General features: G+C 37.5%; 1 protein-coding gene and 1 pseudogene across 1 annotated transcript; both read right to left on the reverse strand.

Moving 5' to 3' along the window:
• Window positions 1-125,690: 125,690 nt before the first annotated feature.
• NXPH1 (neurexophilin 1) lies at window positions 125,691-408,920 on the reverse strand. The gene is made up of 3 exons (XM_054563996.1): window positions 408,801-408,920; window positions 407,770-407,933; window positions 125,691-127,512 (listed from the first exon to the last, which is right to left on the reverse strand). The coding sequence occupies exons 2-3, from the start codon at window positions 407,821-407,823 to the stop codon at window positions 126,751-126,753; spliced, it is 816 nt and encodes a 271-aa protein (XP_054419971.1). The 5' UTR covers window positions 407,824-407,933; window positions 408,801-408,920; the 3' UTR covers window positions 125,691-126,750.
• Window positions 408,921-457,182: 48,262 nt separating this feature from the next.
• On the reverse strand, window positions 457,183-457,392 carry LOC129063602 (uncharacterized; annotated as a pseudogene).
• Window positions 457,393-524,113: the final 66,721 nt, after the last annotated feature.

Below are 524,113 nucleotides of genomic sequence, written 5' to 3' on the forward strand. Positions count from 1 at the left end.
TTTCATCTTTTATTTTTATTCAAAAAATAAGAACACAAATATCAAATGTCCTATATAAAGAAGTTGGAAGAATTTTAAATTTGACTTGTTCACTCTATTAGTCAACTTTCAGGTAAGTTGTGCTGCAATAACAAACAAATTCACATTCTCAATGGATTTACCTTAAAAGAATAAGGACTCATTTCTCACTTATGACACATATTTGTTATGTGCTGGCTGCAACTTGGCTTCTTTCCTCTTCATTTCAGGACCCCGGCAGTCTAGAAAGGAGCAGCCCTTATCTAAACAACTGCCAGTTGTACAAAAGAACAAAAAACACTATGGTAGAACCATACAGTGTGTTTGTAGAAGTGGCACCACACCCCCATACTCACATTCCATGGGCTAGCCAACCATATATCATGTGTGGTGTCAATAGAGAAGGAAGCAGTAGCCATCTTTTAAAGACAGATAACACAATTCGCATGTCCAGATATGACATTAAAAGTGTGAAGGTGTGTAATCCCAACATAGATAGGAAGAATTATATTTGAAAATTCTATACCAACTTTAAAAGAAGATGCGTGTGCTTTGCAAGCATTTAGTCCAAATCCTACTTAAAAGAGCATTTCCATAGACAATAAAAACAGTAGCCTTCATTATGATTAAATTATCAATTTAGCCAAACTAAATAATAGTGCATATTATAAAATGAATTATTTGGCTGCGGTGATTACCATTGATTGTGACACTGGCATAAATGGACAATCTGTGTGCACCCCCCTCTGCATTCCTTGGAAATGAAGAGAAGCTGTAGCTCTCTGATCATTAAATGTAAACATGTAATAAGACTCACATTGTTTAAAAAAATTGTGTATAAACAATATACATTTTATTCCTAGTGCTTAATTAACTGATTCATGAATAAGTATCTAAACCAGGAACTGAGGTACAAGAAGGATTGGCTTGGTCTCCTTTATATTTATTTCCAAGCAAGCTATCCAGAGACAAAGATGCAATAATATTTATAATTTCATGGAAATTTTCAGGGAAAAGTACCAATTTCACGGTGACATCTAGGGAAATGTGATGATTTCATGCAGATTTAATTCTGTTTCTAAACCATCCACAAACATAGATCACATGAGTGTAGAAACAGACAGCTCTCTGTAAAATTTTCAGCATTGTAATTGTAAAAATGAATAAACAGGTGAAACAGAGAATTTTGGAAGTTAGAAGAGTTGATCCTACAAAATTAAAGGAATGATTATATAGTCTCTTGAAGAAAACTATTAAAAAATGTGAATTTATGCTAAAAAAATTATTTCAAATCAAATACAATTCCCTATTGTTAAATTCCTAATTTAATTTTGACACAAAGTTTCCAGTCTTCCCTTAAGTAACACAAATTGTCATCTGACAATTGAGCTTACAAAATCAAGTAAATTTTGATTATTGATGTAATCCAAGTATCTATTTATTTAATTTTAAAATCTACTTAAAAAACATTATACCATAATATGGCAACTCCTGGATCTGGGGAAAAGTGACTATTATTCTGTATGCTCTTCATCAATGTATCAGGACATAACTAGACAGGTCTTTAATTTCAGTCCTTTTTCCATATAAAAATAGTAAATCTTTTAATATTTTTTTCAAACACAGAGTTCTTATAACAGCTAATTAAACAAACACACACACAAAATAATGCAAAGAAACTTCTTAAGGGTCAGTCTATTTCCCACAAACGATTTTCTTCAAGCTTCCAATTTAATTCACCTCCAGAACCTATTGTCTTTTTATTCTATTCAGCTCATTAGAAGACCTCCTAAGAGCTTTACCTTTGGGGGAGGAGAAGGAAATAAAAGAATTAAGGGAGGAATATGATTATACAGGAGAAGATGGTTACTAGTGTTTTTGGAGTTTCCCAACCAGGCTGCAGCAACTCAACCTTCCTTATCTTCCTATATTGCTTATAATGCACAGTTATTTACATGTCAACTGGTCTTCAATGAATATTAAATTATGAAACAAGAAATTGTGTCTATGAACATAATGTAATGAGACTGGTGTCCTGTTGATAGTGAAACAGACAAAAAAGCAATACCAAAAAAAGTACTAAACATGACTTGAGTAGGGTAACTATTTTTTCAAAAAAACTAAAACTGTGAAAAAGTTAGGATGACTATTTTCAAATCTGCTAAAATTGTGAAAAGTCTGTCTTTTTTATAAAAACATAACATTCAGTTTAAAAACAAACTGCATAATTATGTCTGTGGCTTAACTATGGTCATTTGAGCAAAATTGTGTATGCATATCAATACATCCATACACATTCAACACTTATGTAAAAAAACACACAACTCAACTATTTTCAGACCTCTATGATAAAATATAAGCATACTAATAAAAATTTCTAGTGATAAAAACTCCTTTGAATTTTTTTTATTAGTGGTAATGTGATCTATTGCAATTATTCTCCATGTAATTCTCTCCTACCATTCTTTTTAAGTTGGCAAGGCACATTATTTTCTCTGTTATCCTAATCAGTACTTAAAAAAATAACTTTTTAATCATCTATTCTTGATTATTGAGGACAATGTTTCCAGAACATAGCAAGCAAAAGATTAAGTGGCACAAATAGAACTTGGAAAGGTAGGCAGGTCGTCAGGACCAGATCAAAAACAGCATTTCAGCTGGGGTATGGAGGTTATATTGTGTTCTAGGAGAAATGGGAAGCTTATAACATTTTTTATAAGCAGTATTGGGGCTTCTCTGATTTCCTGTAATATTTAAATTACAATTTATATTTCACGTTCTGTCTTAGTTTCAGATGTACAGCATAGTGGTTAGTAAAGAATGTACTTTACAGAGTTGTTCCCTGATATTTCAAGTATCCACCTGGCTCCATACATAGTAATTATGATAGTATAACTCTATCCCCTATGCTGTAATTTATATCTCTGTGACTACTCCATTACTACCAATTTGTACTCAATCCCTCTACCTTTTTCACACTGGCCTCCAAGTCTCTTCCCCTCTGTTGGTTGTCAGTTTGTTCTCTGTATCCATGAATCTGTTTTTACTTGTCTGTTTTGTTTTTTATATTCCATGAATAAGTGAAATCATGTGGTATTGTCTTTCTTTGTCACCATCTTAGACTATATACAAGAATAAACTTAAATGGATTAAACACTTAAATGAACGACAGAAAATCATAAAACTCCTAGAAGAAAACAGGCAGTAAAATCTCAGACATTTCTCTTAGCAATATTTTTTCTGACATGTCTTCTCTGGAAAGGGAAAAAAACAAAAGGCAAACAAACAAATAAGACTACATCAAAATAAAACATTTTTGCACCCAAAGGAAGACCATCAACAAAAAGAAAAGTTAAGTAGCTGAATGGAAGAAGATATTCACCAAGGATATTATCTGATAAGGGGGTTAATGTAAAAAATTCATAAAGAACTCAGACAACTCAATACCAAAAAATAAGTAATCCAATTAAAAAGTGGGCAAAAGGACTGAATAAACTAAATAAACACTTCTCCAAAGAGGCCATACAGATGGTCAATAGATACATGAAAAGATACTCAATGTCACTAATCATCAGAGAAATGCAAATTAAAACCACAATAAAATACCACCTCACACCTGTCAGAATGGTTGTCATTAAAAAGTAAATAAACAATGCTGGTGAGGAAGTAAAGAAAAGGGAACCCTAGTGCACTGTTGATGGGAATACAGGTTGGTGTAACCACTGTGGAAAACTTGGAGATTCTTCAAAAAAATAAAAAATGGAATTGCCTTATGACCCACTGATTCTACTTTTGGAAGTATATCTGAAGAAACTCTAAACACAAATTCGAAAGAATATATGCACCCCATGTTCATTGCAGCATTATTTATAATAGCCAAGATATGGAAGCAACCCAAGGATTCATCGATAGATGAGTGGATAAAAAAGATGTGGTACATATACTACATGAAATACTACTTGGCCATGAAAAAAGAATGAATTCTTATCTTTTGCTACAGCATGGATGGACCTATAGGGTATTGTGCTAAGTGATTTACATTTTCAGTCTCTTCTTCTGGTATATGTGAAGATGGGTTTAGAAGTGGGACAAGTAGAAACAGGAAAACCAGCAAGAGGTTTAGTGTGTAGAGGGCTCTGAATATCAGCCTTAGGAGCCTGGAGTGAGGAGATAACAGAGATTTGCTAGCAGTCAATGAGTAGAGCCAATTCCATATTTTCTAATGAGAACTCTAAGAAAATATATATTGGAAAGCTCCTGTATGTGTGTGTGGAGACAATATGGTTTGAGGTAGAGAAATGGTGGTCGGAATGAAAAATAGAAAACCTATATGAGAGAAGATTGAAAAATGTGTTCATTTTGGTAACTTAGAGATGGACGTTAGAATGAGGGGATTAAGTCATTACTAATATTTAAAAACAGCTAACTGAAAGAGGCAACAATGTGAGGAACATAAGATGTTAAACAGAATTTGGGGGAGCCACTCAGTTAAATTTGGAAGATTCTATAACAAAAAAGAAAATATAAACATGTAAAACAAACTGTTAAGAAGTATCTTTAGGAAAGTCGTTTAGACTTGAGGGTCATTAGAATACTTAAAATCATAAGAACAGATAAATTCACTCAAGGCGAGTGTAAAGATACAATATAAGAGAGTTGGTGACAGAACCTTGAAGATACTTAAATACTTAAGCAATGAGTCAAAACTGAACACATGCTTTCTAAACAGCCCATGATAACATCTTATGCAATCAAGTAAATAATGCATCATTTAATTCAGTCCTGATTAATGTCTCAAGATTCTAAATAGCAAATTGAGGACATTTAATCCCTTTGATATCTTACTAACATCTGATAATCAATGTATTCTTAATTATTCCTAAATGTCTCTTTCTTCAGTGGCCTCATCAATAATGGAGATTGGACTTTCATCTTTGGGCTAAGGCTTCTAAGGACATTGAATAGCATCTGTTGCTGGAAGCAAATTTTTATAAACTGCAACAGTATGAATACAACTCTGATAAATGCACTGATATTATCAGTGTAGAAATAGCTATTATGAAATAGCAAGTGATCATCACTACTGAGCTGAAAAAACAATGGTAGTCAGTAGAAGTATTTCTCGTTAACAGCCTAAATTATTGTCATGTCCATTATTTGTTTTCTGTGCATTGCATGAGATTAACAAATTAATAACTGAACAGGAATATTTTAATTTCCTAAACTTTAAACATTTAAAATTTTAAAAAGTTTTTTCCAAAGTTTGGCATTATGATCTTGTAAATGGATATACACTAAGAAAAAATAAACTCTCAAGCAATAGGTGGACAAGAAGAGCAACTTGAAGCCAGAACAAATAAAATTAGTATAAAAATTATTGCAGTGCTTCCACAGTAAAATTTGGACCTCTGATTCCAGACCAAGGTCCAAACTGGAAAAACTGATTGCAGGTACAAGAAAACATGGGTCACTTGAAGATACTAACTACATATTATTTTAAAGCAATAGATGATATACTGCAACCCCAATAAAGGCAGCAACCAATTATTGTTTTGCTCACTATTGAGCATTGAATAGATTTTGTAATATTTATTAAATCAACATATGAATAAATACATGAATGTGTACAATGCAACAATTTAGCCATAACACTAGTGCAACTCACACTAAGTAAAATATTCCTATCAAAAAAAAGCAACAGAGAACTCAAAAACTCTAATTTCAGTTGAAGCAGATAATTCACATTCTTTTATATACAGTCATATCCATGTTTCTAAACGTGAAGTTATGTGTCATATTTTATGACTTTCTAGGGAAAATAATACTGACTTGTTTGTTTCTAAAATTAATTTTACCCTTAAAATAAAACACAATTTATAATTTTAACATCTTTTAAATGGATGGGGTATAATATGTTGTTGATAACAAACATTCTTGATTAGACTGTCTAGTTAACTGATAGTGCTGGCAATTGTGATCAGTGAATATAGTTGAAATAGTCAATTATGAAACTGAAAAAGACAAAATGAAGGCTAATATTTCAGTGTTCTATTGCCAAGTGAAATAAATGAATAGTTATCCTGGTTGTTTGGATTCTGTTTGAATTGGATTCTGTTTGAAATGTTACATGTGGCATTTTCCAACAAAAGATGCAATTAATGTCATGGCTGGCACTGTCATATTGCATCGGAAACACTTCACTGGATGTCTGTCAAAATCAAAGCAGCTGTCACAATTTAACTAAAAAAAAAAAACTATTTTAAAGAATTTCCTGTATATTGATGTTAAGTCAAACCAGTAATTACACAGATAACAGCCAGAAATTTAGACAAGAAAATGAATAATTTTCACCCCCAAAATAGTTTTGCTTTACCCTTCTGTGAGGTTTTTTTTAAGATGTGACTTTGAAAAAGGAACAACTCCCAAAGTTGGTAACACTATTATGACATTAACTTGCCATTCTATGGAGCAAAAGGCATTTTTCCCCCTTCACTAAAGGCCACCTCTAGTGATGTCTGCCATAAAAAAAATGAAGCATTTTATTCCTTATAACTTTTCTATCCTTAGAACAATCTATTATTCCTTTCAGTACTGAGATTATTGGGTTTCCACAGACATTCATTTCAGTGATTGAGAAGAGGAAGCCTAGACAACTTAAAGCAAGTGACCTTGCAAATCAGACAAACCTTGGGGATCAGACTGTATATATTGTATATTTATGAAACACAAGTTTATATTTTCTTTTTTCTTTCACTATTTTTCAAATAATAAATTTTGAACATGAATCTAAGAGAAAATAAACTTACAGATCTCCTTAAAGCTTGCAATTGGCACAAGGATTCTGGAAATGTAGTTGTCATTTTGCAGGTCTCTGTCTGTAACACAGTTTAAAGATAAATCGCAAATAGAACAGGGCCAGAACTTTTGATATGACCTTTAGGGGGTCATTTTTACCTTCCAATGCTATATTTATTTGCTTTGGAAATTGGTTTTTATTCTCTACTCTTTTTTTAACTTAAGCTTTAGAAAAAACAAAATATTATACAGATATTAAGAATACACAAACCCCAAGAAATATTGTGAAAACTGGTTATAAGGCCAAATAAATATTGAAACCATATTTAATTTATCCTTTTCTCAGAGATTAAAGTGGTTTTCATTTGATGGATTTTTCAAAGAGTCATTTCTTTTTTTTTCTCTTTAATTTTTATTGTTGACACTATTATAGATGGCCCCTATATTTCCCTCTTTTCCCATCTCCACAGAGCCTCTCCCAACCCCTGTGCCCATGGGTATGTGTATATGTTCTTTGGCTAAACTCTTCCAGTCCCCCTAACCCCCTCATTTCTTTTTTTTTTTTTATTTGATGAGAGCAGTGCCATGAATTTCACTTGATGGATTTGAAATAAATCATGTTGGTATCTGTGAGAGCAGCCTTTCTTGGAACATTCAAATGAGAGTAAGTAACCCAATTCTCCAGGAAAGGAGTTCGGAAGATCTTTGTGCTTTTGGAATTTAAAAGATAATTACCAACTGTTTGGGTAAACTCAGATTAGGATAGAATTGAGTGAGTAGAGGAGATATCTGCAGTTCACAAATTCAACAAAGATGAGGATACAGAATATGTAACTCCCACAACTCAATAATTTAAAAAACTCCAGTCACAGAATGGTAAAATCACAGTGTGAATCTGAAAAGATATAGCCCCTCTGGAAAACAATTTGACATGAACTCCATATGACCAAGAAATTGCACTCCTGGACATTTATTCCAGAGGAAAGAAAAGTTACATTCACATAAACCAATAAAAGCTTAATACAGAGGTGAATATTAAACTGTGGTATATTCACCCCAAAGAATATTACTCATCAAGAAAAATGCACAAACTGTTGATACACACAAGAAGTTGAATGACTCAGAAAATTATGATGAGTGAAAAAAAGAAAATCCCCTAAGTTCTGTATTATATATTACAGGCTAAATGTTAGTGCCCATCCAAAAATCCATGTGTTGAAGCCTAAAACCCCAATTTTTTATCTTTATTCTATCAACGTGATAAACTAACTGGTTATTATAATATAGTTTTGTAAAATTCTGCTATTGGAGAAAACAGAGCAAATCATACATAAGATCTCTCTCTGTTATGTCTTACCAGTAAAAGTAAAGCCAGTATATCTCAAAATTAAAAAGTTTAATTAAATCTGGTTATAAATTTGAAAGAGAGGATTACAGGTTCTAACATCCCCAGCAAGACTCAGAATATGAAGATGTAGATAAATGATAACAAAAGTTCCTGCTTTAGAGAATAATTATAAGAGGTAGAGTTCTCTCTTGTATTTTTTGTGAAGAGAGTAGATTTGGAAGAGATTTGGTTTGGAGAAAATCCCCTCAAGCAAAGAATATTCTTTATTTTCAAGTTGGATTGCCTTCTAGAATAACCCATCTAAGCATCTAAAATGGAGCTCCGTCCCCACAAACTGCCAGGAATGTTATTGTTATTGTAATCTTCTCTTTGCTAAAATATTTCATGTAACAGCACTTATTTTATGGTTTTGTTAGAGTAGCAATGAGAAAAAAGTTCCAGTGTCACAGACAATTGTTTTGTCATAGACAAAAATCTGCAAAGTATTATTGGGTATTATGATAAATGAAGAGGGCTTGATTCTATACTTCCCCTCACAAAAGAAATATAAACAAACAAACAAACAAATAGAAAAAGACATGGTTTACATTGCAAGTGTTATCGCTTGTCAAAAGGTACAAAAGGGGGAGAAGCAGATGAACTCTTCATCATTCTGCTTACTATTTTATTTTTTTACCAAGTAAATTTCCATTAAATCTGGGTGTTATGGACTGATTTCACAGCAGGAACACCCAGAAACAGACATGAGAAAGGGAAGAATAGCCTTTTTAAAGTGTAAAGGAATCCATGTATTTATTGATTTTCTTGTCTTTCTCTTAAAATCCTTTGAAATATGATCAAAAAAGTGTCTCCATTTTATACACCACACTTTCATTTTAATAGCTTTTTCTCCACAACAGAGTCAGAGTTCTGCCTTCCTACTAAAGAGGAAAAGGCTGTCTCAGGGGGAAAAAAATAACAACCAAGCTAAAGCCAACCCCAAACCACCATTAAACGTACGAACATTTGAAAGGTCAGAGAAAAGGCCTTCTGGTGGCTCCGCTCTCTCTGCCTTAGCCACGCTGCCCAGCAGGGCCTCCCTGGGTACAGGCCTAGATGACAAGCTTTATCACTTTTACTCACCTCCTAGGCATCGCCCACCTACCCCCGTTTCCCTTAGTTTCTATTTTCCTACTTCACTTCTCCTCGGCTTTCCATTCCTGTTATATTAATGGCATCTTATTACCTCCCAGCCCCAGCTGCTAAGGAACACTCTTCTGAGAATTCATGGGATATTTAGGCCCTTAAAACATGTGAGTTTTAACTACTTTCTGATCCTGGAATCCCATCGACAAAATTCTTTCCAGATGTCAATCAACCTAACATGGAGAAACTTCCAGGTATGAGAAGTTTGCTCTCTCATAAAAGGTTCTTGGAAATTATTTTTAGATAGCTCTGACAGATAGAAATAGCTTTTTAAAATTTAAGTGTATATGTGCCTAATGCTTCTAATTCTAGTCTTGAGGGTGCTGTTCAAGTTCATTATTGTCTTATTTGGCAGCTTGGACATTACTCGAAGACAGTAAACATATCTACCCTATGTTTTCTCTTTATCGTGTCTGCCTTATGTCTACTTGTTGCCCTCATTATAAAATGGCTTTAAAGTTATTTTAAGTTATTTTTCTTTCCTGATTTTTACCTGTTGGGTAAGCACCCATTGGACTGGAACCTTTTTAAAGAACCATATCCTTTGGTAAATACAATATGATGGTTATGCATGAATTCAAATTTGGCTCTAGCACCAATTCCATGGCTTTTGCAAGTAGCTCACCCCTTATTACCTCAAGTTCTTCATTCGTAAAATACTGATTTTGACATCTCATAAGGTTTTTATGTGAACTAAATATGTTCATACCTGCAAAAAGTTTAAACTGGCTCTTAGATACTGCTCATGAAATGTTAGCTGGCATCATCATTGTCCCTGAGAAATTCGTAGGAGAGTTGGGTGAGTCAGAATGACTGCCACACTCATTCTTTGCTAATCTTCTTTATTGTGGTCTAAGCTCTGATTTGACTTTTGACTTTTTAAATAACATAGAACCCACAAATCTATAAGAATTCATCCAAAAGAACGAAAGATAAACTTAGAAAGCTTTAATGAAAAAGTTGGTCTTGAGGCAGATGTTAAGAACTAGTAGAATTAAGGAAAGAGCAACGCCAGGATTTTTTAAGTAAATATGGACACAGAGTGTATGCTCCTGGCCCAACACCTACTCTGCTAGTTTAATCAGAAAAGACAAATAGTTAAACAGAGGAATATAGCTTTGCAATGGCCCATTGAGACCAATCCAATTATGGAACACTCAAGACTTTTTCGCAGTGGGAGTTCTAGGTAGGTCATGGTCTGTGGTCCCTGTAGGTAGGTTGCAGACACAGCTAGAAATGGTGGGATGGGGGTGGGAGGGAATTGGATATTAGACTACTAGTAAAACTGCCTAACATACTACATCTGGAGTTTTCAGGGGGTTTTTTAACTAGAAAAATGACCCTTGTTTAAGTTTGTTTAATTTGGATTTTCTGGTAGTTACAATTGAAAAAAAGGATGAGGGGCCATAAAACAGTGTTAAAACAAAACAGATCTAACACCAAATAGAACTATATTAAGTCCTGGATCTGCTACTTAAGACAAATGTAATTTACCTTCCTAATTTCTTTATCTCAAAAAAAGAAGGAAAGGGCATTTGGAAGGATCATCCTTGTTTCCAAATAGAAGATATGAAGTAATATTACTTATTTAAGGAGGAGATGAAAAAATCTGGATTATCAGAGGTGGAGAGAGGCATAGAACAGTGTATTTGGGGGTCACATTTACCTTAGAAAAAACCTTGCATATAACTCTGGTATTATTTCTAATGAGAACTGTGGCAATAACTGTGTAGTGGGCCTATTTTGATATCTATCCTGATGCAGGCCCCTGCCTTTTGGTCTAGAATGAATCTTTCTATTATGATCTATTCTTAATATGCAGTTCCACCTGTTCAGAAATTGTTAGGTGATTACCAGTGTGGAGCTACTGCAGGTTCTATACAATGTTATTCAAAAGGAGCATAGATGGTGTCCTTTGGACAATTCTGCCTAGGGAAAACTTCAACTCATTAATTCTTTTCTGCTTTCAGAGAGTTTGGCAGTTGCAACCATAGTATCAGTTACTAAATCTCTGGGCTCTGACAATTCTACCATTACCTACCCCCTTATAACCTTAAGCATAACCCCTTAAATAGTCTCCTGTTGAATCAGAGAGTAGGTATAAAGAATTGTACTTAGCAGCAAGGACAGAGATAAGGAGTTCCGTCACAACCCCATTTTTACAATGGAGAGAGCAAGAGTATGTTTGTGAATGCTTTAAAGTGGGAAAGAGAACAGGGAGATTTCCATCATCAGCTCCCATTGGGGTCCTTGCCAGCCTCCCCCTGCCCTGTGGAATATCCTAATGAAGGGGAGAGGAGCCCTGTTGGTGAGATCATCACCCCAGAAAACACTGTTATTTACAGATGAAGCAAACCTGTCCTTCACCACCCCGCTAGCTATTTCTCCCGGCCTCACTTCCTCAGACACAATATTATTAGGAATGACATCTTGGCACAGAAAATGCCAATTCTTTAGCACTGTAATGACATTTCTTGAAATACTGTCTAAGAAAATGTTCTATGAAATTGTGTTTTTGTGGCCAGGTCAGTGACTACAGAATAAAAGAGATAAACTCACTAAAATTATATTTATTACATGAAATCGTCATTACTATGAACCTGAAACTAAAGTTGATAACACTTTTTTACTTGTCAGGAAACTAGAATAACATGGGAAAGAGACCGTACTATTTCATTTCATTCTCTACCCTGTAAAAGAAAAGAATTCTGACTATAAACAAACTGCAGTTATATGGTATTTAAGGAACACAAAACAATGCAGTAACCACATATAACATAGATAAATATGATCATACCATAACATCATTATTTTCAAAAGGCAACTTTATATCCATATGTATATGTGGAGAGGTGTATATTATACCTTACCTAAATTTGGCAGTCATCAGTAAAATAATTAAGCACTTGAATATAACATTTTAGGACGGTGGCGGATAAGCTTAAGAAATTGAAAATTTCAAATACACTTATATGAAGGAATTTATGATTACAGTCAGTACTCTTTTTGTAAAATACATATAAATAAATTCTGGAATGTACTCATTCTTCATCTTCCTTACTCTTCAAAATCCTTCTCCAAGAACACTATTTTAATGAGTTAGATTTAATTTGATTAATGTTAAATTTTAAAATCTAATGAAATTTTATCAATTTAAATAAATCATAGTGCTTAACTATGAATGAGGATTCAAGAGTTAAATAAATCATACACTTTCAATGTTAATGGCTAAAATGCATAATCTATTGAATTCCTCAAGGTGATGACTGTATTTTCTCATATAACAATACCAAGATGCACAAACTACATGAAACTCCGCTCTGTGGCCATGGTCTTACTTCCTTCAGTGTCAACGATGAAGAGCTAGCAGTATCCATAATAGACTTACATATTTTACTTTGAGTGGAGAAGAATTACAAACATTATATAGTATAAATAGTATAATTACAAAAATGTAATTAACTACATTCTCAGACTTGAATACATATCAAATAAAACATCCTTCCTCTTCTCATGGTATTTTTGTGGGATAGCAGCAATGAGATATTCTCTGGTCACTCACCTGAGGAGAAATGAGAAGGTGAGGCACTTACCTTCTCACTTAAAAGTGGTTTATTATGAAAATAGTCTTTATATTATATGAGCAGAAATGAAAAAGATTTTTGTATTTTAATACATGGTAATTTTTCTAAACACAAAATCAGTAAAACTATTCTTGTTGAACAAAACAAACTCACAAAGTAAATATTAAAGTCTCCCATATCTTTGACCATTCTTACATTTCATACAACTGATGTATCTACCATATTTTAATGAATCCCTTATGATGTATACCAATCATTTTTATTCTAGTTTTTCTTATTAGCAGTGTTGCAATCATCAGTGAACACAGTCATTATACATAAGCATTAGCTTCCAAACACTGAATCCCTGGAATTGGAATTGCTGAGTCTATGAGGTTTGCACATTAAGAAATCTTGATATATATAAACCAAACTTAAAATTTAACTTTATATTGCCACTAACAGTCTATGAGTATTTTTTTATTTTTTATTTTTATTGTTATTCTTTTAATTTACTAAAAACTATCAAAAGTGCTTTTTTGCTAAGATAGTTAACAGTATTTTTTAAAACTATTTCATTATTGTACATCTACTTAACTAAGGAGACTGAGTAGTTTTTAAAAATATGTTTAGCAGTTTTCATATTTCTTTTTCTGTGAGTTGTCTGATATTCTTTTCCCAATTTTTATATTTTTATTTTTTAACTAAAACTATATTTAGGAAAGTGAAAAACATAACAATACTGTTCCCAGGAAACAAATAAAAAATAATGGTTACATCTCTCAATATTTCCTTATTTTTAAGAAATAAAAACTTGAAGAACTTGTTGAAGTTCTTCAGTTTCTCCTTCAAGTTTATCTCCCAGACATACATTCATGGACACATATTTGAATGTATATTTTCTATCTATATATTTCTATTTACATATGATATATAGTGTTTCATTTTATTAATATATGTAAATGTTGTTATATAATACTTATTGTCCTATAACTTTGTGTTTAATTCAGTATTATATCCATTAGTGTTGCAACAACAGATCTATTTCATGTATTTAACTGCTATATGTTTCATCATACATCTCATTCTATTCATCTGTTTTTTGACAAAATGACAACTGTGTTGTTTTTCTATTTGTCTCTTTAAGAATAAGTGAACATTTTTAACATATGTTTCCTTGAAATGTATGTGAGAGATTCTCTAGGACAATGCTTCACAAATGCTAATCTTAGTAAAAGCCACCAAGGGATCTTGCTAAACTCCAGGTTCTGATTCAAGTTCAGGGGTGAGTCTGTAAGGCTGCATTTCTAACAAACTCCCAGGTGATGCTGCTGCTGGTCCAAAGACCTCACTCTAAGTGACAAGTGCAGCATATAACTAGAAAAAGGAAAATGGATTTCTAGTTACTGCATGTGTGCATTTACACTTTCGCCAAATATTCCTCATGTGTTCTCTAAAGAATCTGAACTATTTTTAGTACTAACAGATGTTTAAGAAAATTTCACCCCCTCCCTTGTTTCTTACCAACACTTAGCATTGTCATTGTGATACATCTTTCCTTAAAAATGTGACATGTCATACCTGGGATTTCCTTTCAATCAGTTGAAGCCTTTTCTGCAAATTTCAATATATTTTACTTTTTGACTAGACCCTCAATTTGTTTCTTTCTTTGAATGAATCACACGTTGCTAGAAGTTAAGCAGCTTTTCTTCAAAGAAAAGAAGTAATTGCTGGTAATGTCTGATGCTTTAACAATAGTTCTATTCAAGCTAGTCACTCTAGATATTCATTACATTTTCACCTACTCCAAGGGATGAGCCAATTTGTCCTGCCTTGACTGTATTATTTGATGATTGGCGACAACATGAGTAAAATAAAAAAGCACATTACTGTGTTTAGATGGCAACTGTCACCTGATTGATGGCAATTATAAGGTGCCATTGCCTTTAGGACACTGGTTTCAAAAACGTTTAACTGCCAGAAAAAAAGTGCATTTTATATTAGATTATGGTGAAAAGCTGATTATCCCAACACATTTATTGAACAGGTAGTTACTTTTCTACTGACCTGGGTTTATCTTATCATATTCTAAGATGCATGCCTGCTCAGGCATCCTTTGAGAATATGCTTCCTTTTCCATAGATCTATTTCTTCCTTCCTTCATCAGTATATACTTTATTATCCGCCAGAGTATATGTCTTGATAAATAAATGGGCACATCCTACAACATCCCTTTACCTTTCTCCTTCCTTATTTTGGCTATTATCTTGGTTCTTTCTATTTACTATTCTATATAAACTTCAATTTCAGCTAATCAAGTTCTATACCAAAATAATATTGGGTTTTGATAGGAATTGTAGTGAAAACATATCATAAATTGGGGAGAAATTACCTCTTTACAAAATTGAGCCTTCCTATTGCTGATTTTTTTCACATTGTCTTACATATCCTTCAGTAGGATTTTAATCTTCTTTCACGGATATTTTGCACATCATCAAAATTATTTCTGTAAGTCTTATTAGTTTTATGATTATTTGAATATACTTTTTCTGTATTTTCTTGTTAAAAGTGCTAGTGATGAAATATATTCTTGTGTTATTCGTGTTATAATCACAATTTCTTAATTATATTTTCTAATTGTATGTGTAGATTATTTTGGATTTTCTATGTACACGTTGTCATGTCCACAAGAATCAACTGCCTTACCGCTTCTCTTCCTCTCCCTCTCCCTCCTCACCTCTCTCTCATCTTTAATTGCTTTTACAAGTACCTTTGCTACAACATTGAATGAAAGGTGTGAAAACAGGTATCTTTCTCTTGTTACTGATTTTGTTGAAATGCTTCCAAAAGTCCTGATTAACTGGCTATAGTTAACTACATTTTACCAATTAAAAGCATACTCTTCCATTTGAGTTGGCTTCCAAAAAGGAAGCACTTTTTTCCTGGGGAAATTGTCCATTCAATTTGGGTTTTCAAAGAAAACAATGCCCCTCCCCCTTTTTAAAATTTCAGCTTTAGGTATAATTGACAGAGCTGGGAAATATTTGACATGTATATTGTGGTGATTTGATAAATGTATACATTGTAAAAAGATTTCTCCATCTAGTTAACACATCCATTAGTTTGTATATCCTTTTTGTGTGTGAGAACATTTAATAAGTTCTCTCCACAAATTTCAATTATACAGTGTTATCAACTATAGTCACCATGTTGTACATAAGATCCTCAGATCATTCATTTTACAGGTGAAAAATGCGTACCCTTTTAAGTTATTTTTAAATACGTTAAATGGAATAGATTATTACTACACAAATGTAGTACTTGCATTTAATTTAATTCTGATACCACTCCTGTATTCTGGGTTTACTACCGTTACTACCCCCTTTTTGGTTATAATTTTAGTATTTCCTCAGGAGCATAATAAATCAGACAGAGAAAGTTAAGAGCCAATATGACTTCACTCTATATGAAATATAAAACTGAAAGCAACAAATGAACAAAGAAGAAAAACAAACAAAAACTCATAGACACAGACAACGTTATGGTGGTTACCAAAAGAAATGGAGTACCGGAGTAGAAAATAGTAAAGGGGTCAAATATACGGTGACAGGCTAATCTGACTGTGGGTGGTGGGCACACAATGCACTATGCAGGTCATGCATCATAGACATGCACACTTGAAACCTATATACTCTTATTAACCAATGTCACCCCAATAAATTGAATTGAAAAACACCTTTAAAGATTTCTAGGTGAGGCAATCTTAGGCCTTATTTTACCATAAAAAATCCCATGGAAATAAAAGAAAGATATAAACAGTAAACAAATGGAAAAAATAAGTGCATATTTTAAAAAGAGCTATGGAGATTAGCTACTGGCGACTGAGAGAGAATAATACAGGGGTTGGGTACTATCTATTGAATATTTTACATTTTATGTTTGAGGAAGAACCTTCCTTTAGGGGGTAGTTTAAGAAGCGTTCAGGAGCTAAATCCAAAGAATAATGTGTCTTTGCAAGCCAAGTAAAGAGCACTAACAAAGGCTTTGTGTTTGGAGCAGACATTTTAGGAAAATACAGGGGTATCTGCTGTTCAGGCCCTGAGAGAGAGTGGATCAAGATGAGGTGAGAAGAACAGAGTCAGATCATGCAGAACTGTACATCCCAGAGTAAGGAGTTAGTATATTATTCTAGGGATTAATGGTTAGCCATTAAAGAACGTTAATTAACTTTAATTAATCAACTTGCAGCAATATGAAGGATCAATGTCAGGGAAATACAGAGAAACAGGGAGTTAGAAGCTGTGGTAGAGTCGATGACCCAGAAGAGGGTGGAAGCAATAGAAATGGAGAGAAAGAGATCAATTTGTGGTATATTCTTAAAGGAGAAATATCAGTAATTACTGAAGGTGGGAAAGGCAAGAATCAAAGCAATTGGAGAGATGGTAGGCTTGAGGATTAAAGATAATGAATACAAAGTACCTGGCACATAGTAGGTACTTAAATCACTGGTTTTATAGTTTCATTATTCTTAATTCACTAGTCCTTTTTATACTTCTGTGAGGTTTATAACATTAAAAATGCAACAATATAATCCTTGTGATTTGTTAAAATTATGTTTTTCATTGACCAGCACAATTTATAGATCTATGACAGTTAAAAGCATAGAATTTCAAATAATAAAGCATGCCTACCTGGAAAAAATTTTCTCTCAGATAACAATTTGCTATTTTTATAACAAAACCAAGGTGTTGTATGCACGTGTCTCTACGTGTGTGTGTGTGTGTGTGTGTGTGTAAAGATTTTAGAGAAGAATTTTAAAATTTTGTCTTTCTCATTTCAAATAGAACTTACCTAATTAAGTGAATTATACAGATATATTTCACTTGCTGCACTTGGAATTATTCTCTATCGCTCTTCCACTAATCACTAGTAATTTGAACTTTACCAAAGGTGGCATTTTCTATTTTTTCCAACCCTTATTAGGCAGCATCTCGCAAAGAAAGTCTTTGATATGACATTTTTTAATTAATAATTTTATAAGTGCAATAGTCTGAGAGAAACACACCCACTCAAGCTTACTCTTTGTGCTTTTTATGTAAAATTGTTCACTCTACATGAAAACATACATGTGTATTATTGTAATAAGTGATATAGAAAAATATAGTAAAAGTTTGGCTTTTATTGTTTTGAATTTGTGGCTTTATTCTGGGTGCTTTTTTTTGACAGGGACTGCTAAATGATTGTATAAGATGTTTCACATTTTTTTTCATCCACTTTGATTATCAGTTCATGCTCAAAATACCAATGAGTTCTGTAGGAACTCCTTCAGTCCTCATTAATAAGTCACACTACTGACTTACTTTCTGATATTTTGTGAGTTTTTGGGATTAAAACACTTCAGAAACTAATCCTACTATTTCTACCACAAAGCCATTCTACAGTACTCCTTATCCAATACTACTTTCTTTCTTCTTATAAGAGTTACGTATTGTACCAGAATTAACAAATAACCTGCCAATATATCCTATTGCTTGATATCTTAATACAGTACTGAGTTTTTACATTCAATTATTTTATTTTTGAATAGATAATATACACATATGACACAAGATTTAAGAGGTAAAAAGTGTACATGTTAAATAACATACCATGTTTCGCCATGTATGATGTGCACTTTTTTTGCACAGATTTTTGAGGGAAAAATAAGGATGCACATTATACATGGGTATAATGATAACATACCATGGGTCTAAGAATGGGTATAATAATCCCGTGTATAATGCACACAAAAACTGTGGGTGTGCATTACACAGGGCAAAATACTATAGTTGGCCTCACTCCTGTCCCCTGCACAGCTTTCCCCTTTCCTAGGGGCGGCCGCTGTTATGTATTTCCTGCATCTGCATCCAGAGTATTCTATTTATTTACAAACATATACGGGGAGTGTGTGTATATGTGTATGGGGGGAGTGTGTATATGTACAGATGCATACATGCATGTCCATTTATATATTTGTGTGCATTGGTTACCTATTACTATGCTATACAACACCCAAAAGTTAGTGGCTTGAAATAACAACCTTCTTCTTGAATCACGATTCTGCGCTATAGCAATGTGGGCTGATATCTTTGGGGATCTCTCATATGCTGCAGTCATCAGGAGCTCAAATGGGGCTGAAAAGTCCGATATGGTGCCTCACTTGCATTTCTGCCAGTTGGTGCTGGCAGTGCAGCTGGGACTTTGTCTCTGCATGGTCTCTCATCCCAGAAGAGCCAAGCCTGGCTTCTTTACATGGTAGTCTCAGGACAGCAACAGGGCAAGAGCAGAAGATACAAAGCCTTTGCACCCTAGACTTGGAGCTCTTACAGAGTCAATTCAGCTGCGTGCCATTAGTCAAAGCTTGTTGCAAAGGCAGCTCAGATTGAAGGAATGGTGAACAGACACACCTTTTCATGGGAGAAGCTGTAAAATGCAGATACACTTTCATAAGTATATGTGAGCACACACACAAAGCATATTCACATATAGTAAAATGTCCTATAACTGTGCTTCTATAGGAACATCTTGCTTTTTCTACTTAACAATATAACTTGGCAATATGTCTATGAATAGATTGTCTATCTCTTCAGATGATACTATTCAGTCGTGTTTATTGCACATCTATAGAATAAATTCCTAGTACTGACTTACTGGCTATGTAAAATTAAATTTTAACATGTATCTGTAAATTGCTTTCTGTTATGGGTTAAATTGCTATCCTCCCCTCACCAAATTCAGAACCCACAGTACCTCAAGATGTGACCTTTTGGATAATAGGGTCACTGCATGTTTTAATTGATTGAGATAAAGTCATACTGGAATAGATTGGGTTCCTAGCCTAACATGGCTAATGTCCTTCTAAAAGAGGGAAATTTTGAAACACACACACGGCCACATGAAGACTGGAGGTGTGCTGCCACAATTGTCTGAAAGATGTCAAGGAACTACCAGAAGCGGGAAGAGCATGGCCCTGCCGACATCTTGGTTTTGGATTTCTGGCATCCAGAATTGCAAGATATTAATTTCTGTTGTTCAAAGCCACCAGGTGTTCACTGCTTCTTCACAGCAGCTGTAGAACTAATGCTCTATTCCTGAATATGGTATCAATTTATATGCGCACCAGCATCAGGCATGAGCATGTCCCTTTCTCCACGGGCTGCCAGGTTTGTACTTCTGCCAGTTTGATAGGTAGAAGAATCATAACTTACAGTATTTTTCCTATTCTTCTTTTTAGTAAGACTGAGTGCTTTTTTCATATATTTAATAGCCATTTGTATGTTTTTCAGGAAATTAGCAACTTGACATAATCTAGGCCTTAGCAATAAACTATCAACATGTTTTCTCTAAACAAAGCATTTCTTAGTGACTTAGTGGCTCTGTAGAATTTTTAAAAAATAGTGCTTAAATTATATAATATCATAGAGATTTTTTTTTCTTTCAGCCTACAGTCTCACTGGAGGACATTGAACTTTATCTCCTTCTTCAATCTACCTTTTTCCTTATACTCTTGCTCCAGAGTAGTTGTGTATTACTATAAATATTACCCATACCTTTACCTTGTCCAAGGGGTCAGGAAATAGGTGTATACGTATAAGTCGGAGAGAGAGAAAGAGAGACAGAGACAGAGTGAGAGAGAGAGAGGGACCACAGAGACAACCCAGAAATGTATAACTAAGTGGGTGGAAATATCTAATAATTAAAATTATAAAACAATTGAATTTCCCTAACAAGGATAAAATTAGGGCTTTGATATTAAAGAAATGAACCTGTGTTCTAAAGCCCAGTCCTTGCTCATCAGCCAAGACATGGAAAGAGCTACTGAAGTCTGAAGGCAGCTGACTCCATCCCTTTGAAAACTGCTATACCTCGGAAGGAGAAAGCTGCAAAAATGCAGAGCCTTTGTCCCATCAGAACGAGTACCTAAAAGCATTTCTGTGGCTTAGTGGGTTTTAGTGGTGCTTATGCTGGGTATCACGCCCAATTCACTCTTTGCACATATTGTTATGTTATAATCCCATCTTCTCATTCCATGGGCTTGTGTTTAAGACTTTTATGAAACATGAGAATTGTTCAGTTGAATTATACTTACAGTCTAATTACGGAAAACGATAGATTGTAGTCCACATGGGGAGACACTGGAAATAAAGGAACCCTCATTCACTGCTGGTATAAATGTAAATGGGTAGAGCCGCTATGGAAAATAGTATGGAGGTTCCTCAAAAAATTATAATCATATGACCCAGGAATCCCTCTTCTGGATATCATCCCCAATTTTTTAAAAATTTATTTGTAAAAATATATGTATCCTTATGTTCACTGCAGCATTATTTATGGTAACAAAGACATGGAAGCAACCGAAATGTCATTTTGATAGATGATTAGATAAAGAAAATATGATACCTACTGCAATGGCACACTACTCAGCCATAAGAAAAGGTGAAATACTGCCATTTGCCAAAACATGGATGGATCTTGAGAATATCATGCTAGGCAAAATAAGTCAGATGGAAAAAGTCAACCGTATGGTTTCACTCATATGTGTGACATATAACTAAAAGTAACAAGGTAACAAAAGAAACTAAAAGTCACAGGCGCAGATCACACAGTGTTTGTTACCAGAGGGAAGCGGGTGGAGGGGTAGTAAAGGGTAAAGTGGGTCAAACGTACAGTGACGAAAGGAGATCTGACTTAGGGGGATGAACTCACAATTAAATATACAGATGCGGCTTTATAGAGTTGTAACTTGAAACCTATATAATTTTATTAACAAAAGTCACCGCAGTACATTTAATAAAACTCTGAAGATTCTGGGTAGTGGAAATCACTAGGTAATTCCTAAGTGCAATGTAGTTACTGCCTGTTGCCTGAAGCAATACTGACTCCCATGGAAAATCACAGTAACGTCATCCCTGTAATTCACTTTATCCTGCTACTGCAAAAAGTTTTTCCCCACATCGTCTGTTCCCAACTGCTGCTTTTAAAAAGACTCTAATACAACCTGGTATTACTTTTATTTTTCACATTCCCAGAAAAGCATGCGATATCCAACAGATGGGCTGAAGAAAGGATGTGGAGAATAAAAGTGTGTTACTAATACATAAACTGATACTACTTCCTAAATAATCAAAGATTGAAAGCAATGATACCATATAACTTAAAATGTATATAACATCTTTTTCTTGTTATCAAATTCTGAGTAACAAACCACTCCAAAATTTAGCAGCTTAAACAGTAAGAGTATCTGGCTTCCACACAAATCTGCAGTTTGAGTAGGGCTTAGTGGGGACAGCTTGTCTGTGTTTTACTCGGTGCCAGCTGGAACAGCTTGAAACTGAGCATGGAATCATATTAAGGCTGCTCACTTATACATCTGGCAGGTGATGTGGGAAGACTAAAATAGGTGGGGGCTTGAACAGCTGGGGGTCTTCAGGCATTTCACTTTATCTCTGTGTGTTCTTTCTAGCATCAAGCTCCAGGAATCCTGATTTTTGCGTACAACCTCACACCTCCCCCCTCCCAGGTTCATTTCCTGAGGAAGCCAGAAAGCTCAATCCTGCTTTTCTGACATAACCTTCAAACGCACGCAGCGTTACTTTCATCACGGTCTGTTCATCAAGGCAGTGACAAAGCCCCACCCAAGTTACTAAAGGAAGGAAAACCTACTCCATTCCTTTTGTGGTTTGACAAGGTCCTAGAATATGTAGGACCCAGAATATTTACGGTAGCCATTTTTTAAAAATACATTCTTCCTCATATCTCAAGTTAGCCACTAGTTTTTACCTTGTGCCACTTTCTGCCCTCTTTACGATCCTGGCTCTTACATATTTTCCTCGTGTAAGTAAAAGTAAACACAAACCAGTGCAATAAATTGGGCTCTGTCACACGTATGTGTTTTCTTGAAATCAGGCATAGATGGACTAGATAGGATGAAGTTTATGTATCCAGTGTGGCGCCGCACCACTTATTTTTTAATGTTCCAGGTTAAATTGCTACTGCATTTTTCACAAATACATTCATTTATTTAAAGTTCAGACTTTTTTAGCAAGCACAAGTGACTAAGCCGAACTGGTTTATTATAAAGAAGATGGAGCAGAGAATGTAGAAAGTTTTCCAGGGTTAGTTGAAAACAGCTAGGCAGAATAGCAAATCTCACTCTAGCTACCGGCTTTTGTTTATGTCTGATTCAGCTAAACTTCAGATTTGCATTTCCTTCTAGTTCCAAAGCATGAATAGTACGCAGTGGAGAAGATCAATTAAGAAGTTCAAATGAAAAATAACAAACCTGTTTCCGGACTTGCTCTGGGAGGGCTTTGAAGTTCATGGCTAGGGGGAGTTATGAGACTACAGGTTTAAGCTATTTGTAATGAAAGGAATGGATTTCGTTTCACCAGTTAGGATAAATTCTTGCCTTTAGAAATAACTTTTCTCCATAACTAGTGTCATGGTATAAAAACTTCACTTTTTTTTTTCTTTTTACCATCATTTGTAGTATCTTTTGGAGTTGAAAATGAGGAATTTTTAATACATTAGGGATCTATAAAAAGAAGTTATATAATTAATATTATATCAGGAAGTCAACCTTTTTAGAAAGAGGGAAAGGGAGATATATGAATGCATGTTAAAAGCTATGAATAAGCATCTACTTCATTTCAAAATATTGTATACAACCTTTTGCATAATGGAACGCTAAATAGTTACAATGTGGATTTTTCTAAAAGCATAGCCGCAAAAGCACTGGACTTACTTGTAAATTAGAGGCCAGAATTGGATTCCTGAGTCCACCTCTGAGTTGCTCTGTGACCTTCAACAAATCACGGAATTCAGTTAACCTCCCCAGCTGTAAAATGGAGATAGCAACTGTCTTATTTCTTGCACTATTTTTGTTATGAGGAGAAAATGAGATGTTACCCTAAGAACTGCTTCAAAAAGTACAAATAATGGTATGATTGCATGTTTGTTTGGCTAATTCTGGACCTGATATCTCCATTGTCCCATTCTGTCTGTATTTGCACTGTGTAAAGAGCATCACCATTCATGGAGCCACCCAATCCAGAACCCGGGGTTCTGCTGGGCCTTCCTTTCCGAGGGGCTCTCCCTCGGGGGAGCCTCTGCAGGCACCCTCCCGTGGCCAGGCTCTCTCCCGACCCGCTCCTGACGCTGATAAGGCAATTCACCCTGCGGAACTGAATTACGAAGCTTCTCCTCTGAGAAACATTTTATGATGTTCCTGTAAGAGTAGATAAGAGGAAATTTTGGTGATTTTTAAACGATTTCCCGAGAATTCCTCTTGTATTATGCTCATTGACATAGGAAAATACTACCTTTAAACTGGCATTTCTAAGCTAAGAACAAAACTGATAGGTAAGTGCGAGAGGTAAAAATAATTAGCCTCTTATTGTTAACAATTCATAATCCTATTAAAGAACATCTTAAAAATCAATACTATTATGTACTCTATATTTTCCCATTATAATACAATAAAACCAATTAGTTTTAGAATATGAACAAGAAAGCAACTACTGATATTTTTAAAAGCCTACCTTAAATAAAAATAATTTAAAGATAAAATCTAGAATAAAACATAAAATTACATAGAAATGTAATAATTAAAATTTACCACTATAAGTAGCAATAAACCAAAAATCTTAATTTTAAGTGTGTTCTTTGTAAGAAATCAATCATAAATTTAATATAAAAAAATTCAAGCTAAAATGAAACCAGGTAAGTTATATATCATTTGTAAAATAAGAAACTATAAAAGAAACAGTAAAGTTAATTATTGTAAAAACAACCAAGGTATATTAAGGGTAATTACACTCTAACTAAACCTGAAAATCTCTATGAAATCATTGTCATTTATATAAAAATTTAACAGAAAATTACCCCAGGAGAAGTACACCTAAAAAGATAAAGAAATTACAAAGTGATTGAGAAAGTTATCCTAAAAATTTCTAGTAATTAAAAAAAGAAGAGATTATTTTCATAGTTCATAAACTCTTTCTAAAAAATCAAATTATTGATGACAAGCCCTATTCTGCAGCATCAATACATATATACGTATATGATTCAACATATAGTTAGCAATTGGTCACTGAATTTGAAATAGGACTCAGACTATAAGCATTTATGTTAGTCTGCCTGACTTACCTACAGGCTGCATTCCTTTATCAATTATATGTAGTAAATCAGACATGAGAACGTTGCACTTAAATATGTGAGCCAACTGTGCATGGAAATCCTTGAGCAGAATTCTGATTGAAATCCATGGGCAGAAAACTCAGCAGGCCATAGAGAAGCATACACATGAAAAAAGCATCACTCCATGAACTTGGCTCTTAAAAACTAAACTTTTCTCTTTAGAGCACCAAACTGCCTAATCAAGAAGGTCAAAGACTTCAGAGGAGCCGAAGGTCGGAATAGTGGGGTTAAGATTCTGGAGACATGAGCTCTATCTCACATACCTTGGTTTAATGCGACAAAGCAGGCATATGTACCAGGCTTTCACACTGATTTTTAAACCAAATAAATAGTGGTGTATGCTCTATGATCCTGAAGAGTAGTGATTCTATATCGTTTTATGAGGGTATTCAAAAAAAAAAAAATCCTGGAGACCGTTTAGTTACAGCAGTTCACTGGTACAAATTCCTAAGTCATGAACTTGTAAATTACCAAAAATCAAATCTTAAAGATGAGCAGGTTCTTACCCAGACTTTTTAATGGTATAATCAAAAGCAATATAACATCACCACTTGGAAATGTATCAGTAGAAAACAATAAAGCAGAGAGAAACTGAGATAGCTATATATTATTGATAAATTTAAAGTATGTGTCAAGCTGAAATTCCAATACAGTGTAGTAGTTGTAATGCACAGTGCTGATTTTTATCCACAGATATTGAGAATTATCTTACACACACCATGGGATCTCACAGATGCTTGGGAGCTAATGCTGAATATAAGATCTGAATAACTGACTATGACACGCCTCTCAGAATTCTAACACCTAAACCTTTGTCTTTCATACTCCATTAATATATCACAACAGTTCCTTTCACCTTATACGAAGATCTCTTCCCTCTGAAATCCAGATGCTGATACGAAAGGATCATTTTGTTTGATTATGTCAGTCCTAAATCCCATCTTTTTTCTCATCTTCGGGCACTACTGGATTATAAACTGAAGAAATTGACATTCTATCTCTGTTAACCTTTAGAGATGCTCAAGGAACTATTCCTTTTTTTGTGCAGCCATCTAATTGCTAATCTATAATCCTTTTAATATGCTCTGCTTTTTGGATTGATCTATTGCCAGCTGGCCTAACACTGCCCATAGCCATATTAATCCTATTATTCACATCCTATTACAGAGTATCAGTGAAATTCTTTAATGAATCCTGAAAAGCCTGCTTGCCAGACACCAATATTAAGGATGATTACACATGTATTCACTCTCTTATTCTTAATTATAAGCTTCTCATTGTATTAATTGTATTCAGTGGGGTTCAGAGATTTTCTTTCCCACAGCTATCTGTGAGCTGACACTAGGTTTGGAAAAGATCAGTTTTTCTAAATGTCATTACCATACATATTATTTTGATCTTTCTCAATGGTAAATAAATTCACAAGATAAAATGCAATATATTTAGAGAGTAAATCCAGTTGTAAGGTATATAAAGTGTATGGTATATTGTAGAATTAAGTAGGATTTACCAAGAGTAGATAAAATATTCCAGAGAAAGTTCTGCATTTTGAGTTCCTGATATATTCACAGTACCATTAATCCCCTAATAGGATGGATAAATCTGTCCTGGATGATAAGCCCACTTGTTAAGGGAAGTACATTCTTTATTGAATTAATCACCCTGTATGAAAGCTGAAACTATCATCAGCCTGAAAACTATGATACCTTATCATCAATTTTAGTCTGATGAGTGGCTAGAGGTTTTTTTTTTTAACCCAGTGAAATGTATTGGCAATGATACTTTTTATTTAAAAAAATAATCTGAACAGGTACGTTTACAAAACAAAAACAATATTGTTTTTGATGATGTTATTGTGTTTCATGAATGGGCAAATAGTTGGAGTTCTATGGTTATTAAAAGTTCTGGGGGCTGGAGTCTGTGGTTGGATGAGGGGTTTGGAAGCTGCAGAAGGGAAGCAAGTGTCTGCACAATGAGGCTGCAGCCAATACCAAGGAGCTATGTATCTTGGAAGTTACCTAAGATCTTGGGAGACAAAAGCAAATATGCACATACATGGATGGTATTGTAACCTCCCTCTGAAGAATCTCTCATGCAGAGAAAGTTTTAGAATGTAAAGCCATCATTGCCCTCTAATATATACTCATTGTCCCTTTGTAAAATCATAATGATGCCATGAGTTATACTTAAAGACCAGGGTCTTAAGCAAAGCTTTACATTGATGTCTGTTTGTGTCCTTCATCCACAGAAATAACATCAGTGGTTTCTTCTTGGGTGTGAGAGTGTGAGAAAAGTAGGATGTCAGTAAAATACAGGACATCAACTTAAAATAAATAAATATGTTTTTAAGGATAAGAATGTCTTAGATATTGCACGGGAAATTCTTACACAAACAAAATATCCTCTGTATATTTGAAATTCAAATTTTACTTGATATTATGTATTTTTATTTGCTAACCATGGCAATTCCAGAGAAGGGGCCTGAAGCTTTGGGGGAAAGAACAGAGGAAATGTTCTATGTCAACACTGCAGATATTTCTTTAGCTATGGCTCTTCCTCTGTCACAACAGTAAGAAAGATTCCTCCAAATATATGCCCATGTGAACAAGGATAATAAAATTATTAATCTTAGTGTTTCACCATTTTGCTGGACACCTGCTTTTCCTCTCCCTGGCTTTACTTTTTTAATTTTCACTTTGAAGCAGTATTATTTTAACTCAGCCTTTGGAACATGATTTTAAAGAAAGACTATATATAAAAGTAAAGTAATATTGAATTAAATGAGACCTTTCTCTGTACAGGTGCAATTTTCAAAACAGCAAGAGAGAGATTTTACACAGTAAAGTAAAAGCATTTAGAATTGAAACTCAAACCAGCTAAAATAAATTCACACTTCAGTTGTGATCTTGGTAGCCTCTAAATGCATTTTAAACAGTAGGTCGCTTTTCTTTTTATAGTGTAGAGCTGCATGTAATCTTAAGGGAGAACAGCAAATGTATACACTGAGCCAGTAATGCAGGAAACACGCCAGGTCCACATTTCCCCACCTGCCAGCCCTACTTCTTTCCTGATGTGTTTATCTTAGAACTATGGCTAGAGTTTGATCAGCAGTGCAATGTTAAGGTGAAATAGGGAAATAAATGTTTGCATAGTCCCTCTTTTGTACAAGTGGTCCAAAGCTTTGTACAGAGCTCAAAATAACGAGCTCTGGTAGAAAGAGAAGTAAGGTATAGTTTAAATTGGATATGAGTCTTTTTTAACATAATCCAGGAGTTTTACAAATACCACTTTTGTGACATTGTCATTTATTTTATTTGGCAGGTTTTTTTTTTCTTAATTCTAGCTTTTTGGAAGCCCTTAATACAATGAAGTTACCTTAAGTCCTTACATCCAAATAGATGATCTCTTTTTCTCTCTCTCACTCACAGATACTGTTAGAAATTTTTCACTTTCCTCATTGCTTTGTTTCACATCATTCCCAACCCTCCAAGGGCAATTATTATTTTTTCATAGTATATCATTGTTGTAATTTTATGTTACAAGCCTTATTAGGAGCTCTTTATTATAGATATGATTAAATTATATAAAGTTAATAGCATCTTACAATTTACTCACAAATATTTAAAATTTAAATAACACTTTGCAAGGCTATTTAGAAAATTTAGAAACAAAGATCAACTAGATGTGTGGTAATGAAATCCAGTGTATCATAAAAGGCTCTTCTAAAGGCTTAGCAGCTTGTGTGTATTGAATATCAAAACAAAACAAAAAAAGCTGGATTCAATGCAACTGGGCAACAGATGAGTGGGATATACTATCTTCCCTCATTTAATTTATATTATTAGAAAATCAGTAAATAAAACTATTAACAGCAAAATACTTTCTAAAAATAAAATAAAAACAACAATGTAGGTAAGTTGCTAAAGGACAATGTATCAAATCTTTTTATACCAGTATTTAAAATAAAATTAACATTGTACTGAACCAAAAGAGAATTACATGGTCAAAAGTAGTATGGATTTCAAATTTTAGGAATAAAACATTTCCCATTGATTTTTTTGTGTGTGTTTTTTTGTAGTTTACAAACAAAAGGTATATTTATTGTCTTGTCAGATAATTGTGCTCAAATACATAGGTCATAATTACGGAGCTGTCTGAGCTTTTATGTGTGTATAGATACAGTACACAACCACCCCATCAAAATACCTAATATTTCCATCATGGCAGACAGTTTTCTCAATTCTCCCCAAAATACATGACCGCTATTCTAATTCCATTAAACGTAGCTTAATTTTGCATCATTTTAAACTTCACATAAATGGACTTGTTCAGTATGTACTTTCCCCCTCTCTGGTTTCTTACCCAACACAAAGTTTCTAAGACTCACCCATGTGGTTGCCTCACTCTTTTCATCGGTGACAGCATTTCATAATGTGAATGTAACAAGTTTGCTTCTCCATTGTCTAGTAGATGGATAGGTGATGTGTTTGCAGTTTAAGACTACTATAAGTAATACTGCTATAGACATTTGTATACAAGCTTTGCTGAATACATGTTTTCATTACTCTGGAGCATATAATTCAAATACATAAGTATATGTTCAAATTTATAAGAAACAGCTAAACAGTATTTTATCTAGTCCATGCTTGGCAAAAATATTCTTAAAAGGCCACCTACCTAATATTTTAGGTTTTTTTAAGAGTCACATGTCACGAACACTCAGTTTTGCTACTGCAACATATAAATAGCCATAGATAACATACAAGTTAACAGTTTTAATAGTATTCCAATAAAACCTTATTTATCAAAACAGGTGGCCTGCACATAGACCATAGTTTGCCAACTTTAGATCTGATCCAACAATCTCTATCTTGTAATTATTTGGTTCATTGACATTTCATGTAATTATTAATGCGGTATGCTCAGTTCACCATTTTATTTTTCTACTACATGCATCATCTGTTTTTTTTTTCTTTCTCTTTTCCTACTTTTAGGTTAACTGAGTATCTTTTAGTATTCTATTTGAATTGCTCTATTAGCTTTTCCTCTATACCTTTTTGTATTATTTAGAGCTAAGGGTTAAATGTGTATTTTCAAGTTGTCACAGCTACTGAGAGTTATTGTTGTATCATTTCACACAAAATGTAAGAACTTTGAAGCAATTCAATTTTATTTATGTTGCCTAAGTCCATTCTTTGTGCTATTGAGTGATATATTTAAACTGTACATACGTTTCAGACAAAAAGTCATCATTTTTTAGTCTGTTGTCTTTTAAAGTAGTTAAGAAAAGTTTAAAAAATGAAAACCTCTCATATTTACTCATATATTTATCAATTATGGTGTCCTCATACCTTTTGTTAAATTGAAATTTTTGTCTGTGGTCATTTCCCTTTAGCCTAAAGAACTTCTTTCAACATTTCGTACAGTGTAGTTTTGCTGATGAAAAATTATCTTGCCTTTTTTCCCCTCTGAAATAGTTTTTATTTTACCTTTAGTTCTGAAGACGATTTTTGCTGAATATATAATCCTAAACTAGGTGCATTATTCTTTGTATTTATCATGCTTGCTTTTTGCTAATATACTTGGATCTATATTTTAATGTTTTCCATTAAAATTTATAAATTTTTAACCACTTTTTCTTCCAAAAATGTTGTGGTTTGCTTTCTCCCCCTCCATCTTTCTGGGAATCCAATTAAAAATATTTTATACTTCTTGATACCATCACGTAGGTCACTGGGGGTACTGTTTTGTTTTTTTTTTTAGTTTTATCCTTTTATCTTCAGATTGGGTAATTTATAATCCATCTGTCTTTATATTCACTGACCCACTCATTTATAATCTTAAATTCATTATTAAGTTTAAATATTAAACTTTTAATTTCAAAAATTATAGTTTTTAATTTTAGAATATCCATGTGTATAGTTTCTATTCTTCCCATATGACCATGTATTTATTCATTATGACTATCATTTCATTAAGTCCTTTAGCATAATCATAGATAGATAGATAGACAGAGCACAAAAATAGCCATAGACAATATGTAAGTTAATGGGTATAATAGTGTTCCAATAATTCTTGTATGCCAACTCCAACGTTTGCAATCTCTTTGCCTACTTTTTCCCTTGACCATGAGTCACTCTTTCCCATGTCCTTGCATAGAACATTGATGTGTTTCAAGTTGTTTATTGTGTAGTAGGTTGTAAATAACACACTATAGGAATTTGGGGTTCTTATCTTTCTCTGAAGTGTATGGATTTTCCTTCTGGCAACCAGTTCAATTAATGTTTCATCTTGCCTTTATACTTTTTTTAGAAAACACCTATTTTGGTTTTGGTCTTAATCTGGGGCAACATTTTTAGTCACAAAATTTAATCACTAATCTTAAAGTGTAGGCATTTTTGGGTTTCAATGTAAACATGGCATTTATTACCAAAGAACTCATGCATAGGAGAATTCAAACAGCAGATTCTGTTCACCTTGCAGTGGGAAGATAGTCAAATTCATGCACAGCTTTTAGGAGTTCAGCTGCTGTTTTTCCTTGGAATTTTGAAGTCCCTGCTGGGTGTGTGTAGGATTTGAGAAGAGGACATTACAGATGTTTGGGGTCCCCTTCTGTGAATTCCTCCCTTTCCTAATTTTCTCTCTAATTGATAGCTTCCTTTGCATCCCTGAACTTCATACTCTGACACTTCAAGATTTCTTCTTAAGTTCTAGCTTTCCGTGTGCGCAACATCAGGAATGTCTTTGGCAGAAAGCCACATCAACGTGTATCTCACTCAATGGTCTTTCCTTACTCCAAGGGTTTTATACCCTCTAGTTTCCGCTTGCTCTAGTTACTTTTCAATGTCTTCACATTGCTATTTAATATTTTTACCAGAGATTAGAACTGTTACCTTTAGGTGAGATAGCCTGATAAAAAAGCTACTTTTCCACATCTAGAAAAAAAATTCCAAATAAACTGTTTTTATAATGAATTAAACTATCATTTAACTGTCTCCTATATCAATCATTGACAGGCCATGAAGTTGTAGAGATGTATCAGACCTGATACGTTATTTGGTAACACACATGAGGCTTCATAAAATGTAAATTTGTAATCAGTGCAATATATATAAAGATTGATACTAGATAACTCACTTTTGGATAGGCATATTTTCTCAGAACATTGACTGAAAATGTAGTTCAAATATTCTTTGAACTACAAACATTTGCTTTTATAAACCATGGATAACAAAGATACATAAGATATGTAGTCATTATTTAGATTTTGTGTTGAGTGTAACAGAAAGGATAGACTCTAAGAAATCAAAACTGCCTAATTAATTTTATTCCATAATACTGAAAATTACCTAAATCTGAACACTTTAAGGTGTATTAGTAAGATATTTGAAAATACAGAAAGAAAATTGGTTTCTATTATAATGTGCCCATTGATTCATATATAGTCATATATATTTCACATTCATATATATTCAATGAGAAATTTTATGTAGCTATAAGCCAGAGACCATGCTATAATTGTTATGAAAGATGAAAAGTGTCAGTAGAGGACTACATACACTGTTGTGTTAACACAGAAGGGTGGTTAATCAAGTATTCTTTAGTAAGGTTGATAATAAGCTGGCCACTGGAGCCTTCTCAAAGAAGATAACATTAATGCTAAGCCAGCAATCCTGTGAGCAATCCTTCAGTTTGTAATAATGATCTGAAAATAGTTTCCCTGGCTTTCCAATGATGTGTGAAATGCTCCTGTTGTACTGACTCAGTAAAAGCTAGGAGTAATTTAACCAAACTATGGGGGTTTTGCAGCATTGCTCACGAATAGACACACTTACAGGAGGTAGAAGATAACATAACTAAGTGATTTTTTAGATCTTATTTTCTTAAATTTACTCATAGTGAAAGAAATATCATCATCATTGACTACAATTTTTGTATGTGCTAAAATTAATTTTTGTATCTGGTCAGTGGGAGGACTGGAGCCACCTAGCTTTCTCTGAAGGAACATATCAAAAAGGAAAAGCATTAATGATTTTAATTTGGGGGACATTTAAAAAGATCTAAGGCATCTAAATTATGCTATAGAAAGTTATTCTAAATAAAGGTGAACAAAATTATAGTAAGTTTAAAATTAAATAATCATTATATATGAAACAATATTAACTTTATGTTCTTTATGTACACTTTATAAAAATAGTATTTAATCACCTTTTATAATCAGTATAATGAATGTGGTAGATTTATTCCTATAATACAGTCCTATTAATTATTAAAGATACATTAGGGTTAGTGTCAGAGTTAGAGAAATGAAAATAAATAAATAAAAATTTTAAAAGATGCACAAAATAGTTGTTTCTCTACTTCAAAATGCCTATTTATTTATGAGTATGATTTATTTGACATTGAGCCTGACCAGAAACACATATTATGATACATGGCATAAAAAAAAGGTGGATTCTCTATTACCTCTAGACTTCATAACTACCTTTATTTATTCTACTTGTGACACTAGCATACTTGCCCCTTGCCAGCTGGTATCAGGAAATACTTCCTAAGTAGCAGGTACTAGAGGGACAATAGAGAAGGAGGAATTCTTCTTCCTGGAAATGCGCTCCTCTTGGCAGGCTTCTGCAGTAAGGCAATCGGGAACATGCAGCAGGTCCCCATGGGCCACTTCCTCTGGGACCCCAGGAGCTAACTTTCCAGATCGCCATCCCCACAGAGAGCTTCCCAGAGAGTTCCATGGTGCAGAACCTCAGTGACTTTTCCACCATTCAGGCGGCAGGGCACACCCTCTCCGAAAACACTTGATCTTAGCCAAAAGGCTAAGAAGCGATATACACTCTCTCCAAGAAAACCTGGGCCTCGTGCTAAGCGAAGTAAGCCAGGGGGCGAAAGACAAATACCATATGATCTCACCTATAAGCGGAACCTAACCAACAATGCAAAGAAGCAAGGAAAATATGACCAGCAACACTGAAAGGAAAAGAAATCAACAGAGACAAGAGGGAAGGGGGCGGGGGCAGGGAAAGGGAAGGGAAGGGGAAAGTCAAGGGACATATAGCAAGGACTCATGGACAAAACCAAAGGGGAAGAGCTGAGGGAGGGAAGGTGGGAGGGGGCAAGGGAAAGAGGTGGGGGGGAGGCAGAGACAAATGTATTTTAAAAGTAAATAAATTAAAAAAAAAAAAGAAAGAAAGAAAAGAAAACCTGGGCCTCATCCCTGGGGGGAAGATATTCTTTTCCACCTTTGTTTCTGTCTTGGGTGTTCTGTCTTAGCCCTACGGGTGGGGCTGCTGCTCACATTTGCATTCCTGTATTCTTTAGACTTCTCCTTTCCCTTTCGTAGGCAATCCTCTCTTATGCATAATAATTTATATTAAGCCTTCACTCTTCCAATCACTATGGGATTCTGTATCCTATTTGATTTTGAGTGATACGATGATATTAAAAGACGTGAATCTAAAAGAAGGATAGGGTGGTTGTAAGAAAAGAGACCCGATGGTTGTGTTCTGTGCTCTCCAACACTTAGGGATTGAACAGAAAAGGAAGAATCAGCAATGGAGTCTGGAAAAAATGGTGACAGCAAGATAAGAGGAGGACAGAAAGAATATGAAAGTCCAAGTGAAGAAACCGATAGGCCAAGTAAGATACAAACTGAGAGTTAACCATTCCATGTCACAATGTGGGTCATTATGGCCTTGACAGTAGTAATTTCCATGACTGTTTTGAAAGAAAGGTGGATGTGTACAGATTTGAGATAGGAAGAGAAGAACTGCAGATCACCAATATAGATGAATTATTAGAGAACTTTTGCAGTTAAGGGAAATGCTGTATCAGAATGTCAGGTGAAAGGCAATCTAAAGACATCTGTTGCAATTGTTATTGTTTAGAACAGGAGATATAACATCGTGTTTCATTACTAATGTGAATAATCACTGAAGGAAAAATTAATGATGCAGGAAAGAGATGCAAGAATTATTGTTTCCCCAAATAATTTGAAAAAAGATTTAAAATCATTTGCAAAAGCTCTCCAACAAGCTAACGGTGCATTTAGGGTTAGAACTCAAGATTCAGGCCAAAACCCTACAAGAAAATCTGTGATGAATCAGACATTTTGATGTGAGAAAGAACAAATTCAAATATATGTGATATATGTGTATCATATATAATATGTTAAATTGTAAATTTCTACTTAAAACCGTACTTTACGTTAGAAATAATTATAAATGCAAATTACTTCAAAATAATTTCTGATATTTATAACTGCTTTAGATATTATCTATATATATTCACGAATGTAAAAAGAAGTATGCATAATGTAGGTGTGTGCATCTATATATGCATGTATAAGTAATTAGTGATAAAATAATAACCTACATTTAATGTGGCCTGTATCTCCTTGTATTTAATGACACTATTCTTATTTCATGTAAATTATCTCAAGGAAAGAGCCATAAGTATTTCAAGTGGTATAAGAATTTAAAAATACTAGAAGGTGGAGGGATTAGTCAAAGAAAATACAGAAAGGACCCATGCACAGGGACAACAGAGAGGGAACTGACTGTGGGAGAGAGGGGCAGGCTGGGTGGAGGAGAGCAAAGGGGAAAAAATTGGGACAACCGTATTAGCATTAACAGTAAAATATTTAAGTAAAAATTATTAAGTAAGCTACTTTAATATGCTACTGCTTTGCTATATTTTCTATCATTTGACACTATGAGAATAAATTATTTTTTTCAAACTAGGGCACTTCCTTTCATTTCACACAAAGGCTTAATTATCAAATATGGGTCTCCAGCATTCTTCTCACCCAGTCCAGCTATATAGTATATTCAGTTCTCTGAAGGGTATTGTTTTGTGTATTATGGACAAAGAATCACGGACTTCTGATTGATCATACCACAATCACTACTGAACCCCTACTGAGTTCATCTGTATTGCTCAGCCCGGATATTTTCAAAATCACTACTGTGTGAGGAAATAGGCAGTGGTGCTTAAAATCAACATGAACATTGTTCTATCAAGTCATGTGGCTCTTCCAAAAGAGACTTTTTCTTTGCTCTCTAACACATACTACCAATTAAACCATAGGATGCTGACAGAAAATAGTAATGACACTGATTTTCCCAAGTCAACAGAGTATTCTGCACCCAGAAAGCAGATTCAACTTTTGTCTTGCTTTTCCTTTCTGGAGGATGTAAAATCTTAGATTCATCTTTTGTATCCTTTGTGAAATATGGTAATGCTTTATTTATTGACAATCTGACTAATTTGATTAATATGATACAAGAGGTACTATGTATACTGACAAAGTTTCCATGCAAGCGTAGTTGATCATTCATATTTGGCTACATTTTTGTCTTTATCAGTCAATTTTTGCATTAATTACAGGGTATTTACACTTATTTGTATAAGCCAGTATCAACAGTGCTCACAGCTCCCCTTTGGATTTCTGGCATATTCCTTAGCCATGAGCAAAATAAAATCATCCATCTGAAAAATCTAGCTACTTGGACACCAAAATGTATCTCACCCAATATCTATCCCTCCCCAGGTCCAAGGAGCACGAGCTGCATAAATATGTAAAGATTGCTAATGACCTTTAGTTGTCTGTGCTTGATTGTGTTCATACTTATTTTTGAGCACCAAAGTCATGTATTATCTATATTGTACAACAAAATAATAATGTTTTGAGGATGTTAACTATTCAGTACCTTTTACTTTCTCAAAAATCAAGTAAGGCCTCACATAGAATTCAATAATATACTAATCCATCCACCATGTAATTTTTTTAGCATCTTATAAACTGCAATGTCACTTTTCCTATTCAAATATTTTTATAAAAAATAAACTGTTTCAGATACATGGATGGCTGATTAGTATGAACTACACTAAAGACCTCTGAAATACATTAGCACTTAACTTTTAGATTAAAAGATATTTGTAAATGTTTATGACTATCTGATATGGGAATTGATTGCTCTAACAAGCTTAAACTGCATTATGTTCCACAAAACGGTAATAACCTTGAGGAAAAGCCATCAAATAGAAATAGCAATATTAATGAAAAAAGGGCTCTCCACAATAATTGGAGTTTTAATAAGAATAAGTGTATTGAAGCAAAACAGTTAACACTGTGTACTCTGCTGAATAAGCAAACCCATCTTAACGTTTGTTATAACTGAGAGGGTCTTCCTCAAAATGATGGATTCCGATCTCAGCTGGAAACTAAGTTTCACCATCAAATCGGCCTTGATTTTCTGTTGAATATCTCAGTTCAACAAGTATTTATGCACTGGATGATGGGCAAAACTAAAGGGTTTTTCCCTCCTTAGAGGATTAAAAAAAAAATCAGACCAATGACGTTATTTCTTTTAATATTATAAAGTAAGCCAGTCATATTGCCTTGATTCATTATCAAATGCCCAAAATTTGTAATCATTGAATCATTGCTGTGAAAAGACAAAATTTTATTGGAAAATTATGAAGGTATAATTATTAAATACATATAGACCAGATAAAAACATGGCCCATCTATGTTATTGCTTTATTTCCAACAAGTGCAACATAGATAGCCATGTTCAGCTTGTATAACATGAGAAATATTAGCCGTTGTACTAAAACCCATTACTCGTTATTTTTTACTAATGTTTGAGGACTTTTATCTATAATAATATTTCAAGTTTTCTGAATGTTTTATGAAAATATGAAAGTCTAAGCCTAGATTTTTACTGCTCTCTGGATACAACCACTCAAAACACATCACAGGATATTTCAGTCCCCAGCCTCTTTGCAGTCTCTTTTAATGCCCATTACTTTTCCACTCCTTAGCACTTTTTCCGGTTGTCCCTGACCCATAGTGGTCTTACATCATCTTTCCAGTTACCAGTTATGCTCATTCTATGCCTTATTTTTCACTGTAAAATTTACTTATGTTGTGAGATATTCTCAGTACAGTCAGGCACTGATCTATACACCTTTTAAAGACTTGTTTTCTCATTGTGAGTATACACATATATTTTATACATAAAAGTATCTGCATGTCATTTTCTGGGATAAAGAATAAACAGGTTAATGTCTAAATACATGAAAAAGTTATAAGCTAAGTTCATCATTGCTGTTTCTTTTCTTAATGGTTGTATCGTAAAGCATAACTCTCTAGTAATCTGAGTGTAACCCTATTATGTTGGAGAAGTGTCATGCTGTGAAATATTGACCAAAATCAGTCCTTCCTGCCAAATGTAAGCCAGTATTATTCACATATTCATGTCAATTTCAAGCTGATTATTTCTTACTGAGAGGCAGTAAAGAGAGTAATATAACAGGGAGATCTAAATTAGAACCACAGATTCTTTTTTATGACAATAGAAATGCAAATATGATCCTAATTAATATGTTAATAGCTCTTCTCTATTTATAGATAGTAACTGGAGACTAGCTTGGACTAATACAAATATAATATCTTTCCATTCTCTTCTCCAATGAATAGGTAAGATTTTTTATGGTCAGCACAAAGTATATATTCTTTAACGTTTTCATAGAAAGAAAGTGTGCTGTTCAATAAAGACATGATTTTATTAATATAAATGTGATATTGCTTAAATCTCAGACTTCCTCATCATGTGTTATGTCAGTTGAGAAGAAAAAGGCTGGAAAAACACCTTGGACTTTTTCAGGCATGAGGTCCATCGGTAACTTTTTAGTTATTTGTGAACCCAGTCATTAATTCACTTAGGTTAATTACCATTTACACAATGTCAGAAAATTGAGTTTCTGAAAATGGTGTGCACATTTTCAGAAATAAATTTATTTTCCTATTTTCCTTATTTGTGTGTATAAAATTATGATAAAATTACAAGATAAAAAAGAAGTGTTATCCTTCTGTTATAGAAAAATAGAACTGCCTTTTAAAACAGTATCTTGGAACAATTCAGATTTTGTATCTTAGAAAAAAAACTAATAAAGTGTAGTGTTGCTACATGACTTTCATTCTGTCTGATCTTTCCACACAAGAAAAGGACATACCAGGATCTTCCTTGAAAATATGTAGAAATATAATGAGTTTTACTTCAGCTGAAAGAGCATAATTAGATGTTGTCCTGGTAATTCCTAAATAGATATCTGATAGAAACTCCAAGAGATATTAAGAAAAAACTTCTCCCTGGTACTAGAATCTTGTGCCAGGTTACTAGTTATCAGAAAAGGTAGCAAGACTGAAAATATGGCAGTAAAAAAAAAAAAGTTCCTGGCAAACAGTTACCAAAGTAAAGAAATCATAGTGTTTCACTTTTAATTTAGTTATAATAATTCAATGGCATGGTGAGTGTTTCTATGTCAAAAACAATTGGAAATGACGACAAAGCAAAATATAGTGTCTGAGCATGATAAGCAACTTAACTAGGAATCTTCTGTTTGGAGGAATTCTAATTTTCTCAAATACATATTTACTATCTATGCTGATGAAGAATTCAATTCCAAGCACAAAAGGAATAAAACATCAGTCTTAGTAATGGATTTCAATCTGGGATGGAAGACAAAAATAGGTACATGTATTAAAATATGTTAATTTTAGCATTCACATATCATAATACGTTTTTAATGTACTTTGACAAACTAGAAACAACAAACATTAACAGAAAATAACAAATGTGGTTAGTCTATTCATCCAGTTGTTAATTTACTAACAGTGATTATTGTATTTCTTGTCATGCATTTATAATGAAATAGCAGAAAAATAAATTAATCTAAAAAAACAGTAAGGAGTGGCACTGTCGCTGAATTTATCAGCACTCCAGAACCTACAAGAAATAAATGAGAAGCAACAAGAAATCCATTTTAAATACTATATTCTATTACCAGCACAAAAGAGTTCAATTGAATGCATGGAAGAGTTGCCATAGCCCTGGGAAAACATGTTCTATTTACCTGTCAATAGCAAACCCATCAGCTTAATGGAACTGATGTTTAGGCTTCTAAGTGGATTGAATGACATTGATGACTCCATTCACAAGAATGGTCAATGTAAAATATTCTTTTCTTAAGAGAAATGGGCATAATACTGATAATTAAACTTTTAATAATGAAAATTTCACATATATGGAAGTGCAATGAGTCATTTAGCCTTGACTTGAAGTAAAAGACGAAAAATAGTAGATTTATAGATTTTCCTTTGCCTATTTTGGAAAGTGCTTTATCAATCTTGGATAAGTTGCAACCATAATAACTTTATTTTGTCCTTAAATGCTATAAAAATTGAATAAATTATGGAGTCATGATCAAATGATGAGTCAAGATCGATGAAACTAATCTTTAAAATTACACATCTCACTAACTGAGCATCATTTCCACAGATGACAAGAGTATTATTTGGTAATAATAGTTACTATGGCACTACATTTTATTTCCATTTATTCATTCATTCAACCAATGAATATTAACTACTTGTTTATTAAATGCCAGGCAACACAATTAGGCTCCATGTATTAAAAATACTATTCAAAATAGTTCTTTCTATAGACAGTTCAATCATTTAAAAGTGGGTGTTGAAATATAGTTATGAGTATTTAGGGAAAGAGCAGAGATTTGGTCATTGTTTCTTAATAATTTGGGAAATGATTGATTTTAAATACCATTCCCTGAATATTGATATAGCAACATGATTCATCTGTCATTCATCTACTATTCATTTATGCACGTTAGTGCTTAGATGTTTAATCATATCTGAACTGAATTTATTTTGTAAAGAAGAGACACGTATTACAATAAGGAAATTCTAAATACGAACACAATCTTCTGCATGAAGGCATGTTTAAATCATTTGGCAATAAAAATAACATTTTAAATAATTCTAACAGAGAAACTTCAAGGTTCCAGAGCTATGAAATATGCAATTTGCTATAACTTAGAAGAATAAACCATTTTGGGTTCATTTACATCATCATCCTTCTCATATAGGAAAAGAAGGGTAGCCTTACTCTGCTGTTTACTGACTATATAACTTTTAGTTTCTTAATGTCTCACATCGCTAAATTAGAATCCTTCCTTCCCAGGAAATTAGAGGACCAAAGTGCAAACCCACACATGGTATTCAATATACGGTATGGTTTTTTCCATCACACTTTTACAATCATCCAAATTTCCAGGTCCTCGAAAACCTTCACATTCCCAAGAAATAGGTAGCAAGAGGAAGAATATCTAGTTTAGCATGGCCCTCTAGGAATTGCTACTTTCTCTATAGTCAGTAAATGGGAGTGTGAGATAAGGCTCAGAAGAGGCCGAAGGGAGAAGCCAATGGAGTGGAATTCTGATGGTGTTAGTGCTACATTTGAAATATCTCCATGTACTTAAGAGCTTTCCTCCTCTCTCTTGCTATTTAGAGGAGGGAATCTTATCAACTCCCTGCCATTTCTTTTCTAGCTTCTCTATCCATATTTTCCTTCAGCCTAGTTAGCTATAGGTGATTCTCCTCAAACTAAAGGCAAGTCTTTCTCTTGGACTCCTACACTTGTCTCCTCCTCCATTTTTCTTTCTGTAATGGATTTGACCCATTCTGAAATCTGTACCATCTCCCAGACAAAACATTCATCAACTCCTGTGTTCCTAGGCCAACTACTGTCAATATAGATCGCTTTCAGGTTCACATTCCAACTACCTGAAGAAGATCCTTGAATATATAGCCTGTCACCTGAACCTACCCCACTGTGGTTTCTTTCTCCACACCAGTATACCTGAACTGTGTTAGTCGAGGTCACCAATAAGCTCGGTTTTGCTAAACCTACTGAATGCTAAACCTTAAAGAGGCTTTTCTGTCCTCATTCTTCTTATCTTTCAGCATGATGAAACATAACTGACCTCATAACTTTTTGAAACACTTCCCCTTGGCTTCCATAACAGCAAAACATCCTTGTTTTTACATCTCTGATATTCTCACCTTTTACACTCAGGTCCATCTCCTTCATCTTATCTTTAAATGTTAGAACTAGTTAGTACGTGGTTCATCAACTCCTTCACATCTTTATACCTTCTTCCTAAATAATACCGATCATCCATAGACTTGAATGCCATACCTTTGCTAATGACCTCTTAACTTATATCTTGATCTCAAATATCCATTCTGATCTACAAATTATACGTAGCCAATCATTTTGTGCTGTGCATTAGCTTTGCCCCATATTCCTTCGCCTTGAGCAAATGTTCTCACTTTTCAGCTGGCCCTTGCCTAAGGCATACATTATAGTTTCCCCTTCTCCCGAACCTTTCATACAATCATAGATATATCACTGTAACTAACACTTTTTCACACTCATAAATGCATTCCTTTGTGCTTAAAAATCTGAGGACAGATCTGAAGGCACTTAATGGTCAGCCTGAGCTCCTGGGCCTCAGCAGCAGCCAGAGCCCTGGGATGGCATCTGCTCACACTTGCATTTCCTCTGGAATGCCAAAAGTGAGCCTCCCCTCTTTGCAGCAGCCCGCCCTTGAAGAGTATTGCTGGGAGAGTATTAAGATTCTCCCTAGTTAAGTATATGGTTTCTTACTCAGTGGGAGTGGACACATACGTCTGGAGGAGATCTGATTCCTAGCTACTATATACTCTGAGGGTACGAAAGTTCCCAAGAAAAAACGCTGAATTGATCTCATGTCTACTTGATGTACATTTTAATAATGTTTCTTCTTCCTATTCCTACCCAAGCTAGTCGAATAAGAATTCTAATGAAGAGACACGGGGATATCAAACTTTCTCAGATAGTACCCTAAGCTTTTGAAATCAAGTCATGTTTTTAAAGTGGAAGTTAATTCTCAGTTAGCTTACGCTTTTTATCCCGAGAGTAGGATAAGTAAGTGTGCAATTGATTTTAATTTAATATTCATGGTATATTACAGCTGCCAGAGCATATAAGAATTTTTTAAAGAAAGAAAGCACGGCCTGGACCTAAACTTCCCATTAGAATTATTGTCAGAGTTGCAAGGAGATTCTTGAATATTAAAGAACAGGTATATAAGAAATAACTGGACAAGCATTTTTAAAAGGCAGTGCTTACATCAAACATTCAAAAACGGCTATGTGTTATGGAGATCTCAAACAGAGCCTTTTCTCTATGTCATAATATATTTGGAATGAAAAGAAAGCTGCAATGTCTCCTCATACAAATTTCCACCTGGAACACGTCTGTTCAGATCTTGGCTGTCTCTTTTTCATTATACAGTTCCCAGTTCAAATGTCACTTGCTGAGAGAGGACTTCCATGACCACTTAATTGGCATAGACCACCTCCCTCCCACAGCATTTACCACTGCCTTAAATTATCTGTTTATTTGCTTGAGTACTTTTCTTTCTCCACCATAGGAACACATTCAAATATAAGCTCCATAAGAACATGGACATTGTCTACTTTCATCGCTATAGTAATGACAGACATTCCCTGCATATATGTATGTCTGACACACACCTTTGGCATAATATGACACAGAAGCATTTAACTCTAACAGTCAGTGTCCTCGCCTGGAAAGTGAGGCTAGGTATTATGCTACAAGATTGTTGGAAGCTAAAATGGAAATCAAAAGTGTGAAACATTTTATACATAGGAAAATCCTTAATATATAAATTCAAAGTGTAAAAGCACATTGATCCCACAATTACATATAAAATTAAACTTTAGTAGTCCTTATTGTCACTAAATGGTACCTAGAACCAGTAGGAAACTGTCTGGTTAATAATACCTCTGAGCCCTGGCCACTGTGACTCAGTTGGTTGGAGTGTCGTCCAGTAACCAAAAGGTTGTGGGTTTGATTCCTGGTCAGGGAACATACCTAGATTGTGGGTTTGATCTCTGGTCTGGGTGCCTATGATCACCCAGTTCTGGTGTGTACGGGAGGCAACTAGTCCATGTCTGCCTCTCTCTTCTCTCTCTCATTCTCAGCACTGATGTTTCTCTCTCTCCCTTCCTCTCTCTCTAAAAGCAATGAAAAAGTATCCTCAGGTGAGGATTAAAAATAATAATAATAATAATAATAATAATAATAATACCTCTGAGTTTTTGGCTCATGATGTACAATGTAAGGGCAATATTACAAATTCAGGTTTTTTTTCATTTACTTCCACCATAAGTCCTGTCCCATGTTTTAAGTTTTCCTCCATTTCTTTCCATAAATCTGCTAACTTGGGTATTACTGTTAAATGATGAACTAGTGTTTCATTTTAACCAGACTCATTTTATAGAAAGGATTTTGACACTTAAAATGGCATTGCTTCTGCAATCAGGTCTAGTGCTTTTATATCAACTTGCAAATGGGCTAGTTCTTTGATGCCAACTCTATTTCATCTTAGTTTTTAAGCTAAAAATTTAGAGAAAAAATACTAGAATATTATGATAAAGATTTCCTTTTGAGCTTTACAGTGACAGCAAATTTTTTCTCAATAATAAGTCAGTTGAGGTCATTGAAAAGAAAGTAATAAGAATAAAAGGAACAAAACATAAGATCGTTATGGCATATTTTGCTCATATAAATGCATTTAGTCCAAAGATGCCAAGTATGTTTTGCATACTTGCAAAACAAATGCTTTACTACCCCAAAAGACTTTAGAGATTGAAAGGATTCAAAGGGATATATAAAGACTGAGAAAAACTTAGGCCTTACCTAAGTAGTTTAGCTGGATAAACCAATCACAGTTGAGAAGGAGTTTGTCAGGTGTATCCTGGATGATCTCTCAGCAGTCTCTCAAAATAGGACACATGCAATCTGGCACAAATGTCACCTGCACCAAACGCCTTCTCTGACCTCTCCAAGCAAGATGAAGCCCATTTTACTCTTTTCCTTGGTTTGTATAAACCTAAAAATCTCTTAACTTCCTAAGAAAACTTCTTAAATATTTCTTCCCCCTACTAAACTGTTAGGCAGAAAGTTTTGATATTTTTAGGTTGAGTGGTTGTTGAACAGCAAGAGCTTTAATTATATATAATTAATTATTATACATGGCTGTCCTTGGAGCCCACAGAGAAACCGAAGTGATTTTTCCTTTCTATTTCATGCACCCCCAGACTACTTTATTTTCTGAGGCCTTATTTTCTTTTTCTCTTCTATCTCTGTTGTCATATTACATATACCTATAGCAACACGTGTTACTCTTATATCTAGTTTCATATATACATGGAAACCACAGAGGTACCATCTGGATTTAAATAGGACTGTGTAGTCATTTCCTATGCACCTGCCTGGCTATGACTCATGGGACTTCTCAGTGGCCTTCCTTAATGTCAATTTTTGACACTTCTCAGATTAAATTCATCCAAACTTTCATTAATACGAATTATGTTTAGACTTATTTCATAGGTAAGGAAGCTGAGCCACAGAAATGGTTAATTAATTTGCCCAGGTCTACATAGCTACTACTAGCAAAGCAGAAACCAGACTCGGTGCTACCTGATGTCCACCTACTGTTCTCCTCACCACTACGCAAGGAATGAAAGTCATCTTTTTGTGTTACTGTTATATATCAGGCATATGACTTAAATATATTTTTAAAAGCTATTTGTGACTCTTTAAAATACTTTATATTAGAACTTATAAACAAAATCAAATGGATTATATACTTGTCCTAGCACTAATATCAAGTGACACAATCCCCCAGGTTGTCAAAAGAAGTACACACACACGTACGCGCATCCATGCATCCGAAGAGAAATGAATACCAAGCAAGGGATCTGCTAAAAATATCTCAGAAATATCCTTAAATACTTCAAGAATTTAGGGCTTGAAATAGTAAAACCTGAAACAAAGCTTGCTAAAGATTCTGTCATCTGTTAGAAGGCCACTAACTATGAATTCATTTGTTCAATAAATAATTCTGGGTTCAGGTGCTATTTTATGCACTGATGGGCAGAACAGGGAAGAGCCCAGTGGTGCTCATGTTCTCTTGGGCCATATATATGCATGCATATGTTTTGTGTTGTAGCAACAGTGGCTCTCATTCTGATCTTGAGTGATGAGTCTTTGCCACCACTGTTTTCACGTCTACATTTGCTTTCCACCTAGAGTGTCCTGCCATAAGACCTGCTCAGACCTCACCAGAATTCCATTTTACCTGGCTTGCACTCATTTACCTCTCAATTCTCAATTTAATGCCACTTCTCTCAAAGAATGTTCTATTTCCTCATCAGAATTACATATTTATTTGCATGTTTATTTGTTTAAAATGTCTCCCCACTGAGATATAAAACCCTAAAGTACAAGAGACTCGAATTTCTTTTGTTCACCAGTTTATACCCAGCACCTATCACAGTGCCGGGCACAAGCAGCCCCTGTTGTTTGATTCAAGTTTCTTTTTTTACTGCATGCTGAACCAGTTCTATCAAAACTTTGGGCTCCCCTTCCCTCCAAGATTAACCAGAAAGAAATGAAAGAAGGCAAACAGGAAATCAAGACCCTCAAAAACCATGGGCTGAATAGACAAATTTTGCTTTGACTGGGGCAGGAGGAAGCCAGGGCAATTGCTGCAGTTTAAATTGAAAGCACTGGTCGAATTCTGGTTTTTCTTATCCCTTCAATTTCCTTAGAAGGAATAGCGCTCGTCTCCTCCTGGTCAAAGACTCAGACCTTTCACCCAAGCGTTTTCACAAGTAATTCAATATTATGCAAATGTCCTTTGTCTTTGAGGAACTGTGAAAAAAAATAAAGATGCATTTCCTGGATGCAGAGAGAAGTTAACAACTAGTATTTACTAAGCACATTTTCTATGCCAAATTACAAAGTGTTATATTGTCTTTATCTTATTCAATCCTCTGTCTTGATTTTCCTCTTAAGAGAACAGGAGTAATCACTTATCTTAGAGATGAATAAACTGAGGCTCAGAAATTAAATTACTTATCCATAGTCACAGTGTTATAAGAATATAAACATATTATAAACCTAGTTATATATAATTCCAAGACACATCCTTTTTCTAATAAACCAAAATTTGGTTAATAAACCAAAAATTGTGTTAAGGCACTCAGAGTCACAGTCCGATGCATAATACCACAGGTTATTTTGTGGTTTAAAACTCAAATATTGTAAATGAATATTCCATAAGCAAATAAAATTTTTGCCATGCATACATAGGTTTTGGATTTTATATTTAATATTGTTAGTGAAAATTATGTCTTCAATAGTCATCACTGTCAGATCCTCTAAACAGTAAATGCAGATGATAGAGCTAGGCAGTCATTTAATTTAGACCTTAACACTCACTCTGATTAGAATTATCTTGGGAAGTAATTATTACTCTATACCTAGAAAACAGTAACCTATTTCAATTATCTTGTGTTTTTGCATAGGGTATGTTCTTTTTTAAAAAATATCATCTAGCAAAAGCAATACTTTAGGAACCATTCAAAACATGAAAAAAATCTATTTCTAAACATTTTATATGGCTTAATTGAAATGCAAACAAAATATGCATGAAAGTTAAAAGAAACCAAAGTTACCAGAAGAAGAAAACCTCTTAGTTTACCAGGGCTTACTTTGTTTATATATATTTTCTGTCTCAAAATAGAGTTAAATACTAAGGAAAATGCCTAAATAAGTGTGAACTTAAAAGAAGGCTGCAGGATTAGAATTTTGTGATTTATGAGGTGACATTTGCTGAATATGAATTTCTTGAAAAAAACATTTATAATAGTGATATTGTTAACTTAATATTGTAAGAATTGCACATATTCATTTGCTAGAAATTCAGTGCCCTTTTCTTACGCTTCCTTCTCCAGTCTTCCATTCTCGCTGAATGCATTTGTCTATACTCCAATGTGTTCAGTGAATGAACTCGTGATGATTGAATTTGGTCTTTAGCAAATGAACAATTGTCCTTGTTGTTGTCCTGTCATTTCAGATGTCCAGATTTGACTAAAAAAAATTTTTAATTTCAGACTGAAAATGAAAAGTGGGAGTTGGCGTGTCCTATTACACCATCCCAAAGTATTTAGCCACTTAGTTATTTTTCGAAGAAAAACCCATTTGTAATTGGGAAGGCTACCATTTTAAGTGATAATAAGTCACTTCATTCTCACTCAAAATCCTCAATTAATTTCAATGGCAATTCTGAGTATGTATTTAATAACAGGATCAAGAAGGATGGATTCTATTTCCATTTCACAGCGTCTTCTGCTCTCCCAGCAATCAGTTCCCCCAGAGACAAACGCCTGGACAGACTGAAACTATTGTTGTGAAGGGTTGCTTTTTATCAACTTCATTTTTAACTTCTAATCAGAGAAATCTAATTAGATATATTATTTTCTTTTACCTCAATTTTTGAAAGTCGAGGCTTAAAAAGAATCCTTCACTTTTCCAATTATCAAGTCTGGTTTTGGTGCAAATATAAAATTTGGGCGTTGATTTTCCTGACATCTCAAACTAAAATTTAAGAAGAAAAAAGAAAAAACTATTAGAAACTTGGTTATTTGTAATAAAATTATGTTATCTCTACTTACTATATTGCTTTAGAACTATCACTTTGAAAACTGTCACAGGTCTTAAAAATAAAATTGCTTGAGTAGCTGAGGAGAACTGCATTAAAATGCAAATTTCCAGCTGTTAATATTCCTTCAAAAACCAATAATCCCTCAAGGCCACCTATATGTCATTATACTTAATGGAAAAATATCTCTTAGGCAGAATGGCCTTTCTAAATTGACTTTTGATTAAACTTAAAATATTATTTGGTAAAAAATGAAAATTTTAAAAAAGGAACATAAATATAGGATTCAACCAAAATGTCACCCAGTGCGCAACTAAACAGAAAGGAGGGGGAGACACATCTTACGCCACTAATTTGTGAGTAATACACCCTGCTTATTATTTACTAATCAAGTAACAATTGGTAATATAAAGTATATACCTCTTCCAAAACAACCTAATAATTGTATATTATATATGAACCATAAATACACAATTATATATTTGTGGTTAATGTGTATGCAAGGATTTTTTTTTTTGGACTATAAGAATTATTTTCTGGCAACATGTACTCATTAGAGAAAAATGGCAAAAACTAGACATGAGAATTAAACATCTTCACTTTTTAAGTAAGATTTCTAAAGGTATTAAATGCACAAAAATTCAATTTTATAAATCATTTGTTGCTTTAATATTTATGGGATTTGCAAGAAATGAGATTCAATTGTTTTCTACTATTTTATTAAAAAATTAAATATATTCAGAGAGGTTGAAAGAATGGTACATCTATATATCCCGCACCTAGGTTCTATAAATAATATTTTTATACTTGCTTTGTAACATATCTAAGCACCTGCACATGATAATGAGGAATTTTTACTCTAGACTGATTAGTCCTGAATTGCTAAAGGTCTAGCCAATTCACCAGTTAATTACCAAGTAGTTAAAAATTGACTCTCCTAAACATGATATTTTCTAAAATTCACATTTTAAGTAGTTATATTAGGGCAATATCCACACATAGTTAAGGTAATCCAACCAAATCCAAATGTGTCTGTGAAATTATTTTTTTTAAATAGCCCAAATAACATAAACTAATACAACAGATGCAAAGTAATATTTAAAATACACTCTTCAAATACCTTTGAATTTCTCCTGGTCTAGATTAGATCGAGAATTTTCTTTGTTTAGCTTGTAGTCTTTGGCTGAGAAATTAAGTAGGTCAATTTACTGATCTATAATCCAACAAGTTAAATGCCTCTAAGATGTGTGCTGTCACCCAAAGTGTTTTCTGTCATATCAACTGCCATTATTTTGCTCTGAGGTGTAATTCATGTATCAACTAGTGGCAACAAAGGAAACTAGGAATAAACCTGAATATGTGTGCTTGCTTGTGTGTATTGATCAATGAAATCCCACATATTCACTATGTGCCAGACAACCTCACAGGTGCAGCTGAATTTAAGTTGTCCCAAATGTTAAATAAATGACAAGTTAGTATGTAACAAGTAACGTTTTAATCTGAAAAACTCTAACTAGTAAGATACAAATGGTGTTTACAGATTTTTTCCTGTTAAAGAACTAAAATTTTCATTTCACTTAATATTAAACTTGGTCAAATGAACAAGTATGACATCTCAAAATTAACTAATGTTAATAGAATGACCCTTAAAACCTTCCTGTTACTACTAATTGCTTCCCTCTCCTACTTTTTTTTAAGTTAGAGTTCTATATGCCTTGCACAGTGGGGAAAATAATGACAAATGAAATGAGAAAAATAAATCAGAAACCATACTTTTTATATTTATGTCTAATAAATGAGTCTTTAAAATATAGACTATAATTAATATTTGAAAAATTCTTAATTTACCAGGACTGCTTGGCAGAAATAAATAGAAAATAATTTACTTTAGAATAATCCCCATTTCTGAAGAAGAAAAAGCTTGTGAATATGACAGCTATGTTTTTCATAACTTTCCAATATAAAAACACTGATTCTTAAGTGAATCAAAATAAAAATAAGTGCCTGTGTATGAAATCAAAGCACAAAAAATACTACTTACTACATCTACTTAAATAAAATATAATATAATTGATTAACAAAGTCCACTGAGGTACATCCAATACCCCAAACTACTGTGGATAGTCCCATGGAGTTGGTAAAATGACAATTGTTCCCAAATTCATCTCTCTGACCATAAATTCTTATCACTACTTCCAGTAAATTTAATAGAGCTGTTTTGACTCTTGTCTTCTTCCCAATCTACTATTTAATATACTGCAAAAGCAGCTTTCTCATTTCTGATTCGAGAATAAAGAGAAAACTTGGAACAATTCCTAAAAACAAGATCACTTTTCATGGATTTGAGGCAAGCCTTCATCTCATAGTTTAGGTTCCTTAGAAAATCATTATTACAGAGCTATGTGCAGTTTACAGGCAATGTGTGTTAAATGCAAAGACAAAGATAGGTTAAAAGCAATGATGAAAAAGTTAAAGTATGCAAAGAGTGACAATAAGAAAGTTGGTATGTCTAAATTATTATCAAACAAAGTAGATTTCAAGACAAAGAATGTTACAGGAGAGTAAGTAATGTTTAAAGGAACAGTCACCAGGAAAACAAAAATTCTAAGAGTGTATGCATTTAGTAACAAAGCATTAAAATTAGTGAAAAGAACACACGACAAAACTGTTAAAAATAAAATTGCAATAAACCCTTTCTTTTTTGCAGTGCACATTAATCATTCTCAAGATAGACCACATGATGGTCCATAAAATATATCTCAATAAGTATCAAATAATTTATTTTTTATAAAATTTATTCTCTGATCACTATGGAATTAATGTAGAAATCAATAAATGTTAGATACCAATAAATTTAACATTAAAATAGATAAAGTTTTGTAAAACACAATTTACCAAAACTAATTCATAAAAAAAAAGAGAACATGAAGAGATTTATATTTGTAATTTTTAAAAGTCCCAAAAAGGAGAAAATTAGTAACTTTACTATGGATACATCTAGGAAACATGACCTTAACCAACTGATCAAGGTTAGCATCACCAACAATGAGGCATGTTGACACAATTAATCTCCTAATATGATGTAATGAGAAAGGTAATTTACCTCTATGATATTCCCCCAAACCCATGTCAAATCATTGGAGAACACATGACAAATGTAAATTGAAGGGCATGCAACAAAACACCTGGCCGCTACCATTAGACCTCGGTACATGAGTTTGGCTAAGAATTCAGAGCCAAGGAACTCAAATCCAAGCGAACGCTTATTTAGAAAGCCATAGAGGTAGAAGAAGTGAGTCTTAGCTGGGCTGTGAAGGCTCAGGAAACAAATTACAGAGGCCAGAGAAGGGCCCTTGAAGCTTTGGGGAAAGGGAGCAAAGTTATGGCCACTGGGGGTGGGGGGAGGGGCAGAGATCCCGCTTGTGCACAGGATGCTTTGTCTCTTTGTCTGAAGGGTTTTAGCTATTTCCAAATGTAGGGATTTTAGGGGAAGGCTCAGGGGAGTATCTCAATAGAATTTTCATCAACCTTCCAGGTGTGTCCTTTCAAGGCGGTTGTTTCTATTGATTGGTCGGCACTAGGGTAGGGAGTCATTAGTCATTGCATCTGGTGTTGATGTCAGCCATGGTATCACTTCATCTGGTTTGCTGCTTTTCTGGGCCTGAAACTAAAACACAAATGAGCCCTAGATGTCATCTCTCATTTGACAACTCTGTCTCTGTGGTCAACAGACCTGAGGCCTTGTTGCTAAGTTTATTTCATGTGTGTCAGAACCTCATTGTCCTGAGGGCTTCATGCTTAAGCGAATGGTCATGAAAGGGCTTGTATGGGAGTCTATGAGGCTATTCTACAGCCCCCTTGTTCCTCCGCTATGGGGGTCTACACATGACTAGCAATGTGCCAAGGGACAAAAGGTCAGGGGAGGGTCTGAATAACAAGACCAGAGATATGAAAGGTCAAGGGGTTTAAACTGCATGACTAGTGATATGCTAGGGCTGGAAAGGTCATGCTAGGGGCAAGGTCCCACATTACAGTTGTCCATTGCTAAGCACCCAGGGCTTTCTGCCTTGGTGACCTTCTGTCCCTGGCTTAGAGTTCCCACTCTGCTCATGTCTGACAGTCTATTACACTATTCCTATACAATATTGTACTGGGAATTTTACCCAGTGCACTAAGTAAGAAAAAGAAAGGGCGGGGGCAGGGGGTGGAGACAGAAAAAGGACATGAAGGGAAGACAGAAAGGGAGGGAGAGAGGAAGGGACAGAGCAAAAGAAAGGGGGAAAGTTTTATGTCTTTCAGGTATATGTCTAATATGTTTTTCAACTGTTCCTTTTTTCCTTCCTTCTTTTGTGTGTATAATAGATATTCTCTAGGGTATAATTTTAATTCCTCTTTTTTGTTTTTTGTACTTTTAAGGGCATTTTCTTAGTAGTTGCTCTAGGAATTACAATATGCATTAATTTGAAAAAAAATCTACCTCAGATTAATATTAATTTAAAAACATACAGACTTTGCTCTGTTATAACTAGACTCTTCCCTTTGTGTTATTATATCTGTATATAATAAATCTAACAATACTATTATTGTTTTATGCAATTGTTTTTAAAAATCAGTTAAAATAAGATAAATGATGTTTATATTTAGATTTACGTACATAATTACATTTACTGATGCTATTTTTTTTTTGTGGACTCAAGTTACATTTTGTCATTTTTTTTCAGACTGAAGGACTTCCTTGAGTATTTCTTGTAGATAGTTCTACTAGCAACAAAATCTGTTTTTGTTTATATGGAAATGTCTTTTTTAACCTGCGTTTTTGAATGATGGTTTTCCTGAACACTGAATTTCAGGACTTTATATGTCATACCACTTTCTTCCAGCCTCCTCTGTTTCTGATGAAAAGTTAACTATTAATCTTAATGTGGTTTTTTTACTTTTTTCATGTGATGAGTTGATTTTCTCACTGCTTTCAAGGTTTTTCCATTGTCTTTGGCATTCAACAATTTGATTTTGGTATGTTTAGGTATGGATCTTACTGCATTTTCCTATTTCCATGGAAATTTGTGGATGTCTGGGTTAACATTGTCCTCAAAGAGGAGCCGTCAACTATTACATCTTCAAATATTTCCTCTGTACTTTCTCCCTCTCATTTCCTCCTGGAAAACTTATGAATATACTGATATTCTTGATGATATACTATAGGTCTCTGAGGGTCAATTCATTCTTATTCTTTTTTTTTCTTTCTTTCCCTCTATTGATATATTTTCATGTTTTCAGATTTTTTTTCTGATAAAATCTGCTTTGAGCCTGTCTTCTGAGAGTTTTATTTCAATAATTGTGTCTACTTTCAGAATTTCCATTAGTTTTTATTATAGATTTACACTTTTTATTGATATTTTCTATTTGATGAGTCATTATTGTCATACTTTAAATTCTTTAACAATGTCTTCCAACCTTTTTTCCTTTGTATGGGTTACTCTTTCCTATTTCTTTTCCTGGCTCATAATTATTTTGAAAACTGTAGTTTTCAATGAGTAGTAAGTACTCTACTGTAGCACTCTGGATTCTGGTCTCTCTGCTACTGCTGTTTTGTTTTGAGGTTGTATGTTTAGTTGTCTATTTACTTACCAGGATTAATATGGTAAAACCTGTCTCATTTGTGAACTTGTAGTGTGTTTATTTTTAAGCCTGATTTCTTAGGCTTTACACATAGATCAACATAGCTTAGTGGTCAGCCAATTACTGGTTTAAGAGGATGTGCTTAAACTCCTTGAGGCACTTAAGTCTGATCTGTGGCAAATAGACCCATGTGTAGGCTGGGAAATGCTTTCCAACTTTAAACAGTTTATAGCCTGCTCTGGCTTTTACTCTCTGGTATACAAAGTTGCACAATCAGCCAGAGACAATTAGATGACTATGACTCTCACCAATCCCTCCTGAGTGTGTGCACAGCTTTGCACATGTGTTTAGTCTTGTAGACCACCAGGAATATGTTATATTCTGAGAGAAAATATATCAGGTTCTGATTCTAAGTTCAACTGGTTTCCTTTCACTCTCTGGATCATATGATATACAGTGGCAATAATCTTAAATATTCCCATATTTACTAATTATCTAATTTATGCAGCAAACTATGTATACATGTATGTACAGTCAGCCCTTAATATCTTTTGGGGACTAGTTTCAAGATCCCCAAGGATACCGAAATCTCTGAAGCTCAGGTCCCTGATATAAAATGGCATAGTATTTGCATATCCCCGTGCTTATCCTCTGGATATGTTAAATCCTCTCTAGACAACTTATAATATCTAATACAATATCAATGTAATATAAATAGTTATATTGTTTAGAAATAAGGACAAGAAGAAAGTCTATGTATGTTCAGCACAGATGCAGCTGTCAAAGACATAGTACATGTCAGAAACAAATAACAATTTTTATGAATATTTTTGATCCATGGTTGGTTGAAATTGTAGTATAGAACCCATGGATACAGGGGGCTGATTATATGCATTTATGTATAATATAAATGTAATATGTACTTATATATATCTTACACCTATATATTTAATACTGTGGGAAATGATAATTTGTTTAGTAAATGGAGCTGGAAAAATTGGATGGCCATGCGGAAAAAAATAAATGAACCTCAACCAATATCTCATCCCACAGGCAAAAACTGATTTGCAATACATCATAGAACTAAATGCTAAATTTAAAACCTAAAACTAATTTTTTGACCCATGAAGACTTTGTGCCCCATATCCCTTTTCCTTCAATCTGAGCAGGCTGTGATTTTTTTGACCAACATATGTAGCTGAAGTTATAAATTGTGAATTCTGAGACCAGGTCATAAAAGGTGATTCAACTTTTTGCCTTGATCACAACTGGAGCTCCCAGCTGAGACCCCAAATATTATGGAGAAGCGACATGATATCATCACTCTGCTGTGTCTAAATCCCTGTCCCATAGAATCCATGGGCATACCAAATTGGCTCTCTTTGATGCCACTCGGTGTTGAGATGATTTGCTACCCAGCAGTAGATAACTGGAATATGTACGTGCACAAATGACATTACACACACACATACACACACGTAATTTACATATATAAATTTATATGTCATTTTCATATATATAAATTTCCTTTTCATAAAGTGCAGGAGACTGCTCTTTAATTATACCAACAGAGAAGTAAATTGCTGATAACTGCAAAATTTCATAACCTGTACAGACTTAGTTCTATGTCATAATAGAACTTAAACTTACTTAGCTGCACCATTTCCTAAATTATTTTTAAATTATTTTTATAAAGCCTAGAAAAACACCATATCTTAATAATTACTTATTTTTTTCTCAACCCAAAATAGTTTTTATACTAATAAACAGCTAAGAGGTTTTGGGTCCCCCCTTCACTTTTAGTGGTTTAAAAAGAGCACTATGATCTTTTAAATCTTTTAAGGAAGCATGAAGATGTTTCCTTATATCCACTGAATACAGGGAAGATAGGAATCAATGACCGATACAGGGAGGATAGGAATCAATGACCAATATAATAATTGGTTTTGTAGTTTACAGAGTCCATTCATATATATTTTTATTTGTTCTTCATACTTATTCTATAAAGTAAGTAGAGCAAATACTTATTCTCCCATTTTATAGGTGAGTAAGCTGAGGTTCAAGATGATTAAATGATGTTGCAGGGTATCACGAATGTTCACTAATTCAGACAGCACTCAATTTTAGGCCACACTCCAACAACCTTAAGGATATACCTTATAAAAACTTCTCTATATGTGACCACCTTTGCATCATTGCTTTTGCTACTAATTTTTTACTTGTATAAAATATACAAAGCACTATTGTTTGGGAACATCACTGTACTAACCATAAGATGTGATTTCTAAGGTAAAAGGACTGAGTACTGACTATATTCCAAGAAGTATGTCAAACTAATGCTATCTCCATTTTAGTAATGATAAAATTCATTAATAAGGACAGGTCAAATTTTAGAAATAAAAAAGCACTGGAAGGTTCTGTAATTTACTCAGGATCCCACAGCTAATAACAGATGAATTTGAGTTAATGGCCAAACTGTACTAACTCCACAGTTATCCTTTTTCTACATCAGAAAGTTCTCTGAAAATTACCCATGTGTCAGTTCCATATGTCAACTTGGTGAGGTTACAGTCCTCAGCTGTTTAGCCACACATGAATCAAGGTATTGCTGTGAAGGTATTATTACAGTTGTGATTAAAGTTAGTAATTAGTTGCCTCTGAGTTAGGAAGATTATCCCAGACAATTTGTGTGGGCCTGATTTATTGAGTTGAAATGTCTGAAGAGCAGAGCTGAGGCTTCCCTGACACAGTAAGAATTCTGCCCGTGGCCAGCAGCATTGGCCCGGTCCACACCTGAGTGCTCCAGCAAGTCGGTTCTGACAGCCTAGCCTGTGCCAGGGGACTTACCTAGCCAGCACTCACAATCCTGTAAGGCCACTCTTTGAAATAAATATGTTAATGTATATCTCCCACTGACTGTTTCTGTGCATGCTCCCTGACTGATACCTACCCCAAAACTTAAATGTTCTGGACCTTTATTTAATAAAGCAGACCTCTGTACTAGAAAAACACTGTTTTTTAGTACAGTGATTCCTTGCTTGGTCATTGTTGGTTTTGTCCCTAGTAACTGGCGACCATTCTATAGTTTGTTAATCGCCCCATAGGAACTATTTGGATGTTTACAGGGTCTTTGGCAGTGTTATGAATGTTTCTGGAATATAGTGAGAGTATTATCTGCTTCTTACCCCCCTAAAGAAATAGGAAAGCTAGAAAAGTGTAGTATCACACAGGCCAAAGGAGTAGAGTTTTAGTAAGAAATTTGGAAAGGGTATTAAGTTTAGTCAGGATAGTCAGTTTATTTGATTGTAGAGTGAATTCATGATTTGTATATTCTCCAAACTTTGTCATTCAGTTACTCCTCCTGTCATTTACTATTTTCTTTTTACATTATAGCACAAAAGACCAAATAAAGGCAATCACACTCTTACAGGTTTTCAGAGTGCCTAGAATATCATCCTCTACCCAACAAGCATGGGTTTCTGGTATCTTGGGATAAAATAATGGATAAAGAGTTTAGAAATAAGAGAATGAAAAAGAATGAACAGAAGTTATATCTTCCTTTTTTTCTTTTTTCTTTTTTTAAGAAGTCATGTAGCATCACTTCTTGGCCTTTTGGCTAAGATCATGTGTAGAAGTCATGCAGCAAACTCAGGCCCACTAGGGTAAAGTTGATACCCTAGTTCTTTTTATGTGTTAGATCTGCTTAGTTACTTAAATATTATACTTATATTTGGGGTTTGTTTTTACTGAATAGGGGCCTTTTTTCCAAAATATTGTGATGCTTCATTTCCAAATAGGGACTTGGAAAATAAATATTCATCGAATCAATATTTACAGATGTTTAAATATTCAGGAATATTTCCTTTATTTTTAAGGGATAAAATTGGCCTATCATGGTCTCATCAATTGCTCTGTAATATATGCAGAGCAGTTGAAATTCTTCGTTATGTGTGGGCTATCATAATGAGTAAGCATATCATATAATCTTGACACAATTACCTGATGCCAGAAATATAGCAAATCTCCCCAAACAGACCTCTAAAATTATAATGCAATCCACTATGAAAGCTCTAAAATCCTAAAGTTGCTTTCAAGCATAGTTTTGTGCTGCCAGCTGAGTTGCTGATTTTGCAGCTCTCTCTTATAAAATATTTCTTCTTTTCCTGTCTCTGATCTTCTACCTTGCTGGGCAGCCTCATGCCTGGCAGGATTCTTTAGTCCCAAACTAATTGGCAAAAATCCTCCTGGGAAGACAGATTTCCAGCATTTTAACATCTCAGACTGTGTCTGTGATCTTGCCTATATAAGGGCTGTTGGACATAAGCAACTCAATGTTCAGTTTGTCAAATGGCATAATTAATGTGAAACTAGATTTTATTGTTTTATTTTTCCTGGAGCCCCCCTGGTGCTTGTATATTAACATCAGTGTGAATTTCATTATTTTGCTGAATTTATTATTACATTCAGAAGACTTAATCTTTTTTATACATTCAAACTAGAATGCCATTCTTTTATTTTCCAAATTGTTCTCACAGATTATATACCACCAAAGTCATATTAAATCCTAGAAAAAGGGATAAAGTCTGTTTGTCTCCTAATTACTTCAATTTGCTTATGCATATTTCCTCTGTCTACATGGGTTCTTTTTCTTCTTCACATGCCAGGCTTGGTGACACCTCTCTAAAAAGAAATTAACACAAAGAAAGAAAATAGAAGCAAATGTACATCAAAATAAGTGTGCTTGAATGCTTACATGGAGATGCCTGCCTTCCTGGCCATGTTGTAGTGTTGGATGCCATGCAAGACAGCTCATAGTTTTGAAGCTTTGAGAGGCCCTCAGGTGTAAAGTATGAATATAGAGGAATAATAACGCTGCTCTGTCAACACTGGCCTGGACTGGAACCAAGACTAATTGAGGGTCTTGAGGCCTCATGATATCAATTGTTTTTAATGTTCTTGTTTATGGTCCTCTCTAGTTTTCTTCAATTTTCTTCTGCAGGAAAGAATTTTATATTTCACTTATGAAGTATTTCAAAATGCCATTCTATGGAATTATAAATCTGTACCTGGAACAAATTGAAATTGTAACTAAATTCATTATACCAAGTAATCAACAGGTGAAAGCTGCTAGATTTAGTATGATGCCCAAACTGATGTATGTAACATAACAAAACAATGGCCTGTTTCCATAAAATTTATTTATAGAATATTAATACTAGAAATAAAATCCCTAGAAACAACTCAGTCCTTTATTTTTTAATAAACAAACTGAAGTTTAAGAAAGTCTCAAAAATCACTTTGTGAAGGAATTGTCATAGATGCTCAATCTCCGAAGATCTTATTTTATACACTGTGTTTTCTTTGAAAGTAATTTAGAATTAATAGAACACAAAACTTATTCAAAATTAAGTTGATATTAATTTATGTTACATAATACAGTTCAAATTCTCCAAAACATATTGTAGAGTAAATGAATTCTGGATTTCAGATTGAAAGCCTCCAAATAAGATTTTAGTTTATTTTGTTTTAATTCATAAAGCTGTATTTAAAATTTCAACACTAACAGAAACTGCAGTATTGTAGGTCTATAAAATAAATAGGGTTTCAAAATCACTTTCAACTGTATAAATTTATATATTATATATGCACATATAAATGTGTATATATGACTAAATTAAAGTTATTATGATATTTCTACAGCAAAAGTCTATTACATATATGCTTTCTAGAGATTCATTGCGTTTATGCAAAAATAATCCACATAATTTTATGATGACATCATTATCCCTAGAATTATTTATCCTTACTAGTGAGCAGGGGATATAAGAAAAAAGGAAAATAAATTTCCGATGTGGAAATACAGCAATTTGAAGCTAGAGAAGCCTACTGTTTGTTGTAATTTAGATATGTCTGGAAAAGGCTGGTAAATATTGGATATTGCCTAAATATTCTTTTATTCAAACTAATCCGTCATGAAAAATGAAGAGATCATTTCATGATAAGATTTTACTGGTACGGCTGTGAAGCAAACATTATCAATCATTTACCCCAGGCTTAGGTCATTAAAAAGAAGAAAATCATTGAACTATTGTTGCTTGAGATAACACTGCTTGAAATTAAGGGATAGCTAGTTCTTTCATTTTTGTCATTTTCAGGAAGCAATGTTATTTGGACAAAAAGAAAACAAAACCCATTTTTTAAAATGTTTTTCCTGCAACAAAGAACTACTATGACTTAAAAATTGCCATTTCCTAATGTTCTGTGAGTATCTTATAGCTGATGCCAAAGCCTGGCTACCCACAAAAAAAACAAAACCCAGCCCTGTTCCATCTGGACATTGTGGCTGATTTATTACTTCATGGAGTTTAATCAAAGTATCCCCTACCCCAACCCGCACTCCAATAGCTTAATTTTTTAAACAAAATTGCCTCCCAGTAATTGTTTGTTCTCTAATACAATTAATTAGTAGTTGCAGCTTATCCATTTCTCAATGAAGAAAGGGAATTTTAGGAAGTAAACAAGAGTTCAGTGCTTTTTATATAGTTGCATGGCAAACAGTGCTGATAAGAAAATCTACCACTAAAGCTCACGTTACTAATTTCCCAAGCTGTTGGGTGTGCAGCACAAAAGAAAGAGAAGAGGAGTGGTAATGATTTAAGTTGGTGAGTTGTACTCAAACTGTTTCTCGTCCTCTCCTGTAGGACAAGAGTATGAAACAGTAAAGGAGTAGCAGGTGGAGAGGATCTTGGCTTTAATTGCAACTAGATATTGTGGTTATACACAGTCAAGATGATCTTTGTGATGGAGGGATGTTCCACCAAAGGACTAAAACAGGCTCAAACCCAGAAGTGGTCTCAGGGTTGAAGAAACAGGAGGTCCTTTATTTCCTTAGGATTTAAGTCTTTAACTCTGGGAACTTATCCTTATACCTAATTTAGTCATGTCCCTTGTGATCTAATTTCTTGTTTTATCAATACTTACAAATATGCATTCTATGACATACTATTCCAAAATGCAAACTCCAAGTGGTTATGAAAGCAAGGGATCAACAAATAATATTAAATGCACTCCAGAACAACACAGTCCTGTGAAATAAGCCAAATCCCTGGACCTTGAATACTATCCCTGGGCATTAGCCCAGAAGCTACATACTTTTATTCCCATAAGCAATTCTGTTGGTCATTTTCACTGCTTCTAATGAGACTTGTATACTTTAACTGATAAATCCACTGATAGTTGAGTTTAAAAGTTAGCATCTCCTTAGCATGGCAGCAATAATATCTCTAAGAGTAGGATTCCCTTAAGTATATTTCATATTTTCCTGGCAGAAGGTGGACAGTTGTGAAAAGCCAAAGATTCAATGGTTATTTTTTTTTCTCTCTTTTGTTTGAGTGATTCCAAACAGAATGTTAGAAGTATGACGAAGTATCGGTATGATCAGCCTGTCCTAGTCCACCTAATCTATCCTCTTCTCAATCACTCAGAGAAACAATAAACTAAAAATAAAAAAAAAAAATTAAAGTTAAAAAAATTGATTATCACAATATTAGCCAACACAGGAAAAGGCACATATAGCCATTTGAGAACATGAAAACGTGAGAATTCAGGGAGCAAAAGTTCAGCATCAACATAAAGCCAAATTAGTTGTTGACTCAGTTAAGAGGAATTTAAGAGAAATGATCAAGGGGAGGCTGAATTTCCAAAGACCTCTTTGATGTCAGGAGCATATGCATTATTTTTTAATTTCTCATAATATAGAACATTATATGTAAAGTTTGGTTTTCCTCTGGAGTGCAACCCTGGCAATGGGCTATATATGAGCTAAGTGTTACCCTCATTTCATTTTAGCTCAAATGAATACACTGAAAAGTATACAGGTTTGTAAACAAAATGAGTTTGAATTTAAGTTCTTCTCCTTTGTATTCATCCTTCTGAACAAATTATTTTCCCTCTCTGAGCCATTTATTTAAAGCTATGAAATAAAGTATTTAATGCCCACTCCAAGACTTGTTTAGAAGTAAATGAGAACACTTGTATTAAATACTGAGTAGTTACTCAATAATCTAATTCTGCTTCCAAATTAAAATTTAATGTTAATGTGGTAACACTAGAAATAGCAATATTTGAATGTGTACCCTAAATTTTCCTAAAAATCTTGGCTTTTACTTAAGAAGTAGTTATGGAAAAAACTATGACTGTCCATCCTAAAGAGAGGGGCCATTATCTACGTGGACAAGCCAACTTTCAATTTCATTGACACCCCTCAACACTAACCACTGACACCTTCTAAAATCTTTTTGAGACAGTTTAGCTCCAAAATGCATAATACAAGAGAAGTTTTTCAAATAAACAACCTAACTTTATACCTCAAAAAACTAGAAGAAGAATAAACTAAGCACAATATTAGCAGAAGGAAGGAAATAATATAGATACTGATACCCCCAAAAGACAAATGATCATAAGAGATGACCATGAGCGATTATATGCCAAACAATTGTATAACTTAGAAAAATGAACAAATTGTTAGAAATATATGATCTACCAAGACTGGACCACAGGGAAATAAAAAGCCTGAACAGATCATTAAAGAATAAGGAAATTAAAAGTGTGATCAAAAGAAGCCAAGCATCAGATGGCTGCATTGGTGAATTCTACCAAATATTTAAAGAAGAATTAACACCAATTCTTCTCTTTCAAAAAACAGGAGACAAAACACTTCCAAACTTATTTCACTAAACCAGCATTACCCTGCTGCTAAAGCCATATAAGAACACTACAAAAAAAGAAAATTACAGGATGAGATTCATATGCAAAAGAATAAAACTTCACCCCTATTTTACAGTACGCACAAGGATTAACTCAAAATTGATTAAGGATAAGACAAAAAAAAAAAGTAAAACCCAAAACTGTAAAACTCCTAGAAGAAACATAGGGAAAAATCTCTTTAACATCAATCTGGGCAATAAGAGAAAAAAACAAAAACAAAAACAAACAAATAGACTTACATTAAATGAAAAAGCTTCTGCACAGAAAAAGAATCAACAAAATGAAAAGGCAATCTACAGAATGGGAGAAAATATTAGAAAACCAAAATATGTAAGGAACTCATACAACTCAATAGCAACAATAATAATAATCCAATTTAATAATGGGCAAAGACCTGAATAGAAATTTTCAAAAGAAAACAAAGACAACAGATTCCTGAAAAGATGCTCAACATCACTAATCATCAGGTAAATGCAAATCACACCTTTTAGAAAAGCTACTATTAAAAAGACAAAAGATAAGAAATGATGAGAATATAGAGAAAAAGAAATCCTTGTGCACTTTGGTGAGAATGCAAATTGGTACAGCCACTACAGAAAACAATATGGTAGTTCCTCAAAAACTTAAAACTACCATATGATTCAGCAATTCCATTATTGGGTATATGTCCAAAAGAGACAAAATCACTATCTCAAAGAGATATCTGCTCCCCCAGGTTCATTGCTGTGTTATTCACAATAGCCAAGATATGGAAACAATCTAAGTGTTTATCAATGAATGAATGAATGAACGAATGAATGACTGAAGACAAGGTACAAATACAAAATGGAATATTACTTAGCCATAAAAAAGAAGAAAATCTTGCCATTTGTAACAACATGGATAAACTTTTAGGGCATTATAATACGTGAAAGAAGTCAGAGAAAGAAAGGCAAATACTGTATGCTCTTACTGACATGTGAAATCTAAAAAGTTAAATTCATGGAAATAGAGTAGACTGATCATTTCCAGGGTATGGGGGTGGGGTGAGGGAAATAGAGAGATTTGGGTCAAATGGTATAAACTTTTAATTATACGATGAATCATTTCTAGCGGTCTAATGTAGAAAATGGTGACTAGAATCAACCATATCGTATACTTAAAATTTGCTAAGGGACTAGGATCTTAAGTGTCCTTACCACATGTACACAAAATGTAACTGAGCTGATGGACATGGTCATTAACTTTATTGTGATAATCATTTCACAATATGCGTACATAGTCATCATGTTGTACATCTTAAATTTACATAGTTATCTGTCAAACCTCAATAAATCTGGAGAAAAAAATGGATACATCTATTAATTAGCTTAAGTCTGTGGCCCTAAGCACAACTGACTGAAAAAGAACACCCCGTTTGTTACAGACTCAGCTCCTTTACCACCTGGACGTGGTCAGCCATTCCTGCTCCCTAGGCATTGGCCACTTGCTTGATGGCAGGGTTTGGCCATTACCACCCAGTCCTCGTTGCTGTCACCCCAGCCTGCTCAGGATCCTTCACAATATGTAGAAATTAATGTACTTCCTGTTAGGTTATTCACTCTGTTCTTAGGGAAAAAAATAGCTTATGTTCGGCTCATATTGTAATGAATTCATTCTCCTGCCCACTTTTTAATTATAAAACACTGACTTTAGAAAGTATAGGAAATATACTGAATGTGTTCATTTGCTATTATATCCCTTACTTTAAAACATATTCTGTTTTTTTAAATTTGTATTAATATAAAAGAATCTATTAATGAAACTATTTCAATTTTTTTTCTTTTGCCTTTTCCCTTTTTGCCTAATACTTTAACACTACAACATCTGTGGTTTCAGAACTATTTGAGAATCCTGAGGACATGCACAATTGCATTAAAGGTCTAAAAGAAGCTATACAATGAATAGATATGCAGTGAAATTTATAAAAATGTGCACTGACATTTTAGGATAAGGCCAAATTGCATTTTTTTAAGTACAATAACTAAGGAATATTAAATAATCTGAATCTCATTCTGCCTGCCTCACACTTGAACTTCCTTCTCATTATCTCAAGTGAATTGTTTTGTGAACTTTTGTCAGGCTCACTCAAGCTCTGCTAATGTTTTACCGATGTTTTGATTCAATGTAGCAGATACTTGAACTTTTCTTGCATTTTCAAATATCTATTTGAGTACACTGGGATTTATATCCATTACTTTCCCTAGAATGTGCGTGAGTTTGAGTGGTAAAAAGCCGTTTGTTGTTCAGTCTTGATGATCCCATCAATGTAGAGAAGAAAAGGGTACAGATTATTTCAATTATGCTAATACCAATGCTACATAGATCTAGTTTTATGAATTAGTGTAATAAGTATAGTTAAATACAAATAAAGATGGTTTTCTGTTCATTTTCTTCGAATAAAATGACCAAATTGTACGCAATCAGACTTTGCATGACTTACCCCAATACATTTCATGGCACTTCCTCCTTTTCTCCCCATTCATTTTTTAAAAATGCAGCTTTTTGCCCTGAAGTTTCTTGGATGTTTTCCTTCTACTGGAATGATGCTTCTACTCACTCCTCTTTCGCAGATTAATTCCTCCTCCTGTTTCTAAACTCAAACCAAACATCACTTCCTCAGTGTTGTCTTTCTGTGGCTGTAATTATTGGGTTCTCCAGAGAAACAAAACCAAAAGGATATGTACATAATGAAAGTGATTTATTCTAAGCAATTGGCTTCCACTATGGTGGGGGCTACCAAGGGCAACATTTTCAAGGCAGACTGGTAGGCTGGAGACCCAGTGAAGACTTGGTGTGTGGCTTTGAGTTCAAAGGCAGTCTGGAGGCACAATGTATCCTTTCCTGGATATTTATCTTTTTCTCTTTAGATCTTCAACTGATTGGATGGATTGCACCCATATATAGAGGATAATCTGTTTTACTAAAAATGCACTGATTTAAATTTAATCTCTTCTAAAGAATACCTTCAAAGCAATACCTAGATTCAAGTTTGACCAAATATTTGGGTTCACTGTGGCCTAGCCAAGTTAACACATAAGATTAGCTGTTACAGGTTTACAAGTCTCTGTTCACAATTTGGTCAAGATCCTGTTACAGACTTCGATTCGTAACTTTTTTTTTGCAGCACTCATAATAATTGTAATTCAATGGCCCTTTTTGGAATTGTAAACAGGCCCTATTTATGATAGTTTGCCTTATGATTTTTCAATTTGGTGATGATGTAAGAGCGATGCACATTCAGTAGAAACCATACTTTGAATCTTGATCTTCTCCCAGGCTAGCAATATGTGGTGTGAGAATCTCCAGTGATACTGGTTATCTGCAGTGAGCTGCAGCTCCCAGCAGGCCCACGATCACAAGTGCAAACAAGTGACACCCTACAGGACACGGTGTTGCCAGCATTTTTGGATATTGTGTTTCAGCATCTCATTATGTCTACAAAATGCGCATCTGTATTTCCTGCTTCCAGTGAGAGGAAGAGGAAGACAATTGCTCTGGAGATGAAACTCAAGCTAATTGCCCAGCTGAAGGCTAATGTAAGTTGTCTAAGGATGTTTAAGGTGGGCTAGGCGAAGCTGTGATGTTTGGTGGATTAGGTGCATTGAATGCATTTTTAACATAATATATTCCACCTACAATGGGGTTACAATTGTAACCCCATCCCAAGTTGAGGATCTTCTATAGTTGTATAATGTATTCTTCCATCTCTGGAATGTGATGTGAATTAAGCCCAAAATCTTATATATCAGTAGTTTTATACTTATGGATGAATCCCCAGGATACAATCATTTAAATACTTGATAAGTTTTATAGAGTCCTCCACCTTAGTAACAGGAACTATGTATTTAACAAAAAAAGACACAGTCCTTACTCTCTTACAATGTAGTAAGAAACCCAAGTAAATAGCCAGTTTGAACGCAGTGAGGTAAGTGCTTGATTGGGTCATGTGAGAACATACAGAGAAGGGGCTTTGAACCTTACCTGGAGGTTCAGAGAACGCTCTCTGAGAAAATGGTATCTAAAATGAGACCTCAAGGAATAGCAGGATTTAACGAGGCAAGGTTACATGCAGGGAAGGGGACAATCAACCTGCAGGTGAAAAGATACTTAAAATATTGATGAAGTTTTAGAACTCTGAGTGCAAGAGAGTATGTTAGGGGTGAAGAGAGTAGCAAGAAAAGAGGCTAAAGTAAAAAGCAGGAGCCAAAAAAGTACCACTTCTAATTTTCACTAAATGTACAACAGTATGTGTTAAGTTGATTTTGTAAATTATTTCTTGTTCTGAAGTTGTTATCATTCCATTTCAATGCTAAGACCAAAGTGGTTGAGATTACAGAGCTAGTAAGTGGTCCAAGCAGTGTTTGGACCACTGTCGGCCCCAAGTCAGCCTGGCTTCAGGGCTCAGGGTCTCTCCACCTCAGAGCAATGTCTCACCAATGTTCTGCCTGGTAAGTTTTGGTTGGCTAGTGTTCTCATTCTAATACTTTATCCCTGTCCCACCTACGCATGGCTTCATGATAGGATAAGATTTCAAACTGGACGGTTGTTACTCTTTTCCAGGACTGAGACTGTTTTAATATCTTTGTTCAATGACATCTAAATAATAATAAATAAAAAGGGTGATGTCAGTAATCTCAGTTACAAAATTTGTAGCAGGTAAACTAAAACATGGAACCCTAATGAACTCTGTCTTAGAGTGTGAAGCAACAGTGATGCTGTCCGGTGCACTGTTATGGTTCCAATTCTTTATATTCTTGGCTCTACTTCCTCCATGTGTACGCTCTGTGACAACTCTATGAGGTTCCACTCCCATCACTGGTTGATAGAATGGATTTTGAATCATTTAAAGAGCCAAATATGTAACCCTATTAATACTTTCCAAGATTTTCCTACATTAATTTTTTTCAGAGTCCAGAACTTTTGTTTGGCATCATTGATGAGTTTTTTTGCTCATGGTAGTGAAAGCTCATATTGTGCCCAGTGAAATGGTTATAACTTAAATAGTCTCTCAAATTAATCTACATAAAATTGTTATGTAGGATGACAGACAAGAGTTTATGCAAATACATAATTTTAATTCTTAATGATATTTTTATTTAAAATACTCAAAATAAAAAAAATATATTTTCAAGTTTCCAGAGTTGTTCAGTCAACCAAATAACTATCCAACCCATAGCAAGCACTGAGCAAGGTGATGAATACAAAATAACACAGTTGAATTCTAGGAAAATTTGTTGGACTGAATGCATTAATTTTATCTCTGCCTTTTTTCATACCCCCACTGTAAAAAGTAGCTAAATTCATGTTAGAAACACTAAAAACTCAGTGGATTGATAAGGCATAAAACTGAAAATGAGAAGATCAGTTGAAAATTTGTATAAGGACCTATTGAACCTCCTGGTTTCCTGTTCCCTGATTAAGAAGCCATACTGAAACCCTTTCTTATAGCATTAGAAAAATATAGGTTTTCTTTGTGAGAAATGTAATAAAAAATTTCAAGTTCTGGAAAGACCAGGCACTTCTGAAGCTGGGGAAGGGTAAGAAATAGCTCTTACACAAAATACACACACAAAATAGCTGATATCCCTTGAATTAAAATAAACAGCAGTTTTAACAGCCCAACTCCCAAGAAAGGATTTTTAATAGTAATACAGGATAGTGCTCTTAAACATGAGTAATCACATCAAATCATCATATACTTTGAGAAAAGCTGTGAAAGAACATGACCAACAGAAAAAAAATGTGGGGACTCAAAATTAGGATAAAAAAGAAAAAGTGCAAGAAATAAATGAAAACTCTTAAGATGAATTTAAAGGTAATTGATATCTTTACACATATAACAAAAACACTGATGGCAAGAAGTAAAAAGAGAGGCTATATAATATAAACAAAGAATAAGAAGAAACTAAGGAAATATAGTGGAGGATTTTCACCTTTGGCAATGGCACACTGCAGTTTTGGACAAATTATCTCGCTGGAATACCAACAAAACAGGACTTTTAAAAAACTCTCTATATGCATCAGAAAGTTCCCATTATAGCAAAAATTTGCAGGACCAAGAAGCAAGAGAGGAGGGAAACCCAGTTGTTGAGCCCGGTGCTTCTATTCACTCTCAGACATTTGCCAAATCAAAATGGTGCTTGAGATGTTGAGAACCTTATCACTGTTTTCAGCAAGGGCACAGAATAGGAGGCAAAGTAAGATTCACTATCTGCAAAGAGGCAGAGCTTGATGAACACACCGCACTTCAAATTGTGACAAGCAACAGCCACAATCTAAGTATAAGTATGAACCAGGAATAATATACTGAACACCGTTGAAACTGAAATCCAGCATCAAAGTCGTTCAGTTCCTTGACTGCACTTACGCTATCTGTGATTCTCTGTGCCGGTGGCCTGGCTGTTTTCTGAAAGCAAAAGTGATCCGTCTGTGGATGAATAGAATTTTATCAAGGGCTTCAAAACATGTCTACCATTTTTACATGTACAAAATCTAGCATGCCCTAAAAAAATGAGCAAGGCATATAAAGATGACAGAAAACCATGAGAATTAATTATTGGTAAAAACAAAATAAAGCTGAAAAATGGAATTTTAGGACACATACTTAAAATATAACTATAACTCATATATTCAAAGAATTAGAATATTAAGAATTTTGAGACAACAATGAACTAAAAATAATGGATATTTGAGAACTGAAAAGTATACATAAGTACTCAACATATAGGTTTACCAGACTAATAGACATAGCTTAAGAGAGAATTTGAAAATTAGGAGGTAGATTTTTAAAAATTTTCTCAGCTAAATAAATGAATAGAAAATAAAAGAGTTTAAAAGCTAGATGGGAGAGAATTAAAACATCAGACATTTCAAGTTGTAATCCCAGAAGGAAAAGAGGATAAAGCAGAAGCAATATCTGAAGATATACAAGCAGAGACTATTTTAATACATAAAACCAATAGATTCAAGAACTGCTATGAGGCTTTATGAGACATAAACATAAATAAAATTGTAAACAATAAATGTGTTTATTTTTAAAAAAAATCAATTTAACTTTTAAAGTCAAGGCAACTAGGCATATCATAGTAAAACTGCAAAACATTAATAAAAGAAACTAAAGAAATTCTAAGTAAATGGGGTAACATAAATGTTCATGGGATTGAAATATACTATATTTTAATTCTTTCCAAAGTGAGGTATAGTTTCCTAATAATCCCAATCAAAATCCTAGATATTTAGAAATAAAAAGCCAATTCTAAAATTTTTGTAGAAATGCAAACTCTCGGAAAATAAAGGTGGAGAATTTAGACATTTATATATCAAGACTGAAAATAGTCTACAGAGATAAAATATGGAGATACTGACTCAAGGACAGGTGTACACACAAAAGGAATACAAGAGAATCCAGAACAGCCCTACACAAATATAGGCATACAATTTATAATGAATATGGCACTGTAGTACCATGGGAAATGGGTTTTCTTTGTAATAAATGAGGTAGGTTAACTGTAAATTCATATAAAAAATGAAACTTAGCTGTTACCTCATGCTTTATACAAAAATCAACTCCAAGTAGATTTTTGGTCTATACAGAAAATGTAAAACAAAAAAACTTTAAGATGACAGAAAATAAGTTCTTCATTAATTTGGGGTAGTTAACATTTTTTAATAGAGACAGAAAAGCACTGGACCTAGTAAGAATAGATGTAAATTTGACTACATTAAAATTAAGAACTTCTGTTCAACTAAATTCTCCATTAAGAGAGAAGAAAAGCAAATCAGGTTGAGAGAAGGTAATTGCAGTACATTTAATGGATGAAATTCTCACTGAGAATAGGTAAAACCTCTCACATATTAAGAAAGGACAATTAATCCAATAGAAAAGAATGGAAATTGAACTGCCATGTCAAGAGGGAAGATATTCAAATGGCCAATAAATACATGAATAAGTTCATAAATATATGAATAGGTTCAATTTCATCAGTCATCTGGGATATGAAAATTTAAAAACATTGTAGGATAGCACCATACACTAAAATAAGAAGGCTAAAATTTAAAGGTTCAACAATACCACATGTTTGAAAGGATGTAATGTATCTGAACTTCTCATACTTTACTGTCGAGAGTGGGAACTTGTACAACCATTTTAGAAACACCTTTGCAATATTCTCAAAATGTAAACACACATTTGGACCCAGCAATTCCACTCCTAGAAATTCATCATATATGTACAAAATACATAAAACAACAAGAATATTCATAGCAGCATTATTCATAATATCAAGCAGTGGAAACAATTCAAGAGTTCATCAACTGAGGATAGATATATAAATTATAGCATATTTGTACAACATACATTTTAGTATCATGCCTCAGTGAAAATGAACAAACTACTGCTAGATGAAAAAACAATGAATATATCTCACAAATACAATTTTGAGATGAAAGAAGCAAGACCAAAAAAAAGGTATAAAACTATATGACTCCATTATTATGAAATTTATTTGTGGTATAAAATATGTTTATTCATTTTTAATTAAAAATTATATATGTAAGGCATATAACATGATGTTTTGCTATGCATATATATAGTGAAGTAATAACTAGTGTCAAGCTAATTAACACATCCATCTCACAGTTACCTGTGTTTTGTGCGCGTGTGTGTGTGTGTGTGTGAGTGATGAGAGCATCTGAAATCAAATATGAAGTTTTATTTAAAAAACTAAACTATGTTATTAGAAGTCAGGATAGTAATTATCTTTAGGAATGAGGGAAGGGATGAAGGCCATTTCATTTCTTGACTTGGATAAGGGTAACATGTAGTTTTTACTTTGCGATAGTCCTTTGGACTGTATACTAATGATTCATGTATTTTTGCACTTTAGCAATTATTGTCAAAATATCCAAACAATACCATCCCTCAAAATAAAATTAAAATTAAAATTAAATTTACTATTTTATTAGTAAATAAAAATGCTAGAAATAAAATTGAGAAAATCTTCCAGAAAACTGAAAGGAAAAATAAATGGAAAACAGATGAGAATAAATAAGAAAATAACAATCCAGAAGGTTTAATCTGTTAGGATTTCCTGAAGTTAAAACAAAGGGAAACAGGAATGTATATTTTAAATGATATTAAGATAAGAAAGTTTCCCAGAAATGAAGGGGAAAAAATTGAAGAATTATTACCAAACATTAAATATAATAAATGAAAATAGACCTACTCTAGGTCATATCATTGTAACATTTTAGAAGATGAGTAATAAGAGAAATTTTAAAGGACTTCATGAAAAAAATGATTTATACAAGAGCTGAAAAGGCAAAATACTATTGTGTTTCTCAATAGCAACCCATTAAGTCATACTTCACATAGAAATGTTCACCCAGTCAAAACGATGAACTAGAGAATGAAATAAGGATCTTTCTAGACACGTAAAATCCCATTTCCTCTTTCTCTGGAAGCTATAGAAAGATGTGCATCTGTACCAAACGAGGATATATAGCAGCAAGGAGGAAAACTGAATACCCAACATAAGAACACAAGAGCTCCCTCCATCCATAGGAATTGAACAGGGAAGTCCCCAAATGACAACTTCTCAGAACTGGAAAATATCTAGCATAGAATAGAGCAGAAATATGAAGGGACTGCAGAGAAATGACTCCAAGGAAAGGGGCAGGGGGACATGTGTAAAATATTTTATGATTTTGATGGCAATTTTGTAAAAATAAGTGGTTATAACAAAGAAACCTGAGGGGAAAAAGAAGCAATAATTAATTATAGGAAAGTAAACAATAAACAGAAATGAAATCTATAGTATATATTTGAGCAAGAAACAATTCTTACACAGCCATAATAATGTGAATGCTGAATATTGATTTTAAAAAACCAGACGGAAGAGGGCTATCTTTACCTTTCCGATAGCAAGTCAATTTTACCTCTAGAATTGATGAATAAGTGTGAATAGAATACTATGTAGACATAGAAAGTTGCAAACTCGGGAAAGGAGTCTTCAAAATATCGATGACTACAGCAAGTATCTATTTTCCTTTATGGTAAAATATGATATACATGTATGTTATAATTATATGGGTATAATTATAATATATAATTAATACATACTGCTTTGATACAAATAAGAATAATTTAAAATAACATTGTCCCTATTCTAAAATTGATCACAATTTTGCTTGTATCTCTGAAACTTCAGTCTTCACATTTTAAAATATCATTAAGGTGAATATTTAACCCCATATAACCTGATAAATTTTCCTGAGTATTCACTTAACAAACTTTCAAAACTGGGTTTATCTCTGAGATGGTGTACTTGCAATTCAAAGCAGCTACCTCCAGATGGTGGTGATGTCTTGCTTTCTAGTTATCCAGGTATGGCACCGTAAATACATACTTTGTTCCCTAACTTAAAGTAGTTTCCAAGATTACTTTAATGAATATGGATCTTGGTTTCCATTTACTATAGAGCAATTAGGATTCATTGGAAACCAGCATCAGTAGTACTGATTTGAGGCAAGTCCCACTGCATGAGACCCACCTTCCCACCCACTCTCTGTCCTCCCTCTACTCCCTCTCAATCATATATTTTACCTCACCTGCCAGATCCCTAAAGAACATTGCTTTCAGAAATCCTGGCTAGTATCTAAAAGCAACCCCAGGTCTATTTTATCACCTTTCCTCTCATTCTTGTAAGTGTGATTGGAGAGTACTTCTTTATCATTAGCTTTATCAAGCTAAATATCACAATCCTCATTTCTCTGGAGTTTGAAGCATAAAAATGCCAGTAACTTCTTACAGTTAGATTTGCTTTATTTATCCAGCAGACAGAAGGGGAATCTCTGTATCCAGCTTCTTGCTCTCAGGATCAATTACTAATTTATACTTTCCTCAATGATTGCTTTCTTCTATTTTATTTTGCGGTGTATATTTAATTTTATACCTTCAAGTCTTATAAATCTTTCGAATTTTGCCATAGATGTAAGACATTAGTTATTCACAAATACTACTACAATTCCGATTTAATCAAAAGATTTATTTCCAATAGAAAAATCAAATAAAGTCAGTCAAAAGGCATGTTTTCATCGCCCACTTCCGGGGTCCCAAGCGCCTGCCTGCATCGTGCGGTAAGCTGCAAGCCTTCCCTCCAGCCAAAAACGCAGGCACAGAAGCCCACATCGGCACTATCTCATAGACATGCCTGTGAGGATGGAGATGTTGTACACTTGCACTATTCAACATAGTAGCCATTAGCCACATGTGGTTATTAAACACTTAACATGTGACTAATGGAACTAATAAATAAAATTTCAATTAACTGAAATTTAAATAGCCACATTTGGCTAGTGGTTGCTGCATTACATAGTGCAGATCTGTAACCTAAAATCCCTGTGAAAGTTAGTATTCCTCAAAGTGTGATCAGGAGAGGAAAACACTGCATACTCCCCTAGTCTCGGGGCGTTAGCATGGTTAAAGCCGTGAGACTATGTAGGTCATCGCTTCCTCAACAGAGCAGGCCAAGAGGCCCTGCTGTGTGAGTTACTCCCATAGGGGACTTCTGTTCCCAGGAACAGAATTTGGAAAATGCAATAAGGAAGTTAAATCTAGTAAGTTAATAACATTTTTGTGACAAATACAGTAAGTTCTGAAATATGTCTAAAAAAATAATTAGGTGGCACAATGGACTTTGACATCAGTCCTCCTGGGTTCAGACTCTGGCTCTGCCACTTGCTGGATGTATCACTTTGGGTAAGTCGCTGAAACACTCATTTTCCTCATCTGTAAATGTAGAGAAATGTGAGTGCTATCTCACAGGACTATTTGGGAAATAAATAACTTACAAATTACTTGTAAGTAATTTGAGCATATTGAAGGAACGGGCATATTGAAGTAGTCAATAAACAACAGACATTATCCTAATGTTCTATGGAAAGTATTTTTATTTATCATTTGCTATAGTGTCCATGTGCAGATATCAAAATCAAAGACACCATCATACTAGTTCACTCCACCATTGCTTTAAACATTTAAATTAGGTTAAGAAGCAGGGGGTGGAGGGATTGAGAAAAAAGGGAAAAAAGACCCATGGATGTGGACATCCGTGTGGTGACTGCTGTGGCGGGGGGGGTGTAAGGGGACTAAATGGTAATGGAAAGAAAAATATTAATAAAGATTAAATAAAAAAATAAAATGGCATTTTATATATATATATATATTTTTTTTTAAGAGAATCAGAACCTTTAGATGTGAAAGGGAAAAAGTTACCTAAATATTGCTGACATAGAAATTTTACAGAGAAAGCTAAGGAATTTCTCCTCTATAAATCAGATTAATCAAAGATTGACTGAAAAATGCAACTAGATTTTCTTACGTTGGCTCTTACAGGTATGAAGACACATAAAGACATTTTGATTTGGGTAAAAATAATCAGAGTAAGCAAAGAAACAACCACCTGGATGAGATATTATTTTCCCCCCGTATCCTCCCCTCAGCCTTCCCAAATGTGTTAAAATAAACTGGGGATTTTAGTTTTAAGGAGACAGACCTGAAGTTGTTCTTTGTATTTTACAATCACTGACCAATGAGTCTGTAAAAAAACAATGGTAGGTACACAATGACAAGAAACGGTTAGCAATTTATTCTGATCAACAATCAAATGTGAATTTTAGAAGAGAGCAATATGATTACAGATTATATTGGTATCATTTGGTTTAGAAGACAATAATTACAGGTGTTCTTTAAATTTTGGGTTTTTTTTCCTTTGCCCATTCTACTCTTGTAATAGTCGTCATCTTCTCATAGTTATTGCCTCTCAAACCACAGGGCAAAGAGGATAAACGCAAATATTTGTACTTACTTCATTGTATTTATGAGATGGTACGGCTGCTTGGCTAAGGAGCATCTTTATTAAATTCTCATAATTCAGTGAAGTTAGGCATTACATAAAAAATATCAATGCTTTTTCTATCTTTCTAGATATTATCTAGATCTGATATTTGAAAGTAGTGCCACTACAGAACGACAAAAAACAACAACTAGATGCTTTCTCTATTGACTCAGTGTTCTAAGGCTACTCCTCAGCCCTGCAAGGTTTCTAGCTCCCACTTGTAGGAATTCAGCCTGTCTGGCAGGTAGAGTTCTGCCAAGGATCCATTGTAACAGCTCAACTGATGGATTTGTTAGTTCTGGGTACGCAAAGCCTGCATAAGGCCGTCTGGGAATCTAGGCCATGGTTGTGAGAAGGATAGCAAAAGGTGTATGTTCATTCCTTGTTCACAAGTATAGGGCATGGATATAAATAAGAAGACAAATGACAAAGATAGAATCCAGTAGAAAGGGGAGCTCCCAGGCTGTAAGGGACATGGTGCAGATAGGCTAAGCATGTTATGATCAGATTATTCCATTCATGGTAGGATGGTGAATAATGTGCACTAAAAAACAAAATATCTACATCTTCCCAGAGCAACAATTTATTTAGGAAGTAAATTCAGTCATAGTAATAACGGGAAGTCCAAATAAAGCACTGAGTTGCTTTTTTATGTATCAGGAAATATAGAATCAGAACTTCCAGGTTAAAACAGACCTTACAGAGCACATGGTTCATCATCCATACAGACAAGAAAACTACAAAAAGCTCAAATGCCTTGCCTACATGCATGAAGCTGAGTCAGTATTTGGTGACTCCTAATTAGGTCCCGGGTCCCTTGAATCTCAGACTAGGACGTTTTCCACTCTGAAATGATTTCCACAGCCTTCTATAAAAATGACCCTCGCCATCGCCTTTGGATCGCTGAGCTCAAGGAATGACTCCAACCAGACAAGAATAGAAGGGTTGTGATCTGACAGCACACTGAGTGAGATATTGGTGCGTACAGGAATTTTTGCTGTATCTTGAAATCATTTCATTTATGAAACTCCATCTGGGCAGAGAGCCAGCCCTGACTTTGTAGCTCCTGTACCAGAGTTTCCGTTAAATAGCAGTATGGGGAGAAGAACAGAAAAAATATGCCAGGTTGCTGAGCACTGTGTTCTAGAACAGGAAATGGCAATTTTTTTCTGCAAAAAACAAAAAAGTAATTCCTTATTAATCCTCACCCTCGTATATGTTCATTGATTTGGGGGGGGAGGGGGAGAAGGATAAGAAAGGAGGGAGTGAGGGAGGGAGGGAGACTGGGAGAGGGAGAGAGCGAGACAGAGAAACATTGGTGTGATACAGAAACATGGACTGGCTCCCATACACCCCTCAGCTGGGGAATGAACACACAACCCAGGTATGTGCCCTGATAGGAGATCAAATGCACAACCCTTTGGTGTACAGGATGATGTTCCAATTAACCGAGCCACCTGGCCAGGGCCAGAGAGTGTATTTTCAGCTTTGTGGGCTAAAAAAATCTCCGTAACAACTACTCAACACTACTGTTGTAGCATGAAAGCTGCCACACACTTAGTACACAAACAAGAGTATAGCTGTGTTCTGATAAAACTTTATTTATAGACACTAAAATTTGAATTTTATATAATGTTTACATGTCATGGAAGTTTATTCTTTTCAATCATTTAAAAATATAAAAGTGAGTCTTAGATCATGAACCATACATAAATAGGTGGTGACCATAGTCCTGCTCCAGAGGAACATCCAGATAAAAATGGTAAAGGGTGCCATGCACTATAAAATACACATTTAAAAGAATTTTATTTGGGTCCAGTACTGCAATGTCCACTAAGCCACCGTCCTTTAAAATACTTACAGCTGCCCCTCAGATATATTTCTTCAATTCCTTTCGGGGAAAAAAAATGCCGGTCTTCATGATGGAAGAGGCTTTTTTTCTTCCCTTTGTATCATGAGCCGGGTGCTCCCCAACCACTGTCCTTGCGACTGAGCAAGGCAAGTGTAGTTTCTAGAGTCAAAAGCTGGGCTTTTCCTCTCCTGCCCGCCCAAAGCCTAGATGGCACCCTATATACCAATCAGAAGTGTAACAAAAAGTTTCTTTCCAAATCTAAAAGACTGATCTGTGGCAAATACGAAATGCCCTTACAAAGCCAAGCAAGGTAATTTGGAAAAAAAAATGTAATGAGTTTCAGGTTCATGAAATGTGATATTGACAACAGCAGAAATAAATTGCTCCTATTTAACTGCAGTCCAGCTCAGAAGAGATGAGCATAAGCCATGCTCCAATAATGCAGCTGAAGCTGGGCCCTGAAAGACACACTCTATTAAGACCAAAGTGCTATTAAGGAGACAGACATACTGTAAAGTTGGAAGGGGTGGAGGAGACGAAGAAAGCCTCAATCTATACATCACACAGGCTTGACAGCACTTGGCTTCTTATAAATCTGTCTAAGTAAAGTTATTAAGTGGCTGAGAAATATACCATTGGCAGCCAACCTGGGACAACAATGGAAAATGGATAGCCAATAGACAAGACAGACAAATAAAAGGACCAGGAAAGATGCTTGCTCACTGATTCTGAGAGGTAATAAACACTGCAAATGGGATTGTGGCTGCATCTTTCAGCACCAAGAAATAGCAGATTCTGAACAGAAACTAAATAAGTGTATTATCACCTGCAATTTCCTAAATATGGTTGAGTTAGAAGATCTGAATTCTATTGGGAAATGATCTGGAATTTACTAGTTACAATAAATGTGCTGAACAAACTCAAAATAAAGACACCAAAACAATACTCTAGGAAAGCTTACTCATCATGAATTCCAGAAGAAAATTTAAAATAATACAAGGAGCACAGTGCATTCCTTACTCTCCAATTTCTGAGGCTTTACTATCCAATGCTAAAAATATGACCAATAATCGAATTAAGTAGAAAACTAGTTATTTAGCAGTATATAGAATATGGTACCAGTTTCCCAATTTTACTTCTGTTATCACTAAATCTAAGTTATGTTAAAGTATAACAAAGCACACATTTAGGAAGTCATTTTAAATTGTGCTAAAGTGCCAACTACATGGGTGCCTTTCCTTATGAAAAAGATCAGTGGGAAAATGGATACTGAAATTGTGTGTATTGAACCTTATTCCCTAGTCCTCATAGTAAACAAACTAATTAATAAACACACTGAAGGCATAATGGTAAAATGGCAGAGCAAGCAATGAAGTGATAGGGATTCTGGGTTCAAATCCTGATTCTACCACTAACTTAGATTCATGACTTTTAGTGACTTAATTTGCTTCTCAGTTTCTTCATCTGCAAAATGAATAGATAAAATTTCTCTAAAAACACTTGCAACTGACATTCTGTGACACTAGATTAGTGTGAATATTTTATCCAAATGTTAGAAAAGTATCATTTGAAAGCTGCATAGATTCAAGATTTAAACTCATTTTTGATTAAACATAGAAAAATAATGCCTGTCATCGTGATGGGTTAATGCCAGAGATCCATGGTTATTGTTATGTTTGAAATACTTAAAGATCTAGAGTGGAGGTTACTGGAAGGTACAAAATGTGCCACAACTTATCCCACAGATGTTTTGATTGCCTGAACTGTGTAAACCAACAATATGTTTTTAATAGTTTTAAATTAATTTTCATCTCTTAAAAATATGGAGACATTTTAATAAAAAGCTATATCAGATCCAGAAACATTGAGTCTTTATCTCAACATTGCAACAGTCAGTTAAGCAGTGGCTGTGCTCCTGAGAGAGGGAGTGAATCTTCCATTCATCATCATCCTCACTGCTCCCTCCTGTCTCCAGATACTGAAGTCCTGTGTCAGCTGCCATTTATCATCATATCTGCACAGTCAGTTTTATTAAAAGCAGAGTTAAGAGAAAAATGAAATATTTGGACCCACCTCTCCATAAAAAATCACATGGCTTTCAAGGAAATGGGAAGAATATATATGCCTGAGAAGACTGTCACCACATATATACCCTGCAAATAAAACGATACAAAAAGGACTTGACTCAGTCAATGAAGGAAACCATTTTGCAACCATCTGCACCTGCTCGGTGCTTGGAGGCATTTAATTTTGCAAACCTGGAATGAAGAGAGAGGTATGGTAGTTTGGATAAAGAGAACTTAATGGATAGAAAAGTCATTGAACTCTCACATTCCTCTTCCACAAACCATGGCTGCATTTTATGTTTGTATAACTGTCCAGAATGTTTCTATAAATTGTCAGCTATTAAATAAAAGATAATTTCAGACGTAAGCACAGACGCATGTCAGAGAATTATCTACCCAAACTTCTGTGAACATTAAAAAAAAAAAGGTGTTTTTTAGCCCCAAGAGGAGAGATTTCTATAAACCAGATGAGACGCATCCCTGGACTGGTGTGTTCTCCTTTTGCTGATACAGAGTGCTAGGATCCTCACATCCAGAGTGAACTAGACAGCAATAACTTTAAAGTCTATATTGTTAGACGTGTAAAAGGGAAAGGAGAGAACACATGTACTCCTCATAGCATTTCTAAAAGGTAATCCTCAGCCCTGGCTGGTGTGGCTCAATGGATTGAATGGCAGCCTGGGATCCAAAGGGTTGCACGTTCGATTCCCAGTTAGGGCACATGCCTGAGTTGCGGGCCAGGTCCCCAATAGGGAGTGCGTGAGAGGCAACCACACCCTGATGTTTCTCTCCCTCACTTTCTCCCTCTTTCCCCCTTTCTCTAAAAGTAAATAAGTAAAACCTTTAAAAAAAAAAAAGTAATCCTCAAATCTGTCACACATTAAGTACCATAAGAGGGGGGAGAGTGTCCTTACTCCATTTTGCTAAAGGTGTAACATTTCTAAAAATTAATCTTCAAATACAGAAACAGTTGCCACATCGGTCTGACCATCAGAAGTGCTCCCTGTCATACACATAATAACCCATATGGGAACCCTATTGTAGGAGGACAGAATGGGAACCCAGTTTTTGAACGTCTTAAAATCCCCCAAGAAAACTTTGACCATCATCTAGCTTTGGGAACCACTGGACTATTTCATATTCCAGCTATTCTCAAGGATGAATTATATAAATGCTCACATTTCTATACTAAGTTTCTGGACTGCTTACATGTCATGGTAGGACGGTGAGTAATGTGCACTAAAGAACAAAATATCTACATCTTCCCAGAGCAACAATTTATTTAGGAAGTAAATTCAGTCATAGTAATAATGGAAGTCCAAATAAAGCACTGAGTTGCTCTTTTATGTATCAGGAAATATAGAATCAGAACTTCCAGGTTAAAACAGACCTTATAGAGCACATGGTTCATCATCCTACAGACAAGAAATAGACAAAAAGCTCAAATCCCTTGCCTAAATACATGAAGCTGAGTCAGAGAGGGAGAGGGGGGAGGGGAGGGAGAGAGACTGGGAGAGGGAGAAGAATAGGAAGGGAGGGAATGAGGGAGGGAGGGAGACTGGGAGAGGGAGAGAGCGAGACAGAGAAACATTGGTGTGATACAGAAACATGGACTGGCTCCCATACACCCCTCAACTGGGGACTGAACACACAACCCAGGTATGTGCCCTGATAGGAGATCACATGCACAACCCTTTGGTGTACAGGATGATGTTCCAATTAACCAAGTCAGGGCTGGCTCTCCGCCCAGATGGAGTTTCATAAATGAAATGATTTCAAGATACAGCAAAAATTCCTGTACGCACCAATATCTCACTCAGTGTGCTGTCAGATCACAACCCTTCTATTCTTGTCTGGTTGGAGTCATTCCTTGAGCTCAACGATCCAAAGGCGATGGCGAGGGTCATTTTTGTAGAAGGCTGTGAAAATCATTTCAGAGTGGAAAACGTCCTAGTCTGAGATTCAAGGAACGCGGGACCTAATTAGGAGTCACCAAAAATGAAATGCCTCCAAGCACCGAGCAGGTGCAGATGGTTGCAAAATGGTTTCCTTCATTGACCGAGTCAAGTCCTTTTTGTATCATTTTATTTGCAGGGTATATATGTGGTGACAGTCTTCTCAGGCATATATATTCTTCCCATGCCCATTCTACTGGTAAAAAGAATTATTTGGAATTTACTTTTAAGTATAATTTATAGGAAAGCTGAATCCAATGGAATGTTACCTTCATTTCTAGCAAATGACATAATCCCCAATCAAAAAAGTAAATCATCACAATAGTGATAATCACAGTAGTATTAGGAATAATAGCCAAAAGTGCAAATTAAAATATAGTTATCCGTAGAGACTTAATGAATGCCACATACAAACTTAGACAAGGGACACATTTTTGTCTTTGTTGGTATTCACAATTACCCAATGAGATCACTATTATTTTTCCCATTATATAGAGAAGGAAACTAAAGCTCAAGGAAATTAAAGAATTTGTAATTTAGCCGGTATGAGATGGAGGAGGTTCCATCTCTGTGATGTCCAAGTCCATACTCTTATTCATTTCTCTGAGCATTTCTAGCTACAAAAAGTCGGCGGGGCGGGGGGGGCAGGGGGAGCATTTTCACAAGCCAAACTTAGTCCCAGGGAGCAAGGGAGTAACAGCACTGGGGGAGTCAGGCTCATTAATTTCTATCCCCTCTCCCCTCATTGCCAGAATTAGCCCTTCATCCTTGCTGCCTGCCTAGTTTGTCCAGGCTAGTAGATAAGCCAGTAACAGAGAGTCTGTCAACGAACTCCTTGTTGGGATAAAAAACAACCCAAAATTGTGAGAACTTTCTTTTTTATATCATTTTAAATTCTGAGTTTATTTTAAGCTATTGGAATTCCCCCTCCCGCCCCCCACTGGCAACAGAGAAAAATACTTAGGAGCTCAGGAATGCCCAGATTTAAAAAAAAAAAAAAAATTCCCCATGTTATTTTATTGCTTTATTTTATCCTCTTCTTTGATGTGTAATGTATTGCAATTTCATCCACAATTTGCACTTTCATTTTTATAGCAGATCAATTAAAGATAACTGGACAAATGCTTGATTATCACTGAAAGCCAATTTTAATATTACTTTCAAATGAGACTCTAATCTTACCAAAGATGCCATCTCTCTCATTTCCTTTTACTTATTCGGAGTTTCCAGTGTTGTAAATCAACTAACTGGTATTTATAAATATACATGGAATTTTGTTTATCAGTTCTGTGTCATGCAAAGTAAATAAATAATAAGATAATAAAATCAAAGTTGGAAAAGAATGAGTCACAGAAATAGAATTCTAGTAATTCCCTTACATTAAATCAAGCCAATTTAATATTAGACAAAAGCAAATCATTTTAGCAAATGGGTGTGGATGTCTTAAACTTCAAAGAAAAAAGTCTCTTTCAAAATTTCCAGAAATATTACAAAAGTGGGAAGAATAGTCTAATCTAGAATCAACTAGTCTAATTAAGAACAGTTTGACATTGATCTATTTTCACTGATAACTCATGACTTTCTGTTGTTTTGTAAAATTAGAGAATATTAAGACAGGGAAGCTAAGAATAGTTGCATGTAGTTAAAAGATTTGCTTTTAAATGGCACTTACACATCATTAAAACCTCAAGTACATTTTGGAACTATGTAAAAATCAATATATCCATACTGAAAGACAGTTTCACAATACATTTTAAAACTCAAACTGTGCATACCCCTTATCCAGAATATCACATTTAGGGGTTTTTCCTGAGGGAATTCTCAGACACCAATAAAATTCAAGGATGATCATCTTGATTTTATATATAATCCACTGATGCTCAAGAATAGCAGACTGGTTATAACATAATAATATAAAATATATTAACATTAGGCATTGCAAGTATTCATTTGTTCTGTATCACTTAGATGGAGGAAAGGTATATGATTTATTTTTCTAAATCGCTCATGCCCATGCCCCACTTACCGATGAAGCAAAACTTTACCTTAATTGTATTTGGCAGTGGGCCTCTCACTCCCTACAATACACTAGTCTCCCAGGGTTTACAAGGTTAAACTGCTGTTCCTCCTTCTGTGCACCTGGCTGCCTGAGGGCCTGCCCTGGAGAGCTGGTGGTCTGAGGGGCCCACAGAGCAAACCAGGCATGGCCTTTATCTGCTCTGCCCTCAGGGTCTCCATCCAGAGTAACCATGGCAACCGGACCCCTCCCAGTTTCCACTTCCTAACCTCTGGGCAAGTAGAGGGAACTTAGAATCTTCCAAATCAACAATCCTTCTCCTTGGCCTAACTATAGGAAAGATCCCTGGAGCAGACACTATCAGGCCCAGCTCACTGAAGGATCCAAGATCTTGGTTAAAATTTAAGTTAAAATTTTTTAACTTGGATCTTGGATCCTGCCTTGTACTCTGATGAACTCTCTGGGCTTGAGGGAATTTTTGCATTTTCCATTCCAGAGCCAGGAAAGGCCTTTCTCCCATATGGCCATCTGGAAACTCCAGGGAAGTAACACCAACCTCCTACCAGAAAAGGCTTCAACTCATTGGAGTTGGTGTGTAAATATTCTAGCTCCCTCTCCACCAACGCCACCCACCCGGCCCCTTCCCCACCCCTCTGCCAAGGAGGGAGCTGAGAGGGAGGTGCACAGACGACTGAGTCCAGTGTGTACCATTTCATAGCTTCCTTACAGGACTGACCTCCAGCTACCCTATAGGAGCAGGCTGAAGAAAGTACCCTCGTCTCCTTCCCTTTCCAGCATCTCTTCTCCTCTCCAGCATTGTTATCAGTTCTGTACTTCTCAAAGGAGTGTCTGGCACTGGAATCCTTTCCTCCATGTCTGCTTCTGGAATGAACTAAATACAGTTTTCTTTTCCTTCTAGATCTGGGCACTCAGCTACTTCAACTCAGGGAACTAGCCTCTCTCAACAGATCAAAGACAAAGCAAATTCTCTTTGTTATTGCAAAATACCAAGGTCCTCAAAGATCGCCTCATATAGGAGAGGTCAGATTCAAATTACAAAGAGTTCAGGTACTTTTTTGGAATGGGAAGGGAAATACATTTCTGTCTTTACTTACTTTTCTGGTTTTCTCTAGCCAGGAAGAAAATAACAAAAACAAATACCTTACTCCATATGGAAAAAATATTATTCTAACTATTGTTCCATGTGATGATATGACCCTATTTTTTCACTGTGTTTGTATTTCTAATCATACAGGGGTGGGCAAAAGTTGATTATAGTTGTCATCCAAATAAATGCAATAATTAATAAATAATAATACAAGCAGAAACTGTTTCACCTACTCACATCTGTAAACCTACTTTTGCCAACCCTTGTATATAATATAGAGATAAGTGGATATACTAACTAACATTTTTTATGTGAAACAAATTACTCCACAGTTCAGTAGCTCGAAACCATATTTGTTAATTCTCACAGTTCTTCTGATCTGGTGTCTGAGACACTTATGTGCAGATACCAGACAGATATGAGAGGACCCATACATTGGACATTTTTAGGTGTTTGTGGTTCAGTCTGTTTTTGAAAGATTTTCTCTAGAATCTATGATGGGGGTAGAATTACGGGATTGCATGTTATCTGACCTTTCAATTATATTAGATAATGCCAAATAGCTTTCCATTGAGGATATATTATTTTATATTGACACTGTGTGTGAGACCTATTTTTTCACATGCTCGTAAACATTTGAAACTGTTGGACTTTTTTATTGGAGTTAAAAAATTACCTCACCGATGTCCTTTTTTCATTTACCTGTTTACTACGGAGAATACACAAGTTTTCACATGTTTATGAACATGCAGGTTGGACATGTTGGACATACAGGTCCTTTATTTTGCCTTTATTTTGGACTGAGATTTTATATTTTTTGTCTGTTTTTCTTTAGAGTTATCTCTTGCTGAATACAAGAATTTTTATATATTCTGGGTCTCAGTGTTCTGGAGGTCCATTTAATTTAAATTTTAAAATATAAAAATCAATTTAAAAATTTTAACGTAAAAATTTATAAACAGCCACTTATAATAACAAATGAAATCAAAATAAAACATCTTTAATGGAATATTCCATAGCCAGCAAAAATCATTTTACAGAAGAATATTTAATGATATGAAAAAATTTAGAATCTATTTAGTAGGAGAGAGAGTTCACAAAATGCTTTGAAGAGTGTTAACCTACATTTATATAAATCTATACCTATGGAAAATTGTGTGGAAAGCTATGTCATACTTCTAATAGTGATATCTTTTAGAGAGAAATGATGACATAGTTTTTATTTTCTTTTGTTTTTTGATTTACTACATTCAGTTATAATGAATTTTTATTATAGACTAAATTGAAGAAATTAACAACAAAACAAAGTCTAAAATTTAACCAAAGCCTAGCATAGTGTTAAAATTTGTAAGGAGGAACCATATAGATCCAAGTCATATTTTGATACTAAGACTGACTCAGGAATTTTTTTTCCAATGCTAAAAGAAGAATCATGTAGGTCAAATAATGCCAAAATATTCATAGATTGTGGCTGGTTTTATATCACCAGACTTGATTTATTCTGTCCTATAGTTTAAGTTTCAAATTACTTTCATGTGTTTGAGTTTGAATTTATATGCTTTTATGTTTGTATATGTATATGTGAATGATAGATATGTTTATATTCTTATATAAAACCTATCATTATTTACTTTGAAACTCCTAAGATATTCTAATTAGCAAAGCTGAATATTAACAGATGCAACATGACAAAACAATTTAATGCAAAAGCGGTGTTATACCAATGTCTTCTTTGTATGTGTCGCCCAGTAAACTATTAAAGATTTTAATGAAAGTAGTTTATTTTGGAGATGGGCAGAGTGAGCGGGAGGGGAAGAGGACCTATAAAGTGTGAATTATCTCACAGTTTCCATCCCAAGTAACTAGATCTTAATTTCTTTGAGAAACACCTCAGATATACCCCAACCTAGGGGCAAAGAAGTTATAGTATTTATACATCAACTTTCCTCCATAATAGGCTGAGGGCTGCTCCCAGAGTTGTATTAATTATTCATTTCTGATGTCCCTTGAGGAGGTAAGAAGGAGTACATATGGGCTGGGTATTGATTTGCACTCCTCTTAATTTTAAATTGTTGGAAGGCTCTGTAAACATGGTAGACATATACATATAGAAAATTGATGCAGAGGATGGGCTACAAAATAGAGATCATTTTCAAGCACTGGTAGGATCAAGTGTAGGTTTAATATGTCTTTTGACACCTCACCTTCATAATGAGAAAAAATGCTTAAATTTGCTTTTTTGAATGATGAATAAACATTTACTAAGTTGAGTAGAAGACAGAGAGAGTCTGGGGACAACTATTCAAGCAGAGAAAACTGAATCTTCAAAGGCAAGCCTACAAAAACATTAAAAAATGTTTGAAGACCAACAAATTGTCCAGTATTACTGAAATACTGGATGCCTCAGGAAAGATAACACTGAGAAGTAGATAGGAAACAGATCCCTGGTCTTACACTATTCTAAGATGTTAGTACTTTACACTAAAGGCAAAGGAATTTACATCAGAATTTAAGCATTTTTAAAGAGATTTCTGATAGGAAAATTGGAAGAAAAATTGACAGAGGAAGAGGATGCAGCAAATTGGGATCACAGAAATAATAGTGGTTTGCACAGGCAATGACAGAGAGAGAAGAGAATAATATCAATATATTTCAAAGATATATATATGAGAGGCAGAAAAATGAGAAAGAAAAAAATTTTTAAATAACTTCCAAATATTTGCCTTCATATACAAGATGAATAAAAATTAAATGGGAGAAACAGTCAGTAGGACAATGTCTATTCCTTATAGCTAATGTTACCTATTCCTTATAGGTAAGACTATTCCTTATAGCTAATGTTACCTATTATGGTAGTTTGTACACAAATGTTTTAAGTTATTATTTCTCTATTGAATAAAATTTATGCAGGTAATTCAATTAAAAAATTGAAGGAGGGAGAGGTAGAGGGAATAAAATATTCAGTAGGAAGCATTTCCAGTCAACCCCTTGTTCATGCATAGATCAAACCTATCTTATAATTTCTTGTTAAATTCATCAGTTTTTATTAGAAATTAATGATTTCTAATAAATGATTTATTAAATCATTAATTAATTAAATGTATTTATTAAATGATTTAATAAATAAATGATTTTTATTAGAAATCTAATGATTTTATTAGAAAATAATGAATATTATTTATAATATATATTTTATTATCTAATAAAAGGTAATGTAACCATTACCTTTTACCAAGTACAATTACCATTACCTTTTACCAAGTACAAATATTAGGAATAATTGTACTTGGTAAAAGGTAATGGTTACAGTGTGTGACACAATTAATACAGTGTGAAATGAATTAAAATATGTTCTCTATAGATAATTTTCTGAAAATACTAGATACTGAGATTGGGATAATAAATATATGATTTTCTAATCATCCTATAATTTTGTTAAATCATATTAAGTCTTATTTATATTTACCAGTAAGTTAAAACAAATTCTGTCATTTAAACATTTTTAAAAATTTAACAATGCTATAACAGATTGTTCAAGACTGAAGAAACAAAGTTTAATTTTTATAAGTGATCATGATTTCTACATAAAGTATAGAGGAAATAGCTTGGGTTCACATTGATAAACCTGCCTAATAGGTCAAAACATAATATGTGTATTTCAGCTTTAGAAACCCAACTCTTTACCTTTTAATACTTTTTTGTATTCATAATGTAAACATGGGTTTATTTTGAAAAATACAGGAAATAAAAAATAGTAAAAAAAGATAATTATTATTAAAAAGAAAATATTTGCATAAGACTCATGTACTAAAGGATTGTTATCCAAAATATACCAAAAAAATACCCCATGAAACTCAACAATATGAAACAACCTCAGTTAAAAAATGGGCCAAAGACCTTAACAAATATCTCAAAGAATACAAAGAATACATACAAATGACAAGCATCTGAAAAAGTGTTCTACATCATATGTCAAAAGATAAATGCAAATTAAAACGAGATACCACCACGCATTTAAGAATGACAAAAATCAAAAATTGACAGGATCAAATGCTGGTGAGGATGTGGAGCAACAGGAACTTTTATACATTGATGGTGGGAGCACCAAATGGTACAGCTACTTTTGAAGATAGATTGGCACTTTCTTACAAAACTAAACATACTCTTAGCAGATGATCCAGCAATCATGCTTTTGTAGTTACCCAAAGGAGATGATAACTTATGTCTACTGAAAAATGTGCACACAAACAATTATAGCAGCTTTATTTATAATTGCCAAAACTTGGAAGCAACCAAGATATTCTACAGTAGGTGAATGGATACATAAACTGTGGCACATCCAAACAATGAAATATTATTCAGCAATGAAAAAGAAATTAGCTACAATGCCATGAAAAGACATGGAAGAATCTTAAATGCATATTTCTAAGTAAAAGAAGCCAATCTGAAAATGTTATACACTGTGTGATTCTAACTATATGACATTCTGGAATGGAAAGAACTCTGGAGACATAAAAGATCATGATTGGCAGAGGTTGAGGTGGAAATTGAATTAAACAGGTGGGACAAATAGGATTTTCAGAGCAAGAAAAATATTCTATGATACCATAATGATGGATATATGTCATTATATATTTATCCAAATTCATAAGACTATACAACACCAAAAATAAACCATAATGTAGACTATGGACTTTCTGTGATGGTGAAGTGTCAATGTAGTTCCTCAATTAGCACTCTGATAAGGGATATTTATAATGGGGAGACTTTGTTGGGGGGAGGTTCTGTATCTTCCCCTCCATTTTGCTATGAATTTAAATCTGCACTAAAAAATAAAGTCATGATTTTTTAAAAAAAAGAAATAGCTAGAAAGTATTTATTTTTATTTTAGAAAGAAATTGACAGAATTCTAAATTGAAAGTCATTTTTTTCTTTGAACACTTAAAGATGTAATTCCGTAGTCTTAGGTATTGCATAGTTTCTGATGACAAATCTCTGACATTCCTGCAAGATGTGTATTTTTTTTCCTGGCTGCTTTTTACCATTTTATCTTTGGTTGCTGGTTTTAATTCATTTGATTTTGATATGCTATAGTGTGTGTGTATATCCTATTTGGATTAATTGAGTTTGAGTCTGTGATACTTTTTTCATCAAATTGTAATATTGTAGATTTTTACTACTACTACTACTACTACTACTACTACTACTACTACTACAGTACTTCTTCCTGGCCACCTTCTCTCTGTGACTCCAATTACACATATGTTAAGAAATATAATAGTGTCTCACAGGTCACTGAGATGATGTTAAATTTTTTTCACTCTTATTCTGCTCATCTTGGATGATTTCTATGCTATATCTTAATGTTCACTAATGCTTTCTTCTATAGCATGTAATCTGTTACTAACCCTATTCTGTGAAATTCTAAGTTTGAATGTCATATATTCCATCTCTAGTACTTCTAACGTATTGGGTTAACCAAACAGTCCACTATACTTTTTCCATAAAATAAAGGACACACATTTCATTTTCACCAATAATTTTATTGATTTGGATATTTTGAGTAAGTTATCTATCTTCTGCTATTGGCTTCTAGTGGGTAGAGGCCAGGGGTGCTGCTAAAGACAGTGCTGCAACAAAGACTTATTTGGCCAACATGCCAATAGTACCAAGAAACTTCACTAACCACTTTTGACACATTTAATCAGTCATAGCACCTTCTCCATACACTGAACAATTCTTTTTTTGCTTTTCAGTTGCATTTTTACCTTTCTTGAAATAATAAAGCATAATACACCAAAAATGTTGTGTATCTTCTTTTATTTTCAATAGTAAAAGTCTGCACCAAGGTTCACCAATTTTGATATTTTTTTAAAAGTCACACTGATATGACAGCTGTCACAATACAATCTAACAAAATTGTTTCCAATGAAGTTAAAGACAACTAAGCACTCCTAGAGCCATCATATGGAAAAAACATAATGAGCTTGTTGGCCAACCCAATACTTTTTATAGTTTCATTTTTTTAAATCTTTTTGCATATTGAGCATAACAGCTTTTCATAATTTTGTCTGACAAATTCCATCGTGTTAGTCATTTTTTCAACTATTTCTATTGACTAATTTTTCTTGATTGTGGGTCACATTTATTCATATATCTATAATTTCTGATTGAATAACTCCCAGACTCCTTAAATCAGCAATGCTAAGGGACTTTTCATGGATTCTCTTTTCTTGTGCTGCCATCCAGAAACTGCCTCCAGATAGTAAGCCTGGTGAAAAGCAGGCCCGATTATTTGTGTTTCTTCTCTTAGGGATCTCAATTCTGTGCTGTCTATGCCCAATATTTAAAAGCAGTGGCTTCACTTTGTTTCCTTTTATTTTTTTTCTGTGATGAGGGTAATTCTCATACCAGTTACTTCCTTAATTCAGAAGCAAAAGTCACATTATTTTTCTTTTAAGTCCAGCATTATATATAGTAAATATTTTTGCCTATTATATGAGTTAGAGATTGAACTTGGCTAAAATAAGAAAAAACCTAAACAATAGTGACTTACCCGAAAAGGGATACTTTTTATACATAAGAAGATCAAAGATAGATAATGCAATTCTGTTATGGCAGGACCAAGATGTGAGCACGAATATAGTCTCCTTCAAAATGATATCGTCCTTATTTTTATTATTATCTTGTTAAAGCAAAATGGTTGTTGTACCTTTGCCTTTGTATCTATGTTCCAGGAAATGCAGGGAAGGGACAGATGAGTCTGCTCCTACCTGGAACTTCTCACATCTAATTGACCAAAATTGTTCCACATGTATACCCTTTGGGCAAAGGGAAAGCTGGGAGATGTAGACTTGTTGAAATCTGGAACATTGTCAACATACTCATATCTAAAGGAAGCATCTGGAAGCCAAATTTTGTTAAATATTCTACATTGCTAAGAAGTGGGTTGTATTCCCTAGTATGTAAATACTGTAATTTTAATAATTGATTCCCTGGTATTCAACTTTTAGATGCCATCTCAGCTCTGGGACTTTTTTTTTTTTTTAAGAAAGCAACAAGTTCAAGTGGGTTATATGAACTAATCAATTATCAGGAAATGAGAAGATACAGTGAAAGTGAATTTTAAAACCTAGATATATATAGATTATATATTAAATAGTCAACATATTTACTTCATATCAGGTGAATAAAGATATTACAAATCGTATCACTTTAAAAGTCCCAGGCAATCCAAAAGTACACTAGAGTATATTTTCTACATGATATGTGCCAAATTGCTCAAATATAAATCATAGAGTCAGTGAACCACTGAAGCCAGAAGTTCACATATAAGTGGCTTATCGATGCAAACAGTTACTGACTACCAAAAAAATAGAGACAGCAAACTCACTGGTATATGTCGGATGTTTAAAGGTTCTGAAATCTCTTTCTTGTTGACTACATTTCTTAGTGCTATTTGGATAAAAAAGTTCAGTGGTGTATAAGTGCATAAAAAATCTAGAGGCTACAATTTTGCTGTGAAAATGAACATGCTAAAATCAAGATGAAGTAGATGAGAATTATGTACTAATCAAATGAATTTCTAACTCAGTTTTTCTTATCTGAGGCTCAGAAATCAAAATCAGATTTAAAAACTTAGTAATTACTATAAATTCTTTTTATCCCGCACTGATTTCCTGAAAAGTCTGAGGGATGAGAAAGTTGCAGTACTACCTTATAATGTCCATTACAAAGCATCTCTTGGCAGCTGAAATAAAATGAGACAAATCTTGAAGGAGGGAATCCTAAAGAAGCTTCAGACATGCTGTTTGTTGACACTCACAAAATGCTTAAGTGCATATGGACTGTACTGAATTCCATTATACTTGGTCCTGCACATTCAGACTCAGCACTAATGCTCATTGTGGGTCAAATGACATCAACTGTGTATACTTTCATGTATGCTCAGAGCCATATCCTTTGGTTTGACAAACCTACTTCATTTAAAATTGCTGAATATGCACTGAGTAAATTTTTTGTGTCTCTGACCATCCATGGTGGCTCAGTTTAGCTATCATCCCTGAGTAAGGGAATCCATCTTTTGTCCTTTATCTCGCCTGCATTTTTTAAAGATTGGAATGTTAATTTCAAGGTAAGAGGGTTTGTATAGCAATAGGTTGCATTCTAGTGTATGAATTTGCAAAATTAGAATCTGCTGTTTTAAGAGATGTGGTATTTAATGATATTTAGAGACATGAATGTGGAATTTTAGTTCAGATGAAGCCAAAAACTGTCTTTTCAGCCATTTACTGTAAGAGGGAGATGTTCAAGAAACATAGTTTTCATTGTGAGCATATATGTGAAACAATCACAGTCTTTTAAGAAGTAATATCTATAGATGATGTATTATAGAATTGTGCACTTGAGACCTAAAACTTGACAGTCACCCCAATGAATTTAATTAAAAATGAAGTAATTTCCATATGTGCTTGTTTATACTGACTAGTTAGATAAAATATGTTTTCTGAAATGTATGATACTTGGGAATTGGTGAGACATATTCCTGTTTACTTGAATGTGGTTAGGCATGTTTCCATTACTAAGTCAATACCTGCTCTGTATGTAATGCCTTGACACCTGTCCTTAGCATGACACACCGTGTCTGCTTTGATCTGGCCCCTGCTTATTTCTCTAGGCCCATTTCTTCACTTCTGCCTCCCATGAAGCTACTGTTAGTGCCAGGGTTGTCTTACGTGGTTGAGCCTTTGATCATACTGTGTCTTCCACCCAGAATGCCCTTCTTTCTCTAGCCTCCCTGAGCCTCCTGAGGGTCTACTTGGCTTTCAATGTTCTGGCAAAGTTACTCTCGCATTGAAGCCTTTCTGGTTAGCCTATGTCCCGTCTTAATGAAGTGACCATGCCCTTCTTTGTGTTTTCCTTATCACTTAATAAATGTCCCTTGAGTGAATGAATAAATATAAAAATAAATCATATTTGGGAGATAGCACACACTTAGGATATTAAAGTAAGTCCATAGTCCCAATAAATTGGATTTTTAAAAATATAAATGCCTTCTTCCAGGAAAACAGTGGACCTAAACAATTTTTCAAGAATTTGAATATCTTTTGTATGATAGAGCCATGAATTGCACTGTGTCGTTTCAAAATAAATATAGGGCATGATGCTTATGTCTAAAAAATTCAAAATGTAATTGGGGAGAATGCACTATGAAGTACTGATTGTTGTCACAAAACATCAGTGGTGTAATGGGATTTTAAAATATGTTTCTATAACATTCTGATTCAATAATTTTGGTTTTGTTTTTCTCTGTAATTTCCTAATTTTAAAGGTTTTCTTCATTAAGCATAAGTTATTTTGTAATAATAATAAGGTAAAAATATATTCCATCTAACAAAAAATGTAAAAGGAGTTAAAAACATTACCATTTGGATAATGCACATTTGTAACTGAAAAATATAAAGTAATAATATTGGTAATATATCAGGCACATAAGGATTAGATCATAACCTCTGATACAAATATAATAACTAATAAAAAACTCACAAATATACTAAAAGTTACAAAAACAGAAGAATGTCCATTGCAATGTTACTCACAATAATTTAAGAAATAGATGTATGACAAATGCCCCAAAGTGAGTGAATAATCTGTATTCATTAAAGTAACAAACTATAGAAACACAGAAAAACATTAAATACACTTAAAATAAAAACACATTTATTGTAAACTGTGGCTACAATGATATAAAATATAATTTGGTAAAGATAAAATATGCAAAATTAAATATTTATAAAGTTATAGAAAAGTGCTATGTGTTCTTTATCTTTTTAAAACTTTTAATGTCATGGTTTTGTTATTGTTTTATATTTTAAACAATGATTTTAAATAGAAAGTGAAGGAAACTGTATGTTGTAATAAATAATTTTCCATTATGTTTTAAATTACATTTTAAAACTCCTTATATATGTGCTATGTTCATGTTATTTAGTATATAAATCAATGTCACATATCCATTTAATACTAGGTTTAATATCTTATTTTGTGATATTGCCTTGTGCACAGTGTTATATTTAGAGGATTCTACTTTAATTTATAAACGTACCTAGGCCACCTATCAGGCACTTAATGAATATATTATACTTAATTGACATAAATGTCTTCAAATATAACTACCAATAAATTTTACTAGGATAGTTTCCCTTTCCCTCTCAAAATCTTACTGCATTATCTCCTTTAACTTCATCTTATTTCCTGGTTTATTGAATCTTAACCCATGATTGAATTTAGGAGAGCCCTGACTATCAAACTTTCATTCATTCCTTATATTGTCTGGCTATTGTTTTGATTATCTCTTAAGAAACTTAACTTACAGAAATAAAAGATTATTTGGTTATTTTGAACACAGTGAGGGAAGTCACAGAAATACTCCCAGGAAACAGGACAGCCGTGGAAACATGAAACTGAGACGAAGAACCTGGCTTGCTCCAAATGTTTCCTTGCAGAGCATGTACCATCTCATCTGAGATGTATAAAAGTGGACAGCGTGGCAGATGAAGGAGAATTCCCCAGGGGAAGAGTTGTTTTCCCTATTCACGCAGAGCAGGTGTACCAAAGACAGAAGAGATCAGAACTTGTTAATAGGGCAAGCCAAAAATGCAGGAATTTGCAAATTGAACAGGTGAAAATGTAACTGGTGATAATTGAAAGCTAATTATCGTCAGCTAGCAATTGGCAACCAGGTGTTCTGAGTCACCTAAAATGCAAAGCAGGGAGGACTCTGAAGATACTTGCTTTTGGCACAGATGAGATTAACGCGTTTTCTGACTGAGGTTTCAATATAGGAAAATCATTAGTCTGTTTATTGCTGCTGTATTTTAGCCTTTCTTGGAGCCAACCGGGAAAGATCAAGTGTTGCAAAGGAAAGCGATTATGGCTTGTGTGTAAGTAGTGCCTCAATTTTTCCTAAATGAGTAATGGCAGAAATATAGAACCACCAAAGCCACATCTACTGGCTGTAGACCAGCCTGGGAGGATGGTGTCTTTTCTATTTAAGCAGTGCTAAACACAGGAAGTTCTAGGTAAAGAAACAGCTCAAGTCTGTTAAGACATATTACATATTACCTAAAAGCACTTTTTTTTGAAACTGAAGATTAGATAAAGTAATATATTCAAGGTCATAGAACTAGTGAGCAGTCAATTTAGGACTCAAACTCAAAACTTCCCATTCTCAAAGTCCATGCTCTTTTATAATACCATCCTCCTTTTTGATGGAATATTTTTCCTTACTTAGACTATTTTCACATTTACTCCCTGTAACTATAAATATTTCAAATTATAGGCATGCCCCAAAATTTTAAGGTTGATATTCATGTATAATATTTATATAGACAAGCACACACAGCATAGTCATACTGCTCAGTTAATGTTCAATATGGTGAATACATCCATTCAACTCTACCCAGCCAAGAAGTAAACTACTATCAATTCATTAACTACTTTTCACCTCTCTTAAATACTATCTCTCCCCACAACAGTAATCAGCATCTGGACTCCTAGTCCAGTTTGTATACTTTTGTTTCAGCCTTCTTTCACTAAAAATTATTATTGTGAGATAAGTCCTTGCTATTGGGTATAGAAATAATTCATTTTATTTACTGCCATACAGTATTCCATTATACATGAATGGGCAAAAGTAAGTTTACAGTTGTTTGTATGGAAAATAATAATAATACAAGAATAAATTTTATTGTGTGTTCACAACTACAAATCTACTTTTGCCTGCCCTGTATTAATGTATCACAATCTATTTGTCCATTCTACTTTAGGGAACATTGGGGTAGATTCCAGTTTTTGTCCATTACTATTAAAGCTGTGGACATGTTTTTTAAATTATTTTAATGGACACACATTCATTTCTAATAGTTATATACCACATATGATAGTATTGAGTCATAGGGTCAGGCTAGGTTTACATTTACCAGAAAACAGGAAACAATTCTCCAAAGTGGTTGTGCCAGCGTGCACTCCCACCAAAATCTATGATGAGAGTTTCCATTACTCCACAACCTTGCTAATCCTAAATAATATCAAGTCATTGAGTTTTAGCTGTTCTGGGGAATGTGCAGTTGGAGCTCAGAGATTTGATTTATATTCATTTGAAGCCTAATGAGGTTGTCCCCCCCTTCATCTTATTTTGATCATTTGAATATCCTCTTTTGTAATGCATTTGTAAAAGATTTTACCCAATTTTCTCTTATTTTTCCATCTTTTTCGTATCTATTTATATAGGATACAATTATCCTAATATGCTAGATAAGAGCTCCTGTTTTCAATCATAATATTGTAATGATCTTCTTGAACCCTGTGGATTTTCTTACCAAAATAATGGTGGCTTTTGGTGTAAAAAAAAAAAAAAAAAGTGTTCATGTCATAAAAGTATAGTCTAGGTTTTTTTTTTCTAAATGTGTAGGTGGAGTATTTTTTAATGCTATTTAAGACATCTTTCTATACCCAAAGCCATGAATACACTATCTTATGATGATATTCTGAGGCTTTTTTACTTCCCACATTCTTACATATAATATTCTGGAAGTGGCTTTTGTATATGGTATAACATAGGTTTACAATTATTTTCTATGTGGATTTTCAGCTGACTCAACAGCACTTATTGAAAAGCTTATTCTTCGCCTGCTGCCCTGAAATCCTGCCTTTGTCATAAATCAAGTATTTGCATATATGATATTTTTTATTCTGACCAGCTTTTCTGATAAATTGGTCTATCTTTCTCCCCTTGAATAATTAATATATTTTTGATTAATATAACTTACAATGTCTTAAATCTTGTAGAACAAGTCTTATAGGTTTAATTTTTGTCTTCAAGTTTAGCTTGGCTATTTTCACATGTATTACTATATAAACTTTAAGCTAAATCTTGTCAATTTTACAAAAGAAAACTTTGATATTTTGATTAGGATTGCATTAAATCTATGAATCAATATAAGGAGAACTGACATTTGTACAATATAGAGATTTCCAGTCTACTAATTCCAAGAATCTACATTAAGTTTTAATGTCATGAGTCTACATTAAAAGTAATTTTTGCTTTAGTGTTTACCTTGTGTATATTGTATCAGATTTAAAATGTTTTCTTTCATTCTTTATTTTCCAAAAGTTTTATCATGACTGAATGAAGAAATTATCGAATGACTGTCTTGCATCCATTATTTTTGTGATATAATGAATATATCAAACTAATTAACTATCAGAAGTTAACATTGCCATATGTAGCATAATGTGCTCAATTTTGACAAGTTTTCCAAGTGCCCCTGACAAACTTGCATGTTTTGCAATTTTTGGTAATATAACATACACACATATTTTGTGTTTATGTGTGTGTGTATATATATATATATGTATATAAGTAGACTTGTATAAACTTTATTTAATATAATTATATACTGCTCATTACATTCTTCAAATCTCTTCATACTCACCTTTTGTTGGCTTATTCTATCATTTATTGGGAGAAATACATTCAAATCAGATTATGATTATGGACTTGGTTAATTCTTTCTACATGTTACTGCTTCATATGGTTTTAAGATATGCAGAGACAAATGTATTTAAAAAGTAAATAAATTATGTTAACAGGTATACAAATATTGAATACATTCTGATACATTAACCTTCTATTATTATAAATTATCTTTCTATCTGTAGAATGTGTCTTAGCTTAAAAATCTACTTATTATAATATTGAATTAAAATACAAACCTTTTTTGATTAATGTACCTTACATTTTGCTTTTAACTTTTCATGACTTTGTTTCCCCCGTTGAAAACAATGTCTAAATAATTTTAATATTTTTATTTTTTCTGGCAAAATTTTTCACTTACAGTATTTAGTGCATTTACATTTAATACAATTATTGATAATTTAAATGTTAAGTATTACAACTTCACAAATGTACACACAAGCACATCTGTATGTATACATATGTAAACTCCACAAGATATTTTTATTCTGATTGTTCACTATTTATTTAACTTTATCAACACATTTATTCTTTCTGATCACAAGTACTATGTGATTTGGTAAATCTCTCAATTGCTTCAGATTCTTTTTCAATGCAGTGTTATTAATTGTTCTTCCTAGACAGTTTGTTATTATATTAGAAAGTTCAACAGCATTGATAAACTGAAAAGGAGTTTATGAATTTTGAGTCAAACCAGGGACTCATTTTAGAAGGAAGAAATCACAGTAATTAAAAAAAAAGACCTCATTTAAATATCAAAAGGTTTCATGGTTAAACAGAGAATTTTAAAGTAGTGTATTATTTACAATTCAAATCCCTTTGCAATATCTGACCCATATGAGAAGAACTCACAAAGTGGAGTTTATATAAAATTCATGAACAGAACACATGCTATGCTAGATTTTTTAGAACTTTTTTCTAACTCAAAAACACATTTGTCATAATTTTATACTGTCTTCATAAAAAAACTGTGTTGTACTTCCATTTTAAATTTTTAATTGCTTATGAACATGCTTCCATAGTCTCAGACACCTTCATATAGCATACATCAAGTTGTATTGCTAATGTATGTTTAGTTGCTAATTTTTCCTACTAGACTATAAGCCCATTGGAATGGAGAGAGAACTCTGCTACACAGCCCATATCCCCAACACTTAGTACAGTACAGTTGGAACTTCATAAATATTTATTCAGTGGCTTTAACTCCTTTGTATAGGAATAATATTTTAAAAAGAAAATGTTTTGCTAAATTATCAAATATTTTCAAATAATTTCTTCATTCATTCAGCACTACTTACTAAGTATTAGACAGTGAGTATGAACAATTCCTTTGAAAAGATACGCTACAAAAGATTATTTGTTGATGTTTTGTGGTGATTTGAACATGCTTAATTGTCACTGTGAATAATCCAGTAGAGGGGAAATTGGAAGTAATTTTAAAAGAAGAATAAAGAAATAATCAATAGCACTCTGTTTCTAAGAAAAAGGTTACTTTAGTCCTAGCCAGGAGAACTTGAAGGCCTAGCTTTTCCATTGTAATAGGAAGAGAGGATAAGGTATAGAAGTACAACTAAGTTTGAGAATGAGTCCTCTTTTGTCTATTCCTATCTTTTTTGTTTCTATAAATAGAAATTAACATAATATACTGACACTGAGGGAGTCAAACTATAAGTTGGGCGTAGACATCAGAGATTCAAGAAGAGTGGAGAGTGGGAGGGTTGGCCAGAGAAATGTACCAGGATGGCTGACCAATACTAAGAGTCAGTTTGAGGTTAAAAGTCATGAATTAATAAGGGCAGAAGCCTGTTTCATTATAATATTTTCTCTGAGTGCTACCTGGGCACAAGTACAAGTACAGCAGATAGTTGAGTTATCCAGGAATAGGATTCTGCCAGAAGGTGTGACAAAAGGAAAAGGGAAAGGGAATTATGATATTAGTGAGAGATTTTTGATGTGATGGGCATTGGCTTTTAAAGTGAGTTATGAGGATAGAGAAGAAAGGAGGGAGCTGGTGAGCTGGGAAATGCAGCAGGAGATGGAAGAGCTCAAAAGACCTAAGAATAGGCATCAGGAGAGTTACTGAACAAGTAAGCTGGAAAGACAGGATGTTTGAGTCAGAAAGTCATAGTCTTGAATTACCAGGTACAGCATTAAGCACTTATGGGGCAAGGTATGACAATGGAAATATGTTGTTGAGGTGAAGAGAAAAAGGAGGTAACTGAAAAGGAGGTTGTCAATGAATTGACAAGTGAAAGATAGTCATCTACCTTCCTTATAGAATACATTATGAAGACTCTCAAGATTATGGAGCTCCTTTAGTTCAAAGGGAATGGCCAATCAATCCCATTTTTATATTCTCTGATGCTTCAGACATACCTCTGTCTGAGGTAGGAAACCCCAAACATCAAGAGTTTACAAAAACATTGGTTTAAGTTAGTGAATGGTCTCTTTAAGAAATTAAATTCTCTCTCCTTACTTTCCTGCCAGTGTTAAAGCAGACAACTCTTCAATGGAGAGGCTATCATTTAGGGAAGGTAGCTTCTGAAATGAGACAATGTGTCAAGCCACAATTATATAAATCCATTGAAAACTAGTTCATATATTTTCATTGTTGAACGACTACTTCAGAATCAAAATGATTATGCCTGCACAGCAGCTCTACTGCTATTTCCCCCAAAGCTAAAGTGGTATGAGTAGGAAACCATTATTCTTTCTTTTTAAAAGATTTTATTTATTTATTTTTAGAAAGAGGGGAAGGGAAGGAAAAAGAGCAGGAGGGAAATATCAATGTGCCATAGAAACATCAATAGGTTGCCTCTCGCATGCCCCTAACCTGGGACCTGGCCCGCAACTCAGCAACATGCCCTGACTTGGAATTGAACCAGTGACTTTTTACTTTGTGGGATAACACTCAACCCACCGACCACACTAGGCAGGGTGAGACCATTATCCTTCACCCTCAGTTATAATCTTGGATCACCCATAGGGAAAGAAAATGTTTCTGTGCCTATAATCCTCACCCTTACTCACATACTATGAGCAGAAAAATTCCAGAAAGTTTTTACCTACACGAAAAGGCATGGAGTGTTAAATTTTACATGATTTGTGTCTAGAGACATTTATACTCTTATTTTTCAGGAAGCAAAGCGATATACTTAAGGTACAGTTTGTGAAAAGAAAGGAATAAAACAGCACAAATAGAAACAAGACAAATAACCACTTCTGATTGCTAGCAGAAGGTGAAGAGAGGTTAAGTACCAAGCAGTTCTCAAGAAAGATTCATAGAACTAATTCAGCTTGTCCTAGTTTGGCAGGAGAGAATTCAGGTCCCTGCAACCACACCAATAATTTGGGAAGAAGAGTGAGTCCTCTTGCCCTACCGATAGCAGGTCAAACATACTCCAGGTAATCCTGGATTATTTAAGGGGGCAATATCTTCTTCACAAGTTTCCCTTTAGACCTTGTTCTCTACCTGTTCCTTATTCATGTCCATGGTTTGTCATTTCACTGCTCATTAGCATCTAAATTAAAGAGTTAGAACATAGGTTAAGTTGAAATTTGTTAGATGCTTTGAGGGGGAAAAAGGGGGGGAGGGTAGCAGCAGGTTCAGGAATATATTATTTTCCTGCTGCACCAATTATTTTCTTCCTGCCCCTACATTCCCATCTTGGAGAAACTCTCCATTCTTTCTTCTAAGACACTATGCTCTATGCACCCCTGGAGTGGGCACCGGCCCATATAACCTAGAACCCTGACCTTAAATGATGGGAGTATAATAATAGTCATCTCAAAATGCACCTATTGAGATTTCTTTCCCATGACTTAGAATATCACACAAACATTAGCTATTTTTCTAGGGGTCTTGACTGAAGAGGTTGCATCCAGTCCAGACTGGGACCCCCAGTTCACACCTGAACAGAGCCAATCTTTAGGTACAGGAGAATTGAAACAAGTACATCGTAAAGAGCAGCTAAGAGACCATGTGGTCATGGAAGGAGAATCAGTACAACCAACTTTCCAATACCTGGTTCTTGTTGCTCACAATGTCTGCCAATGATTTCTGACCCTGAGCTTCCAGTCTAAGTCCTGGACTTAAAAAAAATTCCCTACTTTTCTCTTTACTTTTTAAGTAAGTTGAGCTCTGTTCATTATATCTAAAAACACATGGTATCCCAAAATTCATGACTGGAGTACTAAAAATATTCAAGACCCAATCAGAATTAACAATTTAAAAAAATAAACTATTGCCAAATGTGAAGAAATGATACTATATCACATATATACAGTAAAAGGCTACCAGATTTTATTCTATTTATATGGAAGGTTGAAAAAGTTTTTTTAAAGGAAAAGAAACTAACAGGTCTATGAGGAATGAATTGGGGGGAAAACGTCTGAACATTGGATTAATAAAGCTGATATACTCTCAGCACAAGGCATCTTTAGTTTTGATTCCATAATCAGTTGCACATTTCACTTTGGAAAAAAATATATTATGAAAAGAAATTAAATCAGAAAGACATAAAGGAGATAAACGATTGAAGAAGTAAAGGAAGTCTACCAAGGAGGAAAGATTGACAGGAACAGGAGAGGAGGCATCTGTACCACCCACCCTTAGACCTGGATCCCAGGGGCATCTGTGCTCTTGCCTCACCACAAGCTTGAACAAGCAGAGCTTTGGCTGGATATGGTGAATTATTCCCAGTAACAAAAAGGGATGTTACCTAGATCTCCTAATATTATAATCTGCCTGTAAAACCCCAATATCCTTCTTTAGCACTACCTCTGCTCAACTATCAAGCCCCATAAATCTCTCTGTCTGCCGCCCCACTCACTCACTCATACCACCTTATGATGTGTTGAATGTCACCCACCCTAACCATAACTATGTGCCAGATAGGGTCCAACTAATGAGATCCCCAAATGATATTTATCAATAACCCTCATTGCCTACAAAATAAAAATCTCAACTCTTTAGCCTGGCACATAAGGTTCCTTGTGATATGGCCCTTCCCACTTCTCTAGCCTTATCCCATGCCAATCCCTCTCACCTCTGGCCTTGTTTTAACTCAATGTATTCCCTTCTCACCCTGTCCCAATGCACATATTTTACATTCTACCTGGAGTGTCCTATCCCTTCAGCTCACCAGACCTATCGGTCACCTTTAAAAACTCAGATTCACTTCTTATGGAAACATTCATGGATAGCCACTGCCATCCCCTCCCTACTTCCTAAGACTGGGCAAGGCACTATGACCTATTTACGGTTCTCCTCTACTTGACTGTACCTCTTTAGGAAAGGGAGTATGACTTTGCTTTCTATCTTCACAACATCTATCATGATGGCTAGCCCATAACAGAAGATCAATACCTGCCAGTTTAATAGATATTAATTTAATTAATTTCTGTTTGTCTTTGATGATAGATGATACCTCTAACAAGTTCACTTTGGGTCTCCTATTTAACAGGATTAAAATTTAACTAAAACCTGCTTGGGTCGCACCTTGAGGCCGACTTCTTTTAATTCGATTATTTTTAGAGATAAAGTATATTATTGATATTACTTTTCACAATCCAGTCACTCATCTGAACTTTAGTCTAGAATAAGCTGTCTTTCTGTACAAATGAAGTATAAATAGTTTTTACATGTTAATATTTTAAAAGAAAAGCTAATTCTACAGAGAAAAAAGTATCCGCTTATTAGCCTTATAAATATAACATTTTAATTAGCAGAAGTAAAAAGGCAAAGCCTGCTTTATTTTGCCCATATGAAACTGTCACTCTCAGAGAGGCAGTTTTGGTTGCATTTGCATGTCCTGTCAGGTGTCTAAAACCCAAGTCATTACAGGGATTTGCTAATTGTGGGAAATTCTGCTGCTCATCTCTAATAAGAAATGTTCTCCCAGGAAAAAAAGACTCCCAGGTGGAGTCTTTTTGCAACATTAGAGGCAAGGCAATGCAGTTCTGCCCAAGATGGCCTTGAGATGGAGCCCATTCATGGATTTTAGCATCCATGAAATTGGAGGAATAAGCATACCTTGAAAATGGTTTTATTTTCTTTTAGTAAGCAGGATAGCTCTTTCTTGCTTTGTTGCTTCTTGAAAGTTTTTGGATCTTCAAATGGCATTAAAAGCTAGAGAATGGAAAACAAAAACTGCAAGCAATTGCCCAGCTAATGTGTGTCTCAGATGCAAAGCCGGGAAAAAGTAGAACATCTTCAAAAAGAGTAATCAGCTTGTAATGAGTGATAAAAATTCGATTATCTACCAGCGCAAATTTGTGCAACAAATTGCTACCAGCCTAGAAACCTATTTGCTACTTTCAAATCATTTTGATTTTCAAAAGAAAAAAAATCACAGAGTCCTCAAATATTTTTTCAGGTTTGTTAATTCCTACCCAAAACAGTTTTATTCACCATTTATGAACCTCAAATTTTCTTCATACAATTATCTTTTAAATATAAAACATTAACCATTTCACAGTAACATTTTTACAGTATATTCATGGGATAATCATCAATGTCTCTTGAAACAAGAAAATATCAAAATAAACAAACTAGATTCCATGGTCAGAAAATTTCAGAGAACTCTGAGAAAGCAAAGGCAAAGAGGTTTCTGTATTGTTGCATGTCTTATAGACCTTATTGAACCAACATGCGTTATGAAGCTCCACCATGGAAATGGTTTTCCAAACTCATTTGACCATTGAATCTTTTTTTACAGGAACATCATAAGATCACTACTCTGCATTTCCCTAACAAAAGCCATGTTAAGAATTTGTAGCCAAATAGTCATAGAAACATACAATCTCTATGGCATTTCTTTGGATTTTGCTTCTGTGGGTCTGTGTTTTGTTTCACTTTAGTTGCTACTTTTCAGTGATTCAGTATGAGCCAATTCTCAACACAATGTCAAGAGATTTGTAGTCTGACCATTTGGCTCAGAAATAAAGTAAGTCAGTAATGTTAGGGAAAAATATAAAAACTTTTATGAAGTCCATTCTGACCAGCATTTTCATTTTTAACTTCATAGATTATCTCTTACCCACATCTACTTCCATTTTTTTCCAACCTGAATATGGAATAAGTTCTTTCTGGAGAATTATTCTCAATCCAGCCATTCTGTAGATTGCCTGAGCAAGAAAAATTGATGTGACTCTATTGTGGCACTAAACTATTGGAACTCTCAATCTTAAGTCCCTGAGTAGCAAAAACCCAACATAACTTGAAGCTGCAAAAAGATAACATTCTCATCTTCTCAGGCCTAGTAAAGTCCTTGTAATTTTGTTTTAAAGTAATTACTCTTCTATAATACAACTGAATGGGCATTTAAACACAATGAACTTGTCTATCTGCATTTCCCTGTTTTTGTAGTTGATCATTTTTTCTTTAAGGTTTTAGAGTAGTTGTTAAGACCTATGAGAGCAGGGCTTTTCCTATGTTGTTAATCTTTGCAGCCCTACTGCTTATAGCAATGTCTGATATACAGCATAAAATATTGTTGAGTGAAGGAATTAACTTTAGAAAGGAAGTTCCCCTATCTCTGTGATGTTAGAAAGCTCTTCTATTATAAGAAAAATGGGCTTAGGTGAGGGAAATTGGCCATTCAGAATTTACTCAATATCGGTGGGATCATTATTGAATTCCCAGGCTCATAAAATAAATCCTGTCCTTTACAGCTATAAATAATATGCTATCTGGTATCACTTTGCCCTTTGAAATACAAATACAATTGGGTCTTGCCAACCAGATGTGAAGGGGTATCTCTCAATGTCTCTTCGAATTCTTGGGGGCTTATGTCACTCCTCATCATCACTGATTTCAAGTTCTTTTTTCTTCTTGTTTAGTTCAGTTTGTCTTGCTGTCCCATATATATTGTCCCTTCCATCCACTGAGCCACTCTCATAATGGAAAGCATCCTGATTCTTTCATTCCCCAAAACAGTCACTGATAAAAAGCTATGTTTCCAATTTCCTTTTACTAGAAATCCGAATCAATGGATAAGGCTAAATCACAGCAGAATGAACAAACAAGAATGGAATCCCCTGCATCTTGGCTCTTAAAATTCCTTTGGCTGCCCTACTACAAGGAAAGTGTAACTGGACATTCTCTTCACAGATTCCTGTGGTCTCATCACATCACTCTCTTCTGTTTTGCTATTTACTTCTTTTGTAGAGATTGGAGTGATTTTTTTCCCCGTAGTTGTCTGTGAAAATTCAAAAAAAAATTCTCAGCCAAACTCATTTTCAATCATAATTGTTTCTTGTTGAATGGTATTCTAATTCTGGCCCTTTCTCATACTACTTCCCATGCCACTTGTAGATAAATAGTGATCCAGCGCCCAAGGGTGAATGTTGGGTATGGACTTCTGGGAGCATGACTGGCCTCATTTGAAGATAGATTTGTATCTGTCTTGGGATTAATGGATCCCAAGGACTAAGGACACCATAAGGACTAAGTCATACTTAAGGCGACCTGAAACATGTGAGGGCATTCTTTAAAGGACCCGTTTCTTTTGGAAATATTCCATTCTAAAATCATACCGTCAAAACATTTTCTCTTATCTTTTTTTTTAAGCTATGCTTGTTTTGCCTTAGAAAAGGATACTCAGAGGAAAAAAAATTGGAATATAGGGAAAAATAAAAGAAAAAAATACTCATTGCCCTACCTCTAAATAGAACCATAGTAATTTTAACAGTGGAAAGTTGTTATGGTGGGAAATTGTGACCCACCCCACCATTCTTTTGACATTGTTGCTCTAAGTGCTGACTCTGACTAACATGTAGTTTATAGATAAAACAGCATGTTTGTATGAGAATCCTAGGAACTTACTTCAAAAGATAGAGACTCTGACATTCAGGAATCCCAGTTTCAGGAAATTTGCTGACCTTCAGCTGTGGAGCCAGGATGAGGTAACATCAGGCTGACATGAAAGCGGGATGACATGAAGCCAGGATGACTAAACCAGGGTGATGCACCCTGGGCCATCACTTGCCTTATCCTTGATCTTTTTGTTCTGTTCCCCTCTCCCTCCTTATAAAAACCTCTGCCTCTACTGAGAGGGGGAGATGGGCTTTGGAACATGAGTGCCCCATCTTCCCAGGAGATGGGCTTTGTGACATGACTCTCTGATCTTCCAGGTGGCTGGCACCTGAAATAAACCACTTTCCTTTACACCAGCACCTACCTCTTGCATATTGGCTTTTGTAGCTGCAGGCAGCTGGACCTGCTTGGTTACGTAACCATTTGGACATATCTTATTCCATTCTTTTTTCTATACAGGGCTCCTCTATGCAAAGTTGTTAAAAAAACCTTTTATGTAAATTCATTGATACATCCTGCTTTTTCACTTAACATATCAGCATTTTCAAAATCATTGTTATATTTTTAATATCTTTACAACAGTCCATCAAACAGACATACAATAATCAATTTAATGATTCTCTTGTTAGATATTTGGCTCTCGTCTTATATTTTTCCATTGAAAATAATACTTCTCTAAACATATTCATACATAAGATGTGTTCAATATTTAATATTGTTTCCTTATGATTTATCTTCAGAATGAAAATTAGCAAATCCAAATATCAACATATTTAAGGCTCATGATATTTATTGCCAATTCCTTCTTAAAAGTTTATTTTTCACACTATGGTGTTTATGGCTTTACTACATCAGCTTTTTGTTGTTTGATCTGAATCAACTATTTGCTGTTACCAAGGCTGTTGAACTGGAGAATAAGAGAGCTGACCCGAAGCCTTTGAGTTGGCATGCGATTGGGTCAGTGGGGTTTCGGAACATCTTTCATCTTTCCCTGTTTGACTGGAGTGATCTGCTCTCTTGGTTGTGGAGCAGTCACCTTCCAGGCTGTGGTTCCCTAGTTACTAACAAAAACTTGTGCTTTTAAAATGATGGTCTTTGGGGTTGGTTATTATCTTTGTTAGCTACACAGTGACTGTTTTCATTTGTAATGTTTTTCTAATACCAATATTATACATTTAACTATGAAAACATAGAAAAATACAGACAAGTATAAGGAAGAAATTTTTAATTACTTGTTGTGCCACCAGCTAGCAATGATCTCTAACATGCAGTACGTTTCCTTCAAAGTGTAATGAAACACACAATGCCACACTCACCACGTTGCTCCTGCCACCTCGCAGCAACCGGGGCCATGTTGTATAAGCAGCCTGCATCCTGACTTTTCCAGGAAACATCATACTATAAAGCTTCCGCATGCCATTAAGTGTTCTTTGATAATATGAATTCTAAAAGCATACAATATCCCACAGCATGGATATACCATAATTTATTTAACAGTTCTATTAGACATTTAACCTTTTTTCTTTTTCGTTTTACATGATTTTCTTGCATGTTAAAAGATGTAATAAAGGTACTTGTACATTAATCTTTCCATGGGATTTTGATTATCACCCAAGGATAAATTCTTATGAAAAATTTCTGAGCCAAAATTTCTGAGCATTTTAAAGGTTTTCAGTAAAGACTTCCAAACTGCCCTTCAAAAAATTTGTACTAATTTATCCTCCTTGTTCTGTTGCAAAAGTGAAAATAGATTGCAAAGATAGAAAGAATAGGTACAAGACTATAGCAATTTAATATTTACTAATACCCACTATGAGCATTTGAGAAGTTTTTATTTAAACAAAAGGAAATACACAACATACTCACAATGTGCCTGAATAATTTTGCTGACTGCTCATGACATAATTTGCAACAACTTTTCTAAAAAATAAGAATTCTTTAATTTTTTCTTTAGAATAAAGAATTCTTTAATTCTTTAAAAAAATAAACAATTTCTTTAATTTTTAAAAACAAAACTAGACCAAAATATGCTTCCTTATACACAATTTTGTTTTGTTTTGAAATTCATTAAGAACAGATGAGATTGGGCACATTCAGAGTGGTATGGCCATAGACAATTCGGCAGATTTTCATTGGAAACCTGTGCAAAGGTCAGTACGAGCCAGAAATGTTACTTTCAGTCTTCTAGATTCTCTACATCTTTTCTTAGTCAAATTGACTACGATTATCAAGGACGTTACAAGTGACTCATTTACTCAGTAGTGAATTTTTTTTCTGAATTTTTGTTCAAATTCCTTCTGGTTATGGTGTGACTCCCTTTTCCCAGAGAAAACAATGAGCTTTTTAATGGTTATTTAAGATATTCATGTGTGGTGGTGATGGTGGGATATTTGTTTAAATATACACATTATTTTAATATAGTTGTTTTGTGGGTGGATAACCTTTAGAAAATATTTTATAATATTTTTGCATAGTAATAAATGACAAATCTTACTAAAAAAAAAAGAACAGAGGTAAGTTACAGTGTGTACTGCATTTCTCCCAGTTGTATTTTACATTTCTTAAATAAAATTATTTTTCAAAAGTCCATATAATAAAAGTAAGCTATCTCGATCTCCATGAACAAAATTATGCTGCCTAATATGATTTATTTTAGTAAGCAACTTGCTTATACCTTTAAAATGTATGAAATACTTTTACTATCTCTGGGACACAATTCTATATAAGAACATACACTGTGAAAAAAAAAACAAGCTTTTTTAAAAGAAATTAACAGCAAGGAAACTATCATTTACTGAGAGCAACATTGCATGGCACAACCCAATTCAATTCAAATTCATTAAGCATGTAAGATACAGAGATGGGCAAAAGTAGGTTCACAGTTATGAGTACACAAAACAGTTTATTCTATTATTTATTAATTGCTCTATTATTTACTTTTATTATTTGTCTTACTACTAGTATTGTTATTATTTTGTGTCCTTACATATGATTTATATTTTAGGTAACGGTGGCTGGTAATTTAACTGACTTTGGCCCAGCCCTGTATATTTTCAATGTGGTGGGAAAATCTGCTGGCTTATGGGAAACCGTCGGAGGAGTGCGGGGTCTGGTCAGACAAGGCTGCACAAACAAGAAGGGGTTCAGCCCTGGGAACTCGAATGTCAAAGGAAATGGCTCAGTTGCATATAAAGAACAGGGAGTAGAGAAGCCAGATAATTTGTATATTTTTTAGTACAAGAGCGTCAATCTAAATTATCCAATTATCCAAGAGGTAAGAGCTTGATACTATATTTTATAATTTTGGGAAACATTTTCCTGTGCACATGAATCATTCTCCTCATAGGATCCACAGAACGTATCTACTATCCCAGATGATGCTGTGTCTTTTCTTTAGGCACTAACACTGTCAGTTCACAGATAATTTAGAGCATAGTATATTTTTACTAATATTGTGACCAATGTACAGCCTTTGCAGAGGGAATAAGAAGATAGAGTGAGATATATTAATTCTAGCTCTGTGCTTTTTAGAAACAGAGAGATGCATACTATCTACGCCGGCCATCTAAATGTGCTCATGTCTACATTCACTGTAATACCTGTGTGCCCACAAAAGAGAAATGTGTTCTTCCTCCCATCAAAGATATACAAATTTTATACAAAATGGCAACTATCTAAATCACATGGGAATAAAATAAAGAACTCTTATTACCCATATTGAAATTACTGTCATAAAAAGTCCTAAAAATGTCCAGATTTACAACTCCCCAGCACAGGCAGAAAGATGGATGCCCTAAATGAACACCGCTATTGTTGACAGTCAGGAGGTTGTTGATATGATGGAAGATCACAAACACTGACTAAAGCTCGGGTTCAGGGTCAAAGCAACTTTGGCTGCATTATCCAAAACAAAGTAAAACAAACAAACAAACAGCCAGCCAGCCATATAAAAGCCCCAGGGCTTGCCCATTCTCACCAGTTAACATTTGCTGAGTTCAGCCTTGGTTAAGAGTTGATCATGACTTTTTATTTTTAAAGAATAGCAAAATGGAGGCCTTACCTATATCAGTAACCTACTGTTTTCAATGTTTCTCCAAAATGAAAATTCCCTTGTCTATTTATAGTTCTGGTACTTACCAATAGTCTATAAGCAACTTTTCTAAACTTGACTTTGTTGCTGGCTTCTAATATTGCTCATAACCCAGATTTAGGAAGTATGATTAGACATCACAGTCTAAGATGCCACTCATTTCCTTAATAAGTTTATTGTCTTATTGAAAACAATTGATGCAAATAAGGAATTGCTTTTGGGGCCAGGGGACAGTTGGCCAAAGGTTCTCATCTGTGGCTGCACCTCATTTGAGGAGCTTTTAAAAACTACGGATGCACAGGCTTCACCCTGGAGATACTAACTTAAGTGGTATGAGGTGGGGATCTGAGTATCTGTATTCATTTTTAAAGCTCTGTAGCTCCCTTGTCAAATCTAATAGACAAATGGTTTACAGTTGCTGGTTTAGGCTAAATGTATACATTTAAGGACACATGAACATAGGTAGTGAAAACAACAATCATTTATGAATAACTTCGGCTCAAGGACCTTCAGAAGCCTATTTGCTTGCCTCTGTGGTTTAGAAACAATACCGTGCTGTCATTAATAGTACATTTGAATTTTCAGGTTAAAAGATATCCTGCACTAAAGTAAATAATACCAGCTAGCATTCATGAAGTGGCTACTCTGCGTAAAGCAGCATGCAAAGTTACTTTATAAATTTTATTTTATTCAATCCTTATAACCCTTAGAGGGAAGTGTTATTTCCTCTTATTTCACAGGCTAGGAGTCTGAGACTCGGTAGAGATAAAATGATTTGCACTAAGTGAAAGCAAAAGAGCTTAAAAAGCAAATCCATGTAGAGTCTTTCCCAAATGCCTGCTACTTTCCAACCATACCTCCAATTTCTCAAACAAAAGCTCATCTGGTTCTCTGTTTACTCACTGTGAAGTCATGTCAACACATTTCAGGGTATGGGAACTATCCTCCTCAACTGGTTAATACAAAGAATTAAATGCTGACAAAATTGTCTGTATTTTGGCCTCAAAAAGATATGAATAATGAGAGCAAACTTTAAGAAAATACCTTCAGCCCTGGCTGGTATGGCTCAGTGGATTGAGTTCAGGACAGGGAAACAAAGGGTCAGCCGTTTGATTCCCATGCACAGCACATGCCTGGGTTGAGGGCCAGGTCCCCAGTAGGGGGCACTCAAGAGGCAACTACATACTGATGTTTCCCTTTCTTTCTCCCTCCCTTCCCCTATCTCTAAAAATAAATAAATGGAATCTTTAAAAAAAAAAAAAAAAGAAAGAAAATATCTTCAAAAACATATTAACTATTTTCTCTCCCTCTCAGAGGACTTGAATCCAAAATAAGGTGCGCCCTGCCTGCCAAAGAGCAGTGAAAACACAGAGCTATTTGAGCCATAAATATGCTTTGAGGTGATGATTTATAGGACTGAGTTGGACATAAATCATCTCAGAAACAGGCTTAAGTCCCAACTATTTCCATACAATTTTCAGCTACTAGAAGTAGCAACCCCGAGCAAAACACTCATTACAAGAAAAAGAACAAAAGAAAAGGTTAGGGAGAAGAACCCAAAACAATGGAATCTTTTAATGTCAGCTGATATTAAAAAAAAAAAAAAACTGTTCAAAAAAACTGTTCCTTCAAGCTAATTGTTTCACCAACCCAGCTTCAGGTAACAGGGACATTTGACCCAAAAAATGCCCTGCAAATGATTAGAAGATGAAGCTTTTATGAGTAAAGCCCTTAATACTGAAATTATAAAATCACTTTTTAAAGAGGTTGAATTATCAAGCTATCTGATTCCTGTTTCACATACACACACACACAAAAAAAGGCTTTTCAAAAATCAGGATTAGGTCTATGTTTACCTTCTTCACAATTTTCAATAGAGAACCTCTTATATAGTAGCTTTTAATCTATATTAGTGGAAATATGTATCAACGAGCACTTCATTTTCAAATATCAAGTAAAAGAGAAATGTTTCTAATATTTATAAAAGAGAGTACTTTTCTTCTATTCACATCACGCTGAATTTTTTCTAGAAAATTGATGCCACCTCAGCGCCTTATCTCAAAGTCAAAGAAATAAACTGGATTCAGGTTCAAGAAACCTATTTGGCATGAAACATTGTAATTCAATCCTTTTTGCATAACTCCCAACTAACTCATCAATCTAGTAAGAGGAAATATGTCTAAAATATTTATTTTGAATAATGTAAGTTTTCATATTATTTTTCCCAACCATGTAATATAAATTGCTTTCACCCTCCACATTGTGTCAGCTTTTACAAACATCTATCTCCGTGTTCTCAGCACCTACTGTGATGCCTGGAATGGTACAGGTGCTCAATAATATGTTCAATGATATTTTAAAAATATAATGGTAAGAAGGTCAAACTATGCAGACAGTAAAAATATCAGTGGTTCCCAGGTGTTGGGGAAGAGGAAGAGATGAATAGGCAGAGTGTAGATGACATTTGAGGCAGTGGATACCCTCATCCACTGAAATAGACCATGTGATGAACTATAAAATAAACCTCAGTAAATCTAGAGAGATTGAAATCAGGTAATGTATATTCTCTGATCATGATTGGGTTAAAGTAAGTATTAAAAACAAAAAGAGGTCTGAAAAATCCATAAATATTTGGAAATTGAACAGCATATTTCTAAATATACCATAGTTCCTAGAAAATGACAAGGAAACCTAGAATATATACTGAAGTGAGGAAGAATAGAATCAAAACACATCAAAATGTATAGACATACCGATGAATGGAACAGAATAGTATATAATAACAAACCATATGTATACTTCCAATTGTTTTGTAAAATTGTCAAGATAATTAAATGAGAAAAAAGTAGTCTTTTAAACAAATGCTGCTGGGAAAATTGTATATCCATTCGAAATAATACTTTGAACCATAGTTCACACAACACAAAAGCTAACTTCAAGTTTTGCATAGATCAAACAAAAACAAACAAACAAACAAAAAAAGCTAAAATTCAAAACCTCTGAAATAAACAATAGAGAAAGATTTCTTAGGCAAAGCACCAAAAAAGCACTAACCATAAAAAAAAATAAACTGGACTCTTCTCTTCTAAACACACTATTAAGAAAACGAAAGGCAAGCTATGACTGAGGGAATTATTTATAGTATATACAAGGGTGGGCCAAAGTAGGTTTACAGTTGTTTATAGGGAAGAAGACATGTAGGTTATGATTATTACAGTAGCTTTATTAACACAAAAGAATGTCACAGTACAGCTGTAAACCTACTTTGGCCCACTCCTGTAAATCAGACATAGGGCAGATAGCCAGAATACAGGGTGGGGCAAAAGTAGGTTTACATGTTCATATAATAATAAATAATAATACAAGAATACACTATGTGTTTCATGTACTCACAACTGTAAACCTACTTTTGCCGCACACATAAGATATACAGTGTGTATAAAAGTTTTCTCTCAAATTTTCAACAGTGGGTCAATATGAAGTCTTACAATATGAAAGAGTTCTTTACATATTTTTAAAAGCAATACTTAAAGAAACTATGCAAATCTTACAATGCTTTGCAAAGCAATAATGTGGCTGTCGGAATGAACTCATTTTTCCATCCATGGGTTACAAAGAGATGGAGCAAACTTATTAGTTAATGGAGATCAGAAGGTCCATGTGTATCTGTAACTCCCTGCTAATTTTACAGCAGGTTTTAAAATACATTTGTTTTTATAAAGCATCTGTAAAATGCTTTCTGAAAAGAAAGAAATAAGGCTTAATCGTCTCCTTCCTCTCACACATCACAGCCAGTACATCAGTCAGTGCTAGGCTCCATTTTTAGAATATATCCAGAATCCAATGATTTACCACGGCCAATACACTACCACTGTGTCTAAATCTGCACCATCATCACCTCCCACGAGACAGGAGCTTCACACCTGGTCTCCCTGCTTATCTTCCATTCTCAACAGTGCATTCACAGTGGTCCTTTTAAAACATGTCACCTCACATAACTCATCTGCTCTAAAACCTCTAAAGGTTCTTTTTCCATTCATAGGTTAAGTCAAACTCCTGCTTCCTTTCGTAGCTCATCTGGTAAGGCTTTCACCAGTTATCGCTCTGTTCCAGCCACTCTAGCCATTTTGCCTTTCCTTAAAAGCCCTGGATTCAGCCATTTAGTTATTTAGTTATTTTTAAATTTAAATCACTTTTCTTTTCCAACTATAATTGACATAAAATATCATATTCATTTCAGGTGTACGCCCCAGTGATTGGACATTATATAAGTTACCTAGTGATCATACCAACTAATCTAGTCCCCATGACAGCATATATCAGGAATTTATGATCGCTTTTCTCTGTCCACGGAAGGAATGCTCTTGCCCTGTATATCCACATGACTAGCTCCCTCACTTCCTTCAAATGTCACCATAGAACAGCTCTCTCTAAACCACCATTTAAAAAAATATGAATAAACTCCTCAGCATTCTCTCTTTTTCCTTTGTCTTCATAGCACTGATTAGCACCAGAAAAAATACAATGTATTTCTTTGGTGAGTGCTGTCTTCTTCCACTGGATTCCAGGCTCCATGAGGACAGGAACCTTGTCTGTACTGTTTACTGCTGTATCCTTAGGATCTATGCCAGTGCATGACACATGGTAGGCATTCTTTACGTTCTGAACATGTGCTTTCTCACGTGAAAAATAATGCTGGTGGCCCAGTACTACCTCCCCTTGGCCCCCTTTATGTCCCACTGCAGACCCCAAAGGCACCCTGTTGGAAACTTAGGGATTCCTGGGACATATTTGCAAACCATGACTTAGCCTAGAAATGCTCTTTTACAAATGTGTAAGTGGGAGCTCCCGGGGAGCATGGGCGAAGTATGGCTGAAGTGTAATGGAAAGAGTGTTCGATTCGAAGTTACTGAGTTAGGTTCAGTCCCGTTTTCACTGCAGGGTATTTTCCTGGATGGGGCCCTATGAGATATCCTAAACATTCTATTTCTTTCAGTGTGTCAGTAATTGAGTTCTGCATTTATCCATAAACTCTAAAAATGTGACTGAAAAAGAAAGGAAGAAAAGAATGAGTTAAAAACTTCATTGACCCTGCACCCATCTCTTTCAGACCTCTATAATTATCCCTTTAATCCAAAACTATTATTTATAAAGATTATTTAATAAAATATAATATTAAGGATCTGTATTGGAGGGAAAACATCATAAAGGTCACAACATCATTTCTACATTTTAGTAGATTATTTTGTCCTTCACTATAGGTATCTCTGTATTAAAATTTCTGTTTCATCGTGCTAACACTGCACCTTCCACAAAAGAGATATCAACAAATTCTATCATGTGAATGAAATAGTATCTAGCAGATGTTAATTTCAAGTCACATAATCAATTGTGGAATAAATGTAATTTTACCTTTCTGTAACTCAATTTTTATCTTAAGCCCAAATTCCACCATATGGAGAACTCTAAAATCTCAGCCAATTGAGGCCAATTTCAGCCTATCTAGGGGTTCTCCCCACCTGTTCCCAAGGTTCCATAGAACTCTCACAGGCGTGTAGAATTCTATGGTGCCGGGCGGGAGACGGCAACTGATTCTCATTCACAACTGCCCATTCTGGTCTCCCCGGGGACACACATCCCGCTTGGGCTCCTGTTATGCTTTATCCCAGCTTCAAGGCCTGGGGAGCATATCGGACTCTGTCAAGCTTATACCACTTTTGAATAAAATAGAAAACTTTCTGCTTTCTTATGACACTTTTTATACCCCATCCCCAATGGCCTAGATACTTCATACAGCCATCTCAACTCCACGGCCAGGCTTGCTGCGTCCCCAAATTCCACTCCACAGCAGTGCCTTCTGCTCTCAGATCCCCAAGTCCAAAAGCACAAGGCTTTCCCCCAGAGATATGCTGTGATTCCTAATCCTCCCTCCATTAGTGAATTCCTTTTGCTCATGGTGTAAATAAGGAGCACCTGTTTGAGTGGGGAACTGAATGAGGGGAGACTGGCACTGAATGATCTTAACTCTTCCCCAAACTCTATTAGGTATGCTATAGAACCTGGGCCCTCATATTCCAAGGTCCCCCTTTTGATATGCATAACTCAAGCTAAAAAAAAAGTGGGGGGAAAGAAACTTTCTTCATCAAAACCATTAGCTCTGCTAAATTTTCAAAACCACATTTGCATGTGTAGCAGAGGCCTGAATGTGGAAAGACGCAGTTCCCAGGTCAGAGAAAGCCAGCATGGTCCAAAGAGGTAAAAGTGTATAGAGGCGTTGGGAAGGGTTGGGAGCGTGCTTGTATTTCAAAAGGTCATGCAGGAGTCAGATCTAAGTAAAAAAAAAAAAAAAAAAAAAAAAAAAAAGACAGAAAGAAAAGAAAAAGCTATAAATTAAAGAAAATGAAAAACTACATTTGTATACTCAGCCAGTCCCTTAATTTTTATAATTTTTGTGGAACATAATAAATATTCAGACAAGAACACAGGTGTGATTCTAATGATAAACTCATTTTTTTCCTAAAATTTGGGGAAAATTAAAAGGTGGAGATAGGTTCAGTTAACAATGAAGGGAGAGTTTATAAGTTATTTATGTGTGGAAATATTTTGATCATGATTCTAGTTAAACCACAGGAGCATAACTTGCCTTCATATTTATGGTTTCTCTTAAAGAATGTTAATTAAAGAATGTTAATTTTGACTATTAGTAAGAAGAGAAACATGGAACATGTACTACCGTTACATTCAGAGGGCCAAATTATGACAGGCAGGAGTATTAAGTATTCCAATCCCTGATTTTGTATACAGATCAAGTCTCTGAAAAACTTGAGGAAGTAAACTAAAAAAATGGTTACAATTTTTTTGGTGTGTTTCATTTAAGAATAAGATGTGGCAAGGAACAAAAAAGAGAAAGAAACATGTCAAAAAAAAAAAAAAGAGGATTGAGCAATCCTTCCAAATTTCCCCACCCACTTAAGGTTTATGCATAAAACACCATCAAGCATTTTTGTTTTACCTGTATGGGAAAACAACACAAAACAAAACAAAGTGTAGAACAGAAGAGAGGAAGGACACATGAAATGACATGAAAAGAGTTGACTGAAAACTGTATTAAAATTACTTGACTTGTTTTTGAGGGGGGAAAAAAACAAACTGAAGTTGTTTTGTTGACACTCTCCTAAACATGCAGTAGGATTACTCTGAAACAAGACTCCTGTGCAGGGACTGGGTAATTCAGAATTACACCATATCGCTATTCATCCCCTGACCTACAACTTTTCATCCTTATCAAGCCCAAAGACACTTCTCGCTCCAAATCAAAATGATCGCACTAAAAGTGGTCTGGGGAATAATAGTATTGGCTGTCACAGCAGTAGCCTGGCATGGGCGTTTCTGGGCAGAGCTGAGTGAGGCCCAAGCAGAGGCCAGGGACAAGTTTGCCACAGGACTCTGAGGGGTTCTTAACAAATGAGAGAAAGGCAAACGGCTGGAAAAAAAAAGTGAGTTAAATGAATTATTCATCTCTTCTCCATATAATAATATTATGCATATGTTCACATGAAATGTGCTAATTTTGTCTATTGGCTCTTTGAATGCAATTTGAGAAATAATAAATTAGAGGAATACAAAGGAGGAACAGTGTAAAAAAGTCAGACTCTGGAGCTCCAGAGATGAGATTTGACTCCTAGACATATTAAGAGATGGGCCACTTTAGGTAAGTCACTTCCCCTCTCCAAGCATCAGACTCCTCTTTGCAAGGGGGTCGAATAAGAGCATATATCTTGTGAAGCTGGGATGCTCAAGTGAGGGAATGCATGAAGCCACTCAGCACAGTTAATGGGCTCATACATAAGTGTTCAGTAAATGTTAGCCATCACAAAGGACTTGCACCATTTTCTCTTTGGGGTGAAGAAAGTAGTAAGAGAAAATAGTAATTGCTTACCTCTTTTTTAAAAAGGTCGTGAAGGAGTTCTGTTTCAGCTAGCAATGCAGAAAGATCCTGAAGTCACCTCCTCCCGCGCACGGAACAAATGTATAACCACGAATGGGACAATTTCCTATGAAAAAATCCCCTAAAAACTAACAGAGGCACCTTCCATTGAGCAAACGGGAGAGAACCCACATGGAAGCTGGTAAGAGAGGCTGAGGCACAATCTCGCCATAAACTCCACTGTAATCAGGAGACTCGCTCAAAACCAGGAGGGTCTCGCTCAGGAGCAAGGTGCATGCCCCGCTCAGATACACCAACTTTTAAGACCTGAACCTAAGAGATGAGCCCCCAAAACATCTAGATTTGAAAACCTGCTGGGCTGGTCCTTCCATGAGACCTGTGCGGAATTGTGCGGAACTGAGGCCGGGTTTTTAAAGGCCCAGCACAGGCCTACGTAATTCAGGGTCCAGCTGAGAAGCAGCCCTTTGAAAAGCCCCCAGACTTCATGTGAAAGAAGCTCTTTGGCTAATTTTAACATATGGGGCTGAGGAGCGAGGATCTGCTCGGGGGTGGGTGCTGGTGAACACCACTTCACACACTCTGCCATGCTAAAGCTGACAACAGGTGCTGTTTTTGTTTTTTTAATTCATTAATATAAAAAAAATTAAAATGGAGACCAACGTTGGAAACTTCCTGAAGACAAAACTAATTTAGCCATACAGAGCTTAATTTGTTTATTTTGCAAGTCTAACTTGACCTGCATCATTTCTGCCTTATGCCTCCAGAAATCAAAAACAAAACTTTCCCAAAATTAATATGAGGTAACCATTATCCAATTCTCCATCATTTAAGAAAATTTGAATTATTTTAGCCAATCACTGTAAAGAATAAACAGCCATTGCTTTCTTACTATATAAGGTATTTTATAGCAATATACCCCTAAGTCTCATTCCATGTTTTGGTTTGAGTGCTCCCAGTTTTACAAGCTGTTTTTTGGTGTTTGCACAATAAACTTTTGTTAATCACTGCTTCCATGATTCATTGGTTTTATTTCTGTTATTTGTGAACTTTTTACAGTTCATGGTATCAAAAATGAGATCCAGAGAAGACCCCAACAACTCTGGCAGGTCAGTGAGTAAAAGGGTGCCGGGACCCACAGAGTGCATTGAGTTCACTGCCTTCTCACTGACTCTGGAATTTGAGAGTAAAATGTTCTTGGATCTAAGCTCTTTCCCCTTCGAGTTGTGAGCTTTCTGACTTGATTGTGCATACCCATATTTTTGTTGTTGTTGTTGAAGTTTCTTGGTAAGGAAACTCTCTTCTGTTCAAAAGAGGGGAAACACAATTCCCTGTTTGGGAACAGCTGTTAAGAAACAGCTCCTCCCTCTCTGGCTATTGCCTAAGAGCATCAGTGGGACAACCAGCTGGGCCTCTCTCTAGGTTGCCTGAGGTGAGGGGCCTCAATATATGGCAGCTGGCTTCTCCCAGAATAATTGATCCAAGAAAGAAAATGAGAAAAGGACCAAAAACAAAAAACAAAAAACAAAACCCACAACAGCAGCTCATACTTCAAACTTATTAGGAAATCTAGGCCAAGGCGTGTTCCACCTGGCCTAAAACTCTATACTTCCCTCAAAAATCTCACGCTCTCTCTATGTATACCCATTGTGACCAGGATCTTGTGACTTTCTGGAAAATGATTAAACTTTTAGATAATTTGGAATTGTAGTGGCCACTTTGGGGAAAATAACTTAGATCTAAGTCCACCTGAAGGAGCGCTCTTAACAAGAGAGAATCTCAAGCCTCTCAGTGGCAATGGAAAGCACTCGTTGGTATGCGGAAGCTTCTAAAAGGCAAAGTGACTTGAAATAATAGCTCAGAGAAAGTCAGCTGATTTCAAGAGTTCATAAAATTTTATTCCATCAACCCCCAGGAATTGGACTAAAATGTTCAATGAAACCACATTTCTTTCTTTCCCCTAAAAAAAATAAAAAAAGAAAGAAAGAAAGAATAATAGCTCAAAATCAATCGGTATGGCATGCAAATAAATCTTTAATAAAAATCTTTGGCCATGTGAACAGGTTCACCTTAACTTTGTCCATCTGCCAGAAATAAGTTCTGTTCCAGCTGTTCTTATATAAACTAATGAGTTTTGCATTGCGCCTGACTCATGGCTGAAATTTTAGAATGAAAACTATAAGGTTTCTGTTTCTATCTCTCTGTATGTTTGTGTATGTGTGTGTGTGTGTATACATATATATAATAGATATGTGATATTTTTCTATGTGATATTTTTCTATGTCTGGATGGTATTGCCAAAAATAGCTTGTAAAAATAAGCTTTAATATCAAAAATATATTGGTGCAAAATTAGGATATGGTTTTCTCTTTGTTAAAAGAACAATTTCCTTGTATTATTGGTGGATGGAACTTGAGGGTATTATGCTAAGTAAAATAAGTCTAAAAAAGAGAAATAGTGCATGATCTCACTTATGTGTGGAATCTAAACACAAAGCAAGCCCATAGATATAGAAAACAGATTGGTAGATGTAGGTCAAAGAGTACAAACTTCCAGTTATAAAATGTCATAGGAATGTAATATACAGTATGGTGATTATAGTTAATAACACTGTATTACATATTTGAAACCTGCTAAAAGAGAAACCTTTTAAGTTCTCGTCACAAGAAAAAATTTTCGTAATTATGTATGGTGACTGAGGTTATCTAGTCTTATTATGGCAACAGAAGCTAACTAGTCTTATTGTGGTGATCATTTCATAATATATACAATACTTAATCATTATGCTCTATACCTGAGACTAATACAATGTTATAAGTCAATTATACTAAATTTTTAAAAATTCCATGAAATCTTTTCAACCTGTTTAGGATACATCACTTGACTATGCTTTCTACTTAAACCTTTTTTAAAATGCAAAAATTATAATTTTAATAACAAAATTGATTTTCAGAAAATTGATGAGGTGAATTTAAGTAGTAACAAAAATAATTTATTTTTTTAAAAAAATACTTATTTAGAAACAGCAGCATTCTAACAACTTCCTGGCATTACTTCTTTAAATACAAAAACAGTTCACTTCTGTATTTGAGTCAAGGAATTTGATCATCAGAGAGCAGTAGCATTCTAGTTGTCTCTTTGGAAGCCTGACACAGAATGAGAAAATAGAAGGCCAGCACCTGCCAGGAGTGTATGAAGCGAACAGATCTTTAGCTCTATGTCTAATTCACTGGTTAGAATTTGGGAGAACCAGCACCTGGCACCTCCAATAGAAACTGCAATGGCAACAGCCACTACAGCCCCTGATAGAAGGTCTGTAAATTTGCATCCTTCGCTTCTAGGACCTTTCAAGTCATTCTCCCATCCGTCAATGATAAAAGACATATCCCTGCAAATGTAGACCTATGAATATTGAAGTGCTTTTGATCAAACTTGGGACACTTGGCCAGTTGCTCCCAATTTTAGGCAACTTCTCTAGATCTTGCTCACACAAACAAATTGAAACTAAAACTCTCTCATGGGATTTCTGTTCTTTGCCATCTTAGTAAAAAGAGAAATAATTATAAATTTGTTACTTAAAAATATTTCTGATAGAATCCAATATAAAAAAAAATGTTACACTGCAATTTTTTAGTAAGAAAGATTGTTTTCCTTATGCTACCAACCCCTGAAATCATTCTTCAATATGTGTGGGACCCCCAAGAAAAGCTTGACCTAGCAGTTTTTCAGGATTCAGTTCTGGCTATTAAGGGTTTCAATTTGTGTTTCTTACAAACTAAGTAAAGAGTAATTATTTTTATGCAAATGAATGTTTTTAAATGTTTAATTTTTGAATTCATCAACTGATTTGCATTTTATTTAAATAAAATGAGTGAGATAAAAATAGATCGATAATTGAATAAATATTAATAAATGTCCAAAATTGGTACATCAGTCACGTATTTCAAAGGTTTCTAAACACAGCCATTGGAATTTGCTTTGGGCTAAAAGTTGGCATTCAGAGTTGATGGTGGAGACGCAAATGCTTTTCCAAAGAGCTGTTTCTATTCATTAAGCTCTTCTTACACGTGAAGCAGTGGGGAAAAGGGAAAAGACAAACACTTTCTCGGGCTTCTCAGGATTTTTTTAATCTATTCTGTGCAAAAATATGGCTTACAGTTTATTGCCAAAATGTAGGAACCTGAAGATTCCCAGTCTACATTTTAAATATAACAAGTATCTCAGTCACTTGCAGAGTAATAACTTTCAGAATCTTTGTACTGAACTATTAACAGTTTGTACCTTTTTTACTCAAGCAGAGAAATGTATTTACTCACAAGAGCCATGGACCCAAAAATGCCCAATTATAACTATACCATGACAATTCATTGTTTTTATCATAGATAAACCAATAACTTGTATAATTTTTCTTCCATGAGGCAAAAAGCTGCAATAATCATTTATTCATAATTTCATTCTTACTGGAATGTTTCCGAAACAAACAATAGGTAATGACAAACCCATGTTCACATCAGATGTCATCTCTTTCCATCTTGAAGTTTTTTCCTGTATCTTAGCTAAGGAATGAAATAATATTTGAGATTATAGAGAAGGTGATTTCCATAGTGCAGTTTAAAGTTTACTTTTGCCAAATAACAAATAATTTTCTAGCAACTTAAAACTTAACCAGTTTGTTGAAACAACAAGTCGCCCTAATGAAGTCCTTAATCTGGACCTTTGAACCTTCGATTCATCCTCTTTCTTCACCTATTTCTTTGTCTAAACCAGGACGAGTATACTGGATATAAATAAATTGCCTTTTAAATCAAAGTTGTATATTATCATGACTTTTCTATATTATAGATGGAGGTATTGATGATATAAAAGTTTAGGACAAATGTATACAGGCCCAGAAAAAAAGTCCTGAAAGTTTAGATTTTTAAAAACTGAAAACCTTATTGGAACTTTGCTGTTTTGTTTTTATTTTATTTTTCTTCTAAAGAAAAACTACAGAAAAATAATTAAGTTCATTGAATGTTAGCTAGTTATCCATATTCCAAATGCTCATAAAAATTTAAGATAAACATTTCATGTAGGAGAGCAGGGAAGACAAGTGGAGATTAAAGCATATTTTCATTTCATTTTGAATTCTGCGTAACAAAAGAACAGCTTCAACAGCATAATGAAAATCATGGTCCACCAATCAAATGATCCCCCCAGAACTATTTTTCCTCTCTCAGTTATTCCCCTTTCTGCTAAGAGAACTCAGTTATCACTCTGATAAATAAACCCCAGAATAACAATATTTATCTGTGGAAAACATGTCCCGCAGCTGGAAATAGTGAAGCTCTTATTGGCTGTTGTGCCAGAGAGTCTGTTTTACTTTAGCTTCTAAATCCCACAGCAAATTAATTAATACATTGATGTAAATGCTTGTCTAGTTATATTGGAAAATTTTGAGAGATGGGCATTTAGCAGGATGTTGTGTCTTGATTTGTTGTTGAAGGCTCTCGTTAGTTAAATTGGTTAGAGTTCTCACTTTAAAAACTCTGTGGTTTGGGGTTTCCTCTATTACCTACTATCACTGTTCACATGAAAACATATATATTCCTATGCAGCATGATGGGGAGAATGTGTTAGTGTTCTTCATTTGGCTTCTTTAGTTAATCTTTGAAACTCTTCATATCCTAATCCCCAATTCGTACATTTACAAATAAGATACCTTACGTATTTCTTCTTCGGTTTATTTTGCTGGGATTGTATACAGTAATTACTTTTTAAAAGAAAGTTGAATGCCCATAAACAATGCTATATAGATAAGTCTCTCTCACTTGGTACAGGGAAATTGAGCATTGAGGCCTTCCACTGCTATTGTAATTTTCTCAGTTGACCTATTACAGTAGAATGTCAGCCATAATCTTCAGATACTTTGATTTTTTTAAAGAAAAAAATTATCTTCATCTCAATGCCCCTACTAAATAAAGACTCTATAAAAGAAAAAAACTAGTTATAATTAATTTAGGAGACCTCAATTATCTTCTTATGTTCATTCATTTTTGGCATTCTTGAATAACTGGCCTGACAGTAAACCCAAACTGTGTGCAATGCTCTTTGCCACAACTGTTTTCCAGAATTGAGATTGAAACTCCTAAGTTGTTTCAACCAGGCAACTAATAAGCAATTTAGATAGTTTGTACAAATTTAGAGGTATGAGATGCAAAATCATGAATGTATTGCAACACATTCTTCTTGTCAGAACCATTTAAATCATCATCTTACACAAGTACATATTGAAACTCAACTTTAAGCATTTTATTTTTATGTACATTTCATTTTGTCCAGAAATAAAATATCTAAATACAGACAGACTGTAATGTTGTATATGTATAGCTTTCAACAATACTTGAGCTGAATAAATGCTTTGTACATCAAGTTTCTTTTTTTAATGGAATTCACAGCTACATTGATAAAATGGATTCCTCATATCCTTTTTTTCTTTTTTAACCAATAACAAGCAGAGAGACAAGTACAAGTTAATATTAATAAGCAGCTCAAATAACACTTGGTTAAACTATGTACAATACAAACCATTCATACAAATGAAGACTAGGGTATTGAATTTGTTACAATATGTGTAGTAAAGATAAGACAGACACTTACAACTTACATGGTGTCTGTCAGGCATTTCCCTTCTTACATAATGATCAGAACTTGTTTTGAGCGGCTTCTGTTGGTCTCAACTTTGCAGAAGTCCAAAGGTTGGTGATGAACGCCATAATCCAGTGTCTGCCCACGTGTAAATTCCAAATGTTTGCTCATCTTTACTGAGAACAGGCTCCCTCCATAGAAAAAAGAGCCATCTTTTATCACCTTGAATGTGCCTACCGTATGCTGGAAAAAGTTACTACACTTTGTTGTTGTTCATAAAATAAAGGATACTGAGCTCTAAAGACATATTGTTTCCATGTTAACAAGCATATACTCCTACAGTAGTATTTACCAGCACAGCTACTCCAAGCAGTAGGAATGCATGAGTGGGGACTATTGATTAGCATGTACTCAAGACTTCAAAAGAGATTTCCACAACAGCAAATGTTAGAAACCATTCACTGTCTAGTTAATCCTTTCGCTTGATGATATTTCATCCTGAACCATTGTGAGTCAGACAATGAAAGCCCTCTCGACAGGAATCATGACAGATGCAAGCTGAAATGTGTAAAAGTGTGTGTTCGTGTACATCTATGTGTGAAAGCATGTCTTTGAGTGTGGCTTTAAAATCTGGTGATTTACAACTATACTGAGAGATGGAGCTGACTGGGCAGAGTTACATCTGATTGTTTTCCACTAGCATATTTGCAGCCAGTTGACAAGAGCAGCAGTGTAGACACATTCCAGGCAACAGATGTGACCTTCTTCTTTGAGGTAACGGCCCTGTCATATGACCTATAATTCCTCAGGCTTCAGTCTCAAACTCATGTTCATCCTCATCCAGAGGGGAAGTAAGGTGTGTCGCTGTGGTAGTTGTAGTCAGGGCACACTTTCTGTACTAGTTTATAATCTGTACTATAAAAAGAAATGTAAATACAGATCACCTTGAAGGGCTTGGAGCAGAGCCAGGATACATGACTTTGGGTCTGCTCCTGGTAACAGGTTTTTGAAGGATCATAATTGCAGAGTGTGTTCTTGGTAGCCTTGTCAACCTTTTCATATTCAATGCGACAGTTAAAGGACTTGGAATCTTTGGCATCAATCACGGTTTGTTGTGCCAAGTCGAATTCCACTATTTTTGTCGGGGGCACCAAGCTGACAGATACATTCCCTTGACCAGTGGAATTATGTCTGAAGTAAACACTAAACGTCCCATTGCCATGATCTACAATTTTCCCAGTTATCAACAGGTTCAGCTTCACTGTTTTGATGTTGGAATGAAAATCACCCCATCCAAACATTTTCTTAAACTTGCCCGTCTTAACAATGGGCCTTCGCTTGGCCCTGGGCCGAGGTTCTTGAAGGTCTGTGGAGTTCCTCAGCCAGTCCCAGAGGTCTTGCTCAGAATAAGGTTCTGGGGTGTCATATCGCAGGTCTAAATCTGTATCATTTTCTTTGCCACGAAAAGTCTGTGACAGGAGTCGGCTGATAGACAAGTCTTTGCTGCTTTCTGTCCATATGTGCTTTAGTGTGGATTTGCTGCTTCCTGATTTTAGAAGTTCTGACTTTCCACCATTTGTTAAATTGGCACATGTGACCTGAAAACAGAACAGAAAATGGCATTTACGTTTCTGTATCTGAGAAGAGTCAACACACAGGTCAAAGCCATTTCAAAGAGACTCAATTAAATGATGACACTTCTTCTTAAAGTACCTTCAGCATCTGGCCAATATTTATTAGTATGTAACAAAATACCACTTCTATTTTTACATAATGATGGGAGAGAGGAGGTGTGGGTGGATTAAGAAAACCCCACTGAACATGACTAAAAGACTGTAAAAACATTGACTTTGATGAGTGAAAGGCCAGCTAACATGAATAAAGCAAATGGAAATCAAACTAAAGTAATTATTTCTTAGCACCAAAATCTAAACACTTTTAAAATAAAACTTTATAATTCAGGTATTTTTCTACTTCAAAATTACTGTAAACTTTAAAACTGTATGATTCTCTGAAATACATCAACCAATATCCCATAGACTTTTGTCAGTCCATGCACAACAATATTAGAAAACCAATAGCTTTGCAGAGAGACTCTAGTACACTTTAATTGGTCAAAACAAAAAATGTTTATTATTACCTATTATAAGTAAGGAACATATTGCATAAGACATGATTTTTATCTTAAGAGTTTTAAAATGTGGCCTAGGCAAAGGGGCATAAATGAAAACATCTAATACACAGTACCCTGTAGTAATTCTCAATGTAGAGAAGAAAAAACAAACAAAAACATGTGATCAATATGAGAGAGGTCCCTTTAGGTTGGACCAGGAGGGTCACTTTCAGAAATTGTTCTCCCGGGACTCTTTAGAAAGAATGAGTTCCCCAACTAGCCCAGGGTTTCAGAGAAACTCTGAAATCTAACTGATTCATCAATTGGTCACGTCTGTATTTGCATCATTATGGAAGCATTGTCTTTATAGCAACCCCTATGTAAAGAAATAAATGCATGTCCACAATGGCCTCATTGGCTTAAAGTTAAAGCAGTGACTTCCGATCCTCTCACGGAGGGCTCAAGAACAGGAGGGAATGGAGTCAGGACTCACGGGAACCAAACCAGCCAGTACAGATTAAATCCTTTAAGATGTGGACTGAATCTTCTCAGATAAGGCTGCTGAAGGGCATCCTTCCCTCAGCTGCCCATTAAAAAGCCAAGTTTCACAATAAACCTCTATTGCCAGGCCCCTTCAGAACCATTCTGAATCCTGCCTCAGGCCTGAGCCTCACTACCAGCAGCCTCACTGGACCCTCTAGTCTCCTTCCAAATTAGTCTCACAATGAGAGGTCAGTCCTGGAGAGCATTTTGAATTCAGGTTCACTAGGAATTAGAGCTGCCTTCTAGGGACCTCTTTATAGACTTAGCTGGGAACACCTCTTGTTGGCATACAGCCCTGGCCTGAGACTAGCCTTTTACTCACTCACTCGTGCTAGGAGGACACTGCCCTCACCCCCTGTGAGCGAGAGCATTACCTTCAGAGCCAGTCTCCCTGAGATCTGCGCTTGGCTCTGCCACTTCCAAGTGGCACGCTTTGGTCAAGTGAGAGTAATAATGGTGCCTGCCTCACAGGGTCGCCATGAGGACCAAGTGACCAAAGACATGTAAAACCTTTAGAACATGGCTTGCATGTGGGAATGCTTCAATTAAATTTAGTTATTCTTATAAATCCCAAGCTGATATGTAAAGACAATTAGAGAGAGAAGGGAACCAAATGGTTTATACATGGAGGACTGGCCTGAGAGTAGCTTTGTTCTCGAATACAGAGCCAAGTACTCAGAACCTGCATGGGATGTCCCGCCTGCAGGGAGCCTTGGTAACCTAAGCTAGAACAAAGTCACTTAGGTCTTGTTATCTTGCCTTTTCAAAAATCCCTTAGGATCAGTGAGCTCTTCACTACCAGCTACCAGCTAGCAAATAGCCTCTTCTCTCCCCAGTTCAAACTGAGGCAATGTGAGTGATAAGTCCCACCTGGGAAAAAATACCAACCAAGGCTCATCTCTTCCATTCATGCTGAGCTCAGGAAGTCCTGTAAGTTTAGCCCCACATAAATTCATTGCAGCTGAGAGAAAACGCAGTTTATTGTTGGGTTTATGTCTCATGACTGCATCCTGAAAAACCAACACTAAAAGTTTAGGTAGGCTAATACAAAAAGCTATGTCAACTATTTTGGGCTCCTAGCCTGGGTCCAGTTGCATCTGCTGTGATACCCAAGGCAATAGCAATGCCCTCACAGAAAGATCCGGAGGCTAGTGTGCACAGAAGTTAGTGAAGGAAAGACAAACATGACCAACAGCAAAACAGATCCTAGAGACAGCATGAGGCACAGAAAAAATGGACAGATTACAGTGGGGATGGGGTCACATCTAAGGGAAGCACAGGCCTGCTTCATGCACAGTCACTTTCTGGACTCAACTCTATCACCTAACAAAAGGGAACAAATCCCCTTGTGTATAATCAGAGATGGTTATCAGATGAGCCATTCTTGATCTTGGGGCAAACGCTGGGAATTGAAAGAAGGTTGTCTTTGCCATCAACTCTCTTTTAGTTCTAGATCCTTCCCCTTCACTTCTGCTCAACCTTTGAATTGACCGCTCCTCTTTTCCCCAGCACCAAAACTGTTTCCTGTTTATAGATTCTCTTCATGCCAAAACATCATCCCAGAAATGGGTCACACTCAAGCAGTATGGAACTGATAATAGCAAAATGGTTGCTTCATCTAAAGTCATTTTTTTAACAAGAATTAAATATTAAGTCTTAAAGGATGATGATTGAGAGGGAAACACTCTTTGGAGAAGGGACAATGCACAGAAACATACATTTTCTTAAAGAGAAAAACTTGAAGCTTTCCACCTATCCTCTCTGTCTGATAATAAAGCCAGTCTTCTGTAGGACAATTTTTATTTTAATATCAAAAACATAAGCCTTCATAGTTCCATAGTTAATATAGAATAACCATTACAATTACAAAATAGCAACAACTAAAGTTTTCTACAAATTTAGCAAAAGAGGTGCATTTCAAAATACATTATTTTTCTATAACAGAGTAACTATAATATAAAATGTATAATGAACATTAGTGAGAAGAATAGTACAGATCTTTTGGATTTGGTATTTATTGTGTTTGTGTACATTTTGTTTTGTTTTGTTTCACTGAAATCTAATTGATTTGGTCAAACATCCAAATCTGTACTTGCCTAATTAAATAAGCATTATCCTTAACATAGCCTATATATTTATGTCCTAATCTAAAAGACATTTTAAAAATAAATGCATATCCTATTCTCTCATTTTTATCTGGAATTGCATCGTTTCCCATTCTCTGGGTGGCAAGAAGAGTAAGTGCAGCATGCATTTGGTATCAGCTTGGTACTTGTATCTCAGCATCAGCACACTTGATTAAGGAGAGGGGCTGTAATGAGACACATCCATGGTGCACTGGCTCATGAAGCAGCAATGAAATTGTCCCAAGGAAGGAGGCCAAAGGGAATTAAAGAGCAGTTTACCAGCGGCATGATGAGGGGGAGGGTGGTGAGAGGAAAAAAATGTGGAAGTAGGAGATATGATTTCAAGGAAAAAAGATCCAATATATTTAAAAGGATTATAAGACTATGGCAGGCAGATAATCCTCTGATTTTCAGGTAGAATAGAAATTTAGTTGTAAATTATACTCTTGACAGCTATAATAATTATGAATGTGAGCTCCAGAGTCAGACTGCCTGGATCCCAATCCAGGCTGTGATCTTAACAGCTGCATGATGCTGGCAAGTTGCTCAACTTGTTTGCAGTTCTCTTCTATAAAATAGGAGAAAAATACCCATCCCTTTTCAGAGCTGTTGTGAGAATTAAATAGGATACTCCACTTAAGGAACTAAAACAGACAGTATCTGAATTATGTTGAGTGTTCAACATTAGTATTACTAACTATTGTACTATTATCCTCTGAATCCCACTGGGTAATATTTTATGTAAAGGAATTACTTATAATAGGATTTGAGAGCAAAAGTATTTTTCAAAAAAAAGTTTCCTTTACATAACCCAAACCTAAAGCAAACAATTAAAAAGAAAGCATATATCCTTTTTTTAATTCTCACCCAAGGACATTTCTTTATTGCTTTTAGAGAGGGGGGACAAAGGAAGAGACAGGGAGAGAGAGAAACCTTGATGTGACATAAGCATCCATCCATTGCCTTCTCATACCCATCCCCGCCCGCCCGGGGAACACACCCTGAGCAGGGATGGACTCTGCAACCTTTGTTCAACAGGATGATGCTCCAACAAACTGAGCCACACCAGCCAGGGCTGTCTTCTTATTCTCTCGTCCCTTCACTTTTACTTAGAGTAGGAGAGAGGCAGGGCAATGACTAAAAGAGAATATTAATCACTGATCATGAAAAACCAGGACGGGTACTCAGGAAAGCTGCCAAACCTTTCAGTATAAACAACCCAAATTTATGTTGTTTTATTAATTCAATAACTATATAGCGAGACTCTGCTAATGTTGAGTTAAATAACAGGAATAAAAAGATAAATTTGTATAAAATAGGAATACAAAAATTTGTATAAAATAGGAATACAAAAATACAAAGAGACATGGTCTTTGCTCTCAAGATGTTCACAGTCTAATGGGTAAATCAATTAAGCAAATAACAGTGTGATGTGACCAACACTGTGCACAAGAGTCTAGGGGGTATAGTCAAAGTTAAACAGAGAAGATGTAGCAGAAGAGATGATCCTCAAATCTGGGAGATAAAAGAGCTTTAGAGGTTGAACAGATTAGACAAGAGCAGTTCTTCTAAGAGTAAGGAACAAACCATGCAAAAGAACAGAGTTGAGACAAACATGCCAAGTATAAGACTGAAAAATAGCTCCTTACTTCTGAGCCTTGGGGAGCATTGATATGGAAGAGAAACAGAGAAAGAACTTGCAAGAAGTCAACAGAACTTGAATAAAGTATGCTATAGTCAAATTGTAAATATTCTGCAAAGTCAGTTACACTTACCTTATAGGCAATGGAGAGCCACTAAATTTTATTCTGTTTTGTTTTTTAACAGGTCATCCTAGCTCTGGAAGAATCACTGATTGGACTTTAAAGTGTGCATTGGTAGGAAAAGACTTTGAAGAAAGAATGATAATTAAATAACTAATTGCAATATTTTATTTGAGAAAGTCAATTATCCTTACCCAAGGCATTGACAGAGAAAAAGAGAAAGAAAAAATAGATACATGAGATATTTCAGAGGTAGGATTAACACAACGTGATGATTTATTGGCCAAGCAGGAACATGAAAAAGCTAATGAGTTTGCTAATACTGTAAGGGATACAGAAGTAACAAATTAGCTAGGAAATAAAATTAAATCTCATAGGAACATAGGACACTGAAGTGCCTGCAGGTTGTTCTGCTGAGGCTATTTGTTTATTTATTTGCTGTCTTATTTTTTCAAGATTTAATTTAATTTTTTTAAAATTTTTTAGAGAGAGGGAAAGGAAGGGAGAGAGAGAGAGAGGGAGAGAAACTTCAATGTGTGAGAGAAACATCGATCAATTGCCTCTTGTACACTTGCAACTGGGGACCTGGCCTGCAACCCAGGCCCTGACCAGGAATCCAACTGGCCACCTTTCACTCTGCATGACGATGCCAACCCATTGAGCCACACTCTTCAGGGCTGATGAGGTGTTTAAAAGAACATTTGTTAAATGGGTCCAAAGGTCTGGAAAAATGAGGAGGTGGTAATGTTGATTTTGTAGTATGAGTGGATGGTACTATGTAGATACAGCATGGTGATAGAGAAGGCTGGTGACAATAGAAAAGAAAGGTAAATGCTTTGAGGACAGGCAGAGGAGGAGCCAGGCTAGGTAGAAACAAAAGAGGATTATTGAAGGAAAAGCAAGGGAAGAAAGGGAGAGGAAAGGCAGACATGGGCAAGATTTAAATTCCAAGTAAAAGTCTAATATGAAAAGCACTTAAAAACAAGTGCCTTGACTTTTGAAATCCATCTTATTAAAGCTACTTTGGATAGTGGTAAAGAGATAATGCAAGATGAGAAAGAAGAACAAGCTTAATACACCCAGACGCAATCAGGAATCATCGCCTCTCTCATTCTATCATACTGCTTTATGTCTTAAGAACTTTTGTTTTTGAAGCACATAAATACACACATAAAACAGTAGTAGATTTTTGAGCCTCACTGAAGAAACATAATCATTGTAAAAGAAAACCTGTGCCCAGAACATCCTCTACCATTGATAAACATATTAAAAGAGTTTATTTTCAAAATCCACCTAAAGATCCTTTGAGGCCAGTACATCTGAGTGATAACAACAGTGGGAAGGGTGTTGCAAAAGATGAGCACAAAGAAAAACCAGACAACTTCAGATTAATGCAATTCCAAAAGGGCAAAGTATTGTGAGACTTTTTTTTACAATTAGTAATATTTTTTCTTATTAAAATGAAGTCACCCAATAGACTGTACTTCCTAACTGAATATAATTTTTCAGGTCAAAAGTGGCCAATGCTCATTTGAAAGGAGCTGGCTTACTGATTTAATGATACCATTTCCAAAAATTATATGTGTTGTTCCTCTCATTGTTTTAGAAACACTGAGAATAATAAAGATTCTTAACACGATGAGGTGTATACATCTTAAAATATAGGTTTATTTTGAAATCATTGCTAAATAGGTGTAAAGAGAAAGTCACTTCTGTTAATCATAAACAAAAACAAGGTCCAAAATGAAGGGATTGTGTGCACCTGGGGTAGAACCTCTGTAAAGGACAGGGGAGAAAAGGCTACTTATGTTGGATATTGGGAGTATTCACACTTTGACCTAACTCCTTCATATGTCTTAGGGCCATACTTGCACATTGCTATCTCTAATATTGTTTTAGTATAGGTTTATAATCATAACATCAATACATTGGCTTTTAAACTATTGTTGAAAGACAGCACTTTTGGATGTTAACCACTCCCCAACTTTATTGCAACCTCTATGATTCTCCTGGCCTTATGAGATCTTATACAAAAATTACAATCCTTTACACATACTCTCTCCAATTAGAGGTGTCTCCAGATGTTTGTGTGCCTCTCTTTATAAAAGAGAAATAAGATGCCTTCTAATTTCTACCAACCTGCACATTTTACTGTTGATCTATTACTGTTCAATATAAATAATCTCAAATTGCTTTGAAAATCATGTATTTATTTCATCAACTGTGTGAATACTTGAAGCCAAACAAAAATTTTAAACAACCTGACGCTTAAGTAAAATCTCTCATCAGTGAATAACTAATCAACAAAATGGCCTTGCTCTATGATTACATCATTTTTGCAGTTTTACGATTCACTATATTGAATATATGTTGCATACTATTAACTGCTACTGGTTAAGGGCACACTATATCCAAGACATTGTAATTATCATTTTACATATGGCTCTTATTTTATTTTAAATCATACATGTGTGCTCATGAGCATGCTCTCACACTCACACACATACACACAGACATACATACACATACAAACTTAAAAACTTTAAGGTCAATATTTTTATCTTCAGCTGACATATGTGAATATGAATGTTCAAAAAGAGCTTCTCAAATATCACTGCTGGTAAGTGAAATAAATACTTCTTAACTTATTCCACAGGGGACCTCCTTTATTTTTAGAAATCATTTTAATCATGCTGTTTGACATTCATGCACACTTACCAAAACATTATAGGCTATGAAGTAAAAATTAAAAGCCTGTCTTCATCATCAGCCCCTGCTCCCTTATAAACCCACCTCTCTCTCCCAATGTAAAGCCTGTCAATTCTTTATTCCTAAATATTTTCAGTCCTTTTTTAATATATAAATATTTTACATAAGCAGTGTCATATTTAAAGAATTGCATTTTATGTGTTTCCAATCAACAACATCTCTACTAAATGGGAATATAGCATTGTATAATACAAATGTGTCATGTTCCTATGTTTTGTATACCTTTGTGGTAGGTCCTTAATCATTACATTGTTTCACAGCCAGGTTACCTACAGTTATTTTTTAGCCTGATTCTGTTGATTTTTCTGCTTATTCTTGTTTCATATTCCTCACTCCCTCCTCTCTTGAGCTGGATTTTTATTGGTGTATAGATTCATGTGATTCTTTTAGAAAAAGTTCATAGGGTAGTTGTTCATGCCTAAATATGTCTTTATTGGCCACAAGCTTGTACTGGCCGTGATAGCCAGTCATCCCTTCGTTCACTTTGCTCTGTTTTATATTTCTCTCATGGTCATTTTAGGATTTCCTCTATTTCAGACATTGTAAAACCTTACAAGGTAGGCTACGTATGCCCCTGCTTCCTCGAGCCCCTTTCTTAACTAGTGTAGACAAAAGCACACAGACATATCTGAATATGTTAGGCTCTTTTTCATAAAGCTTCCCCAAGAGGACTAGAAACTCTCTGAGGGATTTTTTTCTATACTATGTTTTTTTGTAACTTGGAAGACCTAGTGTACCTAGCAGAGAGTAAGCACTCAATAAATTACCTGTATGGCTGATAGTCTTAGTATGTCTATTTCAATAGTGTAGGTTCACTGATTCTTTAGTCACAATCAAGATTTGGGGGGAAGGACATGTGGTCAGTCCTCAGAGAGTTCTCTCTTACAAGTTTAGAGATTGCACTTCATTGACAATACCCAGAGTGCCTGTGTTATATACGAGAAGCCAGAGGAAATGGGTTAGTGTTTTAATACATCAAAAGTACATCACCTCTTTCTGCTACAAAGCAGTGCACCAGGAATAGCAGTGCTGCATGAAGAATGGAAAATCAGAAAAGAAACTCCATGCCTCTCCCTTCACCTAGTCAATGCTGGAAAGCTGTATTGCATAGAAACTAAGAGAGGGGGCTTTGTGTTAGAGATCACAGGGCAAAATCCAAAATTTGCTACTCTATCACTAATAATCACTTAAAGCCACATTTTCTCCAATTACAGAGTAGACACGATACTTCACTCATTGAATTTTACATATAGAGTGTGTAAAATAGTATGAGTTCAACAAATGAAATATATTGTGCATCCAGGCTGGTGTGGCTCAGTGGACTGAGTGCTGGGCCTGTGAATCAAAGGGTCGCCAGTTTGATTCCCAGTCAAGGCAAGTGCCTGAGTTGTGGGCTAGGTCCCCAATAGAGGGTTCATGAAAGGCAACCACACATTTATGTTTCTATCCCTTTCTTTCTCCTTCCTTTCCCCTCTCTAAAAACAAATAAATAAAATCTTAAAAACAAACAAAAAAAAGCTCTTGTGTTTAGCTAGGTTATGAAACCCTGAAAAAGAAAAAAACAAAAAAAACAAAAGAAAACAAGGCTTTCAGAATGCACATTGCTCCTCTTCTTCTGTCTTCTGTGTCTTCTGACTGGTGACATTACATCTGCTCAAATGATCCAAACAAACTGAGATGGAAGTTAGTATAACTGAAACAACCCAGTGGCCATGTTTTGCAGTAGGTGGTGGTAGGAGACCATACCGATTATGTTACGATTTAGTATTGGTATAAGTAGGCAATAACTTAGCTTGAACATAACAACTGTGAGAGAAGACATTCTGACCAGCATAGACATTGCATGCCATCCTCAAGAACTAAAAACATAGTATGTTTCTACAAGTTTAAAAAAATCCTCCAATGGTTAAGAATTTTGGGTGTTGACCCCATGAATTATCATGATCCCATGAAGGATGGCTCACTTCTAACATAGAGTTCCAATGGTTGCCTACATTATTATGCTGGAGACTGGTTCTGAGTCATGGGTAATTGAGCTTCTCACAAGTTTGTAGAACCATAATAATTAGCTTTCCCTTGACTCTGTTTCCTATAGGTTCTCTTATAAAAATGTTCTTGTTTTTCTAAACACAGGGGGAAAAATATGCTTTGTAAAGAGCCATGAACTATTGTTTCTGCAACTAAGCAATAGAACTTTTCAGTCTAGGAAAATATTGTCCCCTCCCTCGTGCTCGCTATGTAAACATATAAATATATATATAAATGTTGACATACAGACACATTAATATTGATGAGAAATTAAGAATTACTATTCCACATAGTCCCACTTAATCCATTCTCTCCAAACATAATTACAGATTACCCAGGTTTGCATTACAAATGTTGCTTCTTTTGTTAGTATTTTATATTACTTCCATTTAAAACATAAGGAGTATCTCATATGAGGGCCCTTCGTTATATAGTTATAATAATGAGCAAAATATTTAAAATAACATGAAACACACTTTCTTGGTTGAAAATAAAAAACCACTTGAGCTTATTAATCATGAAGAGATTTGAATATCAGTAAATTTAGATGTTTTTAAGGAAAAGGGAAATGTGGTATATGTAGGAATAGCTGGGTTACATCCAGGATCTATCTTTCTGAATTAGAGGTAAATATCAGGGATTTTTCCACAATAAGGCTTGTTATATAGATGCTAATGGAAGTTTATAGCTTCTTTAAGTCAACCAAAGTGCATACCTTTCTAGAGTGGACCAAATGAGGAATGATTGACTCACTATCCAACTCCATTTTCAGCAGCTTACATGAACATATGTTCTCATACACAGCAATGGTGTATAAGGACATACTGAGTAGTAATAGTAGTATATCTAATCCAATAGGAGCTCAAAATCCTAAAGAAATTACAACTTTGAAATTTTTAGAGACAATATACTTGATATCCTCTGGTTATCCAGAGATTGATCTGGAAATCTTTCAACAGACAACAAAGGAAGAAATTATATAAATGAAGTGATAGAGACAAGTTTGCAAGGGAATATTATCCCTATGCCATTTAGATCCTGAATTGGTTAAAAAAACTCTCCTAGGACCTCTTTCCTATCAAGTGGACACTGCCCAGAGCTTCCCAGGTGCCACAGGGACAACAAGCCAAACAGTCAACCAGAAATAGGAAAGAAGGCAAACATTCTGAAAATCCAGTCCCTCTACTCCTGTCAAAGTCCATGGACCAGGAATCTCCAATATTCTGAGAAGAGACAAAATCTACCACAGTGAATGAACCCCCTCGCCCTTTCACCAAATGTTGCTGAGTCTGGAGTTTGAATTATAACAGTGAGTAGATACATATTTGGGGGGTCACGCCCCAGCCAGAGTAAGATGTGATAAAAGCACATCCAGCCAAGAGCACCAGGCCCCCACATGGCTCTTAAGTACAGCTCAAAGAAGACACAACCAATTTGCCAAGGGGACTTTGAAAGCCATTAGGTCCATAAGACAACAATTCCCTTGAAATTTCTTATACCAACCTGTTCTTACAAACACCCCTCCCACAGGAAGATTGGCACCTATACTTTGGCCTTCTCTTTCTTCCTTGCAGGATTCCTAGCACTGGGTAAACACTCTGTCATCCACAGATCTCTTATCCAGTTACTTCCAGCTTTGGAACTAGATATACCTGCTGTCCACTAGTTGAGGCTAGATTTCATTTTGGTCTTAATGCACCCCTTCCCCCTATTCCTCATTTCTTAAAGCATGGTACGTGGAATCTCACATCAAAGAGCCAGATGCCAAGGAAAATGGATGTTTAGGCAAAAAGATCTCATATACAAGCAAAACATGTCTTCAGGATTTAGGTGCTGTGGCTTTAAGTTCATCAGATATAAAACTGAGTGGTGTGCCTGGAGCTCCAAAAGGAAAAGGACTTTTCTTTTTTTGTTCCCGCAGGAATTAAGTAAAGAGTTTCACTAAATCAAAGAAGGATGTTCACCCAATGATTATACTATAGGAGGAGATGGGTCATGAAGGAGATGAAACAAACAGACCCAGACTGACTGAAGATGCTATCAGGGAAGTGAGTCCCAAGAGAGAGGTTGGGTGAAAATGTGTGTAGTCAGGGCTCTGAGATCCTGTTGGTCTTCAATGGACTTTAAAATGACTTATCACAGTATTAGTAGTCTGTACTGCCGTGAACACTGTGGACAGAAGCTATCACAGGAGAACTGAGAGAGGACAGGTTGTTAGGGTAGAATTTCCTCTCCTGGTTCGCCTGTACACTTGCTTACTTGCCAACTCTGAGACGTTTAATTACCCTTCTCTAAAGAGCTAGGTAATACTCCAGCGGCCACTAGAGGGCACAGGAAGGACATCTGACAGCTGTCTATTTGTGGTTCTGAAGTCAGACAAAATTGTGTCACTAAGGGTCCCAGAGCTCTTTGAAAAAAGATGGACCAGCAACCTTTGTGGTACCTGCTAACTGATAAAGACCCTGGAAGCCACTTCTTTCTCTGGGGTGCAGAGACTGGGAAGAAACTGCTATTGCTCAAGGAACTACTACGGAAGTCATCACCCACTAAAGTAGCTGTCATTGAGGCTTCGATTCCTGATAAAGGAGGTGTTCAGGGATAAGGTGTTTAAATTTATGTATTTACAAAATAGTCTAAGTCAAAGTAACAGATTTCTACATCTCCAGCCTTATCTTGGCTACTCTTTCCTTTGGTATCCAAGTTCAATTCACAGCAGACTTTGTTATATGTGCTCTTTCTTTCAACTTCAGTTCCTTTGCAAGGGCTGCTTCCCCATCCTGGAATCCTTTCTACACAATTCCCATTTGTTTGGTTAATTCCCATTTATTATGTAGCCCAGTTTGAATCTCATTTCCCCCCAGAGATTGTTGGTTCTCTCAAAGTAACCTGTACTACCTGCTCATAAAAGTAATACTATTATCTCTGTCTCTATTTACCATCTACCTATCTATCTATATTATTTCCCCAAAACTGTCATCTTCATGGTGGATCCATCTAGCACAAGGGTCACGATTTTTGTTCACCATGCTTTATAATATGGCGGGTTCTAAGTAGGTAGATGTAGAGTAGGCTCTGCAAATATCGGTTGAATAATAAATGCGTGTTTGAATGGATCATCTACCCCCACATAATGATATCCTTTTGTAGATGAGTTTGTTTCATGTACAGATAAACAGCTCATTTTCTTGCATAGATAAATGTGTTTATATTATAAGCCTTCATGCAGGCTTTGTGCAATTCTGTAAACATGCACAGTGATGCAAGAGAAAAGGTGATATTTTTCTAGGAAAATACAAGTGAGCGACTGCTACAGGCCATTATAACCAGTTAGGAATGTTACATCAAAAATCCACAAGTGAACATGAGTATTTTCATTTAAATAAAAGTAAAATGTGAACAACTACAATAATGCCTAGATGAATATAATTGTACTTTGGAGGTTTGACAAATTTCAGAGATGCTCAATGATATAATGAGTATGGTCTTCCTGGTGACAAAAAAGTTAGTGCCACCCTGTGGATTTTTTTTCTTGAATTTCCAGAAATTTAATTCTAAATCTATAATAAAAGAAAATGCTTACAGGTGTCAAAAACAGAGCTTTCTTCAATAAGAGACTGCCAGACCTTCCAGGGGCATTTTCTCTGCATTATTCAAGTGGACATTTGTATTGACAAATAATAATTGCTTTGTAACACGCAGTTAGGCCTACGTTACCCATTTCTTTGCATAAATGCCCATTTGCTTGGAAAATGCAGTGGGGTTTTATAAATGTAAAGCAATACAACCAGTTTTATGGATGTGTTTGCGAAGGCTAGGAATTGAGCTGTAAAAGTGTCTGTTAACAGCACAAATATAACTGTTATTAAAAATATGAGTCTTAAAGGCATTTTTGGCGTTACTCTCGTGTGATCGAGTGTAGATAAATACAATATGGCTGTGACATTTCTGCTTTGTGGCTGTATAGTGAAAGCCCATGACTGCTGTGAGTTAGAATCATAAAATGTCTGAGGCCAAAAGGGACCTTGGAAATTATTGTATACTTTAGGAAGCTGAGTCCCATAGAGCTGGCGTAATTCACCTAAAGTTCCTGAGATGGCTAGGGGCAGAGTTCAAACTGCAGTGAAGGTTTTCTGGCGTCCTCTTGTGTTCCAAAGTTTCCTTTTATCGACAGCTGGTACTTTATATATAGCTCAGATGTCACCACAGCTCTGGAAATTAGGGTGTCAACTTCAAAATAACAAACTGGTTAAACTCTTTGCTAAATAGTCTTTTAATTCTGTGGTAGAAAGGGATGTAGAAATTTGTCATCACTTGCCAATGCTACAGCAGAGGCATTAACTGCATCAAGTTACAGCTTAGGGTCCCGTGCATCGACTGGGTCCCCCCAACTGTATGCAGACCTGCTGAAACTTTAGTCTAAACAATAACTGCTCTGAAGGACCAGATAATCAAAATGATGAAAACACTGCCACAGGTTTTCAGGTAAGCAAATTATAACATGGGGGAAATATTCTTCAGCCTCTGAAAGAGAAAGAGCTTTGTATTTGTTTCTAAAAGACTTGTTCTTATTTTCAGGAGACTTATTTAAAAAAAAAAAGAAGCAAAGTTGAAACAAAAGTCTGTCAGATTATCTCTTCTATAAATCCATCAGCAAGTACTTGTTAAGTAATTAGGTTTTTTAATTTTTCAAAAATTGCCTCAGGGAAGTCATTTTTACTCACTTCACATCATCTTCATGTCCATTCGATCCAGAAAACTTAACAACAGTACTTCTTACTCTTTCCGGCATAAAGGTCCCAGTATTTTGAAGCCACCCTCCTGCTACGAACCTGGGAAAACAGTGATTCTCAGCAGAGAGCGCAACGGGAAAGCCAGAGCAAAGTGAGCTGTAACAGATGCTAAGAATCATGTTGGTATCGCCATTGAGGGTGTTGGGATGTGTGCAGCATTAAGTAGTGTATTCCAAGGGTATCACTGATTTGCTTCTCGTCAAAATATTTATGTCACAGTTTGCCATAATGTTAAAGGAAGGTGTGAGATTTATATTTTTCTTGACGTGATGGTTAGTTATAAACAGTCAAGAAACGCATTTCTAAGTGAAATGATCTTTTGCTAAGGAATCTTGGTTCTTCAGACAGACTGCAAGGATGATCCATGTTAATTTGAATTTGCCCACAGAATAGTATTTCTGTTTCTATATTTTTGTTATTTTAAGTTTTGATATAACTTCTATCTCACAGAATGTTACAAGGAACATACATATACTCTTTATTCAGATTCACCAATTAATTCCGTTTAATCATATGTTGCTTTATTGCACTTTCTCTTATTTATGCATGTATGTATGTATATGGGTATATAGACATTTTTCATTTTCCAAGGAAGTTAGGTATATCATGCCCACTTACCCTTAAAGAGGTTTTGGCACTGTTCCTAAGAAAAATTACATTCTCTTATATAACCATAATATAGCTTTTAAAATTAGGAATTTTAATCTTGATACATACTATAATGTAATCTAGAGTCAACATCAAGTGTCATCTACTATTCCAATAATACTTTTTATACTTACTAATTTTTCTCACCCAGGATTTAATCCTGTGTCATGCATGGCATTAAGTTGTCATGGCCCTTTAGCAGCCTTTCTTTCTGTTTCTTGTCCTTTACATTGTTGTAAAATGTAAAGATTATAGAATAGTTAATTTGTATGATGTTCCTCAGTTTGGGTCTGTCTGATGTGCACTTCAAATAATTTTATAAGAAAGGTCAGGCAGGGGTGTCCAACCTGCTGCCCATGGGCCACATGCGGCCCAGGATGACTATGAATGTGACCCAACACAAAATCATAAATTTACTTAAAACATTATAGATTTTGTGTGTGTGTATTTAGTATATTTGTATATTAGTGTGTGGCCCAAGACAACTCTTCTTCTTCCTGTGTGGCCCAGTGGCGCCAAAAGTTTGGACACCGATGGCAGAGGTTTTGATGGACAAAGATGATTGAGAGGAAAGAGTGTCCCTTGATTTGAGAGTGAAGAAATCAATGCTCTGAGTAGTTTTTGAAAGAAAAAATGTTATTGTACTGTGCTAAGTTGTAGGCTTGTAAGTCAGACTATTTACTGTAATTTCATAGGTAATTAATTTGCATTATATATCATTGTTTTAATATTTTTAATAATGAACTCATTAACTTTTGTCATTTTGTGGCCTCTCTCATTTCACATTTTGTTTAAATGAAGCTAATGGGTTTTTTTTTAGAAAAAACATATTTCCTGGATTAACTAAATGTGTCCACATGAGGTTAGCAAATTTGTGTTTTAATCAGAAAGACTTTTAAAATAATATAGTGTTTATTATTTTCCTATATATTAAAATGTTATGTGAGTGGATTGATCTCCAACAATGTTCCTGGGATGTAGGTACCAATAACTCAAAAATAGAGTAGAGGAAAATAAGGCCCACTGACAGACTTCTTTAGAACACACATTCAGGAAGCAGCATTCAGGTTCTGACTTCAAATCCCAGGATTGTTTTGCTATTACCAAGAGAAAGGTGGTTGTACATGTCTGTCTGTCTAACAAGAGCATGTGTGGTCGTACAGTCTCTTAATAGCCGTGAGCCAATTGACCTTGACCGAGTAGAGGTATCATCATGTTTCAACTCTGGATGTAGAACTTCAAGTTCAAATGTAACTTGAATCATCACCCCACAAAAAGGGCTGATTAGTAGATCATACTGTTCATTATATACCAGGTGCTCAGGTATACAGGCACTCAACTGTATATCCAGCAGGTGCTTCATGGACAAATGACAATTTTAAAGCCATAATCTCTTAAACCTAAACTTATATCTCATTAAATATTAGAGATAGTAATACCCTTACCACAGCATTGCTTTGAGAATTAGAGACAATGTATGTGAATGTTTGTTCTCCGTAAATAGTAGATATTAAAAATACATGCTTTAATATGTTTTTTTTTGACTCATTAAGAGGGCTACATTGATTCACACAGTTAACTTTGTATGAAGGAATTTAATTTCCATAGTTTAAATTCATGTAGAAAAAATTGTATGTTTTACGTATATTGGCATAGTGGTAAGAGCGTGGATTCTGGAGCAAGGCCACAGGCTCACGTCCCAGCTCTCAAGGCAGATGCCCTTGGCCGTGGGAATTGCCTAAATGGTGACTTTCCAAGTCATTCTGGCAACCAGAGAACTATTAACTTTTCAAAATGGCAGTATCCCAAACATAATATGATTTTCACTAATACTCTTAGTTTTGGAATATAAAATTGTTACTTTACAAAGAAACCTGATTTACACCATAGATTTTTGCATTTGTTTTTAGAAAATGAAACAGGGGAAATGTCCCCAAGAGTTGTACTATCCAAGCCATGACATTTTTGGTCTATTCATTACAGAGGATCCCATTAGAGTTCCATAGAAACCCCTAGTTTCTATTATGTCAACGCCACCTTTGCTGGCCTTGAGCCATCATCAGCTCTCGAACACTGAACCATGAAGCAGTATCTCTGTAAGTAGGCCAAATAGGCCATGACCTGACAGGCTATAAAGTGGTCATTATCTCCTATTAAATCTGAAATCTGTGCTTTGCATATTTTAAAACAACTATCCAGTTGTGCTGTAGAGGTATAGCTGCCAAATGAATAATTAGATTTTTAGGAGACTATAAAGAGGACCAAAATGCTTTCTATTGTGCCAAAAACAAAGTCAATTCCAATTTTATTTTCCCTCCTCCCCAGTTTTTATCCTCACTCTCTGGCAGTCAGACCAAAAATATTTCAATAACCAATAAATAGGCTTCTGTTGAACAATTAGCTGCAGTCTGGGTTGATGTTATGTGGATGCCAGAGCACTCTGGGCTGTGCGCTGTGATCCGTTTCCTCGTAGCTGGGTAGAACACTGTGGATGCTCGGCACCTAATATTTGTTTTGTTTGCTTGATGTGATTACAAAGAGAGTTTTATAAAATGGAGAATGACTGAATGAGCCACTTAAATGTCAAAGCTCAGAAGAGATTTGCTTTTATGATTTAAAATTTAAGTGTTTTCTTTTCCCCCTACTTCCTGGAGATGTCTAAGTAACTCATTTCATACAACGTTAATGGTAGAGATGCAAGTGTCTTTAGAAAGATTTGGAATGGGATTGAAATATAACTATATAAAATATCCTATTAACTCTTGCCCCCTGTTTTACATTTTGAAGAAGATTTTTAACTAAACTCTTGAAGTTCAGTACCTATGATGTCATTAAACATTTTTCACTTCAGTGGGTTGTGACTCTGGAAAATTTGCAACTACTCTCTTCAGCAGGGGATTATACTTTCAGGGAATAAATTAAATTGGGTTAAAATGTCTAACAGAGTTTTCAGATGAGTGCTTTATTCAAGTAGCACAGAAACATGTTAACTTTGAAATGAAACTCTAGTAAAGTAAATAACTTTTGTCAAGAACCTATTGCTCAGGTGCTACACTACTCTAAGCCTACTTTATTAATATTGGTTTGCAATCTTCAGTACAGGTACAGAAAGGAATTTTAAATGCAATTAAAGCTGAGCTAGAAGGCCACACAAGTACATTTTAATCAAAAGCTGAGTTCGAGCCTACTTTACATATAATATGTGCAAAGGAAGATCTTTTTCACATTAAGTATGACTGCATAAATACTGTTTTGAGAGAAGCACATGCATTTCAAGGAGCAGTGCAAAGAAAGAACAGTGCCACATCATAGGGAAGGTTAAAAGCACCCAAAGAAATATTGTGCCAGGAATATATTAACAGTTATGACTTTTTAAAATCCTGAATCATAAAGCCAAAATGACTGTGTATATTTGTGCATATGTGTGTGTACACATAATCAATGTGATTTTTGTGTATATATACACACATACACGTATATATACGTACAACCCCATTTTTTTAATTTATGGTTTAATATTTATTACAGAAATCTAGAATTTATTACTCCTAAAGTATTTTAAAACTAGACAAATGTAAAAAACAAAATGTCATTATTCTATCTTATTCACAAGGGATAACACAAAAGAAAGCAAGAAGTTAGGAAATTAGCACGCTCAGAGGCATGCTTAACTCAAGAGAATGGATGCATCATCTACAAAGTCATCATTTTATGCTCCTTTGGGAACCTATGAAGGGAAGAAAATTAGAAGAAGAAAGATGAAGGAATCAGGCAAGCTGGGTAAGAGAAGATATGGATACATTTCCAATCACATTCAACCAACTACTTTGGCTTGTTAAATGGTAAATAACTGTATACGCAAAGGATGGGTGCTGGTCCTGGAGCCTTCCTGCTGTGCTTATCACATTTTTAAATGCTGGGCCCTAAGTAGGTAAGGAAATTATCCCAGGGGAAGGGCCAGGGGCCTGATAAACCAGAGTCCCCAAGCGTAGCAGCGGGGCTGAGGCAGGGTGCGGGGAAACCTCCAATGGCTCAGGGCAGTGGCTCTTAGCCAACTAGAACATACGCATTTAAATATTTTCACACTGGTGCATACTAGCCAAATATCCACCCTGTTCTTCTTCATCAGTTACCATTCACTGTTCAGCAGCCTAGAAACACAAACATATCTCAATAATACCCATTTAATTCCAAAAGCCAAGGAATTCAGAATTACTAAAAGGCAATGGAAAACACAGAAACCTACTTTTCACACTTTTAACAAACCTTTAATATCTTTAATATTTACTCTTCTGTAGGGTACAGGTAGAATTCCTTTGAGTTATTGTTGATATGATAAATTGTACCAAAATCTACTGTACTTAATTATAGATTGTAAAGCCAATATTTTATTAAATGGACATTTGCATGAGATTATGAAACAATGTTGGTGCCTTTCCCCCCACTGATCCATTAATCCTAATCCTAGAGTTCAAGATTTAGAGAATTTATATAAGCTAAATTCCTTCTCTAGTACTTTTTACAAAGAAGTATAGATTGAAGTTATATTCTGGGCTGCCTTGAAGGGGAAATGACACAGCTGGGCTTCCTGATGTTTGGGGTGTGTGACATTAAAACGAGGCAGCTGAAGTTTACATGGCGCTCATATTGCTTTACTACTGTAGAAAGTTTCAAAGAGATTTTGAGGGTTTATTTTTTACCACCTAGAGATGCCGATCCTTCTCCCTGACTGCTCTCCCTCTTTGTGACCTTCACAACGTGAACCCCTGCCAGCGCTCAGCCCCACAGGACACCCTCATCTCAATATGTATTGTCCGGCACAGTATCTGTGGCCAGCATTACATTTTCCAACCAGGACTTCAAGTCCTAGCAATGCTGCTAATCTGGGGACACATCTTCCTTCATCTCTCACCTCACGTGACTGTTCATGTTTGCTGCCTCACACCTGCCGTCTATTGTGTTCAGTTTATGAATCCGCCATTTTCATGATCTAAAATGCTCTTCAGCCCTGGCTGGCGTGGCTCAGTGGATAGAATGCCAGCCTGCGAACCAAAGGGTCGCTGGTTCAGTTCCCAAACAGGGCACATGCCTGGGTTGCAGGCCAAATCCCTAGTAGGGGGAGCGCAAGAGGCAACCACACATTGATGTTTCCCTCTCTTCTTCCCTTCCCCTCTATCTAGACATAAATAAATAAAACCTTTTAAAAAAAAGTTCTAAAGACACTTATCTAATGTGTTAACTTTTTTTCTAAAACTCCAGTTGTCTTCAAATCATGACTCTATGTAACCTTTCCAAATCACCACTTTATTTGGAGTTAAACAGTAACTTTGGCCTTTTTTTTTTTTGCTTTTGTATAACTAACTTTTACAGCCTGAAAGGAGACCTGGCTCCAAAGTTAGAGAGAGACAAGTTCAAATTCTGACCCTGCCATGGTGTGATCATGAGAAAGATGACCAACCTCTCTGGGCTTCAGATTCCTCCTCTGCAAAATTAGAGATGCTAATAATATAATCCATAGGGCTGATACAAGAAGTAAATGAGATAATGTTTGTGAACTGTCTGTTACTGAGTAATTATTCGATTCAGAGCTGTCACTACTTTAGGGGTCTTCTTAGGTTTTAGTTAAATGTTTAATTTGTGCTTTTCCTCTTTTCCTCATTCTATTGCAGTCTTACCAACAGCAAACCAGTCACCTCATTTTTGTATCTTCCCACGTCACAGATGGAAGAATTCTTCATTTAGTGGACACTCTGCAACATTGACTGACTTTTCAAAGGAATGTGAACTGCTCATTTGTCTGAGCAGTTGATTTACTTTGCCATTTCAGAGTGCCCGGAAAATGTAGCAATATGAAATCTGGTGAGATTACAATAGTTGCTGACACAAAGATTTATTATCTAGATGAGATATTTAATAGACATTTAATTCAAGCAAACAGCCTTGGAAAAATGTTCGATGTTTTACTTAAAAAAGAAGAGAGAGAATTAATCCTGAAATTGGGCATACTTAATTGTGTTTACTATCAATCTAAACATAGAATCCAGTACCTTGAATCCAGTACCTAAGAGGCAATACCAATACTATGGCCACATTAACAAACATCCAATAAATCAAAACCTACCTCTCATCTTTCTTTTGACAAGGGACAACCTTGAACTTTCAGAAAAACAAACTAACAAAAGAAAAAAATATGATCAAGTAGAATCTCTGGTTGTGAAGCCAGAAAAATAAATTGGCAGATAACATCAACACAATTGTCTCACAACTGGATGGCATTCACACCAGTATCCCTGCCCCCAGCCCCTCTCTTGTAAGTCCATCTTCTATAGGGTAACCCTATTATTCTTCCAAAAATGGGCTTTCAACCTGCCAATTGTTTATGTGAAACAGTCCACGGTTTTCCTAATCTCTGCACGATATTTCTCAGCCTGGCATTCAAGTTCCTCAAGGAACAGGATTATTTACCTAATCCTGCTCTCTAATATCATTAAAACATGTCCTCAGTTCTTCCCAGTTCATTCTCAGCTCTTTCTTGGAATCAAGTCTTTGTTTGTTCCGCAACAATCTGCATCCCCCACCATGTGCCTGCCCCCAAACATGCCCCCCCCACACACCCCCTACTCACACTCATGCCCTCACAGCATACCCACTTTTTCCTACAAATCATGTGTATTTCTCAGGCCCAGCAACAGCCTTGCCTCCCAGCAAAAATCCTGCCACACCAGGCTGACCTCTCTTTCCTGGAACCCATGTAGGCTTCTCTAACACCACTTATTCTGATGCTGCTTGCAGTGTGTCTAGACCACATTTAGTTGGTATGTCCTATTTTCCCAACCAGATTATGAGTTTCTAAAGGAAAAAATTGCTACCTTCATTTCAACTTCCCTGCCTGTCTTGGTGATAGGCTCATAAAAAGGATACACTAAATCCTTTGGTGAAAAATCATACTATTTTGCACTACAAGTAAATATGCCTCACCCATGGCTGTACTAGCCACAATATAATTGATTGATTTCAGAGTAAAAACTGAAAAAAGGCAAAGAAAACCGCATATACAAACATCTGGAAGGATATTGGAATCAATAAATAGATATGTCAATACAGTTTTTGTTTTCAGACCTAGGAGTCCTGAATATCTAGGTCACGCAGATGCAGCCATTATTTGGAAATAATTTAGTCTTCAGTTTTCCTTTTTACTAGGAACGCTCCTGGGATATGACTTGAAAGTTATTTTGCTTTATCTAAATTTAAAACTGCTGAATATTGAGGTACAGCAGAAGGGTATGGGAAATAAAATTCATTTTCCATAGAATACAGTATCCTTGCTTTATCACAAAATCACGTTTGACATGCTCCACTCAATAACCACGTAGGTAAACCAGAAAAGATTTATGTTGGCAGTTGATTACATTTGGCCTTCAATGCCATTTGATTAACAGGTTTCCCCTTGAGCCTGTTTTACTGAAAAAGAACTCAAGGTTTAATTCCCCCAATCGTAGGGAAATGTACCTTTTTAAAAAGTAAAATGTGAATTTCAGAAGAAAGAGAATGAATCTCACACATTAGTTAACCACTCCCCCACCCCCACCTTACAAGGAGTCTTGATTAAAACATAAAAATCCACCACAAGATTTCCAGATAGGCATGGAGGCCCATTTGCTCTAGCTGCCTGGAGACTTTTTAATAGCGAGCACTTTGAGTTTTTAATGAAAATCAGATTGAACAGTGTGGTATCAGGAAGCTGCCCAACGTAACGGTTTGCCAGAATTAGCCACTCAAGTTGCAGCCCCCCTCCTCTTCCAATCAAGAGCTCAAACATCCCCATGAAGACTCAGAATTGTTCTTCAAACCAATGCTCATTCTTAGGAAGAAGACTTTAAAAATATCAATACAGCCACTGCCTAATTATTCAATTCTGTTCATAGGGCAAAGGAGATTCTCTCCTGGCCCCTGCAGTGATTAATGTATGCCCTGAAGCATAAGATTTGATTACCCCTCTCTTAGCACGTAAAATGCGTGAGCCTTATTACTGATTATAAAATTATGCAGCCACCATAGTTGGTTCAATGGCCTCCTGAGGCAATAAGTTCAACTATTTGGCTGCCTGCTGCTAAAGACATATAGCCTGACATTAGCTCAGAATTTACCTGCTACTTGTTTTATCAGTTCATGCTTCATGTAAATGATTTCTAAATTCCCAGAAAATTATTGTACCCGGTTAAAAAAAAAAAGATAGAAAAACAATTTGTCCGGAAAGGACTTAAACCCTGATATTCATGAGTGTTCCCTTGAAATGGGATGTTTTGATTGAAGTGAATGTTCTGAATGTTTAGTCAGAAATCTTTTGGGTTTTCCCACTCTTGTTTAAAATCTTTATAAACCACATTAGTCCATGTTTCTGGCCCAGTAAGTACAGTGTAGTGTCCTGAGTATAATTAATGCTTCTCTGATAACTGCAACCCCAGAGTGCCTCAAGGTCTTCATACTAAACCTTAATTACGACATTCAGAAGGGAAGGTGGCAAAGAGGGAAAGGTCTAGGTGTGCAATGCTCAAATCATGTTACAAATCCTGGAAATATTTAGGCTGTTTATGTTGGTTTTATTTATTTAGTTTCATCTCATTTCACAAAAATTGAAAACATCCAATACACCACAAAACAGCTTTTTTTTTAATTGAAAGTATTGGGTAAAACGAAAATGTGGATGACATACCAATGAAGAAGTAAAGGGATAAGAAAAGTACTTTCCAACAAGCCTGGCATATGGCACTCAACAGATCCAACATGGGCTGCAAGATGTGACCAAGGCAGAGAGAGAAGCAGGATCAACCACAATATTCAGTGTTCAAAAGATGAAAAGACAATGATGACAACAACAACAAGCTCTTGTTTTAAAAAAGCACAGGCTTTTTTCTTGATTATGCGTAGTCATAATAATCATATTATTTGATGATAAATAAGTTTATGATAAATTAATTTTACAAGGATTCTCATAAAAAGGACACTAGTGGGTGATGTCATCCAGTGTGTCTCACTCTTGAATGTGCACATGGATCACCTGGGGGTCTGACTAAAAGGCAGAATCACAGGCCCCAATACATCTACAGTTGGGGCCTGTGATTCTGAATTTCTAATAAGCTCCCAGATATTGCCAGCGTGCTGATTTCTGGACAACATGTTGAGTGGCAGGATGTAGAGGCTATTAAGGATATCTTGCTAACAATCCATCAATAATGAACTCAGCTTCCTGTCGCATTCCTCACAGTATGCTGATGGCATGACATCAGCTCAGTAAAAGCAACCCTGTGAAAGTAATTTTATGATGTGGAATATAAAAATGTGCATTCCAGGCACACATATCTGAAGAATATAATTAAGAATCCTTTCTAGACTATGATTTAGTTCTTTGTCACTACCATGACTCAAAATGTAGGACAAATCCTTTGTAATAGCATGTTTTAAATATTTTCAGTTTCAAATTACTTCCATGAAAATTTGCATATTAATATATATGAATGCATATTAAATTTTTAAAGATTTATGTTTTCTATTAGAACAACATTTCAAGCACTGAGCATCTTGAAAAAAACCCAAAAGCTTTTATGGTGATAATTAAATAATTATTCTAAATCATGTAAAAAATAAAGAATAAAAAGAAAAAAATGATAAGTAAATTGTTTCTGAAATAATTTATTTAATTTTAAAGTAAATTATGAAACAGTAGAATTATCAAGGTAAAAGAAATCTCCTTTTAGTTCATCACCACCAAACCAGTGTTACAAGAAATGTTTAAGGGTCTTCTATAAGAAGAAAAAAAAGAGAAAAAATATAATAAAATGGCAATAAGTACCTATGGGTGAAATATACCTATGGGCAAAAAAGGTAAAGGGGTAAAGAAGTTCAAATTGGTAGTTATAGAATAGTCATGGAAAATTAAGGTGCAGCATAGGGAATGTAGTCAGCAATACAGGGGAGAGCAAAAGTAGGTTTATAGTTGTGAGTATGCAAAATGCAGTGTATTCTTATATTATTATGTATTAATTATTGTATTCTTTTACATACAATAGCTGTAAATCTACTCTTTCCCACTCCTGTATTGTAATAACTATGTATGGTATCAGATGGATACTAGATTTATTGGGGCGATTACTTAATAATTTATATATCTAATCACTGTGTTGGACACCTGAAACTACTATAATATGGTATGCCAACTGTAATTGAAAAGCAAAAAATTATTTAAAGTAAAAAAAAAAAATCCTCCTTTCAGAAAAGATGGAATTGAGGCTCAGGGAGGTTAAAGGACTTTCTCAAGGTCACATGGCTAACAAATCCCAGAGTTTGATTATAAAACCTATGTTTATCTCTCACACACAACTCTATTATCATTATTCAAATTGACCTACGGACTCTAACATTATTGTGATTCCATATAGTGGTAAAAATACGAAAAATGGAAACAGGAGTGTATTTCACTTGCTCATTGCATACATATTGAGAGCCATTAACGTGTCAGTCATGGACTTGGGGGCAGAGGGCAGCAGGCAGTAATGGGGAGCGTTGTCAGCTCCTCAGGGGACACACAGTTTAGTGGGGTTAACGTGCTCTTATAATACAACCTTGTAATAGAAGGCTGAGAATTACGCTACAAAAGCATATAAAATATTGTAAGGAATTAAAGGAGGTGATACCTGGGCTGAGTTTTGAATGTTGGATGTACCTTGACTAGGTAGCAGATAAAAGCTAGGTCTGCCAGGAGCACCAGGGTGTGGAAGAGAATAATGTGTTGACTAATGCTAAGTAAACTTCTTTTCACTATTGGAAATAAGGGACAGGAAAGAGTGAAGAGCTAGAGAGAGATGGAAATCAGACACTACAGGTTTCTAGCTTAACTAGTAACAACCAACCTAACAGAGTCACTAGGCCTTGTGCTGCCATACTCTCTGAGGACTAAAGTTAGGCAGAGAGGAGTTTTGACAGGACCCTAAGGCAAGACCGTAAAGATGCACATTAATCCTGGTAGGTTGCTCCTGCTGCTGGTGATCTTTGCAAACTGTTACAAAGACAAAATCATCTTGTGCATCAATAGCTGGGCACCAGGTCCAAGGAGCCCATATCTTCATTCTTATGACTATCTTCATAATTATCCACAACCAGGAAAATATCCATGTAGGTAAGAAAATGCTTCATACTAATTTGTCCCTGCTGCCTTCTACTAACATTCCCACCTTAATTCTAACTTGAAACTTGCCACTCTGTAATTCCAAAATCTCCAGTGAATTCAGTCTTACAGAGGCCATAATCTCAGGAGTATTCTACTTATTAATGTATTTCCAAGGCCCAATAAAAGAACTGTCCTTTGGAACCTCTCTGGGAATACAATGTGCATGTGTGGTGGCGGTGGTGGTGACGGCAGTGGTAATGCCTGGGAGAAGACTGGATGTGACAGTCGTCTTTTGAATGCCTGCTTCAAAATATCTATCACTTCCATATGTTTTTGATATTTTTCTTATCATCATGCCACAGTTCTGGAATTTCAACCTCATTGAATATAGGCTACCATTATGTCTAAGTTTTGGTTAACTAACCAAGTACATTTTTAGAACGACTTTTAACTGCACAAACTAAAACAAGAAGTCATACATTTCTACCAAGTTTACCATATCGATAAGTACAGCGTTATTCAGTTATATGTTTTCCCTCCTTAATCTAAAACTCTTAAGAACTGTTCAATGTTATTCAATATAAGTTAGCAAAATCTTACAATTATTCTGGAATATAAGCTATCTCATCCTGTGTCAGACTTTATACTTTTCCCCCTGGAATATTCTGAGATCTGGTTTTAGTTCTAGGCCTTGAAATTAGAACAAAAAGAAATAGGGGATCTTTCAGAGCTGCCACAAATACTCTCCAGTTCTCTAACAGTGATTTGAAACAAAGATTTAAAACATGAGTTTGTTCTTTATTTTATTTAAGCTTCCCAGTGTAGTCATAAAAAGCCATCCTTCCCCATAGTCTTTATAGTCATTGTAATTATCATACAAGTCAAGTTAAGTATCAGTTTGATCCCCCACACTTTGCTTCAGTGGACTCTCCACTTCAATGAACCACACATAATAGTTTAAATGTGTGCCACTGCATAACATAAGCAAGGAGTTCGGCACTACTTTCAAGACAAACATAGTATAACCAAACCCATGCCAGAGTGTCATCTTTGAGAGTGTGTTCCTGTGGATGGCTCCTGATACTAAATATATGGTTACCCAGGACTTCGGCGGGAAAACAAAAGCCAAACCAAGTATTTTAACAGAGAGAAGATAGCAAAAGTAATTGGTTTCACAGGTACTGAAGGGCTGAAAAAGCACAAAGGGAATACTAATGTAACATGGACATAATAGTTATAAAAAGTAGCTACCACCTCTGAGGCAAGATAAATAGAGGTGGGGATGTGACAGGGAGCCTGGGTCTCAGAGCTCTGACTAGAGGCACTGCCCTTCTGGTACTGGTGGTTCTGAAAAGGTATGGGGAGTCTGGTTCAGGGAAGGCCAAAGGAAGCTTCTAGTCAACTTCTATTGCTAGGTATTTGCTGCCAAGAACAGCAAGCAGAATATGACCCTCCTAATATCTAGTCTCCCTCATGTACCCCTACTTAGTAGAACCTAACAAGAAGCCAACTGGTAAAGAGGAGAAATCTACAGAATCCGAGACCCTGAGCCACAGATCAGGGTATGGAAGGGTAGCTTTAGAGCCAAGAGACAATGCTTGATTACCAGTGTATATTTCATAGGAAGAAAACAAAATCACAGAAAAATTACATGGGGCTAGGAACCAGGCTTTAGTCTCAGCCACATCTCTAATGAGCTGGAAGAATTTTATCAGGTAATTTCACCTTTCTGAGTATGTTTCACTTTAAAAAATCATTATAACAATATCACCCATGCTTTCCTCACAGGCAGCATAATGTAGGTGAGCACACTGGGAATAAGTATAGAGTGCTACATAATCATAAGCTTGTCTCCCTATTATTATCCATACTAAATGGAGCCAGGAAAATTATAGATGAATGAAACACACAGAAAATCTTAAAATCCTTTAGACAGTTTTATGTTCTTTCCCATCTACCCAGGCTTTTCCGGGCACATGCAAAATAGCTCAGTAAGCTCCATGTCTCTAGCCTTTTATGGAGATGCTAACAAGCAGTAATGCAAATCCAAGGGCAGTCCCTGGAAGAAAAATAGAATAACAGGAGCTTAGCTAATTCTCCGAATGAATGACCAGCTGGAATAATGAAAACATAGATACAAACCACTTATATGCAGCCTCTTGAAAGCTGAATTTTAAAATTTAATGGTTACCTACAGAAGTTGTATAAATAAGTAGTAAGTAAACATGAAACAAATAACAAAATATGGACTAGAAAGGGATCTTTTTTAATGTTTACACTGAGGTCATGAATAATTATTTGGGAAGGAAATAGCTAATTGATTAATCGGAGCATTTGATTCACTAACTTTGCAAGCTAAGAAACCACAAAATCAAATAATAGACTATAACACTTAGAAATGCCTATTGGAGACTCCTGGATATTTACCCACAAAGATTCAGAATTTCACTTCAGACCAGACATAATTAACAGGCTTGATGATTATTATTTTAGAATTTTAGCTCTGCTGAATTAAGCTGAAGAATCTCTCTAAAAACATATGAGAAGTCACACATTCACGCAACAAATATGTCCTATCTTCTTTGCAGAAAATGCAAGGTTCTGAGGATACAAAAATGAGGAAGAGCTCCAATATCCACACAGTTGATAACAACCCACGGGAGTGCTGAGATGCAGTGGGAAAACAATTAGCTTTACCTGAAGGCTCTAGGAAAGGATTCTCAAATGTGACATTTAAGCTGAATCTCAAAAAGTAAAATGAAGTTTGCAACTTAGAAAGTAGTAGAAGGGCAGTAAAGAAAAAGGCAGCTGCATTGCAAAGGCAGAGAGTCATGAAAGACAGCAACATATCACGGGGACAATAAGAAGTACTGTGTTGCAGGAATTTAGGATGCAAGGCTGGGAGAGAAGGTACTGCTTCAACCTGGAGAAGCAGTCAGGGCCAATGAATGAATGAATTTGTTACCAAGCCAGGGAGTTTGGACTTGTTTCTGTGGGAAGCAGAGTCCCAATGACATCTTTAATAGCATAGTGAAATAATCTAATTTATTAATTTTCACACTACAGCTTAGATACTAGTATAGAATTTGAACTTCATTAGAGAGCATCTGGGGTTAAGGAGAACTATTGAAGTTGCGCAGGCAACAGACAGGAGGAACACTGTGCAAAAGTCATGGAAGTGAGAATAAAGAAAAAGATTGTGGCCTGGAGGTCTTCCTCATATGCATCAATAGGACATGCCTCCGAATAAGAGGAGAGGTTGGAAGATCAGTCAGAGGTTTTGATATTGGGAGATTAAGGGTTGAGAGATTGGTGAAATCTTCCTCTCAAATAGAGGAGTCAGCAAACTTTTTCTGTAAAGGTCCAAATCTTAGGCTATTTTAAGCCTTTGAGAGCCAAATTGTCTTCATCACTACTACTCAGTTCTGCTGTTGTAGCACAGAAACAGCCATGAGTAATACATAAACAAACAAGTGTAGCTTTGTTCCAATAAAACATTGTTTATGGACACTGAACTTTCAATTTCATCTAATTTTCACATGGTATGAAATATTCTTTTCGTTTTCTTTTAAAGATATAAAAACCATTCTCACCTTTCTGAAATTCCATGCAAAAATAAGCAGTGGGCTAGACTTGCCCCCAAAACAATGATTTGTGACTTTCTACAATAGAAAAAAACATGGGAAGAACCAACATGCAGGTTAAGTTTAAGGTGCTGTGGGACATATAAGTGAGGATGTCCAGAAGGAAGATAGTCAGGCCTGGACCTCAGAAAAGGGAGCTGTCCCAAAAGCTCTAGAGATGCTGTCTCACAGTCATAAAGGACAAAAACTGAGAAGGCAAATACAACAGAGAAATGAAAGGCCATATAACACCCTAAGGCTGCTTTAAAAGTATTTTTAATTGAAGGTAAAGCAACCTTTGAGGATTTTATATTCTCAAACCCAGACACTTATTTCTATAATAGGCAGTTAGAAGCCAAGGCCAAAGAACTAAAGCATTTATGACAGAATTTATAAAAGTAATGAAAGATGATCGAGTACAGGAACTATCCAAGAAGCAAATAATGATTTGTCCTTTACGGGTGAAAGACAGAAATGAAGCTGGATTTAATTTTAGAAAAGGAGTTTCACTTGTTACCTGTCAAACACTGGTAGAGAAGATACACAGAAGTCATAGAAACCTCCTTCTTAGGCAATAAGTACCACTACTCCACAACATTATGCTTGTTAAGTAACACTCAGACCACTCATAAATGGTCCTAAATAGGAATATTTACAATTGAATTTGGTCGAGAAAGGATGGCAGTGTCTCAGGTGCCTCACAGGAGAACTTCGGACATGTGCTGCCCTGCCTTTCATAGGCAAAGCAACGAAAAGTGCATTTATCATGAGCTTTCACCATTTATTTGGTTGAGGCGCTATATTTCCGGTCCACACTGGATTTTTTAACAGATGAAATATTTCCAAAACGAAGTAATTTGATTCTGTGCAGATAGTAACCACAGGCAGTGTAATTAATTTCTTTTGTATCTTCAACACAGTAAGTGGATCTTCCCTTTCTATCCATAAGACAAAGCCAGACACAAATCACCATGAAAAGCAAGGTGCAACGTGAAGATTAAGAAATCTCTTACGATGTTGTGAATCCAAGCTATTCATTGCCTCACAATAAAAGGGGGATGTTAAAAATCAATCTTTTAATACCATGTCAATTTCCAATGTTAAGTGGGCCAAACAGAAGAAAACATTTTTAGTATTTTAACTTCTGTTCTCCTCACTGTCAAAACCTATCAAAAAAAATCCTTTGAGATAATAACAAAGCATTGTTGATATGTTCCTGCACAACTATTTATATTTTTCTGAAATGTTGCAAATTCTTACAACATTAAAATTAAAGTGCTTTGGTGATAGTCCCTAGAACTATAGGTCACAAAACTGTCATATTGGTTCAAGATTACTTTTTTGCATGAGAATTACTGCCAAGTTAAATCCCCAGTATTCCTCTACAGATCAGTAATATTTTGGTACTTCATAAGATAACAGATTGACACTAAAAAGAACATTTTTCTAGGTGAATTTCTACAAAGGAAATACCAGAGATAAAATATGAACAGCTTTTTGAGTAAATAAGTATTCATTTTAAAAATCTTAAAGCAAAAATCTATATGTGTTTTCTATTTGTAATAGTCATAAAATATTTAACTAACCAATATGAGAGAAGCTTGTAATAAGAGAAAGATAATTAAAAACAAATAGAAACATATTTCTAGTTTAAATTAGAAACCATGATAAAATCTAGCCTTTTTTAATTTTTTTTACAAAATAACTAGAAGTGGGAAAAAAGCCACAATCTGAATTTGTTCTTCAGAAAATGGACCAAACAATTATTGTATCTGTTCTTACCTTCCAAGTTCAATTAACTTAATCACTAAATTGTCTGAATTAACAGCTTTATTTTACTACCAGTAGAGACACAGCTTTAAAATACCTTCTGCAGGCCAAGAATTTTAGCAAGACATTCTACTATAATAAATAAACTTCTGAAAATAAATTCTTACACTGAGGGGTATGATGCAATTAATACAGACTATGAAGACATTCTGAGGTAGATTCAAAACCAGCATCTGTGGATAATTAGTTATGTGTTCTTGGGAAAATTACATTAATTTAAGAGCCTATTGGGTCTAATTCTATCTAGCTGAACATTAGTCATCACCAGAAACCTAAGCTTTACAGGTTATCTATCATTACCTAGATCCATGGCTCTCAATTTATCAGCGCCATGGGCTCCCTTGATAAAACAATAGTTTATCATGCTGAAATAAAAAGTAATCAATATTGTAACTTACACATTTTTTTCAAAATATCAGTATAGAGTCCCATAAGGTGTACTTCAATCTATAAATGCATTGATGTTATTCTACAAGACATGTTGGTATCAGATGTTTATACCTATACATAAAGCCATCAATAAGATGACAACAACAGATGCAGACAGAGATGGATGTGAGGTATTGGCCACCTAAATTCTACAGGTGGCATTGCCATCAATGACTTGATTTTCCAAACTGGTGAACAGCTATTGGCAGAGTTGTGAACAAGACAAGTACAGTATTTTCTTCAACATGTACATTTGCATTCCTAGGAAACTTAGTGCAAACTAAAACTATGTTTGCACTATGTGCAAAAATTACACATTATATATAATATATAACTGTAAATGGGTTTCCACCTCTATGGCTCTCCAACTGGGTGTTCAAGGATCACATGGAATATGGGTGGGAAAGTGTGTGATTGTGTAGAACTCACCCACATACTGCAAGATGTCTCCTATCCCTACCTCTAATAGTCTTCCTTCCTCTTCAATTCTTGGTTGCTGTCCCACCTCTCTGAAGCAATTCTTTACATAACAGACAGAGTGATCCTCTAAGAAATGTTAATCAGACTATTACCTGGACTAAGCCCACCAATGATTTCCTGTCACACTTAGAAAATAGTCCAAACTCTTTTGCGTGACCTCAGGCCCTGAATGATCCTGCCTGCAACCCACCTCTATGATCTCATTTTTACCAGTGTGCTCCTTGCTTCATGCTCCAGACACATAGACTCTCTTGCTGGTCCTAAAACTCATCGAACTTATTGCCAGTTCGGGCTTTGTATGTCTAGTGGTCTCTGTCTGCTATACACTCAGCTGACCCTTTCTCTGGCTCCTGTATTCTACTGGACTCCTTCACCTGGGTGATGAATTTCCCACAATGGAGATTTTTGTTCTCTCTCTCCTCAAATCTTCGTTTTCCCCATCTTACCAAATGGCAGACCTAGTTGTCCAAGCTAAAATCTCTGGCAATCCCTTTTTCTTACACCAATGTTTCTGTTTGCCTAATCAATGAGGACAACCTTTCATTTTTATCTCTAAAACATTTCCCAAATTTACCACAGCAGCTGCTACTATTCTTGTCCAAGCTACTATCATCTCCCACCTGTACCATTTCATAAGCCACCTAACTGGTCATGCTACTTCCATTCTTACCCTCTGTTATCCTTTCCCTGTGAAGCGTTCAGACTGATCTTTAAAAAAGATAAATCATATTATGTCACCCCCCCATTTTGAGCCCTCCATTGATATCTTTCACATTTAGAATAGAACACAAACTCTAGGCACCATAATCTACCAGGCTATGATGATCATTCACCTTCCTTCCACTCCCTCTCTATACAACTGGCCTTCTTTCTGATAACTTAACAAGATGCACTCACTCCCGACCTAGAACTTTTGCTCCATCCTGAACTACATACCTAGAAATTATATAAAATGCAACATATATTCATATGGCTGGCATTTTGCTGTCACTCAGGAGTCAGTTTACAATGCCACATCCCCAGAGAGGTATTTCCCAACCTACCTAACCTGAAGAAATGCCACTCTCTCCCTCTTATAATATCTTCCTTTATTTTCATCAGAGAACTGATCAGTATGTGACACTCTTTGGTTTACATAGTTATTTATTAATGCCCCTCCCCTAAACGGAAGATCTGTGAAAGCAAAAACCTTAAAGAAATTAGCAGTAGTGGGTATCCAATGCCTGAATAGTAATTACTCAGAATGGATGCTGAAAAACATCTCTAAAATGAATAAATGAATGTGAGGCTCAGTATTCTTATAAAATCTTCCTGGATAAAATTATTAAACTTCATGATTTTTGAACTAGAGTATGTGTATCTCCAGAAAACATGAGTTAATTTGCCAAAGAATTCAAATCCTGGGAAAGGTTTTGCATGAAAGTATTAAAAATAATATATTTACATCAAAATAGATGAAAGTAATAATGAATTAGAATATACTACTTACAGGAAATTTTAATATAAAAATTTCTGTGAAACTTCATGATTTTGGCAGCTCCTCCATTATATGGTGTTACTCATGGTTTTAAGGAGTAGAGTGATGAAAAAAATTAAGAAGCAAAATAATGACTCCATGAACAATAATTAGAGCAAACATGTTTAATGCTCTATTAAATATCAACAGAGAGATAAGCAAGATTTTCTATTTGTTGACTAATTTCCAATGTTCTGAATCTTAAAATGTATGAGGGTTTTTTTTTCTTTTTTTTTTCCTTTCTAAAAAAGTTTTGAATGCTGTTAGTTTCTGTCAGTGGCAGTAAATGGTAGCTAGGCCACAAAGTACTTAGTGTATTAGAGGTCAAGCTGAAGGCCAGGACCAAGAGTCCTTAACAAAGAAAGCTAGAGTGGTCTTCTAGTTACCTACAAGCCCTTAAGTTGCAGCTATTACTGTTACAGGATAATGCACCTACCATTACAAAAATCAAAAGTACCTTATTCTAATTTCAGATTTAATATAAAAGGAAGTTTGGTTCAATATTAACAATGAATATTTCATGTTTTTCCTAGAAGAAATGTTTTAATAAAAGCTGAAACCCTAGTTTGCCAGACTTCTCAAATTATGTCCTATGCTTTTAAAATTCTGAACCATCAAATATTTGGTTTTAAAGTAATAATGTATTCAGAAATTTTCTTTGCTAGATGGACTGAATAATCAATATAACACCAAACTCTATCCCGAAGTTTTTTTTTAACTTAATATAGCATAGAATGTTATGCCGTATCTCATTTTCTTCAACTTTTTTTTATATGTATACCTCTAAGAGTCAGCAGGCTACGTGACGCCAGAAGCTACTTTGTGAGACTGCTTTGTGGGAATTTCTAGGCACATTGTGGTAAGGAATGGGTTGGTACAGGGAGAGGAGTAAGATGAATGTTGAAAGTGACTGACATTTGTTAATTATAACACTACGAATGCCTTCGTTTTCCTGCTAGAACGTGTAGTGATCAATTGACCCAAATATCACCCTAGGAAGAAAATAGATGTGTTATTATAACTGGTTAAGCAGAAATGAAATGTTCAACTCAAAGTTTCATGGTTTCTCCAGTCTGACAAAGTGCTAGGACTAGATCCAGACTAAATTTTCCAAGGGATTTTTTTCTCCACCATATGGACAGGTCCAGGAATGAAATCACCATCCTAGAAAAATGTCATTCCAGTGGTTTCCCAGTATTTTTGTTTGTTGGGACATTGAAAACTCATTTTCTCAAAGGACGCTGAGGTTCTTTGATAAGCACACATGACATGGGTGGCAAGGTACAGTTCAGCCTTCCTCCTAGGTGCACATAATGAGTCACCTGAACCATAGAGACAACCCCACACTTGTGCTTGGAATAGAGTGGAGCCATGAATGTTTTCCAACATAATAAGCACTTATGTGACAAGCAGTTTGAGGATACTACCCACAAGGGTACATCTGGTTGGCCCCAGGATGTTCCAGGAGTGAAAGGTCATAATGATATCCCCCTATATCAGGGCTTACTAATGGATTTATTGCATATTTGGTAAACAAGATACTGCGTTTTTCAGAAAATCATTTTCTGGACTTGAACTTCCTTTCATAGAGCACTGAATTTTCCAAAGATATATTTGGAAAATATATTTGCACAATTGTATTACCAATTACATACTGAATGGCTACATGAGTAACAAGAACTATAGGTAGAGTGACCATATAATTTGTTGTTCAAACCAGGACACTTGAGAGCAAAAAGGGAAACTACTAATAATAGTGCCAAACAGAAAGGAAGAAATCATGTCATTATCTTACAAGTAATAGTTTAAAACAAGCACATATTCATTTATGAAACCTTGAGCACTAAAACTTGATCATTGTGGAGGGAAAAAGATTTTCTGTGATGGAGGAGAGGTAGTAATGAGATATAAGTGTTGAAGGAAAGAAAACAGAAAAAAAAAATTTATTGATTGCTTTGGGCCAAGCTTTTAAACAATAAAAACTCCAACAATAATAATATATATAGTAGTGACAACAATCTGTGACATAAATATTAGTCCCACTTTACAGATAAGGAAACCAAAGTTTTAAAAGGTTAAGTCTCTTGCCAACAGCACTTAGATAAAGAGATGTAAAGTACAGCATACAGAATGTAGTCAACAATATTGTAATAACTATGTACAGTATGAGGTAGGTACCTAAAATATGAGAGGGAACTCTTTATAAAGTATACGATTGTCTACTCACTATGCTGTATACCTGAAACTAACACAAAATAATGTTGAATTCAAACTTTAATTGAAAAATAAAATTTAAGAAAAAAAGGTGAACTTGGATTCAAACACTGTGCCAGCTCATAAAATTTTTTCCGTGATCACTGTAATTTAGGCCTTAAATCCCTACTTTATAAATGAGGAAACTGAGACAAGAGAGTATGGGCTATTAAATGATTCACATGCAATGTGAAATGTGGATTTAAACTCTAAAGTCAATGTTCTTTCTACCAAAATATTGACTTGGCCTCGTTCAAGACTGAGATTTTGTTTGGTTGGTTGGTTTGGTTTGGAGTTTTTTTTAGGGCATTGGGGAGTGACACTCTTCTCATCTTCTTGCTTTGACTGTGCTTAAGCTCAGTTCCCATGCTAAACTTTCCCCTTCTTGATCTCTCACTTGCTTTCTTTCTTCTCTTTTTCTTAGAGCTCCTTCTAAAAATTTCATCAAGATGTCAGACTTGGCTTATCCAAATGCTTAGCTTACTAGTAAGGAACTTCCATAATTTATCTTTCACATCATTTAATGGGCTATGTTTTGTCTAAAGGTGGTTTGTCCAAATCCCCTTCTTCCTTATCAGATGCATTCAGCATCGGTCATTTCATCTTCCAAATCAACTTATCAGCAGCATCTCTTTCTATCATGTTTGCCCTTTTCTTAACTTGACTTGGGAAGTTACCAAAACCCTTTTGTATACAATATTAAATCCTGCCTACATTGATGTGGACACTTAGGTTAATACAAAACACTCCATCAGTATAAGCAGACTGAGGGGCAACTATGGGGAATATTCTCACAGCATTGTATAAAAGTGTAAGCAGCACTATTTTAGACAAGAGACCAAGAAAACTAATGAAGGAAGAGGTAGTATAGCTAGGGCATATATAAATCCTTCTTGAGTTCTTTCTCAGGAAATCTTGTCCTGTTAATAAGAAACAAACAATCCTCTGATGATAGTATTGATCTTTATATTTATGTAGACTATATTTTAAAATCAAAATTTTTTTTATTTTATTGATTTGAGAGAGAGAGAGAGAGAAATATTGATAGGTTGTCCCACTTATTTATGCATTCACTGGTTGACTGATTCTTGTATATGCCCTGACTGAGGAACAAACCTATTACCTTGGCATATTGGGACAACACTCTAACCAACTGAGTTACCCAGCCAGGGCTAAAATCAATATTCGCAAAGCAAGACTTCCTCATTCTATCTACATCTCTCCATCCTTGTTACTAGCACCTTAGTGCAAGTCACCACCATCTCCCATTGGTGATACAATAACTTTTTGGTGGTCTCCAGACTTACATTCTTGCTTCTGTGTGGTTAATTCTCCACCCACCATCCAGAATATCTTTTAAATAAGCTCACTAGATCATATCACTCTTTTCTGTAATACCCTTCAATTACATCCTATAGTACTTTGAATAAAATCTCAACTAATTATACTGCCTTACAAACCACAAGAAGACCTTGCAGGCCTTTTCCACCTCTTACTGTACTCTCTTCCTTGCCCGCTCAAATCTCCCTGACCTTCTTTCAATGCTTGGAATGTTCTCAGCTGATTCTGGTCCCACGGTCTTTGTGATCACTATTCCTACTGCCTGGAATAGCATCTCCCCTGATGGTGGCTTAGCTGGTGCCCCTTGTCACTAGACCCATGGTTGAAAGTCACCTTCTCTGAAGCCATTGTTTAACCTATAGGGCATCCACTCTGTTAGGCCCTTACAATCTCCACATAGCATTTAATACTCTCATTTTTTTTAATTTACTTGTTTTATAGTTGTTTATTTCCATTCTTCCCACATGAAAATATAAACTCTGTCAGATAAAGAATGTTCCCATCTTATCTACCATTATGCCCTCTATGTCTAGATGAACTTCTGGTGTATAACAGGACTCAGAAAGCATTTGGTCAACAAATAAATAAGTCAGCCAATTTATTTTTAAATACTTGCTTTACCTTCATATTAAAATTGTAGGGAATAAAAATTTTCAGTTTCCACTTTCTAATCTAAAAACTTATATTTGGTGTAAAAATATTTTATTATAATTACTTATGACCTTTTAAAAGTATGTTTATCAATGTCCAAGCATGCAAGTTCCTTGATTGTTTTTTGTTGGGGTGACTTCAAAAAGTTCCAGAAAGAACTCACTGAAACTGCAAACTTTTGCATGGACTTATTTTTTTAAACTAGCAATGTCTATAATCTGTACTTTTAGGAAAACTTGATTCTTCATTGGAGCTGCGATCAACATTGGTTTAGAAGGCTTTCTGATAGCATATCAATTAAGGGACACAAAATCCTACCTCTAGATTGTTGTTGTATCCACCCCAATTGAACAATTTAATATAACATATGGTTAGGACACCTTAATTTTAAAGAGCTAAGATTTCATTGAGTGCATGAAATAGGTTGACTAAAATCTCATTAATGCTTGTTTACCAATAAAATGTTTAATTTTAAAAATAACACTCAATGGAAAGGTAGTAGGCATTTTCCTTAAAGAAAATACTCTGCCTTCCAACAAGGTTGAAAAAAACACTAGGGCTGAGTGGGCCATATGTCACCCTAACCAATTAGGGTCACAGTCAAGTGATTTTCCCAGTACTTAACTAAAAAGAAGTCTCTGGAGGAAAGAAGTAAGTCACTCCTTGAGGAGACCTTGTTCAGATCTGGATGGATTGCAGAGGAGCAGTGCAACAGCCTATGAGCACAGAGCCTCATCCAAGCTGGGCAAAGGTAACACTTCCCAGAAGACCAGTAAGCTAGAAGCAAGAGCACCAGAGGTGGGTTCAAGTTTACACTGCCTGTGATCTCAGTAAAACTCTCAGGAAAGCATCAAGTCACTATGTTCACAGTGCCATCATAAACAGGGCAGCAAAAACATACATATAAAAGCTAAAATAATTAATAAACAGAAATAATGAAAGTTATTTATTTCCCAAGTATGTGGTCCAAAATTCCAGCCAATACATGTGTAGGAAGCAAAACCACATACAATTTTCACAATTAGAACTTCCTTTGTTCCAAATCCACTCTGCCACATTTGATCATATCGACTCTTCGCTAAAGCTATTTTCGTCTTAGAACTTATATGAATCTACCAGTATATCCTGAAATGTTTGTTATCTACTAATCCCCTGCATTCATTATATTCTCCTTTTTCTTGTTCTGTATTATATACAATGACATTAAAAATACTCCTGGCCAATTGCCAATATTTACACAGACTAAAAATATTAATCATAGGTGTCTTCCAAATCAAAGCAACCAAAGTGTGCAGTAACTGGTTTTAAGGTAAAAATAAGACAGGCCACAGAAGAATAAATAGCTCCACAAATTCCCCTGTGCATAGTACATACATCCATTTATTCAGAAATAGACTCTTTGTTGCCTCTACTTCTTCTGTGTTCAAACAAGGTTTCTAAGCAGAGGGAGCCTACTGAACAAGATAATCAGGTCTTAAGTTGAAAGAATAACCTAAATCCTTCACATTCTTCTGACAGACTTTAGCAAGGGACTCAGTAATAATTACCAACTTGGAAAGCCTGCCACAGGGGGATAAGTCTAGATTGCTTTATTAAAATAATTCAATCTTCTTTCTCAAAATACCCACATTACTACTAGAGGAAAGAATCTGAGAAAAGTGATAAAGGAAGGGGAAGAAATTCACATTTACCTATGCTTATTATGCTCCTTTAGGAAAGTGACAGCAAGTCCTGATTTGTTTAGCACAATTCATATTCTGCGTGTGTTGTCCAAGTGTAATTACTAATAGTAGTGTCCCCTGTCATTATCAAAATGTTGCAGTTTAGAAAATAAATTAGATGGTTACCCTGTGTTTTAGGTAGCAAGCACTATGCTCATGACGGATCCATAGACTTATAGACACAGAGAGAGAAACTCTCCTCTCTGTCCCACCCTGCTCTGTGCCCAGAGGCTGACCTGTATGAACTGCATTAGTGCACTTCTTCTGAGTGACTCAGAGGCCAGAGCAAGCATGTGGTGATAAAGAGAAGTCAGGATATTTATTCCCCAGTTTCATCCCTCTACCAAATGCCACAGCTCCAGCTGGCTCTCTCCTACAAGCACAGCACTATTTCTGGGTTCTGTGAACTCTTCACCCCCTTTCCCATGCAGACCCAGTCATAACAATGGTCCCCACTGTTGGTCTACTCCATACCTTGCAGATGTCCTTTCACCTCACCCATACCTTTGTAATAGTCTCTCTCTTCAGTTTCTGATTTGAGTGTTTCCTGTTTCCTGCAAGGAAGCGGACTGAGAGAGTGTTGGGTTTTGTTTTGTTTTTTAACTTCATCTACACACACACACACACACACACACACACACACAAACCTTATTTAGTAGAAAGTTCACCCTACTTGTGAAAAATTAAGGCTCTTTATCTTTTTAACTATTATATGATAGAAGAGATTCAAACCTGGGTGCCCCTGACTCTGAAACCTATGGATTATCTATCCTCCTATCTCAAGTTAGTCAACCTATAGACTCCTTTCCAATATTAGATAATGAGGAACACAGTAGCTCTTTACAATTCCAGTGATATATGAACATATGTATATTCATTCACCAAATACTTTTTGAGCAAGTGACCATTACAAATTAGTTGATGTGCTAACTAGAGGAAGTATTAGAAGAGATTTTTAAAAAAGGCCATGAGAAATAGAGATGCCTTAAAATGTTAACTGACCTCAATTTTAAAATATGCCATTTCAGCAGCCAAAAGCATCTTTAGACGGATGCGCTTGAAGGCAATAATCCAATTCTGCAACATGTATTGATTATATTCTGATAAATTGAAACTTTGATTGTTAGCTGTGTCCTAACATGGGAAATCTATCTGTAATCTCAAAGCCAGGGTCTCAGTGAAGCTTCCAGATGATGAACCGGGAAAGAACAGGACCCTAGTTTCTCCCTCTCCAGCCGGGGCCCCCTCCAGGATAAGGATGCCTGTCTTTTGATGAGCGCCACAGTCTTAAAGTTAAAGGAAGATAAATCCACTTATCCACTCTATAGAAACACACTAAGCTCCCATATCACTTACTTTACAATCTTTTGCCTACTTTGCCCAGAACAATGGCCTATGACCCTTTGCCTCCTTAACTATACTTCCCGCTTCTGCTGGGAAATTCTGGACTCGAGACTCTACAAATTGGATTGGCCTAAGGAGAGGAGACATGCACAATAGGAAGAGAAGCAGCAATCTAAGATATTGTGGTAATTTAAAAAAATGAGAACCAAATTTACCAAGATGCATATTATAGTGCATTATACAGTAAGAAAGAACAAACTTACTGAAAATGTTCATTGTAAGATTTGCAGAGGAATTTATGACATGTAACAAATTATTAGTGTTATTAAAAAGTTTACATTTCTATTTATCAAGTTTCTGAATAGTGAGTCTTGCCAAAGTGAGCAGGGTTCTCCATCCATGATGCCAGGGAAAAGCAGGTCACAATGCACATTTCATAATGAGTCTATTTAAACAAAGAGCCTCCTCAAGTTCTCAAACATGGACTTTTTAAATGTATTGATATAAAAATATTAGACTAAGATAATCTTAACTCATATATTTGACATCAAGGTAACTATGCATACATTTGTACATTTGAGGAGAAAAAGAGACACAACCCAATGGATCTGATTTTAAAGGTCTATAGAAATGAAAATACATTTATTTGTGTAAAATCTTACCAACAGGCTTATTTGAGAAAGAAATAATTTTCACAATATACCTGTGGAGAAGTGGCTATATCAAGAATGCTGCCATGAACTAGCACGCAATCAGATGCTAGCAGACGTCATACTTCTCCTCAGAAATCTCATCAAGGTCATTATCTTTATTTCACAAATGAGAAAAATGGATGGCCAGTGTAGATATTTTATCTGCCTAAGATCACTTTGCTCCTCAGTAGCAACACCAGTATTTAAACCCACTTCTTTCTCATTCTGTATCCAGACATTCTGAGGGGGAAAAGCACACACAGAAATATAAATTTAGCAGAAAGAGGACCATGTTTCTATGGTGAGAAAAATTAGGCAAAAATGATGTTTCAGTGTAACAGTTTTCCCAACCAGGTATCATGTTGATTTTTCCTATTATATATCTAATGAAAATACATAAGTAATTAAGTGAATAAATAAATACATAAATAACACTAGATGGAAAACTAGTCTTCGTCAAATCAACTAAAAGATTTAATGAAATTTTGTTCTCTTTTTTTGGAGTTCCTTTCTCCTTATTTCTTTTCTTTAGTTACACATGTGCCTCACTCGCCTGTGTCTTAGTTCTCTTGGGCAATGCCCAATCCTCTAAAATCCACACCTGGCCTCATGATCCCAACACTCCATCACCAGCTCCCCTCATTCTAGTTCACCTGCACGGTATCCTCTGAATCTGAGCACATGGACGGGCCACGTGCTATGAAATCTCCCTAAAGAAACAGCGTAGTGAAGAATAACCACAATATATAGCATAGCTTTAAGTCAGAGTGAGGGACTCTTTTTTGAGACTGAGAGAATTTTTTTAACACTTCCCAAATAACATTACACTGACAGTGATTTACTTTGTCTTCATACCTATCTTGCCAAGCAGTACAACTTTTAGCCTGCTCTTTTTATTAAAATAATTTTTTAAAAGCTGTATTTATTGATTTTTAGAAAGAGAGAAGAAGTGGGAGAGAGAGAGAAATATCAATTTGTTGTCCTGCTTATTTATGCATTCATTGGTTGTCTCTTGTATGTGCCTGACCATGGATCAAACCCACAACCTCTGTGTATGAGGATGACTCTCTAACCAACTGAACTACCCAGCCAGGGCCAAAATAACTTCTTATTGGGCAAAAAAAAAAAAAAAAAGCATAATCTGTGTGCCATAATGCATAGGTCAGAATAAAATGCTGCTTTCTCAGCCACAAATATAATAGTGATGTGAATTACATCAGTCCAAGTTTATCATAAAATTAAGCTAATTTGAAGGAACCTAGGTTTGAGTTGCATACAGCATTCCATTATTAATGTCCTTCTCTTTTCTCCTTGATTTAACAATATTAGCACTTAGGCAGGTGACTTAATGTCACTTGCCCCTTTGTCTTTATCACATTCATGGGGCTAACTTCCTTTGATTTTTCCCTAAATTATCAGAGCAGGAATCTAGTTCTCATATGAGCAATTACATTAAGAAGTATAGTCTTTCTGGGTACAGATAACCATCCACTTTGCCAGACTGTGTCATTGGTCCCATTGTAGAACACAGTTAGGCACTTTCCAATATTATTTTTCCAAAGGTCATATCCAAGTATAATAAATTCACCTGATATTTTCTACATTATTTGCATGTAATTTGCTTACACCTAAACAGAGTATGATTTGAAGAGTACAAATCTAATTTAAATTTTCCTGACCTACCACAGTAAAATGATAACTGTGCTTTCTGAATTTTGACAGCAGTACAGAATTTTCATTAGATATAAGCAGAAATCGCCCAACACTTGAGGAATGGAACATATTCTAAATGCAAACTAGAAGCAGGAAGCTTGTAGGTATAAAATATCAGGCGTACTTGCTAAAATTAAGGTCATACCTAACAAGAAGCTTTAGAAATACCTAATGAAATACTTAATTTTAGAAAATGGCTCTTTTTGATTGGGATGGGAGGGAGTACAGGATACATTATTTATTTTAAGAAGCCAAGAATATCTCTCTACCTCATAAATCCAATTAGAAAAGAACTTCTTTGGCTTAAGATATTATAATATAAGTTATTGAAAGCATGATAAAGGAAAATCAATGTGAGCTATTAGTTTATTAAACCTTAGTATGAATGAGTTTAAGGGAGCATTGCCAAAGAACAGGGTTTGAAGGGAATAGGCAGAAGCTGCTCCTGTGAGAAAAGCCAGGGTCCCTGGCAAGAGAGGGGAGGGGCAAAAGAGAAGGTAAAGTGATCAGAAGGAAAAGCTTCCCTACTTCCAATTCTGCCCAGAAGCAGCACCCTTAAAACACATGATGCGGTTAGATAAAGAACACAGTGAATTTCAATACTTTAAAACTCACATTCTAGATTACCCACATTCCACATCAAGCCCATTTAAGAAAAATCTACTGTGTTTAATTAACACAGTTAATACATGGAAGAATCTAAATGTCACCGAGGGAACAAAATGAATAGATTGAAAGAAGTCAGCAAAGTGGTTCCAGAGGAATATGACAAAAAGCACAGAAACATCAGATATTGAAGAACTGATTTGGAATTTTCTTCTCATGATGTCAAAAATAGGTTTTAGAATATAATTAATGATTATATCTGGATTGTTCTTTAAAGCAAAGCTTCCTCAGACACATATAATCTCTTCTCACAGTCACATATCTGTAAGTATGTTGGGTGTTTGCAAGGCAATAATGAATCTCTGAACACCTAAGGATCTCTAGTGCTGAGAACCAGGAGGCCTAAATTTTCTCTTTCATCTCAGGCAACAATCTCTTCTTCTAACACAGATCAAGAGGGAAGGGGGGGGCGGGGACAAGGAGGGGAAGAGGAAAGTCAAGGAACATATAGCAAGGACTCATGGACAAAACCAAAGGGGAAGAGCTGAGGGAGGGAAGGAGGGAGGGGGCAAGGGAAAGTGGTGGGGGGTTGGCAGAGACAAATGTATTTGAAAAAATAAATTAAAATAAAATTAAAAAAAATAATTAATAAAAATTAGAGTGTGGCCTGAGAGAAAACAGACAAGTAGAAAGACTGAACCTAACCTTTAGCATCCCAGTCTCACATATCAAAGTCCAACATTCAAAGCCAGGATGCCAGTCAAATGCATTCTTGAAAATAAGCCGTGATGTGAGGAAACATACATGCACTCTCATGGTGATCACAGCTAAAGGCAAAGGTGCCTCAAAGGCAGAAATAATAAATTAACAAGCTCAGAAATGGCTTGATCTGTAGGAAATTGCTTCCGGAAAAGTCAAACCTGTGAGCCCCAGGAGACGCTCTTCACCATCACTCAGCTAACTTGTCTTCCCAGCTCATTTTCTGGGGCTCTCCTCTGTAGGTCCTGTGCACCCAGCTCAAATACTCACTGTTCTCTCGATATGATCCAACTCTTTCATCTCTCTGTGCTTCCTGAGATGCTGTTCCCCACCAAATTTCTACTTCCAAATCCTACTAGAACTTTAGGATGCAACTCACATGCAATCTCCGTAAGTATGAATCACCCTAGATTTAAGCTCTCCTGGTCTGAACTCTGATGATAATCATTGTTGTCTAACAGTGTTTCCACCTTTTGGAATATTGCATATTTCTTATCGTCTCTATTAATCTTTAAATTCCTTGGGAGTAGATTTTTCATCAGTGCCACAGTGTCTTGAACATAGTATGTGTCAATAATTGTTAAATGAGTGAATAAATGAATGGATGACAAGTTAGAATGGTCTCTAAAAAAAGATTAAGGAACCAGAAAACAGAAACGGCTTGTCATTTGAAAAAATAATTAAATGACCTTTAAGAATTTAGGGAATATAAATGGCAAATCCAGAAACCCTGTCAGTTGTGGCCTCTTATTGGGAGAGTGTAAGCTGTATTGACGCATTTCCTTTCTGTGGACCACTGTCGAACTGCAGACACCAGACCCGTTTCTGTCGGTGGAAATGAAGCCTCACTCTTTCCTTCTGGGACACTGGGCCACTAGCTAAATGAAGGGTAAAACCCAGATTTCTTGAATTGAAATCAGAGTTCTTTTTTTGCTCCAACAAACTGCCTCATGGTAAATCCATTTTCTCTGATATCTAAAAGTATCCAACACCATTAATGACTTCAATTATAAAAAGGTTAATAGTGTGTGTATTCCTTAAAATGGCAAATTTTCTGCTCTGTTCCTGAAGGGGTGTCATTCATGCTTTGTAAAATGCTACAGTGACTTCTTCTGACTGGTGGTCAATTCTTCTATTTATTCATGTTGAGTCTAGTCGCTGGGTATTCATTTCCATTAAGCACTGGGGGCATGAGATTATGTTTCAATTTTTTACCTGCATGTTGATCCCACTGATGACTATTTCAAGTGATAAAATATATGTATTTTACCCCAATGGTATAAGAATAGGAGAGGGAAGTCTTGTCTCTGATTTTCATCATCTTTATATGAACCAAAGAAATTTGGTAAGGTGAAGGAAATATCTTATAAGCATTGCAGATACAATGTTAAACATTAAAATATAATCATTGAATCATTTCATTTGTACTGCAAAGAATTACCAGGACATAAGCCCATATCCAGTTGTATGTCAGAATCTTTCAGGATGTCTTTAAAAACACAGGTTCCTTGTCCCCATCAAAGACCTATAGAGTCAAAATCTATCTCCTAACCACCAGCCTGGGACTCTGATCCCAAGGAGCTTCTGATGCTTAGTTAGGTTAAGGAATTACAACTCCAAAGGCCTATGCCTCTAATAAATGTCTGAATTCCCTTCCCACCTGTATATGTTCACTCAGATTCTGCTCTTGTTGCACCGGGCTCCTGGCTGGGAGCTCTGTATTCTCTCATGCCCACTCAAAGTATCCCAGGGGATTTCTATGTCCCTGTGTTTGGTTTAAGCCTTAGACTCTGACCTCTGCCTCTCCCCAGGACGCTGAGCAATCCCAATCCATCCTCATTAAAGGCTGTGCCCCTTGCTTGTCCTTTCAGCCGTGTAGCCTCCCCCATGTATGTTGCTGCAGGTGATCATGGGCCTCTGCCCTCAGGACTCATCCGGATCACCATTCTGCCTTCCTGCCCACCCATCGCTTCCACTCTTCTCCTGCTTCTTTCCTCTCCTGCTTCCTCCTTCTGGCTCCTGATAACCATCCCTGGGATTCTTCTGGTTTTGCATCTCAACTTTTAGACTTCTAGAAAAGAGGCATGGGTGCATCCTCCTCCAGCCCCAGCAGCAGAGGGAGACTAGACAAAACTGGATCGGGGAGGCCAAGCAGGCTGTGTCTCCAAGCCACCTAGGACTCAGCATGACACAGTGCTCATGTTTCTTGAGGACTGTGACCTCCCTGTAGTAAAAATCACAAGCTTTTTTAATGTAGTAAAATAAAGATTGCATGTTTCCATACATGTTATATCATGAAATCAAAACTTTTACCCGTGGCTGTTAAAACCGAAGAAATGCCTCACCTAATTGTCCTCTCAGAAGTCCTGCAACCTTACCATGGTCCAGCCATGGAGACTCATGGTCCAGTGGAGGGAAAGACCATCCTACCTACTGGGCCTTTCCCTCTCCATGTAGATTTATTAAATTATGTCTCAAATCATGTCATATACATGTATTATAATAAACATAAAGTCCCTTGATCTCTGGAAAAATTTACTGGTAAAATTACCCGCAAATATCTTAAGATCACTTAACTTTTTCAGAAAGAAATATAAATCAATTCCAGTTGAAATTTGGTATTTATCATATATAACTTTGATCACAAAATAAGTGCTTATTCACAAACTGTTGTGGGATGTGATAGAAAGATTTCAAATCTTAAAATGAAAGGGCTGGATGATGATGATGATGATGATGATGATGATTGCTCTGAAATTAAATGACTTGGAAAGGCCACTTAATTCTCCCACAAATATCTATTTATCAATTTACCAAATACATGATATAATAATTTTTTTTCTTCATCCCTGGTTCCTGGTACAGAGCTTCTAGGACCATTGGAATTTCCTGAATGATAGAAGTGATAGGAATGTCATTTGTTAATATACAGCAAATCTTTTTCCACCTCACTTGAGTTTGTTAATAAATGACTTTTGAGGATGGGGGCTGGTTGCCAGGGGAACAACCTTTGTTCCTGTGATTAGAGAATTGGACTTTTCAGCCCTCCTCCCAGACCTCCTAGGAGAGCAGAGGGGCTGGAGATTGAGTTCAGCCCCCAGTGGCCAAGGACTTAATCAGTCATGCCTAAGCAGTGGAACCTCCATAAAATCTACCGAATTGCTAAACACATGAAGGTTCTGGGGGAGGGCATGCAAGCTCTGCGCCCCTCCCCCATACCTTGCATTATGTTCTCTTCCATTGGGCAGTTCCTGAGTTGTATCCTTTTTAGTGACCAGGAATAGTAAGTAAAGCATTTGCCTAAGTTCTGTGAGCCACTCTAGTGAATTAATGAAACTAGGAGGGGTTGGTGGGAACTCCTGGTTTATACAGCATGCCAATCAGAAACAGAGGTGACAGCCTGGTCTTGTGACTGGCATCTGAAGCGGGGGTCCATCCCACCAGACTGACCTTCACCTGTGGCGTCTGCATTAACTCCAGGCAATGTTAGAATTGCAACCTGTGGAAATCTCATACATTTGGTGTCAGAAGTATTGAAAATACAGAAGAACAAGGGTTTTTATTTTTGTTTGTTTATTCACTTTATTTGGGTTTTTTACTATAATATAAAGGGACTGCAGCAAAATGTATGCCAGAAGCACTTTACTGACATTAGGAGCATCCCTGTTGCTAAATAGCTGGGTGACTTTGAGCAACGCACTTTACCTCTCTGAATCTCAGTTTGCTTGACATAAAGCAAGGGACTGAACTAGACATTCTCTTCAGGGCTCTCCCAGTTGAAGTATTCGGAAGATTTCTGATAGCTTCAAATCACAATGATCCTTTCCCAGCACTAACATTCTGCTAATAGAAATTTCCCTTGTGGATTATGTGGGAGCTGTTTTAGCACTTCCTCGCTTATAAAATTTGCTGATAGCAAGTATTTCCAACTGATGCTACCTCATTAGCGCTCCAGGTGTTGCCTTCATATCAATAACTCTCACAACAATCTCTTGTATTATGTGAATTTCCTCCTTTGATTATTATATAATAATTCTACAATTTTCCAGTCTCTAGAAGGTCTTTTGACAAAGTGCTTCACTTTTTGAAACATACCTTCACCAGCTTCCTCATTCTACCAGGAACGCATTTTTGGTTTGCTTTGGTTTTGGTTTGGTTTTGGTTTTGTTTTTAAATGCTTTCCTGTCATCCTATGAGTCTTCCTTACACATCTGTGTATACTACCTAACATTCACCCTTAGATCATTTGGGGAAATAATCTATAAGACGTGAAATATGTTCTTCTGTGAGTATAACCTACCATCTCAGATCTTTTGGTCCAGAGAAACAGACCGCCTATTTTTTGTAATGCCTTCTGGGGTTGACCGTTCACCTGACATCACACAGCCCATGTTATTTTCCCCACTCTGTGCTTTTGGCACGGGCTATGCCCTCCACCCGAAATGAACTCTCCCTCTGCCCTCTCCCCTCCACCACACCCTCACCATGGTTAATTCACCTCCATGTGCCCAGTACCTGCCATAGCACCTTAAGCACGAAATGTTTGAAATGAATTTACCTTCTTTTGTACAATCACCACATGGGCACTGAATGAAAGGTTTCCAATGATGGGAATAGTAAACCTACCATAAATACAACCCCACATCTGAAAAAATAATAAACTTTTCAAACTGCTAATTTAGCTTGAATCTTAATGAAGAGATTGTAACAAATAGACCTGGATGATTATGTCCACCAAGAAACAATCCTTCACCAGAGTCAGACACATTGGCTCATGTAGACATTTGTTCTTTCTCAAAGGACCTTCAACTCACACCAAAAATAACATCAAAAAATAATTTATGACAAGTAAGAATCAACACAGAAAATTGAAAATAGGATTCTAAAAATAATTTTTCTGTGATTGGAATGTCCCTTACTCTGCCTGATAACTGTCTATCAAATAAACATTTTAGACTAAAGTAAAATTCTGCTCCATATGTAAAATCCCAGATAAATAAAGTGCAGTCTCTATTTCATGAAGATTTCTAGTACCTTAGTACCTGGAGAATACATTTGCCTAGTTCATGAAGTTGAAAACTGTAGTGAATTACATTTAAATGTGAATATTTCATAAAGTGTTCAGGGATGTTAAGGTATCATGCTGAGTTGAGCAAAGCAAAGATCAATCTAGAAAGATGAACCAAAAGGAAGGGCGGAGAGGACTGTGAGAACAGAACAGATGTAACATTCGAGTCCCAAACAACTCTGCTGTGAGTCCACTCTCAATAAACAAAATGATAACAAAAAATGAGACAAGGAATTATTTATTGTGAGTAGTTTCTGTGAAAACCACAGGCCTGGAGACAATGCAGACAGCTGGGAGCTGCAAACAGCAGAAGCAGCAACCTGTTCAAAGTGACCCACTACCCAGCAGGCCCCCCGGGACCTGTCAGTCTGTGACTTGGCCGGGAACAGCACAGCGAGAGCAGCAGGAGCTGTGGAGCCAGGGGAGGCCTTTGTTCCTGAACACTAGCAGCACCGTTCATTGGTGCAAGCAGCTCCAGCGCAGGTGTCAGGAAGCACCAACCAGAAGGCGTTTAAATGCAACTGGAGAAAAACCATACTGAACTGTAGAAGCTGTACGTGAGCAACTCCCACAGAGATATTCTAGAATTGGGGAAGGTACCTCAGAGAAGCAAAAGCCTAAGTCCAAGGTTCTAAGCAGAAGCCAAAAAAAAGGAGAAAATTTCCTCTACAGGGAGGGAGAGGCGTGAACTTCTAAATCAGCAGTTAGACCAATCACCCAACCAGAGTTTTATTGAGTCTTTGAACAAAGTACCAGCATAACCTCCTTCTGCACCCATAACATGACGAGTCCTATAGACAATAATACTAGCAATCTAAGAAACAGGAAAGACACCTTCTTTAGAGACTGCTTAAAGTAAGGATGAATTTCTTCCTCCTGCTCAGCAGATTAGCTCCAAAATCTCCTCCAGCTCCACCACACTTTAACTCATTCTAATTATTCATTTTTTCATTAGTACCATATAAAATAAAGATGCTTATCTTTTCTGATACGATAGATTATTTTTTAAAACCTCATATAACCTATATCTGTTATGTACTAGTTCTTTGGACAACTGATTGATACTATAATCTAATCACACTGAGGACATAACATGGATTAAGAATATCTTTTACCAATGTATTTTATAAGTGTAAACCTTTATTAATTGATAGCCTAAAATGCACGGTTTTATTATGAATAAAATTATCTTGTTTTCATAGGTAATTTACCTTTGATTTTCTTATTCTAAATTAAATATATTTGAATTTTCTTTGAATATGAGGTCTTGTATCTTGGAAAACTAAGTATGGGGACATAGGTTTATGTCTTCCTTCTTCCATTTCACAATTATTGGACAGGCTCCATATCTCCTGGAGCTTGTGTCAGACTTCACGTTCCAAAACTTTGATCATCTGGTTTTGTGCTATCATAGTCCTTCTTTACCTCTCTGGGGAACATCATGTCTGTTGCTGGCATCTGTCCCCTGCTTTTCCCTGTAAAGGTCTTAGCAAATAATTCAGTTACTATCTACAGTTCCTGTTAACAAGCTAGCACTTTCTCTTCAGCCTATCATTTCTTAAATGCATTTCTAAATATTTTCTCATTAAAAATCTATACAATTTTTAATATTCACACTCAACCTTATACTTAAATAGAATACAACTAAGACACTCTCAAGTCAAAATTATCATATAAATATAACAACTTTAGAAAATTTCTGGTTTTAATTTTTTCCCCAATTTTGCCATTATCAATCTGGTTAAATGTAGCATGGGGACTTTTAAAAAAAAAAAGCCCTTTATAACTGTTCTCTTTATTTCCTTAGATCTCAATGCCAGATTAGTAAGAATAAAATACATCTATAAATTTATTGTTCTCTGTTATCAAGTTAACTCTGATCATTAGCGATGGACACTGTGTTCAACCTATAACACTCTCTCAGAAACTATAAGTTAAATTAGGCTGTTGAAACAAACAAAAGATAGACACCCAATATTTGTTCAAGAACATACATTTATGTCAGGGTTAGCTTTTCTGCATTGACCAATATCGTTTAGAATGATAAGTAAACGCATATTTGGTTCAGTCTCTTTCCCTCTTAATCACTTCAGTTGGCTTTTTCCAGTTCTTCATAAATACTTAGATTTTAAGTAACAGAATACAAAACTACAAGTTTCATCAGTATGTCTACCTCTGGACTTTTAGTTCTGTGTATCACGAAGTAACAGATTTATTTTGTTAGTCTTGCAATAGACTATTGCTAGTCTTGTACCCAGGTAAGCATATGTCACAAGCACTGGGAACTCTACAGACACAGCCTCACTCAACGTAAATAAATAACCCCCTGGATTCTGGAGTCACCAGCTACCACTTCTTTTCTAGCAATGTGCTCAGAATTTTCTCCATAGATTCATACGTATCCCTGTACTTAGACTTGGCTAGGCACAACACTTTAAAGAATACATTCCAACGATACACAAACAAAAAAGCCCTTTGTATCCAAAGTGTCTTTTCTATCTTTTTTTTCCTAGATAAAATAAAATTCACAAATACATAGGTGGAGACTGATTTGGGGATCTCAGGTGGATCATTATGCAAATAGCTTCAGTTTATTGCTACCCACTTTTGCTCACTGAACACAACTAAGGTACCAAGCTCCACAACTCTAGCATTTGCTCTCTGACAGAATATTTTGAACAAAACTTAATGTTTTTAAAGCTTGTTCCATTATCATACACAATAGATGCTTAGTATAACACACTTCTTAAAAATAAGAATTCATAATTCTTATTAGTTATTCCATCTATAATACTTTTTTGCAAGGCTGTATGTATAGAAAACACTGCTTTGAAATGTTAATATCCAATAAACCTTTATACATTTTTTAAACTAACACATCTGTGGCACTGACCACAGGGGTTAAATTGTTAAATTGTTTAGAAAAATATCCAAGACTGTGCCTGTAATTCTAAGGTCAAGCCTCAGAGCTTGGTTAGTTCACGCAGCCAAGCAGCATAAAAAGCTTTTGAAAGTTAGGTATGATGGAGCTAAAGGTGGCAATGAGTGACAAGAGAGAGACTAATAGAACTATGTGTCCTTGACTACAGTTGAATTGCCTAACCTATTGGAAGCCATTTAAAATCTTATAAATAGCCTTTAAAATACCAGAAAGAGACCCATGGTTGTCTATACAAGGCCTTCATATCTTCGTACATGTAACCATTTTCGGGGAATATACCACTACCTTCACTCTCCTTTCCCTGGGTAACACATCCTCATACATTTGAAGGCTTCACAGATGACCTATCACCCTACCTGTCTGTGGTGCTCCCTTAGCATCCTCTACTTATCATTTTGTACTGAAGTTGTCCATAAACTTTGCAGTCATCAGTGGAAGCAAAAGCTGTGTTCTCTATTTCTGTAACTCTGCCACCAGGCCCAGGTCTTGGCATGCTATAAATGCTCAGTATCTAATTGATGAATAAATGAATGAATACCAAACTTTAGGAGAGGAGCAGCAATGTGAAGAAATTATAATCGGGAAAAGATAGGTAATACACGGTATCTCAATTCTTGTCACTAAATACAAGGGAACTGACAAATCAACATGTATTAAATAAGAGTGTGTGCCAGTGTATTACACATGCTATCTTAGGCATTTCAAAGTAAGTATGCTTAGTCTTATTTTAGAGATGAAAAAAAACTTTCTAAGACAGAAAGTAACTACCAATTTTACAGCAAATAAGTGGAGGAGCTGAAATCCAAGTCTAGGTCTTTCTGACTCCACAGTTCCTATCTTCTCGCCTGCACCTGAGATGGGGAGATGTAGCCTGCCCTTGCTTTGATCTATTTTAGGACTTACCCATGCACATGGTATCCAAAAAAATCTGTCAGCAATGGTAGGAAAAATTCAGGGCTGCTCTATGCATGACTTGGTTTAGAAAAATCACATAGTTCATCTGGAAATGCCTACACTGACTTGGCTATAAGAGACCCCTTGAAATACTCACCTGTTTCTAGGTCAATTGTTCCTGATGAGCATTCATCCATACCTCATCAGAGCGAGGCACGGACTCTCGTTAGTTGCATTCCTTCTGCGATAGGTCTCCAGAGAGCATGATTTACTCTTTGGTGCGTGCTGCTGGCTGTCAGCGTGATTCACCCCAAATTGACAAGAACCTGTTTCATTAGTGCAACTACAATCCTACCTCTGTCGCTACAGACACATTTTACCAGAATGTCTCGTGACCAGGTTCTCCCGTGCCTCTCATCTCCGGCCTCCTGCATTTCTGAGCACCGTGAGCCCCGGATTCCTTTAGAGGGAGTTTACTTTCCTTTCTGCCAGCCTCAGACTTTCCATGGCTCTCCATGTGAATGCACTCCTGTATCTTAATTGAGATTGCTTTATAAGAAAGAACTCTCTTTTTAAATATGCTACATATTCTGAATATAAACTATAGCAAATGGCCACAAAGTGGCATAACAGTAAATGAATATACTTTTAGAGAGATTAAACTGTAGAGAATTCTCCCACGTACTCAGTGTGTATCTTAGGCAAGCCACAAAATCTAATCTCCAGTTTCCCGATCCATATAACACAACAGAAATATTAATATCTGTCTACGAGGACTGAATTGAATGTGTGTGTGTGGGTATTGCCAACTTGGATTAAAGTTGCATCTTATAATAAAATAGAGGTGAGATTTATGTTTTTACAGTAGATTTATACATCTGTTATAAAATATTTTTTTAAAAATTTAGGCACAACCCCAACACTGTATTTTATTTGCAAATGCAAGAGGTGGTAGATCCTTACTCTGTCATATGGAGTATTTTTCCAAACTACAGTGCTCTTTAACTTTATCTATGCATAAATAACATATGGTTACTATTAATCTCCTTATTTTAGGCTCAAATAGTGGCTTTTTTTAATCATTGAATATATTCAATGCGTAGTCAACATTAGCCATAAAATAATTCTGGGAAGGTTACCAAACATGATTATTTCCAAATAGTAATATTACACTGTAGCTACCACTTCTATTAATGATAATAATAATAGCACCCAATAAATATAGAACACTTATTCTTTGTCAAGAACTGCTGTAATCTCTTTACATGTATTAACTCAGTTAATTGTCATACACCCATGCACACACACATAATACTACATCACACAGAACTATTATTATCCCACATTTATACCAGAAAGCATGAAGCACTGTTAGGTAACTGCCCAAGAAAATATAGCTTCTGATGAATAGCTACCGAAATATAGCTACTGGTGAATGTGTAATGCAAACTTGGGGACTCAGCTCCCAAACCCATGCTCTTAACCCCCAAGATAGGCAGCTTCTCTAACTTGAAACACACCATGTGACAAATGGTTTTCACAAACAAGCATACAACCTCAATCTACAGTTGCATTTTTAGGAGTATCTCCAAAATATTTTCTCCAGGTTGGCCTCCAATATAGGAAGATTACCACAGGCATCCATCATCAAATTATATCTGAGAACCTAATGCTATCATCAGTGTTTATTTGGTTTAAAAGCATATAGCTCAATTGAAACTGTGCTAATAATGTTTGCTTGTGTTTATTTTTGGCAACTCTTTAAAATATCTATTATTTTATCATGTATCCCTTTTGATAGAGCCAACTGGTATCCCTTTTATCAGGCTTAAAATAATTACTATATCCAAATTGGCAGTGATATTTTTACATGAAAAATGAAAACAGACCAATAATGCTTAATAATTACTGAAAATTCATTTTGGGTCAGCAACTGTGCTAAGATATTTCCTAAATATCATCTAATTTTGTACCAACTCTGAAAAGTAGAAATTATTTCAGTATCTTCATGTGAGACTACGTAACTTTACATAGGCAATCCCGACAACAAGTAACAAAGAAAGGCGTAAACTCAGGTCTATGTAATACAAAATCCAGGAACTTTCTACTCTATCAGCACACAGGGGAAAGAATAGATGCCTGGGCTGGGAAAAGTAATGCGTAAAGAGATGGCAGGGGGGACTCTGAGAGAAAAAAGGTACAAAATCCCCAAAGTTGAAATGGGAGAAAAGATCCGTCTTGTAATCCACCACAGTTAGTACATAATGTTGGTATGAATCAAAACCACGTAGCCCTGTGAAACAATATTGCTTCCTTGACTTTGGTCCTTACTTTTTATTTCTTCAAAATAGAAACATTTTTTTTTTCACCCATTGCCTCAACTGTCACAGCAGTTAAGCTGCTTAGAGATTAGAAAGCAATTAGACAAGATGACTTTGAATTTCTCATTTGGTATTTTCTAAACCAAATTAGATAGAATGTTTATATTTATTATTTATTTCATCCTTAGATATGCTCTTCAGGAATGGTGAAAGAATTAAGATTTATGCAATAACTTTATGACACAGCCTGTACAAGACCCAATTTTTCTAAGCCTCTAGAGGTGTTTTTCTGAATGAAACTTTTCTAAGACATTAGAACTATTCAAAGCAACACCTAGAATGACCTCAGAAGGTATCCCAGAGTAACTCCTTCACTATAAAAAAGAGCTTCATTAAGAACTCCAGGAATATAAATAGCCATTCTGTTTTAAAAGGCCTTAATGGAAGGTAATTATACGCCCTTCCGTAGGACCTCATTCCAATGCTCTAAAATGTTTCTCTTGCTGAAAATAAGGGAGAGCAGCAGTACATTCATTCTTCCTGGCAAATGTCTGAAAGATCATCCAGAAGCCAAACTTTACATTGATAATCAGAAAAGTGCTTTTAGAATACTCAGGCATGTATCTGTCCAAGAAAGCTTCAATGGCCAAAGACAGCTTGGTGCTCTATATGATAAAACCTTTAGTCAAATATATGGTCTTCTCTGCATGTTGTACTTTCCTATAGTAACTTCCCCAGTTTGATTCTTTTTCACATAGAAATCATACTTCAAGCCCCACTGCACACATAAATAGTATGTGTTTTGAATTTATTTGTACAAAAATACTTTTTCAATTATAAATAGGGATCTAAAAACGTTCGTCCTTTATTAGAACTGAATGACACTAAATTGGAAGGCCAGACTTGACTTTGTCCACAGATGATGGAAGGAAAATTTTAGAGGCATTTCTTGGGAAAGAGCATGATGGTGATTCAGGGAGATGATCACATCACAGGTAGGTCAGACTATGTCAGAGATGCCATCAGCTGGGTACATCTACCACACTGTGTATTCATCTCAAGGATTAGAAAGAAATCCCACAGGGATACACAGAGTGACAGGTCTTCCAGGTCAGAAATCATTGGAGAAACAGGAACATCTCCCTGTGCTGGAAAAAAAGGAAAAGACTCTTTTGTGATGCAGATGCTCTAGGTATCAAAAAGTTGTTAAAATTTATTTTATATTATGATATATTATATATTAGACCCTGTTTTACCACAAACTGCTATTTCAAAGACTACATTTTTTTAAATGAGGACATAGGGCAGCCTAAAAATGAAGTGACTAGGAGTAATGTTCAACTGAAACAGTGAAAGATTAATTTCAGTGGGGTTAAAAAAAAAGAAAGAAAAGGAAAGAACTTGGACATACTGGCAGGAAAATGAAAAAAACTGAATTTATATGAGAAGCTTTGTATTAGGCAATTCAGATAATAGTTAATATTAAAAGCAATCTGAAGGTCACAAAAATCCTGAAATTAGGTTAGGTAAGTTCAATCTTATATAAGGGTGGATAAATCCAAATTGGTTTTAAACATTGGTTTTAGGTAGAAATGTTTATTAAGAAAAGAAGTGATAGAAATTGAAATATATTTTTAGACAGAAAATGTAGATTTGGGAAAAGCAGATTTTCCAGATTGATATAAGAAAGCCAAGAACACTGCCTTGAGGACCAAGTACATTTAGGAAGAGGAAAAAGAATACAGAATCAAGAACAAGAGAAAGAGGATCAAAGGCAAAGGGAAGTTCATCTCAGAGACATAGCAGCCGATCCAAATGCCAGAAGATGTCTGTCATTGGGTTGGATAACTAGCAGCCACGGATAACTTTGAAGAGAGCAATTCCAGTACTTATTTATAATGGAAAACATCCTAAGTACTTCACAACTGAAGATTAAGTCCTGAAGTTAGGGTACATAACAAAATACTAAACAATCATTAAAAATCACATTTTCAGATAACAAATGAGCCAAGGTAGTTTTCATGCTATAAATATGCAAAAAAAATTACATCTATTAATATAACATAATTTCACATCAGTATATATATATAATTTTCCATATATATTCTTTTTTATATACATGATATGTATATATCAGACTGTACATGTACAGATCAATATATGCTTGTATATATTACATATATCCATAAACACCACTATATTCATAGATAATATATGCATATCTGCAGATAAAGACAAAGACAATTTATCAATGTTAGCATATAAAATCAAATGTTATCAAATATTAGCTGTGGTTATATCTATCTCTAGAGAATTAAATTAAAGGTGTTTCTTTTCTTTTTTATATCTTTTTAAGTTTTTACAATGAATAGATAGCACTTTTAAAATCAGAACAAAAATAAATGGCAGTCAAGGCGAGGGAGAAGCGATTTTAGATGGGCAGTTGGAGAACATTATCAAGGGCCAGAAATGTTGAGGGGCATGGAAAGTAACTTTAGTGCAGATTATTCCTTTAACAAGTTTAGCAATGAAAGGGAAGAAAGAAGACAGCTGTCCCGGGGAGCATCAGGTAAGGAGGTTTTCTTGGCCCTGGCACTGTGAAAGGAGACAGCAGAGAGAAGTATGAAAGAGAATACTTGAGGGAGATGAGATGGGATTAGCCTTCTTTCTTCTGAGGTAGGAGACAAAAAGAAAAGGATGAGTGACAATACCAAGAACTGAGACAGAGAGAATGTGCTGAAGGTGGAAAGTTACAGCATGATACAGAATGTCCAAATTCAGTAAAAAAGACCAAGTGGAATAATAGACCAAGATAGCCAGATGTGATCAGAAGTGAACCGATGACAAGCTCTCTTACAGAGTGGGAAGTTGTCTTCATGAGTCAAGACCATCAGACACTGGGACTCACCTTGTTTCTGTGTGTTGCAGAATGAGATTCCCTTCAGAAAGCTACCTTTTGCTCACCTGGCTGATGCATCCAATAACTAATGCACTCCTTAAGAATTTCCATATATTAGGTTTACCTTATTACTTTTGTGAGGGATACCTTTATTTTTTTGGCAACTGAGGAAACTGGAACAAATTTAAAACAGGACTTTTAGCCCTAAAACAGTCTGGTCTGTAACAGAAGCAGACCTTAGCTATTATTTGAGTGCAATGACATACACTCAGCCAATTATACATAAAAAGGCCACAGAATTTTTTAGCAGAAAGGGACCTTGGATTTCATCTGCACTGGGGACAGAGAAGTAAAAAATTGTGTGAATCAGACAGATTGTTACAACTAGAGAGAGTGATGGAACCCGTGGTGAAATGCCAAGTGTGTGTTCCTCCTAAAGGATTTAAAAGGCAAATTGTGCACATGATGCCTGTCGAAGAGAAGAGAAAGAGGAATCAGCCGGCAGACACCATGAGGAACACTATTCTCTACCAATCCCCTCATTTTTACAAGTAAGAATATTTTACACTCATGCATATTAAATGATTCCATGTACATGAAATGATTCCCAGGTCACACTTTTAGCCCAAATCTCTTTCTCTAGACATCCTCTGACCTGGTTGTCAGTCCTTCATAGGTAGACATTCCATCTCCCAACACACTGAAATATTATGCCCTTATTAGATCAAAATATTGTACCCATCCCTTCCATTCTTTAACACTTACTGTGTTATAACCACTCAACATCTTGATAGAGATAAGAACATGTAACATGGATGGTCTAATTTAGAAATGCCTTCACTTGTTTAAAAGTGAATCACCTGTATGGAGGTTTCTCAAAAAAGTAAAACTAAAACTCATATGATCGAGCAATCATGCTGCTAGACGTGTATCCAAAGGAAATAAAATCAGAATCTTGAGGAGATAGCTGTATTATCATATATACTGCATCATTATCCACAATAGCCAAGACATGGAAACAACCTAAGTGTCTGTCCACCAGTGAATGGATAAAGAAAATATAATATAAATACACAATGGAATTTTATTTTGCCATAAAATGAAAGAAATCTTGTCAGTTGCAACAATATGGAAGAAACAAGGACATTATGCTAAGTGACATAAGCCAGACAGAGAAAGACAAATGATCTCACTTATATGTGGAATCTAAAACAGAAATAGAGTTTAATGGTGGTTTCCAGGGACTGGGAGGTGGGGAAATGGGGAGACGTTGGTAAAGGATACATACAAACTTTTAGTTATAAGATGAATCAGTTCTGGGCATCTAATGTATAGCACAGTGACTATAGTTGATAAAACTGAATATTACTTAATAAGCTATATGATACAAAACAACACAAGATTAAGTCAAGCATAAGAGAAAATGATGCAATCAAGAGGAATGGTAAACACAAGATATATGAGACTCCTGCCAATGTAACATGGTATACTATATTACACCAACTTTTTGTTTAATAAGTAGGATGGGTACACACTAAGATAATAAAATATTTAGTATTGTAAATATATAAACCACTAACATAAAATGACTATATTATTCTACATAATTGTATGCACTATACTTTTATACAACTGGCAGGGCATCACTACAAACACCTGAGTAACGCATTGTGCTATGATATCATGACAGCTAAGAGGCCCCTAGGAATTTTTCAACTCCATTGTAATCTTATGGGACCACCATCATACATGTGGTTTGTCATTTGACTGAAACATCCATAAGTGGCATGTGACTATAATCACACATATCTGTGACTATTTACGTAACAGCAATGGCAGCAGCACAAACATCACAAATTATGGCTTGCCAATAATACAGCAATATGGAACAGATTTTAAACACTAGTTTTGCTTTAGCACAAAAAATACTGAGCCTGAATTCAAATGGCCATGGTTTAAACCCTGACTCTGAGACTTACTTTCTAACATTAGGCAAGTAATGTTTTCCAATTTTCTCATTTGCAAAAGGGGAATATGGCAACACTGACCTATGACCCAGAGTTGAAGCATTACAAGACTTTCCTCCTCAAACTTTACAAATATATCTACTATAGGTAAAACTAAAAATTTTTCACAATTCCCATTTAAGAAATAAAATCATAATAATGTTGGATGTTATCACAGTACACTTTCTCATTCTGGTTCAAGAAACTCATGAACAAGCTTGAGCAACTTAAACCAAACCTATCTCCAAAGATTGAGAGAGGCTATTCTAACAGTTGTGACCTGAACTACAAGACAAGCAACTGCCTATCTCTCTCATGAATGGAAATCACATAGCATTAACATCATCTAGTGCCAGTTACCAGTTTATACAGCAGTGTTGAATAAAACATGGAAACAAACACAAACTATGCATCTCCTCTCGAGATTTACATGTGCAATATGCAATATATTTTACAATGTGCAATAATCATTTAAACTGGAAATATGCGCCAAGGCATAAGGCACTAATAAAGTCATTTTCAAGCTTGTGAGAAAAGTTTTAGTGAGAGGCTACCTGAAAAGTCTTTTTATTTTTATTCACTCAACATGTTATTTAATTCACAGCTTCAAGTTAATTATTTTTTTATACTTGGCATGTATCAAAGATCTGTAAGTTTTCTTCAGTTTTAGAATGCCTAATTATATGTGTCAGTTATACTTGGCGGTTCATTTTTTGGAAACCTGTGCAATCGGGTTTTTTTAATAGCGTAGCGGCCTCCTCATTATTTAGGAGATTAAAAATTTAGCAATATTTTTATATTTGAAAAATTTTATCTCAACCTGGTTATGTCTTACAGTTACTACATTTCTTGGGTTTAATTGGACAGAAGTAATTCCATTTACATTTTGTTTTGTCTTTGTTTTATAGTGCCTTTTAAATATCCCCCCTCTTTATCTATTAATTATTGCTCTAGGCAGTTGTTAGATCCAACTAGATTGAGTGAGGCTTATCTTTTGATAAGTCTGGATTTGATGAGCCAAACTGTTATTTAAGAATCAGTAGCTGTAGAAGATGATCACTTTGATATTGGTATTACTCAGGATAAAAAGATGTCCTTTCGTAACCCATCCTTAGTCCCATCTGTTCTCCATCAATATCGATTTGTGTGCTGTAACTTTAAGACAACTAAAAGTTTCAAATCTACATTTTGAGGATAAAACCGTTATTGAAATGCTTTGAGGTCAGAAAATGAAGATACCTCAATATTCCAAGTTTTTCTTGCTTAGACTACTTGTTATTCAGACGTGATTTGGAGAGGAAGCAATCGCTGCTGTCCTTTTCTACACCACCGAGCGGCTTCTTCATCAAAAGAAATTACCTTACGAAAAGACCATTCCATCTAATGCTAGATTATATATAATGGTGTTAGCCACTGTTTTTTATAAGGGAATAATATATCAATTATGTCTTCTGATTTTCATATAATTGGTATTTCTCCTTTGTAAAATTAACCATTTTTAAGCTGGAAAGTTTTAACATATAGAAGACAAAGAGGAAAGCTAAAAATCAAACATTTAACCTTCAAAAACGATCTTAAACTGGTTCTTACACTGCCTTATAGAAGATGTTTGCCTACTTCCAAACTGATTATTTGGAAGGATTGTGAATCTTTTCCTCGTACTGCTCTTTCAATTATACATAAACATTTTACAATTATTCTTGTGCCAAGGAAACCTTCAATTGTTACTCTTGAAAAGGATTTCTGCTCCAGTGAGTGGCTTCCCTGCTGTCCAATTCATTTTATATTTACATTTCCTGTCTTCAGACACCAAAAGGTGAGTTTTACCTCTGAGTATTATTAATCTAAGAAGTTCAACAAGTTTGTAATTTAAAAAATGTATAGTGACTCGAATGTGAGAGGGCTTGTTCTTCATATTAAGTAGTTGTGTTAGTTACACTTACTATGTTCCTGCTTAGTGTCTCCTTTCAGGAATCCTGCACAAGTGCTTAGGAAAATTACAGTATAGGTTTAATCTATGCCCATCTCTACTCCTGACTAGTTTTGTGGCCATCAGACTGTTCATTACTTAACTTTTTTAAGCCTCACTTTCCTTATGAGTAAAATAATAACCACAACGAAACCAAGTAGTGCCTATCTGGTAGGGTAGGTTCAAGAATGCAAAGGAGATGATGCACATTAAACATTTTCAATATGTACTTCCATTAACATTATTATATTATTAATTTAAAGTAATTTAAAGTCATATTGCAAGAAGAAGAAAATCGCATTGGTATTTTTTTCGAGCAAGACCATGCCACTCTTACGTGTTTTCAAAAGACCCTACCACAGTCCCAGCCCAGCACTTCTCTCTGTGTTGCGGAATGTCCTGACTTGCTGGTCTGTGCTGCTACTCACGGGTCACTAGCACTGGATGAGTTGCCTGAGGATGCCCAGTCACCCTGAACTTCATCAGGGCTGAGACTATCTGAGCGACTGGGCATCCTCAGGCAACTTCCCAGTAAACGGTAATTTTTGAGTTGGTGGAATAAATAAATCAATGCATTTATTACTTAATTATATTCATCCATTTCTCTTCAAGGTTATTTCCTTCACTTAATAAAGGGTCTTAGAAGCAATAATGCCTGGTACTGGGGGCACCCAGAGTTTTTCCAGATAGTAAAGTTTCCTGGATTAATAAACCTGTTTAAATTCCATTTTATCTCTGCTTTGTTCTTGTCAGTGGCACTCAGGTAGTCTTCCTTTTTAACTATGTTAATTAGCCTTCAAAACTGCCAGAGTTCTCCACAGCACTTCGAGTAGGGCTCAAAACCATAGCCACACAAAGCCACCTGTCATTTGGCTCCAAGCCATAAAAGAATCCCATTTGACAGTTGATCCAATTCGAACTTTTCTATTTCAGCCACACATAAAAAATTTATTCTCCTGCTAACTTTCCCTTTATCATTTCTCTATGAGCCACAGCACTCAAATATTAAGGATTTGTAACAATCCTTACCCAAATAATTCATCATTTCTTTTAAACTGTTCAAAACTAACCTACCTTCCCCTAAAATATTCTGAAGCAATTTTTAGAATTCTGTCCCACACTGTTATGAAGATATATTTTTCTATATTACTTTATTTCCTAGCGTGTAACCTAAGTTGGTGATCTTTTCTTCCCTACTAGAGTGGAAGTATCTGGAGAGTAGAACCATTTCTAATATTGTAAAATAATAGATTTTTCAGAGAAAGCTGGATATTGATAAATTTTTTTATAAATAAGTGGTAATGAAGGGCCAGGGTGGATGTCAAGTGCTTTTAATCTTACTGGACTATATACTCTACAAATCGATGACAAGGATGATAAAGGGGCTCTTGTTTTTAAAAAAATATCTGAATGAGGCCACATTTAATCTACAAGATTTTTAAAATTATCAAAACCAGTTCATGACCAGCAATCAGGATAAAGCAAAGTTTCCTTGATGCTGTGTGCTTCAGAGCATATTAGACTTATTGTGGCAGTGGTTACAATGTGTTCTGATATAATAAACAAATTGACACTCAAGAAAGAATTTCTTAAATACTTCAGACTCATAATATACTAAATAGAAATTTCTTTATTAATCAAACATTCATAGAGCACTTAGTACAAGTTAGACACTATAGTAAGTACCAAGGATAAAAAAGATGAATAAAACATAGCATTAGGAAGGCATAATTTAAGCACTTAGATAATTTTGAACATATAAGTAGTAGAACTAATGATTCAAAATTTATGTGAAAAGTACATATGAATGTATCTATTAGAAATACTGTATTTCTAAACTCGCTAAATACTTTTCTGAAGACACTTGTTGAGTAAAATTAATTTGGAATTGTTGCATTTTACTGAATTTGTTTTCTCCTTCAAAAAACTACTGTTTTTCCCAAAGGTTTCATTATTGAGGCCAAGAGACTCAGTTTCTGAAGGTTATAATATTGGCATTATCTTTGATGTCACATGCTGTTAGACTGCTGATTTTGAATAATACCTGAATCTTACAGCCCCATCGCTATACCTTTTGTCATGTTTCATGGGATGTTTTATAGGCCAAATTCTTCTATCAAAGCTGGGGATGGGCCAATTTTCAAAGGAGTGAGTTTTCCCTTTGTATCTGAATCCCTCTCTGTGACACTATATGCCCCCCCCCATTTATTTATTTATTTATTTATTTATAAAATCATGTTTATTCTATTACAGTTGTCTCAATTTTTCCCCCTTTGCCCTCCTTCACCAGTCTCATCCCCACCCCCTCTCCCACAGTCAGTTCCCACTCTGTTGTCCATGTCCATGGGTCATTCATGCATGTTCTTTGTCTAGTCCCTTCCCCTTCTTTCCACCATTGTCCTCCTTTCCCATCCCCTCTGGTCACTTTCAGTCTGTTCCATGTTTCCATGTCTGTGGTTTATTGTGTTTGTGGTTATTGTGTTTTTTGTTGAATAGATTCCACTTATAAGCGAGATCATATGGGAATACTCTGGTTTCTCTTCAGATTGTATAAATCTTTCGCCTTTCACTACATGTTAATAAATTTGTATTTAATGTGCCTTCAATATGGTTTTAATGGTGTCAACTCATATTGGTAATAATAAAACAGTCATATTCATTTTGTGGACTTTTACAAATCAGATCATTTTCAGATCAATGGAGCTATAGTAAGTGCTTTTCCCTCCTCCTTTTGTGTTTAACTCCAGCTAAAAATTTTTTCTGAATGTCAATTAAAAAAAGTAAATACTAGTTGGAATCTGACCTTATGAAATCTGCAGTAAGTGACCCACATGAAAAAAAATCTAATAGAGTTTGTTTTTGTCAAAAAGAATAAAAATCCTTGAATGCTAATTCTCAATTCTCCCAGGAGAAATGCAGAAGAAATCGAGAATATCCAAAAGTAATATGAAGAGTTTGCCAAGAGTCAAAGGCTAGAGAGATCTTTGATTTCTATAGTCCTACTGCTATTCTGCCCTCTGAAAATATATTTATATACTGGGAGATGAAAAAAACAAAACTACAATGAAAGCCCAATTAATTCTCTATTTCAGAACTTTCACACATTGAATCCAAACAAGGTTAACTAACTGTTATGTTAATATTACCACTTCTTTCTATCCTCACCCAAGGACATTTTCATTTGCTTTTTTCAGGAGAGAGAGGGAGAGGAAGAAACATTGATTTGAGGGAAGCATCAATCAGTTGCCTCCCTACACACTCAGACTGGGGATCCACACTGGACCAGAGATTGCATGCACCTGGACTGGGGGAAGCATGTGCCTGCACCAGGACCAGGGATGAACCAACAACCTAGGCATGTGCCCTGACTGGGGATTGAACCCACAGCCTTTCAGCTACAGAACAATGCTCTAACCACGGAGCTACAGCAACCAAATTTTACCTTTTGCAAGAGCATGGACGCACATAGAGAACATTATACTAAGTGAAATAAGCCAGTGAAAGAAAAACAAATGCCATATTATTTCACTCGTGCATGGAATCTAATGAACAAACTGAACTAACAAGCAAAATAGAGACAGACTCATAGACTGAGAGCGGGATGACAGATATGGAGGAGAGTTTAGAGGGTAGAGGGGTCAAGCTGAAAGGTAAAAGGACTCATGGACATGGACAACAGTGTTGTCATTGTGGGTGGAGATGGGGTATAAGGAGGCTAAAATGCAATGGAACAAAAGACAATAAAAAGAAATCCCCTGAAAAGTTTAATCAGCAAGGCGGTGACTTAACATTTAAGAAAATTCTCTGATGGGGTAGATGGGTTGTTCTGCATTTGAAAGGGCAAATGTTCCCCAAAATTGAGAAGAGATAAGTCAGTTAAGGTTTGTTAGTATACATTGTATTTAATTGAAAATCCTGCCATTCCTGTAATTGAAAAAAACAATATAACATATTTAAGGGAAATCAGAACCAGAAGCTGAGAGATTGTAAGGTTATGTGTGTACCAAAAACGCTTGAAGTAATTTAATCCGAAGTCATAAAAACTATTTTATGATTGTGCAATGCCTCTCTGTCCAAGCGCTGTAGAAATCATCTAGTCAAACTCTTTGTTTTATGGTTGAGGATATAGAGCAATGTCATATAAAGCAGTATTAGAGTACAAGGTGCCTTTTAAAAATTCTGCCACCAAAACAACTACTAAAATGTATGCAGCCTACAAGAGTCTGATAAAATTACACTGTAATTCATATACACTAAAATATGTTCCACTAGGAGCATTTATTTATAATGAGTCACATTAAAAGATGACCCTGAAGTCAATAAATACTAATAATTCCAGCTCCGCTTTTTGATTTCTACAAGAACATGAATTTCTCACTACCATCAAAGTCTCCAAACAAAAGCATAGAAATCTAATAATTATTTGTATAGTTAAGGGTAGAGGGATGCAGAAGTACACCTAAGGCATTTTTCCCTTAATTTGTATAAAAACAATCATCTGTAGGAAACAAACATCTGATCATGAAGGAGAGTAATTTACCCCCAAGAAGAGAGGTTATTTGAATGCTGCTCTCCAAAAATAAGTTTCATATGGGCAGAAACTTACTTGTCTTGTTTACTGCCAAACCCCAGTGCCCAGAATAAGCCCTGGAACAAAGTAGACACCCTAATATGTGTTTAATAAATTAATATTTTTAGGAATCTCCTGCATTTCTAATAATTGAGGATTAGTTGAGTAAGTTTTGGAATATCCATGAGACTAAATTTGGCAGATATAAGTTTCAGAGGTATATTCATTGATATGGTAAAACACCCAAGAGGTAGGTTGCTCTCTATGTTGAATGAATAAAAAGAGACTATAAAACCATAAACCAAGTATGATTCCATTTATTCCTCTATATAAGATACATAAAATAACATCTATACTTACATATAAATACTTTGAGGAGTATATACAAAAGTGTAACATTGGTTATTTCTAGGTAGTGAAGATATAGGGGATTTTTATATATTTTTCTTATATTTTATAATAACAATTTATTGCTTGTGGAACTGTAAAATCATTTTTAGGAGGCATGGCCAAATGTGTGCTTACATGGAAGGCTGGTTTGGTCAATTAAAAGTTGATACTGAAGCTAGGAGCTCCCGAAAGTGAAAAAAAGTTCTTTATAAATTGGTGGTAAAAAATAGTTAAAAATCCTCTGAGATAAAAAGAGAGGCGTGGGGGGAATAGAGTGGGAGATACAAGGATAAATGACCCTATATTAATATGGGTACTGGAAAATAATACAATTGAGAGGAAACGAGTCTTCAAAAGAAACATACTCATTCTCAATAATATATAGACTACATTAAAAAAGAGGACTAGATAAGTATTCTAACCATGAGTTACCCATTATAACATTTGCAAAAAAAATGTATTTAAAAATAGTTCTAGCATGCTGACACTGATTTGAAACTATTTTGAAATATTTTCTTTCAAGTATCACAATATGTGTTAAAGACAAAATATGAACTTGAAATGGACTAAAGATAAATGGTTCTAAAGTCAGTCATCCAGAAAGCTTGCAGGTACAGAGGAAATCTATTTGACAACTTAAAATTATACTGTCCCAAATTAAATCTGTTCTTTTGGATAAATCTTCAATGATATGTTTCCAACATTTCATCCATGCAGTTTAATTTTGTTCATTTTCTTCACAATTGAACTCATAATCTGTACAATGAATATCTGATTAAGGCTAAATATTTGCTGCTTCGGTTCACTGTAATGGCTTCCACCTTTGTGGCAACAGCACTTTCATTTCCCTTTTTCTAATCATTCCCTATACACTAACGAACAATGACAGGCATGCTGTCAAAACTGAACTGATGGCTGGGAGAGAATATTGTCATGTGGCAACTAGAAATATTTATTAAATGACAAAGGGAGAATATTATATAATAAAGTATAGATAGGAAAGTAGTTTGAAAGTTAAACTTACAAAGAAGGGGGCTACAATAACCCCAATATATTCTCATATTTCTTGGAGTTAGCTTAGTCAGGCATTGGTAGAAGGCAAACCAGAAACAAAGAAATTAACAAAATTGCATCAAGGACTAAGACAATATTAAAACTCACACCGCCTGTCTTCCTGATTTATTTTCACTCAAATAGGCTGAGTCTTTAGATCACAAGATATTATTTTTATTTTATTTAAAAAATAGCCCTGGACAGGTGGCTCAGTTTGTTGGAGCATCATGCCATACACCAAAAGGTTGTGGGTTCCATTCCCAGTCAGGGCACATACCTCTTGTTGCAGATTCAGTCCTGGTTGGGGCACAAATGAGAGGCAGTCAGTCAATGTTTCTCTGTCTGTTTATCTGTCTATCTATCTATCTATCTATCTATCTATCTATCTATCATCATCTCTCCCCTCTCCCTTTCAAATCAATAAACATATCCTGGGGTGAGGATTATAAAATTTATAAAAAACACAGGTGATTGAGCCTTCCTTAATTGAATTATGTTCTTTTATGTAGATGAAAATCACCTAGTCAACTTTAATATTCCTTTAAGCAATCTTTCAATTTGTCATATTTTTAACTAGTAATTCATTAGAAACCAAAAAATAAAAGCAGACTTGGAAGTTTCCAATTCATTTTAACCTCAAATGAAGAATAAAAGACCCTGGATAAATTTTTTTCTATATCACTCAATGACTAAATCGTGTTCTTCTTTAAATCAAAAGAAATTTAAATAACAGTGGTTCCCTGTATCCTACTTGTACGGCTGTTTTAAAATACCAGGAATATACACCCAGAGGGATAAAGATAGATTCCTAGGTATGCTTTCACAAAGTATTATTGTCCAGTGCCTCTTCCCTCACCCTACATCAGAGCTTCTCAGCCCCTCTTCAATGGAAACCTGATTTACCTGGCCAGGGAACAGCATGTAAAAGGGGCAGAGAGTAAAAGAGCACTTTGGACTCCTAGATAGTCCCTGAACATTCCCACTACCAAACAACAAAAATGTTGGATTTAAAATTTTTTTCTTTTAAAATGTATAGCTGATTCTGAAAGAAGTAAGGAAAATACTTCTAATAGTAAAGCAGAAAATTGTAAGCAGTAAGTTAACACCTAGGCTATGATATGGGTGTCTGCTAACCCAATAAATCTACTTTCTAGTAGTAGCCAATGAGACAAGAAACAAAGCTTTGGCCCACTTGCAATAGACTTGGAACCTGGACACATAAAGCTGGAAAAACTCTCTAAAGGGCTACACAATCAGTGAAAAAGAAAATTTTTAAAAATCTATCCTCCAAAGGAATATGGTACAGAAATATTTCCCTGGTCTGGTTATGGAGAGGCATGGTAGGTTTTGTCTATGTGAAATAGGTGAGTTGAGTGTAAATTCTAAAATAAAGTGAAAAAATAGAATAAGAAAAATGATCAAATACTAAAAAAATACTTTTTAATGTAAAAATCACATGACAAATAGCACAAAAAAGATAACAAAAATAAATTCAAGTATATTAGTAATCACAGTGAATATAAACAGACTAAACTTTCCAGTTAAAAGACAAAGATATGCAGACAGAATTTTAATTTTTTTAAAATCCAGCTTTGGGTTATTTTAAAGAGATGCAAATAAAGGTTGAAAGTAAAAGAGTGGAATATATATCAACTACATACTATCAAAAGCAAAGGACTGCAAATATTATATATCACAAAAGACGGATTATAAGGCAAAAATAAAGTATAGTGGTAAAAAGTTTCCTTATAATAATATTTTAGTCTAAGACAAGGACATATGGATTTGATGCTTATATGTATTTATCAACATAGTTTCAATTATATATAAAGCAAAAATTAATAGAAATATAATAAATTGACAAATTTACTGTCAGAATATTGGCTTTTTAAATGGTGTCCTCTCAATAACTGATAGATTAATTAAACAAAAGAAAAACGAATGAGGTTCACGTGTTTCCAAGGCAATTAACACACTTGATCTAATAAATATATAGAAAATTCTGCTCCCCAAAATAAGAGAACATTCTACTGAAGTGCATAAGAGGGATGTATCTAAATTTACAAGGGAAAGGTATAGAGGGAGTTTCAAGAGTTTCATGGATTACTTTGACCAAAATGAAATTAAGATAGGATTTAAAAATAAGAAGATGACTTCAGAAACCCCAAAATTAGAAATTTTAAACACAGTTGTAGGTAACTACTGGGTCAAGGATAAATGAAGTAAAATGTCCAAAGTACTCAAAAAGAAATGTAACTTACCAAAAGTGATGCAAAAAGAAAAAGAGACCTGAATATTTAAGAAAGTATATTCAATGATTAAAAATATCCACATAAGAAAAACACCATGCCTAACAGAAATTTTACTAAGCTTGAAGGAACACATGATTCTAATATTATATAAAATGTCACCAGAGACTAAAAAATAGGAAACACTTACCAAATTATTTAGAGATATTAAAACTAGGCAAAAGTATTTCAAATCAACTCATGAATATAGACACAAATACTCAAACCAAAATACACACACAATAATAACCAAATTGGGCTTATTTCAAATATGAAGATTAATTTGTCAGTATAAAATTTATTAATAGATTTCCTTATATTAATACATATAAAAAGAAAAAATAATATGATCATCTTAATGAGTTAGGAAAAACATGCAAGAAAATTAAAGTGACATTCAATTAAAATTGAAATTTAAATTCACAAGATTTAAAAATAAACAACTCAGACATGATATAGAAGAGACAAATGGAATACTCTATATCTGCAAAAAAGACAAATAAATTAGAACTGCATTTATTAACAGGAATGAATGACACAATTTGCAAAGCCAAAATCTTAAGCAACAAAGATAACATTCCATGTATGTACAGTACAAAAGTGTGCAAACTAAATATAGTATTTAGAGATATAAACATAAAGTCATTACTAAAAGCAAAAAACAATTTGCACAAAATTTAAGATAGAGGTTATCATTTGGAAGGAAGGGGAGGTATATCGGGTAGTAGTAATACACAGTAAGATCCAATGGTCATAATCTTCTAAGTCTTAAACTGGGTAGCAATTATCATGTTATTTCTTATATTTATATTTTTATATAATATATATTCAATTTTTAAATCCTAATATATTAAGGAATGTGACAAGATCAATTCAAGACAACAGATTGAGCACAAATGTTCTTATAAATCCCAATAAAGCAGAAGAAAATAGATCCTAAGAAAATAATTCAACAACTATAGTCATCAAGATTGAAAGGGTGACATAGACAAACCAGAAATATAGAAGGATTTCCAGAAGAGAAAATAAAGATGGATCAAACTAACAGGAGCCTCCTGTTACAGAACATGAGAAAACTTCAACACAAATGACCTGCAAAAAGGCCATTGCCAAGGTGAGAATTTTACTTCCCAAAGGAGTTTCAGAGAAACTCCAAGTTCAGAGTCAGCAAATTCAAAGAACAGGACAATTGTCAGGACAATTAATTAACAGGCCATCAGTGAAAGTGCAGCAACTGTGCCAATATTGGCCCTCCTTCTCCAAGACAAAAAATAAAGCAGCAAGAAGAAATGACATTTGCTTCCCAGCGTAAAACCTTAAGAGTTACTTTCCAAACAAAGGAGAATCTTCCCTGACATAGTTCTTATCCTAGATATCCAGGCCAGAAAGGTAAGCAAACCAACCTTCTACAAAGGATTAAAAGATAACTGTATAGTAATTGAGTCTCAGAAGTGAAATACCTCAAACTTCCCTACCCTAAGATCTTGTTGCCCATGAACCTCAAAGAAACCTTCTATGAACACACACTATTATGCTCAGATAAACTGTAATACCCATACAAGACCGAAAGCATTAAATAAAACAATATATATTTATGTTGATAAAAGGCATGATATATATAGAGTTTTAAATTTTGTAGATCAAGTAACATATCATTCAAAGTTATAACTCTTAGATATATAGGAAAATATTGTTAAAAGTTATAACCACAGTAGGGTATATTAATATACCTCTATGCAAAAATAATAAGTCCCCAAAAGTAAAATTTTAGTGATTTTAATAATAATTAATAAGTTTACAATAAGTAGATATACAGAGAAATTCTGTATATGGCAAAAATTACACGTGCTTTTGATTGTTCCTTACAATAATTATAAAATCTGACCATGTATTAGGCTAACTTGCAAACCTCAATGCATTCAAATGAGTGATATTTTAAAAACTAGCCAAATTCTCAAATTAACAATAAAATGCTAGTCAGAAAATTTCTAATGACTCTGATAACCATATTACAAAAGGAGAAAAACATGAAAAAGATAATCTTCAAACTTATATTTTCTGAATATTTATGTAGAATTCCTAAAAAAGTACATTAGCAACAATCCAGCAGTTTCTTAAAAAAAAAAAAAAGCAATTCATCATAGACTCATATGAATTATCCAAAATACAAAATTATATATGTTAAAAATTAATGCAAAATTTAAAACATTCTCTAGTGCTGATCATATTAAGCAAGAAAAGGCAAATTTCTTAACTTGAAATGTGATATCAGTAGCAATATATTAGAAACATTCCTATTAAAGTCATAAAAAGAAAAACAATCTGCTACTACAGTATCTATTTTCTATTGAGTGATCTAAGTATCCTAGCCAAGGAAGTAAGATAAGAAAAAAAAGAATATAGAAATATAAGAGAAAAAAGTTATTTTTTCCTCTTATGATAATTAGAGGAAAATGATAATATTACATATGTAAAATACTCAAGAAAATCAACAGAGAACTTTAGAATAAAGAAATCCTATTAAGTGGCCAACTAAAATATAATACCTAAAAAAAGTTTTTCTATGTTTTAAAAATTAATAAATCCCAGAGAAAACCAGTCATGTATTCCCACTTTCAAAAAACCTACTAAATGAAGGATAAAATGCCCCTAAGGCATATCATTTTAATGTAAGAATTTCCAGGATAAATAAAAGAGAGAGGGAGAGCCATCTTAAAAGCTTCAAGAAAGAATGAAAGGGGCCACCTTCAAATGATATGAAATGAGAATGGCTTCAGATTTTAACAACAACATTGGAAGTCATAAGAACAGCAATGCCTTTAAAGTTCTGTGAGGAAAAATAATTTCCAAATCGAATGTTCTCCTCAGTTCAATTATCAACCAAACACACCATCAGTGTTCTAGATTGAAGGACATCTCATTTTTTCATTGATGGTAAAATTCTGTACATGTATTACTTTTAAATTTTGTGACAAGAATAAGATATGTTCAGTCATGCAAAGTTCTCCAGAAAAAAAAAAAATAATGTACCTCCTACCCACTTTTAAAAGGAAGCTAACTGGGAGTGCTTCATTATAAAGGAATAGCCCAGGGGGGAAAAGATAAATCCCTGGCAGACAGAAGTAAAAGGGATCCCAGAACAAAGGTGAAGGCAAGTCTGCACTGTAGACCCAAAGAGCAAAGTAGAACAGGAAGGTGGAGGGCTCCAGAAGGAATGTCTCCAAAGGGGAAGAAATAAAAGTGATATTTATTACCAAATGTGTTTGACTTAATTGAGAGCAGTTTTATATATTTGATTGTGAAGGCAGGAGATTCATAGAACACTAGGCAGAGAAAAAAAATGATAATTATTGACTTGAGCAAGGATGAAAGGGTTGTGTAAGAATGGAGATAAAATTGTAGTATATAATATAGCTTGGATGAAAAATATTAGCATAGTTATAATAATGTGTATGAATAATGAATTAACTTAAACTGTGATGTAAGTATAATAGGATGGGAAGGAAAGCGATGGTGTAGAAAAGTGAAATTCTCATCAGCCGGGGTGGCAAGTAGATACCATAAACAATGTCTAAAAAATGAAGAAAAAACAAACCCTTACCAGTAAAGCATGATATTCAGCAACAGATATTGAGGGTCAAAGAAACTACTAAAAATGTTGAAAATTGTTGTTTCTGGAGGTGTGAATAGGCGTGAAGTAGTGTTGACCCAGTGGTAGACTGGTATATGTTTAAAATTTGGTCTATGAAAAAAATACAAAACCCTGATTTGTAGCATATACCAATTTGTGTGGTGGAAATAATCCCACATTTTACCAATGTGTCATCCTTGAACACAGAGTTGGAAAGAGACCCACACAAACGGGCTCCTACACATCAGTGCTCTAGATCCAAGGACATCTCATTTTTATTATTGATAGTAAAATTCTGCACATGTACTACTTTTAAAATAATAATCCAATATTTATGTAGATTAGTTGGTACAACAGCTTAAAATAACAAGAAACATAATAAAAATGATCCCATAATTATAAATAATAAAAATTATAATATGAATGGGAATAGATGTAATTAGTGTTAAAGGCCCACATCAAGGAAATTTTTAAAAATTAAACATAGTTAAAGGAAAAAAATAAAACTTTTGTTTTTACATAGAAGACTTCATATAATTAAAATGCCAAAACTTTGTAAATTAATTTTTAATTAACAGAAAGCTCAAGCTAATCTAAATAAGCTTTTAAATAGAATTTTATAAGCAGATACTGAATTTTTTCTAAAAGATTAAGAATAATATGAGATTATCACATACAAATAGCACCTGTCATACTCTCTTAAAATATATAATAAAGCGATATTTATTAAAAGATTATGTTATAGACATAGGGCACAGAAATATATAGACTAATAAATATAATATTCAAATCAGTAGGAAAAAATGGATTACTCAAAAATTTCATGATGAACAGTGGATATTTTTTACAGGGAAAATATTAAGTTGAATTATTAAATTATATTTCTATTTTATATAATATTAAAAATAAATTTCAGATAAAAATCTAGATTTTTCTAAACTTTAAAAGCATTTAAATTAGAATGTTTCTTCATGTTTAGACTTTAAAAGATCTTCTTAAGTCAGACATAAAACTCAAGAGGTTTTAAAGGAAAAGAGTTACCCTGACATAAACAAGAATAATTTCTATGGACTAAAATATAAGAATCAAAAATTAAAAGGCAAGTAACATTGAAAATAAGGACCTGCTTTATACATTATGAATCAATAATTATATAAAAAGAGTTTCTATCAGTCAGTTTGAAATACACAAATATTTGAATAGAAAAATGGTAAAATCATAAGGTCAAACAATTCACAGAACCTATATAAATAGCCACTAACATATAATAAAGATGCTCAACCTCACTCATAATCAGAAAAATGTCCACAAAAAGAATGATGAAATAATTTTTTAGTGTCCCAATTTTCAAAAAAAAATTGTTTAGGTTGAAAAACAGTTCTTTTTTCACCACTGGCAGTAATGCAAACTGGTACAATCCTTTAGAGAACAATTTAGCAATATCTGCCTAGAAAATAATGCCCCTGCCTTTTGGTCATAGTGTCTGGGGTCTAAGTGTAAAAGTCAGTCTGACTACACAGAGTCTAACTCACCAGCTCATTCCTCATGTATCCGTGTCCCCACGTAGCTGCAGCTATCAGACTATCCCCTTTCTAAATTAAACAAGATCTAAAGTTTGACCATGTGATATTAGGGAAGTCAGAATATTCATTACATCATTAAGTAATTACTGGATTATCATTTTTAGTTTATATGAAATATCTTAACAAGTATGTGGTTATTTTTATGTATATACAGCACTGACAGAAAAAAAAAAAGTAACAATAGTTACCAGTTATTACTGACTGCTTAATTCACACCAGAAACTATGCTAAGCACTTTATATACATTTCACTTTGTACTTTTAATATGTTTATGAGGTTTTATTATCCTCATAATATTATCCAGTTTGGAGATGAGGTTTAGAGAGACTAAGTATCTTGTCCAAAGTCATACAGTAGGTTAGCGGGTAATTCGTGCCCAGATCTGACTATCTTCCAAGATCCCAGTCCCTAAGTTACAATTGTAAAATAGGAACAATAAATCATTTGCAAAGGTAAAGAATAATGCAGTCAAGAATGGTTACATCATGAATTTTTATTACATAGAATTAACCATAGAATCTATTGTTGAAATCATACTATTAAAACACTAAAAAAAAAAACAAATCGTCCACTGAATAAATATGTGCAGCAGTACAGACAGAGCCAGGGCAGTTATAATGAGCTCTTCTCTCTGCTCTTAAAAACCCCTCAATGTGTTTGTTATCTATCCAAAAACATAACTATTTATGAAAAATATGAGACAATAATCAATCCCTAAATAAACTATTCATTGATTTTCCTCATTCTTCTTCTTTCAAGGTTTCTACTGTAGATTACAACTTCTTCATATAATATTTTACATAATTTCTTGGTTTGCTGATATATTTGAAAGAAAAATAACACCAGCCATACCTAATATGTAAATCTGAAGTCTTCCTGGCACTGGGATGGCTCTAATTCCCTTCAGTGACTGCTGGTCCATAGTGAATGAGCGCATGTACAGATGGGTGGTCCTTCTGCTTTTCCTGATATGCTCAAGACAATGAGCTTAATAGTGCCAATATGGGTTCCTAGCTGTCTGACATGGTTACTGAGGTGTTTGTTCACTTTTATTAGTCCATTGTAGATGCTGGCTTTCCTCCCAGATTGTCTGCTTTGTTTTCCTAGCTAGTGTTTGTTTGGACCATCTGCTTCACCAGATCAGCATTCTCCTCTCCAGCTTCTTCATCTTTGTCGCTGCAAGTTGGAGTATTTTCTTTTCAAAGTAATGGCCACCTGCACCGTATCCATTTTTATATTCAATTCTCCAATTTTCTTCAGCAACCTTTTCATTTTCTGGAGGTTTGCCTTATTTAATTTGATGGTCTAGAATGGAATTTCAATTTCAGGTATGGGATAAGCTTGTTCAATGCATTTTTTAAACCCAGTACCACATTTAAAATAAATTCCTTTGGTTTGCTTTATATCATGTCACTGGAGTTGCTCCTATTAATATATTTACCCAGTTGGATAACTTATTTATTTTTTGTCTTCAACCACATACCCAGTAGAAATACCAATCTCGATGTTAGCAACAAATTCAATTAAGCTGAAAGAGCATGGGAAGTATTGTGAGTTCATTAAAAGCTAAAAGATGACATTCTCAATATCTAAACAAAAAGGAGGCGTTAGAACAGCACATTAGTCTGTGGTGGAAGCGGGCTAACCAGGGACTGTCCAGCCTCATTGGCCAGATCAGGAAATGAGCTAGCCCAGTCCCAAAAGCCGGTAAGACAAGGAACATGAGGTGAGAGGGGTATGGTTTTAAGAGGTTGTAGCTGCACAAAAGGCAGAGGTCTTGGAAATTCTTTGGTTTGTGTGTAAAATCTGCCCACACATCTGTGAGCTACTCCCTGGGCAGAGAGGGTAGACCAAAGTAGTACACAAAAGCACTGGAATACCATCCACAGGGTGCCCAGGGAGAGCAAGCCAAGTAGCTCAATTCAAACTGTAACTCAAACAAAGCTATGGTCATAGAATCAAAGCCATAGCCCTGGTTCTGGAGCTTGAGAACCGACTGAGCAAAGCTGGCCTGTTACTAAACCTTTACTTGTTTCTAACACTTCACTTATTTAGGGGTCTAGTGACCTTCAAGTCTGAAGAATTTAGTCATCACTTGGGCTTAAGCAGCCCAAACTAAGAGATTAATGATCTAGATTGGAAAACCAAATGGGTCACTATAATTGAAGGCCTACACCAACTTAATGTTGAGGATTTAAGCCAGAGGTAGACTAAGTCAACATTTGAAAGTATGCTCAAATAAGGGGCTTGTTCTCCCATGGCTGTGGCAGACACCACGGGTCAGTCCCAGCATGCTTTCCCGCTGAATACAAATACATTCTCATTGTCTGCCTTAGCCTGTACTTGATGCCACAGTCACTAATTGATTGGAATTGGCATTCCAATGGAAGTAAAATCAATTTTCTATCCTTGATCTGCCCTTTCCTTTTTAATCCATCGCTGTTGGGTTTTTATGGAAAATTTTAAAGAAACGTCATTATCTTCTGTAGGCAGATGTTGTTCCTTTACCTATTAATATGGGGAGAAGGTGGCTCGAAAACATCAGAGGTACTATTGGAAATTCTGCTGACTGATGAACACTTTTGCAGGCCAAAAAGTATTTTTTGGATCTTATCTGGAAGACAGTTCTACAGATAAATTTCTTTAAATATTTCCATAGTGTCCTGAGTTAAACTTTTGTTTAAAGGGAAAACAGAGACAAACAGAGAGAGCTTTCACTTACATTTACTCAAATATCCCAAAGGGCCGCGGCTGGAGTTTAGCTATTGAGTAAAAGAGTCTCCTGAGTCTATAAGCTCAAACACAATCCTTTTCAGGGTGTAAATGAAGCTGGGCACAATTAGGCAGAAAACGATATCTTTAAACGAAAAAGAAAGTCTATGCAGGCTTCAGTCCAACTTCAATAAAAAATAAAAGGAAGAAAGAAAAGCTTTACCCTTGGATAAAGTGACCTTCAATGGGTGTAAGTAAGAAGCATTACTTTTAAGCATCATATTCCTTGGTTTCATTCTCTCAAAGAGTAACACTCTTTAATAAATAGGAGGTAATATTAATACACATTTTATAACTCTACCAGTTAATTGAAACAGCTGAGCAACCTGATCAGTTGTAATGGTAATATATTTTAAATTTAGATGGACCAATTTTTATTTAACTGTTAAAAAAAATGTTCTATCCTTCCATCATTAAAGAGCCAGGCAAATGCTTCCAAAAAATCTATTCAGGAGAATGAAAGATGATTTCCAAACAGTGACAATTTTTAAACATGTTCTCTTTTACTTAGTTGCCACTGTCACCAACATTCTTACAAATGATTAAGCAAGGTTTCTGTACCCAAATTATCTATCTTGATATGTCTTTATTTTCTTTTCTTTATGACTATGGCATTACCCTTAAGATTTAACCATGATCTTGTTAATGTGGGAAGTTACAGAAACCAATTACTCAGATCTTGTAGAATTTAATAGAATAATTCAAATGGTGCCCATGAGGTTCAATGTATTTACAATCCCAAAAAGAGAAAGGTAGAAAAGGAAACTTGAAAGAAACTCTAAAGTTCTTTTGAGTTCAATGGCTGTCTAACTAAATAGAATGTGATGTGAGCTTTTAGGGCAAAAGACAGAAAAAACTGCTGTGTATTAGTTCTTAAAGAATTGTACTTTCAGCCTGCTAATAACTGTCATTCCCATAACCTTTGAAAAAATCCAAGTTTACCTCTACCTCAATGACATAGTGTTTTTTTCTCTCTCTATTTACGAGTCTTATTCAGCACTTTAGTTTGCCTCTTGAAAAACTGCCTACTGGTTGACTGCTTCGGACAGATAAGACTTCTAGACAGCTTTTAACAAAAATGATAACAGGTCACTATTTTAACATATTCCAAATATTATAACTACATCCTCAAAATATTGTTTGTGCTTTCAGTTATATGTGGATGATAGGAAACAAAAGAGACATGTCTACACATGGTAGAAGATTATATAGAAATTATTAAGTATTCAAGAATTTGAGGAAATGCTGGTAAAGGAGTTGAAACTTCTGAATTCTGGAGTTCTCAATATTTATTCTTGGGAAAATTATCAGCGATTTGGGCTAGAGATGAACTGTTCATGTCTGCTTGCTTTCCTATTAGGTAAGCTAATAAACATAAGCCCTATCGTTTCCTAGGTCATTTCCATCACAAAGTAAATCACATAGTGGAGGGGAGGCAGCTTTTTTTGGACAGAAATCTTCTGGACAATCTCTATAATGCAAATAACTGCAGAAGAAAGACTTGATTCCATCGAATTCCATTCCTATTACTTTGTAAATTAATGCAGACGTGGCTATATCATGGGCCTGAAATGCTCAGACAAGTGCAATAGCTGAACAAAACAAACTTTATCATTACCCAGGAAATGAAAAAATAAATAGAAGTTATCATGAGACAGATTTCAGCCTAACATCAAACTCAAGTTTCAAGCAATCAGAATTGCCCTATAACAGAATAAATGGTTCCATTATGGGGAGAAATCCCCATTTACAGATATTCTTAAGTAAAGGCTTTTTAATAAATAAGAAAACTAGGCCTAGCATATAACCTTGTAGTTCAGATTCTTAAGCAAATATTTCATACAAAGATATATACATAGCTTTATCCTTAGTACAACCTGACAATCCACTTCCATCTTTCCTTCTGCAAAACAAAAAGGGGGAACGGGGTTAACCGAAAGAGTAATTGTCAAATACGTACATTGCTGTCAACTTAAAAAGGGCCAATTTGATGAGCAACAGCCTGAATAAAATCCCAAGTCTTTTCCTCGGTCTTCATGAATAACTGGCTGGAAATTTTTTTTATAAATTATTGAAGGCTCCTAATACCTTTTTGAATTGTTTATTAAACGTTTCTTAAGTTTGAGGTTTATAAACAAATGTTGGTGCATTACCAGAGCTTACCGAGGATAAAATTAAGAATTCTGTTAAGAAATCTGGTTGTCACGCAACATTGGGGAACAATGTGTGTGTGATACCTTCCCACAATTTTAGGGAAGGAAGTTTTGTTGTCGGATCATCAACAACAAGTCTTACGGTGACTGCAGCACTTACTTGCTGTTATTCTTATTTTATTAATACTTTATGATTATAGTAACATCATCTTTATTAGAGTTCATGTGAGTTACTTGGTTTCATGTGGACATGCATAGATTCCTTATTGGTAATGTCTATAAAATTCCATGAACTAATCATCCACATAGACAACATGAATCCCCAGCAATCTGATAAAAAGAATCATAGCCAAATCACAGCATGTTATACTGTACAGAACAGTAAAGAATCTTCTCCAAAATGTATCTGCCATATTTCCTTTTCATCACTAGATACTTGACCTACTAGAATGCTCATCTAAATAAAATATGACACAAAAAAACTCCAGAAAGCTATCTTAGAAATCTTTAACCATATTAGAAGATTCTAGGAGACTTCAGGGCCCTCCTTTCACCACTCTATGCCATGGAAGCCCTTCTCATGTTGGGAAGGGAAATTCAAGAGTGAGTTGAGATGACATCCCATCAACTTACAAGAAGAAAGCTGGGTACACAACTATCATCTTTGAGAATAGTGCTTTCTAGTTTGGAAGGATCTTGAGGAATCAAGAACTGAGAAACCTCATGCTCCAGTCACTGTTCTAGCTGCTACATCTGGGAAGCAGGGAGACTTGACACTATTGATATAAGAGAGAAAAATCAAAGACTAGTGCCTAAAGTGACTGATACCCCACTCACCTCCGACAAGCCTCAGAGTAGCCAGAGTTGAGGCATTCAGAGAAAAAGACCCAAAGAGGGAGTTATAGATAGACCTACATGTAAAGAGGTAAACGGCAGAATCAGGAACACCAATATAGAAGTAAATAGCAATCTGAAGAGATAAAAATACTAAGAGATAATACTATTGGCTGAGCCATGAAATGTTTTATATCTTATATCTTGCTTCAAGCTAAAATCCTGCTTAGTCACCATAAACAGACTTTCCTAATTCAATACATTTATTTTAAATAAAGAGGTTAATTTAAAGAACAGAAAATTCAATTACAAGTAAATCTCTGATCCCCAGTCACCAGTCCCTGGAGAGAAGAAAGCAAAGTCAATGTCAAGTTCGCCACAGTCATCTGATGGCTGCTCCCCAAATGGCAGATATAAGGTCTCAGAGCTCCATGAGTCTCTAGCCCTTTTCCAATATTGTAGGTATCTCAGGGTGCACTAAAGAACATCCTATAACCTACATCATGTAGCAGTGTCCTCTGCTAGACCAGGGGACTGAGGAGATTTTTATTATGAATGATGCAATATCCATCTTGATCAAATCCATCTGAAATATTGTAAAGGCACATTAAAATAAGAATTATGGATTTCAAATTCATGTCCTGATAAGAGTTATAATGTGTAACTTGCTTCTAACAAGAGAACATTGAAAAAAGAATGGCATAGAATTAAAATGAGTTAATACCTGGAATATATCAAAACCTATGGTCCAGTGGTTGTTGACCACAGTACTTGTGAACAACTGAATGTTGGGGTGACTCAAAATTGTTAAGTGTGTATTAGTGGTAATTTCATGGATACACTATTAACAAAACAACAAATCAAAATAATGAAAGTAAAAATGTTGAAACTGCTAATTCTATTAATGATGGCATGCCAGAAGAAAAATTCCTATATTTGTATTTTCAAACAACAAAATGAAGTCAAATTATGCATAACAATCTTCAATAGTTTGACTGTCTTTGGCTCATTAATATCACAGGCAGGAAGAGAACTGGAAAATTTAAGACATAAAAATTAGTTCAATATTTTTAATTAGTTGGCATATCTCTATTGCTAGTAAAAAGACAACTTATTGAGAATGTTAACAGGTTTTATTACCTGTGTTTATAAAATATGTTTATAAATACTATGTCAAAATGTCTGGTTCTGCTTGCATCATTTTTTTTCAAAATATTCATTTGTTGTGTTTTTCTTCAGTCAAATCTGGGAGCACACATGGGGATGCACTGCATTTGGAACAACATTCAATACTAGGCACAAAATGTAGCATTAAACGTCTTGAGAATAGTGAGTAATTACAAACACTGCACAATTTTAATCCTTCAGTTGGCTTTTTATTCAGTGTTAGATTGAATTTAACTCAGCCCTTATAATTTTAGAAAATTTCTTAATAGGAATTACTTTCTATGTGAAATCTCTTAATGAGCACAGGACCCAGCAGTATAATGTCACTCTCTAATTGAATCTATTATAATAATATTATGTCAATGTGATGCTACCGAACTAGCATCAGAAGGCCTTATAACATGAGTTGTTCGGGCACAGTGAATATTACATTTTTTTTCCTAAGACCTAGAGGTGGAATGTGGGGGAAGGAAATATTCATCAACCCATCCATCTTGGCTATTTCAGCACAGGACACTCAAATCAGGCAAAGAGATATAAAAATTTAAAACCCGTACAGAGGATACTCAGGCCCAGAATACCTAATTCTCAGATAAGAGAAGATTTGTAGAATTTAAATTATCCACAGTGACTGCCTAAGTTGATAAATGTAACTAGATAATTTCTTAACTCTCCACTTCACTTTGCCTGTGTAGCTACAACTGTGTTTAGAGAGTCCCACACATGGCTTTAAATTGACTCATTTGTAATATACTGCAGATGGTACTTCCATTTATTACTGGGGGTTGCTCTGCACTGTATCATAACTTCAGCCTTTGGACAGCAATCTGAACATTTTTCACCAGTGGGCTCTACTTAATAGACAATACCATGTAGTTATTACATACCAATATAAAGAACAATTTCAGTAATTTTAATGAATTACCCACATAACAGCTTGTAATATTATTTTAACATACCAAAGTTAAAATGATTTTATTCATTTCTGTTTTTAACTAGCTATGAAACCTATTCAATGATTTTAAATAAAATGCTCTCTCCCCCAACTGCACATAAGTCATTACAAGCCTTAGATCAGAAAGCATTTATTATGGCTCCTACCAATTGAACTTTTTCAGCAATTATAAATTGGCTATAAATTCCCAAAGTTGGTCTCAGTTCAAGAATAAACTTTCCAGAACCAAGCTAACCTAGTTTCAATATCGATGTACCATAATTTTCAAAACTTTTAATGTTAAAAGCTGAAATTTTTTGTGTATAAAATTGAATACACAAGAAACAAATACTGCATAATTTTTTTGTTTCCATATTGGATTTTCATTAATATCTGATTAGATTTTTTCTGTGACCATAAAATACTTTAATAGTGTGGATAAATAATAATCTTTCTTAGAATTATTTTGATAATGCAACAGTATTTTTAAATAGAACTTTGTGTACTTGGAGATTTGTTTTTATTCATTTCTTAGTTCTTTTACTCCTTCTTTTCAAAAACAGCACAAAGCCATTAGAACAGTTTACTAGATTTGTTTTAAATTTTGCCAAGAATTAGAATGCATGTGGCCTTGACCAATCTCATTAGCCTAATGATAGTGAGATATATGAGCTTTTCGTCATTCCACCCCATATGGGGTCTGGCTTCAAGGGAAAATGTAGTCCTCATAAAATAACCTCAGCAGATAACAACTGCACCACAGTCTGTTCAAGCCAATGCATCAAACCTCTGCTAAATTTTCACATTCTAGTTCCAAATTTAGATTCTTTGTTTATCCAGAAAAGACTGATTTGCATTTCTTTTCTTTCAAATACATCAGTCTTTTTGTATACCACTCAAGAACATACTCGAATCTTCCTGAAGATATATATGCCTTGTTTTGGCATATGAATAGAATCATTTTTTTTGCATACCCCATAGTTCTCTTTTGTTACATGTACATAAAAAGGCCTCATCTAATCCAGAGGAAATGAACCATCCAGTTTAGTAAATTTTTTTCCAATTATATAACCAGGAATTTATTCTTACCATTGACTTTCTCTTTTAAAACAAGTTTTTTTGTTGTTGGATATGGGTTTTTTCTTTTTTGGTTTGTTTTCTGTTTTGTTTATGACTCTTCTGACCTTCAGTTATCAAAGAACTATGCATAAGTGTCCCTACCTAGCTGAAAAACTAAGAGTGAACTACTTGTGCAGAATTTCATTGAAACTTTGTCTGAAGACAGGTATCTAACTTTGTAACACATTAGTGATGTTTTCATTTGCACCTTTTCATTTCCCTTCACTGTGAAAACCTTTTGAGAACATATTCTCAAGTTACCAAGTCACCCACATATTCTCCCCTTACATTTCCCTTACTTTGATTCAGGAAAAAAAAATATTGTATCCATTATGATAAAAAATAGAAATAACTTCTGAATGCTCTAATGATTCTAGTTGACATATATTCTCTCATTTTCACTTTGGCAATTGCTTTCATATATACCCAAGATAACGAATTCAGTCTAGACATCACTTCTTTCTTGTCCTTCTCTTTTTACAAAAAATACTTTATACCCATGCTGTGCCTTTCATCTAAAAATCTCAAAGTGGTTCTTTTTCTCTAATATGCCTTTATATTCTCTAGAGAACCAAAGAAGCTTTTTTTTTTCTCTCTAGCTTTCTTTTATGAGTGAAATCTGGTCTGGTTGCTAAGAAGCATAGATTTGAATACACTCTCTAGCAGCTTCTACCCTTCTGCTTCTAAAATGGTTATTCTTTTTAATCCATTGAAGTGCATTTGTCTATCATTTATTAAAATCTCCTTTTAAAAGTCAAAATGCAACTCTCTGGAAACCAATGAATCTCATTGCCACGGTATGGTAGGTTCTCCTGCTTCAAGATCTATCTATAATCATTTCTTCAGTGTCAGTAATAAAATGCTTCAGTAACTTCTCCCAGCCCCTTGGCAATCTGCCTATTAGTGTCAGATCATTCTCCCCTGCAATCCTACTACTCAAAAACCCAGGAATGATGGTGCTGCTACTGTGGCAATTTGGAGCATTGAAAACCTGGAGGTCTTTGTTTTATATAAGATATTAGATAAAGAATGTATATTGCATAATTAAGAATCTTATTTCATTGCACACTTTCCCTGAATCTATTTTCCTCTCCCATATAGACTTGCCTATGTACCTATGGGCTTTATTTCTAAAATAACAAGTGTTTCTTTAATCCTGCTTTATTTATCCAATGAACATTCTTGTTACCTTGTCCAAGGTCACACAAGCTCCCAGCTACCCAAATAATAGTCGTTGAGATACTAAGTGCACATGAAAACTTGCATGAATCTGCAACTTATTCTTCATCCCAAGTAGGCCAATTCATATAGACATGTATTAATCGTTTACTATGTGCCAAGCGCTGGGCTCTGTATTGGAATACAATGATTAAGAAAATCCTCATCTTGCTTTCAAGGAGATTGTCTAATGAAGATAACATACATAAATGAATTTAAACAAGATGACAGGTTGATAGGCAGAGGTAGTACAGAATACTTAGAGAATGCGCAGAGAGGCCTTTAGCCCAACTGAGAAAGAGAGTGCAAAGGTCAGAAAAGATAAATTTAGAAAGAGAAAGCCTGAGCAGAGGTAGATTGAATGAGTAGGAGTTAAGTAGACAGAATGTGGGAAAAAGCATCTCAAGAATAAGGGAAGCATGAATAATGGCTTGGAGATGATAAACACCACATTGCATCTGGGAAATTACTAGTTTGCTGTTATTCAAGCATAAAATCTGAGTGGTTATGCCAGTATGAAGAATAGAAGACATTATCATGAACCAGATCATGAAGCGCCATATGCAGCATTTGAACTTGCAAAATGGGAAATTAAAGAACACTTTAGTTTTGAATGACCTGAAGCCACAAACTGGAGTGTAATATTAGCACAAAGTACAGGCAAAGTATGTTAATGAAGCCTCTCTTTATCAGTCATTGTAAAGAGCCATTTAAATGAAAATGATGGAAACTCAGGTGCTTGGTCAGGGACCCTCCAGGGCAGTGAAAGAGACATGAAGTGTAGGCTGGGTGTCAAGTTACCCTCAGCAGAAACACGGACCTAGAGTAGGGAGAGCATTACAAGTTGCCAAAAAGAAAGAAAGTAAACTGCATGGCAATGATTACAGTCTTTAGAAATGTGAGACTTATGGTCCATGAAATTCAACAAAGTTGTAGGTCGCAGCAGAGACTAAGACCCAAAGATGCATAACCCATTAGGCATGTCCTACCGGGCTGCATCACACCCATTATGATGCGGGTGCCAGCACTCGCCTTACCGAAAGTTTCTCCCTCCTTTCAGAATTGACTTTCCTCATCAGTGAAATCTACTATGATTAAACAGAAAGAGGCCCCTTACCTGAAATATAAAGAATGGATCACCCCAAGATGTGATAACAGCACCTTGCATCTCCTATACTCCTAAAGCAACAAACAGAAAAACAGTACCCATATATTGCAGATAAGATAACTGATTCACAGACCAAATTAAAATTATGCAACTACATAATTGAAGGTCATAGAGCAAAATCAGTCATCTTGAGATTGGATCCCAGGCCTCTGACTCATTGTTTAAAATCCCTCATTATGTCACTTATCTAATGGAATGCTGTGGGTTAATCTACAATTGCACTTTGCCAAAATCCTTTCCAAAAATCTTTAGCTTGACATTGATCTAGGATAACAGATGATGCCTGAATCATAAGGAGGATTTGAGACTTTTTATCTCTTTTTGTGAAAACAAAGATCTGAAAGCTTTGTTAAGAAAACTGGTTACAAGCCAGTTTTTGCTCAAGCCTCTGGTAAATGTTCTGAGAAATCAGGGCCATAGAGCTAAAAGGAGTTGGTAGATTTCTAATGCAACACTATCCTCTTCAAAAGACCTGTAATTCATATATTTTATAGTCTGATCTGCACTGTGTTCCACAGCATTTCTTTCAGTCACTGAGAGCTCTGGCAGAGGTTAATTGACCAGGGAAGACATTTATCATTCCAGGTTTGTCATTTGAGCAGAATGGTACTGTCTGCATAATTCTTTTCAGAGTATTTGGACCTATTAGGTTTTAGAAATATTTATAGTGGAATAAGGAAAGGTACAGATTTTTGAGTAGGTCTTCCCCCAACTTTGTACTAGAAATAGCTACTAATGTATAGCAAGCAATTATGATAGTTCCTTAGCTCTTAAAAAGAAATCTTTGATGTTGGAAGTAAAAAATTAAAAGTTCTGCTATTCAACCACATCACATTTCATTTCAAAATGTTGTATGAACACATTGTTGACCATTTCAGTTACTGATTGTAAATCAGTGAGGTAGCAAATAAGACAGTAAAATGGTTCTAATTCTACATATGATCTCAATGGCCAACACAACGGCAACACAAAGGATTCTCAAAATGATGCTGTAATATGGAACTTAGAACACTCCTGTCTATATCTCTTTTTTAAAATAGAAGGGCCAATAGAATGTGAGTGTTGGAAGAAACATTGAACATCACTTAGTCCAAATGTTTTTTAGGAAAATAGAAATGGAAGCCCAGGAAAGCCTTTCATGAGCCATGACTTAGGCCCAGGTTTTTCTATCTCCAGGCTCCACTGAGGAGTCTTCCTCAACTCGGCTTCTCCCCTTCCTGATGCCGACTCGTGCTTCCCCAATGACCCACTGCAACATCTGCTCATAACTGTCTAGTCTGAACTAAAAATAACCCCTTCAGCCTCTGCACTGCCAATGCCATATGGCCTTTTTTCATGTCCCCATTTTCTGGATGACTGTATCTTTTTTACTTTGATGGCTTTCATTCCTCTGTGAAACTCCATACATTCATTTGTTCAAAAAATATTTATGGAGTGCCTACTGTGTGCCATGTCCTCCCTCAATTTCTGCTAACCTATTCCTTCTTTTTATTTTTTCTTTGTTAACCTATGCCTTCTGAGTGGGCCTGCTCTGTTTTGTGGGCACCACTTTTTCTTCCCACCACCTAAAAATGGGCATTTCGCAAGGCTTTTCTGTTTTCCTTCTGCATATTTCTTCACTCAAAATGTTCGTTCAATTCCACAGTTTCAGCCAGTACCCTCTGCGACTTATCGACCACATGGCATCTCTAGGCCAGATCTCCTCAGAGCTTGGGCCACCTTCCTCCAGTAAGTGTTCAATTGGGAAGCTCAGATTCACTTGAAACCAACCCCTTCTGAAACTGATTATGTACACCTTCCCCGGGCTAGTTCCTTTGAAGACTTTCTATCTGAATACAAAATGTGACCACATGCAGTCAGCAAAGCCTTCATGCCAAGACACATGTTTAAGCAAGTCCTCTGATGCTTGGGTTAAACTAATACCCCAATGTTAGCAGTTATCACCGTACATCTGCTCCTTCTTTTCCACTCATGAAGCTTCTGCTTTACGTTCCCATGCCTGACCTATTTCTTCCTCTTCCCTCTGGCTCTATTATTATAAAAATCTTTTAAAAAAAGAAAAATTGAAAGAATAACAGTGTTCATGTGCATAACCACAAAGTAGATTTAATACTTTATAACATATTATATTTAATTTTTCTATCAGTATATCTGGATCTAGCTATAAGTATAAGGATACTGATAGGGATGAGTTTGGGGTTAGGTATACATGTGAATATGGATAAAAATATAGATATGGGCAAGCTATAGATATACATACTGATAGAATACAGATACACATATACATATCCATATATTCTCTGAGCAACTTGAAAATAAGGAGTAGAAATCATGAAAATTCTCAGCATACATCACACATCTTTTAGGAATAAGAAATTTCTGAGCAGAGGACCTGAACAGACACTGCTACCAAGAGGACATACAGATGACCCATAGACCTATGGAAAGATGCTCAACATTACCAATCATCAGGGAAATGCAAATTAAAACCACAATAAGGTACCACCTCACACCTGTCAGGATGGCTGTCATCAATAAATCAGCAAACAACAAATGACGAGGCTGTGGAGAAAAGGGAACCCCCATTCACTGTTGGTGGGAATGCAGACCAGTGCAGCCACTGTGGAAAACAGCATGGAGGTTCATCAAAAAATTAAAATGGAACTGCCATATGACCCAGTTATTCTACATCTAGGTGTATATACATAGAAACCCAAAACACTAATTTGAAAGAATCCATGTACCCCTATATCCATGGCAGCATTATTATAACTCAAGATATGGAGGCACCCAAGTGCTCATCAATAGATGAGTTGATTAAAAAAAAGTAGTGGTCCATATATACAAAGGAATATTATTCAGTCATTAAAAATGAAGGAAATATCCATTCCAACAGCACTGATGAACCTAGAAGGTATTATACTAAGTCAAATAAGTTAGAGAAAGACAAATACTGTATGATTTCACTTACATGTCTATTCTAAACAACCAAATAAGCAAAATAAAACAGACACCTAGATACAAGGAACAGACTGAGGGTTGCAGGAGGGATGGGGGTTGGGAGTTGGGAGATAGGTGAAGGGAATAATAAATACAAATTGGTAGCTACAAAACAGTCTTGAAGATGTAAAGCACAGCATAGGGCATGTAGTTAATGATACTGTAATAACTATGTATGGTACCAAGTGGGTACTTGAAATATCAGGGACATTACTTTGTAATATATATGATTATCTAACCACCTGTAACTAATACAAAAAAAATTTGAATGTTACCTGTAATTTTAAAACTGTTTTTAAATACAAATTTAAAAATAAGGTGAAAAACAATAAGAACTTTTTCTTACATTACCACAATATTATTATAACACCTTAAAATTAACAATAATCTACAAGATTATCTGAAATCCAGGCCACATTCAAATATTCTTGCTTATTGCCCAATGACTTTTACAGCCATTTAAAAAAAAATTACAATTCACAAGCTGTAGTTGTATTTAATTATTTTACTTCTTTGATCTTTTTATTTTACTCCCAACCATAAATTTTCATGACAGTTTCCTTTGTCTAAGAGAATGTCAAATAACTTGAATTTGATTATTTCCTTGAAATGCCATTTATCGTCTACCCTTTCCCCTATAACTGTAGAGACTTGACTTGTTCCAATCATTTGCTAATTCATTCTCTTCATTTCATCTAATTTTCCCAACCTTTTATATAAATCTTTACTCTCATCAGTTTTAATTTTTCTACTAAAACTCTCCCTATTCTCACCCCTCTGTTCCTGCCCCTCCCAACCACCATTCCTCCTGCATCATAAAATCCAAGCTGCCTAGTTTTCATTTAAGGCCTCCTCAAGCTGGTCCTGACCACACCTGTGGTTATCCCTAACTATTCCCCTGTTTATATCTTGGTTTCAGACACACTGCTCCCTGGATCAATCACACACTTCCCTATCTCTCTGCCTTTACTCTTTCTGATTTCAGGGTACGCTCACCTGTTCAAGTCCGGCCTCCAAAACTTGGTTTAAATGAAACTTCCCCAGACTACTCCAGTGCCCACAACTATTTTCTCCCTCTGAGCTCATCCTCCGTAATGTTCATGTAATATTATTCATTTGGCTATCAGTGATGCACTACCTCAAAATGGCCATTTAATGTTTTCTCATAGATTACTCATCACTTGTACTATATAACTTACCATGTATTATTGTATAATTTTGCCCATCAACCATATGTTAAATTTCATTTGTGTAGATTTTGCCTGATTTCAACCAACAGTAGGTGTTCAATAAATATTTGTCATCTGGCTCATTGATAGATCATGGAAACAAAAATAACCAAATGAGAAATCCAAAGTTTCAAAGAGGTTTATTCTCTGTCAAGTCATTTCTAACATTTAATAATTACATTGTATTTTCTTACTAACCAGCAATAAAACCGAACATAAAATTTCAGAAACGTATACTTCAGCCACTAGTGGCCTGAAGTAGCAGAAAATGGCTGGACTTTAAAGAGTCTGTTTAAGTCACAGTTCTGTTCACACTAACTATATGCCCTTAGGCAAGTTACTTAAATATTCTGAACTCAGTTTTATTGTCTATATAGTGGGGATAATGACAATTGTCTTTGCAGGTTTTTGAGGAAATATAAAATCCTAATGATAAAAGCACATTAACTCCATCTTTAGCTTTAATAAATTTCTTGTTACTGCTCTGTTTATCTCAAAGAGGAGAGACCAGAGCAACTGCATGAGTTTCCTTGAGGCAGAGTGACCTTGGTTGGTTCTGCTCCACATACAGGCTTGGTAAACACACACTACTCAGTATAAGATGTAGGCAACACTAATATCTACCATAAGGTACTATTAAGTGGGATGATCCATGTGCAGTGTTTAACCTAATGCCATATATTATAGTAAGTGCTTAATAAAGGCTTACTCTCATGCTTTTTTCTCAATACAAACCCTAAGAAAGAACTTTGTTCCAAAGTTGTTCTCAAAAGTAATAGATAAATATTCCTGAGCTGTTTCTTTCCTTACCCCACTCCTCTGCTGCCACTCATCCTGTTGAGTCGCTAACTTTCTGGATCTCACTTCTTCCCTGTACAGGAGCACGTGTGCTATGTGATAGCTCCTGGAGCAACATTTTCCTCTCCACCTGCTCCAGTCCTAAAGATCTAACTCCACCTCTCCCTCTTTCGTGAAGACCGTCTTTTTCCAATCTTTGATGGCCTTGTTCTCCTCTGACCTTTCCAGTAACACTCATATTCTTTTTGCAATAATGTCTTTTCTACCAACCAAATTATAAATTTTTTGAAAGCAGAGATGATATCCTATTCCCCTGGCCTACCTTGGTGTCTCAGCAATAACTATTTGTTGAATTAATATTGGTAACTGTAATTGACCCTGACAAAAGCACCTTCTGCAAACTCATAGATTATGTGAAACTTTATATGGCAACAGCTTTTATTCGTGTGTTATGAATCATCTTTTCAAAGGTAGAAGAAAAACACACTTAAGCTAGAAGAGATCAGATCAAATTGGAACATTCATTTCAAAATCTCTCCTGTCTCCATAAGGCCTTTAATGTGACAAATCAGAATGCTTCACAAACTGTTTGTGAAAGTGTGCAGGTGATTTTTTTTTTTGCTTTGACTAGAAATATATATTAGGTTTCTTCAGGCTTCAAGTGACAACAGCCTAATCCAATTATTTTAAGGAAAGGGGGGATTTATTGGTTCATATAACTCTAAAGTGCAGAATTGGTTTTGGCTGTTTTGTTCAGTTTAATATCAAAAGATACCAGTAGTATGCAGTGCATTTCTCAGCTCTCCTCAGCTCCAGTACTAGCTTCAGGAGAAGTCAAAATGGAGGCATAAGTTCTGGCCTGCACGCCTCCTTGTTCAGTTCCAGAAGGGTAGTAATATTCTCTTTACCAAATCACAGAGAAAGTCTATACAATGCAGTTAACTCTGGTTGACTCCCGTGACTAACTTTGAGCCAGCCACCAGCACAAGAGCAGCCAGCACACAGACCTGCTGAGGCCCTCTCCTCCAACCTGGGTCAGAGGTGTGGTCAGCTGGCTTTCTGGAGCCACAGAGACTGAGAGTGGGGAGGGGACTTTCCTCAGAGGGAAATGGATGCAGGTATCAATGTGTAGGTGAATGGCCTCTGGGGAAACATTTCTGAGACTCACAGACTGTTATACACATAGTAATCTTTCAATAAACTCATTCTATGACTTAAATAGGTCTCTCCTCTTCCATTATATGCAATGACTGTGCTTCCAAGCTTTCATGATGTCATGGTATACAGAAAATAATAATAGTACCATGTCACAGTAAGTGCTGGGAGAGCATCTCAGCACAGCACACAACAGCATCATGTGGGTGGAGAAGCTCCGTCCAGGAAGCATCATGACGTTGGGGAAAACCACATAATCAAGTGAAGTCTCAAGTCCTGGCTTACCGATCTAGATTTACCACCCACTTGTTGTAAGGTCTTGAGACAAGTTTCAATTTCTCTGCACCTTAGTTTCCTCATTGGTAAAATAGGGACAGGAATACTTTCCCACCCTGCCTCTCAGAATTGTTGAAGAAAAATTACATAAAGTAAGGCCTATTGGTATATTTTGTAAACCACAGAATGTTATACAAATGTGAGGCATTATCCCTACTTTATGGGACTGAGTTTCCCATTTGAAATATAAGTTGGGAGACAGAAATCTCTAGATACTTTCTTGCACTGAATTTACACTATTATCTGATTGTGCTTCATAGCTGAATGAATCCACAGGGATCAATGAGGTCGTTCAACATAAAGACAAATAATACTACAGACACATGCTGGTAGTCAGCCAGGATATGCAAACTTATTAAAGCTTAAATTATTGACTTCATTACTTTAAAGAGCATTAAGCATCCTCTGCCTAAGTAAACATAAACAAAATAAAAGCAGGATTAACCAAAACCATAATAAGTGTTCATAATGGAAAGACAATTCTAAGTGTCATGTCTCAAGCAAGTACAAATGTTAATAAGAGCATAGAAGTGAATTATAGAAGTTAAGTGAAGAAAATAGAAAATTTAGAGGGTAATCTAAACAAGAAGATCAAACATAGACTGCTGACTAGACAGAGTACCTAATTTCTTCCAAACAAAATCAACATTCCACCGAAATGTATGTCATCTCAAAACTATGCCATAAATACAGAGCATGTGTAGAAATGTTCGTGCAGGCAGACACAATCCCTGAAATCAAGCTTAATGAGTTCTCAACTTTCTTTTCAAAAAGAGAAAATAACCAACTGATGCCACAGGAATTTGTTGACATCGCCCTTTTTGTTCATACTAAACTTCTATGCTTAAAATAGCAAGACATAAAATGAAAAGATTTGACTTTTATAATTCTCCTCTTCTACCAGATCCTTCTGTGAAATATGCAGTGGGAGAAGAGAAGGAACTGGAGTTCAGGGAACTTTAATGAGGCACACACAATTAGATATCACTGGAATTCTGGATAGCATGTTTAGTATAAAGAAATATAGAAAATACATAGAAAAAATACAATCAGCTATTCTTCTGCAGATTCAACATATACAGATACTGGATCAAATATCTTGAATAATCTCAAGAGGTCCTCAAAATGAAAGAATGATTCAGTGGTTACACTTCTGGGAATATCAATACCTTAGCAAAAGGCTAAACCCTGACTCCCCAGTTCCAGTTTCTCTCCTAGTTTGCAAGTGAAATGTGAGTTTCACAAATATCTCAGTATCTCAAAGTTTGTTCCATAATATAATACATCTAATTTGGTTTCTTCTTGTCACTACAAAGACATAAACAGCATGAAGGAAAAATGTATGTAAAATTGCTTTTTTATAGAAAGTTAATAAAATGTTTAATTATCTTTATGTAGCCACTCATTAACTGGACACCCAAGTCACTGACGGTGTGTTCTCAAGGACGGATTCAACAGCTGTTTTGATGAAGTCAGCTCTGAAAATCAGTGCTACACATATCAGCTGTATGAATACAGTGACTCAGTAACTCAGTTGAGTGAAATATCAAACCAAATGTTGTCATTCCTAACTTGCACATCACTGCCATAAAATATAGTCCCCAATGCCCACATCCCCATCATAAAGTACAAACATGACTAACCATTCTATCTTTTCAGCTGGTATTGTCACTATCAAAGAAAAGACAAGATATAGACGGCCCAGTGATTCCATATGGGCAGAAAAATCTAGAACTATTATAAATCTTCAATGAATGACACTGTTATCCATTTAGTTATGCAAGCCCCGAATATAGGAGCTACTCATAATGCCTCCCTTTTTTAACTCCCATATCTACTTCAATGCCAAATTCTGAGTTTTCACCTCATGTGCCTATAAAAGAGTTTCTCAATCTCTGCACCAGTGATGTGGGGGCTAGCATTAATTCCTTGTTGTGGGGACTGTGCATTGTTAGTTATTTTGCAGCACACTGGTGTCTACTCGCTAGATACCTTTAGCAACCTCCTCCCCCTGCCCCTCACCAATTTGAGATGACAAAAAATGCCTCCAGATGTTGCCAAATATCCCAGGGAGGCAAAATTGCTTCCATTAAGAACCACCAATCTCAAACCATCCATTCCACTTCTGATCCATAGAAGGCGCTGGCTTACATTGCCCCCATCTCTCAGCATAATACACTGCTACTATAACAGATGTCTAATTGATCTACCCACATCCACTCTGCCCTCTCCGACCTTATAGCCACACTGTAGTCAGAGTGGGGGATGTCTTAATGTCCATTAAGGGAATGTCTTAAGTAACATAAGCTGGATTAGACCATCCCACTATCTGCTTAAAACACTTTGGTAGCTTCCATTTGCTTTTCGAGAAAAATTCTTAACAACTACATGGTCCAGTCCTTTCCTACCTATTTAGAATTGATCACTCCACACTCTCTTTTGTTCACTGTGTTCAACAGCATCAGTTTTTCCCTCAGCTCCTCTTAGCCGACGTGCTTCCTCCTGCCTCAGGGCCCTTTGCACATGCTTCTGCCATAGCCTCAGATGCTCTTACCTCTGAGTCTCTTCATCTTCCATTATTCTTCAGTTACTGAATGAGTGCCTAGTACCTTCCACATGCTTTTTTTGGAGCTTGGACTTCAGCAGTTAAGTATAAACCCCTGACCTCATAGAGTTTTCAACGAGTTGAGTGGAGATAAAGAAGAGGAAAAAAGAGCAAGTAAATATATTGAAATGTGAGGTAAAGGCAGTGTAAGAGTGAGGTGGAGGGCTGATGGAGAGAAAGGTGCCATTTTATACGGGGTCATCCAGAAAGATCTCATTGATAGAAAGGGAACAGTGTTTGGGGCCAAGAGAGCAGCAAGATCAAAGGCTCTGAAGTGGAGTTTGCCTGAATGTCCAGGGAACAGCAAGGGGGACAGGGTGGCTGGAAATGAGTGTGTAAGAAAAGAGTAAAGGAAGAAGACGTCACACAGGTAGCAGGAAATCCATCACAGTGAGCTCTACAAACTGAGGTGAGGGTATGAGATTTGCTCTGAATGAGATGGGAAGTCATGACCAGAGAGGTCTAGTGTAATATGACTTTTATTTTAATGGGGTCACTCTGGCTACCATGTCAAGAATAAACTATAAGAGGGCAATGGCAGAAATTGGGAGGCTAGATAGAAGTCTACTATGTCACTTATTAAACTTTTATACTTTCTTTATATCCCTGCTTTATTTCCTCAGGCAAGTTTTCCCAGTCTCCTGTATGCTGTTATAACCCATGTATCTGTCATTTATGTGGCACCTGGTATCCTTAAAATTTTATATTTATTTGTGTTATTACCTGATTAATATTTATCTTCTTCACGGGTCTATAAGTTCCTTCAGGAAAGGGATCCAATCAATTTTTCCTTTTCCAATGCCTAGCAAAGTTTAGAACACTGTGGATGCACAATTAATACTAGGGAAGGGAAGGGAAAGGAAAGGAAAAGAAGAGAAGGGAAGGGAATGAAAAAATATTAACATACGAGTTATTTTAACAATTCTAGTATAATTGCTCCCAAATGATGATGCAAATCTTGCTCAAACAGAGTAGAAAGTTTTACAAAGAATGTAAGAATTGTTACACCCTACCATCCAAGGGAAGTGTGGATCCCCAAGAGATAACAGCAAAAGCTAACATTTATTGAGAGATTACTAGGCCCCAGTCACTTTAGTTAAAATATCTTGTTGAATCTTCTCAATAGCCTTTAGGGGTTGGTATTATTACTTTTTTCAGATGAGTATATGTACTTAGAGAGGTTAGTTACATAGCCAATAAACTGCAGAGCTAAGGGTTCTGACCTTCCTGTTTAGCACCATGCATACAGCTTCCTGCAGGGATAGTCAATAGCAATTTTATTAAAGATTTAGCTCGTGCAATCCTATTCCTGAAAATCCATTGTGTCAAACAAATAGCAGGGTTCAAATGCAGTTGAATTTCTGTTGCACATCTAGTGTATACATTTCCCCCCAACAGAAACAATTCCAATCAGTGTCACACAGTTTCATTTGAAATTTTAATGAGGCACAACAAGTAAAAAGGAGAAAGGAAAGAAAATGGAAAATCAGAGCCACCTAACATTAGAATCTAAGAAATTGTTTTTGCTACAGTATTAAAACGCAAACAGAATCTTTAATCTCATTTAAAAGACTTCAGTTTGTTTAATATATTAACAAAGAGAACAGTTTGATGTCACTTTAGGCATAGAATAATTTTTATTTCAGAATGTTCAATAAGAACAATGCCACAAATATGAATCTCTCCTTTTGATACATTTTTAGAGAGAAATAGGGGGAAAGTCCATTTAAGGCTATAATTTTGGAATTCTCTCATCACACCTGTATAATGAAATGAAGTTTGTAAAATATTTATGGAATTATTCATCATTTAAATATTTCCAGTGAATTTTATTTTTCCTGAGGAACTTTCTCTTAAAAGAGAGGGAGGAAGGGACAGACAGAGGAGGAAAGAGAGACAGATATGTATTTATATCTCTAGATACTTTATATACATATATAATATATATATACAGTAAACTGGTTCAATCTTTTGGAAGGCAATTAGAGAGCACATATCAAATTCTTATAATGTTATATTATGGCCCAATAATACAATGTCTAGGTATATATCTTCTGACAATATGGAAAAATTTAACTACAAATATAATTATCATGGTATAGTTTATAGTAACAACAACCACAAAGATGTAATCCATCTAACAAGAGATAATCAGTCAATAAATTATGGCAATCCAGATAGTGAAACACTATGCAGCCATTAGAAATGATGTTGTAGAAGTATACTTGTTGACTTGGGACAATGTTTAACAGCATATTATTCAGTGAAAAAAGTCAATTTTAAAGTAGTAAGCACAATATATTTCTACTTTTGTAAAAACATAGATATTATGAACAGAAATAAGTTTGGAGGAACAACTTCAAAATAATAGTTGTATATGAAAACTGGTACTGTAGAATATATATGTATATAATCACATGTATATGAATAATATGTGTGTACATATATGTATATGTAGAATTTTTACAATTTTCCAATGAAAACTAATTGGCCAAGTCCTGACTGGTATGGCTCAGTGGGTTGGGCATTGTCCTGCAAACTGAAAGTTTATGGGTTCGATTCCATTATGGGTTTGATTCCACATGCCTGGGCTGTGAACCAGGTCCCCTTAGGGCTGTGCAAGAGGCAGCCAATCAATGTTTCTCTCACACATCCATGTTTCTCTCCCTCTCTTTTTACCATTCCTTCTCCCTTTCTCTAAAAATAAATAAATAAATATTTTTTAAAGAAAAAACTAATTGACCAAGGTATGTTTCTTCCTAGAAACTACCAATGTTAATTTTTAAAAATCAAGTCTCTATAGGTTTTTTTAAAAACTATGAAAATAAAATATATACAACCAAAGTCAAGAGTTTATGATATTTAATGAAGTACAATTAATAAAATAAAATATATCCAACAGTATCTCCTAGTTACATATTAAACCATAGATAAACAATGGACACTTATCCTTTTTACAAAGATATGTTAGCCCGTCATTTTCCCTAAATCTGCATTTTCCCTAGGCCTTTTTTTAAAACTTTTTTTACTGTCATTCAATTACAGTTTTCTCTATTTTTCCCCAATTACTCTTCCCTGGCCTGCCCAGCCCCCTCACCCACACTCAATCTTGCCTCCCCCTCCACTGTCCTTGTCCATGGGTCCTTGATATTTATTCCTTAATTTCACCCATCCCCTTCTTTTCCTCTTCTTTTCCCCTTCTTTTCCTCTTCTTTCCCCTTCTTTTTCCCTTCTTCCTCCCCTCTGGTCCCTGTCAGTTTGTTCTTTATTTCCATGCCTCTGGTTCTATTTTTGCTAACTTGTTTGTTTTTTTGATTAGGTTCCACCTACAGGTAAGATCATATGGTATTTGTCTTTCACTGCCTGGTTTATTTCCCTTAGCATAGGCCTTTTAAGAATATTCAGAGACATCAAGTGCCTTTCTATAATAAAAATACCCACTGTGTTCCCACTCAGCTTGTTAAGAAATCAAAGAAAGAAATTAAGTTAGTTTGGCATGATTTGTTTTTGATGAACCCACGTTGCCTCCTAATTATCACATTATTTTCCTCCAGATGTTTGCAAATTGAGTGAGCATGGAGATTCTCTTTGTTGAAATGCACCATAAAAGCCCTGGACAATAGACTACATTTGAAAGTTTTTGAGTGATTGGGTTTGCTAGCATTTAAAATGAAGCTTTTCTGGCTGGAGGGGAAACATGCACATACTTTAAAACATGACTATAATTATTTAAATTATCTAAGTAAAAGTAATAGAGCTTATGATTAAAAAAAAGCTTCTGAATCCTGTACACTAAGGAAAAGCCAAGATCATGTACTCTTAATCACCTAAACAAATGGAAGGTTAAAGTGGCACACAAACGCAACTATATGGTTATATAAACATAGATGCATTGTATACAGCTATAGGTAGAAACACACATATCTGCAATTTGGCAACACATTTATCATCTTTATTATGGTTTATTCAGTTTATGAATATATAATCCCCAGGTGAACTCTTGAGACCTAACTTCATGCAAGATAAACAAGGAACCTAAGCTGCACTTTTTTTCAATTCTATTATCTAATAGCAGCAAGAGCAGTGAGTGGACAAAACGCTTGCCGAGACTGTTGACCTCTGCGTCTCTTTATCTACAAAACAAGGTTAATGATAGCAGGCTGGGAAGAGGGATTGATGAATGAATGAGACACACTGTGAAGACAGAATGCTAACAAAATGAGTAGCCATCTAACATCAAAAAATCAGAACAAAAACACAAAATAACTTAAATATTCACTTTGATCTATAACAAGAGGTACTGTCATGCTGCAGATCTAATTAGGTTCTTTTATAACCTAAGAGATATAAATACCTATTAATTCACTCTTGGCAAAATTGGCCAAGTCATACCTTTATAGATCTAATGTGATAGCATGAGAATGCTTATACAATTATGAGGGAAGTCAAATTTCTGTTTAGCATTCCTATTAGCCCTTAATCTCTTCTTCTTAAAAATATTTTTGAGAAAACGAAGAGAGAAGCAAAAATTCACCAAAAACAATACCGTTATTGCAGCCTAATTTCCTGGGCTGGTTAATTAGATCACTATAAACATTCAAAAGGAAAAAGAAAATAATGGAATAAAGAAAGGGAGGAAAGGAAGGGGAAAGTAAAGGGAGGAGAAAGGAAAGGAAGGAAATAAAGAAAGAAACAGAAAAGAAAGAATAGAAAGGAAAGAGAAGATAAAAAGAAATAGAGAAAACAAACTCTAATATTGAACATGCCTATAAAATTAACTTCACATAACTCACTTATGTTTTGACACTCTGGATTTCCAGGGAGTCAATTCTCGCTATTCTTTATTAACTTGAAAACCGCAAGAAATTCACAACCTTACAATGTTTGTAAGTCCATCTGGTTTATTCTACAAGTACATTTCCTTCCAGAGTTACATGTGTGCTGGGAACTTCCTGACACCACCAATTCACTGCCTAAAGTTCCACTGATAACACCATTGTAAGTAACTCTCCGTGGATGGCATTGTTATTGGAGATTTTGTGGCACCAGTACAAACAACAAAGCCCTGCTGAGAAGCAGATTCTGAGTGGTCAATTCACTCACCAAGGTTCTCACTGTCACCTCACCACAAACCTGATTTAAATTCAGCAAAATTATAAACTCCAACATACCAAGAGATCACTTATCAGAAACATTTGTCAAATGCGCCACAAGGATTTGCACAAGGATTCTGCGCCACAAATGTGCACAGAACATCCTCTTCCTTTTACTTTCACTTCCTTCCTTCCACCAAGCATCTAGGATTCTCACAGTCTATTCTGGTGGCTCAGAACCATCCATGGTGATTCCATCACCTGAGTGCAACTAACAGCGATCCACAATTCAAACCACACTCACCCCTCTCCTTTGCCAAAATTCTTGTTTTCTGTCCATTTCTGGCTGGTAATCTGTGCAGAATGACTCTCCCTCCCATGTAACACATTTATTTTCTAAGATACTTTCTGAAGACACAACGGTGTAACCCAAGGGAATATGGGGATAACTACACGCCCAAGGGCTAGCTGGGAGAGAGAGATTTAGGATAAGAGGGACTCCACAGAACCCATCAAATCATATGTAGAGAGCTGCCTGGCCTTCAATTTTAAAAAGTCGTAAACTATAGTGGCTGTACTTCTATTAACACATCTAGGGTGACACAACCATGGGAATGGAGATCTGAAAATAGTAATAAAATGAAAACAAAAGGGAGAATGTGGATAGGTGTATAAAATGGCATTGAAATGGAAATTCCCAGCTCATTCAACTTTCTTGTGCTATGCAGAGTTTTTGGATTACATGTGGCCGTATGTGATATGTCAAGCTATGCTTCAGGCTTCAGTTCATGAGAAGGCACTCGGCACTTTCTAGAAAGTTCAAAGGGAAACAGTCCCCAACCCCCTTCATTGGAATTATCTCAGTGCTGACAGCCAAATGTGAAGTTGAAACCAAAAGTGTCTTGGATTATAAAGCACAGTTATTTTTTTAAGCAATTTTCCAGTTAAAATTAAATGTTATGAATTCTTCAAAGCTATCCCTCTAGCTGGCAAATAAATCAAAGTTAAAGTTCAAAACTCTTACCATGTCCAATAACAGTACCTCTAAATCAAACAAGTAAATTCTAATAATGTAATACCTTCTTCACTAAGGAATTTGAAAGTCTAAGTGGCAGAAACAATCATCCTTATTTACTTTAACTGCACAAATGTTCTTCCTTTCCCTAGCAGAAAATAAGAGACAAAGTTAGTGCTTCCTCAGAAGTGCAAAATAAGAAAACTACAGTCTCTGTCACATTGAAATCAATAGAAAATAATTGTTCTAAGAGCTTGGGAAAAAATATGAAAACTGTATCATGTTGAGATCATTTTTTTGTTCGCATAAAATTATGAGACCGCTAAAATCCAGATAAATAATGGAGGGTTACACAGGTGATAAGGATTTTTCTTTGCAGTATTAGTTCAGAGATAACTATGCAGAAACACTCGTGAATAATGATGCACTTCGTACCAAGGAGTACCGTATGAGAGGGTCTCAGAGTACTTCACAGTCTCAGTCTCAGTCTCTTCTCATAAAACCTGTTTGTGTATGCAACACCAGTTGCTTGTTATTTGAAATGATTCATGAATTTGCTAAGGCTTGTGTTTCTTCTGTCTCCTTTCCATATACAATTTCTTAGACAGTTTTCTGATTTTTGATATTCTCCATCTATGAAGAGTGGAGAAGGACTGGAAAGATCTCTTTTGTAATGCCTGCTATGATTTTGGAGTAGAAGTTGGAAGAATTATCAAGTGTGATATTTTTGGTTTTCAGTTGCTTACATCTATTAAGTTTCATAGCTTTCTCTGGTTTAGCTAACATAGATGATATCTCTTTGTATCTAATATATAGTAAAATTTTATATATAAATATATATATATATAAATAGCTGTGGCTGTCTCCTTTAGGTGTTAATCTCCTGGTTCTCTCTTTAATGTTGTACCTACTTATACAAATGATTTTTTAATGTGACCCAAAACTCCCCTACTGTAGCTATTGATCATATAATATGATATATAAGATTTACATATAATTCATTAAAATTACTTGTAATCATGTGCCATTCATATCACATCAAAAGCAGATTTTTGTTTTGGGTTTATTGTATCTGAAGTTTGTGGTAGTATTTTGGTGACGTAGTTCTGTCATTAAAGACACATAATGCAGGAAAACCTTCAAAGTTTTCAAAATGATATCTCAAAAAAGATGACCAAATCCCCATGTGTTTCAAAGGCACAAAAGGGCTCTTTCATTTGGGTGACTTCCTCCAATTTTGCATTTTATTTCTATCTTCTCTCCTTCTATCTCTTACCCTTTTCCTGACACTGCCCCCTATTCCTATTCTTCTGTTAAATAAGTTATTACATTTTTTTTATTGTTCAAATACATTTGTCTCCATTTTCCTGCCATCACTTTCCCATGCCCTGCCCACCCCCATGACCCACCCTAAATCTCTCCCCACTTTGGCTTCATCCATGGGTCCTTTACACACCTTCCTCGATTTGACCTTTCCCCTTCTTTTCCACATTACCTACCTCCCTCTTTCCCCCTCGCTGTTGATTTGTTTTTTTCTTTCAATGTTGCTGGCTATATTTTTCTTGCTTGTTTGTTTTGTTGATTAGATTCCACTTAAAGGTGAGATCATATGGTCTTTGTCTTTCACCTCCTGGCTTACTTCGCTAAGCCTAATGATCTCCAGTTCCATCCATGTTGTCATGAAGGGTAGTAGCTCTTTCCTTCTTTCTGAGAGTTTGTCCTGATGAACAACATGTTGACTTCTGAGCCTCCCACTTATTTAATCCTGAGAAAAACTGATCAAAATCTCCCCACTAATGAAGTTGTTAATTAACTACAGTTAAAATTTATCTATTAGTTTCCTTGTGCTGCCATAATAAAATACCACACATTGGGTGGCTTAAAACAACAGAAATTTTATCCTCTCACAGTATGGTATTTAGAAGTCCAAGATGAAGTCATTGGCTCCCTCTGAGATTCTGGGTGAATCCTTCCTTACCTCTTCCTAGCTTCAGGTTGTCATTGTCAGCTCCCAGCACCCCTTGGCTTGCGGCTGCAGCACTCCTATCTCTGCTTCTGTCATCGCCTGGCATCCTCCCTATGTCTCTTCTCCTCTTACAAGGACACAAGTTATATTGGATTAACCCTACTGCTCTAGTGTGGCTTCATCTTAATTTGCATCTGCAAAGAGCCTATTTTCAAATAAGGCCAGATTTATAGGTGCCAGGGGTTAGAAGATATCTTTTAGGGAACACAATCCAACCCATAACACTGCCCCATAAAGGCATTGCCAACTATAACAAAACAAAGGTGTTAGCCAAAATAGTCCCAAAGAGCAGTGTCAAACCATTGCAACTGGGTACTATATGGAATATTCTAAGTACTTCCAGGAGGATTTAATGATGAGGTTTTTGTGTGTGGCGGCGGGGGGGGGGGGGGCGGCGGGAAGCCAAGGTTATTTCCAAAGCTAAACTGATTTCTTGTCTTCCTAGGCAATTCTCCTAAGAATAAGTTGCAGAAGCCTGCTACATTAATAACCAAGGGCAAAATGTAGTCTGTAGCAATTATACTGATAACATGATCAACTAATGAAGTTCATTAGTCTAGTTGATAGAAACAGGGATTTATTGACTTTTTTATTTGCCACTGGTAAATGAGTACTGTATAGAGAGAGACCATCCAGGCAAAGTATGAGGCAAAATGCATTCTTTCAACATTTCAGTGGTCTTAATTAAATTGTGCTCTTAACTCATTTAAGTTAAAATTATCCAGAGCATGTAAAATTTAAATACTTATTTAAGCAATAATACATATAAGCCCTGTATCAATTATGAACAGGTCAAATATTGTTACTAAATTTAAAACAATCTAATGTGATTTCACACTGCTCAGGTTTAGACTTCTGGACTTAATTCTATTAATATTTACTATATTTTTAAACTTCTTCATCCCAGAACAAACCAGAACCAAAGCCCAAGAAAACTTGCTCAGTAAAATATATCCTTACATTATCAAATTTACTAAGAACATATTACCTCCAAAACAGGCCAAAAATACACAATCACTAAACTTAGTGTTCTGCTTCTCAAGATAGAAAATATCTCAAAAAGAGAAAAGAATTATTTTTCAGTATCCAAGGAGCTACATTTTCATTTAATAACAGCTTCCTACCAACTTTATGCCCTTTAAGTTCCTCAAATATTGTCATCAGTATTACTCCTTGATTTACATATATTCTATCCATATTCACTGATATAAGAGGATATACACCTAAATTTGAGTTAAGGACCATGTATAAATATTTCAAATTTACAGTACTATGGAGTCCATTCATTTAACAAGATTTTTGTGTTGTTTTTTTTTAAGATTTTCATTTATTTATTTTTAGAGAGAGGGAAAGGGAAGGAGAAAGAGAGGGAGAGAAACATCAATGTGTGGTTGCCTCTTGCGTGCCCCCCTGCCGGGGACCTGACCCGCAACCCAGGCACGTACCCTGACTGGGAATCGAACTAGTAACCTTCTGGTTCGCAGGCTGGCATTCAATCCACTGAGCTACACCAGCCAGGGCTCATTTAATAAGCTTTTGAAAAAGCAGAGTCTGAGAGGGCAACAGTCCTGTATCTTTGCCCATTAAAAAGAGGGTCAGAAACCATGCCTTCACTTCCAGGGCCTGGCAGGGGGTGTGCGCTGTGCTTGTTCCAGGCTGTTTTCTTGATCCCCCATTAAGTTGTTAGCTCAGCAGAGGAAAGAGACAGTTTTAAAAAATGTCACAGTGGGAAGTGTTTTAACAGTGAGTGATAAATTCCCAGAGGCAAATGCAAAATATATCCAAATTGTTATCAGTGCCTTTGAAGCAGGCACAAGACTTTTGAAATGTATGACTGGGTTTTCCCCTGCTTTGGTTGAAGTTGTTTGTGGTCTGGGGTAGCTTGAAAACAGGGAAATGAAGCATTTTCCATAAAACATATTTTTATATTCCTAGATATTTTACATTATACCACAAAACATGAAAACTATCCCTCACATCCTCTGTCTGTATCTCTTAAAATTAACCAAGTAAAGTATACATAGAACAGTCATGTTAAAATGAGTATCGAACACATCAAAAGATAAACTTATCTGTTGTACAGTGCTTAATAGTGTGATTGTAGGTTATTGTTACCCCGCCCCCCCATAAGCAATCACCAGGAACTATTTTAATATGTTAGACACAGGAAGAATTATGACTATTCAAATATAATCTAATTATTGTTCTAGAATGACAGATTTTGTCTTTCAGGGAAAAAAAATATGGCCTCATTTTAGTCACAATACTGAAGAAAATAACAAAGATATACCAAACTACAGTCTGTGGATATTAAATGCAAGAATGGGTGCTTATAAAAAGCTGGAAATAAAAATATTAAAACCTTCTGAAACTTCCACACATTTCCTTCTGATGCCTTTTGATGCGTTTTGTCCTAATGGCATTTGCCTTTTATTGTCCTCACTCTAAAAAATTTAAGTTATTTATGTTCAAAGTGCTTACGTTTTTGATATACGTTGCAACTCCTTTGTAGGCAAAAATTGATATTTTGATCTCTGATGTTGAACATCTGCAAACTAAGTTTATATGCATGCTAATGACATACAATCATGAAGAATGTGAAATAATCTGTCTGTGTTACAACAGATGTCAATTTTTGTTGCTTGTTATTTTGTTGCTTCTAATTCCTAGCAATAAATGCACCTAGAATATGTGCAGAAGTGGCACTCAGCCTGAATATCCATCACCATTTTGATTGTTTGAAATGCATCTGGTCCCTTTGAGTATATTTACTGTGATTACCCAGTTCAAGCCTTTTCACACTATTGTATGTGTCATCAAATGACAGTAATGAAAATAACTGCAACCATTATTATAGGTTTTAGGACTTTGCCATCTGTTGAGTATTAGCCTTTGCCATTCCCCAACTGGCATTTCCAGTGAGCCAAAATTACACGGAAGCTACCCCACATCACTGCATTTTTATATCACCTTTCATTTCCCACACACAAAAGGAAGGCATCCCTTAAACAGTCTTCCTAGAGTCTAGTAATTAAGAATGACTCTAAATGAACTCACCTGATGTTATTTCAAAGCTTGAAGTACTAGCATAAAGCCTTAAGAGTAGAGATGGCATATGCTACATGGTCCTAAAAATTAGCAGTAATATATAACATGATGTTTAAACATCAATCTAAAATGGGGAAAAGGACAAGTATTATTATTTCCATGTAACATAACCATCTCTTATGTGAAATGAGTAAGTAGGGGCAGACTTCTTTCAGGCCACAGACTTCCAATTTATCAGAATGTCAGCATTTTAACCAGCCACAAATTTGTAAGGAATTTGCATTAACAAAGCAAAAGACATATTCGATTATACTCTTGCTAGCAGTAGTCTATTACCATAGTAGAACCTGAGCATAGCACCTGCTTTATAAAAGGATTCAATATAAATTCTAATTACAAATAGGGTATATAGATATACAGAGAGATATAGTATGTGATAACATATTAGATCCCCAAATACAAAAAAAAATTGTAAACATGAAGCTTCAATTTTGACTGAAAACTGTATATCCAATATTATTTGTTTCAAAGCCCTTTTTGAATAAGTCAATTTTCATCAAAAAATCTGTGAGAGAAAAGCATTCTACTATGGGAAAGAAAAAGGCAATCATATAGTAAGAAAGTAGGAATAGTGCAACTAAAGAGAAAATGCAGATGAAAATATGTTTTCTGTAATTGCAATACTTTATACTCCATTTGTACCCCTCAGAGAGCCTACTTCAGTTTGGAGATATTGTAAGGCCTCAAGAAACATTTGTAGAAGATACTGGAAATTAAAGTGCGGGGCTACATTAGAAATGGTTGTAGAAAATGTTGACTCAATGAACATTTTTTAAAAAAGACACATGGTGTTTTCAATAAATGAATCCAAATCACTTACTATATAAAGTTCTGAATTTTTTAAAAGCTTTATTTATTTATTTATTTATTTATTTATTTATTTATTTATTTTTAGAGAGAGGGAAAAGGAGGGGGGGAGAAAAAGAGGGACAGGGACATTGATGCGACAAACATCCATCAGTTGCCTCTTACACGCCCCCAACCAGGAGCCTGGCCCACCACCCAGGCACGTGCCCTGACAAGGAATCAGCCTGGTGACCCTTCCATCTTTGAGACTACCCACAGAGCCACCCCAGTCAGGGCTAAATTCTGAATTTATTAAGTAGCACATAATCCTGACCAAGGCAATATTACCAAGATTGAAGGTAGCTGCCAGTTCAGTCTTTAAGAGAAGGGACAGAATTCCCATACTTGTTTCTTTTTTTTCCTCAGTTACACGCACTGTCCCTCAAACAATGTAGCTAACACTCTATCATCACATATTTGTCCCACAAGAGAACAGTGATTTGGGGCACTTATTTTAATGCAAAAGAATAGATTTTAATGAGGATTCTTATATTTTTTCCAGTCAGAATTGAAGACTAATTTGACTCAATTAATTTTCCAGAAAGTGAATGAAGTAAGAGGGATGAATACAACAAAAACATAACAAGGTGTGATTTTTTTAATTGAAAAGAAACCCCAACAAGCAAAGGAAGAGGGACTGAGGACACTGTACAGTGTGGTAAGAAATATATGTATGATTTCTTATTAGGATCCTCGAAAGAGTGAGAAAAGTATGTACCTTTCAATGTCACTTAGAGAGCAACCAAATAAAGTAAAATCACTTTCTATATAAAAGTAGACTTGGAAAAATAATTCTAACCCTCATAGATAAAATCTGAAAAAGTATCATGAGTTGTGGAAGAGCTAAGCAAATCACAATGATGACTAATAAAACCCAAAATAATGAAGGCAGACTTGAGTGATCTTCTTAAGTAAATGGATAGTACTCCTCCTGGAATGTAGTTGAGGACACAATTATTGATCCAGTCTTAATGACAATGTGGCCAACTGAACAGAAAACAAAAATAGTGAGAGCGATAATGTTCCAAAAGGTTATAGTGGCTATTGAGGTCACTAAAAACACCCCATAATACTCACTGCTGCCTGGAATAATATTTACTTACTGTACATCTATTAAAAAGGCTATACACTTCTGAATAACTTTCTAAGTAATGAGCCTATTTCCTTTGAAAGGGTTCCAAAGAATCTGGAAAAGTCATAGCCTTTGGTGTTTGTCACATGCATGTTCTTTACTTGTGGTCAAAAACAAATAATTCAATTTAACCAATGTCTCTTAGAATTACCATGTCCTAGGCATTATGCTAGGAGCTGGAAACTACACAAGAGTAAATGGAACTCAAATATTGTTGAGTCTGTACTCTTATATCCCCCACCAACAGGAACACAATGTTGGAGCTATGAAGGTGACTCCTGTCTTTATTTGGATTATAGCAGAGTGGGAGAAACTGACATTAAACAAGTCATCACAACAAATTATGAGAATGATAAACCCTTCACTCCAGATTTAAAATCTAGTGGAGAAAGAAGAAAGGCAGACCTAGAGCAAAGGTAAGGCTGCCTGAGAGATTTGCTTAATAGAGAGAAATGAGTTGTGCAGCAGAGTGAAGCAGGGCATTAATTCTAGCTGAGGACATTCTAAGTGAAGGAGGATTTGAATGGGCTTAACAAAATGGATAATAATGGGGGAAGGGCATTTGAGACAAAGGGATCAAGTACCCAAAGCAGCACCTACTCAAATGATAGAGACCAAAGGATGGATCAAAAAGTTTAAGGGAGACAGGGAGCTATGAAGAGTCTTAAAAGACAAGCTAAGAAACTTGAGTCTATTTTATAGACAAGGAATGGCAAGTAAAAATTTTTGAGTTAAGCAGGAATGTGATCAGACCTCTGGTTCAGAAAGAAAATTTTGGAAAGCATTTTTGAACAATTTGCAGTTATTTTAAATAGGAAGAAATGACTAAAAGAACTCATGCTAAAATATTCACAAAAGTGGTATTTTTTTTAATGATAACAGATAATTAGCTCTTGGCTTATTGATATGTTCTAAATGTTTTATAGTGAACATGAATGGTGTTTGTATTTTTAGAGCAAGTTGTATATGTTTCTGATATACTATATCCATCAATATAAGTATACTATTCATTATTACTATTACATAAATATGAGAGGTTAGAAACCATGTAAGTATTTAACTTTCAGAATCAATTAAGCCAAAATGCAGCCATTGGTCTTTGGTCAGGACTTTTACTGATACTGGTTGAAAGCCAAATATTTCTAGCAGCCAGCAAATGATGGCACTTCCCCGAATATCCCGCAGTCTGGTCCAAGAATAGCACTGTTATTCCTTGAGTTACAGGAAGAAAAACCAGTTGGGTCACAGATCTGGGAAGTGAAGGAGTTTCTCATCATAAAGTAGGAAGACAAAAGGGCACACTGACTTCCTGTATTTTAGGAAATGAAGTCTTGACATGGTATATGCCAAGGTGACTAGATGTCCCCATTTTTAGTAAAAGGCCATCTAGATGTAACATTGGTGAGGGCAAGAATCAGCATCACTCACCCTTCCTGCTATAATATTACTTGTTCTCCATGTGAAAGAGAAAAGGAAAATACTGAAGGGGTTTCTTCTGGGAGATATCATCTTGAAGAACGGGAATAGCACACTGAGAACTTTGATAACTGCAGGATCACTGGATACAATACTTCGTTGGCATTGTTTTAGTTCTTATCCCTTAACATATTAAAAAGGGATTTGGAAAGAAAAACAATTCTTCTATTTACTTCCTCTTATTTTGATTCCCCTCTGACCTAACACCATAGTAGTTTCAAATTTATATACTAAAAAGAAGTATGATTACTTTAATGTGAAATTTAAAAGAGAAAACACCCCAAGAGAAGTAATGATAGTAACATTACATAAGCTTCAGAAAAGTTTATAATCACTATGTCAGAAATATATATGTGTGTGTGTATATATATGTATATATATACATATACTTTTTTCAACAAATGGAATTGTTGCATTTGTGTAAAGTCTCCTAAAGAGAACAAAGCCATTCGTTTATATTATGCAACAAAATTTAAATGTTTCTCAAACCAAAGATAAAACATAAATCTTAGTAAGTTAGAGAGAAAGATCAATGAAAGCAAGTGGTTTAAAGCTCAGGCCTTAAAACTATTTGGTCGTACCAAACAGTTCACAAATCTTCTCTTAACATTTGTCTAATTTTTCCCGCCCTTCCCTAGGAAGACAGAGCTTAGAAACTGCTACAGGTGCAGACATCAGGGTCTGCAAACCACTATAGCTCAGAACAATGAATGGCCCACCTATCAAGTAAATGGTACAGAATGCAATCTGAAGCCCAGCAACCAAGTTTAAATGCATCAGAAAGGAGAGCCAACACAAGAAGCCAAGTGGGTCAAGCACTGAGTGAGCTGAAGCATAAAGAGGAAATAAACTGAGACTTGCAAAATCTCTTGAGCTGGATTCCAGTTTTTTCAAATTAGCTTTATACATGGTTCCTCTCTACCACTGGTATGGATTTGCCAGGATCCATTAAAAAGAGTCAACACAGGAAACAAAAAACAAAACAAACAAAAACAAGCAGAGGCCCCAGATCGAGCAGGTACCTGGTATCTTGCAATTCCTTTTTCAATAATTATTTACTGAATGAATAAATTATTTACCAAGATCATAAAAATATGTATTTTGTGTATGTTGGAAAATACCCTCCACCATGCCAGCTTCTCCCCTTCAGCTACTACTATTACCCTCAGATACTTCCTGTTCCCCTACCCCTTTGTTCTTTCATTTCTTCAACTCTTCAAAGTTAAGCTATTCTAGTATCTGTTTAATTGTCACAATATGACTAAGTGATACATAAATAAGCACTAAAGCTGAAAATTGTATTTACTAATACACTAACATCAAAAACTCCTCCTCCCCCAAAACCCTACCATATGAGGGTAACATGGGCACAACTAGATATGAATAAGTTTGGTTAAATGGCACTCTATAATGGTGTTACTCATCTGTTGCATTCATGCAGGCCTGCAGTACTAGTTCAGTAAATCAGGCCTTCATTGCTAACTAATAGAGATGGAAGTGATTGTACTTAGTGTTTAACAGGCAGATTAAAGAGAAGACACTAAAGGCAAAAAAGACAAACAGGTATAAATACATGCTTGCCAAGTGGGTAATTCTGCATTAGAGTGCAGGCAGACATGAAATGGCAGACATAGGTACCTATCAGATCACAGCAGTCTTCCTAAGCTAAGACAGAAATCTTAGTCTTAGTTTAGGAGCAATGGAATATTATTGTATTTATCAAGCAGGAGGAGGCTTGTGAGTTATATAGCTGACTGTAGTAGCAACAAAAAGAATGAGATTTGAAGGGGGGGGCAGGGAAAGGGAAGGGAAGGGGAAAGTCAAGGAACATATAGCAAGGACTCATGGACAAAACCAAAGGGGAAGAGCTGAGGGAGGGAAGGTGGGAGGGGGCAAGGGAAAGGGGGGGGGAAGGCAGAGACAAATGTATTTAAAAAGTAAATAAATTAATAAAAAAAAAAAAAAAAAAAAAAAAGAATGAGATTTGAAATAATGAACGAGACTGGAAGAGTGGTAGAACTATAGTGAAAAGAAGGATCCTGAAGACCAGGACAAAGCAGAGGCAGAATGCCAAACACCATGCTGCCTATAAAAATTCTCAAACTCAAGGTTCAGTTTAATGTTTCTCCTTCCATAAAGTTATCTCTTTGAGAACTGATCCTTCGTCTGTTCTCCCACAGCCTTTTATCTGATCCTCTTATAACACTGAGTTCATTCTGCCTTGTATTACACTAAGCTGTGTAGTGCCTTCATTAAACCAGAAACTCCTTGAGAGGAGGCCCTTAGCTGACCCATGCGGTCATTCCCCTTCACCCAAGAACATCTAGCACAGTATCTTGCATATAATAGTTTGGATGAATAAATGAAGAAAATGAAATGCCTCAAAGAAACACTTTGCTGGTTTTGCATTGCTATAAAGATAAGCAAATTGCAGAGCCAAGAGCATGCATAAAATGATGAGAAGCAATCGGACTAACTTCAGAAGACCTTAACTAGGCTACAGAGAATAAAGGAGTAACTGGAACATGAGGTATTTCTAGGTAAGCACTGATATTTGTTCCTTTATAGAAATATTTCTCTATACATTTCCCTGCAAATCATGATGACAGTAATAGATCCAAGGGCATTTTATTTGTAAATTGCAAATAGATAAATACCAGAATTATACAAAGACACCTGTGATTCGCTGTGAAAATAAAATTGTTTATCCCTCTCCCCTTCCTTCACTCTAACATTAAAATGGAAAAAGAGAACAAACCCTAATGGTTCCCTAGTTAGAAATAAACATAAGCCCTTGAAGGCCCAGAAGAGTCTCGTAATGAGGGCGGGGAAAAAGGGGCAGAGATAACAGCTGCTATCCTTTAATTACGACTTCGCCACCATGAAAAAGAACTATGTCTATTTTCCCCAATATTAACCAAAGAGAAAATTGAATACTAAGTAATTCATTAACAACTTAACAGGCACTTTGGATATCGTAACTGAGAAAGGATGAAACACAATAGGAGAGTTATCTAGGGATACCAGCTTCCCAAGAATTCCTCAGTATTAATATCACTCCTCCTAAACCCCTTTGAGGATAGCTACCTAGATGCTGAGAGACAATAATTGAACAATTTCATGGTGACATCAAACAGTAGCTTATAATTGACCTCAATATGAATAGCAACAAAAATAGAGAGAATGACATATGTATTACATCGTGAGTGTGAGCAAGATTGAAATCCTAATGCCTGCTTCCGGTCAAGATGGAGGTGTAGGTAGACACGACTTTTCTTCTCATGCAACCACAGAGAGAATTACAACTATATCTCAAAATAAATAACAATCAGAACGGTCATAAAACTGAGTAGTAAGGAAGTCTGGCAACAAAGGATTTAAAGAAGACACCTTCATCCAGACAGGTAGGAGGGGCGGAGTCGTGGGGACCCAATGTGGCGTGGGGAGGGAGTGGTGGCAGTGGGAGAAAAGGCAGTCCCCCACTCACAGGAGGCGGGTAAGAATCGGGAGGGATACCTTGGGAGCGAGTGATCCCAGCCCCCGGCCGGACCACACAGCCCCGGGTTCCAGCACCGGGTACATAGATCCCCATAACTTCTGGCAGTTGTAGTGGCAGAAGAAACTGCCAGGTTTTCAGGAGAGTCCATTCAAAGGGCCCACACAGACTTAGAACGTATGTAAACCCACCCACTCTGGAATTCACCACCAGGGCGACAGCTGAAAAGGCACCAGTTTCATATGGGGAGCGGGCAAACGGACTGAAAACAGGGCGAATGCCGGGAAAACCTCCAGAAGCCAGACAGCAGCACTGTCCCTTCTCTGAACCCTCCTCCCACACAGAGCCACAGTGTAGTGAAGCAGGTTCTCCCCCGCTGGAGATTACCTAAATCTCTGCCCCATACAATTTACAGGTGCCTTTTCTAAGACAGGGAGTCAAAGCAGCTCTACCTCATACACAGAAATAAACACAGGGAGGCTGCCACATTGAGGAGACAAAAAAATAATGGCCCAAATGAAATAACAGAACAAAACCCTGGAACAGAACTAAACGAAATGGAGATACCAACCTATCAGATGCATAGTTAAAAACACTGGTGATTAGAATGCTCAAAGAACTCACCAAGTAAGGCAAAAACATAAGGGAAGAAATGAAGTTTACACTAAGTGAAATAAAGGAAAATCTACAGGGAACCAACAGTGGAGAGGATGAAGCTGAGAATCAAATCAACAATTTGGAACACAAGGAAGAAAAAAACATTCAATCAGAACAGCAGGAAGAAAAGAGAATTTTAAAAAATGGGGATAGGTTTAGGAACCTCAGGGACAACTTTAAAATGTAACAACATCTGAATCATAGTGGTGCCAGAAGAAGAAGGGGAAGAGCAAGAAACTGAAAACTTATTTGAAGAAATAATGAAAGAAAACTCCCCTAATTTGGTGAAGGAAATAGACATGCAAGGCCAGGAAGCACAGAGAATCCCAAATAAGTTGGACCCAAAGAGAACCACACCAAGACACATCAAAATTAAAATGCCAAAGGTTAAAGATAAAGAGAGAATCTTAAAAGCGGCAAGGGAAAAGCAGAGAATTACTTACAAAGGAATTTCCATAAGACTATCAGGTGATTTCTCAAAAGAAACTTTGCAGGCAAGAAAAGACTGGCAAGAAGTATTCAAAGTGATGAAAAGCAAGGACCTACTACCTAGATTACTCTATCCAGCAAAGCTATCATTTAGAATGGAAGGACAGATAAAGTGCTTCCCAGACAAGGTAAAGCTAAAGAAGTTCATCATCACCAAGCCATTATTACATGAAATGTTAACTTATTTAAGAAAAAGGTCAAAACTATGAGCATTAAACTGGCAACAAATTCATAACTATCAGCAACTGACTCTGCAAAAACAAACTAAGCTAACAAGCAGAACAAGAACAGAATCATAGATATGGAGATCATTTGGAGGGTTATCAGCTGGTAGGGGGAAGGGAGAGAAAGAGGGAAAAGGTGTAGGGATTAGAGCATAATTGGTAGGTACAAAATAAACGGGGGGAGGGCGGGTCAAGAATAATACAAGAAATGGAGAAGCCGAAGAACTTATATGCGAGACCCAGGGACCTGAGCTAAAAGTGAACTGCTAGAGGGAAGGGATGGTCCGGGCAGTGGGTGACAAAGAGGGAGAAGTTGGAACTGTAATAGCATAATTGATAAAATATATTTTTAAATGCAAAAAGAAACCCTAAGTTAGCTCAATTCTAAAAAACAAAACAAAGAACAAATCCAGATGTATTTAACTCTATCAAGGAAGGAACACATCAGAAAACTGCTTATTAATTATCCAAAGCCTATTTGTATCCTGTTGCAGAGATAGATTTTCATATCACCTCTGCCAATTAACTACACTGAAATGACAAGATCACTGTCTTCAGCAAAAGAACTCTTGGATTTGCATCGATCCAGGGATTGACCAATTTGGTAATGCCACTTGTTTCTCAAAAGGGCATTTCAATTGGCCAAATCAAAGTGAAGTGTTGTGCAATTTTCTGTAAAATCAGCATAACAGCGGCTAAGGAATGAATGGTCTTCCGAGTAGGAAGGCATGTTGCCAAATATAAATGTTATTGCTACCATTTACCCCTCCCTGCTCCCTCCTTTTATATCTTGGATATGACTGTATGCGCAAAGCTGAAGACATTTATTCTCAGTGTCCTGATTCTTCTTCAGGCAACTCTGAAGTCTGGATGAGCAAACCAAGAGAGGCTGTTTGTTTTTTAAGGCTGGATCCCCTGAGTATCTGTTTTCACAAAACAAATCATTCAGAGTCAATATTTAGGACACCTGCATAAGCACATTTGCATTAAAGGAAATTCTAGACAAAAAAGAAAATACAAAATATTACCAAGCGACTCATCTAGTAATGGTATAACCCTGTCAAAATCACTGTCTTTCCCAAGTTTGTTCTTGCTCTTGTATTCACAAACACAAACCCTCCACCACCCCCCTCCCTGCCCATCCCAGACCTGGTATTGCCCTTGGCTAATTCCTGCACTGCCCTACTAATTGTCTCCCATGCATCCTGTCTTTCCCACACAAATCTGTCCACCTAAGCGATCTCGATAATTAATAAACCTGGCCCTTTAACAGCCGAAGCCCTTCTCTCTTGCTGAAAATACCTACCTCTCCCAGTTGTTACCAGTCTCTTTATTCTCACCTCCTGTACACGCCACCCCTTCCCACCCCATTCAACAGGTATCATTACTGAACTACTTGTAGTTACACAAAACAAACTCCTGCAGCCCAGCCAGGCCCCCAGCACTGCCTACATTCCTCCTCAGCCATGAAGGGCCGTCCCCGCGTTGCCTACTTGGAAAGGTTCTCTTTATCCTCAAAACTTTGCCTAAGTATCACTGGCTCTAAAACCCTTTCGCTAAGACTACCCCCACAAACAATATTAACAGCCCCTTTTTTGGAGCCCATAGTTCTCTGACTGCATTTGTCCTATCATATTAAAATCATATGTTTCCTGTTCTCTGCTAGATGGCGAGCTTTCAAGTGCTTCCCTTGAAGGAAAGCAGCGATGAGGAGTATGAGCTTTGTTGCTCCCTGATTTCAAATCCTGGCACCACTCCTTCCTCTGTGACCTTGGGCAAGTGACCCAACCTCTCTGTGACAGTCCTCAACTATAAAATGAGGATCATGATGAAATATGCCTTAGGGAGATATTGTGAGGATTATAAAATCTGATTTTCTGAAAAGCATGGTAAATGTTTAATGAATGTTATTTATCAGATTGAAAAGTCCATGGCATTCCTAATCTCCAATGGGCACATGGTAAAGACCTACACCTAATAACGGAACAGGACTGAAGGAAACAAGAATAAAGTTCATTTCAAAAAAAACACTCTGCCCATGGCTGATGCTAGATTTTATGGGCCATTTTAGCAGGAAACATTCTTCTAAGAGACTGAATACCTGAATGTCTTCATTAACTCTTTCCAGTAACGCTATTCTGTGTCTTTTCCGACTTTGATTCTCAAGCATACTCATCTTTTCTAGGGTTTTATTTCTGGACCAAAGCTGTCATCCTTGTCCTGAACAGAACTTCCCCGGGTGAGAGAGAAAGAACTAATGAGCTTACTTACTTACATAACAGGAAATAACTTCCCAATCTCAGCTTCCCTGCTCACCTTGGAAAAACATCACAATTTCACTAGTTCTTAACCTTATCTAACTTTATATCATTTTAACAAGAAATAATGCAAGATCCCCAGGGGAAAAAAAAAACACGTATAAGTGAATACATATACCATTTGTCTTTTCCGTGACATGCCCACCAGTGACATATCAAACTTACACACTGAGTTTAAAAGTGTTTGAGTGTTAATAAAATATCAATTTATAAATTAATTCATCTGAGTGCCTTGAAATCATTAAATAAATTATTTACCTGCCTTCATAATAACCTTTGAAGAATAAATGACATATTACAAAACTGAGCCACAAATAGGCAAGTGACCCACTAAAAGTGGTGGTAAAGGATGATCTTTGTGCAATGTTCCTTTCAGCAGGACATGAAGCTTTAAAATTCAAAGGAAAAAGAGCTCCTCGAAAAATGCAAAGAACAACAAAATTAGGTTCAACTGAAATATACTCTGAACACTCTGGAATCTGTAGAAGTGAGTTACACTTTCACAAATAGTGGGAAGTGACAGCATTAGAAATTGAATTTTATCAAACATCTCTCAAAAATGCTTAGTATATTAAGTCAATATCATATCTCCAATTACCAATTTATATTTACAGTGTTGAATGCACCTATACAATACAGATCAAATTATGAGATATGTATATATTTTTTAATTTTTGACAAATTCATCAGACTGTTTCCAAACAGTTGTCAGCTTTTCAATTTGTGGTAAACATGACTTTACCACCAATTTTTTCTTTAGTCAGAAATACATTATTATTTGTATACCCAATTACATTTTAAATGTTCTAAAATGTAGGCCATGCTTTTTTAAATCCATATTTGTTGTCTTCATTTTATATTTTCTTACACAGTGTTCCTCAGAATGAGATAAGCCTAAATATGTAAAATCAAATGCTTAATTAGTTACATTCCTTCTTTATACCACAGAAAACTTACTCTCACTTTTTAAACTACAGATTAAAAAAAAGTATGTTTCCCTTCCAAGTACTAACCAGACCAACAACACTGAAAGGAAAAGAAATCATTAGAGACAAGAGGGAAGGAGGGAGGGGGGGCGGGGAAAAGGAAGGGAAGGGGAAAGTCAAGGAACATATAGCAAGGACTCATGGACAAAACCAAAGGGGAAGAGCTGAGGGAGGGAAGGAGGGAGGAGGCAAGGGAAAGTGGTGGGGGGTAGGCAGAGACAAATGTATTTGAAGAAATAAATTAAAATAAAATTTTTTAAAAAAGTATGTTTCTAAAGGAAATCGTGATGATGTTGCAATTTAAAAATTGAGGACAAATAATTTCACCAGGATGACCTTGAGGTTCTACTTAACAGTATAGGCATTAAAACTTCATTTTGTCAACGTAGATAGCTTTTAGTCAGGTAGAAGAATACTTGTGTCTTACCTAGGCTGGCTCATTTTTGGCTTCTTTGATTCCTCCCTTGCTGATTAATGGAAATACTCAGCCTGCAGCAAACTCAGGAAGTTTATTCCCCATGAAAACCTAATGAAAAGGCTCTGCCTCCACAAGACAATAATTTGTTTAACTTTGAACATGCCAACTGGAAGCAACATTGATTCTTTGGGGACACCAGGGCTCTATGAAGCACAATCTTCCTTCACTGAACCACAGTAAAGCTAAGTAGACGTCCAAAGACATATAACTTGCCACCACCTCTCCCTTGAGAAGACTCCACTGAGGCCAAACTTCTGTTCTTTTCCCCTTAGTCCTCACTATCAGTTTGTGGAAATCAGCTGCTGAAGTCAGAACCTACTCCCTTAATTTATTTCTTTTTCACATCTTTGTGCCACAAACAAGCAAAGAGAAACATACTTTTAAGCTTGAATGGTTGCTTTCTGAGCACATAGACTATGCATCTATGTTGCTGATGTACTCTGTAGTTAAGAAAATATGCTTTCTTTCCAGACTTTTAAACAGGGTAAAGTTAACTCTCTTCTGCAGCTGCTCCAGGCAGTTATCTTCTCCAGCTGTTTACCATTTTCACAATGACATACTTCTCTGCATCTAAAATATGTGAAATTTCAAAACAGCCCTTTCAGGAATCTACCCAGAGTAAACTCAAAACATTTCCTCTTCCTACAAATACTAGAAGGTGAAAGCAGCTTATTTCCAAACTACTGTAGCTAGTGGGCATGTCATTACCTCTCCACGCTCTTTTCTTTTTTAAAAAAACAGATTTTTTTATTTTATTTATTTTTAGATTTTATTTATTTTTAGAGATAGAGGAAGGGAGGGAGAGAAGGAGGGAGAGAAAAATTGACCAATAACCCAGGCACATGAGCTGACTGGGAATCAAACCAGTGACCTTTCCATTCATAGGCCAGTGCTCAATCCACTGCGCCACACCAGCCTAGGGAACTTCCCACCCTATTATACTTATATTTATCATTCAGCAAATGTGGTGATCAAGTGGGAGTAAAGGCAGATAATTATTGAGGATCTTGAAATCCAGCTTTCAGAGAAACCATTTAAAAAAAATTCCCTAAATCAGTGGACTTCAAAATTTGTGGCTATCATACCCCTCAGAAAAACTTTTAATACTGTACTCACATATTTTTAAGTTGACACCTTAAAGTTTTATCATAAGCTGAAATGTTTGTAAAAGAAATCTGTTTTAAATACAGATATACAATATATCTGTACAATAAATACTGTCCAGAAAACATCCAGTCATATAATATGAAAAATAGAAACATTTAATGAAGAAGATACAAGATACAAGAAACATTTTATGTAGGACAATGATGTCTCAGTCCCCTTCCAAGTAGGTATCTTGAGACCTCACACAGTTCCCCCAGCATCTCTTCCACTGTTCAAAACACTCTGCAAAATCCTTTGTTGGAATAGCCATCAGCACCCCGTCATATTTCCCTGAATCTCATTGACAGTCTGAAATCTCTTCCCTTTCAAAGGTGATTTTAGTTTTGGGAAAAGTCAGAAGTTGCAGGGCACCAAATCGGGGCTGTAGAGGGCTAGAGTCACCTGGGTGATTTGATGTGTTGCAAAAAAACTCTGCACAAGATTTTGATGCATGAGCGGATGCATTGTCATAATGAAGCTTACAATCACCACTTGCCCATAGCTGCGGCTGTTTTTGTCATATTGCATCTCTCAACCAACGAAGAGCATTGAAGTACTACTCATTATTATGATTTGGCCTGGAGGGGCATACTCGTGATGGACGACACTTTCCCAGTCAAAAAACACAGCTAATGTGGTCTTGATCTTGCTGCAGTTTTGCTGAACCTTCTTCAGGCATGGAGAACCAGAAAATTTCTAATGGGGTGACTGGTCCTTTGTCTCCAGATCATACATGTAGCTGTAGACCCGCGATTCATCTCCAGTTACAACCTCCTTGAGGAAATCTGGTTCATTGGTAATGGTTTGAATCAGGTCATTAGCCACTGCAGCACAATGTCCCTTCTCCTCTGGTAGCAGAAGCCGCAGAACAAATTTTGCCACAACACATTTCACGCCAAAATCCCGCATCAAAATCTCACAATAGGGTTTGGAATCCTCAGATGAGCTTCTAAGTCTGGCATTGTCAGTGGCAGATCTTTGTTGACTGCAGTCCATACACATTCAACATTCTCAGGTGCTCCTCTTGTTGCAGGCCTTCCAGAACATGGATTGCTTTAACATAGTCTTGACCATCTTTGAAGCATTTGTGCCACACTTTTATTTGCATTGCACTCCTTGCATTGTCCCCAAAAGCCTTCCAAACCATCTGAATATTTTCCACAGAGGAATGTCCAAGTTTAATGTAAAATTTGATGCAGAGCTGTTGCTCTACTCGCTCAGTCATTTTGAATGTGAAGGCCACACAGTACACATGCTCACTCAATGGCATCTACCACCCCCACTGACTAGTACAGTGAAGTCATCATTGTTCACACATGCGCATTCCAGTCTACCCTCCTTAGTTGCCAGGGTACATCGATGTCACGCAAACAGTTCTCATTATAATAACAATGACTGGACTTTTTCTGGACAGACCTCATATCTCTTTTTAGCAAAACCTCAATACTATATATTTTAGATCTTTCAATTTATAGATAATATCTGCTTAACCAGTACCTTAAATGACAAAATCAACATCTCAATTTGTAACTTAATAAAAAGAAGTGACAAAATAATAATAACAACCCTGTTCACACTGTCAAAACAATCAGCCATTTGTTAGATGTTAATAAATCCCATTGACAACTTTGTCACCTCTGAATTTTAATTTTAAGGTAACTAGGGAGAGAGATGATGAGAGAGACAGCAAGACAGAAAGACAGTCTGCCCACATATTATTTAATGATTATGAAACTTTTCAAGCATTTTTCATTTATTTACTCATTTTTTAGGCTTTAAAAGCTCTTCACCTTTAATTGACTCCACAGGCACACTTTCAAAACAAGAAATTAAAGAATCCCCCATGGTTCAGGGGACTGGCAGGCAATTTATTCCACAAAGAAAGAGAAATCAAGTGTTTTGTGTTTTACGAGATTTGCATGTGAAAACAGGTAATATGACACTAATTCTACAAATGTGACATGAGAGTTGCACCTAGAATTTTAATCATATTTATAATCAGTCTTCAGGGCCACATTTTAGGAAACTAAATTATGTTGGCAATCGAAATACGATTGCTATGTATTGCCCTAAATCTTACAGTTCCAAAGCACTTTCAGAGAAGCTGTTTGAAGGACAGTTAAGCCACTTCTGAATGCCCACTGCAAGTCCATCATTGCTATGGAGGGAAATAAGAAAAAGAGAAGGAAGAGTCTCTTCTGAGAAACACGCAATCTGGCAGGGAAATAGGATTTATACACCAGAAACAATTAGGAAATCATTCCATGAACCCAATAAAATTGTTAATGCTGTGAGGTATTGGAATTACAGACATGGGCCTTGGAACATATCAGACCTGGATTTCCATTTTGGTTATAAATTGTTTCTCACTGACCTCAGCTTCCTTGTCAGTTAAGTGGGGACAATGACAGGAATAGACAGCTACATCCCATGGGCCAAATCCTGCCCAACACCTGTTTTTACATGACCTATGAGATAAGAATGGCTTTTACATTTTCAAGTGGTTGAAACAGTTTTTTTAAATATATGTATTCTAATTTAAAATTATATAAAATTCAAATTTTAGTGTCCAGATAGAATTTTATCAGAACATGGGCACACCCATTTATTTACATATTTTGTATAGTTGTTTTTGTGTTAAAATAGCAGTTTCATAGTTGCAACAGAGGCTGTGTGGTCTGTAAAGCCGAAAATATTTACTATCTGGCTCTTTACAGAAAAATTTGCCAAGAACCCTGTTGCTGAGAATTAAAAGGAACACATAATATGAATAAAACGTTTAACACAGAACCTGGCATATAAGCTCTGAATAATTGGCAAATAATATGACTGTTTGCAAGATCTATAATTTGAACAAAATGTACAACTGCAAAGGTAAACAAGGCTATAATAGGCATGACTTGCTCATTAACTAATTGGCCAATTAAAGCTCCTAAAAAATTGAAATATTGTTATGGTCCAACTATAACCATGCAATCAATATGCATAGAGCTTGTCACGTTTGTATGACAAAGAACTGATCACCAGAAAGTAATTGTTGCTGTATTCCATAACATTTGGGTTGATGGTAACTCAATTCTTCAAGCTCTTTCCCACCTCAAGACTCTCCCACATGATACCCCTCCCATCTGCTAAGACCATTCTTTTTCTGTTCATCCCAGATCTCTCTCCTCCATTCATTAAGTCTTTGTTTAATTACCATCTGCTCAATTACCCTATCCTAGCATCTTCTTTTTCCTCCATAGAGTGTTTATAATTGTATATTTAAGAGACAACTTGCTTATGGTTACCTGTCTTTCCCCTTAGATTATAAACTCCAAGAGAAGAGTGATACAATCTGTCTCCATCAGCATTATACACCCAGCTCCCAAAAGACTGGAAGTTGACAATTAGTATCTGGTAAATAAATGCTTATAACCCTGGAGGTCACTTTTAAAGAGCTTGTCCTCAAGTATAATGAAGTGTCATGAAGACTGTCAAAAAGGAAACAGCCTTTCACCCTTTCTTTCAACACAGAATTAGAAAAATACAATATTCATTAAGTTGTTAGTGATTTGAGCAACTACTCTATTCAAGGCACTATTCTAAGTACAAGGGAAAAATAATTCACATAAGCTAAAGTGCTGACTCTCCCAAAGCTCACAGGACAGATGCACAATTCTAAGACCAGGTGGACTTGGAAAATGATAATGATGGGAACAGAAAGTGTTATAGGATTAAGAGAGGAGAAGAATGTTAATTTTGGCTGGAGACATGAGGAAAGTCTTCTTGGAGAAGGTGAGATTTAATCTAGCTCTTAAAGCAAGGTGGAACTTTAAAAGGCACTTAAGAGGAGCAGAGAGTATTTTCAGCACAGCCTGAGGATAGACACATTCAGGAAGGTACAGAATGCGTTCAGCATCTTGTCACCATCTCAGTCAACCTAGCTACAGTAGTGGTTAAAAATGTGGTTTCTAGAATCAAATCAGTTTGAGTACAAACCCTAAATCCATCACTTACCAGCCTCGGTTATCTCTCCAAGCCTCTGTTTTCTCATCAGTAAAATGGGAATAACAACATTACCCACCTCAAATCATTCTTGTGAAGGTTAAACAAGATAAAACACATGAAAATAAAACATAATGCTTATCTCATGGTAGTAGCTCAATAATTGATGCTTTCGTTGTTCTTATTACCTTTCCTTAGTCCCCATAGATATGAGAAATAGTACCCTGTTTTCTCCCTTCTGCTTTCCTGATGCTATTCTGAACTGAGCCATTCTCTGGTGGCAAATTAAACGTTTCTGAAACCACATGAGTCCTTTAAAGCTCTCAGGGCGCCATTGTGTACACAGGAGCAATACCTAATTGAGTAGTAGCCTAATAGCCTCAGAAAGCTGCTGCAATTTAAACCAAAAAACAAAAAACAAAAAAAAGTTAAGTTAAAAATAGGAACAGTTTGGGGAACAAGAGAATGAGCTTCTATGAGTTGCCTTGACATTCTTCCTCAACACCTTTTAAAAAGAGGAAGATCGAGCAAAAAAAAAAAAAGTAAACTTACCAATCCAAATTGCTTACCAATTTAACAAAATTGGAGTCAATTACTGTGAAAAAAGGCTTATACCCCTAAGAAAAATCATCGATTAGGACATGGAAGATCTTAACTAAAATAAACACATCCAGTCAAAGAGTTAATGTTTCCAAATGGCAAAATGTGGAATCCATTTTTTTCACATCTTTTTTCCCCCATAAACAGATTAAGTTTTTGTAAGAAAATATAGGCTTTAGTTTCACTGTCTTAAACTGCTACATTCTTGGAATAAGGCAGGAGCTGTCTGTAAATGAAAGGGCACTTGGAAAATATCTACCTGACATAGCTGAAGGATTGGATTTCACCACTAAATTCCAGACATAGGGAGATTTTTTTCTTGGGAAGTGAAGCAACATCAAAAAAGAGCGTGGTAAGTCACCTCTCTTACAGGGCTTAGGTGCAGCCTTGATTGGAAGCGGGGGCACTTCTCGCTCCACGGTTTGGCTAACCTTAACTAACACAAGTCTTTGCTGGTGGCCCTCAGAAGGACATAGACATTTTTGGAAGGAAGGGGTAAGAAGACTCTGGATGCAGAGGTACATATCTAAATCCACACCAGAATTTGGCTTTCTAGTGATGTGAGATAGCAGTCTCAATTGCCCCAAAATGTCATTTTAGTTTTAGGATCCTAGTGGGTTTCCAACAATGGTGAAGCTCCAGAAACTATGAAAAGCAAGGAAAACGAAGCCATGATGTTTGTCAAACCTTCAGGTTCTCTGATGCTTCAGGTTTACCGTCAGAGCCTCAGCGCTATCCAACAGAACTTTCTACTACAATGGAAATGTTCTATACCTGCACTGCCCAATATAATAGCCTCTAGCTATTATTGAGCACTACTGAAACAGGTGCTTAATCTTTATTTTACTTAATTTTAATAAACTCAATAGACACTTGTGGCCAGTGCCACCCAATTTATTTGTCCTTTTCAATGAACACTTTTTTTTTTTAATTCTCACTCGAGGATTTGTCCTTTGATTTTAGAGAGAGGGGGAAGGAGGGATGGAAGGACAGAAGGAGGAAAGGGGAGAGAGAGAAAAAAATCAATTGGTTCCCTCCCACACACACCCCAGTTTGGGATGAGAACCGCATGCACCCCAATCAGGGATCAAACCCACACCAAAGTATGTTCCCTGACCAAGAATCGAACCCACAAACCTTTTGGTGTATGGAATGACTGTCCAACCAACTGAGCCACTGGGCCAGGGCCCATGAGCATGTTCTTTAATAGCCACCAACTGGCTCAGTTTCATATTCATTTCCAGGTTCAATACTTATTCACCAGCTTCTTTTCAGGTCATCTCTTGTGTGTATTTGTTTTACTGACTTAATGACTTTCCCTTTTTTTGGTTTGTGTGGTGCACATGCCATCTTCTGTCCCTGGAGTCCAGCATCTGAGCCTAGCTCATCACCCTCACCTTTTCTGGGTGTGGACTGGTCCTGGTACATACCTGTGCTCCCTCAGAAACCACTTTGCCACCAACTCCTGTCTTTAGCACGATTGCATCCACATAGTCCTCAGCTGGCTTGTCCTGGCTGCTGATGAACATAGCTACACTCGCCCTCTGGAAAATAACACTTTAGGCATCAATATTGCAGCCATAAAAATTATAATTTCCAGAAGCTCTTGAATCTTACACCCTGTGGTTTAATATAATAGAAGTAGCCAGGCCTGCCAAACAAAGATAATTCAGCTCCACCTCAAATTCTCTGATTCCAAGATTTCTATTTTAGGTGCTTATTTCATCTTATACTTTAAGATTAGTCTGTCTTTTTGAATGTTCATCTATAGTCTACTTCAACAGCCAAGAGCAGAGGAAAAACATTTCAGAAGTTAAATTTTCTTTTTCTAAAGGTCAGTTATCCAGGTGTGAAAGTAGGCAAACTTTATTCCACCAGAAACTTGTTTTGAATCTTTTTTCCGTTCTGTTAACAATACAATGCTTTATTCTTAGATTACAAACTTTCACAGACTAGATATTTTTTCCCATGAATCCCTACATAATGCTAATGTGTAAAGGGGAAAAAAGAGAAAGATGATAGCATGCATATAAATAAAGTATACATTTATCAAATATCATTTCTATAACTGTAAACAGTGAAGTGTTAGAGTGCTCTGAACATCTTAACTGTCCTTCCCCTGTTTATCTAAATTCCAAGCCAAGTATAGTTTTGTAAACATATTTGACACCAATTAGAAGAAGGATGCTGTTCAGTTTTTTATCTTGGAACACACCAGATATATATAAATGGACTTTCAAGTGCCGTGCATGTACCCAGTGACTGCATTCAGAATTAATCGGGCACCTGACCCAAGCCAAACAAAGCAGACTTTCCTCCAAATCTTTCAAGCTAGAACTAAGGGAGAAGAGCCAGTCCTTCTCAAGAGGGCTGTGGGATATCAGGCCTGGTAGCCTTGAGTGACCATGTTTCCCACCAACAAGTGGGTGTGTGGTCGGCTGTGCAAAAAAGGCCAACATGCAGAGAGAGGCAGAAAGTCGATTTCTTATTTTCCCCAGTCCTGGCACCTGTCTTCCTGTGTGCTTCTTGCTTTACGTTAGATGACCTACTACCGTTCCAGTAAATTCCATCTTTTCCAAGTTAGCTCAAGTTGTGTTTCTGCTATTTGAATCCAAGAATATCAATCAATACAATATTTTTAACATTAAAAATACCCTTGAGTAAATGGAGCATTGTGGATAAGAACTGAAATTACATATACAAACCCAGAAAATTGAAAATGACAAAATCCCACAACTATCCTCAAATAAGTATCACATATATTAAAGTTTATAAGAAATATGTTGCTCAAAATATGACTAACCAATGAAAATAAATGTCATTTTGAATTCTCTGATGTGTGTAAATTTTTCATTGTAAGTTTAAAATTCTTTACCACTAAGAATAATAAAAAATAGAATCTCAAAGCATTTATGATCCCATTTTTATAAAATTAGTTCTGATTATCTATTAGTTATCTATTCACCCATCTTTATATACTTATAGAGAATTGCCTGAATATTCACCTAGTTTCAACAATGGTTTTTTCCAAGGGCCACATTATTACATGATGTTATATATTTTTCTTCATAGTCTTATGAATTACAATTATCAAATCAATTCAAATACCTTACCCCAGACATATGAATATAGCTTCAATGTGAATATATAAAAGCAAGGGAGAAAAACAAAGCCAACCAGAATGCAACAGGTTAAAAAAGAAGTTTGAAAATTACTGCTTTCATTCTAAGACAAATCTTGAACTTATTTTATATGGTGTAAAGCTTTTGCTCAATGTATATCTATTCATAATTTTCTAAATATACCATTTCTACTCCTGGAATTTTGGGTCATGCTCTTGCTTGGTCCATTTTCAACCTTTCTGACTTGCTTCTACCCTTCAAAAATATATAAAGGCTATATCTCAGTACTCCAGAACCTCATTTCCACTCATGTCTCATGGTCCTTACTAGCCTTCCAGCACTACAGCTGGCCCCGGAGCATATGACATGGGATATTATTAAGTTTCTATGAATCAGTCCTGAGTTCCAAACTATCTACTCTTGGAGGTCAGAAATCAATTCTTAAACTCACTTTACCACAGTCTCCTCTGTAATTTTCTCCTCTTCCACTCTCCTTCTCTGGGGTTGTAATACAGTTTCTCAGAATGTTGTTGGATTTGAATTTTCAGTGTTTCAGATTCCCCAGTGTTCTGGGTTGGAAAATTTTATTTCATTTTAGTCAACTAGTTCCATTCTTACCTAATCAAAAAAAAGACAGTGTGTTCATTCAGACTCTCTATGTCACTATTTCTCAATCTCTGTAGTAAACTCTTTTCCAAATCTCTCCATGATAACTAGTAATGGGACAATGTCTACTCCACACTCAGCTTCCTGAATTATTAATATTATCCCAAATGTCTCCATGGAAAAACATTTTGAAGAAGAATCAGTTTTATGACTCTAGCCAAGTATTCACCTAGTCAGATCAAGAAGTAGTCATTTCCAAAGCTCAGTAAAACCCTCCTGATAAAAACATGGCACTGTCACAAATTGCAAATTAGCATGAAAAAGAATCTGAAAAGATTGCCAAGGCTGGCAGCCTGCCTTCCCTACCCAATCACTTAGAGTAACACCAAGGAATTGCAAATGTTCCAACATATGTGATGCACACTCATCCTTTTATTTTTAAAACACAAAAGGAGCTTCTTGAAATAAAACAACCCAGCCAAAGCATATCACTTTGCCAAACTGAGGGTAAGAAAGAAAATGCATTCACAAAACTGATTTAAGATTTAAAGCTTTCTAGATATGAGCCACGTAGATGTAGGAGTGGCAAAGCTGGAGAGTGGTCTCCTGGTTCCTAAGATGCTTTCTACTAAACTTGACTGTGTCATCAATAACTCTGGTTATGATTTACCCATGAATGAGCATATCCAGTTTTACTGAAAGAACTGAGTTACTCTGTAGGAAATTCTGTGTTATATGAAAACCCCAGTTCAAGATCCCTAAAGAAAGATTGCTTATAGCAGGAACACAAAACCAGTGAACTGCCCAGCCCCAGGCAGAGTAAGCAGGTCGCATGGACACTACAAGTAGCAATGGGCACCTCTCAGCAGGTTGCATTCCTTCTAGAAAGACACCAATAAATTGAAGAGGCATGCATCTTTTATAGTTTATAAATACAAAAGGAAGGGGCTTAGCAAAGTATAAGAATGAAGTATGTAATATTACCAGACATTGCAGAAAGAGAATGAATGATTTTAGAGAAATTCCCACAAATTATTGAAATGTCCCAACAAAAGGAATCTGTGAAATCACTTTGTAGATCTATTCTCCAAACTTTAACACTACTGGCATCTCAGGTGTAAAAAAGCAAACAAATGCAAAATAACATTTCTTATGCTGAACACTTTTATGTACATATAGCATTTACCTAAGGAATTCCTACCTATATGGTCAGTCTAAAGAGCCTAAAATGAACCAGAGAAATATTTCAAGATCCTCAATGTGAAGAAATATAAGATTGTGAATCATGATAAAAGGTCACTGAGATATACAGTAATCCTAAATAAGCTACCTTGACTACAATAGGGTTGTGAAATACACCAGATGTTAAAAAGATGGTCACAAACAGCTTCAAACCCTAAGGAGAGTCCCAATCTGATCACACAGATTCCACTTAGAATCAGTGGCTAGGGATCTAGTAAGTCACATATGCCCTTTGAACAAGTCCTCAGAAATCCATATTAATCATATTTCCATGTCACTTTATCCCTCTATGGTAGCAATTAATACTTTGTCTTGGGTTGAATTACAGGCGCATGTCTGCCCCCTGCATGAAAGTTTGGCTAACTGGATCTTGGCCTCTTGCAAGATTTCTCATTCATCTTTAATCCCCCAATGGAATCTAAAGTAATAATTTGCCCAATTAATGTATGAACACATATTTGTTAAATCAGGAAAAACTACTGTGTCCTGCAGAGGAAGAAAGTCTATAGGGAAAGTAGGAAACCTAACCTATTCTGAGCTCCAACAGTGACTGAAGCACAATTTTATTGATGTTTCAATAGTATTTCTGATTTTCACAACCAGAAAAGTTCTAAGTATGAAGGTTAAGAGAGAAGACTCGAGAGTACAACTGCCTGGGGTCAAATCTTAGCCCCACTTCCTAGCTGTATGAGCTTCAGCAGGTAGTGTACCTTGTCTGTGCCTCAGTTTAATTATACATGAATGAGGATAATAATAGTAACTACCTCACAGACTTGTGACTGTTCACTGAGTTTATATATGTTAAGTACATGAAACAGCATCTAATGTAGAGTAATAGCTGAAGAAAAGTTAGTTTATTAGTTAATTAACTGTTTGGAGCAAGTGAGAACCTCAGATGCATTAAAGTCATCACAATAACTGCATTCTGACTGCATGTAAATGAAAGCTTGAGCATCTTTATATCTTCCCATCTCTGCACATGAGCTCCATGACCAGGCTATGCATCATAGAAGAATAACTTCCTCTCCCCCAGAGGGATTAGAGGGGTTCCAACAGGAGATAAAGAGGGAATTGGATGGGGCTAGCCCTCGTCCTTCATCAGGTCCAAAGTCCTGACCATCTGGAAAATGCCCGTGAACCGCTGTCATAGGGCTATTAGTTCAGGGCCCCTCTGGGATCCTCACACCTATTCCTTGGTTCTGTGTCTGCTTCCTTTCAGAAAACAGGAGCGCAGCATCCCTTACCCAAGTAATGCAAACCTCAACTCGGTCACTAAGTGTTGTGCAACACACTACTGAAACTCCTTGCAGCCCAATTTCTCCATCTGTCAAACGGGGAACTAACAAGAACAATTGCAACACGGTGAATGCTTAGAATGTATTCAGCACTGACCTCACATCATGTAAAAGTCACACAATCTTACGATACAGGCACTATCTAAGTTTTAATACAGGTATTAAATTTAAAGTTTAAAATTTAAAATTTAATACAGGCATTAACTAAGTATCTAAGATTTACACATAGATAAGGAACCCAAGGTGCAGAGAGGTCATGAAACTTGCCCGAGGCCACATGGCTTATCGATGGCAGCACCAGGATTCAAGCTCAGACATTATAATTCCAGAGCCTATAAACTAGTGCACAATGCCTGGCACACAGTAGGCGCTCTGTAAATGCCGGGCCTCTGTACCCATTCTGTGAAGCCGTAACGAATCCGGGCAGTGACAAAGTAGGAGTCAGTGCAGGAGCCACTACACCCTGTGGGTAAGGGAGCTGCTGGCCTATGCTGGCAAAGACCCCTGAACGTGACTTTCTTGCTCCTCATAGACTGGCCCTACTTATCCCTCCAGGGTTATTTCTCGCCACCTCCATCCCCACCCGTAGTAACATCCTCTCCCAACACCATGACTGCTAACTTCACCCCACCCGCATGAATTTCTCCCAAAGCCTTAAGTGTATCACAATCTCTCCATCTCTCTATTCTGCATCTTTTCAACTTGCTGGTCTCTGGGCTGCGACTGCTCTGTCCAGCTCCAATTCACCTGACTCGCATTACTTACTTTAAAAGGCATTTCTCTGGAGAGGTATTTTTTATACACCTCCCCCCACCGCCCCACTGAATCTTCCTCCCAAATAAGTGGAGTGTCACTGCTTTGTCCTCAAGCTCCTACAGTTTCCTGGTATGGCCCTCGGACACACTGCACTGCAGTGAAAGATTTCATAGCTGTGTTTCCTTCTAGAGTCTAAGCTCTCTGAGGACTCAAAACGTGTCATGCTTACTATCGTGTCCCCCAATGCTTGCTACAAATATGTCTTTAATAAGTATCTATTCATAGGAAGAAAAAAAGGATGTTAGAAAGGAAAAGTGCAAAATATTGCTTTCTCTTCTTTTATATCTACCCCTCTGTAGAGATTTCAGTGAGCCTCCAGCATTGTAGGATTTTAGAGCAACAATCTTTATGATTGCAGAGGTGATAGGTGAATGGAATGGACTCCTGCCTGGTCCTTGAGCACAGATTCTTTTCCTGCTCAGGGGTTGAGCATTTCTCGGGGGCATAGATATAGTCAGAACCCCTAGAGGACTGGATGGATTGATAATCTCCAAATATAAAGGAAATGTTAAAAAAAAGTAAGGCTCATTCTATCTTCCAAGTGCCAGAAAATAAAATATTTCACTGATAGGAGGCCTGAAGCTTAAAGGAAGGAGGTTCCCTAAATGGTCTGGAAGGAATTTAATTTGTTGAGAAGCCTAACAGGGCCCCACATCATGTACTTTTCTCCCTCTCCAGGAGAAGGAACAAAAAATATGACCACACAGGTCAGCCTGCATGAATAGAGCAGATTCAGCTTGGAAGTCAGAGAACTTGAAATGCCAGTCACCGAAATTCTCAGCTCTCTAGAGGTTTGGCTGGATCGCTGCCAGTCAGCACCATGACTGATATCTTTTTTCAGACATCGCAACATTCAAAAATAACAGGAAAATATGTTCAGCTGTTACCCCTTTAGCAGCTTTGCAATTTTCCAAGGATCAGCCCTTTTCCTGCTCTCAGTCCCCTCATCTCAAAGCAAATAATAGCTTCTCCTTGCTTAGGGAAACAGTCTCTGGTTAGCCATTCGAGAATCCTTGGCTTCCTAATCTCTTTCTGAGCAGCAGTAAGTCAGTGGATGTTAGTTAAATGCAAGACCTCATGTAAAACCCTCTTTTTCTCCCTCTCTGTCTCTTCAATCTTTTGAGGTATCATAGACAGTGAAAGTATAAACTCTCAATAATGGCAGTCTGTGACGATCTCCCCTAAATTCCCTATTCAATTGCCACTAACTTTCACCCATATCCACACTCTAGTAATGTCCAGGGATCCTCATGCCCTTTGCTGTTCTCTTACATGGGAGGTCATAAGCCCAGTCCATATGCTTATATGTCCTTGCCCCGCCTCCCCCCCTTGAAGCAGGTCACAAGACAATCAGCCTGTTTGGTACTCCTTACCAAACAGGTAAGCCACCACCCATTTTACACATTTCAGTTCTTGGCCATAGCAGGTGTGAAATAGCATAGACTGTTCCCAGCTGTCTCTATTCACTGCTGCCGCTGACAAATGCGGAAGTCATTTTTCTTATAAAGTCTTTGCTTCCGATCTCTACAAAAGCCAGGGGCACTCAAAGCTGACAAATGCCTGACTCCTTTCCAGATGGTCCCTAAAAGGCCCCCAGGGGTTTGACAGGGCTGGCTGCAGGTGGACAAGCCTGGGGTTTTCTAACAGCCACCAGGGACCTAACCTCTGCAATACACAGTAAAGACACTTCTTGCGATCAGGTGGAACAATCATGTGGATCAAATGAAATCAAGTGGGTAAAATGAATTACACACTGAATTTTGAGTCATAAAACCTGAATTCCAAGAGCATTAGACCAACATCCAAGTCCCTGGCTCTACCATGGATGAGTGTTTAGATGTCTTTCCTTGTCTTCACTGAATCTTAGTTTCCTTCTTCTTATTTAAAGCTGCTATTTGGTTGCTTACTGTCTGCCTGACAAGGATACCGTAATACAGAAATGGCAAATGCTATAAAATGAAAGGGGTGAAAAGAAAACCTGAGTTCAAGTTCTAGTTCAGCCACAAACAACCTTTAACTTCAAGTATTTCCCCTTAATTCTTGCAACGATGTACTACTACCTGGTCTAGAGTAATGAATACCTGTCTTCCGCCTACTTCTCTATTGTCAGCAAGGTCCATTTGTCCCTTTCCTTGTCCTGCTCTGTCCATACCTGACTTCTTTCTGTTTTTCAAACAGAGCACGCTGTGCCCTGACTCAGGGCTTTATATACATAGAGTATTTGGTCTCACCTTCACCGACCACATTTTTTCCCTTAACTAATTTCCTCAGTCGTGTAAGTCACAACTCAACTGTGGCATTTTCAGAGAAGCCTTTCTTTACCCTCATTTACTTTGGCTTTCCCCTATTTTATGTTTTCACAGTGACTGGTTCTTGAATCCCAGCAGCAAGCATGACTCTTGTCATCACAGAAGTGTCTCTGCCCTCTTCAGTGAGAACGGAGACTTTTGTCTGCCTTGATCTTGGCTATTACTCTCATTCTTAGGGCACTGACTGGCTCGCAATATATGGTAGAAACTCAATATAGATTTAGTAACTAGCTCCTCTTCTTAAATCCTCCCGAGTTTAAGTGGGCCATGGGTGTAATATACTGTGTGAAAGCACTTTGTAAATGGCAAAAGTAGATTGCAAATTGCTATAAAAGTCTAAGTCGCCACTATTATCTAATGCATGTTTTGAATTCCAAAATATCTTAGGTTGTAAATAAATCTCTCTGCACTGAAGTTATGGCTGAGCTTTCTCTGTTATTGGTTGGTACATGTCTGAGGTGTGAACACAACCCCTCCTTTGCTACAGAAGGAAGTACAACATGATTGTAGGACTCTGTAGCAGAATCTTTTGCAGTATAACAAATTATCCCAAAACTTAGTGCCTAAAACAACAAGAAACAATTATTAGCTGTCACAGTTTTTTGTGGGGAGAAAATTTGGGTGTGACTTGGCTGGATGTCAATGTCTCCAGGTCTCTCATGAGCTTGCAGTAAGATGGCAGGGAACACCATGATCTGAGGTCTCAGTAGGCTGGGAGATCCACTTCCAACTCTGCTCACTCTCATGGCTGGCAAATCAGTATCAAACAAAGCCTTGGAGATCATACATTGTCACCTCCATCCTCCACGATCAGTCCCACAGATGAGCCCTGACTCACTGTTGGGGGAGACTACACAGACAGTAAGTGCCAGGAGGCGAGGACCATCGGGAGCCATCAGGGTTGGCTTCCACAGATGCTTGTTTGTCAAGAGGCACTAGAATAGCGCTCCGTGCACAGTATGTACTCTAAAATAAATATTTAACAGGACCTATGTCTGGAATCATGGATGGATAGATGAAAGGAGGGCCAAGGAGTGGACGTTACATTGTTCCTGACTCTAGCAAAGAAAAATCAGGAACACTGATACAGTTAACAACCCTACGTGTTCATATTTTCCCAGTCACCACAGCAAAGATTGTAAACTAATGGTTTTGGGGGGAAATGCAAAAGACATAGTGTGATATTAAGAGAGAGAGGACATGTGTCACTGGAGTAATTCTCAAGTTTCTAAACTCAGTCTCCCTTCCTCTTAGCCCTCTAACATAGCCAAGAACAAAATGTACAAACAAATGGACTTTTCTCTTTATTTCAATACATATAAAAATTTAATGATGAGAATCTTAGATACTACCAAATATTTTTGTTTTGTTTTTTTTGCATTGTCCTTGTTTTGGAAATTCATAATTTAGCTACCCTCATGAATATTCTGCAAATACATGGAACAATATGGGGGGAGGGGGACTTGAGCTTTTAGCACTCTTGCCTAATACAAGCATTACTATAATTATCATTTCAAAGTTCTAATAATAAGATTTTCTTTGACACTGTTTTTCTGAAGAATTTCTAAATGCTTGAGTAAATATTTATAAATTACATGAAACAGGAAAGTCCACTCACAGTAAGAAGGGGACACTGCAGACCAGAATTGATTACTTTAATATTCAAGCTTATTAGTTCACTCCAGAAACATAGTCCTGACCCGATAGGGGTGTGGAATTTAACAAACCCAAGAGTAGGACAGTATTTCAATGAAGAGCAACGGCCATCCACATAGGATGCAAGTCAGAAACCTGTTAGGTATTCTGAACACCTCCCATTTCTCCTCCTCCCTTGTCTAATCCATATCCCCTAGATCCATTCTCTTTCTACTACTGCCACCTCGGACCATCACAACAGTGCCACACAGGTTTCAACACACATTCTAATTACAAATCTGTACACCTCTTAATATCCAGGCTGACCTTCTGAAAAAAAAAGATCTATCATATTTCTCCCCTCTTCAAAAGTCTTCTTTGGCTTTTTACATCTTGCATATGGGCTATAGATAATTTCAAACATGGCCAGCAGAGTCATGTATGAACTATCCAGATAAAATGCTCCCTTTTTGGCTCAGAAGATCCCTTCTCACACTGTGTGCCCTGGCCGCCTTTCAGTTTTAGGATACATATGCTCTTACCACTTTTTTATGTGGGCCACTGTGTCTAGAAAGTATCTCCTTACCTTCTTTCTTAAAAGTAACTTCTTCAGGGAAGACTCTCCTCAGTGGAAGGGCCTAGTAGAAATTAGTCCTTCCTATTATACAGCTTATAGCACTGTGTATCTCCTTGGTAGGTTTTAGAACAATGGTCATTTTTACTCCCTGTGGGACAAATTGAGTACCACTGATCTCCAGTTCTCAACCCCGCTCCTATTCCAAGGGCACAGACAGTGACTGTCGGGTTCAGTGTTGTGTTTCCCACGCCCACCCCCCAGTGCAACACACAGCTGATGTTCACCATGTGTAGGAGGATTGAATAAATGAATACTTTAATTGCAAACCTAGAATGTAGCTTAGACTGTGGAAGACTTTGGTGCACTTATTTAAGAAAAAGAAAGTGAAAAGCAGAAGCACAATGTTTCTCTTGATGAATTCTTTTGTTACTATGGACGGCTAGAATAACATTTAGTTGGGTTTTTACAGATGATAATACCTTTCCAGAGGGGTGTGAAATGTAAGTTTGTGAGTGGCAGTTCCTTTCCATTTAGGAGCCCTTCACACATTCAACTGAACAGAGAGGAAAAGAAAGGGAGAAAGGGGATGTAAGGGGAAAATATGATGTGGTAATAGCAAGCAGGATAGCTTCACTGGTATTGAAACATTCTCTACTGCCCACATGTAACCACTGTTAGCAAACCTTCTCCAAATAAAAGCCTATTTCCTTAAAAAGAAAAGCAGAATGATTGCCTAATCTCTCACTTTTTGTAGAATTAAAGAAGAAAAAAATCCAATGCCTCCCAGAAATTCAGGGAAGCATTATAGAAAGTTCCATTAAGTGCATACGACCCCCCTAGACAATGCAAATGGACTGAACATATCCACATTGAAAATATGAAACTTACAAAACTTGTGCCCTTTCTGTAAAAAAGTTAGCAGCACACATTCAAGAATAGAACAACAGCTTTGACTATGGGTAGAAGTAATTTCTTGTACTTCAACTCTTTTAAATAGGATTTTTATACTTTCTATTCATTTTAACAAATTCTAAACATGAACTCCAAATTTCTATTAGGACAGTTACATATAAAACAAAAGAATTTTAATGAGTTTTCTCCCCAAAATACCCAGAGGTACCAATCTACATTAAGGATTAATGACCTGTCAGCCTGTACTTAAAAAAAAAGAGAAGAGACACTTCAGTTGTAGAAATTTAAAAATAAAAAAGTCTGAAGTAAGAAAACTTATCATTTTTCCCTTTTGTGTCATAAAAAGTACTGACCGGATTTATTTGCTTTACACTGGCCAAAAGAAAAGTATGTTAAATAGTTGGCCTTTAAGTAAGAATTCATTCTGAGCAAAGTTTTATGACAAAATTAGAACGCCTGATCAGAAATATTCTTTTAGTCACTTAAACGATGCAGCATTAATGTCAAAGTCAAGTATAGTATGAGAGGGAGAAGCTATTTACATTTTGGACTTAACAAAATGTCTCCAACGGCCACAGTAACACGGAAGGTGTGCCTCACACTCAACCAAGCATATCTGGTGGTAGGCACCATAAAATACTTAAATAGCTATTTCAAACCTCAATACAATTTTATCCCTATTTTTTAAAGTCTTATCTATTTCAAGTAAAAGTTAATGCTCGGTTTGCTGATTCATTTATACTTGACGCATGGCCATGCCAGAGAAATTCTATTTGAGGTGCTATGAATCTTTTTTTCCCCCTTTGAGTGGAGAAGTGATGTTATGACGGCAGGAGACAGAATCCAAAGGCTGAAAAGATCAGGTTGAATCTAAAAGTCAGAACCCACAGTGTTTAAATAGATGCCAAATTTGGAAGCTTGTATTCTCTCAGCCCCAGTGTACATGACACATGACACCAGGAAAACAATCCCTGGTGAGAATCACATGATTGTCTGAGTCTGTGTCTTGTATTCCTTTTTGTGGGCATGCATTCATATAAATGAAGTTAACATATTGTATAGTTTTCCTTCAGAAAAGGACAATCTCTGTGGATCATGCTGAGAAATGTTAATCTGAGTCTATGTTTGCTTCATGAAAGCAGCTTTGTAATGGGAGAAAATAACACCCAGTTTTGCCTACGAGATGTAAAAGAAATCTGGATATTAGAGTAGTTTCTTTTACTTTTCATATAAATATTTGGTGTCATAGAGTAATAGAATCACTTGGCGGGGAGGGAGAGTGCAGTGCCTCCTTATTTTAAATAGACAATACGTAACTGAATGGATTTTTTTATAGCATTCTTGCTCTTCTGGTTCTGCTCTGAGCCAGGAATGGTTACAGGGCACATCATTAAACAAGAAGGTCCTCGAAACATCTTAAATTCTCAATAAATCTTTATAACACTCACAGCTCTATATACCACCAGAGTACACATTAAAAGGTTCTCATGACATAGAGTTGACCCAGCACTTTCTACCTTCCAGGTGCTTTATGCAGCCACTGACTGAAGTGTGTAAAAATCAATTTATGGTCAATAAGGTAAATGTCAATGATATCTTTAAACATGATGAGCCAATGACATGGTTTATTTCCAGACATTCAAATTTTGATAGTCAATGACCTTAAATATTATTTGGGCATAACCCAAAAGTTCAGAGGCATTTAATAACCTATAATTAACTGGAAGAAAGTTCTAAAATCGTGGCATTCTCCTACCAAGAAGCTTTCCATGGTTCACAACTCCCTGCTGAAGAAGGCTCATTGCAATAGTTTGACAATGAAGATTTTCTATAACCTGGCTCTCACCTCCCCTTTTAGACTGATTCCACCCACCCATCACTCACACCTTTACACTCCAAACAAATCCAACTATTCCTTACTGCTGACTATGCACCACACTTTTTCATCTCTGTCCTCCAATGAGCCACTTTTATCCTTTCTGTTGATTCTTCAAGTCTAAATTGGGGCAGCTGATTCGGAAGGCAGTTAGGTAAGATGTGCCAAGATCGTTAATATTATTTTATACCTTTAACACAATAATTCTACTTCTAGGTCTTAGAAATAATCAGAACTATAGATTTTTTTAAAAATGTACAACGAAGAAAATAAAAACCCTTAGTTGCTGGGAGGTAACTAAGAGCCCAAATTTATAGGATTATATTAAAAATTATTATTCATCCATATAATGGATTATTTGATTAGCTATTTAAATGATAAGAGCTTTTAATGACAAGAAGAAATGTTTAAGACATATGTTAAGTGAAATAGCAGGACAGAAAGTTGCATGTACATAATATGATCTTAATTATGTAAAAGTCATTTAAAAGCTGAAAGAAAATATATCAATAACATTGGTATTTCTAGGTCTTGAACTTTGACATAATTGTTTTCTGCTGCTTTTATAAGGTCTTCTCTGCTTTACAAAAATTCTGCATATACTACCTTAATAATCAGAAAAAAAGAAGATACTGAAAAGGTTTTAAAAAGTCACATATATTAGGAAGATGCTCACAAGCCACCCTCTGTGAAACCTTCTCCCATGTCCCTTGATGAAATTAATTCCTTATTACATTATGATTCCATAAGACTTTGTATTTCCAACTATGTGTTAATCACATTTTCTGCTTGATATACTTGATGAATTTTTTTTAAAAAGACTTTACATAGATCTATGTCTTAAAAATTTTTAAACATATATATATATATATATGATACTACCTGAAACAGTTTCCTTTTTAACATTGTCTTGTTCAGTAGAGGCACACCCATTTAACATGACAGTCTCCTTTATAAACCAAACATCAAGCCTACTCTCATAGTTATGTATCTGCAGTTTGTTTGAAAACCTATGCCCTATTTATAGACTGCCTTCCCACTAAATGCTGTATTAAAGTTATGAAACAAGGTGTGAAAATGTGTGCAGGGGTCACAAAATAAACCAGGAGTTTTGCCACAAGCACAGGAAGAAAAATCATGGCACAATTCTCCCAGCAAGCCTGTTATGATTTTTTCCTCCAAATTGTAGAATTTATGTTATAGATTTTAACATGCTATCTTACAAAATTCTCAGATTACCTTTTAAACATTCATATATATATATATATATGCATGTATATAATATGCAAGATTATATATATATAATCTTGGTTATAATTAGGGCATTGTAGAGAGTTACAGTTCAAATATATGACACCTAGTTAAATTTGAGTTTCAGATAGTTTTTTTTTTTAGTATATGCATACCCCATGCAATATTTGTTGTAATAGTTATCTCTAAAAAATTATTTGTTTATCTGAGATTCAATTTAACTGTGAGTCCTGTATTTTTACTTGTTAAATCTGACAACTCTGGGTAGAAAAATGATTACACACTCGGAGGTTCCACAATCTGGCTAAATAACCTCTCAATCTCTGGGTAGCATTTCATTTAAACTCAGCAGATAGTGAATCCAGATACCTGAATTCTCCACATCCTTCTGAACCCAGGTATAAAAAAAGAAAATCCACTAGCACTGATGGCACAGAATCACCAGGACTCTCTAACCCCTCCAAATTCCAGAGCCCGAGTTCTCGCCAAGTCTGTATGGAAGAACTGAGCACAAAGTGTCAAGCACTGTTGTGCTGTACAGTTTTATTTTTATATATTTATACTCAACAGGGGAGCCAGAAGTGTTTGACTTTACAATCTCAAAAATCTTTCAGAGTATTTAATGCCTACAAGAGAACCAATTCTAATGTGCTCTTCCTCTTTCATAGAAGAACAGTGGAGAGGAACTGTCTAGCATTTGTTATTGTTGGATTAGTCCTTGACGGTAAGATAACTACTTTCTTCAGATTTCCTTCTTAATAATGTGATTCCACTTTCCTCAGTCCTTTTTTAATGGATCTTCTTCTATGTTCCATAGCCTGCTTAAAATCACCTTGCATTAAAATGCATTCTTTTTCTTACCTTTATTCTCCTAAACTTCCTTTTTTTTGTATTTTCAAAAATCCATCCAGAAATTCTAGTAAGGAATACAGATTTATTTTCAGCACATCCTCTTCAACCACCCCCTCCTCGATCCACATACTATATCAGTCAAACTTTTTCAGTTTCACCTCTTAAATATACGTTGGTGGCCCTCATTTTCTCCTTTCCATCCATCATCTCTGCCTTAACCCAAGTTTCACGGACTGTCTCCAGATCAGTGTTTCTCAGGTTTCAATGTGCTCCTGAATCACCTGCAGATTCTGTTGAAATGGATGTTTTGATTCCACAGATGGGGTGGGACCCAAGAATTCCCATTTCTAACAGATCCTTGGTGATATTGATGCTGCTGGTCCAAGAACCACGCTTTGAAGAATAATATTTTAGGTTATTTTTATAGGCCACCAGCAAGTCTTCCTTTCATGCCAACTAATCACCATATTGCTTACACTGTTCTGGGTAAAAATTTTGTATGATTCTTTTTGCCCAGTAAATTTCCAAGAAGATATAACTATCCAGGCTCCCACAATAGCATCACGCCAACTGCCACTCCACTCCTCAGACCCACATTCCAAACTCCAACCTTACTCTACTTCTTTCTGCTACTGAAAACTCTCCTTTCTCTCTCCCAGGCCTTTGTACATTCCAGGCCCTTCGACTAAAATATCCTTAATCTTGTTCATCTGTATTAACATTATGGGACAAGGGGCTAAAATGTATGCAGCAGTTAAAAAAATTAAACCAGTAACCCTGGCCAGGTTGCTCGGTTGGAGTGTCGAGCCGTACACCAAAATATTGTGGGTTTGGTTCCTGGTCAGAGAATGTGCCTAGGTTTCAGGTTCAGTCCCAGGAGGCAACCAACGATGTTTCTCTTTCTCTCTCTCTCTCTCTCAAATCAATGAACATGTCCTCCACAGGTAAGTATTAAAAAATAATAAATAAATACTCAAACCAGTAGTTTTACCATAAGCACAGGGAACAAAAATCATGGCACAATTCTCCCAGCAAACCCATTCTGCTTTGTCTCTCCAAACAGAATATACAGATGTTTGGGTAAGTTAATTTTCCATCACCCCCTTAGCACCAACCCCCAGCACCTAATAAAATTATCTGCACCTCACATAATAGGATGTCCTCACGTATCACTTCGTGATACGTGATCAGGCACCGATGACTATAATATGCAGGGCTTATTATGTACTAAATACTGTTCCGTATATTTTACAGGTAATCATTATAACAATACTATAAGACAAGTACTGTGATATCACCACTTTAGAGATGTCGAACAAAAGCACTAAAGGTGACTTTGCACAGGAATACACAGTTTGTTAGTGCCAGAGCCAAGGTTCAAGCTCAGGCAGTGTGATGCCAGCATCTACCATATTAATATTGCACCACTCTTCCTCTCTGATTAAATATCACTTCAATTATCAGGTTGAACCATATGAAACTGCTGATGTCTGACTCTATTAAATCTAGAAAACAACAGATTCCTATGATTCAACTTTTTCAATAAATTAAGAACCCTTTATGGGCAGATACCATATCTTTTTTTCCACAGAAATTTCCTGGACTTAACACAGGTCTGGAACATACATGACACTTAATTGGTCTTTGTTAAATGAAGCAAAGATAGTAACAGCTCCATTTATTGAGGAGTGAACACATGCTGGGCACCGTACCAGGGGTTTCACGTGTCGTCATATTTAACTCTCACTATAAACATGTACAGTGGATCCTATTATTTTCATAATACAAATGCTAGCTCTATGGCTCACTAGAGGTTAATGTCCATGGACACGCAGTCAATAATGTGGCAAAGTAGTACCTAATGCAGCCCTATCCTAAGAGACAAGTTTTCAGCCTTCTGTGTCAAGTGGTGTAGGACCTTAAAGAATATCTATTTTTGTTACCAAGCCTAATTTGATTTCTGGTTTTAAAAATCTTTCACATTCTGGGAAGAAGTCAAAGCTCTTTTTCTTAGGGTTTTTTTTTGGGGGGGGTATTTTTTTTTCAAAGAATTTGAAACACACACAGAAATAAAGACGAGAGCATGGCAGTTTCCCATGATCCCATCACCCAGCTTCAAAAATTATGAGAGATACACTATTCTTGATTTCCTCTACCCTCCCATATTTTGTTTGTTTACCACTGCACTATTTTAAAGCCCCAAGTATCATATTATTTCACCTGTAAATGTATCACCATGTATCTTTAATATGTATCTTTAAATAGCCACAGGATTATCACACATAACAAAATTAATAAATATCCAATCACATAGTCTAATATTCAGTCTCTGCTCAATTTTCCTTGATCTCGAAGAATGTCTTCTTACTACAATGACATGTTTGCATTAGGATCCTAGCAATGTCTACCCATTGGATCTGGTTGTTGTGTATGTTGTTAAGTTTATTTTAATCTATAATGGTTTACCCTCTCTTCTTTTTTCCCATGCCATTCATTTGTTGAAGAACTGGTAGTTATGTCTAGGGGCTTAATTATATGCAGGTTCAATTATTTTTGACAAAAATCTTCATAGGTGGGGAGGTATACGTCCTATGGCACCAATCAGGATGCACATAATGTCTGGGAGTCCTAAATTTATTGAGATGGAGATTGGTTGGTGGGTTTAAGAACTATCAGCCTCATCAATTAATATTCAGTGCTCCAACAAATTTTATCAAAATAATCTTAGAAGTCATTGACTTCTATTTTCAAAGACCAATATATTAAATTTTTAAATGATAATTTTTTCTAATTCTATAGTTTCTTTTGCATTTGCAAATTGGAATTTTTATTGATTTTCAGCCCCGTGTCAGGCTGCTCGGCAAATGGATCAGGATATATATGCAGATATCAAACACTGCATTCAGTATTGGCTTGAAGCCAGATTAAGGCCTCTAGTCTTAGAAATTATAATTCATATCAGGACAATGTAAAAGTTCTCCATCACTTTAATGTTGACATCAACCACAAGTACCAGCAGGGTACTTGTTTCTTTTTATAGAACATTTTGGCACTGATTCAATAACTGTTGAAATTATTATTTCATGAACTTTCTTTTATATATTATGGAAGAGATATTTAATGACCTGTTGCTTGTTCAAAACATCAGATATGGAGATCTACACACAAAATAAATAGGACCATATTTAAGAGGTCATTATACTGTGAATAGGAGCTTAAATTTTTAAAAAAATCTTCGCATTAACAGAGCCTATTCTACAAAATATGGCCCTTTTTAATGCATCTACATGAAAATCTGCTGTGCTGGGCATGCGTAAAATCATCATCTAAAACATTTGCACAGAGAATCAGATAAAATAACTCATAGTATCAGGGAGAAGAACACAGCAAACAAAAGTACATTATTAGTTCTTGTTTGACTATTCATTGGCAAAGGATATTGGGTCTCAAAAAAAAACATGCAAAGGAAATTTTAAATGCTGAAAGTATTTGAGGAAATTAAAGCCTGGTATCTTGTTTCAAAATCAGTCACAGGGGACAGTGGTCTCTACCACCCTCAGGATATTTTTAGTAAGTATCTGTATAACCTGCTCTATTCTGTTCACCTGTATATAAAGCCCTCATGATTAATATCATTTTTAAACGAATATTTTTTACTCATCCTTGGCATGGGTCATTGGAAAGAGCCCTGACCTGCAATTCAACAGAATTAACTTTTAGTTCCTACACCAACACTGATTATCTGGTTTTGGAAACATTCTTTCCTATAAATATAAAGAGACTGGATGAGATGGTCTAAGGTCACTCCTGGCTCAGCTGTCTATGTTTTTATTAAGTGCTACACACACACACACACACACACACACACACACGTACACAAATCTATACTATTGGTATTAGTCCAATGAAATAATGACCAGAGCAACACCAAAAGATCATATGTTCTCCTTGAACTAAACTGTTTAGATCTATTATGAACATCTCATTCTATCCACATAGCTTCACTAGCAGAAAACTAACCTCAGAAAGCAGCAAATTCAGTTCACCTCAGAGAACCATACAGGTCTCCATCTAGAGGCCCTGAATACCAAGACAAAGAAAATAATAGACTTTGAAAAGATTTGCTGCAAATCACAATATCTCAATATTTTGTTTATTAATTTTACATTTTTTCCTTGAAGAGTCATTCAAAATGTCACAGATTAGAATGTTAAAGCTTACGCCCTAGTTGGTGTGGCTCCGTGGGTTGAGCACTGGCCTATGAACCAAAGGGTCAATGGTTCGATTCCTAGTCAAGGCACAGGCCTGTGTTGTGGGCCAGGTACCCAGTAGGGGACACAAGAGAGGCAACCACACATTGATGTTTCTCTCCTTCTCTTTCTCCCTCCTGTCCCCTCTGTCTAAAATAAATAAATAAAGGCTTTTTATAAATACTTAATAAAAATAAAATATTCAAGTTCATATTACAATGAAGTTTGTCCCTCCTTTTCTTTAAATATATACCTGACTCATAGTGAGTCTATAAATACAGATTCATTCTCAGGATGGTGTTAGCTACACAGGTGTTGGTTATTGCAGGTCCTGTTCACAGCCTTTTGCAGAGAAGTGTCCCCCCTCACAAGTCCCAGGCACAGTATTGATTATAAGACCCCTCTCAGAGATGTTTTGACCAGAGTTGGAAACATAAACCAATGGCAAATAATTCAAACTTAGCAACTGACCTATGAAAGGACTGGATACTTCGAAATGAAACAGGATTTTTCAGGAAATAGTTTCTGGAAAACCCAAAAGACTTTTAACAATTATTTGGGAGAATTGAAACCATAGTTGTAGCAGGAATCATATAAAGTAAGGTAAAAGTATGAGGACCAGAGACCATCAGTAATGAAACCAGTTAGTAAAGAAGGCACAATGGAGGTGAGAGAAAAGCAAGACTTCCATCAGAGATGCCTACGCAAGATGAGAAGAAGAAACCAGCTAGACAACAGAGAAGCCTAGATTTCTCAGAGCCACATGAATCTTTATTCTAAATATCCTTTTGCTTGAAATAATCTGAGTAAGTGATGGGTCTGTAGATATTCAACTGAAATTAAGCAAACGATTTTAGTTTGGGAATAATTTCATGTTCATACAAAAGGTATCACAATGTGGTCACATTGAGGTTTCCAATGATTTCATAGGAACAAGTGCATGAGTCACCAGGAGAAGAGATGGTGCCAAAGCACTAGAGAGAGTAAAACTCCTTATCTGGTGTCTATGGGAAACTCAGACGCCACAGTACTCTGCTTTCTGGGAAACCAAAGTGAACAAGGAAGAAGCAATAAAAACTGCATTCTCTTGACCTGTGAAGTCTTACCTGGCATCATCCCATCTAGTCAGGAATGGTCAACGCCAATGGAAATTTCAAGAGTAACGTCAGTGTTTGAGGCACACAAAGAGCCTTCCATCCTTAATCCAAAGAAAAAAGTTTGGAGATTTATGGGAAAAGACTGAACAAAAAGAAGATGTTTTCATTTATTTTGTGACCCAACATTTCACAAGGCCATGGCCTCAGAAGTATAAACCCATTTTAAAGTTGTTTTTCCCAAAACACTGGTAAAATTTAACAGTGGACTAAGATACAATGTCAGCTTATTCTATAAAATATGTGACAGAAGCACCTAAATACATTGGTGGACCCAAAGCTCTTGAATTGGATTTAAGCAGCAAATCTGGACTCTCCCCTTCGATCTTCCTGTTGGCTCATGCTCTCATTGGTGATTTTGGCTTTAAAAATGCCAAGATCCTATATTATATGCGTGCTTAAAAACTGGGTATAAGACAAAAATTCTGGCCATTTTCCAGGGACATACTCTTGAGAGAATGAAATGAATGCTCTAATGACAACAGAAGCACATCTTGCTTGTTTTGAAAGGAACCACCTGTGGTGACAGTGGGCTGCCATCTATCCATCTTCACTTTCCAGGTTCCTGGGAGTGAGCCTGAAAACAGTGAGAATCATTGTGAGGAAAAAATATACCAGGTCACATCTGCTTGAGATACTATTTTACAAGCCAGAGGTGATCAGGCTGGAAAGAGTTCTTAACAAAAGTTTCCTAATTTATCTCTACTATTCGCTACCTCTTACCCAAAGTTTCAAGGGGAGTCTCGGAGCCCACTTCTGGGGAGAACACAGTCCAGCAAATAATAGGAGGTTCCATACAATGACGGCCCAGGCCTTCCATCACTGGCACTAAGTGTCAAGTAAACAAGAAATAAAATAATCTTATGCCTCCTGCTCCATCCTTTATTTCCAGCAAAGACTATTTCATACTTTGGCTTCTAAAGAGCACGGGCTCCCACACACTTTTTCTCAGCATAGACAGCCATTGACTACTTCCATCTGATGAGATTAAGAATGAAAATGGCCACACTTGACCTGGATTGGGTTCTGGAATAAAAGAAAATCATCCTGCCTTAATGAATTTCCGGTCAACAAGGCATTCAGCTGATGTTTATCCCCTTATCCTCCTTCTTGATTTTCTCCTCCCATCAGGAAGTTGGAGTAGATGTTCAATCCAGCAGGGTAGCTACGGTGTTTACTAACTGAGATGGCAGCCCTTATCCCTCGATTTGAGATATGCCTTCCACTAGGCGTTGCCAACTTTTCTTCCAGATGGTCGGTAAGCACCCACAGCCAACGACCGACACAGCCTCTGGCAGCCGTTGGGAAGAGCTGTGAGCCATGTCGCATCCCAATGTCACATCTTCTCGCAGAGTCATTCGCCAGCACCAGAAGAGCTCTATTTTTATTAACAGGGCCGTTTAGAAGAGGCATGAAATTAATTTATTGCTACACTGGTTTAAAATATTTACTTTTTATTATCTTTGCAGTTGGCATGAATCTGTCTTGCTAGAAAAGATTAGGATGGGGCACTGACGGCGAACAAGGAAAAGACTGCACAGCCTCATCAGAGCAAGTGTTTGGCAAGGTTATTGCGATTCCAGCCCAAAGGAGGAGCGGTTCAGCACAGAGCGTGGGCTAAATCTATGAGTTCTTGTGCTCTGCCTGCAGTAGGAGGAATTGAGGGGCCCTTGTTTCCATGCAGTGGAACTGAGGCGGACATTTCCGCTCTCCTTTGCACAGGTTCTGACTGGTAGTGAGCAGTTCTGGCATTAACTAGCTGAGGAAGCATCACTTATTCATTGGTTTTGGAGCTATTTGTTTTGCTCTTTTAATTTCAATGGCCCATCAATTTTTAACTAAGCTCTCTCCAGGGCTCATCGTTCGGACAGGCCAGTTAACCAGGACGAGCGGCATTTCCATGGAATTTCTGCGTGCGTTACTAGAAGAGCACAGTGGTCTTGAACTCCAGGTAAAGAGATAAAAGCATTTGCTGGCGAAGTTTGTTTCAATCTATGAGAAACAGGAATTTCCAAGAGAGTAGCTCCTTTTCCTCAACCAGAATTGTCTCAAGGTAGTTTTACTTCTTCTGAAATCCTTCTCCTTTACCAGCCCTCATATTACATCTCAGTGTTTTCCCTGACCCTTATTGATCACAATCAGAAAGCGCTTCCTAAAGTTTCATCTTCATCCCCTTTGCCTCCTCAATTCTTGTGTTATTAATGGTAACATTAACATATAATACTTTCATAAGTTTAGCTTTCTTGTCTCCAGATACTCTATACTGATTCCATTGTCCATTCAAGTAGCTGAGTAGGAGCATATATATCCAAATTCCTAATGAATGGACACTCTCCAAAAGCTCCATGAATTTATACCCAATAGCAAAATATAACTTATGTAAAACAAGGCTGATTTTCACCTTGAGATATAGTTTTCTTCTTTAACACACAACATTGGTTTTTTTCCCCTAAATAAATTGTGCTGTACACTCAGAAAGCAGCAAAAGATTCCCAGGATCTAAAGTTTAGAATGAGAGCTGACAGTCTTCTTAGCAACATGTGATAGAGAATTGGTTCCATTTTGAGCTTCTGAAGCTTGACTAATCCTGTTTTAGATTCGGAAGTCAGTGTTCTATCTGGCTTATAAAGTCAGAAGATTTAATCCAAATAAAAAGCAGAGATAGCTGTATGATGGTTGGTTAGGATTCATAACTTAAGTATCAACTGGAGCCATTTCTAAAACATGATGCTGGGGCTGTATTTATTTTCCCTTTTAATCGCATTTTGCTGCTTATACAGGTAATACATGTCATTTTTAAAACCTGGGAAATTCAGAAGAGCCAAAAAAATGCATATAAATTCCTTTAAATTCTCAGAGATAACTGGAGGTATTTCTTTACAATCTTTTAGAATATGTGCTCATACATATATACACTTTTAAACAAAATTGGGCTCATTCTGAAAGTACTATTTGTATATCATAAGCATTTCCAATTATGTTATATATTATCCTAATATTACTCCATCAACTGTAATTATTTTTTAAAGTTTCCAGTTAACATTCCTCAAAAGCCTAAAATTAGCCATTAAAGAGTATCTGTAAAAAACACATTCAAGAAACTGAAGGTTGAAAGAAAAGAAAAGAAAAAACCTCATCATTTCACTGTAGCCAGAGCTGAATAAAAAGTTATGGAAGCGAAAGAAAGTAATTTCATCAATTACTTTAAGGAAATTAACCAGCCTTTAAAAAGCATGTCCCCTTGTGTGGAGACATCTTTTTGCTAGAGTATTTTTGTTAATACTATCCATCTGCCTGGCTCAACTCTGCCAATTTTTGAGGACCAGTCTTTTCCATCTAACTGGCAGCTCCAACCTTTTCTTTAAAAAGCTCTTTTATCTCTTGGGAGGAAGCTAAGTATAATGGTTAGAATAAAATGTTAATCTTGAGCAAGTTATTTAAACTTTGTGTACTCAGTCCTTCATCTGTAAAATGGAGATAAAAATATTCCCTTCCTGATAACATTATTACAGAGATCATAAGTCAATATATATCAAGCAAGGGTTAGAATGGTTCTTGGAACACTAGAGGTATTCAATAAACGCTAAATGTCATTATCTCTAACTCTTATTTGGTCACTTACTCACATATTTTTTGTTTGTTTGTTTATTTCTTGGCATTTGAGTTTTCCCTTTTGTGTTTATGTTGCTTTCCCATTTTGGCACAACCATCTTTTGATACAAACACTTCAATCTTTCCCTGCCTGTGCTCTGCTCTCCATTTTCTTTCTTCTCTCAAGAAAAGACTCATGGACCTTTATGCTCTCCAACAGTCTAAGGCTTCTGACCGTCTTCCTGGAGATAGGGAGTAGTCTAGCAGAAAAGTCAGTCTCAAAAGATTCCCTCCACGGACCTGTTCCTAACAACAGTCTCCCTAACCCATGTGACGTGACCCATTTTATAATCTTTGCTCATTTGTTTTCGCCCTTGGGCTGAATGTCCTTGGGTTCAGGGGGCCTATCTCTCAGGTGGGAGTTGAGCTGAAAATAAAATCTATTACTATGGTTCCTGGTACACTATTCTAACTACTGAAAACAGCCCAGAGGAGTAAGGAGAAACTGAGAAAGAGAGAGAATCACACAGGCTTCCCTGTCTCCATAGGAAGAAGGGAGGAGACCCAACTGCGTACCTAAGGGCAGTCTCCTACTCGGCTAGCTCAGCAGTTGTAAGCGGCTCTCCCTCACCAACCAAACCTCCTTGCGAGGATCATTTTTCTCTTTTAGAGCCTCAGTAGACCAAAGCACAAGAAAGCATCCAGTCACAAGTATCAGAGCCCAGCAGAGTCCCAGTGTGTGCATCTGCGTATCCTACCAGGAGAGTATATAAGACTCCTGTAGTTATAATTGGAGCTGCTGCCCTTTGGCTTAGAAACGCATTACTCCAAAAGCAGAGGGGCTGCTGTTGTACTTATGGTCATTAATATTTCAATCCAGGGGGGACTGTTTCCTAAACCCTAGGAGAGGTAACAGCGGTTAGCCTGGTGAAACGCAGCCACAATGCCGTAACCTGCAGCCAGATGTGCTATGAATAAAAACAGAAAAGGGGAGCAGGCTTCTAGTGTTAAAAATCTTAGCAAAATGAGGTTTTGTTTAAGTTTATGGGAGCTAAATGCCAAAGAGAAGCCCCTGACCTGCACAGCTTGCTGAAAGTAGCTGTCGGTAAGTCAGCTGCTCTGCCAGGGAAGTTACACACCAAAGGTTGAGAAACACTGACCTAATAGATCAACTAATGGCCTGGAAGGAAATTATAGAACCAGACATCTCATCCCAAACTCGTCTCCCTCTCCCCCTTTACATTCCCTCAGGGCTCCACTGCCTTGGAAAAGGAATTTAACTTACGAAGTGCAGACAGGGTAAGAAATACTTGCCAACAACCTACCATTGGAGGGCATAACAGAAGCAATAAGGGTTTAAATAAGGGGCTGCTTCCAAAATGACAGCATATCTGTGACCACAAAGTATACTCCCTTGCAGGATATCACATCAAATACAGTCATACATATCAGATCATCTTTTCTACTAGAATTAAAGTATATTCTTTAGAGAATTGGCATTCAGCTTCTCTGGTTTTCAAATGTCAGCAGTCTTTGAAGTACGTACTACCAAGGAGTAAAGCAGGTCTGCAGCAATCTCTAGTTCCAAAAACTGTGAAGGCTGAGTCTGAGAAATCAAACTTCACAACCTGTAATCTTTTGATAATGATAAACTGCCACAGATGCTGTTATTTTTTTATACGACCTGATGACATATATTGAAGTTAAGTGAGTGTTAACATGTTCAGAAATGAGTCGTGTTAACTTTTCAAATAGAATCTTGTTTTGTAGCTGAGGCAGCTGAATGCAATGAAAATGAGCCCCTCTTTGTTTTCTTAATAAATAATGAATGTGTAAAATAAAGACAGCATACGTGGTGCCTCATTACCATGCTTTTCTTCAGGAAAGATGTGGAGGAAGCCATCAGGCCTGGCAGTCTTTCCTGTCAGCCTGGTTGGGCTTGCAGAAAAGCAATGCTTCCTGCAACCACTGCAAATGGATCAGAGTCAGCAGGCAAGCTGAGAATTGGGCCAGGATGTCATGCACACTTCAAGTTGGTGACATCATGTCTTCATTGAAATATTTGCATGTCTATGACTGAAGTCTGCTTCTCTGCAGAGTTATCTTAGAGAAATGCTAGGAGATGAAATGTACAGGCTTAAATTAATAGGGGCTACACTTGTCCCTGCTTGGCCACCAGGACAAGCCTGAGCTCTCTATCAACACTGAATGGATTAATTACATCTAAAGGAGAAAAACAAGCAAACGAACTCATGCACATATGGACTTAACTGCTGAAAGTTTTAGGGAGTTTTTGTCCCTAAGAGAAAAAAGTGAGTATTCTCAGCATAAGTCAATCACTATGTCTTGAGGACTTAGGAAAAAATAGGAATCATAAGCATTTATATTTTTATTAAATTTGGGGATCCAAATAATGAGTTTTTGTGGTGGTGATTTTTCATGAAAACACATAAAACAAAAGCACAGCCTAATCATCTAAGAGAAATTGTAAATACCTGACTTCCTAAGCCACAGTGGAGGTGACTGGAGAAAGAAAAGACTTTTTTTAATCACAGGAAAAAATGTTTAATGTTTGTGTTGATGTTCTAAAATTATTATGATGTGATCAATTTTCCAGTTTTTTACTTTTTTCCTCTGGTTCACTGTACCTCCAACTGCAAAAATATATAGCAAAATAGGGAATCAACACAAAGGATGGCAGTTATTACTGAAACAACAGTAAAGCAAACAAGACAGGTAGGCAGTTCAAACAATCGATTCTAACTATGAAATAACTTGAATTCTGCTGTAGGTTGATGAAACTTCAGAAAATAACAACGAGAAATCAAAGAATTTTTAAATATCAGTAACAAGCACATAAAAGGAAAGGGTTGGGTTCATAGGTGACTTGAGTCTAGGACATGTAAGAATCCACTTTAGCCATCTTCATAAATTTTTTTTTGTTTTTATTTATTTATTTCTAGATAGAGGGGAAGGGAGGGAGAAAGGAAAGAAATATCAATGTGTGGTTGCCTCTCACGTGCCCCCTACTGGGGACCTGGCCTGCAACCCAGGCATGTGCCCTGACTGGAAATCAAACTGGCAACCCTCTAGTTTGCAGGCCAGCACTCAGTCCACTAAGCCACACCAGCCAAGGCACCAACTTCAAAATTTTGAAGAAGTGAAACTACTGCTGAGAAAAGTTCCCATGAACAAAGAAAGACCAAACTGGAAGTATTATTAATATATGTCATTCCAAATAGTAACCAAGTTTTAGTGGCTCCTCGGTCTCCCAGACATTAAAAAATAAAAAGGTAAAATCAAGAGCCCATTTCACACTTAACCCTTCATTAACTTTTCTTAAACCTCAGCTACTCAAACTCCTCAAATCCAGAAGGACGTCCAGGTGGCCACTCGGGAGAAGTGCTCTAGAAGAATTACCAATTTTACCTCCATAACATACAGAAGCCCCCCCCTCCCCAAAAGACATGTTCATGTTTGTTCTTTAAAAACACAGATGAAATTCTGCCTTATGAAAGCTGATAATAAAGAAACCCACAAAAACCTAAGTCATTATAAGAATTTAAAATTAAAGTGTTGCTGAGATACAAGTTTCAAATGAAAATTTCTCCTAGATTTTATTAAGAAATTAGCAAATTAGGGAAAACAGGAGAAAAATTTTAATAACAAGCACTTTTTGAAGCACTTTGAGCCTTTCTTTTTATAATAGGACTGGGGATGGGGAAAGAAGTGTGGTTACTGGTCTATACAGAAGGAAGTGCATTAGAAGCTGGGAATAAACTGGGAAGAACTAGTCAGAAGTGAAGAAGCAATTGCTTGAATTAATTTTCTGTATCCTTTCACTTGAAACTAAATCTGCAGGCTGCTTTCCCACAAAGAAGAAAAATATAGAACCTAGCATGCGAGTGAATACTGAAACGTAAGCTGGGCCATTTACGTAGCCACAAGTAAGAGATTTGCTGTATGGATTTCTTTGGAGATTTGTTCTCCCTTTAGAGGGTAACAGCTACTCAAGAAGGAAATGTTTTTAGTGCACCAGTTCTGTGCAACACTCAAAATACCTTTAAAGGAAATTACACCAATGAAAACCTATTACTGCTGGGTATATTACCCACGGTATATTATTTTGTCCTCCCAACCCTTAAAGGTCGTTAGCCCTGTTCTACGAATCAGGAAACTTGGCCCTGAGGGGAGGGGTCAATAATTTACACAAGATTCTAAGGACTGCAAAATAGTGACTGGGATTTTTTACCAAGCCACAGGCCCCCAGTGTACCTTGCATGCTTCTTTCTGAAGGTTTTAAAGGAAGAAGTTAACTGATCTTGTAGGATACTTGATAGGAAGCCTGTCTTAGGAATGGGGGAACTAATTATATTTTTGAACATTTAAAAGTTTACAGTGCATATGTTTTAAGATTCTGATAAAAGCAAAGGACACATACACATGTTCAGGCTGCGTAATAATCAGAGGCTTCAAGCACCTCATAAGCGCATGAACCCAAACCCAAGTTCTTTTTTGTTTTGGTTTTTCCTATTAAGTCACTTTCAATCTACAGCATTTCTCCCACCCTACTCTTCCAAACCCAGGTTCTTAACCCCCGGACTAATGACCTCTAGTACTTGCTTGTGTTTCTGTGCTATATTACAATGTCTTTCTGTAGTCATTGAGCAGGAGAGAGAAGAGTGTGAGTTCTAAGGTTAGACCACTTGGATTAACATCCTGCTTTTTCTATTTAATAGTTTTGACCTTGAGAAAACTACATCACCTCCTTGTGTCTAAATATCTTCATTTCTAAAATGGGAATGGTAAGAAATGTCCCACTCATAATTTGTGAGAATCAAATGAGCAATCATGTATAAACCTTTTAGCCTACTGCCTGACAGAATAACAAATAAATACATGTTAGCTATCATCATTAATACTGAGAAGAGTTCATTATCAAGGGGTCCCTCCCCATTTATATAATTTGACTATGTAGTTTCATTAAAAAGCAGTAGTTGGAAGACTGTATTTTCCAAATATGGTCAAAATAATATCTCCCATCACATGTAGTCTTCTGTGATATGACTGTGCCATACCCTCTTAAAGAAGTAGAATTTTTTTTCTGATGAAGTAAGGCTATACCAGTTCTAGATGTATCCCTTAACTGGCCTGTTGGCTTTACTTCCTGCCTTTTGGAACACCATGCTATAAGGAAGCACAAGTAACCTCATGGAGGTACTCACGTGGAGAGTAACCATGGCCCCCAGGCAACATTTGAAGCTGAATTCTCCATCAACAACCACAGCCAACCTGCCTAATAGATGAGTGAGCCATCCAGTAAGTAAATCCTCCAAGCCCAATCAAGAGAGCCTATCTAATACTATTTGGAGCAGAGTTAAGCGGTTCCTTTGAAATCCTGCCTAAGTGGTAGGTTACCATTGTGTCAAGTCACAACATTTTGGCCTCTTTTCTTATGGGGCAGTAGATTCCCAGAACACAGCATTTTATGTAATCACTCTTTTTTCTCCCACTTTCCTGGTACTTACCTTCTCTAAGTGGGTCCATCATAAAGATATTTTTTATGTTAAGATTTATAACCATAACATGTGGATAGTGCCTGCTGTTTGCCACTCATTGGTCTGTCCTGGATAAGGGAGGAGGAAAGAATACATTGCATAAGTAAATATGTTTCTGCCCTCAGGCAACAACAGTACAGTTGGGGAGAATGACCGCCCATATGTATAAGTAACTAAAGTACATAGATACCAAATACCTAACCCCGGCATCGGGGTTTCAAATTACAGCAGCCTAAACCAGGTCCATTTCTTCCAAATACAAATGAAAGGCTAAGCAGGGAGTACAGAGCCAGGACCAGCTCCATTATGAAATGTTTCCCCAAGAGTTAGATTTAAGGCAGATTTTTTAAACAAAACCAAGTAAATATACAAATGGCAGACAGAGGATATGTTCTGTAAGTTAGAAATGGTGCATACAAAAGTTCAAAACTAGTGATGAACAAGTTATAGACAAGACCTATGAAGGAGGCTGCCTAAATTTCAGCAGAGGGTCCTTGCCAAGAAGAACAAAGGAATGAGGTTGGGGAGATTGAGACAAGGGGTCAACAAATTTCTACTCGAAGCTCTGACAACCTGGTGCGCTTTGGCCTTGGGAAAGTTTTTCTTTTCTCTTTTCAGACAGAAGCCTTCTCTCCAGCCCTCAAAGACAAGCAGGTTGAGCAGTGACTTAGGTGCTGCTGTCACATAACACTGGGCCTCTTTACAAACCGGCTTGCTGTGTTTTACTCAGCAGTCTGTGTCATCTCTTTTGTGGAATGAGGATTTCTCAAAATCTGGTAGTATCTTCTGCCTGGTGTCTTCTGCCAGAGGTGTCTAAGTTGATTCCTTACACATCCATCAAAGAGACAGACTTCAAAATGGGAACTAAAAGCAAAGTGACCATATCAGTAAAAGCTGCTCTGAGTTGATTCACAAATGCGGCCGCCAATGGAGTGCTGAGCAGAAAATAGCTCTCACTGGACTCTAGTCTATCAGTGCGTATCAGTTTTCCCCAACCAGTGGACTGTGTTCACTCCTGACCATTCAAACTACATGTTCTTAATACCAGCATATGTGTGTTGCATGCTATCTTTTCACTCAATGCCTTTTATTGAGGACCTATACTTTTCAGAAACAAAGCCAAACTATAGGGTCCTACTACTCTGCCATCTAATAGTCTTTCCCTACTGTCCCACTTGGCAGAAAATGGCATCTAGATATGTCCTGACCCGAAAGGGCCTTAAGGCCCACATAAACCAGGAAATCGTGACCATTTCCTACCAGTTTCAGATTCCCCTCGGGAATGTTGACGGAATCAAGTAAAATTTTAAACTGTAGTTGGAAAAGCTGAGGTCTTATTATTTCTTTCTTTTAAAAAAATCCTTAAAATCCTCCTTTACCTACTGTTACAAACCCTGTTGTTCTGGTGACCAGACTATATCATTTTAAGCACAGAGCCTTTCTAGGGAATAGGAGGGCCTCAAATTGAAAACGCCTAAGGAATCCAGAAAATAAATCAGCCATGTTCTGTGTATTTTTAATATCAAAACAGGTATCTCTAGTACCTCTTTTCTTCCCAAGTACTACTTTTCTTTTCCTGAATTGTGAAAAAGAAAAAGGATGTGGAAGTATGAAGAAAATGTAAATAACATGGGCTAATAGAATAAGAGCCCTTCTACTTCAATGTATTTATGTATCACAATTCAGGTTGCTGAAGACTGTTGCTCACCTACCTGCGCACATATACCCTGGCACACATGCAATCCCATAAACAACACTCCCAGCTTCAAGTCCAAAGAGCACTACCAGGCTCCTCCTGATGGATATGAGCTGATCTCACACAGTGTGGTCCACCTCCTTCCTCCACTGAGAAGTACATCATTTCCAGGTTTGGATCACATATGTCTCATCAGGCTTATAGACTGCCCCTGGCTATTAAAGCATTCTTATACAACTTCAGTATCCTCCTAAACGCCAGAAGGCTAACACCTAAACAATGACAGTAGGCAAACATTTATATATCTTTTTTTCTATTTTTTTTCTTCCTTTACGTCATAAACTCCTTGGGTGCCACATCCTGTTGAGACCAAGATTTAAGCTCTTAACAAGCTTAGTTCCCACCCTCACCACCTTAAGGATTTATGCATTAAAATCATACCCTAGCTATTAATATGATATTTTCAGCTCTCTAGAGATTTAATACTAAATTCCAGACTAAAACAAAGACTTTCTTCTAAAAAGTGTGCTTGGAAATATAGCCAAAAACTTTTTCCACTGCCACACAAAATCCCACCATTAACCAGAGAACTGTGGTGATATGGGCTTAGTAATATATCTCAACTGCAGATGACCTATATACACTTCATAGTCTTCATCAAATAGAACAAATGATTAAGAAGATTATGACTCAAGAAAATGACATTTTCTTGAGGAGAAATAACATTTCCCCTCTTTGAAAATGTTAGTGTGGTGGTTCTTGGTGACTCATTATATCTGTGGCAATAGGCTAGTTGAAAGACTGAAGGACAAAGAGAACATTGGGTATATAGATCGACCTTCAGCTGGACTGCTACATACAGTTGTTCCTTGGTATCTGAGGGGAATTGGCTCCAGGACCCCCTTGGATAGCAAGGTCCTTGGATGCTCAAGTCCCTTATATAAAATGACATATTATTTGCACATAACATACACACGTACTCCCATATACTTTAGGTCATTTCTATATTACTTACAATACCTAATGCAATGTAAATGCTATGGAATAACAACAAGAAAAAAAACTCTGTACATTTTCAGTAAAGATGCAATCATCATAGACCTGACTGCATACAACATATCAACAACAATGTAACATTTTCTTTGAGTATTTTTTATCTGAGGTTGGTTGAATCCACAGCTGTGTAACCTGTGGGTACAGATGGCTAACTGTACATACTAAATTAGCACCTTGAGAAACTTGGCTGAGCAGCCCTTCCGCCCCTTTAAAACCTGGATGTAGTTCACTAAGTCAAATAGATATGAAACTGGCCCCTGCCTCAAGCAAGACTATGCCAAATAATATTTAATCTAACAAGCATTTATTTAGCAATAACCATAGACCAGGCAATTTCAGGCTCAGCATTTAAATATAGAAAATTATTAGAATGTTTCTATTTCTAATAGATAAAATAAGCAAAAAAAAATAAAATAAAATTCCCACCATCTCCCGCAGGAAGAAAAAAATGAACCATTGTCTAAAAACACTACCAAATCCCCAATCATTTTGGATGTCGTCTTTGTAAACTCCAATGAGAAGATAACTTATTTGTCCACTAGAATCCATTTTTCCATTCAGAGCCATAAGGGTAGAGAAATAGATTTGTTTGTCTATTTCTATCTTTTCCTTTTCAGCCAAACAGTCCGCACAATTTACAAAGGCAGCTTCACTAAAACTGTCTTTGTGTCTTTAGTCATTTTTGACAGAAGGGTTTATTTGAGGGGGGGGGTGTGCACGTGTGCTTCCCCCACTTCCACATTGCAGTTTGCATTTGGTTTTTGTTAAGATGGCTTCCAGAGATCTTAAATGGACCCGGAGGTTATTACTTTACACCTCACTTCACACGTGACCATTAACACCTGCATCTTTAAAAAGTAAATATTTTATTTCTCCAATCTGATTTGCTTAAAATGCACCACATATGTCCTGAAATGTACTACCCTGGGCAAAGAGTAAACATAAGCAGTTTTCAATTAAGGGTAGTTGAATGGTGACATTGAAGGAATCGTGGAAATAAACACAATGCAGTAATCATGCAAAAATGAAAAACAAAACAAATTGAATTTTTTTTCTATGCACTCAAATCCAATTGGAAAACTTGACAATACAAAGTATATTTTTAAATCATGGAACTGATTGCCCATTGTAGACAGAAAACAGTTTAGGAAAACATAACTCAATACTGTACAAGGTTAACATTATTCAAAATGGAGAAGCTAGGAAGATGGAACCCATATTACCTGATATTTTCAACATTTATGCACCCAGGAGCAGGTGTGTTTATCTTTCAACTTGACGTCTGATTGCTGTACTAATGCCATTTAAAGCTAGATGGAAGAAAATTATATTCTCCTAAGGAGTTGACTGATTCTTTTCTTCAAAGAACAGAAAAAAATAAAGATAGCCATTTTGATTCAAACAAAGTGCTACATAGAAACCTCTGGGCATAAATCGCATCAGGCCTCTATAATTTTTGCTTGCTATCGGCTGTTGCTGGGATAATTGCATAGGAACACTATTTGTGTAATTGTCAGCCGTAATACTCCTGGACCAGGGACCAAGGCCTCCTGCAGATTTCTACAAATCATTATTCTCTTTATGGTTTGTGCTTTTTTTTTTTCTTTCTGAAGACCACTGGATTTAAGCCAAATGGAATATTGTTCTCAGACTTGGGGATAATCACATTAATTTCTGAAAAGTACAGACACATTTTGCAGCTAAGCAAACTGTGCCCTTTGTTTAAGAAAAAGAAACACCAGAGGGTTAAGAGGGAAAATGTTCAAACAAAATGCACATCTTCAAAGCTATAGATCTACTTCCACAAACTGAAAGCTAATTTGGTGAACATGGTCAAAGAAGTCATTAGGCTGTTTAACTGATGAGGGTTGGGCATGAGGAAAAAAACATCTGACAATGCTGTTACAACTGTTTTCTTGCTCATTTGTTTTCTCTTTCAAGTTGTTACAATGCTTTGTAGGAATGCAGAGGCAATGAATTATACACTGAGAGTAGTAAATAAGGCTCAGGAATGTATGTATATACACAGAATGGTTTCCCCTTCTTCCAATATTTTAAACTATAATTCTACCCTATATAAGGTATTATAAACATCCTACTGTGTGGACTAAATCTTTGCACACATTTCATTAAAAACAGTCTTGAACACTGGTAAATAAAAAATGTTAAACTTTTGTGTAGTTGTTTGATCAGCATTTAGTATGTTTTGTTTTCAACAAATTTGTCCAGAATTTCCAACATTTTGTTCATAACATACAATAGCAAACACTTCTTTAATATTTTAGATCTAAGACAAAGGATGTAAGCAGACATTTCATTTGCAAAAGAAGAAATGTAGATGACAAACATTTAAGAAATGGGAATTAAATAGGATGTGATGGTTGCCCTATCAAATTAATTAAACACTTTTAATAATAATGCCCCAGCATTTATTTATAGATAATCATTTATGAAGAGAGGATTTAGAAGAACAAACATCCATACGGAGCTGATAAAAAAATCAGTAAGAAATTTCTATAAAAAATTATAATGCATATTGAAGATTTTGTTTTAAACTGTACAGTCTTTGAAAATGAATGCCTATCCTAAAGAGGCCTATCTTAAAAAATAATTTTAAACATTCAAACAAAGATTCATGCATAAAGAGACCTTTTATTCAAAATAACAAACATCTATAAACAACCTAATCATCCAAGAAGAGGAGCATATTAAGTTATGGTACAATGTACAAGTTATTATTCACTCATTCAATGGTATTTTCAAACCCAAATTTTAAAAATATGTAATGATCTGGAGAAATATTCATATAAAGTGAAATACAATATTCAAAATAATAGATGCATGTGATCCCAAAGTTGTTATAACTATAAATGTGCATAGGAACAATGTTAAATGATAGTTTCTGAATAGTGGGATTATAAATGACTTTTTATTTTCCAATCTGTGTTGGTATTTTAGTTTGTTTGCATACAATATGCCTATCTAAGATTCATTATTTCTGTTATAAATTAATACTATACTTTCAAAATCAAGAAAATACAAAAGCACTATGCTTCCCAGTAAGACTAGGGAAGAGTTTGTGGGATTGCCCACGTGTCTTTGCCTCTGAAAAAAGATTTCAGGGATTAGAAATGGGGGCTAACTCCGTAACATGGACGCTTGGAAGCATTGGAATACTGAATCCTTTTGGAATGCCATTTTAAAATATATCATTACTCTTGTATTAAGTTTAGGGTGGCAATGAAGTTATTACCATAAGCCGGATCCCTGCAACCCTCCTTTTGCCCCCAAGCGTTTCATGTTCTGTCACTTCCCTCTGGAATCACTAATTGTCTCCTAGTTGTTTCTATCCCCTACAGCCACTGATGATTGTCACTAGAAGACACATTCTCTAGTGGCTTTAGCCAAGAAACAGAGTCTGCTTTCACTCACCTCAGGCAAGTTTTAGAGCCACCTCTAGGCTGATTCTCCTATTTCAAAATTGGGTTGCATTTCGTATCATATTCTTTGTCACCAAGAAACAAAAAAAGTCATAAATATCACCAGAACCAAACTTTCATTCTATGGTTTCAGTCTCGCTATTCAATGTTTAGTGTGTCTGTCTGCCTTGAGAAAACCAATATAATTAAGGAGAAATGTGGGAAATAATAGTAGTTTAGTGGTTACAACCCCAGACTCACCCAAACTGGACTTCCTGAATGTGAATTAGGCTCTACCACTCACTAGATTTAGGGTCTTGAATAAATGGCATAGTCTCTCTGTACTTCTATTTCCTCTACTATCAACAGATTAAATGAGTCAGTTAACACATACGCAGCACATAAAACCAGTTATGGTACAGAGCAAGTGTTAGCAACTATTATTAGAAAGCAATGTGTCATTCCTTTTTCCAAGGCTATAAGTATGTTTACAAAATTCTTGGCTACCAAACAGTATAGATTATACTATAATCTATTTATAAACAGTTGTCTCCAATGGAGGAAGAATAAAAACCTTACCTATTGAATTAGTCTTTGAAGTAACTCACCCAAAGGAGGATAACACAATGGAGTTGTTTTATATTTAGTTTTTATTGATGGAGCCTCATTAAAAAGGTCTGATATTCAGTATACTTGCTCAGAATAGAACCTGAATAAATCAGGATTCCCTAGCTGTTTTGCATGTTGATATCTGCCTATGATGTGCAACCACAGGAACAGGTTTTAAATAATTACATTTCGTTTTTGTCTCATGTCAGCCACAAGTTAGCTCAGCACAATTTAATGGAAAAGCATATAGTCTTTTGCACTTAATGAGGCTGCATTTGATAAGAGACTCTAGTGGGATCTGGAATCATAATAGTAATGAAACCCAAGGTTTGGGTTCTTGGTTCATTAGGCATCAAGACTGGCTCCTCAATATCCTTGTTTCCAAAGAGAAAAAAAGAGGCCAACTTGTTGATTTCATTCACTTATTTTTTAATGTGCTAGAGAATAAGTGGGCTTTTATCTTTCAATTATTTACCAAGAGTTTTACAACAGCTTGGACTTTGAAATAATTTTTCACAAGTGTGATATGTATTGATCCAAGGCTAATCCCAACTATAAGTTAACTACTGATTGCCGCAAATATAACGTGCTTGCCAATGTCAAGAGGAAGTTAGTGTCAAAGACAAGATTAAACATAATGACAGCAATTGTTAATATTCATTGAGCTTTTGTGAATCACAATTTTAATTCATTCAATCCTCAAAAATTCCATTTAACAGATGATGAAAATGGGTTAGCCCAATAGGATTAAGTGACTGGCCAGAGGGTCACACAGTAAGCAGAGAACCCAGGAAATCCAGCTCCAGAAACCACACCCTCAGCCCTGACACAACACTGACTCTAGTGAGCAGACATGGAAAGTCCTTCTCCTATCAGAGGCAACATCAGAAAATATTAAACCTCTTTGCTATTTCCCAACATGTATACAACCACTCAGCCTTCTTAAGAACTCACGAGTTAACTATGTCATAGAGTTTTGACATCTGGAACAAAAATAATCTGGTAGTTAGCCATTGCATACTTCTGAATTCCTTTTAAGAGAAAATGGGCCTTAGGCACATGGAGATTTTCTTGGAGAGAGACTATTACTGCACAGCTTGCTCCCTGAACCAGGGAAATGCTAAGCATGGGCACCTAAGCAACAAGGGACTATAAGTATTGATCACTGAGGCATATAGCAAACTTCATGGGGGGGGAACAGTGAACTTGCTTTTTTTAAAAAAATTGTTGTTCAAGTACAGTTGTCTCCATTTTCCCACCACTACTTTCCCCAACACTACCCACCTTCGCCTCCTACCCTCAATCCTTCCCACATTTGGCTTTGTCCATGGGTCCTTTATACATGTTCTTTGAAGACCCTTCCCCCTCTTCTCCTGTTATTCCCTCACCCTCTGGTTACTGTCAGTTTGTTCTTTATTTCAATGTTTCTGGTTATAGTTTGCTTGCTTGTTTGTTTTGTTGATTAGGTTCCAATTATAGGTGAGATCATATGTTATTTGTCTTTCACCGCCTGGCTTATTTCACTTAGCATAATGCTCTGCAGTTCCATCCATGCTATGGCAAAGGGTAGGAGCTCTTTCTTTCTTTCTTTCTGCTGCATAGTATTCCATTGTGTAAATGTACCATAGTTTTTTGATCTACTCATTTACTGTTGGGCACTTAGGCTGCTTCCAGCACTTGGCTATTGTAAATTGTGCTGCTACGAACATTGGCATGCATAGGTTCTTTTGAATTGGTGTTCTGGGATTCTTAGGGTATAATCCCAGCAGTGAAATCACTAGGTCAAAAGGCATTTCCATTTTTAGCTTTTTGAGGAAATTCTAAACTGTTTTCCACAGTGGCTGCACCAGTCTGCTTTCCCACCAACAGTGCACTAGGGCTTCCTTTCTTGACAACCTCATCAGCACTTGTTGTTTGCTGATTTGTTTATGATGGCCATTCTGACCAGTGTGAAGTAGTATCCCATTGTGGTTTTAATTTGCATTTCTCTGATGGCTAGTGATGCTGAACATCCTTTCATATGTCTCTGGGCCCTCTGTGTGTTTTCCTTGGAGAAGTGTCTGTTCAAGTCCTTTGCCCATTTTTTAATTAGATTGTTTATCTTCCTGTGGTGGAGTCATGTCAATTCTTTATATAAGAACTGGAGAAACAACAAACAAAGCCCAGAGCAAGTAGAAAGAAGGAAATAATCAATATCAAAGCAGAATTGAATGACATAGAGACTAAAAGAACAATTCAAAGGATCAATAAATCCAGGAACTGGTTCTTTGAAAAGATAAACAAAATCAACAGGCCTTTAAGCAGGCTCATCAAGGAAAAAAGGGAGAGGACCCAAATAAACAAAATCAGAAATGAAACAGGAGAAACAGGAGAAATTACAACTGATACCACAGCAATACAAAGGATTGTAAGAAATTACTATAGACAACTATATGCCAAGATATTTGAAACCCTGGGTGAAATGGACAAATTTCTAGAAAAATATAGTCATCCAAAACTGAATCAAAAAGAAGCAGAAAGCCTGAACAGACTGACAGCAGCAAGTCACATCATTAAAGCAGTAATCAGAAAACTCCTGGCCACAAAAGCCCTGGACCAGATGGTTTCACAGGAGAATTTTACAAAACATTTAAGGAAGAGCTAACCCCTGTCCTTCTCAGACTATTTCAGAAAGTCCAAGAAGAAGGAAGACTCTCAAATTCTTATCCTAACCCCAAAATTAAATAAAGACACAACAAAGAAAGAAAATTACAAGCCAGTATCACTGATGAACATAGACATTAAAATTCTCAAAAATTATATTGGCAAACCGCATCCAGCAATACATTAAAGAGATCATACACCATGACACCATGATCAAATGGGATTCATCCCAGGGATTCAAGGATGGTCCAATATTCACAAATCAATAAACATAATACATCACATAAACAAAAGGAAAGACAAAAAAACATATGACCTTATCAATAGATGCAGAAGAAGCATTTGATAAGGTACAGTACCCATTTATGATAAAAAACACTGAGCAAAGTGGGAGTAAAGGGGGCATACCTCCACATAATAAAGACCATAAATAAAAAACCTATAGCCAACACCATACTCAATGGGCAAAAACTAAAAGCTCTGCCACTAAGATCAGGAACAAGACAAGGATATCTGCTTTCCTCACTTCTATTCAACATAATATTGGAAGTCCTAGCCATGGTGATCAGACAAGAAAAACAAATAAAAGGTATCCAAATTGGAAAGGAGGAAGTAAAGCTGTCATTGTTCACAGATGATATGACAGTGTATATAGAAAACCCTCCACCAAAAAACTACTCGACCTAATAAGTGAATTTGGCAAAGCAATGGGATACAAAGTCAATATTCAGAAATCAAAGGAAACTTGCTTTTTAATATGAATATCATTTTATTAAGTTATGTGACTTCAACAGTTTTGTTAAATTCCCCGTCTAAAATGTTGGGAGAATAACATTTATACCTTTTCCGTTCATTCGTCCAGTCATTATGTGTCTGTTTTGTACAGCTAGTTGCAAGGTGTCTATCACTGGGCTTGGTATGGGCAGCAGTGAGTTTATTGAGAAGCTAATGAAGCTTGAGTTTTAGGGCTCCTTACTCACTTGGGCCTCTTCAAGGGAATCGCTGGCAGAGGAGGAAAACAATGTACTCTAATAATCATATATTTTTCAAAACTTTGCAAAAGAAGATACTTTAACTATAATCAATTAAGGCCACTATCTCTTTCCCTTCAGATTTTCCCTCTTACATGTCCTCCCCTCATGTACTGTGACTTTGGAGTGACTGAGGGATGTTGGGCATCCATTTAAGGGGAAACTGAGTTGTAAATAGTTACATTTAGTTGGAGCTGCATGGGATATGTTCTTGTGGTTTACAGTCACTCCCATGTGTATCTAAGTTATTGCTAGCCATCTCAGTCCAGGAGGGGGCCCAGAAGCACTCCTACAACCCAATGTGCTCAGTCATCTACAGTGATCACACAAGACGAAGTCCAAGACAAAGGTCATTTTGCAACATGGAAATGAATTGCAGCTTCTGACACAGAAAGTATATTGGTAAATGGTAAAGAGACACAAGGTTTGTAAAGTACAGAGAAATATATAATTATTGTTATTAATTAAAATAGAAATGCCACTATATGGTCTAATACTTCAAGCTCTCATTAGCAGGCATTAGTTGACAGTTCACTGAAACCTAGATAAGCTGATGGTAGGGGATGAAAGAGGGATAAGGGGTCACTGGGAAGTGAATAAGCAGAAAAGTAGGTGAGCGAAAAAACAAAATACTTGTCCTGAGTTCTGCCTCCTGCTGCCTAAGTTAAAGGTTTGAGAACTTTTTCTTTTTTTAATTTTTTTTTATTTTTTAACTTCTTAAAATTTAACTTATTGGGGTAACATTGGTTAATAAAATCATACAGGTTTCACGTGTACAATTCTGCAATACCTCATCTGACACTGTATTGTGTGTGACCACACCAAGTCAGTCTCCCTTCATCACCATTTATCCCCCTTTACCCTCTTCTACCTTCCCCACTCCCCTTTCACTCTGGTAATCTCCACACTGTTGTCTGTGTCTATGAGGTTTGTTTTGTTTTTTCTCTTTGCTAAATCCCTTCATCTTTTTCACCCAGCACCAACCCCTTTCCCTGTGACAGCTGTCAGTCTGTTTTCTGTATCTATCAGTCTGCTTCTATAATGTTAGTTTATTTTGTTCATGAGATTCCACATATAAGTGAAATCATATGGTGCTTATCTTTCTCTGGCTTATATCACTTAGCATAATACTTTCCAGGTCCATCAATGTTGTCAAAAAAGGTAAAATTTCCTCCTTTTTTATGGCTGAGTAGCATTCCATTGTGTAAATGTACCACAGCTTTTTTATCCACTCATCTCCTGATGGCACTTGGGCAGCTTCCAAATCTTGGCTATTGTAAGTAACACTGCACTGAACATAGGGGTGCATATATTCTTTCAAATTAGTGTTTCAGGTTTCTTCAGATATATTCCCAGAAATGGAATTGCTGGGTCATAAGGCAGTTCCATTTTTAATTTTCTGAGAGAACTCCAAATGGTTTCCCACAAAATTAAAAATGGCTGCACCAATTGGCATTCCCACCAACAGTGTATAAGGGCTTTCTTTTTTCCACATCATCACCAACACTTGCTGTTTGTTGATTTATTAATAGTAGACATTCTAACAGATGTGAGGTGATGTCTCATTGTGGTTTTAATTTACATATCTCTGATGATTAGTGACGATGAGTATCTTTTCATATGTCTATTGGCCGTCTGTATGTCCTCTTTTGAGAAATGTCTATTCTGGTCCTTTGCCCATTTTTTAATTGGATTGTTTGAATTTTTTGGTGTTGCATTTTATAAGTTCTTTATAAATTTTGGATATTAACCCCTTATCAGATGTACTGGCAAATATGTTCTCCCATTCACTGGGTTGTCTTTCATTTTGTTGATGGTTTCCTTTGCTGTGCAATAACTTTTTAGTCTGATGTAGTTTCATTTGTTTATTTTTTCTTCTGTTTTCCTTGCCCAAGGAGATATACCATAAAAAATATTGCTACAAGAAATGTCCAAGATTTTGCTGCTTATATTTTCTTCAAAGACTTTTATGGTTTCAAGCCTAAAGCTTAAGTCTTTAATCCATTTTGAGTTTATATTCTTGTGTATGGTGTAAGAAGATGATCTATTTTCATTTTTTACATGTATCTGTCCAATTTTCCAACAGCATTTATTGAATATCTTTACTCCACTGTATGTTCTTGCATTCTTTGTCAAATAGCAATTGACCATAAAGACATGGCTTTATTTCTGGGCCCTCTATTCTGTTCCATGGATCTATATGTATGTTTTTATGACAGTATCATGCTGTTTTTGATTACTGTGGCTTTGTAGTATAATTGGTATCATGTAGCATGAGTCCTCCAATTTTGTTCTTATTTCTCAAGATTGCTGTGGCTCTTTGGGGTCTTTTGCGGTTCTATATAAATTTTTAGAATATTTATTCTATTTCTGTGAAATATGCTATTTTTATCTTGATAGGAATTGCATTGAACTGATAGATTGCTACAGGTAGAATGGACATTTTAATGATGTTAGTTCTTCCTATTCATGAACACAGTCTATGCTTCCACAGTATATTTGTATCTTCCTAAATTTATTTCTTCAGTGTCATAATTTTCCAAATACAGGCCTTTCACATCTTTGGTTAAATGTATTTCTAGATATTTGAGTCTTTATGAAGTTGTAAAGGGATTGTTTTCTTGGTTTCCCTTTTATTATTTGTATATAAAAATGCAACTAATTTCTGGATATTTATTTTGTATCCTGCTAGTTTACTAAATTCATTCATCAGTCCTAGCAGGCAGGGGGGTTTGGTGGAATTTTTGGGGTTCTCTATATACAGTATCAGACGTGAGCGCACGTAGGGATAATATATATATATATATATCTGAGCTCTATCTCAGACCTATGGAAACAATATCTGGTTGTGAAGCCAATATGTATGCATTTAAGTAATTTAGGTGATTCTAAGGTAGGGAGTTCATAGATCACACCTTGCTCTAAGGAGACAAATTTCTAAGAAAGCGAATCCAATTAATTCAGCTGGGATATCCACAGATACATGACCAGAGGCCTGACAACTACCAGTGAAGAACATCCCTGTCTGGTTTCAGTAATGATCCGATGGAAACTACTTTTCTTCACGTGTGCAATGTTCTTTCTCAAACTCAAGTGCCCTTTGGCATGAGTAGGCAGAACATACATTAATGTACTCAATTTTGTAAAAGAAGAAAGAAACAACTGCAGGAATGTTTGCCTGAGATTCTCTCAAAGGCTAGCAGTGTAGTTTTTCTTGGTACTTACACATCGAAATCCTTACCCCAACGTGTACAGTCATAATATATATGAAAAAGAAATTTCTGCTTTATACACTGATCCAAGAACAAGCTTACAAGTATGCATATCATTAATATTTTAATTAGCTTGCATCCAAAGATCCCTGACCTTTCATTGCAATCTTTAGGGTGAAATCAGAAATACAACTGCTGGACTCCCTACACAGAGTGAGCATTTAGCCTGCCTACAAAGACGTGGCTTTCTTGGCTCATCAACATAATCAAAACCAGATATTGACTACTGTGTCAGGCTTTGGCCAGGAGCTAGCTTACATGAGAGCTTGACGCAGTCCTATTAAGAGTTGGCAGTGCTTCATTGCCATGGACTGAAAAAGAAAAATGGTATCAATAATGCAAGTGTGTATTCCCTACTGCATGTTAATAAGCTAATTGGAGTCTAAGCAGTTGATATTTATAATGTCTATATTTTAATTATGAAAATCATCAATATTTTAAGTGCTGAGTATTATTTCCTTTAAATGTTAAACCCCTAATGGACCTAATTGAGCAGAATATTGCTAAGAGCAAACACAGTGTTTTGTTTTAGCCATAGAACAAGAAAATCATTGGAGGTTAATATTTTATTTTAATTAGAACTATTGTATATGAGGTCTCCATGGGCATATGCCCTCTAAGTAAAATCCCACATTTGATTCTAGAACAGGACAGTTTTTCCTCATGAAGTTTACATTACTATATGGGGAATTTCTCTAGCACTTCTTTTCTCCATTCTGCTGAAAAATTTTTTATTCTGAGCACATAAATAATGGGAGTTTGTACTGTAAATGTGCAATACAGACTTGAACAAGATAATGTAGTCCAACTCCATCATCTATAGATGTAAACCTCTCTTCATGCCATAACATAACATACCACTTAAAGGAATAACAAGCACTGTAGCACTGAGAATAAAAATAAGCATAATAAAAATTCATATAAATAAAAAGCCATAAAATCCATCTAAATCACACTATCATATGCCTTAGTACATTCTATAATACTTGATAAGATTGCACTGCACTCTTAACATCACTATCCTTTTGTTCACAACATTAGTGTATGATATCTTCAGAGGGTGATTGCTTCAGATGCAAAGCATCCTCCCCTGCACAAATCTCTGTCTAGAAAGGATCTTGAAAGACCTTTTATGAGTCTTTCCAAGGCTCTAAGAATCCAAGAACACAAGAATCTCTGTCTTCGTATAAAGAAGAGCTTCTCAACTGGGAATGATTTTGTTTCCCAGGGGGCATTTGACAATTTCTAGAGATGTTTTTTTATTGACCAAACTGGGGTAAAGGATGTTATTGGCAACCAGTGATTAGAGGCTAGGGATCCTGCTAAAACTTCTACAATGCATAGGATGGGCCCAAGACAAGGAATCATCTGACTCAAAATTATCCAGACCAAATAAGCTAAAGTCAACATCCTCTGTAAGTTCTTTAGAAAGACGAAGTTTTTAGTGACTTAGCTTATTGATAAATACATGTTTAAATCTTATCACTTGCATCACTACCAAGAGTTACAAAGCAAATACCTTAGTAAGGGATAACATTACAGTACAGCAGCAAGAACCCTAGGCTTGGGAGGTCTGAAGACTTGGTTTCTATAGGTGTACTTATCTCAGTAATTAGTTGCGTGAACTTGGGTAAGTCACTTAACCTCTCGTGCCCTCAACTGCTTCATCAAAAATGAAAGAACCGAGATAAGCTCATTCTAGAAATCCCCTTCAGTTCCAAAATTCTATGATTCAAATGAGAAGTCAAATCACAAGTTTAGGAAAAAAATTTTAATTAAGATACCTGTTTATGCAATCATTAAAAGCAAAAATAACTGAAAAGTACACATATTAAATGTGTAACTACACTGCTTCAATAAACTCATGAGCATTTCTTGAGCATCCATTATATACTTAGCACTTTGTTAATATAAAGATATAAAAGAAGAATTTGATGTTGTGCATCTCTATGAGTGAACCAGGTTAAATCATTGAAATCCATTGAAAAGGTGAAGGTTTTATTTGAAGGGTAATATGCAGTCCATCACCTCAGGATATCCTGGCAATTTTGGTAAAATACAAATTCATGATCCCCTAGCCTTACTGGATTTAGGATTTCTGAGGGTTTGGCTCAAAACCTGCATTACTATAATCACTCCCAAGTGATTATGATATATACTATAGATTAAAACACACTGAATTAAAAACCAGTGAATAAGGGAGTCTGTATTACACTTCGTAGTGTTCATTATATATGAAATTCTATAAGATTTTCAGCGTAAAGAACATTACTGACAGGTCGGAATAGTATAAGGGAAGTCAATACAGGTAAGATGGGACCCTAAACAGACAGGGTTTGGAAAGCCAAGGAAGGGATTCATGTGGAGTTGCAATATGAGTGAAGGCACAGACATGGGAGTGGATGAGAGGTAACTGCAAGTCAACGAAGAGCCAAAATAACAGTTTTCATGCTGACCAGGAATAATTGATAAAGTGAGTTAGCTGTATGCATGTATGGTAGAACCAGTTTGAAAATGTCTATTCCCTCAAAGGACAACCATGATGAAAAAAAAATTCATTCAAAATGTTAAATCCTATTTAAATGTTATCTGACAGAAATGTGTTTCACTGATTTTTAGGCTAGATATGCAATTCAAGAAGAAAATAAAACTACCCCCCGCATTAAACCTTCTAGATCTCAAAGTCTCCTGATTCCTTCCGTTTCTCAAGAACACGTGTTTATTTGCTGAATGTCTTATTTCCTTCTAGTACCCACACTATTTTGCCAGTGTAAACTTATAAACAAAATTATATTCCTATATCAGCCATTTTTATATACTCTAACATGATTTTTTTTTCCTTTGATGGGTGAAAACTGAGAGGCTTTTTTTCCCCCTAAAACCTAAAATTATTTCCACAAATTATTGTATAGTATAAATAATTCCATTTGTTAATTTTTTAAATGGACTACAACTTTATTGATTTCTAGTTTATTTCCATTGTCGTTGAAAAATATGCTTTGTTTGACTTGAATGCTTTCAAATTTACTCAGATGTCTTATGGTGTAGAATATGATACGTAATCTCTTCAAACTTGTTTTACACATTTTGTCCATCTTTGGTTGTTTTGGGTAAAAATAGAAATTTGGCCCATGCTACTTCATTTTTACTGAAGCAGAAGTTCCAGCTCAAGTGACTTACTTTAAGGATATTGCCATGTCTAAAAATAATTTGACTTAATCTCATTAATAGTATTTTTAGGCCTTATATGGAAATATCAGCTCTTGTTATAACCATGGAAATAATAGATTGAGTTTACAATGTAGTTCTCAGTAATGTCTTACTACAATCATCTCTGGGATTATTTTCAGTGGAATTTTTCTCAGGTTCTGATGAGAACCACCAACTAAGTCCTCCATGGTACTGGACACATATTTTCAATATTCAAGGTGGAAAGTAAGTTAATTTCTCAAATGATTTCCCATGTGACTTAATGACTGCACTGTGACATCACTCACCTCTTTCTCCAAATAAAATTAACTTGCATATTGTTTTCAAGATTACAGAATCTACTAATAAATATAAAATTCATATGTGTTAGGATGTTACATTTTTCTGAAAAGTATAAAACTAACCACCACATAAGCCTATCAAAACCATCTTTTTCCTAAGTAAATCATTAAAAAGGTTTACTCTTTTACATAAATTCATAAGAAGAAATGCCACGTAATTAAAATCACTAATGAAACATGTGTAATTCATCTATTCAGTGTTGGATTCTAAGAGCTATCAAAAATAAGAAAGATTCAGTTCCTACCCTTCACAAGCTAAAACTATAGTAAAAGAATGAGAAGTGTTATCATGTATTATTATGACATCTATTTACAAAAAATTTGAAAACTATGTTTTGTTTGGATATATAGATTTGATCATGTATTAATATAACCTTATTGTAATATAATAAGTCATATATCAAACACTAATAATGCTTTAGTTTATATCTAAATAAACACTGTTGCCTTATTTATTAATTTTAGATATTATCCTTCGACTTCTTGCCATGTTAGGTGAGAATTTAGCTCTTCTTTACCACCACCTTCAATCCTTTCCGTTTTCCCACTAGAACATATTTACTATTTTGGAGGACGCAGTGCTTAAATAATTTTGACCATATAATATTGTTCATCTAGCCAATGATATACAATGACAATGACATTGCCTTTACTACCCATAGTTTCTTGAAGTTACTTATCTCATTTACTTAGATTTACATGAAGTATCGCTAATATTTTCTAAATATTTCCACACATCTGTCAAACAGCAACAATATTTTTTCATATTCAAAAACACATTGGATAATCTAACAGTCTCATTTCTTCCCTGAAGACCTTTCTCCCATGGCTCTCCACCCTCCTGTTCAGTTCATACCTGTTGCTGACTAGGCCTTAAGTGCTGTGATCTTCCAACATCCAAACTGAACTGCTCAGATGATATTTCCAGAGCAGGGTTTGACTGGGTATCTTTGTCTGCCATGACTGGCAGAGGCCAGACCGTGCTTCAAGGCTGCATGTAATCACTTCAGTGTGGGCAATGCAGAGAACTTTCACCACCTAGCAAGTGGTGGGAGCTGGCGGGGGTTGGGGGGCAGATAATTAGGGTAGGATAAGGTACTGACAATACCCATGCCAAGAACTATGCCAAGTACTTGATATATATTATATCACTTATCCTCTTCACATCTCTTTGACACTGGTGCTTATTATTATGATCCCTATTTCACAGAGGAGGAGACTGAGATTCAGAAACATTCATCAGCTTACCCAATATCACACAAATACAGGGTATCATAACCTGCTTTCAAACCCAGGTTTTACCATATTCCTAAAGTAGGCCTTATAACCACTTGAGTACACTATCATCACAGTCTTTAAAGCATGTTCAGCTCTGATTGCTGGGGGAGAAGACAGGAAGGGCCTGGAAGAGAAATGAAAGGCTTGTGCCTTTTTTATTTTTTAATTGATTTTACTTTTTTCCTTATTTTATTTATTTTTATTTCTTTATAGCTCTTTCATTACAATTGTCCCTATTCTCCCCCCAGCTGCTCTTCCCTGCCCCGCCCATCCCCCCCCCACTCCCAAAGACAATCCCCACCCCATTGTCCTTGTCTATGGGTCCTTTGTACACGTTCCCCTTCTTTTCCCCACTGTCCTGCACATGCCTCTTCTCTGGTCCCTGTCAGTTTGTTATTTCCACATCTCTGGTTCTTTTTTGCTCATTTGTTTGTTTTGTTGCTCAGGTTCCACTTATGGGTGGAAGCCTTGTGCCTCTTAAGGAAACAATTTAGTCCCAGCTGGGTCACTCACTGGTCAGATATTCTTGGACAAGTCAGATGACATCTAACAATAGTAATCATTATGAAAACCAACATTTCTGGAATATTTATTCCTAGATTGGAATTTTGTATGTTTTATCTAATTTTAGTCTCAGAATTTGTTGATGTAGATGTTGTTATCATCATCATTATTATTATTTCAACCTCCTTTTATAAGTGGAGAAATGTATCTCAGGGTTCCACAGCCTCACCTTTCATGTGAGTTGAATTAATCATCTCTAAATTGTGTGTTTCCAAAAATACATTCTACAAAAAAGTTATAAAAACTGAAAGTGCTTATTGGATTTGTACATCTTAAAGAGAAAAATACCAATTACAGAATTTTCAGATGAAGAAAGCCTCAGAAAAATATTCATTGGAGCTTCCAGAGTCACACAGCTAGTGGAGATAGTGCCCAAGAGTAATGATTCGCATTTTAATGCTTTTTTAAAACAGAAGAATTTAGGGATATGGCTCAGAGAGTTAATGTGGGGGAGAAAAAGAGGTAAGGCCCTGTGATAAAGAATATGCAGTGTGAAAGTCCCTACCGCCATCTTGTCATTCATTCATCCAAGTGAGAGACCCCAGAAATACAAGGAGTATAAAAGTGAGTATAAAAGCCTTTATCCTTACAAGGATTTCACAATCAAAAGATAAATTTTTTTTAAAAAAAGGTTAAAAAACTATTTTAAAACATTATTATAAAAGTAATTATTTGCACATTTAGTCCAAAAAAGAGAACTGGATGTACGATTTGGCATCTGAAATTTAAAGTATTCATGACGGGATTCTCAGTTTCACTCAGTGACCAACAAAGCTTCTCCATCTCAGTAAGTGCCACCACCCTTCAGCCAGGTACCCTTGGCAAACCTCACCTCCTGCCTTCAATTCATAAAATAAATCCTCTTGATTCTATTTCCAAGATACATCTTAAATATGGCCACTTCTCTTTTTTCCACACCTCTCGTCTTAGACCCCTTACTGTCTTGTATGGGCTGTTAATGTAGATTCCTAAATAGCCTCTCTTCTTCCACTGTGGCGCCCTACAATCCATTCTCTTCCTTGCAAGCAGAATGTCTTTGAAAACAGGTGCACCAAGGGATTTCACTCCCTTAGTTAAGTCTACTAATGGTCATAATACCTTATTTTTTTGTTATTATAACTAAGCTTATTAATGCTTTTTAAGAAAAACCCAAGAAGGAACGACTAGCAACCTTTGGCAGCTGCAACCTACTAGCAAAAGAGTCATCCATGACTTCGGTTATCATAATATATGATGTGATATGGTTCTTTACAGAGCAGAAAACAACAGCAGACAAGTTCATTGCTAGTTAGGTCTTCACAATGCAAAAACAAAAATGTTCTAAAATCATTCCCTTATCACCCCAGAATCCACTTACTGTCACCTTAGTATGTGATTAGAATCGAACTTCAAGCACTCTGTATTACCATAGGTATTTATACATGCGAACACAACTCTTCACATAAAAAAAAAATCTTATTTTATTATCCTAAGTCACATTTCTAGGGGTAGAAAAAAGAGAAAATGCAAAGCTGAACAGAGAAGCATGATCTTAACTCCCCAGTAACCCAATCAGTGGGATAGAATGGCATTAAACACATCATCACAAGTGTGATTACTGCTTCAAAAGTGGGAGTATAGGATATTTAGGGAGAGTTGAGCAAGGGACCATCTATGCTGAAACCTGAAGAACAGGTGGAAGTCACCAGAACTCAGTGTGTACAGGGGAGAGCAGGGTGGGGTGGCGGAGCCCAGGAGAAGCTTCCTGTAAAAGGAGCAGCAGGGCAGACAGATGAGCGGGATGTGATTGCCCCGTCACGTTTTCCTCCATCTTTTCATATCCACTGTCTTTGAAAAACTCAGTGTTTTTACATAACCATACATTGATTAAAGTATATTATTAAATTTTACCTTGTCAAAGAAAAACAGGCTAGGCCTCACCAACCACCCTGTCTGAAATAGCACCCAGATCACTCTCTCCTCTTTCTTCTTACTTTTATTTTCCATCCTAATACTTACTAAATGGCATATTTTTTTCTTTCTTTCTTTCTTCACCCACTAGACTCTTAAGTGCCTTGTAAGCAGGGTCTTGGTTTGTTCTTATTTTTGTTTGTTCTGTGCTATATCCCAGTCAATCCCAGCCACCAAGAGAGCGTCAGCTCAGACTCACATCAGGCCCGTATGACGGGAATCCCAGTTACCTCCTTTCAATCTGTTTTACTGTGAATAGCCAAGTGTAGTAAGAAACACATCACCAAGGACTTAAACTGAAAAAATCCTTTTTTAAAAATACTTCCAATTTCCCAAGTGAAGCATGAGATGCTGCTATGTGTCTCTCAATCTGTCATCATTTCCACCCAGTGCTTTTTTCGTAAACAAACTTAAAGGGGACAACCATCTAGCTGTATTCAAACTTCAATCACAGCTACTATAGCATACATAATTTGATCCAGGTAATCTCTGCTTTGCATCTCAGTGTCTAGCCATATCTTAACTTCAGCTGGTTGTAAATGCTGTCAAAGCATCTGGACAAGAAGACAAATAGTGGTCAATTACCCAAACTTTTTAAAACACTGCACTTCACTTTCATTAATTTGAGAGTGTCTATGTATTAAATGTTATTCAGACAAAGCAAATTAGGTGATGGAGTTTTTGTTTGTTTATTTGTTTGCTTATTTGCTTTTACATTGCATACAGATATTTTTGTTCCATAACAACAAATTCTCAAGACAGACAAATACCGTGTGTAAGTAAACCCCAACTGAGTAGGTATAATGGACCCTGTTGTAAGTTTTATTCTATCAGTTACTTTGAGCAAATGACTTAACTATACTTTAGTTTCTTCATGATACAGAGTTGTGACAGGAATAGAGTGATAAAATAGATCTGAAAACACATCAAATAGTGGAGAGAATTATAATTTCTAAATGTAAGATCCCATTGTTGTACACTGTCTCCTCTTCGGTGTATACAAATAATAGGCTTTTCCTCTCTACATTCTCAAGAACCTAACAATAACATCTTTCTCACTTTAGAAATTGTTTTTATAAAAAAAAAAAATTATAAAATGCCTTAGTTCCAGAGCCTCCTTTCCCACTAGCTACTAAGCAACTCTTATTATAAGTAGTTTTAATGGATCAATGTAACTAGGAGATTATCACTGGTGTGGAGGATTGTTCCATACAGTCTACAATTTCTTTATATCCAAAGGTTTCCAACCTAGTAGTAAATGGATTGCACTGTGCTATCAAAAAGTAAAATAAAAAATTAGCAGTCACTTTGTTAGAAAATGAAATGTTTCAATGGCTCTTTTATGGCCCTGAAAGGTACTTCAGATTTCTTCATTGTATTTCCTTTTCCATCATGGCACTTTTATAATTATTCTCTTTCAGACACCAGTATCTGTTCAGAATCCAGTGTGACCTCTAACTATATCAGGTGGGAACTAAACAAACACATGAACAGACAAGAAATTCTATCTATAAAATGATAGCTTGATCTATAAAATGGCACCCATATTGATTTTCGTGTGTTTCCAATGGCTTGACTGATGTTGTTTTTCATTAGATTAGTAAGTTTCAGCATCATGGAAACACAACATGTTAACATTTGGTCAAAATTGGAGATGAATTTTCTTTCTTGTTTGTTTATTCTGGGGCTTAGTCCTCTGGTTCCCCTAGGTTAATTTTCAAGGTCAGTGAACTGAGGCCACCTTCTAACAGAGCTCACAGGGTTTTTAAACATTCCCTCTCTCCCCACCCCCGCCCCTTGGCACCAAAATATTGATCAGCTTTTCTCTCACGGCTCTATGGAGATGGCCAGGCTGTACGCCCAGGAGTGAACAGGAGCCTGAAGAAACACAAGACTAATGCTGTGAGCTTCTCTTTGCAATTAATGTACCTTTTTTTTTTTTTTGAAGAAAGCATTTTTTTTTAATGATTACAAAAGTAATATAAGTTCACTGTGTTACAAAATTCAGAAAAGGTCAAATTCTGAAGAAGTATAGAAGTGATTCACAATCCCATATAGCTAGCCATAAACAATACTAAATTTTCAATGTGGTTTTTAAATATTTTCTCACTGATTCCTCTTAAGGATTTATATTACCCTGAACCGAAAACACCTATGCTGATTTTTGTGATATTTCACCTAATGCTGGTTATACACATATGTATGTATATTTGAAATAGCAGATTTTTGCAATTCTTAAATTCCATGAAGTACATTTTTATTTTACAATGTATATGTTAAGAGCTCCCTTTCACCAATAAATGTTTTGGTGTCAGAACTTCTAGGACAAAAAGATGAACCAGGAGGACAAAACTAAAGTGGGATTGATAATGGTACTTTGTAAAGCTAGAAAAAGAAAAGCTAGCTGGGCTCTAGCTGAAAATAAGTAGTAATAGCAGATAAGTTCTATGGAGTCTGCCATCACACTAAGCTGGATTCTTGTCTTTGCTCTACCACCTTACTGCCTTGTGACCTAAAACAGGTTACTTCATTTCTCTGTGCCTCAGTTTCCTTGACCATATAAAATGGGTATAAAGCAGTATTTACCTGAGATCTAGCCAAAGAATATATAAGCATCATTCATAGATACAGACAAAATAGTGTGGGGAAGGCCCGAGGAAAGGGGGGTGGGGGATGAGTGGAGGTGGGCAAAGAGGAGGTACATGGGGACATCTGTAATAGCGTCAACAATAAAAATAAAAGGAAAAAGTGAATACATGTAAAGCACTTATAATAGGCCCCTCAGACAGTAGGCAGTACATCTTAGCTACTGGCAGTAGCAATAGCACAATATTTATCAGACTCTGAGGTAAATGTTTTGTATACATTGCCTCATTTACTCCTACACCATCCTATAAAGTAGGATTAAATGAGAATGTATCCAGAACACTTTAATCATCCATAAGCTTGAATTACAACTGAGCAAATTGAGGTTTAGAAAACAATTCATTATCTTGCTCAAGGCTACAGAATTTGTACATGATGGAGCCTGGATTCTCACCTAGGGTTTGTGGCTGCAAATGGCACTATATTTTGAAGTACTGCATTGGGACCACCCTAAACATAATCAGAATTAAATCTACAAGCTTACCACCTTCTCCAGGTGGGTTTTCTCTAGGTCATGTCTCTGCTTTGCAGCGATCTACAAGGGAAAGTCACTTAGTCATTTTCCCAGAAATGGTTAACTTTAAAACCTCCATGTAAATTCAGAAACTCATGTTTTACTGAGAGCCCTGCACAAAGCAAGTGCTCAGAAAATACCAAAAAATAATCTTGCAGCTGGTAATAATAACCTCCAAGAAAAGGCCAACAGGATACAGCGGAGGAACAGGGTTGCAGTGAAAGTCTGTCTTTCTTCCCTGCCTGAAGGTGTCGGTTTGCATGTGATTGATTTTTATCTTACACTTGATGGATTGATACATAGATTTAATTATACCACGTGTTGTCCCATCAATACTGCTTTGTAGCTATTTTACATTCAGCCTGGGTGCCAGATTGAATTAAATGGTTTTTTTTAAAGCCTATAAAGCAGGAAAATATCCTTCCCTGGTTGGTATTTTTTACATATTGGTTACTAAGAGTCTGTAAGCTAAAGCGGGTAGTAAAGTTCATTTGCTGGTAAGGAAGCCAATTTGACTTTAATGGCCATTAATTTTTTATGGGGCACAGAGCAGAGTTATTGGTGTTGCTCCTAACTAACACACTTCTGTAGCTGTCAGGATTGAGGGCACCTCTATTTGGGAAGCAATTATCCTAACCATCTCTAAGGAGATAAATGGTCATATACAAACAACTTCCAGGTTCTGATCATAGGATCCATCCATATGCAAAGATTCTTACTACAGCCAGTCAAAAGGATAACTGCTTTTCTTGCATTAAAGCTGGATATTACGAAGTATAGACTTTGAGTAATGGCGGATAGAGTAAAAAGGGCTTGATCATTTAAGGAAAGTTATTTTTCCATGCTGAAGAATCCCCAAAAGTTATTATTAACCCATCATCTTTCTTGTGTGTCTACTATGTGCCATGTACTGTTCTTTCAATGCAGTTTGCACTTGGGAGAAAAGACAAAAACAGGCAAAGGACCTGCTTTCATGGATCTCACAGTCCAATGTGGCAGGTCAAATAATAAACAAAAATAGACTTGTCAGGTGATAGTGTGAGCTGAGATGAGGGGAAAAGGCCAGATAAAGGGTAGAGAGTAATGGGAGGGAGTTCTATATTAGATGGGACAAAGAAGGCATCACCGACATAAGGTAACACATTAGCAATATACCATCTGCCTCACTTAGGTAGGGAGTGTGTAGGATTTGAGGGTTTTTCTATAATGTTGCTATATGTGTGAACACTGTTGCTTCACTCAACAAACAGAGGATAACCTTCTTACTGGGCACTTATTTTGAACTTATTTTGGCTTATTTTGAACTTCATACATCTTTTTTCTTTTTTTCCACACATCTTCATTCATTCATTCAATAACTATTTTTGACTGTTTCAAATTTTCTAAGTACTGTACTAGGACTGAAAATATACAGTATCAGCTAACAGTTATGGAGAATTTATTAAGTGCATAGCACTGTGCAGACCACTTCACACAGGCCCAGATGAGTATTGATGCCTATGTTCTCATCATCTGTTTAGTGTCAGAGCACAAACTAAAATCAGGTTTTCTCATCTCTATCTTAGTTTTCCTTAAATTCTGACATAAAATGTTAGATTAAATTCTTTGTCTTCTTGTGAGGCAGATGAGATCATGTACATCCTGAAATAAATTTACCTCATAGATAAATAAAACTCAAAAAGCTATATACCTTGACACCCCCCTCCAGCTTTCAGACAAATAATTTAGTGTTAGCCTCATGTATTCTTTCACCAGTAGAATTTAATAAGCCCAGAAAAAAGAGTTAGTAACTTTATAGTATGTGCCAGATGTCTAATAGATGATCCCTCTAGTCAGAGATTGTCAGCAAGGCTAGGAAAGTGGGCAAGGGCTCAAATGTTACCCTTTCCTCTCCTGTCACCCATGAGACCATCTCCTCTGTTGACTCACCTCTTCTTTCATGCCCCTGGAACGCCGACCGCATCCATGTCAGTCCTCACAGTTGCCAGCAGAAACCCTACAACGGCCTCCTTTGTTGCCTGTCCCTCAGAATAGTCCTTCTGTGGCATGTGTTGCTCACCAGAATGACTGTCCAACTTTGATGCACAAAGATCAAAAATTTTACACATCCACCATCTCAATCTTCTAGTTAATGGGATCTTAAAGAAAGAAATCACTCTGGAGATCATCCTAGACCAGCCTCTATCATTCACAGATGGGACCCAGAAGGGATACATGATGTAAGGTCCATTAGTCCTAGAACCAAACAAGAATGCAGATTTCTTGCTCTCAGTCAAAAAAAAAAAATCTCCAAAATTAGAATTTGGGGCATTTGATAGAAGGCTGATAGAACAGATCGGGGGAGGGGTGTTTCACATTCAGCTCACATCCTTTAGCCAGACAGTTACTTTGCCCACCCATGAGGGAAGTCCATTCCCAACATGCTCTTCATGATGATTGGTTTTCTCTACATCCGACTGAATGACAGGAAATTTTCTGGACTTGTTCTGTTCATTGTAGGGTAACTAATAAAGAATAAGCTCAAAGAAACCAGAATTGTTTTCCTCTAGATAATCATATACATTTCATAAATAATCAGTGATTGTTTCAAAGTGTTCTAACATCACCAACATGCTTTTGATATGATTAGCATAATTAACATCACCTTCATTTTAAAAGTGACAAAACCGTGACACAGAGAAGGGAGGGTCACACAGCTAAAGGAGGAGAGAAAACAGAAAAACTAAATCCAAACCGTTCCCAGCTTGATATGAATTACTATGAACCATTTTTTTTCTGATACAGGAAAATAAGGAGGCAATAATAAAAATTACAAACATGTATTGACCACTGATTATACTCCAGGATATCCCTAGCTCATTTATCCTTACCACATAAACTAAGTATTATTATCTTCATTATGCATATGAGAAAATTCAAGCCTAGTAGAATTAAATAATTTGACCAAGGTAATAAAATGAATAAATGGAAAAGCCAAGCAAAAATTGAATGTCAGACACCTGATCCTTCAGTCCATGCTTAACCATTACACTGTACTGCTAGGGGAGCCCTTCCCTGCCAGGATGAATATTGGGTCTGGCCAATTGTAGATCCCCACCATAATTCTTAACTAGTCTAATCTCCAGTGTTCTTTCCAAAATGTAATCATGCTAATGATTATAAAATCACTAAAAATACTTACAATGTCTCCCTTTGCCTTCACATATATATGTGATGTGCCCACACCTTTGTTCATGCTGTGCCCCCTGCCTGGAATCGCCCCCTCCCTCCCACGGCAGACAGAGTTTAGTCCCACTCGCCCACCCCAGTGCCATGCCCATGAATACGTTACCTCTGATGGCCAAACAGAACATGCATGTTGTAGAAGGGCAGAAGAGGAACTCAGAGAGATGCAATAAGGAGGAAAGTCAGAGACATACAAAGCATGAGAAAGTTTCAACATACCTCTGTTGACTTAATGATGAAGGAGCCATGCGTCAAAGAAGTAAGAACCAGTCTTACCACTGTAAGGAACTGAATTCTGCCTACAACAAATAAACTTGAAACAGAACCCTGGGTCTCAAATGAGATCTGCAGCCTCAGCTGATAGTTTGACTTTAGAGTGAAAAGACCCTAACCAAAGTACCCAACCCTGTCTTGCTGAGCTTCTGACCTACAGAAACTGTGTGGTAATAAATGACTGTTGTTTTATACTGCTAAATTTATAATAATTAGTATGGCAGCAATAAAAGTAAGTAAAGACTCCCTTCTGTCTTGTAAGCTTCTACTCTTCTTTCAGGGTTCATCTGAAATAAGACAGCAGATAGCTCAACTTTATTTTGTTTAATTTTATTGAATGTATTAAGTTTATTGAAGTGACATTGGCTAATAAAGTTATATAGGTCTCAAGTGTACAATTCTGTATTACATCATCTGTATACTGTATTGTGCATTCACCACCCAAAGACAAATCTCCTTCTGTCACCATATATTTGACCGCCTTTACCCTTAAATAAGTATGTACAACTTTCCAGATGTCTCTCCTATCAGCCACTACCTCACCTCAACTCTTTGACAAAGTACACACTTTATGCTTCTCAATGGTAAACTTGAGCTGTTCCTTGAAAGAAAAATGAGAAGGAAAAGACCACTGCAAAAAAAGAACATATTTTTCATATGCAAATAAGGCATCATTCCAGACAAAGAGTCTTAAAACAAAGACAATTCAATATGGTCCCTGCCTTGCACTTCGTTTGTGCAGATTTCATGTTAAAACACATCGTTGTGTTTGTGCATGTTGTTTACTTGTGGGATGCAATCTGTTGCAAAAACAAGACTATTTCTGTAATCCAAAGTCAGGCTTAAATCCCATTGCATCCTCCTGAACTGTGTCCAGCCTGTAGCCCCAGGCTGGGGGTGGGGCGCTCTGGTCTGCTCCGGCTCCCCCCCACACCGTCTGCACTGCAGCGCCCCCGGGCACTGTGGGGAGGGTACATCCTGTACTGCTGGTGCTGGGCACAGCCACAGGCCTCCAAGCTCATCAGTCAGGGGAGGAAGGGCCCTTTGCAAGAGAAGCTTTTGTTTCCCGCCCTCCTCTAGCCTCTCTCTTCTATAAATGAAACAACTCTTGCACACCACAGTTTCTCTCTCATGCAAAGCATCAGCTACTGTACTTTTGGAGCTCTGTCAAAAAACAACCCTTGTGAGTTCTATCAGCTACAATGTGAAGATGAAGCAAAGAAAATAGTCTACAGAGGGGGAGACTCTTCCCCAGGAAACTCTTTGCACTAAACAATCAGAAATAGATAGTTAGTATGCCATGGGCCATAAAGAGTGGATCAAAATACATTCAGTCAATTCTCACATCTCATGCTCCTTCTTTTCCCTAACTAAAAAGTGCACCATATTGTGTGTATCTTTTTGCCATGTTAAATCACTGTAGCTCGGCCTCTTATGGAGGGAGAAGTGTTTACTAACAATTTGGGGTTGGATCCTGAATGAATGAGCTGTTTGGAGAACAGGTCAAAGATTCAGCTAATCTAACAAGTCAATTTGTCTCCTTGCCAGAGTCTGTCTTCATGAAAATATGTGCATTTAGGGGTTCATAGAGAAGAAATTTCATTCAAAAATGTGGACCACCTTTACTAATGCATGCCAAACTTATAATGATTAAGACCTGGTCTAAACTAATGTCCTCCCCTTCTGATTATGTGGACCTGAATAATCTTCTCTATTGATTTGCCAAAACCACAGTTATTGCCATTTTTCTGATGAGAAGATGTGTTACTTTTATATAAAATGACAAGATGTTGAAGCAGGAATACCAGTTGAATTTACTAAAGAAAACAGCCTGGCAACAATTCAGAGAGCATCTAATCTTTGGGAACCTCCTCCTTCCTCTCTGTTGCCCCATTGTCTTTCATGGATTGGGCTTTTGGTCCTTGGCTCTGCACATAAGGTGACAGGTCAATATATGGGCCCTGACAAAAATAACCCCAACCCAAAGTCTCTGCAAAACAGGAGCTTCACCTTCTCCTACCCAATGGCTATTATTTCTCCAGCTAATAATGAGAGAGGAGAAAGTTGTCACATAGCAGGAAGATACTGTGCATTTTCTTTTGGAAGATCTATTGGGAAATGACTGTAGAGAAATTCTTGATGAGATAGTATCATCATGTATAACAGGGTGCAGCGCATGCCCCTGACAATCCTTGACTGGGGGAAGGAAGGAGTGAATGATACCATGATACATTAAGATACATTACATAACAATGGCAAGTTAATAGCCATGCCTTCCTGAAGGGAAGAGGGCTGCCCCCAGGGCAAATTGTGTACTGACTGTGAGAACATTCAGGGATTGTGATATAGTGGGAGGTAGCTTACATAGCACCTGCTCGAGAGGCAGGGGACAGACATCCACCCTGGATGTCCATGCATTGCTGGGAACTTCCGTTGGTTGCCTGACTAAAGATGGCAACCAATGGAAGGTAAAATATATGGGGGAAATGGCAAAAAATGGCAGGCACTAACACATCATAGGAAAGGCAGATATAAGATCACGCAGGAAGTTTCCAGGCTGAGCATTTAAACTAGGGACAGGCTGAAAGAGAAGAGAGAGAAGCCATGTGACCTGGGATAAGAGAGGAGAGAAGCCATGCACTCTAGAGTGAGAGAGAAGTTACTTCTACTTCTCTAAAGAACATATGGAGAAGCCACTCTTGGGACATGTGCTTCCCTGGACTCCACCATGATCCAGTGAAACACGGCACATGTTTTCCTGAACCACGACAGAGAGGCTGAGAACAGCGCACCCCAGATCCTGAAGGAGAGAGCTGCTGCAAGAGGATGACGACTCTGAAGCCCCCAAGTGCACCCTCCAGAGAGGATGGAGATCTGCTTGCATGACTGGCTTAAGGACAGATAGAAATATGGAGAACTTCTGGGCATAATTTTGGCTTGTAGCTTTTTGGGAAGCAAAGGAGGCTCCGGGTCTCATGGGAAAGGAGGGCTGTGAGCAGAACTGCTCTCTGCCTCTCCAAGGTTGGAGCCCTATTAATAAAAACCTGTTTCCTTTAGCACTAATTGTTGGGTTATCTGTCAAAGCACCAGGCAGCAGAGCCTTGGTTTGCTCAGTAATGATAACACTTCTGGCTGACATCAGAACAGGAATTAAAGGCTGTGATAATCCACATGAGCCAAGCAAAACAAGACATTTACCTATGGTGGGATACCTTTGCATTATCTCTCTAAAGCAAAGGCAATACTCAGTTTCTCTGAGGGTCCTTTGTTTGGGCAAAGAGTAGGGAACAAACCAACAAGTCACTCAGTGATTTCCAAAGGGCAGTTGCCAAGTCAGTGCAAGTAACAAGCAGAAGGACAGGCAGGTGAGCCTCTGAAACAGTCTACATGACTGAGCATTATTACAGTCAACTCCTGCCTGGGGTGCTCCTTTTAAGTGCTTAGCATCTCGGGGGAAAAAGGGCCAGGCCTCAAGACAATATTAACTGAGAATTATTGGGATCACTCCATCCAATAGAAGGCCTCACAAGCATGGAAATAGCTTTCCTGAATGCTTAACATACCAGAAGAACTGGTGTTTTCTCTCATGACCAAGGAATCAAGACAGGAGCGCACAGTTCTTCAAAAATATGTAGCTAATGGAGAAGGGGAGCAAGTCAGGTCCAGGACCATGTAAGGAAGGGATGAAATGTGAGGGGTGAAAGGAAACTGATGAAGTGCAAAACTAGACCAGAAAGAGTAATGTAGGTTTAAGTCAGCCATTCATTTATTTATTCACTCAAGGAACAAGTATTTGCTGCCTGTCTGCTCTACATCAGGTCTCTTAGAGATCCGTGGTGCAAGTTAGAATATGAAAAACTCTGAGAAATACTAAACTAAAAGAAAAAAAAAAAAAGCCCTGGCTGGGTGGCTGAGTTGGTTGGAGCACCATCCCATAGACCAAAAGGTTGCAGGTTCGATCCCCAGTCAGGGCACATGTGGGAGGCAGCCGATCTCTCTCTCTTTCTCTCTCTCTCTCTCCACCCTCCCCTTCTTCTCTCTCTAAAATCAACAAAACATATCCTTGGGTGAGGATTAAAAAAAATTAACTCAAGTTTCCCCAAATGTATTTAATCCTTAGAATCCAATTTTTTCTAAGAACACTGAAACCATCTCAGAGAGTTAATATTCCCTGGGACATAGTTTTTAAAATGCTAGGATAGAGTAAGTTGTACTTAAATCTCATTAAAGGGCAATTGTACCATCATGTTTATCAAATTCTTCAGTCATTTTCATACAATCCCAAGATTTAAAAAAAAAAAAAAACAACTAAGAAATTTCATAGAGTGGTACCTTGGTTGGGAAGACCCTGGCTCCAAGACTCAGAGAGACAGCACAGAGGTTAAATATTAGGGTACTGCGAGGGCGCTCGTCATACGGCACCATGAGCGAGAGGCAGCAATAGGCCCTCAGCTCTGACTCTGGAAGGCGCGGGCTCAGGGTGGACCCTGAATCAGGCCGAGTGTAGCCACAGGCACATCCCGGGCCAGCAGCCTGACAGCACTGCCAGTTAGGCTCAGTCACACAGTGATCATACTGAGTGCCTGCTCTCTTCAGACAGAAAGCACATCATCTCTTTTAATTTTCACAACTACCATCCTTGTATAATTTTCATTTTACAGATGAGGAAGTTTAAGGAAGTAGAGGTAGCTAGGTGTGCCCAAAGTGACAGAGCTAAAATGTGACAGAGCTGAGACTGAAATCCAGGTCTGGCTGCCTCCAGAGGCAATGAATGCTCTGTGTCCCTTCATAACACCCTCCAGGGAGAAGTTCCGCCAGTGCCCAGTGGACTCCGCAGAGCCTGCGGGTCCTGGAGCTCAGAGCCTGGTATTGCCACTCTCACTGTCAGAGAAACAGGGTGCACATCGGCCCAGGTGAGAAGCAGCAGTGAATCCAGCCTTGACCATTCAGGGGAGATACAGGCTGCAGAGACCAGTCTTGAGCTGGCAATGCAGCCTTTAAATGGGAAAATCTGTTTTCTGTAACCTAGGAGGAAATCAATCTAAATGACAATGGAGTAAGATTAACAATCACAAAATGCGGGCTTGAATTTTAAGTCCCTCACCAGCATCTTCTGTGCTTTAAAAAGAATGATGGTGAAGTTGATAAAATTCATGAACACATCTCACAAAGAATTGTCTGCTCCATAAAATCAATAATGCGTACTCAATAAAATAATATTAACTGCATAAAACAAATTAGATCCCTTTTCTATGAGACTTTCGTTAATGCTGTGGCATAATTAGTCATCACATTCAACAGTGTGGACTGATTTCCAGGCCCGAACACTGTGTTGCAAACGTATGCTGATGCTGTCAAAACCACACACCTCTGGAAAACTGGCACAGCGGAGAGGGGGCCCGGGAGATGGAGCAAGGCTCACGCTAGTCTCATTGATTTCACAAGAATGGCCTCCTACTGCCCAGAGGTCCTTGTTGTCCCTGTTCAATTATAACTTGTCTTGTTCTCTTCCACATAATAAATTCCGATATTCTCTCCCTTGAATGTTAGCAACGTATTGCAGCCCCCAAATTTGAAACACCGTCTTTTAATTAAGAACAACAACTACCTGCATGTGTTTGGGTTTATGGTGATTAATAATTCATGAGAAGAACTTCTGTTTCTTCTCCAAGGCAGCAGTGCCAGTGTCCCACGCTGAGCTCTCCCACACGGCCCTGGGCGCCTTGGACGCCGCATCCTGCTAGTATTGCCTTCCTGCAACAGGGCTCCTCCTGCCCCCTCCTCCTCCCATTCAAATCCTCCATAGCTTTCAAGATGCTCCCATGAGCACTGATCTCATCCCTCCTTGTTCTAAGGAAGCTCGTTGATCTTACTTCTCATTTGGTGATTATTCTTACACCTCCTGTTGACAATTATTTTGTCATTGTCTTATACTGACATTTAATTCTGAGGGTTTTGTTTAACGTAACATTAAGCAGATAGGCCAGACTCTGCTGTGGTGTCTAAAACAAGAAACCCTATATCTTCCATTTGTAACTCTTAAGAAGTGTATTTTTCACTCATACAAAGTCCAATATGGATGATCAGAGTCTCTCCATCATTCAAAGACTCAGAGATCCAAGTCCCTTCCATCCTGGGATGTTGCCATCTCAATACCTGACCCTCAGAGAAAGCATAACAGGGGAAGAGGAAGCATAAAGGTAGCTATCTCCTTTCTTCAATGCCCCAGCCTCAAAGTAACATACACTGCCCTCACTAACATGTAATTGACTGGTCACACAGATCAACAAGGAGTCTGGGAAGTATATCATTCCGAAGTGTTCCAAAAGAACAGGAAGACTGAAGGGGGGTGAGCCCTAGCCTAGAATTCTCTACACAGTGAGTTTATGTCAGGTCTTCCGAACAGCCTGGGCCATGAGTGATGATGAGTTCATCTGAGCTTTAGTTGTTTGGTAATGGGTTGGCTTCCCTGAGCTCTTAGGGCTCTTCAGTTTAAGGCACTCGTCCTACATGTCCTTGGTCCTGCCAGAGTTCCTAAAACTGTACCTCATATATACTATAGCCACCTTAGACTATTTATTGATGGATTCAATCTGAAGACTGACAGGGAAAACATCATATCTCATCAAGTTATGTCTCTTCCATAGTTCTCAGCCCCATTTTCCAGCTTCAGAAAAAGTGCAGCTTACAAGAAAATGATGTAGCAAGGATATCGGGCCTTCCTTGTGGCTGTCTCAATCAACACACACAAATGCCACAACTTTGAAATTTTCCCTTTCACTGGTCTGTACTCTAGGGCAGCTGAAACCAACAATGATAGACAAGACCGTACTGAGGAAAAAATAAAATGATAAAACCTGGCAAGAAATATGTTTATGATACAGTACAACCCATTTGTATTGTACAATACGTTTCCCCTGAGCAGCCTTAGACAGAAAGGCTCAGAGCTGAGACAGTGTTCTGCCCATTAACAGAAGGAAAAACGAAACCTGAAAGGGTTAAGTTTCCTGGTCATAGTCAAACAGCCACCCAAGAAAAGCCACAGAGAGCACGAGCAAGGTTGCTGGCTTGGAGCTGTTCCTATTAAATTAGATGATGTTCACTCATCACTGACAGCTTTGGGGGAAAATGGATCAATAAGCACTTCCCTTTGGGTCACTTTCCTACTGTGTCGGATTTATATCTGCAAATGTTTAAAGAGTTCCCATTTACCTGGGGTTTTATGACTGGGTTATAATTGCCAGCACTGAGAGAAAGCTGCCTTCCGTCTGGCTTCCCCTCCTGCGGGGAGCAGTCCAAAAACCATGTCATCTCATTCGTAGAACAAAAGTGCTTTGAAGGAAAACAAATGCTGCTCTTTTTTTTTTCCTTAAAAAAATTGTTTAGTGCCTGGAAAAGTCAGATAGTGACTTGCAAAAAAAAAAAAAAAAAAACCCTCTTTTAGGTTCTACTAGCAGGGGAGAACGGATCACCGCAACGGGTTTTCTCCGTGCCTCATCGCGGTCATTGTGAGAGATGGAAGATGATTCCAGAGTTGCATGACACCATGGTCAAGGGGCTTTTCAGTCCAGGTTTCTCAATTTTAAATTTGGCAGATATACTCCCATTTTTCTATATAATAAAAATATACAGGGTGGGGCACAAATAACGCCCCTGTTTTATGCGCTGGTACTCTATACCAAATCTTCTATTACAAAATCATAAACATGTAATCCTGTAACTTAACAATGTCACACTCAAGCACATCATATGACATTTTAGGTGACATGTTCAAATGGTTGTCCATCTCATGCGAGACATTCACATACCCTACGAACCACACTCAATGGCATTACTTCTGCCAGACCCTGTATATTACATATGCTTTTTAATAAATAATTATTATTAAGCATTATCATGATGATAGCTGGGACTAACAATAGCATGTGTATCTATATCTGTTTGATGATGTGGCATTGAGTGTTTAAGATATTTTTTTCATAAACTTTCCATTCCAACTTATATGTTAATTCATATGCAAGTACATGCCCACCAATATATATTTTTTCATGTTAACAGCGAAAATCGATAAGCTTTTGTTTACCAATTTCTTGTTTTTTCTACTATAACATCCTTCAGCTCATACCTGGCTTTGAAGTAATGCACACAAATATAAAAAGTTAAAAATTGGAGGAGAGAGAAGAAAGCAGAGGAAAATGAAAAGCTCTTTTGTAATTTATCAAGATAGGAGTATTGACAATTCAATTTCATAGCAAAAGAAAAAGCAGTGAATGTGTTTGTTTTATATTATAACTCTTTCTTTGTGTAGTCTATTCCTTTTCTCTCCTAGGAGTCCCTAGTTCAAATGTGTTTTCAGTTTAAATATATTCATTGCTAAAAACAAAATAGCATTTGTAATTCTGGGAAAGGCTGCTACTAAATTGAATATGGTGAAGGCATTCTGAATTTGAGCAAGTGAACTACAGGATAGGTAATACTTAATCAACTCTCTTAGGAACTATCTCTATATGAAGGAGCAGCTTTAATTAATATCTGCGCCATTTGCTTCACCATTTAAAATTGTATATTTTTAGTATATTTAACACATTTCCTATAATTTTCTTGATGTTACTTAAGAAAACTTGCCTTAAAGAGTAAATAAAGGAAACCTCTATCCCTGGCAACATAATAAAAATTCAGAATACATAGATAATACTAATACAGCTCTGAAGTTTGGATCTTCAGAACCAAGGAAAAGGTAATGTAAAGAAAAGAAGAAGAACAATAACAATTAAATACCTCCTCTGAGCAAGCCCTCTGCTACATGCTTTACATAAAAATACATAGCTCATTGTATTGTCACAAAACCCTATGAAACGGATATTATCTTCACTTTGAAAAAAAATGGTCAGCAGGTAGAAGGACCTAGGGAAAGAGACACAAAGAATTTAAGAACTTTCCCCAAATTCTTCCCAGAGGAAAACAGTTTAGCTTTAAACACAATCTTCTATGGCTCCAAAACCCATAGATTAAAAAGAGCTACTTGTAGCTAAAAAAAAAAAAAAAGTACGTTTTACAAATTTTTCTGTTTTTACTATCAATATTCTTTCTTCTTTTTTTATACTTATGAGCTAAGACAAGTACATATGAAAACACCTTCGTAAAAGTGAGATGACAATATCTGTGCTGACAATGAAAACGTTTCTTATGCTGCTCTCGTTAGGACTACACTCCTTCCGTATGTCATCAAATATTACACACCCGGTACCCAGGTCAGGTCTAGGGATAGTGCAAAAGAAGGAAATAAATTGCTCTTAATGTGGACAAAAATCTGGAGTTCTCCTTGAATTTCACATTGATCTGTAGTCTTTCAACATCAATAATATTTTTGCACACCTACTGTGCAGAAGGATTGTCATCATCTAGACGACAGCATGCCCGCGTCTAGACAGCAGGCTTGCGAAGGACAACGAGCACAATGACCAAATTTGGCATCTAAGCGTTGCTATTTCTATCTAACTTTTACCTGCGTGTTTGACAAATATTGTAATGGTGGAAAGAAACTGCTTCAGGTCATCAAACAGATAAGAAAGTTTCCAATTCTGATACAGTTTCATTCACCAAATACAGTCCCAGGCAGCTCTGTTCACTTCTAACAGTTCCTTAAAGACGTCAGGGATCATCTCTGCAGCCATCTTTCTGCAGCATATTTTACATTGTCTCAAGGGACTGCTAGAATCTGCCTCCATGTAAATATCCCTAGTTGAGATTTTTTTTAAAATCAATGTCATTCCTCTTCCCCCTCCTTGAGCCTTGCTCTACTATCCCTATAAACAGAAGCCCAGACACAAATATGGGCAGAGATCTCTTTTGGAGAGGGTACGGTATTCCAGGGCCATGTGTTCCTTTTAAACAGAAACAATCAGAGCACCTTTTTAGTCTTTGCGCTTCCATCTGCTTTAAACTCAGAATCAGGTCTCATGCACGATGTGTAAAAGCTCCTGTGCAATTCCACTTCTCTGTGCCCTGTCCAGGAAATGGGCTCCCACAGACACAAACCTCACATCTGGGCAGCACTAAATTGTGCCCTCAGGCCTCTGTGTTGCAGCCACATTGACCTTCGCACACGCCACATTCTACTTCCTCCCAGACCTTCACAAGTCCTTCCCCCTGCTCTTCTCATTCTGACCAGTCAACTCCCATGCAGCCTTCAGTTCCCATTTTATAGAGGACCTTCCTATGAGCCCCCACATCTGGGTGAGGTAGCTCTCTACGCCTCTGAAGCACTGTGTCATTCCCTTGTAATGGCCTGGTCACACTCCCCTGTTGCCCACTGCTGAACTGCTGTTATACATACTAGTCTACAAGCTCAGTTTGGGCACAGGCTGCCTCTCTCCTTTTCACTGTTGTCCTCTTGGTGTTTCACATTATCCCTGCACAAAGTAGGTGCTCAGGAAATATTTGTGGATTGAATTAATCCATCAATAAATTAAAGCTCGTTAATAATATATTGATTTATGCATGCTCCCTTAAACATTTAATGAAAAATCCTATTAGCTTTAACTTTAAAGGGAATAAAACCCTATGGTGGCCAAACACAGGATCATGATGGAAAAATATCTGCCTTCTTTCTTTTCCATCTATATTTCTACACCCTGGTACTGAACCTCCCTGCAGTTATTCATGGTTTTGTTTGATAGAGAGCTTTAAAAACCCATTTGAGTGAGAATGAATGACAAGATATTCATTCTCTTTCTCTCCTTACTTCTTACTAAATACTAAACTCAAAAGATTCAAAAGTTCTACCACCTCTTAGCTACTAGACATAAGGACAGGAATAATTTGAATAAAGTAATTTCCCTACTCCAGTGTTGGTCCTAAGAAAATACTTTCTTTGGCAGGGGGAGGAACATTACTTTTATTTGTCAACTTAATGAATGTATCAGTAGAATCAAGGTATTCCTGAGCTCTGAATAATACCTGAAATGTTTCTAATGATATTTCATACAAAACAATTTAATTCCTAATCAGAAAAAAGGTATTAAAGAGATGTTTGAGGCTCATTATAAAGCTTTTTTATCTGTGTTTGTTTTGTTTCTTCATGGATGGACAACTGAGCAAGTATTCTTGATTGATTGACCTGATTAACTAATTGGCTTATTGATTGATCATTGTGATGCCTCGTGGTCCCAGAGAGCACCTAGACAATGGCATGAGATATTCAGGAATTAATAAGCAAATCTTAGGACAGAGCAGGAGAAATTAGAGGGGGAGAGAAAGAGTTAGAATGCATGGTCCAAAGAACTGGTAGAATTTGAGCAGCTCCTTAAAGATGGCCAAGATTTAAGCAAGCAGAACTTGAATAATAGCATATGGTGTTACAGATGAGAAAACAATAAAAGCAAAGGTTTGGTGGCAGCAAGACATATGGTTAAGACAGAAGACTGTGAATACCCTAGCTTGGCAGGAGTACCAGGAACGTGCATATGAGTGTGTGAGTGGCTGAGTGAGGTGTGGGGTGCGGTGGGGAGTAAGAAAGGAGGAGGGGAAGACTCAGAGGGAGATAAGCCTATAGAGTAACAAGTAACTCATGGGCCACAAGACTTACAAATTTATACTTTATTCAATTTGCCCTGGCTTGGAGGACCCATGTGATCAGATCCACGTTCCACATGTGAGTTTATTGATGTCACTAAAATGCTCAATGTCTCAGTTCTCCCACCTTTTGAATAGAGATGGTGATTACACGTGCAACAAACACATTTCCCAGCAATAACTTGAAATGTATATTTGGTCTTATCTAAAGCACTTTAGAATGTGTTGGTGAAAAGTAACGTGGAGTTGATGAGTATGTTATTTCTGAACTCTTAGCAGGGGAAAAAAACTACTTTTTACTCTATTATATACATTTCTCTTCCTCTCTGTGATAATCAGCTAAAAATGATACATGCTTAAAAAATTGTTCTCTTGATTTCAGTGACCGTGAAGTAATTTTATAAACAATATATGAATGAGTCCCTTTAACCAACTGTTCAAATCTCTACCATTTAGATGTGAAATGTAGCAACTCTCCAGGATCTCATGGCAGGAAATAAAATATTACCCTTTAGAACAGCATACAGTGCCATGTGCCCCATGATCTATCACTCAATAAATATTAATTGATGGTGATGAAGCAGAATCACACAGACTAGTGGGAGTTCTGCAGAACTGCTCTCTTATTTATCCCACCTCCCATCCAGACACACATCTGCCCAGGAATGCGGGCTTTTTGCCTCACTCAAAATCAGTCCCCATGGGAAACATGTTCAGCCCAGCTAGAATAGAAACCAGTAAAAAAAGGTCACTTTACCTGCCAAGCGTTTTGTAAACTACAAACCATCTGTTTTTGGGGGTTTTGTTTTTTGTTTTGTTTTGGTTTGGTTTTTTGGTTTGTTTTTTTTTTTTTTGGTCCTTCTTTCTCACTGTATGCGCACACACCCATTTCCGCAATGCCCTGTTTATTTCGATGGTCTTCGGAAAGGGAGGAGAAGATTAAGCATGCAGCTGCTTCTGTGTCAGACAAGGACAGAGAGGCCATATGAATTAAACTGACTGTAAAACATTGGAAAATAAGACAGTAAATTTCCTTTCGAGTGTGTAATCTGTATGACATCATTTTATTTCAGACACTGACTTGTAGCCAAGGGCAGTGAGAGAAGGGGCAGGAGGGTCAGAAATGGAGTGAGGTCAACATTCGTCTGGTGACACAGAAGAGTGCAGAAGTGGAAACCTTGACATGTCACCTTGCATAGTGCCCGTTTGGATCAGAGTTGACAGTGTAAAATGCCAAAGAGATGGCAGGTCCTGGTCATCTGACACATATATCCCATAACATTTAAGAATTCACAGCCATAATGTGAGCAGCAAAAGGAGTAAGTGGGGGTTTATATACCATCCTGACGTAGTATCTGGGGATGGATTCTTCTTTTTGGTTTAACCATTTTCCTATAGAGGTAAAAAAGCCAAAGACTGGATCCAAGTTCACTATTTACTGCATAACCATAGGAATGTTACTTGACTTCTCTGAGTATTCTTTAGAAATGAGGTTAATAATAATTAACTTACAGGTTTTGTGAATATTAAAGGCTTAATAAATGCTTGAAGAGGAAGTGTGGCTATGAGGGAGAAGCAGCACATCTTCAGTCTAGTAATACAAGAAACAGAAGGAATTGAGAACAGGCAAGATGTAGAGGGGTACAGGTTGAGTGGTACACCCCCGAAATTCGTACGTTGAAGTTCTAACCTCAGTACATCAGAATGTGACTTTATTTGGAAAGAGGGTCTCACAGATGTAATTTGTTAAGATGAAGTCATTATTAGGGTGGGTCCTAATCTGACTGGTGTCCTTACAAAAAGTGGAAATTTGGACACGGAAATATGCACAGAAGAAAGACAATGTGAAAAGACATAGGCGAAGACAGCCTTCCAAATCCAAGGAGAGAGGTGTGAAACAGACTTCCCCTCACAGACCTTAGAAGGGGCCAACTCTGCTGACATCCTGATATCAGTCTTCTAGCTCCAGAAGAGTGAGAGAACACATTCTCTTTAAGCCACCCAGTATGTGGTACCTTATAATGGTAGCCCTCAGAAACCAATTCATGGAGCAATGTACAGGCAAGTCTCACAAACCATATGGCATCTACAAGGTCTGTCCAGAAAGTATCCAGCCATGTACTATGAAAAATAAAGATCTTTATTGAAGATGATACAAGATACAAGAAACACCATATATAGGACAATGACTCCTTAGTCCCCTTCAAAGTAGGCACCTTGGGACCTCACAACATTCTCCCAGTCAGCATCAACTGCCTCATTGCATTTTCCTGAATCTCACTGATGGTCTAAAATCTCTTCCCTTTCAAAGGCGATTTTAGTTTTGGGAAGAGCCAGAAGTAGCAGGGTGCGAAATCTGGCCTGTAGTGGGGCTGAGTCACCTCAGTGATTTAATGTATCACCAAAAAACACTCTGCACGAGACATGATGCATGAGCAGGCATGTTGTGATGAAGCTGCCAATCACCAGTCGCCCATAGCTGCGGCCTTCTGAATCATCTGAATGGTTTCCACAAAGGAATGTTCAAGCTTAATGCAAAATTTGATGTGGATTCATTGCTCTACTTGCTCATTTTGAACGCAACAGCCACACAGTACAAATGCTCACTCAGCAGCATCTACTGCCCCTACTGACTAGTACAGTGAAGCCATTATTGTTCACACATATGCATTCCAGTCCACTTTCCTTGGCTGTCAGGTTACATCAATGTCACACAAACTGGTCTTGTTATAGTAACAATGGCTGGATTTTTTCCGGACAGGCCTTATATAGTTCTCTCTGAAATCCTTGGTGGTGAGCTCAAGGTGAATTCACAAAGATCAAATGGTTCTCCCCTACCTTTTTCATCCTATCTCCTGTCATATCTCAAAATGTCCCTTGTTCCCCAAATCATAATAAGATGCTTATTGCTGCCCAAAAGCATGCCATCACTTAACCTGAAACCCTTAGAGGCAGACGTAATTTTGAATTCGGAAATTTTCAGATTTCTATAGAGATGTTTTGGTGCACATAGCATCTATTACGTAAAACTTCCAGTGGGGTATGGTGATATACCTTATAATCAATACTTTACTATTTCTGCAACTAAAGGTGTGAATATTAACAGTAATGGGGATAAACAAAAACTACTTGTAGCCTCACATCACTTCAGGTCAGTTCGTTGCCAGGTGAGTTCAGAAAAACCTTCTGGTTTTAGAGCTATGGGGATTTCGGAAGTGCAGGTAAGGGACCGAGAACCTGTAGAGCATTCTATTTCTCCATATCCCTGTGCATTCGGTTTCCTTCACCTAGATGCCCTTTGGGTGTCCTCATCCACCCAGAAAATTCCTATGCCATGTTTATAACCCAGTTCAAAGAGCACCAATCCCAAGAAAGCTTCCTTCATTACCTAGGCATGTGGACACTGTCCCCTCCTCCTCCCACAATACCCTCTACATGCACATCTCTCTTTTAGCAATTCTCACTTGACTGTTTCCACATGCAAAAAGAATACCTTTCTTTGGGTCCTTAAGTATAATAGAGGTCCATACTATATATCTTCACCTTAATGTAGCACTAAGAGCTACCTGCTAGTATCAAGTGTGCCAGGAGGAGATTCTAACAGTTAATATTTGCAATGAAAATTAGTGTTTCTGAGAGTGTACTTAGAATGCAAATTCAGTTTTTCACTAAGAATTCTGGTTGCCGTGCAGTGCTGGTCAACATTGCAAAGCTCCTCCTCTGCACACACAGGCAAATAGATAGAATTCTGCATGTGGAGGGGAAACACCTTATTACCAACACATTGGCAGTCCTATAAAGTGGGTGTAGTTTGCATTTGTTCCAAGGAGTAAGAAATTAGTATTAATTTAACTTCATCATCATGAATTTACTTTGGGTTTCTTGGTTCATCCTATAATGTGAAGAAATGTGTATTTGCATCAAAATTATTTTAGTCTGCCCTGGCTGGTGTACCTCAGTTGGTTGGAACATAGTTCCGTAAGGTGAAAGGTGGCAGGTTCAGTTCCCCAGCAGGGCACAAGCCTAGGTTATGGGTTCCGGCCCCCGACCCCGGTCAAGGCTCATACAAAGAAGCAACAAGTTGAAGTTTCTCTCTCATATTGATGTTTCTCTCCCTCTCTCTTCCTCCTTTCCTCTCTCTCTAAAATCGATAAGCATGTCCCCAAGTAAGGATAAAACAATTATTTTAGTTTATAGTGTTTACAGTAGTAAACTATGCATTCTAATTAAAAAATGAACCACATATATCACTAATCCTAGATTCATCGTAATTACCCTCTCACATTTTCCACCACTGAAAGGGGGAAACGGACGAGGTTGATGAGCCATAGAGTCTTCAGACCCTCCTAAGCGGGCTGTGTTCAAAAAGTTTGCGAACCACTACCTTAAGGTAACTTACCATGCATTTATTTAACTTCTTTATTTTCCCTTCTCGCCACATAGTGGGCGTTTAATAAATGTTTGCTGACTGCATGAATGAATGCTTTAAGAACCAAAAGGGACCACAAAAATACACAGGATTTAGCTCACAAGCTCCTCCAGGTATGACAATGAGACACCGGGTTCAAATTATTGTGTGATTCCTCGTGCTTCCTAAACTACAGAGGAAATTGTAATGTTCTCTTGGCTTCCCTCTAACGCTGTATTTGGAGAGGCGCCACGGCAATCCCTCTGCTTCCTTCCTGTCATCTCCATCAGAACAGCCAACTCATTTGGGCACTCGGGGGGCCAGTTTGGCAGCTGTCAAGCTCTGGATTATGCTTCTGGAGCCCTGGCATCTGCAGCTGCGGTGAGATTCATCTCTAGTGTCTGGCCTGGCTGGGCTCCAAGGGCCAGAGCTACCGGGGCAGGGTCACCCTTCCCTGGATGGTTAGAACCTCCTGGTGGCTACTTTCTTTCAGGCAACCTTGATAAAAGGAAATACGCCTTCAATTCAGTCCCCTGGCCCATGCCTTACTGAAATTGCCTGCACTAGCACTGCAATTGTGCCAGAATCTTCAGCAGGGTCTACAACGCTGCAGGGGGAAGATGTGAAGCAAAGACTCTGATGCAGCACAGAACAGAAATTACTGTTATTAGCTGTATTCTGCTGCTGCCACTGGCATCGAGCTCACCAGTGTTCTGCAGCCAGAGGGGCAGGTAGCGGTGGAAATGTCTTCCTCAAGTCCTTCAGGTACAGTGCGCAGCTACCCCTGTGGTTCTATGCAAGGCTGCTTATCTCCAGGCTTTATAAGATGAAGGAGACATTTCAAGGTCTCTCGCTGAATGAGCGATCAGTCTACACTGCACACAATGGCCTCACACCTGAGAGACGGGGCAGGGCGCCAGACATCACTGAGCCCGAGACCAGTTGCAGCAGAAATCTCAAATCCAGGGCCAGGACAACAGGCGGGACAGTGTCCACAGTTAGGAAGGAAAGGAAACATTTTGGGTGAAGCCTCCAGCATAAGAGTTGCAGCCTCCACAGAAAGGGAGACAAACTTCAGGAATTAATTCAGAAAGCCAGTACAAAGCCTGGTAATATAGCAAGGATTTATAACTAAGGTGTTCATAATGTCCCAGTTTGCCTGTTATCATTAAGGATTCGAATGATTGTTTTATGCTATACACAATGCCTTATTTCTTCAGAAGACTTGTCTATAATTGTAATTCAAGTCTGGCTCTTTCTGGATTCCAGTTAAAACCAAGCCCCATGGTTCTACTGAATATAAGGTTTGTTTGCAAAGCTGAGAACAACTACTGCAGCCTCACCTTTATTGATCCAAGGTCAAGGAAGCAGAGACCTGACCAGTGCCACATACTACAGGTATTTATTTCCCCAGATCTCATGACAAAATAAATGGAACCTTCCAGTGAAAGGGAACAGAAGTTCAAACTTAAATAAATTGGAGCCAAAAGGCAAGTGTTTATTGAGAGAGACTATAGCTCCAGCTAGGAGTAACAAGCACCTTAAATTTGTACTATTTCCTCACTTTGACCCTATAACAGAATATTTAAAATAAATATTAATGATCGGTGTATTTAAATACATACACATATGAACATATGCACATAAAAGTATCTTTTAGTTATACATTCTTACATTTTATATGAGTATATATTTATACAGTTTCCCCCAAAGGAGAAGGTTTTTCAGGCTTTTGTTCCCATTGTTCTCATCCTACCAGAAACCAAAATGTAATATTTCTTTAATCATCAGACATCAAAAACCTTTCCCTTTAACTCTATATTTTTAATAGGGCTAATTCTAGAATTGTACATGCAGAGTATATGAAACAAACAAACAAACAAAACCCTCCTGGATTCAAGTTTCAGTTCTACTACAGACAAATGTCTCAAATTCTCTGAGCCTCAATTTTGTCATCTGTGAGATGAGAATAATAATTGCCTCACAGAGTCGTTGTGAAAATACACGAATAACATTTGTGAAAGTATTTCACTTAACACTTAAGTACAGTGATGCACATTAAGAATTGCTAATAAGACTATGATTACATTCATCACTGATTTACAGTCATTTCAGGGCCAGGAATAGGCAAAATATCAGGTTTATGTCATTTCTGACACACCTGGATTTCAGCCCCACTTGGCCCTCAGCTGGGCTCCCCTAGATGTAAATGACTGTCTTAGCCACATGCAGGGGCGCTCCTTAGAGGAGTGCCTGGCACTTAGCGTGTCTGGGTCTGCACTCAACGTTCTAAAGTTTGGGATGAGCTCAGAGCAAGTGATTCTGAATCAGTAAACATCTAAATATAACCCTTCAATGCGACATTGATAACTAAGAGTTTTTCACTAACTCTTTCCTGATGAAGTTTAAAAAAGCTGTCATTAAGCAGATGCTTTCAGAAGAAATAATCATTGCTAATTCTCAGCTACATGATAAAATGTCATCCCTCGTGCTTCCTGTTCCTCGCCACACAAAGGCATTGATGAGACATCCCCACATTGGTTTTTGCTTTTGTCGGATGTGTTAACCATTTCACTGGTGGTAGTGAAGCCCATGGTTACAAACATCAAAAGAAACTCAGGTCTCAGTGAGTTTCCCGGTCACACTCAGCTTCCCCAGCCCCTTTTAACTACTCTTCTCTCCCTCAGATAAAACCTAAGCTTCTGCCCTCAGGTGACTCTTGCCAGCTCCCTTACAAACCCCCACACGCAGGAAAAGTGGGGACAGTACAATGGAAAGGGAAAATCAGCCATGCCACCAGTTTCCTTGGGGTGGCTCTGACGCTATAGACCCCAGGTGAATGATGATGTTTGTCCTCAGAGATAGAAAAGAAAAAGAAAGAAAACAATATCTACATATGATGATATTACTCTCAATGACCGGGCACAAGTTGATCCTGTTTGGAAAATAAACGTGCTCCTTCAAAGCAAGGTGTTTATCCTAGACACCACAACATATTTATTAATGTGGAATTAAGCTATTCGAATTATACAAATGCTTTCCAAAATTAATTCCATCTTGCAATATTAAATCAGCATGACTTGGATTTTGCAATAACTTTGTGTAACCAACATTTTAATTTTTAAATAATATATGTAAGTTTTGCAGCTTAGCTCAGGCTGGTAAACAGTGAACTCAGCAGTCGTGCACTAATGGATAATTTCATTTAATAAAGATATCCGAATTATGCAAAGTGTGGCAATGCTTGCTTCATGATGCTTCATGCCCACTTCAGGCAAATCTGATTGTCTCAAATGAGGAAATAACCACAGATATGAGATTGTTTTTTTACAAATACCACTTGTTGGGACTGTTAAAAGAAATTGTGTTGCAAGAATCAGCGTTCTATTTGGCCACAGATCCAGTGCCATTTTCTATACTGTCTTCTACTCCCCCACTGGCCACAAGAATTGTAATAACAGCCTTGGATTGATTCATCTCTTTTTAGAAGACCCTGACTTCCTTCTAGATACTGAGGACCAGTGAAAAACCCACAAATCACTGTACTATGTATTCATTTATGCAACATACATTGATTGATCCTATACAGTACACAGGGCCAGACTCTTCTGCTCTCCAGGATTCACATTCTAGTGCTGAGTAAATATGAGATCTCATAAGTAGAAAGGCAGCATCTTTTGGTCTGGTTCATACTCTATCCACAAGGCTCGACCAACAATAGAAAAATACTTGCATCCTCTCTCTCCATGTTACACTATGAAGAGATTCCAACAATAACTATAGCCCTCATATTGCAATCAGCCGAATGTTTATGCCTCCTTACAATTCATATGTTGAAACCTAATCCCCAATGTGATAATATTTGGAGGGGTGGCCTTTGAGAGTTGATTAGGTCATGAAGGTGGAGTCCTCATGAATGAGATTAGTGCCTTTATAAAAAGAGACCCCAGCCCTGGCTGGTATGGCTTCGTGGATTGAATGCCAGACTGAGAACCAAAAGGTCACCAGTTCAATTCCTGGTCAGGGCACACGCCTGGGTTGCAGGCCAGGTTCCCAGCTGGGACAAGTCCCAGAGGAGACTAATGGGGAGGAGGATAATGGGGGAACGAGGGGAAGGGTCAAATTAGGGAACATGTATAAAAGACCCATGGACAAAGACAAAAAGGTGGGGATTGACTGCGGTGGGGGGGGGGGGGGGCCAGTGGATGAGGCAGGGGAGAGCAACGGGGGCGGTAAAATTGGGACAACTGTAATTGAACAATAAAAAATGAAGTATATTGGGGTATGGGAAAAAAGATAAATAAAAAAATATTTTAAAATAAATAAATAAATAAAAGAGACTCCCCGCCCCCCACGCCCCAAGAGCTGCCTCACCCCTCGGCAATGTAAGGACACAGCAGGAAGATAGTCATCTATGAAAGAGCAAGTGGGTCCTCATCAGAGCTTGAATCTACAAGTGTCTTGATCTTGGACTTCTCAGCCCCCAGAACTGTGAGAAATAAATTTCTGTTCTTTTTAAGCCACCCAGTCTATAGCATTCCCAGTAGACTAAAACATTTATATGGCAGCCATTGTTCAAAGCATTTTGCAGATATTTACAACAGATATACGCTTCATTTAATTCTAGCAATTACTCTATGAGGGAGGGGAAGTAACATAATTTCTATTTTATAGATGAGAATAGCAAAGCTTAGGGAGGTAACTCAACATAGAAAATGCCACACAACTAATGAAGCAATCAGAATACTAACCTAAATCAGACAGACACCAAAGAACCACTAACTCCATGTGCCCTTAGCAATCTAAGTTTGTCAGCCAAAAACATCGAGGTATTCCGTTGGGTTGAAATACACCTGTAATTATGCAAATATTCATCTTATTATGATTTTGCCTCACAGGCAGAGAGACAACAGAATTTATAATAGAAAATTAAAAGCCAAGCTACAATGATCTGAGCATTGTACTGAAAAAAATATCAGCCATGATTTAGTAATGATTAAACTGGGAATTGTTTAAAGTTGAAATCAGAAACACTGGATGGGCACTAGGTGACCAGCAATATGAGATCTACTTACATCAGTTTGGCAAAGCATAAGGATCCTTTTCAACGTGTGCTGCTGGTTTCATCATTAGCCAGCTTATTCCCCTTTTCCCTTATTGACTGGCTATCTGCTTCAACAGAACACTTTTGGCTGTTTTCAGAGCTTTCTCATTCAGCCTTTAAATTAGCTAACTGCCCAGACACAAGGCAGGTAGCAATTTATGCCAAACAAATCATGAGGTAGGAGGCACTGAGGAAAGACTGCTTATTCTCCTTCTGCTCCCTTGCGAGGCGGGGGGAATGTGACAAATGTTTGTGGGTTGGCAAACTGTACTAATTTACAAGCTTGCTGTTATCTTTCTAATGTAACACTCCCTAGAGGAGCTTTGAGGAATGATCTAGTTGAAGCTTTCAGCTTCAATCAATAAACTTGGAAGATTATGAAACAAGGGCTCCGACTGAAAACAGTAAAAATCCCACTTTCATGCCATCGGTGAAGGAACTAATGCTATAAGTGATTTTGAAGTATAAGGTAAATTAAAACTTGAATTAAGATATTGCTTACCACATTTTATGACAAAAATAATAGTTATAACCAATGTTTGTATAGCTCATTACAGCTAAAGATACCCCCTAGGATGCCTGGATGGCACCCTGGAATCATCACCCATCATGGTTCCGTGCATTCATTGATCAGCCGGGCAGTTCTCAGCGCTGTACGTGAGCTCTGCTTGTGACTCCCTCCTCACCTTCAAACCTTTTGTCTTTGTAATGTTCCTCACCCTAGTGAATGAACCCCCACTGTTTGATGACAAAAGCCAGAAATCAGAGAATGATCCATATACCACCCTCTCCACACCCTCCAACTATAACCCAGAGCCAAACCCAATCGACTTCATCGTCTAAATCTATATCAAATGCACCAGCATCCATCACCTGAGGCCAACATCTGCCACCGGAACTGCGGCAACACCTTCCCAGTTGGCCTTCTGGCATCCTCTGCCCTCCCACCGCTCCCCATTCATCCTTTCACAGCGGGCACTGGACATGCACATCTAGTCACGGCACACCCACCTGCCCAAACACTGGACGCCCCGCCCGGTGTAGGCCCTGAACCTTCACCTGGGCTACAGAGTGCGCAGGGTCTGACATCGGCTCCCTAGTAGGACCCTCTCCCTAGCTGGAGAGCTTTGCCCTCCAGCTCCCATAGCACTGTTCACAGCCTTCAAATGTATCATGTACCCTCTGCAACACTCTCCCCCGCTCCTTCCGCCCAGAATGCTGGTTAAAACCACCATCCCCTTGCTAGTTAAAGCCAGTCCATCTGTCAGCTCTCATCTCAAATAGTACTCCCTTGGGTAAAACCTGCCTGACTTTTCTGCACAGGCTCCCCTCTCCCCACTCAAGTCAAATTTCTCTGTTATAAGTCCCACAGGGCCATGTTAATTTTATCTACTATCTGTTTTGGGTAAGCAGAGATAAGTGTGTATTGCTCATTAATACATCTCTGCTTCCTAGATCAGTAACTGAGCAGTCCCAGGTAGGTAATCATTAATTAAATAATTTAATACACTTAAAAAGTGCACTCCAAATAGTTTTTCCCACTTAATTTCCACAAGAGCCCTAAAGAAGAGATATTAATTTTATAAATGAGGTGAATAATACTCAGAAAAGCCATGTCCCTTGCCAACGCCCAAACTTGAGCCTTTTGACTCTCTGGCCCTCCCAAAACACTTTGCTGCCTTCCAAATAAGAAACCATATCGTACTCTACATTGTCACCCACTGGCATAACGGGCTGGATTGAATATCAACCCAGCCAAAGGAGGGTAGGTAACAATCATCACAATAATAATTGCACAATTTGGCAAGTGTGCTAAAAATACTGGATTGTCCTCTAAAGTGGGTGAAGTGTATGGCATGTAAATTATACTTTAGCAAAATTACTTTTGAAAATCACCACAACTTCCTCGGCGATATTTTGGATTTCAACACAGAAAGCACCTCTAAAAAAGTGCTCACCTTCCCTTGACACAAATTTAGTGCTTCTGAAAGCGTAGTCATCACACTACATGCAACAGAATCACATCGGATGCTGTAAAAATGCAGATGCCTGGGCCCATTTCCAGATCTATTGAACAAAACGGTTGGGGATGAGGTCCCAGAAATCTACAGTTTTAATTTGCATGGAAGTGGTTTTTATGCACATCAAAGTCTGGCCACAGTGATCTATGTGCAGTAAGAGCGCTTTAAAAAGGCAAGTCTCCTCAAGGAGAAGGCTGATAACCTGGTAAGACATTGTATAGAGACATCTGCCTGTTCTTCAGAGTTAATTTTCTAGCAAATAATGAAATTTCTGATAATGGAGAACAAAAAAACACTGTGCGTCTTACACAGTTTATCAACAAACAGCTATTAAATGTTTAGCTTATGCAAAACTTTAGCGCACACTGAAATCTTCAGTCACATGGGAAACCTAATGGGCACAAAAAATGCAAGTTTTACAAAAAGTTTTATGAAAACCATCTAATAAGTATACATGGTTATGTATCTCCAGAGTTTACTAATGTAAGAATATGACTTTCTTATTTTTCTTACACTGCTTCCACCAGGAACTTCTGCTGAGTGGCTCAGGAAGCTAATCTGCAATGCTGAGCTCTGTTGTTCCTTCCTAGATATAGGCTCTCTAGTGGTGCAGGGCTCATAAATGACACCTCCATCTGTGCAGGTCACTCTGGGGAGGGTTATAGACAAACAATGAGGACCTAGAACTGGAGAGGAGGCTAGAGCAGGCCTTCAAGAATCAAGCAAGTTGTCAGCATTGAAAATGAGCTCAGGTCATCAGAAAAGTTTTGACTGTCAAGTTGTAGGTGTGAATGAGGTTAGGCATTACATAGAAACAGGTAGGCAAGGGTGTGTAGAGACAGAAGCAGAGCCAAGGGAGGGTCGGAGGCTCAGCATTCTGTTGATAAGTTGGAAAATGTTGCTGCTCCAGTGCGGAGCAAAATGAAATATTTAATCCAAAATGGCATAAAATTAAATTTTAAAAAAAGTTTTAAATCTCCTACTGTGTTCAGGGTACCATGCTACAGAATGTCCTTTACCCTTTCGGGGCTATGTAGCCAGCAGGGCATTTAAGCTGATGGACTTCAGAACTAGTGGTTCCTCTGCTACGACTTGCTTTCATTCATTTAATACTAATCTTGAGACAGAACCATGTCTCAGCACTGACTGTGAGACAGAAACTGCATCTGAATGGCTGCAGCCTCTGCACTGCTGCTGCAGGATATACTTGCGTTCCCTGTTTTACATCCTCTCAAAATGAAGTTCGGGCGAAGGAAGTCTAATGGAGTCTCGTGAGCTTGATGGATGATCCAGACTTGGAAACCTGTGTTAGCGGTCTCTTGATGTTACAAAATACAATCAATCAATTAGGTGGGTGGGTAGAAAGATAGATGGATATAGAGGATGCATAGATGGAGGATGATAGGGAGGGAGGGAAGGAGGGAAGGAAGGAAGGAAAGCAAGTCCTTCAAGGAACTTACGGTTCAATAATGGTCAAGAACAATATTGCTATTCTAAAAAGACATGAGGAAATATAGCACTGTAGAGCTTCAAAAGAGAAAAGGATATTTGCAAATAGAAAAGACTTTGTGGAAGGAGGCGATTCTGAGATGAGGTGAGACTTGACCCATGCAGCTGGGCAGAAAAGCTTCCAACAAAATGCATACCTAAAACAAAGGATGGGGGCAGGGAACAATGTTGGAGGAATTCTCAATAGTCACTTTAGCTAGGATAATTGGAGTTAGCAGAAGAGAGGGGAGTTAGGGCTAGAAAGCAGTGCAGTCAGGATCATAGCATAGAGGGCTTTGCAGGCTGAATGGAGGGAATGTGCTTTAATAGGGAGGTGAATGGGGAGCCCTGGAGATTATGGAGGAGGATGGTGATATAACCAGGGCTGCTCTTCTAGTGTGGTGATGGTGTTCAAGGTGAACCAGACCTTTGACTGGCAGCGGAAAGAATGGCAGACAAGCTGTGTTCCTAGTCAAGTAAGAGGCACTATGGGTCTGTGGGTATGGCTCTTTTGGTCTGCATAGTATATAGAAATGGAAAGCATAAAACAGATATAGAAATGTGTAGACATAGACTGTATAGGTACAGAATGTAGATAGAGAATGTATGGATAAAAAAATTGAAGAAATATGGGAAGCAGAATAGATAAAAAGAAAAAGCAACAAGAAAACTCTGTGCTAAAGTTTAAGGATTGTATCTAGTAATCTATAAATGTAGAAACCCATCCTCAAGTTGCACAGTAGTGAGGCTTGCACATGAAGCCATGAGAGAACACTGAACATCCATCACAGGTAAGAAAATAGACATAGAGGCTGCACAGGAGAGTAATCTAGAGTAGACGCCAGAGCCAGAATACCAGGGTTTAAATCCTGGCTCTGCTACTCACTATTCAAGTGACCTTTCCAGAGCAAGTTGTTTTACCTTTCTGGGTCATACTTTCCTTGTCTATAAAACGGGGATAATAGTAGTATCCATTGTACAGAACTATTGAAAGATGTGTTCCAGTTACAGATTTATTCCCTCAAAGGTCTAAATTCAACCTCAGTTGCCTACTCTGCACAATTATAGACGGGACTTTTAAGTATTTCTCCTTTGCTAAGTGGCATGATAACTAAGCATCGTCATAGAAGTCACCACAGGGACATTGGAGGAAGAAGGGGTTCCCTGCCAGTTCAGCAGGCTGCTGGAGCTCACAGTCTTTCCAGGATCAGGCTCTTGCAGGAATGAGTTTTCCAGGGCCCAGCTTTGGCAGCGCGCAGCAGACAGCAGCACCCAGCACCCAGCGGCCTGCCCCTACCCCCAGCACTTCCTTGAGCAAGTTCTGAGATTTCACACACCCCTGTGAACAGCTTTCTCCCCAACCTCCCACCCCCAGAGAATGAATTTCCAGCAGGTTCCACTAAAGAAGCAATTTGGCATCTCCTCTGCCTTCCAATGGACAATGGCCACACCCTTTCCACTGAGATCAGAATCTTAATCTTGAGTAGCGGGGGACCACTTTTAGGTTTGCTTTTCCCTTGGGAGCTCTATCTCAGCCTAGGGTAGTGGCTGCTCCTGTATTTGCTACTTCTATATTTTTTAGAGTTCTATTTCTTACCAGCCAATCTTTTATTAACCTGATCCCACATTATGGTTATTGATGATATAAATTTTACTTTCACTAAATTACCATGGTTTCTGCCCTGGCTAGGTGGCTTAGTTGGTTGGGACATCATCCCACACACCTAAAGACTGTGGGTTTAATTCCCAGTCAGGGAGAATACCTAGATTGTGTGTTTGATTCCTGGTCTGGGCATCAGGATGTGTATGGGAGGCAACCTAATCATTGTTTCTCTCTCTCTCTTTCTCTCCCTCTCTCTCTGTCTCTCTCCTTTCCTCTCTCTCTAAAATCAATAAACATTTCCTCAGGTAAGAATAAAAAAATTAAAATAAAATAAAATAATAAATCACTGTGGTTTCTGTCTCCTAGTTAGACTTTAACCGATGTAGGATCATTAATAAAATTCTATTTGTTAAGTATAAAACAATGTCTTATGCATAATAAGCACTCCTACAGTGTTTATTATATTAATCTTTTAATATGTGGGCCAGAAAAGAGAGAAATAGTATAGTTTCAGATCTAGCCTCATATCCATGTCCCCTATGACTTGGTATCATTGGAAAAAGAGAAACTATTTGTTTTCCTTCTGTTTTATTGTGGTTTTTGCCATTAAATATAGTATTTAGTACAATAAAACCTATTGTCTGTCATACTAAGTAAAGATGAGGGACTTTCATTAAATAATTGATACTATAAACAAATATATAGTGAAAGTATATATATAAAATACATTTATATAAAATACATATATATATATATGTATATATATATATATATAATCTTAGAATTTTAATTGGTAGGAAATATTACCACTGGCTGGATGATAAACTTGTTTACTAATATACCACTATTTCCTAAAAGAGCATTTTTATTTAAATAGTTTCCCATATAACAAGGTTAAAATGTATAACTTGTTATACTTTTCAAGGTACTTTCCTGTACATTTTTAAAATTTTATATTCATAATGATCCTGTAAAGTACTTAAGGGAAGTATTATTCCTGCAGTCCCTGACATAGGGGAACTGAAGCCAGAAGAGATCTGATGACTGCCTTACAATCCCACAATGCTAATTAGAGATGGGTGTGGGAACAAATCTCAGATCTCACTGTTCCCAGCCAAATACTTTTTCTCTCCATTCTGTTAACTTCCCTGAAATAGTGATCAAGATTGATCCAACCTCAAATGACATCTTAAATTAATTTTTTCTCCAAATGTGAAATACTGAAGAAAAAGTTTAGAAGTCTCTATCCTGATTTCGCTATCAGGATTATGGATAGTACAGCAGCTGGTTCTGATGGGCACAGACAGTGTTATTATCATTCTAGTTAAGAAACAAGTTCTTTAAAAAATTGATTGATGCAGATCAAGTCGATGGGTATACAGACCTTGGACCTTGCCCTCTGATTCCTGTCTCTCCCACCTGTGCCCATGACCTTGGAAGAACCTTGAATATGCCCTGCTATAGCCCTCTTGTCTCTGGGATGGGGGCTCTGGCAGACCTCAGCTGGCTCCTCCGACTGTGATTTGGGGCCAGTCGCACAGCCCTTCTGGCTCTTAGTTCCTTCACCTCTAAAATGTCCATGACATAGATTATTTATGAGCTTTCTTCCTCCTCTAAACCTCTATGATCCTAAAATTGATAAGCCGTTCTCAATCTTACTTTTTAAATCTATAAAATGTAGCATTAGACTGCATGTTACATTAAATTTTTACCAGTCCCCAAGTGCTTTGATTCTCATATTTGAAATATGAGTCCAAAGTTTTAAGACTATTTAATGTGTCATGTGGGAAAGTAGTCCATCAGAATCACCATGGGATTTTTTTTTTTTAAAAAAGTTCCATCTGCTAGACGTACTAATTCCAAGGGCTTGAATGATCCCAGGAATCTGGATTTTAAAAGATTTGGGAAGCCAGGAATTGCATGGCTGAGCGTGAGAATCACTATTTCCAGGCACTGAGGCTCATTGTTCTACGGTCATATCTTGCATCGCACGAGTCCTAAAAGCTGCTGGGAACTGATGATTTGCCATTTCATTACTTGATAACAAATTACAGTTTCTCATTTTTGCATTGTGTATATGAATAGCCCCACTTCAGTTCAGTAGTGAGAACTGATAGCCACATTATATTATGAAATTTAAACATGACAGATCCTTAGTGCCTGAAAGAGCCAGATGACAGAAATCATATCCATGACAGCTGACAGATTTTTTGAAAGCTCTGAAAGCCAAGACCAAAAACATATGCTGCAGATCACAACTCAAAAATAAGTATCATTAAAGGATTTAGTGAGACACCTTCTATGACTACAGACCAGATTAGAGTTACAGAGACCTCATCTATGGTATCTGCCTTTAAACGCTGTTTTATTCGAGACTTCTTAAAGCTAAGAGTACAGAGGCTAGTATTCAAATTCTGACTCTGTAACTATGAGGTAGGGGACTGCTACCTACTTACTGTATACTTAACCTTTGGTCACCTGTCTGAAAAGTGAAGAGGTCTAACTGGAGAAGGTCTGCATCAAAATGTTGATTCTGTGAAAGGTGAGGTTAAAAACATAAAATATGTTGAATTTTTATTTTGCTATCAGGATTATGGATAGTACAGCAGCTGGTTCTGATGGGTACAGACAGTGTTATTATCATTCTAGTTAAGAAACAAGTTCTTTAAAAAATTCTACACGACAGCAGCGGGCAAAACCCTGAGCAGTCTAGACAATATGGTGCCCTTCACAGAAGAGGAAGCCTGTGTTTGGAAATAGTAATAGCAAACAGTCGAGTGTTAGGCACTCTTATTAAGGCTCAAAACACAGATGCTTATTTAATCCTCACAACAGCCAAATAGGCAGGTGCCATCTCTGAGTCACAGAAAGGTTAGCAACCTGCTCAAGGTCGCACAGCTAGGACATGCCAGACTGGGATTCGCACTCAAGCAGTCTGATCCTAAAAGTCTGTCCTCTTAATCGCCATGACATACTGCCTCCCCACCGGTCACCAAACTTAAAAAATTCCCAAGCAGGAATTGTTTCCTCAAATCAATGAGTCATAAGTTTTACAGAGAAACTCTAAAAAAAAAAAATTCAAATACCAGAGCCAATACTGTTACTGTCAGGGGCTATTTGACAGAGGGGAATTGATGCTGTCGAAGCTAAACTGAGATTTCAAATGCAAAAATGACCATTACTTAAATGACCACGCTTCAAGAACACAGAGCCTGCTGCCACCTTTTTAAGTTCACACACCCCCAGACACTGGAAAAGCCTTGCCTTGTTTTGCCCTATTCGGGTTCCAGAATCTTGATGGTTAGGAAACTTCTGTTAGTGCAAGTCTACATATAACAATACCTAGATTCAGTATTTTAACTCACAAATATGTGAAAATGACAGAAAATTTTGCTCAGAATGTGGAAACCCACACTCTATTATAAAAACATTATTCACTTTATTTTATAATTCACTGCCATCATGTGAAATGTGGAGAGTTTTCTGTCTCCGGTTCTTGCTCATAATGGAAGTGGAGATCGGCTGCAACCACTGTGGCTGCAGGAGCTCCTTGGCTGGCCCAGCCCTTCCCTCTGCGATGGGGTCTGGGATGGTGCAGGAACATGGGTAGGCCGGCTGCACAGATGCACGCTCAGGAGTCTGCAGCTTTGGTTTGGACAATAAAGACCCCCAAAACAGAACCTTGAGGGCTGGTTGGGCCCTTCCCTGGCCCAGCCATAGAGGGGGCCCAGCTATTTTAGGCTGACCTAGTTTACCACCAGGCATCAGCGTCAATTAAAGGACTTGGGAACATCTATCTCTATGCGGAACCTGAGAGACCCTGGGAAGGTGCTACACCCACTCATGCTCTGTATCCTCATCTTCACACTGTTTCCTTTAGCAGCTCAATAGTTAACCAAACCGCAAGCAACTTAAGCCGAATCCAAGTCTCATTCTTGCCTTTGTGGGCTGGCATAGCTCAGCTAGGATTGCCACTGTTTGTATCAGGGCCCTTAGTACCAAGTCTTGGCCTTCACCTGGGCATTCGATGCAATGCAGTGATGGGGCACTGGCTATTTGCTGTGAACCCAGGTCTCCTGAGCAATCTCCATCTGAGCTGTCTCGGCCGGAAGAAACATTCTGATGCTCAACTTGTTCGCTTTTGTAGTGGTGCTGCCAAGGGTTGTAAGGCACCGAATGCCTCTTCTTTCTTGATACAGGAACTGAAAAAGAAGCCTCCACTGGCACAGCCCAAAGATACTTTCCTGCCTCATATCATTCATCATCACTCAAGCACTGGGACTGGGGTTCCCACTAGCATTGCTGCTTCCTCTCACCTTGCCTGATATGAGGTTTGCACTGTGTAGAATCTGGTGTAGAATCTGTGTATTGTATGCTAAACAGTCACAAGTCCAAGGTGCTGGAATGCCAACCACCATGTTAAACACAATATATACCATCTAATCAAAGCTAAAATCCCAAATTCTTACCCTGACTAGCGTGGCTCAGTTGGTTGGGCAACATCTTGCAGAGCAAAAGGTTGCCAGTCTGATTCTGGGTCTGGGCACATCAAGGTTGCAGGTTTGGTCCCCCAGAGGGGGCACATGGGAGAGGCAACTGATCGATATTTCTCTCTCCCATCAGAGTTTCTCTCCCTATCTTTCTCCCTCCCTTCCTCACTCTCTAAAAATAAATAAACAAAATCTAAAAAAAAGAAAAACAGAAAGTTATTCAAATAAACAAATAAATAAAAAATGAAATCCCAAATTCTCAATGAAGCCACGCACGCCCATGCATTATTTTTCCAGCCCTAACCTAGACTCTATTTGTTCATACCACTCTTTTGACTGACATCACATTGCCTATCCCTGAGTCAGAATCTAGCTAAGCTCTAAGAGCAACCTGGAGCAAATATCACATTTAAGGTCTTCCCTAGGACTTGGCACAAAATAGCCTTACAAAATAGTGTGGTCATTGACTGCCAGCAATGACAGTCAACTGAAGTTCAAGACACAAAATTATCAGTACCTATAAAAGCAAAATACTGTTGTGCACTAATTCCCCAATAGAACTTGAAAAAAAGTGGTTCCAATAAAGGATAAGCAAAGTAAGAAACTATTTTCAATATGGGCAAAACTTTTCCCAAATTGAAACTTCAAAAATGGTCAGTTCCATCCTTTAATTCCTTCTGGTTTGCAAATGTTATATTATAATATTAACCTCACCCAAGACTGAGTTTATATGATGGACAGAAACATTTTTGAAAGTGGGACGGAGCAGGGGGTACAAAAATGGAGATTGATAAACCAGTAGTCATTAAGTTATTCTAAATATCCAATTTCAGCCTTGACAAAATTCATCAACTCTATTTTTTTCCTCACTCAAGTTAAAAGTATTCAGCCATGGTTTGACACATATTCCCCTCTGATTTGGTTCTTCTGCTTGATACCTAATTGGTGAGTGGTAGGAACTGGCTGACAGGTGCGATAATGAAAGCAAAATGACCAGGAACCCCCAGGGATATCACTATCAAAGTGAAGTTGATTTCCCTGTAAATAAAGGACTTGTATATAATAACAATAACTTGCATATGTACAGTGCTTCATGGTGTAAAAAGCATTTTCAAAAATATTAGCTTATTTGATACAATATTCTCAGTAAGTAAGCAGAGCAGAGATGATTATCTCATATAAAAGGAAACATCAGTTGTAATATTACTGCTGTAAGGAAACAGGTTAAATCCTTTATTGTGTACGAATCTCCTTGATATTTATTGGGAGAAGCATTGGCCACTAAATAGATTTATCTGAGCATGGTAGGAGGACATTACTTTTTCTTGCGCTATTGTCAGACATTTACCTAGGACAAAATTCTGAACTAAATTCAATGTTTGGCATGCATGGTAATCACTTGAAGGGCTTAAGACTGTTGGCCAGAATTTCAGAGTCAGGAGGTTGAGAGCAGAGATGCCAGGGGGGCGGGGGGGGGGGGGGGGGGGGGTTGTGTCGCGTTTCTAACACATCCCAGGCTGCGTTAGAAACTGAAGTGAAGGGTCTGGGTGGGGACTGCACTCTGAGAACTGTTTGCCAAGGACTCAAGACCTATATAGTTCTCTTTTAACTCCCACTGACTACAAATGAGAACTTGAGCAGGTCCCAAGGTTTTTCTGCTCATTGTTGGGTTCCTCTAAATTGCAGGTATAATTGCTCTAAATTATAAACATAATCTCAATTTAGAAAGTAGAATGTCCAGGTTATGAGATCAATCAAAACTGTGAACTTCGTGTTAAAACTTCTCCTCCTTTTCCCTTTAAGCTTTTTAGAGAAGACAGCAGAATGGGAAGGAGGGGCATGACTGGCTTCTGATTTCTCTGCCCTGTGCTCCTCCCCCCAGCCCCTGACAACAGCACCTGGGTGGTTGGTGGAGAGTGTCTTATGGGGCTGGAGTAAAGAGAGATAGAGGATGAAGAGAGACCTTACATGAACCGGAACTGTGTGTAACGACCTTCACACACTCTCAGTCAGGCAGTTTGAAGCTGATTCTCCAGTGGGTGCTTTAGTGGATTATTTGGAGAATCTCCATACTGCAAGTCCTCTGATATGCATCTATTCTGACTAACTGCCAATGGCTCCTTCCTCAGCCCCTAGAAATCTAGTGATTGCCCTCAAGGTTCTTGCCATGGTTTTGTCTTTTCAGGGGGTCTTATTGGAGAGACCATGACCACCCACATAAAGCTGCTCTCCTGTGGTTCACCAGAAACACTACCACACCTCCTACAACAAATTCCGGAAATCCACACCAGTCCCATGCAGTCACTTCTGTGCTGCTGCCACGGGCCACTTATATTCTCACACATGTGTAAGCCCTGGTCCTCTGGGTCTTCTCCCAACTCCAAGAAACACATTTCAGGTCCTCCAAGGAGACCGATAGAACTCTGCTCACAAAGCTTGAGGCAAAGGAGGTAACATCCACCCCCTTCCTTGGGGTAAAGGGGGTTGGAAGGAGTGCAGAGCCACAAGACACTGTACTGCTCTTCAATTACACCTCCCCACAAATCTTGACTCTTCTTCTTTCTCCCTGGACCTCTCATATTTTCAGAGTATGAAAAGGCTACAAAAGTGTGAAATTGGCTCTAGATCATTTATTCTATGAATTCGACCTAGCTTTGGAATTTCTCAAACATTGTATCATAAAGTATAATGGTTAGTTTTATGTGTCAACTTGTCCAGGCTATGGTGTCTAGTTGTTTGTTCAAACACTAGTCTTGATGTTGCTAGTATAATATACATATAACCAAGAGTTATTATTTACATATAACCAAGAGTTAAATCAGTAGGCTTTGAGTAAAGCTGATCACCCTCATAACATGGGTAGGCTTCATCCAATCCGTTGAAGGCCTTAAGAAGACTAAGTAAGTAAGCTTTCCTGAGATGAAAGGAATTCTGCCTCCCTACGGCATGTGGACTCAAGACTGGAACATTAACTCTTGCGTCAGCAACTCAGCCTGCTGGCCTACCCTACAAACTCCAGGCTTACCAGTCCCCACACCCTCAATCATGTAAGCCAATTCCTTAAAAGTCGACATCTATAAATCTGTAAATCAATCTCTCTCTCTCTCTCTCTCTCTCTCCCCCCCCCATATATATATATATATCTCCTCCATATCTCTCTCTCCATGTGTGTATATATATATTCTCTCTCTCTCTCTATATATATATATATATGTGTGTGGAGATAGAGAGAGAGAGAAAGAGAGAGACTCAATATATAGAGAGAGACAGTCTGTTTCTCTGGAAACCCTAACAAATACATGATATTGGTTGACATTTCTATTTTAACATCCCTTTCAAACCTCACCAAAATCTAGACTATCCCATTTAGAAATGAGGAAATAAAAGTATAAACTTAACCAAGGAGATAGCTTTCACTGCAGGTATGGTCAAGACGTGGCCCTGGGATTTGAACAGGCCTCTATGACTGCAAGGACTATGTTCTCACCATCATGAAGTATTACCACATGCCCATGAAAGCTGAACCAATAAATCAGCTGTATCTCACATGTGGATTCATCCATGAAATTATACATGTCTAGAACAAGAACAGTTAATTCAGCAATTTAAGCTCAAGATAATTCTATTTGATTGAACCAATTGGTTGGCACTTCAAGAAGATAAACCATTTAGATGATTGACTATATTTTGTTTGCCTTGTCAAAGCAACCGCAGAGGAAATATACATGTAAAACCAGTAAAAAAAAAAAAATTTAAGCTATCACTTTCCAAAATCTTTACTATGTATGATCTTCACTCTTTATACCTTCTATCAGTAAATATCTATGAAGAAGGTATTATTAGTATCATTTAACAAATAAGAAACTGGAGCTCCAGATGTCATGTAACATTGCACAATAAATAAGTGTAAATATTAGCTCTCTCAGCAGTAAAATAATAATTAATAATAATAACACCTACCTCAAAATTTGATACAAAGAGAAAAATCGAATAATATATGTAAAAGTGCTTATCACAGGTTTTAACACAGTCTATGCATTTAAGAAGTATTAGTTCCTTTTTCTCCTTGTAGAAATATCTGCCTAGAGAAATTATACTTTTCAGCCTAAAAATTTTATTCTGATATGAAAATTCAAGAAGGAAATAGAAAACAAAACGTGCCGTTATGTACCTCCTGTGAACCTGCTGACTTCCTGAGTCTCACTAAAGTGCCTCCAATATTAGAGACAGCAAAACACCTACGATACATAGGTATAGCCCTGTCTGACACAAAAATGATTTTAAAAAATCAACTATGCTCCCCATGCTTTCTTTCATTTTACTTTTGCATTCTCACTCTTATTTAAGCAAACAAAATTAGAATAACACGTCCCATTCTATGGATCTTATCCAGCAGCACCCCCATGTTATTCCTGGCACCTCAAACTTGCAGGAAATTCTCTCAACTTAAAGAGAGAGAGAGAGAGAGAGAGAGCTCATTTTTATTTACATATGAGGATTTCATCTGACTAGAAGTGGCTCCTTCCAAACTTTTGTTCTTAAGCCAAAAGGTAGACCTTGACCTCACTGGAAAGTTTCCTTGACCATATAATCTTTCTGATTGCATATATATGAGCATTTTATTATATTGCTGACCTCAGTGAGCTGAAAAGAAGCAATTAATTTTCCTCTAATCCCAAAAGTGGACATTTAACTCCAGGTCAAGGTGAGAAAATATATTGTAGTCATATAACAATGAAGTTTATACTACTCTCCAGGTTCCTTCGAGGTAAATTAGCCTGAACTGTTCCCTTGTTCTATCAGAACAAAATGTTCTTTCTTCACATGGTACAGACAAATATTCCAGGAGAATCGGAGCTTCTGGGAACAGCAGTAAGCAAAGTCAGTACATAAGGTGGTCTGACCATTTATCATTTCCTTACTTGCTGCCATTTTTTTGTATCAGCCAAGCACTGTGTTTGAACCCCACCTTTCTTCCATTCTGCTGTGTTGAAATAGCCAGAGCTATGCAGTTAAAATTGCAAGTAACTTAAAGCACACTTCCTCCCATGACTAGTACTAGAGGCTCAGAAGGAGATATACCTCCAAGTAAGCTAACCATTATCCCTATATTATTTGGGAGATATAAAATTTTATCCAATAGCCCTGATGATGACAGAAATTTTCTAGTTCAAAGGATCACAACCACTTAACCACAAATTTGTCCTGCCTCATGAAGACCATTGAGATGACAGTGGATTATCCATCCCAGGATAACCCAAGAGAAGATCCTGAGGGATCATAGATGAAACAGGAAGGTTTATTCTTTTAAAATGAACTTCCCATGCTCATTGACTCTGACAGATTGCATTTGAGAAGAACCTAAAGAAAAGGCCTTTTCTTCTTTCACTTTCTGTCTCTTTCATTTACAATACTCTGACTTCAAGGGAAATAATAAATAGAGCTTCCAGCCAAATGTAAGAGGATAGACTAGTAAATGCTAAGCTCTGGAGCATTAAGAAGGCTCATTGTGCAGTTTTACAACAATTTCCATGCCATTAGCTCTAACAGCTCCCTCCACCAATGGGACCAACTGTCAGGAACAGCATCAGCATTATTTTGCTTTTCACCCTCAGGCATGACAACAACAATGACAATATACAGTAACGATGATGATGCTGCCTTTGACGTGTGTAATTTAAGTATCTGGAGATTATTTACATGCCAGTTGATTATGTAAGCTTCATGAGGGCAGGAATCATGTTTGTTTTATTTACCATGTCTGTCAAAGCCTGACAAAATGCCTGACTGGTAAAATTTTGTTGAATAAATGAAGTTAATATCTCATTTAATCCTCAGCAATGTCTCATGAAGTATGTAATTGGTTCCATGTTGCAGAGGATAAAACTGAAAACTCAGGAAGTAAGCAGTGTGCCCAAGGTGCAAACTATTACATGGCTGAGTCAGAAAACAAACTAAGTTCTTCCGAAACCAAATTTAGTATTCCTCATCCTATAGTGCTGTCACATGTGATGAGAGCTATATCATGGATAAGGCAAGTAACAAGATTAGCATGTCAAATGTAGGAATAACCCCCATGCCTCTGAAAAAGAGGAACTGAAAAAGAACAAAAAAAAAAGCTAAGGTCAGATCACAATAAAAGTGCAGTGAGGAGTCAAGTTCAAGAGATTGGTCATTATTAATCAAATTATAGATCAGCCCCAGTAGCCACATATTTCCTTGCACTTGCACTCAAGAGACCCTTCTGTAAAACATTCACAGAAGAAGATCGATACCTCTCTGGAGGTAAGTGGCATAAATTATGTCTCAACATACACACCACAGGAGTTTTACTGCATGTTGTATACAGTAATTGCATTTTATAGATGGCTGTGGAAAGCTTCAGTCCTCATTGATTTTGATCATAAACTAAAAGGCGACGAAAAGAAAGGAATAGCACTTTAGATGAAGAAGTCAGTCAGCTAAAGCTGTAAAAGAAAATGAAAATTCAGCATGCCGAATGTGATCAATTCACGTTTCTTGGAAAATGAATGTAGATATTTGAGTGCTTTCATTATGAGTTGGTAGCAAGACTTGAACAGCACTATGAGAATCTCTGTTCATCTAATAGTCATTAGGGGTACCTATCAGCAAGATTTAAGATGACAGGAAGCCAACCTTAACTAGAGTCCTCTCTAACTTTTCACATCATGGATGCCATCAGAATGGCTTATGAGCCACATGAAATGAATATTTGTGTTTTTATTATTGCATTTAACATGTCTGAGATTTACAATCAAAATTAAATGGAGATTGTGATGTAATCTGGGACCATCAATATGTCACTAACATTTCTAACTTCCAGAAGCATATTTTTCAAGCATTACTCTCTTGATTCCCTTCATTTCTTCATGCCCTTCACAGCAAGCAATTCTGAAGGGACGTTAATGCAGCATAACAACTCTTTACCCTTTTTCAAGGCCAATTTTGCAATATGGGCAAAATGATTGGAAATAGAGTCCTGAAAACGCTGAAACCATCTGTCAGGGACTCAGTTAAGAAGATCCACACTGTTTCACAGCCAAGGATGGGGATAAATTATGCCTGGCTAGAAGTGTCCAAAGCAAGTGGATTCCCATTAAAGCCTATTAGGATAAATTACAAATTTTTTTTTTATTATTCATTGCCCTGGTAAAATCACACATTTAGATGATGATAAATTCATACACACAATCCTGTAAAATGTTCCATGCATTTTATAAAAATAACCCTGTTAATATTTAATCACAAACTCCAGAAGTACTTGGTTAATATTTATTCATGAAATGTATTTGGTAAAATATTAAAGAACTGGAGGGTGGGGCCATTGTGATTAAATTATATAGCTCGAGATGTCAAGCTTTAGAATGAGTTAAACACCGTGCCTCCTTCCTCCCTTAAATATTTATTGCCGTTATAAAACTGTTGACATCTTACATAGAAAACAATGATTCTCACATTTTTTAACACAGATTTTTATACTAGTAAACAGTGGTCGCCAAGATGTTCTCACAAATGTTGGCACTGATCTGCTTCATAGGAAGCAAATCTCTCCCGGTTGTGCGACACCACACGCGATGAATCATCACTTTCACATTTCCTCCCTCATGCAGGGTTGAGTGAAAATGAAAAATCGGGCTCTTTCTATGAAGTACCAAGTAGAAAGTTTTGGTTACAAAGTTGCAATTGGTGAGTTAAATGCGTTGGAAAAACAACCTGAGTATACTTGAGGACAAACACTATTGCTTCCCCTCCCGCTCACCTCCTGCAAAAACATGGAAATAAGTGAATTGAAAAGTTAGTCTGGCAATGACTGTACTAATTAGAATAGCATTCATGGATTAGTTTCTCCTGATCTATTTTTGTTATTCACTCTTAATCTGAAGAACTACCAGAGTGATTTGGTTAATTTTTCTGGAAGTAATATTCATGAAATCCCTTTTCATCAGTAGAACAGAATATTAATATTAATATTGTAATATTAATGTTTGGAGAATTATGAAATTTTAATGAGTTTACCTTGAGAAAAATGATCAGTAGGTCAGATTAGGTCAGTAGGTAACTCAGAAGGAACACCTCTTAAGTCTGGGTCTCAGAGCTGTGAGTTCTGGCTTTACCAGTGAGGATGCAACAGGACTTGAGAGCTGGAGGAACCAAGGTACAGGCTCAGAGAATGAGGTGGAATTTTGCTTTAATTAAATCAAAGATCAAATTACCCTGAACCAGACATTAATTCAAAATAGGATCCAGCCACACTGAGATGCAGAGAAATCCTCCAATCGTTTAACTGGTCTCTGAACATAGAGCAAAGAATTAAGATTAAGTATCCAGCTAGGGAACTGAGGGTATGCCATGGTAGGCCCTTTCAACAAGCCACTCATAGCACTAACAAGCTGCCAGTCTAAGTGACTTAGTAGATCAGAATCCCAAAGCAGAAATTTTCAGTTTTTCATCCTAAATTGGGAACTCCCAATACTATATTTGACAGACAACTATTTTTGGAAGGACCACTGCTAGCTAAGAGATTGTTTCCACTGCACAGCCCAAGGACTCATGAAAGAATCAATCATTCGGATGCAGTAACAGTGCCACCCTCTCAACCATTAGCCCCAGCTAGACCTCTAGGGCTGCTGTAGGCACTGACTGTGAGTATGGCTCCAGATCACCCAAGCACATCATGTAAATTTTACACTCAGTAAATTCTAATCCCTTTCTCCTTCTTCATTTTGGTGGTTAATGGTTCAATGCCCTGGACTACAGCACTAGAATTTTCTGGAATGGGAATAGATGACTACTGACATCATAAAAACTCACCCTTGAATGCAGAAGAATTATCTTCCATCTGGAAAGGCCATTCACCTTCCAGAGGTCCCATATGGAGAACTAAGGGGAGAGCAGAACATCCCACAAGCAGACAGGCCAAATCCACCCTAGCACATGGGTAGGCAGATGTCACTGTGATGTTACCCTCACATTTCAGCCTTTGATAATGAGGCTGCCAATCACTTGAAGTCCCCTTAAGTGGGAATTCTATATCCAGGTCCTATCCTTCAGAGCTCCATATGTTATGATTTGCAAAGTCAAGGAACTCAATAAAATGCCTCTGAAAGGTATGAGTCTGAAGCTCTGTATTAGAACCAATATCGCAATGAGGAAAACTTACTACAGAATTTAGAACAGTTATTGAAGTTCAGTAGGGTATTAAAAGATAGATTTGATGGACAGTCACATAACAGAATCAAAAGCTGTTATTTACTGAGCTCTTACTATCTACCAGAAACTATACAATGTGCAAGGCATAGATTACCTCATCTAACCTTCATCACCTTTAAGATTAGTCCTGCCATCGGCCCATTTTACAAATGAGGAAACTCAGTTTGGAAAAGGTTAAGTCATTTATGCCACATCCTGCAGCTGGTAGGTGACTGAGCTACTCAGAGATGCCAACAGGAAAGGTTATGTGAAAGAGAAGTCCTCTATTAACTGTCAGAGGGTCAAAGTAACCTAAATTAGAATAAAAGACACAAAATGGGATTACAAATCAAAAGCACATCATGTAGCTTCTGGGAGCACTGTAAGTGGCCACAGTTGGAAGAAAGAACACAAAACTAAGAGATGTGAGGCCTGGGTTTTAGTCACTTGGATTTCTATGAGAAGATTCAGTTTATGCTTTTGGGAAAATCACTTAATCAACTTAATCTCTACAGTTAACCACTCACTAAATGGACAAATGTAATAATCATTACGAGGGGAAGTCATTTCTTTTTGAAGTTTGATATTATAATTATAAATAATTTATAAACTGATAGGTCACATTATGAAAGTATATAAATGTTTAGTACATAATATTGACAAAGTAGCATAGCATAGTATAGTAGAAAAGAATAGCAGAAGCCTCTAAAATAGGCTGACGCTTTCCATGCAATATTTTCATGAGTCTTTTAATTTAGATATTGTTATTAACATTAAACAAATGAACAGAAACTGTGAGAGATAATATGCTAAAGATGTTAATAGGCTTGAAAAAGTCTTAATCCTACCAAACTATATAACTGGTGACCCCTATAAGCCTTGTAATAGCCCTTTATAGTTTTTTTTTTAACATATGTTATTTCATGTGGCCCTTGATAATCTGCAGATGAGGAAATTAACATTTGCCAAGATTAAATGGTTTAATCACGTGATTAAGTATTGAAAGAAGGACTCAGAATCACATCTGATAGTAAACTCTCTCTCTTGCCCCATGCTGTCTCAAATTCCCATGTCTCACCCCAGACGTGGATGTTTCCCTTGTTAAGTGAATTCCAAAATTTTACTCTCTAAGACTTTCTATTTTGGATAGAGTTACTTATTTCAGGGCAAGCTGGGGAGTAAAGTTAAATAAAAAGATCTATATCTCAAGAAACTCAAAGTCTTCCACAATGATTAAAGAGATATAGTACTAATTCAAAAGTACTCGACTTATGGTGGTAGAGATATAAAATGAACAGACAAAAAGAAAGGTTTTCAGTAATACCATCACCTAAACCAGTGAGCTGATGATTTTTGAGGAGGAATAAAAGGAAACTAATATTCATAGAACAGACATTGCATGCAAGGCATTTAACATATTTATTCAATATATACTTATACAGAAACTATTATGTGTCAGGTTCTCTGCAAAGCTCCCAGTATACAATAGTAAACAATATAAACACAGTCCCATCCTCACATGCATAACATACAGTCGGAGGAAACAAATAGTTAAACAAATAATCACTTAAACAAATATAAAGTCTGAATTATAAGAGCTATACAGGAAAAATAATAAAGGGCAGGTAATAATAGGAGGGTCTGAAAAGGCTTAATTAATGAAGTTATATTTAGTCTGAGAACTAAAGAATAAGTGGGAATTAATCATATCAGGAAAAATGGGAAGGCCTCTCCAGGTAGAGATAACTACATGCCAAAGATCCAGAGGCAACAAAGAGGCTGATACGTGCAAGGGCTGAAAGAAAGACAGGGAAGCTGGAACACTGAAGCTAAAAGTAGAGCAGCCCGGGACGAGTTTTGGAGAGGTAGGCAGTGGCTAGATCCAGCTTCTTCTATCCATCAGTTAAGTGAAAGAGGTAGGTCTTTATTGTGTGCCTTACAGATGAGGAAACAAAGATTCAGAAAAGGTAATGAACTATCTGAGTTCCCACAGCTGGTCCGTGGGAGAAGGGAGTCTCCATGGGCTCCTGGCTGTGTTCTCCCCTGTCTTATGTCAGGAGTCACATGATGCCATTCTGCTGCCTTAAGATGATGGGAATTCTCTGCCTATTTCTGCCTTCAGAATGAGAAAAACCCACTTGCAAGCAGATAGAAGTCATGGTCTCCAAAATCAGTTTTATAAGAAATAAAGATAAATTTTGGACTTCTTTTCCTGACATGTCTTGTCTCAACTGGTCCAAACTCAGATGGGGAATAAGTGATATTAATGGGGGCATTTCAAATTTCATCATATGATTTTTAAATCTAAGGAGTAACTTTTTCTAAGCATTTTACCCTAACTAGTCCAGCTGGAAAGGGATAACCAGGGAGAATGACATCGATCTTTGTAATCAGAGTCAATGTCAGATGAACACCAGTGGTATAACCAGTAAATGGTTCTGGCAGCTACTGTTCTTGTTTTTGTGGCATTGATTTGAGCTTATCAGTCCTAGCTTCCTCTCATTTTTATAGAGAGTCCTAATCAATACCTGAATCCAAAAAAGCTCTCATCAGAAAAATAATTCGTAGCTATTGCCTCTCATACTCTATTTCTGATGTGTCCCTTGAAATGTATTAGCCTAAAGTTGAAACATAGGTTTCCTTTCTTTAGCACTGTTCTTAAAACACAAGAAATGGCTTGCCAAAAGGGAAATTGCACCTTTTGAGCCCCTCCCCCACTTAACCAAAATACTAGACCTCTAGCCTCTCCCTGCCCCCCTTTCCCCCCCATCTCACCTCCTGAAAGAAAGTGGAATCTCATGGGACTGCCCTGGAGAATAGGGCAGTTCTTTGTGTCATCCTTCTGTGGAACAAGCGGAGATAATGAGAAATCACAAGTTCCTCTCACAGGAACATCTGAGATCTCCATGTATAGGACAGTCTGAAGGAAAGGTTCACAGGTTGTCATTTGGTTCGATTTCAGTTTTCGGGTTGGTACACTTCATGCTCACAATGACCTCACCTGTCCCTTTATTCCTTTAGTCAGAAGCTTACACATTTTGTAGGTTGCATAGGACAGAGATTAAATGTCATTATTGAACTAATTTCATTGTTGCTGTAATTTCTAGAATTTTTTTAAATAACTTATTTTTTTCTTATTTTTATTAAAAAGGAAGTCCAAATGGTTTGTAGAAATCACACAGAGAGCCAAAACCTCCTCCTTGGCAGATGCCATCCCTGGACCCTTGGTCCCAGACATTACATCCTCTTGCTTCGTGGTGTAGACATAGACATGCTGCATCAAATAAAGCAGACCAAATATTTCCAATCCAAAAATCAAACTCTTTTGCTGTACCAATTCTTCAAAACCAAATAAAATCTTGATATGTAAGACCCAAGATATAAAGTTTCCATTGTAATCTGCTGAGCACAATTTTTAAACTTTTGTGATTCTGTCAGATCCTTGAGGTAGAGCTGTGTTTTAGTGACCTTTGTAACACGAGTGTCAGCACCCTTCCTGCACATAGATGACACTAACCATCTTCCTGTGGACATGAATTTGCTGCAGGTGAGAGTATGAACAATTCAAGGCTTAATGAAACAGACAGCTCCATAGAGGGTAAGAGGCATTTCAAATGTCCTTTACAGTCTACTTTTTAAAAGAAAACAAAGGAATGACCATGTCATTTAATCAAGCTGCTGGCTGGACTTGCATAGGCAAGTCTATAAATTTCCAGCCATTTCTACAGTATAATAAGGAAGTTGATCAAGACATTGAGAGATTACTCTCCTTTGCTCAGGGGAAATCACAGAATGTTACAGATCAGAATGGACCTGGTAGAACACCTGGTCTACTTGGTTTCACATTGTGTTCCAGGGGACCCTAGGGTGCCACAAGGGTGTCTCTGGGACACTTGCAGAGGTAAAATAGGAAGGCATCCGGACACCTTATTCCCTTGTGATTTAGCATAGCTCCTTTCATACATCTCATTTAGATCTTAGGGTTTCATAGCATTTCATTACAAAGGTGATTTCCAGTGCTAAAAACAATGTTTTATACCTACTTATCTAATTTAACCCTCTAATTTTACAAATATGGATGTATAGCCCGAACACCCAAGATTTTGTAAGCAATTAGCTATAAAATATAAACAAAAACCCAAGTATGTTGAGTACCATTACAATGCCTGCTCCACAGCACTATTAATATGGGAAATTTTAGGTATCTATTTATAGAACCTAGCACCTAATACCTACAGAAAGTCTAGGAGATATGGAAGCAGAAACTTGCAGTATAACATGTTACTAACAATTTCTATGTGTGTCACACTAGGCCGTTTGCAAAAGACATCCACATCCATTTGTTTATTCCTATAGAGTTACAACAAACTTCAAAGTACTTCGAGCAGGAATTCCATTTATTCCAATGAGGAAAACTATGTTTTGAAGAGGTCAAGTATAGTTGTTGTTAACTGGAAAATGGCAGAGCTGAAACAAGAACACAGTTCTAACCATTCTATCCAAGACCATCTATTCCATTGCTGGGGGAAGGGACAACTCACCAGTCTCTTGGGTCCCTCCACTCCACTGTCACTTAAACACCACTGACCAAAAAGGAAATAGGACTCAATACATAGGCTGACTCATTGACTGGCCATATTAATAAGTAGTCTGAGGTCAAGCACAGAGTTGGCAGAAAGGAGTCAGTCATCACGAGCAACGTCAGCCTTTGGCCAAGGGAAAAAAAAAAATGGAGGCATAGCTGTCAAATCATCACCACCTGTCAAATCATCTGGCATGATTTAAAAATGCCAGAAGTTCAGTAGAGAGAAAAAGCGAGGGACAGTAAGATTTAAATCCTGAGCTAGTGTAAGCTAGCGTTCACTTTAAGTCACATTATCTGCCAGTTTTAGGAAGCCCGGAAGGGGACCTAAAGACCCCCCAAAGTCATATGGGCAATAAGTGCTTCCAGATAGTTCGCCTAAACAGCTCCCTGCTAAAAACAGAAGTAAGTGGGCCTGACAAGAGGAGGTTTGATTGTGTGGGAAATGGACTTTAAAAAGAGAATTGAAACCACCCTCATTTCACCGAGGCACAATTAGATGGTTGTGTTCGGGCACTGCTGACAGTGGCCAGATTCCACACACTCGCTTGGGAAAGCCGGCGACGCTCTCGGAAACACTCTCCCCTGCAATTTAGCCCCAGCTGTTCAAGCTGAGACTGCTCTTTAAAGTGAAGCAAACTGGTGAAAAAGCTGAAGTTCAGCAGTTTCACTCTGTTGGGCCAAAACTTCTGCATAGTCCCAGCCCACGGATTCTGCTACATTGGCCAGATGCTCGGGGCCTCCCCAGCCAGTCTTACCGGGAGCTCTGTAAAAAGTCAGCAGGGCTCCGTGGGCCAAAATGAAGCCGTCCAAAGGGGGCCTCGGGCCCGGGTGAGCCTGTTCCGCGAGCACGGAGTCTGGCCTGCACGAAAACTCCAGAGCGCCCCCGAAACCAAAGTCCTCATGATTCGTTTTAAAAAGTAGTTACTAAAGCAAGATAAAGCATTTTCATGGTAGTGGAGGCTTTGTTTGTTTTTTTAGCTTTATAAATTACATTACTTACTTTGCATGCTAGCTTCTTCTTGGTAAAATATCGCTAAATTACAAAAAATTCCAAAAACAGTTCACTATTTCACCTCCAACCTCTGTGTTTAATTTCACAGTGTTTATTTTATTCCCTAATACTCTGAAAACCTCAAATCAAATAATCTTTCCCAACCACCAATAAATGTTTTCATGGAACTTTTTTTTCTCTCTCTAGATGTTTCTACGCCCACCTGATCACCACTGCAACTGAATAAGTTGTACCTTTGCAAATGTCTCTCTGATATATGCTCCATGGCCTAATGTAAATGATTTGCCTTCAGTCCTCTCCAGTAATTTCGTTCATTATTCATGAGGCAGTTTATTTTACATGAGTTCCATAAGGGGGGGGGGGGGAGAGTTGACTGGGGAAATCGTCGCTGAGTATTTCTTTTGTTTTTTAAGGTATTGACCAAAAAGGTAGACCCTGAATGGAGTTTCAGAAATCTCCATCATGAAAGAGGCTGCTGCGGCTCATCAGACATGGGGCTCGACACGGTACATGTGTGACCCTCATCCCTGAGCACTGATGTACAAATGAAACCTCACTTCTTGAGCTTCTCACATCTAGTTTCTGCCAGTAATTGAAGTGTCTGGAAGATAAAAAGAATCTCACCATGAAATGAAAAAATAATTCTTTTAGAAACATCCATCTTGACAAAAACTAAATGTGTGGACCATGATTGCAAACACTTAGTGAATCAGGAAGGAAAAAAAGGTTTAAGTTCTAGGACTGCTTGGGGGAGGGAGAGTTTGCCTTCCACAATGTGCAAGTCTTGGTGACTCATTTTTCTTCTTACAATTCTCAGGTGGCCAAGTTCATACAATGGATGGATAGATTAAATAAAGATCAACTCTAGCTTCTGGAAAGTACAGCTCGAAATCATTGTTAGCAGCTATTCAGGGAGTGCTAAGCCACTTAGGGCAGTGGTGTAGTCCACTGAGATTTATTGCCCCGACACCATTCTCACTGATGACAACAGGACTTTAAAGTCACATTGTTTTCCCTGGAGGCAAATAAAATGGAGAAAAATGCTGGATTCCAAAAGGAAAATATGTCTGATTTGAACCGTGTCAATTCTCTGGATCATTGGGCATACTCTCACATAAAGATGGATTTGACCTCTACTTTAAGAGTCTTTGGACTTTTGGCTTTAATACGATCTCAGACCACATATATGAGCAGAGAAAGAAATCACAGAATTTACTTGCGAGAGGAAAAAAGGATCCTATCTGTTCTTATTGTCCTTTTTGTTTTTAACTTTTTCATTATACAAAAACCCACACAAAACATGTATAACTAAATGAGTTGATATAAGGCAGACATCCTACAACCACCACCGAAGTCATGATAAAGACCTTTGACAGCCACCTAAGACATACCTCATCTGTTCATGTGTCAAGCCCCCTCTTCCTCCCAAAACTAACCACTATCCTAACTTGTAATCACATCTTTATCACATAATCACTTTTTATCGCGTAAGTGTACATTTCTGGACATCATATTTTAGTCTTGCCCATTTTATTAAATGTGATATATTTCCTAAGTGTCTTTCTTAGTTTCTTAGCTATCTCTTTTTTTCCATAATTTATTGGTTCAAAGATCTGGAGCATTTGACCTCAGAGCTTCTCACAGTTCAGATATTGCTGACTGACATGGAATAGTGCAGTGCCTGTGCCCTGTGTATTTCTTGCAAATTGGCAGCCGGATCCAGAACCTAGACTTGCTTTGGGTTCCACCCCTTTGCAAAGATTTTAATAAGTGTGGTCTTTCATCAAAAAGCACTTAATGTCTGGTTATCTGTCTTTTCCTGTTAGCAGCTGTTGAGGCCTAATGCTTAAATACAGTAATTCACTCAGGGTTTGTAAAATGGTGATAGTTAAATTTCATCCATTCTCTTTCTTTTACTAGTTAAAATATTTTTATAAAGGAGGGAGGGGGGACAGGGAAAAGGAAGGGAAGGGGAAAGTCGAGGAACATACCGCAAGGACTCATGGACAAAACCAAAGGGGAAGAGCTGAGGGAGGGAGGGAGGGAGGGGGCAAGGGAAAGTGGTGGGGGGTAGGCAGAGACAAATGTATTTGAAAAAATAAATAAATAATTGATTTAAAAATATTTTTGTAAATAAATGCTTTCCCTTATCTACTATTTGGTTTCCTAATGGTTCATATTGGAAAGACAGGATAAATCTTTGATTTTTTTTCCTTTATTGACCCATTTTCAAGAAAATGAATTGGTTCTTTAGAATCTTTTGAAGGTGGCTACATTTTAAAAATACAGCTATGTAATCATGAATCTAAGCATAATTTATAGGTTTCATTCAATTACAATTATCGCTTTGAAGCTTAAATTGTCTTAATGGGAAGGTCTTAAAGTTGGTTCCTGAGTTCTTTTGACATAACTCCAGTAGATTCTGATAGTTTCCTAGCTATATGGTATGACAAGATGTTCCAAATTAATCATGTACTTTTCCAGCCCCAGACCTAGAATTAGCCAATTCTCCAAATACCAGTTTCTTTTTCTGGAAAATGTTATTTCAAAGCCACTTCAATATGGATGTTAGGTGTGCTCTTTCCTATTGGCTTGCTCATTGTTTCTAGAACTCTTCAGTAGACAGAGATAGGACTTAAATATGCATTCATGTATTTACACATCTAATACTTCATAAGTTCATGCTGATATCTCTAATTCAAGAATATGTGGCTTTTTATTCAATCATTTAAAGATTACATCTATATCTCCTTTCTTCCAACCAAAAATAGTAATTCCCAAAGCACATAGGAAGGTAGGAGTATAAAATCACATAATTCCTCACTTACTTTTTCTTGTATTACATGCATGTCTCCAAAGAACAATGCTAAATACTGTCAACACCAATACAATTAATGAGCATAGTTTTTAAACATTTATTTGCATATGCATATGATTTCCCCAAATTTATAGTTATTTCTTATCTACATTGTACAGCATACCTCTGTTTTATAAATACTTGCTCCATTAAGCCCTCAGTTATTCTTAGTCCTCCAAGTAACTGCATGTTCAATATTCATCGCCACTCCTAATGACAATGTCTCTAGTTATTTTCATTACCAGAAGCACATTCTCTTGTAAATTCCTCAAAAAAATCTCATGGGAACCATAGTCTTTGGGTCATTATATGTTAATAACAGTTTGTGCTCTTTACAATTGAAAGTCAGTTTTTCTAGCTATAAAAATTTTTAGCTTATATTTTCTTTCTTTGAATCTCTTAAATATTTTACTTCATTTCCTTCTCACATAAAGCATTGTTGTCAAAAAGAAAGAAGTCTGATGACAATCTAATTTGATTTCCCTTATAAGTCGCTTTCTGTTTTTTTAAGATACACAAATGATTTTTTTCAGCAAATTTCACTTGAATAAGTCTTGGCATTGGTTGTTCTGGAGTGATATTCTCAATTATATCCTTTTTTTGTATAGTTTTAAATATTTATTAATTTCAGGAAAAAATTTCTGAATTACAGTTTTTAGAATTTGTTTCATTCTATTGGTTTATTTCTTCAGGGATTCTTAATAAACCTATGTTCGATCTTTTCTGTTTCAAAATCTTTTACTTCTTTTTTCATTTCTTTTGATCTATAAACTTTCTGTCTTTTTCATCTTATATTTCTCCTAAAGCAGTATCTGTTGCGTTGATTCATTTTTCTGTTTATTCTATTTTAGTCTTTAGTCCTGATCTGATTTTTTTTTTATTTCTGATTCTTTCCGTGTTATGTCCCCCACTTCCAAATATGTTTCATTTTGATTTGATTGATCCATGTATCAAGCCATTTTCTTAATGTTTTAGCTCATTTTTAAATAATGTATATCGGTTTTGATATAGTTTCTTAACTTTTTTTCTGGTGGTTTTTTGGAGGACTAGGAAGAAGTGGTAAATTTTTGCAAATACACATGCAAGCAAACTTCTAACTAAACATCCAACTTAAACCTCAGAGAAACCTCTATCTGCAATGTCTCCCCAGTCCTCAGTTTTCATTATTTTATTCATTCCATAAATGTCTAATGAGCATGTACTACATGTATGACAACGAGGATCAGATTATTATTAAGATTATTAATGATTAATAAGATGATTATGAGACAGACATGGTCCAGGCCATTACAGGCAGACCTCATTTTATTGCATTTTACTTTATTGTGCTTCACAGATTTTGTATTTTATACAAATTGAAGGTGAGACCCTTCACCAGCAAAAAGATTATGACTTAGTATATTACAATACTTGCTTCATCGGAGTGCTCTGGAACGGACTCTGTAATATGTCCAAGGGATGCCTGTACAGATTTAAAACCTATTAGGGGAATCAGAAAACCAAACAAGTAATTACAACGAAGTCCTTGAAGATAATATACCTCTTTGGTCCTCAACTTTTTCTATTATGACATACAGGAGGGACAGACTATCAACAGGCAATAGGTTAAAAAGGCAGTGATGACTGTTCAACTCAGGAAACGTCCCCTTCAGGCAGCACATCCAACAGTTCTCTTCATGACACAGCCACCCTCCGCACCACAACCCCTGCAGCAGGAAATGATCCCTGTTAAGAATCATTGGTCTAACTCAAACACTAAAATGCCATTAAACCTAGAATTACATTAAGAAGCCCATTAAAGACTTGTGATAAACTTAGATACATTTACATATTCCTTTTTTTAAACATATAGTTCACTCTGTCCTGCAGTACATTAATGTGTGCTTCTCGGTGAAAACCTAGGGAGGAAAGGGAATTACTGCTGTTTCCCAGTCATTCTCATCTTCATGGAGATAGGTATTTATCCAGCTGATGGGATAACCGATAGTCATCAGTCACCTGCACTCTAACAAAATTATAAAGAAACAAGAAAGGGTAAATAATCGCAAAGTGGAGAAATCTTTGAGCAGACTAGATTTTTGCTGTTGTTGCATATGGGAACTATGGAAGTTTGCTGCCCCAGGTCATGCACCAGGCAACAAAGTATACTTTTATTAGTATCTTTTTAGAGTTGCGCCTCAGACTGTTGCCTTCATTTCAGAACCAAGGAGAAGAACAGGAGGAGTTCCTCTGCTCACTCTCTCAACTATGCAGACACAATGCATTTTGGGGTAAGATTTAAGATAGACAAGCTCCAAGTCTCACAAAAATGTGACCACATGTGAACTTAGATACTTTTCTTTAGCTAAAATCCCAGCCAATCTTCAGTTTGAAATAAATTCAGGGGTGGATGTAAAAAAGGAGGAACATTTGTAATCTGCTCTAGAAGTCAGCTCAGAGACCAGTTCTGCTGTGCTGTGAGATTTTTTAATGCAGTGACAGATTTATTGCCTTTTAACATGAAACATGTTAATATATTTGTTAAAAGAAAGCATGCCTTTTGTTGATATACTTCATAGCGAAGGTAGAAAAAACAACTAAGGGACAGGGTTGCATTTAACAATGTCAGAGCAGGGGAAGTTTAGTGTAAAAATACTGTTAAATACCAAAATAATGTTATATGTGTCAAATAATATCAAATATGAATCTAGGAGTCTTGAGGGAAAGAAAACAAGCTAAGATTTAAATAACATTGAAAGGGAAGACAATGAATTCAGTTTGATCTCAGATAAGAAATGATTTAAGGAAATAAGTTTCTGTAGGAAGAGAGCCAAAGGGCACATCAGTGCTGGGAACATTAAGACACAAACCCAGACCTGAAAGAACAGAAAAGAATTAGATAAAGTAGGTCAAGTGCTTCAGGAAAGAAGATGATCAGCTTATAGAGAAAGAACCATGGCTTTCTCACATTCATTGACACCACTCAAAATGATGATAAAAATAGGTGCCATAGACAACGGTTTATGTCTAGAACCCTTTAAATACATACATAATGGGAGAATACAAACTCTTTAAAATGATGAACCCAGCCCTGCCTGGTGTGGCTCAGTGGATTGAGTGCTGGCCTGCAAATCAAAGCATCGCAAGTACAATTCCCTGTCAGGGCACATGCCTGGGTTGCAGGCCAGGTCCCCAGTTGGGGGCGCACGAGAGGCAACCACACATCGATGTTTCTCTCCCCACTTTCTCCCTCCCTTCCCTTCTCTCTAAAAATAAATAAAAACTTTTTAAAAAATGAGGAATCCTTAAACATTTTCATATTCAGAAAAGGTATAAAAATGTTAAGAAACTTGCCATAAAAGAATGTGAATTACTTTCAAAATCGACAGAATATTTTATCAGTTCAGATTTCCATTGCCATAAAAACAAACTAAAATATCCCCTTTGGCAAGGTGAGTGGAAATGGAGATGTTGGACAGGGCTGAACGGCATGCCCATTATCTGAATAAAGATTAGACATGCAGATCAGAGATACAAATATCGGTTTCAGATACCATTTTACTGTAAGTTTTACTTCAGTCAAATTATAATTATATCCATAATTATATGTGTGATATCAGACCCTCTTTGTTTCAATTGGAGAAAAGAGGTAAGGAAAGAGGGGTGGAGAAGTAAAGATATTGGAAAATGCTAGCATTAAGACCCAGAAAGAGCTTCCCACCAAAAAAAGGAAAACTTTACACACTAAAATTTTTCCTATAATCAGTCCTGATTACCATGCGCTAAGCAGCAGAGGGCAGAAGCAATATGAAGTCATCAGCTTCATGAGATTCATAAAGGGTTATTTTTTGGTCTAGTTGGTTTTTCAGTGGGGTTACCGCTAATTCTACTTTTTTTTTTTTTTTTTAGATTTTATTTATCTATTTTTAGAGAGGGGGAAGGGAGGGAGGGAGAGAGAGAGGGACAGAAACATCAATGTGTGATTGCCTCCTACATGCCCCCTACTGGGGACCCTGCCTGCAACCCAGGCATGTGCCCTGACTAGGAATCGAACCAGTGACCCCTTGCTTCGTAGTCTGACACTCAATCCACTGAGCCACATGATCCAGTGCTGGTATTTTTTTATAAAGTGTCTCCATTTCATGGTTTTCTTTATCATGATATAACCGTAAATCACATCTAAATTTGCTTCATACACTTAATCCCAAGTATTCCCAAATAATCTATTAGTTTTTAAGCAAAGATTAATGGCATAACTTTATAGTTTGGTTGCAGAACAGGAAGACTCATATTAAAGGGAAACATCAGCCCTGGCTGGTGTGGCTCAGTGGATTGAGCACCAGCCTGCAAACCAGACGGTCACCAGTTTGACTCCCTGACATGACACATGCCTGGGTTGTGGGCCAGGTCCCCATTTGGGGGTGAACAAGAGGCAACCAATTGATGTCTCTCTCCTCTTTCTCCCTCCCTTCTCTTCTCTCTGAAAGTATCTGAAAGTAAATAAATAAAATCTAAAAAAAAATAAAAATAAAATAAAATAGAAACATCAGAAGAAGCATAAAGTTCCTGAGCTTTCCTCAGAGGAGACCAAGCAGAAGAGCTTAGATGGAGCCTGTGGGGGACAGGCCAGAATGAGAATCAGGCTTCACATCCCAGAGTTTCTACACAAAATGTAAGCAACTGAAGTCCAGAGATTTCTGAAGAAGGTGGCAGCAAAAGCAAAGAGGATAATCCACTGCAGGAAAACCATGCCCCATCACCCTTCAAATCAGAGAGCATGGCCAGAGATGACCTTCCAAACGGAGAGGTGACTTCCAGGACTTTGCCAGTGGCATCCCTTCTCTCAGAGACATGTCTATCCAAATACTTGGGCCTCAGCTGCATTTGTTCTGTTCACTTTGGGAGAAGGTCATACAAGAACCAGTGTGACCACAACTTCCTAATGTCTTCATCTTGAACTCCAACTGAGAGGAAAGAGAAAGCCAGTGGGAAGTGGATAATATACTAAATAAAGATAGAGAGAGGAACATGAAAGTGAGGTTGGAAAAAATAAGAATGAAAGGCTTGGATGAAGCAAACTAGAAGAAAAAAGAACAATAACTAGGGCTAGATTAGGTAAAACCCTATGAGCTACTATTCAACTATTGAAATCTTGTTTCCTAATATATGTAATGATATGAGGGAGATGTTCACAATATGCTGATCAGCTATAAAAGCAGGTTACATATAGTTTGCAGAGTATTTGCTTATTTTTGTAAATGTGACTAAACATGTAGAATTTAGTATGCTTATAAATAAAGGCCAAAAAGATATTAAAAAATAAAGAAACACTAGCATGAGTTTATGTTGTATAATGGGATTATGGATGATTTTTCTCATTTTTACGCTTCTCTATATTTTCTATATTTTCCTGGATATAGATATATAATATTTACAGTAATAAAAATAATAAAAACAAGAAAGTTTTGCTACTAGTTCTTTTTCTGTATCCTTTCTCTCAGAACCCATCACATGGAAACTTATGATCAAAATTGTTTGCACCAAGAGAAAGAGAAAGAACAAAATAATGCAAAGCCTGTATAACAATCATCACAATCCTAAAATTGTCTTTACCACCTGTTTCTTAATTCCAACCAAGTCCTCCCCTGTTTTCAACTTCAATAAGAAAAATAAACATCATGAAAGAGAACATCAATAAACATCATGAAACAGAACAGCAAACAGACTTCCGACAAGGCAACAGTTAAAATCCACGAGGGTACATTTTGCTGTTAATTGGCTATCTGCCATTAGAAACCTGGCTTTTTCATCCAGAATGGTCACAGCAAGCCATCAGAGATTGGCTAATGAGCTGTCCACTCACTGGTGAATCCAGCTATTCATCAAGCCCCTGGGTAATTTGAAGGGAGAAGAGGATACCTGCAGCAGTTCAAGTGGAAAATGAAATCTGAGTAGCCTATAAAGGGGAAATGACATCCTGCCCAAGCTGAAAATGTCTGTTCTTTTGGGGTAGATTCATCTAGACCAGTCAAATCGGACTGAGAAGTTAACTAAATGGAAGGTCTATCATTGCTGGAGTGTGGCAGCTTGCCTTCTCTCCTAGAAAAACATGGCACCATGCGCTAAGCAGCAGAGGGCCGAAGCAATAGTCACTGTCGACTGCCTTGGAATCAAGTCAATGATGATATATGCTTATTTATATAGAAAACACAGCATAAGAGAAAGGACTACTGGAAAAATAGAGCTAAAGTTTGGCGGAAGAAGACAAGATGTTGGAACTGACAGTACAGTACAATAAGTGATATGGGAGGAAAATCAAAAAGGGGAGTAATTACTTAAGTGGGTTTTAATCTGAATCTTCCCACCCACATGCCAGTTTTAGACAGCAGGAGGTATAAAAGGACACCAGAGCTTAGCAATGTCAGCCAACTGTCATCCTGTCAAAAGCGCAGACAAATTAGTCACCATAAGAAAATCAATAGCCGTGGGAAAAAGGCTTTCTTGTACATTCATGATGGATAACACAGCCTGGGTGCAGTGCGTTGAAACAACTAACTTAAATGATGCAGCCTGCATCATGATTTTCAAGCCTTCGATAGGAACAGTTACACTGCTAAAGCATTTACAGCTCTAGGCTCTTTATAGCGGCCATGTCCCTACACCAAAGAATTAAACCAAAGGTATTCCCTGAAAACCCCAAGTATGGTAGTAGCGAGAAAGAATGGAAAGAACCATCATTACACCATGTCTAAACACCCTAACTAGAAAAGTGGCTCTTACCCACAGTTCATTCTCTACTTTTAGAATTGGAGGACAACACATAAAATGAATAGCAATATATCCCTTTTATGTAGGTTCCACAGTGATGTTTCAGTAAGGAGGTCAATTAGCTCTGTTGCTGAACTATGGGGAAATTGAAACATTAGAGCCTTAAAGGTCTTTCAAACTTCTTAGAAACCTGTGGGAAAGCCCAGACAACATGCTAAAACCACCTGAGGTTCCCCCTTTCAGTCCAGATCCTTGCATTCCAGCCTTCTGCCTCCAGTAGGCAAAGGGAATCTATCGTAGTTAATGAGCTGGTTCAGTTCTCAGCTTAGTTTCACTTTTTATTAGGCGGAGAGGGATGATTTGCAATCAACATTCCCTCTGCCGTGGCCTGGTGATTTCCTTTATCTCTTCTCCTGCCATGGGGACACTCTTGGGATGTAGTATCCCAGCCAGAGTCTCTCCTACCAGGCAGCCAGTCCCACCCAGGAGGACAGGATCTCTAGCATCTCTAGACGCCAGAGTATCTGAGAACACTGGAGGCAGTGAGGCAGGTGGCCCGGTCACAGAAACAGAGACCCAGACAAGGACATCCACAGCCTCACCCAAACTCTGATACTGATCCAGGGTGACTTTGGACAAACCAGCCAACTGCTCTGTGGCTCAGCCCGTCATCTATAAAACAGCGATGATCTTAATCTCCCTCACTGGGAGGTCAGGGAATCAGAGGAAATCATGAATATGAAAGTGCTTTGAAAAACTGTCGCTCTTAAAATTATAGAGATCAGTTAATACAGCCCCTTATTATATAGATGAGGAAACAGTCCCCAAGTGATTAAATGGCAAAGTCAAACAGGAGCAGAGCTTCTATACAAGTGAAAGCACAATTATTAAAAAGTTAGTACAATTAATATGTGACTGAAAACATATTAATAACTTATTTTTCTTTCTTCTTAGCACAAAAAGAAGACACATCACCTATCGAAATAAAAGGAAATAATCAGAGAGGCCACCAAGTCTGGAATATATCATAAATGGCTTATGGCTATTACATTTAAACATGATAAAATAATATTTTACATTTCAGTGTTTACAGCCACACTCTAGATAGCAAAAAATAAATAAACAAATAAGACCCATTATCCCTCTAAAGAAAAATATCAGTGTTAACATTATGGTAAATACCATTTACCATGAGATCATAGTCTACATACTGTTTTGTAATCTGCTATTTTGAATTAGAATTAAAATTCTATCTTATATCTTCCAACAAAGCAATGTCTTTGAGGCATGTTAATAAGAAATATGAAATAGTAATGAGGAGCTTGGTTTCATGAGAAAAGAAAGCCCCCATAAAATTCTTGATCTGTTCTCCAAGGAACAAAAGAATAAATATAGATTATTCAAGAATAAAAACCTTAAAAGTGGTTTCCCCAGTTAGTTGAAGGCCATGAACAAATCCATCCTGCTAATATTGTGCGCTAAGTCAAGATCTATCCTGTAGTAAGCAACAAAATGAGTTCCTAAGAGAAGTGATTCCTGTTGCATTTACATTCTATTTCCAAAGCAGTCGCTGACTCAGCAGACCCACCCTGAGTTGCAAGACTGAGATATTGTGACTTTTAATATTCATCTTTCTCAACGCTCTGTCTTTTCATCTCTCTTTTGAACAAAAGGGCAGTTCTATGAGAATATATCTTTTATGTTAATAATATTCCCATTCCCAGAGTTTTTATTCCTCACATATCCTTCCTCTCAGAGTGAGGGCTCATTCTACTTAAATTCTCTTAAATGCAATCCTTATTAGAGAGTGCTTCTTCACTGGCCTGAAATTCACCTTAAAGAGTGAAATTCAAAGATGATCATGTCTCACTGCTTGTTCTCTTTAATTCTGAGATGTTAAAGTTGGCAGTTACATGTAAATCATTCAGATTCAATTTGGATAAAACCAGGCCTGCTGAAGTAGCTCTTATGTTCAGAAACAAACCCATAGGAAACCCAGATGCCATCATTTTGTGTCTTCCCACTGCCTGCTGGCCTTAAAGGAAACCCACGAGGTTCCAAGTATTTACCCCCTTTCCTGCCCCTGCCCTAGCTTCCAGTTATCTTCCTGAGCCACAGAATTTTGTAAGACCACCCATCACCATGACCAAGCCATCTTGCTATTTCCCTCTTTATTATTGAAAAGATTTTTCGTCATCCCAGAGAAGCACAGTTCACAATCATTGGCCCCGAAAAGCATTGTCCAAAAGCGACACCTTGCAACAAGGTTTGTATGGTTATTAAAGGATATTTAAAACAACTTGAAAAAGAGCCATTATAAAAACCTATACAAAAACAAGACTATGAAATGCATAAACAAGGATCTTAAAGGTGGAGTTTGTTTTATATGCACCCTTGATCAACTTCCAGTACAAGGTTGCCCCTTCCCCACCAACCCAGCCAGGTACTAGGTCTCCCCCTGAGAGTTGCCTCTATTCTTACACTGCATTTTTCCCTACAAAGCGAAAGTAGGCCTTCAACGGTCCAATGTTTAAACATGGATCTGCTCTAAAGAAAATACCAATTTTCTGAGAATTTTAGAAACAACATACATTGAATAAAGTGAAATGTTTTCTTTTGTAGAAAAATTATTACCCAATTCAGGATTTGTTAGGAATGTTTGTATAGCTCTTGACCACATATCAAAAACTTCAACTCCTTAAATCCTTGTCATTCTTAAATGTTACATATTATTGCATAATACCACTTACAAACCAAATGATTGAAATCTATATTTAACCATTTTATTGGTCAATGTAGATCTCCCCATGATCCATCTGGCAATGTATGTACAGCATAAATGGCAAACAGAGTCTTTTCTGTAAGTCTGGCATGTTGAGCCATGGCTAACTCTAGATTCTTAAGTTAAACTCAGCCCAAAAGCACTTTCAATCAATTTGCTGCACCTGAGCTGGATTTCTATAACACATGCACTTTATATAGACAAGACATACAATCCACACTGTGTAATATTTTCAATATTAAGATATATTCAGAGGCCAGGTAGTAGAGGGAGAGGGGTATGGGCTTTGGAAGCAGTTCAGAACTTGGATAAAATCAGAGTTCTTCCCATCATAGGCCACATGGCCTTGAGCAAGCCCAGTATCACTGAAGTTCAGCTTCCTCATATAAAATTAGAGTAATGATAATGATATTTCAAAAAAAATGTTTGCATGGATTAGAGATAACATGTATAAAATGCTCACCATAATGTCTAGCCTATACTAGAAGCTATACGTATATAGCAGACGTCTATAGCTATCAGTAATACCAATGGGGTATATATTACCCTCAACATAGTGCGCATTTCAATCTACAATTAGATATAAGTAAAGTGTAAAGATGCTGGGAGCCTTCATAGTGCACTTGTTTTACTTATTCATAGTTAACTTATTCAAGATAGATGTGATTATCTAATTATCTGACTGATTGCTGCCTGTGAGCATATTTTGAAAAGGAAAGATGAGAGACCAGTTTCATGGAAGGATAAGGGCAGAGAAACAGAAGGGGCCATTACTGGGGGAAACAAGACTCAGAAAAGAAATGACTGAGAACACAAAAACGTATCTCTCTCTGTATCATTATGTGCTAGATGATTGTTCTCACAAAACCGAGTGCTCCTGGTCTAGAGCTAAATCACCTAGCACAGGGTGTGGCACCTGCTAAGCACCCAGCAAAAATGTGCTGACAAATAAAAATTATATTTATGTTCATGTGACTATTATCACAGAGAGTAAACTGGTCACTGTTAAAGAAGTCATTTTCAAAATTTATATAAATTCATTGTGTAAGTCTAGAAAACCCAAGTCTTAAAATTTCAGAGAGGACAGATGTCAAAAATTTATACTATTGCTTTAAAAAAAAAGTTTAAAGTGTTCTCCCTTTTCTTTGTTTTCTAATGAAACTGACCTATTTTTATATTTTTTTCTACATCTTTAAGATACTTGTGACTTAAAAATTTATTTTAGGTAAAGTTTGAATTTATAAATTTTTAAAAATAAGCATTTTAACATAAGCACTTAGTCAAAACAAAATTATTATATTAATATCATGCAAGAGAAATAGCTTAAAGCCACAGGAAAAAATGTAACAGTCTTTAAAAATTGATTAATTGCCTTATGTGTTTTCCAAGAAATAGAAAGAAATGAGATAAATTTTTCTAGATGAAACCACCTTTCCAGAATTTTATCTCAGGTAATTTTTTATACCACTATAATTATAATTATACCTCAAATCTAAGAACTGAAATTATTATGATGGCATAATTACCAGGGAAAAGCTTAACAAAGAAAGAGAGAAAAAGTATCTTAAAGATCAACTGCAAGCAACAAGGAAACTTAACCCAAAATGTTGAACCTTCTAAGGTCAGTGTTATCTCAGGGGCTCCCAGAGGCAGTGCAGGACCTTGGGTGTGGAGGAGCATCCCAAGCCACAGGGTCCTGATTAATGGTGAACAATGATGAGGCGCAGGGCATGGGACACATCTTAGGTGACACAACACAAGTTCAAGATCAAAAACCAAGCAAAAGATTTTCTATTCATGGACTAAATCTCACAGATAGAATGAGACACATGAAAATACATGCAGATTTATGAATGATGGCCATTCTGACAGGTGTGAAATAGTGTATCATTGTGGTTTTAATTTGCATCTCTGACAGCTAGTGATGTTTAGCATCTTTTCATACGTCTATGGGCAATCTGTATGTCTTCCTTGGAGAAGTGTCTATTCAGGTCCTTGCCCATTTTTTTAATTGGATTGTTTGTCTTCTTGCTGTTGAGTCGTGAGTTCTTTCTATATTTTGGAGATTAAACCCTTGCCCAACATATCATGGGCAAATATGTTCTCCCATATGGTCGGTTCCCTTTTCATTTTGATGATGGTTTATTTAACTGTGCAGAAGCTTTTTAGTTTTATGCATTCTCATTGGTTAATGTCTTTCCTTTATTTCCCTTACCCTAGGAGATATAGCAGCAAAAATATTGCTATGTGGGATATCTGAAATTTTATTGCATATGTTTTCCTCTAGGACTTTTACAGTATCATGACATATTTAAGTCTTTTATCCATTTTGAGTTTGTTGTGGTATATGGTATAAGTTAATGGTCTAGTTCTATTTTTTTTTTGCACGTATCAGTCCACTTCTCCCAACACCATTTATTGAAGAAGCTACTTTTACTCCACTGTATGCTCATGCCCCCTTTATCAAATATTAATTGACCATAGAGGCATGGGTTTATTTCTGGGCTCTCTATTCTGTTCTATTGATCTATGTGTCTGTTCTTATGCCAGTACCAGACTTTTCTGATTACAGTGGGCTTGCACTATAGTTTGATATCAGATATTGTTATCTGCTGGCAAGGATGTGGAGAAAAGGGAACCCTAGTGCACTATTGGTGGGAGTACAGACTTGTGCAGCCACTATGGAAAACAGTATGGAATTTCCTGAAAGAATTAAAAATGGAACTGCCTTTTGATCCAGCAATTCCATTGCTTAGAATATACCATAAGATTCCTGAAAAACCAATTCAAAAGAATAGCAGCACTATTTACAATAGCCAAGTGCTAGAAACAGCCTAAGTGCCCATCAGCAGATGAGTGAATAAAAAAATCTGGTACATTCATACAATGGAATACTATGCAGCAGAAAGAAATAAAGGAAGGAAGGAAGGAAGAGAGAGAGAGTGAGGAGAGAAAGAAAGGAAAAAAGGAAGGAAGGAAGGAAGGAAGGAAGGAAGGAAGGAAGGAAGGAAGGAAGGAAGGAAGGAAGGAAGAGAGCAAGGAGAGAAAGAAAGAAAGAAGGAAGGAAGGAAGGAAGGAAGGAAGGAAAGAAAGAAAGAAAAGAAAGAAAGAAAGAAAAGAAAGAAAGAGAAAGAAAGAGAGAAAGAAAGAGAGAAAAAGAAAGAGAAAAAAGAAAGAAAGAAAGAAAGAAAGAAAGAAAGAAAGAAAGAAAGAAAGAAAGAAAGAAAGAAAGGAAGGAAGGAAGGAAGGAAGGAAGGAAGGAAGGAAGGAAGGAAGGAAGGAAGGAAGGAAGGAAGGAAGAAAAGAAAGGAAGGAAGGAAGAAAGAACTCCTACCTTTTGCGACACCTACCTTTTGCGACACCTACCTTTTGCGACAGAATGTATGGAACTGGAGAATATTATGCTAAGTGAAATAAGCCAGTTGGTGAAAGACAAATACCATACAATCTCACTTATAAGAGGAATCTAAGGAACAAAAAAAAACTAGCAAGAAAAATAGAACCAGAGGCATGGAAACATGGAACAGATTGATGGTGGCCAGAAGGAACAGGGAACAGGGATAATGGTGGAAAGACGGGGAAGGAGCTAGTCAAAGAACTGACTCAGGGACACCGACAACAGTGTGGGGGTTGGCTGCGGGAGTGGGCTATGGGCTGGGTGGAGGAGGGCAGAGGGGGGAGGGGAATTGGGACAACTCTAATAGAGTAACAATAAAAAAATTTTTTAAGTTATTTCTCAATTATACTTCAATAACACTTAAAAATTAAAAATAAAAGGGGAAGAAATTCTACAATATGCTACACCATGGATGAACCTCGAGGCCATTATGCTAAGTGAAAGAAGGTAGTCCCAAAAGGACAAACGCCGTATGACTCCGCTTGTATGAGGCACCTAGAGTAGTTACATTCATGGAGACAGGGACTAGAAGGGTGGGGCTGAGGGCAAGGGAACAGGGAGCTGTCGCTTCGCGGATACGTTTCAGTTTTGCAAGATGAAAGAGTTCTGGGGCTGCATGACAGTGGTGGTTGCATAACAATGAGAATGTACTTAATGCCTTTGAATCGTACACTTAAAAATGGTTATGGTGATGACTTTTATGTTACGCGTACCTCATCACAATTCAAAATAAAGATACAAAACAAACAAATGCGCAAAATAGAACCAGAGACATGGAAACAAGGAACAAACTGACAGGGGCCTGAGGGGCGAGCGGAGGGGGCTAGGAAAGAAAGAAGGGGAAGGGCCTAGTTACAAAACAAGCACAAAAGGCCCAGGACTTGGACAACAAGTGAAGATTGACAGTGGGAGGGGGCGAGGGGCGGGGCCGGGCGGGAGAGACCAATGGGGGGAAATTCGGACAACTGTAACAGAACAACAACAAATAAGTGAATGAATGAATGCAAAGAATTACGTTAAAAAACAAAGAAAATACATGCAGATCATGATAAGCGTGGTTTTTGTCTGATGGTCAGTATTTTCAGAGAAGAGGCTTTCAAAAATCAAATGCAAATGGGTTTTTAATTTTTGAACGGATTTCAAATCCTCCTCAACATCTCTAAATGTATTTGTATAACTAAAATAATATTATTCTTCCTTGGCCGTTTTCTAAGACATTTGTCCAATTTTATTTTTAATGCTTTGGCCAACTTCAAGATTTGATTTCATACAGCATCCAGTATATTATATTCTGGAAGGATTTATGTTTATTATTTATCTTATAATCTGTATGTTTATTTTAGAAATTTTAGTGAAAGCATATTAAAACATGGTACAAAACACTTTCCTTCCTTATTTTTTCTGCTTCATTTAAATAGGGTATAGACAAATCACAATTTCTTTTCTCTTTTTTGTTTCTGTGCAATTTATTTCACAACTAAATCCTCAATAAATTTTATTAATTAACTGCATACAAATTACAGACGTCCCTACAGAGTGCAATCAATAATGCTGATTACATGAGATGCCCGAAAAACTTGGAATTGGCCTCAAAATGAATTGCAGTACTTAGTAATAAATTTCTGGAAGAAAATAGGCAGTATACCCAGTAAGTCCTTTCTTCTAGGAAAACATCTATTTAAGATTAATCACTTTAAATCAAAAAGTTCTAAATTGAGAATGGTTGCAAATGTTGTTACTGATTACCATATTAACCAGCTGGTCCTAATTACAACCTGATATCCATGAACTTCCAAGATGCCCTAGCAACACTAAAGATGCTAGACTGAAAATTCAACATTTTCCAACATAGACTGAAATGCCCTGGCAAAGATTTATGCTGGCCCCCTACCCTACCCCTAGCTTCACTTATGTATCTTCTGCCTTAGGCTCATGCTTTTAGAAAATTAACATCAAGAGCAAAAGACATAAGAAGGTCTGCAAGAAGATTAGGGAAAGTCAGGAAATTAGTGTCCTAAGGGGAGCTATAATAAAAGTCTAAATTGAAAATATCTCAGAATAGATAGGAAGCGTCGGTAAATCATATGCCAATTATATGCAAATGTACATGATATTGCCTTCAGGAGATTCTGGAAGAGGCCTCCTCACCTGATGCCTCTATAGGTCCTCACTTACCAGTTTTTAGCTACTAATTCCCTTTCATAGACCTATAAAATACACTGACCTTTCAAACCAGATACGAGTTAAACTTGGCTTTACTGAAAGAGGCCCAAAGTAGTCCCACACTTCCATATAGAAAAATGTACTTTACAATCGGAGGATTTTGCGGGACTCATACACAAATAATAAAAAACATTCACATGACGCTAAGTGTCAGGCTGTGTGCTGAATGTTTTATATTTCTCATTTATATTTTTTCATCCTCAAAACAGCCCTCAGGGAGCTATTATCTCCATTTTACAGATGTAGAAATGACTACAGTTTAGAAAGACTAAGGAAAGGGTCCCAGGTGACATAGTGGGAAAGCCCATATTTACAACAGCCCTGACGACTCCAGATCCCGGGCTCCTTCCCACCGCTCTGCACCACCTCCTCCGCAGTAACTATGGGGAACAAACGCACTGCGGAACAAAGGGCTAGGACTCAGCGTCTCCTAAGGCTTTTCTAGGTATAAAACTTTTTTTACGGATAATATGAGTAATATCACAGAAAATCAGATAAAAGGATTTTCACACCTCATCTTCCTTAATAATATATGAAAAACTAAGAATATGCGAATTCATAATGTCCCTTCGAATCTTTATCTAAAGAAAAATGAAACATAAAGAGATCAGAACTCCTGCAAGCGTCTCAGACACCTTTATTCTCCCAGTCTACGTTTTATTTTTCTATTCATAAGCATTCATAATTAAAATTGCAAAGAGCAGCCTAATCTGTTCTCTCATTTTAGTGCCTCCATACATCACTGGTTCTGCTGACTTCATAAAAAGAGCTCATCTTTCCCATATCAATTGATGTACCAAATCACTGATTAGCTTGCGTCCATTTTGTATTGGACTAGGCTTGTATTTAATTCATCAACCCCACTAGCTGTTTAATGCCATTTTCAAGAGTTATCAAAGCAAATTCAAAAAACCATTCAACACACTTCCTGACAATATGATGGTCCTGGTCTTGATTTCCTTTAACTCATTAATTCCTTTGTATTTTGTTACCACTTTTCAAGATGCTCCCGAAAGTCAGGGAAGGTCAAGAGAGGCCAACAGTACCAAATCCCCTTTCACTATTTCCCATTTTTCACAGATCATTTCATTAGGAATGACCTGAGTGAAGTGAAGCAATCCAAGATTGCTCCTAACACCTAAGAACAACCCCCTGAGGTTGCCCAGTCCACGCAACGAGGGGCTTTGGAGTAGATGGGGGAGGCTAAGGGACGTCTCACCTTTCTCTTCAAGCCTGAGAGTGGAGCAGTCTCCAGTTTTGTTAATAGTGTGCCAGCACCATCACTTCTGCTCAGGGGGCTGCTGCAGTCCCCACGAGAGTCACAATGTGTGACATGACGCCAGCTCTTGCTAAGTGAGGCCTAGGGAATAATTAGAAAGCAGGCATTTTGACTTGTAAATATTCTACTGTCTTTAAGTAGTTTAAATAATTCGTAAGCATAAGTGCCGCTGGGGAGAGCAGGGTGTCAGCAGCAGAATGGATGTTGTCACTAACAGCCAACAGCTGGAAAGGGGCTGGGACAATGCCCCCGCTGTGCAATACCTCCCCGGTATCCCGCGCTGCGCCGGGCCTGGAGTCTGACAGCACAATACGGGAAATGAGAGCTCATCTATCTACCTGTCAGGGCCACTGCAGGCATCCCACAGACAAGCCTGCCCCGCTCGACCCGGGCTGAGCTGGACCACGACCTAAAAGGAAGGCTTTCAGGGGTGAGAGGCCTTTTATGGTAATTAATCCTCTAGGAGAAACAATCCCCAATGGCACCTGAGCGTAGAGGAGTAAGTAGGGAATTCCACTCTTCGAATTCCTTATATAAATCACACTGAAATGGGGCTATATTAGAATTTCTAAAGGAAAACCTGTATTTCTGTAAGGATGCCATAATAATCCTCTAGATTTGTTCATTGGATTTCACTCATGTTTTCCCATCAAACAAAAACCTTGTGCAATTGAAAACTTTGCTTTATCCTTTCCTGCTGTAAGTGCCAGCATTCCCCCAGTGAGAGCTTCTTTCCCTGCCCCCGTCCCCCTCGTCTATTCAAGCATCTACATCTACCTCTTAATTGGTCTCCATGTCTCCTTCTCTCCCATCTGGCCTATATCACACTGCCAAATTAATTTCCCTAAGTACACTTTGATCATGTCTGTCCTGTACTCAAAAAACATCAACAGTCCAAAGTCTAAACTACTTGGTCTAACTTTAAGGCCCTCCAGAGCATGTGCATATGAATCCTTGGCAATAAATGGTTCCAGCCTAATGAGCAGCGCACTCACCATCTGAATGCTCAGGAGATGTCCATATGAGCTGTCAAGGGCAGTCTTCAAGGATAAGAAAACTGCATGCATCACAGATCCACTGAGTGCCTCTCACTCCACCGAACTCTTTGACAATCATTATGTCATTATTTTTATTCTACATTTTAATAAGTAAGAAAATTCAGCTTCAATAACTTTCCCAGGTCATCTTAACACAACCAGGATTTAAATCTAGATCTGCTTGACTCCTTCATAAAACAAGTCACATTCTTTTAAAAGGCCTCACGGGTGCACAGTACTGTTTTCATAAAAAGAAGATTAGTCTGGCCACAAACAAGTGAGAATACCACTTAAAGGACTGGCATTTGAATTGTCCCTAAGGGTCAGGGATGGGTAAGGCTTCAACAGACAAATGGTAGGTGTAGCGGGGAACAGCTTGAACATGTTTAGGGATTAGAGAACAGGGCAATTAGTGCGGTTAAGTATCAGGAAGACAGGAGGACTAAAACTAAAAAGTGCTTTGAAGGCCCAGCTGAACCTTTGGGCAGCAGGCAGTTACCAAAAACTTTTAAAAGATGCATAATAACTGATTTTTTTATACGAAGAAAAATTACCAAAACTGTGAGTAGAATGGAAGAAGCAAGCGGTCACAGTTAAGGAAGGTAGGAAAAGCTCTACCAATGAATAAAAAGGAAATGTCTAGAGAGAGCTAAGAAAGAAGGAGATTACATGGATTGGTTTTTGAAATGGAATTGCTAAGATTTGGTACCCAATTAGATATGGGGAAAGAGAAAAAGGGAGGAGCGAAGAGCTCTGAGAATTGTCAAACCTGATTCCATAGGAGTATGAATTAGCCACTAAGACAGAGAAGAAAACTTTCTGGGGATATACTGTTTTAAGCAAAAGAGAGGGATAAAAACATGAACCTGGAACTTCAGAACAAGATCCAAGTGACAGAAAAAAGGTGCTGATGTGTAGTGGTTGTCGCGGCAGAAAAAATAAAACAATAATAGCAGTCAACCTTTATTAATCGTTTATTTTCTGCCAGGTACTGTGCAAAACCCCCTTACATTCTCATTTAGTTCTGAAAACCCTCACTTTACAAAATTGAAGTTTAAAAACTTAAGTGACTAATCCCAAAAAAGGACATAAACAGTCCATAGATAAGGAAATTCAATTGGCTCTAAGCCCATGAAAGGTAGTCAAACTAAGTCAAAATTAAATAAATGCAAATAATAGAAAGTTACTATTTTTTATCTATGAAAATGCTAATGATCAAAAACTTGGTGAGGATGTGATAAAAAGTACTGTCTCATACTTTGTGGAGCTATAACTTGGGACACAATTTTTGGAGGGCAATTTGGAAATACAATTTTAAACTTACATGCCTTCTGGCCAGTTCCAAATCTAAAAATTTCCAATATTGTCCTGTTTGCACATGAAAGCATATGCATGAGAGAGAGTCAGTCTGTGTTATTCTTAAAGTCAGCAAAAAATAAAGCTATTTGGATGGGTGGAATTCAATGACCTAGATAATACTCTCTACCTCAAATTAATGATATTATTCCCAGGGTATCTCTAAGGCCTTCCTTTGTGTTCTGGTTTCCTTAATTACTTTCATTTACTTTTTTCCTCTCTCTTTTTTAATCCTCATCAAAACATATGTTTTTTACTGATTTCAGAGAAAAAGGAAGAGAGAGAAACATGGATGTGAGAGAAAAACATTGACTGGTTGCTTCTCATATGCACCCCGACCAGGATAGGACCTACAACGCTTCTGGCATAAGGGACAACACTCCAGCCAAGTCATCTGGCCAGGGCCAACTTTTCTCATTTTCTTCCTCTTCCTTAGAACCTGGTAGTAGCTTAAGTTACTCTTTGTTCAATTGTGGGCAGGTGGGTGGGTGGGTGTGTGGGTGTGTGTGCGTGTTTGAGAGAGAGAGAGACAGAGAGTGAGAGAGAGAGAGAGAACTGAAGAGTGAGAAAGGGATTTGTGCCAACTGGCACCTCTTCCTGATTATGTAATATGAGAGAAGGAGGATGAAGAACTGAAAACTGAATATTTAGACAGTAAATGCAAAGGGATGGGGTCCACTCTCTGAACGTTCTCCTCTGCAACCCAGTGCTGAGCTCATCTCCAAATGGCTCTCAGGTTCTGGTGTTTTCGCAACCCTCTAAACAGACAATGGCTACACTTTTAGTAATTCCAGTACTCTGTCAGCAGTGTGAGCCAGTCATTTTTAATACCTAATATTGAAACACTTCAGATACAAAAAAAGTAGAGACACATTCAAGAATGTCCAGCTCAAGGCTCATGCTATTTTACTTTCCACCTCCCATTACGCCAGGAGACAAAAAAAAAAAAATTTTTTTTTGAGTGCAAGAAGTAAAATCCATTCAAAACTTTCATCTGGAAAGATCCATGTTAGTCATATCCAATGGTCAAGACAAGGTTTGAAAGTTAGCCTCCCCACTGAACACCTTCCTGTTGATCCCATTCTATTAGTAATATAAGAGATCTGCTTAAGGAAACTCCTACACAAAATATCATGCAAAGAGGAATCAATTTGCTATCAAGGCTCAAACACCTAAATTTGTACACTGCTGCTTGAGTTTTTAAAAATTGATTCTTAACAGAACTTAGATCAAAACTGCAACTAGATGGACAAGAAAAGATATAAAGAGAGTTTCTCTTTAACTTCACCTTCCTTTGGAATGGGAAGTCTGTAGCCATTAGGGGAGAATGAATAAAAAAGAACAGAGATGCAAAACTGACAAATGATAAATAAAATCAATAAATGCTTAACTTCAAAATTTTAGGTTGAGTAAACAATGATACAGCATTCTTATATTTGCAAATAAGATATTTGTTAAGTTCCTCTTATATGCAAAGAAGCTCTTGATTTACTAATCTGAATAAAGTTGACAGTAGACCTAATGTGAAAAAAAGAAATATCACACACTGAACTGTAATCCTAAGGAAAACCACTCATTTTATTACACTTTGTTGGGCATCATGGCATTGCTCAATCTGGCAAAGCTTCCATATTTTATATACCTATAATTGCTTGGATTTTCAAAGAGTCTCCTATATTGCTCATTCATGAATTCATTCATGCAACAAATATTTATTGCCTATCTAGACCTTTACGGCTTTCGGTCATTCTCTTCACAAACAGACTGCATAATGGGATTTGTAACTACTACACATCTTTACTCTTTCCCCTTAAATTCCCCTTACTTTTTCCACTCTACTTGAATGTTTTTTTGATTCCTTAATCTCATAGTTTTTTCCAGCCTTTAGAACCTGGAGCAGACAAGTTTTAAAAACTGGAATCAAAGCAGAAGGCTTTAGTGGGGGGAAGTAGTGCACATTTGCGTTAATATTTCTAGAAGGAAGAAGACCACAGGGCAGCGCACTATTACACATTTTCCCAAGTTAAACTGAAAAACGCAGTTTAACATTTCACAACTCTGGCCCTCAAAGTTGTTTTCACTGTTGATGAAACTGTAATTAAACTATTGAGCAATTTGATTAATTGCATGTTTTATTACAAAAGTCCATGATTCTGCCTAAGTAGAGTTAAATTAATGGAATATAAATTGGTTTGCCACATCTCCAAGAACTTTTGTGAAGGGTATTTGGCTTTAATTTAATCCAGTAAAGTCTCCACATGATAAAATTAATTATCCTTCTCTCATATCATTTCATCTAGAATTCAGGTAAAAAATGAATAATTTTATGTCCTCATTAACCACTTTGCCTTAAAAATACTAAAATTCTTAGATAAGCATTAAATTATTAGACCACAGAGACAACCCAAGATGTTCATTAAATTTACTCCTTCTGCTTAGTAAAAATAAAAAAATAAGTCAAAGAAAAATCCTTAATAGATCAGCATCAAAAAGCTACTGTATGGTAAGAAGGCTGTTTTTATGTAATTATCAGTTTATGGATAAGAACTTCCCCAAGATAGTAATTAATTTATAAATTCAGCTTAAGAAAAAAGAAGGTTATTTGCTCCTTCTCAAATTTGCCCCCAAATTCCATTCCCAAGCCAGAAACTGTCTTTTCAAAAAGTCATGTAAATTGATCCTTTCCATAGAGATTATTTCAACCTGCTAAATTTGCAATGTTTCACTCATAATTCTAATCCACTAAATTATTTAACATTCTCCCTCTCTCTCTCCCCACACCCACCTTCTCTCCTTCCTCCCCCCTCTCATTTCCTGCATCTTATCCTTCTCACCAATCCTATTAAATAGTTCAGCAAATACCATAGTCATCATTTCACAGATAAGAAAACTGAGACTTAGAGAAGCTGAGTAACTTTGAGAAGAGTTTACTGTAGGAGAAATACTGAAGGATTTGAAGTCAGGATTCTATTCCTTCTATAACTCTGAGAACAGTTTAGTGTAGGAGAAATTCTGAAGGATTTGAAGTCAGGAGTTCAGGATTCTATCCCTCCTGTAACTAGTTATGTCTTCCTGAATTAGTCACTTTATTTCTCTGCCTATTTTCCTGAGCATTAGATTCAGGACTAATGTAAATTAACCCTCAGGTGTGTTTCAAGCTCTAAATTCCAAGCCTTGCCCAAGACTAAGAGAATCAGAATTAGGTCTTACTCATCTGGGCCTTTCTCCACGGCTCAACTCAATAAACCTAAAAATAAAAGACCCTCCGTGCCTCCTGGAACACTTCTAACCTCTCACAACAGCACAGTCCTCCCGGCCATGAAGGAAAAGGAGCAGTCTCATTAGACATCAGTTCGTTAGGGCCACTATGTTAGTTTTGTGGACCAGCACTTATTTTTATATACTTTTTAAAGATTTTATTTATGTACTTATTTTTAGAGAGAGAAGGAGGGAGGGAGAAAAAGAAGGAGAGAAACATCAATGTATGGTGGCCTCTCGTGCACCTCCTATGGGGACCTGACCCACAACCCAGGCACATGCCCCGACTAGGAATTGAACTGGGAGCCTTTTGGTTCACAGGCCGGCACTAAATCCACTGAGCCACACCAGCCAGGGCTATTTTTATATTTTTAAAAATATACTGATTCAATTAAAACAGGTCTCAAAGAATTCAATAAAAACATTTAGTATAACATCATTAAGAACTGCGCTGCTCTGCGATTTAAGTCAGGCCTTGGACTAGTTGTCTGAATTTAAGCAAGTGAGTGAAGGAGAATTGGTCTAATAATTTCTAAATTTTTATACCTCTAAAATTTTTTAAAATTATTTTAATCAATGGCAGTAAAGATGATAGAAATGCCTATTTTAGTCTTCAAAGACACATACACACATACAGGCGGTAGGTGTTGGAAACAGTCCACACCTAGTGTTTGCCAGAAGGCTGAGAAGCGAGGGACCCATACGGGAGTACTACCTGTGGCCTCTCACTGAGAGCCACATCCGAAGAGATGATGAGATGCTGAGGAAATCTAAGCATGAACAATGGGGGAGAGTGCCAGTAGCTATGAGGCCTAATGGGCCAATGAAATTGGCTTCCCTGCCTTCTGAGTTTCCCTTTCAACTGCTTTTTAAATTTTTTAAGAAAAACTTGGCAAGAATGAAGGCACTGAAAAGCATCCTACCAATAAAAAATACGGCGTGTGACTAGACTCTGCATTTCTCAACTGCGCTAAGATGAGGGCCTCTGGGCTGCGCTGCCACAGGCGCCGTCCCAAAGCCGCATAGTTTTCTCCACTTGTGTACCAGCTCTGATCCAGCATATACGAGCCACAGATTGCATCTGTGGGATGTCTCTTGCCCCTATTTAAGAAGAGGCTCTGAAACTGCCTAATAAAAATAAAACTAAGTAGGCCAGAGAAGTAGAGATTTGTTTCATTTGCCAACTGAATCAGTTGCCAACTGCTGTAAAATGGCTGCAGAGTGAAGGGCATTTCTTTAGTCCCACCAGAAATTGAGTGGGAACACCAAGAAGTAATGCCTCTTCCATAAGCAAAGTTTGAAAATACTTCTTAAAAGCCATTTAAATGAAAAAAACTAATAGCTCCCACAAAGTGCTTTTTTTTTAAGTGTCAAAACTATTTGATTACATCATAGTGGAACTTAAAATCTCTGCCAGTTATAAGCAAACAAAATTATTTCAAATTCCCAAGTATAAAATATAAGATTTGATTAACTAGAGAAAGATCAAATTATTTTTATATTAACCCTATAGAAAATGATGTTTCAAATTTGTGGTTATATGAAGAGATAATAAAAGACTATGCTGGAAAAAAATTTAAGACTGTATACAGATGAATATTTTATTATACTGGGTAATAATACACAATATTAACAAAAATATTGCATTATTTTTCTGTTTAAATATTTGTAATTTTTGCATGTGTATATGTTAACCTAGTTTACTGAGAATATAATAATTATTATTAATGACATTTGTATTCCTAGCCTAAACAACAAATATCTATTTATTATGTCATAGTTAAAACTGGAAAAATTTAGTTGTGTAATTATCATATTTTTCACCCAGATCTCATTAGTTTTTCTTTGTCAATCATACTCTCCACAGATCCTGAATAATATTGTCTAATAGATATAGATTATTTAGTAATTCCAGTACCATTTTCAGAAATGATTTGCTTGATTCTAGCAGTACAATGATATATGTTTATAGTGGCTGAGTGATGACCTCAACTCCTGTCTTCCAACTGCTTAACACAAAATTCCTAGTAAAATTATTTTCTCATATTTGTCTCTATTCCTTTGTCTGGTGCATCAACAAATCCTATTAACTCTACCTTCAAAATATATTCAGAATCCAATCCACTATTCCACAAAATGTTTTTCAAAGTCTACCTGTTGAGCATCAATATACAACTGAGCTTTGTAGAAATAAGAAATTCTCTGCTACAGATGTCAGGTACAGTGTTTGGAAGTATAATTAGGATAATATGCCACCATTTTGACAATTTAATATAGTTTGAACTTCTAAGAAGTACAAATAGGTAGTTATATATTGGAAAATGCCTGGCCTGGTTTCAGGAGCTGTAACACTGCCGACAGGATGGAGGGCCACAAGGCTGGAAATACTCAGGAGGCCTTGGGAAAACAGGCTCTTGAGGATACTTGGCCTGTCCCCGGCTATGCCCCTGCCTCTCTGCTTTGCTATGGGTGGTCAAATAGCCAATGACAGGTAAGTTACCTCGCGCTGAGGTATACAACCTAAGACAGGTATTGGCCGATTTTGGCAGCAGACAAGAAATTGGGGGACATGGAGAAGGGGCAAAAAGGCCCCTGCCCCTCTCAGCGTAGCTTGGACATGGCCAGAGTCCTCACTGCAGCCGAGAAGCAGTCTCCTTATCTTTTGGTGGTTCCCTCCCCGCCGCCTGGCTCACGCTTGAAACGATGCAGGGAAAAACAGCCCTAAATCAGATCTGGCCAGTCCCGGGGTAATCAGGCCTAAAAGTAAATTCTTTAGAGTGTGCTCTGTTCCTTCCTCAAATCTCTGGTCAGCTCATGCTGTGAAGGACATTCACATTATTTACACCCCTTACCTTGTCAAGACATTTGCTTTATTTACACCTTTTACCCTATATCTTTAAGGCGCTTTTAAGTCTACTTCCCCCTTATCTGTAGTCTCTATTGTTGATTCTAGTCTCCTCTCAGAGCCATGTAAATCACTGATTTCCTGTCACTTGTTTCCCTAAAGGTATCTATTCTCTGTGAAACTTAACTTGCTAATATAATAAGTGTACATATGCATTCCTGTTACCTAGCCCACTGATAAGCTATTCAATAAAAGCCTTGGAACAGAGGGCAATGGGGCCTTCCCCATTAGGGGGATATGCCACGGCCTTCCCCACTAGCGGGATGTGCCACGGCCTTCTCTAGTAAGAGGAAAGTGCCCCCGTCTGCTCTCCCGGCAAACAGAGAAGTGCTTGCGATGTTTTGTGTTTGTCTCCCTCATCCGTGACAACCACAGGATGGGCTCTGCAGGTTTCAGAGCCCTGCTCCCGCCTCAGCCGGCCCCAGCCAGTTTGCCTCAGGTTTCAGGGAGCTCTGCACTCTCTGCCATGCTCCCCCACGGCAGCGTGTCCCCTATAGCCACCGCACAGTGCGACAGTTATAGGATAGCCATGGGATATAAAGCACAGTATAGGAAATGGAGTGGCCAAAGAACTAATACGCATGACCCATGGACATGCACAATGGTGAGAGGCTTGCCTGACTGAGTGGAGGGTGCTGCGTGGAGGGGAAGAAAGGGGGAAAAACCGGGACAACCGTAATAGCATAATCAATAAAATATAATTTAAAACATAATGATTTGAGAGTTAGAGAGTGAATTTAGACAATGATGGGGAGAGTGGTATGAATAGAGAGTTAGAAATCACTGGCAAAGAAATAAATTGAGAATATAAATCAAAAGAAAATGTTGCTTTCACCAAGCTGGGCCTTAATAAATGAATACATATAAAAGGGCAAGCATGGTTTAAATTATAAATCTCATAAGGCCAAAATTTATTTCCTTTTACAGCTAATATCATACAGCCTTATGGATTTGGATGTACAAAGTATGGGAAAATCAGCTACTTTTGTTTTTGTTGATTTTTCTGTTCAAAATCAAATAGACCAGAAAGAAAGTTATGTTTTCAAGCCTGTCGATTTCCTCTTCCACCATGATTCACTGATCCCTGGTACGCCAGGTCTGGCCTAGAAGAGAAGCAGATGTCATTCCAATAAGACCTCTGTTTCCTTGAACCTGCATCTCCATTCATCATTTTTGTCACATGCTGAGCACACACAGCCACTTGGACCAGACTCAAGGTCCCACAGCCTCTGTGAATTCTAAAGAGATGGGCAGATTATTTCATGAAATTGCTCAAACTACAGTGACCTTGGCATTAAGAAATAATGATAAACAATCACAACAATTACTCATTATTTATTATTCCTAAGCCAGAGATCAATGAGTTAATCAGCTACCACCAGGATGAACAGAACTCTTTATCTGCCTTATAAACGTTCATTAAGGTAAGATCCTCCAAGTCAACATATTAGACTTTCACCCTTATGTATACAGAATGTGGTAAAAATATTGTGAAATGTTGTGGCTCTTAATTTCTCTTGCTGGCAAAAAGAATCAGTAGCATTCTAACGCTAACATGCATGACCCAGGTAAGACAATCAACTTTCCTGTGCCTCAGCTTCACCACTTACACGATAACTTACCGGCGCCTGGCTTCCCTCCCTTCCCATTTCAGAGCAGAAGTGATGTCTAGAAAAATGTCTGATGACTTCACAAGAATGGTGTGTACCATTCCAAAGGATTGTCCTGTTCTGTAGGGGTCAGCAAATAAACGATTAGCAAAGAAATAGCCCTTACAACACGTAGAATAAAAACCCTGCATCTCCTATTTTGTTTGAATGAATAAAAGGCATACCAATATGCATTGTAACAAACCACTTAATATTTTATAGGTTAGTGACTTCCAACAGCATCTGATATTGAATATTGGCCCAAACACTTTTGGGAGAAGTAACAAAAAATGGACGCTGATAAGCATCAGGCAATTTCCTCCCAACTTGTGCTCACAGCGTGTGAATGTTAAAATCCCAGGCTGGAACATTGCTCAAATTCGGATCCTTTCTAGGAAGTGCCATTCTCTCCGGAGAGTAAATGGCAACCCAGGCCACAGGGCTGTGCAGATGGTGTGCAGAAAAAGGGAAGTCTGTTCTCATTGTGGGCACAAATGCCCTGGCTTGGAAATAAAGCTTTACCTTTCACCCTTCTGCTAAAGCTGTAACAGCCCTGATTTCCATTAAAAGATCCACTCATTTCCTTTTCCGATGGTACCACAAAGAAAAACAGAACCAGAGATTATTCACCGAGACAAAATATACAGTACATCAATTTCCTTCAGGCAGGGAATATTACGCCAGCTGATTAAAGTCTCAGGATTAGTCTTTTAAAGTGGCCACAAGTTGATCTTTAATTTCAGCCAATTCATTTTCTTTTCAGCCTTATCCTACAGTTCTGCAAACACAGCTTTAGCCCCTTTTGTTAAATATACATCTAGGAGAACTAACAATATAATTCATTGATTCATTTGTAGTCTTATGGTAAGTGATGGCATGGCATACCATTGCAAAGTTACCTCTAATAATTTGAACAAAAATGCCCAGCCCTTGTGGCCCAGCTTTCACTCATTCTGCAGTGCATGGCAACTCAAATAATGAAATTAGTAGCATAAGTTAGACTTCTAGACTCTATTTTTTCAAATGTCTTGTCTTTTGCATTTATCAAAGAAGATTTCTATATAATCTCTTCATATCTTCACTTCTTGTCTCTCAAACACAGCTTACCATGAACACATAAATATAATGCAGTGGTTCCTAGGAAAGATGAATGTCTAGTTGTGATAACCCCTAAGAATAGAGAACTTCATGATTGACAAAAACCATTATATTGCTCGATAGGAATGTGAACTCTGGTTTCAAAACTTGGATTTCAGTGAATGCTGATTGCTAGAAAAATTGGCTCATCCTTCCTACCTTTACCATGAACCAGGAATGTTTCTCTGGAACCATGTTATCCTTTTTAAATGCAACCCTTTGCATTCATTCTTAATTTTGAGTATATCCTAGACGGAGTGAGGAGAGATAAAAGTACGGGTCAGAAAGAGGATCTGGTGACCAAAACATGACATCAGAGGATCTTCTACATTCTGCTCCCTGAACAGTACTAATTCTACCACTTCCCCAGTCATTAGAAGCAAAATATGGAAAAGAACTAAGAGCTGGGAAAAGATGAAGAATTGTGTCACAAGGGGAGTGTGGAGCACAATGTAGAGGAGGAATGCTTTGTCCCGGACCTTGTAGTTGTTAAAATTGATGGTCTTCTCTAAACTCTGAACACTGAGACATAGAAAATCATCTATTCTTTCAGTCATGTCTCATTGTTCACTGGCAATCTGCCAGGTCCCAAATGCAGTCCTCTTGTGTTTTTCTCCAAAAGTATGTCTAAGGCCTATGTTAGAAAAGTCATTCACTTTTGGAACCCTGGTATCAATATCATGGTAGTCTTCAGAACCATTCTGACATACACAATTCAGGGATTCCTCATCTAAGAAAATTTAATAAATAAAACCCTAACTTATTTCTAAAGGAAATGGTTCTTTACAGCTCTTGATTAAGAGTATATTTTCCCATTTACTATATTTTTTAGAAAACCTCACTGCAGAATGCCCTGTTTGAAACATATACCCATCTTCAAAACCAATGAAACATTTCCATAAAACTTTTGGTGGTTGCATGTAGTTTTTGTTTTGGGGAGGGAGGGTTCTTTTGGTCTCTTTCTTGTAGATTAAAATATTTAGAATAATTTTCAGATGTTAAATGACTAAGAAAGCAGGAGCTCATGTCAACTATTCAGCTGATTGGAAAGGGTAATATTTTGTGATAAGAGTTTCTAAACACAGAATAGATGCAAACACTGGATATTTTTCTCTCCCCCTCTCCTTCTCTCTCTCTCCTCTCTCTCTCTCCCCCCACCCTTAATGTTATAGAAAGAAAAAATTATCTTTGAAGAGAAATCTGATCATTTCTATCTTCTAGTCCATTTTAGTTTCCAGACTGAAATAAAATTCCTGGCATAGCATATTAACTTTTTCCTTCCTTCTTAATACTGGTATTGGCAATGATTTTTTGGATTTGACTTCAAAACACAAGAAACAAAAGCAAAAATTAACAAGAGGGATTACACTGAATTGAAAAGCTTCTGCACAGCAAAAGAAACTATCAGGATGAAAAGGCAATCTGTGGAATGGAAGAATATATTTACAAATCATATATCAGATAAGGGGTTGACATTCAAAATATAAAAGGAACTCACATAACTCAATAGCAAAAAATGTCTGATTTTAAAATGAGCAGAGAACTTGGATAGACATTTTCCAAAATAAGGCATAAAATGGACAACAATTAGATGAAAAGGTGCTCAATATCACTAATCATCATGGAAATATAAATCAAAATCACAATGAGATATCACCTCACACATGTTGGAATGGCTATTATCAAAAAGAAAAGAGATAAATACTGCGGAGAATGTGGAAAAAGGGAAAGTGTGTTGGTGGGAATGTAAATTGGTACGACCACTATAAAAAATAGTATGGCGATTTCTCAAAAAATTAAAAATAGCATTATCACATGATACAGAAATCCCACTTCTATGTATATCTCTGAAAGGCATGAAAACACTAACTAGAAAAGATTTGTGCACCCCCATGTTTATCGAAGCATTGTTGGTCACAGCCAAGATACAGAAACAACCTAAGTGTCGACCAATGGATGAACAGATTAGGAGAATGTGACATATATAAAATAGGAGTACTATTCAACCATAAAAAAAGAAAATCCTGCCATTTGCAACAACATGGATAGACATGGAGGTCTTTGCGCTAAGTGAAATAGGTCAGAATGGCTGTTGTCAGGGGCTGAGGGGTAGGGGAAATGGGGAGATGTTGGTCAAAGGGTACAAACATTCAGCTATAAAATTAATAAGTTCTGGGGATGTAATGTATAGTATGGTGACTATAGTTAACAATATGGTGTCGTATACTGGAAAGTGGCTAAAGAGTAGAGCTTTAATTTTCTCAGCATAACAACAACAAGGAAATGGTAAGTATGTGAAGTGAGAGACATGATAACTAACCATATTGTGGTAAATATTTCCTTATATATGTGCATCAAATCATCACATTGTACCCTTTAACCTTATATAATGTTATGTATCAATTATATTTCAATAAAGCTGGGGAAAAGCTGAGAGGGAACCAGCTCCAACAGATATTAAAAAAGCCAGACTGCCTTTATGACTAACACAGTGTGGTACTGGTACATGCAGAGGCAAACAAAACAATTCAGTAGAAATAGATGCAAGGGTATATGAGAAAAGCAACATCTCAAATAACTGAAGCAAGTACGGAATTATAAATAAATGATACTAGGATATCTGTTCAGTTATTTGGAAAGATAATATTAGACTAACAGTTTACACAACACACAAGATACAAATTCCAAATGGATAAAGGATATAAATGTGAAAAAACAAACCATGTATGTGTAATATATACCCTGTATTAACTGGGTATAGGCTAAAGTTTTCTAACTATGACTCCAAATCAACAGACAATAAAAAGGTTGATAAATATGACCATACCTTAAAAAAACAATGAAAAAGGAAGGATATTACAGCACATGTTACAACATGGATGAACCTTGAGGACATTGTTTTAAGAGAAATAAGTCAGTCACAAAAGGACATATACTGTATGATTCCACTTATATGAGGTATGAAAAGCAGTCAGATTTCATAGACATTAAGTAATGGTGGTTGTCAGGAGCTGCAGGGAGGAGAAAAGGGGGAGTTGCTGTCTAATAGGTACAGAATTTTAATTTTACAAGAATAAAAAAGTCCTGGAAATTGGTTGAACAACAACGTGAATTTACTTAACACTGCTGAACTGAACTGTACACTTAAGATTGGTTAAAATGGTTTTATAATATATATATTTTCCCACAATTAAAAATAAAAATAAATAAATTTTTTAAAAACTCAACCCTTGCCCCAGCCAGTATGGCTCAGTCGGTTGGAGTATCATCCGTGAACCAGAAGATTGCAAGACTGAGGGTTCAATCCCCAGTCAGGGCACATGTCTCAGTTGTGGATTCAGTCACCGGTCAGATGTGGACCAGAGGCAGGGAGGTAACCAGTTGATGTTTCTGTCTCAAACTGATGTTTCTCTTCTCTCTCTCTCTCCCCCCCCTCCTCCCCGTCCCCCCCACATATCTTTCAGAGAAGATCAGTTACTTTACTAAGTCCAGTGGTTGCACTCTGCTATAAGAGTCCCCAGACTTTGTTTTCTGACTAATCTACTAGGAAAATAATAAGAAAAAGTGAAACAATTGATCATTGAAATAAGCTTGACCCCTCAAAATTTTTCAAAAGTGCATCCTTCTCTCATTGCAGATATTCAGCCAAACCAGTTTTATAACAAAGGAACCGTTTTCCAAGGAGATTTGCCATTTTTAAAAGTTCAAAGTTGAAAGCATATATTCTATAAATAAATCTACAATGAAGTGCTAAAAGGTTTATTTCTGATTTCCTATTTCACAAACTAGGAACTAGGCATAAAAATATTGAGTCATAAAATGCTTAAAGAGTAGATTACTAAAAACTAATAGAAAACATTATTATCTATTGAGCCAATGATGGGTCAGATGGCATTTTGAATTCTTGCAGCAACTATGAATATGACCTTCATGTATACCATTTACAGAAAGCAATTTTATTTACATTTTTAAATCCACATAAAGGTGAAAGATGATCCTGCTCCAAAATGGAACATTTAATTTTTTGCCCCAAGGCATAACTAAGCTCTTCCAAGGTCAAATGTAGTACATGGCTGAAATGGAGCCAGACTCTCCTCCCCCATCTCATGCCGGAGGGCTTCCTCTTTGGGCAGGAGTATTTTGAATCCACTTTTATTCTTCAGAAATAGAAAATTCCTAAATCCAAAATTGACCAAGTCCATAAAATATTTTGTGAGCATTTTTCTCTTTTTATCTTTAAATCGCATATCCATACTACAGTGAAAATGCCTATGCTAAGCTACTTGGAGGTTTGGGACTATTTTGACTATAAGGTGTTAACGCTAAACAGATTTTTTACTGTTTCTTAGTTTGTATCATTGTGCAAAGATTTTACTTTTAAAAGAATATGGATATGCATCTCTCTTTTATATCTGGGAAGCTGTGAGAATCACGGGACTCGGGAGAATGAATGCCATGAAAGAAACCAGAGTTCATGCCTCTTACACATAGATATCCCCTTATAAAATCTTCTCCTCTCCCCACCTACGCCTGCCTAACCATGGCAAGTAATTCAAAAAGCAGGGGTGCGACTTGTTAGGAAAGATACAGATGTTGTGGATTATTTTAAACTCCATCACAAATGACTGTGAGGGCTGTGCTTTCTGCCCCGCTCTCACTTATTACCTGACCCGGAGCCCCAGGGGTCATTTTTCATTGCGCTCAGGTCAGTAGATGCAGACTTCCCAAAGAGATCGCGTCCCACACACCATCAGCACAAGCCAGAGTCACGACCATCAGTATCAAACTTAGATCTCTTACCTCGTCTTCCCCATTTATGGGAAGCCCCTCAAGAATAAGAACTACATCTAATAAGATTACTAAATTACAGCAGCTGACCAACAGCACACTTCCGGTACCCACGTACGATCTACCCGTAGGAGTCGGAAAGAAAAACTATTCATTAAAATGGAAAGCAACATAGTTACTTCTTTCAAAAATATTTTTAAATGAGACTCATTCTTTTCCCCTGGCCATTATATGCACCCAAGCATGCATGTGTATGCGTGAGTGCACACACAATACGGTACAGGAATTAAACTACCTGGGATAGGATCTTGCCACCTTGCACCAGACATTCATACTTTCAATGCCTCAACTTCCTCATCTATAAAATCGGATATTAGTAATGATATGAATAAGATGGATGTAGTAATATATTAATATTAGTAATATATCTTACTGATATCAATAGTGCCTTTCATTTTATAGGGTTATTAAGAGAACTAAATTTTCAAAAATCATGCTGAAGTCTTGACACAGTGTATAGCATAGGGTATAAACAGAAAATAGAATAATTTGTCCTTTCCCATCAGCCCCACACCATCCCCATTCTCCTATCAAATTCAAGACACAACATTGTGTTTCTTTATAGGAACTTTTCTTGGGTACCCAGGGTACCCAAGAAAATGCCTTGGAAAGAAGCAGACAATAGCATATAGGGATATTTTGAACAGAATCTGAAAGGGAAGTTATGGCTCTCCTCCCATCAAAATATTTCAACTAGTACTCTGGGAAGCTTAGGTGTTATTTCATCCAGACATTCAGCTAAAATAAACCTCAATGAGGTTTATTGGCCAAAGGCCCCTTGACTTCAAAACACAGTAGTCTGTGTTTTTCTTACCTTGTGTGCAAATTTTAAGGGAATTCCAGGTGTAAAAAGTAATTAAAGGCAAATACCTCTCACAAATGCATCAGTGTTTTAAGTCAGCTCTTAATAAACATCCATAGCACTTGCCACATGAAATTAAAACATCACAAGAATTCTCATCTCAACCAGGCAATCCGTTCATTGAGCCTGTCGATGACTTGTTTCATCATTTCTATAAACACTTGAGTAGTTGCTGTAGAAATGGCCATTTTCTTCTGATGTAGTCAGTGATTACTATTCACTTTAAATACATATGGCTTTCTAGGAAGCATTGGGTAGCTATACAGCAATCAACCAGCTACAAGAGGAAATCAAAAGATTGGATGGCCCTAGAGCAGAATTAAGCCTTGCATTTCACCTCTAAGGGCTGGACTGGGAACAGGGAACCTGGTCCAGGAATATTTCTCCTTAAGGGTAGCAAGACTTTTTCTTTACTAGTTCACCACTTCTAAATGCCAGGCACTTTTTTATGCTCTTTATTACACATTAGTGCAGTTAAACCTCAGTAACTCTGCAAGGTAAGAATTGTTAGCCTCATTTTGACAGATAAGGCACTTGAGGTCTAAGAGGTTCAAAAGTTTGCCTAAGGTCACAGAATTAAGAAAATATTTTGCTATTATCTTCTCTTCCTTTCTCCTAATGTCTTTTTCAATGCTGTTTCCCTTAAGAGTTAACTGAGGGAGGAAGGGAGTGGGAGAGTGTGCAGGGAGATTGAGAAAGAGAGACAAAGAGATTGATTGATTTGGGGAAGACTAAAATGGGGGCTGTTTTCTCCCTCCCGTGGCTAGGTCCTCACTGGAGCCAAGAAGTCACCCACTTTCTCATCAAGCTCATCTATTTCTACCAGGAATCAGTGTTGCCACTTGCATAAGAGCCATGACGTTACCCACCCAGCTGTAAGTACTGGTCTTTGGTCAAATATCCACCATCTTTTGGTATGTGGATTTGCATTTAAAGCCTCTCATTCTTTTCACTATTTGTTTAAGGTGGGGGGGGGGTAATCCATCAGTCTCAGAGATGTGCAAATGCATCTAGCCACACATTAATTAGAGCCATTCTAATTGTGAAAGATTTCAGTCAAGAATGCAAGGCAGGATTAAACACCCTGGGTCAAATCATTCACTTTTCAAGCCTCCTCACTCCAGAGCATTTCAGCCAGAGAGCAGAGTTGCAGGTTTAAAAGTGGTAGCTCAGCTCTCCTGTGCTAATGCTGGACCCGCATTAAGCATGGCAATGGCTCGAGGTTGTGGCTGCCTCCTGGTGCAGCTGTTCATAACTCTGCCTTGTTAAACCACAAGAAATAAGGTTGAAAATATAACATGAGGCACTCATCATTCAATTACACATTTCTTGTGAAAGAGGCAAAAACTCTGCCATGTTCTGCAAAATCTCCACATCAATAGCAATTAAGTTTCCCATCAAGACCAGAGAAATACTACACTGAATACACATGAATAACTTCCTTTCATATGCAGTGGTTTGCATCTTTCTCTGTATTTAATTCTGTAAAACAATAAATGATGGTACCCTAGTACAAGAAACTATTCACACAAAAAAATGAAAAAGGTAAGTGAGTAAAGGTATTTTATATTTTCAATTTCAGAGATCAGCCCTATTACAAACACTGCAGCTGCTCCAACAACAAATCACAATTCATCATTCTCTAAATAGGTTTCAGAATCAAACCTGGGATTAATTATGGCATTTTCATTGACAAGTTCTCAAACAGAGAGTATAATGAAACTCATGTAATCCAGTCAATGTTTTTAAGAGTCTTCCATTGAGTATTGAGCAGGAGGAGCAATGCATGTAGCTGGTTGGTAAGTTAGGGCATTATTTCTTATTTAGAGGAGGTGTTAACACAATAGTCTAATGGCCGTTCATACAAGAAGGAAAAAAAAAAGAGTACTAAAGAAGTACCTGGTAGAAGTGCTTAAAAGAGTACCTAGTATGTCTATACTAGGTAAACTTCAAGTGAAATAGGGGATAGAGGGGACAAAGATTTTGAAAATGTACTATGCTTTTGAACGATATATAATTCTCAGTCCAATATGCAAGAGAAAAAAATCATTCATTCCCCAAATGAAAATGCACTGTAAGGAAAAATAAATTCATAGTAGGGCTTATTACATGTCTTAGAGATCCATAAACTAAAGAACAGAATATAGAGAAATGTGCTCTTTATGTCCTGAGGAAGAAAAGAATAAGGACCTCCAATATTTTAAAATTTTGCCCACACTTATGGAAAACAAGAGATTTATTTTTCCTAATTTCAATATATTCAGAAAATCTCATTTCATGAAGTATGATGCTAAATTAAAACTTTTATTCATTTTTTTAAAAATGCACATTAAATGTTCAGAGTATACAACTCCAATAAACTTGTTGTTAATCACTTAAAAATGATAAAACAATGTTGGAGGATTTTTTATTTCCTTCTCATTTGTGACTTCATAGTTACCCATGGATCTGTTTGAAATCTGGTAAGCCAATAGATGCATCTTTCCCAAAAATTTGACTACATACTTCGATGTTGCCTGGGAATCTTACAATTAGTTTCAAAACTGGTCAAGTACATAAAAGAAAGGGCAGCCTTATGATTAGCACATCAGTGAACAAGGACAGACAATAAATTTTCATCACATTATCAAACTCAAAACAATCAAATATTTCACTGAACCATTTACAACTATTGATTGCACACAAAACCTGACTTTATATTCTTCCTATTTTAAACAGATGTGATACTTTACAAGGGCTTTACAAGTTAACAGATAGATTGTGAATGTAAAGCAGTCCATTAATTTTATATAAGCTGTTTTATGTACCTGTGGGCCTCTAATAACATTCAGCTACAAGGTTACAAGGAGAAATATCATTTTCTAAAGTTTAGTTGGAGAGGTTGGCATATATATACATGACTAAAATTCTAGCGATCTAGCCAGTAGTTCTTCTTTTCCAAAATTGCTTTCATTCTATTGCTGAAAGTACTGACATAAATAGGACAACAGTGCAGCGTCTGATACCAGATTCCTATCAAGGAAATGGTACTGCGAATGCCAAGCTGGAATTTCAAGGCCAACAATTTAGAAAAACAAAAGATTTCTCCATGAAAACTTTCCATAGAATCCTTTAAAAAGTAGAGGTACAAAGGTATACCCAGTCTTGGTCTGCTGTATGTCTGTGTATTTAACCTGTAAATGAAAGAGACTCTTCTAAGCTAGGAAATCTTCTCGAAGTCTGTCCAGCATAATTTTTCTGGCAATAACATGTCTTAAAGAAGGAAATCTGTGCCTTCTGCCTTGAGTCTGTGAATTTCAATTTTATTAAGATTCTTGCTGGTGTGCAGCTTGCTGTCTTTGTGTTGGCTCTGGAAGACCCTGTGTGTAAATGCGTGCATTGTGATGTGGTTAGGGGCATGAAGGGGCAGAAAAAGGAAGGCCCTTGGAGCCATTTCTAGCCAGCTCTTACTGCTCAGCTCTCAGCATCATCCTGCGACTTTGCCATAAGCCTAGTGCGCATTTCCAGTGAGTGGCTAGCCTGGCCTTTTGTTCCACTGAGTTAATACAAGTTAATATATTTCTTTTTCACTTTATCAGGATCTCTCCTTAAAAAAGCAGGACTCTGGGGTCTGGTCTCACAGGAAGAGTCTTTCAGACTTAAAAAAAAGAAAAAGTAAATTAAAAGAACATTTCTGTTAACATCAAAGCAAGCTTATTACTTCAATATAAGCATTTCCTTAATTTTCCTTTCTCAGCATGCTACATAAATAAAAATAAAAAGACTCTCCACTGGATGTATACTACATATATCTCACAGAGTTTAATTATAAAGCCTCTAAAAATGAAGATAGTGGGAAGAAATGATTCCAGTGGATCCTACAGTCCTGGTTTTGTGTTGGCTGGCTGTCTCTGAAGGCAAGGAGACAAAGACTCAGGTAATAACAATACACCATGAAAGGCTGGTGTATGAGAATAAGAAAATTCAAGGAGGAGAAGTACTTTATTGCAACTTTAGTGCCTGAAAGTACACGATTTTAAATTTTGTTTTCATTAATATTATTATAATTATGATTAATTTGACTGCAATTAAGGAGTTCGGGGTTTGTTTTTTTTTAAGTGCCACGCCCTATCTTCTCTGCAACGCTGATCTGCTATAAGGGAGGAACCTGCCAGATGAAGGCCAGGCACTCAACAATACACAAACACGGGCACACACACTCTCACACACACCTCCATTGACCGTCAGAACTATGGCGTTATAGAGAGCAATGAGGACACCGGTGCCCAAACACAAATTTCATCCGAGCAGCTGCCCACCAGAGGCGTCAGACAACTTCCAAGAGGGAGGAAGGCTGTGCCAGGACTGCGGGCTGTGGAAGGCTGGAGAAATGGGGGTACACAGGAATGCTATGTAATCCAGTAGGCTGACCCTCAACAGTTCAGCGACGTCAGGGGATGGAGGCGGGTCGCATTCACAGTCCCGAGAAAGTGGCGCGCTGGCCCTAAGGCATCTCGCCTGGGGAAAGAAGCAGGCAGATGTCCCCGGGGCTTTGGAGAATACCCCGGTGACGGTGCACCTAAGCCTTTCCGTCCCTTCCTATTCCATTCCCAGCCTCGCTTCACCTCCGGATCCCTTCCCTTCTCGAGGGCTTGCCTTTCTCCGAGTGGCGTCTCACGAGGGTTGGTGGAGCACGACCTGTCTGCCGGTCGTCTGCTCCTTTAAATACTGCCGGGATGTTTAGAACCCGGTGTCTCCAAAGGACTGACTCTTAAAACTAAGGCGAGAGAAATGGACAAAACTTCCCAGGCAGTCTTCGCCTTTGACACAGAGTACCCCTAGCGCCAGCGCTCGGTACTCCCTGGCTTATTTCTGGACGGAATCGGCAGCCAAGGAGGAACTGCGCACGTTCAGAGTAGCGGCAGAGTCCGCCCGGGAGCGCGGAAGCCCGGGTGGGGGAGAGTCGTGGAAGGCGGGACAGAGGTTGTGCGTGTTTCGGGGGTTGTTTAGGGCATGCGGGGGGAGGTTGTTCAGGGTTGGGGGGGTTGTTTAGCAAAGTAAATAAACAGAAACTTTCCCACCCCATTTCGGGTTAATGATAGATTCTGCGCTGCATCAGGCCCCAAGCCAGGGAGTTTAAACCATGAAAAATAATGAGGCTGTATTCCTATTCGTCTGCATTACAGGCGAGCCAGGCACTTTCGATAGCAAATACATCGATTCCCTTACCCAGGTAGTGGTTTCTCCTGCTCCCCGTGAGTAATTACTGCTCCTTTAGAAACTCACAATAATTAGGAGTCCCCCCAAACAGCCCCACACGGTCCACTTTTTAAAGGCATCTCATTGTGGCTCCATCGCCTTAGTGGCTCCAGCCCAGTTTTCCACAGGCAGGAGATAGGGAAGGAATTACTCCTCCCCATTTGGCTTTACACTTGCGAGAAAGTTGATCCCCCTCTCAGTACCTCGGTTTCCTTATCTGCCAAAGGAGGTCTTGACTTTATTAAGGGCACTTACAGCTCTGCATCACATGACTCACGTTTCTGTCTGGGAGCTGTGAGAAGGAATGGGAGCAGAGGCGATGAAAGTGGGGGAAAGAATTCACCTCGGTTCAGGCTGAACTCAGTGGTAATCATGTGATGCTGCAATCACGCAGTGGGTGGGGATAGGGGTGCAAACTATCCCCACCCACTTAAGCTCCCAGATGACTGGGTTGGGGAGGCGGGGGCTTTACAGTCACCACTGGATGGTAGGGAGGTGTCTGCACTCTACCTCCAGAGGAACTGAGCTGGCGCAGTGCGTCGGGCGGGGCTGGGGACACCCAGACCCTGCAGAGCTTGGCGCTGTCCGTGGTTCTGAAGAGTCGCTCGGCGAAACCAGTTGGCGGAGGTGCCCTCCACTGCCCCACCCACCCTCGATGCCAGCGGCCTCTGTTTGGGGAACTGCTGCAGTTTTGCCTGCTGACTTCGGAGCACCAAAGCTTGGCGGCGTCGGCGAAAAGTTCCCCAGAAGCAACCCTTTGGTGTGAGGGCTTGGGGTCCAGAAATGAGAGAGCTGCCCCTGTGTTTTCGTCAATCAGTAGGGGCTGCTCGAAGTCACCTGAGGCTTAAAGCAGAAGATAGAGCATGCAGCTGTGGCGGCAGCGACTCCTGCTGGGAAACCACTGGGTCCGAACACTCCGCAGCTTCGGTCAGAGGACTGAGATTCTGAGCCGAGGGTGTGAAGCCTACGTCGAAGATAGTTTCTCTCTCCTAACTGTAGAAGACGACCTGAAATAGCCTTTAAACCAATGGGTGGGGAGTGGGTTTGAGACATAGGGCGAAATGTATCAGGAGGGCGTCCCTTCCCTCCGGTAGGGCGAGGGTGCCCGACCTCCCTTTGTACCCTTTGCAGCCTCTGCCTCTGATCCTTCCGGTCAGGGTCCATGAGGGTGGCGAGGTGATGGGCGAGGCCGGGCCGGAGTCAGGTTCAGCAAAGACGCGCTGAGCCCCCGAGAGCCAGTTCCTAAAGAAACACTCGGTTTTTCTAAGCAGCAATTTGTCTTATTGTGGGAGAAAGAAACTATACAAGAAAAGCTCTGGTTCTCCATTCTCATGCAGATGAGGCGATGCGCTCTGACTGTGGCTTCTGTATCCCCCTCCCCATCGTATTTCCAGCTTGAACAAGTAAAATACCCTCATTAATCTAAAGGAAGTAGGAGCGGGAAAAGGTCTTTCAGTGGCCGCAGCCGGAGAAGCACTTGCTGCTCTCTCCTGGCTCCTGGGACCCCCCAGTGTGCACTATGCCAACGCCCCCCGCTCCAGGCACCACCAGCTTTCCACCCTCTGGAATCCCGCACTAGATGCCGAAGGAACTTTCTATGACAAAGGAAACCCGAGCAAGGGAATTCTTACTGCCCTACCCCCACCCGCTGCCCCGCCAGTCCCCACCTCCGCAGTAAACAAAATATACTAGGGAAAGCTGTTTACAGCGGAGTAATTAGGTTTTCAGCCTGCAGCAGAAACGCCGCGCGCTCATCAGAAGTTTAAACAACAGCCAGCAACCCGCGAGGGCAGACGTCAAACTTGGAAAATGCGCAAACGCACTCCTGGGCGCGAGGAGGGGCACGACGAAGCCGCTAATATATATCATCTCAATAAAAAGCCGCTCTTGGAAAGCTTGCATAGTAATTGAGATGGGCGCTCTTTTCTGATCTGGGTTGGCATTTCCTCATCTCGAGTTGACAGAGCCAACTCAGGAAATTGCTGGTAATATTCATCTGGGGAGCACTTTCATTAAACGTAATTCATTCGACTTTCACAATAAATTGAGTGACATCCTTACAGCAGAACCTTTTTATCCTTGATTAAGTGCTTGCCAAGCTTTGGTTTCTCACTTTATTGTCACATTCCTTCAAGCAGAGTCGTCAACATGCCAATCGGCAGCAGAAAAATGCGCGCGCCGTGTTTACCAAGCTCCGGGAGGAGTTAGTGCTGACAAGGAGAAAAAGAGCTGGTCGCGAGCTTAAGTAGCAGATAAATCAAGACCGCAAATTCCTGCGAACGTGAGGCGGGTGTAGACGAATGGTGGCTAAGAGAATGCAGGGGAAGGCGACAAAGGAGCCTCACTCAACCGCCCACTGCTCCAGGACGCCGCTGGCCCGATGGCTCGCGGCCGGCAGACTCGCCCGTCTCCTTCTACTACAATAATTAAAATGGTGAGGAGTGTTAGGGTCTTAGAATGAGATCTGAAGCTCCTCAAGGATGTGGCTGCTTTAAGAGAACTTTCCTGAACCGAATCAAAGCTAGGCACGTGCTTAAAAAAAAATCATAAATAATGCACACTTCCTAACTTGCCACCCTACAGCAGGCAAACTTTCAGAGCTTAACGGTGGCCTTCTTTACAGGCGGAGGAGTGCAAGAACAGTGCTATTCCTTATTCTCAGGATTCCCTTTTGACCCTTTACATCAACGATGCAAGAGACACTCACTGGGGGCTGGAACTGCAGTCCTCAGAACTGTAGCGAAGCTGACAGGCACCTCGGTATTGAAGGTCTGGGTGCAATGGGGAAGCCATCGGTTTGCCAATGCTTAACCCCTTCTCCCCACCCCCTACAAAATCAAAGAACCCCAAGACCGAAAATTGTTTATTTGAAAAGGCAATATCCAAATGCTTTCATCACTCAAATGCCCTTTTGAAAATATTGTCGACAATGGTTATTACCTGGACAATGCTGTCAATTTCTGTAGTCTGCAGAAAATCTTCCTGCAGACAGAAAAGTAGGACATTGAGCACCTACCTCAAAAAAATAAACCAATTTCTTTGCCACTAGATATATTTTTCACCCAGACAACGCTTTCATTAAGGAGGAAATAGCCGCCAACAATTCAACGCCAAATAGAAATCAACTTCCCACAAAAAGGAGCCACGAACTTAATGGCTTTCCAGGGAAAGTACGCGCTGAGAAAGTTTGAGCAATTCTGGCTCAGCCCTTCTAATACTGAAGACAGTCCCCCACCCCGAGCTATCACTAGAAGGGCCCAGACCATGATAATTCCCCTGGAAGTGAGGCAGAAGGGTGACCTACCCAAGGGCTCCCCCCACCCCCAGAGAGCTGCTTTCCTGGTCAGTGCAGAGCTGAGCATTTTAGGAAAATGCAACTTCTCTCACAGAGCCCCAGAATATGTCTTGGAACTGATGAATTCTCATGTGCTGCTGGGGCCTAGGCTCCTTCAAAAACGCAGGTTTGGTCCTATGGCAGGAAGGCTGACCTGATGTGGAAGAGTCAGGAAATGCAGGGGGATGGGGAAATTTTAGTACTGCCTCCAGGAATTGGCCTTAATAGAGAACACTGAATAGCCACTGGTAGGTAGTTAATGTGTGTGTGTGTGTTGCAGGTATAAACTCAAATTTATTACAGCTTTTAATTGGCAGCTGGTTTAATTGACAAAGGATGGGAAGTACACATACATAGTCTAAAGGACAGCCACCTCCACAGGATAGACTTTAGTGGTCTCTCCTGCTGCTTGCCCTCAGCTTCCACATTTTTTAACAGCCACCTTCATAACCAGTGAATTCACCCAAAGGGTCTGGTTTTCAACAGAGCAGAGATAGTATTCCATGACCATACTAATCACTCTTTAATCTCTATTAAACAATTGCTGTGGAATTCACATGTTAAGGATACCCTAAACGTGAGGAGAATAGATGATTCAAAATGTTTTTTAAGTACAAGGTTTAGAAAGAAGTTTCTATCCTTGCCCATAATGGTTAAACCACCACCACCACCACCACCACCACCACCACCAGATTATTAAAAATTTTAATTCCTAGCAGAACTGGTTGGCAGCACCTAAACTGGAGCGTGAGCATCTCTTCTCATTAGAATAGTACTGTGATGTGACTGGCCACAGTAACATCATTCAACCCCTTGTCAGATTCCCTGGACTCAATTTCTGAGTAACTTTTTGGTTGACATGCCCAGGGAGCACTCATTAAACTCAATTCTTGGCTCTGAAAGCAGCCATAGGTGAGCCCCCAAACAGGACACCTCTGCTTTCTGCTGGGAGGCACTCTCCCTGTGTGCTCTGGCCTACCCTTCAGCTTGACCCACTAAGAATAACTCGATTTAGGATGCCCAATTCTCAGAGTCAGAAATCGCATTTCTCTAGTTCATCCAGTGTGTGTTTCAATTCAATTAAGATGCTACAGTCCTGTTACCCCATAAAATCATATTGAAAATATCCTGGAATCAGTCCAGAACTGACAGAAGTATAAAAATTGCAGGACTTTTTTATTTTTAACATGTATTTTTATGCCATAGGTGTCTCTCCTGTTGAATTCAGATTTTTAAACCTGCAATACGCAACATTCAATAAACAGAAGACTTCCTTCTCTTTGTTTTTAAAAAATAACTTCCCACTTCCCCGCATTGATGACTGGAATAAAAGAGTGTGGTAATTTTTGAGTATCCTAATATGTTTTAGAAGACAACTTTGCAGATACATTCTAATTAACTTTCCATTGCTGTAATAAAATAAGCTTCTAGTTTGAAATAGGACAGACCCATCTCTCAATAAGCACAAAAAGACTCAAAATCCTCAACTTAAAACAAACACGCAAAGAACCCAGGGCAAAGAAACACATCCTGAGAATGTTCACCCAAACACATAGGTAGACAATTGTGGCTTAAATATGGAGCACTGATCTGCTGGATAGAGAGTTGTTTTTCATGAGAAGTTCGTCCCCAATTTGGGAGTATTTACTGTATTTCTCTATAAGCAGAAGGCTAAATATTTTTATGTAGGGGATACCTAAATAAACCTTGCTCTCTGTACATAATGTGGTGACTGCTCCCTGGGAAACATAACTGGGATTCCAGGAGCTTAAAGGGAAAGGTGTACTGTGGTACCGGCTAGGAGGCAATGCATAGAGTGTCCCTGTCACCAAACTTGTGGTGTGAGCTCACAAAGACAAAAAAAAAATTACTCCTTTAACTCCTCCCTTGCTTATGTCAATGGGGGGAGGGAAGGCAAAATAAAATACTGTAATGATTTGCCACTCCTGCATTCTAGGTGCACAACTTCAATCAGCTCCTGACAACCTGCATGCATCTGTTGCAGTTGTTCGCAAAGGTCTGGATGTTCCAGGGTGAAGCTACCAATAAATGCTAAATTCAGTTACTGCATCTGATATTTAGTTAAATAGATGGAGAAAGAAGCTCTGGCCACTTTTTGGACTGTCTCATTGCCCTAGAGCTTTAATCAGGGGCTCTTCACTTTGTTAGTTGCCTAAAACCAAACTGTCCTGACTGCCCAATTCACCCTTTTAAATTCATTTCCATGATAAAATTCAGCTTCCTGCTCCTCCAAGAAAACAGCTCAGGATTCTGCTGGCAAATAACCCTGGGGTGACAATCCCTGGAAATACTGCTTTGGGTCACAGCCACCAGTCTTTTGTTTTTGTGGTGTGTGTGGATTCTAATCCCCAACACACAAAACAACTTAAGATCAGAAAGAAAAGAATGAACTTGTAAATCGCCTTCTCTATTTTATTGTTCACATTTGGTATTGTTTTTAGTGAAACTGGAAAAATTGTCTCCTTTCTCTGTATTGCCAAAAGGCATTCAGGTAATGAAGTCTGTAACTAAACGGTAATTGAATCAGCATAATTTGCACACTGAACGGTTTTCAAATGCTCCCAGTTTACAATTAAAGGAGAATTAATGCGCTTGTTGTTGAGAACGCAGCGCATTAGAATAAATCCAGCACTGTTGTTGTAATGAGTGGAAAACGGTTTAACTGCCAACAAACACATTTAAAATTTAACACAACGTATTGATTTAACTTCTGCTTTTGATAGATTATTTTCCAGAATATCGAAATACTTGCTCCAAGCAATAAACTGAACCACAGCCGCGAGCCTTTGCCGTGTGTCTGCGTGTGCGTAAGCACAGTCCAAGGACGTAAGAACGGTCCTGAGGTTCAGGTTATGCGTAAAGGTATGCAGAGGAGAGAGGCAAGAGGGTTTCCATGATCGAGGGAATGGTTAATGTTTTCCCTCTGTAGCTTTCACTTTGCGGTCCCTTCCCTTTCTTCCAATAAATAATTTCTGTATTTCCTCTGGCCAAACTTTCTGCCGACAGTCTCTGGGCTGTCAGTGTCAGTGGGTTTACTGGACACAGGTGGGGGCAAAAACGATTGAAGAGGGGAAATGGGAAGGACACTTTTTGCATTCCATCTGCGTTCCAGCCAGAGCAGGCACAGACTCGGTGACAGTCAGAAAAGCTGTTCCTTTGGATTGGCTGCCCGGGCTTTCACCTGTTTACCCCAAGGTGTCCTGTAGGCGAGGACACTGACGCACAGCGCCCTCTGGCGTCTGCGGCTGCCATGGTCAGGCGATAAAAGTGCGAAGACCGGCAGCACAGAGGGTTCTTGGACTGAAGAGGACACCAATTAAATACACACCCTCACATACATATTCATACGACGCATACTTACACACTCATTTACACAGAGTTCACACAACTAGCACCACTGCTACCACATGCACCAGGGCAATGGCTGGGAAATGTTCTCAGTTGCAGGGATGGCAACTCCTTTGCTCCCAGACTTGTGGGGCCTGAAGCTCTTGGGATTACAGAACAGCATGCCCCCATCCCCATTTACCCAGTCCCATCAGAGATCTCGGGCCGCCCCAGCACTCCTAGCCCCTAATTAGAACACGCTGAGCCCCCAGTGCACTCCTGCGGCCCACAGATGGGTAACAGGGGGTCAGTGCCCTGAGCACAACTTCACCAGCAGGGCGCGAGTGCGCCTGGCCCTCCCTGAAACTAGACCCGAGAAACTGCACGCTGCGGCTCGGTTCTGCGCGGTGCCCACAGCTACCGATCCACAGCGACCACAATAAAGTGTGTCTCACCCCTCTCCAAGAGTGTGCAAAGTCCAATCTCCCCCCCACCCCGCCACACAGTTCTGGGAGAACTGGGACGACGGCTTTAGCTAAAATCCCCCCCCCCCACGCCCCCGACAACATCTGCCATTCCCTAATAAGGGTCTCAGCACTGGAACTGGGGTTTGGCTTCGGTTATTTGGTGAAAAGGCGAGTTAGGAAAAGAGGGAGCAGGAGCTGCTACATGTTTGCCAGAGTATCTCTGACCTAACTCTATCTCATCTGCTTGTGATGCTCCTAACTGATTGTTAAACTTGTCCTGTCTCAACCCTACAAGTCAAACAAAGTTACCTGCACTTTTTTTATGTGCACATCTCCAAACTGGGGGATGCGGGGGTTAGTGGGTGGGTTGGCTTTCAAAGGCACAGAGCAGATTCGTGTTCCCCACTCTCCACCTCTTTCCTTTTGTTTAAACTCTGTGGATGAATCAGTGAGAGTTCAAGCCTTCCACCCTTTCTCTCTGCCCTCTCCTTTAATAAAGCAGGTCCTGTCCCACTATATCCTCATTTTCTGGGTGTCGAGGGTGCCCTAAGGCGCTGTTCCGAATCACGCGCAGGAAAGGGGGAACTGGAGCAGGAAATGGGGATGGGATCCCCGGAAAATCCCGCAGGGATCCAGAGACCAGCTTGCCAAAGTTGTTCCAACACAGTCGCTAGGAACACTGCTCTCGCTGGACTGACGGTCTCCCCCTCCTCCCGCGCCCGCCAGTTGCCGGGCCTCGCGGTCAGGGTGGGATTGCGGGGGCGCGGGGCCAGCGCGACTTACCAAGTAGACTGTGGGCTGCAGGAGGAGAACCACGCACCAGCACGCAGCCTGCATCCTCCCGCGTCTCAAACTTCCTCGGCGGTGCCTTCGCTGAGTCTTTGTTCCTTCAAAAACATAGATCCACCTGACATCCACTTTACAGAGCAAGGAGCGCTCTCAGCAGCCTAAATACAAATGAAATTAGACATCCCATGACCACGCGGACAAGGTTAGGTTTGGCGACCAAGCGGGGAAAGGGGGTCGTGGCGGGGAGGGGTGAACCAAAAAGCACGGAGGCGGGGACAGAAAAAATTGAAAAAAGCCAGTAAATCCAGCGCCTGAAACCAGCGAGCGCTAGGTCCGCAGGCAGGAGGTTGGGAAGATGAAGGGCTCTTTGCGCCCTGTGCTCCTTGCGTGCGAGTTCCAGGCGGTGGAGACAGGAGGTGCCAGTGCTCAGAGCCGCGTGCAGGCTGGTTCGGAGCCCAAGCGTCTCTGGCAGCGAGACCTGCCCTAGTGTTTGATGGTGGGGCGGCTCGGACTGAACGCGGTGGCTGGTTCTTTGCCAGCCCTGGCTGTGCTCGCACACGTACACACCAGCAGAGAGAGATGGAGAGAAAAGGAAAGAGGGAGAGCGAGCGACAGAGACAGAGCGAGAGGGGCGCGGGAAGAGGAAAGGGTAGATAGAGCTGACCAAGATTAGGTGCTGGGTATCTCCACACAGTCGGTGGAGTGGGGGTGGGGGGAAGGGAGTGTAAAATTTGCAAACAGGAAAGCCAGGCTCAGTTTACCCCTTTGAGTGCCCTGCACGTACATAGATACATACACACACACAAACACACACACACACCCCTCTGGTACTACTTTTATTCGAGCCAAGGGGCACAGCCGGTGCTAACTTCTAGAGTGGAAGTCTGCCTGGGTCTGTGACAGTCGCCCATCTAGAGCACTCTGTCCCCCAACCAGGGACCCTCCCCTCCGCCCCTTCCCAGTGCCTCACCACTCCGCCCTAAGGTGTTGTGCCCTCCGGGACCGTGGAGGCGAAGAGTACTTACCACACTGGGCTGGGGGCGAATCCGGTGAGCAAGGACCGCTCTGGACAGGCTCCATGGAGGAGCTACTCGGGCCTGGCGTCTCCGGCGCCCCGGACATGCCCTCCCTGGCGCTTCGTCTCCATGCTCGGGCACGGACCAGTCCCGCTACCGCGTCCTGCCTCCCCGGAGTCCGTCTCAGCGGCCAGGTAGCGCTCAGGATCGGTTCCACGGGAACCTAGGCTTGGCACAGTTGGATTTGCGGTGCAGGAAACTTAAGAGGCAAGAAAGGAAGGGGGAAGTATAGAAGGAAACAGAGGAAGGAAGGGAGGAAGAGGGAACGAGAGAGGCGAGTGCGCCGGGATACAGCGCCGGACGGATTGGGATGCCAGCGCTGGCTCTGGGACGAGCAGTCCAAGGCTGTCAGCTTCCCGAGGCTGCCGAAGGATCGTAGAAATGACTGAAGGGGAGGAGTCTGGGCAAGTCCTCGGAACTTGAACTTGAGAGATAAGACACTGGCCTTTCCGAAGAAAAACGCCACACAGCAGTTGCAAGCAGTCCCAATTTCTGAAAGAGGGGTAGGGTTGCAGAACGTGGAGGCTCCTGGCGCAGGAAGCAGCTGTACCTGTACGCACGACACCGGGAAGCTCGGGAGCTACTCCGGAGCAGAGTCGCAGGTGCTGTTTGTGTCCTGCCCAGCCACTGAGGGACGCTCCTGAGTGCGCCGAGGTTCGGAGCCCAGACCCGGTGGAGCTTTGTCCGTAGGTCCGCGGTTCCGTGAGCCTACTCCCCGATACCGGCCATCACATTGGCACGTGGGTAAACAATGCCTCAGAGACTAATTGGTACCTCGTGTAAATAGATCCCGCTCCCAGGCTCTCAGCGGGCCGGGCCGCAGGGAGAACTGACTTCTGTGTTGTCTCTGGTGGCCACAGCGCCCCCTCCCCGGGGGGTCGTGAGTAGGGGGCTGCCACCACGGGGAGCGGAGCAGGGCGGTCTGGAAGGCGGGGGTCGCCGCAGGACAGTGCAAGGCTCCCCTGCCGGCCTCGGCCCCAGCACCGACGCCAGGCGCTGTGGACCTGTGGCTGCCTGGCCCGAGGCGGAGGCTCTGCGGACCGCCAGCCATTCAGCGCGCAACAGCCGAGAGGACTGGGCGACCTTGTGGGCTGACGCCTCTCGCCGGCTGGGCCGAGCAAGAGGAGGAGTGGGGCGGGGGCGGGGGCGACAGGTCGGTGGGGGGACACGCAGGGGGATACTTTAACACCGCTCTCTCGCCTGACACCTCCTCCTCAACCATCGTCTCCCAGTCTCGGTCTCTTTGCTGTCTCTGTCTTTCTCGGTATCTCCGCTGCTCTTTGTATCTCTCAGCATATGTTTCCCTCCTTTCTCTGTCTTTCTTGAACCCCAACACTGTCTCCGGCGTCTGTCTCTGTGTGTCTCTCTCAGGATGTCTAACTCTCTCCGTCTCTGCATAGCTGTCTCATCCTCACTCCTGCCATACCCTCTGAAACCTTGCCCCTTTCATCTCCCCTTTGTCCTCTCCCGCACACAACTTGCCCGTATCGGGTGGGATCCCGGAACCAGGCTCTTCCTGGCGGTGCCGGCGGGAGGCCGACGCCTCCTCGGCGGGCTCACACTCAGCCCGCAAGTCCCAGCTCCGCGGAGGGCATTTCTCCCCACAACCCCGCCAGCCCCCACCCCGCCCCAACCTTGCCTGTTACTACTCTTAAGACCGCTCTTCACGAGAGCCTGGCCTAGAATGATGTACACTTTGCAGGATGACAATTTGATATTAATCCGTAAGAGTTGTGTTGAAAAATATCTCAGGAGCGCAAGTTGGTGGCATCCAAATACAATCGTGATTTTTAAGGGATCTTATGGAGTCCTTCCATCCAACGCGGCTATGATATCTTAGGCTCTATGGTTTCTGGTGCGCTGGCATGGGGGGCGGGGGGCGGGGCGGGGGGCAGGCACAATGTATGCTCTACACAAGAGGACCTGGAGACTACTGGTTGAGTTCCACTGGGGAACCCTAGTAACCTCCCACCCCCAACATAGCAGTAACTACCAGCAGAATCAGCCTTTTCTGGAGCAAACAGAGAAGCCCCACTGAGACCTTCCCCTGGAAGCACACCTCCAGTTTAGATTCCTTCTGAAGGAGGTACCTGCCAGGCACTTTGAGGCCCACAGTCTCCCTTCCAGCTAAAAATAGCTCTTTAAAGAGCAAGCTCTTCTAATCTCAAAGTTGTACTTTACGGCCATGACCTCTTGGAATTCACTGGGGCATATGCAGAGTAAGGCCGTGAAGCTCATTGTCTAATTGGGACTCTGAAAAATGACGCAAAGTAGGAAAAAAATACACATTTATATATAGCATATTTGCAATGCTATCTTGGATCTCTTCACTTACCAGGTATTTTGTGCTCTTAAAAAGAAGGAAGAAGTAATATAAATGTTTCAGGGCACTCCTATCTGAGGCTGAAGGGTCAAAGTAAGGCAGGGTGAGCTTTGTCTGTTTTCACCCTCTAGGATTTAGGAGGCCACCCTAAAATTGATCTCCATTTGTATGAGCTCCCAGGCCCAAGTGTGGGGCCCAAGTGTGGGGCCCGAGGCAATGTTGCCTGCCTCCCCGAATGCCCAAGTGCACTGCTGTCAGATCTGAACTTGCATCAGACCTTTGGCAAAAACGAGAAAGAATGAGGCCAGCTTTGGGATATACCAAGTTCTTTTCTAAATCTGACTTCAAAAACACTCTACCTCCAGTGCCATTTAGCCTTAAAAAATTACTGCTTGTGAAATAGAAAGACAATCAAGGACCTTAAAATCTCTGTCTGAATGGGACTGATTATTTAAGAAAAGCACCACAGGCACCTGGTAATGGGAACTGGTCCGACACTTTGTTCTATGACACAGGGTGCCAAAGAGCTTTTTATGGTAATGACTGAGACCTTCTTCCCAGACATTCAACTCTTACTGGATCCTATGAGACACTTGGCTTAGGATGTAAAACAGCAGCAGAATGTCTTTTTTTTTTTTTTTTTTTTTTTTTGTATTTTTGCAGGAGTCTCCATTTCCTGTAGTGGTCAATCAGAAAAGGACACTAAGCCAAGTAACATTAAAAACCTAATCATTTTATAAATCTCTCTAGTTCTAACGACATAACATTGGGGGGTAGGGAGACAAGGATGGCTCACTCACCCTCCTTTTGTATCATTTGCTTTAGAAAGAATTGAAACCAATAAGGACATGAGTCTCACACACGCATCTGTTTAAAGTTTCTTCCTTCTCTAAAATGCACTCTCAGAACGCATCGCGATCAGCCTTCCTTTTGGGATAGAACAAAAGTGTGATAATCCTTAAGGAGAATAGTGTTCGTGTCAATTTTTTAGACTTCGCTCATGTTGAGGACACTTTCAGAAATCACTCTCTTTCTAAACGCTGTGTATGGTCCAACTTAATACACATATAAACTTAGCATGAATGATCACAGCAAAACACAGTCCTCTGCTCTCTGCTTTTCCCCAAGTCTACCTGGTCTGTTCTGACATAAACAATATAAAGCAATAACATATATTTCTCTCCAGGAAATAGATATATTTTAAAAGAATTTAAAGGAATTGACCTAAAAATAATGATATTAAATAATTTTCCTGAAAACCAGAAGAAATTAAAATTAGAATTCAACTGAAATATACTGATAATTCTGTTAACAGTACTTAGCTCTTTTGGTTGATTTGGTTTGGTTCATTTGTATGATTCTCTTTTTCCAAAGAGGAGAGGGAGGGCAGAAGTTAAAAGTATGGATTATCTTGGGGCTGAAAGGAAGAGAAAGAGAAAGAGCTTAATTTCGAGCTCTATAAAACTCTATCTCAAAATGATCCTGTCTTAAAATGCATGTGTATCATCATTTTTTACCCAAAATCTAACTAAAAACAGAACGCTGTTGTTATAAAGCACCCAGCTGTGGTCTTGCTTAAGCTTCAAGCCAAACTATATCACTTTGCACATGTAGTACTACGTTGTACCTATTGTTCTCCTAGTAGTGACCAAAAAAAATCCTTACAAAGCATGTATTACCCTTCTGCCCTGACCTCAGTGTACCCTTGCATGTTTGTGACCTTGGGCAAGTGCTGGAAGGTCCCTCTGGCCTCAGATCTGTCATATGAACTTTCATATAATGAGGAAACAGAGTTAGATGATGGCTGAAGCACTTTCCAGTTCTAAAGTCCCTTTATTCTATTTTTGTATGATTAAATGTGAAGTCATCTCTGGCTTTAAAAACTTCACAAATAACAACTGTACACTGCATTATCATTTTCAAAGATATTAAAAATAAAAGAAAATATTTTCTTCAGTGCATTTCAAAGATTTTTAAAAGAACTGTGCTTGTGGATTTGCACCAAGGCCATTTTTGCTCATTTCTTCTCTTTTCCACCCTCATAACCTTTCTTCCAGGTCAAGGGTTGACTTGAGTGTATTAATTATGTCATTTTTCATATAAGGTGTTCAGCAAATGTTTGTAATGTCATTGGTTTATGAAAATCTACACTCAGAATGGCATCATTATTATATTTATGAATATTTGTTTAAGAAGAACCAAAGCCATTTTCTCTACTTTTGCAGAATTCTTAAATGTCACTCAGGACAACTAAGAAACCCCCTGGCCCCTCCACACCCCAAGCTATTTTGCTAGTGGAAAGAAGGACGTATCATCTGCAGAGTGATTTGGTATTTGAATGCAGAACTTGGTTAATAACTATAAGGCATGTGTGCTAAATTACCTTTACAAGAATGCTTTAATAACGAGATCACTGGACTAGAGAGAAAAAATAGCCATCAAGCTCAGGGATAAAATAAAAAAAGTAAAGGGGAATCAAAAAGCTTTATGTTGTAGGCATTTTCTCTTTTAGAAGTAATTTATATGCTCAGTCTTTGTACCCATATTTCATTTATTCTGCTAGGTGAGGACAGAGGGTCCTCAAAGGTAGGGCAGTTTCAATTATACCCACAAACTTTAAAAAGAGAATGAACACAATAAGAAAAATGGAAGAAAGTCAGCATTAAAAAGGCAGTTGAATGTAAAAGATGGGAAGATTGGAGTCATTGCCCAGAAATAGTAATTAAAAATTTTTGAAATATTGTGAATAAGCAAACCTTTGTATTATAATCTAATTACAGAAATTTCATGGTGGTCTCTCCAGGGATTATTAATGGACATCCCTAAAGCAGAATCATTAAAAACAAAGAATTTGATAACCACTGTTCTGTTAACAAAGCAAAATATAGTGTGTGCTTTCAGCCAGAAAGCACACTGGGACTCTGAACCACGTAGGGATGGGGAAATTATGAGGACAAAGGCCGACAAGCTCTGTGGTTATCTGAAAACTGAAAGCGAGCCTGCAAATGCATATTTCATCTCCTTAACCTAAAGTACCTGGGTATTTTGAAACACACATGCCCTTCCAGCTTTTATCCTGATTTGGCAATACGAAGACAGAACTTGAAAACAAGACGATTTATATAGGCAGGAAACAAATGGCCACGTCAACCCAAATATTAGACTGATAAGGATGCCTGGGATTAAACGTCTTTTAAATAACAGAGACCACAAGGATGCAACAATCCTCTTGGGTTACCTTTTTAACATCAACTTAATGAAAGTAACTACCCCAGAATTTCGCTCTAGTTAATTTCAAGGGTTATGCCTTAGAAATCATATAACATTACATTTTTCTGCCTTTTCTGGCTCTAATAATAAAATGCTTTTGATGAAATTCAAAGCAAAAATGGTGTAACATCAAATTTTGTATTAAGCTGGTGGCAATTTCTGAATGTTCCACAGTTTTCAATAGAATAATAACGACTACCATTTACTGAGTGCCAGGCACATGTCAGAAAGCGTACCCTGGGTTTTATTTACATTATCCCACTGTCTCCATAGTGATTCTATGAGCAGCAATCTGAAATTTTGTGTTGAAAGGATTTCTCTCAGGTTAGATAAAATCACCTTCCTCACATTAGTTCTCCACCAAGGCTAACTTAAATCTGAAAGCCACTGGACCATTCACTTCCACTTCCTCCTCCTTGTAACTCTCTTCTATTTTAGTTTGGTCATGCTCTTTAAGTTTTTCAACTAACCCTTTAACTGTTCCTTCTCAGATCACCTATTGACTCATTTTCATACAATAAACATTGGTGCTTCTCAGGGCTCCTTCAGTAACTTTGTTTTTCTCATTTTAGTCTGACTAGGAAATCCTGTCTATTTCTATGGTTTTATTTATTACTTATATCCAATGACCAATAAGTTCTTATGTCCAACTCTGATATTTCTCTTGGTGCAACTATTCAATTGTCTATATGTCCGCTTAGATGTTCTAGAATGAATATGCCTAAAACTGAACACGTATTTTTACATTACATACATGTTCTGTTAGCTGGTGTGATAGATTCTGAAGTTCTCTATTTGTAATAAGATTTAGCCCATGCCCCTTTGCCAAGTGACCATACAGTGAGGAAATACACCTCCCCATATATGCAAAATGATTTAATTTCTTTCTTTCTTACTTACTTCCTAGGAAACCCTTCCTTAGGCTTTCTCTCAATCCTAACCAGAGCCTTCGAGAGGTACAGCATGTTTCTACTTGTTCCTCTAGCCACCAGGAGAACTGCACACATCAGGGAGACACTGAATCCTCAAACACAGGTCCTGAAATGAAAGAACCCATGAGGCGGCCTAGAGCCTGGCCTGTGCTCTGGAGCACAGCCCCCCAGGGCTGACTCGCAGTCCTGCAGGTCCCCAAGTGAGAAATAAATGTTTATTGTTTCACCAGTAACATTAAGGGGTTGTTTTGCAGCATTATCATAGCCGAAGGTGACTGATTAGTGACACCACTACCATAGTGGAAAACCTACCTCCCAGATTCCCTTATGCCTCCCCCCAACCCTCATCAAAATATAAAATTACACATCAAACATAAAACGACTAACACTGGTCAATTTTTCACCTAATTATTCCTCATGTCTCTCCTCTCTGTTCCTGCTGGTGCTGCTGACTCAGCTGATTACCTCAGGCATCTGGTCTATGGCAATGGCCTTTTAGCTGGTCTCCCCACTTCCAGCTTCTGCCTCTACACATATGCCCCCCTCAGTGCCACCTGAGTGATAAACTAAAACAAAAATATCTCCACATTACACTCTTGTTGCAATCCCTTCACAACTTCCTACTGCTTACACAATCAAGCCGAACGCCTTAGCTCAGCACAGAAGACTGCTTTTGAGCTGTCCTCTGTCTAATTCCCCATCTTCCTCTCCTGCCCTCTGGCACCTGCTAGACTACACACTTCACATTCATTGGGTACAAGATCCGTAGGGCTTCCAACACACGCCTGTATGTCTTGACTTGGGTTCTCTATACCTTCTTTCCTTTATTTTTTTATCTTCTCCTCAGCCTCTTGGTGAACTACTAATCTTCCTATAAACTTCTGCTCAGAGTCCTCTCAAAGGAGGGAATTTTCTCAGAGATTTCTGCAATAATACACAATATGAAATTATTTACACCATGTTGTTTATACATTTGTCTTCTCCACAAGACTCTGTTTAAATTTAGTGGTCATTTCCAATCTTACTTATCAAAGCATTTGACTGTGTTGCCTGCTCCTCTTTCTTGGCTTCCTCCTACACCAGTAAGTGCTTCTCTCAGTCTCTTTTGCTGGGTCTATTCTACACCTGACCTCTTAACAGTGAAGTGCTCAAGGTCTCCTCTTTATCTGTACTGATTCCCTTGATTATCTCCTATCTTTAGATACCATCCTGATACTGATAATATATAAATATTATCTACATTTAGATATTCAGTTTTGTAACCCCTGCCTTGCCTTGAACTGGACTGAGCTGAACATTCAGCCACCCTTGGAAAGCACAGTGTCCAGAAAACTGCCTAGTGCCCCTCTTGCCAGGAAGTGTATTGGCCACTCTGGAATAGCAAACCTTCACCAATGAAGTGCTTAAACAGTACATAGCTACAAAAAGTTTTCAAGCCAATCTCAGCTGGTTGAAGTAGCAAAAGGAACAGGACTGGGGGTATGCTTAGGCCAGAGACATAAGCTCCCTCAAACACTCTCAAAGATTCTTCTCAGAATCAGGCATTGAATGGGAAACTTTGTCTGAATGGGTTACTCTAGACCAGGCCTTCATCATCTCATATTCATCACAGCTACCTTCTAACTGGTTTCCCTGGCTATAGTCTCTCCCAGCTCCCATTAATCTCACTACTGTGAGTACCAGAATGTAGGGACTATGTCTTATTCATCTTTGTACTCCGAACACCTAGTATTGTACCTAGCATATAGTAGATAGTCAATAAATATTTGCCTGATGAATTGATCAATTCCCTATGCCACCTCCAGATTATTTTTTAAGCAACATATTTGCCTTATTATTCCATTGCAAAAAAACAAACAGAACTTCTTTTATCTTCTCATGTCTATAGCAGGGCTATTTTTATGCATTTATTTTTTCTCCAAGAAACCATTTCTTCAAGAGAGCTCTCAGTCAGAAACAAGGTAGTTAACACAGAAACTCAAAGCTCATCCTCTTTAATCTGGGGTAGAATGCTTAAATTCACACCTATAGCCTTCTCCACTCTACTTCCTTTCCTCTGTCCCATCCCCAAGCAATCCTAGGGCTAGTAACTATCTAGGATACCCTAACATAGTTTCCAAACCTTAGTTAACTTAAGTTTTAGCTGGAGGGTTTATTAAAATGTACATTACCAGGCTCCATTTTCAATTATGATTTATTGGTCTGGGCATTGACCCTGAAAAGGATGCATTTTAACAAGCATTCAGGTGATCCTGACGGACTGCCAAAAAAGTACACTTAGAGAAACCTTACACTGGAAGGTGGTGGGTTGCAACTTAAAAACTTTATTTCACAGGATGTCTTCTGAACCTCTAATTATAGCAGTTAAGGTCTATCAAAGTGTAGTATTCATCTCACTTTTCAAAATTCAATATCACAGTGTTCTGAGGAATATTTGCTATAGTTTATTGCCCTACGACACCTCAATCACAGCAGGCTTAATTCAAGCCTTAAGTTCTTTCTTATGATGCTCCCCCTAACTGGAACATCCTTCTCTATGCACTTTCTTTGTCTGAATCTCTCCAAAACCAACCATTATTCTTCATCTATATCAAGGCCTTCCTCCTTGATGCTTTCCCATCCATCCATCCACCCATCCATCCATCCATCCACCCATCTATCCATTCTTCCATTTGTTCAAAAAAAATTTATTGGATAAGTCATGGTTCTAGGTCATATGAGTACAAAAGTGAACAAATAAATACAAACCCTTGTCCTTGGGGAGTATATATTCCCATGATGGGAGATTGACAATAAATAAATTAGAAGTCAATTCTACAGTAAGTTAGATAGGGATAAATTGTTCTATGGAGAAAATACAAAAGGAAAGAGAGAAAGAGAATGATAATAGTTAAAATGTAAAAACACTTTTAAATATTATAGTTGGAAAGGCCTCATGAGAGGAAGACAATTGAGTAAAAGTTGAAAGAGATGAGGGAATAAGCCATGTGCATATTTTAAGTAAGCACTTTCTAGGCAGAAGGAATGGCAAATAGAAAAAGCCAAGACAGGAGGACACTTTGTGTATTATAGCAACAGCATGAATGTCAATGTGCCTGGAGGAGAGTGAGCCAGGTAGAGGTAGCAAAGAGATGAGGTCAGAGGAGACTGGTTAAATAGTATCTGAAAGACATTGGAAGGACTTGACTTCATAAGCGCTTACACTGAGCAAAGTAGTGACATGTATGACTGAATTTTAATGGAATTATTCTGGGAGGAAAGAGAAGAAGCAGAAAGGACAGTTAAATGATTGTTGCAATAATCCAAGCAAGACATGACAATGACTTGCTGACATGGATTGTGGTAGAAGTGAACCAATTCTGGATATATTTTGAAGGAAGATAAAACAATTTGCTGATGAGTTGAATGTAGAATGTGAGAGACGTTGTTGTCTCCAAAGTTTTTGCTCAGAGTTCCCTGATTAATATGAGGAAGATTGTGAGAGAAGAAGGTAGGCAGAGGGAGAGGAAAAACCAGCTGAGTTTGAGATATGGTAACATGTTAAGTGTGAGATGTTATTAGACATCCACGTGAACATATTGAGTATTATGAGTCAAAAAGTTCAGGGGAAATGTTTGGGCTGAAAATATAAATTTAGATAACATTTAGATATCAGTAAATAGATGGTATTTAAAGACAGGAGATCATCAAGGGAATTGGTGTAGTTAAAGAAGAGACCTTGAGCACTTCATTGTTAAGAGGTCAGGAGTGGAGTAGACCCAGCAAAAGAGACTGAGAATTAGCACTTACTGATGCAGGAGGAAGCCAAGAAAGGGGAGTAGGAAACACAATCAAATGCTTTGATAAGTCAAGTAAGATTAGAAAGGACCACTAAATTTAGAAATACGGAAGTCTTTGGTGACATTGACAAGGGCAGTTTCAATGGATAGATAAAAGAGAAGTTGAATGCAGTAGATTCAAGAAAGAAATGTAAAAAGAGAGAATACATACACAGTGAGTATAGATGACTCTTTCAAGATGTTCTTTCATCCACTTAATTTCCTTCTCCATGAGTCTCTCTACCACCTAATATCAATCTGCTCATTTCAGCATTTTTTTCATATTTTACTCTCAATGATACTTAACTCCCAATTACATTTACATCTTCTTTAAAATGAATCTTATACTGAAATGCCCTCCTCAGTGCTTTGCACAATTCTTTGCCTGTAGTAAGGTTTCAAAAATACATGATGAACAAAATACATATTTCTCTAATGATAGTCTCTGCCCCCCTTTCTAGCTTTTCTGCCTGTTTATAATTTTAAACAGCCTGTAGATCAAATGTCTGCTCTTCAATTTGACCTGTAAGGTCCTTCTTAATATGATCCTACTCCAAATGTATCTTTTTGTACTTTTTTATATTGCCTTCTGCTTTAATTAGGATAGTTTGTTGACCATTTCTTATAAAGAGGCTGCTTATTTTTATCTGCCATTTTAATTATATTATCTCTGTCTGGAAATTTCTCCTCTAACTCAAGGTTTATTTTTTTCCTTTCAGAAACTAACCAAGAAAAACCCTAAATCTAATCTTTTGGTTCTCTTTGCTATAATATATAGCTCTCTAGATCTTAGGCTTATCACCTGTACCTCAATAATATGGTCTTTCTCATACTAGCTATAGGATTCAAAAACTCTATTTTTATATACCTTCCACTTTAAAAGGTATCCTAGGCCACGTTTAGCACCTTTGGTTTTCTATTTATTCTACCTATTAAATAACACTTTCAGGAGCAATAAAAAGTTAAATGAGAAACAAAACATATAAATTACATATAAAATTAAATAAATTTTATATTACATATAAAATAAAAAACATAAAATTACATTATATATATATAATGTAAAATATTTTGTTGAGAAACAAAATATTACCACACATAAAGACACTTAATGAAGGATTAATACATGATAGAGTAAATACATTATGAGTAGATGAATGGATATATAAATGGATAGATAGATAGATAGATAAAAAGGACTTCCTATTGCATAGTTATTTTGTATATCATACATTATCTTCTTTAATCCTCTCAAGACTCATAGGATATGGGTAGTAAACACTTTATAAGACTATAATGAAAAGTCTTAAAGAAGTTGACCTGCCCAAGGTTTTCCTAGGACATTGGAACCTAAACTTCTGACTCTAGAATCCAGTCCTTTCCTCTCTCAACGTTAGTTGCTTCCTGGATAAAAATATAAAATCACTCAAAACCTAATTCAAAGCTATTTCCAAGCCTTTTCACTTAGGATTGATGACGTTTTGCTGACTTTATTTTTCAATGAAATTATAGTTCTTCAATTCTGTTTTTCCTCTTTAATAACATATGAACTATTAGCCTTACAATTGATTTGATCTTTTAACCTAAAATGTCAACAAAACAAAGTACAAGTTTCCTTAATAACTCTCTTTGCTTTTGATCCTTCACGTTTAGAAAGACTTTTCAAAGTACCAGTGACTTGAACAGTAACGGCTTACAAGTTTGAATTTCTGAAAATCAGATAAAAGTGCTCTCTGGGAATAAATTTCCTCTTTGGAGTAGATTTCTTTCTGCCACATGACATTGCCCTCAGATTTCTGATCTTAAGAAAACAGAACATAGTTTATTGAGCCTCTATGAACTCTACACTACAAATATATTTTAGAAAGATGTTGTGTTTACTTCCTCAGTGTGGAAACACTTGTGAATTTTGAAAGCTTTCCTAACCCTCTTAGGTCATTGGGGCTCCAGCTGAGATTAGAGTGAATAATTTAGTTACAGGTATCCCAATATGACTGAATCCTTCAAGGTTACCAAAAAATTCTGGCAACCTTATGTACCTTACTTTTGATCATAGTTCCTAAAAAGTTAAAGTTATATGGCAACATATGATGCTATAAAGAAAATATATTCCCTAATGAGAAGGACATTAAAGAATGTATTTCCTTAATATATTAGAGAGCCAAGGAGTTCACTCAGTATCCCATGCGCTCACCTAGGGCACCCTCAGTCTGTAGCATATGCCCTAAAATCATCTGTCCCAAAACTTGAGGTCACACTGAGATCTTCAGAGGAGTTATATATAAAACCAAAGTGCTATTTTTAAATTTTAAATTATCTTTGATAAATATATATGAGATTGAAATAATTTCATAAATTTAACTGTATATTAGTAATTACTTTTATCATCTTATTTAACACTAAATGCCTTTTGGTTGTTTTCATGATAAATTATGAATCTGAGACTAAGAGATTTTGAATTTTAGCTTCTACTTTGTGTCTCAGGTTTCAGAATTAATTAATGAGAATGGAACCTTTCCATACACAGCAGAGGAATTTGACAAATAAGCTGATTGAAAAAACAGGTATGTACTTTCTTTTACCATTTTCAAAAAAAATAGAAATGTAATGATAATTATCCTTTCATACTATTTTCTCTTTTGTCAAATTCTAATTAACTGCCAGAAAGTGGATACCTTTCTATTAAAACAAACCAAAACAAATTTTAAAACACTGTCAGTAAAATGATTGATTATAGAATGGATTTTTCAGTGGAAGAGTGAAGATAAAACATGAAAAAGATCAGCTTGTGCAGTAGACATTTTTCACTCTTTTTTACAACATGAGCAAATGGAGGATGAAGGAACAGCCTTCATTGTTCATCATCTGTTCTGCTATATATGATCCAAGGTTTACAGTGACTCTTTAAATTTAATAATTTTTTTAAAAGCTTCTCAAAATAAGAGAACTGTTGGTCACTGGAGAGATGATTATCAAGACATATTTTCATGTAGATGGTTTACAATCAGTTAATGACTATTAACCAAACTAAGCTCATGACTTTGATGATGAACAAAATTTGAAAATAGGAGCACCTATCCAAAGGGATATTGTTTCTCCAGTAAAATTTGTTTTGTCCAGTTATGCAATGAGCACTGCATAAACTCTTAGTTCACTCACGAAAAAACTTGTGCTTGTATTTTTAGTAAGTAAAGCTATAGTAAGAAGAGAAAGAAATCTGATTATTTGCATCATTTTTAATGTAAAATTACATATTCTTGATTCTGACAATGGTGTGATTTGTAAAGGGCTCCAATTGTGGTCAATTATTACAGTCCTCCAGCGCCACCTAGTGTTCCACACACTGTTGTAGCCCAGCTCACCTACTAAACTAACAATTTCTAGTTTTAAATTGTTGAATGTCTCTTGTGGTTTTTATTGAACTGGAAGTCTTTTACATCTTTGAGGTTCATTCCTACTAATAAATGCCTAATTGTCATTGCTTCCTGGCAAACTGATGCAATTATAAGATGGACCCTGTTTTTGCTAAAAGGTAAGTCACTTTATAATTGATTCATCTAAGCATTTCAGAGTGGAAAATCTACACATGTAAGCGCTAAGTTTATAGAAACAGCTGAGCAAACATGGAAACAAAGTATGACCACTGAATACCCAATGTTTGTCAGCTCCCTTAAAACTGGCTGGAGACACTCTCAGGTTCTATTATTAGAAATACTGGTCACCAAAGAAGGTTAAAGTGGGCAACAGCTACTCCCCGACATCCTCACCACCACGAATTATAATGAAAGCATGTCCCAGATAAAAATATGCCACACATATAAACATTAACAAATATTCCATAGAAAGCAAGTACAAAACTATTCTGTAAATTTAACAAACTCCCAGCTCTCTTCAGTGCTCTAAAAACTACCTTGCATGAAAGAGGCAAGTATGGCAACATTCCTGAGTCAGAACTTTGTTATATTATGATCAGCACCAGGCAACCAGAAATCATCCCAAACTAATGGCTGGACAGAGGACCACTTAAAGGTAAAGCTTTAGGCATTATTCTTATGGATAAAAGCTACAGATCTCTACTTTGTTATGATAATTACTGAAAATAATTTTGTTTGTAGAGGAAAGGTGGTGTTAAGAAAAAATGGCCCACTCCAGGTGTCAAATATGTTGGGTATGTCACAGCATAAGGCCACTAAGAAAAAAAATATATCCCATTGTTCTTGAACACTCATGGAAATGGGATGGCCTCTATATGTGCCTCAGGGAAATATCCTATTATTCTTGTTCTGGTTTTCTCTTTCTCCAATCTCTTTACAAAGTAATCCTACAACCAGAAAAATGTCTTTGCTTCTAGATAAGCGCTAGGATTGGGCTAGATAGAAAGCATTGTGTAAGGAAATAGGATTGCAGTATGGATCTTTCAAACCCAGACACACAGCAGGGTAAGCTAGCTTAGCCTGCTCATGAAAAAGCCAACATTTTGCTGTGCAACTCCAGTCGGATTACAAAGGAGGAAGGAGAAAGCTCATCATATAGGCCTAAATGGCCTTTCCCCCCATTTCCAGCTGAGCCAATGAAGGGAGAAGACTCTAGGACCCTTGTAAAACTGCCCCAATTTCTTAATTTACAAAATACAAATGAGAGCAGAAATGTAATAAAGACATTTGACACTCAAGGGGAGTTAGGAAATCACCTTGCACTCAATTTCTAAATAAATATTTCAAAAGAGACATTTAACTTTTGTACCAAAGAAAATGTACAATATTGTATAACATTAACAAATGATTAGTTAATATACCACTCTATTTTGATACAATTGGAGACACACCCAAGCTAACATAGTTCTTCCCTATACGTGACTTGCTCTATATGACATCAAGGACACCACAACGTTCACATGTGCCTAGGTATCTCCCCCCTCACTCAGTGAAGTGCCATCTTCCCTTCTGCTGAACCTCAAATTCCCAGCTTTAAAGTCAGTGCTCTGATTTAGATAACCCCAAAAGAATGGGCTCTCTATGTTAAATCCCAGAGGCAGAGATTGTATACACCCTTTCAAAATGCATGCAAAATATTGTGAATTTGTATATATGGAACTTCTCTTTTTTACCTCTGGAAAGTAGGTTTCTCAGCTTTAATTAGATGCTCGAGAGGGGCCCTGCTCTGACAAAGAGCTAAGGAACACTGCCCACAGGATTTAACTAGCCCTTTCCAATTATCTTATTATTATGGATTTATCTATCAGAGTTGCCAGTTCTCCTGACAGGACACAAGAGAAGGTTAGATCTTTTGTGGGTTAAGAGCTGCCTTGCATGACCCAGGAAATAGAACTGCAGGTAAACGCTGCCTTGCATGACCCAGGCCTGAAGGATCAGTTCAGTGATTAGCGTCTGTGTTTGACAGAGCATGGGTTCTGGGGGAGGCAGATCTCAGGCTCCAGGTCTGCTTCGTCCCTCACCAGTAGGACTGCGGTCTCAGCCACCATCTCCCATCACCTGCATACGTGCCGTAGCCCACTGATCGCTTCCGCTCTTGCCCTTCCACACTCCGTCCTCAGTGCGGCAGCCAGAATGACCCTCATACTGTGGTCTCCACTCCTCTGCCCTAATCATCTCACACCTTCCCCAGGCAGCCAGCTGAAAGCCGGAGAAGTAAACTGACGGGAAGGCCTTGCGTGCAGGCCCTGCCCCACCTCTGCTCGCCCTCTCCACCCCGACCTCATCCCCTTCCACTCTCCTCCTCCTTCAGGCTGCTTTCTCCAGCACCGTGTCTTAAATCTAGGAACACTCTCTGCCTGAGCCTCAGGCTCCTTCCGGTGCCTGCTGACTGGCCTGTGCTTCCCCTAAATACCCTTGCAGTCTACTCCCTCAGTGAGGTCAGGTCTCTGCTCCCGGGTCACCACTTCAGAGAGGTCCTCCCTAACCCTAATTACATCTCTCTCTCTCTCTCTCTCTCTCTCTCACACACACACACATACAGAGCGACCCCACTGCTGCACTCCCTGGCCCCACGACCCTGCTTCATTGTCCTCCGTTCCACCATTACCAGCTGATACCATGGGTAACTCTTTAGTTTATTTTTATCTTCCTCCATGCCTAGCCACCCCACTCCCTCAGACCTTCTAGGTTCAGGGGCGTCCAACCTGCGGCCCACACCCTGCGGGCCACATGCAGCCCAGGATGGCTCTGAATGGGAGGCAGCACAAGATAATAAAGTTATTTAAAACCTTTTCTTTTTTTTTTTTTTTGGTTTGTTTGCTCATCAGTTTTCATTGGGGTTTTTGTATTAAATGTGTCCCAAGACGACAATTCTTCTTCCAGTGTGGCCCAGAGACACCAAAAGGTCGGGCACGCCCGCAAGGGCCAGATAGTAAATATTTTCAGCTTTGTGGGACATAACTCTTCAACTGTCACAACTTTTCAACTCTGCTTTTTTGAGAAAAGATCACTAACAATATGTAAACAAAGAGGAGTGGCTGTTCCAGTACAGCTTGACAGAAACAGGCAGCAAGTGCTGGATCTGGCCCATGGCTGGTAGTGTGCCAACCCCTGCTCTGGGAAAATAAGCTCCATCAAGGCAGGGATTGAATCTGCTTTATTCACCGTTTTAATCCCATCACCTTCAGGAGTACCTGGTACAAAGCCATTCCTCACTAAATACCTGCAGAATGAATTAATGTCCTTGACCAAGTATCAATTTCTCAGTGGCAACATGAGGTAATAGTAACTTTGGGGGTTATCAAAAATAAGCTGTCCGTGAATGTATGTCGCACAACTAGGAGCATAGGTAGATAATAACTGTTAAAATTATTCTGAACCTCATTTCTCAAGAAAAATATGAAAAAACTGGAAGACAAACAGGATTTAGAGGGAAACCAGAACTATGTATTTGAGAAAATATTGAAAAAGAAAAGGGCACTTTTGTCTGGAGGAAGTCCAGGGGAAACATCGTCATTTTATTTGTAAATTTGAAGATAATTTTTATTTTCCACATACTTTGGGACACCAAAAAGGGTGCCACATCCACAGAAATAGATGTCTGCTCATTGTACAAATGCACTTTCTAATCAGCCCCAGAAAACAGAGGCCACGTTCCTTGTCACTGAGGTACCTTAATGCCCTAGCCCGGGGACTGAAGGTATACAGTTAGTGCTAACGGAATAGATGAGTGAGAATGAGGAGGGAGTAATCTGATCTTCAAATCTAACCAAAAGCTGAAACAGACTCCCTCAATTTGTGGGTTGGAAGGTTCAGGAAGGAACTTTCAACCACTTGCTAGGGCATAGCAAAGGTGACGCCCTAACTAACATCGGCACATTACTATGAGCCAAACACATTCGGTGCAACCTCACCAGCTTTGCCATCAGTGTCCCGTTTCTGTCCCCAGACCCCATTCAGGAAACTAGATAACACCTACTTGTCCTGTCTCCTTAGGCACGTCTTCACTGTAACAGTTTCTCAGGCTTCCCTTGTTTTTGATGACCTTGACTATTTGGGAGTCTATATAACATATCTTTCTATTTGAATTTGTCAGTTTTCCTCATGATTAGACTTGGGGTTATGGGCTTGGAGGAGGAAGACCACAGAGGCAAAGTGTTGTGTTTAATTACATTATATCAAGGATACATGTTATTCATATGACTTATAACTATTGAGTAATATTATTAACATTGGTCATCTGGCTGAGGCAGCATCTGTCAGATTTCTCCACTATAGTTATTCTTTTCCCCCCTTTCCATACTCTACTCTTTGAAAGCAAGTGACCGCATGGCCCATACTGGGGGGTTGGAGGACCTGAGCTCCCCTTCCTGTAGGAGGGAGTATCTGCGTAAATTATTTAGAGTCCTGCAATAAGGAAGATTTGTCTCTTCTCCCTATTTACTCATACATATTTATATGGTTCTTCAGGTTACAATCCAGCATCACCATTACTCATTTTGATGCTCCAATCCTTCCAGCTTTGGCCATGGGTTACTCTTTCAGGTTGGCTTTTGTGTCTTTGAGATGTGGTCTTTTAGGTGGGTTTTTTTTTTAGCATTTTTTACTTTCTGTTACTACAAGATGCTCCATGCTCCATGTTCATCTCATATTTTCCATGCGCCAATTCTAGCTCAAATCAGCCATTTCTCCAAGGAGCCCTGGATCCTTTTATCAGAAAATAGTATTAGCAATCAAAGTCTATGCTCTGAGTATGCTTGTATCACAGCAGAGAGCAGACAGAACTGGAAATATACATATATACGCTAACTCATGTATGTGGATTATTCATATCTATAATTGTTTCTGTACCTACCCATCTTTATCTGTAGTAAGTTAAACACAGTTTCACAGTGAATGATTCTGTCCCAAATTCAGTACCACATGGTTCATTCCAGCCTCCTGTGCCAGCTCCTTGCTCATCTAAAACTACCTTCTTTAACAGTGAGAAGCCTGGCTTCCATCATCCGCCATCTACCAATTCACTTGTTCAACGCCAGCATGCATGCATGGCAGTTTCTGCTCTGTCAACTCTATAGTTGCCACATTTTACATTAGGCACTTTACATATATCTTATTACATCTTGCCTTCATGACAATCCATATACAGATAAGTTTACTGAAATTAGAGTTTTTAAATTACTTTCTCAGGGTGACACATAACCAAGTCTGGAGCTGGAATTTGAAACTAAGTCAACCCGCTTTGAAAACCAACAATCTTGCTAGTTTACATGTTGCTTCCCAATATTATTTAGAAAAAAGAAAACTAGTTTATAATATATGGTTTGAAAATAACAAATGTATTGAGCTTTCATTATAAAAGATAATCACATTTATTATAAAATCTGAGAAACTTTATTTAAGCAGTCATTTTATACTATATGGTACACAGTTTTGGGTATACTGTTTTTTCCTTAACATCTGCATATGTCTATACTTAATGAATACTTTGTAAGTATCATTTTTAATGACTGCTTAATACTTCTAGTCAATAGACCATAATCAGCTTAACTATGTCTCTATTGCTGAAAATGCAGATAGTTTTACATTCTTTACCAACATAAAAAATGTTGAAATTTATTTTATATCAGGAGGTAGAATTACTGGGCCAAGGTGTTTAAGGTTTTCAAAGCATTTTGCCAAATTGCTAACATAGGAAATTGTACTAATTTAGTTCTCTGAAATATTATCAGAGAGGCTATTTTGCTGCCACGTTTTAATATTGCTGTTTAGTATTGCAGTCTCTATTCCACAAATGGCAATTAGAACTGAGTCTTGTTCTTATCATGACCAACCACAATTCAATTCACTCAACCCCCTACTTCCAAATAGTAAGTGATTTCAAAAAGAGCTGACCTCTGCTCTGGCTGGTGTGGCTCCATTGGTTAGAGCATCATCCCATTAACCTAAAGGTCAAAGGTTCGATTCCCAGTCAGGGCACATGCCTGTTGCAGGTTTGGTCCCAGTCTATAGAGGAGACCGATTGATGTTTCTTTCTCTCCCTCTACCCCACCTTTTCCTCTCTCTAAAAATCAATAAGCATGTCCTCCAGTAAAGATTACAAAAAAAGAAAAAAGAGTTAAGGTCTCTGTTTAGGATTCTGATTAAACAGTAAAAAAGTGTGTGTCACTGGATATCGTAAAGTATTGTTCTTTTTAAAAAGTCTTCTGAGGGAACATACCTCTGCCCCTATGGCTTAATCTTGGTTTGCTTACGACCCCTTAACTAAGTAAGAACTCGGCGATATCAGTTACATAGATCAACTCCCATTTCCAGCTGCTGGGCTATCATGCTCTGATCCTGGCCCCAAGCTTATTGTCAGGAGTCGCAGAATCAATGTGCGAACCAAGAGTTATTGATAGATTAAATAAATATAGTGTATCCTATTTTTGCAATGTCTGTACGTATTTTAATGAAAAATATACTTTCATTTCAAAATGTTGCTAAATTCATAGTAGCTTTTGCAGTAAGTGATTTCTCAGTAGATCCTAAAAATATAACTTCTATCTTGGAGATATTTAGACATTGGGAAGTATTAAAAGTGTTTCTTTATATTCAAAAATGTTAGAAACTTCTTCAACAGGTGTCAGAGTTCACCGGTAAATGTAGTGATGGTAGGCAAGGTATGCAGTTACTGAACACATTAAATCAAACGTTATGCAGATGATCCTTATTCGGTTTGTGTTCTACATTGGGTAAAAATTGTAATTATTTTATCTCTTTCTTAGAAGTTCAAGTACTGTCTTTTTTCGATGAGGAATGCTGCAACAATCTAAAAAGAAAAAAAATGACAATGGCACCCATATTCAGGGCCAAATTTTTCTTTAAGCCCACAGTATTTGGGGTGAAGGCAGGCAAAGCCCAGTCTCCCCCGCAGTAACTCTGTGAGTGTATCCAGCCTGGTCCACAGATCTCAGACATTTCCCACAGCATAAACCTGGGGCACATGGAGCCAGTACAGGGCCAAGAGGAAGAACAGGGATGCTAAGCCAATACCACCTAATGGGGGGTTCTCTTGGATTCCGTTGCTACCATTTAAATATCCTCAAAGCCTGAGTGACTGTGCTAAGGCAGACACCAGGCAAGAAAAAAAAGGCTGATTTTTATAAAGAGAAATGGAAGTGCTGTTACTCAGCTCTGCTGTAAGACTCCGAAACCTTACAGCTTGTTTTATTGGGAGGAGCAGTGAAGCAGGAAATTGCTAATGCAACGTATCTGAGAGAAGAGAGGAAACGTGAGAGGGTACCAGGCAAAGATGCAGAGATTTTAATACCTACCTAAAGCCTCTGCAACAGAGACTAATGGGTTCAGAGTAAGCATTCAAGATGTGAAATGCCACTTAATTAATTACGGATTTGAGCTTGATTAGCTTTAAGGAATCTTATGAACAAAGAAATGGGGTTAATCCATGGCACTTAGTTAGTGGGCCTTATTTTTCCTCACTAGCTTTGATCTGCCATTGCTCTTATTTCTAATAAAGCACGGTAGCTATCACATATAACATATGTTGAGAAAACATATTTCCTGTTAACATTTTATAGAGCTTATTTCTCAGATATTTAGACTGTACTACACATATTGTATCTTTAAGTCTTCTACATATGTAATGTTCAACACATAAGAATATCCAGAGGGTATCTGGATATAAATAGTTTTAAAGGAATCTATTTCAAGATAATCAACTTCCACATATACTCTTTCTTCAAACTTATTTGCTTAGCTAGCACTCAGATCTTGGTTTCTAAACACCATTCTTCAATAAAAGGACCCAAGTCCCCTTTAAGAAATGAGTTATTCTAAGGATATGGCAGAGAAAGTATCAGGTAAGCCTGGAATAATTTATAGTGCCAGAAAATAAGGAAGTGGAAGGTGGGGGAGAGGATGGAGGGAGAGAGAGAAGGAGAGAGGGCGGAGGAAGGGAAAATAAGAACATGTCAAAAGAACAACCTAAAAGAGTTCTCAATAAGCCAAAGTTGGAAGAAATTGCTCAACAAAATAAATAACAATAATATTGGTTTATAATCCAAAGAATAAAAAAAATACATGAGTTTGTACTGATACAAACAAATGATTGAATAAATAAATAAGTGGAGCACATGTTTTCCTTTATAGTTACTTGACTATGAGTGAAGCCAAGAAGAAACACGTAAATAGAAAATTGTCATTATAATGTCACAGCAAAAACTGCTGCAGATAAGATCCACTGACTAATGCTAAAATTAATGGGTAAAATGTTAGTAAGAAACAGGATAGTTGAGTAGCCTCAAAGAATCTCCTCCAAAATATGTAATTACTGTGGTGGCTTTAACATACATCCACCTTCTCTGACACTCCTCTCGCCAGGAGGGGGAGCTTAATTTCTCTCCCTGTCGATGTGGGCTGACTTAGCGACTCTCTTCCATTAAACATAAAATGAAAAGGGAAAAATAGTAACTTTTTATCGACAAACCTGACATCCAGCACTTATCAAAGTGATCAAGTTTGTAATAGACCAGGATGATAATCAAGTACTCCAGTATAATGCAATGAGATGAGAGCCCTTCACTTCTGGGGTGTTCTTTGTAAAAATGCATAACTGCAGTCTAACCATGAGAAAGCGTCAGACAGACCCAAACTGATAGACATGCTACAAAATACATGACAAGTATGCTTCATAAGTGCCAAGGTCTTGAAAGGCAAGGAAAGACTAAGACACTGTCACAGATTGAAGAGTTTAAGAAGACACAAGGAGAAACCGGTGAAATGTGTACTGACTGTAAAGTCTGTACCAATGCTAATTTCTTAGTTTTGGTAAATATGCTACAGTTGTGATAGATATTAACATTAGCAGAAGCTGGAGATTTTTTGAGGAAGACACACCTTAATTTTTATCAGAAATAATAATGCTTATAAAATTGTAGGAACCAGTTACTATAAAGAAACGAGAAACCAGAAACTAGGGCGGGGCTGGTGGTAAGATGAGAAATCTTACAAAGATTAACCCAGATGTTATGCTTGTCACTTAAATGAAGTCACTTAGGGAAATAGCTTTAGTGTTGTATTACCCAATGGCTGAACCAATGCTTCCTTTCCTTTGTCCCCTTGTGATGGTGGCTGGGTTACAGGGCAGTGATCTGCTCTGAAGGTAGCGGAAGTATATAACAGCAGGTGCCTAGAGGTCAATTATTGGTTTAGAATAGATTCAGGCTGTTAACATCTAGATGTGCTTCCCAGAGTGGGGAGAATTTCCTCTCCGATGTGGCCCAGAAATAGTTCTCCGGCTGCTAGCATCCATTCTCTGTTGGGAACACGGGTGTTCTAGTTTCCTGACAGGACTTATGGATCCTTTAGCCATCTCCCCTTTAGAGAAAAATCGAAGTCCACAGTGAAACAGGACCCCGGAGTCCTAGGCAGAGTCCAAAAGAGAGTTCGGCATTCTCATGCGGGGTGAAGGGTATATGCCACCTCCGAACTATCTTTGCTACTCTTCTATAAATCTAAAATTACTTCAGAATAAAAGAAAAATTTTAATGAGTCTGCTTAAGAATACTTCTCCTTCTGACAGTTTTCTTTTTCTTTCTTCCCCTTTCCTACTGACCCTTTTCCCACTTGACAAAAGAAAACACACTTCCTCCTCATACTTAATTTTGCTGTGGTAAATTGCCCGAGTGTAAAATTGTGAAACCACATGCAAAGCAAAGCAAATGTGAAATGCCTTTGAGAGTAAGTCCAGTGGGAGCAGAAGAAGGAAAGCAGAGAGAGCACAAAAAGGAATGATGACCAGAGCTTCCCTCCCTTCCTTCCTTCCTTCCTTCCTCCCTCCCACTCCCCCCCCCTCTCTCTCTCCAGGTACCCCAGCTCAGTCCTACTTTCTTAATTACTTCTATATACTTACCATCCTAACAATTTTAATTTAGACTGAGAAGGTTATCCCAGGAATGTGGTAATACAATGATTTGTATTCTTTCAAAAAAAAATCTAATATTTCTCTGACAGAAAATAACTTATAAAATTTTATATATCCATTTTTAGATGTGAGGTTGTAAACAATTTTTCAAAATTGTTTTTGGGAGAATGCCAGCGGAAAGTTTTGCAGGGCAACACAGTAGAAAGGGAAGAATCGCTGTCCCCACCTTGCTAATGCGATGTGGATCCCTGAAGGCTGGAAGGGTGTCGAGCACTGGGAGCGCATCAGTTGAGTTCTGGGAGCCACGGGGAATGCGAGGTTACAGGCAGATGAGGGATGCAGAGACGCAGGGTGAAGAGACCGGGTTCCGTGTCCACTCTGGTTTTTTACCTGTATTGGGTTTTGAATCCTTTTGAGGATTTCATTGTTGTTGACTTCCCCCCAAAGGATAACACATGTAATTGCATACTCTCTAACTCTGGGGTACAATTTGAGGACCCAGTTAGGAAGTCTTGGTATAGAGGGAGATAAAAATGTCAGCCAGTACATGTGAGCATTTCAAAGTGTGTCTGCACCCATTAGAAAGCTCAGCCCATGTGGTTTTATAAAAATGATATGATATGAATGAAGCCATGCTCATGAAGAGATGTGTCAACTAGGTATTTCATTAGTACACTGGCCACCCTCTCCTCCTCCTCCCTTTGCTCCTCCATCCCTTTCAACCAGTATCCACCCCTGCCTCCCTTCTTTCCCCTGCCCACCCCCCACCCCTTGCCCAAGGTCTGAAAAACATCTTTGGATTTTTAGTGTGAATTGAATCTTAGCCAAATCACTTACTCTGATAACCTGCTTTGGGAATTAGAGTCAGTGTCAGGCTATAATGTGTTTGAATCCATTTTTAAAAGTTCCCTGTCTGTGCAGATAAATTAGAAAAGGCCCTTCTAGGTAGATGTGAATCCACAAACAGGATTTCGCAAGCAGATAACAATTTTGTTCCAGATAAAGGTTGCCCCTTCCCCTGGGTGCATGGAGCCCTGCAACGAGACGTAAGCTGTGCCTCGTGAGGGCTGGGTTTCAGCGCCCCAGTCATTCCTCAGCAGCGCCTTGGGTGATGCACAAACTGCTCAGCCCTAAATGACCGCTCCGTGTGCTGCATTATAAACACTGGTCACTGTACAACCATACTGTTCTGGTGAAAGTGCCAACTGTCCTGTTCCTAGACTGTAGAATCTGTACCCTCAACAGGAACCCAGCCTCTATTACTGTGATCATTACATCTTCCAATTTGGGGAGAATCTGGCCCCAGAGTTTCTCCCTGGGTCCTCCTTGAAATCCATTACCTCTTCAAATCGATCGGGACAAGGCCACAGCTTAGCCTATGAATTCGTCCATAGATCTGAGCTGCTGGCCTGAAAGGAACCCCGAGACTCAACCGATCACCTGAGCCTTGGATTAATTTTCTCTCTCCCCCTGTTTTATATTTTCTAGCACAGGCCCCAGGTGACAAGATAGACCCTCAAAACAGTCTAGATCCTGGATTAATAAATTGATGACAGGGTTATGGATATGGATAATTGCTCTCTACTGTTGTCTCTCAAAGTACCATCTGTAAACTGGTTATTAAAGTGTTTTGAAACTTCTGGTGATGCTAAATGTTTTTATATTGTGGTAAAATATACATAACATAAAATTTACCATCTTAACCATTTTAAGTATGTAGTTCCATAGTTATATACATTCACGTTGTTGTGCGACCAATCTCCATAACTCTTTTCAGCTTGCAGGTTTGAAACTCTACACCCATTAAGCATCCTGTTCTCCTCCACCCTGAGCCCTGTCAACTACCCTCCTACTTTCAATCTGCATAAATTTGACTACTCTAGGTACCTCCTCAAAGTGGAATCGTCTTTTTGTGACTAGCTTATTTCACTTAGCCTTTCCACAGCAATTGTTTGATGGGAAGTTCTTCCTCTCATTTTCTGAGGAGGAACTTCCTCCTCTCCCTCAAGCCTCTAATTAAATGTAATCTTCCCCATAAGCCTATCTTGACCATCCTATTTAAATTTGCAATGGCCATCCAACACTTAGAATGCTTGATTTCCCCTTACCCTCCTTCCATTTTTATTTTTCTTAGTTTTATCACTTTCTAACAGACCACGTGGTTTACTTACCACATGGGGATTTACTGTTTATTGCCCCTCCCCCTCCATTGAAGTATAAACTTTACAAGGGCAGGAATATTTGTCTGTTTTATTCATTGATGTATCCCAAAAATGTAGCATAATGCTGAGTACATGTAATTGCTTAATGAGTATTTGTTGAATAAAACAATAAAGGGAGAATATGTGAGAAGGAGGGAGAAAGAAAAAAAGTGTGTTATCAGTGCTTTAATAATAGGCCCGAAATTCCTCAGGTGGAAAAAGAAAGAAATGCAGCATTGTTAAGCATGTGTGCTAAAATTGCTCATGATGTCTCCGTCTGAGTTTCCCCTGAGAGCAGAGACTGATATAGAGTCTTGAGCACAGGTAGTTTATTTGGGGAATATGATCTGGGGAGCAGCAGTGAGAGATCAATGAGAGTGGAACACAGGTAGAAGAGAGAACAATACAAAGATGCATTGCTGAGCTTGTCACTACTACAGGTGACCCTTGCCTGACTCTGCTGCAACCTTGTGAGTAGCCTTAGCAACGTCAGAAGTGTCCACTGATGGGGCAAAAGGGAAACGGGTGCACTTTATCCATTGCCTTCTGTCTCCAGTGGTCAAGGATGACCCCACAGATGCATTTTCAGAAAGCACACGTATGAAGATCAAGATCTTAACACTGGAGAAGCCCAGGGGCAGAGAAAAGGGTAGACGCAGCACCTGAGGGGAGGTGCTGCCAGATGCCACCTGCGAGAAGTTACCTAAATAATGCACAGGACTAGTCACTGAAGCATGACTAAGACGCAAAGTGGTTTGGAAGAGGTGCTCGCACAATCTGGAAGCCCCCCCCCCTTTTTTTTTTAACCATATTTGGAATCTTTCAGTAGCTCAGGTCCTTTCAAATATTTAATGTTTCAATATTGTGCATTTGCCTAACTTTGAAGCCTGCCTTAAAGCTTCTTGGGCTGTAAAGGGCAAAAACCTCAGCCCAGCCAGGGCCTAATCTAGCTATCTGTACTTACATCGCAATAGCCAGAAGTCAGAGCAAGATATGGACCAGTCACCGTGGCGCGGGAACCACAGAGGTTTTCTCACTTTTTGGTCTCAAGACCCCTTTAAAAGAAAAGAAAAAGAAAGAAAGAAAGAGAGAGAGAGAGAAAGGTAGGGAGAGAGAGAAGAAGTAAGGATGCCCATTGAGCTTTTTGTTTATGTGGGGTATTAAAGATTGATACTTACTTTATTAGAAATAAAAATAATGTAAGAAAGTTATCTCTTGGTATGAAAACAACACATCTGTATTTTTAATTAGAATTTCATATAATTATTATGCTTTGTTTTGTCTTTAGCCATAACTACTTCACTCTGCATTTGACTTTTCTGGACTTATTTTTACATCTTCATTTCATGGAAAAAATAGTTAATTTTTTTTTCTTAAAAAAGGATTTCTTCACTGAGAATCTACTTTGAATTATACACTGATACAAAGAAGAGCCAAGGTCCTTGCTTTCAAGGAATGAACACTCTGAAGGTGCAGATAGACCAGTAAACAATTACCTGCCACTTGAGGAAGGTGGTGGTAGAGGTGGGGGCACAGGACTGGTGCCAGCTCCGCCTGGAGAGATTAGGCAGCGCTTCCTGCAGGACTAACACCTGGGCAGGAGCAAGTGGAGGGCAGCAAGTGTGTCTGTGGCTCCTGCTCTGTGTGTGCACATGCATCTCTCTCTCTCTCTCTCTCTCAGTTTGATTTACTTTAGTCATTTCCTCTCTATTGTTTTCAGTTCTACTAATTAAATCCTTTTTGTTTCTTACACCCTCTTCACCTACTTTCATACCCTTGCCTTTTTTTATTTTTTACTAAGCCATTCTGAGGAGCCAAACCTCTCATCTCCAATGGCCTTGACCTGCCAGATTTCTCCAAGTCTCAACCACTTAACTTCTCCCGCCTTTACTTCTGCTGCTGCCTTGTTCTCATTGAACTTTGAATGTGTGAATGGATGTTCTCCTTCAGGATCCTTGCAATCCCACACCCTGTCCTGTGGGCCCCATTAGTGGCTGATAGAGCTAATCTCTGACATTGCCTGAGGAGATACGATCGCCCCACTACATGCACAAAGTCCACTCCTGGGGGGAGTCAGGCACCGTGGCTTCCCGCAGCCTCTCCTGCCATAGCTCCGCCCAACATCAGGTTGTCCCAATCTACTTGCTGCCTCATTTGGGTGAGTGAAGGCTGTAATATTGTCAGGCTTCCAGAAAGATTTTGTTCATAAAATATTGTCATACTCATTCTGGATTGTATCTCTTGGAATGTTTAAGATGACAGACGATGGAGGTGTGCAAACTGCCACGGCATTCTCTGCACGGGATTCACATCAGGAGGGTGTCTGGCACCTCCATAGCCTTCAGGAACATCTTATCCAAAATACGTCCCTGCTTAGCTTAAAGGCCAGCCTGGAGGCCCCGGGGGTCAAGAGGAGAGGCTGCCCGCGCTGTGGGTCCACTCTTGCGCCCTCGCCCGAATGCAGCTTCGGAGACGGGACAGCTTTTCCTGAGTCCCTTCCCCGCTTCGCTGCTCTTCTTGTCTCCCCTGTTGGTGGGGGTTCCTACTAAAGTATTTTGTTCTTCCAAATTTTGTGATATACTTGATGCTCCAAAAAGATGCATTGGATACTCTGTTTTTTATGCTCTCCGCAGAGAGGCTGTGCATTCTCCAGTTTGAGAAGCGTGTAGTGATGTAGTACTTGGACTTTATTTGGGGACTCCCAACAGCAACAAATGTGGTTTTGCAGGGAAAAGGCCAGCGTCCAGCAGACCGGTTGCATCCCAGACACCAGGCGCAGCAGGCGGAGAAGCGGGCAGCAGCCTCCTTCGTCACGCCGCCGGTAGCCTGCGGGCTCCATGACATCAGCAGGAGCCGTCTCTCCCAACCTCTTGGCTTTGTTTACCTCCCTCTGTCCTGGTGTCCTTCCCTGGTGGGCTTTTCCCTTATATTAGCCAGGCTTTAGAAGTCTGAGGAAGAGTGCTTCAGGTAGAGGAAACAGCAAAGACAAAGAAAAGAAATCAATGGGAAAGAACTTGGCGTTGCTCAAGACGGCCAAAGCTTGCCGAGCTAGGGTGAGGCCAGCAGGTGTGGCTGCAGGGAAAGGCAGAGCTTGTGGGCCAGGGGAAGAAGTGCGGGTTTCTTTTCTAAGGAATATCCAGGTCTCTTTTTTTATCTTCATTCACACTTATTGCCTCCATCACTTCCTAGCATTTCTACTTATTTGCTTTGTGACCTTTGGCTGTGGAAGGATTAAAGTACCGCAATTACCTACACCACCGGGTGTGTAGATTCAGACTATGTCTCCAATTACTCAGGTCTAGAAAGAAAACTCTCCCAGGAAATTCTTGCCATCGAACATTTTCTTCAAATTCTGACTAAACATTCTTTTTAGTTTTCAGTTGTACACTCAAAACACTTTTATTTGTGGTTTTCAATTATATATTCAAAAAATCTTTCAATCAAGAATGCAAGAAGAATGGAGACAGTTCAGACATGCAACTATTTCTTCCCAGCTTCAGTGACTCTGACTCAGTCGTAGGCTTGACAGGAGCCAAATGAATGTTCACTCTACAAGCACGCCTGGAACTGATGATACAGGTGATCCATGGGCCACGCTTGGTGGAAAAGCTGCTGTACATTTATTGAACTGCAGAGAGCAAACCTTATCCTGACCAACTATCTTACAGTGATAATGATATCCAAGGGCATACAAGTATCATCAAGAATTTTCATCAGAGAGCATGTTCTCCTGAGGCAGGAGAGGCCAGGAAGCCCCTTGATCACACACAGGGCTGTGCGTCCCTGCCAGGAGGCGGAGAAGGGAAACCAGACGCCATCCAGAGGCACTGAGGAAACAAATGAACTTGGCAGGTCGGCAACAAAGTGCACGAGAGTCCCCCACAATGGTACTGTGTTTAATTTTTCTCAGGGAAAGACGGTTAGTAGAAAGTAAGAAAAATAATCAAATATGCTTCATAGGAACTTTTATCCATTTTCTGGGAAACACTGAGGAGATGTGCTAAGGTGAGTGGGTCTGGGGGATGAAGATGTGCTCTTCTGTGCTTTTCTGGAGAAAAGAAGAGCACAATGAACAAAGAGGAGAGTCATAGAGAAAGGCTCCTGGGGAGGGGGGGTGTTCACTGATGAGTTTTATAAAGGTCACTAACAGTTTCAATAAGCCTTAGATACAGGTTTAGGAAAAATGAACAAGTCCACCATAGAAAGATGGAGAAAGACTGTCAGTAAAACAGGCTTATGAAAAATAAACCTGGAAATAAAAACCCTTCCTGGGGTGAATCCAGTCATTGCTGTGTTTTCCATTATATTATTGTACATGGAGCAGACACCACTCACCCCCACCGCCCATTGCCAAACAGAGGTAACTCCACAGAGACCCAAACCATGCAATCTTAAGGAAAGCACACCTCAGAATTTGTAATTACGAGAAAAATAATGGTACCAAACAAGACATAAAGAGATGGGGGGGTTGCCCATTAGGCTCAATATGAAAAATCTAGAAATATTTAAATTAGTCTGATGTCACGAGTAGCTCAGCCAAGAGTAAATTTGTATGAGGGTTGTGGGATTGAGGAGGATTTTTTTTTTTGTATGAGGAAATACTAAGTTTCTTTAAAAGATAAAAACTCGATGTTTTCAAGAAAATATACTAGACTGTTAACAGAAAAAGAAATGTCTTAAGTCATTGGGTCAGCAGGCATGCGCACAGAGTGAAACAGGGTCACCCAAAAATTGCTGGAGTGAGAATCTGTTGGTACAAAAAGTTTTAAAAGAAATTTGACAGTATTTATCACACATCCTAAAAATTTTTATAAAACCTTGTACCCCAAAACTTTACTTTGGAGACTTGTCCTAGGAAGTAACTGAAAACCTTGAGATTTATCAGTGCCATTTAAAATAACAAGAAAATGGAAAAAAAATACCTGAACATCTTTATAGTAAACAATTGGGGTTTTTGGCTATGCAACACCTGAACATCCTACTAAGTTATGGGAAATCCCAAGAGGTAAAGAATTCAGGACCACACCTCCTACGGTGTAAGACAACCAGGGTATGTACCTGCAACATTGGCTCAATTGATCACCTAGAGTTTTTAATATTGAGAGAGTAACACAAAGAACTGGGGGACAATTGGAAATGAATGACAATTGAGAATGTTTACCCTGGAAATTACTGAACCACAACATCACTTGAATTCATATGTTTACCATGCATCATATGTGAAAATTAGGACATTAGTAAGAATATAATTGGACATTGAGAATTATACTGAGGATATATGGTGCTATGGACTGAATTGTTTTACTCCAAAAGTATATATATTGAGCTGTAACTTTTAATGTGATGGGATTTGGAGATGGGGCCTTTGGGAGGTAATTAAGTTTAGATAAGGTCATGAGGGTGGGGCCCCCAAGATGGCATTAGTGACCTTATAAGAAGAGACACCAGACAGGTTGCTCTCTCTGTCATATGAGGATACAAGAAGGCAGCTGTCTGAAATTCAGGAAGAGATCCCTCACCTGAGAACCGAATTAGTTAGCACTTTAGTCTTTGATTCCCAGCCTCCAGAACTGTAAGAAATGAATTCCTATTATATTAGCCACTCAGTCTGCAGGATTTGTTATGGCAGCCCCAGCTGATTAATACAGATGGGAAGATTTGGAGAACTCTAAGTACCTTGAACCTTCAACTGCTGCCCTTGTCTGGTGAAGCTATCCCTCGTGTATGTGACGGCCCTCTGGTAACCTCAGGTGAAGAAGGTATTTTGCAAAAAAAAAAAAAAAATCCAATCTGCTTTACACTTCACTTCTACCACTAGTCTTATTACTAGAGTCAGATCCCAGCATGTTATGGGAATATGATTGCAAAGTCAGATATGTGCAGAGATTTACACAGCAAAGAATTGCTGGACTCTGTAAATTTAGATCAGAAAAATCTGGGGAATATGTGTGGAAATGAATTCTGAAGGTGCTCAAACAAGTTGTACTCAGCATGAGTATATTCACCAGAGATTTTGGGTTTGATGAACTAATTCAAGCAACTACAAGTTGTTTTAATTGGTCTTTGAATGTTTTTCCTGAAACTTAGACAAAACAGTGGACAACAAACACTAAATGAGATTGAGATGCCAGGAAAAAAACCACTTCCTGTGTTATAAACAGGAAGATATGTAAAGAGCTCATGAAATAAGAATACTGGAATGGATTAATCATATGCAAATCATCTCCCACCCATCATCATGTCTGTCCCCTATAATAGATGATGTGGTATGATCTGGGAATCAAGGTAGATGTTATCCAAGAAACCTTGGGAAGAAATCTGCATATCACAGAGTGGCATATGAATCTCTTAAAAATATATAGACTTTCCAATTTAAGGAATTTTATGGGAGCCAATGTCAGAATAGTCCCTCAAAGGTGAAGGGCAAGACGCTATGCAAGGAGCATCCTACCATGAAGAAGGCACAATGCTTCCTGGACTGCTTTGGGCATGGGAGGCAACATTTAAGGATGGCACAGTCTGTCAGAATGAAAGCCATGATCAGGACCCTCAGCACACTGAGCAGTGTGATCCTGGCTACCTATTGCCTCCCTTGATTCGTCAGTCTTCCCATCAGTTCCATAAGCCACCTGAACACTCCGTTGATACAATGACTTCTGTTTTCATTAGCCAGAGTTGATGATGTACCTTTGCATGCAAGAACCCTTATTGGGTTTGGGTTTAACCAAGAATCCAAATTAAAGAACAGAAAAAGAAAATTATAGTTACACTAAGTTCACAAGCACACAGTGAGTATTTATATAATAAGTGAAAATAGAAGGATGCATAATGCTATCTACATAAATGAGTGCAATAATTATTTTAAAACTGCATAGAAAACACTGGAAGGAAATATATAAAAATGTTGAGTGGTTTTCTCTGATAATGGAAAAATGAATGCTTTTTTTTCTTCTATGTCTATTTCCAATTTTCTATAATGAATACCTAATTCATTTATAATAGAAAATGCTCATCTTGTAAAAATCAAGTTAGCAGGAAGATAAAATTTGAAAACACTCTATATATCAGAAACTGTTAGTGTTTTTGTGAGCTGAGTTAGAATAAAATTCTTTCTAATTAAAAAAAAAAAAAAAAAACCTGTTAGGGTAAATGAATCAAGGCAGAAAATTCTCTGAGCCACTGCAAGCCTCATGTGGCATTCCTCTCCAGAGTTGCCCTTCATACAGTCCCTGCTCAGCTCATGGAAGCCTCTAACCGGCACTGTGAATAAGGAAATACAAAGAGTACCTCCAAATGAGAGACTCGCCTGGATCCTTGGTGTGTTCATTTTCTATTGCCGCTGTGACAAGATACCACAAACTTAGTGCTTAAAACAACACCAATTTATTACCTCACCGTTCTGAAGTTCAGAAGTTTCAATCTGGTCTTGGCAGAGCTGTGCTCCTTCTGAAGACGCTAGGGGAGCATCCCTTCTTTTGCTTTTTCCAGCTTCTAGAGACCACCTGCTAGAGACCACCTTCACTCTCTGTTTCTTAGTCATTTCCTGTTCCTCATGTCACCACACCTTCTCTGACTCTAACCCTCCAGACTCTATCTTATAAGGACCTTTGTGATAGATCACATTAGACCAATCCAGATGATCCAGGAAAATCTTCCCGTCCCAAGATCCTTAACTCAATCTTATCTGCAAAGTCCCTTTTGCTACGTAAAATAAAATAGTCACAGATTTCAGAAATCAGGAAAAGGACATCTTTTGGAGTGTGGGGGAGAGGCATTATTCTGCCAACCATATCTGGGCTTTCAAAACTTCAGCTACCAGCCCTGCCTGGTATGGCTCAGTGGATTGAGTTCCAGCCTGTGAACCAAATGGTCACCAGTTAGATTCCCAGCCAGGGCACACACCTGGGTGGCAGGCCAGGTCCGCGGGGGCGGGGGCGGCATGTGAGAGGCAACCACACATTGATGTTTCTCTCCCTCTCTTTCTCCCTACCTTTGCCTCTCTAAAAAATAAATAAATAAAATAGTTTTAAATAAATAAATAAATAAATAAATAAATAAACTTCAGCTACCAAATCTTAAAATAGGACTTGTTACCTTTCTAGGGTGACAGAGGGACTTTGAATCAGTCCTTTCAGGGTAATTTTTGTCACTTCATTGCCCAGGGCCTGGGTCCTGGTAATGGCACGTCAGAGGCTGCTAAAGGCACTGATGTGACCCTCCCAGTCCTTGGCCAGGGCTCCATGACATTGCATTTTAAAAAGAGAAGCGTTGCTGGATTTCACAGTTCAAAGGCCACTGAATACTCAGGCAGCCTTAGCAGGGAATCACGCCCTTGGTTCCCTCACACCTTTCCCTTTGTTCGCGGAGCATGTCTTTAGCAGATCGCTCATACCTTGATCCTCATCCCAGAGCAATCAGTGTATATTTACTTAAAATTTCTGGTCAATGATAAGAATTTAATGTATTTATAACAGAACACTTAGTGGACATTTAGGGGGTGAGTGGAATACCCAATTCTGGGAAGTGCGTGTGTTAAACGGTTTAATTAAAATAACAGAAACGTGAGGGGTGTTACATGTGTTTTCTGAAGATTCTGGCTCCAGGCTGCCCCAGTATATAGAGTACAAGGCTATTTAATCATACCACCAGCTTCCTGATTACACGCAACCCCGGGTCACATGACCAGCAGTTCAGGAGATGCACAGTGAGAAAGTTACGTGATACTACAGGAGATCCTGTTAATAACATAAGCTAACTAGATCTTTTCTCACCGAAAAAAATTCTCTCTGCTCTCAGTAGAAAAGATTTAATTTGTCTTCAGAAACACATCTTTAACTAAGTGGAAACGTCTGTCACACTTGTAAAGATGATGCCAAGTGCACAACCTGTAATAAGAAACTTCTACAGTTCACCCACAACAAAGCAATGGGAAAACAGCACTTCTGACTTCTGCAGGCTTTCTTTACTCCACACACTTTAAAAAAAAAAAAGGAATCCAGAGGAATAATGCTTGTGTTTCCAAACTAAAACATAATAAAAACCTTACTCTCAGGACATTCTTAAAAAGAAGTTCTCTGCAATCAGCAGTGAGAATTCCTCTCGGTATATGAAGTACATACATGCCTGCTGGCAGACATACCTGACTGAGGTAAAGTGGGTAAAACTGTATCTTTTCTCTGTGTGACTCTTAAATGTTAAATAGGGTAATATGCACTACTTGATTGGAAAGTGGGAAGATACAAAAAGACCCCTTTAGAGCTTTATCTGTCAGTCTTTCTGTCTGTCTTCTAGAAGAGAGGAGGTTGAATTCCTGTATAGCTTCTAGAGAATACTCCAGCTGTGGCTGGGATATAAGGCAGAGGCTCGTGACAAGGATAAAAACTGGAGACTATCACAGAACTTTATATAATCTGTGTCTACTCATGAACCACTACTCCAATTATTGGGGGAAAAAAATGCAGTCCAAACATAAAAGCGCAGGCCATGCATCCTCTAGCACCTTGCCAGATGTTGTCTAAAGACAGCATATAATAGGTTAAATCTCGAGAAATTCTTTTTTATTTTATTGATGTTATCGTACCACCTAATTATACAATTTTTAAGTTTAAGGAAAAGAAAAGATTTCAAAGGAAAAAAGGAAAGATTTTTAAAGTGCCACAGTTTGGAAATGGGTTAGCAGATTGAGGAATAAAAATTGTTACCAAAATTTTAATATTATGCTAATTCTGTACACAACGGTACTAAGAAAAAGAATTGCAGAAGGTTGCCAAGGCCATAGAATTAATTACAGACTCTGCGTGAAAGACATTCCCTATCCAGGCAAAGACATGACAGAGGTGTGCATGTGTGTTCAAACTCACTGCTCACAGAGAGGCAAGTTCAGGGATGACATGCATGCTTGTCACACACATATTGTGGTTACATAGCTTTTTAACTGCCAAGGAAATTCATCTTGAGTAGATTTAGTGTCATTAAGGTAGGAAGTATATTTTTACATCTAGTAAGAGAAAAAAAAGAGGGAAAAAGATGAAATGTTTGAAGTGTAGTACCATGAGAAGACCATTTGGCTTCAAAGGCAATCCAGCTATATCAAAAACAAGATAGATTATTTTTTGCCTTGTGCAATACCTTAAAGCGGTCTATGGATGTTTCTTACAAGCCCATCGTTTTTTAGCACCTTCTCTGCAGAGGTGTACTGGCGACAATTTAATTAGAATCTCTTTTAGTTTCCATTCATTCTATCAGTATTGTCTCTGACATTCACCTTTCAAGTCCTAATGTCATTCAGTTTAAAATCCCACTTCATATTTACCAAAGGTCTCACTTGTGGCCATGTGGATAAGTGATAAGTAGAGTGGGAGGGGCATAGGGAAAAACAACAAGTAGCAAAGCCTAGTTGAAATTGCCTCATAGAGAAAGGATGCTCAGCATCACTAGCCAGCAGAGAAATGCAGATCAAAACAACAATGAGATACCACTTCCCACCAGTCAGAATGGCCATCAAAAACAGATCAACAAACAACAGGTGCTGGAGAGGCTGTGGAGAAAAGGGAACCCTAGTACACTGTTGGTGGGAATGCAGACTGGTGCAGCCATTGTGGAAAACAGTGTGGAATTTCCTCAAAAAGCTGAAAATGGAACTGCCTTTTGATACAGTGATTCCACTGCTGGGACTATACCCTAAGAATACCAAAACGCCAATTCAAAAGAACCTATGCACCCCAATGTTCATAGCAGCACAATTTACAATAGGCAAGTGTTGGAAGCAACCTAAATACCCATCAGTAGATGAGTGGATCAAAAAACTATGGTACATTTACACAATGGAATACTACGCAGCAGAAAGAAAAAAAGAACTACTGCCCTTCGCAACAGCATGGATGGAACTGGAGAGTTTTATGCTAAGCAAAATAAGCGAGGGGGTGAAAGACAATACCATATGGATCTTACCTATAAGTGGAACCTAACCAAAAAAAAAATAAGCAAGGAAAATATGACCAGCAACATTGAAAGAAAAAAGCAACCAACTGAGTCAAGAGGGAAGGAGAGAGGGGTGGGCGGGGAAAGGGAAGGGAAGGGAAGGGTCAAGTCAAGGGAAATGTATACAAGACCCACGGACAAAGCCAAAGTGGGGAGGGATTGAGGGAGGGAGGTGGGGGAGGGGGCAGGTAAAAGTGGTGGCAGGGAAGTGGAGACAAATGTATTTGAACAAAAAATAAAAATTTTTTTTAAAAAAGAAGAAATTGCCTCATAGAGACATACCGTTGGACAGGTGACTGAGCCCAGAGTTCCTGCGGACCCTGCCCTCCTTTGTGCTGCACAGGGGCACCTTTAGCCGGGCACTGAGCCTCCGTCCGATGCCAGACAGAGTGGGGGTGAGTGCGGAAAGCAACGAGCAGCTTTTGAACTGTGGGTGACTGGTTGCTGACAAGCTGTGCTTGACACAAGGCTGGCAAAAGACAAAGCGAGGGATCTGACATGGTTTGCGTGCGTAAATGGGCACCCAGTACAGAGACACGAAGGAAAGGCCACCAGGCTGAACGCGTGACTGACAGAGCCCAGGAAGGTGAAAGTCACCCTTGCTGAGAAGTGTATGATCATGAACCCTGCGGTGGCCAGCTGGGAACGCGGAGGCGCCCTGCACAGCCTGGATCCCCCGACAAGCTACAGCAGGCACAGGGCCCGGGGCTCCCTGTCAGCCACCAGAGGCCAGCCGCTGCCAGAAGACACAACCCTGACCCTTCGGGCCCTGGAGTCCTATTAAGGACTCAGAGCCACCCCTGGGAGTTATTTAGCTTCACTGAGAGCCCACAGTTAGGGGTTACGGCGAGGGGTTAGCGTTCTGATAGTCCTCCACGCAGAGGATTACGCTGAGGCCGAGGCTGAGGCTTCCTGCCAGGACTGCGCGGAAGCGCAAACTCGCTGACGAGGAAAACGGAAATGACTCGCTGGTCTGTGTGCGGCTGTTTTAACGCGGTTATGAAAGGAAGGGCAGCTGCGGTCTGTGAGAACCGTATCCGAGTGGGAGTGCTCACGGTCCAGCGCTCAGACGTCAGTGGACCTTCAGAACAGAGGACGGTGGGCCCTCTGCTCCATGTCACATCGTCTGGACACGCTCTTCCACTCGGTTAAGTCAGTCACTTCGCATCAGTGGGGGAGTGTCACGTCAATCAGGCCTCCCAACCTTCTCTTTGTGTGTCTACTCCTGATAGACATCAAAGCCAACGTGATTATCAACAGCCTGACAGCTCTATTATGACAAAAGAAGCAATTTGTAACTGCTGCAAATAACGAAAAACAACTCAGTTTGTAAAGTATATACTTCGAATGACACTCCAGAAAAAAAAAATTGTTTTTTAAGCACCTTATGATATTATTAGTATTAGTGAATGCGAAATGAAGGATGTGTTTTTAAAAGTCCTTTACAAATCCTCTTCCTCTAATGCACTCTGAGTCAATTCCATAAAATTGGCCTTAATTCCTGCAAATACCACTATTCTAATGAAGGCTTCTATTGAAGACCTGCGTGGCTTGTTAAAAACTGTCACCAAAAAATATCATGTCATGATCTTTGATATTTTCTAAAGTAATAGAGCAATTAGAATGTAACTCAGGTTTGAGTTTAGCTGGATCCAATGCAATCAATTTATAAATTAATAGCTCTTTGTGTTTTAACAGTAGGTGATATTGAATTAGTTTGTTGTTTCCAATCTGAGTTCAGAATTTCACATTCTGATGATGTTAAGAGTTTTAAATGAGTGGATGCACATTCATCTACAAAAGTGTTTGTGCTCAAACTTCTGTCAGAACCCTGTGGTAACATTGAGATTCCCAGGTATAACAAAATTACAATCCTCTATCTCCAGAATTTATGGTATTTCTTGTAGGAGTCACAACAAGCTGCCTATAGTACTCCAGGTCTCTTCTTTTCCCTCTACTTTTTCTTCCTTTTCATTTTCCTTCCTTCCATCCTTTTTTCCTTCCTTCCTTCCTCTCTCTTTCTGGACAATGTGTACTTTTTTTATTAGTTAGCATCAAACCAAGTAAACTTGGGTAGATCTCACATTCTGAAGGGCTGACAGAGTGAGTAGCAGCTGCCCCTTTGCCTAGACAAGCAGATCTCCCATTCTTCTCCTATGACAGGGCCTGGACCATTGACTTCCTTCCTTTACCTGCCTGGCCCCTGGGAACAGGCACACACATTAGCCCCTACTTATCCTCTGCAGGGCCATGCAGTGTTTGTCTGAACTTAAGGCTATCCCCTTTCCACAGCTTTGTGGGAGATACTCTGTAACTGGGTTCTGCACTAACCATCTCTTTTTCTCACCAAGCACACCGGGAATAGTATCGGTTTGCCAAATACTAGGGTATAAAGGGAATTGAAACCTAATTTACCAAATACTCGATATAAAACGAATTAAGACCAACATCAGCAAATGCTCTAGTTCCAACAGACATCCATATGTCTAAGCAGTGCCTGTAGTCTGGTGTGAAGAATTAAGGGTTGAAGGCGTTATTGAGAGGATAAGGGGGGAAATGTGACATCCAAGGAAGATGGGAAAAATGAGTGAGGAGAAAGAGAAGAGACATAAGGAAGGAAAGACACTCTGTCGTTCTGGTAGAGAGACATCCGCAGTGCCACCCACAGCTCTCTCAGGGGCAGCTCAAGTGACACCAGTTACCTACCCAGGATTGAAGCAACACATTAGAATAAAAACGGATAGGGAGTAGGAGGAGAGTTAGGATTTTTACCTGCTAGGTAACAATGTTATGAAATCACTTGGACGTGAGTCAAGACATCCCATTTTTCAATACAATTCCACTAAGGAAAAGTAGTTCTCCAAAAAATATGTTCGTTTCTCTCAAAGTTTTGCTGGTTTGGGTGTTTAAGGCCCCTAAAAGTCAGCAACAGACCCTACTCCCATTGTCTTCTAAACCAGTCACTCTGGTGACAGAAAAAAGTCAGTTTCATTATTTCAGCTTATTCCCAATATTTAATAATAGGAGACATTTTGAGGGCACTAAGAGTACTTGTCAGGAACTCCCTTTACATAAGGCTAAAAGCACGCCAAGAGTGACACTTGAAATTGATCATCCTTTTAGCCATTCTGTCAGGCTTACGAAAATTAATGAGTGGGCTGCAGAAGGGAAGTGGCTTACCTCGCACAAATGTGCTGATCCTGACTTGCTGAAATTCTGCTTACATAATGCAAAGCTAAACATTTCACTTCTCCACCGTGTTTACATTCTACCCAAATCATCCCTTGGGTTTCCTCCATTCAATGTCTCTCCCACACCCCACCCCTGCCCAATTCCCACTTTTATAGCTTCCCCTTAGTCTCCAGCACCATCCCTGCATGTCCCACATCACCCAAGGGACCGGCAGTTCACCTCAACCTAAAACTGCTTTCTCACCCTTCCTTTCTCATACTTCCCTTATACTTAGAGAACTAAAAAGGACTTTCAAGAACCCTTCCCCCATGCCAGGGTAGCCTCCTCAGGGAAGCAACAGTGAAGTAAGGAAAGCATCAAAAGTCCCTGCTTTCATCTGATGGAATGACACATGGGTACTTTTCAGACTTAAATCACACAATCTCTTATATAAAAATCAAAATTCTGAATGATATTTATTCTACAATATTAGGTTTGGGTGAATGTCATGTTCAGATCACTAACAGATAAGAAACTTACCTGGGTGAAGAAATACCTTGATCAGGAAGGTGATTCTCCCTAGGAATAGTTTAGTTTTTGCACTCTGTAGGACTTCTGCCATTTCTCCAAATATGAGAAATGCAATTATAGGAGCTGTGGAAAGATTATAATGGTCTCTGTCCCTAAAATACTATAATTCACTGAGTTAATGGAAAACACAAAGAAACTCAAAAAGTTTAAACATAGCAGTAAGTAACCATCATTAATAAGGCCTTTTCCAAGTTTTAACAATTGAAAAATAAACATCCCATACATATTTATCACCTTACTTCCCGAACAAATCCTAGGCCCTGGTTAAGCTGCTGTAGTCACAAAGCTGTCTCAGACAACGCTGCCCCCCTGTGGACCTTTGAGGAAACATCAGATCTCATATCTATAAAGTTTTTTTTTTTTCTCCCCTTCTTTCTTGGACCAGTTAAAGGGAACTTGGGCATATGTTACAATTCAATGTTTTTCTATTTTGATGCTCACTGTTAAGGCTTTAAAATCTGTTTCTCATAAATTCTCTTTAATTCCCTTCCTCTTTTCTGTTTTTAATTCTTACCAGATTCATATAGAAAAATTTTCACTTGCTTGCTCCTCCTTCCTTTACATCCTTTTCTCTGTATTGCTTTTGTAAGTCAAAAAAACTTGATAAGAAAGCAGCAAGTGGCTAGACTTCAATAGCAGCATTTGGCCAACGTCTAAAGCACCTAACGGTATCCCAAAGCTGTCTTCTGAATATATCTCCTAAAGTTGTCTTCTAATTTTTCTTTCTTCTATACCTCAATTACCAAAGTAAAAAACAAACAAACAAAAAAAAACCTTAAAATTAAAGTTGCAGTTAAAATCATAAGATTTTCATTAGTTTAAGTCTTTTGACTCTAATTTCAGATCTACCATATACTAGCCAAGAAAACTTGAAGAATTACCTAAACTACCTTGTGCCTCATTTCTTCCTCTGTAAAATTAGCAGAATCATAGTACATACCTTACAGAAACACTGTTAGAAGTCAATTAACTAACACTTGTCAAGGATTTAAAACAGTGCTGGCATACATAAAACTCTAATATTTTATTTTATTATCAATATTGCAATAGTATTCTAATGCTATTTTTCAAATTTAAATATTTGTATTTAATCCATACTTTGGGTTAAACAGATTTGTGGCTTGGCCTGGAGCTATAACTACAATATATAACATTGTTACAATTATCAAATATGCCAAGATTTTAAAAAATACTCTTAAACTTTTAGAAATCATCTTAGTTATAGGTGAATAACTATCTGTTCACTTTAACTTCACAGAGGCAAAGGAACCACTGAGTCGGGGAGTAAGCAGGATCTGGCTGCAGATGAGATTAGAAAAGAATAATTTCCTGAAGTATTTTGTTTGGGTTTTTGTTACAATTAGGAATATTGAGAAGCAGAAAATAGAGGAGAAAAGAAATGTAGTCCAAGTGATAAAAATAACATGTGCAAAATCTTAGAGGAATGAATAAGCTGAAAGCATACAATTTTGATAAAACTCTGCTAAAAAAAAGACACCTTAGCAATTCAGTTTATTTTAATGGCTTGGTAGAAACTCTTTTTCTTACATTTTAGAACGTAAAGCTGCTGTCTTCAAACACAAACTGTGGTCTAGATCCAAAAGGGAAGGTGGAATGTATTGCCAGCATTTTTTTCCCCATGTATTTAAAGTGGATGGAAATGGAACACATTAAAAGAGACTTGCCTTCCATTTTTCATAATGCTCTAAACTGAGCATGAGCTGATGCAGGAGATCAGAGCGGTGGGGGTGGGTAGCAATAGGCATACGCATTCACGACAGCAATCAGAATCAGATGCTTAATTTATGCACTCCTAGCACAGAACAGAAAAAAATTTAAGCACTTACTGTAGCTGCTGCTGATTACTGACTATTCATTAAAAAGGTATTTGGCTTGTGCCAATGCAACCCCAATGTTCTTTGTGAAGAAAAAGTCCATCATGCAGTTTTCCTATAAATTATGCAGTTTACTGTTTAATCTTCGTCAAAAACCCATGCCCTGCTTCATAATAAAGAGCTGTTTAAAGGTTCTTACAGCCCAGGGATTGTAGCTAAAATACTGGAATCACACAATTAAAAGGAAGAAAAAACTAAATTAAGCCTCCAAAAAGGGACGCTGGCCAAGTTAATGCTTCCCTTGTGCCGGAGGGATCCTCACTCTGACAAGCGGGGCTAAAATGTATTCTGGTAATTGCTTCTTTCCCCCGCCCTGCTGAGTAATTGCTTTGCAACTTTGTCCTCCTGGCACGCACACGTAGAGTTATCATGATGTGATCTCAAAATGATACGTAGACCCAAAGAGAAATATTTTATAAATCCTGCAATGAAGAAGAATGGGGAAGATTACCAAGAGAACTAATTCAGTTTTCAGTCTAGCAGCATCTTAGGCACTCATCCAGAAAGGAAAGAAACGCATCCACAATACCATCGAGGCTTACACCTTATCTCTTCTCTCTAGACGCCAGTCCACACAGCCAAACACAGCACATCCAGATGCTTTGACTTCTCAGTGTCTATGCCCATCACAAGAACTAGAGAACATAAGAAATGTCTTGCTGAATCAGACAAATGCCTTATAGCACTGGGTTATCCATGGAAAGATAGGTTCATCCTCCCTGAGATCAATCTCAAAAGAGGGAAGATTGACTTTGAAACACATCTAGATTTCCTTTCCTCAGTAAAGGTAGTATGCATATAATATTGCTTCTTTTGTCCCTAAATCCTTCCTGACCTTATATGCATTTTTCAGCTTATATCCACCTCTTGAAATTCCTAGAGTTTATAAAGGCTGCTATGATAAATAATGTCTCCTTTGTTTGCCTTAAAACAGGCTTTCTACATATAGCTGGCATAGGGGTAAGCACACAGAAGATACCTGGGGAAAAACACCTATCAACTGCAATTAGCTGAATTGGAAGTATGCAGGGTCTGCCCCCTAAATATAAATGAGCCACCTGATTGGCTCACCTTGACTGGGTGCCTTTGGATTCCAACATGAACGTTTTGGAGTGGAAGGGGAGACAAGCACGTGATATCTGGGTCTCTTGCTCTTTAAATATTGATTCCAAAAGAGATGAGACAAGATTTTTGGTGATTTCATTGGATTAAGGGTATGGTTAGGGGTACTAACTCTCTTTTTTGATAAAGCTGACTAAATTCTTTGCCACTTGGCATAAAGCGAACTGGAAAATAAATGGGCAGATCTTGCTTCAGTCTATTCTAGTCTTATTTTTTTACAAGAAGCAAGCTGATCATTATCTTCTTCTCTTTCCTTGATCCTCTGTAGCCAGCCAGCCCTCCAGAGGTCCCACTGCCTATTATTGAGATATCTTATTGAGAATTCCCCCTTACTTTTTATGACCAATCAAGTAATATTTAAACTCAGAAAAGGGACTTGGAATAAGTCATTTGTAACTGTGAGGTTTTGGGAGATAGACTGAGAGACAAATTCTAGCATCAACCTGAGAAAATCATGAGGAATCCCAGATTAAATTACTTTTATTCCCAAACCTAGCCATCTGTCACCAACTTAAGGTTAAACTGTGTGTATATGAGTCCATGTCTTGCAAATAGAGTAGAGACGTTCGTTTATATGGGATTTCCTCATTGGTTAAATCACTTTTTTCAGGTTTAAAGAGATCTATGCTGTCAGTTGACACCCTATGAGAGTGTCTACTCTGTAGACCCACTACTCCCTAAGTTATACCTTAGTTAAGAGAGAAAAATGCTTACTGCTACAATCATGCAATGATGACGCTTATTTTTCCCCCTTCCTGAAAAATCCCATCCCATTCAATGATTGAACAGGAAGATACCTGTTCTTCCCAGCTCAGAAATGTAAACAACATTTGACACTAATGTTCATTTTCCCTCTGCTGCTGTCATAGCGCATCGCTCCTCTTTGATGGTAGGTAGACCCACTGCTTTGACTTCTGTTACTTATGTGACAAAGGCTAGCCCACCAAGGTCAGTGGTTGGGTATCATCCATCATGTTGCCAATACGTCTGCTGTGATTGATGGGGCTGATGCACTGCGGGGTCCCCGACTTCTGTTACTGTCACAGTTCTTCCTCTCGGCCACGCCAGGACTGGAGCTCCCAGGTGCTGTGCCATCTCATCTCATAATGGTCCTCTGACTGCAAAGGCTCGAGAATGGGATTGCTTTCACAGAGCAGCGGGAAACCAGGGAGCGCTAGTCTGGCATTCCTGCTGATTCAAAAAGCGTGCTGACGAGAGTATGACCTCGGGCAAGGCCCAAACTGAGTTGTAATCCTTTGCTTGAGTGTAAACATGGATGATTTTTACCCAAATCCATATCCCTAATAAATAAAAACATTCCAAACATTAAAGCCTGATGATATGAATAACCCTATTAAAGTAACCTTGAATTTTTAGCAAAGTTAGCAATATATCAGTGAATTTTATAGCTAAAAAAAATGAGAAAGGAGTAATTTTCTTGTTTCTGTAGATAACATGCAGTCTCAGAGACATGATTAAAACCCTAATCCTAGGTCAATAAACACAATACTCTTGATTTTCAAGCTTTTCCTCCCGGCAAACCTGACAACTCCAACACAGGCAGAAGTACAGAAGTCGATGATGGGGAAAATGCAACTGGACTGTGTGCATGCCTCCTCTTCATCGGCTTCTTCTTTTAATCAATAGCACACTGAGTCTCCTGCTTCTATTGAATTAGGTTTACAAAGCTTTTTTGTTCTCACCTGTCGCTAAGAAAAATCATTCATGGCATCCTGGATCTGAACTAGCGGAGACTGCATGAATCAAAAAGGTAAAAAACATTCCCTCCCCAGGGAGGCTGCCAGCTGTCTCATTGATTCAGCGCTGCTCTTGGCTGATTCAGAGGCTACTCTGGCACCAGTTCCAGAGAGCGCGCCCGTATAATAAGGTACCACAATGCAAATTGTTACCAGGGAGAAACAGAACATCTGGTCTGGAACAAAGGCAAAGTCCATCGCTGAGCAGCAGCCTGGCCATCCGCGTCCAAGCATGAATACGCTGTGGCCTGTCACCTGAAAGAGGGGTCCCTGAAGCCAAATAAGTGAAGATAACAGAAACCACAAGGAAAAAGAAACCCTGAGAGAGAAATAAGACTTTATTTCCTCATCATTTTTTATCTAAATGTAACAGGATACCATCAACTAGGATACTGTTTCTATTTTTAAAAATAAGTAGGAGCTCAATGTTTTTAATGCAACCAACAATAAAAATTGAAAAAGCAGAAATCAGTCTATTTGTGCCTTTATTCTGTGTGCGTGTGTGTGTGCGCGTGCACGCACCCGCACGTATTTAATCGCTGAAAGCATCCCTTGTCATCTTACTGTTACAAGCAGAGCTAATGATGGGCCTCTGTTCCATAGAAATATTGTAACTGCCAAGGCGCTGTTGATGGGGGCAGTGAATGAAAGGACAGTGGGGGGTGGGGGCGGCATGCACGATGCCTACTGTGTACCTTCTACTAAGCTGGGCACCTGCACCGAGCACTGTAGAGTCTTAGGCTGGCCAGGTAGCTTTAGATACTATTGTCATTTTTGTTGCTTTAAATACTAAACAATACCTTCAGGAAAAAAATTATTTTCAACTGCTTTAAAATCCAGATTAAAAAAAAAAAAAAAAAAGGCTTACCCTGTTGACAAAGCCCCTGTCAGAGTGAGTTGAGAGTCATTATACTCTACATAAGGTTTGTGTACTTCGTTCCTTTCCAAAGCCATCTGTCTGAATTTAATTCACTGATAATTTTATCAGTCTCCCCATGCTTTGCCTGAAACCTCTCCATTGCATTTTTTATGTTTCACAGATGTTAACTCTTTGAATGACAGTTTCAACACATTTAGAATTTTGATGAAGATGCACATTCCCTCTGAAGACTCGCTCTCACACACCTCAGCCCCTTCCAGCTGCCCTGCTGCCCCAGCCCTTGTGCTTCCCTTCCAAGGTGTGCTTCCCTGGGGCAAAGCCACCTGCAGGGGCACATCCCAGGCACCCCCAGTCCCTGTTATTTAAGATGCCTTTTTGGAAACTGATAATCAGAATACATTGCATAGGGATAATTCCAACCTTCCTTCCTACCTAACTGGTTCACATAATGTATCTTTAAGACAGTGTAGACCATCAAAAGATACTACAGGTATACTTAAAAATTAACAGTTTGAAGGAATTGTATCTTTTTTTAAGGCCAGTTAAATGCACACTTCAAGGTTGTGCATATGTAGATTATCTCAGTCATATTATCAAATAATTTTGAGAACAGTCTGTTATTAGTTCTAAATTCATACAGGATAAAGTTCTTTTTTTTCTTTTTCTTTTTTTTACCATTATCTATTCATTGTAGCCTTTTTATTTAATTTATTGAGGTGACATTGGTTAATAAAATTATATAGTTTCAACTGTGCAATTCTATGATACATCACCTGTGTATTGCATTGTGTGTTTGCCACCGAAAGTCAAATCTCCTTCCATCACCATATATTTGACCCCCTTTACCCTTTACAATCCCCCACCCCCTTCCCTTTGGTAACCGCCATATTGTTGTCTGTGTCTGTGAGGAGTTTTTTTGTTTACTTTTCTTGGGTGTTCATTTGTTGCTTTCGGTTTAATAACCTTCCATAGATGATTGGATAAAAAGATGTGGTGCATATATGCAATGGAATACCACTCAGCCATAACAAAAGATAAAATACTGCCATTTGTGACAACATGGATGGATCTTGAGAATATCACAATAAGCAAGATAACTCAGAAAAAGTCAAGAATGATATGATTTCACTCATATGTGGAATATAAAAGGAAGCTCTTTTTTTTAGTTGATGTCACATCCTGCTTTTCATTTTATCCAATCAGTTTTTTAAGCGTCTTCATGGAACAAGGCATAACGTTGGGCCCTGTGGGAAGCAGACAGGGGGGTTCACAGACACCAACTCCCCAGGAACTTGGGACCTAGCAGGGAAGGGAAGACACAGAGCAGACCGTGACTATACAAAGTGCTGCACAAACACAAGCAAGAGAGGGGCTGACTTAACCAGAAACACGGATGGTGGCTTCATGGAAGAGAGAGATTTTTACTTGGGCCCTGAAAACTGGATAGGACTTTGAGGAGTAGGGATGGAAATAAGAAGGTACCCAGGCACAGGGAACTTCACTTGGGGGAGCATGGAACACGGGCACACAGTGGGCACCAGTGTGGTTGGACCAGAGAATGTGTGAGGGAGAAACTGGAGCCAAAGTTAGAGATGTGAGGTAGGGCTGTGATGTGGAGACGGAAAGGTGCCATTGGCCCAGAGGTGGCTGAGCAAGACTAGGGCATAATGTGAACTGCATTTTCTAAAGATAATGGCAGTCTCTGTAGAAGGAGTTAGGAGGGAAGATATTAAAGGGAGGAAAATTTTGGAAATGTCCTAAGGAAGATAAGAGAGGTCCTGGGTGAGGGCAGTTGCAGTGGGAAAGAAATTTGGAAAATTTGTACAAACACTCCAACCAAACAAATGGTTGAGACACCAGATCAACAGAAAGGCTCAGGTAGGCAGAGCACAGCAACCTGACTAAAGGGCTCGGAAGATTTGCCTCTTTTTAAGTTAACTGTTGGTCAGCCAGGTGTCACCACAACTTCCTGGAGGGACCTAAGCAGGCTTTATGGAAGTGTCTTCCTCACACTTGTGATTATTTCCCCCCAAGGGGACGCATCTTTCCTGGAAGTATGGTAATCCCAGCTTGAGGCATGCAGTGTACAGAGCAAGAAAAAAAGAAAAAAAAAGAACTTTATATTCCATCTCCCTGCTCCAAAAATCTACTGAATATATTATTCTCGGATAGAGAATGTATTAGATATTAAACTGATAAGAAAAGATGATACCCAATCTTAGCCAAAAAGCCAAGAAACGACTGTGATTATATTGTCACTCTTAAGTTAGCACTGATATTGTTCTCGGGGTACTTAGAAAGTGCCTGACACTAACTTGTGTTTACAGACTCAAGATTTCACTGGAGAACACTAGTCTAAAAGCCTAACACACAGACAAGATAAAGGCCAAGGAAACAGGTGTTGCATCCACAGTGGCCCAGGTCCGGTATCCAATAGGAAGAAATGATGAAGAAAATTCATCATTTCTCAGTGTATTGTCTCAATGAAAATTATGTAAATACCACCTGTAGATTAAAATGTCAAACCTTAAGAATACAAATGTATTGCTTATATTGAGGATGATGATGGTACATGAACTGAAGATGCAAATCTCAGGACATTTGTGTTAATTTTCACCAGCCTAGAGAATTATCCATGGCATTAAACCAGGCCCCAGACTAGAAAAACTGCATTTAGAAAATATGTAAATACTTTCCAACGAGAAACTTAGGGGAGAATTTGACTTAATGTGGAGCGGCTGGGACTAGCTTACTGTTCATCAAAATCCATTCTCTCTTTTCCTGAGTACATAGCCAGACTGTATTTTCCACTCTCATTGTAGTTAGATGGGGTTCTGTAACTCACTTCTGCCCACCTGAATGTGGTCAGAAGTGATGTTCTCCACTTACCCTGAGAAGCTTCCAGGTTGATTCTCCATACTCTCTTTCTTGTCATCTGATGAAGTGAAGGAGAAGAGAACTCCAAGGTCCCAGGGGAAAATGGAGCCACTAGAGAGAAGGACTATGTGAGGCAGGCATTTCTATCAACCCATGCTGGAATGTGATGTGAATGAGAAGAACACTTTCATAAACTGTTATTGTGTTCAGCCACTGCGATTTGGGGCTTGTTTGTTACAGCAATTAACCTACCCTGACTGATACACATTTGAGGTTTTAAAGTCAGACAGACTTAGATCTTTCTTTCAGCTCTGTCACTTCATTAGTAAAAACTTCAGCAAGGTGCTTAATCTCTTGGATCCTTAGTTTCCTTTTAAGTAAAACAGGGAAAATCAGACAGCTGAGGACATTAAGTAAAATAAAATGTATGTAAATTTATTTGCACAGTGCCTGTCAATAGAAAGTATATGATAGAAAATATCTATTATCACTGGTAGAGAGAAGGCATCTTTTGTATGGCCATATTAGGCATTAAAAAGACCTTGGAGAATAGGATAAGAAGGTAGATCTAGTGAAAACATTTCTCTCTATTATTTTCTAGAGAGGAAAACTGCATTTTAATCTTCCTATATTATCAAAGAATTACTTCTGATTAAAAGAATATCTTGTTTCTCTCAAAGAATGCTGGAGAAACCTAGGATTTAGAGTTGAATTCAAGTCCCAGTACTGAGACATGTGCCTCCAGCCATGACTGAACAGCTGCTATAGGAATTACACTCCTATTACAAGCTATAAAATGGTACAAAATGTGCGAGGCAGTTGTTGTCAAGCACTGGACAACAAACTGTACAGAACTGTGACCCCTGACAGAGGGAACCATGTGAGGTGAGCTGAGCCCACATTTCTACCTAGGGCACTTTTGGAATTGAAGTACAGTAACAGGCATTCTTATTAGGCAGAGGTAACAGACTTCGGAATTTATGGTTGCTTGGGAGGCTACAACCTATAGGAAACGTTACTTGAGATGAGGGGAGATATAGATGGTGGAGGCCCCAGACCTCAGCAGAGCTGCCCCTCAGGACCTTGGCCAAGCATTGGGCTACACCTGTTCAGGGTGAGACTCAGTGAGGACAACCAGAAAATGGCTGCTGGGAAGTAACTTATGAATGAAGATTGCAGAGGATGTAAAATGCTGGGAGACTTTGGAGTTCTAGCCAGTCAGAGTGGAATAAAAAGACTTCAATTTGTACTTTGGGCATTTCATTAAGACCCCAGGAAGGCTACACATTGGAAATAAGCACTATGGCCTCAAATAAGGGACATGCTCTAGGGCCAGCGTTGGGGTTGGGGGGTGCCTTTAATAGACCTTTTCTAACAATATTGAAAACATCTGTAGTAGGGTTTGTCAACTTCGGCACTAACGATATCGTTATGGAGTGCTTTTCTTGTGAATTGTGACAGGTATAGCAGCATTCCTGTCCTCTGCACAGTGTATGCCATCGCCATCCCCAAGCCGTGGCAACCAAAACTATCTCCGTACACTGCCAAACGTCTCCTGGGTGTGGAAGCAAAATTCTGCCTGGCTGAAAAACCGCCGCTCTACACGATCTATGTGATCACCTTGAATGAACTGTCAGCCAAAAAACCTCATCATTCTTTAAAGAAAATATAATCCATAAATCATTATCCATAATGTCCAGCATACATTTTTAGAAATTGTTATACATATGTATAGATAAAAAAGCATGACCTAAAGTCAAAAGGGAAAAGCAGTTGATAAAAGTAGTCCCCCAAGATTATCCAGGTGTTGAAATTATCAGAAAAGTACTCTTAAAAACTATCATAAATATGGCTGATGATTTCAAGGAAATTATAGATAGAATAAGTCAAAACCTATAGAGAAAGAACCAAATAGAAATTCAAGAACTGAACAATAAAATAGATAAAGTAAAAAGCTCACAGGATGGGCTTAAGAGAAAATGGGACAAAGAATTAATGAACTTAAAAATAAGTCAATAGAAATTACTCAAACTGAAGAACAATGATAAAAATGACTTTTAAAAATGAACAGCATCTCAGTGTCCTTTGCGACAGTAGGAAGATGCAAGATCTGTCCAGAAGGCATCCAGCCATGTAATATGAAAATTAGAAGATATAAGATACAAGAAACATTGTACATAGGACAATGAAGCCTCACTCCCCTTCAAAGTAGGCACCTTGGGACCTCACACAGTTCTCCCAGTCACCATCGGCTGCCGTGTCATATTTTCCTTAACCTCATTGATGGCCTGAAATCTCTTCCCTTTCAAATGCAATTTCAGTTTTGGGAAAAGCCAGAAGTCACAGAGCACCAAATCTGGCCTGAAGGGGGGCTAAGTCACCTGGGTGATTTGATGTTTAGCCAAGAAAGTCTGCATGAGACATGATGCGTGAACAGGCGTGTTGTTGTGATGAAGCTGCCCATCACCAGCTGCCCATAGCTGCGGCCTTCTGAATCACCCAAATAGTTTCCGCAGAGGAATGTTCAAGCTTAATGCAAAATTTAATGCAGATCTGTTGCTTTACCCGCTCAGTCATTTTGAATGTGACGGCGACACAGTACACATGCTCACTCAATGGTGTCTAGCACCCCCACTGACTAGTACAGTGAAGTTGTCATTGTTCATGCATGCACATTCCAGTCCACTCTCCCTGGTTGCCAGGTGACATCAATGTCGCCCAACCTGTTCTCATTATAGTAACAATGGCTGGACTTTTTCTGGACAGACCTTGCATTTAACAGACATACAATTAGTCTCACAAGAATAGGAGAGGATCAGGATGCACGAATACTTGAAGAATTAATGGTTTAGATTTCCCCAAATTTGGTGTAAAACATCAACCAACAGGTCAAAGAAGTTGAGCAAACCAAAAAAACATTGCACATACAAAGTGGAGCATAGCTGGGCACATGATAGTAAAACAGATAAACACCAAAAATAAACAAATATTTTAATAGCAGCCAAAGGGGGAAAATTGTCATACCTAAGGGAACAATAATAGGGATAACTCTGACTTCTCATCAAAAACAGCAGTGACCAAGAGATAATGAGACAGATCTTTAAAGCTCTAGAAGTGGCTAGTTGCTTCCAGCCAAAAAAGAGTAACAAATAATCTAAAATAAGAAAAAGGAAAAAAATAAAGTATATGCAACAGTGCTTTTCAAGACACTAGACATTAGTCAGCAAAAGAACATGATCCCTAAGAGACAGAAAGTAAGTAAGGTGAACCCCATGACTGCCCCCAGCTTCCTGGCTTGAGAGTTTCCAGGCCACTAGCAGAAAGAGAGAAACAAAGCAGAGCCCATCAGACTTTCTGAGTTGAGGATAGGAAACTTAGAGTTCAGGGAAGACAAGGCAGATGGTGTCTGCAGGACAAAGTATCAGAAAGGAGACATTTGCACAAAGAGAAGCATGGAACTGTACAGAGAGTATCCCTCACATATTCAGCACATTCACTGGAGGAAACCACCAGGGGCCAGGGAGTTAAAGGAAGCCGTGCCCAGCAGTCACACAAGACAATAGGTGCCCACTGTCACAAGCTGGTTGGAAAGCCACATCTTTCACAGGGCACTGGGTAGAGGATTCAGAAGGGTATTGCATTAGACATGAGGAGTTATTATCCCTAGACTAAATGATGCTCTGGTCACATCTACCAAATGGGAAAAGCCAGACCCCAAAGTTCCAAACTATTTCCAAGAAACTTGACTGCATCCCAGAAACAACCACAAAAGTATTTATAGAAATATAAAAATATTCAGCACCCACCAAGATAAACTCACAATGTCGGCATCCAATCTGCACTTACCAGAAATACAAAGAAGTCAGAATATACAGCACATAGAGAGGAGGAAAGTCAGTCAGTTGAAACTGAGACCAATGTTAGAATTAAAAGACAAGGGCGCTAAAATAATTATTATAACTGTATTCTATGTGTTAAAATTATTAAATAAAGACAAGAAATATTTTTTTGAGAGGGAGCTTCTCTGAAGCCAGAAATCTGGGGCAATCAAACTATAAGATATGAAAGCTACCATGGCTGGGATGAAAACTACGCTGGATGGGAATAACATGAGATTATATATTTCAGAGAAAAAGAATAGTAAACTTGAAGAAGTAACAATAGAAATATCAAAAATGAAACACAAAAAGAGAAAAGAATTAACAAAAATGAACAGAGCATTGGTGAGTAGTGGGCCAACTTCAAGTGGCCTAATATTTATGTAATGAAAGTCCTTGAAGCAGATGGGGGGAAAGGAGAAACCCAAAAAAATGATTGAAGAAAAGGCAGCCAAAATTTTTTTAAAAAGAGATGAACACCATACACTTACCAATCCATGAAGCTCAACAAACCCCAACACAAGATATATGACTTGAACCATCAAAATACATCATAATCAGATTGGTCAAAACCAGTGACAAAGAGGACATCTTCAGAGCAGCGAGGGGAAGGTGGGCAGGAGTGGGGAGAGGGAGAACATGTTACATTAAAATAAACAAACAAGGGTGAGAGCAAATTTTTCAGACAAAACAAAGCAAGCGAGAAGACAACAGAGAAACATCTTTAAAATGCCAAAAGCAGGGTGGCAGTGGCGGGTGGGGAACTAACTGTTGACCTAGAATTCTATACCTAAAAAAAATATTTTGCAAAAGCAAAAGGCAAAATAATGAGGGGTTTTTTTTGAGACATGCAAAAGCTGAAAGAATTTATTACTAGGTGATGTACACTACAAAAAATGTTAAAGGATATCTCTCAGGCAGAAGGCAAATGATATGAAATGGAAATACAGATGTGTACAAAGGAATGTAGAGTACTAGGAAAGCTACCTACATTAATATAAGATTTTATTTTTTAGATCATTTTAAAATAGAATTTGCTATTTAAACAAAACTAGTGGCAATATATCATGGGGTTTACAACATATGTATAAATAAAATGTATGACAAATATAGTTCAAAGGCTAAAAGGGGGAAAATGGAAGTATATTTATTACATTACATGGGAAGTTATATAATATTGACTCTACGTAAACTATAACAAACTAAGAATGCGTGTTTTTTCCCAGATTGATATCTTTTAAGAATGATATGTGGTTCTGAAGCCAATATAAGAAATAAAAGAATATCATAAAAATATTTAATTAACTCAAATTGTAATTATACCACTTACTCTGTGTATGACTTTAGGTAAATAAATCCTACTTACTCTAACTTCAGTTACATCATCTCCCATTATATGTAATTTAAATACTAATCTCATTACATTGTAAATAGTACTCTGTCCCCTCCTCGCCCCCATGCACACACAGACACACACACAGAGATGAACACACTAACACAGGCTTCAAAGTTAGTTAAGTTTGGTTCAGATTTGGCTCCACCCCTTACAAGCTGCATGCGAATATTTAACTCTGTTTTCATATCCATAAAATGAGGATAATATGGTTTACCTCATAGAGCCTCAGGAGGTTTAATTTAGCACAGGTCCTGCTTTATTCTCCAAATATAAGGGCTGTGTTTGCCTGGTCACTTCTTGTTGGCTCAGTGACCTACCACCAGGTGGCAGGAGATGTGTGATGAATCAGATGCATAAGGGCATCATGACTGAGAACAGACATTCCAGAGAAAGCCAATGTGTAGCATGGACACTTCCCATAGATGGAACAAGACATTGTATAGACAACTCCTACTGTCCATGAGAAGGTAATGTTTAAGATCTCTTCCAACTCTTAAGAGCCATAATCTTACATTTCTCAAGAGAGCTCTGGTCCAGGTTAGATTCACAATTACACAGATTTCAACAGTAGGACCAAGTAAATGTGGATCTAAATTAAAGAGATTCTAATTTGAGTATCATAATGAAGAATGGCAGAAACCAATTATAAGTCAATGAACTTTTTATCCATCAGTCCATACAGACATAAAATATATCTTATATGTATTTGTTTATGAATATGAATGTATGTTATAATTATAAATAAATACGATTTTTAAGTGGGGTGCAAGAGAAATGCTCTTCTTTATGGAAGAAGTCTAATTAGTAAGTGTAGAAGGGTTGATAAAATTAGAAAATCACCATTGGCAAACCACCATCGGGATTCAGGTAAGAATAACTGATTCAGGTAAGAATCAACAATAGATACCAAAACATGGGTGGAAGATTGTTGGAGAAAAGAGTATTCACACAGCCTGAAAATATAACTCTTGGATTATTTATTAATTTCAAAGAGGAAAAAGTATGTTTGAGAGTGGGGAAACCTGATGCACGCCACTTAATTAACTGATCAAAATTAACCTCACCAATTATAGGACGTAATGACCCAACTCACACAGGGGTGCCCAACCTTTTGGCGTCTCTGGGCCACACTGGGAAAAGAGTTGTCTTGGGCCACACATTAAATACATTGTGACACGTAATCACAAAAAACTCTTATAACATATTGAGTAAATGTACGATTTTGTATTGGGCCGCATTCTTGCCATCCTGGACTGCATGTGGCCTGTGGGCTGCAGGCTGGACACCCCTCAAATGTATCTCTTAATTAGATGCACTGAGAAGAGCACAACATCACTTCATTGTGTTCCTGCAAAAAAGACAAAGTTTAACTTGAATCACAAGAAAACAGATAAATCCCAATTGAAGGACGAGCTGAAAAATGATTAACCTGGACTCTTCAAATGTGCCCCAAAAGGGCTAGGAACTGTCCTAAAAAGATTCTAAAGAAGCGTGACAAGTAAATGTAATGCTAGCTTTTGACTAGATCGTGGATTTTTAAATTTTGGTAATGAAAAAAATTTTAATCCTATAAAAGACATTATCATGACAATCATGAAATTTTGAGTATACACAGTGTATTAGACCACAGAGTTATATTTTTAGATGTCTTGAGTATAATATTTGGTTATGTCAAATAATTTTCATTTCTTAGAAGACACAGGCAGAAAGGGTAAGTGTCGTGGATCCTGTAAGACTGCAACTAACTCTCAAATTGTTCAGAGAAAGAAAAGTATTTGTGTATAAATATATACATTATATATATATATATATATATATATATATATATATAATTTCATATGTACAAGTAGAGCTGACACCAGAGGAGGGAGGCATTTTCTTCTAACATTGGTAAAGTCTGCAGCCTAGACCTTTATTCTTTTGAATTGCCTTTCCAGTCAGAGCTGCAGAAGTGACTGTCAGTACCTACATAAACCAGGTTGCTCTCAGCTCCGGCAGCATGCTCATTTGTAAGACCACATATGGGCTCCATACACCAGCAGCGTGTATCTTTATCTGAAGTTATTCTCCACCTGGAATAGAAGGGGGTCATTGCATCACAGCTGAGAAAGGTCAGACTTCGGAGCTTCTCTCAGCACCCAAGCTGTTCCTTCTTCTATTAGGACAATTTACAGGGCTTCACCAAGTCTATTTTGAGGGTGTTTTTTTTTTAATTGGGTAGTTGGTATGGTGCCTCTCATCTGTTGAAATATATCTGCCAAAGGAGAGACTCCATTCTGATGTCTTCGCACTCCAATGCCCGCAGTACTTGACCCTCAACCATGTTAAACCTGGAACACATACAGGAATCTCTTAGATGTTGAAAGAAACAATGCAGGCTGGGAATTCGTCCTGGCATGGGCATCCCTGAGAGATTTCCCCTCTGGGTCTGAACCATCTTTAGGTTCTTCTTTTGTCCTTGTATTTGTTCAGCACTGTGCTAGTTGTAAAAGCGTTGTCCATAACTTTCACTGCTATATAAACCTGAATCCAGAAAGAACACAGGAATTTCCAGTGTTTTAGGGTGTCTCAGACAAATTGCCTAATCTGTCTGCAGTTCTGTTACCTCACCTCTGATAGAAATAATAAGTATCTCACTGAGCTGCATGGAGAATGAAAAAACTTCCTGCTTGATCAGGGACTTCCTCGTTCCTCTTGGTGGCATAGCACCAAGGACTTCTATACATGCTTGACTGAACAGTTTACCTGAATATAGATAGAGGCTTTAACAAAGAGGGTCCCCTGCTCCCACTTAGTCTAGGGAAGAACGTTTTTACTGACAGGTTCTAGAAATATGTGCTATTGCAGTTCATGCCTTATACTGAATAGCAATACTGTCTAAATACAAGAAAGTACTAATTTGAGTTTGGAGCACACTGCGTTGTTATCTCATTAGATGATTAAGATGAACCAGGTGATAAAAATATCGTTCAAATATTTCAAATATTTTTATAGGGTAGAGGTCAGCAGCTTTTTCTGTAAAAGCCCAGACAACAAATAGCTAGGCTGTGCAGGCCATGTGGCCTTTGTCACAGCTACTCACTGCTGTCACTGTAATGAGGAAGCGGTCATGGGCAGGACATATATGAAGGAACATGGCTATGTTTTATGGACGCTGAAATTTGAATTTCATATAATTTTCAGGTGTCTCAAAATATTCTTTCTTTGATTTTTTCTCAAGCATTTAAAAATGTTTTTATGAGCTAAGGCCATATAAAAACAGGCATTTTGTGTCACGATATTACTTTTACTAAGATATTACATGTGTTTATCAAGCATTTTTACATCAGCCTAAAATTTAATTTCTGAAAGCATGAGTTAAAATGGATACTTTTGAAATTAGTATTTTAAAAAGAAAGAATAAAGACAATTTTAAGTGGTTCTTTAAAAGGCAGTCTTTATTCAGAAATTTACTGATTTTTCATTGTTTTCTAATGCCAATAAAAATACCTAAAGCTATAAGTAAATTGTAAAATTATTTCCACTGTGTAAGTGATCAAATTAGGGACTTAACGGGTTTATAGGCATCACGTCACATCACATTTACTCATTCATTTTATACAATGATCCATCTTCCAATACTAACTTAGAGCTCCCATACATTTTTTGAGAAATAAATAGTATTGTTTCCTTGTCACGTAATTATCCCAATTAAGTGTCCAGCATATGTCAACAGCAGGGAGATCTCTACAGGGCCAGCTAGGGAGCTAAAGTGCATAAAGAACTTTTACACAGAAAGTAAAGGAGCATGTTGGATGATTGTCCACCTCTCTCTTACTGATTTGCCCAAGTTTCAAGGCTCTCTGCTTGAAAACCTGTGTCAATATTATTTGCAAGGGGCAGTGAACATGGGCGTTATTCCTTTAGCAAATATTTACTGAATTCCTGGTATATGGCAAGGACTGTTCTAGCATTCGCAAAGCAATGGTCAACCAGTCAAGCAAGTCCCCTATTCTCATAGAGCTTGTATTCTAGTAAGGGCAGATAGACAAATAAAGAAAAAATGGTAGATAATGATAAGCACAATGCAAAGAATTTTAATAGGCTAATTTGACCAATAATAAATTCCAAAAGCTAGTTAAACCAGGTGATCAGGAAAAAAGCCTCTTAGAGGAGGTAATGTTGAAGTAGAAATTTACAACTGGAGACTTTTTGTGTCAAGAGCAAAGAGCAGGGGGAAGTACATCCCAGGCAGAGGAAATGACTAGTACAAAGGCCTGCAGGAGGTACGAGGAGGTCTATTTGGGGAATATAAAGAACCCCTATGTGGTGAAAGTACAGTGAGTAAAAGTGAGGTGAGGTGAATTCACAGGGGTAGGCTCCCGGCAGGTCAGGTACAGTTTTGTGAGCTAGAATAAGAAGCCTGGATTTTATTCCAAGTGGGAGGAGACAAGGACGTAAGTACAGAAACCAGGGAAGAAGGTGTTACAGCAATCCAGGCCAGAGGTGATGGTGGTTCTGACCAGGTAGTAACCATGGAGCTGGAGAACAATGGAGGTGGAAAAGATCCATCTATGATGAAGATAAAGGCAACAGGTCATTGATAAGGTGTTAGAGGTGGGAGGCAAGGAAAAGAGAAATCAGGGAAGACTTCTCAGATTTTGATTTTAGCAGCTGGATGAATAAGGTTGTCATTTGCTGAAAAAGCAAGACTAAGGGGAAGCAGGTTTCAGATAGGATAGACCATATTGGTTGTATTAAGTTTGAGATACTGTATTAGTTTCCCACTCCCATTGTAACAAATTATGACAAAATGGGTGACTTAAAACAACAGGAATTTATTCTTCACCATTCTGGGTGCCAGAAGATCAAAATCAAAGTGAGAACAGGGTAATAGATTCTAATCGATCCATTCCAATCCTATATCTATTGAAAACTGAAAAGAGCTCTTTGATTAACATAGACAATAGCATAATGATTAAGAGCAGGGGTTTTTTTGTTTTTGTTTTTTTTGCTGGTAGATAACCTGGATTTAATTCCTAATGCTGCCAGTCATTAACTGTAGGATTTTAGACAAATTATTTGACCTCTGCGCCTCCATTTCTGTACTTGTAAAGTGAGGTTACAATACAATTTTGACACTAACTACTTGGAATTAGGTGAAATTTCCCAGGTTAAGGGCACAGGCCTCCACGAGACTGCCCTTACTTCAATGCCAACTAAGCTCAGGGATTCCCAGACCACCTGCACTTCTGACAGACAGGCTACATATTTGGGGTTCCCATTACTAGGTTTCATAATTTTCTAACACAACTTACAGAACTCAAGAAAGTGCTATATTATTACAGTTATATTAAAGCAAAAGAACAGAATTCAAAAACAGTGAAAAGACATAGCAGGTGTGGTCTGGGAGGGTCCCGAATGGAAAACCTCAAGTCTCCTCCATGTAGAGTCAGGACACAGCACTCAACTCACCCAAGCTTCAGCGCCCAGAGTTCTCAGTAGGGTTTCGTTGTGTAGGCACGATTGGCTGAATCACTGACCATACAATTGAACTCCGTCTCCAGCCCTGCTCCCCTCCCAGGAGGCTGAGCTGATACTGTGTGGCTCAAAGACCCAGCCCCCTAATCACTTTCTGGCATAGTCAGCCCTATTCTAAAACTGTCTAGGGACCTGCCAGGAGCCATCTCATGAGCAAAAACAATCAGGACCCACCATAAATAACAAGGATGTTTCTACAGAAATTCCAAGGATTTAGAGGCTCCCTCCCAAGAACCAAGAAGACAGGCCAGCAAAGTCTTCATTATACAACAGGACCTAATGACAAAACCTATCTCAAAAGGTTGTTTTTAAAGATTAAAAGAGCTCAGAAATGTAAAGTAGTTAAAATGCTGCCTAACACTCTAGAAATGTTATTATTGTTCACTAATTATTAGATATTTCTATATATTCAATAATATTTTCCTCCCAGAAGTGATTCACCTTGACTTCCCCAAGTGTAATAGACAAAGGAAATCCTTGCAAAGACTGAATTATATGTACTTTTCATCTATCTTTTAAAGATCTGTGACAAGTTTCTAATATCACACCATCATGTATAAAGCATAAAACATATTGAGTGACTGAGAGAATTACTAGCAATCAGTGCTCCTAATAAAACCTTCCAGCTACAATGTAACATAGCCAATTTATAGTTTTTACTTTTTATTTTTTTGTTTCAACAAATATTTATTTAGTGCCAGGTTCTATTTTCGGCTCTGAGTCTGCAGCAGTAAACCAAAGCTATTGCCTCCACTGAGCTTATAGGAGTTAAAATTCATAAAAAATCACATTTGTAAATATGTACATTTATAATATACATTTAACATATAATAATACATATAACAAAAAAGAAAGTAAATGAGGGATGAAGAGTGATCTATACTTAATTGGATTCTATATTTAATTGGGTGTTCAGGGAAGTCTTGTCCAAGGCGGTAATATTTAAGAATCTAGAAAGAAGTGGCTCATATGTCTTCTGACCTGATTTCTGCTCCATGCACCTGCGGTTCTGCCCCTCTTGTTGCTATACTCATAGTCTTTCTTCCTCACCTTGTGTCTAGACTAAACCAGTTCAACCTGTTTATAGCTACCCATTTTTTTCCACATGTCAAGGTCAGTTTGAAATCCAATGATGTCCTATATTTAGTCATTTTGAGTCAGCATCGGATTTAATAAAGTTGTAATACCTAGACTGCTGTTTTAAGTATCTGAGTCAGAGAGGGTGGTTAAGAGGGTGATTTTGTGGAAAGGACACAGGAGCCAACTTCAGCAAGACAGCTTAGTAATCTTTCCCTTGAGAAAGGTGCCGTTATTTTTTATTTCTTTTTTATATTCTGCAACTGCAGATTTCAGTTAATATTAAATTACTTATCAGAGAGAGTTTGGAATATGGTTTTCTTTATATTCCATTTGACTTAACATCATTTCTCTGTGGTAAAGTCTCTTTGCAATAAAAGCTCTTTTTATAGATAATTGAGCCTGAGAGTGAAATCTAGGCATCTGAAGGAAATATAGCTGATTCTCTTTCCAGGGGAAAATATCCTGGCCTCCTTCCTAGAACCAGTGAAGTATGAGGCAAATGACAGTCCTTGATTTCAATCAAAGATCCAAGACTATTCCATGACAGCTGGGGGCAGATCACCAAGCAAAAGCCTACTTCATGTACTCCACTGCCTATTCAAGGCACACAGTGCTCAGATAATAAATGATAGGCTACCGAAGACATTAACTGGAAGAAAATGCATTGATAACGTATCTTCTCTTCACAAAAATTCAGCAGAAATATTCATCAAACCTAAACTGTGACAGGAAAAATACATATATCAAGAAAAAAAGGAAGAAATGAAGGGAGGGAGGGCGGGGCGGGGGAGGAAGAGGGGAAGAAAGAATGAAAGAAACGGAGTCATCAGAAAATAGTGCTAGAAACAGATGAACTCCTTAGTTAAAATCATGGAAGGGGCAGTGCTCAGCTTTATTACCAGATAGCAAGGTTGTACATTACAGACCATTACAAACACAATCATATGAACAAAGCAACAGATACACACAATCAAACTGTCTATTGAGGCATGGAGCCACAGAGCAGAGGCAATCACCGTGGAAAGCAGTGCACTGACAACACAATTTCAAATCCATTTGATAGGCAAACTCTATCAGTTGAAATTTCTCAGGATGGATGAGTTTAAAACTCGTTATCTGTAGAGCAGCCTATCTCATGATGCCACTTTATTTATTCAGATGGCGACTGGAGAATATGGGTAAACATTACCGCTCCAGCCTCCATGGGTTTTGTAGATTAAAACTGTACAGTATGTGTTCTCCGTGCCTTTGCACGAAGCTCTTTTCCAGGGCAGGGGAAAAGAGTAGGGAGTGAGGACAGCAGTGAAAGGGATATCTTTAAAAGGCACCACGCATGGAACTGTGAAATGGCAAGACGTTTGCCACGCAAGCCGTAACCACACTGGGAGGCAACCTGTCATTCAATGTCTCCGCTTTAGAGTTTTAAAGTGCTCTGACCTCCTCACGCAGTCTATCAGACTGCAAGATTCATTATGTCCAAAGACGTCATTTAGCCAGAACATGCAGCCAGCCAGGTAGTGTCACAAAATGCAGGTCATAAAATACCTATTTGTTTCATGGTTAAATTTCCACCTTTTCCCTTTTCTCCCCTGGGAATCCTAGTTAGTTTCAGCTGAAGGAAGGGAAGTGTCTAAAATGGAACTAAAGAGAAAATGTTTCTGGGAAAGTATAATAAAAAAATTCTTGAAGGAATTGTGCTTTGAAAAGGTTGGAAATATCTTCTATAGGCAAGGATAAAAACTGGAATACAAAATTTAAACATTCAGTGTAAAATTCCATCACAATTCTTCTGAGTGGTCTGCAGATATTTTTTCATTTGTGGCAAGGCACAGATGGATTCTCACTCGACAAAGGACTCTTCCTTAATAAATGTCTTAACACTTCTCCTGTAGGTTGAACCCTCTATTTAATCTATCCATTTCTTTAAAAATGTGGTATTTTAGGCAGAAAAGATAATGTGGTGACCATAAAGATCTCTTTTGGTGAGTTCACCGATCTGGGGGTAAAATATTTGGAGTTTCTTGAAGTGAACAGCATATGTATTTGTGGAAAGTGCCATGTATACTTAGTGTTTTGGAGCTGGAGTCAGGTTTTAGATATTGGTGTGGGATTTGGAGCATGTCACTTCACCTCCACTTGTTTTTTGTTTTGTTTTTGTCAACCTATATAATAGGCGATTTAGATTAGATCATCTGAGTCCCATTCCAATGTTCTTTGATTTGAGTCTTTATTAATGACCTTGCAATGATGCAGGATTTTTTTTTCCATACAGAAGTTGTTTAGAATGAGTTCTCAGCTAATAAGAACTACTATTTATCAAGCACATGTATTATCATTTTTAATCCTCACAATGACCCAAGGAACTTGTTATTACTTTAACACTTTATTTTTTAAGTAAGGAAATAAGCAAGTCTAGAATGATTAAATAGAATTCTCAAGATTTCTCCATTGCAAAGAGGAAGAGGTCTGTCTGATCCCAGTCTTTCTGAGGGCAAAGGCAGGCTCTTACACACTAGGCAATATTACCATGCTTAGGAAATGCAATTAATCCCAGGGCCTCAGTTTACATTCTCAGCTGACACTTACACAAGGTTAAGTAATCTTCCCATGGCTCCAAGGCCAAAAGTATCAGAGTCAGAACCTGAACCCAGGCTCATTTTCCTCCAAGTTGGTATATATTCCCTTACACCACACTTTTTCCTGAAGCTGCAAAAAGCACATAAATAAGCAGGAGGTTAGTATTCCCTATGGTTCTAATGATCAAAGTTAATAAACATAAACTCAAAGAACTAGAGATCCTAACTGAAGTCTAGGGTAGGTAAATTTTCCAAAAGAGCAAGAAAAAAATAAAACAGACATGATGAGATGGAAGCTTAAATTAAAAGGGCTTTAATGCCATCTGCTTCTCTTTCCATCAATTTGTAACCGAAGTGGTATCTAAATTCCCATTATTCTCTGCTCCTGGGAATGGTCTAGATCCAAAAATATCTTGAGTCCGAGATCCTTGGTAGCCTTCCTAGTTTGCACTGACCTTAGCAAAAAGGATGAGCTATAGAGAAGCGATTTAAACAGACCATCTCAATTTCCTGCAGAAACCTCATCATTCTTAGCCAAGATGAGTGAGCGTCTTTTGTAATGGTGAGCAGCTTGATGCGTAAAACTTCAGTCAATTTTGAGCTGTCAAAAAAAAAAAAAAGCAGCAGCTCCTTTGCGCAGAGGGAATATGTACATATATTTTGTCCCATCAAAGATGACTTGAAAAGTCCTCCTCCAATTTGCTTTGAGAAAAAATAGCTTTAAAGTTGAGACTAAGCAGGGAAAACTTCAATAAAAGGGAATATTTTTCAACACTTGCGAGTGACTGCAAAGCCAGTTAACACAGAAAACCTTGTCACCTTAAGTATGCCATTTGTTATCACACATGCCAGAATACATCTATTCATCTTCTTTTAATTGCTTAGCTGCACTAGAAATACAAAGCAGCTCACTGATGCAGAGACTGTGAAAGAATATTTTGTCATAGAAACTTTGAAAACATTTCAAAGCGAGAGCTCTTCCCTGGTGAAATGAAGCCTTCTAGCTGTTTGTTGGGCATTGTATTCAGCTGATAAGTGTCTAGAATAAGAGGCCCTCTCTCTTAGTGGCTTCTGCATGTGTCATCCTGTGCTCACAGATGGCTGAGAAAATTCCAACACTTTTCCACACAGAGTTTAGGAGAGCAGTGGGTTGTTGTTTCTTCATTTTGTCTCCAAAAAATGACAAGTGAGACTATCCCCCAGTCAACAGGTAAATAGCTGGGTAAAACTGTTGTTTACTGAGTATCGGTGGTATGTTTTATAATCCAGATGCTTTAACTGTGTCATTTTATCGAATCTTTATGGCAACTCTATATCCTCTATTTATAGATTGTCCCAATTCATTAATGACAAAACTAGCAGTTTAATTGTTAATGAGCAACAAAGGCAAAATAATTCAAAGTCAGCCCCCCCCAAACCCAGGGTCTTTCCACTACTACACCACTCAGACAGAGCTTGCTCTTTGTCAGACATTGCCCCTGTATAATGGAGAGTGTGAAAATGGTTTTCTTTTCAAACTCTGTCCATTCATCAATGTTCTACTAAGAATTATAGGAATGTTAGGTATACCCCAGGTTTTCCAAGAGTGATTGCTGACTCCTGGAGATTCAAGATTACCAAAAAGTATATGGGCACAGAAATGTTAAGAAACTCAATTTCCTCATCAGATCCTCAGCTTCCACATACAGTATATTCTTTCATAAACTTGACCTGCAGGAGAATACACCTGCAGTTGTATCTACTGCAGTTTCCTCCCCCCGAACCCCACTCCCTTTTCAGTTGTTCTTTTTCCATTTCACAAAGGAAAAGCACATCTCTAACTCAGACCTTACCTCCTTATGGTGTATTGTCTTAGGAGCTCATTTGAGATATTGCCCTCCAAGAAGCATTCTCTCATTGAGACACCCTAAGTTCCCCTTCTCATCAGACACACAAAAACAAAAATTCTTCTCATTAAGAAATGAGTTTTTAATCATTTTAATGGTTTGCAATTATAATAGATCAAAAATTTAATATATTTACTTTGGTTTTATAAATTAGTAATTAATAAAAAATGTTACAACTCAATAGAGAAAAACATTTTAATTCACAAAGCCTTGCAAAATTAGTAAAAATAATTCTAACATAAATTATTTCAGTAACAGAAATATAGGATGATCAAAACAACTGTCAAAAATGTACCTACTTTATTGGGATAAAATTCTGTGGGGGGGTGAGAAAATAGAACAATGTAAAATGATGGAGTCTGTTGTAGTAATTTTATTTTTATTTTTATTTTTTTATTATTGATTGGAGAGACAGAGAGATAAAGGGGGGAAGAGAGAGAGAGAGAGAGAGAGAGAGACATTGATTTGTTGCTCCGCTTATTTATGCATTCATTGATTGACCCTTGCGTCTGCCGACCGGGGACCAAACCTGCAATGCTGGCATATAGGGACAGCTCTCTAACCAACTGAGCTACCTGGCCAGCACTGTTCTAGCCATTTTAAATGGATGGTGGTAGGTGTCAAATCATTTTGATATCAGCTTCCACCAGATACATTTAAAAATGACAAATGTGAAAGAAGGTGATTAGCAGAAGAATTTATATGCATGACCCATGGACACAGACAACAGTGTGGAAGGGGGACAGGCAGAGGCAGGCAAAGGGGGGAAAAGTAGGGACAGCTGTAATAGCATAAATAATAAAAAAAATTTAACTGTTTTATTTTTAGAAGAACATAGTTTTAAGGCTAGTTCAGATCCTCACAAAGAGGACCTCACAATATGTCATATTGATTTGCTATTCTTGACAGAAAATGAGAACAGGAACTAGAATACATGAAGATGAGTAAGGAAGGCCAATATTCAGACTTAATGAATGCAAGTAGGTTGGTATAATTTCCTCTCTCCTATCCCATTATATTCATTTCATGAAAAATGCCTGCATATTATACTATTTCCTCTCCTTGTTAATACCTTTGTCATGTGGGAAGATATCAGCATTTTAATGATTTAGTTATTTGAACTTTCTTGATAATCTCTGCCCCTTGATCGACCCTTCCACTTCACCTCTTCTCCTCCAGTTACAAGAACTGAAGATAGGAATTGTCAGCAAATCAACTTACAGAGTGTTGGAAAGGTTATTCTGCCAGGAACTGCTATTATCTTTCTGACAAAAATTATAACAAGCACAGAAAAAGGTGCAACCAGAATTCATTAATAACTACCACTCAGAGAGCGAGAGGATACCACAGTGCAGATTTTAGGAACCTAGAAATGGTTGATATTCAAAGAAATGACATAATTCATTTCAGAATTGATTTTCTAGCCTTTTTGCTGAGATTGTCAATAAATAAAAATGGCTATTTAATTCAGCAATGGTTGGGGTAACAGAACGCCAGTCAAGAAATTAAAAGATGCTTCATTATTCTCCACCATTATAAATATGGCCTGAGCTCACAGCAGGAGGCAACCCATTATACCTTGGAATTCAGTTCAGTAAAGGTACATCTCACCCCTGGAAGAATTTGTTATAGGGTGTTCTCACCTTTGTACTTTTCCCAAACTGTGGGAAACACACACATACTCACACATGCACATACAGCACAATGAGATGCTGTGATCTTTGATGGTAACACATTTCACTTTCTGGCACACGCCTACACATTTAGACTTTACGGAAAGATATTACTAGTTAAGAAAGTGGTTTCCAATATACAGATTAGCACTTATTATAAATTAAAAATTTGTATTCTTGACTACAAAAAGCTTTTTTGTCAAATTTGTTGAGTGCTATCATCATCTGGTATATATGTTCTACATATCATATCAATTAGGCATCATGACAATACTTTGATATAGATACTTTGATAAGTTCCATTTTAAACACAAGGAACCAAAGGCTCAAAGGGCTAATTAAATTGCGGAAAACCACCTGACAAATAAAACACAGAGTCCCAACTCAAACCCAGTCCCAACTCAAAGCCTTTTCTGTCCAACAGGGTGGCCACAGCACGTGGAAGGCAGCCAATAGAAAGTGAACTGTGCTATATGTATAAGATATTCACCAGATTTCAAAGACTTAGAATGTAAAAAATATGTAAGATATATCAAGAGTAATTTTAAATTGATTACATGTTGAAATGACAATATTCCGTATATATTAGATTAACCAAAAATACTAATTTTACCTTGTTAAAAATTTTTAACATGGCCACTAAAAATTTTTTAACTATGTCTATGATTTGCAATATATTTCTGTAGGACAGAAATATATTAAATAAACCATTGGTTTAGTGCAATATATGTATATATGTATGTGTATGTATGTAGTTTTAGTCTAGATGTATAAAAGTTTTAAAGTGTATAAAATATTAGTCTATATCAGTATGTTTAAGCTGCCATAATGATGCTATAGATTATATGGCCTAAATAACAGAAATTTATTTTCTCACACTTCTGGAGGCTAGATATCCAAGATGAAGGTGCCAACATAGTTTCTGGTGAGCTTTCTTCCTGGCCAGTGAATGACCCTCTTGCTGTGTCCTCACATGGCAGAGAGAGCAAGCTCTGGTGTCTCCTCCTTTCTTTTATAAGGGCACCAGCCCTATGGATTAGGGCTTTAACTTTATTCCCTCCCTAAGGCCCCATCTTCAAATACCATCACATTGGGGTTAAAGCTTCAACCTTTGAATTGAAGGGGAAGGGGTGTCTGATCATTTAGTCCACTAAAGGAGGTTGTCTTTGGACAATTGAATTCTAATTGCTTTTATTTTCTCCTTTATATTTTTATAATAATTTTATAAAATGTACTTCTTTTTCAAGCACATGCAAAATTCTATAATATTACTGTGACTGGAAGCAGTAGAATCACTTTTCTGGACCTTTTCTCATGTTATAATTTTATAATAAAAATAAAATATATGTCAATAGTAAACATTTGTTGTATAGAATTCTATTGCTTCAATGAACATGTTCATGATTTGAAACTTCTGAGTGTCAAGTTGTCCCTCATGTATGGGAGACTAGCAGGACCAGACCACTCAAGGTAATATCTAGGTGCTCAGAAGTTCTCCCTCCATCCCCTGTGAGACCCTGGGCCTCCAGCCCATGATGGTGGCTCTGGAAGCATAAAGAAACAGGAAGAATAGCTAAAGATGGAGCATGCTGAGGATTCTGGGTAGGAAGCTCAATGCCAATACATGGACAGACATAAGACCTGACCTTGCTTATCCCTCACATATTTGTATATAAATAACAGGTATTAAAAATACACAATGGGATACACCTGTGTGTATAACATAACAATATATTATTATTTATATAAAACCTGATGAAATCAGGCTCATTTAACCAGTTGTCAAATGACCAGGAAAGCAGCCAGGAGCTGCAGACCAAGGTATCTGAGGATAATGGAATGCTAAATGGGAGAGACAGATTAGCTAGAAGCATTTGATTCTCAACCGATTTCACACCTCCCTCTCTACTACCCCCATTCCAATAACCATATTCGCTAACTATTGAATAATGAAGTTTAAATTCTCTTGGACTATTTTCATGGCTGCAGTAGCCATCTTCTAACATAGTGCTTGCTCATTCAACTCCGATTATAATTTACAGTGAAATAAAATATCACAAAGTCATTCAAATTCATAGATTAAAGATATATCTGTAGTGACAACGTATAGGATAAAATTCATTATCCTGATAAACTGATGAACATGGACAGTCGCTTTGAATAATTCGAGATAAAGAAACTTTCTCTCAACGGCTGGATATTTTTGGCCTGACTTATCCACCTAATTGCCTCAGCTCTTCATTTCATTTTGCCCATGTCAACACAATGAAGTCTGCGTACTTGATTTTGAAAGCTTCACTATTTCATGTCACGTTAGCAAGAGAGACGCATATAGCAAATTCTGGATGGGTTCTTGTGACAAATGACTTCTATGGTTTGCACGTGTCTCTTCAATGACAGCTGCTGGGAAGAAACATCACCTCCCAGCTGCACAACTTGATCCTTCTCTCCCTTGTGAATTAGGAGGAATTGAATGTTTGGCTTTAAAGTGGCACTTCGCACTCCTCTCATTGAATATCACAATTGTGCCCAGACGAAAGGAAACAAAAAACCCCATCATTGGCACTGATGAGAGAAAGAAATAGCCCTCTCATTACAGAAATAATAAGCAGTATGTTCCCCTGCAACCTTTTTTCTTAATTCTCCTCATTGTATTTTATTAAATGATGCGATTTGAAATTAAGGCTCTGGCAACCTTTATGCACACTCTGCATAAATAAGCAAAACAGAAACACAGTTCAAAGAGCAAGAACGAGCTCCTCCCAAAAGCCATCTGCTTTCTTTTTGTTATGAAACTTCAATTCATCAGCAAAACTCTAAAGAAAATATTTATAGCAGAATGTAAGCCTGTATTCTGAAGCTGCTTTGAGGCAGGGTTAACAGAACATTAGAAAACTTGGTTAGATCGTGTCACTTACTAACCAATCTAGTACTAGTCATTTAACCTGCCTTATTTACTCATTCAATCTTTTATTCACTTTTTATTCACTGTGCATTCATTCAACAACATTTATTTAAGATTCCCCAATGTGCCAGAAAATGTGGCAGGTGCCTCTGTTTCCATATCATTAAATGAAGGTAATAATTATACCAGCTATGCCTACCTCCCAAGGTTTCTAAAAGCACTGCTATAAAACATAAAACAACTAAAAACATCTGTGTTTGTCTTCTAGCAATAAACCACCAGAAGCAAGTGCAACAGTCATTTAGTTTCCCATGCAAAAAAAAATTAAATATGGTTATAACTTAGAGGAGATTTTATATGTCCAGTAGCACAAGCTTTTCATTCTGGTAAATCTGATAAAATACCTTCCTCTTCCTGTTCTTGCCAATTGCTCTTCTCAATGGAGGGAAACCAATGATTCAGGCACTATAAACTTTCTTAATCACATTGAATAAACATAAATAAATATGCCTAAACAATAATATTGACATGCAATCCCCATTTGCTAAGCAAAATGTCACCTTGAACTTCTTTTCTCACTTTCCTCAAAATATATACCCATGTGATCTGATGATAGTTTATAATCATGGCATATCATGGAATAGTACAGAACCCTGGAGGTTTTGCATGAAAAAGAAATAAAACTCCATTGTGTTAAACAACTAGGTCAGGATGGGAATACTTGTTTCCACAGCATAGCCTAGCCTAGCCTAACAAATTTAAAAATTGTACCAGTGAAAAGAAGCCATAACAAAGAAACCTAAAATGTATAGCAATGGCTTAGCAATTAGAGGGCAACAAGGAACTAATTTGGAGGCCTGGAAAATGGCAATTCATTACATGTAGTGGGAAAGCATTTGATAAAATTATTTCCTGTGGAAATCTGGGAGGTGACCATGTGCTTCTGAGCCCACTAATTTAGGGAAAGAATGTTGAAAGTAAATGTTGGCTGTGTTTGACAAAAGATTACAAGGATGAAATAAGCTCAGAAAAACCCTGGCTGGTCCACAAACAGAAATGAAAGGGATGGGAATAGTTCAGAGAGTTGGAGACTCTCAAACTGAAGTGACTGCTTCTAGAGCCCAAACAATAAAACTTGGCATCTCAAAAAAACTGCAACAAAGTCACAGTGAAATTTTCCCATTGGATGAAAAGACTGAAAAAACTCAACACAAGGATCAGATTAAGTGTGTGAATTCCTCACTTAATTCAGACATCTTCAAGGCTGACAGATAAATGCATGGAAGTAAGACACAGTGAAGCAAAGGGCAGATTGTAGAATTCTGTCCAGAAAAGAACTTTAGGTGTGATTACTAACACATGGATCTTATTGGAAGCAAATACATGAAAAGCCTACTGTATTTGTGAGAGAACTGCACTGACATAGAAATCATGAGTCTGCACTAAAAAAAGACCTTTGACATCTGAGACTTGCAACTCTTGGGTCCCCAGGGTTCCCCAACAAAGAAGTTCACTGAGAAAACTGTTCAGTTCCCAAAGAAGCTCTGTTCCCCAATACCCACTTTAGAGGTGGCTGAAGAGAATAATGGAAAAGAATATCTCAGAGGGTGCAGCTTGCAGCCAAGGAGTACAATGGATGTAAGAACTCTCAAGGTTCAGAACTAAGGTCTAATCCAGGAACACCCACCAGCTCCAGGACAGTGGAGCTTCACTGTTTTTCCAGTGGGATTTCAGCATTCCTGTGTGTCCCCATTCTTCTTCAGATGGGAATGGGTACCGAGGTTATCCTTCCCACCAATGTACATCCAGTGGAGGAGAGAAGTTCAGGTAATTTTCCTTTCAGTTCATAGGTCACCTAAACAAAAAGAGCTTCACTCAGACCAGGCCCGTGTATTCTATATAGCTTTACATAGTGAATGGATTGGACTTCAGGATGTCTCCCCTGAGGCTGGGTTGAGATGTCTTATGTGTATAAAGAAGGAAGCAATTGGAAATTTGACGGCTAAAGGGCAGAGAGTGGAGAGAGACTGCAAACGCCTACCTAACATTCCTGTGTTTTTCTACAATTCCAAGCCCCCTTGCACCTATGTAAATGGAATTGTGTAACCAGATCATGCCAGTGGAAGGTGAGCAAAAGGGATAAGTTACTTCCCACCTAAATCTTCCCCTGTATTTCCCCCTCCCTGATGCCTCCCAATGAGCCTCTCTCCGGTCAGAGAAGCAGATTTCAAAATAGTTGCAATGGGATATCCCAGCTTCATCCCAGGCCAGGGTTTTCACACAACTGAGTGTATTTCATATAATGGTGCAGTAAACTTACCTGAGTGTATTTACTGGCAGAACAAAGAAGCCCTCTTGGAAAGAATTTGTCCTTTGGAAGGAAAGAGCTGGACATGACAACGTTCACCGAGCAAAGCCTGAATCATCAGAGAGAAGTATTCTCACCCAGCATGGCATCTTCACTCATTTCTTTCCCTGGCCCAGTATCTAAGCCCTGGGAATACAGAGAGCTGTAAATAATACCTAAATTTTATTTAATTTAAATTTCTTCAAAAGATGAAGTGTATTGGCATAGCTTTGATAACCATATAACAGAGAGTAACAGAATGAAGAGTAAGTTATTTCTATAACTTTGCCACTCTCCCCATGACAAAGCTTTGGCAGCTTGAAGCACTTGTTGAAGCCAGAGTACCGGCTAGTAGAAACAATGGCTGCCATGAATGCAGTATCAACATCCCAGCTGGAACACAGCATCCAGCAGAAAGGGTGGTGAGATCTAATGGATGCCATCTAGCTGATCACAAGACCTTTCACGAGCACTTGTGAAACACTGCCAAGGGACCCTAAGTAAGACCTGGAGAGAGAGAACTTTGTTAGGAACTTAATTCTTGGGTAAATGAGTGGAGAATTGAGTCAGGGATGTTTTACGTATCAGTTTTTATTGTATAAAAACACCCCAAAACTTATTGATATAATACAAGAATCATTTATTATTTCTCACAAGTCTAGGTAGATTAGACACGCTTATGACCTGGGCTGGACTTGGTTTATCTCACCTGGGTTCACTCATGTGTCTTGGTCAGCTAACAGGTCAGCTGGGGACCTGCTGAACTAGGGGGGCCTGGCTGAAATGACCCAGCTTCCCTCCAAATGTTTCTCACATCCCTCCAGAGAATTAACCTAGGCTTGTCCTTACAATGGAAGCAGGGATCTGAGGGAAAGAGCGCACGCAAAAAAGAAAAAAGAATTTCTTGAGGCCCAGGCTTAGATCTGGAACACCATGAATTCCACCCTTTACATAGGTCAGAGCAAATCACAAGCCAGGTCATATTTAAGGGGTACAGATAGACTCCACCTCTTAATAGGAAAAGCTACAAAGTCAATTGAGAGAGAGGCAGACACTTAGAGGGAAATGACTTAGAGCCATTTTTTACAATCAATCCACCACATCTGGGTTATTGCTTTTATCATGACACTGTTTAGTGTGGGAGAAATTTGGTGATACTCTCCATAAGTTTCCAAAAACTCTAAAGTTGAAAGGGCTTTAATGATCATTGTGCATTCCAACCCTCTAATACCATAGAGAAGAAATCTGAGCCCCAGAAAGATTATGCAATTTGACTAATTTCTCATAGGCAAAGGAGGACTAGAAATTACTTCTGATTCAGCACAGAGCTCTTTCCACCACATGGTATTAACCTCTCTTCCAAGGACACTTTCAGGATATAACAAAATTTGGTTTTGTTGTCCATTTTTTTTTTCACCCACCACATTTGCTATGAATCAATTATCTAGAGACTTAGTCTCCCAGTCACGGTACCCTCACCGGGGCCCTGTCCTGCTAGACTGGGACTACCCTTCTGCCCATGAAGATACCACCCAACCCCTCTCCCACGGTGAACTTCTATAATCTAATCATCTGCCCTGTCCCATGACTGTCCATCCCTATAGAACCAACCAGACAGTTCCAGGTTCCAGCATTTGCCTAACAATGTCCACATTTTATGGTCTTGAGAGACCTGTCCTCACAAACACTTGCTACCATAACCTTGATTGTGCAGTTTCCCCCTCCTATTTTGCATAAGTAGCTGCAATCCTGCCTCCCTCAACTGCAGTTTTTCTCCAGAATCTATATTACAGCGCAGAAATTTGAAAATGCAGTACTTATTCCCACCTCAAAACTCATTTTAATTGACAAACTGTTGGAAGCCCAGCTATTCCTTGTATGTTTAACTTGAATGAGAGGGCTAGAGACAGAGAGAAGGCACAGCTTTCTAGCAACATAATCTTGATCCCTTTTAAGGGCTCGGGGGTGAGGGTAGGAGGGTGGGTCAAGGATGTCAGGGCCTCACACTCTTTGGGTCAAGGAGATGCTGAAGTGACGTTTTACTGAAGAGGCCCACTGCCTGTACACAGAGCATGAAAATAGGAAGAAAAGCCTCTGATTTTTAGCCATTTTTATGATTCATCTCTGTTTTTATGGGCTTCCCAGCATGGTTCACCTCATTAGCCATTAGAGAAATTTTAATTCTTGAGTTAATCCTGTGTTCATTCATCAGAATGAATATTAATATCATTCTAATGTAATTTTTAATTAAATATACCATCACCATTATAACACCCCAAAGATCTAAACAGAGTTTGAAAGCAAAGGCAGACACTATCTCAATACAAATCAGAAAATCCTGCTCACATTTTTTTTCAAAAGGCTGATCACCTATGAAGTAATGAGAATAAATTGTGAAATAATGTAGGACAGATCTAATTAAGATAATGAGCTACGACTATAGACATGATTTTCCAGGGTTAAAGATCTTAACAAAAGGCAATATATGGATATATTTTAAATATCCTCTTTGGTCTATTTATACTAGCTGTGCCTCTTAAAAAGGAAAACATTCATCAAAAGTAATGACCCTGAGTCTGCTGCAAGTGCAGAGTTTTAACTATTTTGCTATCACTTATGCATTTAATACTTTGACAGACTTTTTAAAAAATTTATTTTCTCTACTTCACTGAAACAGCTTTTTCTGTTTTTAAATTACAGCATCCAAGGGGAAAGACATATTAGGATCAGTGCTCCCTTTGCACCTTGAGAGCTGTATTGTGAAGATTTTTTGATTTGGCTCATACAGATTTAGAGGGATATTTCTGGAAGGAACTAACTAATTAGCCTGCCTTTAACAGCCATGGGAAGCAAGACAACCAGGGAATCATTAAGCTTTGCAGTTACACCTGGCCGCCATCTTTGTTCCTTTCCAAAGACAGAACAATAACCACTTAATCCTTGGTCACCAATGGTCCATCAGCAGAAATAAATATTTTCTGAAAAGTGCAGAAGTGCTGGAAGAGAACCCTACCTAAAAGGGTCTGATGTCTGCCCTCCTTGATCAAAACTCAGCCTTGCACTTTGAAAATTCAGGCACTTCAGCTGGCACCCACCAAACCTGACAGTGGAAGGAACTGTAATCCCAGGGCTTCTAAGAGTTCTGCCCATGTCCTGTACTTTACCAACAGTGGCTCTGACAGGGAAATTCAAACTCTAATTAGTGATGCCTGTGCCGCAGCAGAGCCCCAGCCCAGAGCCAGCCTTGCATTTATGCCATTCATGGTTGCTGTCATTTGCATCGAGTAGCAGTGTACCAGGGGTCTGTTTTAGACCTTTAAGCAAGTTCAGCTCATTACCAGCAAGGGAATTTTAACTCTGGCTCTGTGCTTGACCACAGTGCAGTAGATTTCTGGGCTCCGTTACCTCCCCAGTCTCCAGGACCTTTTAGTGACAACCTGTGTGGGTACATCAAGCAGCATTTCACTGAAATTTTGAGAGCCCAAGGGTCTTTGAGAAAAGCTGGACAGAACAAAAGGATGAATGCCTGAAAGACACAAATGAAGCATTTGAAAGCAAAGAAACTCAGTTCCCCCCTCCCTGACTCTTACCGAACTTTGAATTCTTTTTCTCTATGTCCTCTGCTTCCCTCTCCTTCCCTCTCTCTAAATCTACGCACACATGTACACCCATGTCTGTGTAGTATAGTAGAAAGGATAAGGCTAATAAATCAAAAGATTTGCATTTTCTAGTACTGGCACCAACTCTTACTACCTGGCAGGTCTGAATAAGTCACTTAACCTCTCTGATCGTCCACTTCATCAACTCTGAAATGAGAAAAACAGAGTCATCTTGTAGGACTGATGTGAGGACTAAATGAGATTATGAAACTTAAGCACATACCAACCTCTGGTCTACATACTCTCAAAACAGAGTGCTGTCAATATGTTCTCATCATGTTAGATAACTTGGGAAGCAAAGCCACTGGATGGAAAGCTTACAACCAAAAATTCATTGATATATTGAGGACGTAAATAATGATTTTTGAATTTGGGTTATTTCAAATGCAATCCTCAGGGCCCTGATCAGAGATTGGAAGATCTGGGAACGGGCGTGAATACAGTCACTGCCACAAGAAATCATAGGGATGTCTTTTCGGAGGGCCCACATCCATTAAGCACATTTAAATAATGTTACCCATTCTTTCCCATTAACACCTGTGCTCATCCATGCTCATGCCTCTCTTTCCTCTCCCTCCTAACGGAGATGATTTAATCACGTATTATGTCTCTATACATAATAAGGGCTGTAAACCTCAAAAATCTGGCTTCAATTAAAAAGAATCCTATCTCAACATATTTCCTCAAGGTATCTCAATATAACAAAATAGTAATACCTGTCATATTTAGACACTGCATGTAGTATTGCTGCAAAGAAATTATAATTTGGAATTTCTTACCACCACTTTGTGCCTTATCCACATTCCTCAAATGTTTGATTCTCAAGGGGCTACACCAATGCTTCTTGTTGTTTTCATAGCCATTTAAGGCACTTTAATCTCAGAGTCCTGTCTCTCTGCCTTCTGATAGCATTAGTTCAGTCTTCCCTATGGAAAACTTTTATTTGGGAGTGCTCTTTAAGCAGTTATAGCAAACAAAAAGTACATATAGGATTTTGCATTGATATTGAAATATCAGGCCAATAGCATAGAATATTTGCTGGTTTCCAAGCTGATAAAATTTATAAAACCTCTTAAACCAACTAGAAATGTCCATGTGCTCTGTTCTGCTCTGACCTACCTTGTTATTTATGTGTGTTCACCACCATATAAAACAGAGGAGGTTTTCTTAGGCAATAGTATACAAGATCAACTTCATTTAAGGTTTGCCCATTTAATTAAATTAATTTTGTGGGGGAAGGACAAGAGGTACTTTCACAAGTAAGTATACAGGAGATGTTTATCTGAGACTCCTGTGATTGCTGCTGCTATTGTTGTTATTTATTCCTTCACAAACCTGATAGTTTGATCTTATTAAAATTGCTCTCATGGCCTGAAAGGATTTTTCTGAATTCAGGGTGTACTACTTTATATTGTGTTGATAACTGTTGATTAAAGGTTTCTTTCCAAAATTTGGGGGCAAAGTATAGGTTCTTGTTGAAAGAGTTCTAATAGGACAGACAGTCTTTAGCTTGAATCTCACTTGAAGAATATTAGCTGTGGCAGTTCATCCAGATATTTTTGTCATGTGGGATTAGTAATAGCCTAAGCCAGGCAGGTTCTGACTTTACAGCAGTTAACTTTTATTTAAAATATTCATTTTCCTTAAAATGCTGCCTCAAATAACATTGCAAAACACCACTTCATGAGAAATGATTATGTAGTTAAAAACTGTGTTTTCATAACAGCAAATTAAGGATGTACAAAGTCCTAGGCTCTCAGAGAGCAAAGAAACAGAAAGAGCTGATTCACCAGTGCTCAAGTGTCCTGGAATCAACCAAAGCTGAATGAGTGTTAGAATCAGACTCCCAGAGGCCTTTTCCATGTGAAAATTTAAATTGATTGCTGATCCTTCAGCTTTATACACAGCATAGGATGGATTTTACCTTTTTTTTTTTTGGTAGGAAAAAAATGTTAAAGAGGTAATGCTTCCTAATGAAATAGAGCATTTCTCAAACAGGTTAAAAGTGAAAGGCAAGGGGAGGAACAACATTTCAGGGAGGCTCAGTAATGGTGCATTTCCAAGTTCAGCCTTCTGCCAAGGCAGGCTGCTTTGCTCAAGGATTTATGTGTTTTCAGCTAGAATCTCATTGGAATACATATTACACAGATGTTTTCAGCTAGAATCCCATTGGAATACATATTATACAGGGAAAAACCACCCCAGAATTACTATAGTTAAAATCCACTGTAATGAATACTATTTCAAGTAAGGTCTCAGCAAAACAGAGCTATTCCTACATGCCAACTATTATAGATCTGACTTAGCAGATACTCTGAAAACAAATAAATGACACCCCTGGTCTCTGAACCTGTAAAAGACCTTCTCTGTCATGACCAAACTTATCCAATTTAGAATTCAATTTCTATTACAGTCCCAGGAATTAAAAATAAGATGTATGTTTGAGGGAGAAGAAGCTTTAGGTAAACTCCAACCACTGTGTTTAGCGTAGGTAAGAAACAAGTTCCCATCTGCATCCAGGAATATTCCTTACACTTGTCCCCGGGACAGAGCTCTATAGTTTTGGCTTTGTCCATGATCATTGCAAACCCAGAGCACAGCCAAAGCCAGCCAGTCACTGCATTGGCACTGGCAGACCCCTTCACCCATGGCTTGTCCCTCTGCTCCCCAACAGACATCAAGATTTAGTCCTTGGTCTCAGCACCCTTTTTAACCTAAGGAAAAACATCAAATAAAACCTCTGCTTTTAATAATGGCAAATTTGATAATCAATATCAATCTTTCCACTGAAAACAAAGGAGGGAGTGTTGGACAAAATAGTTTTAAAACAACTTCTTAAAAGCATCAAAAAGCTAACAAGAGGGTGAGGAATAATCAGGCCAAGGCGGGGAAGAACCCGCAAGTGGTGGGCTGCCTTTGCCTGCTAACGTTTGTTTCTCTGAGAAGGGGTGGCTGAGACTCTGAGCTGCACAATTAGCAGCTGACCTCACAATGAGAGGGACTGAGGAGACAAAAATGAAAGTCCAGGTCCCAGTAAGACTGGGGGGGCTTGTGAATCCCCCTCCCTCTGCTTTAAGCTGGGACCTCCAAAGTCTCCACTCTTGGAATAAGAAGAATCCCAAAGAAATAAGCTACCATTATTTATGAACAATATAATCCAGAATGTAGAAAATTCTAAAGAACCTACAAGTAAATTATTAGAATTAATAAGCAAATTTTGTAAGAGCACTGGATATGACACCAAAATCAGTTGTAGTTCCCTATGCTAGTATCCAATAATTGAGAAATGGAGGTGTTGAAACAACAGCATCTACATATCACATATTTAGAGATAAATCTAATAAAAGATATATTAGACATCTACACAGGAAATTACAACATGTTATTGGAAGAAATTAAATATCTAAGTAAAGGGATACACCATATTAATCCTGCCCAAATTAAATTGAGCTGTATTTTCTAAGTAATCCCAATCAAAGTTCTGTCAGTGCATGCGTGTGTGTGTGCGCGTGTGTGTGTGTTTGTGTGTATAAGAGTTAACCACCTGACACTTAAGATTTATAAAATGCAACAGAATAGCCAAGACAAGCATAAAAAAGACAAAGTTGAAGAATTTACTCTACAAATTATTAAGGCTTATTATAAAACTATAGGAATTAAGCCAGTGTGCTACTCATACAATAATAGACAAATAGGTCAATGACGGGGTAAAAAGGCCAGAGAAAAAAACATGTTTACATTCACTTGATTTATAACTAATGTGACACAGTAGAACAGTGGGAAAGGGTCCTATTTACAAGAAATAGTGCTGGGTCCATTGGATATCCATAAGGAAAACAATAAAACTTGACCCTTACTTCACATCATACAAAAAAAAATCAGTTCCAGGTAGATTGTAAATCTAAATGTAAAAGGCAAATCAATCAAGCATCCTAAAGATAACATAGAAAATGTTATGTGACTTTGAGGTAGACAAAGATTTATTTAACAACACACACACACACACACACACACACACACTAACCATGAAGGGAAGATTGATATACTGGACTGCCATAAAATTAACCATTTCCATTTATCAAAGACACCACCAATAGAGTAAAAAGGCAAGTAACACAAGAGAATATATTTGCAACACCAATAACAAAGGACCAGTATCCAGAATTCGTAAGGAATGTCTACAAGTCAATTTTCATGCCAGACAACTACATAAAAGGTTTGAATGGACACTTCGCAAAAGGGAATATCAAATGGCCCTTAGACATGTGAAATGATGTTCAACTTTTTAATGCAAGATAGAACCACAGTGGGGTATCACTACACATCTGCCAGAATAGATAGAATTTAAAAGACTGACAATACCTGGTGTTTGCAAAGATTAGAGCAACGGTAACTCTCAGATGTTGTTTATGGTAACATGATATGGTATAAGCAGTTTTGCAAACTCCTTGGTATTATCTATTAAAATTAAACATATGCATGTGACTCATTAAAACTACTTCTAACTTTATACCCAAGGAAAGTGTGAGCATATATATACCCAAGCAAATTGTACAGGATGTACAGGATATTTACAGAAATGTTGTTCCTTTTTTTTTTTTTCACTATTCTTAAACACCAGAAATCAGAAAACAGCCAAAATATCTCTCAGTAATACAATAGATAAATAAGTTTTGGTACAGTCAAAAGATGGAATATACTAACCTTTGCTCAATGACTTTAATTCATTCCTGAAAACACTACCACTAATGGTTCCAACTACTAGTCCCAATGTGTGGAAGGTGGTTATCTCACACCAAGCAATTCTCAAACACCAGCTGGGTGTTCCACAATTCAGCTCAATTCTGATGCTGTTTACCTGGAGAGAGTGTCAGATTCCACAGGTTAAGGGCCCAGTCCTATAAGACTGCACACATACATCCCAATCATGGAAACTTCATACACCAGTTGCCAGCCCAGGTTATTACCTATACTTCTTACTGATTGGCTATAGATAGATTGAAGGTCCCAATAACCCCCTCCTTGGGTTCAATTAACTTGTTAGAGTGGCTCACAGAACTCAAAGAAACATTTTACTTGCTAGATTACCAGTTTGTCATAAAAGGATATAATTCAGGAACAGCCAGATGCAATAAATACACAGGGCAAGGTATGGGGAAAGAGCGCAGGGTTTCTCTGCCCTCTCCCCCGGTCTCCACGGGTCCACCAGCCCGGAAGCTCTCCAAGAACCCTGCTCCCTGTGGGGTTTTATGGAGGCTTCATTACATAAGCATGATTGGCCACTGGCCCTACAGTCAACCTCCAGTTCCTCTCTCTGGAGGTCGCGGGTGGCGGGGGCTGGGACCGAAAGTTCCAGCCTTCCAACCACTGGAGTGCTTCTCCTAGCAACCTTAGAGGAGATCCAAAAGTTACCTCCTCCGCATAACAAAAGACACCTTAATTGTTCTAATCACTTAGGAAAAGCCAAGGGTTTAAGAGCTCTGTCAGGAAGAGTGGAAGAAGAATAGATATTTCTTATTACAAATCACAGTATCTCAGCCACTAAGTCAAAAACATTCCAAGAAAAACACCTGTTACTTTTAATGAAAAAAATTAATGCATTTTATTCCAGTCACAAAGACCTAAATAATATCCACAGACAGAAAACATCAGTTGAATAATGAAAACAAGTTTATATAAGTAATAACAGTTTAAACATAAATAATTTGCACATAAAAAAATAAAGTGAGAGCATTATGCTAAGTGAAATAAGCCAGTCTGTGAAAGACAAATACCATATGATCTGACCTATAATTGGAACCTAATCAAAAAACAAACAAGCAAGAAAAGTATAACCAGTAACATTGAAATAGAAAGCAAACCAACAGTAACCAGAGGGGAGGAGAGATGGGGTAACGGAAAAAAAGAGGAAGGGTCAAGTCAAGGAACATGCATGAAGGACTCATGGCAAAGCCAAAATGCAGAAGGATCGAGGGAGGGAGGAGCAGGTGGGTGGGGCAGGGGAAAGCAGTAGTGGGAAAATGGAGACAACTATACTTGAACAACAAAAAAATAAATTTAAAAAAAAAAGAAAAAGCAATGTGATAAAAGGTTTATTGTATTCATTCTTTTTTCTCTTTCTGCACCATTTTTCATAACAACTTTTTCACCTTTGGGGAGTTACGGTTTTTTGCACTTAAACTGCTTCTACAAGTAAAGTAGTAAAACAAAATAGAGGCAACATAAAGATAAACACGAGATCTCTTGAAAGCAGGTAGAAATGCAACATACCCAGCAGTCTGGGGGATCACGAAGGATACCACATCTGCCTCTCTCTTGGCGTGTCCACGCAAAACAGCACATTTTGGGTTCACACAAATATGGCGCACGATTAGAATTTATTACATGTGATATTCTTGGACTAGAAACAAAAATTTCAATGAATACGTCTGCCTAAAATCAGAATGCTAAAATATCATTTCCTATAGCATATTCATTTTATATTTTGGGGTCGAAAAAGTCATCGTATTGAATAAAAAGGAATCATTTCCCAAAATTGGAATACCATATAAATGAAGAGTTATTAACTAAAGAGTCTTTAAGTAGGGTAAGTCTGAACTTCAAACAATGAAAATTAAGAAACTATCACTGTGTGTGAGAATGTGGATGAATATCAAAAATATATTGTTGAGGCAAAACCAAATAAAAAGGAATGCATACTACAGGCTTCTGCTGATCTAAAACTTAAAAAAAAAAAAAAACTGTAGCATTTGAAGTCAAATTAGAGGATACCTCCGGGGAAGGGAGGATATTATAATTGGGAAGGGCATGAGAAGGGCTTCCGGGCTGTGGGTCCTGTTCTGTTTCTTGATCCGCACGGTGGTAACCAGGGTGCTTTGTGATCATCATTCGGTTGCATACTTGTATTGTGTGGACTTTTCTGTTTGGATGTCATACTTTACTAAAAATATTTATTTACAACAACCCAAGTGATGATTGAAAATAACAACAAAAATATCAATTACCTAAGGAATAAAACTAATAAAAGAATACATACTGTTCGATTTTATTTATGTAAAGCTCAGAAGTGGCATAAATAAATAAATAAATAAGCAAGCCTTACCGTATTTATTTAGCAATGCGTTCTCCATAGATAAAACTATAAAGCAGAAGAAAGCAAGGAATCCTAACTACAAAAAACAGGGTAAGGATCTCCTCCAGAGCAGGGAAAAGGTTTTGAAAAAAAGGCATGCTGTTACTTCTGAGGAGAGACGGCATTCTATTTTTTGACATGGGTAGTTTTTTACATGAATATTGTTTTAAGCTATATGTTTATGCTTTGGGCTTTTTCCTGTATGTGCTATATTTCACAATTTTTAAAAAGACGTTAAAAGGAGGGGAAACAATGCCTCAACATCCTATATCATCCTGTTTACTTTCCTTACCTCTTGTCTAATAATGTTCAATGTAGTTTCTTGTTATTAATTTTTTATACCATGTTTACAAAAAAAGAAAATTGAGAATGTTCATATGCATATCTTAAGCCCTACCTGGAATAAAACAGCTTGAGGGCAGGGGCCATATTTCACCTTCCTTGGTATCTTCCAGAGGGTCTGCACTGCAGGTAACACAGCATAGGCCCTCCGGGGCTTGAGTATCAGGACATTTGGAGGGACTTGCTTTGAGGCCAACCTGAATCAATCTCTGCCCAGTTAAAGCTGAAACTCTCCTTTGCCTGCCTCACCCTTCTCATATCACAAATTTATAACACACACTACAAAAAAATCAACAACTTTATTAATCATAACCAAAAAAAACCCCAAATTCAGGCTCCCAAAGGAAAAAGAAATTGAAAGTGGAAGAAGGTGAACTTCTTCTTATTGTAGTCCATCATTTCCTTTCACTTTCTAGATCATTCAAGAAAACATAGGTCAAGAAAACATAGGCATCAGCCCTAATTCTTTTAGGGTCTGAGACAGTAGGAAATGCATGCAAAGCCTGAATTGTTGTGTGGCTTTGGCATTCCTTTAGGTAAGAGACATCATTGTCTATGAAATATTTGTGATATTCTAATAAAAAGTGTTGTGAGCTCCTAAGAATTAATTCAAAAGTTAGATTATGTTAAAGTAAAAACAGTGAGGTTTGGGATAAAGAGCTGGATGATCCCTGGTCCAAAGTCCAGCTCCACCTTTCTCTAAGTTGTCTGACATTAGTCAAATGACCATCTCTGAGGCTGTTCCTCAAATCATAACATGGGGATGATATTAACCCTCCATCTAGGTTGCTATGGATAGTAGTAAACCATATATATCAAAGGACGTGGTGGATAGAAGGTTCTAGACAAATATTATTTTCTTTCTACCCTCTGCATTTATTGAAGATTGTGACCTTCATTCCTTCCTCAAGGCACAGGTTGCTAGACTTGGTAAATCAACTAAAGGTACAGATGAAAAAAAGAAATTCAGTCAAGGTGAAATTAAGTAGGTAGCAAGGGCACTGAAACTTCACTATAAAAACCCTAAAAACACAAAAAAGTAAGAAACTTATTTTACAGAAATAACATGTGATATTGATGCATGCAATTGTTTGTATAGACTCATTTGAAAGTCATATCCTTGAAATACACAATTCTTTTCATATCCCCAAGTGTGGTGATATTGCAAATTTCTCATTTTATTTTGGTTGTCAGTTAATTAACTCCTCAGTCTCAGAAAGACGTTTGAATCAGTTAAATTCCTACAACCTTATTAATTTATGTAAATCCAACAAACTCATTATTTCAAGATCCTGATTCAGCCTCTTCTTGCAATTCAGTGGTTAGGAAAATTTTTTTAAGAATTACTAGATTTACCTGGTTGCATTTAAAGATTCTATGTCAATTAAGAAAATCAACATTAGGAATCTTTCTTACTCTTCTACAGTGTTCCTTCCAGATTTATCAAGGCAACAACTGAAAAAGTAAGCCTGCCTCATTCCCTGGCAATTCACAGTTTTTAAAAACCAGATTTGAGATCCTCTAATTCTCAGTCTGGTTCCACCTTGCTTATGGATAATACTTGTTCTGGCTGGCGCCTCTGGAGCCCAAATATCACTCGTTGGCTTACACACTCTCCTTCCTTTACCACCCACCTTCAAAGTGCAGCTCACCTGCGCTATCCCCTCCTGCACCTGGTCCTCAGGGATGACCCTCTTCGGAACTCCTAACACATGGACGATTACACATCATCTTGAATTGCTCCCTGTCATAAGTTTGTCCTATCTCCCTAACTTCATTAAGAATTCTTGCAAGATAAGGATCAAGTTTACCCCTTAGCCCCTTTTTCCCACTACTTCTAACATAGTTCTTGGCACCTAACAGGCCTATTGAGTGAATATGGAAGCACAGGCCCAAGAAGAATGTCTGCGTTGCACAGCCTGCTGCAAACATTACTAAATGTTAAACACACCTTAAATCACCATGTGGCTCATCCACAGAAAATCAGAACAGGTGGAGCAAGGGGAAAGCACACACAGGCTCACTCAGAGAAGCCCCTTACACCTTCTTTGCAGTTCTGCTTTAAGTTTTACAAACTGCGTATCATTGATCTTTTCATCTTTCCTTGTCTGGGAGAGGAAAAAGAATATTGCTGTTCACTTTGTTAACCCCAGAAAGTTAACTTGCATGGGCCTCATCAGCTGGCTGCCTTGCCCACAGGCTTCCAGAAAGTTCCAATGGGGAGTACAAGCAGATTAAAGAGAGAGGTCAGGGTTTTTAGTCCTCCATCTCCCTCCTTGAAGGGTCCACACAAGCTGGCTGCATCCTTCCTCCGAAGGGCTTGGCAGCCACCTTCACGTAGCCTCACTATGTCTAAGACTGTTAACCTCTGCCCTCACCCTTAGACCTGGAGGGGATAATATCTTCCCACCCTGTTCTCTACCACATTGTACCCAGCGGTTTCCTTACACCCTGCCACCCATCTGCAGGACTCTCCTCAAATTCCCCAATTCAAACCGACTGGTTCCTTTCACGACCTTGTCTGATACAGATGCTTTACTTTATAATCTTTATAATTTTAATCTTTATAACATTTATGGCACATGTTCTAGTTTCTCTAAGTAAATGAGTGCACATATTATGATGTGTCCCTTCTCTTTATAATTCAAGGTCATTGCTGGGACTCAGAGATGGTCCGATTGTTTATCAGCTCTTACCGTCCACATTGTGCTTTACAGACATTACCTCATTTAATCTCGCCCTCCTGTCCAAAATGAAAGAGCCTAGTGATGGGTCCAATAAGTCAATTCTGTGACCAAGGAAGCACAGCTGTTAAGTAATAGCACTAGAAATGAGAGCCTGAGTGTCTCCCTATAAAACTTGTGTCCTTAACCAGTGCACAAAATTGATCCCCTACCACAAGACACTGTCTTAAAGGGCTAATGAGTTGTGTTGATCTAGTGATTCTTACATTCAAGAGTTCACACTGCTGTTCTTTCTGAGTTGCAATGATGATTTATATACCTCCTCTAAATGATTAAAAATAAATCTGTAGCCCCTGTACAAATCTGAAAGTTCCTGTCCTATTAGTTCTCCTGCCTGTAGCAGACAGCCTTGAGTATCTAACTGGCTGCTTATAATCTGCTTTATACAGAGTAACATGAGATGCACCTCTACGAGAACTGTATGTGAAAATAAGAGTCACAATTTCTTGCCCTGGCTGGTGTGGCTCAGTGGATTGAGTGTCGGTCTGCAAACCAAAGAGTCATCATTTGATTCCCAGTCTAGGGCACACACCAGGTTGCAGGCCAGGTCCCCAGTTAGGGGTACACAAGAGGTAACCACACATGGATATTTCTTTCTCCCTCCCTTTCCCTCTCTCAAAAAATAAATAAATAAAATATTTTTTTTAAAAAAGAGTCACAGTTTCTTGAACAAGGGCCTAAGACATTTTGGAACACAGAATTTGTGAAAGCTATTTTTTGTCATTTAGCAGCTCTGTTTTAGATAGTACTATGCTGCATTTGAATGTGCAATTAAATCACAGTGTTGAGAGCCCAAGCTACATGGAAAAGACAGAGATAGAAACACCAGTTCAGTGTTCCAGGTGAATCGAGCCTACAAATCATCCCAATCCAGGTACCAAACAATGTGAGGGAAGAAGCCTCCAGATGATTCTACTGCCCTGTCATTGAGCCACCCCAACCATTCATTTCTCCCTAGCTGGGGTCTCAGACATCGGGGAGCAGAGACAAGCCATCCTTGTTGTGGGCTGTGCAAACTCCTAACTACAGAATGCATATATGTAAAAAGTGGTTTTAATTTTATGCCACCATGGTTTTATGTGATTTATTATACAGCAATATATAATTGAAACATTGACTGTTAGAAATAAAAGAGGAATTAAGGTGCCCTGACCAGTGTGGCTCAGTTGGTTAGGCATCATCTTGCAAAGCAAAAGATTGCCTGGTTCGATTTCTGGTCAGGGCACATGCCTGGGTTGAGGGTTCTGTCCTCAGATGGGGGCGCATATGAGAGGCAGCCGATCCATATTTCTCCTCTCTCTCTCTCTCTCTCTCTCCGTCTCTCTCCCTCTCAGCAATTAAAAAAATGTCCTTGGGTGAGGATTAAAAAAATAAAAGATGCTACGGTATATATTATGGGAAACTAGAAATAATCAAATTGCCCCAACCCAGCAACATGAAAGGACAGAACAGAGCAAAAGATAGCAATGTGTCACTGCTGCAGTGTGGGACAAGAGATAGACAACAAAAGTACAGACCTCTGCAGAGAGACACCTACTAATAACCCTTCCCATTAGTGGCCCAATTAATGATCTAAATAGCCAATCAAAATTACATTCCCTCCTCTTCTAAAGTGAGGAAGGGATTAGAAAACGGAAGCCTTTTTTAGAATAAAGAGGTGAGTAAAGAACTGCCGCTCCACCCTATGGGACGTTACCAGCACAAAGGTAAAATTATATATGTTGGACCCCATTTTCCTACTTATTACTAACATTAAAATGGGAGCTGCCTTCTCAAGCTAGTGATGTTCAAATCCTGCCTCCTCTGGGGGAAGCATGGCTAAGCTTGGTGACGTTAGAAATGTCCCCTGGCTCTGAACCAGAAGGAAAGTGCATTGTCAGGCGTTCAAGTGTAATTAACATCACCAGATGGACAGGCAGGGGCCAAGTGCAGAGGAGCCCAGAGCATAAAACATAGGTCCAATGAATAAGGTGAGAGTGAAACGAGAAAATTAGTAGTCAGGTAACCGGACGGGGATGATGAACAGAACAAGATAAGATATTGTGATCCTTTTAATATGGTGACAACACCACATGGTGCTTGATAGCGTGGCAGGCAAAATCGGTAAAAGGTGATAATAGGAATCAAATCCGTTTGTTCTGTTTTGTGAAGAAACCATCAGATGTACGGCCCCATGCAGACACCAGTGGTGATTTGAGAGGCGGTGGCATCCACGGCAAAAATAAACAAACAAACAAACAGGATGATTTCTGGGAAGAGGGGCAATAAGAGCAAAGGCCCTGAGACAGGAGATGCCCAGTATCCATGGAACAGCAAGCAGGGCAGCGGGGTTGGAGCAGAGAGAAGAGTAGTAAGAAAAAATGAACACAGAAAACAAAGGCCAGAAAATGTAGGTCTTTGACAGTTGTTCTAAAGACTTGTGCCTTTACTTTGGGCGACTACAGAAGGGTTTACCAGAGCTAAAAAAAGAAATAATCCAACTCTTTTTTTTTTCTTTTTTAAGCAGGATGACTCTGGAAGCTGTATTTAGAGTACACTGAAGGGGTTCAAGTTAAAACAAGGTATCCAAGCTGGAGGTGATTGTGTTATTCCGACTTAGACATATTGATGGTTTGGCCCAAGTAATGAAAGTAGGGGGAGTGGCTGGGTCCTGAATACATTTGAAAAGTAAAACTATCAGAATCTGCTGACAGATTAGAGGTGAAATGTTCCCTTCTTGCATTATTTTTGTTCATAGCACTTACCACTTTCTGACATACTACACATCTAATTTTCAATGCTTGTATTGTCCTTCTCACACACACACAGAAGCTCCATGAAGGTAAGGAAATCCTTTTCTCTGTTTTGTTCACTGCTCTGCCCCTAATGCCTGGTACATAGTATGCACTCAGTAAATAGTTGCTAACTGAATTGATTCATCTGAAGAACTTTAGTAACTCAGGTAACATATTTTACCCTTGTCACATTCTCTTCCCTTCATAGACATTATTTATTACAAGTTTGATCTCATTATTCCACCGTGAGCCACTTACGACAGTAAATCCATTTTAAATTGATCTTCATTGTTTATAAAATGCCACCTAAATGACTTCTACAGCTTCATAGCCCTGTTCTGATAAGTGATATAAACAGACAGATGTTATGTGCTAGACATGGAATTAGGTCATTGCTGAGTTCTAATCGACTTGATTTAATTACTGTGGATGTCAGTGAGGCATGTTCGAGAGGGCAGATGGTGTAACAACTACTCTTGTGTTGAGGTAATGTGCCTGTTTCTGTTTTGAATATGTGATCTGAGGAGGAAGCTGCTTTGATGAAGCCATTTGGATGCTAGGACAGTATGGTGAGACCGATCTGAGGATGCTACTTGGAAGCAGTAATGTTGCAACACTACTTAAAAACGAACTGTCAGATTTCCACCTTTTGTTTTCTACCCAGTGATGAGCTTCATTCCACCTCTGAGATTCAGGGTCTGAGGTTAAAGATGAAGTGGGGCCAAGAATAAACTGAGGGATGGGCTGAGCTTAATTTCCACCTTTTAAGTACTCAGACGTCTGCCAACATTTGCATGTCTTAGGAGCCAACATCAGTGATTCTAAATGGAATTTCTGTCATTCTCTGAATATTTACCTGTATCTTGAATGATCTGCATATTGAATAAGTATTTGTTCTTATTTAAAACTTTTTAGTTATTTAATAACGGCAATCTGTCCTGTTTGGTATGTGAGAAGCTACGCTGGACTCCTCTGAATTTCTGCTATGCTGTCTTCTTGTTAGGCCAGCCTCATCTGATTAGGTTTCTCTCAATCCTCCTCTCCCCCCAAGATGAGGGAGGAGAAGGAAGGTATCAGGGCAGAGCACATTTCCTATTCTCGGTTTCAGAAGCACTGCAAATCCTCAGCTGGATTTCCAGTGGTTTTATGAGGGCTCTCCGTTGTACCTGGAACTGCGTGAAAACTTTTTTGTTAAAGATTTAAAGGGCTGGCATTTAACTACCCCATAAAGAGAAAGGCACTTACTGTTTTTTCTAACCAGGTCTAGTCTGTGGGTGCCGGCCCTCCAAGGCACAACTGGCCACAATGAGTCATAGCCACAAGCCACCTTGAAGCAGTTCTTTGCTGAAGGGGTAATAATTGCCAAGCCAGCCTTCCTGGGGTGCCTGTTTACTAGAGGGAGGTGTGCTGGGAGGCTGGAAGTAAAGGAAGGGAATTAGGAATCCCGGCATTGTCAACACTGGTCTAGATATATTACTCCCTCATTTTACACAAGGGGCCATTCTTTTCTTTTGCTACAGGGTTTAGGAAAGGGGTGGACCACGTGGGTCAGGAAGAAGGAAGACCTGATTTGACTCCTGGCCTTGCAAGAACACTTCTTTCATGGCAATCTTCTGCTTTACTTCTTGCTTCTATCTACTCTTAACCCTTACCCCTCTTGTATTTTTACCCCCCGCCAATTTGTCCTCTTCTCCCAAGTCCCAGGTTTTTCACCATTGGAACAACTGAGTCCCCATCCATCCTTTTTAGTAATTCTCAGCCTGGAGAACAGAATGCAAATGGCTTTTTCCCTCTGCATTTAATGTTGCTCAAGAAAAGGGAGGAGAGGGCTCTTCTCTGTGTCCTGTGGGCTGTGGCCTGCCCTCCCTCCCCTTCTCTTTTCTCCGGGCGGTGGAGGGGCGGGGGAGTCAGGAGGGCAGTGAAATACTTGGGAGTGGTGGGGAATTCTCCCTTCAATACACAAAAGCAACACAACTGACCCCCACAAAGATGACCTTTTTTCCAAAGCTACCTATTCTATAAGAGAAATTTGTATCTTCCCAAGTTATTTGTCTTTAACTTTATTTTGCAGATACCTTTCCCATGCCTGCCCTGTATCATATCACAGTGTTTCCCACATCGAGTTTAGAATACTTCTTACATAATACATCTCACCTGTAAGATAGTTACATTATATTTCACATCACAAAACTCATTCATAATGATGTTTTGTGTGTGCACGTGAACAAAATTGGTACTTGTTTTAGGAGTCTCAACACAGTTTAGCTGGATCCTCTCGACAAAGTTGCAATCGAAGTGTTCATTTCTGAAGCTTGGGATATTCTGTCCAGCACACAAGGTTACTGGTAGGATTTAGATCCTTGTGGTTGTAGGACGAGGTGTTCCCGGTCAGGTGGCCCTCTCCCAAAAGCAGGTCACATCATAGGAGCCTGCTTCCTCAAGTCCAGCAAAACAGTCTCTCACCTCAGAGATGGCTCAGTTGCTTTTAGAACATCTTTCATCTGATTGAGTCTGGCCCATGCAGTATAATCTGTTACTATATAACATAATCACAAGAGTGACATTCCATCACCTCTGGCATATTCTGTTCTTTAGAAGCAAGTCACAGGCACCCATACTCTAAGGGAAAGTATCACACAACGGTATGGACACCAGGAAGTTGAAAACTTTGGGGGACGCCTTAGGCTCTGTCCACCACATTACTTAATACTTTATTAAATTAACTGCATGTTTTGTTGAGAGTATAAGTGTAATCTGTTTTTATTAGAAATCCAACCATTACAGCAAAAAATAAACTAGAAACTCAAAGTTTCTAGAAACTGGTTAGAAGTCAGAGATAAAACACAGAGACTTTACGTTCTGGAGGGTTTCTCAAAATGTTCTATATTCTATTTTACGTCGTACATTATTCTAAGTAAATAGCTAACAATGACCGGTTCAATCGATTCAGTAAAGGCAATGTTCCCAACACAGTATGTCACTCTTTAAAAAAAAAAAAAAATGCTGGAACACATATACAAACCAGGCTTGGAAGAATTAAGAACTCATTTACATGAAACCAGGAAGTATTTTTATAGGCTACAGCTGAGGAGAGGGCTTGTGTTTCTATAAGGTCTCCTTAACGCCCAATCAGTGAAGCCTTTGAGAAGGCCCTGGGCAGCGCTTGGGTCACCTGGCTTTAGGACCACTTCTGAGGACGCCTGGCCATGTGGGCCAACAAAACATGTTCATAGAACCAAGGTGTAGGAACCAAAGCAAAACTCTAGAAGATTATGAGTATGGACGGGCACTAAATTTTCCCCTAGATATATAGGGTTCATTGTAGTCAGCCCTTTTATGTACGTGCATAATGCTAACACTGCTGTTCCAGCACTGCCTTATAGATTTTGACATGAAAAAATTATGGCTATTTCATTTATTCCAATTAAAACCCCCACTATTATGACCAGTCAAGATCAACATCTCCTTCCTTCACATTTCCTTACAATTTTGTGGGTAACACTGCAGTAGGTCGTCACTATGCTCCACTCTTATCAAACTGATAAAATGTGCCATGAATCAAAATACACATTCCTCAAGGAATGTGTTAGGCTATAAGTGTTAAAATCATACCCCACCCAGCCTTATTTCCTTCTTTTTTTTACCTTCCTCAACTATTTCAAAGAATTTAAATTGCATCTGTCAGGGAAGACCAGAGATAGCATTTTTATATAATGCTTTAATAAAAATGGTATTGACTGAAAAAGACATTACACTGCAGACCTATTTAAATAATTCATAGCACTGAAAATACATTTAAAAACCCTGAAACATGCAACTATGAGAGGTCAAAAAAATTCCTTGTTCTATAATTATGTAAGTTTAGAATTTGCTTAATCCCAGCAAAGTGCTTATAGTTAATTCAAGGAAATTAAATTATACCATAGACTTTATGCATTAGCCAAGAAGCATGAAATGACAATAATTCTACCATATGGCAAAGTGCACTTATAAGACTGTTTGCAATTTAATCAACAAATATTTATGGAGCATCTACTAGGTTCCAGGTACTGTTCTGTATCTTGGGGATACAAAGGTAAACCAAGCAAAGTACTTGATATCATGGAGATATCTTGGGAGTATGAGAAAGAGAAAATAAGTAAATAACTCAATATATAAGATAACTGAAGGTTATGGCAACTGTTATTGAAAAAAGAAAAAGAAAAATATAGGAATAGAGTAAAACTGGGTGAGAGATGAGGGATAAGATGGTCAGGAAAGGCTTCTCAGAAGAGCAGATGTTTTAACAGAGACCTGAATTAGTGAGGAGAGAACTAACCAGGGGTGTCCAGCCTGTGGCCTGTGAGCCACATGCAGCCCAGGATGGTTATGAATGCAGCCCAACACGAAATCGTAAATTTACTTAAAACAGTGCGAGAAATTCTTTTTGTGATTACATGTCACAATGTATTTAATGTGTGGCCCAAGACAGCTCTTCTTCCAGTGTGGCCCAGAGACATCAAAAGTTTGGATACCCCTGAAAGATCCAGAGGAAGGATGTACTAGGCTTTGATAAAAGCAGGTTTTAAGACAAAAAGGCCGGGGACAAGGCCAATGTGGCTGAATAATGAGCAAGAAGAAGAATCATAAGCAGTCGGTTTGGAGAGAGACACAGGAAACAAGACAATGTAGAGCCTCAGAGGCTCACAGTAAGAAGGCTGGAGTTTAAGCGTAATGAGAAGCAGTGGCAGATTTAGTCATTATATTTGAAAAATTTGAACATAGTGCTGAGTATGTACTGGGACTACTCTAAGTGCTTTACAAATATGAACTCATTCAATCATTTCACAAGCCTACAAGATAGGTGCTATTACCATCCCTGTTTTACAGATAAGGAAACTGAGGCCCAAAGAGATTTTATAACATCATCCCAGATACTTGAATATAGCAGAGCCAGGACAAACTAGGTAATTGACCTATTTTTAAATATTCACTTTGATTGCAATGTGGAAGGCAAAATATAGGAGGGCAGGAACAGTCCAGACCAGTGATGATGGGAACTTAGACTCAGGGAGGATAGCGGAGGAGGTGAGAATGATCGGTGTCTTACTCCATTCCGATTTCCATAACAACGTACCACTACTTTTGCTTCTACAAAATTAAGCTTCTAATAACAGAGAGATCACCTACAAAATAGGAAACCAGAATTACATGGCCCATAGACCAAGAAGAAGTTTTCTTAACCCTTAGAAAATTAGAGAAACTTGGACTCCAGGAGATTAGAGAAAATCAGAGGTCTATATGGAAAGAAGGAAGTGTTTTACCTACATATTCACTCTAGATGTTTGAAAAAGACACACAGCGATCTCACTTATGCTTACTTATTCACTGCCCTAACTCTGTATTGCTATCCAAGTAGTATCTACTATAGGCAGGCCCTGAGCACGTTGTCTGGGGAACAAAGGCAAATGCGAATTTAAATATATATATATTTTTATTAAAAATTTAAGGAAATGCTATAAAGGCAACAAACAAGGTGCTGAAATGGGGCGTACAGGAAACCTACTTAAATAGGGAGTCAGGGCGGTCTTTCTAAGACCAGGATATTTTAAGGGGGACCTGAAGGACAAAGAAAAGAGTATTTCAAGTGAAGGGGAAAACATATGCGAAAGTCCTCAGATAAGAGAGAGTTTTAAAAGACCAGTACAATTGGGGCTACATGAGTGAGGTTAGAAAAGTAAGCAGAGCTTGAAGGTCAGAGTCAAAGATGGGACTTTATTATATGTACAACAGGAAGCCCTTATAGAATTTTAAGCAGAAAGATGACATCCTCATCTTAATTCAGGCAGTCTGTTAACAATTATATATAGAACACCTGCCATGTGACAAGCACTATTAGGTGCAGACAAATGCATACCTTAGAATTTGGGGAGATAAGAGGCCTCCCTATTATCTGATGTGTGCTCCAGAATTCATTCTCCCCCTAGACTCTCCAGGAAAACATGAATCAAGGAGCAATGTTTTATAAAACACAACTGTAAACCTACCAAATTTACTTTGACTCCTAAATGCTTACAAAAATAACACAGTCTGGTTCATCACGATAGTAGCTGCTGAATTAAGGCTCATTGACTCAAAGGGGCACAGATAAATAAATGATAAGGCCAACTGCCACTCTAAATAATAGAGACCATAAATGATTTCAGCATGAAATGGTAAGAGTTCCTAGAGTAGATATTTACCTAAAGTCATTTATAAATAATTCAGATTTCTGTTTGAACCAGCTGTCGGTGTTCCAGGGAAAACTAAACCATATATGGTAGTATACCTGCTTATGACTCCACTTCCTGTTTCGTAAGCCACAGGGAACAAAGATACAGAGGACACAGCGGCTCTCTCCACATTCCCTCTTGTTGAATCCACTTTCTTTTCCACACACATCCCAGTAACTATAGGTGACTGAAGAGGGAGACACTGAAAAAAGGGAATTGAATAGGAAGAGTCTCACCCTTCCAGGAGTTAACGCAGTTTGGGTGCCTTGTTAAAGATTCCAGACTATGAAGTCTGAAGACCTCAGTTAGGTTTCTCACTTTGACCCTCACTCAAGTCTCAGGGAAATCATTGTCAATGCCCTGAGGCTCGGCATTTTTACATTGTAGCGGGGGAAACCCAACAACTGACAAATTAGTCAAGATGATCACTGCAAATAATGTTAAATGCTCTGGAAAAAGATAGAACAGAGCACTGTGGCAGAGGCTGAGACAGGTGGAATTCTGAGTCAGCCCGTAGTTTGGAGACTGACTCAGCTGAAAGTGCTTCATCACTGTGTACTACAAGGCATATCAAGATTCTACACATCACGAATTGTAAATATTAAATGTGGAGGAAGGGGCAAGCATTCCACAAAAGTGTGCTTGCTCATTTGTGTACAGAAACAAAGAGCGGTCTGAGGGGAGGACAGCTGGGATTCAGAAGGCAGGAGAGAGGACCTCACAACCATGAACGGCAAAGAAGGAAATAATGACAAATGAAGACTGAAACTCACCCCTTCCCTGTCCGTATGTACAAAAAGGAGCCCAAACTCAGGCCGTTGTGCGGTGAGTTCCACAGGCTCTAGAGCAGGGGCTTCAGTCACTGAGGGGTGAGAGTTTGTTTTTGGTCCAGCACAGAGGTTAAAATAAAAATAGGAGTTAAGAATAAACAAGTTATCTTTAACGTTAAGCCTTATCAAATAAAAAAAAAAAAAAAAAAAGACAACAGGCTCAAAATGGAGTTGCTGCTGAGCTCCACTTCACCAAACATGACTTAATTACAGTTTTATCTTTCCCAGAAATGGAGTTAAACCAGTGGATCAGGAATCTCAGGATCAACACTAGTGAGGCCCTCTGCCTTCTGGCCCTGTGATCCCCGTGGAGAAAGAGACTTGCAGTAACCACCCCGCTTTTGGATAAAGACTCCTTTGTTCCCTCTCCTTCCCGCCTATGTCTTTCACTTTGCACAGCTCCTCAGAGCTTCTAACTACTAGATTGGATGCAGCCCAATTCAAATCAATTTTTGTTCAGATAAACTCTTAGGATTTTAAATAGGCCTCAGTTTATCTTTTAACAGTTCTGGGGTCAGAAGCACAAAGCAAAGGAGACCCCAGCTTGCCCCCAGGAGCAGCAGCAAGCAGCCCTGGGGAGGTACCTGTTGAGCTCCTTGAGCGCGGCTTCCTTGCTGCCTGGGGGGCAGTGGGTAAGCCCCTCGCAGTTCCCAGCTTCCTAGCCTCATCTGAGCATTTCTTCGTCTGGGCTGGGTCCTGCAACTGACCAGAGTCTGACGGGGTCCAGCCTGGAAACCAGATCGGATCCAAGTTGGAAACAGGGCTGGGTCCAGGACAGACTTACCCTGACTTAGAAGCCAGACCGTAGACCGTGTTGGGGGTCAGCCTGGGGCTGACTTAAGCTGGACTGAGGCCACAGGTGAATAGAATTGTGTTTTAAGGCTGAATAAGCAGGTTAACCTTACCAATAATAATCTTGAATTACAGTAGCCATAGTGGAGAACTTTTAACCTAGATAAGCTTATCCATCTAAGAGGTGCCCTAGAGAAAAAGGGGTCTTGGCCAAGCACTCACTGTAAAGGGTAGAGGGAAAATTATTTTCCATCTTCTAGAGTTTCTGATAACCAGGTGAGATCCACTCCAGAACTTGCAGGTGGGATCCTGGGAAAACTGGCAGAAGCCGGCAAAGGAAGAGAATTGTTACCAACACCAGCTTTCTCAGATCTATACAGTGGTGCCTGGTCAAGAGGGGAAAATAAAATTTCCAAATTCTGGTTGGCAGGCCAAAAAAAAAAAAAAAAAAAAAAAAAAAAAAAAGGAAAGGAAAAAAAAAGGGTAAGAATGAGGTTTTTCAATTGTGCTCCTGAATGGGCTTTTGGATACCCATTTGTTTTGACCCTTTCTGACCCAGGGACCCCTATCACCCTCTTGTTTATTCATGTTACTTCCTGAGAACATGCCTTCACAACTGTCAGGTTGGGTGCCTCAAAATATGGCCAGACAGGAATGTGGCTTGCACCCCATTTGCAGCTACAGTCCTCCTGACTGTTGCCAACTATCAGGGAATTTTTTGTCTTTATTTCTTTTGGTTATCTTTGGGAGTGGCTTTGGATCTTGGGAGAGTAGTTTGGATCTTTTGCACCTTCTCTAAGGATGACTTTTGCATTCTAGGGGTTGTTTAATACTGCCAGGAATATTTACTGCCGTTCTGGCCAAAATCTGACAATCTTCCAATTGACTTATGCTTAAACAACTTTTTAATGTGCCTCAGTTTATCTTTAAACAGCCTGCACTAATCCAAGCAATTTCATGCAGCTACATAATCTGCCTCAGAGCAGTAGCTATAGGGCCAGAGGAAGTTAGAGCTTCGTTTTATAGTGTTGCATTTAAAAGGAAAAGATGATCTCCCTGGTGGTGACTCCTTTGATTTGGACACCAAAAGATTGCTGGTTAGATCCCCAGCTGGGGCCCATACCAGAGGCAAACAATCTCTCTCTCTCTCTCTCTCTCTCTCTCTCTCTCTCTCTCTCTCAATCTCTCTCTCATCAATAAATATATCCTTGGATAAGGGTTGATCTTTTTTTTTAAAAAAGATCAAGTTGTCATTCACTAAAAAACATGTTCATTCACCTACTTCATTATAATTATTTTAAAACTCATACACGATAAATTACAAAGACAAAACCTGAACAATAAAACTTCCAATTGGCCTTCAGAACATTTTCAAAAGGAAAAGACAGCCATTTTTAACAAGCAAGCTTTACCAAGCCCTGGGAAAACTTGAGGAGATCCAAAGCCGTCATTAGCATATCTAGCCACCAGGTGTCACCATTGGTTTAAGCAAATATGCTCTTGGCTAATTCATACAATTTTAGGTCTCAAATCAGATGGCATTCCTTCTTGGACCGTTCCTGAAACCAAGCCTCCAGCTAGTTTCTACGTATTTACAGAGAAATTAGGACTCAGTCTAGCATATTCAAACTCCCTTTCTAGTGCTTTCTCTGTTTCATGTATCTTTATTTAAAAAAAAAAAAAAAAGAAACAAGCTCAATGAAATTTTTTAGGTGAGTGAACTACGACTTGGAAGAATTATAATTATATCAAAACAATTGTCTGTACCTCAGGGCAATAGTGTTTGCTCATTTTTTTCACTTCTTAAAATGCCACACTCCTGAGTATTACCAGTTAAAACAGATTTTTACAAAGGGAAAAGAAGTAATGAAGAACTTGCCAATCAAAGTCCAATTAAATGTATTCCTTTTAGGTAGATAATATTTAAATAGTAGCCCATAGAAGGCAGTTCCTATCTGAAATTTACAAATGACTTTTTCACTATATGGATGTACCCAGGATTATTTTATTTCTTATTTCTGTATTTTTGGTAAGTATAAAGAAGATTAAATGTTAATATCTTTTGTTGTTAGTCATTTGGCTTCTCTCTATAGATTAGCAAGTAGTTTTCCATTTATATAAATCCATTTCTCTCCAACAAGACTTCTTATACATCCTCACCCTCATTTAAATATTCCAACAAGCAATTCTTTTACATTCTTATTCTTCTTTCCTATTCTCACAGCATCTGCCTTCTGAGGGAGAAAAGATTTAATAAATTTCTATTTCCTAAAGGTATTACAAAGATGTCTTCTAAGTTCTCCACTTCATGAAAACCATCAGTATTCTTTTTTTCCCATCACAAATGGAAGTCTCACACCAAAAAACAATACATGACAAGAGCAAAGACCAAAAGGAAAAGCAAAGAAATGTGTGCAACCCCCATCTGAAGAAGGGACATTCCAAGTAGAAATTTACATATTTACCTCTGAGTTGTTCTTATTAAATCACAGGATTTTGGCATTGTGTTTTTTAAAGCTCCCTGGTTTTGCTATTCAAACAAAATGACAGGGTTGTGTGAGCTGAAATGAACAAAAATGCATAGTTGATGTATTTAAGTCCTAAGACTAATAGACGATGAGTTTGAATAAAATTTGCTGCTAAAAACAGGACATTAAAGATTATTTAAATATATTCAGTGCTGTCATTCATTCCAGTTTCATGCACATTAAGCAGCTTTTTATCTCTAAGGTGCCATCAACGGAACTCTCAGACACTCAAAATACCAGCATTATATCATTAAAACACTTCTGGTCAATGAGTTGAGTAATGTAGAACTTATGAAAATACGTATTGCCATTCTCTTTCAAATGAGCCGCGTATTACATCCATTAACATAACTACATTGATCTAATTTCGTTATTTTTAGTAGAGTGCAGTTTGGAAGTATAAAATTGACAAATGTGAGCCAAATGAGAAAAGGAGGCTTACACAAAAGGTCATAAATTATAAAATCTCAATAAGAAACATTGTAGATAATTGCTCTAATGTAGAAACGTTAAGTAGTATGCACTTTTTAATAAAGAAAATCTTACATGTTTTAATATTGTATTTCAGCCAGACTGTGTTACTCTTAGATCATTTGATCTCTTTTTCCGAAGTACTTTGAATTCACCTAAGTACGTAGGTATTTATCACATGAACTGTGTGGAAGGGTCAAATTAGAGCGTGGATCTGGGGACTCAGAGTCCACCCCGCAAGGTTCCTGTTTTAAGTGACCTGACTGCAGCCTGAACAGAAGATATTTAAAAGCTTCCTGGGTGATTGTGGCATGCAGACAAGGCTGAGAATCGCTGCACCAAACCTCACATCTTATACACACGGGTATTAATACATTATTGTGTTGTCATTTCAGTGTTGCTTCCAAAGGGGTTTAGTTCAGAGTTAAGCTTAAAATGTGTTGGGAAGAATCGAAGTTACTGAAAAAGTTGATTGCAAACTAAATATTTCTTTTATTGCCCTAGGAAGGAAAATATATAATTAGTAGATGCACCTTCACTCATCTCTACATTAATCAGTGGATCCATTCCAAAATTCCCAAAAGCCAATTCTTTGGAACTTCCACAGAATGTTATTGGTGTTAACAAAAAAAGTCAAACAAAAATAAAATCCAACGTCCAATAATTTGGAGTTAAATACGCTTTTCCTTTGTACAGGATCTCTCAGAATCTATAACATGGTAATAGATTGCAGATCTCCAAGAGGGGCAGGGTTCCCTCTGTGGCACGCTATGAATGTGCTGGGCAGCTGAAGGAACCATGGGCCTAACGTCTCCTGGAACACACTTTAGGAACTGCAACTCAGGGATGACTCCTTAAGAGAGCAATAATTAACACCTAGAACAACAGCAACAAAAAGTTACGCAAGATTTTATTCTGCAGGTCTAGCATACCACTTGCTTTTTAATATTCTCTTTCAGATATATCGTTACATTGTCTTCAAATATTTGGAATTTTTCTACCAGAGGCCTTGCACAGAGATTAAGATTACAGGCTCAGGAGCAAAACTTTGTAGGTTCACATCCAGCATTTTTTACTTCATCTCTCTGTGCTCGTTTCTTCAATTACAAAATGGGGATATATAGCATACCTTGCTCTTGCTAAATATAAGTTGCTGACTTTCTGTTACAATGATAGTAACAAGAGACATTTGAACATGATGTACCAAATTTTTATGTAAAGAATTTGGGGCAGATCAGTCCTTTCAGCATTTTTTGTAATACAGGTCTTGTGATGGTCAAGTCCCTTGTCTTGTGTTTGGCTAAGAAAGCCTGTATTCCTTTTTATATCTAAAGGATAACTATGCTGGATATATTATACTCGGCTGATGTTTTTCTCTTTCAATATTTTTAGTATGTCATTCTACTCTTTCCTGTTCTGTAAGGTTTTTACTGAAAAATCTAATGATAATCTGATGGGATTTCCTTTGTAGTTTACTGTCTTTTTCCTTGGTGACCTTGAGAACTCTTTATCTACCATTAACTTTTGCCAGTTTTGATATAATGTGTCTGAAAATAAATAGGTCACAGGATGCATTATATGGCATAAGGGATGTAGCGAATAATATTGTGATAATTATATATGGTGATTTATCATGGTGATCACTTCGCTGGGTATATAAGTGTTGAATAAACACGGTATGTTCTACACCTGAAACTAATAAAATATTATACGTTAACTATAACAATTTAAAAAATTGTTCCTTGTAAAAAGTTTTTTCAAAGGGAATTTCTGAGACTATATCCCATGACTTCTAGACCCTCTGAGCCGTTTTGAGAATATGAACTGATATGAGAGAGGGAGAAGAAACATTTGTGAAGAGAACACTGAAAAGAATTGTTGCCTTGTTAATAGTCTCCACCACCCCCACTCCATTGAGAGGGACTCAGATGGGTCCATTTGGCCATCAGAAAGAGTGTGGTACATTCCTGAACTTTGGGGACCTCAGGCCTGCCATCTGCCCTCTGCCCAGGAGGGCTGGGGTGGTTAAATATCTGCTCTGGGGGCAGATACATCAGCATTCCCAGAGTTTGTCATGGCACAGGATGCTAGACTGGGGCCTGTGGGTCTGGCCCAGGAGGGGTCCGCAGGAGGAGCCCAAAAAGGTGAAGAGGAGGCCAGATTCCTAGGATTCAAAGCAGGAGGAACAAGTGGCCTCCTGGAATCTAAATGGCTCTACCAGAGAAGGAAACTGCAGGAGGGAGGTCTCCAGCCCCTGGAATCACAAAGGCTCCACAGATGTGCCCGTGAGGAAAAAATATCAGCTTTACACCAAGAGATCCAAAATGGGTAAATAGAGAAAAGGTCACGAGGCCCGCTTTCCAGGGTAGACTTGCAGCGGAAGCAGGCTCGCCCTGGGCCAAGGGAGCTTTGCCTGTTAAATTAAGTTCAGGGCTTAGTTAATATCTAGGGTCCCAAAATGTAATTGCTGAATTGAGCCTGGTTTGTGATCTTAATTGACAGTCGGATGATCTGTTACTTAAGTATAAACAGAAAAATGATGGGGTCTGGGGACATTTTTATCCAGGGTTACAAATAATTACTGAATGAATTTTAAAGGGGAAGGAAAGACAAAAATAAAGATGATTTGCGGTTATACCGTGATACATTTTATATATCATTGACATTTAACAAATAGCCAAATATTGCTCCAGAAAAATGGGTTTATTTGGGAAAAACAAAGAATTGCAATTCGGGACATGGTGAATGACAAGCAAGTTCAGAGTAACAAAGAAGAAGAGTGCTTTGATGTACTTGGGAAGAACTTTTGTAAATGAAGAATCCACTGGCGGAAACTGAAATTTTGAAGTATAGTAAAAACCCATCCCGTGACTTCATTGGTTGAGTTACAAGTCTCCCATTGGCTGAGCTGTTACTAGGCAAAGAAGAATCTTTTCTTTCTCCTGCTGAGTATCACTCCCTGTCGGAGATATAAGGTACATCCTCTGTTCTAACCAGTAGTATGTACTGAGTGACATGTGCAAGAGTTCTCTCTTTTAGCCTCCCAGCTCCATTTTAAATGAGACTTCTGTTTATTAATTTAAATATATGAAATATAGATGACAGAATGTTTCATGAATTCCTGTGAATTGAGAGATGATAATACTCTTAATTTTACATCCATGCTACTCAAAGTGTGATCCATGAATTGGCAGCATCAGCAATATCTGGGAGCTTTTTAGAAATGCAGAATCTCAAGCCTCACCCTAGACCTGCTGAATCAGAGCCTGCATTAAACAAGAGCCCCAAGGGATTCATATGCACATTAAAGTTAGAGAAGTATTGCCTTCCACCACTCAGCCATCCAAGAAGAAATTCTTAGTGAGAATTTAATACCTACTAATTAAGACATAACCAGTCCATTGAAGTCCATCCTAAAGGATTCATAATAGCAACATGTATGTTACAGCACTTTGGAATTTTCAAAGCTCACTTTATGTCTGTTGTACTCAGAGCTAACTGGTTAACTTTTAATCTGGTTTAGGTATTTCACCTGCTATCTCATGCACTTCATACACAGGCAACTGTCTGGACAAGTGACAAGGAAACCTATCTCTAACACCTGGTGTTCCTAGGCCACCTTCCAAAATCAAGGAAAGATTAGATAGTTCAGCATCTGTTATTGGGTAATATATGCTCATTAGCTTATCTTTGCAATATGGCCAGAGCTTATAGATTCTGTGGATAATAAATGAGAGGCAGACTTCCAGATTACCATAGCCTCAGGTAAACTTGCTTGGGTAGCCTTATCAGCAGAGATGGATCTTTCAGATGTTCATTCTCCATTATATCAGCTTCTCTCACTAACTGGGAAGCCCCTTACAACAAATCAGGAGGCAAATTACCATATTTTGCCATGTATAATGTGTACTTTTTGCCCAAAATTTTGAGAGAAAAATAAGAATACATATTACACATGGGTACGATTACATACCATGGGTATAATAATGGATATAATAATCCCATGTATAGTGCACACAAAAGCCGTGGGTGCGCATTATATGCAACAAAATACAGTGCCATGTGAGCTTCAGTAGGTGAAGTCAAAGACATAACTTGCGAACATAGATTTCACTTTGGAGAGCCAAATAAAATGCAACATGGTACCAGAAAGGTACCCAAGACTCATGCCAGCTGTGAGCAGCATGGGCTTATTATATTTAGAAGGTACCAAATCACTATTTATTGATAAATAAATAAATTATAAACAAATAAATGAAAATAACTTGCTCAGGAATTTGTATCTTTTAGGCCAGTTTGTATTCCTAAATCCCTATGAATGTAATCTTTATACATTTTTTTTACTTTCTTTTCACCTTAATACTGTGGGGATTCTACTGTGTTTCTGCAGAATATTGAAATCCAGACAAAACTGTCATCATAAGATCACTAGCTATGGTGCTAGTTTAAATCTGGTTTCTGCCACTTCTAGGCTGTGTAATATTGGGTAGTTCCCTAACTTTTGGAGCCATCTATCCTCCTTTGCAAAACAAGACTAGTAGCTCCTTGTCTATAATGTTATTATGGAATTTAAGGAAGGTAACATCTATGGAAGTTTGTAGCATAGCGTGGGTACATTCTAAGTCCTCAATAAATCACTGTATGTTTTTAATTACCTCTCCCTCACCCTAGAGGCTTTGTTTTGGATTTGCCTAAACTTCATCCCTGTTCCTACTAGATTCAACCTCTGGGGGTCATTTAAATCATCTCTTTTTACAAATTATTCTTAGAGGCAAGCACAGAATTAGCTTTCTTTTTCTATTTTCAAGTTCATTTGTTCATCCATTTATGCATTCATTCTAATAATTATTTATTGAGCACTTAGCAAGCATCAGACTTAATTCAAATATATCCAACTAGAAATAGGACTCATTAAGAAAAAATTCTATACTAGGAGCCACAGTCAAAATGCTTTCTGCTTGTTTTGCTCAGCATCAAAGTCCACCTATACAGATCCTCCATTTATGATGCCAATGGAAACTGATCAATATCAACGATCACAGGGCTAGACATATAAAAATTCTCCATATAATAAAACATAATTTAGTAGGAAATGACAGAGATATATATGCATATTTATGCCCAATATTTTCTTATTTTTTATTTTCTAGAAAAAGAAAGCTCAAATATTAGACTATCTGATTCAGAATAGGATACCTGTCAGAGGTTTTAAACTCTGTTTGGTGAGAAGTGGCTTTTCCTAATTACAGGCTGAATTCTTCAAGATGCTGAGCTATAAATGCCATGATTCTTCCTGAGCAAATCCATTAAACGTCACACTGATGGCCACACAGAAGTCATTGTATTTAATTCTGCTCAATGACGAGTTGCTTGTATTAGTTACTTTTATGCCATAAGCCTTTCGAATTCTACCAAACCAAGGCCACATGGATCACACTAAGAAAACTATTACCAACTGTCTGTAGAGAGATGTCTGTAAGTATTGGATTAGAAACAAATAATTTAGCCTCCGTGGCAAGTGACTTTATAACCTGTATCTTCTGGGGAGGCAAACAATTAAAGAAAAAAATCTAATCTATAAATTTTGTAGATACTTTCAACAATAAATGTAGGAAACGCAAGTGAAAAATAAATCTCAGAAAGAAGTTACACTTTCAATTATAAAATATTAAGTCCTGGGAACATGGGTTACTACAAAGCTGAATACACCTAGTTTAGACAAGAGTTGTAGACTGCAAGGAGACAATGGAATTTCCTATTAGAAGAGAGATCATCAAGAGATCTGACAGAGGAGAAAGTTGAGGAGACCTTTAGGTGGGATGCAGGAGCAGGGCCTGAGGCTTCTTTTAGACTGTGCCACATCTCTAGGTTTTAGGAAATAAGCATTGGAGAACACAGGCTATGAGATGTTTGAACAAAGCTGAGAATTGTATTTCATCCTCCTGAGCTGGCAACAGAGTTTCAAAGTGTTTCCCAGAGCACTACCAACCTTAAATCTCACAGAAATACTGCTCTGCCCTTGCTTGTGATTCAGGTGAGTCATCTTGTGTCCCCAGCATTCTGCCAGGCTCAGAACAGGTGTTCTGTAAATATTTGTTCCATAGAGGAGGCTGAAAGGAACTAGAATTTTGTTTTAACATTACTTTATCTCAGGACTTTGGAATCAAGTGTGACCTTTCAGTGTGTGTGTATATATGTGTTTCTCTAATACAAATTAAACTAATAAAATACTTTATTTAAAAAAGGCTCAGCGATAAGTTTGTCACGTTATTAAAACAGAAGATCCAACATATAAATAGTGAAATAATTTTAAAATGTCATTTAAATTTAAATTCTATTTGAAATAACGAAATGAAAGCTGACTGACGCCCAGCACCACTCATCTCTGCCTCCCTCCAGTATTTCCCACTCAGAGAATAAACTCACCTGGGCAGATGGGAGGTAAAATACAGCTTGATAAATCCCGGGAAGGGGCCAATACTCTTTTTAAATTATTTAATAAAGTTTTATTTTTAAAGACATGCAGCTGGAGGGACCTGTTGTTCATGCATCTTCACCAGCAGCTGGGCGTCCCACCTTTGGCATTTCTGCTATAAGTGACTTGAGCACCGTCCTTTGAAACTAGTTGACTAAGTCCTTTACTAAGGAGCTCCTGAAGGGCTGCTCTGGCCAAGGGACCACCGAGCTTCAGTCTCTCAGAGACAATGGCTGGGGTTGTAAGCTCAGAGCTGGGAACTTCCTTCCAGAGTTTGTCATGCGTCGCTTTGTCAAACAAGACAATTGGCTGACTTTCAAGCATCTTTCTTCTTGTTGGCCTTGGGCGCCATAGCAAAGCTCAAAGAGCAGCTGCTACCACCGCTGCCTCCACAAGACGTCAGTCAAAAAGTAGCCAATCATCTTGTTGGTTTGTGCGCCAGCAGCCTAAGTTGGATCAGCATCTGAGTAAAGCAAATGCAGAGGGAACGTGGCTGGCCTACTTCCCCAATGGGGAAAAGGACCCGGGCTCTCCCACCATAGCAGAGCATGGATTAAGCAATTAGAAGAGAGGGCAAACGCTGAACACCAAAAATAAACTATGGCCCTATCATAGAGACACTGACCAATAGTAAAAAGATGGTTCAATTAACGTGAGGGTCTAACCAGCCAGCTCAGACCATGGCCCTTAGCACATGATTAGAGGAGAAAAAGAAAGGCTCCCTCCCCAGAATCTCCTCTGAGGGGTGGGGGGGGGGGGCGGGGGGGAAGCAGGTGGAAAGACTGGAATCACTTTCTTCATTGGCTGAGGCTGCCCTGTGAGAAGGGAAGAGATTAAAATTCTCTCCATGTAGTGTCAGAAGTAATGATCAAGATTCTATGTAGAAGTCCTACTTAGGGTCTCCTGAATTCATGGAATAGAGTCACTAAAATTAAAGCAGGGGAAAGGGGAGGAAAGCTAAAAACAAGCCCTCACGAAGGGCAAAAATGAAGTTAGCTGGATAAGCTAAACAGTCTCCTCCCCACCCCATCTCTTTCCTTGTTCTCTGGCTAATAAGCTCCATTCTTCTTCTTCTATCCAGCCCCCCACCCCCTAACCCCCACCCCTCACACCGCCTCAGATGGCTTCCTCTGCTGAGCAGCAGACACTTCTCAGAACACCAACTTTCAGTTGTCTACACAGAGACTTCAATTCTCAAGTCCATTTGACCTTTCGGGTCCAGCATCCATGATTAATTGACATCTTTTCTCTGTGACATTTAATTCACGTCTCATCAAGTCAATTCATCTTTAGGCCACTAGGGAGGATATCTTGTTCCTGCATAAAGTAACCTCTCAAGAGTAACCTATAATGAGGCTTTTAAACATATGAGGCTAAAATGGTTCTGAGTCCTGTGAATGAAAAAGGGGCCCCATACTAAACCTGACAAGCTCAGGGAAAGCCTGCAGGCTGGGCCTTATAAACTCAAGAGACCTAAAGTAACCACATAGGATGGTCTGAAATGAAAACTTTAACCAAAAGTGAGACATGGCGGGTAGTGTTGTCCTAGGCTGGTATCTTCCCTAACAAAGATTAATCTCTACCTTAACTGAGCCTGTCTGTTGCATCTAAGATAACATACCTTCGAAATGACAGAGTAATTTCTGTTTTCCAGACCCCTCAGGACACTTTCACTCTCTGGAGCAGAGACCCAGAGCCCCTCATTGCTATGGTTATCGTGTTTGTCGTTAACTATCCCGTACCCACCGATGTAAAAGAAGTATTTGTCTCTTCATTTTACTCTTTATCCAGCCGCAGAGATTTCCCCACTTTGCTTTCTCCCCACTCCCTAATCTGGCTCCAGTGAGTTTCCTGTATCCTTCCTTACACCCCCACCTTTGATTCTGATGTATAAAGTAAGTGGTAAAACTGCCATCTTCCCGAGCATTTTCTCAATCCCTTGAAATTTTGCTTCCTGGCAAATGCTCCAGTTTGGCTCAAATAAACCCATAAAAATTCTCTACAGGTTTGGACGTTTCTTATGTCGACGGCCCAGTTCCAACCTACTTGTGAGGTAGGGGTTTCCCCCCATATCACCAGGCAATGCTCAGGACACCAGCTGGGTGTTCTACAGTTTGACTCGGTTCTGACATTATCTGCCCAAAGATGCATCAAATTCCACAGATGAAAGAGTTCAGTCCTACAAGACACGCCACTCCTCCTTCAATTCAGACACCACTTGCAAGTTCAGGTGTTTCTAAAGTTCCTATAGACCCTTGAGTTTGATTAATTTGCTTGAACGGCTCACAGAACACAGACATTTTACTTACTAGGTTACTGGCTTATTATAAAAGGGTATAACTCAGGAATAGGCACAAGAAAGAGATGCATAGGTCCCCTTCCATGTGTGCCACTCTTCCCAAATCGGCACATGTTCACCAGACCAGAAGCTCTTTGAAACCTGTCACTTTGGTTTTTAGGGAGCCTTCTTCCTTATAACAGCCTGGTTAATTGACCCAACATCTCTCTTCCTGGAGACTGGCGGGCGGGGGCGGCTGGGGGGGGGGGGGGGGGGCCTGAGTCGTATCATTACCATAACAAAAGACACCTTTCTGCTTCTCTCCTCTTAGGAAATTCCAAGAGTTTTAGGAGCTCTGGTCAGAAAAGGAGCAAAGCCCAAATATATTTCTTATAAATCATCATATCACAAGTCATAAAATACTGGTCTGACTTGGGTCCAATCAGGCAAAGCTTGAGCGCTGAGGGCAGCGGAGGCCACAGTCCAGAGCTGCTGCCACAGCGAGTTGTTCCAGGATGCCCAGTGCACCTAGGCTCTGGGCCGAACCTTCTGTCCTGCCAAACTTGGCTGAACAGAGCTGACTAACAGCAACGGCTTCCAATTAATTAAATCATCCGAGCAAAGTGTCCATTTTTAATTTATTTACTCTTTCTCCAGGTTCTTTTTTCATAGAGAACTCTATAAAGATCTAAAAACAAAACTTTATTTGAAAGAGGTCAATATTTAGTAAACAGAATAATTTTAACATTGACTGCCAAGATATTTTCATGTGTCTAGCTTTTTTTTATGCTGGATAAAATTATTGACTTGACCAAGTTGGTGTATAATAAGTGATATTAAGTTATAACATATTCACTTGTATTTAATTTGCCATTTTAAATAACAGTACTGCCAATAAATGTCATCAGGTTTTCTGTAATTTTTTACAGGCTTTAGTGAAATTTTATACATACACAAAGACCAAATGAATAGGTTTCACTAGATAGATTAAGAGTTAGCATAACTATCAGTGTATTTGGTAGTCATGTCTCTCAAATCTATAAATATACTACAGTTCAATTAACTATGCAAAAAGATAGGGTTCAAATCAGAACTAAAGAGTTTGTTGTAAGCATACCTTTTGCGGGCAGCTTTAGAAATATAATCCAAAAAAACTGAAATTGGAAAAAAACAATAACAAATAAACATAAACTAATTCATTGTCCAACCCATAAAGGTGCTCAATAAATATCTGGCTGAATGATCACAGGGAAGATAACACAGTGTAGGATATATAAGTTATATAAAGAACTACAGATCTTTACATAGAATAATGTATTTGCACATTCAAAGAATCCAAAAGATTGTAAAATAAATAATGTTCAAAATGTTGCTGGAAAGGTAGGGAAGTCACGGAAAATCATTTAGCTCAATATATGCATGTTTTTACTCTCCATTATTGATTAGAACTAATAGGAAATATTAAAATCCAAGAATAATTATAGTTTTAATGTATTGAGAAAGGAGGACATTTTAATTAAATTTTGCAAACAATAAATTTCATTTAAGTATGAATGGCTCTTCAAAAAGAAATTAATAGTAAAAATCCTAGTACAAGTTGAAAAAAATCAAGAGTATTGAAGAAATTAAAAATAAAAAAACAAAATTAATTTATAAAGACAGAGCAATCCAATACAGTAAATACTAATAATGCAATACCAGAGAAACATAACAGGAAGTCAGGAAGGAATTAGTTTCACAGTAATAGGTTTACAGAAAGAGAAAATGTCTAAACAACTATTAGGAAATTTCCTGGAGTAATGTGGGTTAACAGCTAAAAGTGACATTTATTTTATAGAAAGTACACACATCTTCATATAGCCTATGCATAAGAATGATTTGTTTAGAACTGACAGTTGCTTTTTGTTGAATTCCTTAAAGAGAGCTAAATCTAAATAAAGATTTTCAACTTATGGTTTTAAAATTGTGTTCACAGTAATTAGTGTATGAGAGATGAAAGGTCAAATAAAAAATAACACTTAAATAATATGTATCTCTCTGTCAAAGTGCTTCATGCTGTTCCAAGTCTTTTCAAACAACTTGTAAGATGACACAGCATCAACAAGGATCAAAGAATGATATTATCTTCCTAAGTAGATACCCACCTCTTTTTTTTTTGATAAAAGAAAGAAAAAGTAAACATAATGCTCTTCTAAGCTCACCAGAACTCTTATCTTTAAAAATCAGGGAGGGGGATCTCTTTCTTAATTTTTTTTTTTATTTTAGAGAGAGGGAAAGGGAAGGAGAAGAGAGAGAGAGAAACATCAACCTGGGACCAAACCAGCAACCCCGGCGTGGGCACTGACCTGGAATTGAACCTCTGACCTTTTGGTTTAAGGGAAGATACCCAACAAACTGAGTCATACCAGCTGGGATAGGGGGATGATTTTTATGAGGCAAATAATTCAAACTTTTTCAAGGAACATTAATGTGTCTATGTCACCATGAGTGCAATTGGCTAATTTACTTCTGCAGCAAATACAATATTTTAATTAGTGGCCCGAAAGAGTTAATGCTTTCCTCGTCCCTGGCAGGCGCCTCCGTTTCTAACACACTTGATCTGGCCTCTACAGTGCAAACTCAGAACTGACTATAAAGGAGCAAAATGAACCCTTATCTTCACCAACAAGAGTGATTCTAAAGACGATGACAATCATGCCAGGAAAAAAAAGACATAATTTTATACTGACAGTCTAACACCCCTTACAAATGCTTTGAAGTAACTAGTCCTTTGAATATTCAAGGTTAAAGGGTTTCTGGTTAACTGCAGAACTAGCATTAAAGCAAAATGCATAGTTTCTTTTTGGTTCTAAACACCTGGCCAGAAACATACCAAGTCACAGCAGTTGCAGAGCTGGGCTGTCTCTGCATTTTTTAAGTAGTAAGAGGAGTAAGGATCTGCAGTTCTATTCTCCCAGCCTCTGACCCTCTCAGCCTTCTGGGTTACCAATAAATATTTAATAAATAGATGTCTAATGGGAGGGAGGAACAGAGGGACGGATGGAAGAAGGGAGGGAATTTTGTGATTTAAAAATACTTGAACTAGCTCAAAAATCACTAAGCCAAACAACCCAACTGACGTTTATATGAATTTTTTGAGACACAGTAGGCCAGGAGCCCCCCACTTGAAAAACAAATGGACTTCCACCTGTATTTTCCTGAGGCCTAAAATTTCTCATATACAATAAAGACTTTAGTGCCACAAGCAGTTTAAATGTGAATTGTCTGAGTCATTATGAACGAAGTTTCATTTCACTTAGCAGTGCTTCTGAAATGTGATCAAAGACTGGCCTTATCATTGTTTGCCTGGGACAGTGCTGTCTGGCACCTGTCACTCCAGAATATTCATTGGCAGCAATCTATTTCACTTTTAAAGTGTCCTGGTTTTAAAAAAGATAATAATTGATACGGTCGCTAACCAATGACTAAATGCATTTGAAAATTCTGGTTATTAAAAGTAGAGCTACCTGATGCCCTGGCTGGGGTGGCTCAGTTGGTTGGGCGTCGTCCCATAAACTAAAAGTCAGGTGACATGGCTGGATTGCAGCTTTAGTCCCTGATCAATGTTGCTCTCTCACATTGATGTTTCTCTCCCTCTCTCCCTCCCTTCCCCAATAGATAGATGACTGATAGATAGATAGATAGATAGATAGATAGATAAAAAAATGTAGAGCTACCTGGGTCCTACTTCAAACCTTATAAATTAGGTCCTCGGAAGGGCAAGCCCAGGAATATGCATTTTAACATGCACCCCTAAGTAACTGCTAGGATAACTAAAGTTTCAGAACCACTGCATTAATATGTAGTAGAGGATATTAGATTTCAATGAAGAGATTCTAGACCAGCGAATGAAAATAAAAGGGAAGAGGCAACATTAAATAATACACCTAAAGCCACCAATATGGAATTCTGCTTATGAGGCAAATTTCTTTATGTCCTATATCCACTGCCACCAGAACATCTGCCTTTGTCCCAGCGGCAGCCAGATGAGTCCAACGGTACAGATCGGAGGAAGCACTAGGGGGCTCCATCCCGCTCCCGTGTGGACATTGCCTGTGACGGCGACTGCCATGGCTCCAGGCCCGTGTGTCTTCACTTCCTGCCCATCTGACCCCGTTCTCTCACTAGACTGGCTATGGTAGGCTACCTATAAAAAAAAAAACATGATTATTTCAGATGGCTGTTTTTAATCCTTCCCCCTGCCACTCTCTGTAGATCCAGATTTTAACTTCAGAAAAACAAACATCATTATTCCAGTAATTCACGCTGAGTTTTCCCACAAAGAATTAAGGAACAGGGAAGAGCAGTATAACCCCATAGAGGAAGAGGTTTCACTTGGCAGTCTTTTCTTCTTGTAGCTTTTCTCTTCACAAGTACTTGGTGATTTTTAGTTACCACTGAGCAACTCCATCTAGGATCACAGGTATGCCCTGCTTCCTGAAAGTTCACTATACGTGTCCTTGCTTTTATGAAATACTTGCTTTCCCTAACTGAAAGAAATCCTAAGGAGATTTTCACTCTTACAAAAAAAGATGAAAGTGAAAATATCCTTTAGTGTTTTGCAGAGAACTGTTGTAGTGGCAGCAAGAATGGCCCCACCAAGCTTCTCCCCAAAGAACTAACTACACTCAGCTCCTCAGCATCAAGCCCCCATAGCTTTGAACTCAGTTAGTGAACACCTGAGCTTTACTTTTATTTATTTTGTGCATCCAATAGCAAAATGTGTCCTAAGGTATCAGGAAAACCTACGAGAGTTCCTAAGGGCATTACCCTTCACTTAAAACTGGATGTAATTAAGCATTTAGAGCATGATTAACAAAGTAAAGGCATTGGGCATGTTTTGAATTTTGGGTCTAAGGATGCTAAAAAATTATTCCATATAAATCAATGGCAATTGCTTCTTTGCTTTATGCCAGTTTATGCAAGTTTTCACAGGAATGCTCTGCTTTCAGATAGCAGGGGAACCTGTACACAGGTGGTCTTTGATTCTATAATTAACTAATGTGCTTTGGCTGCAAGAAACATAAATGACTGTGGCTAACTTAGACAAAAATAGAAGATTATGGGAAGGATTCTAGAACATTTCATAGATTCTAAGGAAGGAGTGAAGGACGTCAAAACATCAAAAGGGTCAAAACAATAAGAAGAGGGAAGGCTCCAGAGCCGTGAGGAGTTTACAGATCTCTCTCTAGAATTTGCCAAGAATGTGGCTTGGATCAAATAGCTTCCCATCCCTCTGTCAAATGATTTTTATTTTACTTTTTTTGTTTATTGTTCAAATATATTCGTCTCCACTTTCCCACCACCACTTTCCCCTGCCCCACCCACCTCCCCCCCTCCCTCAATCCTTTCCCACTTTGGCTTTGTCCATGGGTCCTTTATACATGTTCCTTGACTTGACCCTTCCCTTCCCTTTCCCCACCACCCCTGTCCCTCCTTCCCTCTTGACTCTGTCGGGGTTTTTTTTCTTTCAATGTTGCTGGTTATATTTTCCTTGCTTGTTTGTTTTGCTGATTAGGTTCCACTTATAGGTGAGATTACATGGTATTTGTCTTTCATCCCTGGCTTATTTCACTTAGCATAAGCTCTCCAGTTCCATCCATGCTGTTGCGAAGGGAAGCAGCTCTTTATTTCTGCTGTGTAGTATTCCATTATGTAAACGTACCATTCTTTCATATGTCTCTGGGCCCACTGTATCTCTTCCTTGGAGAAGTGTCTGTTTAGGTCTTTTGCCCATTTTTTTAATTGGATTGTTTGTCTTCTTGGAGTGGAGTCAGGTGAGTTCTTCAAATGTTAATCATAAGGATGCAGAACATGGTCAGGTAGCAATTTCCAGATAAGTATCTATGGCCACACAGAGTAACATGGCATCACATAGAACAGATGTGATCTTCTGGAGCCTACGTCTATGTTTAGAGGAATAATCTGTCTGAGAACATTGAAATCACAGTTGACCATACAGGTACCAAAATGCCATTAGTTACAATGCACCCTCTGGCTGCCCAGAATACTCACACATACTCACATACTACATACCTTTCCCCCCCACCCTACCATGTCTGAAAGAAATACTCATAACACATGATCCAACTAACCCTCACACAACAGCAATGGGTGACAACCAAAGTCATTTCCAGCCACCACACACATAGGTGAGATATTGGCCTTCAAACCCAGGACCTCGGTTCATATTCATTCCTCTTCAGTTACAACACAATTCCATCTCAATATTCTACAGCCTATGGACTACACCATAAATTCAACCATTACTTGAATAATATTATGTACTCCTGGGAAAAAAGGGAAAGGAAAAAATTAATTATAATTCTCATTTAAAAAAGGACACATGAGAATAAATAGTATACTTAGCAAGGAAATATTGGTGCATGCTTCTGCCCTCTGTTCTGCAGGCATTCACAAGACTGCTGCTGACATATAAGAAAGATTCCTTCTTTGTTTCTTCCAAGTTCTTCTGGCTTTCAGCCAACACCACAGCTTGCCAAGGATCTT

Source organism: Pteronotus mesoamericanus, unplaced genomic scaffold (genome assembly GCF_021234165.1).
Source record: "Pteronotus mesoamericanus isolate MK-2021 breed Mesoamerican mustached bat unplaced genomic scaffold, CSHL_Meso_final scaffold_85, whole genome shotgun sequence".
Lineage (NCBI taxonomy): Eukaryota > Metazoa > Chordata > Mammalia > Chiroptera > Mormoopidae > Pteronotus > Pteronotus mesoamericanus.

Coding starts and splice junctions, on each gene's coding strand:
- NXPH1 (XM_054563996.1), bottom strand. CDS start 407,823: ATGCAGGCTGCGTGCTGGTGCGTGGTTCTCCTCCTGCAGCCCACAGTC. Junction 127,513..407,769: donor TGCAGCCCACAGTCTACTTG/GTAAGTCGCGCT, acceptor TTCTGTTTTCAG/GTCACATGTGCCAATTTAAC.